Raw genomic sequence first — 576,716 nt, forward strand, 5'->3', positions numbered from 1 at the left:
AAATAGCTTGCTCATAAAATCAGTTGACTTGTACTCTTTCTTCTACAAAATGGGTAATATCAAAAACCCTAAATAAAAATAAAGAGCCAAGTGATCAAAAAATAATAATAAGCGGACTTTCAAGTAGAACTCTTAAATTAGGATAGCAGAATAGAAAAATATAGAGAGCCCGGGGACCTGGTAGCATTGCGGGGGTGCCATTCTGATCGTGAGTTGCGTGTCCCTAACAGCCCCTAATACAGGACTCATAACTGAGTAGTGCAACCTTGAAGCAAGGGTAGAGAGAAGAGATTGGATAATTTACTTCCATGCTGTGGGAGAAAACAGAAATCAGAATGAGGGATATCAAGGTTAGAAAATGTGAAGGATTAATATCTAGTAAGATTGAATCAAAGTATAATATCTTGGTAATGTATAAAATCAGTGAGATGCAGGGCCAGTCTTCAGTAAAAGAGAAAGTGGAACATTTGACCCAGGCACTATGCTATGAAGGACACAAGACTCTCTCTCGAAGCTACTACTAATATGTTGAAGGGAGTTGTCGTGATGTCAAGACCAATTGCTCACACACATTCCTATCTATTAAGGTCAACTTTCATTCATTCACTGAGCTTTCTCTTTTCTATTTTTGAAAGCCATATAGATAAAGATTTTTTAAAGGGAAAAGTATCCATAAACATTCTAATCTGAACTGAAATAAGTACTTTCATGTTTTAAACTTCCCTTCCAGACTTTATGTAACTGTAACCATTGTGAACATAAAATTTGAATTCTACATTGTTTTACCTATTAGTATATCATAAGCATGTTTCTATCTTTATAATTATCACTTTAAATACCGACATCTGCATCGCATCAACCAGAAACTAGGATTTATTCTGAATATTCAACTGAACAATTGAAAGTGTTTTGTTCCTTTTTTTAAGCTCCAAATTCCATTAGAGAGATCTATGATGGGTATCTGTCGCTTTTGCCTGTCCAGCATTCATTTACCCTTCTGTAAACAACTGTGGTTTAAAAAGCTCCTTTTCCTTTGGAATACCAGCCTATCCCTACTTAGCCCCTCTGATTCAGGTAGGGCTGACCCCAAACCAGGAGTGTGGGGCAGTGACTGGACTGAACAGTCAATATATTTCATCTCCTTGGATAAAGTGATTGGGTTGGGAAAGTCATGTGACCCTATTCAATACGGTGAAACACAATTATGGGGAAAAAAAGTTTTGTATCTGCTAGATTTGAAGCTGGTAGAGTGAAGGACTAGATTTATCTAGGTCACCACAAGGCAAGAGCTTGTCTGGGGAATTTAGTCAACAGAGAAAAGTGTGGACAAGAGGTGTGGTGCAGAATGAGATAAAGACCAAGCCTTAATTGACCTTTTTTGAATTCCTGCAGGCAGCGAGGTTTGACCTTTCAAATATTTGAGCTAATAAATCCTCTTTAAGGTTTAAACCAGTTTGAGTTAGACTTCTATTACTTGGAACCAAAATAGTCTTGCGTGATTCTAATCTAAGAAACTAGGCATTGGCACAAGGCAAAAAAAGAGAGATATCTATGCTTAGGATCTGGTAAATCCGGAGCAACTTTCTCTGTAAATAAATATGCTTCGGGCGACCGTTTGGCTCAGTGGTTGGAACGCGGCACTCACAACACCAAAGTCGCCCGTTCGAGTACCACATGAGTCAGTGAGCTGCGCCCTCCCCCACAACTAGATTGAAAAAACAACTACTTGATGACATCCTGGAGAAACACACTGTTCCCTAATATTCCCCCAATAATAAAAATAAAATAAATAGATATGTTTCACCCAGAAATAAACTAAATATGATAAATGAGGCCTAAATACTTGAAATTTATAAAATGTGGGGTCGTATTTTTGTGAGGTAAACCAAGTGACTGGAATGAGCCTGCACAGCTAGCTGGGTTGTTTCAGGGTTGGGCTGCATAGTTCAGATCCAACATTGTTCTAGCTGCCGTTGGCTGCTATCTGGGAGTTGTCCATTCTGCCTTACACATTGATTCTTCTCTATGTACTCTGGCTGGTTGGAACTCCCAGGACAAGTGGCAGTGAGTGATTCAAGGACTGCTGCTTAGTTGGAAACTGTTTTATTGATCTGATCCAAGGCCATTGGGCTACAAGAACACTGGGGACCAAGGGACTTACCATTTCAGGGACCTTCCTGAGAACTCTTCCCCTGCCCCCCTCCACTCAGCCCCACTGCACGCTCTCTCACTCTCTCCCATGGGAGAAAAGAATTTTAGTTGAAAGCAGGGGCTGGACAGAGGCATTTATCCAATTAGCTCTATTGCAGGGTTTCAATATGATTGACTTTGTGAGCTCTTACTCCATGACAGGCACCATGTAAAACACAGAATACATACATAAAATCTGATTTAACTCTACGTCTGTATTCTATAAGGCAAGCCCTATTAGTGTGGTCATTTTATAGATGAGGAAATGATCTAATCTCCAATGGAAATGACCCTGGATGCTCCTCCTCGTTTTACATGTGAGGATCATGAGCCATGAGTGGTCAGGGCTGGCCCAAAGATGTCCAGCAAATCAGAAGGTCAGGGCTTGAACTCAGCTCCCCTGACTCTGTTCCCCTTCCTCTTCCTTAGACCGATTTTGCTCTTTGGCTTTCTGGCCCATAGCATTTAAGAACACATACAGAAATTGGGCAAAACTACTTTTTGACAACCACAGATAAAGATAAAATGCCAAGCTTCAAAATGAGTGAGAAGGGAATTGATAAAGCTTGGAGAACAAGCCATTTTGGCATCTGGTAAAGGGCAAAAGAGAGAAGATACAGACAACACCTCCTCAGAGGAGGAAAAGAAGAGAGTAAAAGAAATTAAACTCATGTCCTTATGTTTAACTGTCTGCAATCTCTTCTTCCAGGTATAAAAATAACTTTGAAAATATCTATAAGGAAAACAAAATTCAACAATCGGTAAGAACAAAGAAAGGATGAGACTAAAACAACATTCAGTAAGACAGACGTAACTGCAAGCAGTAGATAAATGAGTGGGTAGAAATCAGGCAATGTGAGATACGGGTGATTCAGAAAAATCAAACGATAGAAATAGTGGGTAAATTACTCACCTAATTAAGGCCAGTTTAAAATCTCAAGTCAATGAAGTTGGTACTTGAAACAATGTCTATGATGAGTGACTGGGGTTACTTACTTCCTGTGCTTTCCTAGTCCATCCCATCCTTAGGAAAAGCATTACAAGAAAGAAATGGCCAGTTTCTCACCTTTCTTAATGTATCGAGAGGATCAGATCCAAGTACAAATCTCTCTTAAAGAGCTTGGAAAAGCACCACAGGGTGTCAAACAAAACTGACACAAAGAACCCCAAGGTGGCTTACTTAACTAGCTAATTGTTAACTGGTAGGAGGTGGGTGATGCAGGGAGTAGGAATGGGCCCGCCTTCTGCATGAATGAATTCAGCACATGGAATTCATGTTCATATTTACATTTATAACTTACAGAATTTCTATGTCATTGACCCCAAGCTGATAAACAAAATTACAAACTTCATTTTAATTTCACAGACTTGGCCAATCTCATCAGTCTCCCCATTAGGTTTTCATATTAAAAGAACGAGAAAAAAATGAGAAAGCATATGTTTATAGCCAAGAATAAATATAACAATAATAAAGGAAATAAAAAAGGAAAACTAATCTCGGCACAGTTACTTAAATTTTTCCACCTTTCTCATATGGAAAGTTTCCAAGTTCTACCATTTCAAAGAAAACACCTCATCGAAGAACACGTAATTGCATGTTGTTTCCATTCTTTAAATGTGGGAAATGAAGCCTTTTCACATTCACATCATCAGCTGTGCCCCAGGAAACCTTCCATTCTTTCCAAATTAGTTTTTGTATCATTAAACCAATCAGCATTAGGTGCTTAGGATTATTTTCGGGAATAAACCCTGAATCATTACCTACATCGTGTATGTAATAAAGTCAAATAATGACATCATTATATAGCACATGAGCACTGACCCTAAATGACCAGAACCTAAACGAAATCAGGGCAGTCCTAATAAGAATCAGGCAGGATGCCTAATGAAAATCAAACAGCAGGCCTAATAAGAAACAATGTATTTTGCCTCTCCTTCAAATTCACTTTTGATTTGCTTTTCATGAGAATCCCTGTTTGAAGTGGAGCTCCCGCAGGCTAGATTTCTCAGGGCTAACGCTGAGATGAGTACTCAGGTGGTTCTCTGGGCCATTTGAACTGGGACAAGAACCACTCGCTCTTGCAGCAAGTTTTTGTTGGGCATTTATCATAACCATAGGCTTCGACTTGGCTGTTTTTTATTCAATAATCATTATTGAGTGGCTAGTATAAGCATGGATGGTGCTAGACTCAGAAATGGAAACAATGAATAAGAAATACCATAGACACCATGTATTTATTACATGCCAGGCACAAATACATATACATTGTTTATGAATAATTTAATATTCCCAGAAGCCCTATGAGGGAGTGTATGTTTTGCTCCATTTTACAAGTGTGGAAAGTAAGGCTCATTCAGATTAAGAGACTTGCCCAAGGTCATGCCGCTGGGGGGAGGAGGGCAAAGATGTGGGAAAAATCCACTGTCTCCAGCTCAAGCTGTGCATTATATTCCATTTGAACCATTTGAAATTGCTGGTATTGGACCATTTTTCTGACCTACAAAATGACAAAGAGGTTGTTCCTGAGAAGAGCTCAGGGCATGGTAAGGAAGGCAGAAACGGAAACATAAACCACAATACAGGATGCTTTGCAGTATCAGTCTCCTTCACATCGCCACGTGAGTGCAGCCAGCACCTCCCAACATTCCCAGCTATCAATCTGTCGCCTTATCCTTAAACCCAAATCTCTTCACTTCCTGTCCCCACCGAAAATCCAACACAGATACAATAGAGGGTGTCCTTTGGTATCTTATTCTGTCTGAGACTCCCCACCACTCTTGACAAAATTCTTATAGGCTTCAGATGGAAAAGCATAAAAAGACTTGCTGATATTTGCCCTGCCATAGACGGAGAAGCAAGTAGCCTGGACAGAGAGAACATGGCGTGTGACAAAGGAGCCCAAGGCCAGCACATGCAGGATGTCAAATAGGATTTTTGCAACATTCTTTTACACAGGTTGTTTACGAACTTGATGATATGACTCATGTTTTGTAAAGCACCTTGCAAATCTCAAAGAATGGATATAATGTAAGTACCCATATGCTTTGAAAATACACAAGTTATTTTTTAAAAGACAGGAACTTTCTTCTATTGTCCTGGATGAGCTCTAAATGTTCAAAGCATTTCACTCCCACTCTCTGCACCCCATGTTTTCTGCTAACAACTCAGCATGCATGATCCTGGAAGGAAGATTAAAAACTTATTTATCTCGGAACATGATTCTCTACATACGTTAAGTATGACAAAACTAATGGAATTGGTTGATTAACATAATTTTTACAGAAATTCATCTTTTGCTTCCAAGACTATCAACCTCTTGAAAGCAAGAACCACATCTTTAATTCTGAATTTTTCATAGGTTCAGTAGCACACACTAAGAATGTTGCTTTATTTAGGTCCCAGATAGTGTTTGTAACTACTAAAGAGATAAGCCAAGTAGGAAACTGTGTTTGTAGCCTTGATGTTTGTAATCAAAAAGAGGGCTGAGTTGCAGGAAACAATGTTTTATCAGTCAACCATTATAAATAGTCTACGTAATATTAGGCCTATGCAGAGCCAAAACTGACCAACATGAAATACTTCATGTCCTTGGACAACACATCCCGTAAATTATGAAAAGAAAATGATATTTTATTAGAGCCAGGCAACCTCATTTTCTAGGCAGCACATTTCATTCGTATTGTGGTTATTAATAGGTCACTTACAGGATTCATGACTGGTGCCACTGCATGAAGGTACCCATACGTGGACAGTCACTGTGGCGAGAAGTAGTATATCTGTGTTCTTTCTATAGCAGTAAATTGATCAAAACCAAAACAGGTGACCTTTGAACTCCACTCAAACATTTCCTAATTGGATTTTAGGGTGTGTTCACCAGAGTTCCTGTAAGATTTGTCTTTCACTTTATAAGTTTCAAAATCTCCTTTTCACTAATGAATTTAGCCAACTAAAGTTTGCTTTTCCCCCATGGACTCTCGCATGTAAAAGTGCCTGGCTGTATATTTGGAACTCTCAAATCAGCTCCTCTTTTGCATGAGCAAACCTATGTATTTTTAAAATTAGACGTTGAAGAATACACAGAATGAGAGGTCACTATAAAGGGAGCTAAGATAGATAATTAAGGATTCAAATCTAAACCATCACCTCTCACACAAGCTAGAGCAAAACGCAAGGACAGTTTCCATCTCCTTAGAGAAATACAGATACAGTGTACCAGACAAGGTGTTCTGTAGTTTTCAATATAAAGTTAATATTTATCTTATAGCATTGAGTTTATCTTACCAACAAATCTCATTCAGAAAAAAAGGAATTTCTTGATTTACCACATTAAAGTAAATACTGCTATGAGATACATTTTAAATTTTTAATAAAATACCACCCTATCGTTGTTGGATCAAAGAAAGCTGCTCAGCTGAGATACAAACACAACCAAATAAAAACATGTAATTCCAATTACTGAGCATCACTGCACTTGTTGACCAGCCTGCCCATGACTATTGCAGTTTTATGTGGCTGAGCATTTCCGAGCTTCAACTAAGTTTATTGTAAGTCATAATCTTAGAGCTAAAATGGGCAATTACCTGTAATGCTGACCCAAAGGACAGCATTTCAGAACTGCCTGCTCCTCATGCCTGAACTATGCCCCTGAAAAGCATGAAAATAAAATTCAATTCAATCAGATTTACAAACATCATCCTTTGTCTTGTTGTAGAAAAATGGCAAGGACCGAGAAACTCAAGCAGCACACAGAGATCAGGAAGAACACAGCTTTATTACGCCCTGAGGCTCAGTGGGATCCTTCCCAAAAGACTGAGCCCCCAGCAAGGTTTTGAGCAGGTTTTTATGGGTTGGGGACTTCCTTGAGTCGGGGAAGAGGTAGGTGTCATCTGGTGATTGGCTCAAGGTGTGACTTGGAGGGGGTTATGCAGAAGTGGGCTGGAGTTTAGGCTGGGGACTTCTCTCTCCGCTCAGGCCACCATTTTAGCTCAGTTCCACGTGGCAGGGAACCATTTTAAGGTCAGTTTCCCCATCATGCCCCACCTGTTGATGATCGTAAGTGGTAACAACTTAGAGATCATCGTATTAGCTAAGAGGACGATAACCCCGTAGGGCAAGGATCCGGGCTATAGCCCTGCGGGTGACGGAGGTCTCTATGAAACATAAGTACGAGAAGGTTGGGTGGCCAGTGAATTTTTCCCGGCAGCCTGAGGGACAGGAAAGGGAGGTCGTGACTGCTTCCCCGGGAAGAGATAATATGAGAAAAAGCCAAATCATGGTTGCTGCCTAAGATAGGTTAGGGAGAGGAAGCAAGCAGCGCAGAACAGGAAGTAGAACCTAACAGTTCCCTTTTCCTGTGGTGACCAGCTCGGTGGGGAGGATGCAATGAGACCAGCAAAGGCTAGAAACAATAGGAGTCCAATAACAGTGAAGACGGAGGCTGGGCAGACGACGGTGAGGCTCATCTGGGCTGTTCTTGAGGGTCAGACAGAGTGGACAAGCCAGGCAGTCCAGGCGTCGGTCTCTGGCTGGGCTCCTTTAACCCGGGTGTGATGGATCCACGGGACAATGCCCGCAACTTTAAGAGCGGTAAGAGTAACAAGTACGACAGAGTGAGGGCCTGTCCACCGGGGTCGGAGGGGTTCGCGCTTCCAATCTTTGACCCAGACTTGATCTCCCTGGGTAATGGGGTGTACCGGTGCCCCAAGAAAAATGGGGGCCCTTTCCAGAATGTAAGCACGTATATCTGTGAGGACCTTGCCTAGCGCAGCCATCTGGTTTTGGAGGCTGGAGAACCCCAGCTGGCGAATGTCGCCAGGGAGACTGGTTAGCAGGGAGGCGGCCTCCCGAACATAGTTTCGAAGGGAGAGAATCCAGATTTGTCATGTTGGTGAAGTCGACTTCGAGGTCCTTAAAAGATGCGGCACCACTTCTCTAAATCCCGGGGATGGGGCTAGGGCCGGACTTTGGATTGTTCTTTGCACAAGTGAGGCAGTTACTTGAGGACCTAGTAGGGCTGGGATGAAGAGTCTTCCATCAGGCAGTTGCCACCACCCTTGTGGCAATTTGGTGGCCCCTTCTGACTTTGTCCATCTGAGTTTTTCTTTTGTGTACCACGGGAGGGACGTGGTGGTAGTGTCAGTGACCAAGAGTAGCTCACTAAGGCTTCCCATTGCCACTGATTTGGCCGTGGTGTCGGTGAGTCTGTTCCCAACTGCTGAGGGCTCGTTGCCCCTCTGGTGGCCCTGACAATGGATAACCGCAACCTGCCGGGGAAGCCAAATGGCTTGTAGGAGCTTAAGGATTTCTTGTTTATTTTTAATAGTTTTTCCCTCCGCGGTCAGAAGGCCTCTTTCCTTGTATATAGCCCCATGGATATCGATGGTAGCAAAGGCATACCGAGAATCAGTGTAGATGTTGACTTTTCGGCCCTCGGCTAGAGTAAGGGCTCTTATTAGTGCCCATAGTTCTGCCCGTTGGGCCGACCATCCTGATGGAAGTGCCCCTGCCTCGAGTACCTCGTCTGTGGTGGTTATTGTGTACCCCGTGTTACATTTTCCATCCCTCAGGAAGCTGCTGTCGTCAGTATACAGAGTAAGGTCCGGGTTAGGGTGTGGGCTGTCCCAGAGGTCAAGTCTGGTGGTGTAGACCTCATTAATAACTTCTATACAGTCATGTTCTGGATCCCTGTCCTTGGTTGACAAGAAAGTGGCTGGGTTCAGGGAGTGCACAGTTTCTAACGAGATCCGAGGGTTTTCCAGGAGTAGCCCCTGATACTGAGTCAGCCGTGCATTTGACAGCCATCGGGGTCCTTGACTGTTCATTAAGGTGGTAACCGAGTGGGGTACCTTAACTATGAGTCTTTGGCCTAAGGTGTCTCTGCAGAGCTGGGCTTTCTTCCAGGAGACTCTATACCCCATCTCGGCTAAGTGGGACAGGAGTGCCCGTGATGCGGTTTGCCACTCAGTCTCGGTGGCACAGGCTAGGAGCAGATCATCCACATATTGCAATAGAGTGCAGCGGTATTCTTCTCGAGGGAAGGTGGCTAAACCTGAGGCTAGCACTTCCTCAAAGAGGGTTGGGGAGTTTTTGAAGCCCTGTGGGAGCCGAGTCCATGTCAGCTGGAGCTGCCGGCCAGTATCAGGTTCAGTCCATTCAAAGGCGAGCAGTGATCGGCTCTGGGACACCAACCGAATGCAGAAAAACGCATCTTTCAGGTCCAGGCAGATGAACCATCCGGACTCCAGGGGCAGCTGACTGAGGAGATTATACGGAATTGGGACTAGGGGGTGTAGGGAGACTGTGGCTTGGTTTACCGCTCTTCAATCTTGTACTGGCTGGTATTCTTCATTAGGTTTCCTTACCAGCAAGAGAGGCATATTCCATGGTGACGGGCACTCTATGAGAATCCCTGCTGCTCTGAGATGGGCGAGGTGTTTTTGGATCCCTGCCCAAGCTTCCCTGGAGATGGGGTATTGGCGTAGCCGTTGGGGTTGAGCTCCGGGTCTCAGTTCCACCAAAACTGGGGCCTTATGTTTCGCTAGCCCAGGCGGGTTATCTTCAGCCCAAACCTCCAGGAAATCGGCCCTGTATGCTTCCGGGTTCTGTTCTACACTGCCGGTCCCATAAAGCCTCCATTCTTCTTCCCTCGGGGTGGTGATAGACAGAATAAATCCCTCTGACAGGGGCTGCAGTGACATGGTGGCCTGACCTGATGGTTCAAAGGAGATCTGTGCCCCTAACTTGGTAAGGAGGTCGCGTCCCAGGAGCGGGATTGGGCAGTCTGGTAAGTAGAGGAACTCGTGCGACATGGTGTGTCCTCCCAATTTACAAGTCTGAGCCTGGCAAGCAGAACGGTTGGCTCTTAGCTTGATCCCCGGTGGCTCCCATTATGGTGACTCTGCAGTCCCCGGGCAGTGTCACCGGTGTGGTGACTACCGAGTGTTCTACTCCAGTATCTACCATAAAAGTCAGTTTGGCCCCCTACATCTAAGTCAACCATGGGCTCGTGAGGGCTGAGTTCAAACATGCCCGGTCCTCTTTAGTCCGACTCAATTCCCGCTAATCCTATGAAGTCTGGCTCCGAGCTGATTGGGTTGGGACTAAGGGGATGCCGAGGCTGGAAGCAGAGTGTCTAGAAGCAGCGGGGCCACACCAGCCGTTGGCCATGGTGGTGGCTCTTCGTTGGGGTCCCCCTGGTAAATGGCCTTAGCCATGTCTTTCTGGGCATGATCTCATGGGTTCCGTGCAACGTAGATCCTGGACTGTCCCTTACTATTGGAGCAGAACTGTACCCAAGGAGGAAGGGTTCGGGCTATTTCCAACCACGAGTCAACTTAAGGAACTGGTCTGGATGTCCTGGGGTCCTGGTGACAACTACGTAGACTCAGCGAATCGTGGGGAGGTCAAGAGTACCTTCTGGGGGCCATCCCACGTCAAAACCCAGCCACTCCAGCTCACATAAAGCATGGAGATGTCTGGGGGTCATTTTGACCCCGCAGTCGCCTCCGAAACCTTTTCTGAAATTCTTTAACATGCAATCTAGAACTGTGGGCTTCCCGTGTTTCCCTCCCATGATGTTCGGTATCACGTGGACAAGGGAAGGGTTTCAATCAGGCACCCACCTGGCCATTTCCCTCGCAGGAACTTAGGGTACATCGTTGCTAAGGTGTGCCCGTATAAACCCCGGGCCAGGTCGCACCCCGAGAGTGCGAATCACCATTATGCCTTATGACACTACCATGGAAACACAGGTTGGGGCTCACTCGGGTTCCGTAGCTGACAGGCCTGTAGATCCACACAGAATCCCGATTGGGACCAAGCACACACACATTCATTCAGAGAGGAAAGATGCTGTCCCCCGGAATGGCCCTAACTGGAGTCCGAAGTGGGACTCAGCAGGAGGTGATCAGGCTCCCCTTCTGTCACGTGGGACAGGACTGACTTGGACAGTGGCCCAGGGGCTTACCTGGTCCAACGGGAGGATCCAGCTGGTTGTCCTGGGTACCTCTCAGCGGGTCCAGCTGGGGAGGCACGGCCACGGCCACCCGGGAAGGTCCGGATCGGGATCCACCGAAATCAGCGGGGTGCGCCTATACCCTTCTCGGGTTCCCAGTCGCTCTGCGCCCCGCCTCTCACCCCACACCAGTGGCACAAGGGGCCAGCGCGGTTGGGTTTCACGGTGTCGTGCGGGAGACCCTGCTCGCTGCGCCATTTGTCGTGCAGGAGACCCTGCTTGCTGCGCCATTTGTCTTGCGCAGAGGCCTTCTCGCTGCGCCATCTTTCAGGCGGGGCGTCCTGCGGGGTCTCTGCTCCCGCTCCCCACACAAGAACGCAGGATATGGTGAGGCCAAAAAGGAACACCCACGGATCCATAGGTAGGGGAGTCAAACCACTATGGTCTCACTGGAGGCTGGGCCCACCGGACGCGTGATCTGCCGTCCGCCTTTCCACCAACCGAGTCCGCCTTTCCACCAATCAACCAACCGACGACTCTCCTCCACTCTCTCGACTCTGTTCCTCTCTCTCAGCTCTCCTCTTCCGCTCTCCATGGCCCTCCTCTTCCGCTCTCTTCAGCTCTGCTCAGCTCTGCTCGGCTCCTTGGCAATCCTCGTAGCCGCAGCAGTTATACCAGCTGCCAATCGGCTAACTGGCCACAGCCAACGGCCATTCACCACCCGAGCCAGCACCCCTCCACGTGAGGCCAAGAGCCTGTAAACTACTCTCTGGGGCTCTGTCCCCACACCCGGTCAGGGTACCAAATGTTGCAGAAAAAACGGCAAGGACCAAGAAACTCAAGCGGCACACAGAGATCAGGAAGAACACAGCTTTATTACACTGGCAGGCTCAGCGGGATCCTTCCCAAAAGACTCAGCCCCCAGCAAGGTTTTGAGCAGGTTTTTATGGGTTGGGGACTTCCTTGAGTCAGGGAAGGGGTAGGTGTCATCTGGTGATTGGCTTAAGGTGTGGCTTAGAGGGGTTATGCGGAAGTGGGCTGGGGCTTAGGCTGGGGACTTTTCTCTCCGCTCGGGCCACCATTTTAGCTCAGTTCCACGTGACAGGGAATAATTTTAAGGTCAGTTTCCCCATCAGTCTTGTGTAAATGTATTTTTAGTATGGGAGATTTATTAGCATGGTGTGTTTTCCTTTATACAAGACAGAGTTCGATGTAAAACCTAGTTTGTTTCCACTCATCCCATATTCTTGAAGTTAGCGATAAAAATCCTAGTGCAGAAGAGCAAAAACAACCTGATGTAGGGATCCCAATCTGCTGCCCCTCCCCGGTCTCCCCACCATCCCCACCCCACCCCCGACATATAAAAGAAAAGAAGTCAGCCTGCCCAGGAAAGCTCCACAACTTGGTGAAGTGATTTTCCAGTGGCCTGCAGTTAATGCTCATGAAATCTGTTTTCCATCCTGGACACAGAAGAGAGAACTGCTGTAACACTTCAAGTTCAGAAAGAAAGAATAAAGCCAAATCAAAACATAGCACATAAATTAAATTTCTATATTCAGGACGATGTACCACCTCAGCCTGTCCTTCTTTGTGCTGCTCCTTTTAATAGAAAAGCACCACAGCCTTAAGACCACAAACTCTGCAGCCAGACTTCTGTGCCTTTGAATCCTAGTTGTGCCATTTACTAGCTGTGTGACATTGGGAAAGTTACATAACCTCTCTGTGTCTGGGTTTCCTCATCTATAAAATGAAGATGATAATATTTCTCTCTTAGAGTTGATATGAAAATTAAATGATTTAATATCTATTAAGTTCTCAGAAAGAGTCTGGCACTGTATGAGTATAAATATTTGATAAATAAAGTAAAATGTTGGTTCTATCAGATTCCTTGATTTATTTGATTGGAGAACTAGAGATAAACTGAAACCCAACTTCTTTTTCTAACTCCACGCTTTTTCCCATCCTCTCTGCCCAGTTCATTCACCCTTTAATCATAATCAGAGGTATTTTTTCTCTTAATAACGAGAAGAGCTAACATTTAGTAAACATTCCTTCCATGCTAGGTTATCTCATTCAGTCCTCACAAAAACCAGTGAAATGAGTGTTATTGCTACAACTATTTAACAAATGAAGAAATAAGGCATTGAAAGATCAAGTAAATAATCCAAGATAATACAGTGAGTATGGAGCAGAACCAGGATTAGAATCCAGTGTTGAAGTTTGCTTCATGGAAAGAAAATACACCACAAAAAATTTCCTTATGAGCTGACATCTTATACAACTAATCATTGAAAATCCCTCTTACCTTAGTCAAGCTCACTCTATACTAGCTAATACTCAGACAACCTGCAAATTCATGAGAATGAATGATTTTGTTAAGCCACAGAATTTGTGGATGGCTTCTTTTACAGTACATTTATAGCAAAAGCTCACCGATATGGGCATTTTGTATCCTTTTGATAAATGGAAACAAAACCAAATTTGAAAATACTTTTAAACTATGAAACAAAGAAATGTTGCAAGCCTGTATATTTTCTTTGACCACACGGACACATACACATACACACATACAGATTTTGTTTAAATGCAACATAAATGAAGCTTCTCCCAGAAAAGCAATACTTCTCCCTATCTTTCAGGTTAACATGCTTTTGTAAACAACAACAAAATGAAATTGCAAATCTTACCAAAAATCCAGAATTCCATAAAGTCAAAGAAAGTGCTATCATAAGTGTTCGTAGGACGTGCAAAGCCAATAACCAAAACAATCAGAAAGAGTTAAACTAGTCAACAATCGAAGAAAAGCAGCATCAACAAGGGTAATGATGCAATAAGTGTTTGCAAGAGATTGATGAAACATCCCCAAAGAATTAAGGGATGCCCTTGCAAAAATTGATAAAGTCCTTGAATAATTTTACAAAAATGATTTCTTTTATGATTTACTATGCAAACAAGCCAAGACAGCAACTCTTCCCCCAGGAGACAGAGCTGAACTAACAGAAAGCAAGTTGGATTCTGTCCAAAAGAAAAAAGAAAAAAAAAAACTTGATTCATGTTTTTGGCACATAGTTGAAAATAAAATCTAAATTTGGTTAACTATATAATCAATTGAACATATTTTTATGACTCTTAATTTTATTTTTCAAGATAAAGCCCACTCAAGCCAGGTTTTCTTATCACACTTCAGCCAGTATTTTTAAGTGGATTCACTTGAAGAAGGTTTTTTTCTCTATTACAAATTATCCTGAGATAACGAGCAAAGGAGGACTTCCTCTCCCACATTTGTCTAACAGAGTTTCTGAAAAATAAACCCATGTAAGTCATAAAAAGATTATAACAAGAGTAATTCTGCTATCTGGTGGCAAAACACATAAACAACAAGAGCATGTGATGGGATTATAAGTACCAAAGAATGGGTCTACATTTGTATTACAGTTTCCAAAAAATGACTGATTTTCTAACCTGAGCTAAAAACAAACTACTTAAATTTTAGCAAAGAATCATTAACATTAGGGATAAAGAAAAGGAAGGGAAAGGATAGAATATCATTAAACACTGTGTGCTAGGTGCTATAAAAGACCTTGTATTCAACTTCAGAGAAAATTTGGATCCCTAAAACCTTTCTTCACCAATAAAGAACTCTCCAAAGCAATTCAATTGCCACAAAGATAAACTGGTCAATTTTCCATTGTGATATAAATGTCTCCTCTGATTAAGAATCATACAAAATGAATTTTACAACAGGAAGACATCTTAAACATCATCTAGCCTGACATTCTCATTTTACAGATGATGAGACAGAATCCAGGAGATTAAGTGACTTGTCTAAGACCATACAATTGGTTACAGTCAACGCAGAGTCCAGAATCTAAGTCTCTCGACTTGAGAGCCAATAACACTCTCCCCTTTCCCTTCACTGAGAAATAATAGCAGAGTTAACAAAAATGTCACCAAAGCTGTTTCACCCCATGTTTTCCTCATTGTGCCTATTTCACCCATTTGGAAAGGGGGAATATTACACAGCCATAAGAAAAGATGAAATACTGCCATTTGCAACAACGTGGATTGATCTTGAGGTTACCATGCTAAGCAAAATACCTAAGTCAGACAGAAGAAGTCGAGAAGTATATGACTTCACTCATATGTAGGATAAAAACTGAAAGCAACAAACGAACAAAACAAATAAACAAAAACTCATAGACATAGACAACAGTTTAGTGGTTACCAGAGGGTAAGGGGATGGGGGTGATAGAAGAAGGTAAAGAAGGTCAAACATATGGTGACGGAGGGAGAACTCTGGGTGGTGATGTATACAGATGTTGTATTGTAGAATTGTGCACTTGAAATTGTATATAATTTTACTAACCAATGTCACCTCAGTAAATTTAATAAAGATTAAAAAATAAATAAAAAATAAAATAAATTCAAAAGTGAATTTTATAAAGGTTAGTGGGGTATACCAACAATGAATTTACTACCACTTTCCATACTTAAACACAACAGTCGTAGACCCTCAAAGCAAGACTGCTGGGGCTCCTCTACGTGACCTCCAGCCAAGACATCCTACAGGTTTCATCCTCCACTCAGCTCCATGCCCAGGCACCCTCGTGCAGAACACAGCCACACAATGGTTCTCAAAGTGTGGTCCCAGACCTGCAGTATCAACATCAATGGAGAATGTATTACAAACACACATTCTTGGGTCCTGTGCCAGAGTTACTGGATCAGTAGCTCTGAAAGTGGGACCCTGAACAATCTGTGGTTAACAAGCCATTCAGGTGATTCTACTGAACACTAAAATTTAAGAACCACTGGTCTTCACAAGCAATACAATGGCTACCTTAATAGAATCTGAGTGTATTCCCTCTGGGAGGTGATTGTTTATCATATATAGAAATGCCAGCTCACTTGGTGAATGTGTTTGCTTACATAACTTTTGAAGCATTGGCACAAAACTTTTCCTGACAGCAAATGTTTCAATTTGCTAGTGGCAGCCCGTCCTACCTTAACTCCAGATACTGTTTTTTTGTTTTTTTTTGTTTTGTTTTGTTGTATTCCCCATAGATAATAAGTGTTCCTATAGTGCAGAAATGATCAAGAGAGGGGAGGAACTATTTTTCAAGAACACAGAGAGTAGGACCACAGACCTCTCCATTGCCCTCTCTCGCACTTCCTTTTCTACTTCCTCTGCCAGTGGCTCGGTCCCAGCTTGCTCAGCCAAAGCCATCCCTTCAATCACTATTGGCCCTTGACTCCGCTAAATGCTGCCTATATGGTCCCTGTTCCCTCAGCTTCCATAACTGCCATCTCTGCCCTTTTGCCTCTACTCTTTATCTCCCCTGACTTCCACTTTTCCTGCTCATTCACTGCCCAGTCCCTTAGCTTCAGAATCAAGTAATCTCAGTATCTGCAAGAGACTTAAAGTCTGGTTGGGTCCATTTAATACAGAAGAGAAAAAACTCAGGACTAGGAAAGTGAAATTATTCACTGCTATACAGCTTTTTCTATTAAATAAATAAGATATTTTTTTGGTATTCTGTCAGCTTTATTACTTAAGTCCAGCACTTTAGCCCCTCAAAATCAAGTTAAATTCATCCTAGCTTAGGTTCATCAAAAAGTTCCCTAAGCCTGCCTTTTATATTTTCAGCCAGCGTTTGTTGAGAATATTCAGAGCCATAAGGTACTTAGTACACCTGAGACCTTCCTTGAGGTTATCATCAAGGACCTGGTCTGACGGTTCAATCCAAATAGCAGTATTATTATTCACTCTGTATTTCAGTTATCTTCATAAAGATATTTCTTCTTTCAGCCTTTAGTGTGTATCATGGACTGTTCTAGGTACTGAGGATACAGCAAGTAAAAGAATAGGGTAAGGGAAAGGAATGGGGAACCTTTCCTCACGGAGCTTACATTCTAGTGGAATGCACAAAATAAGTGACAAAATAGTATATTAGATGACAGTAAATGCTAAGGAGAGAAATGAAGCAGGGATGCGGAATACAAAATGTTAAGAAAGGCTACCATCTTAAGTGGGGTGATCGATCATCTTCTCAGTAAGAAGGGGATATTTGAGTATCTTTGGAAACTCTTATGTTTTGCTAAAACTACATGCCTAACTTTTAGATAGTCCTGTTGATTTCTAAGAATCACCAAAAACCATTTATTTAATCATGCATTCTGGAATTCTCTAGGAGGTAGCATTAAACCTTATAAGTTGCATTTTCCTAAATTTGCCCTGTGTTTTCCCAGAACAAGCAATGGCAGAGATACCAATAAGAAAACAACAAATACTGGTATATGTAAAAATAGATCGAAAACACAATGCCATATCTGCAGAACTACTTGTTTTCCAACATGAAAAAATACCATGAAAGTTACTATTAAAAAAACAGATTGTTCCCTTCTATCCCCTTGTTGTTATAGCCAGCTTCACAAGCTCCTAAGAACTCAGCAATAAACTGTGAAATGGCCACCTGAATAGAAGAGAAAACTTGTGGGAGAAAAAAACAGTATGAACCTTTAAAACATCTTTTGCAGAGAACAGTATTCACCTTTTTGTCCCAACTTGAACTAATAAAGACGCAAGTTATTTATCCAAACCACCTCAAGTAAGATATAGTGTCTGTGTTGTCTGTGGATGTCTTTTCATGCCATTTCACTGGGTTCACACAGGAACAACAAGTTCAAGTAATTTAGCCAAGGTCATATGCCAAGAGTTTCTGTTTTTTATCTATTTTAAAATTAGAAAACTTAATGGTTTCCCCTTCTTATTCTACTCTTCAGAATCAGTTGTCTTTTTCTTAACTTCTCTGCCCAATTCTGCAGAAAACAAAATCTTTAACTGCTTTTGGTCATATTAGTTCTTCCAAATTTGTCAGTTACACTAATTGCTTCATGTCCAATATCATTAGCTACTAAAATGGGCATCCAGAAAAATGGAGCATCACTGTTAGAAAAAATAGGTAGCAGGCAATGTTGTGAGGACAGTGGGTAAAACAAAACAAAATGAAAGTCAAAACAAACAAAAAACTTTATGCAAAATAAACAATACCTTTCAATCAGACTTCCCGGGGTTATGCACAAAATCTGATGATTTGTTCAGCTTTGTTTGGAGAAGACATCCAGTCATGAGTCAAAAAATTGAGCTATAAGCTATTCTAAATAAGCTACACTTAAAGAATCCAAAGGCTGCTGATAAAGCTTCAAATTATACTGGCTTTTTGCATAATAGAAAATCTTATTTTTTACTTTCTATTTAGCAATTTTTCAAGATGATTTCTTCTGACTCTTAATTGTCTTACTACATGAAATTAGAACTTACCTCCTAGAATTTCTTTTCTGCATGCCTAAATTCTCTCCTTTATTTTGTCCTGGGCTTTAGAATCAGTCCTGAATTCAAATGCTGTCTCTTTTTATTACGTGCTAAGTGGTGTATGTGACTTGTGCCAGTAAATTACCATTATGAAATTCACATTATGCTCAAATCACAGCAAATAGTACAAAAACTCTTCCAGCAGGTTTTTCTGATAATTAGATAAATAGTAAATATGATACCACTCACAGCAATTGTTAAATCGATGTTAGTTCCATTTCTTCCTCACCAGAAATTTTCTTTACTTAGAACAATATTTCTTTTCACAGAAGTTTTACAGGATAATTATCAAAAATTTAGAAAATAGAGATAGATAAGATGAAGGAAATTCAAATTATTCACATTTCCTCATAACCGAAGACAATAGGTTAACAGTTTGTACATAGCTTTCCAATCTTTTCTTCTACAGGTACACTGAATACTTACTTTATTACATCACCAGTTTAACTCATTATTAAAGTGTAACAAACACACACAAAATGCATACATCAATGAATTTTTACAAAATGAACACATTTGTATCACTACTTTTTGATGTGCTTTTGGACTTAATGCATCAGGACCACCACAGTGTTGGAGCCGGGCTCTGCCGCCACCAATGCCTGAGGCTGAATCCAGCTCTGCATTTTCCTAGTGATGTGACCTCAGAGAAGTTATTTAACCTTTCTAGGTATCAGTTATCTCATTGTTCAATGGTAGCAATTTCTTCGATTATGAAGGTTAAATGAATAATTGGCGTAGAATAAAGTGAGACATATAGCATGAACCCAGTAAGGTATGCTATTACTATTATACAATGTCGGGAGAGCCTTTTCTTACACAATAATTACATGTTCCCTTGTGTGCACGGGAGTCATTTTTTTCTGAGGAATTTGGTTAGCTCCCTTAAAGTCTTCTCTGATTTCCTCATATGCAATTAGCTGAAAGGCAAGTAATCGCCAACCTCATAATAAGCCGCATGTTTCCATTTGAGATCAGATTCTCTTACCTGGTACCAAGAAAACAAAGTGCCACCAAATACACCCCAACCTATCTTTCCAAACATAAATCCTTCTGCTCTCTTCTACAAACACTCCTATGAAGCTACTCATTCTCTTTTAAGTCTTATTCATTTCTATCTTTGACTTTGGGCTCAGATTTCCCTGTCTTCTTGAAAGGCCTTTCTCATGCTCTCAGAATTTCCCACAATCCTCTAGCTTTCTCTCACCTTTGAACTCACTCTTGCCCTCACCTGGCAGTCAGCATGCACTCATGTACCTGTGGCACTTCAAATGTATAGCTACAGCTTCACAGCTTACAAATGCTTTCACATGCAGTGTGTCTTTTGATTCGCACAACCGTATGGTGAGATAATAAAGCTGTGATGATTATCCACATTTTACCATCAAGGAAACTAACTCATTATCATGAAAACACATTTGGGCCCTGCCTAGAAGGAAAGCTTCTCCAGACTAAAGACATTGCACTTTTCCTAGTTTTCTACCCCAAAACACATATTTGCTCTGAAATTGATCTACTACCCAAATCATTGCTAAGAATAAAAATATCAAACAGCTTCAAGTGTCTTCTACACATCTCTGAGTTAAACACATATGGTTATCATTTATTTATTTACCAATGTATTGATTGTCTGCTGAGTGCCAGTGCTGTACTCCATTTTGAGACCCCAAGTTAGACACATTTTTGTTTGTATGCCTATATTAGGTTATATGAAAGAGCACCAGATGACACGCCAAAACACCTAGCTTCGAGCACTACCTCTGCTAACATATATGTAGAGTTCTCTTGTGCATTTCTGAACCTGTTTCCTCATCTACAAAATGGAGATAATAATCTCTGATCTGACCATCTCACAGGATAATTATGAAGATCAAATTAGATATGCAAGTGCTTTATTTGCTTAATGAAAATGTAAAAGTATCGATGTTGTACAATTATTAAGAGATGGTTCTTACCCTTGTGATACCACAATCCAGTGGAGAAAACAAAAAATGTACCTAAGAAGACAAGGTACAATATAAACTGACATGTGTTAAGTGGCAGAATATGCAAATGTATAATAACTTAGGGAGAACATGAGAAGGTAACATTATGTTTTTAAATTCAGAAGATTAAAACATTATTCCAAATCTTAGCTTGCCCCTTACTTTATTAATGTTTAAATTTTGAAAATATTCATTCTTCTTGCAGGAATTAACTTTTAACCAGAAATTGGATTACCTGCTTGGATTTTAAAAATGTTTTTAATGCTCAGTATTAGCGTGGCGGTATCTTGCCCAGGTTCATTTCATTCTTCTACATCTATTCCAGTGGGACTTGCAAGAGTTATTGCCCCCCGATTTCTGAGGTAAAAAGAACAGGAGAAAATGTAAGGAAGCTGCTCTTTGATCTCCATGCACATCAATTACAGGTAATAAATCCCCCTGCATTGGAGCTAAGACAGGATCTCAAAAGCATGTGGACTTCTCCTATTAGAAAATATAAACCAAATAGTGACTATTTGCTGTTTAGATTTATTTTGTGGGTAATGCAACTGAAAAAACAACCCAGCATTGAAGGATGTATCATTTTTAATCTTAGCACTTTTAGCAACTGCCAACACCAGATAGAGTATCTTATTGCAATAATTCAAGGATTTCTCTATTAGTTTCTCTAAGCCCTTAAAGCAAATGAAGCTCTTATGATATAAAACACCTTCTTTCTCTATTTTTTTTCTCAGCTCTCAAACCTAAATGCATTTCAGGGTAGAATTTTAAATGAACGAGATAAATGAAATTCTATCTAACTGTATTAATTTTTGACACTCTTTTTATGATTCTTTTAAAAAGAACATAGAAACGAATTGCAGCTCTGGCTGCTGCACACTCATGATGAATAGCATGCTACAAATAATATTTTTTTTCAAACTTTTGAAAGAACAATTTAGATGTTTAATCTCTTCAGCAGGTTTTAAAACACCCTACATTGATAATTGACCAAAGAGCTATGAATGAGGTTTCTTAAACAAAGAAAAGCACTCGTATACTAAAGGAAGCATTTTCATACTTTTTCTCCCTGTTGTTTAACCTTTTGTTCCCATCACAAATGTCTACACGTAGTTCTTATCTCTGACCTTGAGGAACTGTATAGCTTTATCGAGGCTTCCTTTTAGATCCCAGGTGACCTTCAGTTGATGTCATTGAGCTCTGACCTGCCTCAGTGATCTGCTCACACAAAATACATATGCTGAACAGTGCTGGTGTGTGCAGTAGGGGTAAGTGAATTATTTACAAAAATTTGAGTTGACACCTTTTATCAAATGTGGAAAGATGAAGACAAAACAGCTGCTATTGCTGTCGTAAGCAATCTGCTGGTGATTGAATAAAAGTGTCAAGAAAATGGCTGCTTGATGGCCTTTTGTTCTCCCTCATCCAGCTTGATGTTAGTTTGAGCTGTCAGTTAGGAATCACGGCAGTGTGATTTATCAATACACTGAGTGACCTTCTCTTTTAGCTTGCGGTAGACCTGGAAGACAGCGCCCTCTACTGCAAATACACGGCACTTCCTCTTGGGCCATTAGTCTCAATGGTTTGCATTTGCTAGAAGCGACTCACTCAGGATAATTACAGCTTTTTCAATTTGGTCCTATTTCAGTGGCCGCCACACATTCATTAAAAATTAGTAAAATCAAAAAAAACGTCAAGCATATTTCTATACCTTCCAGCAAGCTAATTTAGAAAACCAGTATTTCAGATAAAATGCTTCCTCCTTGCTAATTAAACTGCAGAATAAGGAAACATTATCTTTGATAGCAAACTGAATGCTTAAATAGTGTTTGGATTATATTGATATTAATAACCCATCTGTATTAACTCAAATTATTTATAGTCTCTATAAAAAGGATTTAGACTTATTTTTCTGTCTAATATCATGATCTCCTCGGGGAAAGATATTATTCTCCATCAGAGCTTTGAGTGATAGGAAAACTGTAGTGGACCAGGACCTTACAAATGAGTATTCCTACTGCCATCGTGTACATACACACATTTTTTAAAGTAGGATTTTCTGACTTAATGGATATTTATCTGATCCAAAACCCAAATAAGGTGAAAGTAAATTATAAGGAAAAGGATATTCTAACAGTTATTGAAAAGGAAATACTGACTATACTTAAAAGAATTAAAATAGCATTATCTGACTTACAATAACACATAATTTTTTAACATTTAGACCTAATTTGCTACAATGTGCAACAAATGTTGGTTCTTTTAAAAACTGTTAGATATACACTACTGCAAGTACATTTATTTTCTCTCTAAGGTATTCCATAATAATTTTTCATTTTAAAATCTCATCTTACATTTTTAAATCACATATAAACAATCATTGTTGTATTATTTTGTTGACTGTATCACAGACTTAACTACTTAAAGATACTTTTCTAAGCTGTCTTTCTTTAGTCTCTCTTAGATATGGTTTTCATTGCACCACAGATTAGGGCAGACCAGGTTAGGAATATAAAAAAATGTGCTTTACTAATTCATAACATTTCCACTTTGTACCCTATGCCTCTTCTTCCTCAATTTAGTAAAGTGGTTACCTCACTATCACTTAAATCCACAGAAGCACCACAAATAGATCCGAATTTGGGGTTCAGACCTCAAGTCCTTGTATGAGCTTTGACTTTTTCCTCTCCGTCCTGATATACATACACACCATGACTTGTTCATAAAAGATCTGCAGCAAAGTTGAATAATATGTAAATTTTATGTTGTAATGAATTAGGTCCTAAGATCTTTAAAGGTCAGACACCTGGTATAATACATCACATTTTTTAATATCAACTACAAAATAACTGTAATAAATTTTTCCAACACCACATCCTCACACACTGTTACCCACAAGGAAGCACCAAAGGAAATGTGTCATTTGTCAAAACATGCAGAAAAACTGGCATGTGTACAAGTCACTTTAAAAGTAATGCTCAGGTTAGAAATAGCTTTCCAAATGAATATTTTGTGGTTAAACAAAAAGAAAAACACATTAGTGCTTGACTAAAAGCATCTCCTGATATGTACAAAGAATGAGAGAAAAACAACTAACATTCTAAGATATGTGTTAAAATCATTTTAATTAATTACACGATAATATATAATTTATGGGCAAAGGGCTTTATTTGATTCTCTTTAAGGAAAAATTCAACAGGCATGGAAATTTAAGTATGGATGAGTAAGCTATTATAAAAATGTATAGGAATCTGAATTATAGAAATTTGATAGTTGTTATTAAAATAAAAATATTTATTTCTTTTATAATGTTATTTTCAAGCTTCAATTATAAGTCTCTATTATAGGAGCATGTCTATTAGTAAGAAAAGGAAAACAGAATTGCCTGCAAATAAAGCAGACTTTGGAGGTTAAAAATATGCAACCCCACATAAATACCTGCTCTCATTCCCACCCACCCTATGTCCTTATTCTCCATGAGTGCATTTTGTTGACTTAAGATACAATGAAATGAACACATAGGCAGAAATGTTCCCCTTTAGAGTTTCTAATGTTGATTCAGATAGGTCCCTGATAGGTTATTTGTAATGCTTTTAAAGGTGTGTCCTTAAAATATACATTGTAAGTGGTTGTTTTATATACAGCCCCGGGCGTGGCAATGAATTTTCCAATAGGGATTGAGGCGATATTTGAGAAATAATTAAATGGATTTATCCACGTAAATAGTATTCGTGTTTGAAACTTGAATATGCTTAGAGAAAGACTGCGGTCACTTAAACAACCAATTTTACTTTTTCCAACATATTCTATAATAGTTCTATTAGCACGTACATATGGCATCAGTCAATAGTTACAAAGTGAAGTGGAAATTTTGTCCAGATCATTAAAAGGCACCCTGTGAGTAAAAAAATTGAAGCCAGTATAGTTTTAGTATTTGAAAATTCTGGAAAATTGCCCAAATCCCACCCTTTTTTAAAATACACGTACATAAAGTTAACCAAAATATTCATAACCTTTATAGCCAGATCTAAAACGGACTTTCTAAACAGAGTAGAATAAACTCCGCCCCCCACAGCAGCTGAACACCTGTTTTCTTGCTCACCAATCCAATGCGGAGCTCATTAGGCAAACTGAAGGGAGTAAGGAGATCAAAAATGATCTCCTTTCAGTGTTTAAATTAATGTGTTCTTTATTGGATAAAGAACACGAAGAAACAATTTAAAGAAAAGAAATGCGTAGTAATCTAAGGAAAGCAATTTAAAGTAAATCATCCCCCCCAAAAAATGGTCTAGATCGTAACATGTAACACTCATGAAGGTATAGGAAGAACATACTCATATTCTGCCAGTGAAAGTGTAAGTTTCCTCAGTTTTCTGGGAAATAATTTCAGAAAGTAGGAATCTGGTAAATAATTCATTTATTTACCCATTCATTCCTTCTTTCAACAAATGTTGATTGAGTGCTTAGTTTCTGCCTAACAGTGAACAAACGGACAAAAATCCCTGCTTTCATGCAGCTGATATTCTGGTTGGGGGAGATAGAAAATAAGCAAGCAAATAACTAAATAGTCAGCACATCAGATGTTGGTAAGAGCGATGGAGAAATTGTTTCAATTTGCAAGGAAGAGAGCCAAGGTGTGTGGCTATTGTAAGTAGAATGCTCAAAGGTAGCTTCACTGAGAAGGAGGCATTTGAGCAAAGACCAGAAAGAAGTGAGGGATATCAAGGGCAGGAGCCCAGCCATGGTTGAGCGCGGAATCCTACCTATACCAAGCTCCATGCTGGTTTACTGCCAGTCACGACTGTGAGGGAAAGCTCACCTCCCAGCATGCTCTCTGCTATGGTAACCATGTGGCAGACTCACTGCCTGAATATTCCTGTACTAGAGAACCCAACCCCATCTTGGCCAGTCATTCAGGCACCCTGTACCCAGGATGCCCCGGGCCTTGGGGAGCTGTCCGCAGTGCTGACAGATGACTGGGCCATGGCACTGGAGCAGAAAGCAGGACAGGGCTAGTTCCTTGTAAGCCTCTGAGCAGAGGGATCCCAACCCATTGTGACACTTCCATGAGCACTCAGCCTGCCTGTCCCCTTACTGTCCTGGTTCTGAGTGTTTTCTGAGAGAACTCACATTGGTACTCTTCATCTATCCTACAGAATTAGCAGAAATCAAAACCAAATATATGTTTAAAGTTATTCACCAGTTATTTATAATAGAAATAGCCAGTAAAAGGCAGAATTGCAAGTTGTATACAATAAAATGGATATATGTGTGCATAGAAAAAAGACAGAAAAAAAATTCATTAATGTGTCAGCCATAGTTACAGAGCAGATGTCAGAAAACAATAGTCCAAGGAGCCAACTCTGACCCAAAGCTTGTGTTTGTAAAATTTTATTGGAACACAGCCATGCACATTCATATAGGGGCTTTTTCAATACAACCACAGAGTTGACGTGTCCCAACAGAGATTATATGGCCTACAAACCTAAAATATTGACTTTCTGACCCTTGGCAGAAAAGCTTTGCTTGTCCTTTAACTAGAGTTCAGTTACAAAGGTTTTAATTTCCTCCCTGTGTCTGTATTTTTTATCTTCTCTACAGATGCTAAAAATATATGATGGTTATAGTCAGAAAAAATGCAGTCATGCGTCACTTAACGTGGGGATACATTCTGAGAAATGCATCATTAGGTGATTTTGTCATTGTGCAGACATCAGAGTGCACTTATATGAATCTAGATAGCATAGCCTACTATGCACCAAGGCTTTATGATATAGCCTATTGCTCCTAGATTACAAAACTGTACAGCATGTTACTATACTGCCTACCATAGGCAATTGTAACACAATGGTATGTATTTGTATATCTAAACATAGAAAAGGTACAGTTAAAATATGGTATAAAAGATAAAATATGGTCCACCTATACAGGGCACTTTACCATGAATGGAGCTTGTGGGACGGGAAGTTGCTCTGCATGAATCAATGAGTTGTCAGTGAATGGGATGGGTGAGGACGTGACTGTACACTACCGCAGACTTTATAAACACTGTACAGTTAGGCTACACTAAATTTAAATATATATTTTTTTTATTTCATCAATAATAAACTACCCTTAGTTTGCTGTATCTTTTTTACTGTAAACTTTTTAATTTTTTTAACTTTATGACTTTTTGTAAAGGCTTAAAACACACATTGTATAGCCATACAAAAATATTTTCTTTTTTTTATATTTTTTTAATTAAAAATATTTGGGTGACGATGGTCAACAAAACTACATAGGTTTCAAGAGTGCAATTCTGTAATACATCATCTATATATGCATTAGGTATTCACCACCCAGAGTCAGTTCTCCTTCCATCAGAGTAAAGGGTATCAAAAATATTTTTTCTTCATATCTTTATTCCATAAACTATTTTCTCTTTAAAAATTTTCTTTTTCACTTTCTAAAGTTTTTTGTTAAAAACCAAGACACACACATTAGCCTAGGCCTACACAGGGTCTGGATCTCAATATGATGCTCTTCTATCTCCATACAAGGTTTTCAGAGGCAATAACATGCATGGAGCTGTCACCTCCTATGATAACAATACCTTCTTCTGGAATCCCTCCTAAAAGACCTGCCTGAGGCTCTTCTTGAGGAGGTGTCAATCTTTTCAGAAATATGTCCATGGTGGTTTGCTTGGTTTGTTTCTTTTTTTCCATCATAAATTTGCTTGGACACTTTTCTCTATTCATGAAAACCTTTCAGTGTTGGATCCACGTTTTCAAATTTTTTAAGGCGCTTGTTGAGGTCTGCAAAAACTTTTGCTAAACCCCCTTCACTTCTTTGGGGTTCTTTTTGGTCTCCTGCAGTTTCCTTTTCACTTGCCTCTTCTTTAGCTTTGTGTTCCTGTTCCAGTTCCAACAACTCGTCATTAGTCGATTCCTCAGCAACCACCTCCAGGAGCTCCTGAATGTCATCTTCATCTGCACCTAGGTTCAAGTTGTTTGCCATCTAAGCCACAGCCTGGCTGGTGTTTTGCAAACTCCTCATCCTTGGCAAAGCCTTTGAAGTCATGGGCAAACCTCTTCAGTGTCTTCTTCCAGATCCATTCATACACTTCTTGGTGACATCACCTCAAGCCCAAACAAGGATCTTGATGCAGTCACAGATGTTTAATCCTTCCAGAATTGGATCAACATCTTCCTCAGTTGTAGGCAGAGCCTGGGCAAAGGTCCCCCTTAGGTAGTAGACCTTAAAAGCTGCTATAAATCCTTGACCCATTGGTTGGATCAAAGAGGTGATGTTTGGAAGGAGAAGCACCACTGTGATATTGGGATGAAGATCACCAAGAAAAGGAGGATGCCCAGGAGCATTACCAACAAGAAGCAAAATCTTGAAAGGTATGTTATTCTCCCAACAGTATTTCTCCATTTCACTGGTATACTAATTCTGGAGGGCATCCCGGAAGAGGAGCTGGGTCATCCAGGACTTCTTACTGCTCCTCTAGGACACTGGCAGTGTGGGCTCACTGCTGTGCTTTAAGGACCTGAGTTAGCACTGTGCCACATCACAAAGGGTTTCAATTTGTAGCCTCCAACATTGTCCCCAAGTAAGACTAATCCTGTCCTTAAAAGCCTTGAAACCTGGCATTGACTTGGCCTACTTATATATAAAAGTCCTTTCAGGCATTTATTGGCAGAATAGGGAGATTTCATCCATACTGAATATTTGCTCTGAAGACTAATTTTCTTCCACAATCAGCTTATCTAGGGTTTCCAAAAATTCTTCAGCTGCCTTCACATCAGCACTCGCAGACTCACTATTCACTTTTCACAGTGTATAATGACTAACAATTCTTGACTTGTTAAACTATCCAGAGCCAGCAGTAAATTCAGTATCATAGTCAGGTCCAGCCTTTTCTTTCGACATATCCAACTTTTTGCTTTGGCCGTGATCGTCATCCTGCTGAGAAAGATTAACTTCTGTGTCTGGTCTTCAATCCAGGTCATTAGAAGTTTCTCCATGTCTGATAGAAGCTCTTCCCAAATTTTTGTGAGTCTCATTGCCTTCAATGAATGCCATTAGCAGCTTCTGTCATTTTGTTCTTATTCTTTAAGATGGCAGCTATGGCAGAACGGGAGGTACCAGACTGGCGAGCAATAACCATCACTGATCTTCCACCTTCGTAGTCCTTAATCACTTTTAATTTTGTTCTCAGGTCAATCACTGACATGGCAACATTAGCAGTGGATTTTGTACATTTAGAGGCCATGATGAACAAGACAACACAAGATTAAATCAAGCAAATGATTTAATCAAGAGAAAATGATGTAATCAAAAGATGCAGTAAATAAGATGTATGAGGTTGATGCCAGCGCAAAACACCATACTATTCTATAGCAAACTATTTTTTTATAAGTAAAAAGAGTACACTTGAAAATAACAATTAAAAGTATAGCATAGTAAATACATAAACCAGTAATGTAGTCATTATCACTATCTAGTATTATGTACTATACATAATTGTATGTTCTAGAATTTATACCTCTGTTGGCACAGTAGGTTTTTTTTACACCAGCATGACCACAAACATGTGAGTAATGCATTGCACTACCATATCATGACAGCTACAAGTCACTAGGTCATAGGAATTTTTCAGCTCCGTTATAATCTTATGGAACCACCGTTATACATGCGGTCCATTGTTGACCAAAACGTCATTAGGCAGGGCATGACTGTAAATAATTTTGTTCTTTTCCATTGTTCTGGGAATATACCATAAAATGATAAATGCTTATTATCAAATCCAGAGTGATCCTCAGCCACAGTTAAATAGCTTATAATGAGGGCTATAAAATTACTATTTATGTCACAAATATTTGTTGCTCTCACATGCTGCATTTCAGGCACTGCTTTACGTACATTGCAGCTATGAATTCTCAATCCTCATAATTATTCTATCAGACATGAATGATTACTATCCCTTTTCACAGACGAGGAAACTGAAAGACAAAGGAGTTACATAATTCACCCCAGATCACACATTTGTTCATTAGACCCAGGATCAAATGCAAGCAGCCTGGAGCCGGGCTTTGGACTCTAAATCCTATACTATGCTGTCTCCTTGTCACTATTTAATTCTCGTACCACCTTCATGTAAGGAAAATGTAGTTTGTCCTTAGTAAAACTTAGTTCTCTCAAGTTAATATTCAAAGTCCAAAGATGTTTGCAGAAGCTGAAGGGGAAAGAGGTGGGTGCGAAAGAGGAAAGAAGGGATAGATGTGGGAAGTTGAATTTTTATAGTCCAGGTTATATTTTAAAAGTAAGTCATGGAAAGAGGTCTGGTGTATTAGTCAATGTTCTCCAGAAGAAAACAAAATGTGTGTGTGAGTGTGTGTGTGGGGAGAGAGAGAGAGAGAGAGAGAGAGAGAGAGAGAGAGAGAGAAATTGAGATTTATTTTAAAGAATTGGCTCACACAAATGTGGGGACTGACCAGTCTGAATTCTACAGCACAAGACAGCACACTAGAGACCCAGAAAAAGAACTGATGTTGCAGCTTGAGTCTGAAGGCAGTCTAGAGACAGAATTCCTTCTTTCCTGGAGGAGAGGGGCTAATTTTTTTTTCTCTTTATCCATTCATCTATCGAAGGACATTTTGGTTGTTTCCATGTCTTGGCCACCGTAAACAAAGCTGCAATGAACATTGGAGCACACGTGTCTTTATGTATAAAGGCTTTCAGATTTTTTGGGTAGATACCCAGGAGAGGGATTGCTGGGTTTTTGTTTTTGTTTTTCTCTTAAGGTTTTCAATAGATTGGATGAGGCCCACCCAAATTATGGAGAGTAATCTGGTTTACTCAAAGTCTACTATTTTAAATATCAATCTCATCAAAAAGAAAAAAACACCTTCACAACAACATCTAGACTGGTGTTGTACTAAATATCTGGGCACCATAGCCTAGCCAAGTTGACACCTAAAATTAACCATCACATCTGAGTAACTGAATGAGGAGAAGGGAAAGAAAAGAAAGAGGGGAGGACTGGGACACGGCCACAGTAGGACGTGGGGATTCTGGAGAGGAGCACATAGTCCTCTTGCCTCAAGGTGTTTACAATCCATCAGGAGAAACAGTTAAGTCACCAGAAAAGCCAGTTGTAGACGGCCTCATGCCTTGACTCTAAACAGGGACACATGTGAGCACGGGTTGTCAACAGGTGGACCAGCAGCCTGAGAAACTGGCTTTAGGGTTTAGTTTGAAGGGGAGGAGAAGAGTGGTCAAGGGGGACTATGGGTGGGAGAGGGGTTGGAAAGGACAGCCAGGAGCTTAATGTCTTATGCCTAATCTGGTGCAGCAGGCAGAGTAGAAAGACTTGTCTTCATAAGGCATCTGGGACCTTCAGGAACACCAGCCATGCTGCTTTAGTGAACAAGAGGCAGTGTGACAAAGAATGGCATGGGATAGCCTGGTTCCAGCTTCCATGTCGCAAGGGCTCCAAGGACCTCTGCACCACTTTGAGACCTTTGGGGTTTATAGCTCAAGTAGGTCTAGGAAACAATACTCTGCATCTCCTCGTGGTGGTGATGACAGGGCCTCAAATAAGTGTCTAAAGAGTGTTAGATATGGGTGAGGCTGAATGGGAGGTTGGCACCCATAAGCAGGTGTCAGACATACCTGGAGAATCTTCAGAATAACTGGTGTGGTTTACTAGAAATTAGGGTTAGACTCATGTTACTCTTACCCCAGTAGTATGCAATGGCTGAGAAAACTTTGGTGGCAGTATTCTGTGACACCTGTGTTGACAGACATACAAGTAAGCACAGTGCGATGCAGAGGCAGGGGGGTTCAAGAGATCTCAGGAATTGGGGCACATAAGTCCACACAACTTGAGCATGAAATACTTGTGGGAGTGAAGGTCGAGTGGGAATCACAGCTTCTCTGAATTCCTGGGCCTTTTCAGACTGAGACTTTTTCAGACTGAATCATTGAACCACAATGATTCTTCTTTCCATCTCCCTCCACTCATTGCTCTCCATGTCCACTCACTGCAAATTCGTCTTCCTTATGGTGCATTCTCCCTCCCAGAGAAAATCTCCATGTTCATTTGCAGACCAATAATCACCAAATTCGTTTATCTGGAAACAAAAGCAGAATGTAAGCTCTGTCAACTCAGGAATTTTGTTTCTGTTGTTTGCTATTTTATCCCTGGTGCTTGACAGAGATTAGGCAGACAAAATATACTGCTAAGAAGAAAAAAAGTCAACTCAGTTTTCTTTTATTTTGGAGATCAATAATGACTTGTAATACCATAGAGAAGCCCAGGAGAATCTGAAATTGCTTAGAAGAGTGCTTGGCACATAGTCAGTGGTTAGCAAATGTCAGCTGATGTTATTTATAAGAAGAAAAAGAAAAGACAATAAAATTAATTTTCCAGAAAAGAAATATTAGGTAAGTAAGCATGTCGGGGCCAGATTATGAAGGGCTTCCAAGACATATTGAGAGGTTTAAATTTTATCTAAAGGCCAGGTGAAACTTCAGAGAATTTTAAGCAAAGGAATAAATGGTATGCGTTACATTTTAAAGAGACTTCTCTAATAGCAGTGTGAAGAACAAAATGAGGTTGAATTTTAAAAAGTCAGAATAATTGAAAGGAGGTAGCACACTGGAAAGATATTTGGGAAGTAAAATTGGCAGGAGTTGTTAAGAAATTGAAGAAAAAGAAAAAAACTAAGTAAAAGAAAATGCAGCATGAAAGAGACTTTAGGCTTAAGAGAAAATTTCTTACAGATATATTTATAAGTGATTTACCAAGAAAGGTCATACTATCTCCTTTTCTGAAGGTCTTTAAAAGTGAGATGGAGCCATTTTTGCTTGGTAGCTGAAGGCTTGGGTTTGGTCAAAAGTTAATCTACCCTTTTGATGCTATGATTTCAACAGAAAATAAAAAAGCAGGCACTATAGTGTACAGAAATAATATACGGTATTTATAGTTTTAATCATACACACATTTTATCCTCACATCTTCTTATATTGTTTTTATTTATCTACAGAATTTTTCCCATTCATCTTTAAATATGCTATCATTCCCTGCCCATGATTTTTTTCAATCATGTTCTCATTAAGTCCCATCACTTTATGACAATGACATTGCTGCATAGTGACTTCATTACTGTAAAGAAACAATGTGAGTTTACAGCTGAAAAAAGGATAATTAAAAGCATAAATTATGGCTGCTGTCAAGACAACAGACATTAACACTGAAACTTAGAACATAATGCAGAAATAGGTTAAGTTTATGCTACCTAAAATCATTGTGAACCTTGAATGTTTTCTCTACAAATAATCCACTCAAAAGTTATTATTTTAAAAAAAAAGAAACTAGATGAATCACCCTAGATTGCCTCTTTTCCAGGTCTTTTCTCTTCTTGATACATGCGTGCCACACTGATATTAAAAGGTGTTATAAGAATGTACTAGTGTAAAGGCCACTGTACAAGATATTAGGTAAAGCAGATGTCATTTAAAAAAGTAAAGAAGTTATAAATACAGGCCCTAACAGAAATCTTTAGTCATATACAAAATCCAAGGAAATGTATCCAACATCTAAAAAGTATGATGTTTCAACTACCATCTGCTAAGTGAAATCACAGCTGTATCAATTCTTTAATATTCTGAGGTCGAGGGGGACCCCTGCTTTCCCTCGTATGTTGTGCTCTCAAGCTAGTCTAATACTGAGGTTCAGAAAGCCATCCCCCCACTGCCTTGTGCTTCAAGACTTCCAATTAGAGACCAAAATTTCGACATAGGCACTCAAGAACACTGCTTACTTCGAGAAGAGGAGCTTGAGTACAATTTTAGTCCTGGGACTCTTTACCAGACATGTTTTTGCCTGGAATGAGAGGCTTCATACACAGAGACCCACAACAGAGGGCTGTGTACAATAGAGGACTCTTAGCCACTTTGCTGGAGGTGTTACAGTGGGAATCCAACATTATTTCTGGGGCGAAAAGAGGTGAGCTGTAAAATTACCTACCCCTCAGAGGTTTTCAAATACATACACACACACACACACACACACACACATGCACCACTCTGAAAACTCTGACACCCCAACAAAACAACCCTTCCCCCAAAACATCATTGTTTTCCTTTGTGTGTGTTTCTGTATCTATGCCTACATATCTATATGATTTCTAGATCCTTGAGTAAGTTATTTTATATACCTATATGTATAGAGATATAGATATATAGAATTAATTATGCACATTGATTCACCAATGTATCAGAATATTTATATATACAAATGATCATATCAAAATAATAAAATGATAGATCTGATCACAACAACAAATAACAGTAACAATAATAATAAATAAGACGATGGGAGGAAACTTTTGGAGGTGATGGATAAGTTCAGCACATAGAATGTGATGGTGGTTTTATGGTGTATACTTATCTCGAAACTCCCAAGAGCATACATTAAATATGTACAGCTTTTTATATGTCAAAAAATTTTTAAAGAAATAGAGTGCTCTTTTTCACATGCTAAATTAACAAATATTTAAGTGAAAATCTCTAATCTTGATCCAAATATTTTAAAATTAGTATCTAATACACTGATGCAATTTAAATATGTTTGATCCTACTGGTCAAACATATTTGTCCAGTAGGATCAAACATATTTAAATTGTCATTTGGCAAAACAAAGGTTATTTGGCAATGTAGTTCATGAGATAAAAAAGAAAAGAGTTCACACAATTTGACCCAGTAAAATTATTCATAGAAATGTCCTAAGGAGAAAATAAAATATAAGAAAAACTCACAGGCATAAATATTTTCATTGCAATATCATTTACAAGATAAAAATGGAAACAACAATTACAGAACTGTATGAAATATTATGCAGCCATTATAAAATTAATATAAAAATAATATAAAGAAAATGAATCTAAGAGTATGAATTCCTTAATATATTTGAGAATCCTAGTCTTATCTGCTCTCTGGACCCTGAGAAGTACAGCAGAACAACGGCAATGCCTCTGATGTGGCTATAAGGAAAACAATGTGTTCCATTGTTTGTAATTTGTATTTCTTTATAGTAAACTCTATTACATATGTCATAATTGTTAAATATATTTGCAGACAGGAAACTACAAGTATTAGTCTCACCACACACAGAGAAATATTTCCCTAATGGTGAATAGCAGATTATTCCATAAATTCATTATTTCACCACCAAAGAATATGTATATGTGATAAACAAGCCGACTCTTTGAAGAATGGTTTGTCATGTTTACCAAAAAGCGAGGGCTAATTTCTGTTAAAATATTTTTCAATATTTTTAATGAATTTTAATAAAGGTTTATCAGGCACTTGTTATGGTGCAGAACTTTTATTAAATTCTGTGATCCATAAAATGTTTTTTTTTTTGAATGACACATAGTTTAGTTTTTCATTTAGAGGCTATAAAAGTGTTCACAAAAGTTACGTTGAAAAAAAGTGATTGAAAGTGCTAAAACACTGTACAGAATATAAAATCCTTTCATAGACTTTTTATGACACATGAAACATGAGTCTTAAAGGTTTAATGTTACTGACTTTTATACAAGGCTTTTTAATTCTTGATTCCAGTTATGGTTCTGCAAATGAACTGTGACATTAAAAGGAATCAGGCTGGAACTGCCTGGGCTCACTTTCTAGATGAGTTCCGACTGGCCGTGAGAAGTTCGCTCTGGGACCTTCCCCCACCCACAACTGATTAATACTCACCTGCTTTCAAGGAAAAGAGGAGTGAGGCTGCTTGACAAATTCCCTCCTACTTAAACTCAGTATTAATGTTGGGGAGGACACTCAGATTACGACTAGTAAATATGAAGTGTGAAGGATGACTATGCCTTAATCCTTGTTTCTTTAATATTGTACACCATTTACTGCCATAATTTCAGTGTGTCTTGGTGAGCTCCAGAACCAGTGTTGTTGTCTGTCCTGTTAAAATAATGCACAGAAATTCACTTTGGCTCGATCTTTTGGGAATCTGGAGTCAGGGTGCTGACCTGAGTCCAGTACAGATGACAAATTCACTATTTTTGTTAATTTCTAGCATTTGGATTTAACCATATAAAGTTGACATTTCTGTAAGTTAAAACCATTGAAACCTTCAATTTCTCATGGTTCATGTTAATTTTAATGTTTTAAAAGCCAGAGTGGTGGTTTGTATTAAGGAGAATAAAGCAATCTGTGTAATTCAGATTAGACTTCAGAATGATACGCTCATCTTATATTAAGTTGAGTACAGCCTCAACATTACACATTGTTTTGTATGTGTAGACACTGTTCTTGCTGGTTCATTTCCTAGAGGAATCAAAGTTCCAGTTTCCTTCTGTTGATATTGTACTGTGAAAATCACTTATGAAAATACTTGAGTTCATAGAAGAAAATGAAAAAAGTATGGCATTGAATAACTATTCCACTATGCATTGGGAATCATCAATGGAATACTCTAAAAGGCTGAAATAAAATACCTGTGCCATATATGATACTCATGATTCATCTGTTTGTTTTAATAAAAGAATCTCTTATTTCAAAACTATTTTAATATGAAAGGGACTAGACATTGGATTTCTCAAAATGAGTCATAATTTAATATCCTGGATGTAACCAAAAGAATGATCAAATATAGTAAAAATGTCTACTCCTTTGTAATCTGCCATGTTTCTAATATGAGACATGTGGTTCTAATTCAGTAAGAATTATGAAATAATTTATTTGTCTATATATCTCAGCACTATATGTTTTAAACCAAAGGCTCAAAAATTTTACAATAATTTTAGTCTACTTCAGAAATTATTGAAAGACATGTTTTGATGCATAACTATATAATACATTAAAGACATATTGCAAATTATAATTTTCCTGTAACTCCTATGATTTATGTATTATCCATTTGTAGCTAAGTTTATTATATATACTGTGGCTTTTAGATATTAAATCTGTATTTTAGCTAGAATATACTAAGTTAAGACCATCCATTTAGACAGATTTATTTTTCTCTTATGTATTCTAAATTAATAAACATTTACTAAATTGCCAAATAATTTCTCTACTATATGATCTTTGGATATTATTTGCCTTCTATTACACTAGAGATGAATACAAAATTCAGAATACTCAGTCCACTAAAGCCAAGAGCTAACAAGCAAAAATCCCACCTAACACTCAAGAAACCACAAGATACCTGTCCAAAGGAAGAGAAGCTTCTAAAGTACATGGATAGAAATCTGAGTGAGCCGGCGGAGGTAAGAAAGCCATTACAAGTTCTGTCAATATTAAAGACATTTTTAGAACCATCCAACAGTGCTAATTTAGGAAGGAGAAAGAGTAAGCTAAGAAATTGAAAGCAAATATAACTTTTTGAGAAACAAACTGTTTCCAAACAGGTAATATTTTCTAAAAGTCATAGTTTAATCTTTCCATGAGTATTATGTATATTTCTTTTTTAGGACATTTTTATATGTCTCATGCTTGTTGTGTTACTAGTATGCTGAATATGAGACATTTTGCTTTCACTTGGAGGCCACAGAAGCAGGTGTGAGATCTCCAATGTGTCATTTCCCTATCCTCAGTGACTTTGGAAACCACAGTTGTGATGGAGAGCCACAAAATGGAAGAAGCCTGGATCCCTGGGTCACTGCACAGAGAGGAGCTGCTCTGGAGCATTACCTGACCTGCTTCGGAATTTGCAAGAGGAAAAAATAAACCTTGTCGGATTTAACCACTAATATTTTAGGATTCATTTGTTACTGCAGCAAAGTCTAGCCTATTTTGACAGTACTTTGTCTTACAACTCTGAGCCATTCTTAATTGCCCCACCACCAGCACCACACCAAATCAGTCTGCACATTGATTTCACCTTCTAACCACATTTCTAAGTTCTGCTACTGTTCCCCTAAGTTCTGATACTGTTCTAAGCACCAAGGATACAAAACTAAATAATGCTTCATTTTGTGGACAAGGAAGAGATAAAGACAAATTATTTGAATACAGTGAGGTTGGATGCAGTAACAGAAGTTGGTACAGCAGTGGTACAAAAGGAGACATCATACTTTCCATGAATTGGGTTAGGCTTCCCAGAGCAGAAAATGTCTAAGCAGTGTCCAAAAAGATGAATAAAAATTTCCCAGAGTCCCCACTTAGTCAGGCCCTGTCTCAACCTTAGACTATAATGGCCTTGAATTGGTCTCCCTGCCTTCAGGCTTCTGCCCTCCACTATCCTACACATTAATCTTCCCAAAAGCCAACTGGATTATTTTCTAAAGCATAACACAAGACAGACCATTCACCTGCTTGAAAACCTTCCACAGCTTCCCTTTCCAACACATTTCCTACAACACCTCCCCTTGTGCTCACCACAGAGAACTCATCTTTTCTTAAACACCTCAGACTTTTCAAACCTCGTTGCTTAAGACTTTTTGTTCCCTCTGACTTGATGGCCCATCTCTCCTTCCCTTCTCTGCTATGGAAAACTCCTGTGATAAAGTACTTCCTGGTACACATGTGGCAGAATGAATCATACCTTGGCCCACACTCTACAAATCAATCTGTAATGATAACAATAATAATAATAAATATTTATTGAGAACGTCCTTTTTGTCAGGCACTTATGCACTTTCTACATCGATTGTTCCATTCAATTCTTACAAAAGGCCTATGAAGCAGCTACTGTTATCATGTCCTTTCTACAAATGAGGAAACTAAGCTCAGGCTAAGTAGGACCAGCCCAAGTTTTTTCACAGCTAATGGGTGATAGAACCAGCATTAGAACTTACTACAGTTGGACAGTTGGATTCATATTTGTACACTTAACCACTATGCTCCTTGATCCCCACTCAAGTTAAAAGTTCCACGATCCTGTACACTGCCTTAACCTCTGGCTTCTTTTACTGTTTCCCAGATCCACCCAATAATCCAGCCTATATTAGGCAACACACTCTTAGCACGTTATTCCTTCATCTTGGAAGACCCTTCCTCATTTTGCTTAATTCAGTCCTCCTTTCTCGTATTCCTAAAGAATTGCTTGTGAGCCAACATTACTCTTAGTCTGTATCCCCAGCACCTACCTAAGAGTCTGGCACATACTAAGTGCTCAACAAGTGTTTTTGAAAGAATGAATGAATGATATGGGTTTCGTTATTCACATTTTATCATTATTAAAAAGTTGGTCCCAAAATTATTAACTCTTTATTTTTGGATGAAGGATATTTTGCCCCTTTTTAATAACTTTCTAATAAAAGATTCAATTTTTGAGTTATGCAATTCCCATTCATACTATATTTCTTAATTCATTATTTATTTCTCTCATATATGTATGAGCAGATATACGTAACAGGAAACTGAATTTCCAAAATGATAGTTTAAGTAATATTTTCTCCTAACGCTTTCTTTCAAAACTTAAATTTTAAAACTTAATATTAAAATGCAAAATTTCCAATCTTTCCTTTTTCTTTTTTAGTTTCCTAAAGGGTTCAACAGTCACTTGAGAAACTATTTATAATAATAATAATTAATAATAATAATAGTGAAAAGGTAGTAAGCTCATTATAAGTGACAATTTCTGTTTTCCTGCTTCACATGAAGTAGCTGGTGTATTACTCACATCAATCCTAGGAGGTTGATATTATTTTATTCCCATTTCACAGATGAGGAAACTGAAGCACTTTGAGATTAAGTAATTTATGTAAGGCCATACAACTAGTGAAAATAAGACATGAAGATTGTTTTCAAACTCAAAGTGGTCTTATAGTAGAATATTTTAAAGGAGATGATATTTTACATGTTGATGCCTATACTTCCAAAAAAATAAAAACTAATAATGAGAAGAATGAAAATAACCTATATTTAGGTTATGAGAGTATTAAGAGGTTCTCACTTATTGCATTTGTTCCTAATTGTCTATCTCTATTATGCTTTAGGCAAAGTGTAGTATAAAATGCCAGATTTCTAAGTTTGTTTCTTTTTTAGTTCTGCCTCAATATTAACATTGCTTTGACTGATTAATGGAGTTCATTGAGCTCATATATGAAGGTTCAGAAAGACTAAGACCTCATTTCCGGTCAACATAGCTAAGTAGGTAAACACTGTGTTTGCATTTACCTTACAATCACCTCAAAATTACAACTAAATTACAGAACAACCATCATGGAGAATTGCCTGAAGTCTAACTGAACTGGAGCCCCACAACTAAGGATATAGAGAAGAAGCCATCTTGAGAATGGTAAGAGGGGCAGAGACATGGAACAGGCTGGTCCCACACCTTTGCATGTGACCATTAGAAAAAAATAGGGGTATCTCGGCTTCAGAGGGCCCCCTCCATGAGGAGCAAGGGGTTCCAGCCCAGACCAGGCTCCCCAGCCCAGGGTGCCAATGCCAGGGAGATAAGTCCCCATAACTTCTGTGAAAACCAGCAGAGATTGTGGCTGAGTGAGACCAGGGCAGCTGGAATCCCACGTGCTCCTATTAAAGGGTCCACACATGGACTTACTCACTGATGGAATCACTCACTCTGAGCTTCTGCACTGGGGCAGCAGCTCAAAAGTTCCCAGGAACATATGGGCAAGAACTGAATTGTCCAGCTCAGAGCAAGGGCTGGAGGGGCAGCTTTCTCCTGAAGGAGCCGGTGGAAACCATTGTTCCTTTGTTGAACCCTCCCCATCGTGGTGAGCAGACGCAGGTGGCCACCTATCTGAGTCTCCATCAATATGATTAATACTGTCCTCCTGCCCTCATTCCCTGAGGCCACGCTTCACCCAACTTTCAGGCCCACACAATTGCTTCCAGTGGCTTTTCTGTACAAACGGCCTGCCTTGGCTCATGCTGCAGGCTTTCCTAAAATCTATCCATTTCACAAACCCCAAACAAGCAGCATCTGGCTTCAGTGCATCCCATACCTCTGGTTGAGCAGCCCTAAGCCTGCACTAGCGAGACCCAGCCTCAGTTCTCAGCTTGGGCTCTCGAGGCACCTACAATCCCAGCATAGGTGGCAGCCATCTGCAGATTTCTCTGTGGCTCAGGTGGCCCTGGGCAGGGCACAGGCTATAGCTAAACTTGGCCTGTGGTGGTGCCAGGAGGCCCCAGGGCTGGCATGCCTAGTGGCCAGCTGTGGCTCAAGCAAGAGTACCACCTCCAAGGACACAAAGGACAGCACCACACAAAGGAAAGGACAGGCACCAAAGCCCCACTACAGTGAATCCTGCTCCATGGAGTCAACTTCTGCACAAGAGCTCCTCCATTCACAGCCAGTCCTCACAACTAATCAGCTTCAAGGTCAATCCCTCCCATTGATGGGCAAACAGCAACCAAGCCTCAACTACAGCAGGAAGGCACACACAACCCACACAAGGGATGCAACTGGAGCACCCTGCTCAAGTGACCAGGGAGATTGTGCCACTGGGCTCTACAGGACACCTACTACCTAAGGTTACTCTACTAAGACTAGGAGGTATAGCAGCCTTACCTAATACATGGAAAAAACACAAGGAGACAGCCAAAATAGGGAGACAAAGAAATATGTCCTAGATAAAAGAACAGAACAAAGCTCCAGATAAGGAACTAAACAAAATTGACACAAGCAAACTATAAGAGGCAGAGTTCAAAACATTGGTAGTAAGGATGCTCAGTGATCTCAGGGAGAACTTCAACAAAGAGATAGGAAACTTGAAAATGGAGATACAAAACATAAAAAAGAACCAGAGAAAAATAAAGAAAATAATAGCTGAGATGAAGAATATATTAGAGGGAATCAACAGTAGATTAGATGAGGCAGAGGATCGAATCAGCAATTTAGAAGATAAGGTAGCAAAAAACACCCAAATAAAACAGCAAAAAGAAAAAAACAAAACAAAAAAATGATGATTTAAGGGGCCTCAGGGATAACATTAGGGGTACCAACATTCACTTCAGTGGGGTACCAGAAGAAGAGAGAGAACAAGGAATTGAAAACCTGTTTGAAGAAATAATGATGGAAAATTTCCCTAACCTGAAGGAAATAGACATACAAGCCCAGGAAACACAGAGCTTTCAACAAGATGGACCCAAAGTGGCCCATACCAGGACACATCATAATTAAAATGCCAAAGGTTAAAGACAAAAAGAAAATCTTAAAAGCAGCAAGAGAAAAGCAATTAGTTACCTACAAGAGAGTTCCCGTAAGACTGTCAGAAACTTTGCAGGCCATAAGAGATTGGCATGAATTATTTAAAGTGATGAAAAGCAAGGACCTACAACCAACATTACTCTACCCAGCAAGGTTATCATTTAGAATAGGAGAGACAAAGAGCTTCCCAGACAAGAAAAAGCTGAAGGAGTTTGTCACCATCTAACCAGTATTACAAGAACTGTCAAAAGAACTTCTTTAAGATGGAAATAAAAATAAAAAAATATGAATAACAAAATGACAATGACTATATATCTATCACTTTACATTTACTTTAAATCTAAATGGGTTAAATGCACCAATCAGAAAACATAGAGTGGCTGAATGGATAAGAAATCAAGACCCTTAAATATGCTGCCTACAAGAGACTCACTTCAGATCGAAAGGCAAACACAGACTGAAAGTAAAAGGATGGGGAAAAAATATTTTATGAAAATGGAAATAAAAAATCAGCTTGGGTATCAATGCTTATACCAGACAAAACAGACTTTAAAACAAATGCTACAAGAAAGAGATAAAGAAGGACCCAGTAATCCCACTTCTAGGTATTTATCTGAAGAAACCCAAACACTACTTTGAAGGGACACGTGCATCCATATGTTCATTGCAGCATTATTTGCAATAGCCAAGATATGAAGATAACCTGGGTACCCTGAATGGATGAATGGATAAAGAAGATGTGGTACACATATACAATGGAATATTACTCAGCTATTAAAACGAATGAAATATCGCCATCTGCAACAATATGGATGGATCTAGAGGGTATCATGCTGAGTGAAGTAAGTCAGACAGAGAAAGACAAATGTCATATGATTTCACTTATATGCGGAATCTAAAGAACAAAATATAAGAACAAACAGAAACTCATAGATCATTGTGATGGTTGCCAGATAGGAGGGGGTTGGGAGAATGGATGAAAGGGGAAGGGATTAAGAAGTACAAATTGGTTGTTATACAGTAGTCATGGGGAATTACAGCATGACAAATATAGTCAATAATATTATAATAACTATGTATGGTATCAACGGATACTAGATTTATCAGGGTGATCATTTCATAAGTTATATAAATGTCTAATCACTATTTTGTACACCTGAAACTAATAGTATTGTATGTCAACTGTAATTGAAAAATAAAACATTATTTTTAAAATGGGCAAAGGACCTGAATAAACATTTCTCCAAAGAAGGTATACAAATAGCAAATAGGTACATGAAAAGGTGCTCAACATCACTAATCACCAGGAAAATACAAATTAAAACCAAAATGAGCTATCACCCCACACCTGTTAGATTGGCTATTATTTAAAAAAAAAAAAAGTAAGTGTTGGTGAGGTTGTGGAGAAAAGAGCACCCTTATACACTCTTGGTAAAAATATAAATTGGTGCAGGAAAACAGTATGGAAGTTCCTCAAAAAATTAAAAATAGAACCACTACATTATATAGTAATCCCACTTCTGGGTACATAGCCAAAGGAATTGAAATCATAATCTTGAAGACATATGAGCATTCCTGTATTCATTGCAGCATTATTCACAATACCAATGCCAAGACATGGAAGCAACCTAATGTCTGTTGACAGATCAATGGATAAAGAAACTATGGTATTTACATGTAATGGACTATTATTCAACTTTTAGAAAAAAAGGAAATCCTGTCATTTGCAATAACAGATGAATCTAGAGGACATTATGCTAAGTGAAATACTCAAACACAGGACAAATACTACATAATCCCACTTATATAAGGTACCTGAATAAGTCAAACTCATAGAAGTAGAGAGTAGAATGTGGTTACCAAGGGTTGAGGGGGCAGGCAGATATAGGTGGGGGTGGGTGTACTTGGAGGTGTTGGTCAAAGGGTACAACTTTCAGGTGTGTAAGGTGAATAAGTCCTAGAAATCTATACATCATAGGTCTATAGTTAACAATATTGTACTGTATACTTAAATCATTTGCTTAGAGTTTAGGTATTATATTAAGTTTTTACCACGAGAATAAATAAAGAAGGCAGGAAGAAACTTTTGGAGGGGATATATATGTTTACGGCAATGATTGATGTTTTCACACATCATTGATCATTTCACACGGCAATGATCATGTTTTCAATGGTGATGTTTTCACAAACGTATACTTAAGTTGTATACATTAAAAATGTACAGCTTTTTGTATGTCAACCATACCTCACTAAAGTGGGGTTTCTTTTGTAATTAGAATAAAAGTTGGTCTCTACCCTTGGAGAACTCATTATCTAAGTGTGTTTATAATTAGAAAAATGAGAGGCCTTAAAATAAGATTCAGAAACTTTAAATTGATAGAGATATTGAATCAAAGAGAAAAAATATCTTTAAAAACTATCATCCAAGCAGAAAGAGTACACTCAATATAAAGATGAGAGTAGGCCCCTTTAGAGGAGAAAAGGGTTACTTGAGCCATATGAAACACACAAAAGAATTTTAAAGACGTATACGCTACATTAGCTTGAGTTAACATGTTCTCATATTTTCATCATTAACAGCACAAACAATATCATTAGCACCTACAATCATGAGCGCATTTGATATCTGTGACATAGGAACAAATTAATTGAACACTGAGTTACATAGACTCATTAAACCCAAAATATAATTTGGGAATGCTTCAATTTCTATATTTTAAAGTACAATACTCTGCAAAACATTTGAAAAAACTAAGAGCACTGTTCATATTACACAATTCGCCAGATTTTAGCATGTATTGAGGAATCTCACATATCCACTGAAAATAAAAAAGTAACAACTGCTAAATTAGTAGGGATCCCTAATAAACAAAAAATTGATGATATTAAAATAAACTGAGTCAGCAAAAATGCTTAAAACTCTCCAGACTTATTTTGGGGAAGGGTGAGCAAATAAATTAAGGGATCACTAAGTACATCTGGGATACAGAGTAGCAGTGCAAATAACAATCCATTTTTTATAATTAAAGCTTACTAAACTATCATTTGGTTACAACGATAATTTTTTTTATAGAACTATTTATATCAACAAGGGATTTGTAGAGAAAAATTGCCTTGCAGCATTTTTGAAAAAAATTACTGCATATCCAATATTGATCTTGATTTGTGCATGTTAAACTGTGCCTCCTCAAGTAAAATATTATTGAAGAAGTCAATAATATACCATAATCTCATATGACACTAATAAAATAACACAAATGACAATTCATTTTTGTTTACTTGTCTATGACTTAATGGATGGATAAATTTTGTTAAAAGAGGAAGCACAAACTTGGTGCATAATGAGCATATTTATAAAACAATTGTGATTAATTCTTTTTGTCACTTTTCTAAGACAGAAAGTAAAACAATCTCTTGGAATTCTTTCCTGAAAAGTGTTTTTATAGCTGTTGATAATATGTTATGAATTTAAGAAGACTGAAGCTACATATATTAGGTAGCTTGTTTTGTTCACTAAAAAAAAAATAGGTGTTGCTAATAAACTCTAAAGAAGCTAAGAATATGCAAAACAATGCCGTTATGACTTTACATGTAACACTACTAATTATATTTACTCAAAATGGCAGAAATTAGTAACACTACAGCTGTTTCCTTATACTCAAGGAACACTAGTAAGGGAAAAGAATAACTAAACAGTGAGATAGCCAAGTGAAGTCTTAGATTCAAGGAAAAATACCGAACATGTAAGAACTGTTTTTCAGAGAGATCCAAGATGGTGGAGAAGATAAACACTGTGCCTGCATCCTTCCATGAGCACATTAAAATTACAACTAACTTATAGAAATATCAACCTAGAGAACCATCTGAAGTCTGGCCAAACGGAAGTCCTATAACTAAAAATATAAAGAAGCCACATCGAAATTGGTAGGAGGGGCAGAGACGCGAAACAGGCCCCAAAACTCCCTATGGCGGTTGAGAATCAAGAGGAATATCTTGACTGTGGAGGATGCCCCCAAAGGAGCAAGGGACCCCAGGCCCCCACAACAGGCTCCCCAGACCAGAGTACTGTGACAGGATGATGAACCCCCAAATCTGGCGGTGAAAAACAGTGGGATTACCTACCATTCTGGAAGACTGAAAGAAACCCAGATGTCCTCTTAAATGACCCAGGTACATTCACTTGCTTGCAGGCACTCACCTAGGGCTCCAGCAGAGGGATGAGGACTTGGGGGGCCTCGGAGTCATATGCAGGTCAGACTGAGGTGTGTGGCTTTGGAGAGAGGACTGGACTGTCGGCCTTTCCCAGTGAGCAGTCCTACTCCCATGCAGCCGGCAGGCAGCCTCTATCTTTTATATGAAAGGCCAAATCTGAATCTGGCCTGGTGAGCTCTGCTGCTCCACCTTGCTGACTCAGCTGGGACCCTGCCCCCTCCAACTTGCTCACCACCTGAGGCACTTTTTCTGCGAGCAGCCAGCCCCGCCCAAATTTCACTCTTCCTTGGAAAACTACCAAAGTCCATGGGCCCCAGGTGGGCAAGAACTGGCCTTGAGGTGTTCTGAGGCCTTTGCCGAGTTGCTCCAGGCTTAGCACTGGCACCAAACCAGAGTCTACATTAACCTGGTGACCACAATTCTTCCCACTCTAGTAATTCCCTGAGACCTTGCCTCACCCAACCGCCATGCTATATGAGGCTTTATCAGCAGCTGAACCTTAAGGGAACTAGCAGGCAGCAGCAGGCCTCTAGGTGTCCTGGCTTTTTGCAGAGTTACCCCAGGGCTGGTACTGGTGGCAGCTGTCCTTGGTTTGCAACCTGGCCTCTCCCATGTGCCTCCGGGTGTAGCACAGGCAGCAAACAATAGCAGATCACCTTGTAGCTCCTACCAGGTAGCCCTGGCCAGTCAGAGGTAGTGGCTGATGTTGGCCTTCACGGGAACCCCTTCCAAGAGGCCTCAGAACCAACATACTTAGAGATTGCCTTCAGACCACAGGGGAAGGGATTAAGAAGTACAAATAGGTTGTTACAAAGTAGTTTAGGGGATGTAGGGTTTAGCATAAGGTATATAGTCAATAATATTGTAATAACTATGTATGGTGTCAGATGGGCACTAGATTTGTTGGGGTGATAGGTGGGAGGAGGGTGAGGGGCCGGGCAAAAAGGTGAAAGGATTAAAAAGTACCAATTGGTACTTACAAAATAGTCATGAAATGTAAAGTAAAGCAAAAGGAATACAGTCAATAACATGGTAATAACTGTGCATAGTGTTAGGTGGGTACTAGACTAGTCAGGGGGATCACTTCTTAAATTATGTCAATCTCTAACCACTATGCTGTACACCTGAAATTAATATAAAATATTGAATGTCAACTGTAATTGAAAAAAATTAAAAATGGGGAAAAAAGGGAAGAGAAATAATAGGTCCAAATTTCCAGGTATAAAACCAGTAAGTCATGGGGATGTAATGTACAGCATGGGGCATATAGTTAATAATATTGTGATAGCACAGTATGGGGTCAGACGATTGCTGGACGTATCATGGTGATCAGTTCTTTAGGTGTGTAAACGTTGAATAACTATGGTGTATACCTGAAACTAATATAATATTGTATGTTAGCTATAGTATAACAAAAATCTTTTTTAAAAATAAATAAATAATTTTTAAAAAGAATTGTTTTCCATCTGATCCAGTGTTGCCATTCATCCATTATGAGAACACAATGAATTAAAGGCCTAGGTTTATTCAGTACACCAATGAAAATTGCAGTAACTAATTTGCAGGAGAAAATACAAACAACGTATCTTAAGAAAATAAATCGGAGCCTAATTTTCCCTGGTTATTTCCTAGCCATCAAACTCTTGGAAAGTCATTTTAACTCTTTCAAGGTACTAGTAACCTGTTTAGATTGTGTAGAAACATTACAGTAACAGTGAAGATGCCATTTAAACCCAAAAACTTACAGCCCAGGAATGCCATGGGCCATGAGAATTTCTCTGAGGTGTACTTTCTCTGGAGAAAATAGTTTGACCACAGAGCGAGTTTAGTCACAATGTATACACGATTGAAATGTTAAACAGAATGCTAACTTAGGTGAAAGGTTAGTTGTTGAAAAAAATTGTTAAAATCGGCTCCCCTATGTAACAGTGGGACTTAAAAATAAGAGGAGTTCTCACCCTTTCTTGCTTTATTTGGTCTTATAGACAAAAGGGGAAAATTCAAGTTAGTTATCCCAATTAGTAAACTTTCCATATCATAAAAAAATTACTCAAAATTGATCATGGATCTATATGTGCCAACTAAAACTATAAAACTTTCAAAAGAAAATTTAGAAAAAATAAGTCAGACAGAAAAAGTCCAGAACCATATAACTTCACTGACATGCGGGATATAAAACTGAAAGCAATAAAGGGACAAAACAAACAAATAAAGAAATAAAAACTCATAGACGCAGACAACATTTTAGTGGTTACCAGAGGGTAGGGGGGAGAGGGGATGGTAGATGAGGGTAAAGGGGTCAAATATATGGTGATGGAAGGAGAACCAACTCAGGGTGGTGAGCACACAATGTGATATATAAATGATGTATTATAGAAATGTACACTTGAAACCTATGTAATTTTACTAACCAATGTCACCCTAATAAATTTAATTTAAAAAATCTTTATGACCTTGGATTAGGCAAAGATTTCTTATATATGACACCAAAGGCATGATTTGCAGAAGAAAAATTTGATAAATTGGACTTCATCAAAATTTAAATTTGTTCTTTGAAAGACAGTGTCAAGAAAAGAAAAAGACAAACCATTGATCTAGAGAAAATATATGCAAATATTTGATAAAGGATTTGTATCTAGAATATATAAAGAACTATTAAAACAGTAATAAAATAACAACCCAATTTTTTTTAAATGGGTAAAAGTTTTAAACAAACACTTCATCAGAGATGACATACTGATTGCAAACAAGCACATGAAAAGATGTTAAACATTATTATTCATTAGGTAACTGGGAGCTAAAACTACAATGAGATACCATAACATACCAATTAGAATGGCTAAAATTTTACAAATTGACCATACCAAGCATTGACAAGAATGTGGAGTAACTGGAACTTTCATACACTGCTGATGGAAATTTAAAATGGTACAGCCACTTTGGAGAACAGTTTGGCAGTTTCTTAAAATATTAGACACCTGCCACATGATCCAGCCATTCCACTCCTAGATATTTACCCAAGAGAAATGAAAACCATATGTCCATATAAAAACTCATCCATGAGTGTTCATAGTACCTTTATTTGTAATAGCCAAACTCAAAAATCACCAATGTCCCTCAGCAAACAGTAGTATGCCCATACAGTGAAATACTAATCAGCAAGAAAAGGATATACTACTGACAGATGGAACAACGTGGATGGATCGCAAAACAATTATGCTAAGTAAGAGATGCCAGACAAAAGCAAGTACAGGCCGTACAATTACATTTATATAAAACTGCAGAAAATATAAACTAATCATAGTGACAGAAGGCCGACCAGTGGTTGCTGCGGACCGGGGTGGGGGATGGGGGGCAGTTGGGGAGTTTGAAAGGATAGGTGTGAGGAGAGATTACAAAGGGGGATGAGGAAATGTTTGAGCATGACTGCATGTTCATCTTGATTGTGGTGATTGTTTCATGCATCAAAACTTTTCAAATAATACACTTTAAATGTATGTAGTTTTATCTATGTCAATCATACCTTAAACAAGTAATTTCTTAAAAATGAAAGTCTAACCGCTTTTTGTTTCACTGGAATCTTCTAGGCAAAGAAAAATACAAATAGCTGAAAAAATCTTTTCATCATAAACTATTAAATCTACTCTGTTAATGGAATCTGAGTTCTCAACATCTTACTTACAAACTTTTTTTGTGTCTGGGGCACTCCCATTACTGATTCCACATCCCCAAGTGATTTTTACAGGTTTTTTTGTTTGTTTGTTTTGCTTTGTTGTTTTTTTGTGTGTGCAGCTAGGAACTTTAACAGGCTAACCTTTACTGGATGTGAACTATATACCAAGTACACTCCAAATGCCTGATAAGCACTATTCCACTAAATTCTCACAATAGTGCCTTAAGGTAGATGTCATTGCTATTCCCATTTTACAGCAAAGGAAATTGAGTTTCAGAGGGGGTAAGTAAATTGCTCAGGATTTGAACTCGAACAGTCAGAGACTAGAGTACATGTTCTTAAACATTTGCTATATTGCTTCACGGTAGAACAAAATACATGGTCATGCGATAATGTATCTGCGACTGGGAAGAAGTAATGAAGAAGTATGTTAGTTTCCCAGGGTTGCCATAACGGTGTTAAAAACTGGGTAGCTTCAAACAACAAAAATTTATTCTCTCACAGTTCTGCAGGCAAGAAGTTCAAAATTCAGTTGTTGACAGGGTTACATTGTCGCTGATGGCTCTTTCCCTCTTCTATTTTCTGCTATTTACCATCAATCCTCGGCATAGATGTATTACTCCAGTCATATAGCCATGTTCTAGTGTCTCTTCACATTGTCTTCATTGTATGCAGTGTCTCTTTGCGTGTCCAAGTTTCCTTTTTGTATAAGGACACCAGTCAGATTGCGTAAGTCCCGCCCTAATGACCTCATTTTAACTTGATTACCTCTGTAAAGACCCTATTTCCAAATAAGGTCACTTTCTGAAGTATTGGGAGGTTAGGACTTCAACATTTCTATTTGGGATAACATAGTTCAACACATAACAAGAGGTACCAGGTAGTAGAGCTAAAGAATGTGGGAAAGCTGTAAGATTTGCCATACGACATTGAGCAAATTCCTTACCTTAAACATTGGTAGAATCTCTTGTGGATCCACAAAACTGTAAGGATGGCCTTGCAAACAATCAGCTATCTAGGAATTCTTAGGAAAAGACCACATCGCATGCAGCTTTCCTCACTTAAATCAGAGCCCTAGTTTTCTTTACAATTCTCTGATTTCCACAAATATAAAATCACTATTTGGACACAGAGTGACTTCATTCTTTCATTTAGTCTATAAATACTAATCAAGCCCTGTGTTATATGCCAGGAGTAGTACTGGATACAGAGTTAAAACATCACAGTCCACAGGAAAGGCAATCTAGTATAACAGGGTAAAAAGGGCCTTAATAGAGTTTCTATAGAATGCCATTGGGTCCAGAAGAAAACAAATTACTCTACTCAGGACAGGAGGTGATGATGAAGGAAAGCCTGAGATGATTCTTAAAAGACAAATAGAAGCTTGCTAGACAACAAAAACTGGAAAGAACGTTTTAGAATCTGCGAAGTAAACACACCCTAGACTGCACTCCTGTTCTCTCCCTCAAATCTGTTCCACCAACATCTCTCTCTGAGTCAGCCATTAGCAACTCCCTCTTTTGAGTTGCTCAGAACAAAAAACTTAAGAATCATTCTTGGCTCGTGGTCTTTTTCGCAAACCTCTATCCAGCCCACAGGAAGGTCGGCTGTCTCTACCTTCAAAACATATCCACAATCTGTCAACTTTTCCCCACGTCTGCTATTCCAAGCTACCATCATCTCTCACCTGCAACAGACTTCTACCTAATCTTGCTGCTTCTCATTTTGCCACCATTTATAGCCCATTCTCAACATACATCCAGCAATATCATTTTAAATGTAAGTCAGATCCTGGTAGTCTTCTGCAATGGCCTTCCATTTCACTCAGAGAAAAAAACTGAAATCTTACAATGGTTGAAAAGGCTGACAATTTAGCCTGTCAATCTGCGTCTCTCTCTACCCCAACACCATCATCTCTCTGACCCCATCACCCTACTCATTGTTGTCCGGTGGCACTGGTGTCCTTGCTGTTCCGAGAACAGAACAGGAAGGTTTCCGTATTGTGGTATTCGCACCGGCTCTTCTCTCTACTGGAACTCTTCTTCCAGATGTCCATGTGGCTACTTCCCTCACTTTCTTCAAGTCTTACTCAAAGTTCACCCCAATGATTTCTATGAAATGGCATCTCACCTCTCCCCCCACACTACCACTTCACATCTCAGTTCCCCTTTGTGGGGGCAGAGCCCCAGAAAGTAGTTTGCAGGCTCTCAGCCTCACATAGACAGGTGCTGGCTCAGGTAGTAAATGGCCAACTGTGATTGCATGGCCATCAGCTGTGGCTAGTTGGCCGTCAGCTGTAACCAGTGAGCCATTGGCCACTAATATAACTGCTGTGGCTATGCTAGCAGGGAGGAGAAGAGAGAAGAATGGGGGCCTAGCAAGAAGATGGCGGCTGGGCTGGCAAGTGTGGATGGCGGTTTGCGGACAGTGTGGATCCAGCCTCCATTGAGAGTATAGTGCCGCCAGAGAGAATATAGTGGTATGACTCCCCTACCTATGGCTCCGTGGGTGTTCCTTTTTGGCCTCACCATGTCCTGCGTTCCTATGTGGGGAGCGGGAGCAGAGACCCCGCAGGCCTCCCTGCACGACACCCTTACCTTGTTCTAACCTTTTCCCCAGAGTGCGTATCACCTTCCAACATACTATAATTTACTTATCTATGATGTTCATTGCTAGTTGGTCCTTCTGCACTAGAATGTGACCTGGGTAGAGATCTTTGTCTGTTCTCTTCATTGATGTATCCCTAGATACAGTGCCTATTACTTAATACATGTCCACTTTCTTTCTCTAATGAATAAAAGGTTCATTGAAGTGAGGTGGGAAAAGCATTCCATTGACTAGAAATAATCAGTGTCACTGGAGCATTAGGAGCACACCGGATAAATGCAGAAGGTAAGATTCAGGTTGTAGAAGGTTCTTCCATACCCTGCTAAAGAGGGCCAACACATGCAGAATCACTGACAAGATATACACGTGGAAGTAACATGATTATATTTGCATATTAGATCACTCTTGCATTAGTGTGACTCAGCATCTCCAACTTTCAATGTCCACCAAAATAAAATTTTTAAATCCTTTTTTGATGTTGTCATAAACATGGCCCTTCCTGAGTACAATAGAAGCATAATTATTTAGAGCACAGATTCTGGAACACAGTGCCTGGGTTTAAATCCCATTTCCACCAATAACTCTAGGATCCTGAGCAAATTCCTCAGCCTCCCTCAAAAAAAACAAAAAAAAATTGGTTGCTGTAAAGCTTAAAGAGTTGGAATAAGTAAAACACTTAGAACAGCATATGGACATATGGTAAGCACCATATATGCATTTTAATATTGTAACATTGTGCAGTGACCACTAGCAAAATTTTTGTTTTCTCAATAGTTTCTCGAACAAGTACCATTTAAATTAATCAGCTCAGCAATTCTTTCACACATATTTTTAATACTAAAAAAAGAAAAACATTTCCTAGATATTTTATTAAATTGCAAAACTATTACTTCATCTTTCCTCCAATAGTTTTGCCTGTTTTTAATTGAGCAAGCCTTTTATATATAAATATTTGTGGTATTTTTGTATTTTAAATTAGTAAAACTTAAAGACATGATCATTGAAACTAATACTTCAGAGAATAAATATTCTGTTGTGTTTTGACTTTAAACTCCTCCTGTCCCAGATTTCCACAAATTCCAATCTAGATGAGCAATATTCATTAAAATACCCACGGCGTGTTTTATTATTTATAGTTTAGATGTCTTTCCATTCAAACAAAGAGACAGATTGTCTTCTAGCTGAGACACCTGGAAGGTGCTTGAAGTACAAAGGCCATGATTCAAGTCTGCAGTGCAGTCAACAAGCAATTACTTTTGCTTGTGATAGGAGACTGTCAGCTTCAAACACAGGACATTCTTTGGGAAGATTAGTCCAAATTACATTTTATTACATTGGCCCACTTGAATGGCCTAAACTTCATATACTTCTTATTCTAATGGAATTCCAACTGGGGCATTAATATATTGTTTATGACATGTTTGGAGTTCTTGTGTTATCAGCATGCATTCATGAGAGAACCTTCAAACAGTATCAGATAACAGTGAGCTGGATGCTGGCTGTTGTACAGCATACGGGATTTTATCATCTTGTTGAACCAGTGGCAGTGATTAAATTAAACTGTCTGAACAAAGCTTTTGCATGTCAGACTGTTGAATGGCAAAATGAAAGAGTGACACACTTCAAAGATCAGAGGAAAGGAGAAGGGCTAGAAAAACAGTTACATAACTCCTTATTTACAATATTCAGAAACCAAATCAACAGAACAGTTTCCATGTTACTTCGTCTTTAAACTTTTCAGTATCATTTCACTCATTTCCTAGGCACATTTCCCATATTCTTTTTCACACGGCATATTTAATTTACCTTGGAATGTTGACTGGATGAGGTAGTGTGGGGTTTTTATTTTTATTCTGTTTCTTTGTACAAGGAGGGTTTTAAAGTTTGTTTTAATTTCTAATTTTTCGCTTATTATTTCCAAATGAGATATTTTAGGAAGAAAAAACCAGCAGATTAAGATGTTTCCATAATTTACAAGCACGATTTTTATTTGGAGAGACAAACACAAGGGCTTTTATTTTTCCACTACAATAAACAAATCAAAATTTTTGAAATAACAGTTTAATACAATAGAACAAAACTGAAATTATTTTTATAAGCAGAAATGTTATGATATATTTCCAATCATAAAAAATATATGAACTCTCTGAAGAAGTTCATTGGCAAAAAAGTTTTAAGGATCTAAATGTATCTGAGATACAAAGTAAGCTTTATAGGAATCCACATGTTTCCTATCCAATGAGATTTTTAAATCAACAAAATGTTCTGACATTTATTTTTAAGTATCTTTGTTAATAAAAAAAAAATGGTTTTGTTAGTATTAAGAAAAATGTTATTTCCTCTCAAACAAAATAAAACTGGGAAGAAATCCAGAAAAAGCAAATTGAGTTTTAGTGCTGTTTCCATTACAAAGTCTACATAGCCCCAGTTTTAAATTTGTGTCTAGATTTGTGGTTTCCTTTTTCTTTAAGACCCTAAGTCAACTATTAGAAGCATTTTAGAAACTTGTGTGTGACATGGTAGTTACAGAAGATAGGTATTCGGATGATACCTATTAACCCTTGTAAATTTATCAGTTTCTATTTTTACTTCAGTTTTGATTTACACAATTTCCAGAACTATAAAATAATGCCTGTTTTGAAATAAATGCTGATTCTTAATAATGCATGTTCACAATTTAGCTGTTCATTTTCATTTATCATTAAAGGTGATAGCCTTTCGTAGAGATTCACTGCTCAGTGACATCCACTAACACTTTAAAGTACAAAACACTTTAAATCCAATTCCACTTGAGATATTAAGTGATGGGGGCGGGGAGGAATCATAGAAAAAATAAAAATAAAGTCAGTGTGTTCTCTCAGAATACTCCACTGGGAATACCATATTAATACATATGCTTTACAAATTTACTTCTTTCTTTAACCCACTAAGCATCTAGGACATGCTAAGTGTAGTGAAATATAAGGAAACTAACAGAGGACAATCAGGATTGTGTACAGATATAACAAAAGATGAATTTTGACTTAGTTACGTGGGATACTTTTTGAATTAGGTTAGAAATATTCTCATTTAGAAATCATTGGAGACAGCATAAAAATTCTTAAATTCATAGATTTCAGAGTTCTGAAATCTATATAATTGTACATTGATTCAGAGTTTCATTTACAAACTATATTTTCAAAGTATGTATTTTTGATTAAAATATAATTAGAAAGAAGTTATTTTTGCCATTTTCTATCACACAGAAGGTTAATGCTTATGTTTATCAAAGGTAGCCTTTCATTTCCTATGCATCCAAAGCCTTCTAAATCTAAAAATACAAACAAAAAAATGTAAATAATATAATGAGTTACTATGTAAACATCAATATTTATATTTATATATTTATATTCTAAAAACAAAAAATAACTTTTCCATTTCTCCCTGAACTTTACAAAAATTATTCATGAATTAGACAATGAAGTAAGTCTCTGTAAAGTCATAAAAGCAAACAAAATTTAATATTTAAGTATAATATCTGGTAAAAATATAATACAATTAGAAATGAACAACAAAATGTAAATAAACATTCAATAAGTAGGAAATTCTAAAACATTCCTTAAATAAATCCTGTCTCAAATAAGGAACTACAATGAGAGAATCAAGGGTCAAACTTGTAAGATAGCTTCAAAGCAGATTTTTCAAAGGAAAGTCATACATTTGAAGATGGGATTATTGATTTTCCATAGTGTTTCATTCTTGCTTTTGCTTATTTTCTACTTTTTCTTTCGTAATCATGTAACAGTTTCATAAAGGGGTGAAATTTGTGGTTCCTTGATGAAACTAATTATTTTAGATATTGAAAATAGCAATGTCTGACAAGAGGAAGAAGAAAGAACAAAGAGAAGTATACACAAGGAGACAAATACATAAAAATTGGAATCAACCTAAATGTTCATCAAAGTGAATAGAACATTATATAGCAATTTAGAAATAATGAGTTAGATATATATGTATTGACATGGAGAGATGGCCATGGTTTATTACATGACTGTAACTAACTCAAAAATATGTACCATGTGACCCTACTTTTATGAGAGAACAACTGTATGTGTATGTATCACAGATATATTTCATTGTGGCGTATGAATAGGCAAAAGGGTAGAATGATACGCATCTGGTTGTTAATATTGATTACCTCTGGGAGTGAAATTGGAGAGTACATTAGTTAATTATTACTGTAAACAAATTACGCCAAAATGCTGCAGCTGAAAACAACAAACATTTATTATCTCACAGTTTCTGTGAATTACCAATCAGGGAGCAACTTATCTAGGAAATTCTAACTCCGAATTTCTCACAGGATGCAACCAAGTTATTGGCTGGGTCTCCTCAAGACTCAACCGAAGGAGGACCCAACATTGGTTGGCTTCAGAAATGCTGCTTCCAAGATGACTCATCCCCAGAGCTGCCTCAGTTCTTCTTCACATGGCCCCTCATCTTCCAGGACCTCTCTCCCCAAGTGGGCTTCCCAGCAGCATAGCCAGAACTTTACATTGGGCCTAAGCACTGAGAGACACAGCTACCAAGCAAGAGAGAGCACACCCAAGAAAGAGCTAAGAGTACCCAAATAAGACAGAAACCACAGTTTTTTTATAACCTCATCTCAGTAGCACTTCTGCCATCTACTATTCATTAGAACAGAGCCCACACTCAAAGGGAGGGAATTACACAGAGACCTAAATACCGGATGGCATCACTGGGGACTAGCTTGGAAGCTACTACCACAGAGACAGCATTTTTATATTTACATTTCTGTATTGTTTGAAATTTTTTGCAATGACTACCTCCAACTTATATAATGCAAAAAGTGTAGTCATTTTTTAAAACGCAGAATTAATGTAAGAATGACAGTTAATTCCTGTCTGTTGATTCTTATCTGGTTTCATGTCAGCTAATTACTTTCTGCTTGTCCATTGTTCTTGTTCTTCCTTTGGTTTTTCTTTGCAAAGTTTTGAACCAATTTCCTAGAGGCAGTAAAAGGTTTTAAATATAAATGATTAAAAACAAAAAACAAAAAACTACTTCCTGGTATGTGGCACTATGCCATGCTTTATTTGACGTCAGAATTTCAACTGATTCATTTGAATTCATCAGAACTGGACATCCCAACTTCTGATGACTCACTTAGCTATCCCCGGGATTGGTGGCTCAGCCTGTAGTTGCACCTTACAACTTGCCACTTGTATTGCATAAACACACAGTAGAGCTAGGTCAGCACTGGAGAGGAATGTTGTGGATAATTTGCACACAAGTGCCAGTATCTTCTTCAGAGAGATCTGAACCAAACATTTCACTAGTTATATAAAAACTCTTGTGAAAAGCTGAAATAATTGATACCTACAATTTATTCAAGAGAGATAGCAATGGCCGTTAAAGATCTGTGCCCCAGGCAGCTACCCAACCAGCTCACCATTAGCCCATTCCTCGTGTTTGAGAACATGGAAGTGCAGAGAAACACAGAAAAAAAGGTAGCAAGCAGAAGTCTAAGACAGTAACCACTAAGCATAAGAAACCATGAGATGGAGAAAAGAGCCAGTCAGCTGATTAATTAGTTGCTACAAAGTTGAGACAGAGAGTCACTGTCTCACCAAAATGGTGAACCCCAGAGGAAAAAGAAAGATCAACTCATTGCCCAGGGAACAACCACCAGGTAGATGAGTTATGGAGTCACCTGGGCAGCTGTTGGATGACTAGAACCACTAGTGGGTCCTGAATGACATTTCTGTATATGTGGAACTGTTTTTTTCTCCTCTACGTATCTTTCCAACAAAAGCCTAAAACCCAAATAACTTAAGTATGTCTCTGTTGCTTACATGAGAAAGAAAGTCAACTTATGAAAAAGTTTTAGACATTGTCAGATACTGAAAATTATGAATATATTTTCATTTCATAATATGAGGGAGGGGATTATTTTCAAATATCAAAAACAGACTATTTTTCAATGCTTTGAGTAACAGAGTCCACCTATAATGCTTTACAGTTTATAAACCACTTCCATGCTCACACTGCCATGTAACCCTCACAATGTAGTCGTCACTATTAGCTCCACTTTTCAGATGAAGAAACAAACACAGTTATACACACCATAGTGTATATTTAAAGTGATAGACAACTAGTCTTGTATACAAGATTATTTATACAAGATTTTTAAAAAATTCTACACAAATTGGAATATATCTTATGCAAATATTTCTTGTGTAATTCCTAAAATAGTCAGATTGATAATATTTTTAGTGAGCAGTTTTCCATTACTCCAGAGCAAATTGAGATGAATGAACATCTACGAAGTAATGAGTGATATATATGCATAAATCAATTCAGGAGAGACTTTTTAATCATTTTAACTACAGCAAGAAATTTACAATATTATTAGTGATTATTATTAGGGCTGTAATAACACACATACAGAAGTTTTCATCTTTCTGGGAATTTAGAATTTAATATCTAATCCTCCCTGTGTCTACTGCAGATTTCTCTTTTTATTACATATTTTAGCAAGATATTACTCTTCAAAATCATCTGTAATGGCTTTTCTTCATCTGAAATGGTGGTTAAGTATGGTGCTTAAGAGCTAAGATTCTGATCCAGATTGCCTGGGTTCAAATCCCAGTCCAGCCATTTATATTAGGCAAGTTATTTTACCTCACGGTGTCAATTTCCTCATTCATAACATGAGAGTGATTATAAAAATAGTATATATCCTCATAAGATTTATGTAAGTATTAAATGATTTAGCACCCACAAAACCCTTAGAATAATACCTTGCATGTAGTAGTTCTTCAGTAGTTGTCAGACATTACCAGTATAGTTATTCTTTATATCTAACTTATAAGGAAGGTTAAGCAGATTTAATTTGAGAGTAGAGCAGTTTTCCAAAAAATTATTTACAAATTAGAATGCCTTACCTCAAAGAAACAGTACTGCCAGTGGAGAATGGGATTCCAGGGAAACCCACAAATGTCCCTTTCACCCAGTATGTGGTTGAAATGATACTAGTAGTACTTCTAACCCCTGCACTCTCTGAGCCCCTCTCCTGGGGGGAAATTTATAAAGTGTGGTAATAATTGTGGGTGTCACCAGCTACATCAGGGAAAACCAAGGTATTATGGAGAAGATGTAGGTGGGGTCTGTCAGGGGCAACATGGCTCCGACAAAGGATGTGTGTGAGGACAGAGTCCCAGAAAGCAGTTTCCAGGCTCTCAGCCTCACGTGCAAAGATGCTGGCGCAGGTAGTAGATGGCCATCAGCTGTGACTAGTTGGCCATCAGCTGTTACCATTTAGCCATTAGCCACTAATATAACTGCCATGGCTGCATTGGTTGGTTGATTGGTTGGTTGGCTAGGTGGTTGGCGGAGAAGCTGATGGCGGATTGCGGATCGTGTGGATCCCACTTCCTGTCTTACCCGGCTGTCAGCGAGATGGGGCTGCAGGAAGACCCCATGTTGGGGTACTGGCAGATGTTTGCTTTTGTGTCTCCAACGAAGCCACCAGCGAGAAATAGTGGTATGAACCCCCTATCCATGGCTCCGTGGGTGTTCCTTTTTGGCCTCACCATATCCTGCGCTCTTGTGAGAGGAGCAGGACCAGAGTCCCTGCATGACAATGTGAGAGGAGTCTTCCTTCTGATGCTTGAAGGAGGCTCAAGTCTCAAGACTTCAACGATGTCAGTTGCAAGGAATGATTCTATGTTGCAAGTACAGTGACATATGTATTGGGTTTTAATGTAACGTACTAAACTGTGTGCCATCATTATAGTTTTCAAGATGAGAAAAGTAAGTACCAGAAGGCCCACTCAGAATTATTTTCCATTCTGATTAAAAGGTGGATCTGCATGAGTAATGGTGGGAGGAGCATGTGTTCTCTGACGGCAACAAGTCTTGAAACAGTGACACGAATGGAAGAACAAGGAGGAAGAGTGTGACAAGCTTCTGCCTCCTTAGATCACAAGTCGAAGTGTCCTGGGCACAGTACCTGTTGGTTGCAATCTTGCCTTCTCCATTTCTCTTCAACCTTTTTCAGGAAGGAAACTTGCAGACCAGGAGAACGAAGCAGCATGAAAATAAAAAAAGCATCTAGGCTTTTACACATGCTGTTTCCTCTGCCCGGACTCTTTTTCCAACCAAACCTCTGTGTAGTGGGTCAGCTTGGGTTTCAGGTCTTGTTTAGAAATCCTTGGTTCCAGAAAACAACTTTCCAGAGCCCCTCAAACTAGGTATGTGTTTACCTCCATTATGGCAGTTTCACACTGAATTGAAATGGCTTGTTGATTGGTCTTTATAAATTTGTGAGCTCCCTGAGAATAGAAAAAGTGTTCTTCTCATCTTTGTATTTTCAATGCCACATGTCATGAATTTTATGTAGGAGGTACTCAATAAACACCGGTTAAATGAATGAATGAACAAAAGCAGGGATTTCAGGGAGGTGGGAAGACAATTCTTCAGTCCTTTCTTGTTCTCTCTGTTTAATTTTGACTTGGAACTGACTGCACGCAGATCCTTTTTCCCTGTAAAAGAGCTAATGTGAGAGCCAGAGAAAAAGCATGCAAGACACTGGCTGCTAAGAGGCAGTTCTTGTCCAGGCTGGAAAGAGGAGGAATGAAGAGAGCATTATGATTTCTATGCTCTCTAGGCAGGGTGACCAGAGCAAGAAATCAGTAAGGATCTGAGCAAAATCCTTAACTGAGAAAGAGCTGACACTCAGTTACAGTAACCTCCACCTTCTGTGTCTTTAAGGAATACAAGCATAAAAACTTGTCAGATTAACAGGTATCGATCAAATAGAGGAATGAGAACCCCAACCTTAATTAAAGCTCAGAGGATCTACAGATCCATCCTCTACTGACACACTAGGTAGTAAATGTGAACTGGGAATAATAAGAGAAACCCTAATTACAGAAAGAAAGCTGGGTGCTCTGAGTAAATCCTCTTCTCTCCTGCGAGGTGGGCCATCTGTGAGACCTGCTTGTAGAAATATGCAAGTTCCTGTTGTTTTTGCTGCTAAAATTAGCTTTAAGTCACTCGGCATATTAATGGAAGGAGTTGGTCTCAGAATTAGAGATAAGCAAATACACTATATTCCAATTATGGAAATCAGAGCTGAGAAGTTAAATGCCACTCAAAGAGACAAGACTCTAGCTCAATAGAACTAAGTAATTCTTAGCTTTTAAACTCGATTTTATCAGATGGAAGGAAGTACTTTTGGAGAATTGGGAGATTAAATGTCAAGACTAAGGCCATATCTACATATAGCAATCACATCAGCCAAAGCGGAGTGAACCCAATATGCTTTGTTGCCTCCATGACGAAGCTGGGCAGTGAGCAACCTTGTCAACTGTGGAGTGATCTAACTCGATGTGTTAGAAAGAACCCTATCAGCTCTGCAGCAATCCAGGCACTTTAGTTAGAATCTTAAATTGAGAGTCTCTGGTTTTCCTTTAAAATTTCATAAGGAAACACAATTTTGTTAAAATAGCCAAATCATCTCTCAAAGATTAAAAAATTGTTTAAAATGTAGGCTTTCTGCAAACCACAGATGCTTTCTAGAAATTGCTGCTACTTAAACATATTCATTATGGTTCATGTTTTTGTTTTAATTACTGACATTTTCCCATGTTACGTATTTTTCTTCAAGTGTATAGTTTTATCATGTTTGCCAAATTGCCTAATAAGCAAGATGTTGGTTTTGGCTACATTTTGTCTAGATTTTTTATTTAGCATGATCTGCATACAGTTCTCTGCATAATAGTAGGAACAAATGGCCAACAACTAATAATAACATGGGTAACCATCATTGTAAATTGACCATCTAGATAAATACAAACTCCCTCCTCCAATGTCCTTTTTATGAATTTAGAATTTAAATTAATCTTACTGCCTTTGATATTTTAATTTCTTCTGTAGTCCTAATCATCTTGCTTTTTCCATTGTGTTACTTCCCTATACATATACAAAGGAAATTAATAAGAGAGAATATTTGTTGAATGTTCTTTATGTTCTAAAGACTGTGCCATTTTCTTTATAGACCATATTTTTTTCCAATAACCCTAAAGGTACCCTACTATTATTTTCATCTCTACATAACACCTAAGAATGCTGGGACTGATTGAGTGTAAGTTACTTATTCAAGTACAGGTAAGGTGTTTAGATTACCATTCAGCAGATACCCTTTCCCCTTCCCACCCTGTGCAGAGCAGACTTCCCTGCATTTTTCATATTGAACTTCACCACACAACTTGCTGGGTCCATGGAATGTTCACACACATGATGTGAACAGAGGTCTTAAATGGCCTTCATGGGTTTAGGTTGCCTCTTACGTTCTGGTCACCTGCCATGAGAAAACATGCTTCAGATGGATGATGCTGCCTTTTAGCCTGGGCCACATAATGATATACACAGGACAGAACTTCTGCCCTCGGAAGCCATTAATTCTGGGAGTATCAAGACACGTAGTGTAAGCCTGAATTAAACCTGGAGCTTGCAGCCTAGAACCTAGCCAAGCCACTGACTTGTGACCTGTGAGCAAGAGAGTCAGTTATTGTTGTTTGAAAGTAGGGGTGCTTTGTAGCGATAGCCTCCGTATTTGTGTCCTCCCCCCAATTTCATGTGTTGATATCTAACCCCCAGTAGGATGGTATTTGGCAGGGGGGCCTTTGGGAGGTAATTGGGTCATGAAGGTGAAGCGTTCATGAATGAAATTAGTGGCCTTACAAGAAGAGACATGAGAAACATGACCATTCACCCTGCCTCTCCCTCTGCCACGTGAGGATACAGTAAGGAGTACATCTGCAAACCAGAAAAAGGGCTTCCACTAGGAACCAAATCAAGAAGCACTTTGATCAATGCCACCTGCCTGTGAAATGGCAGAACAGGAAATTGAACACAAGACTATGGCCCCAAAAGTGTGAGGATTATAGGCTAAATGGTTTTAAAAAAGGCAAAGGGAAGGGAAGCCGAGATGATGAATAGAGAAGCTGTGGGCCTTAGAAATACCTAGGGGAGGAGATGACATATAATGTCTGACAATTAAGTTCGTGAACTTGTTGCAACAATGTTGCTAACCTTTTTCGATATCAGAGGGATTATTCATTATGAATTTGTACCAAATGAACAAACACTTAACCAAGTTTACTATTTGGAAGTGCTGAAAATGCTGCATGAAAAAGGTAAATGACCCGAACTTTTCACCAACAATTCATGGCTCTTGCATCACGACAATGCACCAGCTCACACGGCACTGTCTGTGAGGGAGTTTTTAGCCAGTAAACAAATAACTGTATTGGAACACGCTCCCTACTCACCTGATCTGGCCCCCAATGACTTCTTTCTTTACCCAAAGATAAAGGAAATATTGAAAGGAAGACATTTTTATGGCATTCAGGACATCAAGGGTAATATGACAACAGCTCTGATGGCCATTCCAGAAAAAGAGTTCCGAAACTGCTTTGAAGGGTGGACTAGGCACTGGCCGTCGGTGCATAGCTTCCCAAGGGGAGGACTTCGAAGGTGACCGCAGGGATATTCAGTAATGAGGCATGTAGCACTTTTTCTCGGATGAGTTCGCAAACTTAATTGTTCATCCTTGTATTTGGCTGAAGCCCTCTTCTCCTGCTCGCTCCCATACCAATACTTCCTCTTTCACGCTCCTGCCCCAACTCTCACGTCTGGACACCTCTAGACACATATATGTGCTGGTCCAAAGAAAGCAAACTGCTCTGGAAAAATTCTAAAGTGCCTGTTTTACACATATTTTTCTCATCTTTACTTTTAAAGGATTACAGAACACTTTTGCCTACATTTCCACTGGTTGCAAGGATCCAGAAAACCACTTATAAGTCAGTATTTCACAAATGCTCAAATAGAAGTGGATTCTTTTTTATAGCAATATCACTTTCTGATGCGATGGAAACCCAGAAATTCACAATAGCAGTTTTCATTAAAGAGCATCCTTGCCACTTTTTATGGCAAAAATTATTAGCACTTGTTTTTTGGCAAAATTCCAAGCCAAGCAATTATACTATACCTGTTCATACTCCTCCCATGATTTCAAATGTCATTCTTCTTGCTTTCTTCCTTGAAACAATGTGATGTTACTGTGACTGTTTAATTCAACTCCAGAAGCTAGTGAGCCATGGTTTCTCTTTTCTTAATATCAGAGCTTTTAGAGTTTTAATTAGCTAATCATTAGAAAGCAATTGTATGAAAGGAAATATGGTTATTTATAATATTGTTATCAAGTGATTTTATAATATTTTCTTAAGATCAGTAAGAGAGTTAAATTATAAAAATCTCCTAGATCTCTTCCATTTTTAGTACCTATAATAATTTTAGGTAGTTTTTGCCAGAAGGCCCTTCTAGCAATACTTTCTGGTGAATCCATATTTCAGGTTCACTTGACAAAAGGCAGAGAACCACTTTAGAGCAACTATAAGTGAGGCTAGATTTTATTCTACTTTGGGATTCTAAATTTATTAATATTACCCTTGAACCTGGAATTTATTATAATGCTTCAAATCATGCCCTTCCACAGGTTGAAAGTGCTTCTCTAACTCATTGTATTAATCAGGGTTCTCCAGAGAAACATCACCAATAGAGTGTATATCTATCTATCTCTATCTCTCGCTCTCCGTATCTATCTACTTCTCTCAGAGAGAGAGAGAGAGGAATTTTAAGGAATTGGCTCAAGCGACAGTGGGGCTTGGAAGTCTAAAATCCTCAGGGTACGCTAGCAGGCTGGAAATTCTGGCAGAAGTTGATGCTGGAGTCTTGAGTCCAAAGGCAGTCTGGAGGAAGAATTCTTTCCTCTTTGGAGGACCTCAGTCTTTTCTCTTGAGGACTTGAAATGATTGGGTGAGACCCATTTACATTAATGAGGGTACTCTGCCTTACTCAAAATCTATGGGTTTACATGTTAATCACACCTTAAAAATACTTGTGCAGCAATATCTAGATAGATGTTTGACTGAATACCTGGGTATCATAACCTACCCAGGTTGACACATACATTTAATCATCACACTTATCAATCACCAAAGTGGGATGACTGTATTCCAGGAGATTCCTAAACACTCAAATGACATGTGGGAAATAAAAATTGAACTTCTTCTCATATTTATTTTTATCCAAAAAAATTTGTCTTCACCAGTATTGAAGGCACGGATTGACAGTCTGTGCCTTCTCAGTCTGTTTGACATCCCGTGCCATGACGGACATGTAAGGTGTCCTGTGAGAAGAAAAGTGGGAGACGAGGGCACAGAGCACTGACAGACTCCCTCACAGCACAAGCTACATTCTCAGGTTTACCTGAGCCACGATGGTAGACAGAATAATAGCCGCCTCAAAAGGTATCCTGTCTTTAGCCCTAGAAACTGTAAATATGTTACCTTACATGACTAAAAGAACTTTGCAGATATAAACAAGTTAAGGACCTTGAGATGGGGTTGTTTATCCTGCATTACCCATGTGGGCCCAATATAATCATAGTTCCTTATAAGGAGGACACAGGAGGAGGCAGAATCAGAGATAAGGCCATGTGATGACACAAGCAGAGATGGAAGTTGTCCTTCGAAGATGGAGGAAGAGGTCACAAGCCTCAGAATACAAGAGGCCTCTAGACGCTTCACCCTCTGAGGCAGAGGGTCTCAATTTTATAAGAAAAATGTTGATAAGTCATTAAAAATTTAGAGTCCTTAATATTATCCCAAAGTTCTGATTAAGTATGTGTGAATGCAGTCTAGGAATCTGTGTTTTCAGCAAGCGCTTTCCTGCCTAGGTCCTCAGGCCTCCATGCCCACTCAGGGGAAATACTCTGTCCCTGGCCTTAATGTCTATTATGATGAAACCTAATTCTATATTTCTTGGTTTATATATTCATTAGAGCTCTACACTTTTATGTCCAATTAATCGTTAATCTCTCTCTAATTTTAATGCTGATTCCTGACACTTATGTAGATTCAGAAACAACCCAGCAGGTCCTATTCCTGTCTCCCTTAACTTTACTACCATTTTCCCAATTATGTGGACTCCAGAACCTCAGCAAACCTCAGTCATCATCAAGTATTTACTGACCGAAGTGAATGTTCATGCCCATCTACTCGTTGACGCTCCCAGGGGAGGCTGATGCTACCTTTCACCTGATCTTGTCAGCATCCTAACCCATCCCATCTATGCTCTAAATAACCCAACATGATGTTTCCAGATCAATCTTTCTTAGGGACAATTCTGTGTCTAGAAAACCTTGATGACACTTTCTTTTTAATCAAATTTAATTCAAACACTTTACTTTGCAATCAACAGGCTCCTTGGAGGCTCTGGAGTTCCTGTCCAATCTCGGCCCACGCACACATCCTCCTCCCAATTGTCCTCAAGTCAATGGATTCAATGTCCTTAATCCTTTGTCAACCTAAGCAGTGGCAAGTAGTTTTTCCTCTGGTTTACTTATTTATTTATTTTTGCCTATGCATTTTATGGTATTTTTTGTGTGTGTCTAAAAGATTGAAACTTTTATATTGTCAAATTCGTCAGTCTTTATATTTTCTTTTCTGGCTTCAAGGTGTTTGGTTGGTTGGTTTTGGCTCAAGGTTTTTGTCATTCCATGGCACCCTCTATCTTGATTTATATTATTCCTGTACATATCCTCTCTGAGATCTTAGGCTGTAAATTTCATACTGATAACGATGTCATCATCTTTATAGGTGTAATAAACATATTAATGAACTCTTACTATGAGCCATTATTATTTTTAGCACCTTACAAATGGTAACTCATTTAATTCTCATTTCAACCCTACGAGGTAGGTACTACTATTAAACCCCCTATACAGATGTGGAAACTAAGGTAACTTGTCCAAGGTCACACAACTAGTAATCCTGGTAGATCCAGGATTACAATCAAGCCAGTTTGGCTCCAGAAACTCTGCTTGGAACCACTGCCCCATGTTGACTTTTCATGTGTAGCAAACTCAGCAAGTACTTGTTGAATGAATGAAATTGAATATGTATGCAAAGTGGATTGGTATTTCTGGGTTGCACACAGTTTCTTAGAAGACCACACGAGAGTTTAAAAGGTCACAACAAATGGTTGAGCTGCCATAATGTGAAATGCCAAGGAACCCAAAGCTGAGACCGAGTTACGAGGCTTTTACAGTGCACCAGTCTTCATGCACCTGGTTGGCTAAAAGGGAAATCTCAGATGATGAATGAGAGGGAGCCCCCCAAAAATGTGGAATCCAAAACAATGGGCAGTTTTCCACATCATTATAGCAGTATTTTGTATCAATTTCTTTGGCAACTGACAGCAGGCATTTAAATCAGCTATTTCCTCCTCAGAATTCCTCTCCAAAGAATAATAATGGCCTCTGCAACTCCGAAGGAAATGTAACCCCTACTCAGATACAATCTTATCTGGGAAATTGCCACGGTATTCGTCACAGCTGTCACTGCGCTGAGCCCATTAGAGATGTGCTGAGTGTAGATCTACAGGGTTGTACACTCTGAGGGCTCCCGCTGTACATTCTTCCTGGATGTTAGTCGAAAAACAAAAACCACTCAACGTTTGGGGGCAGAGTCTCCTCAGAGCTGGGTTAGCAAAAGAGAGCCATTCATGCAGCCCTAAAGACGTTACTTCATGGCTCAGGTTGTAGACTTATAAAGACATTTGCAGTGACACCCTCCAGAAGGGCAAAACACAACAAAGAATTTATCCAGAAAGCCCAAATTTCTATTTCTTTAACTGGAGAGCGTGAGGGGAACTGAAGACCTAAACAGTAGGAAGTTGGCATTCGGACCTAGGACCATAGTTCTTTCCAGTTTGTTTCCATTAATCAGTAAGCTGTTACAGTCTTAATTCTTCTCATTCAGAGAATGTTAGAGCTGGAAGTCTAACTCCAGTCTTGCACATAATTTAAGAAACTGGGGCCCAGAGTTATAAAGTGACTGACCAGGGCCCCGCATTTAGCAGGCAGCAGGACCCACAGTGCCTGGATTAGGGGCAGTGGGACTTTTTCAACATTTGGTTCTGCAAGGGAATGCTCCTGCAAATCTAATATAAATTTTCTGTATTTAAAAAAGTACCTAAATCATAGTTCATTTTATTTAAAAATATTTTTGTGTGTTTTTAACCCACAGTCATTTTTACAAAGAAACAGACATAATAAGAGTCTTCCTCTCAATATACCAAGGGAGATCATTTACGCTGATAAACATTGTCCTGGAAAGTAATTTACTGTACTATGTGAGTTGCTTATTCCCAAAAAGTCATTTACCCACCTTGACTCAAAACAAGATCAGGCGTCTTCGCCATCCACAGCACAGCACAGGGTTTTCGAAGCTAGTGACTCTGGAACTGGGTATAGCTTACTTTATACAGACAGCAAGCTGCATGGGGGTCGTTGCTGATGTGCTTCCCAATGCCCCGCTCAAGCCACCAGAAGACACTCTCCATCTTCCTGAGGATTGTGGGCATTACCAGCAAGCTCCAGAGATTTCCTTTTGTTTTTATTTTGTGGGGGAAGATGCAACTGGCAATGGCTAGGAGAGGAGAGACCTGAGGTAACTCAATAATGCCATGGCAACTATTATGTAATCTCATAATTTTTTTTTTTAAGGAGGGCACAGCTCACAGTGCCCCATGTGGGGATCGAACCAGCAACCCTGGTGTTATTAGCTCCTCACTCTAACCAACTGAACTAATCAGCCACGCCTCATCAATTCTTTTACTGCTTCCTCTTTGCTCACCTAATATCTCCCCACTGTCTCTTATGCTCTCATTTTGAGACAAGAAGCCACGTTTCCATTCCCACCCCAATGCCTGACCCAGAACAAGCACTCAACAGATGGTTGAACTTTACTCCTTTCATCATCTCTTATTTTCCATCCTTTCTTTTTTCTCCTCTTTTGCTGATGGTCCACGCTTCGACTTTTTGGAAACCAGTTGTAAGCTAAATAGTAGCAAGAGCAATGACTGAAGTGGGGACAAAATACTTAATTTCTTTGACCTAGTTTTTTATTTGAAGTTTGATATTACCTTATCAAATTGTGGCTGTGTTTCCTAAAACATTCTCTTTTGTATGACTCACTTATTAACCATTTTGCTCTTTGTAGGTCCATGAAATAATTTTCTCTTTGATGGTAAATGAACCAGAGCAAGGGTACTACTGTCTGTAAAACGCTTCTCAATTGCCTAGTAAATTGTTCTAATTACAAATGCCTCTGAAGAATTATTATCAATAAATGGCAACATGACTTATAAATGTAGGGTTAAAAAAAAGTCACATTAGAATTATTAGCATGGAAAAAAGGGTATACACTACGTTTAACTTTTACATTATACTTACCTACCTCACAGAGTTTTTATTTTCTTTCTTTGTAAAGCAAACAAACATACTTTGAGTTTATAACTATGGATGTACCATCAATTTTTTTCTTATATTATTATTGACAATATATCATAACTAAGTACACGTATATCCTAATTGTATACCTAATTATATCCATGTGAACATAAAAAAAAGTTTCTGTATTAATTTAAAAACTACCTTTCATCAAAAAATTTGTATTAAAAGAGAACATGGCAGTATTCTAAGACCAATGAAATCTCATCATGTGCATCTTAATTGAGATGCGTGGACATATATGTACATATATAAACACAAACTAATTTAAAGTTTCTCTTTAATTTTAAGCTTAATGTGATTAAATTAGTTATCAAATAATCAGATGTTTTATAGTCATATTCCACTGTTCAAACTGAAATGAAATATGTCTCCTTTTATTAAAAAAGTCTGCAGAACTGATTAAATAGATGACAATGTAATTTCCATTACAAATGCTTTTTCTGCCATCTAGTGGAAAAATGAAATCTATGAGCATTTACAATTTACATTTTTAATTCTTTTGTCTTGAAATATTTAGTGAAAGCTTATTTGAAACCTCAAGAAAACAGAATAATGTATTCTCCTCATATTTTGGGTATGATCTGTAGGTGGACCAGATGTGGGTAATCCTGAGTATTCCCCATGCTGGTAAAGGGACTAGAAACAGAAAAATGCGGAAGGTACTTTGGGCTTTCTAGAAAAATCACAGAAGCCATGGATTCCAAACAAGATACTAGCACCCATTGTTTTACATAATTGAATTGTCATTTATTGTTGAGTGATGAAAGATGCCTCAAGCCCCTACATCCCTTTCTGTTCCCATCAACACTCTAATTCTGTAACCTGGAGGAGGGAAGGTTTAGACTAGAGAGTTGGCTCATGGGACATTATCTACATTAGTGGTTTTCATACTTTTTAAACTGCAACTCACATTAAGATATGTAGTGGACATTGCCACCCAGTGTGTATACATAAAACAGAACACAAAGTTCCACAAAGTAATAACCTTTATATGAGTGATTGCTATGATATTTTATTTCTGTTCTGCTTTATTCTATTTCACTTTTTTGGTATTATTTTATAACATTGTAAATTGATTTCATGATCCACCAATGGTCCTGAAATTTGAAAAACATTGGTAAGAGCGTTTCCTGAGAAGCCCTAAGTGTTTACCTCTCCTGCTTTAAAAATATAGGTTGCTCAGTCTAAAATTATGACAAAATAAAATGTCAAACAACAACAAAAAAAGATAAGTGAAGGATGGCTTAATTAATACAAAGACCTTTTAGATCTTCTCAGTTCAAGGTATTTTATCTGATGAATGTTCACTATAATTACTAGCATCATCCTGTGTATTTTCCAGAATAGAAGGCTTGGGCTCATCTCATAACCACCGCTCATTGAATCCGTCATCAAGTTCTGTGGATTCTAACCTCACAAGGAGTCTCGTACCTTTGTCCTCTTTTGATCTTCCTCTGGTTTGGACCCTTCCCATTTCTCCCCTGAATGATCACAGAAGCTTCCCCACTGCTGTCCCTGACTCCACCTGTCACCTCTGAACCATCCTTCACAAAGACGCCAACACGTACCTCCTCCTCACAGATCAGATGACATCATTCCCTGCAACCTCTGCCTAATGAATGAGGCCCCAGCACCTAAGGGTGACATTCAAGTCCCTCCCTGCTTAGTTTCCCCAGCAGGTGCTTATAAATATTTGTGGAAGGCAGTGAACAAAACTTCCTTTTTGACCTTCAGTTCTCTACGTGTCCTACATTCTAAATGCTGTTCTATTAACCATTTCCTGAATTGTCCTTTTATTAATTACTTAGTTTATTTGTTTATGTATTTTTAAAGAACGTGCATTTGCTCACGCTTTTCCCTGGGCTGCAGAGAGCCTTCTGCCTGTGGAAACCCTTTTCACCCGTTAAACACCAACTCCAATGCAAGAAGCTCCCTTCGTCCCCACAGAGTAAACTCCCAAAGCTTGTTCACAGTAACTCGTTTCTTTTCAATGCGTATGCTTTCCTGTGCAGTTTTAGATTATGTTTCTCTGTGGCTATCTCACTCCATTGAATATCCTGAGGGCAGGGAACATGTCTTTCTAGTCCTTAGTGCTATTCTAGTGTTGGATATACATTCATTTACTTCAACACACTAGTTGTATACATTTTTTTAAATAGGTAGAACTGGAACTTGCTGGCAATCATTTTTAGCATAGGCCGGCCAAGTCTTAGATGGGCTATTTTGGAGTGTCTTACATAAATTTAGAACAGGGATTGGGTCAGACTTTCTAGTTTGAATTATCAGTTCACCCATCAACACTTTGTTTCAGTATCTACTGAGCACTATATGCTGCTGAAAATACCAAGAGGTGGAAAAGCCAGCTCCACCCACATACAATGAAGGTCCAGATGGGTGGCCCTTTTCCATGTTCCAATAATGATCTGTACTTACTTCTGTCACTGGACATCCTCCTTGTACTGCATGCATGTTTCCAGGAGCTCCTCGAAAGTTGGGAGTCTCTCTTATTCATTTGTATACTCAGCAATTAACGTACTACCGACACATAGCAGATGCTCAATAAATATTTGTTGAATGAGAGAATCGGAGACACAAAGAGTTATAATGGATAAAAAAAGAAGTACTAGATATTACATTTATCTTCAAGGACCTTATGTGCCAGTTAGGGAAATAATTACCTAAATATTTTGACCGTAATGTCCTACACTTAATAGCTCTTGAGTGCATTTTAATGAATTATAATTAATAAAATAAGCGTCAATTTCTATATGCAGGAAAACGTTAAACACTTATCAAGAAGTGTCAGTGGCTGTCTGTCCTACCTGTAGGAGAGCAATATCAGGTGTGAGGTAAAAAACTGTTCACAAATTCATGACTTAGCAGGTTGGGTTTCCTGCCAAATGTGTCTTAGAGCTATTACTGTAAGCTAGACTGGTTAGTTGGATAAGGCTTCCCAAAGGAAGAAGGTCTTTGTCAAGAACTGCAAAACGTCTGAGATTTTTACCCTATCTGCAAGCTGAAAAGTTAGTCTGCTGCATTTTCATAGATACTTGCAGAGGACACCAAATTCCTGGGTCAGAGGCTCCGGACCTTATCATTGACAGCACAGCAGGCAGCAGGCGGTCTGTGTTCAGTGATTCTCCTTGTCCTACAAGTCCCACAGGGGTGCTAAAGAGCAGCCGATAGGGAGGCTGTGCACGTTGTGGATTTACATCACAGCTGAAGAACCCTGAGCTAAGGAGACCCCAATCCTCTAAAGGCGCTGGTAGCAAACCCGTCCAATCTTTGTCCTGGAGGGTGACGTTCTCCTTATTATCCTGGTCAGAAAACAAATTGGTCCTCTCCCAGAGGGAGATGCTATCTCTGTTCCAAGGCTGTTTGCTATACAAACATCCTGCAAAGATAACCCAGAACAAAAGCTGTCAGTGCCCTTCCTCAGGAAATGAACAGAAACACGAGACTCATGGAGAATGTACTTCCAACAGTTTTAATTTGGTTCTTGAAGGTTGGGTTTGATTGGATCAAGCAGATGGAAGAGAATGGATATTCTAGGAGAAAGAAGAATTTCACGTGCACGTATTTATTTCATCGCAACCCTCAGTTTCTTAGAATAATACCTACTTCACAAGATTGCTGTAAACATCACGAGGTAATGTATGTATGGCATCCAGGCTGGTGACTGACACATAGCTGGTACCAAACTGTTAGTTCTTTTCCATTTTTCCCAGAAGACACAGGATATGACTCTGTAGAGAGCCCTGACATGAAGAAAAGGGGAGAGAGGCATTTAACTAGTTCATTTGCAAACCTTTTTTTGAACATCTACTATGTTCAAGACGCGAGGCTAGATATTACGCCTGCCCTCTTGAAGGTTATAGTCTGCTTCATGGGGAAAACAGAGGAGTAGAATTGTCTTGCTCCCACCAAGTAAACTTGTAGAAGGTACATCTCTAAAGTTTTATGGCAATTCCATAAAACTTTGAGAATTATTGAGACATAGGAACATAAACCTAAAATGAGAGCAGAGAAATGTCAAAGTTCAATGATGGCATATACCAGTCAACAACATGCTTTTTCAGGATCATGTAGAAGAAAAGATACTAATAATTGCTGCAGGAAGTTTTCATGTGAACATTAATGGCATCTATGTATGACTGTTAAATCATTTACTTGCTAAATATTTATTGAACATTCACTACACGTTATGTATAGTGATAGGTGTTGGAATTCCAGGATCAAGAGCAGGAATTTCCTTGAAGGTCAGATGGCTCCCAAGTGACAAGGGAGTGATATTTTATAAGTTGGTGTGAACATTCATCTAACTCGTATATATGAATGAAGAGAAGTGTAAGAATCTGGAAGATACTGTGAATAAGGTATTCAGTTTAAAGATAATTATATTGTTGATTCATTGGACAATCCTAAATTAGACTTTGAATAGGAGACAAGGAAGTTGTTCAAATGTCTTTGTCTGTGGAGAGGGTACACGATTATTTGTAATATTACAGAACTTATTTATGCCTCAAATATTATTACTTAATAGTAATAAAATAATTTTTTGCGAGAGGAGTTATAAAGACCATCTTTACTTTCGGTGGTGGGGCTTGATAATTTAACCATGATACTAAGCCTGTTTGATGCACTAGAATAGTGTATGAAAAGGCATCTCCTTTTTGGTTTTCCTGGAAGAACTATGATAATGATTTGTTCCAACCTCCTTTCCAGAGCAGGGCAGACTGGATTCCACTTAGTTGTCTAGAATCTACCTATGAGCTAGATTGTGAAAAATGGCACATGCTGTTTGACAACTGAGTGATGGGGGCTAACCAGGAAAAGTGAGTTGCATTTGAAATGAGGAGATGAGGACATGGGTATGCAATCTAAGCCAAAGGGAGCAGCATCCCATCTTCAGTTTTCATTACTAATGGATCATGAGATGGGCTTTAGCCAATGCTGAGAGTTGCTCTTGTATCTGATGGCTTAGGGAAATGTTGGGTGCAGCAGTCAAATGACTAGAAGGACCTTAAGAACTCTCCAGCCGCCAATCTCACCCCTTCCCCCAGTGCCCTGTACTACCTACCTTGCTGCATTTCTTTAAGTTAAATCATACTTCTAAGACTTGGCTTTCCCCGAGGGAGGAGAGATGCATTATTAGTAACATCTCAGTATGGATTCCTTTGTTCTGACCTGCATTTGTGAGAGCAACAAGAAAACTCGGCACAAAATGTTGCAAGTGAAAGAAGAAAAGACGAGAAATCCCAGGTGAGAAAGCATCTTCTCAATTCCACACGTTGTTTTCCCTAGGGGCTCCCTTGTTAACCAGATTTACTGCTAAATCCCAACATAGATTCTAAAACCTTTCCGAACTGATGGAAGTGACAGAGCGGGAGTCATAATAATCCATCACAACAACTCTCTTCCTATCTAAGTCATGCTAGTGGCGCTGCCTTGAAAGGTCAGATCGACACCAGTTTTTCCTGAGTCTGCCAGGCCCCCAAAGTCCTTGTGCAGTTGCATTTCAATGTAAGGGCAGCTCCATATATAGAGTGCCGTTTTTTGTGAAATCTAAGTACTTTGTCTTTGTTACACACAAAATGCTTTTCTGTCTCTCTGAACTTGGCTCTGATTGATAAAGTCTTTTCCATTTCTATTAGGTAGACATGTGAAAGCAGGTATGGTGTGTATCCAGGGCCACAATGAAGCCTTCCTGAGCGGTCCTTGGCTACCCCTCCCCCCCAGTTTTCGATCAGTAGACTTCCAAGGAAACTTTCGTTCAGCCAGTTCTTTGCTCCTATTTTACATGACGGTTCCCAGTGTTCAGCAGGAACAAAGATCACTCATATTCACATTGAGTTTATCAGAAGCATTTGAGAACAATGAGCTATTTTATGTTGAAAATAGAGACTTGAAAATTATCCATCATCCTTACTTCTTCCCCCAACACATTCTCATCCTCATAGGCTCCTTTCACTAATTAGCCATGCAAGTCTTTATACTAAAATTTAGCTACATGTTAATCTTTTGTGTTTATTGGTAGGATGTCTTGATCTTTCTCCCTTTACAAACACAGTATATGTTTATATTTATATGGATTATGCCTGTTTCCAAGAGTATATAAAAATAAGTTTATGAAAACATGAGGTCTGATTCCATTGATCAGAAAAAAAGTGCCTTCAAACGAGTCTAATCAGAATCCTTGGGCCACTCCTGAAATTAATCTGCTAGGTAAGTCCAATTAATACAAAAGATAAAGTGAAGGTTAATATTTATGAAGCTCCTACTATGTGCCAGGTGGTATGCTATGGATTTTACATATCTCCACTTAATCTTCATAACACTGTGGGTATATATATTATTATCCTCATCCTACAAATAAGGAAAGAGACTTGGAGAGGACACACGCATCAAGCTTGTCTGATCCCAAAGCCTGAGCTTTCTAAAAAACTATATGAACATTAGAGCCAAAATGAATCTTGGGGATTATTTAGGATTTTGGTTTTCCAAAATGTAAGATAAGTACCAAAGGGAGTGGTACACAAGACATACTTAAAAAGCACTAAATGCCATAGTGAAATTCTTTTCAATATTCTTTTAATCCTTCTGATAACTAAGTTCTGTACTTGTATTTCTTCTTTTCCATCAAAGAGCAGGTCTTACTAGGTTGGTGCAAAGTAATCATGGTTTTTTCAATTATTTTTAACCTTTTAAACCACAATTACCACTTTTCCACCAACATAATAGAATCACAGATATTAAAGACAACACTTAGATATGTCTATGTTTTTCTTTCATTGTTAATAACTTTTATAGCTGCTTTCTTGCTATGGCAAATGATGCTGGATTTCCATTTTAGTAGTGCCATTTTGTAGCATACAAATTTTTATTTTGAAAATAAATTTTAGATTTTTTAAGTGAGCCTATTTAAAGAAAAAGATTTATCAACAATAATTCAGTGTCAGATTCCAGTCAAGATGGTGGAATAGGTAAATGCTGTGCTTACCTTGTCTCACGATCACATCAAAATTACAACTAAACTCCAGAACAACCTGATTCAGAATTGCCTGAAGTCTTGCTGAACCGAAGCCCTACAACTATGGATATACAGAAGTGGCCTCGAGACTGGTAGGAGGGGCAGAGATTCGGAATGGGCTGGCCCCACATCTGTGTGTGACCATTGAAAACTGGGAGGGATATCTCAGCTGTGGAGGTCCCCCCCTGAGAAGCAAGTGCCACACCAGGCTCCCCAGCTCAGGGTTCCAGAGAAGGGGAGAGAAGTCCCCATAATTTCTGGTTGTGAAAACCAGTGGAGATTGTGATGGAGTGACACGGAGGGTGGCTGGAGTCCCAGATGCTCCTCTTAAAGGGCCCACGCATGGACTTACCCAGACAGATTCACCCGCTCTGAGCTCCAGCGCTTGGGCAGCAGCTCCAAAAGCACCAGGGACATATGGGAGTAACTGAGTTGTCTAGTTTCAAGCTGAGGGCCCGAGAGGCAGCTTTCTCCGGGTCAGAGGAGCTAGTGGAAGACAGTTCCTTTGTTGAGCCTCCCCTTTCCGGCATGCTGATGCAGGCAGACGCCATATTTGAGTTTCCATCAACCTAGCTAACACCGTTGGCTCCACCCTGGTTAATTGAGACCACGTTACCCAACTCCTGGGCACACCCAAGCCACTCTCAGTGGCTTTTCCCTACAAACCACCTTCCTTGGCAAATGCTAGACTGTCCTAAACTTTCTCAAAGGTTCACAAAACCCAAACAAGCAGCATCTGGCTTCCGCGTGTCCTGTACCTCAGGCTGCAGTCCTAAGTGTGGCACTAGCGGCAGCTGGCCTTGGTTCCCAGCTTGGTCTTTCAAGACACCTTCAAGCAGTGTGGACAGTGGCCAGCTGCAGATTGCTTTGTGGCTCATGACAGGTGGTCCTGGATAGGTCACAGGCTGTGGCTGAACGTGGCCTGCAGTGGGTCCCCTCCCAGGTGGCCCCAGGCCTGGCATACCAGTGGCCAGCTTTGAACTGAGCTGAAGCATCACTCAGCCACCTCCATGGACGACACACCCAAAGGGCACATGGGCAGGCACCAGAGCCCTGCAAATGTGAATCCTGCACTGAAGGTAGAGCCCCTGCCCCACAGGTCCTTCCCTGTAGTCATGGCCAGTCCTCACAATGAGTCCAAAGGTTAATCCCTCCCATTGCTATGCAAACAGCAACCAAGTCTCAACTACAAGACACAATATACACAAGGGACACACCTGGAATACCTGGCTTTAGTGACCACAGAGGCTGCACCACTGAGCCCCACAGGACACCTACTACATAAGGCCACTTTACTAAGACTGGGAGACACAACATACATTCCTAATATATAGAAACAAACACTGGGAGGCAGCCAAAATAGGGAGACAAAGAAACATGTCCCTCACAACAGAGCAAAGCTCCAGAAAAAAAACTAAAACAAAATGGAGACAAGCAATCTACCAGATGCAGAGTTCCAAACACTGGTTATAAGGATGCTCAATGATCTCAGAGAGAACTTCAACAAAAAGATAGGAAATATAAAAATGGAGATAGAAAACAAAAAAAGAATCAGTCAGAAATGGGTACAATAACTGAAATGAAGAATACATTGGAGGGAATCAACCGATTAGATGAAGCGGAGGTTGGAATCAGCAATTTAATAAAGTAGCATAAAACACCCAATTGGATGAGCAAAAAGAAAAAAGAATCCAAAAAAATGAGGGTAGGTTAAGAGACCTCTGGGACAAGATCAAATATAAAAACATTCACATCATATGGATATCAGAAGAAAGCAAGGGATTGTGAACCTAGTTGAAGAAATAATGACTAAAAACTTTTCTAACCTGGCAAAGGAAATAGACATACATACAGGTCCAGGAAGCTCAGAGCCCCAAACAAGATGAACCCAAACAGGCCCACACCAAGACACATCATAATTAAAATGCCAAAGGTTAAAGACAAAAAAAAGGATCTTCAAAGCAGCAAGAGAAAAGCAGTTAAGTTACCTACAAGGGAGCTACCTTAAGACTATTAGCTGATTAGTCAACAGAAACTTTGCAGGCCAGAAGGGATTGGCAGGAAGTATTGAAAGTGATGAAAAGCCAGGACCTACAACCAAGATTACACGACCCAGCAAGACCTATCATTTAGAATTGAAGGACAGATAAAGAGCTTTCCAGACAAGAAAAAGCTAAAGGAGTTCATCACCACCAAACCAGTATTACAAGAGATCTTAGAGGGGCTTAAGATGAAAAACTAAATTGAAATATGAATAAAATGGCAGTGTCTATCAACAATTACTTTAAATGTAAACAGATTAAATGCTCCAATCAAAAGATATAGGGTGACTGAATGGATAAGAAAACAAGACCCATACATTTGCTGCCCAGAAGACTCACTTCAGGGCAGACGGGTGGCTCAGTTGGTTAGAGTGCGAGCTCTGGGCAACAGGGCTGCCAGTTCGATTCCCACATGGACCAGCGAGCTGTGCCCTCCGCAACTAGAATGAAGTCAATGAGCTGCCACTAAGCTCCTGGGTGGCCAGATGGCTGTTGGTTGGAGCACGGGCTTTCAACCACAAGGTTGCCAGTTCAATTCCCACAAGGGATGGTGGGCTGCACCCACCCCCTGCAACTAACAATGGTGACTGGATCTGGAGCTGAGCTGCACCCTCCACAACTAAGATTGAAAGAACAACTTGACTTGGATGGAGCTGATGAGTCCTGGGAAAAACATACTGTTCCCCAATAAAAAGTCCTGGAAATGCACACTGTTCCCCAATAAAGTCCTGTTCCCCTTCCCCAATAAAATCTTAAAAATAAAAAAAAAAGACTCACTTCAGATCAAGAGACACACAGACAGAAAGTAAAGGGATGCAAAAAGCTATTTCATTAAAATGGAAATGAAAAAAAAAAGCTGGGGTAGCAATACTTATACCAGACAAAATAGACTTTAAAACAATTGCTATCAAATATATGGTGATGGAAGGAGAACTGACTCTGGGTGGTGAACACACAATGGGATTTATAGATGATGTAATACAGAATTGTACACCTGAAATCTATGTAACTTTACTAACAATTGTCACCCCAATAAACTAATTTAAAAAAACAAACAAAACAATGACTAAAACAAGGAAGGACCCAGTAATCCCACTTCAGGGTATTTATCCAAAGAAACCTAAAATGCTACTTCAAGGGGACGTGTGCATCAGTATGTTCCTTGCAGTATTGTTTACAATGGTCAAGATGTGGAGGAAGCCTGGGTAAATGGATGAATGGATAAAGAGTAGGCAGTATATATATATAAGGGAGTATTGCTCGGCCATGGAAGGGAACGGGTTCTTGCCATCTGCAGAGGCAAGGATGGACCTGGAGGGTATTTACTGAGTGGAGTATGTCAAAGAAAGACAGATGCAGTGTGACTTTACTTACATGTGGAATCTAAAGAACAAAATCAACAAACAAAACAGAAACAAATCATAGATACAGAGAATATTTTGTCGGTTGCCAGATGGGAGGGGGCTTGGGAATGGGTGAAAAAGGAAAGGGAATAAAAAGTACAACTTGGTTGTTACAAAGTAGTCATGGGGATGTAGAGTATAGCATAAGGAATATAGTCAATAATATGGTAACTATGTATAATGCCAGGTGAGCACCAGTCAGGGAGATCACTTCATAAATTATACAAATGTCTAACCACTATGCTGTACACTTGAAATTAATGTAAAATAATATTGAATGTCAACTGTAATTGAAAAATTAACAAAGGGGGTAAAAGACGAGGAGGAGCTCAAAATGTCCAGGTATAAAACAGGTCGTGGGAATTTAACATACAGCATGGGGCATATGGTCAATAATATTGTGATAGTATTGTAGTGTTAAAGGGTTGCTGGACTTATCATGGTGATCACTTCTTTAGGTATATAAATGTTAAATAACTATTGTGTAGACCTACTGTATGTTAGCTATATTTTAATAAAAATCTAAAAAAAAGAATATACATGCCAATAACCACCAAAATGGATTTATTTATGTCACTGACAACATGCACAACACTGAGATTGTATCATTACTTTGTTTGGTTTCCTTAAATATTACTTAAGTATGCATTAAAAATATATGTTTACATTTAAGAAATGTAACGTATTAAAGAAGTCATCTGTAAACATATCTCCGTCTCAATATATTTTCCTGCTTTCATACATAAATAACTTAATCTACAAAGTCATAATAAAACTATTAACTCTTATGGCCTAAAAGTATATACAATTTTGGAGCTTGACAAGTGTTCTCTTTGATATTATAAATAACATGTAGTATTTGCATTATTTACCCAATAAATGACTTACTATCACAAGTTCTTAATGTCTCCCAACCAGTTCTCCCAATATGCCTTCTAGTGCACCTGGAGATAAAGACGTATGCATTTAAAAAGTTAAAATGGTCAAAAGACTATATTTTTAAAACAGTACAGAAGGCTGCCATTTAAATGTTATGAAGCCTCACTAAAATCACTTCCATATGTGTGAAGAACAAAAAAAATGCTGCTAAAGAGTAAATACTTGTATTATCATTTAAATGAAAGCTAGCAAAGTCTAAATAAAACCAGATTAAATTTGTATTAGTTTTGGGGAAAATACTCCATTGAGATTCTGTTACAGAAATAGAATCAATACTATCCTAAACTTTCTAAAATTTATTTTGAATCAAATTGTGATTAAAATTTGCAGGGTAAAAATGATGCACAAAAAATGATCTTAGAAAGACATTACAAACATTTCATAATTTAGTTTTTGTTTAATGCCTGGAAATCTTTATTCCTTCAGAAAACAGTAACTTATTTGTTAAATGAGAGCTCCTATTTAGTGATTAGATAACCACTAGTTGTGTTTCTAGGTAACCACTCAAGATATATTAGGTAAGCACTCAAATTATTTTTATGTAATAAAAATAAAAAGAATTGTGTGTGTTGAAAATGTTTCACTATGCATTATTTTTAGGCCGCCATTTTCATAGTATAAAACCTAGAAAATCATTCTCAATTAATGCTCATTAAATTGAAATGATTCAAATGATAAATAATACTATAAGCTAAGTACTTCTGTTACTTTTTAAATCTAAGTTTCTGAAAATTTTATATATTTTCAATCAATACAAGATTGATCTGGTTCATATTATTAACTGCCAGACAAACTTTATGTTTAAAAACTAAATATTCTTTGTTAAAGAGCAAATTACAACAAATGCTTTTTGTGCCCTTAAGAAACACAAGATTCTGATAGATATAATGAACCTAAATCAAAATTCAGAAATAGTGACTGAAATTCTGTCAACTGGCAGCCCACTACAAGTCCATAGTTATTTTGCATTAACAATTCAAAATTAAGCTTTATAATGGAAATGTCAACAAGTCAGAACTACATTACTACTGATGGGTTCCACTATACTTCAACCAGACACAGCAGATGTGCACATCTGATAAGACTGTTTAGAAAATCAAAGCTATCAGAGCTATAAACAAAGCATACATAAATATGAACATTTCAATGACAAAGCATTAGAACTGTTTAAAAAATATGTGACGTAAACACATCTGATAGTTCTCTCTGTAAGCCACTTTTCATTGATTTATAAAGCTATGGTTTTATAATTCTTTTAAAAAGGAAAGTGTTTCTACACTGCTGCATGCAGTAATTTCTTTGTATGGTCTTGACTACAATGCGATCTTCAAATCCTCTTGCAAAACTTGACATCTCATCAGGATCTCTCCAGAAAGTCAGCTTGTTATATTTTCAGCAGCCTAGAACAATAAAATAAGATTCATTATAATAAAACCATGGAAAAAGAGACACTATGGAAATGAATTTGTCAATACCGCAATAATTAACAAACTCCCCCGCTGCCCCATGTACCAAACCACTTGTATCAGGATAATGCAGTGGTTTTCACTTTCTGCAGGACATTAAACTACCTTTTGAACTGACTGTTAGGCTAGCAGTAGAAAACTTATTTGATCTTAAATAATAGTGTAAAAATATACTGCTACTTGAAAAATTAACCTACAGAAGCCCTTATCCACACAGTCTTTATCAGACTGTTTCTTCATGCTTTATTACAGTGTGAAAAGGGGATTAAGATGGAAAAATACCTCTGTTATGCTATAAACTGGACAAAAAAGGGCCAAAGAATAACAAACACATGGCTAGTATGCTTCACCTATACCACAAACCATTATACTTCTCCTCATTATTCTAACCAATATTTCTTTTTTGCTAGAAACTTTTCAGGATTTCCTCCTACCTTGTTTTAATAAGATACTTGTAAGCTGGTTTTAGATTAAGGGAGAAATGCATTTTAAGAGGCTTTATCCATGAGGCTTATCATTCCATTCAGATGGGCAATACTTTGATTTTTGTTCAACTTAATTACTGATTTTGCCTTCACATCAGACTATGGCTCACTGGATGTGAGATAACCAGTACACTCAAAACTGAAAAAGTGGGGCCGGACCGGTGGCTCAGGCGGTTAGAGCTCCATGCTCCTAACTCCAAAGGCTGCTGGTTCGATTCCCACATGGTCCAGTGGGCTCTTAACCACAAGGCTGCCAGTTTAATTCCTCGAGTCCCGCAAGGGATGCTGGGCTCCGCCCCCTGCAACTAAGATTGAACACAGCACCTTGAGCTGCGCTGCCTCCCAGATGGCTCAGTTGTTGGTTGGAGTGTGAGCTCTCAACCACAAGGTTGCCAGTTCGATTCCTCTGCGGGATGGTGGGCAGCGCCCCCTGCAACTAAGATTGAACACGGCACCTTGAGCTGAGCTGCAGCTGAGCTCCCGAATGGCTCAGTTGGTTGGAGTGTGTCCTCTTAACCACAAGGTTGCCAGTTTGATTCCTCAACTCCCTCAAGGGATGGTGGGCTGCGCCCCCTGCAACTAGCAATGGCAACTGGACCTGGAGCTGAGCTGCGCCCTCCACAACTAAGACGGAAAGGACAACTTGAAGCTGAACGGCACCCTCCACAACTAGAATTGAAAGGACAACAACTTGACTTGGAAAAAAAAAAAAAAGTCCTGGAAGTACACACTGTTCCCCAATAAAGTCCTGTTCCCCTTCCCCAACAAAATCTTTAAAAATACAAAACAAAACAAAAACTGAAAAAAGTTATTTAGGTAGTTCTGAATCTCCTATCCTAATAGCTTAAGTTTTGTCTATGAAAATGCTATGCCAAAACGCATCTGTCAGTCTCTCTTCCATACTCTTTTCAGATAGGCTATTTGCCTCTGTTTCCTTTATAGCACTCAAGTGGCATTACCATACAAATATACGTACCTGGAAGCAACCTAACATCTATTCACAGTAGAAAGGATAAATAAGTTATAGTATATTTGTACAATAAAACATAATTATTACAGTGAAAAGGAATGTATTATAGGTACACACAACATAAATGACCCTGACAAACATAATGTTAAATGAAACAACCCAGTACAAAGATTGTACTGTAAGATCCCATTTATATCAAGTTCAAAAATTTTACAAAACTGAACTGCAGTGTTTAGGGATCCATGCTTAGTAAGAAAGCATACCGTAAAAATCAGGACAGTAGTTACTGGAGGGCGAAGCAGGAAGAAGTCAGTGATGTGGGGACTTCTAGGGTGCTGGCAGTGAGTTGAATGGACATTCTCCTTATGACAAATTTTTGCTCTGTAAATGTTTTACTTACCTTTTTGTGTTATTTTCAATAATGAAAAAGTTTTAAAAAGAACAAAACCAGCAACCCAAATTGCTGGAACTTATTGGAGATGGTTAAGCTACAAGTTTTATACCATTCTATTCTGGCAAGAAAAAAGGCTAAGAGAAGCCACTTTGTCCTCAGAAGTTTTAAGCAGGACTGACTTGAAGTTTCAGTATTTATGGTGTTAGTGCTACATAAACATGGAAATAAAATCACCCGAGATTTTAAATCGGACTGTGTGCAAGCAAGAAAGGGAACACTTTGTCTCTTCCCAGGCTCAGCAATTAAAAGGTGCTAAGTTTTGCAAAGGGCGGTCCTCTGGGCCCATGCTGACAGCACAGCCCAATTGCCCTCAGCAGTTCCCTGGTCTCTGAGCCACTGAGTCATTCTCCACACGCCACCCCTTTTTTTTGGTTTTGTTTTGAATTTGTGCAGGAGTTTATCTTAGCTAAACTGACAGCGTATACCATGGAGCAAGATCTCAAATGTTCCCAAGTCTCCCCTTTTCCGAAGGATGAATTCATGTCGACAGCCAGGGAGTTCTTTCCTGCCCATGGACGCCCAGAAATCTGACAGCCCTCCTTCATTTTGCGCCCAAGCTGGCAGTGTCTCTTGCTGAGATGGCTGACTACACCTGTGAAGTCACACATCTAATCTCTTCACGAAAAGCTTCCTCAACCACACGCCTGGCCAACTCGCCAGTGTGCTACCTGGGTAGGCTGCGAGTTTTCCAAAGCAAGTGCTGGTTCCTTTTTGCTACCAGTTCCTTCCTCAATTTCTCAATCCCCTTACATTTTACTATCAGCAGCAAGGAGAAATCAGGCTGTACTTCCTACACTTCAGAAGTTGCCTCAGCTAAATATCTAAGTTCATTGCTTCCAAGTTTTATTTTCCTTCCGAACAGTGTAACACAATTCAGCCAAGTGCTCTGTCACTTTATAGCAAGGCTACCTTTCGTCCACTGTCCATGTTCATTTCCGTCTGAGACTTTTCCAGAAGCATCTTTAATGTCCGTATTTTCTAGCAAGATGCTGTTCATAATATATGCATCCTCCAAGATGACTGCAACTTTCTCTGCAGTCTCCTCTTTTTCTGAGCCCTCACTAGTCACCTTTAACGTCCATAGTTCTATCAAGAGTCTCTACAAGACACCTAGGTTTTTTCTATCAAGGGCACTAAAACCTCCCACTCTCTATTAATTGCCCAATTCCAAAGCTACTTCTACATTTATAGATATTTCTTACAGCAGCACTCCACTTCCCAGCAGAAAATCTGCATACTTCTAAGACTGCTGTAACAAGTACCACAAACTGGATGGATTTGAAAAACAGAAATTTATTGTCTCCCAGTTCTGGCGGCAGAAGTCCAAAATCAAGGTGTCAGCAGGGCCACCCCCTCTCTGAAGGCTCCGGCAGAGCATCCTTCCTTGTGTCTTCCTAGCTTCTGGTGACTGCCAACCACCTTGGCCTTCTTTGGCTTACAGAAGCCATCACTCCAACCTCTGCCTCTACGATCACATGGCACTCTTCCCCTCTGTGTCTGTGTCTTCACAGGGTACTGTCCGTTTCTCAATGTGCCTAAATTCCCTTTGTCTTATGAGGACATCCGTCATTCATTCCATAATGATCTTGTCTTAATTTGATTACACCTGTAGGTACACTCTTTCCAAATAAGGTCATATTCACAGGTACCAAACTTGAGCATGTCTTATTTGGGGCAGATACAATTTTACCTAAACACAGTTGGAGACTTCTGGGAGAAAAACATAGCCCATAAGAGTATCAATTTTTGCGATCTGAATATATGCTACTAAACTCCTGGTCTTCAGATTTTCTTCTGATGGAGATAGAAGCTGCTTTAATCATGTTTAGTATCTTTCATGTAACTTCATCATTAATCATTTTCTAAACAAAAGCATCTTTATTTAGAATGAACTAACACTCAGATCTCTTACCTTTAGTGCTTCACTGGCCTTGCGAAGCTCCTTAATAACCGATGATAAAGCTTCTGGGTTAATACCTTGTTCACAAAGCCGTACACAAATAGATAGAGTCTCCATATCTAAGCCAGTATTCAAAATCCTTGAAATCTCAAGCAGAACTGAAAAAAGAGAAAATTTTAAAACAAAATCTTCCATTTTAAAATATGCACATAATACTTTTGTTTTAATTTACATAACACTGCAAATACCAAAGAACTATCATAGCATTATTACATTTGGAAAGGGGCATGTAATGCTTTGTCCTTACTTAACTCTAGAAACTTCAAAATAAATTTTCAATCTCTCTCCACACAACTGCTTTCTACATCTTAGTTTTTGTCCTGCCACTCATTTAAGGTCTATCTAAAACTTATGTATCATAATCAGGATTATTCTGAACATTTCCCCACTTTTCAGTATTTTTTTACAACATAATTTAGTCAGTCACGTAATATTCCATTTTATGGAAACACCATATATTACTTAACACTCTATTTTAAGAGTTTGGTGGATCTCACATTTCCCCATTAAAATAATACTGTGATAAGCATCTAATTTTATTAGGACAAATTCCTAGAAGTGGAACTGCTCAGTCAGGAATATACATGTTTAAGGCTTTAAAAACATGTAGAAACTTGTAATTTGACAGAGTGACCATGTTTGTTGATTCTAATAATAAAAATGAAAGCTTATATTTTTTAACTTCATTTTTACAGTACTCCATTTTATTAGTTTATAAAAGTATCTGTCTTTCACTTGGCAAACACCAGCATTGAGAACCACAGGATATATATACATTGGTTACATTAAACTTTGTTTTATGGCAGCTATTTCCCAGAGTGTGTTCAGAATTTTCTAAGTCATTGGTCAACGTGTTATCTACTGTTTCCTGCATCATTTTCTCTTGGCATTATGCTTATAGTTATTCCACATGTAGAGTATGTAATTATTCACCAGCATTCTCTTCCCGCACTTGAAAGTTTATTGCCCTCCCTCCATAAATATTTAAATGTTTAACTACCTACAGTTTGGGTGGAAAATAGAATCTCTAACTTTAACTTCCAGAAATATTAGTAAGTCAGTTACCCAACACTTTTTACTGAATGATCTATCCTTTAGATGCCACTTTTATCACAAAATAACTTGCCATAAACCTATGGATTTGTTGCATGCTTATCCTGTGTCAGAGACAAAATTTTAATTAAATTTATTTTGCATAAATTTACTGTTGTTACTTTTTATCAAAAGCTCTTTCATTTTATGAACTTAAAAATATTGACCAATTCCAAAAACAGATTCCATTTGAGTTTTGATATAAATTGCGTGAAAACTACATATTATTTTGGGACAAATGAACAAGTTAATATTAAGTCATCCATTAATTTAAATATAAGCCCTCCCAAAAACTTTTATATTATTCATGATGTTCATGAGATAGGACTTTCCCAATTTTTCATATCTGACATTTTCATCCTTAGAAGTTCAATTTTTGAGTCTTTAAAAAATATAAATATCTTCCACACCTCTACTTAACTTTCAAACATATGGGGTAGTTCCAGTCTTTGTCAGGTAATCCTAACACTTGTGGCAATTTTGGGTCTGTTTCAACTGACTGAATTTTTCTCATCATGGGTCGTAGTTTCTGCTTTGCCTACCCACTAATTTTTGATTGGATGCCAGACACTGTGAATTTTATTTTGTTGGGTACTGGGTAATTTTCTATTTCTATACATGTTCTTGAGCTTTGAAATGGGGTAGTTATCTGCAAACAGTTTGATCCTTTGGGTCTTTTAAAATTTATTAGTCAGGACCAGAACCCTGTTTAAGTGTAGGGCTAATTATTCCCCATCACTGAGGTAAGACCCTTTTGAGTACTTTACTCAGTATCTTGTGAATTAGGAAGTTTTCCATTCTGGTTGGTAGATACAGGCACTATTCTCAGTCCTGTGTGAGCATGGTGTACTGTTTCCTCTAATCCTTTTGGATGGTTCTTTCCCCAGCTTTTTGGATACTTTCCTTGCACACATGTGCTATTCAATGCTCTGCTGAATACTTGAGGGAGACCCTTCTGCAGCTCTCAGAACTCTGAGTGTAGCTTTCTTCTCAGGTACTCTCTCCTACAACCTGCTGTGGTCTCCTTGGACTCTAAGATCCTTCTGCTCAATTCACGGTATCCACTGGGTTCTGTCTGGATTCCTCCTCTCCTCCCACTGCACTGTGGTCTGGAAACTCTCTGAAGGCAATAAGCTGGGACGACTACCTGGCTCACTTCATTTGTTTCCTGTCTTTCAGGGATCACTGTCTTTTGCTGCCTGATGTAGTGTCTTGAAAACCATTGTTCTGCATATTTTGCCTGGATTTTGTTGGTTGCTCCAGGTAGGAGAGTTAATCCAGTCCCTGTTATTCTATCTTGGCTGGAAGGCGACAGGCCTCTCCATTTTCATTTCTTCAGTTCTGATACTCCAACATGCTAATACTTTTTCTTCAGTTGCATTCAAGATGTTGTTATTCATGCTCTCTGCTGAATTTATTCCAATAACTCTATTTTAAGATTTCTAATTGCCCACCATAATCACTTATTCTTGTTTCATAGTTAATTGCTTACATATAACCACTACTTATTTTGTTTCTGCCCTTATCTATTTGAGGCTCTATTCTTTCTGTAAGCCATTTCTGAGATTTCTGCTTCTTCAGGTATAAGCAAGCAGCAAAAACAGAGTGGTTTAAGAGTGTGTTCTCCAGAGCCCAACTAAGGCTGAAATTCCACTTTCATTATTTAGTAGGCAAAGTAACCTCTCTGTGCCTTTATTTCATCATTCTGTAAAATGGGGATAATCACAGTACTTACAGGATTGTTGTGAGGATTAAAGGATAGAGTTAGAATGGAGTTTGGCATATGGTAGTGCTAATTGAGTTAGCAATTACGTCTACTTGGTTTTTATTTTTCATGTTAGTTGTTCGTTTTTCATCTACCTTAGTTAGGTACTTTGTGACTTAGGCTGAAAGCTCATCTTCCAAAGGAGATTTTTCTTGGATATCCTGGATTGGTGATGTGTTCTTGGATGGGTAGTATCATACTGGTCTCAACTCTCTTGATCAGGTTTTGTGGAAGCATCCTGGCTCCAAACACACAAAACACATGGATGGTGTTTCTCAATTTCTCGCTGTGGCAGATGGCACACTTCTGGCCCCAGCTCCACTCAGGCAGGGCAGCATGCTTCTGTCAGGTTCTATACCCAGTCCCCTGCTGTGGTTCCCATCTGCTCCTTTCTTTCAGGGGGACCTCTCTCTTTCTAATCAATGGAGACTTCCCTTTCCTGTTTTTAAACATGGATATGCTGATAATTGTATTTTACTATTACTTCCTGTCATTCTCATACATTTGGAACAGAAAAGTTCAACCAGTGCTCAGTTATCATCAATTTTGATAATGAATCATCAATATCTTTAATTTTTAGTTTTGGTTGTTTTCATAAATGAATTCTACCTCACTCTTGCACATTACAACCGATTAGTGCTGATACTCTATGTTTCTCTTGTTTTCTAGTCAGTTAATCATTTCACATACGAATAACTGTTTTGTGTCCTCTTTGATTTCTTTTAATTTTCTTATCCTGCTCTATTTGCTAAAGTTTTCATATCAATTTTTTTTAAAGCAGTGAAAGCAGGTCTTTCCAATTTTATTTAGAATACATTTAACATTAACATGAAGGGTGATGTTGGTTTTATGTAGCAATCCTTTAGCACGTTAAAAATGTACTGTTTTCTTTTGCTAAGACTTTAAAATCAGGAAAAAATGTTATTTTATCAGTGCTTTTTCATCAACCACTCAAATGACCAGGTAGCTTTTCTTCTTTGACTTAGTGAGGTAGTATCTTATATTGACAAACCATATTCACAGCTGAAGAACACTGAGATTGGGAAATCCCTATTTTTACAGTAAGTGGCTGGCAAGTCTGTCACTTTACCTGGAGGTAAATGTAAATGTTACCTCATCCCTCACTACTACTCACAGTAAACACAACCCTGAGACAGCAGGTAGAAGAGCAGCCAGGGTTTTGTATTCTTGGCATATAGAGCAAGAACGTACAGGTACGCTCAGGGCTCACGAAGACTACACCTCCCAACAGTTACACTGCATGACTTCTGAGGCTAGGTTAAAAAAGTGGAATACAGCTTCCTTCTTGCTCTCTCTTGAGACACTTGCCCTTGAAACCCAGGCTCCAAGTGAGGAAACCCACATGTTCCAGCCAACAGTCCCTAATGAAAAGCCAGTTAACAATCTGCATCAACTAGTAGTTATGTGAGTGAGGAAGCTCTGACATGACTCCAGACTGAGCACTGTCTAACTGCAATGCATGCGATACCCTCAGTGCAACTACCCAGATGAGCCTGGTCAACACCCAGAACTGTGAGAGACAAATAATTTGTGTTGCTTTCTGCCACAAGTTTGGGGTGGTTTGTTATAAACAGAACATATATTCTGACCCTATTCCAACTCTCTAACATCATCATCGTCGACATTAATTGTTCCTGACAAATTCTCTCCAGTCTTTTCTTATGGTAGACCATTATCTATAAATGCTATGCTTATTCCTAACTTCATGCCTTTGTTTATGCTTTCTCCTCTCCCTTTTCTCTTTCCTCCATATAATTCCACTTCAATATTTGTGTTCCTTTAAGCATTCTTTTACAGTTCACATTGATCTTTACTTCCTAACTTCACAAACTGTCTGTAATCCATAAGCATTTCTGTAGTGTCTACTGTGTCAATGGTACCTATATGTATTTTGTGCTGAAAATGTAGTTGTGAAATAGATAGATATGGTTCCAGTTTTCCTGGACACTAACAGATATTAAAATAACTGATTCCATATGGCAAGCAAAATAAAGGAAAATAGCATACTTCCAAAACAAATTACAAGGGCATCTTACCTAGTTGTGAAGGACGCAATGTTTAGGGAAGGCTTATCTGAGGAACTGACAATGAAGCTTAAACTTCAAGGGTGAACAGAAATCAAATTGGCTAATGCAGAGTCAGGAGAAAGAGCAAAGAGTGGGTGCCCCAAAACAGCCTGTGCAAAAGTTCCCATGCTGCGGCGAATTTGGTAAAATAAAACGATCTGAAAGTCTCATGTGAAAGCAATGTAAATTAAAGGGGATAAATAGGTATAATATATGAGGGCGACACAACAATCTACTACGGCCTAGTCAAGATTTTAGAACTTTGGGGAGCTATTAGAAGAAGGTGTAAAATAGGAGTGTGATAAGATCAGACTTCCATTTTTAAAAGATATTTGTTGCATAATACGGAGTGGAACTTGCACAGGGATAAGACAACACGTGGATAAAGAGTCTAGCTAAGTTATTGAAGGACTGTAGATGGCATGTAAGACAAGTGGTCAAACCTGAGATCAGTGAACTGAAAGAGCTTAATGAAGAATAGGAGGTGAGAGAAAGCAAGACTGACTCCCAGGCTTCTTTCTCACAAAAGCAACTAGATTGATGGTGGTAACATGGACTATACGTTTGTTTCAATGACACTGCCTTATACACTCTGGACTCTTAATTTCTTTTTCTTGCTAAGTACCTGCTATAGTAGTTAGTAGTTACCTGATATAGTACCTGATGTAGTATTACAATGAAGCTTCTAGTAAGGAAGAGGTAATTATCCTAATTGTCAAAAACATAATTATTATTAGTAAAAAATTAAAACATAAGGAAAATCCTAGAATATAAGAAAATAAGAATTAAAGTACAAAGCTATTGATAGAGTATCTAAAATTTCAAAACACTGAAAAACAAAAGAGACAACTGAGTACATAGGAGAGAGACAGAGGTCGCTGAAAGAGCCTGACATTTTAAAGAGGGAATGTAGGAAGAGAATGTTGAAGATCTAAGAGTGAGCGAGAGTAGATGGTCTTATGCAATAGACCTCATACTAAGTCAGGGCTAGGATCAATTAGGTTCTTTTCAGACTGATGAGTGCAGATAAATAACATAGTCTACTGCTTCCTTCCATCTGAAGTGTCAATAAAAATCCTTTCATTTCACAAGAAAATTACAAATATTTATAGCTGAGTTCTACAATCCTTGCAAATCACTAACATCCATTAAAAAACTAAATCACTGATAGCTGATGAATACTGATGGGAGGGAGGTAGTAAGAGGATGAGGAGAAATACTACATTTGGAAGGTGGGTAGTCAGACGCAAAAAGTTCTGAACTATCCATGAGAGATTGGCTCTCATGGATAGATTTAAATACAAGGGAAACTCTACATTATCAGAATTTCAAATAATAATGATATTTAAGTAGTGAGCCCAGCTCTTTAGGCATGCTACAGTTTTATTCCTGGGAATGAGGGTGGTGCAAGGTGGGATTATAAAATGACTGCATTTAGGACTTTTTCAGTTCAGTGTATGGTCAATTATTTACAGTGCAAGTGTGACAATGTTTCTTCCCTTTGCACCTCAACCATTATAGACAACATAGAAAATATTTCAATGTTTTTCACTGACAGCAATAATTCAACTTCACATTTGACATGACTGACTGTCTTGGACCCAAGAGTGGCATGATAGCAGGAATTTTATGTAAGTTTAGAGTGCTAATGGACATGACAGTACCTGTCGCACTCAACAAATGTTGATCCATTGTCAACCTGGGTCTTTCTTTGTACCTTCTGGTTTGTGAACAAACCGTATGTAGAGGGGCAGTGTTCTCTAATCCACACCTTCTCTCCTCCAATTTAAAAAAAAAAAAAAAAGGTCTTTCTTCACTTTTTCATGTTCTTACACTCTCTATAATCTTCATTTTACACAAAGGTCTCCTAGTAATCATCTTGATGCAACCAATACAAACCATCAGTTCTCATTTCTACATCAGAAGTTCAACCACAGATAAAATGTATGTATTCTGTTCAAACGGCATCCTGTGGCCATATAATTAAGGAACCTAAGCACAGCTAACATAGCTGTGATACATCAAGGATGGGAAAATAGGCTGAATCTGGTGTTAAGAACAAAATTCTATTTTTCAGAAAAACGAAAGGCAGATACTTGGTAAATAAAAAAATGAGATGCAAAGGCTCTAATAATATAAGCAATTCTTTGAAAAGGAAATCAACAGCTAGTGCAGAAAAGGCCAGAAGTCTTGTCGGAAGTCCCATTAAGGAGATGTACTAGTGAAGGAGACAGATGCAGCATGAAGGCTGACACTGCTTAGTGAGAATTTCAGGAGATAATGTTTTCAGAGAGATAGAGATTGGTGTGGGTATCCTCTGGAAAATGCAGAAACCAGCGTTGTCAAACGTTGTCCATCAAACTCATATATACTCGTAGGTGGATGCTAAGAATAAAATGGAGACCAAAAAAAAGAAGTCTGCAAGTGCGATGACATCTTGTTACTCACAAAAAAATACAGTATCTTTTAATGATCACCTTCCATATACCTTTACCTGGTCATCCTACTCACGTTATAATCCTAGGAGGTAATCTCATTTTACAGGGGGGAAAAAAAGGGCAGCAGGCTCAAAGACGTTTAAATGGCTTGTCCAAGCTCACCACCAGAGGTCTAAAAGGGAGAACCCGCACCAGAGAGGAGAGAGACGGTAGTTAACTCCAAGACATTTATTTCATCTTCTACTAATGTGTACGCTTTAACTCGCATGCCTCGGGGGGCGAAAACAGATACCAGGAGCCCCGGGATACCCGCTCCAAGTCAAAACGGGAAATTCTGATGAAGAGGCGAACTTGTTCATTACCGAATATTTTAAAAGCGCCTACTGGGGTGCCAAGGACAAAAAAGTCACAATGACCAAACAGGGCTCACAGCAATGTCCGCACGGGGCTTACAGTCTTGAGAGTGGTACAGACTTGCACCCCGCTCTGGACTAAGAGGATCGGGCGTCCCGCACTGGACCACCGCGCCGGGTCGAAGGAAGAAGGGGCTCTGCCGGGTGGGCGCGGCGCTCGAGGCTGGTACCGAGGGAAGGACACCGGGCGGGAGAGGGGCGTGGCGCGCGGGGAGGGAGCGTGGGATGCGCGCGGGTAGTGGGCCGCGCGCGTCGGGCTGACGTGGGGGCTAGAACGCCGTGCACGCGACAAACTACGCAGCAGCGAAGAGACAACTCTCCAAGGATGAAGCCCTCAGCCCTGCGGCCCTGGAAAGGATCTCCAAAGATGCCGTTCGGGACAGGAAGTGGTCCTCAAGTCCTCCCGGGCTCACCTCCGTCTGGGAGCCTTGGCTCTGGGAAAAGGACGCAAGGTAAAAGGGGCCACACGGGCACTCACCGTCCATGGTCTCTCTCACCGCATTCAGATTCGTCGCCGCTGCCGCCGCCGCCGCCCCTGAACCGCTACTACTCGCCATGGCTGAGGCCGAGGGAGGCGGGAGAAGGGCCTGACCCGGAACTGGAGCGCCTTCCTTTCTCCTGGGCAATCACACCGCGCGTCCCCTGCTCACGCCGGGCAGGCTCCGCCCCTCGCGCTCGTCGCAAGCGTGGGGCTGCGTTGATTTGAATTTGGAGCTTCGTTACTCAGCGCGGAATGTGAAGCGTGGAGTTTCCATTCGAATTTACTAGGCCGCCTCCATGCGATTGGCTGGTTCGCGGACAGCGGTGCGACGCGATTGGCCAATTGCCCACAAGCCCCGTGCCCTGGTTGGCCTAAATCAGCGTGGAAGCGGGGAGTTAAAGAGTCTGCCTGTCGTGGTTGCTGTCCCGGTACCTCCGGAGTGCCCTGGAGTCGCCTTTGGGTGGCTTCCCTTTTTTTTACACACTACTAGGTACGTTCTTTGTAGTTCCAGGCTTTTTCTCCTCGAATTGGAAAGCTCGCTTTTCCCGGTCGCGGACCCGCCTGCTGGTTCGCCTCATGGTAAATGGGAGCAGCCTGGGAGTAGGTCCTGAAGAGAGGGACACCAAGAATGAATGGTCGCGCAGGGTGGGGGTGACACCAGCGTGAATGTCCTCCACTGCTCCTCACCCAAAGAAGCCAGCTGCACTTCAGCCTTCCAAGAAGTGGGTTCTTCTTTTTCCTAATTGTAGCCTCCTTTGACTTGGAGTAACGCAGTATCGCCTTCTACCCTGCGGGTTTTAGCGAAAGGAGCATGTTTGAGGAGAGGCAACCAACGGCGGTTAATTTCCTATCGCTAATCAGTCATACTTCTTTGACGGGGGCTAATTTGCGAGAAGGGCACGCGTGCACAGATCTTCTCGTCTCTTGTTTGTTGCTTGCTGTAAATAATTGTTGTTTAGTAACTGTAGCTTGAGAGGGAATTGCTGGGATATCCGAAGGATATTCAAATTGTTTAGAGACTTGATATAATGAATTTAAAACTGCAGGTATAAGTCTCTTGTAACATTTAGTTGCGTCGAAAGCGCACCTGAACTCATTCACATTTGGTTGATTGCTTCTTATAAGCCACTTCTCTGGCTTGTTAATTCTGCAAAATGATATCAGTAATACCCTACCTCTCTAGCTTTCAAGTTTGTTTCAAGGATCACTTCAGAAAATGTGTGTGATGCTTTTTTGTGAACTATATAAAACTCCAAGTGTGTTAGGTTTTGAGATAATTTTTGTGAAATGTCTGTTGAATTCATTTTACTTGTCAAAAGGAATGTCTATGGAACTTTGTCATTTTATTGTATGTACTTCTGCTTTCTTTTTAGTTTTTGCTCTGTGCTATGGGAGATGTCAGAGAACCAAAAATGCAAATAACACCGGAAACTCCAGGAAGGATCCCTGTTTTAAATCCTTTTGAAAGTCCTGGTGATTATTCTAATCTCCATGAACAAACTCTCTCCAGTCCTTCTGTTTTTAAATCAACAAAATTACCAGTAAGTTATTCTTACTAGTGTTTACAAATAATTTTAAATATAAATATCTTTCTTGACAAGGTAAGGGGGAAAATTTATCATGGAGAATATATACCTGGAATGTGCTTTTTTAAATTGTAATGTTCATTATAATATAGTTGTTGGGCTAAAAGTAAGTTCGTAGAAGATATTTCTGGTTAGCATTTCTCTTTTTTTTTTAATTTAATGGATAACATGTTAGCTTCCTGCAATTGTGGGAGTAATTAGACACTATAGTTCATGATATATCTACTACTACCATGTTAGAGAAGAAGCTATGTCACCTAATTATTCCCTGTTATTCAGCAAACATTCGAATGTTGCTGCTTGTCAGTGCTAGGCATAAAGGTTACACCGTGAACAAATCAGGGTCATTAGACACAAACTCAAGAAGCTTATACTCAAATGCAGGGGTCAGCAAACTCTTCCTGTCAAGAGCCAGTTAGGCTTTGCTGGTCATCTGGTTGCTGTTACAACTACTGACCTCTGCCTCGTATCACAAAAGCAGCTACAGGCAATATGTAAACAAGTAAACATGGATGTGTGCCAAGAGAGTTTTATTTATGGGCACTAAAACTAGAATTGCTTGTCATTTTCACATCATAAAATGCTTATATTCTTTTAGGTTTCTGTCAACCATTCATGGCTTGCAGATTGTACAAAAAGAAATCAACCTTTACTCTAATGGGATAGACACAACAAAAGAAGATGATGTGTGCTATGACTGTAGTCAAGAACAAGGGTGATATGCAAGGGAAAGTGCTCTTTAGAGATTAGGGAAATAACCTTCATCACTTGCATATTTGTTGCATCAGTTGTATGCATCAGTTGCATAATTGTACAGGTGTACAATTCTGTATTATAGCATCTATAAAACACATGGTATGTTCATCACCCAGAGTCAATTCTCCTTCCATCACCATCTATTTGATCCCCTTTACCCTCATCTACCAGCCCTGTCCCCCGGTGAAGGTTTAAATACAAAAAAATTTACAGTAAGACACATTGCCAATTAATCCCCCTCATAATACTCCCCTTTGCTTTGAACACACTTTTCCCATCGTACTTGTCATTCTGAAAGGAGTTCTGGAAGTCCTCTTTCGTGAGTGTCTTTAGTTGTGCTGTCGTGGCTGCCTCGATGTCCTGTATCGATCCAAAACGTTTCTTTCATGGTCATTTTGACTTTGGGGAAGAGCCAGAAGTTGCACGGTGCCAGATCTGGTGAATAAGGTGGATGAGGACACACAATAATGTTTTTATTTGATGGAAATTGCTGTACCAGAAGCAATGTGTGATACGGAGCACTGTCATAATGGAGAATGAAGTAAAGACACTCAGGAAAGAGGACTTCCAGAACGGCGTCAGAAAGTGGCAAGAACAATGGGATAAGTGTGTTAGAGGTGAAGGGAGTATTTTGAGGGGGATTAATGGCAATGTGTCTTTTACTTTTTTAAATTTTTAAAATTTAAATATTCACCTTATTTTTTGATCACACCTCGTACTTTCATATCGACTTGAAGCAGGTATGCATGAGAGGAAAGTTTTACAGTTATACAGTTTATATTGAGTCATTAACCTGACCTCATTTTTAACTGAATCATATTAAATCTTAATTACCTGTTAGTCTTAATAATGGAATGACTGCAACTTAATCCTCAAAGCCAGAATGGATGGCATCTTGGGGTTTTAATCTTGAATTGGTCAAAAATATATTCTGAATTACAGTTTAGGATTTGGATAAGAGTTTGGTTTAGTTGAACAGTTGAATACAGAAAGGCAGCACTGGTTACCATTCATAATTATTTTAAGGATCAACTATTTTGTGAGCTTTGGCAGGTACTTCTGTAGTCAGGACTTTAATTTCAGTTCATTCTTATTGAAAGGAAAGACGTTTGATGACTAATAAGAGGTTTTTACTTTGATTTGGGCATATTGCATCACTAATGAGTGTTAATTGTAGAATTTCTGTACTGTTAATACCCTTACTGTGGTTTTCCTATTATTTGCAATTTTAAAAATCACCCAGAAGGAAGATTTGGATATTTTAAAAGTAATAGTCAAGTCAATTGATTTAGTGTGATTTGATTACCATTTGCCATTTAATCTAGTGGTAAAGTCAAATTCAAAATATGAGCTGTAAGATATGTTTGTATTAATAATCATTCTCTTTATTTTTTAAGTTGAAATTGGTTAGTTTGCTTTTACTCATAAGCTCACTTTCTTTTGTTAAGACTCCAGGGAAATTTAGATGGTCTATTGATCAACTAGCTGTAATAAATCCTGTAGAAATAGACCCAGAAGACATTCATCGTCAAGCTTTATACTTAAGTCATTCTCGGTAAGTTTTCCTTTCTTTGCACCGAAGTTGTAATGACATACTCTCACATGAAGAGAAATAGGAAATTCCGAAGTTGAATATTTTTATATATAAAAATACCAGGGAGGAAAAATTGTGATACAGTTTTGTCTTACCTAAATGAGAAGTGAGGTCAAAAAAATACATGCAGAAAAATTCCTCTGCTAACAGTCCCAAATCTGGGTGGGATTCCTTTTCTTTTAGAGATGACCACCTCCCCCTGCTACTTATTAGGACGACTCTGTCTCCTCAGCATTTGGAAGAGGGAAGGGCATTTTGAGATTTGTACCTTTCTACATGATTATGGCTCCTGCCATTGAATTTTTGTTTTGTTTTCTTTCTCGGTGGTGCAGGGTAAAGTAAAATGCTGTTTCATTGCCATGTATTATACATTTAGGGAGACCTGAAAATCCCCTTACCAAGTTAAGACACATTGAATGGAATGGTATCCGTTAGCAACAGAGGGAGCTTTATAGACTTCATCCAACTTTGACATCGGATGCTTGGGGACCGGAATTACATTGTCTTGAATTCAGCCTAGTAATCATAGCAGCCTTAACTTCTTTGTCGATGTGTTTGTGTGGGTTTCCCAGGATTAGTGTGCCTCCAACTTGTGCTGCCTAATGATGCCTCGTGCAATGAGAACATGCACTTCTTTGGTGGAGCAGACCTGGCTTTTGATTAAAAATTGCAATGACCTGTAATTACAAATTACAGCTAACAGTTTTCATTAATAGTTTGAGGGACTTTTTTGTTGATGTCAGTTTTATAGTCTGATTTTCTTTATATTTGAAAAAGTTGAGTACTGGTATGACTAGCTTTTCATTTTGGGTACTAAGATACATGTGTTGTCAGTAGAAAATAAAGGGTAATCCTTTTCCCTTTAACTTTAGAATGCAGTCACACAAAGATGTACACCTGTTGAGGTGCTCTTTCAAATATTTGTCTGGCTTTTATATTTCATCTTCTCTTGGCTTGGTAACTTGATGGCCATTCATTCATAATTAACGTCCATCCAAAATGTAGAAAAGGAACAGAATGAGGAATGAGCATAAAAGGATTTTAACATAAATCTAAATAATATCTTTGAAAGAGAAGGTGAAAGATTATTTAAAAGCAAATGAGTCACAAATGATACTAATTTTTTATTTCACACAAACTGTATGCTTTATTTTGCCTCTACTCTTCAGTATATTCCCCCATGGACAACTGTTACCTATCAAGGCAGCAGGTGTTTCCTGAGACTGAGGCACTGTGAGGAACACTGAAGAAGTACAGGATATTATTCCTGCCCTCTAGAATCAACAATACCATTAACCAAAGTTGTGATACAATATTTCTGTAATTACTAATAAGTGATCTATTGTCTGGGTGGGTTTATGAATGTTGGTGTATATCAGTAGATAGATTTGTAATATAGGCGAGGAGGAGAGAGTGGAAAAAAACCCTAAATTTAACTTAATTTACTAATGTAATTCAATGAATGGTTATGGCTTCTACCAAGGATAGTGAGTATACTTTTAAAACAGATTGATTCTTTACTAGCAGCAAGCAATGGCTTTCAATGTCTCTTCCTATCTAATTCAAGTTCCCTATTTCAGTGCTTCCCACCATTTTTATGCCATGCTACACATAAAACATAACCAAAAGGCACACTGGTGTAAGCAAATAAGTCTGTCCATACAGGAGGTGAACAGTCATGAACCACCTCTCCCCTCCAAGGATCTATTGAGGGCATACCTGTAACCTGTATGCATCATGCCAGTGTTGTGTGATATGCTGGTCAGGATACTGTACCCTATATGACTTCTTACAGCCTTCTACGATCTGGCCCTATAGTATTTAGCCAAACGGATTTTCATGGCTTCTAGCGATTACTTGAATATCTTAGGTTCTTAAAGTCCCTCTGATGAAGCAGCAAAAGGATTTTGAATGAGGTAATGCTAGATCAGAGCTTACTAATACTATATGCTATTAATGTCATGCATTGCCATTTTGACCTGGTTATGTCCATGATGGGATGAAGAGAACTGAGTTATCCTCAAAATGGTTGTTGTTCAAGCTGAGATATGGGGATTGCTACTGTAGTCTTTTTCACAATTCCCTTATTTGAAAATCCACTTGATTTTAGTTTCTGAAATGTGCATATTATAATATAAGCTTTATTAAGCCACAAACAGATATACATATATATATATATGAAGAAATTTTAAGACACAAAAAAGTGTCTTACCAATTTATTAATGGAAAGCATATATTCTTTCCTGGAACAGATTAAAGAAGTGGTCTTACAAGGCTAACTGCTGAATCCTTGGCAAGTATATGTCTTGTACTTGAGACCCAACATTTTATATTAAATCTCACAGCTGACAAATTTGTGTTACTGTAATTGCATATTGTATCAAAGTGAAAAAAATAATCATTTGGACAAATTTTATATTGTTGGTATTTTATTTCACAGTAATTTTGCTTATTTATTTAGCTGTCTAAGGAAGATAATTTCTTTTGGAGTAAGTTGATTCTAAAATTACAACTATGATAAACTTGCTATAATTGAAGAAAATGAATTTGGACAATTTTTAAATTTCTGTGGAATGAAATACTTTTAATTTGTTGTGATTAAAGGATAAAGCTTATCCAAATTACTTTCTTTGTCTTGTTAACAGTAATTTTTAAATTATATCACTGAAAGTCTTTGAAAAGAAAATAGTGCTCTGTTCACACTAAATGAAAAAGAGGGAGTTAAGCCTAACAGCGCAATGCTGAATATCTAAATATTATCGTGAACTGTGATAAGATTCCAATTTTTCTTTTAAAATGAGCTTAACATTTGCCAGTTTTCAACAGAAAGAAATTAGTTCTTTGAAACGTTATTTTCAATGTTCAATCAGCTGAAGTAATGGCCTGGTTATTTTTCTTCTTTATCTTTGTATAGAATGGATAAAGATGTGGAAGACAAAAGACAAAAAGCCATTGAAGAGGTAACTTAAAACTTGCTGATCATTAAACCAGTTAAGCGTCAATTCCGTATGCATGTCCCCTCTTTTAGGAAGACGTCCTTCCAGTCCTGTACTGCCCTGGCTCCTCACCTGCCCACCTGTCCCCAGCTGCGTGAGCCCCGTTGTGTGCTCCCAGAAGACCAAAGTCTTGCAGCTAGTTCAGCGCCTCTCATAGCACTTATATACTATTGGAAGGATCTGTTGAGTGCTTTTCTCCCCTGGACTGAATTCCTTTTTGGCCAATATTGCGCTTCCTTCATCTTTTCATTCTCAGGGCCTAGCACACTTTGTCTTCCTTGTGCCTTCAGAATATTGATTAGCAGAAACTCTGTTTCAAGTTGGAGTTTATATAAAGGAAGTTGAAGATTTTTAGAACTTGGATATCTAAATTGGCATTGGTAATGGGCTTTTTGTTGTTAATACTTTGGATTTTTAAGACAATGTATTTCATGTAATAACATGTTTTGCTGATAGAAAAAAGTATATCACAAATACAGGGTTTTTTAAGAAATAAAAATAAGGAACTAAGTTTTTTACTTTTGCTTCTTTGTTTGCTAAATTCTTAGAGCGCAAGTAAGGGTCATCTATCTAGTTATTTCCTCAGAAAATCTTTATGTCATGGCAACATTTCTTATTTTTCCTTTTTCCCTCACTAGCCCGCTCTACTCACCTGTATTCCTTAGTGATGCTTGTCTCTTCTGCACCCCAAAAGACTTGAGCTGTGTCATGTTCAGAGATCAGGTGATACTTCTAGCCCCTTCTGCACCTATTTTTCTAGTGTAGGTATTGTTACCTTGTATTTCAGATATAGCCTGTTTCTTCAAAAATAGTTTTACATAAAAATATGCTTTACACTAAACATTATCTACTTAGTCTACCTAGTAATTCCAAATTTTCATTCTAATCCAATTACTTGATTCCCCCCAGTTGAATATTCTCAGACTCTATCCCATTTCCTAACATTTTGGAAAAGATGCTTTCTCTTCAGAATCCTCAATATTAAATGGACATTCAGAAGAAAACTTAAGAAAATGAAGTCAGAGTGAAGATTAGAGTCAATGTACCAGAAACAAATTAAATTTTTTCATATATATAGAGGTTCTAAAAAAAGTATGCACATTTTAAGAAAGCAAAAAACTATTACAATTGTAATACTCAATATATACCAATAACAAAGATGAATACAAGTCACGTTTGACTTCTGCAATTACAGGAGGTGCTAAGAGTGGTTACCATCAGCATCCAGATACTTCTGATTACAGCAAACTACTGCTTGAGCAACGTTGACCAAAGTGTCCACTTGTATACATATCTGTACATATCTGAAAATAGAATAAATGCATGCACATAGTAAAAAGAAAAAAAGTTCAAACTGAACAAAAAATAAAGGGAGAAGCCTCTTGTTCCCCCATCCAACTTCCTAAAAGTAACTACTGCAACATTTATACTTTAGATTAATTTTATGTAGGTAACACCTTGTGTCCTTTTAAGTATTTTACCCAAATAGGATCATCATTCTCATACTGTTTTGCATCTTGCTTTTTTTGCTTCCCAATTTTTCTTAGATATTTTTTGATTATCAGCACATACTGAATGTATCATAACCTAACCCAGCCCCTACTGATAAATGTTTAGGTGGTGTTTGATGTTTTTCTATCACAAATAATGCTACAGTGAGCACACTTGAACGTATATCTTTGTGTAATTGAAATGGACTTGCTAAGTCAGAGGCTTTGTATTTTCAGTTTTGGTAAATTTTGCCATCTTGCCCACCCCACCCCCCCAAAAAAGAGTTTGTACCAATTTTTACCTCTCACTACATTATTATACTTACTGTTTTCTGTCATATCTGCAGTACTGGTTATTAACAAACTTAATTTGTGCCACTCTTATTACCTTAAAATTTTTATCTTGTTATTTGGATTTGTAGATCTTTCATTTTGAGTGAATTCACGCGTGGCTTCATAAGTTTATGGGTCCTTTATATTTCTCTTTTTCTGGGATTTGGTCTATATCGTAATCTCTACCCCCACCGCCTCCCTTTTACATCTTTTCTTCATGCATTCATAGGTAGTTTAGTCAAGGAAAGTAGTTCTTTGTTATACGTATAGCAAAATACAAAGGAAATGTTATGAATTGCCCCCAAACCATAGAGAGGGAAAGGAAGAATACCGTTTTAGGCTTAATTTCATATCTAGAAGGAAAGAGGATAGACATATAACCAAATGCTCTATCTCCATTTGAGTATACTGGCCAGCGGTGTGCTGGTAAATCTTTAGCAGTTGGCCCTCTGGTTGTGGGAAGAGAATGAGTTTTAGTGATTGCTGCTCTCCATGATGTAAATATTCCAACTATGGCCAATTTCAAGTTCCTAGTGTGGTATCACTGAATAGGAAAAGAAGTGTAATGGTGCACCATTATATGTAGGCGTTCCCCCACACAGATACAAGAGATAATTGACCTCAGGAACATAATTCGCAAGTGATAATTTTGAGTATCCATACCTTTATTTTTAATATAATTTAATTATAAGTTTATATAATTTTATTTTTAGTATTGGCTTTGCACAAAATATTTGAAAATAGATCTTGAGACCCGGTGCAAGCCAGTTCCAGCACACCATACTGGCTTATTGTCTCCATTTATTCCTTGCTTCTTCATGATCCCTTTTGTCCCCCGCCCCCCACAAAAAAAAAGTTGGGGAGAAATTAAAAACATTTTCTTTATGATTAATCATTATAATGAATGATTAAATATAACTAGAAAGTCAGTGTATAATATGTTTGGTGGTTATTTAAAAATAACACGAGTACTCTTTCATATTTTGAAGGGAATTTATGCCTAATTGTGTGACTTTAATTCTGTTCTCCTAGTTTTTCACTAAGGATGTCATCGTACCCTCTCCTTGGACTGATCATGAAGGGAAACAGCTTTCAGAGTATCATTCCAATAAATGTGAGTATACTGAAAATCACTGGATCAAAGATTGTAACGTTTTAAAAAAATCAGTGAATGTGAAGCAACATGTAGTGAAGTGTCAGTTAATAAAAGTGCTTTGGTAAGGAAGTTACTATAAATTAAATTTCTAGATACCAGAGGAGTTAACTATTTAAGGGTTAGGATTCAAAATTTGACTAAAATGTACTGAATTGGTTTTTTGCCCATCCTATTCTGAATTTAACTTTTTCTTCATCGCCATTGTGAATATCATTTATCATGATGGTTACAAAGGATCCATAGATGCAGAAATAGGATTCAATATAGAGTTGTTAGTGAGTTTTGCAGTGATTTTGAAGGTTAACTTTTTAAATGAAATCCTTAAATTGCTTTGCATTTGTTGCTTTTTAGTTTCTTATTTCTCTTGCTTGTTTTTTTATCTTTTAGTTGCTTTACGTTTTGCTAATTTGCTGAGTTCTTATAAAGGTAGAGGAAAGACGGTCACTTGACCTAGGACAGTGTAATACAACTGATTATCTGCAAAACTAATAAGGAAATTAAGGGCAAGCCAGTAATCTTTTCAAGTATTTTTCTACCTCCAGGAAGTTGGTTATCTTACATTTGCTCTCACTGTCCTGTGGGTTATTAGCAGTGTTCAAATATTACTTGTATATATGCATCCCTCATTTCAGTGACATTACCCACTCTTCTATGTAGCATACATTAATTATGCTCGCAGCAAAAGAGAATGTTTGTTCCATTCTTTATCAAAAACACAATAATAGGTAAAATGGATTGAGTACTTACCATGGCCAGAAGACTGCAAAGTACTCTCAGTAATTCCTTACAATAGCTCATATTTGAGGTAGGTGCTATTATTGGCCCCATTTCATAGGTGAAAAAAATACAGTTTTAGAAAGGTTAGAGCGCTTGCTCAGGATTACAGAGATGATAAAAGTGGTAGGACCTGGGTTCAAAACTGGGCATTCTAAGTCCAGATTCTGTATTTTCAGCCCTTACAACCTGAAGGTAGCATGCAGTAGTGGATGGAGGACCTGGGTTATAGACCTACTGTAAACCAGAAAGAGTGACTTAATCAAATTATTTAATCTCTTTAGACTTCAGTTTTTTATTTGTAAAATAACGGGGTTGAACTACATGGTTGTCTATTAATGACCCTTCCAGCTCTAAAATTCTATATCTGAGGTGACATTTTCATAGACACTAGTTTTTCCCCCCAAATCCTTTAATTTTTGATTTTTGGACAAATGAACTAAGCTTCTTAATGTGATCCTTTTTATAAAATAATATCATATACTAAGTACCTAGTTTTGGTTACAGTGATAGAGGATCAGGAAAATGCTAAAATATGACAGCCTCTTTGATAAGCGAATCCAGCCCAGGATGACAGAGTGCAACAGTTAATAGGGTGGGCTCCAGGGTTGTGCTGTCCAATATGGCGTGGGGAGACAATTCTCCATGGTCTTGAATTTCTGCGCATCAAGCGAGGAGTGGTACGGAGTGGTTTTTTCCCAAACTATCTTTTCAAGGATGTTTGTATTGTGAGCATCCTTGGAAGACAGACATAGTGTATCCCTCCAGAGCAGAGGGTAGGTTTTGTGTTTTCCTCTGGAGTAGATTTGCTTGCAGGCTACTATAAGAGTGTTATTTCCCAAGCTCAGGGTTCCTCAAGTGTGATGAAAACCCACTGTGTGCCACATCCACCTGAGCTGTTTAATGTCACCTCCTTGGGTCTTAGGGGCAAAGGAAACGTGTGAGCATGAACCTCCTGCCTGTTGTGCTGGGAATAGTGAAGTCTTTTGTCTTTGACCCAGAAACCTCTTGTCTTCAACCAGCATCCATGGAATGTTGACACGCTAAATTGTCAGCTTGCAAGTAGGGTAAAATCTCAGCCCTTTCACAGGTCTTGACATCTGGTAGCCACTAGCGAAATGTGCCTTTTAAAATTAATTAAAATTAAAAATTTAGATTCCTAGTTCCACTATTCACATTTCACATTTAATGTGTTTGGACTCCAGCCTAAAGAGCAAGGACATGACAGGGTTTTCGGGCGGAGGGTAGGAGGGGGTGGGGGGGAGGGCTTTCCTTGATTACATTTACCTCATAGTATGTCACCCTGCCTACAGTACAGAAGGAATTTGATTCTAGAATTTTATTTTTTTATGTATTCTGATAGTATTTAATAGGAAACTTTAACTCATTCACCCACCCCACACACTTACTCATTCGCACATTTACTTATTTAGCTTTATTAGATTACTGGTCTTTATTCTGTTATTTTAAGCTTTCTGGGTTTTTGGGTCTCCTTGCTTTTTCCTTCCTTTTATTTTGCTTATATTAGTCATTTTCATTATTGTTTTAGTTTTTTTGTCTAATGATTTTCAAGTTATGAAGCTTAATATTTAGTCATTAACTTTCAGTTTTTTAAAGAATTATTTGCAGCCATATTTTTGACTCCTGTTTAAAAAAAAACTGAGTGTGGTTTTATCAAATTTTAGGTTTTGTAAAGGTGATTTGGCATTTTAATTCAGACAATTTTATCTAAACCCATTTTGCAAAAAGCATTAAGTGACAGGATCTGGTTAAGGGAATTGAGTATGGCTAACATGCATCTCCACCTTTTAAGGTTGACAGCATGTAGAGCAGCTGTGCTTTCCTTAAAAAGGATTACGTGGTACCTCCTAATTTGCTTTACAGCAGTAATCCTTCAACTTTTATCTTTGTGCTCCCTCGAAATTAATAAAAATTAAATAAATGTAATAGAAATATGCCAATTGCACAATTATGTATGCAGACATTTATTTTTTAAATGTAAAATAAAAGCCTCCACTTTCTTCACTTCCTTACCCTGGAAAAAGTAACCCTAAACTAAATGAACAATATAAAATGTAAGATTTTTCACTTAAGATGTTTTTACAGGTATTAACATAAATAATGAATCTCCTGTTGGAAAAAAGCTGACCATTGATTCTGAGAAAAATAATGGTGAGTATGAATGCAATCTGAAAACATGTTCCACAGTAAGCCACATTTAAGTTTAAATTCAGTTCATGTGGTAACACTTTACTCTAGAATTGAAATTGTTTACTTTTTACGAAGGCATTATATGAGAGCTGACTTTTAAAAACCATTAGAATCGATACATCCAGCCATGTTTTAGAAATAGCAATATTGTGTTGTTTTCTTATTCAAAGCATGGGAATTAATTTCTGGTTTTGGAAAGCGTTTTTTTTTTTAAATGTGTTAATATTGGGAAATCTGTCTCCAAATATAGCCTGGCTTATTTTTTGATTCAGGCGCCAGCAGAACAACCAGGAGTTCACTTTAACCATTGACAGGTTTACATCAGTGCTGGAAATTGTGGGAAACCACTTACAGGAAGGTGGCATGTTATGTAATAGATGCACAAATGAAATAGGTCTGTTTGTTTGGCTGGAACATCATGGGACAATGGTTGATTGGGAAGCACATGCTACATGTAATGTGCTTGCATTGATTTGTCCATGTTTGTATTTTTTTATCTGCTTGTTTCTAGCTGCTTGTCAGACATTGCTATCTCTTCCTGTGGATTTTAATTTAGAAAATATATTAGGTGAGTATTGGATTTATTTAAACCTTTAATAACTTAAACAAAAGGTTTTGTTTTGATGGCTTTTTGTAAATGGAAATATGTGGAATTGCGTTTTTTTTAAAAAGGGAAACCATCCTGAAATTTCTACTTTTTTTTTTTCAACCTGGCTTGAATTAGCCTTTTTATCATAATGAACCTTACTTTAGACATAAACTACTTATAGACACATCTTATTGGTATACTAATAATGAAGCATTGAAAAAGAAGAAATAATTCCATATTTGAAACATCACATACACTGTTAAGCTTTGCCCTCTGTTTCAAAACAATCCCAACAGAGTGCATGATGGTTTTTAAAAAATCAGGTAACTGAAGTACAATTGTTCTTCAAAATAACTCGCTTTGCCTTTTATTCTGTTAACCTTAAATACAGGGGACTATTTTAGATCTGATGAATTTGCAGATCAGTCTCCTGGCAACCTCAGCTCATCATCCCTCAGAAGAAAGCTATTTTTAGATGCCAGTGGAAGTATCTCTGAGTCCTTACCGCCGTCTTCTCCCAGAAGTCCTTGCAGTGGTGCTCAAGCATCACTTGAGGTTTTCTGTTCAATAGATTTATCTCCTGTACAGTGTAGGAGCCCTGTGCAGACACCAAGTTCGGTAAGAAGTGTGTTAAAAGTGGCTGGTTGGTTTGCTGTATATATACTTGAACCTTGATGCTCATATTACACTCAAGAAATAGTTGCCTTTTCGGTTTTATATTTCATGAAGATTAGATTAGTTCACATTTTGTCATTAGTCAGGAATGTTTTGGGTCAGACTTTCCAGTTTTGAATTTAGAGATATATGGGATAACCAAATTTATCATGTGTCTCAAGGAATTTCAATATAAGTTATTTACTAAATTATGTAAGATTTTCACTAGAACACAACTGGATTGACATTAATGGAGTAATTATTTAAAAGCTTTTCATAAACAGCTGCTTAGTATGAAATATAATGGTTTCTTTAAACCTAGTGCATTTATATTTTATTTTGACTAACATATTCTGTTTCAAAACTTTTATAATAATTTTAGTTGTCCTTGTTATAAGATGCTTTGACTTTTGGCATCTTTCCTTTGGGGGAATGACCAGAGTTTATACGATCTATTTTATAAATGTGTTTTGAATACGAAGATAAATAGGATATGGTATAATAAGAAAGGAAACGCATAGTTTCATTTATTTATTTTTATCATAGGGGCAGTTTTCTTCCAGCCCTATTCAGGGTAGTGCAAAAAAATACAGTTTGGGAAGTATAACCAGTCCACCTATTTCTTCACCCACTTTCTCACCAGTTGCATTTCAAATAGGAAAGACACCACTCTCAGGTATGTCTCATAATAAAATACCTAATTTAAATTTTTATATCATCAATATTTGATATTAAAGAGCCTCTTTTTAGCTTGTTCTAACTGTAGAACTCTAAATGACCACTTCGGGGTATTGTGTGTTTTATTAATTTAGAAACTGGGGGTTTTTGTTTTTGTTTTAACAAAAGGAACAATTTACCTTCAAACACAGATTTTTGGCAAAGTTCTACTCTAGTGTTAAATACAGGTAATTTGATGTCATATTCTTATAAAGGGAGTAAAAGAAAGATGTCAATTTTAGAGGTAAGTTGGTTTTGGCATGCTTTGATTTTGCGTCTTACCTGTAGGTAGGTTCACACTTTGGTAATTGGGTATTGGCCCGGTGGCTCAGGTGGTTGGAGCACCGTGCTCCTAACGCCGAGGTTGCCAGTTCGATTCACACATGGGCCAATGAGCTGGGCGGTGGCCAGCGTGACTGGAGCTGGCTCTGGCTCTGGCTCTGTTCTACACAACTAGACTGAAAAACAACGGCTTGAACTGGAGTGGGGAGAGGGAGGTGGAAGAAGAGGGAAAAAAATTTTTTTTTTCTAAAAGATACATTTGAGTAAGGTTTTTAAAGCAAATAGAGCATGTGGAAGTTTATATATTTCTCTTTGTAGTATGTCAGTTTCTCTGAAAAAGCGCCTTTTGAAAATTATTCACAATTAAAAAACCTATTCATAGTAAATAAAATTGGAAGACTGAAACTGTATTTTTCAGTTTTTCCACAGTTCTGTACACACAGATACACACAGTTCTGTATCCTGCTTTTTTTCACAAAGCATTTTATTATGAGTATTTTCATAGGTCATTCAAGTCATTTATTATTGTCTGAAACCATGATTTTGAATCACTATATATTATTCCATTTCATGGATGTATCATTTGTTTTCAACCACTGATAAATATTTAAATTGTTTCTACCTTTTTAAATCGTAACTAATTACCCTTGTATATACATTGTGTTATACATACAGAGTACCAAAAAAATGTGTACACATTTTAAGAAAGGAAAAAACTATTAAAATTGTAATACTCAGTATATACCAATAACAAAAGATGAATACAAGTCACGTTTGACTTCTGCAATTACAAGAGGTGCTCAAAGTGGTTACTATCAGTGTCCAGACACTTCAGATTACGGCAAACTACTCGAGTAACATTGACCAAAGTGTCCACTTGTATACAATTTTTTGGCACCCCTGGTATTTATATCTTTGGTTAAATTCTCAGAAGTGGAATTATTTGGTCAAAAGGGGTGAATGTTTTTAAGGCTTGATGAAGTCTGTCAAATTTTCTTCGTAAAAGGTTACACCAATTGAAATTTTCATCAATAGTATATAAGAAAGTCAGTTTCTCCACATACAGAAACATTGATTTCATCATTCTTTTTGAAGTTTGTTAATTTGGTACATTACAAAATGGTCTCTTACTGTTTTAATTTTTGTATCTTTGATTATTATGATGTTGAATTCTTTCTGAATTTTTATTGGTCATTTATGTTGGGGTGGGAGGTTATTAGTTCAGACTTCAGTATTTTTGTTAAAGAAATGGTCACTTACCGCTTGAACTTCCATATTTTTTACTATTTGTATGACTTTACACTTCATGTGTTATTTGCCATTGGGAGGATTGTTTCTGGTTTTACTCATCTTTTTAAAACTTTCGTTTTTATTAAGCCAATGAAATTATTAAAACTATTATATTTTAAGCATTTTTATCACTTTGATTATCACTGTTAAGCTCTTTATTGCAAATATTATTTTACAGTTTTTTGTTTGCATTTTAATGTTGCTTATAGTATTTTTCATAAACACATAGAGTTTTGTATGCACTAGTTCCCCTTTTCTGCGGGATACATTCCAAGACCCCCAGTGGATGGATGCCTGAAACTGCATAGTACTGAACTCTATATACACCAGGTTTTTTTTCCCATGCAGACATACTTGTGATAAAGTATAATTTATAAATTAGGCCCAGTAAGAGATTAACAACAATTACATAATAAAATAGAATAATTACAAAAATATACATTAATAAAAGTTATGTAAATGTGGAGTCTCTCCCTCTCTGTCTCTCATAACTGATCTGGTAGCTGAGACAACTGCTAAGTGACGGGTAGGCAGCATATACAGTGTGGATATGCTGGGCAACGGGATGGATGATCTTTGCCCCGGGTGTGACGGAGCGGGACAGCGTGAGATTTCATCAGGCTGCTCAGAACAGCGAGAAATTTAAAGCTTAGTGTTTATTTCTGGAATTTCCCATTTGGTGTTTTTGGACTATAATTAACCGCAGGTAACTGAAAACACGGAAAATGAAACTGTGGATAAGGGTGGCTACTGTATTTCATTGATCAGTTACAGCTATTAATTTGTAGCTGTCAGCTAATTCGCCTGGTATCTTCTTTGTACATGAATATTGTTATAGTAGCAATATGTTTGTGAGGAAATAATTCTCAGGGAGTATTTTAATTTAAAAAGGGGAAATGCCAGAGGAATTATTTTTGAAGAGCCTCATTTTACTTATTGAGACACATTCATTTGTGCTGTTGCTTTTAACCGCCAAATTTTACTTCAGTAAACAGCACAACTATTAATAGAAATCCATTCTTTTTCTGGCATGAAACATGATTACCATTTAATAATGGCTTTTCCATTTTTGTGTTCTTATGATGTAATTTTTCCCACCCAATCTTTTAGAACAAAGGAGGTTTACTGTGCACTCTCCTGATGCTTCGTCTGGAATAAATTCCAATGGAATTACTAATCAGTGTATCAGAAGTCCTTATATAGATGGCTGCTCACCAATTAAAAATTGGTCTCCTATGAGACTTGAGATGTACAGGGGTGGTGCTCAGTATCGGACCTCGCTGATTCGGATACCGTTTGCTCTGGGGGCTCCCAGTGAAGATGAAGAAGATAACGCGAATACTCGTTCCACAGCTGCCTCATCACCTGTCATGGATGCTGCTGGAGTCCACCCGAGGCAGCTGAGAGGGGACGCTTCTCCACGTGGCGCACGTGTCCTAGTGACCGCCATGTCTGTGACCCAGAATCAGCCTCGTGCTGCTGCAAAAGGCTTAGCACTGCTGCAGGACGCTGAAACTGAGGAGAATGACACTGTGGACATGGTGGACCCTGTAGAGATAGCAGATGAGAACACGTGGATTAAGGAGCCGCTGGATCCTGGGAGTTTGCCCATGACTGGTTCTGTGAGTGGGATCGCCCTCAGCATTGAGAGCTCGCACATGTGCATGTCGCCGCTTGCAGAAAGCAGCGTCCTTCCTGGTGAGAGCAGTAACGTTCAGGTACAGTACTGTCATGTTCTGTAGTCCTCTCCTGGCTCCCTGGGTGTTCTTTATCCTTCCTTTTCTAAGATTATGGAAAGAGAAAATCCATTACGTGGCAGGCCTGGAGCGTGGCACAGCATAGTAGAATGTTTTTTAAATATTAGGTGGATGCAAAAGTAATTGCGGTTTTTGCACTTATTTTTAACCTTTTAAACCACAATTACTTTTGCACCAACCTAGTGCGGTACTAGTTGACATCAAGAAGGTTAGTTTCTTGTAAGTTGCACTGGTGATGCGTATTTAATATTCACATTAACTGATACTTATTTGGAGTGGGAAAAAGAGAGCAGAAAAGAAATCCAGCTGCTCTCTCTGTGTTTTACTGACTGCTAGAGTCAGACGACTTCTTAGGATTCATCTTTCTCTCATGTGGAGCTAGTACCAAAGGAATTCAATTTCTGGTATGATATTTGTATTCTAAAAATACACTAATTTTGTTTCTTTATATGACTTAGGGAGAAAAAAACTGAGTTTAGAGCACCTTTCTGTATTTTTTTTGTGTGTACTTTTAAAAATGTGATTTTATAACCAACATTTTCCATATAATCAAACATTTCCAATTTTGCAATATCCTTGCAAAGCAGGATTCATTTGACAGACGTATTTCATAGCCAGCACTTACTTTCAGAAAGACATTTGTTCCATTAATTGCCATAATCTTTGAGCTGAAAATTTTGAAACAACTTTAAAATACTGAGAAAGGCAATTTTTACCTGCTGTTTCATAGTTACAATATCTGACACTTATGTAGCTCTTACTATATGCCAGGCATTATTCTGAATACTTTGCATGTGTTAATTTGTTTAATCTTGACAACAAACTGGATCAGTTTCAGTTTTACCCTTCGGACCATATCATAATAATGCCCACCTTTTGTAGATCATTTTGTAGTTGAAAAATATTTTCATACATTCGTATTTGTCTACCACAGAGGTAGCTTTCAAACATTCCAGGCAGCCCAATTTTCCCAGGACCTTTTCATTTGCTTTATTATCCATGGGTTGCCTTCCATGTATTCTGCTCAGCTGTCATCCTGGAACGTCCTGTCACCATCCTGCTGATTCTCCTGTGTTCTGTATTGTTTTCTGTATCCCATTCTTCTCTTTCCTGGTTTGCTTCTCACTTTCTTGGAACACATTTTTCTGGTAGCTTTCTGAGAAAGAGTACATTTTTCAAGATACTGCATGTCTGATCATGTGTTCTCTATTCTCTCACATTTGAGAGTTTGGAAATAATTGTCTTCAGACTTTGAAGGCATGGTTTCATTGATTCTATTTGGTACTGCTGGTGACAGATGAAACCATCTTAATACTCGATAACTCTTGGAAACCTTAGATGTGAAAGGAAAGATTTATGATAACTAGGGGAAAACATTGAAGTCCAAGATGTTTTTGTAGTTTCTTTTTTGACTTTGTTTTTTGCTTTAAAAGGGAGAAAGTAGCATATTTAAATAAAGAAGAGAGGAAGAAGAGTAAAAAAAAAAAAGGGAACTAGGAATTGGCAGGATAATTATTAATAATTGGTGTCAGTTATGTGTTTTTTTCAAGTACCAGAGACCAGGCCAAGTATTTTACAGTCAGAATCTAAACCTCATGATACCTTACAGCAGATATAATAGATGTCATGTGTAAAACGGATTCATTGTATACACGAGGGAGCTGCAGCACTCAAGATGGGATAGACCCTAGAGCCCTGGTAGAATTAGCAGAGCAACCCTTCCACTTTTATACACAGACGGGCCAGGGAGCAGGGGTGGGCATGAATGCAAATATTTGTAGCTGGGGGGCCCCCCCACAGTGGGGGGGGCAGCTATTGCATCTTTAAAGAACATGGGGAACATAGCCTTGGGAACACAAATGGGAGATTTCAGTTTCTTTCCTAGCTGTTAGTTTTACAAATTTCAGAAAGTGACTTGAATTTGTTCCCTCTTATTTAAAAAAATGGGGATGCTAATAGGATTATAGGATAACAGTATGATCATTGTGATTTGAGTTGATGTAACGGTGCCCGAACACCATTTTCACTATGTGATGGGAGACCGAGTCCTCTGTGAAAGGTAAGCAAGAGGGACAGGCAATGAAGAGGGACAGGAGGAGGAGAAGGGAAGGAAGGGCCCAAGTGCGGAGGTCAGCTTTCAAGGAGTGCACTGTAAGCCACAGTGGTTGTCAGTCGCGACCCTGGAAGGTTTTTAAAAGACCACATCTGATTTATGTGGGAGAAAAATAAACTTAGTAGCCGTGTGTATGATGACTGGCTCTAGAAACACCGCTTTTAAAGTCAGCGTAGTCCAACTAGAAGAATGGAAACCTGCAGTCGGAACTAAGTTTGAATTGGTTACGGGCTGAGGGATCTTAAGGCAAGATCCACGTGAGAGTGAACAGAGCATGACCTTTTAGTTTTGAGCATCTCGTCCTTCTCAGCTGTAAGATGATGCCGATGGCTTTCTGCCTGTGGGGAGAGAGATGATCATCTGTGTGGTCTGCGTGGCACACGCCAGGCGTCGACATTCGTTGGGGTCTAGGTGAGAGCCAGAGGGGTCAGGCATCCTCTTCTGGGTGCCCATTGCCCCTCTTCCTAGAGGGAGACGAGCTCCTGGGTGCCTTGCTCACTCCTTACTGTACTATTCCCTTCCCTTAGTAGAGTCGTTGTTTTCAGTTTTGAGTTCTATACGCCAGTGGTTCGCCAGTGGTTCGGCACTGGTGAATAATAAAAGGAAGAGTAATTGGCAGATTCCCTGAAAGCAATCCGATGATTACATTTTTGACCAAATAGCTGTTGAATGATTAGCCAAACAAGCTGTTTCCCCTGGGATGGTAATATTTCTTTTTACACATCACCAGGGTTTTGTTCAAATGGAATGTGACTTTCTCCATAGTGAACAAATATGCATCTATCCCTGAAAACTGGGAACTTTTGTGATGAAATGCACTTTTTGGGCTGCTGCTGGTGATGGGGACAAAGTACACCTTTCCGTTCCCTCGGATCCAAATTTGAAGAACAAGGCTTAAGTACAGGCGAATCCTTATGGGGTTTTGGGTTTGTGCTCCTACTATGCAGGTAAATGCTGTGTGTGGACAGGGAGGGCTTTGGAGCCTCAGGTCGTCATCACCTCATGCTGACGCTGCAAGTTAACCTTTCTGAGCCCCAGCTGCCTCATCTGTGACGTTAGGAGTGTGGTAGTAAGGAGGAAATAAGAATGGTATTATAGATAGTGCCATATAGAGGGCCTGGCACATTTTTAGGTACCCAGTAAATATTTATTGTATGTACTATCACTGAAGTTTGCTAGAATCCCTTTTTCCTCTTGTTTTCTTGGGAAGTAACAGTGTATCATAGAATGCTACAATTTAAATTAAATGAAAGGTGAACTAACACCTAGAGCCATTTATATCTGGTATTATTATGAAGCTTTTTATTTCAACACTGGGTGTTAGATTTAGCCCACCTTTTTAAAAATGTGTATAGTTTTGAATACTCTTAAAGGTGGCATGCCTTTTAGGTAAATTTTATTTAGAGATGTAACCAAAGCCATTTAAAGAGAAACTTGGCAAATGAGTTGGAAGGTGAAGTTGAATGTAATCCTGGCTTTCATCTGAGTGTGATCACAGAATAACAGGAAAGCATGTTCATGGCTTGTTCACTGATTCTGAGGGAAATTACAATTAGAAGGAATTGTAAAGTGACTACTTTGAAAAACCAGTTCTATGTAGAACTACCTTTTGTTTATATATTTTAAATTTTATTCAATAATATTAAATGTTACATTGTATTCAGTTGTAAACGGGGTAGTATATATTCGCTTATTTTAAAATTTTACAATTTATATGTCACATATTTGTATATATAAATTTTATATTTTTAAATAAATTTACTTAAACAAAAAAGTTCATCAAAATAAATTGTGGATTAAGTGAATTGGCTTGCAGTGTTATCCTTAGTATTTTTTTCTCCTCGTTCCTGTCAGATGGATAGTGGCTATAATACACAGAGCTGTGGAAGCAACTGTATGGATACGGTTGGGGCAGAAAGTTACTGCAGAGAGAGTGATGCACAAAGCCTGGAAGTTGAGAATAAATCTCACATTTTTAATAGACAGGTATGGAAAAATAACTTGATATGGTTGTAGTTTATAAGCGTTTATAAATGTGACTTTCTGGTCAATTTTTTTCTCCATTTTGCTTAAATTTTTGTTTATGCCTCATCCTGTCTTCAGGTGACTTAACAGCAAAAGGTGGTTTTTAAATGGAAGCACTTCATTTTCCTAAGTCTTCTGCTCTGAGAGTGTCGGAGGAGAGGTTGGGGAGGGAGAGCTAGCCCTGCTTTGGAATTAGTGCTTGAAATAAGTTCCTTAAAACTATGGAAGAGTCGGGAGTGCCAAAGAGGAGAGTCAGAGGTTTTTGCCTCTAATATTGTCTGACAGCTAAACAAAGAATTTTGATTAGAGAGGGAAATGGTACAATTGAGAGGCTATACAGCAAATTAAGAACACTCAAAGTTACAGGCTCTTTTCTTAAAATGCAAATCTTTATAGATTTTGGATGCTGAATAACACATAGGTATTTTGTATACTATTTATACAAATACATAGTTGAGGACATTTACCGAACCTTCTAGATAGGATGATTATATGACTGTATGCTCATATTTGAAGAAATCTAACTTTAGGCACTCATCAGGAGAATCTTTGATTTTTATGTCAATTTATTAATAAACAGAATAAGCATCAAGTGTGCTATTGAAACCTAACTTTCCAAGTGAATATTAAGATTAAACATGGAGGCCACTTTATTTTCCCTCTCTTCCATTTTGTTGAGATGGGACTGCAGTTGTCCATTTAAAAGGAAGTGAGCATTAAGATACAGGAAGTACTCTTGTGATACAAAATATTGATTTGTAAAAAAACGTTTCACTGTCCCTTTAGAACCTGCATTCAGGTCTTAAAAATGGGTCTCATAGTTGCACCCTTGAGTGGTCCTATTTAACCTGAAAATAAGGTATTTTCTTCTCTTTCACAGCAGGACCACACAACACAGAGGTGTTGGATGAAAACAGCAAATCCTCCCTTAATGCAGCAGTCCGCAGCATACCTTTCAGAACCAAAGACTTGCTGAATAGCTCCTCGCATGTGCAATCGTGATTGGGAAAAAAACTGCTTCAACTAACATGCTTAGCTTTTTTTCTTTCCCTCCTAATGTGAAAAATCAAGGGCTTAATTTAGTGACATAGGACCACCAACAAAATCTCCTGAAACTTTCAACAAGTCTCTGAAGTGCAAGTTTATTTTTTAATCAATAAATATTTTTGTACTTACCTTGAGTGATGTGTTAAGTGTTTAACAATAAAAAATTTGAGAGCGATGATTTGGGTCCCATCCTACAGGGTCAGTTAACTGCACATTTCAGCAGTTCTGAGAACACGTATTGCTGTGGAGTCCATCTTTTATTTTATATAAAAATGTGAATATATGGATGAATTTAAATTATAACCTATGTTAAAGTAAACCTGATTTAGGTATAAAACAAATTTAACTCAAGAGGAAGGGAAGTTAAGCAAGTCCCCAGAAATTGTCATTCTTGAACTATCTGGGTAGAAATTCTTAGTTGCAGTGATAACTGGGCCGTTACTACTTTAGGAAGTGTAAATACTGGAACGGTAGAACTAAGAGCATCTTCATATATTGTGTTAGTAGGGTAAATGTGGGATGCCCAGGTCTCCCCATCCCTAAGGTAGGGAGAGACATCTTTTCCAGCTCAGATTTGGCTGGGAGAGAAGAGCTCGGGAGAACCAGGACAGACTGAGGACGGTGACAGGAGCTCCTGTAGGGCTTGAGACCTGTGAAGTGGTGGTTCGGCAGACATGTATCTCATTTTTAAAAGCATTATATTCATGTTGGGAGTAGAATGGGTATATGAATTTGGGGGGTATATGAATTTTGGAGAATGTATATTCGTATTTACAAATCACCTTTTAAAAACTGTCTGATTCATAAGGGAGTAATAATTTACATGTAGCCCTAGGAAATAAAGACATCATCTTTGTGTCATTTTTTTTCCCTTACTTCTTTTTGCATCTTATAAGCTTATTGCTAATCTCCAAGTTTCTTACTGTGTACCTGGCTCATCCTCTCCCCCCAGCACACTAACCATTAAAGCCATCAGCCACAAGGTCCACTGCTAAAGATAATGCATTAGGAAGTTGAGGCCTTAATCACATAGGCTTTAGAATCCAAATAGACTTAAGATGATTGTTGTACAAAGTTCTAAATCCGAGAGGTAGGTGATTCTCTGGCTACGTTTTCTTGAATAGCACAAGTCAAGAAACAACATAGTGACTGGAACTTGGACTGTCACATACACCTTCTGTCACTCCTCTACTTGGTCTGAGCCACAAAACCTCAATCTTCTCATCTGTTTAACGGGGGTAACAACCCTACCCAATAGAGCTTTTAAAGTGAGATATTCCATGTAAGGTGCTTAGTATGAGTACTAGAAGCATTTTAGATTTACCAAGGAAGAGGCTTTAAAAGCGTGAAAACAAGGCTTTTGGTCATATTGAACCTCTAACGCCTGAATTGGGCCTTCCTCTTAAATGAGGCACAAGAAAACAAACTTGGAAATAGAGACCTAATATCAGTCCTCGCCTCCTTCTACCAAGAAGCCTCCCTTTTCCTCTACTGCAAGTCAACTATTGCGGGGTGAGGGTGGGGGGCAAAGAAGTTTTTAATGGTTTGGGGCGGGGGCTGTGGTGGGGAGTGGTGTAAATCAGATGAGTAAAAATGACACATGAAATTGATGAAACTTAAATTTCCGTGTCCATAAAGGTTTTGCTGGAACATCTCCATGCCCTTTGTTTCCGTACTGTCCACGGCTGCTTCTGCAGCCTCAGGACAGTGAGTACTAAGATCGTGACAGACTACGGCTGGCCGAGCCTCACCGGCTGGCCCTTCACAGAAGAGGCTCACTGACTCCTGCTCTTAATGTGTTGGGCCGTTATGTGGACCCAAAGCTATCTTCCTTCAACTAAAACAATGTGTCTCAACATATGGATGTTTTCCTCCGTAACAGGAAACTGGAATCATTTAACAGTTATTGAGTGCCTAGCAGTACACAGTAATTATTCCCACTTAGTTTGCCTATTGACGTACTTGCCACTCTTCTCATTGTACCACAAGCTCCTTCACGGCAGAGATGACTTGACTGCTGATAAGCCTGGTACACTGTAGGTACTATAGAAATTGAATATGCAAAGTAAAATGGTTTAAGGTAACTCTCTCAAAATATTTGAAAACACCAATTTAATCATTTCTAATCTTTGTGGTTAAGAAAGGTAGTCATTCTGTTACACCAAACTGTAGGACTTCAACCTGTTCCCTTTAGTATGTACTTATACAACCCTCCCTGTCCTACCTAATTTGATACATGTGCAGTTTAACATCCACTAATCACTGCTTTTATAAGGAACATGATGTGACATTTAAAGTGCCACCCATCTCTATTCTTTGAACCCTAATGTCCTATTTTGGGGGAGATATTTGAAGTACAGGTCAAGGATGATGATCACACTTATTACTGTGTAAAACGCCTATTTTTCCAGTCAGATCAAAATATCCTACATCTTGCCTTTCTACAAGATCCAATTTCCAAACAGTCACAGCTGTTCAGGGATTGCTAAGAAAATGCAAGACGCTTTTAGCAGGAAGAACACTGACAACTAAGATAGTTAAGTGGCAAAGGAGATTAAATACTGAATTCGCCGACAGGCCTTGACTTCACCGTCTTGAAATCTGAAAACTGCCACACCAAACACAGCTTTCAAGATTTAGAGAGAATACACTGCTCCTTGTGTCTAAAAATGTTCTATTTTTCTCCATAGGAAATGGGAAGTATTTTTGTATCAATATTAATCAAATTTCTCATGTGAAATTAATCTGCTCTTCAATGAGCAGATAAATGCTCCCTTCAAATGATCTTTAGAGATCCCTGAATTTACTATCCTGTAACTAAGTGATGGATATTCAATTGAATTTTTGTGCATAAATAGTTCTGTGCAATCCAGGAATGAAGTAGTATGATGGGACAAACACAGTCAACAGTTCAACAAAAATGCAAATTTTTAAAATTATTAAAATGTACTTAAAAATAACAAATTTTCTCACACTTCTTAGGTTTAGAAGTGTTCTCTCAGGTTTGTTTGTTTTTTTAAAGGAAACCGATCCTTCAAGATTTTTGTTGACTATAGCTATTTTTCAAGCTTCTTCTTCTTTCTCTCTGGTTCATTATTGGCCATACTTGAAGTATCAGTAGGAATGTTTATGCCGGGTATCTAAAATAATGCAAATGGGGAAAAATAAGGGTGAGTAAAAGCATAAAATAAGGAATAAATGTTATTCTCATCTTCACCTTCCCCACTGACACTCTCAAGTTCAATAGATCAGGAAAATGGGTTTAGAAACAGTTCTCCACACAAAGTATACATTTCAAACAAAGTAACAGTGGTTCTACAGTGTAAAAGGTGGATGTGACCTCAGCAGGTGAGAGGCAGGGTACTTGGGAAGTGTGTTGGACTATATATAACACGTCCAGTTATCCTAGTCTGGCTACTGACTGTCAGGATTAAGGCCTCAGCTGTCCTGGGGCAGAACTAGGTTACAAACCAATGTCTTACGTGAAACACACTTCATCTTAATTTTCAAAAGTGCAGCTTACAAAATTGATCACAAAGTGAAAAAGGACTAGGCGGGAGGTCTCAAAGAGCTCTGCTTTTTTTTGGTACCAGTGACCTCAGGAGAATCCTAGGGATCTCACCCCCCGGCCTCGGCCTCGGGCGATCAGTGAGAAAGTAGGAATCGCTATGCGAGCATTTGTCCTCCACACGACTTACAGGACTCCCTCTATCATTAAACAGAGGTAACGCGACCATATCCATCTTTCCCAAAATACACTCCATTACAACAGACAGCGAAAGTCTGGACTTACCTGTGGTTCCACCAGGGACATACGGATTTTCTGATGCTGAAGATTAGACGAGTCTAACATGATTTTCACTTTAACTTTATCAAATACATGGAACACAGTATCTTCTACTTTAAGTGAAGGCATCTAAACAAAATACATTTTACTATTTTTAATTAGTACACTCAAGGCTTTAATTCTTTAGCGTGTACCTTTCACATTAATTTAAAAGCTTAAAAATCATTTCACTCTTTAATAAGCACATCTAAGGATTCAATTTAACAAAACCACTGACCTAGGAGCCTCACATAAATATGAGCTATTTATGTATATACTTCCTCCTTTCGTTAAGATGGTCCCAGTATATATTCATTCATCTCAGGATTCGCACCTCATTGGTCTAGTAGAGGAGCACAAAGGTACTGCAGGCAGAGCTTACTGTTTCACACTTCTATACTAAGGTTAGGGAAGTAGGAAGTGTGTCAGATGAGAGACACTAAAAACAGGAAAATTCCCTTCCCTGAGCTCTAAGCAGCCATTTATTTCATTATTATAATCCATCTCTCCACCTAGAGCAAAATGTAATTCAAATTCTCCTTGGGGACGGGGGGAGCACTTTACATGGTACAAAAGAAAGAAATCAACGTCAACATTTGTATGTGTGAAGATATACTGAGGTGAGAAACTGAACAATGATAAACCTAGTTGGCATAATTCAATTCTGTAGGGTACAAAAAACAATTTTACCCTCTATAGGTACTACTTGTAACCTATCAAAGAAAAAGTACCTCTCCCCCTGCCAAAAACAAATAAATGAAAACTGTAGACATACTGTACCTCATCATCATAAATAAGCCGTGGCTTTGGTTTGTCCTTTTCTTCAAAAAAGACTGTACCTTCTAAACCGTACTTCGGAATTAATACCACAATAGCATTTTTTCTTACAAACAGGATATAGGCTTCTTCGCTTACTATCCCTTTGCTTTTGAAAAACAACTGTAAAATAACATACAACCTTATTAAGAAATATCTTAAACATTTTGAAATTAACAAAAATCTGAAATTAAAAAATGAATGAAACATCATCTCTCCTAACATTATCAACTGAGGGCAAATACCTGTGTATGAAAAGCCACTGATGCCCGTTGGGCATATTGAGCCATTTTGTGCCGGAAATTGAGATTTTTACATATATCTGCAAGTTTGTGCTTGTCTGTCAGCTCTGGATAAGTACAGTCAGCCCCGATAGCCACAGCCAACAACCGATGAACAATGATGTCCGCATATCTAGATATATAAAAAAGAAATAAGAATCACGCCATGTCAGCACTAGAATGTCTTTAAAATTCAAAATTAACTGTTTGTATTTCTTTTAATTTCACAAGAAAAAAGTACCTTCTGATGGGTGAAGTGAAATGTGTGTATATTGGGGATGCTAAGCCATAATGATGAAAATCATTATCCATTCCAGAGCAGAAATACACAGCTTGCATCATGCAGCGAGTGGCTAATATTCTTAACAGAGTGTTCAGATATGGGAAAGTAGGAGAATCAGCCCGATCCAAAGAATCAGCCAAAGACTTGGCTGTATCAGTTTTAATTTCCAAATTCTGTGAATAAAGAGGAGGGAAAAAGCACCATATTAAACACTTTAAAATCAGAAGACAAGACCATCATGTCTTCAAAACAATCCAATTCAACGACTTGCTTCTTAGGGACATGATATAAGAGGACTTAACTGAGTTGAAGATAAAGAGAACAAAAGTTATTTGTAAGTCTCTGAAGTTGGCAGTTCAGAGGAGGCGTAAAGTAACTCAGGCATAAAGAACATAGGTAAAGACAGAGACAAGGAAGAGCTTAATATGTCTAGGATACTGCAAATAACTTAAGTCTATATAAATGTAGCAAATTAACATGTTTGTACACCTTAAGTTTATCCAATGGCACATATAAAATATATTTCAGTTATAAAAAGGAAGAACTACTGGCGTATTTTTGCACCAAGAAACAAGAAAACTTTTACGGAGATGTGAATACAGATTGATTATTCAGTGCTATGGCTAGGTCACAACACAAATACAGATACCACTTCAAACTGTAGGGTCTTGCCTTTGACTTAGCTGCCTTCACAAGAATTTCATAATTTGATGGAGGAGGAGCAGGATGTTTTCTAAGCAGAGCATGTTCAGAAAATTCTTCATGAATTTTTTTTGCAACAGAGATATTGGCGAGTAACATAAATTCTTCCACCATGGAATTTGTTTCTCTGCCAAAGAAAAAAATCATTAAGAGAATCTGAAACTTCTATATATATTTATTCACAGGTTACCTTTTCTACTTACAAGGTAATGGGAATACTTCTTACATAAACATCGTATGTGTGTGTGAACATGTAGATTTTGAGTAACTTAGAGCTCTCTTTCTCAGCTACTATGTTAACAATCTCTTATTATGCATCTACTGCGTGAGTAAATCCTGTGCTAGAGGAGGCTACAAATTGCATTTAAAAAAAGAAGCTTTACTAACTCGTAATATGTAAAATCTAAATGATAAACATTTTTACCTCTTTTTACTGAGTCCAAATAAAAAGAATTTAAACTATAAATCCATAAAGTTTACTAATAAAAGATTAGGTCACACAAATTTTGGTTTAAGAATTAAAACTTTCACCAACAAGTCACCAATATGAAGACATCATATTTACAATACTCTGGTGATTATTATAGACCAGGCCTTGCGCTGTAAGTGATACACACACACGCACGCACGCACGCACGCACGCACTTATTATGCCATATATATATATATACATTTGCCCTGCTTGGCAGATGAGAAAACCGTGTACCATTATTCTCTGCTCAAGGTCAGGTTATTGGTAATAATAGGATCCAAGTCCATATAATCTGACTTCCAAACTCTTAACCAACCTGATACTGCTTTTCATTCTAAATAGTTAATGTATGTCCATTTAAAACTTCATTTAATGATCCACTCTGTTTACGTAGTGCTTTCTTTCTCCCAAGTCACTGAATATGCATTATTAATCTTTCATTCATGTTTCCATTTTACATAACATAACTTCTTGACAAGATTTCTAAAGTATATTAATTTTTTAAATACTAGCAACACCTCCTATCATACCCTTGGGGACAATCTCTTAGAACTGTTTTTCTTCTAATTGGTAGGAAGACATGGGTGATTTTGCAAAACTGGATTCAACTTTTTCCTCAAAAAATCTCCTAGCGCTGGGCTGATTGTTCAGATTAACGTTAGACTTATCTGCACAGAAGCTAAGCTCCCCCCGACTATGATACTGTTTTTTTTCTAATTTTATCTCTAATGCTATAAAGCACATACTGGTCCTAAATAACAAACTTGAGTATATTCTCATTTTCAATCTTCGGTCACCTACTAGAAAAGTATGAATGCAAATTTAATTTCAGAGTTACCTTACATAAGACACATGGACAAGAGGCCTCACTCTGATTTAACTCCAAATTTCCTTGCTTCCTAAATCTTAACTAAATCAATAAAACAATAGCAACAATAGCTGAGTACAACATATGAATACTCTTAACGACACTCTGTGAGGCAGGTACCATTATCAGTCACAAATAAACGGAGGCCAGAGAGATCAAGTAACTTGTCCCCAGTTACACAGCCAGTAGCGGCAGAAGTAGGGTCCAAACCTGGGCAATCTGGCTTCAAAGCCCTGGGATCACTATTCTATTCCACCACAGTACATTCTACATTAAATACTTAAGTAATTAGCCAGGGCAATCTTCTTTTGCTTACTGTAACTATTAGTAGTCAAATGCTAATATACCACATACATCAAGACAAACCAATTCAAATTGGAAATTTTTTTATCTTAATACGAATCTGTTTTATGTAAGAAAAACTTAAAAGTGAGATATTTACTTTTCTATATAGCTTATAAGTCAAAAAAAACAACAACATAGAAATCATAACCCTACTAGAAATAGATATTCTGGGTATAAATATGTTTTGTTTACTAACAAACATTACATTTAAAATCAAATCTTATCGAATGCCCATTAAAAAAATTGCATACCTAAGCTCCTTGGTCTGTAGATCTATAGGATCATGAGTTTCACTGTCCATGTGAAATCTAACTTCCGGAGAAGAAAGAGTCAAAGCCCTAAATAAAAATTAAAGAGGTGAATTACTCAAATGAGCCAGTAACAAACATAATTCTGGAAGTTATTCTTTTAAAACAGAAAAATGACTATAGCAAATGTGTAACAGTTATTCTTCTGAAGGCTTTATGACCATCTGCTAAGTTTTATGTTCTATTTCCATGGACATTTTACAGATCTAAAAAGCTTAATATTTTACAGATCTAAAATGCACTTAACAAGAGACCACAACAAAATAGGAGTCCTTGTGCTTCTGAAGGTTTGAGTATCTTCTATACCCAAGCTATTAGGTTGGTGCAAAAGTAACTGCGGTTTTTGCAACTATTTTTAACCTTTTAAACCGCAATTACTTTTGCACCAACCTAATATGAGTTTTTACTGAGCTACATGGGTTTGTAATCACTTTTACAAATAAAGGTGACTGGCAGCATTTTATTTACCACAGAAAACCATATACTGGGGTGAGGAATGATGAAGAGAGGCAAAAAGGAAGTGCTAAGGGTAGATGAGAAACATTAGAAGATCCACAGTTCAAAAGTATCTTCCGCACACACTCAACCAACGGAGAGAAGACTGATAAACTACAGCTACTGGTCTGTTACAAACATTGATGGCTATTAATACTTGAGTGCTATGTGTCAGATAACATACTATGCTAAGTGCTTTACATGCATGGTTCATTTATGACTTGGCAAGCTCTCCTTTAAAAAGTAAATTCCCACAAGGCAAGGTAAGGCTAATGTTTCTTTACACCTTGCCACTACTTTCATCAGGCCAGCTACAAATCAACCTAAAACTTAGAATTTCTATGAGGCTGGATAACCTTGTACAATCACGGAAAGGGGGGAAAATAATATAAGGCATACGAGAGCCAAGTCCTTTTCTTCCTTACCTCCTCACCTTTATTAGAAGAGCTGCAGAAGAAATACTAGAGAGGAAATCCCAACAAATAATCCTTTCTTGCTATGCAGTATTTACAAGGTTCTACATCAAATCTAATGTGTTTATTAATACATCTTGACTAAAAAAGCAAAGGAAACTAATCACATTTTGATCATTTTACTTCATAGAACACTATCCATTTATCCTTTAACATTTATCCTTTAAGATAGACATAATTTAAGCTAAAACAGAACATATCCTTTAAGAAGGCAAAAGATGTCTTTTTTTCTTTTTTTTTTTACTGATTGCTACCTCAACTCTCCCCAAGGCTGAGAAGATTCAATGATAGCTTTTACTAGTAGATAACCTTCTGTTTACAAAACTAAAGACCATTTTTGAAGTTAAAAAATTTCTTTCCTATCCTAATTATGAAAAGCTATGTTACAAATGTCCAGTTTACATATTCTATTTTAAAACCACCAAAATGAATTATGATTCCAATTTGTATTTTGTTCAGTTGCTTTTAAAACAAACTTTCTGTAAAGTATCTTTACACAAACTTTCTTCTGATGCCTGGCAGATTGTAAACCTTCAATAAACAAATATTTGCTGAACAATGTTTCATTTTGTTTCATGAAAAAAATCTAAATACAGTCCTCTTGTTTACATCTAAATGACAAGCTTGAGCAACAGTTTCACTAAGTTTTACTGCATCCAAATTATCCTTACACGGTTTCAAGTTGCATACTTAAGCTCATATGAAAATTTCCCAGGAAACTGAGGTGTGAGTAGACATAGAGCGGCTCAGGATTAACTACCTAGAACAACACTGTCCGATGGAACTTTCTGCAGGAATGGAAATGTTTTCTATCCACACTAATATGGTAGTCACTGGCCACGTGTGGCTACTGAGCATTTGAAATGTGGCTAGTGCAGCAACTCAGGAACTAAATTTTTTATTATAATAGGCACATCTTATGAACCGGTGCAGATCTAGAGTTTGCATTCCCCAACCAAAACACTTAGTAACTGCTTGTGACCCTCCTCTGGATGGGCATGGGAACCCAGATAGCAACATCAAAAAGGGTCGTGTATTTGCTTTATTCTCATAGCTGACGGCGTCTTTCAAGAACCAAATTTCTTTTAACTACTTTACTTCAACAAGATTGTGTTCTTGGACTCTCCTTGTACCTTCTGTAGTTAGGCAAACGCCATGATATAACAGGTAAACGACATGAATTTGCCACTAGCTATCAGATCTTTGGGAAGACTGCTTCTATGTAACTCTTAATCATTCAAAAACTAAAGGTGTTGGATTAAATAATCTCTAAAATCTCTTTCAACTCTAAAGTGTAAGAACTTTCTCTATATTTATTTAAACTGAAAACTCATTTCTAATTAAAATTAGAAATGATCCATAGAAAAGTCTTCAGGAGTGCTTGCCTTCCTTGATTTCTTTAAGATCTTTAACTCAAACATATCAACTTTTTGGACAACAAATTACGAGGACCAAACTTCTGAAAAAACGTGAGTCTAGAATCAAATTGCTAATACTTAAGATAAGGTAGCTAGAAGAAACAGGATATGTCTATTCAGCCTACTAAATAATTCATCCTTGTCCATTACAAAACACTTTGAAGAGCTCACAAGTTATTTTAACACCAAGATCAATGAATTAAGAAATATCTTAATAGGTATTTTTGAAATGTACCCTTTTTCAATTCTTCCTTTTTTCAAAATTTTAGCTAATTTATTTAGTCCACGGAGACTATTAGTAATATCATCATTCATGGTTGCTGAATCAATTCTCATCTGAGCTTCAGCATATGTAAGAGAAGCCTAAAAAAGAAACCATATGTTAATATAACTCTTATAAATTATAAAATTGGTTTACTACATTCTCGTATTTCCACTGCATAAAATCCATGATTTTGGAAAACATAAAAAATCATTAACAGAAGAGAAATTCCAAGCTATAATATATATACTCCACAACTATGATTTCTGGTTCATTAACTTTTTTCTTTTTTTCTTTTAATTGTTAGTTTCAGGTGTACGAAACAATGTAATAGACGTTTATAACCCTCAGAAAGTGATAACCTCCTCCCCAAATCTACTACCCCCTGACATCCTATATAGCTGTTACAGTTCCACTGACTCTGACTCATCAACTCTTACTTGATGCATTATACAATATAAGCAAATTTATGGTGAAGTAATACAGTGGCACTGTTAGTAAATTAACTGTTTAAACTTTAATTACTTTCATATTTCAGTTAATGTATAAATACTTAGGTAATGTTAAAATAAAAAGTAAGGTTAGATTATTCTCTGATAATGACTCTAAAGTGAAATCCTTTCCAGAAGATTATTATTCTCCTACTCAGTGGCAAATAATTAAGAAAATTTTAGTAGTCTAGTCATCATGCTTTGCAGGAACTCTACTCAATACCCAAAATTAAGTATCTAAAAATGGGACAAATCATAGAAGAAAAAGATTTAAAGTAATTTCCAATTTCAATCCAAATATACAAATGACTGCTTCTGTTCCTATTTTACTCATCAGGGAAAACATTTTTCAGCTTATTGAAAAAACAAAAAAAGTAGCTTCACAAGTAAAAATAAGGAACAGCATAAGAGAGTCACATGATGCAAGCCAGGTCAGATTACTGAGATAGTCAACTTCTCTACCAGCAGCTAAGAGTTACCCTCCTAAAAATGTTTTCTGTTATATGTTCACTGAATATTTTTTTCATATAATTTAGTTATACTGTTGAAGCCAGAGAGAATTATAAATTCATTCCTATTTAAAAATACAAATCTAGGAAGGCTTAAATCATTCACACATCACTATCTGTCAGTTTAACACTGCTTTCTTTCCAGCTACTATAATAGTTGATCAGAACAGAAAGAATGATGTTAATGAGCGAGAAAAGGTAAATTTGGAAATAGTATCACTGGAAGAAAAGGAGTTTGGCAAATCTCACAGGAAGATTCAGGGCAAAAGGAGGTCACAAGGGAATCTGGGGAGAAGTACAAAAAAAGGAAAAGGATGAGGAAGACAACCTGGCCCAATTCTGTCTGAACACACATCTCAGGCTAGGTCTGCTGGACTCCAGTTATGATTTATAACACCATTTCTATGAATAAACATGAGAAACAAGAAGATGATGTACAGACCAACTTTTAAGATGCTAACCGTCACAAGCTGGGACAACTTCAAATACTGAGTTAGGACAAAAGTCATCTATTTGGTCTTCTCAAGCATATACGTTTTATAAGTTTCTGAATACAGGAGACCTGCTACATTAAATTCATTTCTTAAAAAAATCAAGAATAGGCAGATAACTGCAAAAAACTGGGGAACTCTGCAACTTCGCAATACTGGGGAAAAATTTCTTTTTTTTTCCCCCCCTGTATTCCAACTTCCTTTTCTTTTTTTAAATTAAGGTTTATTGGGGAGATAATGGTTAGTCAAGTTACACAGGTTTCAGGTGTACAATTCTAGAATACATCATCTACATATCACAATGTGTGTTCACCACCCAGAGTCAGTTCTCCTTCCATCACCATATATTTGATCCTGTTTACCCTCATTTACCACTCCCCTCCCTGGGGGAAAATTTCTTAACTTCATAAGCCTAACCTTTTCAAACCATTCCAGAACACTGTTAAAAGTGTCAAAAATTTTATACATTAAATGTTAACCATGAAACTAACCTTTGAATTAATGGCACTTTTGGTAAACCTTGTTTTTAAGATTTCAGCACTGTGATTCATTTCCCAAATACATGAAAAGGCCAGCCTATGGGGGGAAACAGACAGTGTTTGTTCATGGGAATCAGTTAAAGTAGTAACTACTATGTTCTTACAAAGAAACATGCCATGCATAAATACCTGTCCACGTTACATCTTAAGGAACATAAGTTAGAGCTAAGCAACTCTGGAACCATGTCAATTCTCTGGAACATAAAAGTAGAGCCACAGATTACTTAGCTATATCCATACATTTATTTGACGTTCTATTCTCAAATAGCATTAATTTAACAAGAAAAAAAAAAGACTATTCTGGTCTTTGTGAATAGAACTGAGAAAACATGAAATAAAAAGTCTATTTCTAGAAAAGTCCGTATGCAAAAAACAGTTACAAAAGGGAAGTAATGAAAGAAAACTGGACCTCATGTCAGTGGATCAAAGTGGAAGTACTCTACACAACCACCCAGCTGTCCTCTGAAAGTCCAAAATCTCTGGTCTGGATCGTAAGTGTACTAGATAACGGACTACTACTAGCTCTATGACTGGCCCTTTCTCTAAGGCTTAACACAAACCATTTGGTGTTTTGAAAATACTGAAAAAGAAAGATACTCCATTTTTATGGAAAAAAGCCACACAGAACTTTGATAATGAATTCGTTAACAGACTAAACTTAACTTTCCCCTCTACTGTCATAATTTTTGTCTGTAAGTTTATGGGACCATACTTAAAGGAAAAGAAACAGTTAACTGACAGAATAGACTCAATTTTATAAAAAAACGAAAATACATTTTAATTAGTTACCCATAAACAGTAAGTTAAAAGCTATACAACAATTTATAACAACTATACCTAGTTGTTATTTGGGACGCTCAATGACAAAAACACTTCTGTATTTCACTGATTTAAGGCCACCTTATTCTATGTATTATTAGGCTTTCAGCTAATTCATGCACTATTCCAAACTGTGACTCTTCAAGAAGATAAAAGTGCCCATGATTTTTACATACTGACTATGCACAATTAACGCAATAGTTATTCATCAAACTTCACTAAATACTGAGGCTGCCCCTTCCTCAGGAAACACCTAAGATGATTTTATTAAGAATAAAATAGACGATGAAAAAGTTATAAGCATGCATCAATATTCCATTTTAAATGTAACACATTTACCTTTTCACAAAGATACACAGTTGTTCCCCTTCTGGCTGATTCCTGATCCAAAGCATTTCCTGGCCTAATAAAATGGCTAACATCAGCAATATGAACACCAACCTTAAAAAGATAAAAATAAAAATATGTCAACATGCTCAATTGGGTAAACAGAGTTTTCATGAGAAAAAATTTAGATAAACTGAAAAAGGATTTAATCACATCTACCATTTCAATTTTTGACACATGCCCATTAGTCTCTGTAGCTTACAACTGACTATATGTGCCATGAATAACTCACAAATTCTACAATGGATCAAGAGATAATGACCTCAAGAACGAAACCCTATTGGGATAAGAATGTAAGCACAATACAAATACCTCCAAATTTCCATTTGCCAGTTCTCTGTAATGCAGCGCATCATCTATGTCAGTACATCCGGGGGGGTCCACACTACAGACACAGAGATGTCTCAGGTCCTCTCGGTTTTTCATGTCCTAGAAGATGCCACATGATTAATAAAAAACTATTTTGGTGGTACAAATCCAACACAGCTGTTACAAAATCCCCAATATCTCTATTTAAAAAAATAAAACCACTTCATCTCAATGATAACCAGACATTATGAATTGTTAACTTGTGGTTTCCTCGCCGTTGAAAAATGTGACATAAATTAATGCTGGTCTTCTAGAAAAAAATCATCTTTCAGTAAAGCAAATAATTTCTGTAATACCTAAAAGTTCTGCATCTAACTAAATGTGGGGAGGAGGGGACTATGGTTTCTACATATTTAAAAACATATAGAAAGCAAACAAATTGCTCAGAGGTAGTCATTTACAAAGTTACTAAGAATTCTTTACAGCTCACCTTGTCCGTAATGGCCCAGGGCATCTGTGGTAGAAAGCTAAGAACAGCTTGTGAAAAAGGCTGATGGGGAACATCATGCTCAAGTAACAAAACTTCAGTTTCAGTCTCTTTATCTCCGACTTGACCCAAATTTTTCACAAAGTGTCCCTAAAACCAAAAGGTATTATCAGAAAGGTATATTTTATTGCTTTTTATTTGGTGATTGATATTTTATTATCACATTAAGTTCTTGAGCATTTATGTATCACCTTAGCATTTCTAATGTATCCATTAACTACTTAAAAACAACCCCTTGGTACACTGAAGTTGATAATGACAAGACTTCTCAAGTGTTCATGATGGAGACTTGTGAAGGCCTCGTCTTATATAGCAAAGTATCTGTTTATTTCCTGTTGTCTTTCAAGTTTAAAATGTGCTTCAAATACAGTAGCTTCAAAATCTGTTTATTAGCATCTACTTAGGTCTCAAACACCATTTTTGTAGTCACCATCAAAAAACTTTATTTGGAATTCTGAGTAAAATGAACCAAGTGATTTATACTGGAATTTCAAAAGATTAATTTTCATATTGGATGCACTACTTACCAGGTTGTGAAATATTCTTAAGTTTCAGTATGAATTTTATATATAAGCATGTTTGATTCTAGTTTCATTAAAAAAGCAATTTTATCCCCAATTTTAAATGAAATAGTCTAAAATAAGATTAATAATTCAAACTTACATTTGGATATCTGGAATTTCTGGGCCATCCATCAATAGCAACGATAATTCTCTGTCCTTCTAATGTAGAAGCCTGTCTGGTTTCTATCCGAATTCGAGGAATTCTCTTATCAGCAGGTGTAAAGAGATGTCTTCTTGACTAGAGAAAATTAGGAAAAAAGATTTCACATACACACGAAAATCGGGGTGGGGTAAGTGGGTGGGCTGTAAGTTCTATTAAATGTGTATCAATTTTTATTACATAGCAAAATGCTCTCTACTCACCTCCTTAATGTCAGACTTGGAAAGCATGCCGCAATATGGTCTCCAATTCCTTTTTATTATTCCTACAACTCTACCTGTGGGCTTTAACATTTTTTCATTTACAGCAGTCTTAAGCTAAGATTTAAAAATAAAAGTAAAAAATCTTCAGTTATTTTTTCTCTCAGTAGAATGACACAATTCTCCCTCATAATTAGAATATGAATATGGACAGTAATATTTTCAGGCACTAAATTATGACATAAATGTACAGAATACTGTCGCTTCAGAATTCTAAGCACGAGTATGCCAAACCAAACCATGGAAATAGTTTCATAGTAATAAAGTACTGCAAAATCAGATAATTGAAAAAAATATATTTATAACTGAATAAGTATGTCAGAATTCAACTCTTTTCAGTTTTAATATGAGGGTATACTGACCAACACACACACACACACACACACACACACACACGTCTGGGAATTAACAGACTGGAATTTTAATTTGCACTAATTAACTGTGTGGCATTTATTAACTCATTTTTAAAAAGAGCCGTATCTTTAAAGTTTCTTCTTTATCCAAAATAAAAATCCAAATAAAGAGTGTTTCTTATAGAATAGCCGAAGGATCTTACAGTATTTCACTTCTAACACTCTCCTATGGCCTAGACTCTGCGCTGGTAATGTCACAGTAAGACTCCAGAGCAGTCAATATATTCATGGTAAAAGAATTACTTATGTTGTATGAATTCCAACTATTTGTATTATTCTTGTAATTCTAAAGTAGTGAAATAAATAGGTCTTATCTGGTAGACTTTGGCTCATATATGAACAATAATTGAAAGCATTATCTTCATAATAAATACGGTAATAGAGAAGGAATTATTAAACAGACCCAAATGTAAGGGCCCAGAAGTATATCTATAATGCTAAGGGAATTTTAACATTACATAAAAGCATTTCAGAAAATTTTAATTTGTATTTACTGGAACCTCATTAATTCAGACAGATCATGTACCTGAGTGTCACAGAGGTCAAGTTTCATACTCAAATTAACAGTTTTTTTGTATTTAAACCCATTTATTTGAGTAAATAAGACATTAATTTAAAAGACTAAATACTTTGAGGAAAAATCAGCTATGTGTACAACATGTATTAAACCTACAGAACTGTAATTTTGTTCAATAAATCTGAAAGCAATGAAACTTGTTTCATTTTCTCCAAAGCTAACACACTAATTACACAAAGCTACACAGACAAAAATTAAAACCTGGTTTCATACAATGCATTCTCTTTCTTCTTCTTTCTCCACATCATCTTCATTTTGACCTTCATCATGTAAAACCACAGAAGATGGTGCTACCCACTGATTCTTGGGGAGAAGCTCCACACCCACAATATCTTCATGAATAGCTCGGTTTAAATTTTTAAGTCCTTGTATGATTATCTGTGTAAAACAGCAAGTGGCATGTGCCCAGACAGTTTTAATGGAAATATGATATTGTCAAGGTTCCCTAACAGCAGGTTAGCTATATTCTGAATATCTCTATGTGTCTTTGTTTCTCCTCCTTTATGTATTTTCTTCTTTTACACTGTCTCTTTACTCCACTCTCTTAATTTTTCAGTATCAAACAGAAGAAACATGGTCAGAAAATATGGGCTGTGTTCAAGCCTCTGCTGTGACGGTTAGTACAAAGAGACCTTGGGAAAATTTCTTATCCTCTCTAAATCTCAAGAGTCCTGATTGGTAAAACAAAAAACGAGTACCTTCTTGTATAGTCTGGGTTGAAGATGAAATGAAATGCATGTGCCAAACAGTTAGAAGAGCACCTGGCAAACAGGGAGCATCCTCCAAACAACTGCTATTCAAGGAGTGTGAAGCCCTCTGGAGCAATTACATGCTATGTAAATAGCACTTCCCACAACTGGTCATAATACATAATATAGAGGCATCCTATTTAGTATTACTTGACTGACTAGACTTTTGTTCCTTGAAAGCAGGTTAACAGAAAGTTCTTTACTTCAATAAGCAGTTTTCTAAACAAGTGATTAATTTTACTATCTATACTCTCACATAAGAGTCTTCAAGCTGATAAACTGGGAGGATAAATCAAATTTGAATTCTCATACAAAATTTTAAACACTTATCAAAGAAAATAATGAACAAAAAGTATTTCAGTGTGCAAGGAATTTATTTACACACTTGCCTCTTTATTTTCTTCAGCGTCTCCATGAACCCATACCGTAGCTTCTAAGTAATTCTCCCTGCTGGCTCTAAATGTTCCTTGAAGGTATGTACCAGATTTTATGCCTTGTTGTAGTTTACTTAAGGGAAGATGCTCTGAAAATATTATTTTTCCACTTTCTACTTCATTCTGTGAAATAAGCAAACCAAAAGATGCAGTTAGTACAGTATGTAAGTCCTTCATACGTGCTTAATATATAACTATTATCACTATCAGATAATGTCTTTTAAAAACTATCCACATCACGGTATATATAACTCCATGAATGAGAGAATACAGCACAGAGAGAAAAAAAATGCTTTCTATTCTTAGGGCAACTTACACAAACATTTTAATTTCCTTACATTCAGGTGTTGAGCCACAGATGTATGTCACTAAGAAACTCTGCATACCTCCGCTCCCCACCCCAGGTCTCCTAAAATGAAGGTGTGTATTTAAGTGGGCAGGCAGTTATGTAAAGGCTAATTTGAAGCTTCAATTCCATGAAAAGACTGTGGCTACTGAAAGCACAAGAAATGCTCCTTTTATTTTGGCTATTTTAAATAGCTAAGGATCTAAGACACACGTAGGTCGGGAACTGCCTTAGATCTACCACAACACCTATCAGGATTCTGTGACTTAAACATCCAAAATCCTGACTGCTTAGCTCCTTTCATTCCCTTCTCCATGACCCACAATTTTCCACCTTCTAAGGAGAGTACTTTGTATCCTCTTTTTTGCTTAACTCTCTAATTTCCCTGTCTTCCTTCCTCACTCAGATGGGTGACTTCAATGTCCACACTGAGAATCAGAAGCAATCAGTAGAGACCTGCTCGTATTTCATCTTCCCACCAAATCTGTCTACCTACTTGCATCGCCACCAAAAACTCAGCTTTCTCTCTTGTAATAATGAATAGAATATTTCTGTTTACTTGGGCACCACAAACCATCTCTTCTTCTCCATTCAAGAACTTCTCATGTAATTATCGTCATATTTCTCTCTCTCTCTCTCTCCCCTACTGTAACATTCTCACCATCATTAAACATATGAGCTACTTAGAATAAACAAATAAATAAAATTTGGGTCCGCTTCCAGACAGTGGCTGGATCCTCTGTTCCACCTGACACCAAAATGCTACGTAAGTATTCTCTAGAATAGCTGTGAATCTACTTTTTCACCTGCACTCTCATGAATCCACTATAGTCAAGTGTCATCCTTAGCCAAGAATGGAACCATTACTGAAACCATCACTGCCAAGGTCACTAGTAATATATTATCGTAGTAAATTCAATGTTCCATTCTCAGTCTTACCAGAATTTTAAGAAATGATCTTTCCTTCCCTGGAACACATCAGCATCCAAATCATTATTCCTTTGTTTTCTGTCCTACTTCACTGATTAGTTTCCTCTGCCAATTTTCCTGTTCCTGATCTCTAAGTCTTGTAGTAGTATCCCAAGGCTCAGTGACAGGCCGTTTTCCTTTCTTTATATTTATTCCCTTGTTGCTTCTTCCCATCTTAAAGAAGAAGGAAAAAAAAACCCCTCTTGATCCTACTTGCTCTGCAAATCCCACTCATTTCTCTTCATCCATGACAATATTCAAAGTGTTACAATACTATCATTTCTCTCTTCCCATTTTTCCACCTATTCTAGTCAGACTCTTCACTCCCGACTCTGGATAGGTCCACTATACTGTCATAATGCTAAAATCAATCATGAGTCCTCATTTATCTATCAGCAATATTTGACAAAGATGATCACCCCCTTGTCCTTGAAGCATTTTTTTGTACTTGGCTTCCAACAAACTCATATGCACATGGTTTTCCTCTTATATCTCTTTTGCTGGTTCCCCTCATCTTTCTGACTTCCAAACACTGCTGTGCTCAGCCCTTGGACTTCCTCTCTTCTATCTATACTCATTCCCGTAGATCAGAGCTGGGCAAGCTAAGTTGCAAGTACCAAGTCTGACCCACTGCCCATATTTGATAAATAAAGTTTTACTGGAACACATCCACACTCAAATTATTTATCTATTGCTGATGGCTGCTTTCATACTACAACAGCAGAGGCTGAGTATTTGCAACAGAGACCATATAGCCTGCAAAGCTAAAAAAATGTATACTATCTGATCCTTTACAAAAATGTTTGCCTGGGAAAAATTAGTTGCCAATCCATGTATCTGATAGGGAACTTGTATCCAGAACACATAAAAAACCCTTGCAACTCAATAAAAAGACAAATATTGCAACTAAAAAGTAGGCAAAGGATTTGAATAAACATTTCTCCAAAGAGACACACACACACATGTGTGCATGTGTGTGTGTGTGCATCTAAAAAGTTCATGGAAAAAACGCTCAACACCATTAGTCATTAAGGAAATGCAAATCAAAACTATAGTTATATATCATTTGATACCCATTTGAATGGTTACAATCAAAAAAGCAAACAATAATGTGTATTGCTGATGATATGGAGAAATTGGAACCCTCATACATTGCTGATGGGAATGTAAACTGGTACAGCCACCTTGGAAAACAGTTTGGCAGTTCCTCAAAAAGTTAAACATAAAATTACCATATGACCCAGCAAATCCATCTGTATATACTTAGATACATACTGATGAGAAATGAAAACATACATCCACACAAAAACTTCTACACAAATGTTCATAGCAGCATTTTTCATAATAGCCCAAAAGTGGAAACTAAAATGCCCATCAACTAGTGAATGAATAAATAAAATGTGGCATACCATATACTAGAACATTATTTGGCAATAAAAACAAATGAAGTATTGATATATGCTATGACAAGGGAAAATTGTGAAAATATTATGCTAAGTGAAAAAAAGTCAGCCACAAAGGACCGCATACAGCACTATTCCATTTATATGAAATGTCCACAATAGGTAAATTTATATACAGAAAAATCAGTGGTAGGTTAGTTAGGGCAAGAGAAAGGGCATTTCGGGGGGGAGACTGGGATCAAGTGGTGAGAGATACAGAATTTCTTTGACAGGGGAAGAAAACATTCTAAAATTAGATCATGGTGATGGTTGCGGAATTTTGTGAATATACAAAAAATTGTGCATTTTCAACGGATGGGCTGTATGGTGTATGAATTACAACTCAATAAAGTTGTTTAAAAATAATCTGCTAATTCCTGTCCCAAATAATCTCACTTGGTCTTATGGCTTTATATATTCCCTGTATGTTGATGACTTCCAAATTTATGCTAGTCCTAACCTCCCTCCTGAGCTACAGATTTGTATCCCCAACTACTCACACCATAAAGCTACTTAGAGCTCTAATGGCTATTTCAAACTTAAGATGTCTAAAATTATACTTGTGATTTTCCACCTAATCCTGCTTTCCCCTTCATCTTGTATAAATAAAGCGATACTATCTACCTAGTTGGTTAGGTAAAATGCCTAGAGTCGTCCATATTCCCTCAGAGTGCCATGCAACCCATCATCAATTCCTAAAACATCTATCTACAAAATACATCCAATCTCTGAGTTCTCACTACCTCAACTGCTTCTACCGGTCCAATTTTCTGTCTTCTCTCCCTTAGAGTACTAAAATCCCCTCCTACCTGGAGCATCTTGTTTCTAATCTATTCTGAGAGCAGCCAAATGGATATTATTCCCTCGCTCAACAGCTGTCCAGCACTGCGCACTACAATCTAGTATTTTACCAGGACTCACAATATTTATTACTATACTTATAGGCTACACGATCTGGACCCTCCCTACAGTTCCAACTTCATTACTAACATTTTCTCCCTTGCTCACTCTATTCTAACACTTTCACTGTCCTTGATCTTACCAGCGACTTTGAACTGCCTATTTGCTCTGCACGAAATACAACTCTTGTACATAATTCAGCTAAAACGAACCTGTCTCAAAGCAAACCTGCTTAGTTAGCATCCTTCACATCTCGGCAGACATTACATCTATCACGAAGCCTGGACATCCCAAATCTCGGTTAGGTGTCCTTGCTAAGTATAGTCAGTTCCGCTACAATGCTTGTTTTGAAAACACGAATTGTTCCGATGCAACTGATATATTAGAAAATACTAGGTCAATTTGGAAAACTGCACCAGCTGAAGCAAGCAGCATAGGAATCCACAGAACACATACATAGCCTCTCAAACATCTCTCAATTATCTCAGATCACCACGTGTGCTATGAGCCACACCATCTTCATCTAGTATAACAACTTTCTGTTCAAATTTAGATAACTGTCTTTCCACCACTTCATAAAGTTTTTGAGTGTGTTCCCCTAATCACATTTCCCCACAGGCTCTGTGGTTTTATCACATGATACTGCATGGCACAGGGAATATGAGGGACACACATGTTGTACCACAACAAAACTGATTGTCATTTCACCATATCCTACACTTACCCTACCACAGTACTTAATCAAATACTACCACCAATGTTAAAGAACTTCTTGTTTCTTTTTCGAGATCAGTGCTATTCCAAACAACCTGTGATGAAGGGACTATTCTTTTGTGGTGTCCAGTATGGTAGCCACTGAGCACAAGTGGCTATTGAGCACCTGAAAAGTGGATAGTGCAACTGAGAAACTGAACTTTTAACTTGAATTAAATTTAAACATGCAACTAACTAGTGGCTACATATTACAGGGCAAACAGAAATCTGTATTCCAAAAATCAAGCCCCACTTTTATTTTCTCACTTCCATTTCGTTTTGTCAAGTAGCTTGCTGAAAGCAAGCAGGGATGAGAAAATACTGTAAAGACTGGATCCAGTCCTATCACATAAAACCTATGTCTATAATAACAATAGCTACCATTTGGAACAGTACACTTACCCAGGCTGTGTGCCACGCACGGAGATTAGATTTTATTGATGCTACTGTTATTATTCTCATCCAATCCAAGTAACACTATGAAGTCGTTATTGCTAACCACTCTTTACATGTAAGGAAATGAGGGCTCACGAAGTTGAATGATTCCCTCTCAGCATGCCCTCTCACGTCTGCTATTGCAGCGATCCCTTTATTCATCCGACAGCCTCTGATCTGGCACTTGATACAGTGCATCACCCTACATATCGCTATCAGAGTGCTCTTTCCAATAAATAACATTTCTGATCATTTTTCCACACCCTCCCAGACACACCTTTAATTTCTTTTAGCCCTCCATTGTAAGGTAGAGAGGGCCCAGAATCCTATCTGCTGTCATCTCTTCACAGCAGCCCTTTAGGGAGATCTGCATAAGATAGTTTAAAAATTAGTGACCTATTGTATAAATTCTAGGTTCTCATTACCTGGCCTCTACCCTTCTTGTCTACCTCTTATGACTTCCTTCCTCTTCCTTCAAGATTAATGCTACAGCTGTATGCTCTGGCTGCAGTGTGCGCCACTTCTTTATTTGTCAAATATTTTCACAAACTAGCCATGGATTCCTTTATTTACTCATAAAATAAACAGTGCCACCAAGTGCCAGGCCCTATTCAGGCTGCTGAGGATATATCCACACACAGCACTATTTTAGAAAGTCAAGTCTTTCAGGAATGGCATTTTGGTAAGCCTATTACAGCCACTCTTGCTGTCTATAACCCAACTCTTATTCCAATTCCAGCTTACCCACCGACATTCCAATTTTTATATGATAACCCAAAGTGGTTATTTTAATATTTTCATTTTTAAGAAACAAAATAAAACTCAAACGTACCCCTTCTTCAGACAAACAAGCAAGACGATCTATGAGTTCAGGGTTATCAGTTAGACTCTTAACATATTCTTCACCTGAAAAATAAGTTTTATTGTTCTTGATAAATTCCAGTGTTTTTCTGTTGGGTTTTTGTTGTTGTTGTTGTTTTAGATATGGAGAAACATCAATAATGTTCTTTGTGATGGTGTATCTGTCAACTCTTGGAAAAAAAAATATCTTTTGATGTGGTCATGTCTAAGCAGAGACGGGATCAAATATATGAGGTATGACAATTAAGTTCACGAACTTGTTGCAATGATATTGCTAACTTTTTTGATATCAGAGGGATTATTCATTATGAATTTGTATCAACTGGACAAACAGTTAATGAAGTTTACTATTTGCAAGTGCTGAAAAGGCTGTGTGAAAAAGTTAGAAGAAAACAACCTGAACTTTTTGCCAAAAATTCATGGCTCTTGCATCACGACAATGCACCAGCTCACAAAGCATTGTCTGTGAGGGAGTTTTCAGCCAGTAAACAAATAACTGCATTGGAACACCCTCCCTACTCACTTGATCTGACCCCCAATGACTTCTTTCTTTACCCAAAGATAAAGGAAATGTTGACAGGAAGACATTTTGATGCCATTCAGGACATCAAGGGTAATACAACAGCTCTCATGGCCATTCCAGAAAAAAGAGTTCCAAATTGCTTTGATGAGTGGACTACGCACTGGTGTCGGTGCATAGCTTTCTAAGGGGAGTACTTTGAAGGTAACTGTAGTGATATTTAGCAATCCTCTTCTAGGATGAGTTCGCAAACATAACTGTCAGACCTCGTATTAATATTTGTGAGCTTTAATTGTTAAGCCAATTCCAAATGGTGATAGGGAAATTAGCCATTGGGCACCACAACACATTGAGCTTAGAAATGCTGAGAGGGGGTGGCCGGTTAGCTCAGTTGGTTAGAGCGTGGTGTTCTTAACAGCAAGGTTGCCAGTTCGATCCCCATATGCGCCACTGTGAGCTGCGCCCTCCACAACTAGATTGAAACAACCACTTGACTTGGAGCTGATGGTTCCTGGAAAAACACACTTAAAATAAATAAACATTTTAAAAAAAACAGAAAGAAATGCTGAAAAATTTAAAAATGCAAAAATATCACATGAAGTAATATAGGAATATGAAAATATATAGTCAAGTGAACTTCTGACCATGGCCTGATGATATTTTTACATCCATCTGCAAACATGAATTAAAGAGTTTCTATATTTAGACTTACAAGTGAAAGCTGGTATTCCTTCTTCTATGGCTTTCTCTTTGTTTTTCCTGTCATTTGTTATGAAGATAACTTGCAGCTGATTCTCCGCTGACAATTTCTTCAAATGTTCATTGTACCATTTTGCTGCTACTCTAATGGCTCTATCATTCCTGTCATTTGAATTTTCTCCCTGTTTTTGTTCTACGTAAGTTTCTCTACATACAAAGGAAAAGAATTTAAAAAAAAAAGTGAAATGAAAATCAATAGAAAGAATATGTAAAAAGTCTTAGGACATAAATGCTTAATAACCACTAAACATAAAGGTCAAGTCAATGGTGTATCTTTTTCTTTTGACTGTATTCAGATTTGTATCTCAGAGAGGAAATAAATAGTTTTCTTATAGTTTTAAGACAACATTTGCTTGGAAAAAAATCACGCTAATAATGGGACAATAAAAAGGCTAAAATAATTTTATTTTACTAAAAAACAAATTCAAGATCAAAATTTATACTGCAATTGGCATATAAGTTGTGGTTTGTTGGGGGGGGGGAAACCTATGATAAACCTTTGCAGGTCTAATAATGAGATTTCATCCTAACTGCAGATTAAAGTAATTCCTAAAGGCTATAAATAATATAATTGGTGATTTATAATCATATGATTCTAATTATTAAATACATAATGCATGTAAATTATCCATGGTAAACATGAAAAAAATGCCAAGGGCTATCTAGAGACTGAAAGACCAGATAAAGATGTGACTGCATACTCCTTCTAAGCCTATCTACTCTGAACTCCCAAATATGTCAGCATAGTCATTTCTTTAAAACTGTTTATCAGGGTTCGCCCAGTGGCTCAGGCAGTTGGAGCTCCATGCTCCTAAGTCCAAGGGCTGCCGGTTCGATTCTGACATGGGCCAGTGGGCTCTCAACCACAAGGTTGCCAGTTCGACTCCCACAAGGGATGGTGGGCTCTGCTCCCTGCAACTAAGATTGAACACAGCACCTGGAGCTGAGCTGCCTCCATATGGCTGTTTTTTTGAGCACAGGCTCTCAACCACAAGGTTGCCAGTTCGATTCCTCGCATCCCCCAAGGAATGGTGGGCAGTGTCCCCTGCAATTAAGATTGAACACGGCACCTTGAGCTGAGCTGCCGCTGAGCTCCTGGATGGTTCAGTTGGTTGGAGCGCATCCTCTCAACCACAAGTTTGCCAGTTCGACTCCAGCAAGGAATGGTGGGCTGTGCCCCCTGCAAATGGACCTGGAACTGAGCTGCGCCCTCCACAACTAAGACTGAAAGGACAACTTGAGGCTGAACGGCACCCTCCACAACTAAGATCGAAAGGACAACAACTTGATTTGGATAAAAGTCCTGCAAGTACACACTGTTCCCCAATAAAATCTTTAAAAAAAAAAAAAAAAACTTTATCAAAGTCAAGTTTAAGAACAATAACAAAACTCAGAACAACTTCCAGTGTTTAAAGATAAGATTCAATTTTAAAATTTTAGACTTACAATAGTGTTTAGAATCATTTTATTACTCAATAAATGCAAGTGGTAATGCTTTAAGTTTACCAATCAAAAAGTCATAAATTTTTGAATTGGTTTTAGCAAGACTTGAGCAACAGAATCTTAGATGAGATTTGCCCGAATGTCCTAACATCTAAGATTTTTCCTGTCAAACCCAGTATTACTAAACTCTATTCACTGCACTAAAGCTAACAAAATAAACTGATTAGTGATCTGATGATCATAATACACAAAACTTGGTCTTTCTGCATTGAAAAACAAATGATTCTACTTCTAAATTTCAAGAACGAGTTAGAAATAAGAAGTCTACAAGTGCTTTACTCATGTTCTTACAAGAACAAGTGTTTTTGATTTTTAAGTTTGGGATACAAGAATAAAGAAGAGAAAATCAAGTAATTAAATTTTAATTTGCATATTCCAAAGGGATTTCATGACCAGATCTACCATTTAATCCAGTTCTCAGTGAGAGTGATTTTGGCCACTTGGGAACATTTGACAATGTCTGGAAACACTCTGGGTATTTAGAACTCTGTGGATGGGGGACGGGTTGCTGTCATCTAGTGGGTAGAAGCCAGGATGCTACTAAACATCCTATGATGTAGAAGACAGCCTGCCCACAACAAAGAATTATCCAGTCCAAAATATCAGCAGTGCCAAGGTTGAGAAGCCCTGATCTAATCTACAAAGTATACGAAGATTTAGCAGATTTATGTAACATAACAAATCATGATATCTATTGTCTAAGACCACACATTATGTTCAAACATCTTGAATTTGAAACGTAACAAAGAATTCTATTCTTTAACCTTATCTTCCTCAATGTGATCAGTTATATTAGTTTAACCTATAAAAGCCCATAAAGAATAAATCTGCTTTATATTTTTAAACCCCCTCTGCAAACTTACATTTTATTAATCTATGTTGGTTATTCATATAATATGATACTCCAGGAACCCAGGCAAATCTTATCTGCGAAGATTCTATTGCTCAACTCATACCAAAAATCAATTCAAAATGACAATATTTTGGAAATAAAAGTACCTACTGTAGCATAGGAGTCAGGAGACCTTGGTTCTAGGTTTGATCGAATCAATGTCTGTGACACCTTAATGAGGTCTACTTAGCATTATCTTCTGTATAACTGTGTAAGAACCAAATAACACACCTCTAAGTATGAAACCTATCAGATATCTTCTGACATCACAAATCAGTGACAGAAGCCTCCCCCTCCACCCCAAGGCAGCCAATTCTATGGTTTCTCTTCTACCTATGGTGCTCGTTAGTGAATGTATAAAAATGCTTCTCCAGGTTATTAGTCACATCTCGGATTCGTTTATACACCGGAGCACTTCGATTTCTCACTTCTTGCAGAACTGTTTGTAGCACAATTACATTCCTGATGGCAGGGTCCTCAAGAACATCAATCTTTAAAAAAAAGAAAGAAAGAAAGAAAAGAAACATTAACTTTTTCTATGTTCACTATTTCTGTCAAACATAAACCCTGTAGGTTTAAAACACACTGCCAGTACATTAAGAAAACCCTTCAGGTCTAGCAGAGAAAAGCACATGTAAACAGACTAATTCCAAAACTTCGCGGAATTAACTCCATAATAAAGAAGTACGTTGGTCCACATAGTTTTAGTTAGTAGGCACTTACAAACTGCCTGTAGGTCGTAGGCTGGAGGCCACAGAAGCCCAGGTCCCCGGCCCCCAGACATTTACAATCTAAGGCAAAAGAGACACCAGGAGTTAGAAAATTAACGTATTTAAAATTCTTAAGCCTCCAAGAACTCAAAAACAGTATGTACAAAGAAAAAAAAACCTCTGCCTGGGGGGACAGAGGGCAAGGGTCCGACCAGCTGGTGTTTGCTTCTCCCTAAGTGCATTATGTTGCCCAAGACGCGCCTCCTTGGGCCTCAGTTTCCCTATCTGTCACACCCCCTTTTCCAAGGGGCGCGCGTTGCCCGTGGTTCGCCCCTCGCCAACTCACCTGGTGCAGCAGCACGTTGGTATCGGGCAGCAAGTAGTGCGGCTGCGGACACAGGCTGCTCCCGCGGTCCAGGGGCTGCGACTCGAGGACCGGCCCCTCGTGCGCACTGCCGCACGCCGCGCACCCGGGCGCACCGCAGCCGATGTCGTCCCGCAGGTAGTGCTCGCGCACGATCTTCATCACGCCACCCGCCCGCGTCTTTTTTAAGAACGTCTTGGACTTCAGCATCTTGCCTCGCGGTGCGGAATCCCGACTCCGACAGCGTTCTTCCGGCGAAAAGTGTCAAGCTGAGCCCTGTCGCACAACTATACTTTACCCCGACGTTCGCCCCTTCTCACTCCAGGATCTTAGCAAACACTTCTCGCGGGAAAATGTCGCCACTGACATTGGTTGGCTCTCTGAGGGCTGCGAGGATTGGGCGAAAGCTAGGAGCTCGGGGCGGATGGGCGGAGCCCGGAGTCATTTCCGCCCAAGAAGTGAGCGGGGCCCGTCTCTGGACTCCAGCTCCCAAGATGCATTGCTTCCCGCGCCGGGTCGGATGTGGGCTGAGTTCCGGCGCCGTGGGCGTCTATACGCTGCTGTTTCCACCGTCCCTCTTTGGGAGTAATTGTTGTCCTGGTTACGGGTCCTAACGGTCCCCGGCCTGAGATTTTTTTTTGTGTGACGGGCTGCAACCTGAGCTGCTGTCTGAAGACGCCTTCCGCTCCTTCAAGTGGCAGAAGTGGTGGCAGTGGCGGCTCGCCCAGCCTTCGACGTGGGGTAATTGAAGCTTTCGAGGTCGCTTTCCGCTATCCCTTCCTATCCCGCGTGGGGCAAGCAATTCTCCCACGCTGCCAAGTGTGGGTTTTCATTCTTCACCTCGCGTGTGTAGGCAGCCCCAGTCCCAGACCCTTTGTAATCCAGCTGATGTTGCGTGTCTTTGATTTCCTCTTCCCCTTCCCTTTTCTCTTTAAGAAGGAGGGAAGCCGATCCAACTAAAGTTCTTACGTTTCCCCTCCACACGCATCGTTTCGTTTGGAAAAACTGATATATGCAATACCGCAAAGCATTGTTCTAGCGTGTACTATTAAAACACAGGAGTTGCTAGAATTCTTGTGAAAGGAGAAGTGGTTTGACGTAGAATTCTTGATTTTTTCTCTTCTACTCTTGTTTCATTCTGCTATCTGCAAACCTATAAAACATGTTTGTATGTCACTGGTTACCTTTTTAAAAAATCTTCAGTGATGCCTCATCGCCTGTAGAATACATTTCGAACAGGTGTTGACTTACAAGGCCCTCCAGTCTTGATTATTAAGGTTGTATGTGTGTCTGTTTGGAGTTAAGGGGAGTCCCTACTCTGATACACAAAGCCTTGGCCCCAGCCTGACAACCACTGTCTTCTGCTGCTGTTTTATACTTTTGCCACCTCAGTACCAACCTTAACACTTGCACATCTTTCCCTTTTTACTATTCCTCTCCAAATCCTTCAAGATTCTAAGTTCTATCTCTGTATAACCTTCCCCTGACCAACTCAGAAGGAGTTTTTCTAATCTTGAACATGTACAGCTTGTATTAGGAGCATTCCTGGGTACCAGTGATTTAGAGCTTTATCCTTTATCTCGTACATTACTTTGTTTCCTCCAACTACCGTGTTTCCCTAAAAATAAGACTGGGTCTTGTATTAATTTGTGCTCCAAAAGACACACTAGGGCTTATGTTCAGGGGAACAGGGTCCCAGAGAGAGCAGTTTCCAGGCTCTCGGGCTCACGTGGAAAGGTGCTGGCTTGGGTAGTAGATGGCCATCGCTGTGGCTGGGTGGCCGTCAGCTGTAACCAGTTAGCCATTAGCCACTAATATAATTGCCATGGCTAGCTAGGGAGTTGGGTTGGTTGGCAGAGAAGCGGTCAGTAGGTTGTGGATTGTGCAGCTCCTGCTTCCTGTGTCTCCAACTCGGCCGCCAGCAAGAATATGGTGGTATGATTCCCCTATCTGTGGCTCTGTGGGTGTTCCTTTTTGGCCTCACCATATCCTGCGTTCTTAGGCAGGAAACGGGACCAGAGACCCCGCATGACATATGTCATCCTGTAAAATCATGCTAGGGCTTATTTTCCGGTTAGGTCTCATTTTCGGGGAAACACGGTAAGATTCCTGCCTACAGGAACTGGGTTTCTTAATTCATCCAAGAGCTTGAGTTCATTGAGTAGGATTTAATGAGTTTGATTTAATATGTTTGATCTGAGCAGTAATTTTCTAATCTGTCCTAGATTTGGGGTCCTCCAAATTGCCCAAAAATTACTTAGGGAATCCTCAGCATCTCTTTAATATACTTTGTTTTCCACAGAGAATATTTGAGTGCATTTAAATTAATTTTTTTTTAACCTACAGAAAATTGAAATAGAATTGGAGAAGAAAACTGAACCATAATAATATAATGTCTCGAAAAATTGCCTCGGCATCAAAAACAATAAATGTCTCTAGCTCTCTAGAATCTGAAGATATTAGTTTAGAAACAACAGTTCCTACAGATGACATTTCCTCATCAGAAGAACGAGATGGTAAAATCAAAATCACCAGGCAGCTAATTGAACGGAAAGAATTACTTCATAATATTCAGTTACTGAAAATAGAGCTATCCCAGAAAAATATGATGATCGACAATTTGAAAGTAGAGTACCTTACAAAGGTAAGAGCAGTTGCAAATTTTGTTACCTATATACTTTATTGTCTTCAAGATGCAGATAAATAAGAATTGCACTTTTGTTTTTATATATGTAATTTGAACTTGAAGTGATACATTTATCATCACTTCAAGATGACCGCTTTTAGAAGGTGCTGTGAATAATATTTCTGTGTATCAAAAAGTACTGAAAGAAGGGGTGCTTCTGTAGGTTTAATTTTTTAAATCTATCATGCGTGAGGTATATTAGGTGTTTTTTCCTAGCCAAGTTGTTTTCTGTTTCTTTGAGAACTAACCCTGATGTGACTAGTTTGGTTGGGAGAATCAAGATCATAATTTAATTATATTATTGAATCTGTATAGTCCTCTGCCTTGGAGATTTGGTTTCATTGGAATCTCTATTTGATAGTGATTATATTTGTCTTTCAATTTGATATTACTGTGTCATAGTACCAAGTATAAATTCTGTTACCATAATCTTTAATAAGTTTGTCAACTAAGAAGGGATTTCCTACTCCTTGTTTTTCTGCTTTGTGGTTATTTACCATTACAGTATATGTTATGTAAGACCTGGTAAAGTTGTCACTAGCTCTAAGAAATTTATAGTGATTTCAGAAAGAAAAAAGACACTTCTTAACTCTTACTATCTCTAACTTGAGAAAATCTTTTCTTTCCAATAGCAGAACCTCCACCTTTGCTCTTCATCCCACATCTTCCTATCCCGTCATCCCATTTTGTTGTTTCAGTACGCCTTCTCTTGCCAAGTCAGTATACAATTTTAGTCCTTCACTGTGCACACTAATGTACTTCAATATCTTGCCTATGTCTCTAGGAAAATAGCCTCCTAAACCCCAAAGTCTTGATGAAGTAAAGAAATCGTTTAGGCAATTTTATTTTAATATTAATAACTAACACTTATTGAATGCTTATCTTGTGCCAGTCACTGTTCCAGGAGCTTTCCACATGTTCTCTCATTTAAGCCTCATAACTCTCTGAGATACAGGTGTTTTGGAGGGGGGGGGGTCTTACGTGACCAATGATATCAAATGAATCAAAAGAATAAGTTAGAGTAGTGCCCGATATTTAGTAAGCACACAGTGTTAGTGATTGTTGCTGTTATCAACTAAAGTGATCTCCTCATTTTTTTTCACCCCCTTTATTTTCTGTGCCTTACGTATGTTCATAAGACTGCCTGACTCTGTTGCTTTGGTATTTGTCTCTCTTAGTAGGTGTGATGTCCATGCAGACCAGGGACTTTTCTGTATTCACTGTTGTATCTCCAGTACTTAGAACAGTTCCTGGCACATAGTAAGTGCTCAGCTATTTCTTAAATGAGGGAATGAACCCCATTTTACTTGTGATGAAACAGAGCCACAAGTGGTTAATAGCATGTGGAGACTATTCAGATGGAAGTGATGGAACCACGTAGGATTCAAATCAAGTGTAATTAAATAAAGCCCATATTCTACCCAAGAGAATCTCCTAACACTTCCATTAGGCTCTCTACACAGTCGCCTCCCCACACTAGGTTCCTTGGTATTTTATGGAGTAAATCCAGTGGTTTCCCATCGCTATTCCTTTCCTTGTAATTCTTTCACTCCTCACATGGACTCCCCACAGTGCTGCTGGCCTATATGTCTCTGCCACAGAATCTCCTTTAATGCTAAACTCATTGAAGACGTTGAGATAGTCCCCCATTCATTAAGCCACCCAGTCAGTCAAAACTATTTTATCAAGTGCCACATCCAGGCTATGTTTGGCCACTTTTTTATTATTTGTTTCCAGCTTTCATTGTGCTGGGTTGTACATAAATGGCTTCTCTCCTTTTTAAATTATAAGCTTTATGTTAAAGAAATAAGAGGCTCTCTGGTGTAATAGATCAGAGCTACAGTTCTAGATACACACAGTTTGGGTTTGAATTTCAGCCCTACTAGTTACCTTGGGCAAATTCCTTAACTTTTTTATTCCCTCATTTCCTGTGAAATAAGAATAATAGTATTTACTTCATAGAAATAAGTTGTTGGGAGGATTAAATTACACACATGAGCTCATAGATGCCTGGTATGTGATAAATAACAGTAGTGGTTGCCCTAATTCAGTACTATGCTATTACTTTTGTACTTGTGGTGCTTAGTACAGTTCTTTTTGTTGTTCTCTACTTGGACTGCAAATGTAGAAGACTGAATTACTCGTATTCCCGAGTTTATGACACATAATCATCGTCGGTCCTTGCAAGGTTACTTTATTTTGTATATTTATTCCTTTTAGTCCCATAGCTCATTTCCAGTCCTCCTCTCTGTGCAGGTATTTTATTTTTTAACCTTTTTTTAACACTTATTTTTGGAAGTGAGTATCTTATTTTTTCCTTTACATGAATGTAGATTGCATGTTTTGTTCTAGATTTCATCTCTTTTATAGTTGTTTTCCTTTTCTACTCAGCGCTGGCTTTAAAATCGTTCGTATTACCCTGTGTATATCTACTGCTTTGCTTCCAACTTCTACGTAATCCTTCATGTGCATCTACCAATCTATACATCCATTTCCACAGTGATCGGCTCCACGATTGCTCCAACTTCTTGCCACACATGTAGCACTGGCCTTCTGCAGACATTTCTCTAACATACATACTCAGGAGGAAAACTGTCTCATAGGGTGTATATACTTAATTTAACTAAGTGTACTGCCAAATTGCTCTCCAGAATAGCTGCCCTACTCTATGTTCTCGTGTTTTTTTGTCTATGGTGTGAGCACTAGGGTTGTACTGCTTTGTTTGAGACCCCTTGGAGGTAAGATGTTCTCTGACAAATATAGGAAGAAATATTATTATGTTAGAAGAATTAGTCTTCCATAATTCATTGGTTCCAAGGCACCTCGATTGTAAGACGGACCATTTCGTGTTTTGCCATAAAAACTGCCAAGTTAAATTGTTATGTGTTATAGATTATAAAATGCATTCCACTTACAGAGATGTAAAATGTGAGAAGGTGTGAGTCTGGGATTGATGAGAGAACAGTATTTTAGCTCTTCACTCATTCTCCAGAGCATACCAGTGCATTGAGCATTGGGGATACAAAGATGAAAATCTCACATGCTAGCATCACAAAAACTAGATTTCCCTTACTAAACTACACCTCCAGGAAAGTCACAGGAAAGGTAGATTTTTCCTGTATATAAAACTGTTCTTGCTATTAACATTTAAATGACCTAATTTTAAGTTACTGAGCTTCCTGTTCTTGGAATTGTTCGAGTAGTTCTGAACGGTCAAGTATCATGAATATTATAGGTATTTCTGCTATGAAAAAAGATTAACCTGCTATCCAGTGTGTCAGGGATCAAATTCAAGTGTTAGACCAGAGAGTTGGAAAATAGTGGCTGCCTTGTAACAGAAATGTGGAAACTGTAGCCGAAGCAGAATAAAGGTTTTGTTTCTCGGATATACCAGGAATCTGAAAATACATAATTTAGACCTGGTATGGTTGGTTACTCCTTAGTATCATTAGGAACCCAGGCTCCGTTTTAACCCTCTGCACAGCTGTTTTTACCATGTGCTTTTCACCTCAGAATCACAAATAGCTGATGTGCCTCCAGTATGTCTGTTATGGGCAGAAATAAGGAGAAGGGTAATTGGAAAGTGGGGCATATGCCAAATGAGTCAGTCCCCTTTAAAGACTTTCTCGGGGGCAGCTGGTTAGCTCAGTTGGTTAGAGCCCAGTGCTCTTAACAACAAGATTGCTTGTTCAATCCCCACATGGGCCACTGTGAGCTGCACCCTCCACAACTAGATTGAAACAACTACTTGACTTGGAGCTGATGGGTCCTGGAAAAACACACTTAAAATAAAAGTTAAAAAAAAAAAGAAAGAAAGACTTTCTCAGAAGCTCAAGCTAGTGATCACAAATGACTAGAAGTATGTAGCATGACAACCCTTCACTGCAAGGGGTAGGAAGCTGGGAAACTTACGTTTTTAGCTGGACACATTGTTGTCACTAGTAAAAATCAGAGTTACGTTATAAAGAAGGGAAGACTTGAGTTTGGGCAGACAAGTAACAGTGTTTTCCTACTCATGGGGTGGGGACCTTTTTAAGTTAAGAAATAGGTGAATCTCTTTAACGTCTTTCTACTCCAGTATGGCAGCAATGCCATGTTTTATGTTTTTTGCAGTTTATTACTAATGTTTCAGTGTTGCAATTTATTACTAATGTTTAATGTTACAATTTACTATAGTTTTTTTTTTCTTTTGAAGGGAACAGGACTTTATTGGGGACTTTTTCCACGTCAAGTTGTTGTCCTTTCAATGTTAGTTGTGGAGGGCACAGCTCAGCTCCAGGTGCAGTTACTGTTGTTTAGTTGCAGAGGGCGCAGCCCACCATCTCTTGTGGCAGTCGAACTAGCAACCTTGTGGTTCAGAGGATGCGCTCCAACCTACTGGGCCATCTGGGAGCTCAGCGGCAGCTCAGCTCAAGGTGCCGTGTTCAATCTTAGTTGCAGGGGGCAGAGCCCACCATCCCTTGCGGGACTCAAGGAGTCGGAAATGGCAACCTTGTGGTTGAGAGCCCGCGCTCCAACCAACTGAGCCATTTGGCACTGGCCCAGGTGGTAATCCAACCAGCAGCCTTCGGCATTAGGAGCACGGAGCTCCAACCGCCCAAGCCACTGGGCCGGCCCTACTATAGTTTATTGCTATGAATGTCTTGACCTATGTTGATTTGATTCCATGTCTAAAAGCAGGAACAAATAGGTTCAAGGAAACTTTAAAAATATCACTAAGGTTAAAAACTGCCACTTCCCATTCAGCTGCTTGCTAGAACTTAGATGTATAACTGCTTAGGCCAAACTTCCTGACACTAGAGAATTATTAGCTTTCCACTTTAACCCATCTACTATTGTCTAAATCCCCTTCCTTACTCCACTTATTTAATCCTTTCCTCTTCACTCTTCTTACTCGTCAGTTTTTAAATGCCTAGAGCTCTTTGTTTATCTTCATCAGAGATCTGTGGGTTCCGTATTGCTTGGGAAATGAAAGAGGGCATCTTCCCAGCCTGATTGTCTTTGAGTTAAGGGACTTAATTTAGAAGTCAGTTGAAATTGTAAAAGTTGTAACCCTGAAAAAAGAAGTTTCTGTCCTTGGGGTAACAGTATTCTTGGTTTGCAAACTAATAATTATGAGGAATGTGGTTATCATTTGTTGAGTTAAGACATTTATTGAGACATGTTGCTGGGAATATAGCAATGAATATCACAAAATCTTCTTATTTATGGAGATGACATTCAAGTGAGAGACCTGATCAAAAAACATATAACAAGGTGTCTTTGAGGTCATGTGACATAGCATCACTTAATAATGGCTACGTTAGATAAGGAGTCAGCAAACTTTTTATGTAAAGGGCCAAAGAGTAAATATTTTATGGCTTGCAGGCCACATATAGTCTACCATATATTTTTCCTTTAAAAAAAAAAACCCTTTACAAATTTAAAACACATTCTTAGCTTGTGGACTGTACAGAAACAAGACGTGGGCTGGATTTTGGACATCACCATTGTTTATCCCTTGCTTTAGATTATGTCGTCAGAGAAACTGTTGGCAGGTTTCAGGCAATTGGAGTTACATTTCCTGATTTTTGTATTCAAAATAGCACTGAAGTAATAAACTAAGGGCAGATAAGGTAGAAGAAGACAGTTATTAGGCTGTTGCCTGATGCAAGACTCCTACAGTTTTGTCTTCATTAACTGGAGCCGTTTATTGATGTATCAAAGGCTGGGAGAAAACTGATCTGGGAGGCAAAATGTAAGTTGTGTACTGAACATGCTAAGCTTCTGATTTCTGTTAGACTCTCAAATGGAATTGTCAGAGTTTAGGGGAGAGTTCATGACTAGATTGTGTCTGTGTACTCATGCACATGCTGGTGTCTTACATGCACCAGCATATAGATGGCACTTAAACTCATGAAATTAGATGACATTACCTAGGCAGAGCAGAGGGCCCCAAATGCAGCAAAGGAACCTGAGAAGCTTGAGCATGTGCACTGAGTTAGGAGGAAAACCAAAGAGGAGTATCATGGGAGCCAAAAGAAGATGAGCGGTCAGCTCTGTGAAATTATGCTGTCGCGTAATGCGTATGCAGAGGTAACTATTGGACGGCACATCATAGAGGTGATTTATAACTTTGACAAGAACAGTTTTACGGGAATAATATGGGACCAAAACCATATTGAAGTTTTGCTCTGATGGTGAGCAGAGAAATGGTACTACCGCAGAGGGAGTGATGTAGCCAAGGGAGTGTTGTTTTTTTAGTCGGAGATAGAACACGTTTGGTTAATGGTAAGAATGATCCAGTAGAGAGGAAATTTGGTGATGCAAGATACTAAAGGATTGGCTGTTAAATTAATCTATTTTAAAGGGTGAACAAGAATTGCCTGGGTGGTTGGAGAGAATAAATAATTATTTAAATAGACTAAGAGCAAAACGCAAGTTCATAGAGGCTTAAGAGAGAGTACGGCATATTTGGGGAATGGCAAGCACTTATTTTGGCTGTTTCCTTTTAAGCTAGTAACGAGAAGTGGATGGCAAGGGCCAGATAGAGAATGGCTAGTATATTATGCCATGAAGTTTGGAATTTATTGTGAAGACAGGATCCACTGAAGGATTTAGAACTGGGGAAATAGATTTTTCTTAGCGTGTGGGTGTGTGTATGTGTGTATTATTAGTTTCAGGCATAATAGCATTTTTAAAAAGTAAAATGAAGCTGGGTTTGGAACTTTACAAACTGGAGTCAGGGGAACCATAGAGGAAACCATTATAATAACCCAGGTGGTTATTATAATAAGAGTCTGACTGAAGACTTGCCAGTGCATCCTAAAGAGGATGGTACAATTTTGACAGCTATTTATGAAGTAAACTCAAAAAAATTGGTATTTGATCAGAATAAGCAGTGAGACAGAACTAGATATATCAAACACGGCTCAGTTTTTTTCTTTGAAGACTAAGGAGATGCAAGAAATATAAGATTAGGTAAGGTTGACGACTAGTTTCATTTTTGATATTTGTACTAAACTGTAATATGAGTAGTAGTCAGATATATGGATCTAAAGCACAAATGCAGAGTCTGGCCTAGAAATAATTTCCTGGGTGAAACACCAACGTAAAATCCCAGTTGTCAGAAGAAATGGACAATTTTCTAGAAGCATACAACCTTCCAAGGCTAACTCAAGAAGAAACGGAAAACCTGAATAGACTGATTACCACCAGGGAAACTGAATCAGTAATCAACAAGCTCCCAACAAACAAAAGCCCTGGACCAGAAGGCTTTACAGGTGAATTTTACAAAACATTAAAAAAAGAATTATCACCTATTCTCCTCAAACTATTCCAAAATATCCAGAAGGAGAGAAGTCTCCCAAACCTTTTTACAAGACCACCATCACCCTGATCCCAAAATCAGACAAACACATTACAAAAAAAAAGAAAACTATAGGCCGATGTGCCTAAAGAACATAGATGCAAAAACCCTCAACAAAATATTAACGAACAGAATTCAGCAATACATTAAAAAGATCGTACACCATGATCAAGTGGGATTCATTCCTGATATGCAAGGGTAGTTCAACATCCGCAAATGAATTAATGTGATACATCACATTAACAAAATGAAAAATAAAAATCATATGCTCATATCAATAGATGCAGAAAAAGCATTTGACAAAATCCAGCAGCCATTTATGATAAAAACTCTTAAAGTGGGACTAGAGGGACCATATCTCAACATAATAAAGGCCATATATGATAAACCCACAGCTAACATCATAATGGGAAAAGCTAAAACCTTTCCCCTTAAGATCAGGAACAAGGCAAGGTTGCCCACTTTCTCCACTTCTATTCATCATAGTGCTGGAAGTTGTAGCCACAGCAGTCAGACAAAAAAAAATAAAAGTCATCCAAATTGTTAAGGAGGAAGTAAAATTGCAGAAGACATGATACTATACAGAGAGAACCCTAAAGACTCCACCAAAAACTATTAGAACTGATTCATGAATTTAGTAAAGTAGCAGGATACAAAATGAATATTCAGAAATCAGTTGCAATTTATATACCAATAATAAAATATCAGAAGGAGAAGTTAAGAAAACAGTCCCATTTACAATTGCTTCAAAGACTATAAAATACCTAGGAATAAATTTAACCAAAGAAGTAAAAGATCTGTACTCAGAAAACGATAAGACACTGAAGAGAGAAATTAAAGAAGATACAAATAGATGGAAACACATACCATGCTCATGGATAGGGAGAATTAATATCGTTAAAATGTCCATACTGCCATAAGGCAATATACAATTCAACACAATTCCTATCAAACTACCAAAGACATTTTTCACAGAAGTAGAACATATAATCCTAAAATTTATATGGAACCATGAAAGATCCCAGATAGCCTCGGCAATCTTGAGAAATAAGAACAAAGTGGGAGGTATAATGATACCTGACATCAAATTATACTACAAGGCTACAGTAATCAAAACAACATGGTACTGGCATAAAAACAGACATGTAGATCAATGGGACAGAATAGAGAGCCCAGAAATAAATACATGCCTATATGATCATTTAATCTACGACAATGGAAGCAAGAATTTACAGTGGGGTAAAGACAATCTATTCAATAAATGGTGCTGGGAAACCTGGACAGACACATGCAAAAAAATGAAGCTGGACCATCTCCTTACACCATATACAAGAATAAATTAAAAATGGATTAAAGACTTAAATGTAAGATCTAAAACTATAAAACTCCTAGAAGATATAGGAAGAAAGTTTACAGACATTACCCAGAGTAAGATTTTTACTAATATATCCCCTTGGGCAAGGGAAGTAAGATAAAAAAGAAACATGTGGGATTACATCAAACTAAAAAGCTTTTTCACAGCAAAGAAAAACCATCAATAAGACAAAAAGGGACCTACTGAATGGGAGAAGATATTTGCCAATGATATATCCGATAAGGGGTTAATATCCAAAATTTATTAAAAACTCAACTCCAAAAAAACAAACAACCCAATTGAAAAATGGGCGGAGGACATGAAGAGACATTTTTCTAAAGAGAACATACAGATGACAGACATATGAAAAAATGCTCAACCTCACTAATCATTAGAGAAATGCAAATAAAAACCATAATGAGATACCACCTCACCCCAGTCAAAATGGCTATCATCAATAAATCAACAAACAAGTGCTGGCCAGGATGTGGAGAAAAGGGAACCCTTGTGCACTGTTGGTGGATTTGCAGATTAGTGCACCCACTATGGAAAACAGTATGGAGGTATCTAAAAACACTGAAAATGGAACTACCTTATGACCCAGCAGTTCCACTCCAAGGTATCTATCCGGGGAAATCCAAAAACCTAATTCAAAAAAAATTATGCTCCTCTATGTTTATTGCATCACTATACACAATAGCCAAGACATGGAAACAACTGAAATGCCTATCAGTAGACAACTGGATTAAGGAACTGTGGTACATTTATACAATGGAGTATTACGCAGCCATAAAGAAGAATGAAATCTTACCATTTGCAACAATATGGATGGACCTAGAGAACATTATGCTAAGTGAAATAAGTCAGACAGAGAAAGACACATACCATATCATCTCACTTATATCTGGAATCTAAAGAAAAGAATAAATGAATGAACTAATGAGAAACAGTCTCAGAGACATAGAGGAAAAACTGTGTTGCTAGATGGGAGGGGCGGGTGAATTAGAAAGCACAATCGGTAACTACAAGATTGCTATGGGAGTACGAAGGTCAGTTTGGGGAATGTAATCAATACTGTTGTAAAGATTTTGTAGGGTATGCGGTGGACACTTGTCTCATTAGGTAGACCACCTCAGGGATGATGTAGATGCCTGATCACTGCACTGTACACCTGAAGCTGAAGCTGAACAATAATGAATGTCAACTACAATTTTGTGTGTGTGTGTGTATATATGTGCATGTGTGTATATATATATATATATATCTATATATCTATATGTATATATAGATATATAGATATATATATATACATGTACATATATATATTTACAAGAAGCGGAGTACAACATTAGGAATAGAGACTGTAGAAATGTAATGGCTTCATGCGATGTCAGAGGGATAGTAGGGGGGAGAGGGATTATCACTCTGTGAGGGATATAAATGATAAATGTCTAACTATTACATTGTTTTGTACACCTGAAACTAATTTAAAAAAAAATCCCAGTTGTCAGTGGGCTTCTCACTGAGTGTGGGTTAAAGGAAAAAAATAATCTAGGTGACAGCATGGCAGAAAAGACATTCACGAGGCAGCAGTTTCAAACCACACTTTAAAAACCATTTTAAAGCAGACTTTGTAGTTTGTGGACAAAACCATTGCAAAAAAACCTGTATCTATTTTTAGCCTGTTTCTTTTAAGTGCATTTTAATAATAAATTTGAAAATTGACTGCATAATTTACCTTTTCCTCTTTATTGAGATTGAAGAATTGGAAGAGAAACTTAATGATGCACTTCACCAGAAGCAGCTGCTGACACTGAGATTAGACAGCCAATTAACTTTTCAGCAGAAGGATGCCAGGTAAGTTTTTAAAAAGCAACAATACTTATTTAATAGTTAAAAGTAATATCATTACTTTTCACTCACGTGAGTATAAGCCAAAGTAGAGAAATTTTAAACCAAAGATGGTAACAGTTTTTACATTAAAAAAAAAAGTAGGTTACTTGATACAGTACACGAAGTATAAAAAGTCAAAGTTCAACATTCATTCAACAAACATTGCCAGTGGAAGACAATGGGAGCTCTCTAAACTGACCACCACTTAACCTACTGTCTGGATTAACCTTTTTTTTATTTGCTCTGAAAAACATACCGATTGATTTTTCATGGCCTGTTGAAATCGCCTAGCGTAAAGTATCTTCTATTTGCCTGTATAGTTTCTCCAGCTCAGCTGTGGTGCTTATCACGAGTCCATTGTGTTTACTCTCAAATATGCCTATTCCAGATATACTTATTATACTTATAGAACTTAATTAAAATTATATAAACAGATGAGTATGAAAAAGATGTGTCATTTTTATGAAAATTATAGTGAATTCCTTGGAAAGAGTCAATGAAAAGGAGTGACTAAAAAAATCATCAAATTAAGTGTAAGCATGACAGACTTAGAGATTGGGGGCAAAAATAAATATATCTATAAGATTTCTCCTAAGATTTCTTCTCAAGTCTGTTTTAAGGTCTTTTGACGTTGTAAAGAAATTTAACTTGGAAATTATGAACAGTGATTTACACACACACACACACACACACACACACACACACAAATACCTCCATATTTAAACAAATCTAGACCTTATGTAAAAAATTTGGCAGATGAGTGTTTCTGTATTTTAATAAGTGGTAAATGTGTGAAGTAAGGTATCTTTTCCCTTTATAAGATTTCACTGTTTAGCTGAAATTAAAATTACCTGACCAAATTATCAGCCGCTATCACAGTACATCAGTGGGCTCTCAAGCTTCAGCATGCATCAGAACCACGTGCAAGGCTTGGTCGAAAAGATTTTTGGGTTCCACTTCCAGGTTCTGACTTGGGTTGGGGTCCTGAGAATTTGCATTTGTGCCAAGTTCCCAGGTGCTGCTGGTTGGTGTTACTGCTGGTTTGGGGACAACACTGAGAACCACTGCATTCGGTAACAGGGCTGCTGTTCTCATTCTTCAGACATTTATCACATTGAGTGATGCTGAGGCCAGTTAGGAGTCTATTGTGATAATCCTCATCATAGCTGACGGGGGTGAAAAGTAGTTGGATTCTGAATATATTGAAGGTAAAAATGATAGTATGTCCTAATGGATTAGATGTGGGGTTTAAGAGAAAAAGAGGAGCCAAGGATTGTGCTATTTGTGACCTGAATAAATTAAAGGATGGAGTTGCTATCAGCTATGAGAAAAACCACAGTGGAACAGGTTTGCAGTGAAGAGCAGAAGTTCATTTTGTACATGTTAAGTTAGAGTTGTCTGATTAGAAATCCATGTAGAGGTACATGAAAAGTCTGGTCTAGAGATAGAAATCCGGGAGTCATTTGGATATAGACCGTATTTAAGTCATGAGGCTGGATTAATTCCCTACAGGAGTGAGTATAGAGAGGAGAGGACCAGGTACTCCAGCATTAAGACAAACCAGAAACGAAGACTGAGAAAGTACCATCAGTAAAATAGGAGAAAAATAAGACAGTATGGTTTCTTGGGAGCCAGGCAAAGAAAAGTGTATAACTAAGGAGAGATCAGTTATGTCAATTGTTATTAGGGATGAAAAGAGCTGAGAATTTATTATTAGCAATATGGATGTCATTGGTGACCTTGAGTTTTCAGTGAGGGGAGGGGAGGTGAAAGCCTGATTGGCATGAGTTTAAGAGGAAAACTATTGGAGATAGTGAGTGTAGACAACTTTTGAGAAGTTTTGCTCCCTGGGGGAAGTGAAATGGAGTCAAAAGTTGTGTGTTTTGTTTGTTCATTTAAGATAGGAGAAATAACATCGTGTTTGATGTTGCTGGGAGTGATGTAGTAGGGAGGGGAAAAATCAGATGGTCCCTTCCTACTCAAAATCTTTGGGTACGCAGCTGACAATAACAGTGTCTACCACATGTATTCTTTGAGAATGATAATTATGTGCAGATTACTGTTTTCATTACCTCATTGTTTGAATGAACACCTTCTGGTGATTCAATATTGCTATCTTAAAGAGGTACACCTTGACGTATCTGGACAAAGAGGAATGATAATTACTTTAATAAGTAGGGTCCAAAACAGATGTATAAGCCTGAAACCTTAGGCAGAAGAAATGTGTAATTATATAATTTGAATTTTTGAAATTATTCTTTAAAAATATTCTCTATTTAATAATTTACATGGCTGCATATTTAGTAATTAGTGTAGAATTGTCATTTCATGTTTAACTGGTTAAGTAAAGAAGCATTTTTAGCTACAGCCAAATATACTATTTGAGCTTCCCATTTTTAATTTTTTTTTCTAATTTTCTAATTTTATGTTACTACAAAAAGGTGACTTTGAGAAAATTAACTCTTGAGAACTTTTTTAAGCTTGCCGCAAATTCTCTCCTAACATAGAAAATATCAAGAACTAATGAAACAAGAAATGGAAACTATTTTATTGAGACAGAAACAACTAGAAGAGACAAATCGTCAACTAAGAGAGAAAGCTGGAGATATTCATCGAAATCTGCATGACTTTGAGTTGACAGAAGAGCAATATATGAAACTCAAAGGTTTTCCTGAAGATCAGCTTTCTATTCCTGAATATGTATCTGTAAGTGTCTTGTGTCAGTTTTTTAAAAACGACATGCATTTTCAGACTAAAATTTGCTATTTTTGTTGTAGCCATAGCTTCTGAAGTTCCCAATTATGTTATGGCCCTAATCTGAAGATGGTGAATGGTGTGCAGATCATCAAATTTTAAAGGGTCCTGACCGTTGACCTCCAAAGTCAAGCAATAAATAGCGCTGTAAAGTTAATGGCTGCATAGTCTATAGAAATGAATTACTTTATTATGAACTGGTGGTTTATAACATTCTTAACATGAAAAATTATAGAGATAAACAACAAGTAAGTGATTGCTGGGGGTTAGGGTTAGTAGAGGAGAGGGATGTTGGTGTGATTATAAAGGGGGTCAAATGAGGGAAAGCTTTGTGGATCTAGTTCAGGATCTTGCCTGCAATGTTGGTTACACAAATCTACACGAAAGATTGATCTATGGCAATAATCTCAGATTTTTTGGTGTCAGCAGCTCTTTATACTCCCAAAATTACTGAGGACCCGAAGAGCTTTTGTTTATATGGGCTATATCTGTTAATATTTACCATATTAGAAATTAAAACAGACTTTTTTTTAATTAAAGAAAACTGAGACGTTTTTAGAACACAATAATGTTTAAGGACATTTTCCTTTAGCCTTGACGACAATGAGATCACACGTCATGTAGCTATCGGGCAACAGGCGTAAGAGAAATGAGAGCAAAACAGGCAAAACACTACTAGGAAAAGAGTTTTGATCTTGTGAATTCCCTGAAAAGGTCTCAGAGTGGTGGGGTGGGGAGCCAAGCGTCCCCAGACCACACAATGAGAACTGCTGGTTTATGATATATAGATGTCATTTCTCCTTAAGAGGTTTGAATTTTTTCATCTGTGAAGGGGTTAATAATAATAATAATAGCGCCTTTCTTTCTATTGAGGTAATTATGAAGATTAACTGTGATTATGTACGTAAAATGCTTAGCTCGGTCCTAAACATAATAAATATTACCTACTCTTTTGCTGGAGTGGTGATTACTATTCTTGGTTCTCATTTGGATAAGGTTTCCAGATGACTTCATCTGGAAACCTTATCCAAATGAGAACTAATGTACTGTTATTTTTTTGTCCAGCTTTTTATTTAAATAGCTTAAATTTAATTTTTCTGCCCAACATTGACCTTCCAAAACAAATTAAGTGCTGTCCTTGAGGCTTTATCAGTAATAGATATAAAGTATCCCATTAGTGTCAGTTATGCATATTTTTGCTCTCTGGTTTATTAGTATTCCTTGTCATATTGTGTGTTTTCACAGGCAGTGAAATCTACTATTTATACACAGATTTATTGTGTTGAGGACTAACCTTAGGACTTACCTCCTAAGAAACACTTTTGCAACACAGCAATTTATTAAGGTGTTTCAGATGGTATACTACACAATAAATAGTCCCTAATGGCCCTCTCCTAATTTACTCGTGACTTCTTAGTTTTACTAGGTTAGGGCAGGCAAAGTTCCCTAAGAGAATTAGGATTTGGAAGAGCGGTCTGAACCGAATGGAAGTAGTGATGTGAAAGATGCCTCCTGCTTCATCCTGATTGTACCTTACAGTGCAGTGGTATCAGTCTGTAGAGCTTCACCAAGAGCCTCAGATATAGGCTTATCCTATATTTAGGCTTTGGAGATAGAGCAATGTACAAAGCAGACACAAATACTTGCCCTCATGGAGCTTACTTACATGCTAGTGGAGCAACAAAAACAATAAAGTAAAATATGTAGAATGTTTGTCATAAATGCTATGGAGAAAAGAGTGAAGAATAGGGTCTGCCACCAGGTGGGAATGCTATTTTAAATCATGTTGGGGGATTCAGGGACGGCGTTACTGACAGGGTGACATTTGATCAGAGACCTGAAGGGAGTGAAAGCATGAGCCATGCATTTATATGTGGGAAGAGCTTTTCTATCAGAGGAAGTAGCAAAAGCAAAACTCTTGAACACTTGAAGTGTTTAGGAAATAACAAGCATAGTGTAGAGTGAGCAGTGGTAGGACATGACAAGTAAGTAGTACATGGAATATTGACAGAAGAGAGGAAGGAAAGACTGCCAGGTAGGAAGTTATAGGTAATCCGGGCCTTGAGGGAACTGAACTGAACATTATTAAGTATTAGTGGTCAGGTAAATTAACGATTGTCTTGTTTTAGTTTTGTACAAATGAAAGAAAACTTTATTGTACAGGCATGCAATCTGAAACGCCTTAAAACTTTCATTATCTTAAACTTTCCTTTTATTACCAATAATCGAGAGTACTATAAATTAGCAAATTTAAATTATAATTTGGGTTTTAAGACTGCTTATTTAATTTTTTTTTAAGGTTCGGTTCTATGAACTAGTGGAGCCATTAAGAAAGGAAATCTCTGAACTACAAGTGAAAAAGAATAACCTATCAGAAGAATTAAGTGAAAACAAAGGCCAACTGAAACAACTGACAGAGGTTTGTATGATTTTGATCACTGGTGGCAAGAGGTGCCAAGTTTTTCTATAGGGCGTTCCTCAGGATCTGTAATAGGAATATAAAAGTCAATGATAGAAACGCAGGAGTAGGGGATGCTAACTGCTGTGATTCTTCATAAGTGGTGGGAAGGAGATTAAATTGGAAATAGTCATCCTAAAGATTGACAAATCCGTGAGACTGATTTGTAATCCATGGTTGAGCAGTTTGCTGTGACTCATTCTCAGTTCTTCACTACAGATTAGCTTTGTGATGCGAAAAGAGCTACTGTCCATTTCTCAGTCACTTTGCCTCTACAGCAGCACAGGTAGCTCTCCTAACACCTGTTCCGAGCATGCGCACTGATCCTGGCATCAGCCCCAGGGGTGTGCACGGCACCGTGCTAGGTGCTGGCAGGAGTGAACACAAAAGAGAGAGTGTCTGCCCTTCTAGAGTTCAAATTCTACTAGCCTAGAGTTAGAACCTGAGATGATATCTTGACACTCACATTTTCTATGTGACCTTGAACAAGTCATTTAATGTTTTCTGCTCACATGGAAAATATAATACTATTTGTTCATTCATTTCATTGAATTGTCCATGTTTCTGTTTCAAGGTAAAAATGTGATTTTTAGGAAAGTTGCGTATAAATATTTTGTGTTCTATGTCAAGGGCAGGTTTTACCCAAGATCGATTATTTAGAAATAAATAATTACAATTTAATTTATATTTCAGTGCTATAATTTGCTGCACTATTAGTGCTGAACAGAATCTCCTTTTATCGTTAATATAGAGCCACTTACAGGCAAAATAAAGACTCGGCTGCCTTCCTCTCATAGGAGAGATGAAGTCCTCAGGAGCAATTCCAGAGAGGCAGATGTGCCGATGTGAACACTGCCACACGGTTCTGTGTACTGTGGGGTTTTTTCCTCTGCTAACCTGGCACATGGTGCAGGTACTGTTTTGCACATTTAGAAACATACCTGTTAATTTTTTAAAAATTTGCATGTATAGTCAAAATAAAGGACAAAGTTAAAAGGCCTCAGTTTGGCTAGCTAATTTTGCAGCCTTGGGCAAACCGTTTGATCTCTATTGTTTCTGTAAAATGCCCTGGATGGTGGTGGTAGTAGCACTACAGAGTTTATTGGGGACAGGCAGTTCGACAAGTTTTCAGACTTTGTTCTGTAACACCTCATGGGACTGCAGCATCCCTCAAGGACTTGTCTTTTATGAGGGCTTGGGCATGTTCTATCCTTGTTTATATCAGATCCCCTCTTTTTTAATCCCTTTAACATTCAGGGATTCTAAGAGTGGGTTCTCTTGAGCAAAGGATTCCTGGGGCCAGAAAAAGGAAAAAATTTGCAACACTAGAATATAGTTAGTGTGTGATACATTTTCTCTCTGTGGTAAAACCAGTGTCTGCTCTGAAGGGTCATTGATGGCCTTGTGTCCCAGCTTTCAGTTAGTTTGTTTCAGCTCCGCTGACATTTAGAATTTTATTGATAGGACAAAAAAGGTAATTAACACATGGAGTTCCCTAGTGTTTCTAATGCACAAGTAACTCTTGAACTTAGAAACAGTTTTGTTTGTGAACCTGTGCTAGTCAGGGTTCCCCAGAGAAACAACCAACAGGATATATATACCGGGGGTGCCAAAAAACTGTATACACATGACTTGTATTCATCTTTTGTTATCAGTATATATTGAATTTTACAATTTTAATAGAATTTATCCTTTCTTAAAATGTGTATACATTTTTTGGTACCCTGTGTGTGTGTGTGTGTGTGTGTGTGTGTATGTATGAGAGAGAGAAAGATTTTAGGGAGTTAGCTCACATGATTGTGGAGGCTTGCAAATCCAGAATCTGATGGGGCAGGCTGGCAATTCAGAAAAGAGTTGCAGTTTCAATCCAAAAACAGTCTGCTGACACAATTCCTTCTTGCTCAGGGGAGGTCAGTGTTTATTCTAGTAAGACCTTCAGCTGATTGGAATAGGCCCACCCTATTATGGAGGGTAATCTGCTTTACTCAGTCTTGTGATTTAAATGTTAATCTCATCTCAAGCGTACCTCACAGAAACAGCTGCAATAATGTTTGACCAAATGTTTGGGTACCTTTGCCCAGCCAAGTTAACACATAAAATTAACCATCACAGACTCCGTGCATGTGCGAATTTGTTTCTTAAAGGTTTATAATCTCTTAGCTGGTAATATAATCCTCTGTCTTAAACCTTTTCCTAAATTTAATAATATAAACAGAATTGAATCATAGTTAGGAAAAAAGAAGTAAGCAATAACTTACTTTTTAATAAAAGGTCTTCGAAATTCAGAGAATATGATTTAGATACAATAGAATTACTTTTATATTAAAGCCACCCTTAAAGTTTGGTTCTTGTGCTCTGTCAAGGGCCTAATACAGGTCAACTTGCCCAGCACTGAATATTTTAAAATTAAAAGTCAAACCACTGAAGACTTTTATAAGGATATCGTGAACAATAAATATTAATATTTAATATTAAAAAATTTTTTGCTTAGCTGTATAATTAGGAGGTTTAATTGTTTAAATGGTTTGTTAAATTATTTTCTGCACTAACATTTGGAGAATTCAAAGATATTAGTTTGGAGTTCCACTGCTGCAACTGGACAATGGCTTGATGGTCCTGGATAAAAAACTTAGTCTTCTCTATTCCCCTCACACCCAAATCTTACAACTTCTCCGTCTGGGATGATATAGGGATGATAATATATAACACCTGCCTCACATGCTCATTATTATGAGAATGAAAATCATTCATTAAATATTTCTCGTACATCTATGTGGCAAGCATTGGTCTAGGTGATTGGAAATACCTCAGTGAACAAAACAGTGATCTCTGGCCTCATGGAGTTTATATTTTAAAAAGTGCGGGAAACAAACAGTAAACACTATAAATAAATAAATCACATAGTATGATAGAAGGTGATAACTGCAAAGGAAAAAAAAACAAAACTAGACCAGGATAATCAATAGTACTGCATGGAGAGCAGGGAAGAGAGCACATTCACAACTGCATGGGTCCCTGGTCAGCCTCACAGAGGTTAGATGTTCATACAGATTTAGAGCTGAGGGAGACAACTAAGTTCTCAAGTAAGATTCCAGGCAGAGAACAGCCAATGCAAAGGAAAGAGGATGCCTTCGTGTTTGTGGAACAATGAGGAAGCCAGTGTGACTGGGATGTGGAAGGAAGAATAGTTGGAGATAAATTAGAGAAGTCATGGGCCTGTTGAGGACATTGTAAGAACTTGGGTTTAAACCTAAGTGAAAGGAAGTATTACAGTATCCTGGAAAGAGCTGTGACATTATCCAACGTTAGTAAAAGGACCATTGTGGCTGGTACATAGTAGACCTTCAAAGAATATTAAAGAACTTTCTTAATGTCCCAGATAATTGCGTTTTGAAAAGACTATAGAGCTATAAGGTGGAAGCAGAGAGACTCGTGAGGCTATTGTAGTAATCTGGACAAGAGTTGCTAGTGCTTCAGATCGGGGTGGTAGCAGTGCAAGTGGTGCAGACTGGTTGGATGTATTTTAAAAGTAGAGACCGTAGGATCTTTGATGAATTAGATTAAGGGTGTGAAAGAAAGATAGGAGTCAAACTAACTCCAGGATAGTTGGACTAAAGTAACTGAAATTATGAATTTGCATTTGGCTGAAATGGGTAGGTTATGGGCGAGGCAGATTTAGGGTCAAAAGAGAGTTCAGGTTTTAGATACGTTGAGTTCTACTCAAAATGTATACTCTGCCTTTTGGGCAGCAGCTCAAATTTCAGTTAAGTTTTTTTCACCTTAGTAGGCCTGATTGGGTCTTCCCTATACACATGTGTTGTTTAGAGATCAGCCAGAGATTTGGCAGAGGTTATTCACAGAACTCAGTTCTCTTTCTCTTGCTGTCTCTGGAATTCCCTTCTCTCTCTCTCTCTCTCTCTCTCTCTCTCTCTCTCTCTCTCTTTTCTTTCTTTTGGTGTTCCAATAACACTTTATTTACAAAAACAGGTAGTGGGTTAGTCTTGTTATAAGCTAACATATTTAGCTACAACTAATTTTTTAAAAGATTTTATTAACATATAACTAACATACAATATTATATTAGTTTCAGGTATACACCATAGTTATTCAGCATTTATATCTCTACAGAAGTGATCGCCATAAGTCCAGCAACCATCTGACACAGTACCACGTTATCACACTGTTTTTTACTATATTCCCTATGCTATACATGCCCCTGGCTAGTCTAGGACTCACCTGGCACTGCACAGTTATTACCATATTATTGACTACATTCCCTATGCTTTACTTTACATCCCCATGACTATTTTCTAACTGCCAATTTGTACTCTTAATGCCTTCAGCTTCTTCACTCTGACCCCAATCCCCTTCCATCTATCACCCCAATAAATCTAGTACTCATCTGACACTATACATACCGTGTTTCTCCGAAAATAAGACCTAGCCAAACAATCAGCTCTAATGCGTCTTTTGGAGCAAAAATTAATATAAGACCCGGAGTTATGTTATGTGTTATGTTATGTTATGTTATGTTATGTTATGTTATGTTATGTTATGTTATGTTATGTTATGTTGTGTTATATAAGACCTGGTCTTACATTATAGTAAAATAAGACTGGGTCTTATATTAATTTTTGCTCCAAAAGACTCATTAGAGCTGATTGTCTGGCTAGGTCTTATTTTCGGGGAAACACGGTAGTTATTACAATATTAGTCATTGTAGTCCTTATGCTATACCCTACATCCCCATAACTACTTTTTAACAACCAATTTGTACTACTATTATTTTTTTTTTAATTAAAGTTTGTTGGGGTGACAGTGGTTAGTAAAGTTACATAGATTGCAAGGGTATAATTCTGTAATACATAATCTATATATCACATTGTGTGTTCACTACCCAGAGTCAGTTCTCCTTCCATCACCATGTATTTGATCCCCTTTTTCCTCTTCTACCACTTCCCTCCCCTTTTACTCTCTGGTAACCACTAAATTATTGTGTCTGAGTTTTTGTTTCTTTATTTGTTTGTCTTGTTCCTTTCTTGCTTTCAGTTTTATATCCCACATATCAATGAAATCATATGGTTCTTGACTTTTTCTGTCTGACTTATTTCACTTAGCGTAATAATCTTAAGATCCATCCATGTTGTCTCAAATGGCACTATTTCATCTTTTATCACGGCAGAATAGTATTCCATTGTGTATATATACCACATAATCTTTATCCAGTCATCTATCAAAAGACACTTTGGGGTTCTTTCCATGTCTTGGCCACCGTAAATAAAGCTGCAATGAACATTGGGCACATACATCTTTATGGATAAATGTTTTCAGATGTTTTGGGTAGATACCCAGGAGAGACATTGCTGGGTCATATGTTAATTCTATTCTTAATTTTTTGAGGATCCTCCACACTGCCTTCCATAGCGGCTGCACCAGTCTGCATTCCCACCAACAGTGTATGAGGGTTCCTTTTTCTCCACAGCCTCTCCAACACTTGTTACTATTTGTCTTGTTGATGATAGCCATTCTAACTGGGGTGAGGTGATATCTCATTGTGGTTTTTATTTGCATTTCTCTAATGATTAGTGATGTTGAGCATCTTTTCACATGTCTATTGGCCATCTGTATGTGCTCTTTAGAGAAATGTCTTCAGGTAGTCTGCCCATTTTTCAATTGGATTGTTTGTTTTTTTGTTATTGAGTTGTATGAGTTCCTTGTATATTTTGGATGTTAGCCCCTTATTGGAGGCATTGTTTGCAATTATCTTCTCCCATTCGGTTGGTTGCCTCTTTATTTTGTCGATGGTTTCTTTTGCTGTGCAGAGTCTTTTTAGCTTGATATAGTCCCATTTAATTATTTTAGCTTTTACTTCCCTTGCCTTTGCAGTCAAATTCATAAAATCTTCTTTGAACCCAAGGTCCGTAAGTTTGGTACCTATGTTTTCTTCTATGCAGTTTGTTTCAGGTCTTATGTTTAGGTCTTTGATCCATTTTAAGTTAATTTTGGTACATGGTGACAGATAGCAGTCCAGTTTCATTCTTTTGCATGTGGCTTTCCCATTCTCTCAGCACCATTTACTGAAGATGCTTTCTGTTCTCCATTGTATGTTTTTTGCTTCTTTGTTGAAAATTGTCCATATTTATGTGGATTTGTTTCTGGGTTTTCAGTTCTATTCTATTGGTCTGTGTGTCTGTGTTTCTGCCAATACCATACTGTTTTGATTATTGTTGCCCAGTAGTACAAACTGAAATCCAGAGTGTGATACCTCCAGCATTGTTCTTTTTTCTTAGGCTTGCTTTGGCTATTCGGGTTGTTTTGGCTTTTTTGTTGTTCCATACAGATCTGATGATTTTTTTTGTTCTATTTCTTTAAAAAATGCCATTGGGATTTTGTATCCTAAACAAAATTGTAGCAAATCGTATACAACAATGCATTAGAAAGATCATACATCGTGACCAAGTGGGGTTCAACCGAGGGGCACAACATACACAAATCAATCAATGTGATATACCACATAAAAAAAATAAAGGACAAAAATCATATGATTATATCAATAGATGCAGAAAAGGCATTTGTCAAAATACAACATCCATTTATGATGAAAACTCTTAATAAAATGGATATAGAAAGAAAATACCTTAATATAATAAAGGCCATATATGAGAAACCCTCAGCTAATATCATAATTAACTGTGAAAAATTGAAGCCCTTTGTTCTACATTCACGAATAAGACAGGGCTGTCCCCTATCACCACTGCTTTTCAACATAGTATTGAAAGTCCTAGCCAATGCAATCAGGCAAAAGGAAGAAATAAAAGGCATCCAAATTGGGAATGATGAAGTAAAATTGTCACTTTTTGCAGATGACATGATGCTATGTATAGAAAACCCTAAAGGCTCCACCAAAAAGCTATTAGAAACAATAAACAAATACAGTAAAGTTGCTGGCTACAAAATCTATGTACAAAAATCCATTGCATTCCTATATACTAACAATGAAATCTCAGAAAAAGAAATGAAAAAAAAATTCCTTTTTCAATTGCAACAAAAAGAATAAAATACCTAGGAATAAACTTAACCAAGGATGTAAAAGTCCTATATGCTGAAAACTACAAGACATTTTTGAAAGAAATTGAAGAAGACACAAAGAAATGGAAAGACATTCGGTGTTCATGGATTGGAAGAATTAACATAGTTAAAATGGTCATATTACCCAAAGCAATATACAGATTTAATGCAATCCCATCAATTTGTACTTCTTAATCCCTTCTCCTTTTTCACCAACCCCTAACCCCCCTCCCATCTGGTAACCATCAAAATGCTCTCTGTATCTATGAGTTTGTTTCAGTTTTGTTTGTTTATTTTGTTATTTAGATTCCACATAAAAGTGAAATCACACGCATCTGTCTTTCTTTCTCTGACATGCCCTACTCAGCACAATACCCTCCAGGTCCATCCTTGTCACTGCAGATGGCAAGAACCTGTTCCCTTCCATGGCCGAGCAATATTCCATTGTATATATGTACCACCTCCTCTTTATCCATTCATCCATCGATGGACACCCAAGCTGACTCCACAGCATGGCCATTGTAAACAATGCTACAGTGAACATATGATTGAACATGTCCCCATGAAGTAGTGTTTTGGGTTTCTTCAGATAAATACCGAGAAGTGGGATTACTGGATCTTTCTTTGTCTCTGTTATAGCCCTTGTTTTAAAGTCTATTTTGTCTGGTGTAAGTACTGCTACCCCAGTCTTTTCTTTCTTTTTTTCCCATGAAAAATCTTTTTCCCATCCCTTTACTTTCAGTCTGTGTGTGTCTTTCAATTTGAAGTGAGTCTCTTGTAGGCAACGTATGTAAGGGCCTTGTTTTCTTATCCATTCAGCCACCTTATGTCTTTTGATTGGCGCATTTAATCCATTACATTGAAAGTAATTGTTGAAAGATATGTAGTTTTTGCCATTTTATTCATATTTTTTCTTTTTCTTTTTTTTTTCATCTTAACGAAGTCCCTCTAGGATTCCTTGTAATTCTGGTTTGGTGGTGATGAACTCCTTTAGCTTTTTCTTGTCTGGGAAGTTCTTTATCTGTCCTTCAATTCTAAATGATAGCTTTGCTGGGTAGAGTAATGTTGGTATTATGTCCTTGCTTTCATCACTTTGCATATTTCCTGCCAATCCCTTCTGGTCTGCAATGTTTCTGTTGAGAAGTCAGCTGATAGTCTTATGGGAGCTCCCTTGTGGGTAACTAGGTGTTTTTCCCTTGCTGTTTTTAAGATTCCTTCTTTGTCTTTAACCTTTGGCGTTTTAATTCTGATATTTCTTGGTGTTGGCCTCTTTGGGTTCATCTTCTTTGGGACTCTTATGTGCTTCCTGGGCTTTTATATTTACTTCCTTCACCAGGTTAGGGAAGTTTTCCATCATTATTTCTTCGAATAGGTTTTCAATTCCTTACTCTCTCTCTCCTCCTTCTGGTATCCCTATGATGTGAATGTTGGTATGCTAGATGTTGTCCCAGAGGCCCCTTAAATTATTATTATTTTTTTGGATTTCTTTTCTTTTTGCTGTTCTGATTCGGTGTTTTCTGCTACCTTATCTTATAAATTGCTAGTTCAATCTTCTTAATCTAATCTGTAATGTATTCATTTCAGTTATTATATCTTTATATCTGACAGGTTCTTTTTTATGTTTTCTGTCTCCATTTTTATGTTTCCTATCTCTTTGTTGGAGTTCCCACTGAGATCAGTGAGCATCCTTTAACCAGTATTTTGAACTCTGCATCTGGTAGATTGCTTGTCCCCATTTTGTTTAGTTCTTTTTTTCTTTTTTTTTTTTTTGGAGCTTTGTTTTGTTCTTTTATTTGGGACATGTTTCTTTGTTTCCCATTTTGGCTGCTTCCCTGTGTTTTTTTTCTACGTATTAGGTAGAGCTGCTATGTCTCCTGGTCTTAGTAGAGTGGCCTTACGTAGTATGTGTGCTGTGGGGCTCACTGGTGTAGTCTTTCTGGTCACCTGAGCCAGGTGCACCAGGTGTGTTCCTTGTGTGTGCCCTCTTGTTGTAGTTGAGCCTTGGTTGCTGTTTGCATGACTATGGGAAGGATTGACCCTTGGGCTGATTGGTTGTGAAAAATGGCTGTGACTACAGTGGAGGAGCTGTTGTGCAGCCTTGATCCTATGGAGCAGGATCCGCTTTAGCAGGGTGCTGGTGTCCCGCCCCCCCCCCTGCAGTGTGCTCTTTGGGCATGTTGTCCCTGGAAGTGGACAGGTGATGCTCCGACATGCCAGCCCTAGGGCCTCCTGGGAAGGGCCCCACCCCAGACCAAGTTCAGCCACAGCCTGTGCCCTGCGCAGGGCCGCCTGGGATGAGCCACAAAGCAACCCACAGATGGCCACCACCCACTCTGGGCTTGGAAGTGCTTTAAGAGGCCAAGCTGTGAGCTGAGGTTGGCTGTCGTTAGTGCCAGGCTTTGGGATGCGTAGCCAGAGGCATGGGACACGCTGAAAGCCAAGTGCTGCTTGTTTGGATTGTCTGAACCTTTGAGAGATTTTAGGAAAGTCTGCAGCATGAGCCAAGACAGGCCATTTATACGTAACAGCCACTGGAAAGGGCTTGGGTATTCCTGAAAGTTGGGTGGGGCAGGGTCTCACGGAATCAGAGCCAGGTTGATGGGGCCTCAGGTATGGTGGCTACCTGTGCCTGCACCTTGGGACGGGGGAGGGCTCAACAAAGAAATAGTAGCTTCCACCAGCTCCTCCATCCAGAAGAAAGCTGCCCTTCCAACCCTCCCATTGAAGCCAGATAATTCAGTTCCTCCTCATATGCCGCTGGCACCTTTCGAGCTGCTGCCCCAGATTTGAAGCTCAGAGCAAGTGAGTCCATCAGCGAATAATTCCACGCACAGGCTCTTTATGAGGGGCACCTGGGAGTGCAGCCGCCTTCTGTCCCACTCAGCCACAGTCTTCTCTTATTTTCACAGCCAGAAGTTATGGGGACTTCTCTCCCTGGCAGTGAAGCTCTGGGCTGGGGAGCCTGTTCTGGGGCTGGGACCCCTTACTCCTCCGGTGGGGAGGAGGAACCTCCACAGCCGAGATATCCCTCCTGATTTTTAGTGGTCACACAGGGGTGTGAGACCAGCCCTTTCCACCCTTCCTACCGTCTCAGGGTGTCTTCCTCTCTATGTCCTTAGTTGTAGGGCTTTGTTCAGTTCAGCTAGACTTCAGGTGATTCTCAATGATGGTTGTTCTGTAGTTTATTTGTAATTTTGATGTGGTTATGAGAGGAGGAGGTAAGCACAGCATTTATCTACTCTGCCATCTATACTAGATCTACCCTACCTCCTCACTTTAGAGTAGCTGAGTTGCCCCCTAATTCTTCTTCTGGTTCTTCAAACTAGGAAGAGGAAGGTTTTTCTTGTGTACCTTTATCCTTCCAATTTGGCATAGTGTAGGCCTGCCCTCAGGCTAAAAGCCATTAAAAAAAAAAAAAAACAGGAATGTCACCCAGTGCTGTTCCTTTTTCCTCACACAGATGGACGCCCCTCCAGAATCTGCCTGATTTTGGTCACTTTCCTGTGCCTTCAGGTAGTTGTTTTATATTTTGTCCAGAATTTATAGTTGTATCTGCAGTAGGATTGGTCAGATGGGAACTTACATGGCCACTACCAGAGGCAGAACCACCTTACAATTTTGTTTTCAACAGAAGTGAAGAAAGAGAAAATCTAATCTATATGTGCAAAATATTTAACTTTGAAATTCTCCTGTTTTCCCTAAAAAGAACCTTAGCTTCATTGGAGAATCTTTTTCTCAGCATGCTTAGCTTTGTACTGACATGGATGATGACATGTTAGGCATGAAGAAAAATATTAGAAGCAAAATAAAACACAAGACGTTAAATGAAATGTAGTTTTGAACATTGTAACTTTGGCTGTTTGCACTTACTACCTATTAGTAACTATTGAATTCCTGATAAAGCCATAGAGTTCAGAGTTTAGAAACTACAATCTGGTATCTGAGGAGCTGAGTTTACTATCTAAGGACATATTAAGATTAGGATGTGTCAGATGAACACCAACAATGAGAAAAATGTGACTGAAGTTCATAAAATCACAGTACAGATTAAGTGAGGATAAACTCAGGATAAATATAAGAAGGTATTGCTATTTCATAGAACAAATAGTAAATCAGTAGAAACTTAAAAGAGGAAGCAATAGCCAATATAGATGCCTCAAAAATGACAATAATGACAACTGTAACCAACAACAAAAAAAGTTTAGGCTGTAATAATACCAGAAGAATTTACTTGAGCCAAAGGATTGCAATCCCAGAGATGCACGCTCAGTAGCAACTGCACTTCTCTGGAGAGAACAAAGAAAGGCAGGGTTTATAAAGGCAAAGAAAACAAACAAATAAAAAAACCCTCAAAGTATAATTATTTCATGGATATGAAGGATTGCTGGCTAGGTTAACAGGGATTGGTTAGTTCCAATATGCAAATGAGGGAGTTGAAAACTACAAGGAAGGAAGTAAAGTCCATGTGTCCGCTCAGTTGTTCCAGGTTGTTTATGGCTCCAAGATGTTTTGAGCTGAGTTTAGCAACAGGTTTAGCAACTTAACAGCAATTCTGGAGACTGAGGCACAAGATGTGCAGAGGCTGCATGGGCCCCACTTCCTTAATAGCCTCCTATGTGAAATGACTTTCTTAGCAATGTGTATTCCATTTTATTTTCTCCATTATCACAACTCCATAGTGGTTTACTTGAACTAAGATATTAGTTGTATCTCTGAGTTTTGATACTGGCAATTAGGAAAACAAACTTTCCACTTTACCTTGACTTTTCTGGATTGACTTTCTTTCCCAAAATAGTCTTAATTTTTTTCTTTTACCACATGGTGGCAGCATACATCCATCTATTCAGCCAATTTTGGGCTACTCAGAAAATTTCATTTTTAACCTAGAGACCAAAGTACTACGTTAAGTTACCATATTTTCATTTAGAGTCCTTATTTCATATCAGCTGCCTTAAAACAATCAAACACGATTTTTTCCTAATATAATTCAGTAGATCTATAAATGGGAGAAAGAATTATACAAACCAAAACTTTTGTGTCATAACATGTCTTCAGATCAAAGGTATCTCAATTATTGCATTGATTTCATAATTATACCTAACGAACATCCAGGATGTTAAAAGCCCACAAGTAAACAGTTAATTCTGCTTTTGTTCATGTAATCTGCTAGTTCATGGCCAATATGAGGTAAAACTATTATAGAAATTTAATAAAATGTGATTTTTGACCTTTAAAAAAGAAGTCACTCTTCCTGAAGTGCCAATTTTAGTGGATTTCTGCGTTCCTTTTTCATAGTTTTGTACCACATCTTTAGTTATTTGAAAATAATGCCTAGATACTAAAACTGGAAAATAGGGTTCATCTTTTACTTCAATTTTAGAGTTTGTTTGTAAGTTTAATAACATAGAATAGAATATTTTGAGCTGTATTATGTACATGAGCTTATGTATGCTACTTAGTGTTTTTGTAAGTGCTATACATACATTTTCTATTTATGAATTCTCTTTGTGCAGGTCAGAATTTTGGTCCAGTACACGTGGCTAAGCTATGTGCAGCTGTTTTGCTAATGTAGAGTTATTTCAGCATGCTTTCATTTCAAAGAAGGAAATGTTAACAATACTATGTAAGGCTTTAATGAGTCTGTAGTTAATAAAGCTGTTAAGTTTCATGAGGAAATGGTGAAATATTTTTCTCTTATGAGAAACTTGGTAACTAGGAAGCAAAAAGAGTGTTTTGTTCAAGATAACTTCCTGGTTTAGAAACAGTTCCATTTACTGAGAAAAGTTCTACAGGATTACCTTGAGTCTCATCTTAAATAGTCATAGGTGAGTAATACAGTTAGTTTTATTCATATGAAAATGAGATATATCATTAATGATTCATACTTGTTATTCAAGTTTTTATATTTCAGGGAATATTAACTGTTTTCTGAAGTTTCTTTTGGATTCTCCCCCACTTGTGAGAATTCTGATGAGTGAATTCTCACTTTCCTAAACCATTTCTTCGTGTTTTACTAAACTGCTAAGCAATGGAAACTAATTCTGATTTGAACCATTGACCTTAAAGTAATTGTCACTGTATTCCATTTCCAATTTCCTTAGCTGCTCTATCTCCCCACAGGCAGGAGATCACTTCAGTTATGAAAGATATATTTTGACACATAGGTTACCACTCCCTTCGCAGTTTACGTGTTGTGAGAGACATAAGATTTAAATGATGCTTAGAAATTTATTATATCTAAAGTAAATGCCTTTTGGTTTACACAGCTACTGACTGTTCAAAAGGAGACTATTTAATTGCGTCTTTGAATAATTTTTTACTTCTTATGGAAAACACTTAGATTTGATGTTATTTTGTCAAATGTTTTTTTGAATATGTATTTAAGGATAATTGTAGTAATTGTTTTAAAGGAGAGAAGTCCAAAATTAATTAAGATTTATGCATGTGCCATATTTAAACCCATAAAATTTGCAACTAAAGTAATTTTTAACACCCTGGATTTGAGCAGTAAATAATAATATTAACTTCTGGTCAATGGTTTTATAGTTTCCACAGAATAGATTCCTCAAATAATAGGAACTTGAAGTTAAAAGGATGAACTATGTATGAACTCAAGAACCTAGATTGTAGCTCTGTCTCTGCTGGCGTTGGAATCCTGGACAAATCATTTAACCCTTCTAAGCCTTCATGTTCTTATCTTAAAAATAAGAACAAATTGGTATTCACAGTATTGCCACGGGGATATGAAAGACAGTTTGGGGACTATAATCAATAATGTTGTAAAGACTTTGTAGAGTGTCAGGTGGACACCGGACTTATTAGGGAGACCACTTCATGGACGGTGTAGATGCCTGACCACTGCACTGTACACCTGAAGCTGAAGTTGAATAGTATGGGATGTCAACTGTAATTTAATATATATATAGTCACAGGATATGGAGTACAGCATAGGGAGTAGAGTCAATGGAATTGTAACAGCTATATACGATGTCAGAAGGGTAGTAGATTGGGGGAGAGGGGTTATCACTGTGAGGGGTGTAAATGTCTAACTATTACATTGTTTTGTACACCTGAAACTAATAAAAAAAAAAGAAAGAAAATAAGATAGTAATAGATTATCTCCAGGGTGTGTTTTATCTCTGAAATTCTATGAATCTAAAATACTTAGCTACTGATATTTGCAAACGAGGCTTGGGAGGAAGAGCCATCTTACTATAAATATGAAAGGTCTAGTAATTGATAACTTTATTCAAATACTCTGTAATATATAATTTTCAGTTTCTTATGTCAGTCACACAGTAGAGAAATAGATTGAGTAAAAAGTTATCTGTTTACTACCCCTGTCCCCGCTTTCCCTTCTGCTCCCTTCCCACTTTGATATGAATCTCACATGTTGCCCCTCTCCACACCGAATACAAGTTTCCCTGCAGAGTCTCTCCCCATTAACATTTTCCTTGTGGAAGCCTCTTGTTTTACTGTTTAAAAATATTTCTGTAACATACAGAAGAGAAACCTTAATTGAATTTTCACCAAGTGAATATGGCTGGTTAACCACCACCCAAATCAAGAAATGGATCGCCTTTCTTGCTGTCTTTCTGAAAATCTTTGAAAAAATTCTGCAAATATGTTGCATAGATGTGATAGTTTCAGATGAGGTGTTTTATTTGCACATTTACGATAATATTCTTTAATTTCAGTTGGAAAAGTGATAATATAGTAAATACCAGTTTTTAAAGTCACTTTTTCTACCTCTTGAGCAGTTACCGTAAATGTACATAATCCATTGATATTTTAACATTAGTTCATCCTGCAAGCATTTTCAATGCAACTAACTGTGTTAGAGTAACTGGGTGTACAGAGATAAGGCAGGTCTTTAAGGAGTTCCAGGTCTTAGGTTCCTGTGGGGAAAGGTGAGGGGTCTGTGCAAGACAAGGTGGCTTTTTACTTTTTCTTCTTCATCTCTTTTGCTCCTTTCCACAGACGTTAATTGCAAACCTTCCAGATAATAGGCCGAGTCCTAGGTACTAAGATTATAGAAAACTTCCTTAAAATTTTCCTTATGATGTGGGACACAAGTGGTGGCTGCTCACAGCACATATGGTACGTTTTTCTGACATAAGTAATAACCAGGTACTGTGAGAAAATATAAGAAGGACACGTAGCTCAGATTTGCAACTTGGAATCTTCCCTCAGAAGTCGAGGTTGAGTTTAAAACAGGAAAGAATGCACCGGGATAAATAAAATAACATTTCCTACTCTCTTTAGCCTTAACCTCAAAGTTCTACACATTCGTTTGGTTTGGCTCATTTTGAGGGAAGACGCTATTTTTCCTATTTTCCAATGTTATGTTTAATCTGTTTTAGTTGCTAATAGTAAGTGAAGTAGATTTTTTTCAAAATATAAAAGTAATAATTTTATTTAATGGGAAATTTTTCATCTGAAAAGTGTTGGTAGAATATATACCTTCCTGTACTGAACTTCAGCTTATACTTGGTCATATGGTGTTTAAAGAAAATGTATATACATGTATTATATATAAACATGTATGTAGTGTGTATGTGTGTTCGTGTTCATATCTCCCAAGGACTAGCTCTCTGGATCGGAAGTCCAAGTGCTGGTGAAGTTTTAGATCTTCACAATTTCAGATCTTAGCACTTGCACACTCAGAAAACCATCTGTTTCTTTGGGCAGTCATGTCCTCTAGTTCCCCCACCTATAACCTTCCTCATTTGCAGACCCCTGGGGCATTCTTCTTTATTAAGTGAAACCCTTGCTCCAGATTTAGTCTTCCTTTTCATCTTACCTCCTGCGTTGGTTACTTCTGTGATTCATCCACAATTTTGGCCTTGCATTTTATTAATCTTCTCATCTGTAGTGATTGCTTCTTATCTACTCCAGCACTTAGTCTCATGGCCCACATTCTGTTCCTTGTCACCCAGAACTGATTCACTTCTGACGTTACCAATTCAGGTGCCTCACTGAACATGTTACTTCCTGTGTGTCCGTGTGTCGCAATCATCTACTTTCAACTTAAGAGAATTTCCAGTTCATTTAATATATTTATCAATATCTTCCTCAATTTTTTTTCTTTCTTATGTTATTAGTCTTAAACCTTTCCCTTGCTAGTGTTCTCTAATTCCTTTCCAGCTGTCTTTTTATCAAACCTTGCCTGACAAAAATCGCACGATTTTTCCAACTGAGCACTGCTGGAGAAAATCACATAGGCAGTAATAAGCACTGTAAGTTTATTGTTACCAACCTCAAATGGGCCCATACAATTGTGCTGAAATTCACTTTTTTCAGTCCTCTCATTTTTCACAGGGTATTTAGACATTCACCATTCTACACTCATCTCCAGCTTTCAGCTTCCCTTCTCACTCTCAGCAGATGACTTGGTATTCCACAGAGAAAATGGAAATCCTCAGATGAAATTCCCACAGTTTCCTACCATGAAACCTACAAACATATTTACATCTGCACTCGTTCTGTTTAGTTTGTTTGTTATTACTGTTTATAGTAGGAAGACGTTTGCTTTCGAGGAGTGGAAAACTCATGCTTTTAGAAATCAGGTATATAAATATGAGAAGCAGTAGGGTAAAGAGTAGTTCTGGGATTGTAGTGGATTGGTAAGCTGTCTAAGGACTTCAAACTTAAGTTTTTAATACAGGCATACCTTGTTTTATTGTGTTTGCTTTGTGCTTTGCAGATACTACATTTTTTATAAATTGAGGTTTGTGGCAACCCTGCTTCAAGCAGGTCTATTGGCACTATTTTTCCAACAGCATTTGATCACTTCCTGTCTCTGTGTCACATTTTAGTAATTTCCTCAGTATTTCAAACTTTTTCATTATTATGATATTTGTTATGGTGATCCGTGATAAGTGATCTTTGATGTTACGAAACTATTGTAATTGTTTTAGGGTGCCACCAACCACTCCCATATAAGGCAGTGAACTGCATTGATAAACCTATGTGTTCTGACTACTCCACCAACTGGCCCGCTCCCCATCTCTCTCGCCCTCTCCTTGGGACTCCCTATTCACTGACACACAATACTGAAATTAGGCAATTAATAACCCTACAGTGGCTTCTAAATGTCCAAGTGAAAGGAAGAGTCGCACATCTCTCTCACTTAAAATCAAACGCTAGAAGTGATTAAACTTAGTCAGGAAGGCATGTCATAAGCTGAGAGCTAGGCTGAAAACTAGGCTTCTGTGCCAAACAGTTAGCCGAGTTGTAAACAGAAAGGAGGAGTTCTTGAAGGAAATTAAAAGTGCCATACCAGTGAACACAAATAATAAGGAAGCAAAACAGCCTTATTGCTGATGTGGAGAAAGTTTTAGTGGTCTGGATAGAAGATCAAACCAGCCACACCATTCCTTTAAGTCAAAGCCTAATCCAGAGCAGGCCCTAACTCTCTTCAATTCTTTGAAGGCTGAGAGAAGTGAGGGAGCTTCAGAAGAAAAGTTTGAAGCTAGCAGAGGTTGGTCCATGAGGTTTAAGGAAAGAAACCATCTCCATAATGTAAAAGTACAAGGTAAAGCAGCAAGTGCTAGTGTAGAAGCTAAGATAATTAATGAGCGCAGCTACACTAAACAGATTTTCAATGTAGATGAAACAGCTTTATGTGGGAAGATGTTGCCATCTGGGACTTGAATTACTAGAGAGGAAAAGTCAGTGCCTGGCTTCAAAGCTTCAAGGTCAGGCTGACTCTCTTGTTAGGGGCTAATGCAGCTGGTGACTTTAAGTCGAAGCCAATGCTCCTTTACCATTCCAGAAAATCTGGGCCCTTTAGAATTATGCTAGATCCACTGTGCCTGTGCTCTGTAGGACAATAAAGCCTAGATGACAACACATCTGTTTACAACATGATTTACCGAGTACTATAAGCCCATCGTTGAGACCTACTGCTTAGAAAAAAAGATTTCTTGCAAATTATTACCGCCCACTGCTAATGCAGCTGGTCTTCCACGAGCTCTGGTGGAGCTGCACAAAGAGGTCACTGTTGTTTCCTTGCCTGTGAACACAACATCCATTCGGCAGCCCAGGGATCCAGGGGGAGTTTCAATTTTCAAGTCTCATTGTTTAAGAAATACCTTTTTTAAGGCTATAGCTGCCATAGGTAGTGATTCCTCTGATAGAGCTGGGCAGTGTAATTTGAAAACCTGGAAAGGATTCGCCAGTCTAGATGCCATGAATAACATTTGTGATTTATGTGAAGAGGTTAAAATGTCAATATTAACAGGAGTTTGGAAGAAGGTGATTCCAGCCCTAATCGATAACTTTGAGGGCTTCAAGACTTGAGTGAGGAATTGCAAATTTGGTAGAAATAGCAAGAGAACTAGAATTAGAAGTGGAGCCTGGACATGTGACCGAATTGCTGCAATCTCATGATAAAATTTGAATGAGTTGCTTCTTATGGATGAGCAAAGAAAGTGGTTTCTTGAGATGATGATGGTGTGTCCTCAGCTATGAACCTATAATAAATTCCATAATATGCCATCCTCTTGGAGAAAATCAGTGTAGGAGAAGAACATAATACTATCTATCCGAAAACAAAACACATCGAATGTAGTGTTTCCATAATTGCATTTCTCAAACAGCCCTTCTTCAAAGTTGTGTTTAATAGTTTTAAACGGACAAAAACAGTGTCTTACTCATCTTTGTATCTACAGTGCCCAGCACAGGACCAGTTACATAGAAATAATTCAGTATTTGTGGAATGAATGTGACCACACTTAGCTGGTTAGCTACTTAAGAAGGAATGCGTTGGGACAGGATGTATTCAACATGACAGGTTCTGGGGTGGAGTTAATGGTTGCTTGCAAGATCTGGTAAGTTCAAAGGGGAAAAATAAGTAGGAACTCCTCCCCATTTTCATATTCATTTCTTAATTTGTTCAGAAGCATTCATTTCATTCTTACTGTACACCAAGTACTGTGTAAAGTGATGGAGATCCAGCGGTAACTAAGACAGCGTCCCTGCCCTTGAGATGCTTACACTCTGGTGAGGTGTACAGAAAACCGATTTGATGGTACAGTGAGATTGAGGCAAATGTTCAGATCCTATGCAGCTATTCAGGTAGTGAGAACAGGGTAGAGGAATCCTGGTGCATTTAGAGAACTTCAGGTCTTCATTAGGGTTGGAGAGTGAAGTGTGAACATGAGAAATGGTGAGAAAGGAAGCTCGTGAGCAAGGCCAGGTTGTGGTTTCAAGGTGTTCACTTCTACACATCTCCCATAGCTCTACAATCCCTTTTTACTGCTCTGGTGAATGGAAGGAAGCTCAGTAGAAATATGTTCCAAGTGCCACAAAATTCCTTTTTTGCTCAATACTCCCACTGGCAGTGCATAATTAATCTCTTCACTAACTGTATTTCATTGAAGATACTTGATATTCATGTGGCTCTTCATCTCTGAATTGTGAAACTTCTCAAGAACAGGGCTATGTTTTATTTATTTCCATGTCTTTAGCATCTAATAGTAACTTGGTAAATGTTGAAAAACATTTCACATGGGTAGTCATTTTATGTATTATTCTAGTAGCAAGAGCATGGTTGTACTGTTTTTTTTCTACGAAAAACAGAGCTCAAGTTTTAAACAAATAAACTTACAAACTACTCTGTGAGTTTAAAGATTACCTGTCTCTGAGTAGAGAAAAATTACTAAATAAAAAATTGAGTTTTTTAATTACAAGGACATTCACAGCTTAACAGAAGAATTTTAATACAGAATATAGTCAAATGTATTTAGTTTGAAATGTTTTATTGTTTTGATTTATAGAGTTATGAGGAAGATCGAAGAAACTACTCTGAGCTTCAAATTAGATGTCAACGTTTGGCCTTAGAATTAGCAGACACAAAGCAGTTAATTCAGCAAGGTGACTACCGTCAAGAGAACTATGACAAAGTCAAGAGGTAAGTAGTTAAGATGCTACCATAGTTCTTCTCATGTTTGGCATGCATCCAAGTCACCTGAATTTTTACCATCAACATTGTCTGTTCTGCTTTGTACAATCATGTACTGCTTAGCAACAGGGGCACCTTCTTAGAAATGTGTCCTTAAGCAATTTCATCCCTGTGTAGACATCATAGAGTGCCCTCACACAAACCAAGATGGTGTAGCCCGTTACTATAATTTTACAATACTTGCATACAACTGGTAGTGCAGTAGGTTTGTTTCCACCAGCATCACCACAAACACACAATGCAGTGCATTGCGAAGCACGACTATGATGCCCCTAGACAGAAGGAACTTTCCAGCTCCATTATAATCTCACCGGATCACCATCGCATATGCAATCTGTCGTGGACCAAAATGTCGCTATGTGGCATATGACTATACCTTATTTTTTTTGCTGTCTCCACAGTTTTGATTTTTCCAGAATGGCATATAGTTGGGATCACGTAGTATAGAGCCTTTTCCGATTGACCTCTTTCACTTAGTGATATACATTTAAGTTTCCTGCATATGTTTTCATGGCCTGACAGTTCATTTCTTTTTAGCACTGGATAGTATACCACTGCCTAGATGTTCCATAGTTTATCCATTCACCTGGTATAGGACATCTTGGTTGCTTCCAAGTTTTGGCAGTTATGAATAATCCTGCTGTAAACATCCATGCGCCAGTTTTTGTATGGGCATAAGCTTTCAACTCCTTTGGGTAGATACTGAGAAGCACGAGCAGATGGTAAGAGTATGTCTAGTTTTGTAAGAAACTACCAAGCTGTCTGTCCCAAAGTGGCTGTACTGTTTTGCATTTCCACCAGGAATGAATAAGAATTCCTGTTGTTCCACATCCTTGCCAGTATTTGGTGATGTCAGTGTTTTGTAGTTTAGCCATTCCAACAGGTGTTTAGGAGTAACTAATTATTACTTTAAATTGCATTTCTCTGATGATATAAGATTTGGAGCATCTTTTCATGTGCTTATTTGCCATCTGTATTTCTTCTCTGGTGAGGTGTCTGTTAAGGTCTTTGGCTCATTTTTTTAATTGGGTTGTTTGTTTTCTTATGTTGAGTTTTAGGAGTTCTTTATATGTTTTGGATAACAATCCTTTATCAGATATGTCTTTCGCAAATATTTTCTTCCAGTCAGTGGCTTACCTTTTTATTCTGCTGACATACTTTATTCTCATTACATAAAAGTGTATAGTTTTGGCACTTTGTTGGGTTAAAATTGTATTTTATTTAAAAGTTGCTGCTGTCTTTTAAAATGTAAATCTTAGAAGTTAAGGACTCAGTAAAATCCCATGTATATAAATATTCTTAAAATTTTACTTGATGATTTTTATTTTATGAAATCAATGTAAATACTTCATGGTTTTTTATCTGAAGTTTTTTCAACTATTCTTTGTGACTAAAGGCATATGTACTTCCAAAAAATAACACTGTCTGAAAATATATTGCCGAGTGTGTTGCTACTTAGTAGTAGCTATTACAGATAACTTTCCTTTTACTGGAATTTACTGTTCTGTTGTTTGTACATTAATGAACCACCACTTAGCGCTATGTCCCTAGGTAAATCTCTTACCATTCTAAGCCAAAGTTTTTGTCATTTCTAAGATGGTGCTAATACAAACAACTACACTATATACACTTAAGAAGATCAAATAAAGGACTATTTATGCAAGTATTTATAATTATGCCTAGAGAGAAAGAGACATTACCCTAATTGTTCACTGCTCTATCTGCCTGCTCCTGAAATAATTCTTGAAATATGCTAGTCATGTAGTGAATATTTTTTAAACGAATGAATGCTTTATAAATTGTGTAATACCGTAAGTAACTCTGCAAGGATTTGGGGATATAGCTTGGGTGCTCCTACTACCAGCATGACTGACATGCGTATGTATTTTGTAGGTGTTGTTATGTCAAAATATGGTAATTATCGGTTCTTGAAATCCGTGAGAGCTGTACTCAGTAGACTTTTGAATAACGCCAAATTTTAAAAGAATGATTTTCAAAATGAAGTACATTGTGATGGTAAAATGATATTATGAGTTGGTGTTTTGATATCCTCTCTGCCATTACAAATCTTGAGCAATAATAGATAAAATAGAAAAAGAGAAAACTGAAAAGCATAATCATCAAAATAATCCAGAGTGGCCATGAATGAAAGACAAATGAACCAAGTTGAGTCACGAGTTGATAATTATTGAATCCAGATGATGAGAGCATGGGGATTCATGATATCATGTGTGTGCACACGCGTTTTTTCTGCAATAAAAACCAAGGAAGGAAAAAATATAGCCCTGACCAAAAACATTGCTAAACATCTTCATGTGCTAGAAATGAACAGAAAAACAAGCAATAGGTTCACTCAATAGATAGAATGGATTTAAAGAAAAATGTACTGGTCACAAAAATATAAGAGAAACTGGGGGAGAAAATCACTTTTATATCCTTCGTAAGTTCTCACAAATATGCACAGGGAAACAAGTATGGATGTTAATTGCATCATTACTAGAAAGAATTGAAATGCTTTTTATCCACAGAATGGAAAATAACTTGTGAGTTATTTCTGTAATGTAATTCTATTTAACAGTTAAAATCATTAAATTAGACTTGAACTTATCTATATGGGTAAGTTAAATACATAATATTAAATTTTAAAAACTAAAATGTACGTGCCTTTTTTTTTTAAGCAGTTTCTTAGTTTCTGACGTAATGTCAGGTTTACTTTGTAATTTCATTGTCTCAGCCCTTTGTCTTAGGAGTCTTGGTTCCTTTTAGTGGAGAATACTATTCAGAAATTAAGATTTGTGGAGATTCAGAAATACTATTCAGAAACTAACTGCTCATTACTACACTGGTCATTGTTTCTAGGCCCTTTCAGTAGGCAGAGGTGATGGTGAGGGAAGATGGCTTCACAAACTGTGGAAAAGATCATACAGATACCCTTAACTCCAGTTCAACACCACAGTAGCTAGTTTGAAGGGCTACAACTGGCCAAACATGGTGCAACTTAAATATCAAAATGAATATTAACAAAAATGAGTTAATGCATTGAGTAGAATAAGAATCCCAGAGCACATGTTTGTGGTAGAGAGGATCTCTACACTAGAGACCCCAACCAATGAATGTATATGCATATCAGAATTACCGTTTGCTAACCTTATAAAACTGTGATGAAGAATCTTCAGTGGAAGCTAAAACCATTGGGTAAAAGGATGTTAGGGAACAAATGATACAAATTTAAAGTATGTCCCCACAGATTATTTATTAATTGCAAAAAGGTGCTTTACGGTTGAGAAGTGGCAGATACCACCTTGAGCAAATCATCAAAGTTACTATCACCAATCATAGGATAAAGGAACATCATGTGCCTCTTTATGTGGTGTGCTGAGAGCACATTATCACTTACATGATATTCCTGGCCAGAGTGCTTAACCTGGATCTAATCGTAGGAAACATCAGACAAATGAAAATTGAGCGACATTCCATAGGACAGTTGGCCTGTGCTCTATAAAAAGTCAATGTCGTAAAAGACCAAGGAAAGCTAAGGAACTGTTCAGAGTTAAAGGAGACTAAAGACATAAGACATCCAGATGCAATGCATGATAATACATTGGGTCGTGGACTGGGGGAAAAATTTCCATAAAGGACATTTTTGAGACAATTGACAAAAATTTGAAACTGGATTGTATATTAGATATTGTATGAAGGCTAAGTGTCTTGAATTTGGTAATTATACTCTGATTATATAAGGGAGTATCTCTAATCTTAGGAAATTCACAGTGAATTATTTAGGGATAAAGGGACCCAATGTCTGCATATAACTCTTAAATAGTTTGTGGGGGAGAATGCACATTTTGTGTGTATGTGTAGATGTGTATACATGTATATGTGTATGCACATATATATATACATATATGAACAACAGAGAGAGAATGTGACAAAATAATATTTGTAAATAATATAAAGTAAATATGACAAAATGTTAATTGCTGAATAAAATTATGTTAAAAAAATGTAGAAACACTAAATTCATTGTATCGGGGGGCTGATACAGCAACAGTGAGGAAAATATAGGGAACTTCAAGTTTATTCATAGTATTGTATCTTTTTAAAAAACATAACTTTAATGCAAATATAGACAAATGTTAACTGTTGTCAGCTATGGATAGAACGTATATGGATGTTTTGCTGTATCATGCTGTATAATCGTTTTTTACATTTAAAATATCATAGCAAAGGGAACATGATCATAACCTTGTAAGAATAAAAACATTTGTATGTAAAAGCCCAAAACATTTAAAGTAATATGTACCAAAACGTTAATACTGAAAGTCATCTTTAGTTAGTAGGTTTATGGTTGGTTGTTATTTTTTTAACTTGTGCTTTGTCACTTCAGTAAACATAATGCTTTGTTTGCCAGAAGGGGAAAACAAATCAGTTTCTGAGTTATTGAAAAATCTAATGAAAATAAAAACAGTTCTTAATAGCCCTCTCCATGAAAATCCCAGGTGGGAAGATGAAATAAAATGCAAAGGAACTAATTCTGACTGGGGCAGATAAGTAAAGAGTAAATTTATTTCTCTGTTCATTTTTTTAAGAAACCTGTTGTAGGTTTGGTGCAATTCTTTGTTTTACTCTTTGGGAGAAAGAACTGGTCTGAATATGGAAATTAGAATCTCTGGGTAATTGTAAACAATTTGTGAATGAAAGAGTCACAAGAAAGCCTGCCTGTGTATCTGCTAAGCAGTCAGTGATGAGTTAAGGCCTTTTGGCACTGAACTGAAAGCCTAGAGCCATGTATAAATTCTTTGAAAATTTTGGCTTCAAGATAAGATTGAAGATGATTAGTGAAAAGATGCCGGAGTGTACCTTAGAAAGTTTTATTATTTATTTTTTAAAGATGATAAACTCATATGTATGTATCTGAAAAAGGTGCTTTAAATTTAAAAAGAAGATACTTTATTCTTTATAGAATGACACTAATGCCCTATTGCTAGTATCTCTCTTCAGCTTCCTGGAACACAGTCAACACCCTTTAAATGTTCGTTGTGAAAAGGCATATAAAATTTACATACATATTTGAATTTTATTTTAGTAAAAATAAATAAATAAATGTATTTGAATTTTGTAGTGAACGTGATGCACTTGAACAGGAACTAATTGAGTTAAGGAGAAAACATGAAATACTTGAAGCCTCTCACATAACTCAAGGGAAAGAAAGAAGTGAATTATCAAAAGAGGTAAGCTTATAGAGTCACTTGTACTTTATTGTACAGTGATTGTGGGACCGAGCCCAGGGCAGATTTGGGGGAGGGACATTTTTTCCTTTTTGATATAGTTGCCAGAAAGAAGGTACTTTAGTAGCTGCGTTTGGATAAAAAAATTTCAAAGTAAAAATTAGCCCTTTGTATGTGGTGAGCAAAAGCACACATGCAAGAAAACAACACAGTAAACATTGGAAAGTAAGGCAACATTGCTCTGGATACTCTCTGTTTCTGCACGTGCAGGTGACCACCTTAGAGCAGACTGTTACTTTACTGCAAAAGGATAAAGAATATCTCAACCGCCAAAACATGGAGCTTAGTGTTCGCTGTGCCCATGAAGAGGATCGCCTTGAAAGGCTTCAAGCTCAACTTGAGGAAACCAAAAGGGCTAGAGAAGAGATGTATGAAAAATACGTAACATCCAGGCAAGTTTGCATCATTCTCCATATAAAGAGATAGAGATTCACACCAATTTCTTTGAAGGAAGGCTTGGCTTTGGGGAAGAAAAGTGTTATTTTTAATGTGTATAAGATGATAAAATAATAGTTCATTTTGTTTCTATATAAGATATTCTAGTTGATTTCTTTCTTAAAGAACATTGTGGTTTTTCCAACAACCAAAAGCCTATTTCTTTCAGGTAAGGACATATACGTATGACTGTATATTTTTTCTTGCAATGTAACTTTAAGTTCCCTATGACTAAGATTTCTGTGTAAGTATTTCTGAAAGAAAGTATGTAAGTATATCTATAGAAGTATCTTTTCCAAGAAAATGTAATCTAGTCATGCGGAGCTTCACTAAGCTGCACTTTCCCTAACTGTGTGAAACATAAAAGAAGAATGAGACAGTACTGCATATTGTTTTAAGATGCAGGCTCTGGAATCAGACTCCTGCATTTCAATCTTGTCTTCTCTCTTCAACTAGATGTATAAACTATTTGAATTTCTTTATACTAGTAGCCCTTATAATCCTTGAGTTACCTATTTTTAGCAGCACATCAAAAAACTAAAGCCAATTCTAAATTTTATCCTTTAAGACTTCACACATTCACAACTTTTTCCCTAGCCTGTGGTATTTTTCATCAGTTAATGCTACTGCTAATACCTTCCGTAGTGCTTTGTGACTTTGCTGAGACATCAGAATGGCTATGGTTATTGTGCTTAGAAGGAAAGGTTTTATAGAGTCAATGAGTCTTTTTTAAAAAAATATTATTTGTCTGTCAGCCTGCACCAAACCAGATTATATTTCTAAATGAAGGACATTCTACTTGCATCAGTTTTCAAGTCTCTGACCACATGCATTAAAAACTATTGGTAAAATATTTTTGAAGATGAATAATTATTCAGCCTGAGTTAACTGACATTTTATGTAGTAATCAAGTCTGAAGGACAATATGTTTAAAAAAGGAGTCTTAGATGGAACTAGTTTGGAACAGTATTTTTAGGAATCATAAAACTTTATATCTAATAGCTATGTTTTTTAAGTAACATTGCATTTAGAGTATGTTTGACATAAGATATTAAAATCTTACATGAAGGCCAAAAACCTATTTCTTTCGCAAAAAAAAAAAATTCATGCTATTACTTTTGACTCCTTTCAGAGACCATTATAAAACAGAATATGAAAATAAACTATGTGATGAACTGGAACGAATCAAATTAAAAACTAATCAAGAAATTGATCAACTTCGAAGTGCCTCTAGGGAAATGTATGAACGGGAAAACAGGTAAAAAGTAGGAAATTTGTGTGATGCTTTATTTCTCTTTATTTGAAGTTTATAGTTTTATCAACACTAAGATTTATTTCTGTGATATAATGTATTCGTTTTGTTTGTTTGTTTGTTTTTTATTGGGGAAGGGGAACAGGACTTTATTGGGGAACAGTGTGTACTTCCAGGATTTTTTCCAAGTCAAGTTATTGTCCTTTCAATCTTAGTTGTGGAGGGTGCAGCTCAGCTCCAGGTCCAGTTGCCGTTGTTAGTTGCAGGGGGTGCAGCCCACCGTCCCTTGCGGGAGTCGAAGAGTCGAACCAGCAGCCTTGTGATTGAGAGCTCACTGGCCCATGTGGAAATCAGACCGGCAGCCTTTGGCGTTAGGAGCATGGAGCTCTAACCGCCTGAGCCACCGGACCGGCCCCATAATGTGTTTTTTAATACATTAAATTTGTCATAAATCTAAATATAATGGAACATTAAAGTTCTAAGGTCTTTGATAACTGGCTTACAACCGAGTTTAGAACCGTAGGCCTTTTTACTCTGGTATTCCCATTATCCCTTTATTACCCTGATAACTTGTGTTTCCACATTTACTTCAGTTCAGATTGAGGACAGAGATGGGAAATTAGACTACTAACAGATACCAGTAGTTTCCTGTAACCATGTCTCAAATCTCCAGGAGATTTTAAAAAACTAGTATAATAATATGAAATATTTCATATGCCTCATTTAGCTGCTGGCCTTGAAGACATCATGTAAGATAATCTTGAAGAAGGATTACTTTTATTCATGCAGTTACTTTCAGATCAGAATATGTTAGGTTCCCTTAGTGATTGGCAGTGGTAGGGGAAAGTAAATGCTTCTTATTTCAATAACAGTTATTTTTATTAATACACACCATCATTATAGTTCATATGGCTTTTGAAAGTTTATATTTTAGTGGGAAATTATTTGTAAATTGTCTTAATTGTCAAATTAGTTTATCAGCACTAATTTGAGTGTATGATATTTTAATCTTTGCCAACAAGCAAGACTTAAAATCAGGCTACGGTTGATGTTAGAGAGGTTTACATTTGAACTCTCAGAGCAATAAAGTCATGTATTTAGCAAATATTTATTGGGACCTAGCATGTGCCAGATACATGACATGATAGATGCCATAGATACAGTGGTGGCCTCTGCCTTCACAAAGCTGGTCGTCTAATGGAGGATAAAGACAAAAGAAAACTGGTAAGTATGATGACATTGGAGAAAATAGCCGGATACACAGGATGAGGCCATATAGACTGAAGGTGTATCTAATGCAGCTTTGGGAGGAATCAGGGAAGACTTCATGGAGGGAGAAATACCCATGCTAACATGATGACAAGAGTAAGACTGTGAGTTACAAGAGGGAACGAAATTGGGGGAATGAATACGCAGCATGTATAAAAACTTTGAAGGCAAGACAAAAATGAAGTTTTTTTTAACAAACCGTGAAAATAATTCAGTTGGGCTAGAGTGTAGACTGAGAGACAGGGAGTTGTAAGAGATGAAATAGAAGAGGAAACAAGTCCCAATCATGCATTTGGACTATTAAATAAGACCAGTGGGTAACGACTGAAAACTTTTAAGAATATGCGTGATATGATCTGATTTTATATAACAAGATCACTCTGCCACGTGGAGAATAGATTGGAGGAGTATAAGGCTATAGGCAGACCACTTTTAGAGGGTGTTTCCATTATCAAAATGAGAAGTGATGATGGAATTGGGTTAGTAGCAGTAGGGATGGAGAGAAATGGTCCAGATTGGAAAAATGTACAGGAGGTAGAATCAACAGGAATCAGTGACTAGTCTGGATTGAGGAGTGATAAGAAGTTAAGGATATCAGTAGGTCCTTCCTTCCTCCCTCCTTCTCTCCTTCCCTTATAATTATATAAGTTTCAGGTGTACAACATTATAATTGGACATCTGTATGCACTGCAAAGTGATCACCCCCCAAAAGTCTAGTTACTATTCATCATCACTAGGTTTCCTGATTGGGGAGCTACATGGATGATGATGCCTTAGAAAAAGACAAGGCTTTAATCAGAATACATGGTACATTTAACTTAGTTTCATTTGAAGTGTCTTAGATATGCAAAGAGAAAAGTTGACTATATAAGGTTCTAAATCTCAGGAGAAAGATCTGGACATAAGATAGTCCTACGGCATAGGTGATATTATTTCTGTTTTACAAATAACGTACTTTTAGTCCTGTGGCTCAGTTCTGTTATGGATTTTATAGGCTTTTATCCTCCAACTCAATAACCTTAAAATTTTGTAATAACATGCATGGTTATTTTCAAACAATCCACATAGACACATAAATTTTGGTATGTATTTTGAGAATTTCCTGATGTTTTAGTTTTTATTATTGCTGCTGCTGTTAATTTTTAAAAATTCTTTAAAATGCATCCCATGGTAACATAAATTTAGATAAATCAGCCCTGATTCTCTAAGATGGTTGGTAGAGGTAGGTTGGGAAACAGCCAACAGAACCATTTCTGGAAGCTGGGAATCTGAAAGCAGGTTTCTTTTCCCTTTTGTTATTCCACCTCCATACCTACGTCAAAATGGATAGCACCTGATCAGGAGATCCTGGGATTAGTGCTGCTGTCCTGGAAGCCCCAGCCAGCGGCCACAGGGCCCGGAATGACCCATGGATTGTGAAGCTAGAATGGACAGTTGCCACCAGGTGGTGCCAAACTGCAGCCTGGGCCGAATGGCTTTGAATTGCACAGGAACTCCTGGCCAGCTAGTTGTATAAGCTCGTTTTTATCATTTTATTAACTTCACAATAAATCCAACTCTGTATTTTATGTGACTGAATCTTTTTGAATCACAGTTTCCTTATTCTGGCCGAATTTAACTGTAGTTAACAATTATATCCTATTAGTCTTTCACAAGTTTAAAATAAATTGTAAATTATTTCTTTTGAAATCTTGCAACTTAAAATAATTAAGGAAAGGATCTTAGTATTCCTTGTTGTAAACTATACAACTCAGAAAACACAAATTTACGCTTTTAGATATGTTTATGTCTGAACAAATTAATCACTTGCTCTGGACTTCGATGTGTAAGTGTGTGTCAATTACTTGTATTTTATCCAAGTTCGCTGTTACAATATGAATTAAATGGATGAAGTATTTGTATTTAGTCTCTTTACCTCTTCCCCAATAAATATTTTTAGAAGAAAAAAGGTAAGATTAGAGAAATGCTTTGCCTTTGGTTTGCTTTCTATATATTGGAGGATATTAAGAAAGAGCGCCTTTTATTTTCTCTCAGATGGAGAAAAGAAAGATGAAACTCGTGGCATCTGATCTCAGTATCTGTCCCTGCAGTCAGTCATGCCAGTAGTTTGTGAAGTTAAGGGGTTGAGAGGGAAGAGGAAGAGAGTAGAAAAGATAAAGTCTTGAGAAAAGGCAGAGATAAGCAAAGAAAGAACTTGGGTATTTGCGTACATCAGAAATACTGTGCAGTAGAACCCCTTATCCATGGGATACTTGCCATGACCCTCAGTAGATGCCCGAAACTGTGGATCCTACCAAACCCTGTGTACACTATGTTTTTCCTGTACGTACACACCTTTTCACTTAAAGGAAGTACTTTACAGCTTCTCTTTGGCATATCTTTACCAGCATCACCACTCTTGCTCTTTGGGGCCATTATTAAGTAAAATAAGGGCCCCTGGAACACTTGGCAATGGATCTGATAACTGAGAGGGCTACTAAGTGACTAACGGGCAGGGAGTGTATGCAGCTCCGAGACCCTGGACAAAGGGATGAGTCATATCCAGGCCGAATGGAGCAGGCGGGACAGCATGAGATTTCATCATGCTACTTAGAAAGGCACGCAATTTAAAACTTATGAATTGTTTATTCCTGGAATTTTCCGAGTAATATTTTCGGACGATGGTTGACTGCAAGTAACTGAAACCACGCATGAGGAAGGACTACTGTAGTTGAGATTATAACGTGTGTGTATGCTTTGGCTCAGTCTGTGATTTAGATTTCTTGTCTGTTTCTGTACTTTTTCATTTACTTTAAAATGCCAGTTTGGAGTAGTGAGAAATAATGAGTGTAACTTACTCTGGTGGTGAGATTTGTTTTATAAATAACTTCTTGGTTAGTAGATATTATATGACTGAAATGTATAGACCCTGTCACACATTTGGAGGAAAATTGGGAGTATATTATGAAAGAGATTTGGAGCAGAAGACTAAACCTAAATGGCTCTACCATTTATTAGCTGTGTGAATATATCACTTAATATCCCTGAAGCTTAATTTTCTCTTACACAAAATCAGCTAATAAAACTACTTCACAGGGTAACCTGTAAGGTTTAAATGAGATAGTATATGTGAAAGGTATATTATAAATTATAAAGATACATATAGAAATGATAGTTATTTTGATACCTTTTGCGTATGTGCAATACTTAAAAATTATTTTAGCCATTGTGTTGACAATTTAAGTAAAATGAGCATTATATAAAAGTCAACTGATAACATTATGAAATTGTTTATCATCGTTAAAAGGCACTATTACAAAATACGTAATTATTCTCAAGTATTAATCTCCATTTAAACCATTTTTCTTAAATGACACAATGTAGACCAAAAGCGTCTGCATGCCATTTTGGATCTTAATTTCTGCATAAAATAGCTAACTTACTTGTTCCTAGTTAGTACTGTGAGATAATAAAGTAAGGGGAGATAAATTCAGCTTGTTATTTAAGTTTTTCCAGGAAGTAAAACTACCTTTACCTTGGGTAATCTCATTATTGTAAACACAGAAAGAACTACTCTCATAGTGATACTGCAAAAAAGATAAGGATGCATTTGTTAGAGGTGCTCATTATGCTCTTGATGCTGAACGAAATATGGAAATTCAAATTGCTTTATAGTTATTTAAAAAGGGGAAGGCAGTGGGGAAAAGGAGATGGAAAATATGCTTTTAAGTGTAACGATTCGTATTGCTTTAGGGATTTTATTTTCCCACCATTTCAATAAAAACCATCTTGACCACAATTTATCATCTTCCAAAAGTACTCAAGAAGAAAGTTTAATGACATAACTTGAAATTTGTGTAGAATCCTGGAGTGATAACAAAAACACCTTTGACCTGTGAACGTAAGTTTATTTACAAAAGTTAGTTGAGTATGTGAATACGTAATGCATTACAATAGGTGAATTGGAACTAGTGTACAGAGGCTCCATTCATCACTCAAAACGTGTATGTCCTTATTAGTGCTTAAAAAAACAAACCAACTTTCATATCTTACTAGATATCTGGATAATTTTTATAAGTTTTTTATGGAAAAATCTGAGAATATTTTACTTTGTCTTTTCAGTTGGATTATTCTGAAAGTATAACTCAATATCTGTTCAATAAAATTAAATTTTATTGTTAGCTATCTTTTGTTTACTATATTCTTTATGTCTGTAAGTGATTACCACATGTGTTCACTGCTTAATTAATAGTATTTGAGTATTGCAAGGTTTATAGGGTGTTCCAGATAAGAAGCCTGGTGAGTTCAGGTTATGTAGAGACTTGGCTTTGCCTGTATTGTACAGTTCGTAGGGTGGTAACGGAGGCTGGTAAAGTAGGCTAGGGTCAGATTGTAAAAGGCCTGTTGTCAGTGGAAGCATTTTGGTAGTTTTATAGGAGAGTGACATGATGTAATTTTTTTAAATTGCGGTTTCAGTGTGGAGTGGATTAAAGAATATTTCGGTAGTAAAATTGGCAAGACCTGGTGATTAACAGGAAGTGGACATCAGGAACGACTTCGACTTTTCTCCTTCTCTGGCCTCTGAGATACAGACCGTCAGGCATGGCCATTAACTCAGGGTTTCAGATAGGATTTAGAAAGGAAGATAATTAATTTCTGACCTTTTACAGATATGGAAGCTCCAACCAAGCCCCAAAGTACTTGTCTAAAATCACATAGTTTATCACTAGAAATGTTTCTGTATTATACTGTACCCCAGAAGTTACTTCCCTCAGCCGTCAGAGTGCTAGAAGGGACCTTGAGCTGCTGAAGTCCCTCCAGGGTACTCTTACAGATATTATCATTTTCTTTTTATGTAATAAGAAATCATGTAAAGCGTTGCCCTAATTATCATTCTCTAAAAGAATACTGTCATATTTTTCATTTAGACTTTTTTGCTATTTCTTGAATACCAATTATGCATCAAGTGTCGTTCGTACTCAACACTTACCATACATTTTAGAAAGAATTAAATGGGACATTTTTTTGAGGTTGTAGGTATAGTATTCTCATTTTACAAATGAGGAAACTGAGAGGGTGTGATTTGCCTGACTGCAGACTTACTTGGTTAAACTAGATACATCTGACTCTACAGTGCAGTGCAGATTCCCATTTTACTAATGAGAGCTATGAAAATTGACAAAACAAATCATATCAAAACTGTAATTTATTTATAATTCTTTAGTTCTCGTAAAAGAATTTGCAAACCCTATTCCACACTTGTGGGCGGAGTATAGATCATCAGAACTACATAAAAGCATTTATAATTTTGGAAATTAGTAGAGAAGCCTTTATTTTTCTATAAAATGGTATAAGTTTTTGGCAGAACCTTCCTACCCTCTGCCACTGATCTCCTAAGGCCCAGACTCTCCACTTGTAGCCAGAGCCCCTCCCCGTCTCCTGCTGGAGGACACAGCTCCGGCAGTTCTCCCCTTTGTCTCCTCCATCGGCAGGCAGTTTTCCCCTTTCTACCAGATAATTCCCAACTATGTGCATGTTATTCCTCCCATCTTTAAAGAGCCTTTTATCTCCACTTCCCCCTCAAGTTACTGCCCCATTTCTTTATTCCCCTTTGTGGCCAAATTCCTACAGAATTGTATACACTCATTCTTCACCCCCCATTTAAAAAATTTTGCTATCAAGCTTCCCCCCCCACCACCACCACCCTGTGCTACTGCAACAAAGCTGTTCTTATAAGCCCCCAGAGACCTTCATGCTGCCAAAAGTCTAGTGGTCAGGTTCTCAGTTCTCATCTTACTGGACGTATCAGCAATACTTAATACAGTTGATCATTCCATACTCGTGGAAGCACATTCTTTCCCTCGTTTCCAGGATACCACACTTTGATTTTTCCCTTTCCTCTACTGACTAGAGAGTCTGGGCACTACTCACTCCCTTTGCTAGTCCTCCTCATATCCTTGACATCTTTTGCAGCTGCTTGGTTATCTACTACGTATCTTAAATTTAATGTGTCCAGAAGCAAACTTCTGCCCCTCCAGCCCTTCTCTGCCTTCATTCTGACCCAGCTCAGGTAAAGGCATCCCTGATCTACCCACTTAGACCAAAAATCTGAAGCCGTCTTCAACCTCTTCTCTCTCTTTCACATTCCATATTCTATCAGCAGATCCCTTTGGTTGTGTCTTCAAAATTTATGATCTCTTACCATCTCACAGATACTACCTTGGTCCAAGATACCATGATCTCTTACCTGAATTACTGCAGAGCCTCCTAAGTGGTCCCCCAGTTTCCTTCCATGCCCTCACCAGTCTATTCTCAGCACTGTTGCTGTTAAATGGTAGGTCAAATTGTGTCCTCTGCTCGAATTAAAAGGTTCCCCATCTTAGTAAAACAGCAAATGATTCAAATGGACGGTGATGCTACCTGATCTGCTCCCAGTCACCCCATCCTCGTTTTACTCCTCCATTCTAGTCACTTGCTTAGTCACACTGCCTCTTGGTCCTTAGCTATGAGGTAAACATTCCCCCCCTCAGGTCCTTTGTATTTACAGTTCCCACTGCTTACCCTGCTCTCTTGGATACCCTGGAGCCCTGTTCCTTACTTTCTCCAAGTCTTCAATGTCACCTGCTCTCTGATGTCTTTCCTGACCACCCTATTTAAAGTTGTGACATCTCCCACCACCCCCTGACCCTTGCTGCCCACTGCCTTATTTTTTTCTGGAACACTTAGGACCTGCTAAAATACTTGTGGATTCTTTTCTACTAGAGTGTAATTTCCATGTGAATAGGGATTTTCATCTGTTGTTCAGTGCTGGCTTCCATGTACCAATGTCTGGTCCATAGTAAGTGCCCAATCTGTTAAATGAAAGAATAAATAGGTCCTACTTTTGAGAAATCGGGTGGCTAATGGTTTAGATGAAAACCTACACAAAGATTTGTAATGAGATAGGTTTCATGAGGAGCAAGCATGGTGACTGATGTAATACGTAGTCACTCCGTTAACCATCCACCAGGTTCATCTCGTTTCATTTTAATATATTACGTTTTGTTCTAGCAGCTACTTTTTAAATATCAATACATTAATGGATTTTAAACATGTGTTTTTTATTTTGGTGCTTAAATGTTTCATAATATTTTAAACCATGGTTTGGATTATATATTTATCTACTTTTAGCAAAAGTTTCCACATCTGTAAAATGAAAAAAAAACTAATCTGCTTGGGCAACAACTAAAATAAAAGGATGACAAATTATAGCATGTTCAGTCAATAGTAATTTCAAAAAGCTCTACTCTTAAAACGCATAACTTCCCCCAAGAAATTGTGCTAAGTAAAATTTACACTTTGCTCTTTATTTTTATGTCCTATTCATTCACTTTTCAATTATCTAAGTTGATTAAAGGAAAGATTATTGGTCATTGATTATATAATAGCAGGTAATCCACTGTAGCCCTTCTGTTTTGCGCCGTCTTAAAAACAAAAGCACCTGGTATGGAAATGAGTAGTTTTCTGTTTTGTCCAGGAAGAAAATCTGAAGGTAGAAGTGATTAATTCACATGTTTTCCCTGTAAATAAGCTTGTCATATAAACAGCCTATTTCATTCCTTTTTGTTCCAACTGGAAAAATATATTCACTTTTATTAACCGAAAATATTTTACGTGGAGGCAGAAGGAGAATGGGTTGCTTAGTTGTACCCGTTGAGCTCTTCTGACAGCTACGTATTTTTCACTATTTATTCCTGGTAAATTTCAAATTCTGAGGAATTAGTGATGTTTATTCAGGCTAAGACATGCTCCTGGCATTGCCAAACTCTGATTTGTTCCTGTTAGAATTTCATTGGTTCCTAAAGTGTTCCTTCTTCTTTGAACTTTTTTCTTACTACTTTTGAAGTGTAAATTTAGGAGTCATCTCTGCACAGATACACTAGATTGCGCATGAAATACATCAATTTTATTGTAATATTAAAGTCCTTTTCATAGAGAAATAATTAAGAACTTAACTCTGTAAGTTTCTTGTTTGAATGTTATAATTTAAGTGACGATATTTCCCCATTGTTTGTTCATGAAAGTTCTGGTTTGTGCCTGTTTCTCTGGCATGATTATTAAGAGCACCCTCTCCCACTGTAAAAAAGTGCCTCAAGTTGAAAAATACATTATTTGGACACTAGTTATAATACTAGCATACTCACTTTCCTTTTGCATTTTATGTAAGATTGATAAGATTTCTTTTCTGTTTTCTGGCATCTTTCCTCTCGTTCACCTCCCACACGCAATTATAGGATGGATGGGAAAGATAAGCATGTGTATATGGGGGAATAGAGTTTGTAGGAAACAATATAAAAGAATCATGAAAAACAGTTTTGGAATCAAATGCCAGCTATCTAAAAGCATTTTTAAGGATGAAATGTTTGAATTTTTGTATTTGTAAAATACTTGTTATAATGTCCAGATGGCCAGTTCCCAATAACAGTTTCTGTTATTAGATTATATATAGATTATATATAGATATAGTCATATGTTTAATTACATTTTATTATATGTATTATATATATTCAGTTTGGACTTTCAAAACTAGCTTCTTTAGCTTGCACATGCTACAGTGTCTGTCAGTTTTTCATGTTTGTCTTTTGAAGAACATTTGAATTCCTACTATTTAATTGTATTTTGTTAACTTTTTCTACTGCACTTAATATTTAAAAATGGATAATTTATTAGTTATATGGCAGTTATGGTTTTATCTGTGGCTGGAATACAGTACTTCTGGTGTTTTATCAAACCAGTCTAAGTTTGAAAGAGCATGGTCCATAAAAACAAGTGTATAATATATATACAGTTCTTTTAAGGATTATTTTTGATTTAACATCTATTTGTACTCTGAGATCATCGTATAATATAAATCTCATAATGACAGAATTTCCCAAGGAGAAAACTTCTGTGAAACAAGGGAAATCTTGAGAGAGGCAGCATAATGTGCTGAAGAGCATGATTCTAGAACCAGGCGGTTTGGGGTCACATTGGGGCTCCATCACTCACTTGTTATGTGACCTTAGGCAAATACTGAATTTCTCTGTTTCAGTCTTTTCCTTTGTAAAATGGAGGTAATGATACAACCTACACTTTGTGGGGTTGTTGTGAAGATTAAGTTATTACATATTATTTTAATGTTTAATATTGTTATAAATAATAAAAGAGTTGTTATACATCAAGGGCCTAGAATGGTTCCTAACATGTGGTCAGCACTCTGTTTGCTATTATTACTATTGTCAGTGGAAAAATAGTTCTCAGTTTCTTTCTCAGACTTAATTTGAAACATTAAAAGACAATTGATAATATTAAAGGAAGTATGCTGCTGCTTACTGAAATATGCAGGTTGTGGGTGGGGCCGTGGAAGGTGTGGTACCTGATAATTACACATCATCTTACCAGCAAACACCTATGAGAGGACCTCTTGATAGAGGCCTGGGTTTTTAGCACTTTCTCCCATTCATTGCAGTTTTCTCTTGAAATTGCCTCTACTTATTTGTCCTAGGTCCAACTTTCATGTCTTTTCTTCATTCACTCACCTCTCTTCCTCCAATTATAAATAATCAGCACAAACAGCAAGTGCTGGCGAGGATGTGGAGAAAAGGGAACTCTTGTGCACTACTGGTGGGATTGCAAATTGGTGCAGCCACTATGGAAAATGGTTTGGAGGTTCCTCAAAATATTAAAAATAGAGCTACCCTATGACCCATCAATTCCACTCCTGGGTGTTTATCCAAAAAATCCAAACACTAATTTGAAAAGATATATGCACGCGTGTTCACTGCAGCACTATTCACAATAGCCAAGATATGGGAACAAGTGAAATGCTCATCAGTAGACGATTGGATAAAAAAATTGTGATACATTCATACAATGGAGTATTTCTTAGCCACAAAAAAGAATGAAACCTTACCATTTGCAACAATATGGGTGGACCTAGAGAGTATTATGCTAAGCAAAATAGACTGAGAAAGACAAATACTATACGATCTCACTTATATGTGGGATCTAAAGAACAGAATAAACAAACAAAATAGAAATAGACTCATAGATACAGAGAACAAACTGATGGTTGCCAGATGGAAGGGGGTGGGGGATGGATGAGAAAGGTGAAGGGATTGGGAAGTACAAATTGGTAATTACACAAAAAAATCGGTAGTCATCGGCAGGCATGTGAAATACAGTATGGGGAATATAATCAATACTATTGTTAAAACTATAGTGTCAGATGGGTGCTAGACTTTCCAGAGGGATCACTTCATAAATTATATAAATGCCTAACCTCTACACTGTACACCTGAAATAATATAATATTGAATGTCAACTAAAATTTATTAAAAATATGTGTAGTTATAAGATGTAAAATACAACATAGAGAATATAGTCAGTGGTATTGTAATAGCTATGGACGGTGTCAGATGGGGTAGTACCCTCTTATTATACCTTCTCTCGTAAGCTCTAGTGTTAGTTTAGTCTGGGTTTTATTTAATTCATTTGCAACTTGTTTTTATTTCTAATACCTATTAGTGCAGCAAAGAAAATATTGTTAGAGACTGAAGCTTCTCCTTCTACCATCTAAGCATTCATGATTAATCAGTATTGTAAATGTGGTCTACCTGGAATTTTGCTACTGAAATAACTTACAGAATGATGAGGCTATATTTGAGAAATGAAAATTGCAATCAATTTGTGGTGATTTACTGACTAAAACATAGAGGTCATTTAGGAAGAAAGAATATGTAAATGTTTAATATACTTCAGAATTTTATTCTATATAAAAGTGAGTTTTCATTTTTCAGTTAGTTCAATAATAGAATATTTTTTGAAGGTCATTGCAATCAGGATGATATCAGAAAATGACATGCCATTTGTGATATTTTATGATATGTACTTCCACTTTGATAATAGTATACAGAAGTTATTTTCTTTTTAATAAGAATTGTCTGTACTCTAGTTCCTTTGAAATTATTTTATTTCTGGCTCATAATCAATTTCACTGATGAATCTCTATTGGTTGACATGTTTTCAATTTTAAGTTTGTTGCATCTTTTTGCACTGTGCAAAAGATGGCATTGAGCACTGACACAGCAAGTATGGCCACTAAACTTTTCTACTAATAGTTACTAGGTAGACTTATTCCAACTATGTGGATTTTCATGACTTCCTGCTGACATTCTCCATGAATGGTAAAAACCAAATTTCAATATCCCATCCAGTTCTTAATGGGAGATAGGGTGATATGATTTTAAAAAAAAAACTCTCTTTGAAGTAGGACATAGCTAGGCTCAAAGTATGGCTTTAACAGTCAGGCCATGAGACTTGGGGTTAGGTACTTAAGCTCGCTAAACGTCAGTTTACTCAGCTATAAAATAGGTTAGAAAATACACCATGAGGGATGTCTAGGGATTAAGTGAGCAAAATCATTTGTTACACTCTGTCTTTATTTATGTTGTAACTCTTACAGAATAGAATTTTTGAAAAAATTGACCCTGATAGAAGCTTACGGTTGGTATTTTTCTTGATCCAAACTTCCACTTTGATTAAAAAGCAAACAAGATTTGATCTTTGAAGGCTCTGTCTGGCTGTATCATCTAATTCCTCACTGGTGTTACCTTTTACCCTTTGGACATTCCTCTTAACTGTCACTATCGGTATCTTTCTGTCGATTTTAATTCCTGCTATCAGTACTGTGAGTGATTTATCTAATACTCTAGCCTCATACTTCCTGAGCCCTACATGAATATTGACCTTCATATCAGCTGTACTTCATTAAGCTATCCAGTGGTCACACGCTAGATCTTAGTATCAGCTAAAATTCTATCACTGAAAGTACTATTCTACCTCCAAATCACCATTCTCCAACAGAAATCTCTAGTCTTCCATCTTGGTTGTACAACTTCCACATAATGTGTTTGTCATCTCATCAGGACTTCATGTACTTTGTCCCTTCTACTTTCTCCTAATCTGTCAGTCCTTCTGTGTTTCCTTCCCTTTCCTTTCTCCACAAATGAGATCCCCCGTCCACCACTTCAGTTGTTTTCGCACTCATATCCCAAACTTCATTTCCATTTTGATACTTGTGATCTCTCTATTATATCCTTCACTTAAAGTATTTTACAGAACACTGATTAACATCTCAAAACCTCAGTTTTCCTTTGGGTAATATGTGAGTAATTATACCTGCCTCATTCGATTATGGTACTAAATAAGTTACTGTTTAGCCTACCTTCAACCCACATGTAGAAAGGTGACATGACCTTTAGAGGTAGACCATGTTCGCACCCACACTGCTGCGTGCTGCTAACACAAACTCCGCAAGCCAGGCAAATGCATGTCCAATTTGAATTGTCATCTTCTAGGAGATCTTTAATAACAGATAATCCAACTCCAAGCAAGCTCATTTATGAATCTTTAAAAGATGGATACTTACGTACTTGGAATAACTGAATGTATGTATGTTTAAATATTAGACATCTCCGAGAAGCAAAGGATAATGCTGTGGCTGAAAGGGACCGAGCAGTGATGGCTGAAAAGGATGCTTTGGAAAAGCATAATCAGCTCTTAGACAGGTAAGCATCCTGAAAATAGAAATGTTAAAACTCTTCAGTTTTTGTTCTTGTTACTTTTTCCTTCAGAAAATATATTTTTAATAAAATACAATTTTCAATTGCCGTATAGTATACATGCATTATTTTTGTAATGCGTAATTATTTCATATCTTGAAACATGATATAGAACAATTAATCATCCTAGAGTGTTTCCTAATACGGTGTTTGTCAAGCTCAGTCAGGAGGCAAACACTTTCTGATTTCTGTCACCATAGTTTAGTTTTGCTCTTCCTGGACTGAAAATGAATGGAATTGTACAGTATGTACATGTACTCTTTCATGTCTAGCTTCTTTTACTCAACATTGCGTGTTTCATCTATTTTGTTTTTGTATCAGTAGTTCATTGTTTACTATTGCTATGAATATACCACAGTTTGTTAATTCATTCACCTGTTGATAGACATTTAAGTTGTTTCCAGTTTGGAGGTATCATGAATAAAGTTGTTATGAACATTTTTTATACATGTCTTTTTGTGGGCATGTGTTTTTATTTCTTTTGGATAAATACCTAGGAATGGAATTGCTAATCATAGGGTAGATGAATGTTTTACTTTAAAAGAACCTGCCAAACTTAATTCCAAAGTGGTTGTACCATTGTACACACCCTAGTTCATTTTTGTAAATATATATATGTTCTGCTTCCTGTGTGTAGGAGGGAGGGGAAGAGAGAGAATGACAATAGAAAAGGATGATGAATAGTAAGGTAAATATTACCTCATTGAACACTGAATTTTCAGTGGTTAGACTACATTAAGACTAAACCGTGGTTATCCTTTTTGTTAACTTTTTATTTTGAAATAATTTCAGACAGAAAAGTTTCTGTGGTAGTATACTGATAAACTTTGAAAATAAGTCCAGTGGCTCTTTCAACTGTTAAATGAACACTTGCACATTAATTTGTGATTTAAGCAATATGTGAAACAAAAACAAAGACAACTCTTCACATAACTAACCTATTGTTAATCCTTTAGAATGTCAAAATCTTTTAAAATGGCTCAAATTGTTATACTTCTCAATGCATATCAACTTTACAAACTTAACCCAAGGAGGAATTTTACTAAATGTAATACTGAAGAATTGTTTCCTATAGTGTATGTCTAATTTCAAAGATCTTAATATAAGATAAAATTTATAAATCAACTGTTTTTATTGCACTGCTGTTACAACCTATCTTTAAATTATCTTTTACAAGTAATATGTATAACCTTTCTATTTATAAATCTATATGATTTCCCCTAAAGATTTACTTGGCTTTTTGTTGATGTTTTTTTCAACGTGATACAGTTAGTCATTATTAAATAATATTTATGAACAAATTAACAAGCTTTGAAAGAAAGCATAAGATTTTAGCTAGAAAACCAGGCAGAATTTCATAACTTGCTAGCATTGGTTTTTTTGTGTGAATTCAAAGAGAAGAGAATAGTAAATGTAACCTTAAAATTGGCTACTTTATATTTATACTAAGCTCTATAATGTTCTAAACTCTTGACACCTAAAATTCTTTTTATCTACTTGTCAAGAGACTGGTATTTATTCTAAATGCCATGGGATATGTTAGTATTTAAAACTAGCTTATGAATTACTGAAAATTCAATCATTTAATGTTTCTAAAGGACATAGAACAGTATTTGGCACATAAGTAGTACTATATCAGTGTTTTCTAAGATTGTACAAATGTTTGCTAGTACTATAAAATAATTTGCTCAATTATTTTTGTTACTAAGCTTTACTAACTGAATTTTTGCTGTTCAAAAATTGATATTGTTCCAAATCATTTCCACTAGAATATTGAATATTCCACTAGAATATCAAAACTGGAACAGCTCATTCTTAAACTGCCAGATGAGAAGAACTTTATTCTTAATCCCTTGAAGTGAGAGTAAAACCTTGCTTATTCAGAGCCTGAATTTCAGTCAACCCTAAATACTTGTGATAGTTTTAAAATCAAGACAAAGAAGGAGAAAAAGAAAGTGTTTCTAGACACACTAGAAGTAACCTATGAGCAACAAATAGAGTTAATGCTCACACCTTTAAAAGCAGTTACAGGACTAAGTATTTATTGAATGAATGAATGAATGAATGAATGAATGAGAATAACATCTGGGAATCTAAAACTCAATTGTGGGTTTTAACAAATTGCTTGAAACAGTTAAAGGTACTTACCTATCTTTTTAGCTTTAATATAGACAATAAAGGGGAAAATCCTCCTTAAGGCTATAATGTTGCTAAATGACCAAAAAACTGGATTCTAGATAGTCCCACAATTTAATTCTTCCTTAATTGATCTATAAATTCAATACAATTCATGTCAAAAATTTAAAAGACTTTTTCTTGAAACTTGAACTGAGTCTAAAATTCTTTTTCAGAATTGCTGTGGCTATTCTTGTACCTTTACTCTTCCATATGAATTTTTATAATTACATTTTCACATTATAACTTGCATCTATCCAAAGTTCATTTTGGGGAATGATGGGGAATATATGAGCATATTTCAAGGTTAGGTAAATGGATTTTGGTAGCTGTTGAAGGGCTTTCCCCAAATGTTTTTAGAGAATCATTAATAATGAAGAGGTAGGTTTGTAATGGCCGTGATAATACTTTGTAGTATTATATTACTACATTTAGTACTATATTTCTACATTTTTGTCAGTGATTTGGGTAAAAATGAAAACAGCTTACATTACAAATTTTATATAAGAGAAGAATAACAAAGAAATTGAATTACAGAATGAAGACCACATAGATCTTTTCGGGCAGAATTAATGAGCTGAATGAAATTTAATGAATAAATATAAGATCATACACTCGGGTCCAGAAAACCTGTGTTGTTAGTATAATTGAATTGAAATTGAATTCAAATGTGAAAAATAAGTGCTTAGAATTGAAATGGGAAAAGAACTTGGAAGATTTCAATATGGAGATATTATCCTACAGTAGTGGAAGTTATATCTAGAATGTGGTCAGTGATTACCTTATCTATAGAATCATACTGGGATCTAAACCCAAACTTTAAACCCAGGGTCTTAAAAGGAAAATGAACTAAACTGGAAAGATTCAAAAATGTCCTAATAATGCTAGATTATAACTGTCTACAAATATTTGAAAGGTTCTTACTTGAAAAAGCTGGTTTTCTCACTTGGTAAGATAACTTAAAGTAGTAGAATTGGGATCACTGGGTAAACATTACAAGAAAGAGTAAGGATAAACTTTCTAACAGGGCTTTCCAAAATGCCTTAGCATGTGTTAGGTTGGTGCAAAAGTAATTGCGGTTTTTGTAAATTTTTAACCTTTTAAATCGCAATTACTTTTGCACCAACCTAATAGTACATTATTCTCCATCAGTAGAAGTGTTCAGGCCAAGCATTCAGTAGGAATGTGCTTCTGAGAATTGAAGCATCCATGGGTAGCTCGGTGAGGTTGAAGTCCCTGTTGATTCTGACATTATCTGTGACAACAGCTCAAAAGAGTTAATACGCAGGCTAAGGTACCATGGAGAAGGAATGGTGAACCCAACGTATTTTTGAGAGTATTATTTTTTAAATCTCTGTAATCTTTGTTTTTTTCAAAATAAAAACCTGCTAAGGACTATTGGAAAAGGACACTATATACTTTTTAATACCCACTAAAATTCTTTTGCATATAAATTGTCTAGGAGTATGTGAACTCACATGTTTTGGGAATATCATGTGTAGTTTTGAATGTAGTGAAACCCAAAGACAAATATTTTTATTATTCAGAGGTTAAGATTTTAATACTCATATATGTGATTCTGCTTCCTTGGTATCATGATCGGAATAAACAAATATGTTTGAATCTTTACGTAGATTGTGCTTAAATAAAGCCTCAGATATGCCTATAGACAATTTTGTAATCAGGTATAATTAGTCTCATCTTTTTCATTTATGTTAAACGTTTGTCTTTATCAAATGCCTCATGTAATGATTATAAACAACCTGTGTTATTATAAAGAGAAATGTAAGTATGTAGTGTGCCACCTTCAAACATGAATGAAAAGTGCTTTTTACTCAAGGACTTTAATTTTCTACAAAGGAATGGACTTTTCTCAGGCATCTCCCCATTCAAGTTCAGTAATTTATTTAATATGTAACAAGTACCCAGCTTTAATGAACATGAACAGTCACTACGTCATGTTCTGTTGCTTGGAATCTCTGCATGCACTGTGAGGATTCTTTCTGTGAAAAGGGGAAAATTTTTTTTTTTTTTTTAAGATTTTATTGGGGAAGAGGAACAGGACTTTATTGGGGAACAGGGTGTACTTCCAGGACTTTTTTTTTTCCAAGTCAAGTTGTTGTCCTTTCAGTCTTAGTTGTGGAGGGCGCAGCTCAGCTCCAGGTCCGGTTGCCGTTGCTAGTTGCAGGGGGCACAGCCCACCATCCCTTGCGGGGGTTGAACGGACGCACTCCAACCAACTGAGCCATCCAGGAAGCAGCTCCCCTCAAGGTGCCTGTTCAATCTTAGTTGCAGGGGGTGCAGCCCACCATCCCTTGCGGGACTCAAAGAATTGAACAATGACAATCATTGAGAGCTCTCTGGCCCATGTGAGAATCTAACCAACAGCCTTCGGAGTTAGAAGCACAGAGCTCCAACCGCCTGAGCCACCGGGCCAACCCAAAAGGGGAAAATTTTTAAACTCAATCGGTGTGAATAGTAAAATAAGTCGAATATACTGTTAGATCTGTGGGAGCCTACGTGAGAGGCCTATATATGAATCTCAAGCTTGCAATCTGAAATTAATTTTAATAGTATTTTTTTCATTTATGATTATTTTAACTGTTTTAAAATATGTATTTCCTATTTTGAAATATATTTCAAATAGTTTTCAGTCTATAAGTATTTTTATATCATTATTGCTTGAAACTGTTTTCAATCCCTGCAACTTCTGATTATAATAATAGGATTTTGTTCTCATTTTTTAATTGTAGAGGACAACAGTAAAAGGTGAATAGATAAGTAATTTTTAAGTCATACTGGGCTAGTTTAAATCTTTAATAGAAGCCAGCTGTCCTAAATTTCAATTCAGTGCTTTATCCCCAAGAATAGAACAGTTCTAACATGACTTTAGTCTTCCTTTTCTCATAGTTTTGTATTGTTTTTGCTTTATCTGTCTTTTAATCTGCTCCTGGCTTCAGCAGGCAAGTCAGTATCATTTGCAGAATAAACTTAATGGAATAAAGGATGTTGAGATTTAAAATAAAAGCTATAGTATGGTACTCAAACGTTTTTATTTAACTCTGTGATAACTTTTTTCATATTTTTCTTAGATTTCATGCTTACATACAGGAATTCACATCATAATTGTTATTTGAATGCAGAAATTCCTAATTCGCAATCCTATGTTAAGTTATTCTTTTGTCATACTTCTTTATGAAAGAATATACAATAAATTTGTACGTTTTAGATGAAATTTGTAATATCTGAATTGTTTTTCATAGTTTGCAAAATATTCTCAATGGGCCACTGTAATGATTTTATAGAGTTTATAAAATTATCTTTTCTATGTTATTTGATTTCTCTCATTCTTTATAATGTTCAATTTTTCCATAGGTTTGCTTTGTTTATGTTGAGTAGTCTAGGCCCATGTTGCTCTAAAATTTTCTCTTGGTTTTTAAGCTGCTGCTGCTGCTCCATCTGATATATATTTATTTGCTCACTTTTATAGGATTGTTATGTCAAGCTGTACTCATTACTTTCTAAGTTACCACAAGTGATTCTACTCCTTTCCTCATTAAAGGCTTTGGAATTAATAATAATACAGTATATGTGAAAGCATTAAGAAATTTATTGCTGAGATGAAAAGTAGCTGTTTCTTTTCAGTATAGACATCAGTCAGGCTCTGAAACGAACTGGTAAACTCCCATATTTGGGTCACAGTGTATAGATGTTATTTTATGCCACCTCTCTTCTATCTTCCTTTCTCTTTATTAGATATTGGTCTGGTTTGAAATTCCTTGTCCCACCAGAAACAATGGCCCCGGGAGTCCTTTACCCATTCATGGATACTTTATTGCTTATGATTGGGCAAGAATGGTACTGGTTCTAAAGTGATACACCTGTTCTCCTCCATCTCAAAATAACATGTATCTTGAATGTCTTTTGTGCAGCAAGTAATAATACACAGAGAGAAAGAGAGAGCAATTGGATATTGTTTCATGAGTGCTTTTCCTTAAAGAAGTACTGGGGCTTCTGTGGTCAGAAAGCATATTTATTCTGTATCAGGAGACTTAATGATGGATGCTAATGTTGTTAACCTGAAATTCTGTGGGGGAGAATATCTTTATACAGAAATGCACTAGAATTATCAGCATATGTTGTGCATATTTTGTAGTATAAATAGAACAGTTTGTCGTAGAGAAATGCTCTTTCCATACATACTGACGTGAACCTCTTCTCTCCTCAGTCCTGAGTAACTCTGAATGGCTGTCACTCTCAAAGGATCAGTTCACTTCTTACCTTATAAAATCAAGGCTGTGTTCCAGCATTCTATCTTGGTCCGTATTCTTTTTTAACTTCTTATTTCAAATAATTTCGTATGTGCACAAGAGCTACAAGAATGATACAAAGAAGTTCTGTACATACATCTTTTACTCACGTTCACCCTTTTTAACATTTGGTATATTTGTTTTATTCTTATTCTGTCTCCCTCTCTCCTTTCTTCCCTTCCTCCCTACACACACACACACACTATTTTTTTCTCAATAGTTTAGTGAATGAACCATTTACTTTTACCTCTTCACAGTTTATTTCTTAGGAAAAAGAATATTCTCTTACATAACCACAGTACATTTTCAAATAAAGGACAACACCGATAGCAGTACTTTTACCCACTTTTGTCATTTGTCCCAATAATGTCCTTTTTTTAAAAGATTTTATTGGGGAAGGGGAACAGGACTTTATTGGGGAAGAGTGTGTACTTCCAGGCCTTTTTTTCCAAGTCAAGTTGTTGTCCTTTCAATCTTAGTTGTGGAGGGCGCAGCTCAGCTCCAGGTCCAGTTGCCGTTTTCTAGTTGCAGGGGGCACAGCCCACCTCCCTTGCGGGAATCAAACCTGCAACCTTGTGGTTGAGAGGACGCACTCTAACCAACTGAGCCATCCAGGGGCTCAGCAGCAGCTCAGCTCAAGGTGCCCTGTTCAATCTTAGTTGCAGGGGGCGGAGCCCACCATCCCTTGTGGGACTCGAGGGATTGAACTGGCAACCTTGTGGTTGAGAGCCCACTGGCCCATGTGGGAATCGAACCGGCAGCCTTCGGAGTTAGGAGCATGGAGCTCTAACCACCTGAGCCACCGGGCCGGCCCCCCAATAATGTCTTTTTATAACAATTTTTATTCTAGCACAAGATCCAGACCAGAATCACACATTATTTTTAGTTATCATGCCTTTTTAGTCTCCTTCACTCTTGAACAGTTCTTCAATGTTTTCTATTTTGTTTCCATGACATTTGGTCCTGTGTGTATGTATGTGTGTGATAGATATATATATTCTTCTTAGGCACACGTCTTCTACTCATCTTCAACTGTTACTTTAGAAAATGACCAGTAATGTTCTTAAACTCCTTGGGTCTTAGAAACTGAGATTTCCAGCTACTCTATTGATATTTTTGTATGGCTGTCTTTGTGAAACAAACTTTGTTTCCTCCCACATTCACCCCTACCAAAACAAAAAGTTACTTCAGCTGACTTCATGTCCATCAACCGTACCACTGTTTTTAAGCTATTTCTGTTTGAATCTTCAGAATAACAGCCCTTTCCCATTGCTCCTGTGTCTAATCACTTGTCAATTTGTATGCATTCTGCCGCAGTAGTATTTCTAAAAGACCCTTCCCCCCTGTTGCCATCTCCTGGATCAGCCTCTCATGACTTGACTGGTGTCGTGTTGTAACTGGGTACAGTGCCTCTTAATTGGTCTCTCTGTCTCTCCCCACTCAGTTAATCCTCTTGCCCAGACCTGTTCTTCCTCCTGTAGTTCTGCATTCTGACTAACATCACCACTTGCCCAGGCACTTGAACAAGAATGTTGGTAATTCACAACTGCCTTTTCCTCCTCACCCCCCTGCCCATTTATTCAACCAATAAATAATTGCTGGTAACCTACCGTGTGCCAGTTGCTGTGAGACACATTAGTAAATACACTGGAAAGTGACTCTGCTGAGAGTTAGTTGAGAGAGACAGAAAATATATAAACACACAAACAGTTTGGTGTATAATTATATCATAATTATATGTTTTGGTGATGGCTCTTAACTAGGTTGTGTAAGGAAGAATAATGGCTTGGGTAAGATGTACCGTGATAGTCAAGAACGGCCTCTCTGGCACTAAAGCTAAGCCATGACATGTTGATTCTAATTTCTAAATATATCTCATCATTTCCCTCATTTTAATCCCAGGTGCCACTGCTTTAGTCAAGCCTTTATTTTCTCTTGCCTGTACTATGTATCATAGTCTCTGAACTCTCTGTCTTCTGTTCAGTCCTCTCTTTTCATCACTCACTCCTCCAAAGTAATTGTTCAGAAACTGAGAACTCGGATCATGTCATTCAACAGAGTGGCATTCAGACTGCACAGCTTAGCATTGAAGGTCATTCGTAGACTCCTTGCCTGTCTTTCCAGACTGAGATCTTTCTTTTGACTCTGACCCATATACTCCAGACAGAATGATCACTGGCAGTTTTCTTAAGCGTATGGTGCTTTCTCTCAACCCTTAATAGTGTTCTTTGCAAAGAATGACCTTGCGCCTCCCCTTGCTCGTGGATCTCACCATTTATCTACTAGGTAGATGTCCATTCATGTGGTAAGACTGAACTCAACGGTTACAACTTCTTGAAACCTAAAGTCCCTTCAGAAATACTGAAGGCTCTGTTTTCTAGCATTTTATTGTAATGATGTGATTATTTACAAGTCTCTCTCTCTCTGAAGTATTGGTTTTTTGAAGTCAGAGACTTTCTCTTTCCCATCTATGCTTTTCTAGTAAGGCCTCTATTCAGTGTCTTTACTGTAAGTGATTCTCAATAAATATTTATCAATGTTAGTTAATTAGAGTTTTCCATATTAATTTTAACTTTATAATTTTCTATTGTGGAGGCAGTTTGAATGTTGAAGAGAGTGCTCAGGACTCTTCCTCATTTCACTACATCAGTGGTTCCCAAATCTAGATGAATTTTAGTCACCTGGAAAGTTTGTTTGTTTGTTTAAAGACATTCCTTTGCCTTCCTCTACTCCTAGTAAATAAGGATCTCTGTAGAGGGAGCCCAGGAATTTGTACTTCCTACAAAGCTCCCCAAATGATCCTGATATATTTTTCCCCCTAAATATGTGTTTGGAGAACACTACAACAGCCTTTGAAGACACTTTGTAAACAATAAGTACTAAAGAAATGCTAGTTGTTACTGTCTATCACTCTGCCCTCCTAGGTGCCTTAACCAGGAGTCTCAAAGAAGGTGTAAGCCTCTTCTCTAAACCTTCGTACCCTGAGGTTTGAAAGAACTTGAAGTGTTGGTTGTTTTGTTCAAACGTTGTTATCAGACAAAGTTCCAGAAATCTGGAAATAAGCAAATGTCTGTATACTCTAAAAGGTTCAAGAGGAAAGATGCCAGAAACAATACACCAGTGAACTTGAATGCAGCCCAACATGAACTAAAACATATTATTAAACAGATAGTGAGGATTTAGAAAAGGAAATGGTGAAAACCAGACCACCATTAGTTAACTATTAAGTCTTGACAAAGTACTTTTACTTATCTTTTGGAGGATATTTACTAGAAATGCTAGAGAATGCCAGTGACACAGGGTATTCCAATTACAAGAAAGCATTTTATCAGGATTAAAAATATCCTTATCGACACATGGATAAATGTGAAATTAATAACTAATTGATGTATTGGAAGCAATTGAAATATCACTTTCAAAGTGTTCGTTAGTGAACGAACCTAGATGGACATTACTGATTAAGTGTTTTCAGGCTTTTGCTTAATTTTAACCAATCATTAGTTAAATCAGATTGGTTAGACCTAAATATGACAGTGAGCCCAGTGGGTAATTCTTTTGTAAGTTCACACTTGAAACACACTTTTCTTCAGTTAATAACATGAATAAACTGAGCACCTTGTACCTGTCACTACTCCATTTTGATATCTCTCCTGCCGTTCCTAGCCATTAACAAGGGTAACTGTAAGTTAGCTAGTTTCAAATAAAATCATAGGATGGGAAACTGACTTATGGTTTAAAGATGAATTTGTCTTTAAAGTGAACTCTGAAATGTTAAGTTGACAGAGGACATCTAAAGATGTAGATTTTGTAAGAGCATTTTTTTCTTTTTTAAGATTTTTATTGGGGAAGGGGAACAGGACTTTATTGGGGAACAGTGTGTACTTCCAGGCCTTTTTTCCAAGTCAAGTTGTTGTCCTTTCAATCTTAGTTGTGGAGGGTGCCATTCAGCTTCAAGTTGTTGTCCTTTCAGTCTTAGTTGTGGAGGGCGCAGCTCAGCTCCAGGTCTAGTTGCCATTTTCTAGTTGCAGGGGGCACAGCCCACCATCCCTTGCGGGAGTCAAACCGGCAACGTTGTGGTTGAGAGGACGTGCTCCAACCAACTGAGCCATCCGGGAGCTCAGCGGAAGCTCAGCTCAAAGCTCAAGGTACTGTCTTCAATCTTAGTTGCAGGGGGCGCTGCCAACCATCCCTTGCAGGACTCGAGGAATTGAACTGGCAACTTTGTGGTTGAGAGCCCACGCTCCAACCAACTGAGCCATCCATGAGGCAGCTCAGCTCAAGGTGCCATGTTCAATCTTAGTTGCAGGGGGCAGAGCCCACCATCCCTTGCGGGACTCGAAGAGTTGAACCGGTAACCTTGTTGTTGAGAGCTCACTGGCCCATGTGGGAATCGAACCACGCCTTCCGAGTTAGGAGCATGGAGCTCTAACCGCCTGAGCCACTGGGCCGGCCCTGTAAGAGCATTTTTATGACATTCTCTGTGCACATACTATATAAATAAAAATAAAATAGTGAAGAAACTCCCATCTCCATTGGATACTAAGGAAGACCTCAATATGGTATCATCAATTTCAAAGACTATTGATTTGATACAGCGTAACCGGTATCAACATGTAAGAAAGTGTGGCAGGAGTGCTCTGTAATTCAGCTGATTGAGTGCAGTCGGGTACGTAGTATGTAGGGGAAGTTGTGAAGTGCTCCACCAGAATCCCATCCCTGAAGGTAGCACTCTCCCTTAGAACTTTCTGCAGTGATGGAGAGATTCTGTATCTGCCCTGTCCAACAACATAAAAGCCACCAGCCACATTGGGCACTTGAAATTTCGCTAGTATCAGTGAGAAACTAAATTTTTTAAATTTTACTGTAATTAAATTTAAATAGCTAATTGTGGCTAGAGGTTGTTTTATTAGACAGCTTAGTCCTAACGTGAAGGAATAAAGGCTGGAGATTTCAAGCTCTTCCTCCATCACGTATCTGCAGGCATGCCAGGCTTGAAGAGAGCCTTTTTCTTTCATGTGATTGAGATTCTCAACCAAGAGTGACAGGGTATGAGAAAAAAACAAACTGAGTAGCTGCAAAACAGATAAATAGGCAGAAAAAAAGACTTGCTGTCCCATGAGATGAATGGAAGTTATTTAAAACCTGAGGGGTTGGGATGAAAATTTTAGTCTGAGCTGAGTTTTCGCCCATATGACTAACTCCCCCAGAAAGAGGAAAAGAAATACCAAATATGAGAGGCAGCACCTATATATTCCCATAAACTAGACCCTGGGCATAAAAATGTAGAGAAAACCCAAAGACAAGCTTCCAGAGTACCTTCTTAAAAAAATCCCAGCTTTCCTCCCGTAAGCAAAGAAATTGCTGAGTCCTAGTCTTCCAATTCATTGCATAAGGGGTCATCCAAATAATATCTTGTTAAACAGGAAGGGGCAAAGTGCAGGCCTGGCTAGAACTACCTTCATTTAGATATTAATAAGTGATTAAGGGTTAGAGAAGACAAGTATGGGACATAGGTAAACATTTTTTTTTTTTTTTAGATGGAGGAAGATCCCAGAGTAATATAAAAGCTGCGAAAGACAAAGACAACATTTTGAAAAAATTTATTCTAGGAATCTAAAAAGATTTTAGATTATAACTTATTCACAACTTAAAAATTTAAGAAAGCAGACTCTCTGAAGCTAAATGTATAGCAATAGAATGAAATGAAAGGAAACTGGCAAAATTAAGGAGAGAAATTGCCTAGATAAATGATGTTCAAAACTTAAAAAGCGGGGAGGGGAGGTCCAGAAAACTGAATTGGTCACTTGTGGTGGGGGGTTATACAGCAGAACCAAACAAACAGAAGGACAAAGTGGTGAAAAGAATTAGAAAAAAGGTATTAGACATTGAAAACATGTAACATACGTATTCACATTCAGAAAATTAGTGTGCCAAGGGAAGAAAACAAAATGGAAGGGGGAAATGTTTAGAGATAAAAATGGAAGAAAACTCTTTCTGAAATAAGGAATCTGCAGTTTAGCAGAACTCATCATATTCTGGGTGGTGGAAAGAGGATGGAAAGCAGCAATGTGTGAATCCAAGTGAAGTTACTGAGTATGAACATTAAAGGAACAGTATTAGACAGTTCCTAACGAACTAGTCTTAGTATTAGCATCTTGGTTGAATAAGTATGTCACTTACTAAGGAAACAATGAATTGTGTTGAGTCAAGTTTCTCCTCCACAACTATAGATTTATTTATATATTCAGCAATATTTATTAGCCATCTGCTTTGTGCCAGGCACTTTCTTGGTACTGAGATTGAGGGTTTAACAAAACAAAAGGGTCTCTTGTCTCAATGGAACTTGGATTCCTAAGGCATTAATCATAAAACATACAAATAACAAAATGAAGATAATTTTAGACAGTAACAGTTATTTGAAAGATATAAAACAGAATGTGATTCAAGGAAATGAGATTATCTAAGAGGACATTTTTTGCATCCTGAGTGATGAGAGGGGACTAGTCATGTGAGGACTGGGGAAGCCTGTTACCATGCGGCCCTTCCTGAAAAGCCTACGTGAAATTATAACCTCCCCAAAGAACTCATGAATTGATATAGCAAAGTGGAAAAAAACTGGCAGTGAATATTTATGTAAAATTAAATCTTAACTCTTGCTATTCTAGTTACAAAGTTATAACATAATATAATTGTGAAGGGAAAATTACAAAATAAAAATAATTTAACAAACAGTCAAAAATAACAGCAACATAAAATTAAAATTAGAGAACTGATGGTAAGAAGAAATAGTATATATGTTTAAAATATTGTATAGTAATAGTTTCCTTAAACTTCCTAAGAATTAATAGTTTTATCAAGAAATATATATTTAAGGCAGTAGCTGCTTTTTCTCCGAGCCTGTCTGCTCACACTATCTTGAGAGTGTACCATCCTTTCCTAATAAATCTACTGCTTACTTGGCTTAAAAAAAAAAAAAAAAGAAATACATATTTAAGTATATCACTTAAAGTCATGAATGAAACCTTCAATTAAACATGATATGCTATAATGTACAACAGGTGGTATACTTACTATCCGAGGAAGGGGGGAGAAAGGAAGCACAGACCTTATAACAAAAGGTGGATAATAAAACAAACAGCAAAGAAGCGAAAATACAGAAGGAATGTAAATTATTAAGATGGCAGAAGACTGAAAGTATCTTTTCTGACAACACTTGTAAATGATGAACTCCCTATGTATATTTGTGTGTGTGTGTGTGTGTGTGTGTGTGTAGGAAAAAAACAACTGGGACAAAACTAAAACTATATTCTTTTCATGTTAATAAATGACTCAGGATGTTTTAAGATGAAAAAGATAAAAAGGTTAAAATAACAGAATTTAAAACTATTCTACAGTAGTTTCAAAAACTTTTAAAATACTAATTCGGGACCTTGAGAATCCCTCTGTAATGACAATATGTACACTATGAAGATACGCTATTCGGGATGGGGACAAAGAGGGTGAAGGGGGTCAAGTATATGGTGACGGAAAAAGACTAGACTTCAGGTGGTAAGCGCCCAATGGATTATACAGATGTTGTATCATAAAGTTGTACACCTGAAATTTATATAATGTTATTAACCATTGTTACCCCGATAAAAGTGATACACACACACACACACTTTTTTTGAAAGAGTTGCACAGGAGCCTTTACGTAGCAAATTTTCGAGAGGGAAAGTGCTATTGTCCTACTCGTGAGTTATGCCCCACTGCTCAATTGTTGCCCGAGGTGATGGTCACATTTATAAAACACTGTTTGGGGCTAAGGATAGCTTCCAGATAAAAGTCCTAGATAAAGGGGTGCTGAACAGATACTACAATGAATTGTTTACTCCAGTTCCTGATAACAAATAATTGATGAAGTAGGAAAACTAAACTCAAAATGTAAACACTAGAATTCATAAGCACCCTTTGATTGAGTCCAGTTTAAGGCCACATTAAAGTTAAGTGTGTGTCTCATTAATTAGCTTAGAGAGAATATTGGTAGTAAGACCAAAGTTTCAGGCCCATTCCTCTTATAGACCTTTTAGGGCGGTTGGGGACGGTGGGGAAAGGACTAGTGAGTTCCATGGTCTTTTCTCAGTCCAGCCAGCTGCCTCGCAAATGTGTAATTTTGGGTCACAAGGGGAGAGGGTAGATAGAATCAGTACCCATATTTACATATTTACTACTAGAAAAAGTGCTCAAGTATGTGGCCTCCTTGTGACTTATCAATAACATCACATTTGTAAATGAAGGAAAGCACATTATTATTATGTCTACCCTCTTTAGGGTGCTTTCGTAGAAATCTAGAGTCATAATTGGCTGCTGTGCATGTGAACTGAACAAGGGAGACCGAGACAGAGAGAGAGAGGAAGGGAGTTTACACAGGTTTCTTTATAGGCTGCTGCTCTGTTGCTTTGGGGGAAATTTTCATAGATTTACATTTGGTAAATATATCCACATCCAGAAAAAGATATGTATTAAAAATTGGAATGCCAGCTGACTAAGTCAACTTATAAAAATTTCAGTTAAAAGTAAGATATTTTCCACGATTATTTTAAAATACGATGTTTACTGGAAGGAAAGTCCAGAGAATTACCACAGATGAAGTGTTAGTGTATTTCTCCCACTTGTAAATGAGCTCTTATTTCCTACAGTGTATATTCTGGTCCACAATGAGTCATTTTCAACATGTTTCAATTTAACTCCTAATACATTTTTAAACTTGGCAGGCATATTTAGATGAACATTACTTCCAGTTTTAGAGACTGCTTCTAAATTATACTTCAGTATTACAGTCATCATGAAAAGTTCTTTCAGTAAAAAGGAAACAGGATTGATTTGAAGTGTATGTTTTAGGGGAGCAAAAAAATGGTTACCACTGAATGAAAATCAGATAGTGAAGCTTTTAAAAATTTTGTTACTACATAAACCCTCTTAATATTATTTTTAAAAGTTGTAGTAATGAGATCTTTTTTATTGATAGAAGACACTTAAAAGAAGAAAAGATAATTTACCCCAGATAATAAAGTTAATATTTATTGATTTCTTACTATGCCGAGCAATCTTCAAGTGTTTTATATGTATTAACTTTTTTTAATACCTACATAATAGGTAGTAGTTTATTTTCTATAAATTATTCAGGCTTTGTTTCTGTTATAAATCATGGAGCCTGGCTTATTTCTGGACATATAACTAGAGCTCCATCAGTTTTTTTAAAAGCTAATGCCTTTATGGAGAGTTTTACGTAGTAGTGTCAATTCTTGAATCTTCTGGCAGATTTCAGTTGACCAACCTGTCCATTGTTACTATTTTAACATTCTTTATATTATGATTTTTCCACTGTACTTTATTATTTTTAACTCTTTAAAAGTTCTCAAAAATTTAGAGTTAGGAAAAACTTAGAGATCACTGAAAACATCCCACTCATTCTGTGAATGAGGAAACAAATCTAAAGAAGCTGCATGATTTGCCCTCCGTTATTCTGTTATTAGGAGCAGAGCTAGAAGTAGACATCTGTTCTCTTCGTTCCCATTGCAGTTGTTCCTTCTGCGACCAATTATGTCATACTATTAGTAAACAGTATGTGTGATGTGAAACAACATCAATATGTACATTTCTGCTCTCCAATATACAGATTTAAAACAACCACAAAATTCAGAATGATACTGTATTAATGTCCTGTGGTTGCCGTAATAAATTACCACAAACTTTGGTGACTTAAAACAACAGAAATCTATTATCTCACAGTTCCAGAGGCCAAACCTCTGAAACCAAGGTGTCTGCAGGGCCATACACCCTGAAAAGTTCTAGGACCCATCTGGTCCGTGTTTCTTCCATCTTCAGGGGGCTCTAGGCATTTCTTGGCTTCCTTGGCTGTGGCCACATCACAACAGTTTCTGCCTCTGTCTTCACATGGCCTTCTCTGCATGTATCCTTCTCTAAGGATACATGTGAGTGCACTTAGAGCCACCCAGATAATCCAGAACAGGCTCTTCCTCTCAAGGTGTGTCACTTAATCACATCTGCAAAAGACCCTTTGCCCAAACAAGGTCACATTCGCAGGTTCTAGGGATGAGAATGTGGACATAACATTTTGGGGAAGAGCCACCATTCAACCCATTACATATGCCTTTTAAGTCACTTGAATTAGTATTTACTCAGGTCCTTCTATAAGAGTAACATTTTATTTTTAAATTTTCCAACCAGAATCTTATCAAGTGTCCACTATTTTAGGAGTGATTAAAATTCTATAAAGTTGGGTTATTTTTTCAACCTACTAATGTGACATTTATCAAATTACTGTCTTGAATAGATGGCACCTTAGAGATTCTAGACTCTACCATATGATATATGACTTATTATGAATTAAAAGTCATCCTACATGATTTTTAGTAATAACATCATAGTAGTGACATTAAGGGTGAAAGAAACAGTTGGACATTTTAAAGACACTGTAAAAATCTAGTTTTAAAGTAAGCTATATTAACTTCATTTAGACCATTTAATTAGTTCATTCTACATAGCAGTTGAATTTTGTTTTACTGTAACTGGGATTCATTAAATAAGATCTCAAATGTTTTAATAATAAAATGGCGATTTTGTGTATCCTTCTGTTCTACTTTTTCTTTTCATTGAACAAGCTTTTAGCCTTTCCTGGTTTTAATCAATGTTTGTTTACATGTTACCTGTATATTTCTATGGTATATGCCACATATGTGTTCATGTAGTTTCTCCTTTTGTAGAAGTCATTACTAGATGTGAGAAAGTTCTAAAGATCACTGTTACTAGATGTGAAGATATTCTCAATTCCTTTTAGCCATTCAAGTGTGTTATTGTAAATGAAAGAAGGAACATGCCAATATATATAATTCTGTGCTTCATAGAATTAAATGAGATCTATTATACAATTTTGAGTACTCAATAAATGTTAACTGTTACTTATTATCATCATCCAGTTAGTTGATTTTTAAAGTTAGATGTAGCTATGGTCTCTTTCCAGTACCATAAAGATAAGTGGTTAGGAGCAGTCTCTGACCAGATCTGGTAAAACTGTTTCACGCAGTTGATACCCTTCACTGTTACAAAGCTCTCTAAAGAAGGAGGTTCCTTTCCTAAACTTATTAGTATATATTTTAAAGGTGAGCAATTCACATTGTTGGGATTTGGGATTTCCCGTATATTTTTGTAAGTTTAAATATATATATACATGTGTTCTTTTAAAACTTAAAAGGCAGTTTGTTTTTGTTTTACAAATTATATGTAAAAGTCTATATGTTTCTGAAAACTAGGAAATATCTTCAAACAGCAGGACTTAAGTGACATCCACGTATCTATTATTAGAATTCAGATGTTTTCTTTAAATCACTGGGACCCCAAATGTGAATTTTTATTAGCTAGATTATTCATAGATACTCTAAGTGTAATGATGCCTATCATTTCTAAAATTCTTTTGTCCAAAATCAGACATGGAAAATGCCCAAAAGAATACATCGCCCTGCCTGCTGGCAAGAGTGCACTAGATCATTCTAGTCAGATAGGCTGTCCATACATAAACTTGTAAAGGAACTCATGTACCTGTAAATGACAATGAGATGTTAGCTTTGAAATAGTTTACAGGAAAGTCAAGGTATGGCTAATAGCCTGTCGTTTATGAGAATGGAATGTTCTGTATGTTGGTGCCACAAAACATGTCTATTCTTACTCATTTGTCATCTTTGCCATTGGTTAGACTCTGCATTTGGTCCAGAAATAGGTCAACAGATGTTTAAATGAGAAATGTGTGTTATGAAATTCAATCATTTGTATATAGTAAACAGATTTTTTTTAGCCCAAAGTAATAGCACTTATAAATCCGAAGTTGGATTCTTTAACTAAAGTGCTAATCTCTAATTTTTGAAAATGAAAACTGTGAACTGAATGCTTCTAAAATAAAACAATTTGTTAGCCTGTTTTTCATGTGCTAACTGCTGTATGCTTCCACTTGGTATCCAATATAGCCAGTAATGCTTCTTTTTATTACAAAACTATACCTTCCCCATCACATTCAATAGCCTCCTTAAATATTAAGCATTCCATTTTTAAGAAATTTATAAGCTCTAATTGCCTTTCTGCAGGCTTATGTACCAGTTTCATCCCACAAATTTTAGGCAATGCTATATTTACAAATAAGTTATACATAGCATGAGGCATAGCTAAAGTTTATGTCTCCTTAAACCATACTTACATCTTTGATGGAAGAGAGTACTAGAGCAGTATTGAATTATATGGCTCAAATGTCTCATGAACTTTCAATAGAAACATTAGCCATAGTAATTCCTGGGGTTCATTCGGCTAGAGCTGTGGAAAAAGCATCTAACTTCTCTTCTTAGGAAATTTATTAAAATTATGATTTAATTTTGTAAGTAGTTTTGTGAATTTTTAATTGTGGATACAATCTGATAAGTGTTACAAATTTCTACCTATATAACTGTACATAAAGTAAAATTCCATATAGCAAAACTCATTTTCCTTTGCCATGTTATAATAGAACCTCATGGAACTTAATCACCATGACCACCTCTTTCCGTGACAACTGAGTCTTCATAGGCCAATTCTGTGAACGGTTGTCTGCTTCCCTTCATTCTTTAACATGTGGATGACCCTAGGGTTTTCTTCCTGTCAATTCCGAATGTTTAACATTGCTTGCCTCATTCCCTTTAAATGAGATCCAACATTATGAACTCTGCACTTTACTGTGTACATCAAAAGGCAAAAGAAAAACATCTCTCTCCCCATGGTTTCAGAGGAGAATGTGGAGGAAAACATGTATCTTGTACTCAGATTTCTCTTTGGTAGAGTGTGGACCAATAAAGAGCTAAAATATCTCTCTAAATTTTTCCTATGGTGGGCTACAAATTATTCAACTCAATATTCATTGAACCTTTGTGCATGATATTGTAGAAGAATTTTAAAATTTTAAGACACTATTTCTGTTTCCAAAGAGCTAAAAGAATAAAGGTGTATATATTCATAGTTTAAAGCAAAATATTACACATCTTAAAGGAATCTAGAGTGGTCTATGGATGTCCCTATATTTTAATGGAGTGTTGAGAATGATCTTTTAGAAGAGGTGGTATATGAAGCAAGCATGCAATTGAAGTGTAGATTTTGATATGCAAATCTGAGAAAAAGACATTCCAAAAACTTGATAAACCTTTCTAACTATAGGAGGGAAAAAAAAATTAAAGGGTTGTCAGGAAAAATAGATAATTCAGTGCACAAGAGGGTCAGAGATAGATAGTTTCATATTTTGGTGGGCCTAGAATGTCAGAATAAAGAGCATTATTTGCTTCAGTGAGCAGTGCAGGGTAACATGATGAAAACCACATTATAGAGAATTAACTTGGCTGTAATATATGTGTATTTATTCAAGGTAATTCAAGATACCCTGGAGTGCCTGCAGTCTAGGTGAGAGGTAACGATGGCCTAATTTGGTATAATTGCATGGGGAACAGATGGGAAAATTCATTTTTAGAAACAACTGGGGATGGTGATTGGTGGAGATTTTTCCACCCTGCTCTTGACTCCCCTGCCCCTTCTCAGAGAAAAGAGATTGCTAACATGTTGGCATCATATTCTAAGACATAGTTTGGGCTTCTCATTGGATGGCCTCTAGCTAAAAGGTCAGTCATGAGAACAGCTTGGTCTTCCACTTCCTCTTCCTGTGACTGAGAAAACAGGGTTAGAGCTCACATACACCTCGTTTCAGTCTTCTGCGATATGCATATTTACACCCTAATGTGTTGAGCCTCCGGGAGCCAGCCAGTGTTCATGAGATTGGTGACTGACTGCTCTTAAACTTAAAACCTCTCACATTCCCCATCCCTACCAGCGACCTCTGAATTGAAGATTTCACTATAAACTCAGCTAATAACATAATCATAATTTTATTTACTATTTGCTACCGTTCCCTTTGCACCTTTCTTTCAAGAATACCATGGTAAAAATAGAGCACTACACATTTCTTGGATTTCTCCAAATATCATATAATAGAACCCAATCCCGCTATCTCCACAAGGAAGTGGATGCCACAGTCGCACACATGAAAGACAATATAATTTATGTTTAAGAGTACCATTTCTGGAGGTAGATTGCATAGGTTGTGATACTGTTGTTACTAGTACATACATGCATGGGAAAGTTATATAACATCTATGTCTCAGTTTCCTCATCTATAAAATAAAAACAACAGTAACTTAACTCAGAATTAGAATTTTTTTGAGAGTTAAATGAGTGTTTGACATAGTGTTTGTCACATTAAATATTACTTATTGTGGTTATTACAGTATTTGGTGACTGACTATTTGAAAGTATCTTGAAGAGTTATCAGTGATTTCTACAAAATTTTCTGGATAGTTGAGATGACAATGAATTTCTTATCAGAGATAGGACTTTCAGAAATAGAACGAATTCAAGGGTGAATAAAGATTATGATTTTGATTTAGGACTTGAAGTTCTAAAGCACCAATCATGTCACTTCATAAGGTATATAAAAGTCTAACCACTGTGTTGTACCCCTGAAACTAACATAATATTGTATGTTTACTGTAATTGGAAAATAATTAATTCTAAATAAATAATATTAAAGCATCAGTCATGTGTAAAATATGGTAGATAAATGGGAATAAGGATCTCGAGCCTGGTGAAAAGATCAGGCCTAGAGTTAAAGATTTGGGACGTGTTAACACTGCTGAAACTTATAGTAAGAACTCCAGAATTTGGGGAGTTCTGTTAATCCCCAAACTGATGAACAGGTTCAGTGCAATTCTGAAGAAAAACGCAGCAGGTTTGTTTTTTTTTAATAGAAATTGATAATCTAATCTAAAATTGACAAATTCATGGGACCCAGAATATCCAGAACAATTTTTAAGAAAGATGAAAATGCCAGGGCAATTCATAAGTAACTTAGAGTTGTTCGCCAACAGGCTTGAACATTTTGATATCTATATGCAAAATAACTGAACCTCACCCCTTACCTTGCACAAAATATAAAAATTAATTCATAATCATTCATAGAACTAAATGTAAGAACTAAAGCTAAGGGGAAAAAAAAAAGAAAATCTTACTAAACTTTGGTTAATTAAAAATTACATAAAAATTACATAAATTGGGCAAAGATCACAAACCATAAAGAAAAAAATTGTTATTTCTTATCAAAATAAGAAATTTTTGCTCTTCTGATAAGAAAGGAAAAGGCAAGTCACAGACTTGGAGAAAATATATGAACACATATATTTTCTCACATATACAAGTCTAATAAAGGACTTGTATCCAGAACTCTTACAACTTAAATAGAAGACAAACTTCCCAATTTAAAAAAAAAAGGAATGGCCAAAGGATTTGAATAGACATTTCATAAAAGACCGACAAAAGATGCTCAACATTATTACTCATCAGAAAAATGAGAACTAAAACCACAATTAGATACCACTATGACCACTAGAAGGCTAGATTTTAAAATACTGGTATTTCCAGATGTTAGCAAAATTGTAGATCAACTGGACTATTCATACATTGTTGGTATGAATGCAGAATTGTAAAGTCACTGTGGAAAACAGTTTGGCAGTTTCTTATAAAGTTAAATATGCACTTACCATATGATCCAGCAGTCCTACTTCTCGTTATTTACCCAAGAGAAATAAAAGTATACGCATGTATGTTTACACAGGACTTGTATGTAAATGTTTATAGCAGCTTTATTCATAATAGCCCAAAACTGAAAACAGCCCAAATATGCATCAGCTAGTGAATGTATAAATAAATTTTAGTATAAGTGTACCAGGGAATAATACACAGCAATAAAAAAGAAACACACTACTTTTACATGCAGCAACATGGATCAATCTTTTAAAAACCATTATGTTGAACTGTTTAATTTCATTCATGTAATATTCTAGAACAGGCAAAACTAATGACACAAATCAGATCAGTGGTTGCCAGGAGCCAGAGGTAGGATGAAGGAATTGACTTCAGAGCAGCACAGAGAATTTGGGGGGGAGGATGGAAATGTTCTGTATCATGATTGTTGTCATGGTTACATGACTGTAAACATTTGTCAGAACCCACAGACTTGTACACTTAAAATGGGTTAATTTTACATATGTAAAGTATATCTCATTAAAGCTGGTTTTTTGGTGGTGGTGTTTTTTTTGTGTGTGTTTTTTTTTAAGGTATGCCAGTGGGTGTTTGTGCCAATAGTCACATCTATTTCTGTATTTTCATGGCAGGGTTGGAAAAGCCAGACAGAAAAATCATTGAAAGTTTAAGATCTCCTGTTTTCAGATGACAGTGTGAATGAGAACTGGCATGTAAGAGGTTAAATTGTGAAGGTACAGAGGCAGTAACTATAAACAAATGAGAATGCTGAAGGATTTTTTTCTTTGGGAACGGGGAGAGCTAAGCAGTTAGCTGAGTACAGGCGCTTTGAAAGGGAAAGTTTGAAAATGGAATCAAGAAGTGATAATGAGGAAGTTAAAGTATTTTGGTATCCAGGTTGAGTAGAGAACTATGATCCTTCAAACCAGAGAAGGACCGTTCTCAGAGTCAGGAGGGTAGGAAAAGAACGAAAATTATAAAGAGGTTTTAAAGCAGAGGGGGAAATCGGAAGAAGCCTTTGCTGCATAGATACTGATCTTAATAAAGAGGAAGTCATCAAATAAGAGTGAAGAGGGTTCTGAATGACCTGAGTCTTAGTAAAAGACAGCAGTTTTGGGCACGACCACTGTAGATTTGAATAACTTTATTCCAAGCAGCAAGTGATAGCCAGGTCATGGACTTGGTAAGCATGTTGTTATTAATATTCCACAGCTTCCGTCATTCGAATCAGAGGTTGACAATTCAGATCAGAGGCAGACCAAATCCAGCTCGCCATCTGTTTTAGTACAGCCTACAAGCTAAGAATGTGGGTTGTTGTTTTTTTATTATTAGAAAAAAATCAGAAGAATAATATAGCATGACACATAAAAATTATATGAAATTCATATGTTAATGTCCATCAATAAAGTTTTATTGAAATACAGCCACACTCATTTGTTTATATGTTGTGTGTGCTAACACTTCATGGTTGAGTTGTTGCAACAGAGACTTTATGGCCCTCAAAGCCTAAAAGTTTAACTCTGGCCCTTTCCAGGACAAAGCCCTAGAGAATAGAGCATTTATGCCAGCCATTCAGCAGCTTCAGTTAAGTAGTAGTCATTAAGCGGTGGTCATTATCCTTCTCCCCAGGACCATTCACAGGTCTGAGTAGGTAGGTGGGTTGCCATTTGTAGGCTCCTCCCTGGATCTCGGCACTGTTCATTCCGATGCATCTCTTTAGCTGAGTAAATAAAAAATTGTTGGACTTTGAAGACATATTTTGTTTCTTGGTAAGGAATGTTACATTCCGCTGGATGAAAGAAAAATCAGACTCTGTGCTTCTGAAATTCCTATATTTTACATAGTTAGAACATCTCATGGTTCATAGGAAACATGATGAGACATCTTGGGTTGGCCAGTAAAGCATGTAAGGTCACCTGTCATTTTTCCCATGATAAGCTTTTAAAAAAATCTTGAGTATTTTATTCTGCAAACTCCTAGCGCTTACTGTACCAGCACAGTTTTAAGCATTTTACTAATATTAACTATTTAATCCTCATAGCATGATTAGATTGTTACTATTCCCATTTTATAGATATGGAAATCAAGCCACAGGTAGCAAGGGACAGGTGTGAAATTTGAACCCACACACTTTGGCTTCAGAATCCTTGCTTAATTTAGTGATAAGTAAATATTTGAAATTACATTATATAAAAGAATACTTTAGTCTCATCACATAAACCTTCAGGTCATTTGAGGCACTTTGTGAATCATCTAACAGTTTTCCAAAATATATTCCTGTCACTGATGTTTGTATTATTTTCAACAAATAATTCCCTAGGTGACACTGTTAATTGTATTTTCATCTTTAGCCACAAGTATCCATTAAAATACATTTTTTTCCATTTGTTCTTCTGTGTTTTTGATCTTCAAATGAGGTTAATTATATTTCTATTAAGTAGTCTTTAAAACCTGTTTTCAGTGTAGCTGTGAGCCTGCATTCTAGAAATAAGTATTATATCTGTGTTAAATGTCTTTGCTTTCATGTTTGATTCCTTCAAGTGAACAATATTTACATTCAAAATTTGCATGGATTATGGTCTTTGCAAGCCAGTGTGTCTTCCCTAAACAGTATTTTACATTTCGAAATAAAGTAATTGAGAGAATACTCAGTGGGAGAGATTTTATAAGCACTCAAATAAAAAGGGACACTCTTTTTTCTTAAGAATAAGTTTTGAAGGAAAGACCTTCTCGTATATTCACACCCAGTATTGGCAGGGCACAGAGCCAGCTTGGTCCAAAGCAAAGTAACATTTCTCTGTAGCTGCCTTCTAGGACATCGTAACACCCTCAAATGACCTGAACCTCCTTAAACCTCTGGCCCGAAACACAGGTTTTCCTCTGCCCTGGGAGAGCCTTTATGTTTTATTCTTTTTGTGGAGAGCCCTCACCTGTTTCCGTCTTCACCTTGCAGTCATGACTTAGCCTTTCAGTCATGACTACCTGCTTCGTTTAGTTGTGTCTGTGCACTCTTACCTGCCAGTAGCGTGTTGCTGGAGATTGTATATGTGTTTTTGGTGCATGCTTTATTTTTTATTTGTTTCAATGTTTTTTTCTCTCTTGGGTACAAGATATGACAGTGTAAGAGCCCAGAAATTTGAGGCAGTCATAGATGCAAATTCCAGCTTTTCTACTTGAGCAAGTTATTAACTTTTTTGAATTTCAGTTTCTGTCTCTCTAAAAAGAGAATAACCTTAAATTCTGTCTTAGAGTTTTGGAGTTGATTAAATGGAAAATGCACATGCCCACAGCACGTGGAAAGCAAATATAAAGTGCTGAAATGTTAGGCTCCTTTCCTTTGTATTGGTCTCTACATATGTTGACAAGGAGTTGTGCCAGTTAAGTTTTCTCTTAGAAAATGCCTTTACAATTCATCTCTGACCTTTGATCACAAGCCACTCACAACCCACTGGATTGGGTCTTACAATAACAAGTGAGAAAAGGAGGAGGAGGCCGGGCAATAATAAAAGTGCCAACTTTCCACCAGCCTAGAGAGGAGGGGCGGCCTTTTCTGGGAGAAGAGAGGGCATGAGAAAAGTGTAGGAAGAAGAGTGAGACCCAAGAAAATATTTAAGAAGAGAAGGCATTTCTTCAAAATAATAACATAGAATGTTAGCAGTGTTTCAATTTTTTTCATTCAGTAACTATTTATTATGTTTAATTATATTAGGTACTTTATTATTTCATTTTTATCCTGTCATGTTTATAGCCATAAATAGATGGTTAAATAGATAGCTCAGTATGTAGATATCTTTTGGAATTTTATAAGCTTTCTCATTTGATAAACAGCTGTAGAAATAAAAATACGATCATATATGTGTTAACTAACTGTGCTAACTGGCATAATATTGTATTTTATATCTACTTGTTTAAAAATCCTAAGAGAGTATTTTACAAAAAACCTAATAAGTAGTTATTCAGTCTATTCAGTCTAATGAGAGAAATTTAGAGATGGAAAACAGACCTAACAAAGTGATTTACTTCTTCTCATTGTTGTTTTTCTTCTTCATTTCAATTTTACATGGCCTCGTAATAGACTTCATTACATTCTTGTGGGTAGGCTAGTGAGTTGCACTTATATTCCTAAAATTGTGTGTACATTTTGCAACAAGTTTAACTCATTACGTAACTTAGATATATATCAAACTGTCATATTATACTAACTTTGCTCCCTTTTCTGTTTTTAAAATGTTTTTAAAATGTTGTCGTGTCTCCTTCTATCACCTTAGTCATTAGCCAAACTATACATTCTTAGGAACTTTAGTTTTTCTTGTAGTTCTGTCATACCTATGCTATAATCATTTTGGTTTCTTTTTTCTTCACTTGATGTAATTTGTTTTCATCTTAAAGTGACAACTAAACCTGGAAATAATAATCTTAATTCACTGACTTTTTTCATTTTTTGGAAAAGACAGCTCCTCATCTGGATTTGAACCCAGAACTCGGGTTTCTAGATTATTCACTATTCAGAAGATTCCTAGAGTCATAGAATTTCTTGACTCATTTTCAGAACACTGATTTGTATAGTAAGTTAAGACACAGAGTTTGCCTGTTAATAGGAAGTTGGTCTAAATAAATGACTATTATATCCCTCTTTGCCTAATACAATAGCACTTTGAGTGTTAACCGCAGTAAATGGATTTCCTTTCTTTGAGCTGTATATTAAGGAAAAATAGGACAAAACCACGATTAGCCTCCGTTCTCCTACTCTTCATACTTGACATTATTCATAAAAGCATCCCCAAACAGTGCTTTTTCTTACGATTTTTTTAGAAGACCTTACAGCAGTTTTAGCTTCACAGCAAAACTGAAAGAAAAACAGGTCTTAGGACTTTTTAGATTCAGTTTTATGTATTCTGATTTTCTTCTTTAATGTAGCCCAACACTCTGAGGTATACAGTGAAAGCAGCATGAAATAGTTTTGAGTGCTATGAAGCACTGATACAATAAATATTCTTGGTTCAAAGGATGATTCAAGCAGAATTTTAAGTGTTTGTTGTCATGTTGCCACAAAAGGGAAAACAGCTCCTCATACAAACACTGTCATAAAATATTTTACTCTAATTTTATCTCATGCATGCTTTGATTTATTTTAAGGCAACATTCCTTTCATTATATTTGTTTCACTTAAGTACTTTTATCTTCACATACCTGCGGTACCTATTTTTTGCCTTTATAGGGTGGCCAAATATTACTACATATTATTTATTTTATTAATGACATTACATATTTTATTTGATCATGATATGATAGATGCATTGAATTACTCTAAATACATGCTTGAAATTCTTATAAATCCATGGTACAGTTGTTAAACATACTCAGCGTTTTTAACTCTGCTAAAAAAGATCTCACATTCATTTAAGAATTAGCCTGTAAGCCAAAAATGACAGATGTAGTATTACAGCTGAGAAGTGAACTGGTTGAAGAAATCATCTAAATGGCAGAAACATTTGGACCAAACGCCTTTTAAATTCCTTTTTCCTGTCCTGTAGTAATCATTGTTGCATCATTGATGGTGGTTTTATTAGGTTGGTGCAAAATAATTGCAGTTTTTGCAATTTTTAACATTTTAAACCACAATTACTTTTGCACCAATCTAAGTTTCTCTACTTACATTCTTTTCAGTTTAGAAAATTTCACAATTGAAAAGGAAAGACCAGTTACTAGAATTTTATTTTATTTCAGTGAAAGGAAAGCAATTTCAGATGTCTTCTCTACTATATATTAATTGTCCTAAACATGTTTCCTACTTTCAGAACTTTCACATGTTCAACATATTACTATCAGTAAAATTCTCTCATTACATACAGTGATTCTCTATTATAAAACAAACACATCCTACAACCGGTAAGAGGGTATATTATAATATACAAAGTTGATGTGTTATCTGGGTAACAAGAGATTCTTATCTACCCGCGTTTCCAATTGATTGATGTATAAATTGATATAATTGAAGAATATAACCATCATATTTAAATATGAAAGATATAATGATATGAAAAGTTATTTTAAAGAAATATATTTTTTATTTTTTTACAAGTAAAAAATTTTCTATATTTTTTTTCACAAATAAAAAATTTTCTATATATTTTTACAAATCTGCCTTTCAAAATTAAGTTGTGAGTTGTATTAATTTATATAAATGTTAATTTGTATATATGAATGTACATTAATTTTGATATCTCTGAAACATATAAAACTACATAAAAATTTTTTTTGCTTTTTTAGTGACAGATTAGAAATTGTAGATTCAGTTGGGTAGAGCAGGGGTGCTTATTTCTGAGTCAGAGATCGTTTAAATGTTTACAAGATACTAAAAAACTAACGAACCATAGACTTTTAATTTACTAGACATTGATGATGTCATGGTAAGTACTTCATCCCTTACTGGGCTAATAACACTGTGGCAAGAAGTAAACTATATTTCAGCTATAATTACTCAAATGGAAAGTGCTTTTCAGTTTTTAAATTGTCCATATCAAAAAATTTTCAGTTGCCTTTAGTAAAATTACTTTTAAGTCAAGCCATGTAATGTAAAAACAACTTTCTTTTCCAACCTCCCTTCTCCCAGATATTTTTACCTAGTGATGTCATTTCTTCCGGATGTATACCTTTTCTTTTTATATAACTGTAAATGTCCTTATATGATTTTGATGTACCCATGATATCTGTCTAAATATGTATATAAGTAATGAGTAAAATTTGTATTATTTTTAAAGAAACATCAAAGTATATGGATTCAAATGAGACTATCACCCAGCAAAGTAGACACAATTGAGGCTCCTGTACTTTTCCACACACATCCCTGCAGCACTCACTGTGGTTACTTTATAGCACCGTCCTTAGAGCAGCCCTTAATTATAACGGCCTTCTCCCTTCAAAGATATATTTGATTTTTGGAAATTCAAACTTTGTTCAGAGTAAAACCCATTGCATTGGGAGAGTAACTGGGTACTCTATTTCTTGTGGAAAATGAGGTGAGAAATTGGGGAGAAGCTAAATGTCTGACAATAGAGGAATAATTAAGAATGGAAAATTACAGAACCAATAAAAATAATACTTATGAAAGGGATTTAATAACATAGGAAATTTTTAAAATTATAACATCAATGAAAAAGTATAGAAAATTCTATATGAAATGTATAATTCACATATAATGTGCATAGCAGACATTTTTATGTATAATAATATCAAATATTGGCGATGATGTGGAAAAACCATATTTTATGCATGTCTGTTAGAATTTTAAAGTGATCTTTCCAGTGGGAGGAGAATTGGGCATTATCTATTAAAATTTAAAATCCTTTGACTCAACAATTCGACTTTATGATATCTTTCTTAGAGAAACATTCATTTGTTCACAAGGAGACATTTTACTTAGGATATTCTTTGAAGTATTGTGTATAATTTTAAAAATTGGAAACAATCTAAATGTTCATCACTTTAGAATTAAATAAGTGAATTGGAATTAATTAAATGGTTGTGTCTACATTGTGGTCACATTGTAGAACAAAAGTGAAACAAATGAAAGGAATGAGGTACAGACATGAAAAGATCCCCAAACATATTCCTAAGTGAAAAAAAAAAAATATATATATATATGACATGCTGCCATTAAAGAAGACTGATACATCCTTCTGTGTATAACACACATGCATTGTTTAAAAAACAAACCTCTAGGAAGATACGCAGAAAACTGATAATAGTGGTTATCTCTGAGAGAAGTGAAGTTGAGAGAGGTGATAAAGAGGTCTTTAATCTTTTTTTGTTGATATGTGATGCTTTTACCCTGAGAATGGATTTGATAAATTACTTATAGAATTGAAACTATTTACTTGTGCACAGAACAGAAGGAAATATATGAAAATATAAACAGCAACTATTTTTATGAGCTTATCGATGTTTATTTTCTCTATTTTCTAAAATTCATAATAAACATTCATTGGTTGTATAATCACAAAAATTAAAAAGACATTTTTTGAAAGACATCAACTAAATGGTGAAAGAACATTTCTTATATGCTTTATTAATTACCTGAATAAAAGTGAATTCAAATTGTTTTTCAACAATGACAGAATTGCTTGTTCAAATAACTATTTCCCGGTACTGTGAAAAATAGCACTCATCCTGATACGTATTACCAATGCGTTTGATAAAAATTCAGCCTTCTTTATTTTAGTTACAGTTCATATGGATTGGACTGTCTAATAAATCCATTAGTACAGTTTTGGTACATAATTTTAGCTACTGGTTTAAGATACCAAGTTTCAAATCAGTGTAAAGGATTTCCTTCATACGTTTGATATTATATCTCTTCTTTAAACTGAAAAAGCCTATATTATATAAATCTTGGATATGATACATGGCCAGTAAATATTGTCTGATTAATCACTTGGTTAAGTTCTAAAATACAGGTTTTAGTAAATCCTGGTATACATGTCTTTGCTCAGATGTCACCTTAACAGAGAGATGCCTTCCCTGCCCAACCTCCTTAAAAGAGCACGACCACTAATACCTTTATCATTATGTTTCCTCACTCTGCTTTACTATTATTAATTTATGTGAACTTAGCATTATCACCTTCCGTTTGTTTGTCTGTCTCCCACCATTAGAATGTGAGGTTGAAGAATAGTGATGCTATTTGTGGTTCACTGATACCTGACAGTACCCCACACATTTAGGTGCACAGGAAGTATTTTTAAATGAAATAGATGTTAAGGAATAAAATATTTTGGTTAATGGAAAGTTAACCCTGTATAAAATAGCAGTTTTTGAAGAAGAAATAAAAATGTGTACTTTTGTAAAAGGTGTTGTGTCTTGTGCCTTATATTCATTATGCTTTAATTATGTAGTTGGTGGATACTGGTTATATAATAATTAGATACAGATATACTAACTGCGAGCAAGAAAAAAAATTTTAGAGGTAATGGAAAACTAAGTGGTTTAGTATTTTAGCTTAAGATAATTAGCTTTCCTCAGCCAAAGCAGAAAATCCACATGAACAGTTTTTTTCCTCAGTTCTTAGAGTAAGTGAATCTTAGGGTTTGATTAACTATCGTTAAGTGACTCATCCAGAGGCATTTTGAATATGTGGTACAGGTCTAGAAATACAACACAAATTCTCTGTAAAAAGAATGAAAATGAGTTTTATCCCCTCGAAATTAGAAATAGCAGGTGCAGAGTAGCTAAGGTGCAGATTAGTTATTAGCTCAACCAAAATGAATAATTTAAGGGAATTGAACACCAACTCACGGAGGCCTCATTAATAGAATAAGGTGAAAGTGGAGTCTGAAACACCAAAGTAAAGTGGGATTCATATTCCCCCATGTAAGCAAGATGGATTCTCAGTTGATTAGAGATGGCAGCTTCTGCCCTTGTCACCTCCCATTTCCCACAGCAAAATCTACCACCCACCCAAGGCTTCCCCGTCTGCAGATTCAGGCCCATCTCTACTTCAAGGCACTCTTACATGGAGGGAGTTTATCAGCAGCTTCTGCCCCATTTGTCTGTAGAATTTAGATTTATCCTCCTTCACACAAAGGATTTAGTGGTCCAGCCCTGACTGTCTGCTCCTAGGTATTCTTCCAAACCACAGTATTGGCCCAGAGTACTGTTCAATACTTTCTGCCCAATTGATCTTCCTAATGCCTGACTACTGAAAAAATCCTTTCCTGAACCCTTACCAGTAACTGGAAATTCTGTCACTTTGCTTAGCCTCTTTTGCCAGTCTTCCTTGTGCAGGCTTACTTCCTGTACTCTTTATCTACACACCGCCGTCCTCCTGTACGCGGACAAATGCCTTCCCTCAACTGCTGCACTTCCTTACTTCCAAACCTGGCAGCTCTTAAAATTTCTTAACGGAAGGACCAGTTCCTCGTCCTGGTGATTGCAGGAATCTCACCACTGGATACAATACTTCTTGAGTATTTTGCCTTGGAATGCCTGTGTACCAAATGAGATTACATATCTGGGTTCAGAATAAATACCCAGTTTTAATATTGGGGAAGCCATGAATATTTTGTGGACAAAATGGAAAGGTCAGCTGTTGTTTCTCATCGGAATAAGAAACTAAGACTAAACAAAAGTCTAATAATTACATGGGTCTTTCACCTTATTCAATGGCAACCTTGTCAATAGAGTTGGGAACAAACCATGTACATTGCTTGACTTAACACATCAGAGTGGAATGAGCAAAACTTTCACAGTAGTATACAGAGGGTGCCAAAAAAATACACATTTTAAGAAAGGAAAAAACTATTAAAATTGTAATCCAATAAAGGACGGTAGCATTCATTTGATTAACTCCATCTTTTGAGCGAACGTCCTACTGCACAATGCTACCATAATTCAATTCAGCTTCGAAAAGTAATAAATAGATAACATCTCTTAAAATGTGTACATTTTTTGGCACTCCCAGTATATGTAAAGACTGTTTTCCTATTGTTATGACAACCACTTGTTAGTGTTCTGTCTAGTGCTTCTGCTCAAATGTGTTCTGTCACTTCTGAGAATCCAGTGCCATGTTGATGTCTGTCCTGTGGTTATTTCTTAGCATTGAAGAACATGCCATGCTATTTGGAGTTTAATTCCCCACAGCCTGAGAGCCTTTCTCATGGGTTAGCTCCCCGTATAATAGCTGAGTTTTCCGTTTTAACATATCCTCTCCTTTATATGTCCAGCCCAAAAATCTGTTGCTGGGACTCTTAAGAGCAAGCATTTCATTGTAGGACTTTATATTATTATTTTTACAGTAATATATAGGTATGATATATGGATGATTCTTATGAAAAACTGAAGGAAAAAAAAAAAAAAAGAACAAAACCCAGTTACAAATGTAGCATCAAGACTGAACTAGCCAAATCTGGGGCCTGGGTTGAGGTGGTTGTGAGGATAGTTGGAGATTCTGATTAGACTTTTACTTTATAGGAAATTTGACCTCTTACTATACTGAATTAGAATGCCAAACATAAAGTTGTGAACATGTAAATAATATTGGCTTAGTTCAAATAAGATACTCATATTAAGAGGATAAGATGAGAAGATGAGTCAACACAGTAAATTGTGACAGGTTTATCAAATCAAGTAAGAGGGAGTTACCTTGAAATTATCAGGCTATGTTCCTGTCATCCATTCCTTGCTACTGGAATGGCTTTTGCGGCTCTAATGTTTCTTCAGTATTTTCATGGTTCAAGTTAACAAATTAAAATGACAATAATTATTACAAAGATATAATGATTTGAGACAGATTCTTTCATAGTATAAACAACATGGAAATAGATTAGTCCTTTAGAATTACCATTTGGTCTGTAGAATTATCATTTGGTTTGTCACTTTATTAAACTTAGTATTCCCAAATTTTCAGGAGATAACTATTGTTATTTTACTTTTCGACATAAGGAAAGAATAATAGTGCTAAAAGTAACTTTTAAGTGCCATATAATGAATAAAAAGAGCATGTGGAATCTAAAAGCTAAGCCTTTAATTTCTTATTTACAGTTTGTATTGATTTGTGAATTACCCACAATGTCCTGAATCCATAAGAAGGCAAACTTCACAGTTTAGTCTTTTCAAAACAAATTATTTTAAAGATCAATATCACATTGTAAATGACTTATCGAGAATTTATTTTAGTAATGAGGTCTAGTGTGTTCTATAGCTTAGCATATAAAATAGTTATTGATTTCACATATTTGTACATGTATATTTATAAAACAACTTACCCCAGGGAATACAGGGATATTTTCATGTCCGTAAAATGTTGAATTAATAAATTTTTGAGTGAAATAATTTTTTACTTCAAACTTATGGATGGCTATAATCAGAAAGAGACAATGATAAGTTTTGATAAAGTTGTGGAGAAACTGCCCCCCACCCCATAATTGCTTGTGGGAATGCAAAATAGTACAACCACATTGGAAAGCAGTTTGGCAGTTCCCAAAAAGGTTTAAAAAAACAAAAGTGACCATATGATTTACCAGTTCTTTTCCAAGGTATATAACCAAGAGAAATGAAAACATGTTTACACAGAAAGTTCTACATAAATCTTTGTAGCAGCATTCTTCATAGTTGCCAAAAAGCGGAAACATGTCCATCAACTGATGAATGGATAAACAAAATGTGGTATAGCCATACAATGGGATGTTATTTGGCCATAAAATGTAGTGATTCTCGCTACAACATAGATGAACCTTAAAAACATCAAAAGGCCACGTATTCTGTGATTCTGTTATGAAATATCCAGAGTAAACAAATCCATAGAGACAGAAAGTAGATCCGTGTTTGCCAGGGCCTGGGAGGGTAGAAGAGGGTGAGGAATGCCTGCTGAATTGGCATGGGATTTCTTTTTGGGGTGATGGAAATGTTTTGTAATTAGTGGTAATGCACAACCTTGTGAATATACTAAAAAAGTGAATTGTACAGTTTAAATGGATGAATTTATGGTATGTGTATTACGTCATTAAAAAATTTATCAGGGGCAGTCCGGGTGGCTCAGATGGTTGGAGCTCCATGCTCCTAACTCCAAGGCTGCCGGTTCGATTCCCACATGGGCCAGTGGGCTCTCAACCACAAGGTTGCCAGTTCAATTCCTCGAGTCCCGCAAGGGATGGTGGGCTCTGCCCCCTGCAACTAAGACTGAACATGGCACCTTGAGCTGAGCTGCCTCCCGGATGGCTCAGTTGGTTGGAATGATTCCTCTCAACCACAAGGTTGCCAATTCGACTCCAGCAAGGAATGGTGGGCTGTGCCCCCTGCAAATGGACCTGGAGCTGAGCTGCGCCCTCCACAACTAAGACTGAAAGGACAACAACTTGAAGCTGAACGACTCCCTCCACAACTAAGATTGAAAGGACAACAACTTGACTTGGAAAAAAGTCCTAGAAGTACACACTGTTCCTCAGTAAAGTCCTGTTCCCCTTCCTCAATAAAATCTTTAAAAAAAAAAAATTTATCAGTGTTTGCTTATCCATATAAAAAGGTATTTTTAAAATAAAATTGTAAGAAGACACATGTATAATTAGTGCCAGGGCTTTGCAACAAGGTAAACACACAGCTGACATTCACCTTCAAGCCCTGCTATGTATTAAGTAACGTGTATGGAAATGAATGGAACATCCACCAATCTGAATGTGAGATGCTTTTACCAAAGATAAAGAGTGCCGAGAGCTAAATAGCCTATAGCAAATATCTACTGCCTCTCTTCTCTGCTTACACTCTGAATGGTATTGTTATTGTCACAAGAGTAAAAGGACCTTTAAAAAACATTTGAAAGTTTACCTGACCTCAGAAATGTCAGTTAAGAATATCATGTAATAGTGGAAAGATTATTGCTGTAGAGTCAAATATAGCTGGATTTGAGACTGAGCCTAAAATATACTAAGAGCTTCTTCCTGTAAAAGAAATTATGTGATATTGCTGAGCTTCAGGTTCCTCATCTGCAAAATAACTAATAGGATTGTTGTAAGGATTTAATGACATGCCATAAATAAAACAGACTGTGTTCTCTGTTTCCCTGCCCTCCACATACTGTTGTTTCTTCTTCCTGGAACACTTCTCACCCCATACCACCTCCTCCTCTCCCCCCTGCCCCCCACCCCCCCACAAACCAAGTTAAGTCTCTTCCTGTATGTTCCTGTTGAACCCAGGGATTACCCTAAGGAAACCTTTAGCCTACTCTGTTAATACACTTCATGTTTATTTGTCTGTCTTCCTCTAGAAAACTAAGTTTTTTGGCGGATGGGGGGGGGGGGGGCGGAATTGGCCAGGGGCAGGGGAGGTGCACATTTACCCAGCATATTGACTAGCTCAATAAATATTTGAATAAATGAGTTTTACTAACATATCTAGCATTATACTGGCTTCATAATAGCTCCCTGAAAAGGTATAACATGTCTGTTTCGCTTTCTGTTAGAATATAGTCAACCTGAAGCATCCTGTGTGGTGATTTATCTGTTCAGTGGAACTGTTTTTATTAGTAGTTATGCCTATGGAATGAAGAGAATGTTCCTTATCTGTGTTATAACAGACTACTTGTAGTTATATATTTATCTTTGTAATTTGTACAGTATGTTTTCTTGTAATATCCGAATATATATATTTACTGACTTAAAAATTTATTTTACAAGTGTCTCAAGAATTTGCAGTTTAATGTACATATTTCATGCCATTGTTCTTCATCTGAGATTAGACTTAGAATGAAACAGCGAGCTTGGAAGCAATGCTGTAGATTTAAGAAGGCTTGTGAAGTATATAGAAATTAAATCATTTTAAGCAACATAACTGAAACTTGCTCTTACCATATTTTATTTTAAAAGACTTACAAAATAATAATAACAGGCAATTATTTTGTATGGAAGAAATGAAAATAAGGGAGCAATAGCGGAATTTTCATTGGTATGTTTTGTTCTCTGGACTCAGCATAGTTCCATTTATATGCCTATCTAAATTATATACAAAAGCTTTGCTGAATATATAAGTTGAATGTGGAAGGTAGAAGTAATGTTTATATAAATCATTGAGATTTCTTTAAAGTCTCAAAACTTCTTCTTTCAGGTACAGAGAACTTCAACTTAGTACAGAAAGCCGAATAACAGAATTTCTCCATCAAAGTAAATTAAAATCTTTTGAAAGTGAGCGTGTTCAACTTATACAAGAGGAAACTGCAAGAAATCTCACACAGTGTCAGTTGGAATGTGAAAAATATCAGAAAAAATTGGAGGTACATGTACAAACTTTTCTTTTAAAATTAGCATAGCACGTGAGCTCCATAAGTACAAAGTCTGTATCCTGTTGAGCTTTATAAATAATATTTGGGTTATGTATGAGAAAGAGCCAATGTCCTTAACTTTAAAAGACCTCTTTTCAAGAGGACATACCTTCCTCTTCTAGATAAATAGGTAGAAGGAAGAAATGGACTGTTTCCAAGACAAGAAATGCAAATTGCTAAGAAATAAATGAAAATAATGGTGTCAGACAGGTACTGGATTTATTGGGGTGATCACTTCATAAGTTATATAAATGTCTAATCACTGTGTTTGTACACCTGCAACTAATATAGTATTGTATGTCAACTGTAATTTCAAAATTAAAATTTTTTTAAATAGAAAAAATTAATTTAAAAAAAAAGTGAAAATGTGTTCTCGCTAATAATTAAAGAAATGTACATTTAAACTTTTTTTTACCTTTATATAAGTGTGTTTGTTGTTTTTAAAGTGCTGGCAAGAGTACCCTTAAATGGGAAATCACATGCAGTTAGGAAGTGGAACATCCCTTCTGGAGAACAGTTTGGTAATCTGTGTTAACATCCTTGAAAAATTGATCCAGTAATTTCAGATAAAGGAATTTTCCCTAAAGAAATAATAAGAGATGCTTATAAAGGTTTATATTAATGGTGTACAGAACAGCAAAAGCAATTTTAAAAAGTATAAGTTGTATATTGTTGTATTCATGCATTGTATGATTACATGCAATCATGTTCTTGAATATTTTAGATTTGGAGGAAATGCTCATTAAAAACATTGAATGAAAGATTCAGTAATCTCATTAGCATGATTAATTAATTAGCTGATGATGTAAGTATTCATTATAATATCTTAGAGATTACATTTCTGAAAAGTACTTTGATAAGTAAAACTAAGATTAACAGGATAAAGGGTCTCACAGAAAATAGAGCCTTAGGGAAAAACATAAAAATGATATTAAATACATATCTATTTAAAGAAACATAAGTAAAAGTTATAGATGGTGTCCACTTGTAAAACAAACCAGTGTTCAGCGTTTAAAACTTTTTCAGGTACCTTTCGGGAAACTGATGCAGTCATATCTACTCCGACATACTCTCCCACACATTTTCAAATAGATTGTATTAGACGAATTGATGTGGAATTTGTCTTTTGCAAGTAATGTTTTCCATGATTTAAATTGGATAATTCCCGATGACTTAAGAAAGTGTCTTGGAACAGAGGAGTGAGGGGTGTTACATATACAGAAATAGAGAAGCACTTCCTTTCTCTCTATACTTCTGAAACAAACATTTCATTAAACAATACTTTACAACATACTGTGCTGATGTTTTCTAAACCATTCTATACTGTTATTTTTAGCTGGTTGCAATCCAGATTGATTTCATGACCTTGTAAAAGTTGTAACTTGCAGTATGAAAACCACTCTCCCATAGACCTATCCGCTTGGTCTGTGGATGCCCATGACTAGCGATGATTGTATTCCTTTGTGTAAATGCCTTATATGGGGAAACACCTTTGTGAAAAGTAATTGTGATTCTAAAACTCTGGTTGATAAAACGGAGACTTTAGGGGAATTTCTGTACATTTTCTCCTCTGTTAAAGTAGGAGCCTTGGTAGGACGTGTATCACTGTGCCGGCAGTGCCTAACACAGTGCTTTGATCATGGTGGGTGCTCAGCAATAATTTAAGGAGTAAATGAATGGTTGGTGAATGTTAATATCGTACTTTTATTTGAAGCCATTTTTCTGAAGTACTGGAAGGTGTTTCTAAGACAATTCTTTTTTTTCTTTATAATAACTTTCTTATTAGTTTCAGGTGTACAGAACAACATAGTGATGAGACATTTACACCCCTCATAAAGTGATAACCCCAATAAGTCTACTGTCCATCTGACACCATACATAGCTATTTAAGGCAATTCTTATTTAAAATGAATTTAAAGAAAAAGAATTTTGTGCAGGTTAATGATTATTGTAATCACTATGTACTTTTCTGTGGCTTTTACCCAATATTCACATTGATTTATAACTTGGGAACAATTTACTTTATTTTTTCTTAATTATCAATTGGCAAAGGCCCTGAAAACACTGGCTTTTTCATATTTTTGGTTTTTAAAGCAATTATTGACCTGTAGTTTTGTGTTACATGTGTAATTTTATGTAATTTTGTGTTATCATTATATTATTTAAAGGAAGGAACTATCCACTGAGAGCTTGATATTTAATGGATTGCTAAAAGCAGTTGACCTATTGTATACATTCATGTTTAAACTCAAATGTTATATATTGGTTTTTCCAAAAGAATCTTGACTATAATAGCCTTCCATTGATCTAATCATCAAGTTCTTCTGCGGCTTTTCAGAAACAGTAGTATATTTATGTATAGCAACCACTCAGATAAATCCATAGTCAAAGGGAATTAACCATGGGGGACAGAGGTGTGGGAAGAGACCCCCAATCAGAAATTTCTGGGAGTCTCTCCTCTGTGTTATGAAGAGAGAATTTTAAATTATATCTCTCCAATTCATACTACTTTTTTAAATCTCTTCTTAAAATAATATTCTATGAAATACCCCATCTTCAACATTTTGAATCGTTAGATACCCATTTCTGCAGTTTTCGTTTATTTGGTGTTTTTGTTGGGGGAACTGGGATACAGGTGAAAAGTATCAGCTTTTCTGTGGGAATAGTCACTTAACACTATCTCTTCTGATACTCTCTTTTGAGAGTGGAATCAGTAAGTGTCATCAGCAACCAGATTCTTAATAAATTACACCCCAATATAATGAATTCTAAGAAAGTCCCAGATTATCCCACTTTGCAGTGATTTTGTTATAATGAATTAATAAGTCTCTAGAAAACACATTCCCAGCTGGCAAGAAGAAATGGTGCTAAACCATGAATTTTCTTTTTTCTGACCCAATCAGGGACACTAGAAATCATCCTACAAATATTATTCCCATGTTATTATTTCTCCATCCTCCAAAGGAATATATTTGGAGGGTGGGGGAATAATGTTTAGTTTACTTTGGGGGGAAGTTTTAATGGAAATAATTTAAGGAAATGGAGTAGATAAGAAAAATTAAATCGTACTTTCTCCTTGTTAAAAACTAAATAAATATTCCACTTCTTCTTTTCCCCCCCCTCACAGAAAGCATACAGTCACATATATTTAAGGTGAGCTTTACGTCATTAAAGAAAATAAGTTTTCTTCAAAAGTGTTTCATTATGGAGAATTGAGAATAATTAAATCTGTACAAATCTATTTCTATGAGCCATTTAATACAAAGTTTTCATAATTGTATTTCTTACAGTAGTAATAGTATTTTTCAACACTTACTGTGTTTTGTGCACTCTGCCAAGCACTGTGAATGTATCATCTCATTTAATACTCCAATAGTATTTGAGGTAGACCTAGAAAGACTTAAGTAATTGCCTAAGATCACAATGAATTAATACCAAAACTGGGATTGAAATCCAAGTCTTTCTGGCTCCAAACCATATTTTTGACCATAATATTCTATTGCTTCTCAGGAAACACTACATCTTTCTTATGCTGTGTTAGGAAGCAAGTGTAATACCACTCCATTATTTAGTCTGTACTAGTAAGTAAACTTTCTAGATAATTGGAATTTAAGCATTAAAACATTTGTCACTGGAAATGTCTCCTTTTTTAGTAAATTCATTATTATTACTTAGCGATTCCTTCAATGAGTAACCATTGAACAACACAGGATTTTTTTGTCCTTACCCAAAATAACTCCAATTTCCATGCCTTCTTTTTATAGTATCACTTTTGTATCACTTTCTATAGTGTTTTTTTTGTTTTGCCTTTTTTTCTATGCAGAGATATTTCCTGATACTGCCCCAAGTAGCACTTCACATTTACATTTTGATTGCTGCTTTGAACTTATGATTATTCAGAAAATCAGAAATTTTATTAAAAACATGGTAAGGTTAGATGAAATGAGCTCTGATGGAAAACTAAAGGACTCATTATGAGTATATCATTTTACACATAGCTTTATAAGCCTTCCTCTGATAGCTGCAATCACCAGATAAATGAGCTGCAAGTAAGTATAGCATTAGTGCATTTTTTGAATTCTAACAAATAAATGCTAATCTTACTCCTATAACTATTTTTAAGTTTTAAATTTGTTTTTTATTCAATATTAATAAAGTGCTTTGTAATCTTCACTTGAAAACAACTGAATTGTTTTTCTTAGAAATAAATGTATTTTACTTCCTCAGTCATCTCAGTTGAGCTACTTTGCCTTCATACATAAATCATTAAAAAGAGAAAAAACCAAAATATTTTTGTATCACGTTTTTGTCTTAACTGTTAATGTATTTAATTCTGCCTTTGCAATTTTGTTTTCTTTCACTATTAGGTTTTAACTAAAGAATTTTATAGTCTCCAAGCCTCTTCTGAAAAACGCATTACTGAACTTCAAGCACAGAACTCTGAGCATCAGGCGAGGCTAGACATTTATGAGAAATTGGAAAAAGAGCTTGATGAAATAATAATGCAAACTGCAGAAAGTAAGCCTCCCACCACCCTCCCATACACACAGCTTTTTATTTCTGGCAGCATAAGGAACCTGGTATTGTTTCTAAAACTGCTTTGGTAGATTTCTTTCAAATATAATTCTTGATTTCTTTTAAAAGAATATTTTATATTTTAAAAATTAGTCTTAATTCCAATAGTTGGGATGAAAATAAAAAGTAAGTTACCTGTGGTAGATTTTATCTTTTTCATTTGTTTAGTTCACTCATTCAACAATTATTAAGTGTTTACATATGCCAGGATCTGGGGATATGGAGTTCATGCAATGATGCTTGCTTATAGGGTTCCTAGTCTAGTCTACTCGGAGAGACGAACACAGTAACAGATAATTAAAGTAGTAAACTAAGTGCAATGAGCAAGAGATAGACAGTTCTTTGTAAAAGTACAGATGAGAACCTGAGTTAATTCAGCCTTGGAGGTGAGGAATACCTAAGAGGGGAGATGACATTTGAATAAGTCTTGAAGGACGGATAGAAATTCTTTGAAACTACTATGTTATAATCTTTGACCTTGAATTTCTTCTTTTTTCCCCTCTTATTATGCTATCTTCCTGTGTTGTCCCTGACTCGATGAGAATATTTTAAATAACATCTCACTGTTGACTATGATGTTTGCTTCAGTACATTATTTTTGTTCAAAAGTCATAAGTAGCAGTGGCATTCTTATAAAAGTGAGTTTAAACTTCAGTTGAAGTTAAATTTGAATCTATTTTGGGAACATTTTCTTTCAAAGACTGTATTATATTTATAGGCAAATTTAAGAAAAACTTTTATTCCTATCATTTTTTCCATTTTCAAGATCAATGATAATTTCAATAGTTTCCTAGTTTCCAAATTTACCTTCAGTTTGTACACTGAAGTCAGAGTAATCTTTATAAAATACAGGTTTGATTATACCAAACACCTGATTTAATGCCTATCATCTTAAGAAAGCCGAAAGTTGAATTCCTTAGTATAACTTTTTTGTGATTAGACTCATATATCTTTCTACTTTTCATGCCTTACCATTTCATATCATATATTATTTTAAAAGTTTCATACTCTTTCTTATGTCTATACCTTTGTGTATGTCCTTCTGTCGAAACAAATTAGAGGGAACTTCCTCAATCTGATAAAGGGTATCTATCAAAAAACCTATAGCTAATGTCATACCCAATGATAAAATATTAAATGCATTTCCTTTAAGAAAGAACAAGGCAAGGATTTCTGTTTTCATAACTTATATTACACGTTGTATTTGAGGTCCTAGCTAATAAAATAAGAATAGAAAGAAAAAACAGGTATAAAGATCAAAAAGGAAGAGTAAGAATGTATTTTCAAATTAAAAAGCAATCACTTAACACTGATAAGTAAATTTAACAGGAATACTTAAGATTTGTACCTTTTACTAGATGTAAATTTTATTTTTAAAAACTAAATAAATATTGGATTATAGTTGATGATTTTTATGTTGAACTGTTGAGGATTGAAGGGCAAATGTCTACAACGTACTTTTAAATGCACCCAAAAAATAAGATAGATTTATAGGATGGATATGGAGATGGAAAGATGTGTGATAAATCAGTACAGTACAGTGTTTAATTTAGAATCCAGATATTGGGCATATGGGTGTACACTGTACATCTTGTTCAACTTTTCTGTATGTGTAAATATTGTCTTAACAAAATCTTTAGAAAAAGTACAGAAATTAATTTTTTACTATTATATAAGCCATCTTAGAATAAAATATATTTGTTCTTGGAAGATCAAGAAACTACTTTTTTTCTCTATCCGTTTACATTGATTAACTGAAATTTCAAAGATGTAAGCACAGAACATTCTTTTAGTACTACGGTGTACAATATTCAAGGGATTATCATATAATTTCAACTGACATAAGGATAGTTGCACTTCATTTTTTAAGGTGTAACCATAGCAAATCACAGTCTCTTGTTTATACTTGAATTGCTTTTTGTAATCGTAAGTGTGTTATTTGGATATTTGAGGAGTTTAGTTTTCAAATACTCATCAAGTTGTTAAAAGTACAAGTACTGCCTAGAAACTAAATAAATTCAAATATAAAGTGAAAATCAGATTTCTTGTTGTCAAATTCCAGGACACTCTGTCCATTTTCACCCTATTTGTAACCTTTATTGGGCATCTATCACAGTTCTCAAAACTCTTAATCTGCCTTCTTGAATCACCTGCCTCTGATTGTTTCTTCTACATCACTTTTGTTTTCTTTTCTTCTAACTCTAATGGTTCTCAATTCTTACTTACGTACTTTCTGGTTAATCTTATCATTTCTACAATTTCAATTACTATCTATAGGCTAGAGATTTGTTTGGAGTTCCCGCAGTCATTGAATATCTAACATTATTTACATTTTCTCTTCTCCCTGAAATTTACTAATGTTCTTGTATTCTTAATCTGTTTATAAGGTTTAAGTCTGTCTAAATACCCAACTAGATTTTATCAGAATTGATTCCTCCCTTATTCTATCTAGTGCCTCATCTCACCTCCACATGTGTTCAGTTGTCTAGAATCCAAGTTCTTTTCTGCATCCTCTGTTGCTATTATGAACCATATCTCAACTGGTCATTACTATAATTTGTGAAGAGTTCTCTGTACTACAAATCTAGGCCATGCTTTCCCCATTATTGGAATTTTTTTCTATAATATCAGCATCAACAACAAAAATCTGTTGGTCATGTCCTGTATTAATTTCTTGTTGACTGTAGAATAAGATCAAGCTCTTTCGCCTAGCAAACAAGTGCCATTCACAGTTAGAACTAAACCTACCTTTCTACTACCATTGTACTCCGGATTAACTCCAGCCACTTTTCCTACAATTACTCAAACTTCACAGCTCTGTGTCTTTACATATGCAGTTCCCTCCTGCACTTTCTCAGCACTTTGTCTGGAAGGTAAATGCCAGTCTCCCCACACCTTCCTAATGCCTGTAGCACAGGAAAAATAGTGGCACTCGCTAACAGTTGTTCTGTGCTCTCTACTTCTAAGACACAGTCTTATCTCTTTAGTACATTTACCATGTTGTATAGTACATTGTTTCTGTAATTAAATAACCACTAGAACAGTTAACGCATGAGATATTAATCCAGTAAGTATTAAACTCAAATTTAAGATATCCATCAATATCTAACTGATGGGTTTGTCTAAGGTGTTAACTCAGTTTACACCTTTCCCTGCTGAATGTATAACTATTTAAGAGAGACGAGAGTCAGATAGGTATCTAACGGCCAGCTCTAGTTCTGATAGAGCTAAATTGGAGAACCCAACTTGGATCTGAAGCCACGACATCTGATAACACTATTACCAATGGTATATAGATCATCTCTTGCTTCCACATGTCCCTCACAACTAATATTCTACCTCTGAAAGGTAGTCTTGGTTCACCATGAAAAACAAGGACAAAATTGAAGGAAAACACTTAGGAATATTCCTAAAATTTTTACTGTGCTACAAAAGGATTAATCAACAAATAAGTGCGTATTGCAGTGATAGGACTGCACTTACTAATATAAAATGTGGCTTTGTTTTAAATCTGAAACACTTCTAAAAGTAGGTTTCTCTTGTTGACTTTAAAATAATGTTGATGAATAACATTACAAAATTATGCATCGACTGCTTTTATTTGAGCTAGTAAATCTTTCATTTTTATGGCCTTTGATTAAATATTTTTTAATCCCAACATATATTAAAATTGTCATTGTATTCAAACTTTTCACTCATAAAATATTAACCTGTTAGTTAAAATTCCTTTGGGGAAGTGGTGTAACAATAGCAAAATTTAGAACTACTGGTTTTGCTGAATTTTTTTTTTTTTTTTGGTAATTTAAAAAAAGCCATCAATACATTCTTCATACTGCACATTTTCTTCACAGAGGAGCCTACTTAAATGTTTAATTTTATTATTACAAGTTAAGATAAAGTTGTTCTTATGATAAAATAATGAACATCTTTCCTAATTAAAAAGTCATTTCTTTATCAAGAGAGACGTAATGAAATTGATGTCATTACTTTTTCACAATTACATAACATGCATTTAATGCAAAAAACCTTTGAATCATTTAGAATAAAACATCTGTATTATTGTGTTTTATAACAAGAAAACTTAATGTGTCGTATGATGCAATCCCTTACACCTTTTAAAAATAAATGGAACAAATCCAAGCAAGCATATACTTTAAGAAATATGTTTCTACTTGCAAATAGCCTGTTTGAGATTACACATTAGCCCTTTTTAATGTTCTTATGCTCCTTGTTCATTATTATGGCCTCTTTTATTTTCACTTCTGCCATGATTCTTAAAGAAAAGTTATTTTACATCACACATTTTACTATTTTTCAGTTGAAAATGAAGATGAAGCTGAAAGGGTTCTTTTTTCCTATGGTTATGGTGCTAATGTTCCCACAACAGCCAAAAGACGACTAAAGCAAAGGTAAAATGAATCTATATTTGTTTTACTTATCTGTTTGATCTAAATGTAATTATTATGTTATGCTTTTTGATAGTGTGCTAAGTTGCATGACAAAGTAAAGTTACTTTATTCTTAGTATGCATAAATATTAAATTGCTCACAAAATAAAACACATTAATAATCGTGTATTTCATGCATTTTTAAGTGAATTTAATTGTCAGTAGAATGGAAGCATACATTAGAAATTTCCTGTAATTAGATTCAGTGATAATGACACTATTTTAATTTTATTTTCACATTAATTTTTCAAGTGAGTTACAAATACTTTTGTACCAATAATTTTAGGTTAATTATTCATTAATTATGCTTCCTGTTTTTCCTCTTGTTTTTTATTCACCTGCCTACATTCCTTGACTTATACGTGAGAGAGCAAGAGAGATGGCGATAGTACATGTATTGTGACTGAAAGTATAAAAGACTGTGAAAACCAAGAAAATGTTTTGAAAGATCCACTGGTTATCTTGTGAGATACTGTTGAAAGTACACTGAGAGAACATTGTACCTATATTAATAGGTGTTCTAGCTGACCTGACTCCTGACTCCGATATCCCGCCTATATTCAGCCTGCTTTGCAAAAATATCTCACTGCCCCATTTGCGAACACATCAAGTCTAAATGTTTCCATCAGACTTGTAAGCTCCTTATGTGCGCCCAGCTCTCCAGCCTTACTTGCCTCTTTACGGAAAATAAGGGTAGAATATGTCGCTGCCTATAAACATGTGTTTTCTTCATACAATAAAGCATTTTGCTTATTAGCTGTCCTTTTCCATATTATTTCTTCAGGTAGATGAAAAAACGTTCCTCAAGGTCAGCAACTACCTCTTATTGTTTATTTTCCACTGTCTCCACCTAGTAGATGCCTAGTAGAATTGTCTCTTCACCTGAGTATTTGAGAACTCAGAGCTGCTTGTTTATCTTTTATTTTTATATGAATTGATTTAAACACTTAGAGGCATTACACACTAAATAAGAAAAACAATCCATCTTAACGTAATTGCTTTTGTAGAAACTTTGAAGTGATGGCTCAGAGAATGAAATGCCCTCATGGCTAGCCAAAGTGATGTAAGATATAGACCATTACATGAGAAGTTCAAAGGATACTTGCAAGTTGTGTCTCATACTCGTAAAACTAAATATCTGGAAAATTTTAAATCAAGGGTAGATTACTAGCAAGTGTCAATTTTTAGCTGGAATGGTTAATTCTAGTAAAGATGCAAGTACTCCTAAATTACGTACGTATCACTTGAAAAATCAGTTATTGTCCCATCCCATTCTCATTCTTCCCCAAGTCCCTCCAAAAGTCACTGAAGGTGACTGGGTTTTATTGTAATTTTCAGCATATCTCTGTTTTTTAACATTATGTTGCCTAGGGAGGAGTAGAAACATAGTTTTGTGGACAAACGACTTCTTTATCAGTGGTAAATGATCACTAAAATACTAAGCAATTGAAATTTTCTATTCTCTTCTCTATTTTAGCATCTGCATCCTTCAGAAGAATCTTGTCACAAGAAAAAGATGATTGCTATTGTAAACTTTCTTTCTTTAGCCCAAATACCGAATTCCTCCAAAATTGAAGCAAGCTTATTTTTTTAAGAATTTCCAAAACAGATGTTGATTTCTTAAAATTTAGAGTGAAGATTTAAGTAACCACAACTGATTCATATTCTAAATAATCTTAACTGTCCAAATATTTCTAAAGATTTTATCACTGAGCTATCTGTGTGCCTTGAACAAGTGCCTAATGGGCATGCTATTAATATCTCCTACCAGCTGGTGCCAGGCATTCTTCTCATGGTGAACCACAGGGTTATTTTGAGGAAGTGCTTCTCAGGTCATCTCAACTGAGTATAGGTAAAGTAAGTCTAGCTATCCAAAGAGGACATTTATGCATTCTCTTGCCCACTCATTCAACAACTTTTATTGAGTGCCTACTGTATCCCCCAAATTGACCAGTGGCTCAGAAGATCCCTATTTATGGTCTGATGCATTTCTGAAGTTTGCAAAGTCCATATTGGATTTCTTAATGGATGTTTGTAAAGAAGTCACTGGCTTTGTGCTCTAAGTTTAATTTACTTAAGATGAAAGCAATTTAGTCTTTGAGAGAATCTATACTTAATTTTTCACTTTTGAAATTAAAGCAATTGAAACCTTAAGGTGAATTACAAAACAACTCAGAACAGCAAATGAAATATTTACATAATAACGTTTTCATTAAACATCACCCTGTACCAAAATATGTTAAAATCTCAAAGGAATTTATTTCCCAACTACTACACAATATATTCTACTCATACTAAATTTGATTTAAAATCTCATATATTCAACAACCAGATTTAGGTATTTTAGGGTAACACTTCATTGGAGGGGATTTCTGATTATAAAAGTAATACATGTTTATTTTAGAAAATTAGGAAAATTGCTGGTAATCTTGTCCAAAGAAACAATTCAAAAATTTATACAGGCATATATTTTTTTCTTACATATTTAGGGTATTGTATGTAATTTCGAAACTTAATTTTTTTATCTTATGAATCTACCCTGAACATTTTCTTACATCATTGAATAGTCTTCAAGAAGATAATTTTTATTGTTTATCCAAAACTTTAATTTTTAGTCCTGCTGTTTTTGAGTGCCATATTGCTGTTGAGTTTGACAGCCACTGAAAATTTTCATTAGTTGCCTGTTGCTACCCAAGGTATATTATAAAATCAAAATGAGAAGATAGATACAAAGTTTACCGCAGAATGCCTGGCATAAGTAATTGTAGTTTGTAATGCCAATTTATGTTTCTTAACGTAAATTGCAGTTGATTTTAAGAGCAATAGCCAGTTTTCCAAAAACTTTAGACACAATTTGACTTTTTATTTAAAACAATTTTGTTTTAAAATTTTAATGAGACGTCTTGAAATAATTACTAGAGACACCTCCTGGACATGAAACTAGTTTTGAAATTCACTTTCTTTGATATCAATCAGTTTCTTAAGATATATACTATAAAGCCAATTTCCTGTACAGAAGTAGCAAAATTAATTTTTCACAATTAGTTTAAAAAATAACTCCCTAAAATGTCTCTTAAACACATTAGTAAATAAGGTTACTCATCTTTTGAACTTTCAGTAGACATATGAATAATAACTAAATATTATCTTAAACTCTTTCTGGGACAAAGTTGTGGAAAGTTAAAAGGGCTTATACAATTAAAGTATATTAAAATAAAATGAGCTCTTCTTGACTTGACTAAACTTGAAAATCTGAAGCAATGTTTTTGTTTCGGTCATGATTGTTTTGAAAATAGCAAACAAGATTTTCTGGTTACATGTTTTGGTAATGCTCTTTAAACCTGCAACACGAAATGGGTAACACCCAGTCACTAACGTGGTCTTAGTGTGTGCTTCTCTGTTTGTTTTGGCATTTCTGAATGTGGAGACTCCTCTGAAGGTTTTAAAACCTTTCAAATTGCAAGATTTACTGCATACTATAGACCTTTTGTTTGGGTTTCTGTCTAGAGCTTTAAGTGGAATCTTTCACAGTAGATTGAGCTTCATAATAAAGGAAAAAATAAAGCAGAGGAAACTTTTATTTCCTCTAGCAAACTTTTGTGCATAACAAAAATTTGTGTTTTTTTTTCCTCCTGTATTCTCATAGTATGAGTTATCATTTTTGTCCTTAGGAAAAGTTGTGCTTATTTCATTTGAGTTGGTTTTAGGCATAGTCCTTTAAAACTTAATTGTAGTCTGTTCATGATCAACTTGAAAGTTCAAACCTATTGACGAAAATAGAGAAAGTCTTATTTAACTATAGATAATCAGCATGAAACCATTATTAAGTCCTTAGTAACTGCCAACAGAGCAGGCAGTACAGGGACCAACCTGAAGTGTTCTGAAGCTATCATCACTCTGGCACATGTGTCCTTTTTTTGAACCATTTTTTATGTTGTGCTAATAGAGACAGAATTCTGATCTGCTACAATTGAAAAAGATGAGAAAGCCCACTGTTATTTCATACCAAGTAACTAGTTAGTAAGTATGTAAATAACAAACTTACTTATTTGGAGCGTTGATGATACTAAGAAAACTACTGAAGAACGGGAGACAGCGTCAATCCTCCATTGTGCTTTGGCATCTCAGATGTAAATAGAGGTCTTCCATGTTCACATTGGCAATTATTATGCAATTGTATGCAATAATCAGATGTACTGCCATTGGCAGATCCAAGAGAATAACGTCTATTTGGAGTCAAGTAATGAGAGAGCTAAGAGATAACCCTTGGTGGAAGAATTTTGCCAGTTGACAGCTTAAATTTTTGTTTAATGTTTAAACACAAAACCATACTCTGTACTATTAGTTTCAGTTGATATAAATCTTAATTTTGGTATAGGTAAAAAATCAAATGGCAATTAATGTAATTACAAAGAATTGTGTTATATTTTTTTATAACTTTTTAAAATTTTTTTATTGGGGAATATTGAAGAACAGTGTGTTTCTCCAAGGCCTATCAGCTCCAAATCTAGTTGTGGAGGGTGCCGCTCAGCTCCAAGTCCAGTTGCTGTTTTCAATCTTAGTTGCAGGGGGCACAGCCCCCCATCCCTTGCAGGAATTGAACAAGCAACCTTGTTGTTCAGAGCTTGCACTCTAACCAACTGAGCCATCCGGCCGCCCCTCCGGAAGCTCAGCAGCAGCTCATTGTCTTCAATCTAGTTGTGGAGGGCGCAGATCACTGACCCATGTGGGAATCGAACCAGCAAGCCTGTTGTTCAGAGCTCGCACTCTAAACAACTGAGCCATCCGGCTGCCCCATGTTATACCTATTTTAGTGTCTCAACAGATAGCCTATAAAAGCAGTGCTGGGGGCCGCCAGTTAGCTCAGTTGGTTAGAGCGCTGTGCCCTTAACAACAAGGTTGCCGGTTCAATTCCCACATGGGCCGCTGTGAACTGTGCCCTCCACAACTATATTGAAACAACTACTTGGTCCTGGAAAAACACACTTAAATAAATAAAAGCTTTAAAAAAAAATGCAGTGCTTACTTGAGGAGTTTAGTACATTCTATACAAAAAAAATAAGTAAATAAATAACCTTTAGCCGGAGTCATTTTCCCTGGGTGTCCATAGTTACTCATTATAAAGAATTGGAAAGGATTTGTTTTCATTGTACGTGCATTGTAGTTAAGGAGACACAAACAGCTATAAGTGAGCAACTCTTCATCTGTCTTGATATGAATTTCATTTAAACTAAAACTCCCCTCCTCTCTTCCAATTTCTAATATCCCAGATTTCTAAACAGAATCCACCTACAAAACCAAATCACTCACCACAACAATATCCCACATTTTAAAATGTAGCAGGTTGTTAAAAAAAATAATAAAAAACTAAAGATTTAGGAGGTTGAAATATACAAGAGGTGAATTGGTATCTGTGACATTTGCCTTCTTCCCTTATTAACTTAATGTACTTGTTTATTACTAGTTCAAAGCTTAGATGCTAAGCGTTAGTTGTACTTTAATATTGAGACTCTGCAGCCTTGGAATATGGTTTCTGGAAATGTATTCATTTGGACAAAATTCGCTTAAACAAAATCAATCAGGAAGAATTCATTAAGTGCCCATTGTGTTCATCACGCACTACAGGGGATAAGACCCATGTCTTCATATAAGTTGCACCTGTTGGGGGAGAAAGATAAACATGCCTGAAGGAATAGCAAGACACACCCAAAAATACACTGTATCAGAGGACCAGCGATCAGTGAAAGCTGGCATGGTGAGAAATGGAGGAAGTGGAACTTGAAGGGAAACTTAAGAAAAACATTGGACTTTCAAGCAGTGGAATAACCTATCTGCTTCAGGCTAGCGGACCAGTGGAGGTATAGTGGAAGGCATGTACAAAACATGTTTGTGGGACATTAAGAAGAGTGGACATTAATAGAAAATAAGGTTGGCTCAGTTGAGATTATAGGTGGCCTTGATATTTTTAAATAGTGTAGATGTAGAGGAGAATTAACCCTGTAGGTAAGATTTGGAGTGGGTGGGGAAAGGACATAAACATCAATTCGTTAAATAAGAAATACAAACATCTAACAAACTACATAGAAGATGTGTAATCGCACAAATAAATTTAATTTAAAATAAGATTCTATTGTCTGTCTATAAGGTTAAGAAAATTTTAAAGATTGATGATGCCCAGTGTGGGCTAGGTATGAAGAAAAAGGAGGTCTTATAGAAAGTTTATTCTTTAAGACCTTTATTACTGAACAGGTAATTACTGTACCAGGTATTATTCCAGACACTTAGAATAATATATTAGAGAACAAAATAAATAAAAATTCCTGTCCTTGGAGAACTTTTATTCTAGTTCCTGAGAACTTAAATTTGTACAACCTTTCAAGAGGAATGCCTGAAAATTTATAATGCACATGTGTTTTGACCCAGTCATTACACTTTCTAATAAATCACAGTACAAGGAGTGCAAAGATAATTATTTAGAACTTTCCATAGCCAAGGTACTATTGTGAATGCTCTAATTGAGTTGTATTTTTACTGTTGAGCTGTAAGAGTTCTTTGTATTTTCTGGATACAAACCCATTATCAGATATATATTTTGAATTTTTTTCTCCCATTCCCTGGGCTGTCTTTTCCCTTTCTTGATAGTGTCTTTTGAAGCACAAAACTTTTTAATTTTGATGCATTAAAATTAGTGCTTTGTACTATTTTTTTGTTGTTGCTTGTGTTTTTGGAGCTATATCTGAGAGTCCTTTGCCAAATCCAAGTTAATGATGAGTTACTCCTGTTTTTTTTTTCCCTAAGAATTTACGTTTTTAGCTCTTACATATAGGTCTTTGATCTACTTTGAGTTGATTCTCCATATCATATGAGATAAGGGCTTTGTACTATTTTTAATGTAGCTACTACTAGAAAATTTTAAATTACATGTGTGGCTTACATTATATTTCTATTAGAAAACTCGCCTTGACCGGTGGGCTCCAAACTTGTTGATATGGATCCCTATTGGGAAAACAATTAAATATGCACCCACCAATATATGTATATGTGTTTATATTTATTTATAAGTTATATGCAGGTACTATCCTATGTATGTACTATCATGTAAATGTTATGTACATTATAATATCAAACCTACACAGAAAATGAAAACTTAAAAATATATGATATTAAAATAAATGTAAGTAATATTTCCCACACTTCAATGGATTACTGTACACGTAACTACTTTCGGAGATGCCTGGTCTAAACTATGACCTTAACCTTTTGAGTGGCTCAAATCTTCCTTCTCAAGTAATCCTCCACAGTGTTGACCGAGGACTGTCTCAAGTACAGATCTGATCATGTCATGCCTAGCCAACTAAAGGATAAAATTTAAACTCAGCTTGTCATACAAGGCCTTTCATCATATATCCCTGCCTAAATCTCTCTAGCTTCCACCCTCACCACGTGCCGTATGTTTCATCCATCAATACCACACTGCTTACAGTTTTCTCCAGCAGATCATCCTTTACTTACACTGTTTCCTCTACCCAGAATGCTGTTTCTCTGCCTCTGCCCCAGATTGGTCAGAATTAGTTTTCATTCCTTCTCATAATATTTAGCACACTACGATAATTTTTTTCATTTGCCTATCTTCCTCAGTAGACTGGCAGCTCCTCCAGGTAGAAATTATGTATTCCCAGTACCAGTGTAGATGTGTAGATCATAAGCTTTTAAATATGTTTGCTAAAAGAAAGTGTTCGTGAGTATCTTATTGAATTAAGTAATATATTTCCTCTAATTCAGCTGGCTTTTTTGCAGTCATCGATATTCATGGTCAAAAAAAATTGCTAATTTTCTTTTTATCATTTCTGTTTAATTGCAAGTATTATAATGATGAAAAATTATACTTCTTGTTTTCCCTGTGTGTTCTATGGGCTTAAATATACAGTTTTTAAAAGAAAAAGATTTCACAGTATTATTTTTTATTCTTGTTCTTGTTTTCTTTTCTTGCTTTCCTTTTCCCCCCATAACATCACGGGCTAAATAGGTCATCTTTAGGACAACCTCAGAAGCTTAATACCATTGCACCGTTTCCGATATGTCTGTGAGATGTGTTCTTCTACCTTACAGCTGAGACTTAGAAGTGAATTTTTAAAACGTGATCAGTGGATCAGTTGGAGACTAATTGTAGCACAACGTCTTCCACATTATCACCATTATGCATCATAAATGCCATCAACATTCATAATAATCGTCACGGTCATTCCCGTCAGCAACAGTTCCTAGAAAGTTTTTACTAGTACTGTAAGCTAGTGATCAGAACACTGTAGAATACATTTATAAGCAATTTCAAGAAATTATAAGATATCTTTCTGCTATTTAAAGTTGATTTTTCTCACTCAGAATCCTCCAACCATAGTCAAGGAAATTCTTAGTAAAAAAGGAGGTAGCCCTGATGTTAGGACTTACGCAGCAGCCTATCAAGAATTTCTTAAATGTAGTGTTTTATGTCACGTGATATTTTATATTGATAAGTGGTATCACACCATGTTTGCATAAGAGAATCATGCAATTCTCAAACAAACCAAAAAGCACCCAAATCAAATGAACTACTTAATATTGTTATACTTGATATCTTCAAGTCATTATCTTCAAAATGTTGGTAATGGGTGACTTTTTCATCTCATTATTTTTTCGCATCCCTATTTCTTCCATTTCATCTCATCTGTAACTCTGAGTCTGTGTAATAGTATCGGATTCTGTAACAGCATTTGATTGCGTTCATTGTTCTATACTGAGCATTACACAAATATGATCTGTACCTTCAACATGCATTTATTGAGAAATTACTATATACAGAAAGACCCTAATGTTGAGTTTTGTGGGAGACAAAGATGAAGGGATTTATTCCTAACATATATGAAAGATGAAAGAAAATGAAAGTATGAGTGAAGAAAAAAAACACCAAGGTTTAACTTAGTGTGATAAAAAACAGAACTAATGATATAAAATACTGATGTTTGCACACATATAATCAACAAATTTAAAATGTAAACATCATATAAAATTAGCGTTAAGATTATTTTATTTGTAGAGTTCTTTTTTTAGGGTCAAATTTGAAAGAACATGGTATATTTTACGTGGAGGAATGGAAAACAGGATAGCCAAACACTGTAGACACCTTAAAAATCGATCAAGGAAGAAAGTAGATTCCCAGGTCTTGGGCAGGGAGGATGGGGAGTGGTGCTAAAGTGTACACATTTGCTTTTGGGGGTAATAAAAGTGTTCTAAAATGGGGGAAGGGGGTAAAAGAGGGAAAAGGGGGTCTAATATATGGTGATGGAAGGAGAACTGACTGGATAGTGAACATGCAATGCAATATACAGATAAAGCATTATAGAATTATACACTTGAAACCTATATAATTTTACTAGCCAATGTCACCCCAACAAATTTTAAATAAATAAATAAATAAATAAATAAATAAATAAATAAATAAGTAAATAAATAAAATTTTACTGGAACACAAAAAACTGTCCTAAATTAGATGCTAGTGATAGTTGAACAACTCTAAATATACAAAAAATAATTGAATTGTACACTTTAAATGTGTGGACTTCATGGTATGTAAATTACATATCAATAAATTTCATATCAATAAAGTTGTTTTGTAAACAAGCTACCCAATTCACTATATAAACTTTTACCAGAACTCAATTGTATTTGGAAAAACAAAAACAAATTCTTAGAAATAGATGTGTAGGACATATAACATTATTTTCATAGTTTTGTCTGCATTTCTTTATCTGATATTAGAAAATATTTAAAAACACAATGGAATTGTTTTTGTCCTATAGTTTTATTTAGAAAGACAGTATTTTACTTCTTGTCATCGTAAAACTTCCTGTCTTCTTGGAATCCAGGGATTTCACAATTGAAATATTAATAAGTCAACTCATACAGATGGAAATGTGATAAATAAGAATTTTTAAGTTTTTGGAATTATAGAGAGGGTCTTTGGAGGACAAGTATTCTCAACATAATTAGCAGTTCTTAAAAACATTATGCCACTTTTCTTCCCCCAGTAGTTAGAAGAAAATGATTGTTGTAGCTGAAGCTTTTTTTTCAATTGTGTCTTCAAAGTGGAATTGGGACATTTCACATTCAATGTAATTTTAAATTCTAAAGGTAACCTAAATTTAAAGGTTACACTCAGTACAATAAGTTGATGATCACAGTGTGGTCTTTCAATGATTTCTTTTAGTCCAGAAAATTTGCCTTTACGTGGACATTTTCCACTTTTCATACATCTTTTCCATCTCTACTTTCAACAGAAAATCTATTCAGTTGTGTTTTGTATTATAAAACACATTATGTTGTCTGAGGTAAACACTGATGCTTTTCAAAGAGCAAGCTTATTGTTTCAACTAATTGCCAGATTTGTTTGTAAATGGGAAGTTTTTATAAAAATGGAGAAAAGCTGTAAATTGCTATCTTATGGTCTTTTCAAACAAGTATCATAATGTAACTGCACTTTTGCAAGGGCCAAAAATTATTACTGTAGTAATCAGTATATCACAGTTATGTTATTATGAAGATTTAATGTTACTTTCAAAATTATGAGTTCTTGAATATTGGTCTTCCAGTGTTGACACCTGAAAATATTTGACTCCATGTTTTTCTGTTAATATTTAAGTATTATTAGAAAATGGTAAGTCAATTTGTAAGCACACAAACACATTTTGAATATTTTAGATGGCATTGCCCTTTTGTGAGCATTTTTTTTTTTTCATTCACCTAGTGTCCACTTGGCAAGAAGAGTGCTTCAGTTAGAAAAACAAAACTCATTGGTTTTAAAAGACCTGGAACATCAAAAGGAACAAGTAACACAGCTTTCACAAGAGGTAAATAACTTAAACAAAAGAAACACATATAAAGAATCACAGTGTTCATTTAATTCTTTGTTACTCCTTTGTGTATTTTCTGAGTCGTTTGAAAGTAAGCTGTTTGCTAGTACAAAATGGTTTTACAATTTATGAAACTAACTTATGTTAAAGCCTTATAAAACAACTTAACAGTGTATGGCAAAACTAAGATCAAAAGAGAGATTAAATGCCCAGACTAAATATAAATGCAGACTAGACAGGCAAAGCTGTGATTTCTGGGAATATCAACTGGCAAAACAAGTTTGGCAAATTTTAGTGGCATTTTAAGTTTTTAACTAAAGTCTCATTTTTTAAAATAGATTTGCTTTTTGACTTCTTTAATGAAAAACAACTTATCTATTAAACATACTTGAAGCTGTCACATTCTTTGGGATATGATAGTTCCCAAATTATGTATTTTTAAAATCAGATTCATATTTTTTATTTTCCTTAGCCTTATATTGTGTTGTTAACAGAATATATAGGTGAAGCTTGAACAACACAGGAGTTAGGGGCGCGGACCCCTGTGCAGTTGAAAAATCATTCTGTAAGTTTTGACTCCCTAAAAACTTTACTGCATCATCTGCCAAGGATTGTTTCTTGAGCATTCCAGGTTTGGGTATAAAGGACCCCTGACAGATACCCAAATCTGGAATGCTCAAGTCCCTTGTATGAAATGGCATAGGACAATGCATATAGTCGGCCGTCTGCATCCCCAGATTCCCAGCTGCCGATGCAAAACCCAGAGATACAGAGGGACAACTATGTCTTTATTGAAAAACAATATGTATATGTCTTGTATATTAGGCCCTCACCAGAGGTGTTTTTTGCAAATATCTTCTCCCATTTGATTGGTTGCCTCTTTGTTTTGTTGATGGTTTCTTTTGCTGTGCGGAAGCTTTTTAGTTTGATATAGTCCCATTCATTTATTTTTGCTTTTACTTCCCTTGCCTTTGAGGTCAAATTTATAAAATCCGCTTTGAACCCAGGGTCCATAAGTTCAGTACCTATACTTTCTTCTATGCAGTTTATTGTTTCAGGTCTTATGTTTAGGTCTTGATCCATTTTGAGTTAATTTTGGTACATGGTGACAGATAGCAGCCTAGTTTCATACATTTGTATGTGGCTTTCCAATTTTCCCAGCACCATTTATTGAAGAGGCTTTCTTTTCTCCATTAATCCATTATTGTTTTTGGCTCCTTTGTCAAAAATTATCTGCCCATATATATGTGGGTTTATTTCTGGGTTTTTAATTCTATTCCATTGGTCTGTGTGTCTGTTTTTCTGCCAGTACCATGCTATTTTGATTATTGTTGCCTTGTAGTACAAGCTAAAGTCAGGGAGTGTGATACCTCCAGCCTTGTTCTTTTTTCTTTGGATTGCTTTGGCTATTCAGGGTCTTTTGTGATTCCATACAAATCTGATGATTTTTTTGTTCTATTTCTTTATAAAAATGATACTGGGATTTGATGGGGATTGCATTAAATCTGTATATTGCTTTGGGTAATATGGTCATTTGAACTATGTTGATTCTTCCAGTCCAGGAACACAGAATGTCTTAATGTTTCTTTGTGTCTTCTTCAATTTCTTTTAAGAATGTCTTACAGTTTTCAGTGCATAGGTCCTTCACATCCTTTGTTACGTTTATTCCTAGGTATTTTGTTCTTTTTGTTGCAATTGCAAAAGGAATTTTTTTTTTCCATTTCTTTTTCTGAAATGTCATTGTTAGTATATATGAATGCAATGGATTTTTGTACATTGATTTTGTAGCCAGAAAATTTACTGTATTTGTTTATTGTTTCTGATAATTTTGGTGAAGTCTTTAGGGCTTTCCATATAAAGAACTCGTGCAACTCAACAACAAAAAAATAACCCAATTAAAAAATGAGCAGAGGACCTGAACAGACATTTCTCCCAAGAAGGCATACAATTGGCCAATAGAAAATTGCTCATGAAAAAATGCTCAGCTTCACTAGCTATTAGGGAAATAGAAATCAAAATCACAAGGAGATACCACCTCACACCTGTTAAAATGGCTGTCATTAACAGATCAAATAATACATGTTGGAGAGGCTGTGGAGAAAAAGGAACCCTCATACACTGTTGGTGGGAATATAAATTGTTACAGCCACTATGGAAAACAGTATGGAGGTTCCTCAAAAGATTAAGAATAGAATTGCCATGTGACCCAGCAATTCCTCTCCTGAAAATACGAAAATTTTTATCCATAAAGATAGATATACCCCGATGTCCATTGTACCATTATTCACAGTGGCCAAGACATGGAAACAACCAAGGTTTCCTTTGATAGATGATTGGATAAAGAAGATGTGGTACATATATACACAATGAAATATTACTCAGCCATCAGAAAAGACGACATACTGCCATTTTCAACAACATGGATGGATCTTGAGATTGTCATGCCAGCTGAAATAAGTCAGACAGAAAAAGTCGAGAACCATATGATTTCATTCATATGTGGGATATAAAACTAAAAGCAACAAAGGACAAGACAAACAAACAAAATTCATAGACACAGGCAACAGTTTAATGATTACCAGAGAGTAAGGGGGATGGGGATGGTAGAAGAGGAAAAAGGGGATCAAATATATAGTGATACCGTGTTTCCCCGAAAATAAGACCTACCCGGACAGTCAGCTCTAAGGCATCTTTTGGAGCAAAAATTAATATAAGACCGGGTCTTACTAATTTTTGCTCCAAGAGACTCCTTAGAGCCGATTGTCCAGCCAGGTCTTATTTTCAGGGAAACGCGGTAGAAGAACTGACTCTGGGTGGTGAGCACACAATGCAATATATATAGATGATGTGTTATAGAAGTGTACACTTGAAAGGTATACAATTTTACTAACCAATGTCACTTCAGTAAATTTAATTTAAAAATAAAAGAAATAGAAAGCTTGAGTACTCCTATAATCATTCATGAAAAAAACGAAAAAAATCCGCATATAAGTGGATCTACACATTAAACCCGCATTCAAGAGTCAATTGTAGGGCCGGCCTGGTGGCTCAGGCAGTTGGAGCTCCGTACTCCTAACTCCGAAGGCTGCCGGTTCAATTCCCACATGGGCCAGTGGGCTCTCAACCACAAGGTTGCCGGTTCAACTCCTCGAGTCCCAAAAGGGATGGTGGGCAGCTCCCCCTGCAACCACGATTGAACAGGCACCTTAAGCTGAGCTGCCACTGAGCTGCCAGATGGCTCAGTTGGTTGGAGCGCGTCCTCTCAACCACAAGGTTGCCAGTTGGACTCCCACAAGGGATGGTGGGCTGCGCCCCTGCAACTAGCAACGGTAACTGGACCTGGAGCTAAGCTGCGCCCTCCACAACTAAAACTGAAAGGAGAACTTGAAGCTGAATGGCACCCTCCACAACTAAGACTGAAGGGACAACTTGACTTGGAAAAAAGTCCTGGAAGTACATACTGTTCCCCAATAAAGTCCTGTTCCCCTTCCCCAATAAAATCTTAAAAAAAAAAAAAATTCAATTGTATATACGGTCTACATAGTATTTTCAATCCTCTTAATTATTTAAGCCTACATCTAATTACATTTTCTGTACTTCTGAAATTCAGGTAATAAAACAATTAAAACCAAAGATGCCACCTCACTGTTGTTCTTTTTAAAGACATATATTAAAAACTGTTAATACATATCACGTATTCTTCATTTGTTTTCTTAAGGACCTGTTCACATTTGTCTTCATAGTGCCCTCTATTAAAGTGCTATTAATACTGTAACATTAGAAGGATCTTCATGCTCAAATTTTAAAATATCACAAATCTTTCCTATTACTGCAGTGCCTGACACATAGTTGATGGTGAGGGTGGAACCAGTGTTTTGCTAGCAAATGTTAACAAGTGGCTCTCCAGGCAGGGGTGTCAGGGATGGCTCTGATTTGTAGCATTTACTTCTATCTGTAGGATAAATATTCCCATAATGTCTAACTTTGAGCTGCCAACTTAATGTTACTGAACACAGAGTAGAGAAAAGATGCTCAGTGGCACACCATTAAGTTATGCTTCCAGCATACAAGCGTCATAGACATACTTGTATGTAAGCACGAGAGCAGAGATGATAGTTAACTATAGTAAAATAATGAAAAATTGATGAGTTTTTTAGTATTTGTTACTTTTTTTAATAAAATTTATTTTATTTTAAATCTATGTAATTTATTAAATAGTGGAAGTGAACAACCAGCCCACAAAATTCTTAGAAATTTACCAGTCAGCTATCAAAAACTCCTACAGTCCACCTTCAGTACACCACAGGGTGAAGCCATGGAAGGATATATATATGAATGACAAAAAAAACAAATGAACCTCTGTATGCTAATATACTATAGCTTTTTCATATTTGTCTTAATTTCAAAATAACCTATCAAAACTATTTCTTACAAAATGAAATATTAAAACTCATATAAATTTGTATGTATGTATGTCTTTATATTACTTTTTTAAAAAACCACCTTCTGGAGCACTTCAGTTTTTCAAACTAGGAATTTATAAATGGGTACACATTCTTATACTAATTGTAGGGGGAAATATAAGAAATTAAATGCTCTTGTAATAAAGTATAATTAACTTGTATGAAGCAGTTTTTAAAAAGCTGTTGTCTAATATTGAGAAAATGACTTAAATACTGAAATATTTGTAATATGAAATGGTATGATGACGTGGAATTCGCTTTAAAATATTCTGTACAGAAGGTGGGGGAAGGGCTCAGTATATAAAACAAGAATCTCAAATGTTGATAATATTTGAAGCTGGGTGAAGTGTGCATATAGTTCATTATTCAGTTCTGTACTTTTCTGTATGTTTGAAATTTTTTCATAAGACATGGAGAAAGAATTGGTAACCCTATATTAAAAAGGTTTATGCTAAGTATATAACCTTTCCCTTAACATTGAAAATAAAGTATCATAATTTGAAATATTCCGTAGATTTTACTTTTTCCTACCTCACAAAAAAATTACACTGCTTAAATTGAAAATAATTGCATAAACTAATTACAGTGGTATCTCGGTTTTCTAACGTAATCAGTTCTGGAAGACTGTTTGAGTTCTGAAACATTCGAAAACTGAGGCACAGTTTCCTCATAGAAAGTAATGCAAAATGGATTAATCCATTCCAGACCTTTAAAATCAACCCCTAAAACTGCAAATTTAGCATGAATTTTACTATCTAATGATACCATAGATCCATAAAATTTACTGCGTTCGTAAACCAAAATGTTCGGCAACAGAGATGTTCGAAAACCAAGGTACTACTGTACTCTGAAAGATGGTGTTACTAGCACAGCTTGTTTTATTGCATTTCACAGATACTGCATTTTTTTACAAACTGAAGGTGTGTGGCAACCTTGTATTAAGCAAATCAGTTGGTGTCATTTTTCCAACAGCATTTGTTCATTTTCTGTCTCTATGTCACATTTTGATAATTCTTGCAATATTTCAAACTTTACTATTATATTTGTTATGGTGACCTGTGATCAGTGATCTTTGATGTTACTATTGTAATTGTTTTGGAGCTCCATAAACTATGCCCATTTAAGACAGTGAACTTAATTGATAAATGGTGTGTGTGTTCAGACTGCGGCACTGACCAGCCATTCCCCAATCTCTCCCTCTCCTTGGACCTCCCTGTTCCTTGAAACACAACAAAATTGAGATTAAGCCAGATAATAACCCTACAGTGGGCTCTAAGTGTTCAAGTCAAAGGAAGAGTCGCATATCTCTCACGTTAAGTCAAAAACTAGGAATGGTAAACTTAGGAAGGCATGTCATAAGCAGAGAAAGGTGGGCCAAAAGCTAGGTCTCTTGCACCAAACAGTTAGCCAAGTTGTGAATGCAAAGGCAAAGTTCCTGAAGGAAATTAAAAGTGCCACTTTCATGAACACAAATGTTAAGAAAGCAAAACAGCCTTATTGCTGATGTGGAGAAAGTTTTAGTGGTCTGAATAGAAGATCAAACCAGCCACACATTTCCTTACGCCAAAGCCTAATCCAGAGCAGGCCCTAAATCTTTCTATGAAGGCTGAGAGAGGTGAGGAAGTTGCCAGGACAAGTTTGAAGTTAGCAGAGTTGGTTCCTTAGGTTTAAGGAAAGAAACGTGTCTCCATATCTTAAAAGTACAAGCTGAAGCAGCAAGTTTTGATGGAGAAGCTGCAGCCAGTTATCCAGTTATCCAGATCTAGCTAAGATCATTAATGAAAGTGGCTACACTCAACAACACGTTTTCAATGTAGGTGAAATCGCTTTATATTGGAAGAAGATGCCATCTAGGACTTTCAGAGCTGAAGAGGAGGAGTCAGTGCCTGGCTTCAAAGCTTGAAAGGACAGGCTGACTCTCTACTTAGGGGCTAATGAAGCTGATGACTTTAAGTTGAAGCCAATGTTCCTTTACCATTCTGAAAATTCTAAGACCCTTAAGAATTATACTAAATCTCCTCTGTAGGTGTTCTGTAAATGAAGAACAAAGCCTGGATGACAGCCCATCAGTTTACAATATGATTTCCTGAATATTTTCAGTCCATTGTTGAGACCTAGTGCTCAGAAAAAAAGATTCCTTTCAAAATATCATTGCTCATTGACAATGCACTTCATCAACCAAGAGCTCAGATGAAGGTATACAATTAGATCCATGTTGTTTTCATTCCTGTGAACACAACATCCATTCTGCACCCATGGATCAAAGAGGAATTTTGACTCTCAAGTCTTATTATTTAAGAAATATGAGGTCTGGCAATTAAGTTCATGAACTCATCCTAGAAAAAGTGCTACATAGCACAATACCTAATACCACTATGGTCACCTTCGAAGTGCTCCCCTTAGGAAGCTATGCATCAATGCCAGCACCTATTCTACCTTTCAAAGCTATTTTGAAACTGTTTTTCTGGAATGGCCATCAGAGCTGTCATCAGATTACCCTTGATGTCCTGAATGTCATCAAAATGTCTTCCTTTCAGTATTTCCTTTATCTTCGGGTAAAGAAAGAAGTTGTTGGGGACCAGATTAGGTGACTAGGGAGGGTGTGCCAATAACAGTTATTTGTTTACTGGTTAAAAACTCCTCACAGACAGTGTCGTGTGAGCTGGTGCAGTCATGATGCAAGAGCCATGAATTGTTGGCGAAAAGTTCAGGTTGTCTAACTTTTTTACGCAGCCTTTTCAGCACTTCCAAATAGTAAACTTGGTTAAACTGTTTGTCCAGTTGGTACAGATTCATAATGAATAATCCTTCTGATATCAAAAAAGGTTAGCAACATTGTTGCAACAAGTTCACGAACTTAATTGTCAGACCATGTGTGTCCGTAACATATCATTGTCTAGTTTCATGTGATATTTTACCACTTCACATATAGCATAAAACTTTATAATACTATCCTTCCATTTGTCCCTTCCCAGCCTTTGTGCTCCAGTTGTTATAGATTTTCCTTACATGTGTAATCCTCACACTACATTACTATTATTTTTACTTTAAACAGTTAATAATCTTTTAAAGGGATATAATAATATGAGGAAAAGGTATTTAACCAAATAGTTACCATGCGGGGTATTCCTTATTCCCTTGTGTACATCCAGATTTCCATCTGGCATCATATTTCTTCTGGTTGATGCATTTCTTTTAACAATACTTATATAGTAAGTCTACTGGTGATGAATTCTTTCTGTTTCTGTATGTTACAAAAAGTTATTTATCTTTTTTATTGTTTCTTTTTTGTTTACATTTATTCTTAACAAAAGTCAAGATTAAAATATATTTCTCAGTTATGTTACTAAGGCCAGATAAACTAGAAGTGCACATTTAAGGGTTCACTCTTTTTTTACTGCAATAAAATTTGCATAACGTAAAATTCACCATTTTTACCATTTTACGTTGTACAATTCAGTGGCTTCTAGTATGTTTATAATGTACAATCGTCACCACTATCAAGTTACAGAACATTTTCATCCCTCAGAAAGAAACTCTGTACCCATTACGTAGTCACTTCTCATTCTGCTATCCCTCGAGCCCCTGGCACCCACTAATGTGCTTTCTGTCTCTATGAATTTGCCTGTTCTACATATTTCATATAAATGGAATCATGCAATATGTGACCTTTTGTGTCTGGCTTCTTTCATTGGCATGCTGTTCACACAAACAGTGTAATGTTTTCAAGATTTATTCATGTTGTACCATCTGTCAGTATTTAAATCCTTTTTATAACTGAATAATATTCCATTGTTCAGATATATCACATTGTGTTACCAATTCATCAGATGATGGACATTTCGATCATGTCTATGATTTGGCTGTTGTAAATAGTGATGCTATGAGCAGTGATGTACAAGTTTTTTGTCTTAATGCCTGTTTTCTAATGGATATATACCTAAAGAATGAAATTGCTGGCTCACATAGTAATTCTGTGTTCAACTTTTTGAGGAAACATGAGACTCTTTTCCACAGCAACTGCATCATTTTACATTCCCACCAGTAATGTCAAGAATTCCGATTTCTCACATCCTCTCCAATGCTTTTTTTTTTTTTATTCTAGCCATCCTAATGGGTGGAAGTAGTATCTCATTGTGATTTTGATTTGCATCATCCTTATAACTAATGATGTTGAGTATTGTTTTGTGTGTTTATTGGCCATTTGTGTGTCTTCTTTAGAGAAATGTCTATTTACATTCTTTCCCCATTTTGCCCCCTTCTTCCACCTTCCCTCCCCACCCCAGTTCAAGCCGTTGTTTCTCAGTCTAGTTGTGTAGGACACAGCTCCCTGGCCCATGCTGGTATTGAGTCTTGTGCTCCCCCCAGCTGAGGCAGTCGGTCGCTGGTCAGCCCCTCACAGCAGCTCTTGCCAGCTGCCTGCTGCTCACAATGGCTGTCAGTCACTCACGCTGGCCACTGACCGCTCCTGGCAGCACACAGCAGCACAGCAGCCCCGCAGCAGCACACTGCAGCCTCCAGCTGCTCACGGCAGCCCAGCTCCAGGGAGAGCCATTGTTCACAATCTTAGCTGTAGAGGGCGCAGCTCACTGGCCCATGTGGGAATGGAACCGGCAACCTCGGCGGCGTTAGGAGCATGGTGCTCCGACCACCAGAGCCACCAGGGTGGCCCACCCATTTTTCAATTGGGTTGTCTTTTTGTTTTTGAATTGTAAAATTTCTTTATATATACAGCATACTAAACCCTTATCAGATATATGATATGCCATTGATTTTTTTAAGTAAAAATTGTATGTATTTAAGGTGATAACATGATTTATATTTGATATATATGTGTGTATACCAGGGGTGCCAAAAAAATATGTACAAGTGGACACTTTGGTCAGTGTTGCTCAAGCCGTAGTTTGCCGTAATCAGAAGTGTCTGGACGCTGATGGTAACCACTTTGAGCACCTCTTGTAATTACAGAAGTCAAACATGACTTGTATTCATCTTTTGTTATCAGTATACATTGAGTATTACAATTTTAATACAGTTTTCCTTTCTTAAAATGTGTATACATTTTTTGGCACCATATATATACATATATATACACAAATATACACACACGATGAAATGACTACTGTAGTCAAGCTAATCAACATATCTGCCTCCTCACATACTTACCTTTTGTGTATGTGTGGTGAGAGCACCTGAAATCTACTTGCTTAGCAAATTTCCAGGTGTATCCCATTTTGTTCATTCATTCATTCATTGATGGACAGTTGGGTTTTTTCCACCTTTTGGCTATTGTGAATAGTGCTGCTATGAACATTCATGTATAAGTATATGTTTGACTACCTATTTCAATGCTTTGTTTGTTTGTTTTTGTTTTTTATTTCAATGCTTTTGAGTATACACCAAAGACTGGAATTGCTCATTTCAACTTTATTTTTGAAAGATATTTTCCCTGGATAAAGAATTTGAGGTTGACTTTTCTTGTCCTCTTTTTTAGTACTTGAAAGATGGTACTCCACTCTCTTCTAGTTTGCATTGTTTTTGCCGAGAAATATGCTGTCATCTTTATATTTGTTCCTCTTTAGGTAATGTGTCTTAGTTCTGTAGCTGCTTTAAGATTTTTTTTTTCACTAGGTTTAAGCAGTTTGATTATGATGAGGTTTGATGTAGTTTTTTTCTTATTTCTTGTGCTTGGGTTTTGTCAAACTTCTTATGTGTGAGATACTGAATTTGGAAGTTTTTCAGCTATTATTTCCTCACGTTTTTGGTCTTTTCAGTCTTTTTTTTTTTTTTTTTTTTTTTTTGCCTTTCCTTTTGTATAATTTCTTTTTACTAAGTCTTCAAGTCCACTAACCTTTTCTTCTCCAATGTATAATCTGTTAATTCAACCTAGTGTGTTTTTCATCTCAGATATTGTAATTTTCATTTCTAGAAGTTCACTTTAAGTCTTTTTTGTATCTTCCAGGTCTCAACTTTTCAAACTTTATTTTCTGAATATATGAAATACAGTTTCAATAACTGCTTTGATATCTTTGTCTACTAATTCTGTTATTGTATCATTTCTTGATTGGTTTCAATTAAATTGATTTATCTCATTATGTATCATATTGCCCTCTTTTACATGCCTACTAATTTTTTACTGGGTGCTAGACATTGTGAATTTTATCTTAGAGTTTAAGATAATCCATAAGTATGGATTCTTGTAAGTCTGTATCAGCTTTGTTCTCAAACATGGTTAAGTTTCTTGGGAAAAGTTTGTCCTTTCAAGTCTTGCTTTTAAGCTTCTATAAGCGAAAAGAGTTTATCTTAAGGCTACAACCCCACCTCAGCATTTTAAAGGGGAAACTCAGTTGCCATAGTCCTAAAAAAAAAAATTAAATTTCAAGATCAGGCTTCCTACCATGTTTCTGAAGCTCCATTGATGTGAAAAATTTTTTTTTAAATAAAAAACTCCACTGTTTTATGTACCACTAAAGAGTAAGATTAATCCGTTAAACTATGATACAGTGCTTAACATACATTCTTTTAGACTTCAGGCAGTTGACTTTTATCACATACTACCTGTTTCTTTGCTTTTCTTTTAACACACATTTTGTTTTAGTACTGAATCACATTGTAATCCTTTGGAAGACATTTTAAATGGCAATTAAACTCAGACTGTGAAGGATTAGCCATACTCAGAACTCAATTGAAATCACAATATAAACAGCCAAGACCAAATTGTTCATGTGCAAGCCTGGCCAACAGTGATTCTAAGATGTATTCCGTTTTCATAGAAAAGATGAAAAACATTGTGATTTATAGGGTCCTTTTAACTCCCATAGTGTTGCATTGAAAGCTTGTTGATACTTATAATTCCTATAATTAACAACAGTGCTTTTATTTCACCAGTAGAATAAAAAGCTTAAAAAATAAACACTTAGATGAGGTACCAAATTGCCAATAATTTTTTAAATTGAGCAAATGAAGTTTAATTCGTTAGTCTGTCAGAAGTCTTCCTTCCAACCAAAACTGTCCTCCATGATGTTGATCATGATTTCCTATTTTAAAATGTCCATTGCCTCCCAGATAATGTCCAGATTCTCTAGAATGGCCTACGCCAGTTTGATCCTAACGTATTCTCATCTGTTATCTCCCCTCTCCCAAGTCCTTACTTGCTGCTCCCTTCCACACCAAGTAATGTTTCTTTTACTTCTGCTGCACCACTTTGTTACCCTCCTACTTCTTAGTCTTCTTGGTTTACTTATTTTTCTCTGTTCTATAAATGCTGATATGGCCCAGAGTTCTACCTTGGGACCGTTTTCTTACAGCATCTCACTCCATCTTGTTTCATGGCTTCACCTACCACATGCAATGTATCTTTTTGTTGTAGCCTATTTTTAGTAAATCAGATATGTATCTAGTAAGTACATATAATCATAATTCAAAAGTATAAGAGTATTCAGCAAATATCAAGTCCTCCCTACTCTCTCGTCATACCCTCTTCTGAATATCTCTAGTCAGTCTCCTGTTTTAGTGGTACTGACTTGGCAACCTCTTATCATCTCTCATCTGAATTATTTGAGTAACCATCTAATTTTGTTATGTCCTCCACCTTGTTGTCAGAGTACTGTTTCTAAATACAAATCTGTTTTGGTTTTTCTTTTTTTCACAGAGTTATCTCTGTTTCTAAGAATAATGATATATGAGACCTTCCATTATCCCACCTCTGCCTACCTATCCAGTTTCATTTTACATTATACCACATTCACACACACACACTGCCATGCTCCCACCATACCTAACTATTTGTGCTTCTCCCTACATACATAAGTTCTTGTGTTTTACTAGCAATTCTCCAAGTGCTCTATGCCATTTTATGTCTCCATGCTTTCGTACACTCTGGTCTCTTTGCCCAGTATACCCTTGTCTACATCACAGATACACATCTTTTAAAATCAGTTTCAAGTGTCACGTTAAAGCTTTTCTGAACCCCGGGTAAAAATGACTACCATATATATACCAAGATATATATAAACATAATTATTGACAAGTCTGTCTATAAGCTTCTTAGGGGGAGGAACTCTGTTTTTCTTGGTCTGTGTATCCTTACCACTTAGCACAGTGCCTGTTTAAACAGACACTTGTTGAAGGATTAATTTCTGGTTTTGGTGGGTCAAAGTGTATTAGAGAATTGTGTATACTAGAATGAATCTGAAGCAGAGTAGAGGTTCTAAGAACCAAGAGGGCCAAAGGATGACACAGAAATCAGAGGTGCTAATTAGGGAAGGAAAGAAAACCTTATAGTATCACAGACTCAAGCACATGCTTTTTGTCACATGTGGAACCAGCACAGAGTACATCTATCAGCTCTACCCACCTCCACCCTGAAAAAACAACTAATTGCATGGGATCAATAGACCCATTAACTTTTATTGAAAATACTTTGTAGTGTTTGTTTTGTTTTCTTTTGTTTTAGGGTGAAAGGGGGGAAACCAAGAACTAAAATGAGTAACAAAAGGGATAATAAAGGTAAAAGTATCTTACAGGTCTATAGCACTATTTTCACTTTACCACTGGGATATGAAAACCGTGGGCTTCCAAACTAGGCAGACTGGCTTGTATGACTTCAGACAAGTTATTTATCCTCTGTACATCTCTGTTTTTCAACCTGTGATGTGGGAGTAATAATACAATACACATATTTGACCCAGGAATTCGAGATTACCCAATCTGAGATAAGCACTTAACACACCAACTGGTATATAGTAATCATTCAGTAAATTCAGTTTTTCCTTGTCCTACTTTTTATTTATTTTTCTACTGCTGGCCATAGTAGTTATAAAATAAGTATTAATAAAGTTTGCATTTTTTTAAAGAAATAGTAGCTCCAGAATTGGAGTAAGTGATCCTTATTTTGCCTATATGGAAATAGAATAAACTATCTAAATGAATTTAAACACACCACAGTAAGATTTTTTGTTTAATGATAATTTAAGTGTTTTCTGTGACAAGGTACACAGCACTTAAAACTGCAATTCTGATGAGTAATTGCTCTTCTCAAATACAAAAGCATACTTATAATTGCCTTTTAGGAGAAGTGTAAAAAACTGCATATTTCAAAACTAATAAAAACTACAAATTAACCAGAATTGTTATGTTTAAGTTAGAGAAAAAGAGTTACTGATAAAATTCTACTATTTGTTGAATCAGTGTATAGGAAAATGTTAAGCAATAATAATATATAATAAGATAATGGAGATAACATTATTTAACAGCAATGAAAACATAGTCTTTATTACAAATTTTGAGTAAATATGTTATTAAAATCAAAATTATATGAATATATATACAAATGAATAATAATAATGGCTAGCCATTTTGAGTGTTTACTTAATACCAGTCATACTACTATCTGAAACCATAGGAGTGTCGCTTGGGCTAACTGGAAACTCCAAAGTGGGAGATCCTGGGTTTACTATCTCACCAGGCTTCCTGAGGCCTGGGAGAAGCTCCTCTGACAGAGTGGGTTTGTGTTAGATGGGCAAGTTATCAAAGAAGAATCAAATAATTAGACAAATGACTCAGATGCAGCGTCTGCTCAGTTTACGTACTCTTAGGTTCCTGATGGAGATGCTGTTGGCAGAGTTAAACACATTGAGTCCCATAATATATGGTACCTGCGCTCTTCAAATCTAAAATTTTCTCCAAGTGATCAGGCCCTCGGAAAACTACCTACAAAATTGACCTGAGACTGATTTGGATTTGGACTGATTTGAATATAAATTTGGTCCTTTATAATTAAAAAGTTAGCTACCACCTGGACAAATAGCTTTCATATTTTTTTGACCAAGACCTGTGTAGTAAAAAGTGCATCCTACATAGCAGTACACAGAATACGTGCATGTATTTGCGTGTGTGTGTGTGTGTGTATGTCTGATGATTTTCACAACACAGTGAATATTTACCACGTGTAGCACATTCTATTAGTTGCTATTAAGTTGTTTCTTTTTTTCTTTTTCATATTGCTTGTAACCCATAATGTGCAAACACTCGTCTGGACAGATATGTAATACATTTTCTTCTCCTTATGGAAGCTTTCCTGAGAAATTAGCTTGGGGTTGAGGAGAGAGAAAAGGTGAAAAAGTAAGAATGAGTAAAGCACGTTAGAGAAATATGTAGTCATCTGGTGTGACTGCAGAATGAAAATCTGTAATGCAGTGTATATGTCCACCATCTCCAGGGGCAATGCTAATCCAGTCTCTATCCTTTTGAATTAATACTGTGTGCTGCTGAAGCAATCGTCTGTTTTCCTATATATTTGTCCTGCGTCTTTTCTGCCCCCTTGAACAATCTTGAACAAGTTCACTGGGTTTCTCCCATTGGTTGGAATTAGTACCATTTACAAATTTGAATAATTGTAGTCTGTAACTTTGATCCTCCAAATTATTTATAATACATATATATGACTAAGACTCAGAGAACCCCACTGTTTTCCTTCTTTATCAATAGAAATGTTTAGGCTTCATCTTCACAAAAAGGCATCCCTCTGATTCCATGGTGATTCCTTTTTATTTTGTTTGTTGGTTTATTCTGTTGTTTAGATTCCACATAGTCGTATAAGTGAGATCATAAGGTATTTGTCTTTCTCTGTCTGACTTATTTCACTTAATATCCCCTAGATTCACCCATGTTGTCACACACAGTGATTCCTTTTTAAAAATAAATCTTGTTTTGGACTTTATTGAATTTTTTTAAAGGCCTCGTATTCATGTTCTAACATTTTTATTATTAAGTTACATGGACAAATTCTTGAAGAAATACAATAAATAGCAAGATTTCCCATTGTACAAACCATGTTACTTTTCTCCCAAATAAATTTATTTCCTTATGGCTCTTTAACACAGAAAGAACTTACATAAGAATAATTTTTAAAGGTAATTTTATTGTAAAATATTTTAGTCCATTCCAATGTCATTTAACTCAGCATAAGAAATAAAGTACTTAAGTAAATGACTTTTGTTAAGTGTTAGGTGGTACTGATATGAAATCCAGTTTTTCAGCAAATATTCTATTTGGGGGAAAATATATTTTTCAGGTAAAAATACATACTCAGTTAGAACTTGAAAAGTTGTGTGAAGGAAAATAAACCAGGGAAGAGTACGGCAACTAATTATTTCTGCCTGTGTTCCCCGGCCACATGGGCGTGCACACGGCATGAAGTGAGTGCCATGGTTCTTACATATCTTCTGAAAGTGACCAAAGCCACAGGAAAAGGGCTTGGGAGTCTCTGAGTCCCTCCCACAGGAACGTAGGCGCCCAGACATTAGAAGCAGTTAGCGATCTGTGGTGCAAAAAAATGGCTGTGAAGCCTATTTTATCCTGTGTTGATAATTGGTCCTATTTCTTTACTGTTTGTTTGTGTGCATGCACATGCATGCTTTTAGTCCACATTATTTTGGGATAGAAAAGGGCAGGGGTTCTTATCTTTTCACATTTTGTGCTTGTCTTATATTACTTACTTTTCTGTTACTGAGAGGCAATAACAAATATTGACAAAGCACATGATTCTGGAGCCAGACTCACTGCGTAAAAATCTCATTTTTGGCAATTACTAGCTGTATAAACTTAGATAAATTACTTCATCCCTCTGTGTTTAACCCCTCTCGTCCTCATTTGTAAAATACTAAATTCCAAATAAATTAAGTTTCATTGGAATATTTCCTGATCAAATAAGTACATTACTTTTTGTTTTTAAAACACATTATGTGTTGTAACATTTAACAGGGGAAACACAGAACAGCAAGGCATAAGGGGAAAAAATAGCTTTAAAAAACAAAGACTATCTGAGAAGGCTAAATACTATATGATTCCAAATACATGACATTCTGGAAAAGGCAAAACTATGGAGACGTTAACAAAAGATCAGTGGTTGCCAGGGGTTAGGAGGGAGGGAGGGATGAATAGACAGCACAGGGGATTTTTAGGGCAGTGAAACTATTCTGTATACTTTAACAGTAGATACATGGCATTATATATTTGTCAAAATCCACAGAATGTACACCACGAGTAAAGCCTACTGTAAACGACGGACGTGGTGATAATCGTGTGTCCATGTAGGTTCATCAGTGGTAGCAAACGGTGGTGCTGGGGGAGGTTGTGGGGTTGGGGGAGCAGGCCGTATAGAGGAACTCTGTACTTCCACTCAATTTTACTGTGAACCTAAAACAGCACTAATAAAAAAGTCTTCAAAAAACAACAAAGACGAGAAAGGGAATGCAATCGGAGAACCACAGAAAAGAGATAGGAGAAAAGGAAAGGAAGGGGAGGGAGGAAAATGTCAGTGACTCAGTTTTTGTTCGTGTAATTATGGCCACCTTTTGTCACTTGTGCAGTTTGCCAGTCCTTGTAGCCGGTTTTATCAGTAGCAGGAAAATATCCCCAGCAAGGAACTTTGTCTAGAGAAAAATTAACTTCTTGACATAGGTAACAACTTACTTTTTTGTAATGTTATCTTTAACATTACAAAAGAGCTTTAGTTTTGGGAGAGCTTTAGTTTTCTCGGTGTGTATTTCATTTGGTGTTTCACCCTTTGTGAAATTAACGTTCTCATATATCTTGTGGATGCACGTATGTAATGTGTTGATGAATAATTAAATTGGGATGCATAATAAGAAGACTTAAAGAAGCTGTTGGAACAAACGATATTCACAGGTAAGATGTAACATGATCAAAACACTACCAGAAATTGCCTTTAACATGTATAACTTATTAAGTGTTGTTATTCTCTTATTTTTTGAAGTTCTGATATAAGAATTATGTAGAAATTAACATTTTTATTTTTATTATGATGAACATGTATTTATCTACCATATGAATGGCTGATTTGTTACATGGACAAAACATTCACTTTCATTGTAGTAACCGCTCTGTGTCTAACATTGCCAAGTGCTTAGACTAGGAAGTCTTTGTTACGGTTCATTCTTCAAAAAATTCAATAATATGGATCTAGGACAATATACTGGAATTTGTTCTTTAAGCCATGCTTTTATACATTCAAATACCAGGTCATATGAGAGAGAGAGAGAGAGAGAGAGAGAGAGAGAGAGAGAGAGAGAACCAAATGCCAACCACCAATGAAGTAGAGAAAAACAATGACTTATTTATAAGTGATATCCTGTTTACACATCAGACAAATAAGATCATTGTTTAAACTTTTTACCTAACTGGTTATGCCTAATAACTCATCAAGGTCTATAAATTTTTCATTTTAAGAGCTATTATAAATCCCACTGCAAATCCCACCCCCCACCCATCAGTATTGTTATACAATTGAATCACATTAAAATGAATTTCTCAAGTGTAACTTGGAGAGGGAAAGAAATTTAAAACATTTGAACCCAAAAATTCCATCCTTTGAGTCTAATCTCCTGTCCTTCCAGCTCTCCCAGTTCTTTTATTCCCACTAAATCTGTGCTTTATTGGGCTCATTACAAGTCCCAGACTCATAAACTCCGTGTTTTTCTTACCTGTGAAGCCCCTCTTGGCTCCACTTTTCTTCCTACCCAGTCTCGGACCTTATCATCCATCTGAGTACCACATTCACTAGCGCACCAGATTCCTTTGTTGCCAGAGTCATCCATCAGGCTTTCCTTGACAATCCCTACCTTTAGCATAGTAGCTTACAACCTGGTAGTTACTTTATAAATATTGAACGGAAGGAAGGAGAGGGGGAGAGAAAAATCTTGGGTTTTGTGGTAATGTGCTAAAAAATTCTTAATGGAAATCTGCTATTTCTGCTGCTTGGAAGCATTACGAATTCAAGTCATTGCACATCAACCAGGCCCTCATTCCTGTTACCCAGTGTTTTTATTCATTGCAGAGCACTTCCACTGCCCAAAACCAGCAATCCATCGTCTATATCTTTTCCTTATTACAATTAGGTCACCTAAATTTATTTTCCTTAAATCCCTTTTATCCAATTGCCAGTCTTCTCTTCTTAGTTCCCTGATCAGTCTATTGCATGACATTATAGATATTCTAGAAATTCTGTCCTCTCTTTGCTTTATAATACCAGATGGTTCTTTAGTCTTCTTAGCTGTCTTCATCGTCTAACCCTGAAATATAGGTGTCTCTCTAGCGTCTGCCTTTTACCCTGTTTTTCTACCTCAGTAGTGATTCTCAAACGTTAGTGAGTATGGGAATTACCTAAGATTCTTGTTTAAAATGTAGGTTTCTGCCCACAGTAGTTGTGATTAAGATAGGTTTAGAATAAACCCCAGGAACCTGCATTTTTAACAAGCCAGACTTCTTGTGACTCTAATAAAAGTGATCCGGGGCCACACTTTGGAAAAAAAAAAAATTCTCTACAAATCTATCTACTTCAGTGACTTCAGCCATCACTTCCATGCTGATTACTTTCAACTATCTTATCATCCTACTTATGAATATCTCCTTATTATCCGGACATAGTTTGAGAATCTGAGGACCAGAGCAGGGCTGGGAATAAACTTGCTTTTGATTATTAAAATAATAAAATATTTGTAAAAACATTGGTAAGTAGCCGCTGCCATAAACCCCTGATGGTCATTCTACTCCCACAACCCTATCTGTCCTGGTCCCTGTGCTGAGACCCCCGGACCTCTCCACATTACGAAGAAGTAATACCTGGCACCACAGAGTTTCTCAGGATCCTGCTCCAGTGCAAACACTGGCACCCTAGTTGGCTGAATTATATCAGTTAAATATTACCCCTGTTAAAGATGATAATGTTGTTAACCATATGGGGACACTAAGAAGAAGCCAGTTTTAATTGGGAGGGTGGTAAATTCAGGATATAAGACGGTTTATGGGCAGTACTGTTAAACCTACTGAAATAGTTGGAACGGCCTGCAGCAAGTCCAAGATCGCAAAAGCTCTGCTTTCCAAATTTGACTGATCATCAGAATCTACGTCTCAACCTTAAGAAATTTTGACTCAGTAAGGTGGTGGTGGGGCCCAGAAATTACTGTTTTTTAACTTTCCCCAGTGATTTCCCCAATGATTAGCTGGGTTTGAGGACTGCTGCATTAGATTGAGAACAGAGTGTAGGAACAGAATGTTGCCCCACATTGGACATCCGATAGGCATTTTACATTTCACAGCACAATCAAAAAGTTTAGGCAAGGAGAGGTGGGTTTTTCAGCACAAACTACCAACACTACTAGCATCTTGCTTACATATATTCCGTACGCAGAAAGCAACTCAATGTTAAATTCCATTCAACAGAATGCATTTTGTCCCTGGCAAGAGTTTCATTTCTAAAAGTTTCTTTTAAAATAAACTCCACAAGAAAAGAAATTTACATTTAGGGAAAACAATAAAATGTAGTCACCTTTATATGTTTTTTAAATTTTAAGAGAAATATGTTTTAGATTATTATCCAAGAATAAGTTAAATTAGTTAGTAGTAGTTGAATCAAAATGTGTAATTAGGTTTTAATCAGATAGTGCTTTTCTCTGAATCATATGTACAGTTGATAGAAAGAAGGGATTAATAATTCTATAAAATGTTGTGTGATGGGTTTAGTCCTGAGTCATTTACTACATTTATGATTCCTGAGTCACTAATTACTAAAGCTTTTCCTATAAGGAAAAGATTACTAATAGGCAAAGTGAGTGATTGTGAAAATTTTTGAATACCAATTATAGTTACAGAAAGACTTTTTTAAAACTCTGGAAAAATTAAATTCTGTTAAATTATATTTATTTCAAAAATAGAAATTATCATTTTTCATTGAAAGACATGTACTTTCTTCCTGAGGAATTAAAATAGATTTTGCAGATTTAGAAGCCTACAAACAAGTTTATAAAGAAACATATTCTTAAAAACTGATGGCACTTTAGTAGTTTTTATTATCCAGAGAGGGAGGAGTTTATAGGTTGTATATTAAAGATACCTTTTGTAAGTACGACTTTTGGCCCTTAATTTTGTTTATAATATTAAAACCTAATATATGTAATTCATGTAATGAAAAAAATTGAACTAAAATAATTAAGACTAATGACTACTGTTGTATTTTTTATGCAATTGAAATTAGATTTGATAAGTTTTAAGCAGAACTCATTCTAAACCACAGCTAACTGCAATTTGTAAATGCCCTAGTCCTTCCCTATCTGGGACCTCCTCCCTGTGTCCCGTCCCCCCCCATGCCCCCTCAAGATCCCCCGCCCCCCATACACACACACTCATATTCTCTCTCTCTCTCTCTCTCTCTCTCTCTCTCTCTCTCTCTCTCTCTCTGACTGTTCTGCACTTTGAAATACAAAGCAACTTGTCAGTTCAGTTTATTCAGTTAGGGTCAGTTCTGTGAAAACAAAGTCAAGGCAATTGTTTGACTTAATTGACTAGTGAAACTGGTTATACAGGTAAGTGGGACTTAGTTTTATTTTTGTCCAGCTGCATATTTGAATGTTCATAAAGTAACTTAGTAGAGTAATAAGATTCCAGTGACATTGTAATAGATTTTAAAGAATGATTATCAGGGCACGGAAAAAAGACACTAAAACCCAAACTATAGAAAATATTCATGGTATTTTTTTCTTTATGGCTCTGCTTTCACGATAATGAATTGTGTCCAAAAAAAAAAAAAAAAAAAAAAAAGTCTTCTTTCACTATTCATTTCCTTTTTGAGGAATTTCTTTTTCCTGGACTATATTTAATATAACCAAAAGAAAATGTTCTAGTATAATTCAGATGAATAATTTAAATAACTTTTACAAAGTAGTTCTCAAACTGCAAGCACATATTCTCCAACAGTTGGTCAGCCACCTCTTGGCTTCATTTTTCTCCTTATCCACGTGGACCTCATGGCTGATCATTTTTAAAATTACTATTTCTGTCCCCCCTCCCCCAATTCTTTCTGGCATCTATTGTGCCTTCCTCTTTACCTATCCTAAGAGCTTCAGCTCCTAGGCTGCTAGTCACTCTTTTTTTTAATGTGAGCATAAAATAAAAAAATTGCAGTGCTAAACTAACTAATGTATTTAGATCTTAAGCTTTTTAATGTTGAACTTGTATATGTAGTTCAGTTGAGAAAAAAAGTATAAATTGTTTCTTGTCCCAGAAAAGAAGCAAGTCGTTAGCCTCAATTGAGCTTGTTAGGGTTTATGAAGGAAAGGGGAGGGAAATGGTTATATAAATATAAAAGGCTAGAATTTTATTGTCAAAGAACATTTTAAAGTCATACAGTAGTTAAGGAATTTTATATTTTTTTCTGTGTAGTAAAATACTCCCTTCCTTACCACCTAATCTTTATAATGGATATCTACCAGTTTTGTTGTGGTTGTTCAGTATTTGCATATCCAACATTAGAATAGCTTTTTTGAGAACTCATTATATTGCAAAGTAGGGACCTGCTAATACTGACAGTGGTGTGTTTAGTCCTATAGTGACATACATTATACATATGCTTAACATACTTTTTGCCTATGGTTAGGAAAAAAGAGCAAATGCATAAACAATTGGGTATATAATTTGATAAAAATCTTTTGGAACTTTGGGCTATAGGTCAAGAGCATCAAATAGTACTATCTGTTAACCTAGTATATCTATTCTGAAAGAAAATTTAACAAAGAAAGTATTAATTTAAGGAAAAACACATCTACAATACAAAAAAGTTTGTTGTAGCATTATGTATACTAGTCAAAAATTAATAACATCCTAAACGCTTGTTATATAAACAATGAAATTAAATTATGGCACATTAGCTTACTGGACAGTTTTATAACCATTAAAAATATAAATTAAGGTACTCCATCAACCTGGAAAAATTATTATGATATAAGGTAAAGTGAAAACACATAATATAGAATTGTACATAGTGTACTAGCAATGAACAATTCCAAAAGGAAATTAAGAAAACAATTCCATTTACATTAGCATCAAAAAGAATAAAAATACTTAGGAATATTTAATCAAACAGGAGAAAACTTGTACAAAAACTACAAACATTAAAACAAAAAGACCTGATAAATGGACAGACATCCCATATTCATGGAAGACTTAATATTGATAAGGACAATACTACCCAAAATGATTTACAGATTCAGTGCAATCCCTATCAAAATCCCAATGACATTTTTTGCAGAAATTGAAAACCCCATCCTAAATTCATATGGAATTTCTAGGGTCCCTAAGCGACTAAAACAATCTTGAAAAGGAAAAACAAATTTGGAGGACTCACACGCCCAGATTGTAAAACTTGCCACAAAGCTGCAGTGATCAAAACAGTGTTGTGCTGGCATAGGACAAACATACAGACTAGTGAAATGGAATGGAGAGCCCAGAAATAAACCCTCACAGGTGGTCAATGGTTTCTCAACAAGGTTGCCAAGACCATTCAATAGAGAAAAGACAGTCTTTTCATTCAGTGGTACTGGTAAACTGCATGTCTACATGTGAAAGAATGAAATTGGAACAGCACTTGACACTGTATACAAAAACTAACTCAAAATGGACCAAAGACCTAAATTTCAGAGCTAAAGATATAAAATTTATAGAAGAAAACATAGGAGAGAATCTTCATGACCTTGGATTTGACAGTGGTTTCTTAAAATTGACACCAAAAGTACAGGCAACAAAAGAAAAAATACGTTGAACTCTATCGATATTAAAAACTTTTGTGATCAAAAGATATTATCAAGAGAGTGAAAAGACACACCACAGAAAGGGAGAATATTTGTAAGTCATATCTAATAAGGGTTTAATATCTAGAATATATAAGGAACTCCTACCCTTAACTACAACAACAACAAAATTTTTTAAAGGGTAAAAATATTAACTAGACATTTCTCCAAAAAGGATATACAAATGGCTAATAAGTATATGAAATAACACTTCTGGCAAGGATGTCGAGAAATTGGAACCAAGTGTATTGCTGGTAGGAATCTACAATAATGCATCTGCTGTGGAAAACAATTGGCAATTCCTCAAAAAGTTAAATACAGAATTACCACTTGACCCAGCAATCCCACTCCACTCCTAGGTAGATATGCAAAGGAATTGAAAATAGGGACTCAAACAGATATTTATACATCAGTGTTCATAGCATTAATCACAATAGCCAAAAAGTGGAAACAACCTAAATGCCCATCAACGATGAATGAAAAAACAAAATGGGCTATAAACATACAATGGAATATTATTTGGCCATAAGAAGGAATGAAGTTCTGATACACGGGACAAGGTAGATGAACCCTGAAAACATTACGTTAAGTGAAGTAAAGAGACATAAAATGACAAATGTAAATTATGACTTCACTTATAGGGAAGTACCTAGAATAGGCAAATTCATAGAGACAGAAAGTAGAATAGATGTTTCCTGGAGCTGAGGTGTGGGGGAAATGTTTTAGCTTAATAAGTACAGAGTTTCTCTTGGGGCTGATGAAATGTTCTATAAATAGATACCAGCAGTGGTTACACAATATTGTAAATGCACTTAGCACCCCTGAATTGTATAATAGTTAAAATGATACATTTAATGTTATTTTTATTTTAACCACAATTTTTTAAATTTTAATTATACATAGTGATTTAGGTACATAAATTATCTATTTTGCAAATAGAGGTGGAAGGAAATATGAAGACATGAAAAAAATTGCTAAATTCTGCGATTAATTATTTTGAATAGAAATAAAGCTCAAATAAAAGAAGTTCATTTTTAGCTAATAATGGATATTCATTGAAAGACGATAAATTTTATGTCACATAGCTCCTCAGACCAACAAAACTTAAGAAAATTTAGGTACCCCTCCCCCAAAATTGGTAACAATATTTTATTTAAAAAAAAATTTTCCTGTATACATTGGATTTATTATTATCATTATTGTTACTAACAATAGCTATGTTGACTATTTTTTTAAAACTTTCAGTTTACACAGGAAAAACTTTTCAGAGTAATTCATGTAAGGGAGAGTTGGTGTACTGTATCTATGTTAGAGCATTTTGAATAATTTTGGCTTCTTGTAAAAATTTCTAGATTTTAATGCAATCTGTTTTTCTTTAGCTTGACAGGGCCAATTCTCTGTTAAATCAAACTCAACAACCTTACAGATATCTTATTGAATCAGTGCGTCAGAGAGATTCTAAGATTGATTCACTAAAGGAGTGGATTACTCAACTTGAGAAAGATGTCAGGTAAACCATCTACAAATATTTTATTTGAATAATAAAGAAGTAAATGTAATACTGCTGTGGATTAATTTGGGTTGTAAATTGTTAAGAAAAAAATTACATAATGAAGGTGGTCTTAAATGTAGTGCTGAATATCTACTAGAGAAACTAAGTCACATCACATTAGGTGTTCACATTCCATCTTATTATCAGAAGTGTTAGCCTGGACATAACGCTATACTTTTAACAAAACACATGACAGTTATTCTGTCTTTGTTCCCCTAGAAATATTTAGTGGGATGTGAGCTAACCAAAGGGAGAGGACGACTATAACCAGATGCCATTTGTGGAGTCAAAATTACTTTTCAAACATAAAATGTATGTGTTTATTTAGATTCGTGTTGACTCTGCCAAGGAATTTTTAGGCTTTTCTTCCCCTAAACCTTTAAGTAACCCCTGAATTACCTAAATGTAAACAAATTTCTTTCACTTCCTTGAAGTTGTTTTCTTACATGACACCTTATCCAAAAGACTTGCTCCATTTAATAATTATCCAAATTCTTTACATATTCATCTATATGATCATTTTAGTCTTTTTAAATTGCAGTAAAAGAGTGATGCTGTACATAAAGAAAGAAGTTTTAACTTGTGATTGGTTGGTTACTTGGCTTACTTTTTATTAGATTTTAAGATTATTAGAATAAATCTTAGATAATTACCATTTCATAAATATGGAAGCAAAGAATTTAGATGGGAAATTAAATTGTAAAATTAAGAAATTGGAAAATAATAAGAAGATAGTTATTAAATCCAGGTTTCCTACGGTATATAACCAAAAACATAAAACTGTTGGTTATTAACTCCAAACTATTAATGTTCTTTTTGTTGAATCAGAATAATTATCTTCTCTCATTTCTATCCCAACCAAAATAATTGGTCCAGAACTTTACTCCTGGTATTAAGTTTTTGATGATTTGATAAAATAATTTAAAATCATGTTTATGCTTTAAATGTCAACATAAATAACAATTTATTTCTAGATTACATTTAAAGTTAAAAATTTATTTAGAATATATGTAACCAGCATTAATAAGTTAATTCAATGAATTAATTAAACAAATATTCTATAAATAGCTTTTGGGAGTAGATTCTGTTTTATCATTCATTAGGTACCTGGTTATCTTAGGGAAATTGAGGAAAGAACCCCAAATAAAACTTTTTCTTCCTGTATTATATAATTCTGCTACAATTGAAATTTTGTATAGAGTCATTTAACCTTTGTGATCTTGGAGGGGGTATGTAAAAGGCCTGTTGAAAAAATTACCCCTTTCACAGTTTTCTTCAAATAAATTTGAGTTTTTATCTTACTAAGAATTAAGAAAAGCTGAAAATGTTGAAATAGAGAAAAATAATAGCTAACGATAGGAGAAAATTATAAAGATGAGCAAATTGAGCCTTAGAGAAATTAAGCAACTTTCATCTGAGAACATGCAGCTTTGTTGGTGGGGCCAAAATTTGAACCCAGATCTGTCTGCTTTCTAAGTCTATACTCTTACATTATGTTATACTGCCTCCCTATGTCCTTTTCTGAATGAGGGATACTTTTTCATTAAATGCTATAATTAAGGAAGAGGAGCAAACTATATATATATTAATAATGTAGAATAATGGTTTAAAAGTAGGGCATTCATGAGTTGTTAATTGTTATGGCTGGGTGATGGATACATGGGGGTTATATTTTCTCTCTTCTTTCAAAGTATTCCATAATATTGTAAAAAAACAACAAATTTTAAAAGGAAGTACATACATGCTCTATAGATCAATTGCATGGGCTCCAGTCCAGGTCAGTACTTCGTTTTGGATTGGAGCAAATCAGTTGAACTCTCTCAACCTCCGTTGTTCAATAGAACTTTGTGCAACGATAACAGTATTCCATATATGCGCTGTCCCATGTGATAGCCACTAGCCACATGTTGCTGTTGAGTATTTGAGTTGTAAATTTTTTATTTTATTTAAATTAAATTAATTTTAATTGCTTCTTGTGGCTAATAGCTATGATATTGGACACTACAGCTAGTTTTCTCATCTGTGAAATGATATTGGTACTAACAGCACCTGATTTAAGTGGTTATGCTGAAGATTAAACGACAAGATCTTTGTAATATGTATGCCACTGTGCCTACACATTATAAATGCTCTATAAATGTTTGCTATTAGTATTTTTCTTACATTTAACAAATGTTTGTGTTGAAATTATCTTAAAAGTGAGATAACATTTCTCAAAATATGTTGAATTTGGACAAAAATTAAGACTCCCCTAATAACAGCAACAGTAATCATAAAAACTATGCCAATTATGGAATTACCTACAAAAAAATTTTTGTGCTAAACATCTGAGTCCTTTAAAGCTATCTGTGTTTCATAAATTTATTGTATAATATTTTAGTACATTCTGAACTACTATTTCACAGGATATGAAAGCTTGCTCTTGATTAAAGTAACTACCTTCTAATATGAAAAATGAAGGTGCTTTCAGTAGTTCAATTATGGCCTTTGAGATGCTGTAGATGTACCCTGATGACATGAGTGAAATGATGTGATACCATAAAAAACTCAGCCCAGTCAACAAGTCAGATACAGCAAGAGAGATCATAGTTCTATCTACCATCACCCCTCCTCTGAGCTGATGACATTCCACATGTAGTGGAATTATCCTCCTGGGCTTTCACTGCACACCAACCTGGTTTTCTTTCTCCGGGTAAATGTGTTTGGAAAATACAGATATTAATGTGAACATCAAGGGATAGTTGTGAAAAAGTAATGAAGTGGCATATATAAAGCTTCTGGCACATGGGAGAAACTCAGAAAATGTTACTTCCCTTCCTTTTGTCCTTCATTATTTCAAAATTTAAACACTGGATGACCCATCCAAAAAGATTACTAAGTGATTATGTTCCTTGAAAATCCCCATTCCTCTTTGCTAGGTGTTGATTTTAATAGCAAAGAATATTTACATTAATTGATCATCTTTTTAAATGTTTCTCTAGCTTATATGATAAAGTCTCTTTAAAGAATTGAATAATTGTATCATTATCTTAGAAAATAAAGTAATACCACTATACCACACCCACAACTTGCAAATTTAGCTATTTATATGATATATTCAATGTCTAGAAACTTTAGAGTAAATATGCAATAAAATGAACTTGTTACCAACATAAATACTAACATTTGAGATATCACTATTAACTACTTTACATTTCCTTATCATTAAAGTAATAATACATTCTAAAGGAGGTACTGTTATTTCTCCTCCACAAAGCCACAAGAGACAGCCTGCGTTCTATAGTTCAATCTGTAGTTCAGAGCTGAAGGAAGCAGGGAAACATTGTCTTTCCCTGTTGTCAGTTTTTGTTTATTCTTAACTAGTAGTTTAAGAAGAAAAGACTACATTGTCAAGTTCTTTTGTAAGGCTAAGCCAGGGTATATTGATCCAGGAAGTGAAGGAACAAGATATCAGGAATATGTTTTCATATAGCCAGTGAAGTAGAGCCATAAACATGAATTCCTGGGTAATAATTAACAGCAAATTGAACAATTATGGGTGTTATATACCATTCACGATAGATGTGCTTATAAGGAGATTTGTTTTGTAGTTCCTTTATGAGTCATGCATAGAAGCTTTGTATTTTTAAAAGTTAGTTTCCACTGTTATGAAATGTGTTTTATGGAGACTGAACTTCTATTAAGTAATTACATACATACTGGGAGAAAACAGAATATAATAATCATCATAGTCAGTTTTAGAGACCTACATGTTGAAGGTGGTCTCCATTGTGGTTTAGGAGTGAGAAGGCAGACTGGGGAAATACATACCCAGGTTTTGTCTGTGGAGTCCTTACTGTTTGTGATAAAACCAACATCCTGCAGCTAGAACTGAGTTGCTCTGTAACCGTTTATCCACCAACATTTTGTTCCATGTTATATGGTTATTTTAGCTATTTAAATATGGAATATTTGCTTTATTCTGGGGGGAAATAAACTTTATATATAAAGCATTTTTAATGAATTATCCGGTCAAAATGTTTTAATTACACTACGTTTTATTTACTGGACCTGTTGGTATTTGACAGTATGTGTGTGGAGAGTTTATGTACTGTATGTGAGTGTATGTACACATGTACTGTGTGTATGTGTACATGTATATGAACATTAACACATACCTGTTCTTTGAAAATTCCTATTTCTATTTACTGAATATTTATTTTAATTCTGAAAAAGATGGCAGAACATGGCACTCAGTTTCCTTTATATCATTTAGCTGTTTTCAGTTCTGCGACTCAGTAGGATCTCTGACGCCTCACTCCAAAAGTCAATCTGTTTTTCTGCCCAGCTGCTTACCTTTATTGGCATTTAATTACTGTTTTCCGCAGATGCATGTTTTTCATCTAAACTAGTAATACTATATAGCATTTATATAGAGTTTTATGTGTTTCATGTTTTACATAATTATTCATTAGATAATTCACATATCCCTTTGACATACACAAGTATTATTTTCCACTTTTACAGATGTGAAAACTGAGGTTCAGTGGGGGAGGGAGTGTGCTTTAAACCACACAGCTGAGTCAGTGGCACAGTTGGAAACAAGTCAGAATTGCACGTAGTCTTTCTTCGCAGAGGACTAACTATGATGCTTCCTTGGGAAAATTCTCTATTACTAGGAAGGAGGAGAATGTGAGCTTTTTCCTCTTAAGTCCTTAAGAATTACCGGTTCTTCCAGAATACCTACTACTGTACCTTGAATTTTAAAAAGCTTCCTGCCTGATATTTTAAAAATTGGTGGCTTTCCATTTTCTTAGTTACAACTTAAAACGTCTTACCTATTCAGCAGAACAATTCTCATTAATTTTACCTTCACAGATTTTGTGTTGACATTGAAGGAATTATGTTTGCTTAAATTCATTTTTGCTTTTCTTATTTGTTGTTGTAGTGCTGGCTGAGTAGATTCAGTCAAAGAATATGTCATTTAATGGTTCTGATTTTTATATGTTGAATAATAAAACTCCAGACAATATAAGCCTCAAGTATTTATCTTTTAAAATATAATGTCCTTAACAATTAAGCGCCTTACCCTTTCCTATCAGAAAATAGGTCACATTAAAGGGAAATTCACAATGCAGACTTAGAAATTGAAGCTTAAACTAAGAATTTGGAGATGAAAATTGTGTTTTCAAGTTTACCACAGACCAAATATCTGATTCATTTATCTAACTCAATTATATACATGGTAATTTAGTGTGTGGTAAATTACAAACTATGTACTACTTCAATTTTAAGGGTAAATGTTTTAATTTGCCTTCCAATGTCCATAGAGTTTTATGTATAAGTATATATGTATAAAAAATATATGTTTTTATTTCTCAATGACAATACATACTTTCTTTTTACCTTTTGTATAAGTCCCACCTCATTTTTTTATATTTCAGAAGTAAACAGTCATATTTAACACTAATTTTATCGCCTACTAGGCAGGAAAGTATTCTAAGAAAGCACCTCAGTTGCACTGTCAAATGATTATTAAAAGCCTGGGTACGAAAAAACTAGGCCATTGATTAAATCAAACATTACGGTAGCTGGTCTGATATCTTTATGCACTATAAATTTAATTTATCTTTAATTCAAAACGTTAGGTTTGTCTTTAGTCTTTTGCTATTTACTATTTATTCATTAAATTTAAAACAATATGATGACTTTTTAAAACTTGGTGTTTTTTTCCCCCAGCAATTTAAATAAAGAAAAGTCAGCTTTACTACAGATGAAGAATCAAATGGCATTAGATTTAGAACAACTTCTAAATCATCGTGAGGTACTTTTTCCATTTTGTCTTAATTTTTACCACTTTAAGCTTTTTTTAAGTCTTATGTTAAGATTATTGGATCCTAGTTTTCCATGTTCGTTAATAACGTCTCCTATTTATATTCAACTTGTGGTACTTTATTCCTTATGAATTAATTTATAGTTTATATTTTATAGTTAATTTTTGTTCCTGGAATGCCACTTCTTGTAGACCCTTGTTGCCTTGTTCATATCGCTGTCATTGAATTTCTACATTATCTCTTTCTCCCACTAGACTATAAAATTTTTTACTGCATTTCTGTCTTATTCATCATTCTATGCCCATTATGCCTAGTGTACAATATTTGTGTTGAACTTTAAAGTTCATAAAGATTTTTTTTCATTTGTTCCTCACCAAAAATCTTTTATAGTTAATATAATCCACATTTTATAAAAGGAGAAATGAGTTTTAGGTGGCTTGCCCAAAGCCAGTTAGTAACTAAGAGAACCCCGGTTGTTTAAGTCAGATTTATTGAGGTATAATACGCATACAGTAAAATTCACCCCTTTTAGCATACAGTTCTATGATTTTTGCTTACACAGTTGTGTAACTATCACCACAGTCAATATGTAAAATAGTTCCATCACCCCAGAAAGTTCCTTCATGCCCCCTTTGTAGTGACCCTTTTCCCTAGCTGCAGTCCTAGCAACCACTTGTCTGCTTTCTATCCCTATAGTTTTGCCTTTTCCTGCACTATGCTTTTCCAGAATGTCATATGAATGTAATTATCAGTAGTAGTCTTTTCAGTCTGAATTTTCACGTGTACCATAAAAAAGATTCATCCGTGTTGTTGCAAATATTAGTCATGTGTTCCTTTTTATTACTGAGTAATATTCCATTGTATGAATGTACCACAGTTTTTTAATCCATTCACCACTTGATGGACATTTGAGTTGTTTCCATTTGAGGTCATCTTTATAAATAAAGCTGCTGTAAACAATTTTGTATGTGTTTTTGTGTAAATACAAGGTTTTATTTCTCTTGGTAAATACCCAGGGGCAGGATTGCTGGGTCATATGGAAAGTGTATGTTTAATTTTAAAAGAAACTGTCAAACTATTTTCCAAAGTGACTGTACCTTTTGCATTCCCACCAGAATGAATGAGAGTTCCAATTGCTCAGCGTGCTCACCAGCAGTTGATATCGTTAAACCTAGCTTTTCAATCTAATACATTTTTTTCCACTGAACTATCAGTGTCTTGTCTTAGCCATGTTTTTACCATTTTGTTATCCTAACAGAGAAACAAATGGTTTCTCTGTTAGGATAACAGATCATTGGTTTACGAGTATCCTGAAGACATTTTTCCAATCTGGGAAAGATATACTAGGTATTTGGTAAGAAATTATTGGAAGGATATGATTTAGCGAGATCAACTAGGAACTATTACTGGAAGCAGTTCAAAGGTGCATATCCTAGAAATGGTTTCAGGGAGATTGGGGGATTGTCTCTTAGAAATGACCTTTGGAGTAAGTTCTCTTAAAGGTGTATTTTATATGATGGGTGAAAGAGATAGAAGGTATCGCTGGACTAGATTTTAGAGATGACTTTTAGGTAGATAAGTAGATCTAACAACAGGTTACAGACTAGGAAAAGGTTCTCTGAAGGTATTTATTCGTTTTTCTGATTTCCAACATTCCAAGCCTTATCTACTGTCTCTTATGTCCTAGGATTCTGCCTTCAAATAATTGTTTCTTCACTGTGGAATCCTGATTCATTCACTGTGTGGATTTTTCACAATTGTGTTTAAATTGAATATTTAAGAGACAGTAACTACAGATGTCCATTCGGTCATACCAACTTTTATTTCTGTAAAGCTGCATAACAAGTATTTTCAGAATGGCAATTTTCTTGATTTTAGAAGATTATGCTAGACTCTGAAAAATACATGAGCAACTTTAATTTATATATTTTGTACATCATGCTTGGAATCACATTATTCATGAGTCCCAATAAAAATTAAAAGTTTTATTCACTGGTCTGAAAATTGAATAGGTTTAGAACAAAATATTTAAACATGAAAATTAAATACAAGCAGGATGAAATTACTCATATAAATTGCCTACTATTAGCGTGGCATCAGTGAATTTCACATGGATGCACATTTGATTAAATAATTGTCAGTTAATATTCATGCATTTGTTAATACTTCTTCATTTTGGCCATTATATTTTAATAATCCAACATTGTAACTTTTTTTTAATGCCAACATCTAAAGTAACCTTTTGTTCTTTACAAAGCAAAGTTTAAAAACAAAAAGTCTGATACAAGTTTTTAATCTTTTCTGAGAAACAATTTAATACCAATTGCATAGTACGTGCAGATGCAAAAGCAAGTGCAAACTTTTATGGAAACAGAGAAGCCAGTGATTCAGGGAAGGTCTGGGGCCCGCACTTGAATGTTTACTTGATGAAACAGAGTCTGCAGGATTGATTTACTCATTTTATAGCTCTTGGGGTCAAAGGCTCAGTATAGCCAATAGATACAGTTGGATAAGAATGGCTCTGATAAATATAATTTTTTGAAAGTAAAAATCAGGCTGAGCTAATGTGAAGCAAGCAAGGCACCTAGGGCACAAATGTAGGTGTCCACTCTCAAAGGTGTGCACCAAGCAGGGTGGGCACCTGAGATTTTCCCTCACCCAGTCAGGGCCCTGGGAAAGGGACCTAATATGAGTCATTGTTTGAATCTGCTAAATTTTCTCAGTTTATATGACTGATTCATAAAGAGACCAAATGAACATTTTAAAGTTTTTTCATTTTCTTTTTTGTGCTGGACAGCTCGTAACCTTTTAAGCAGTGTCACTTCGTTCTGATAAGACATGTATATGGTCACGTACTATGAAGTGAGATCACCAGCTCATTTACATAGTTATCAAGTATGTAGTAAATGAAGAAAGGAAACAGGTGGGATAATTCTAGGTTGACAATTCTAGGACATTTGGATCATGGCCACACAGGGTTTTTATTTTCTTTATTAGTGTTAGCTAAGAATTGTTAGTTTAGAAGTAACTCCTCTCCTGTTAGGAATTCAATTGTGATACAAACATTTCTAGCAGTGATAAAATTCTTATTGGCCTCCTAGTCTATAAATTCTTAGCATTTTATATATGCAAAAAACAGTTGTGTGTATTTGGAATTGCGAATGGTGTATTAGGTGATTTTGTTTCTCAACTTTTCATTAGAGCAAATGTATTAATAATAAAAAATTATTAAAATGTGAAGAGAGGTTGGGTATGGAGAAAAATAGCACTTTTAGTTTGCCTTTTCAGACTAGAAAGCTCAGCACAGATGGGTAAATATATTAGGTTAAAGGATCTGTACAACAAATAATAAAAACTGTGATCATGAATTGAATTACAGTCTCATACCTACGTGAATTGCAATCTCATGTTTACATCTCTCCATTTTAAATTTTCCAAGTTCTATCCCTGTATTCAGTGAAACCTTCATAAAGCACAGTGATGGGAGGAGGCAAAATCTTTCCTCACTAAATTCCTTCCATTAAGATACATTTTAATGTCATGGCCTCTGCCTTTATGGAAGATCAAAACAAGATCTGGTGTCATCTCTCTTTGTTTTGTGAAACTATTTAAGGCAGTCTACTAAGTACTTCTATTTATATTACATAATTTAGTCTTTACTACAAGTCCACTGAGATAAATATCGATGTCCCCACTTTTACAGATGAAACTGATGCCGGTAAGAATTAAGTAACTCAACTATGATTACATACTTACTGTCAAAACTAGAAGTAAATACTTTTTTTTTTTTATCTGAAATAAAAGCTTATGATCTTCCTCCTTAGTCCCCTTTACAAAAAAAACTTTCGTGATGAATTATTACTTGCTCTAGTTCCAGGAAAATTTTTGCCTCTGTAGATGAAGTTGTCTTTCTTTTTCGTCAGAAAATGAAAACTATGTAATTTAATGTATTTCCTTTTTGTCTTACTAGCCAGAAAACCCAGAGCTGAATATCTTATCCAGGTGTTATGATCTCTTTTTTTCCCTCCCTCTTTCACTTTCGATGCCTCAGAATAACTTTTTTGTTTTGTTCAAGTGAGTTATAATCTTCTTTACTCTTAAATGTCTTCACTAATAGGTGTAAAAATCTAAAATATAAACCTTAAATAATTGGGTTAAAAAGAGGTAAAGGAAAAGATCAAGTAATAGGATCTCACTCTTAGATAATAGTAGCAGGGCTTCAAATTAAACATTCAGTTTTGAGTACAAGAAATGTGATTCCCACGAATGGATTCTTTCTTGTTGACTATACCTCTCGGGAATCGTCAATGGCTTTCATTTTTCATCCATTTTTATCCACTCATATTTACCTTTGGAAACTCTAATTCTGATTTTCTTTTCTATATATTTCATCATGTGTCTGTAGAATGTAAACTTTCCAAGAGCAGGAAAACTACCTTTAATCAGCCAAATGTCTAATAGAGTACTGAGCATAATATTGGAGAGCAACACCATTTAAGGGCTGGGCAGAGGAAAAAGCACTTACACAAAGAACGAGCAATGACCAGAGAGATGGCAGGAACATCAGTAGAGTCGAGTCAGTGAAGCCAAGATAACCATTCAGAAGGAAGGGACTTGTCAGCAGTGAATAGGCTATCAAAGGGCCAGGTAAAAGAAAGATAAAAAAGGAAGTGTGATTTGGATTTAACAAGATAATGAAGGACTTGCAGTAGAGCTAAAACAGATTACTGTGAAATGATAAATGAGTAGAAATTGAAAAGTAATCATAGGAAAAATAGCCCTTAAGATATATGAATAGCAAAATATAGGATGATCAGAGAGGGAGCCTGAGACCAAGGACTTCTTCCCAGAGTTGGAGAGTATCCAATTTGAATGATGATAGGACGGAGCCAGAGAGAGACGTAAAAAGTACAAAAGAGAAATAATAGTCAGTTGAGCAAAAGTACAAAAGAAGGAGATCCAGAGCAAAGTGATGGGATTTAACTTTAGATAGGAGGGGCACCTTTTCCATTTTGAAAAGTAGAGATGAAGATTATGTTGAGGTACAAGTAAGTATGTGATACGGTGGTAAGAATGTAAGGAGTTTCCACCTAATGGCAAAAAGATACAGGGTCAGAGTTTTGAGGAAAATTCTCCATGAATGTTTTTTAAACTAATTATGGTCCTTTCCAGTCTTCAATAATAATTGCACTAGAAGCTGTCAAATAGAAAAGGCAAATAGGAAGCTTTAGAAACTAGCCTTTAACATACCCTTATTACCGCCGCCTCAAAAAGTAAAATTCATTCTGATAACTGATATTTCAACTAAAAAAGGACAGAAGTTCTCCTACACCCAAGACAATTGTAGAGGGCCGGCCCGGTGGCTCAGGTGGTTAGAGCTCCGTGCTCCTAACTCTGAAGGCTGCCCGTTCGATTCCCACATGGGCCAGTGGGCTCTCAACCACAAGGTTGCCAGTTCAATTCCTCGAGTCCCGCAAGGGATGGTGGGCTCTGCCCCCTGCAACTAAGATTGAACATGGCACCTTGAGCTGAGCTGCCTCCCAGATGGCTCAGTTGTTGGTTGGAGCGTGGGCTCTCAACCACAAAGTTGCCAGTTCAATTCCTCGAGTCCCGCAAGGGATGGTGGGCTGTGCCCCCTGCAACTAGCAATGGCAACTGGACCTGGAGCTGAGCTGCGCCCTCCACAAGTAAGACTAAAAGAACAACAGCTTGAAGCTGAACAGAACCCTCCACAACTAAGATTGAAAGGACAACAACTTGACTTGGAAAAAAGTCCTGGAAGTACACCCTGTTCCTCAATAAAGTCCTGTTCCCCTTCCCCAATAAAATCTTTAAAAAAAAAAAAAAAATTGTAGAGAACTATCTGCAAGTAGCCAATAGGAAGTCATCTCTGAAAACTTTGCCTAGAATAAAGCTACTCCTAAAACCCTGCCTGGACATGGTAGCTGTACCCACAGCAACCTCTATGGTATGAAGCCTCTAAGTAGTAATATATATTTGTGGGCTATACGATCAATATCAGATCTGCCTAAGACCCAGGATTCTTCTACCCTTGCCCTCAGTTCTCCTGCCAGTCTTCTCTGCCAGGGCCCACAGGCATAGCCAGCACTCTTCACTAAGTACCTAGGATGTGCCAGGCCCCACACTTGTCTGACTGGCGGACTAACTCTCACTGTCCCAGGTAACTTGCCTCTTAACTGCAGAGCCTGTCACTTAACAAAAAGAAAACAAACCCTGCAGTTAGCCAGTTTTCTTAAAAGTGAAGTCACAGTATAATTATCATTTTTTCATGGTATGTTTATGTTCCAGGATTCTAACTCCTATGTTCTTTGTGATTTCTCGGAAAGTTTCAGGAACATTTCAGCATCACAAGTGCCCCTTAGGCAATCTACTTCATAAAGAGTGCAAACAAATTACATTTTTCTATATGTGTGTCATTCTTTTTGGTTCATACTTAACTGTTTTGAAATTTTTTTAAGAATACCTTTTTACATGTTTTTCTTAAACATCTATGTAGTTAAGTTTTACAGTCAGGATGACTGGGGAAAAAAACACTGAGTGGGTAAGTTAATTTTTCTTTCAGTGAAGACGTAATTATTTCTCAGATTCATACATTTCTCATCATAGTGGTACTCTTCAAGTTAAAATTTGTTTTTGATTGAATGTAAGTGAGTATTTTAAAGAAAGATTGCTATGGTGAAACCCAAAGCACACATACAGGATAAGTCGTACTTTCCCTATAAAGTTTTAGAATGCTTATTTTTTTCATGTAAGGGTATGTGCTTTCAACTCTGAGGAAATTCAGGGAGAAAAATATTGCAAAAAATATTCATTGTAAATGTTGACTTTACATATACTTTAAATATACAGAACCAAACCTATTGTATAACAGTAATAATAATATCCTGATGAGTTTTTATAACTTTTTTCTTCCAAAACATTTAAAACACTTTTAGATCAATTATGTTATACTACCATACATAAGGATCAGTTATAGTTTGCTTTTAACCAAGTATACCTGGGAATAAGCAATCACAGAACAGAAAAGTTTTAAATTATCCCTCCAGAATGAGAGAAATGGCTTCTTGCTTATGCTTTGTAGAATTTAAAAGGGCATTAAGCTTTTCCCCAAAATAAGTATTTTTCAGTTCATAATAATAATGTTTAATATTTGTATATTACTTTATAGTTCTTTTTATTTTCATATATTCCACTTAAGCCTCACAAGAGACCCATGATGGTCTTATACCCATTTCACAGCAGCAGTAACTAAATCTCAGTTGCCCATTCTGTGGCCAGTAAACTCTCCTCAGTTTTGAGTTGCATATAAGATACTTGAATTTCTTTTAGATTGTATTCTGTGGATCTCTATATTTATGTAGACTTGTACAGAACTTAGTAGAAGTCGGTCAAATTATTTTTATTTTCATAAGTATCTTTGCTTCTTCTTTAATCTTATCATCATCTTCTTTAAAATTACAAATACCTTTGTTGTATCCTGCAAGTAAAACTGTCTTGTGTGAAGCAATATACTATCTCATCATAAAAATATTTTACCTGTGTATATATGCCCTTTCAACTTTTTCCACATCACATTTTCACATCTATTTTGTATTGTATAGACATGTCATTTTCTTTTTTCTATTTTTTTTTTTTTTAACTTTTATTTAAGTGTGTTTTTCCAGTGGCCCATGCAGGGATAGAACCGGCAACCTTGTTGTTAAGAGCACTGCGCCCTAAACAAATGAGCTAACCGGCTGCCCCTGTCATTTTCTTTCCTTCTTTTATTTTTAATGAAGTGTTTATTTTTCCACTACATTTTAGAAGTTTGGTATTTTTTTTTTTTACAAAGTAGTACACTTCTCTGACTTTTTTTTATCAGTAAAGAACAAGTAAGTAAATGACCTCTTGCTATCATTTCTATCCCTGTGTTTTTATGACTCTCTTAGTATAGTACCAGTTTGATTAGTATAACAAACCAAACAATTGTAGGACATAAGGAGACACACAGAACAAATTGCCAAGCTATAAAATAAGTCTCTGGAAACGTGTACTGGCCAAGAGAGAACATTGACAATGATAAGAGATAATTATGGTTATAATTCTCTTAGGTACCAAGTCACTGATCACATATCAAAGAGCCAACGCTGAGCGGAGGCTGGAAACACAACATGGAGAAAGTATTGGCACTGGGAGTGGGTCACACTCTGGAAATCGGTGCTCAAAACAGAGAGTAGAGTTTAGAGTCTGAAACTGACGATGCACATCAGCAAGAATATGCATCAAAAACTGTCAGATTACACGGAAACATTAAAGGCCAGAAACCAGACAGCAGCTAGCTGAGCACCACAGCAGGGAAAGCCAGGCACCAGGAGGACATGCGTACCAGAGGACACAGCAGCCAGACGTCCACGCTGCTGTTCAGTAGTCAGGTGAGCTGAAGGGTCCATACAAATAGAACAGAATCAGGTGCCCACACTTCTGTTTTAAGTCAACATTGGCAGTAGACTTCAACTCAGGGGCCTACTTGAGCATGTTAATACTAGCTTCCTCTACCTGGATCACTGCTGAGAATGACCTTAAGATAACATCCAAGATCAGGAAAGAATGTTTCAGGTGATTAGTTGTGTCCCCTAGGCTATGACAGCACAGTTATCTCTCATTCATGTAAACACTTGAGCTCTCACTAAGCTTTCAGTCATAGATAGCGTGTGGCTCCAAAAATGTTTATGTCACCTGAAATGCTTTAGACTAAGGTGTAGATAGGCCTTATTCTGCTCTGCTCTGCTGTGCTCTGCTCTGGCCAGGACTTCTTTCTGTGTTCTGTTCTAGGCCCCAAACTTTTCATACCAGCAGATAATCTGAGGAAAACAAGCAAGATGATGAATCCATGTCTCCAAGGGTTGGAATTAAAATCTAAGGATAGACGTTATAAGGAGACTCGTTTTGTAGTTTTGTTATTGTTCTTGTTTTGCTTTGTTTTATACAGAGGCTGGGTTAAATAACTTGAAGATCCCTTCCAAATATGAAATTTTTTGTGTCAAAGGCCTTAATAGAAGGCATATGTGTTATTGTGTAATTAATGACGGCTCTGAACCCTAAAAGACCTGCATTTAAATCCTACTTTTACTTCTTAATAGCTAATGACCTTGGCTAAATTTCTTAAAACCTCCTAAACCTCACTTTCTTCATCTTCACAATTGAAGTAATATCTACCTCCTGATATTTAGGAGAGGATTGAATTTTTATGTAAAATACTTAACACAAAGCCTGGTACATAGTAGATATTCAGTAATGTGAATTCTTGTTCTTTCTCTTCCTCTGTCCACACCTAAAAACTTTATATTCTCCTCTTGATGTTAAAAGACAATCCTAGGATGAGGTTAGCTTACAAATGGGAGCAAGTATTTAGATGGAAGACTGCAGGATGGTGGAAAACAGCAGTTTACGGTTGTAGATACATATGCTATTCTTTAACAATTTTGCCATACACATCTGTTTTGTCTAGTATTTAGAGTTTAGTGCATTGACACTGAAGATGTATTTTAACGTCGTCAAAAATCATACATTAAACGGTCCTAAAATTCGATTTGATAATTTAAAATTCTTACTGAGCACTCAGTATAGAATGGATAACTATGAATGAAATTTGCATTTTCTTTTAAACTATTAATTGTGTTAGATGTGATAATGATATTAATATTTTGATGTGTGTGTTTTTTTAATCTTCATCGGTTAAAAATCTCTACTGAAGTCTTTACAAGTGAAATGACCTGAGGTCTGAAATCTGCTTCAAAATATTTTCCCCAAAACTGGCAAGGAAATAGATAAAACAGTGTTGACAAAACAATCTGGCAGTTCCTCAAACAATTAAACATAGTTACTATGACCCAGCAATTCCATTCTGAGGTGTATAGCCAAGAGAAATTAAAACATGTCCACAGCAAAAACTTGTGTGTGAATGTTTATAGCAGCACTATTCACAGTAGCCAAAAGATGGAAACAACCCAACTGTCCATCAGCTGACGAATGGATAAACAAAATATGGTACAGCCATACAATAGAATATTATTCAGCCATAAAAAGGAATGAAGTACTAATAAATGCTATAACATGGATGAACCTTGAAAAAAATTATACAAAGTGAAAGGAGCCAATCACAAAAGACCACATATTAAATGCTTCCATTCATATGAAATGTCTACAGCAGGGAAATCTACAGAGACAGAAAGTTGATTAGAGATTGCTTAGGACTTGGAAGTCGGGGGCAAGGTGGGATAGAGGAGTGATAACTAGAGGAGTCAGGATTTCTTTTGGAGGTGATAAAAAAGTTTAAAAGTTGACTACAGTAATGGTTGCATGTGTCCGTGAATATACTAAAGACCATTTATTTATACTCTTTAAATGGGTGACTGTGTAATGTGTTAATTATATCTCAATAAAACTGTTTTTAAAAACAACATTGCAAAAAATGTTGATAATTGATCAAGGTGGGCAATAGAAACTGAAGGCTCGATGTGCTAAGCTCTCTTCTCTTTGTATCTTTGAAAATTGCTGTAATAAAGTGTTTTTTAAATACCCTTTTAGATAAAGTTTAAATATTGTAGGTATGGTTTTAAACGAAGGTAGTTTTTACCTTGGATTTACCTCAAGTAGAAATGATGCACAGAATTATCTGACCTGTTAGTTATGATACTTCGTTATTCCTATATAAAAGCACTTACATTTAATAACCTCCAATGGAGAACATAGTTAGCATTATACTTGTCAGAGCTATTTTCATCAAGAAATGCCATCTATGTGTCCCCTTGCCAACATCTTTGCAGAGTTTACAACTTTCAGCAATTTATTGGCATGAACTATGCAATACTGTTAAGCAGCTGCTCTGCAGTTGAGCTGTTTTAATATGCCACCACTCCATGCAAATAGTTTATATTAAATGGCCAAGATATGCGCTTTTGGATTCAAGAAAGCAGTATCTCACTTTCATAGAGATTATTTGTACAGTAACAATCATTATCATCATCATCATCTGGAAATTTCATAAGAATGTTCTTGCCTCTAACTCTTCCATTTTCAAGAGTAATTATTGTATTGCAATGTGGTTGTTATTGTTTTGTTTCAGTTTCATGCTAAGTTTCAATTATATGATCAGATGTAATACTGCATTTATTAATTTTAATGAATGGTTCATTCATTCTTGACTGTAATTTTCTTATGTATTGGATATACTAGAATTGCAACATACATACTATTAGCTTTTTGAAAATGAGTATAAATGCATGTTAGAATTAATATATATTTTAAATCAGACTGTGTTATGGAATAGAATTTAAGGGTCTCAAAATGGTAAAAGGAAAAAGAGGACTGAAGCATGGTGCTTTTCCAGTATTTGAATTTTACAGTGAACAAGTAATGCTTCTATAATTTAAAAAAAAAAAACACACACACAAAAAAAAAACAAACACGGAATTTAAATATATATTTTGAATAAATTAATTGAAGATTTGCTAGGAGTAGGCTGGAACTGTCAAAATGAATAGTCTCCAGATTAGGACACTCTACATTTTGTCATTTTGGAGAAGAGAGCCTACTTTCTACCTGAGGACTCTAGAGTGAAGTCTGCTAGACAAATTTTCTTGTCCACATGTACAGATATTGTACTCAACTCTCTCATTTAAATGAATGGCCCATAACAGCAGAAAGAAAACATTTACTCTCTTTCATTCATAAGTTGGAACACACAACCATAGACCATCAGAAAATGGAAGAAAATTAATGGAACAAAAGAGAAAATCTCAATAAACAGAACTGAACCCCCTCCCCAGAGTAAACAAACAACAAAATTCTGGAGCAGAAAAAAACTTAGAGTATTGTAACTAGTTTCTTCAGAAAGATTTGAGAAAGTAGTATTTTCATAAAATAAACAGTGAACAAAAAAAGTTTGTGATTTTTTTATTTGTTTTTTAAAGATTGTATTGGGGAAAGGGAACAGGACTTTATTGGGGAAGAGTGTGTACTTCTGGGACTTTTCCAAGTCAATTTGTTGTCCTTTCAATCTTACTTGCTGGGGGCGCAGCCCACCATCCCTTGCGGGAGTCAGAGTCGAACTGACAATCTTGTGGTTGGGAGCCAGCGCTCCAACCAACTAAGCCATCTGGCCACCCAGGAGATGAGCAGCAGCTCGTTGACTTCATTCTAGTTGTGGAGGGCGCAGCTTGCTGGTCCATGTGAGAATTGAGCCGGCAGCACCATTGCCCAGAGCTTGCACTCTAACCAATTGAGCCATCCTGGCCAAGATGTACTATAAAAAGAAATTTCAGAGTAACAACTGTGCATCATTCTTAAAAACAGTCCAAAATTGATTCCAGCAAACATTATTAAAAAGCTAGATAATCTTAGGTAATATTTTTTTAAAGTCATATATTGTTTCCATCAATGAAGGAAAAAAAGGCAGGACTTGAAGAAAAGGAAATAACTCTATAGAAAACACAGGGTTGAAATAGGAACCAGAGTAAATGGCATGGTTTCGAGCAATAGATGCTATGTAAGAAAAAGAATCCAGTTGAACCTGGTACTTGAAACATTCTCCTTTGAACATCAGAGGTTCCTTTTCTGTGAATCTAATCACATTCTCGGCTCTGCAATGAAAAGTATTTATAAATCATTAGACAATACCACAAATAAGCCTATTAATGAATCAGAAAAAGGACAGTTGCACAAGAGAGGAAAATAGAATGAAAAGCTAGGAAAATGAAATTGCAAAAGTCAATTCCACTTGGGAGAAATGTCTCTTCGGGTCCTCTGCCCATTTTTTAATTGGATTGTTTGGGTTTTTTTGTTGTTGTATGAGTTCCTTATATATTTTGGATATTAGTGCCTTATCAGAGGTTTTGTTTGCAAATATCTTCTCCCATCAGTTGTTTGCCCCCTTTTTTTGTTGATGATTTCTTTTGCTGTGCAGAAGCTTTTTAGTTTGATATAGACCATTCATTTATTTTTGCTTTTACTTCCCATGCCTTTGAGGTCAAATTCATAAAATTCTCTCTGAACTCCAGGTCCATAAGTTTAGTACCTATGCTTTCTTCTATGCAGTTTATTGTTTCAGTTCTTATGTTCAGGTCTTTGATTCATTTTGAGTTAATTTTGGTATATAGTGACAGACATACAAACGGCCAACAGATATATGAAAAATGCTCAGCTTCACTAGCTATTAGGGAAATGCAAATCAAAACCACAATGAGCTACCACCTCACACCTGTTAGAATGACTATTATCAACAAGACAAGTAATGACAAGCGTTGAAGAGGCTGTGGTAATAAAGGAACCCTCAAACATTGTCGGTGGGGATATAAGTTGGTATAACCACTATGAGAAACAGTATGGAGCTTCCTCAAAAAATTGAGAATAGAATTACCATGTGACCCAGCAGTCCCTCTTCTGGGTATCTACCAAAAAAATCTGAAAACATTTATACATAAAGATATATGTACCCCTATGTTCATTGCAGCATTATTCACAGTGGCTAATACATGGATACAACCCAAGTGTCCTTCAATAGATGATTGGCTAAAGAAGATGTGGTATATATATACACAATGGAATACTACTCTGCCATAAGAAGATGAAATACTGCCCTTTTCGACAACACAGATGGGTCTTGAGATTATTATACTAAGCGAAATAAGTCAGAAAAAGTTGAGAACCATATGATTTCACTCATATGTGAGATACAAAACTGAAAGCAAGAAACAAGCAAGACAAACACAAACTCTATACAAAAGCTTAGTGGTTACCAGAGGTAAGGGGAGAAGGAATGGTAAAAGAAGATAAAGGGGGTCAAATATATGGGAATGGAAGGAGAACTGACCCTGTATTGTGAATACACAATGCAATAGATAATGTATTATAGAATTGTACAGTTGAAACCTATATAATTTTACTAACCAATGTCACCCCAATAAATTTAATACAATAAATAAATAAATACAAAAAAAAAAAAATCAAGTCCAAACAATAGGAGCAGAATTTAAAGTAGGAGATGGAACCAGCGGTCAGGAGCCGAACAAGAACATAGTAAGAACTGAACCAGGTTAGGAACAAACCAAATTTCAAGAAGACTTCATCTTACCAAAAGATTCCATTTTGTAGTGACAAATATGTTTTCTAGTTCTTATGTTATATTGGTTTATTTATTTTTCTTTGTTTTGTCAGTTTGTGAATTAGGATCTTGTGACTCACAACTATTTCATTAGGGCAATTAGGGCAGCACAATTTATGCCAAAAATATAGGTGAGAACTATATTAAAATATTTTCAGTTAGGAATACCCAACACTGTGAGTAAATTCTTCCTAAGTTTTATATGTATACACACACAGCATAATCCCACCCCACCCCTATTGCTAAGAATATAGCCGAAAAATACCTCCCTCATTAAACACTGAAACAGTATGACATGGGTACATGAATAAACAGACCATTAGAATAGAGTTTAATCCAGAAATAAATCATACACTTATGGAAGTTTAGCATATGATAAAGTTAGCATCTCAGATTGGTTGAGGAAGAAGTTATCTCTGTAGTACATAATGTTATTACAGAACAGCCTTGGAGGAAAAGATGTTGAATCACACCTATCACCATAAGCCAGGATAAACTTCAAGCAAATCAAAGATCTAAATGTTTGAAAAAGAAGACAAAAAGAAATCATAAAAGTAACAAGGAAAGCGGAAGAAGAAACCATGGAGAAGGCCATAAAATTAAAGATTGACATAGTCAGTTACATCAGAATCAGGAAGTGGATAGCAAAAAAAAAAAAGTTTAAACAATGTCAAATAAAAATTAATGGGAAAAAACTGCCACTCATATTACAACGAGCTAATATCTCTAACATACAAAGAGCTCCTTGAAATATATAAGAAAATGACCAATCACCTAGCAGAAAAAATGGGTCAAGGATATCAACAGAAAAGGAAATACCTTTATATATATATATATATATGAAAAGTTGCTCAACCTCACGATGGAAGAAATACAAAATAAATATACCCAAACACTTACCCGACTGGCAAAATCCAAAAAGGTAACACAAGTATGCATTTTATCAATTAGGCAACTGAAGCTCATTGAACCAGAGTAGATTAGGCCTAAGTTTACACAGTTAATAATACCATATTTCCCTGAAAATAAGACCTAACCAGAAAATAAGCCCTAGCATGATTTTTCAGGATGCTCATAACATAAGCCCTACCCCAAATATAAGCCCCATTTAAGATCGTCAGACAGGCAGATGCATTTAATATGTCTGTTGCAACACACGATGGACGTATTGAATTATAAAATAATAATAATATATAATTAAATATAAATAAATAACATTATTGACATTAATACTTAAAATAAATTATTATAAATTAAGTATTTGTAAATAACCTATCAGGTGCCTTTGGAGGAGAGGTAAACAGATGAACTCGAGACTTAATGCCAAATAACCAATAAGAGTACAGACACAACGCACGAATAATGTGTGCACTTGATAACAGACGTACGTGGTTGTATCTAATATGAATCTTAATAATTTAGTACGTCATGTGTTGTAACGGATGTACTAAATACACTAGTGTGAAATAAAGAAATGTTTTCTGAATTTTGTTGCCTGCAATTTTTCGTCGCTTTTGTGCGGACCATCATTCTTAACTGTCATCATTTTTGTTGCCACTCCTGTTCATAAATCTTCAACTAACACTTGATTTAATGGTAGATTAAAAGGGAATAATATTTTGACCCCCAGACAAGATGAGTGCAGAAAGAAAGAGCTATTCCGTCGAGTACAAGAAAGGAATCATGGAGGACTCCCGGGCAAGAATCTTACCGCTTTCTGCAAAGAGAAGTTGGATCTCCAAATGGTCCGAAAATGGCAAGCAGAGTATGGTAACCTCAGTCAACAGGTGTACGAGGGAAATGCTGAGAAGCGCAAGTGTGGATCAGGTCGGCAACCATTATTTCCTGAGCTGGAAGATATCATCTGTGAATAGATTGCTGACAGGAGAGCAAAGGCTTTGGTTGTGCTCAGGGCTGATATTCAAGCATTTACCCTTGCAATGGCACCACAGTTAGAAATATCCCCCAAAGAATTCAAAGCATCACAACACTGGCTGGATGGCTTCCTTCAGCGATATGAACTGTCTCTAAGATTGACAACACTGTTCAAGCTGGAAGATACTGAAGTTATTAAATGTGCACTTGCATTCAAGTCCTTTGTTGATGGCATCGACTTTTCTAAATACCAACTCTCCAACATGACTGCTATGGATGAAACTGCAGCATTTATGGGCCAAGGATCTCAAACAACAATTGGTCAGAGGGGTGCCTCGTCAGTCTGCATTCCCTCCACTGATTAGGAAAGCATACATGTTTCCTGTATTTTGGAAATTCGTCTGAATGGAGAGAAAACCCCACCTCTAATCATCACTAAAGTCAAGAAAGATAAGGTTGAATGTGTTTCAAGCATTTATGTTCTTGAAACCGAAAAGGCCTGGTGCACACAAGCAGTTATAAGGAAGTGGATCAATTTAATGCTGCCACTTGTTTTGCGAGGTGGCCAAAGAGGTTTGCTAGTCTGGGATTCAGCCAGCACTCACCGCACTAACGACGTGAAGAACTTCCTTGCCGAGAGAAGACTAGATCAAATAATGATTCCCGCAGGAATGACTGCCTATCTCCAGACTCTTGATGTTGCAATAAACAAGCCATTCAAGGACGATTTGCACATGGAAATCAATGACTACATAGAAAATAGAATGGAGAGAAATCAGCGTGGAAACTTTGTGAAGCCTAGCCTACAAGAGGTTGTGATTTGGATGAAGAATTCATGGGATAAAATCACTGACACCTGTGTTGTCAATGCACTACGAGCAGGCTACATGGACAAGAAGTGCTCATTTAAGGAGAGCTCTATTGCTGGACATGAGAGATTGGGGCCAATGGTTCTACAGGAAATGGAGTCGCAAGAAATTCAAACTAGAATTCGGTGTTTGGAGAGTTATGACAATGTTCCAGAAGAAGATGACATGACTGTATTTGAATAAATTTAGATTGTTGTACATGACAAAATGAGACATCCCCTGAAAATAAGCCCTAATGCGTCTTTTGGAGCAAAAATTAATACAAAACCTGGTCTTATTTTCGGGAAATACAGTAGAGTCAAGACTAGATGTGTCTTTGACTTCTAATACTAAAATATTTCCAACTACATGTGCTTGTTTTCTGTGTGTTTAGTATGTGATGGTATTTTAGATACTATTTGATGTTAAAGTGTAATTTTCTTTGCTCCACTTTACCATTGACATAAAAGGGATCGTCTATATGATCGAACAATAAAACTGAACAAAATTGTTCTACATCTTATTTTCGTATGCATTGTAGCTGTATTATCCAAATGGGAATTGTACAGAATTTTGTTGCCTTTAAAATGTTCTTAGCTGGATTTCAGAAACCATGCTAACATTGTTTAATACTATCAGTGAACATTTTTTTCATATTTTTTTAATCCTTATACCAAGATACAAAAGTTATGGCTAGTAAAAAGAGGTTCTTCCAAGTAGAAAGTTTTCTCTTGATAGACTTCCCTTCTACCTATTGTGGTGAGTAGAAGAATTGCTGAGAGCTTCCATACATAACACCAAACATGTTTAACATTAAATCAGTGACTGTATACTTCACTGTAGGGGAATGTATACATGAAATAACAATCTTGAAAGCAAAAAGAGCCTTCAAAAAGCTCAAAGAATAGTATATGAGATTGGCAGCGTCTGAGGTCTAGCCATTCTCCTCTGCATTGGTCTAGCCAACCCTAGTACTGCAGGAGGGAAAAAGAGCATTCTGATACCCTTTACTCCACTCTTGGCCATAAGATTTATTAAGCTCTGTGGCTTAAACTCAATAGCTGTTTTAAAATACCCACTCAAGCTAGATGATTCTAAATAGAACTAATGACAGCCAGAAAAAAAAAAGGCCTGTAGGAACTTGCTCTGACATAGAGCTGATGTCTATAAACAGATTAGTAGAAGGAAGCAGAACATCTTTCTATAGCCGTAACTGTGTGTCTTGGCATGAAGATGAAATAAAATAATAGAAAAAAAATACGTCCAACACAGCCTACCACTGTTCTACAGAAAATAAACTAAAGGAGACATTTGTCTGTCCTCTGCACATGTTTGTGTTTGGTTGAATCAATTTAGTGATTAATCATAAATATTTACTAAGTAGCGTTAGGTGCTAAAAGTTTGACTATGGAGAAAAAATAAAAGACAAAATAGACTTCGAAGAGGGAATGAGTGAAAATTTTTATCTGAATCCTTCAAGACGTTCGGCATAATAATTCTTAGTTCAAACAGCAACTGGATAAAGCCAACTGTGGTTTTCATTTGTGAAAGAATAGGGAATAACATGGTTAAAGAAATCCTGAAGCTATATTAAACTTACTGTTTGAACTGCTGATTAGTAAGTAAGAAAAAAATTTTTGGACTTTTTTATTCCCTACCATCAAAACCTAAGACTTCAAAAGAAGATAGGGTAGTTTACGAGGTAGAAAATAAAAAGTTAAATGCCTAAATAATCTACTCGACAAACATGTAGAAAAATTATAGTGGAAAGTAACTATGACAATGGTTCCCACATTTGTCCCTTAGAATCACTTGGAGATCTTCTAAAATTCCCAAAGTCAAGGCCACACCCCAGCCCAATTATCCCCCAATCTCGGGGGGCGATTGGGGAAGGGGGCATCAATAGTTTTTGAAGCTCCACAAGTGATGCCAATGTGCAGAAAACTTTGGGAACCATTAGACTGTGGATTGACATGTGTATTATTTATCGTACTAAAACTTAATGACTACGAGTGTCATATATGTCATTGTTCATTAATGTTTTTTCACAACTTTCCTCATTTATATAGTATAATTGCTTCAAATGTCTCTTCTACTTCAAGAACAAAAATAAACGTTTTAACATCAATCATTATCTACTTGCTAAAATTATACATGCCGTTTTCTTTTATTTTCATACATCAACAGGAATTGGCAGCGATGAAACAAATTGTCACTAATATGCGCAATAAGCATTCTGAGGACAGGTTACTTCTTTCTAAAACGGAACCCAAAAATGGAGCAGAAAATCAGAAATCAAAGACTTTGAATGTGCCCAGAGAACATGAAGACAATATATTTATACCCAAACCAACACTCTTTGTAAGTACAAAAAAATATTTAGAACTTTAATTTCTCTGATTTTCAGTAAATACATTTTACTTAAATTTCTTTCCTCTCATTCATACTGGTTTTAAACTAATTTTAATAGTTTAGTGGAAGGGCCTGGAAATAGCTGTATTAATCCCTTTTCTGAATATAAATATATATGTGTATGTAACCTATCTTCACAGCTGAGAGTTGGGTTTTATATTTCTAGTTAAGATATTGGACTTGCCTAAAAATTAGTCTTAATCTAGCATTTACCTTCTCCAGTCTCCAGGGACTAGTTAAAGAGGAATCAGATGGACATTCTGTAGAATTCTTTAATTCATATAAGAATAAAAAGGATGCAAAACATCACTTGCCCTCTTACATTTGTAAAATAGTACATTTTGTTCTAAGAGTTTCCTCATAAAGTATAAAATCAATCAGACTAAATTAAATGAAATGCTTCTTAGGTAGAAATGTACTATATGCACAGACATTAGTCAAAGAACAAGAAATTAGAAGAATTTGAAAATGTTTTAACAAATAGTAAGAATAACAATAAAAAGGAAACAGAATCAAAGTAGGAGTGATAGTATTAACTATTTATCTGTACTTCAACGCGGTTTCCCATACATGCTTTGAATTTCTCACAAGAAACCTGATTTTTACCATCTGAACATAAGATACTCAAAACCAGAAAGATTTTCTCTGTGATATTCTGATTCAGTGAGTCCCAGAACCTTAATTTTTTTTCAACTCCCTAGATGATTATAATAATTGGTCAAGTATGGGAACTTCTGATCTAAGCTATTTCATTATACATTCAGGTAATGCTACTCAAGATCAATGAGGAGATTACACAGTTCAACCTTTAAAAAAAGAAGTGACAGAGAGTTACACCCTAGATGAAATAAGGGATTATTTCACGGATCTATGTGGCAGTGATGGAGACTGAGCTGACAGAATGGAGAAAATAGGAAGCCTAGATTGACCAGCCTGGATCTAAGGCTACGTGGATTTCTGCAGCTGAGTCGGTGCATCTTTTTCTCTAGTGGTGCATCAGCTTCTGTTTGTTTCTCTCCTGCCTTCTGCTTACTCAGTTTCCACTTCCTCATTAACTTGCTCAAGGCTCCTTGTCTTCAGACCTTTTTCAGTGCATCCTTCCCACATCTATTCTCTTATGACCTAGTTGTCCCTGTATTTTCCAGGAGTGTGAATCTAATTGGCGCAACTCATCTTTCTTGGGTGATACCCCTTTGTGGCAAGACTTATTAAGGTTATTGGCCAACCTACTGAATGGTTGTCCTTATTGTAGTGAGCCGGGGTCACATGGTACCAAATAAGGCTGCCTAGGACTATTTATTGAGAAGGACCATGGCTAGGCAAGTTTTCGTAGGAAAGTGAGCTGAGATTATGGCAAACACTATAATATGTCTGTTATATTATAATCTACAGGAAGAGAGCACACAAAATACGTTGGTGATAATGGGAAACATAAGGTCAGATAAAAACCACAAGATGCAACCAAAGACTTAAAGCTTATCATGCTCTGTGATCTGCTTTTCTGACCCTTCTCTGTCCCAAGCAATGAACTAACTATTCCTCCTGGCCCTGTCATGCTGCATTTCTGACTTTAGCTTGGTAATCTGATTCTGATATCCTGAAATCCTGACTCTAACCAGTACATAAGTAATAGCGAGATCTTTCCAGTACTTCAAGAGAAGGTTGTGCAGTGATGATAAAATTAAGATTCAAAATATATTCATTGGGTGGTTTTTATAACACATCTTTATGTGTATCTATATTTTGGGGGTGTTTCCTGTTATAAACTACTTTTTTACAATAAGAGAAAATTTTTCAGGGTATGAGTTCACCCATGTTCTAATGAAAACTGAGAGGTAATACTGTAAGCCAGTCAAGTCAAAACTATGTACTAATAATGCAGAAAATGTGAACTGACTGGGTCAGCTGGGGCAAGTAATTTAAATGCTTGAGCTAGTTCTTAATCTGTATAATTAGAAGAAAAATTATATGAAATTAGGTCTGGACTTCTTTTATACTAATGTGCTATGATTCTCTTAAGGCATCATAATTTTTACAGTTATTATTTTGAATATTTTCAATTTTCCATAACAATATTTTTACATCTTCTCTGATCCTATTAATAAGTAATTTATCATGCAAATATTTGAAAATAAGATCTAATCATTTTACACTCTCATGGTTTTATACTAAAATGGAAACATTTCTAATTTATTTCTAGATCCTTTGGCTGAAATTATTTGCTATTGGTATTTTTCTCTGATATTAAATTTAATAATGGGTGGAGGGATGGATGTGTGTTTATATATACATTAAAAATATGAGGAAAGTACAAAACTACTGTTAACTGGGCAGTGGAGTGGAGATAGAGCTGTGATATAGAGGAGAAGGAGGAATAAGAGCTTGAGACATTTTTCTTTACGTGCTTTTATATTCACATGAATGTTTTACAGTGCTCATGGGATATTTATACACGAACATAACCCCGAAAGGTGCATTTTATGTCAAAGCTCTGGCCATTGAAATCACACATGTGGCAGGGTTGTTTTGCAGGCATTTAACATGCCAACAAAGACTTGATGGAACCATAGAATGTTAATGCTTGAAGGAAAGGAGCTGTGTTCCCGTTGCCCTGCCCAGCACATGAACACAGCAGATACTCAATAAATATTTGCTAATGGAGGCTGAAAAATCCAATTCAACAAGTGCGTACTGACTATATGCAAGAACCTGAGTTAAACATTATAGAATATCTAATCATTAAGTCAGCTTTAAAGATGCTTCCCCTCTGGATCAAGGATAAGTAAACAACAGTAGTGGAAGATGAAATTGGTAGACTGCTTTAAAGGAAATACAAACTGCTACGATAGATGCTGTGACATTGATCGGCAACCAGAACAAGAAAGTATTTGAGGTTGACCTTGAAGACTCTCTAGGATTTGGACAGGTGACAATGAGGGTTAGAGAGTGAGAAATTCCAAGGACAGAGAAAGTATAATATTCACAATTTATTTTCTACTCTGTGCTCCTTTTCATTATTCAACAATAAGATATATAATACATATGTTCTGTAGACGTTTTTCCTTTCTTACTACATTGTTTTGCCTAATTTAGTCGTTTCACCACTCAGTAACACTTTCCCTTAGGACAAACGAAAAATAAAAGTAGATAGTATATACCTAGAGTAGTCAGATTCACCGAGGCAGAAAGTAGAATGATGGTTGCCAGGGACCGGGGGAACAGCGAGTTACTATTTAATGGGTACAGAGTTTCAGTTATGCAAGATGAAAAGAGTTCTGTGGATGGATGGTGGTAATTATAGTACAGTATACATGTACTAATGCTACTGAACTGTACATTTTAAAATGGCTAAGATGGTTAAATTTTATGTGTATATTGCCTTATTTTTTTAAAATTTTAAGTAGATGGGTTATAAAGACAGTTTTGCTCATTATTCATGAAGAAAAGCTTATAATTTCATCAAAAATGGAATTTAGCAGTTATTTGTAATAGAGTAATATAATGACTACAATTGAATGTATTAAGACAGGTGACACAGGATGCCACACTGGGGTAGCATTCACATAGGATCATGTCCTAACTCTGTGCTCTCCAACACTTTTTACATCATAGCAAACCTAGAAAACTATAATATTTGTGTGGCACACCAAGGCAAATGAACTTTGCTGGTAGATTGGAGAGGCTCCAGCCTTTCTTGGGGTTGGAATCAGTAGTTCATCATACCTATAATACTTTCTGGTCACGTTTGTTTGGAAGCTGTGGTCTCACTTTTAATGTTAAATCTACATTTGTGTCACCATCCTAGGCTCAGACTTCAAGACACCTACCTATGTACATTTACATTTTAAAAATTAATTTTTCAACTTCTAGTGTCAGGAATACAATTGCAACCTCTTCCTGATCTGATTTAGCTGATAGGCTGAATTAGAAATAGGAATTTCTTAGTGAGCATTGAAGTAAGGCTGTGAGGGTTGGATGACCTGCGCGCTCATTTAGTTGGTAGGAAAGCCGGGTCAGTTATCCTGCACTCACTGAAGTTGGGCCCTGCCTCCGAGGAGTCATAAATATTTATTTCTTTGATTCCCAGCTTATATCTTTTTTGCAAAACTAAGTAATTATATCTGCTAAACATAGTCTTTCTTTAAAAAAGTGGCAGAAGTTGAGCACTAATAGATTCTTAATTTCTAGCTCTTTTTCCAGATTCCAGGAAGAATCCACCAGCTTATTAGGTCTGCATTTATCAGTCATCATTCTTTCTCTTTTTTACGTACTTTCTCAATATGTTATAATCCCCAAGTTACATATTAATGTTTTAGCTGGCTGTTTCTGGATGGCACAAAGGTACCTATCTTATCACTTATTTATCTCTAAAATAATATTGTAACATAGCAAATTACTTCTGGTAGGTTTCCTGGCAATCCTGTCATTTGTTTCTACCACAGCCTGAGCTCTTTCCTAAGTACTTTACCTTGGGGCCTGTTAACACTCCACTAATAAACCAAGGTTTTCATTTAATTTGTACCGTTTCTTTATAAAATTACAAACATAATTAACCTAAATCAGCACATAAAAATTTAAGCAAATTTTCCAATATAAAAGGTCACTTTTAAATAATTTATGTCTCATAATGTTCATATACCGGGTTCATATAACGGAGCATATAAGAGTCTTTTTTAAAAATGTGAAATAGGAAATAAGGGCCCTCCTCAGTTAAAAGGTTAACTCTGTTAGTAACAGAAGAGGCATAACAAAATTTGTTATATAAAATACCATTTTATGGGTATGAAAGGTAAATAATTTTATTAAAATCGTAATATAAAAAACTACTATTTAAATAGGCAAAAGAGGTTTTGTAATTTTTAATAATTTTTTTGTATATTTGAAGAATTTTAATGATGTAGGAATAATCTCATAATGTCAGGTGAAAAAAGCCAGATACAGAATTGTATAGAGATTATGAGCTCCAATGTATAAAAAGAATATGTGCATAATGAGTAATATATATATATATATGTGCTATATGACATATATATCATTACATATAACATCCCTCTCTACATACTTAATTAGAAGAAAAGTTAGAAGGAAAAATACCAAAATATTAACACTGAAGTTCTTACTGAGTTACAACACTACGCCTTATTTTTTTTCCTTATGCCTTTAGGTATGTTCCAATTATTCTGTAATGAATGTTCACTTCTTATAATCAGAAAGTTATTTTAAAACAATGAAACTAGAACCAACAGAATATTAGAACTAAAGTCGTAGTAGAAACCATGAGCCTAATCTCATGATCCAAACAGTGGAAACAGGGGAACCAGCTACAGGACTTGACCAGAGTTCACTTTGTAACTCAAGCTGAGTCCTGGAACTTCTGGCTCTTCAGTCAGTGTTTTCCCACCAATTTGCTGCTTGAATGCCATTTTCTTATAATGGTCTTAATGATATTTTAAAATTTGAGTTTGCACAGAACCTTCTGCAAAGGGCTTTCATAGTTATTTCATCTGATTATCACAGCACCTCGATAATGTTAAGTATTCTCAGTTGGATTGTGTCCCCAACCCTCAAACTTTATATGTTGAAGTCCTAACCCCCCCCCAGTACCTCAGAATGTGACCTTGTTTGGAGACAGGGTATTTAGAGAAATAATCAAGTTAATGTGAAGTTGTTAGGGTGGGCCCTCATCCAGCATGACTGGTGTCTATAAAAATCTGAAATATGGGCACAGAGACACATTACAGAGGGAAGGCTCTGTGAAGAGACATTGGGAGAGGACAGCCATTGATAAGCCAAGGAAAGAGGCCTGAAACAAATCCTTCCCTCACGACCCTCAGAAAGAGCAAACCCTGCCAACACCTTAACCTGGGTCTTCTGGCCTCCAGAGTTGTGCGAAAAGAAATTTCTGTCATTTAAGCCACCAGTTTGTGATACTTGGTTACAGCAGCCCTAGCTGTAACATACAAGGTCTGATAATTAAGTTCCCAAACTTGTTGCAATGATGTTGCGAACCTTTTTCGATATCAAGGGGCTTATACATTATGAATTTGTACCAACTGGAGAGTTAACCAAGTTTACTATTTGGAAGTACTGAAAAGGCTGCGTGAAAAAGACGAAAACCACCTGAACTTTTTGCCAACAATTCATGGCTCTTGCATCACGACAATGCACCAGCTCCCACGGCACTGTCTGTGAGGGAGTTTTTAGTCAGTAAACAAATAATTGCATTGGAACACCCTCCCTACTCACCTGATCTGGCCCCCAGTGACTTCTTTCTTTATACGAAGATAAAGAAAATATTGAAAGGAAGACATTTTGATGACATTCAGGACCTCAAAGGTAATACAATGACAGTTCTGATGGCCATTCCATCAGAAAAAGTTCCAAAATTGCTTTGAAGGGTGGACTAGGCATTGGTGTCAGTGCATAGCTTCCCAAGGGGAGTACTTCAAAGGTGACCGTAGTGATATTCAGCAATGAGGTATGCAGCACTTTTTCTAGGATGAGTTCGCGAAATTAATTGTCAGACCTCGTACATTATTATGTTAGGCAAACTTCAGTCTCCTTTTCACTATGAGTAACTTTAGACTCAGAGATGACTCAAAGCCACAAAGTGAGTTTGAGACAAAACTGGGAAAAGATCCAAGTTTCTACCTCCTCATCTAGGGCTTTTTCTATCTTGCCAAGATGCCCTCTTCTGGCTTTTTAATTTTTTTTTATTAGTTTCAGGTAATAATAATTTTTAATAAAACCAAAATAAAAAGCAGTTAATTGTGTACCTGAATTGTTTTATTGTGCCCACTTTATTTAAGTCATCTATCAGGAGTCGGCAAATTTTTCTTTAAAGGGCAAGACAGTAAATATTTTAGAATTCTGAGCCACATACAATATCTACTGCATATTGCAGACCAGGGACCTTAATTTGCTAATTTGTGATCTAGCTTATGCTCATTGCTCAGAACTAATCAGGAGTGATAAAGGCTTAGAAACTTCCAGTGTCTGGAATTTAGGGCTATCACTAATAGTACCTTACTGATAAAATATCTAGAAATAAAGAATGTACAATATATCTCATGGGAATCAGACATCAACTTTCCAGAATCATTACCTACATTGGAATTTGTTTGAATTTTGGTTGTGATTAGACATAGATAGTGATGTAGATGAGAAATCACTATGACATATTCTATCCTAACATTAAGAGATCATAGAAAGAGTAAACATATCAGTGAATTTGAATTCATACAACAAAATACACTATTTCCATGTCTTACTGGTTATTGTCACACTCAATAATTGTGACGTTACTTAGAATCATAAATACTGCCCACTATGTTTATAAAGGGTGATGTGGCCTGATTAGGTGGAGCCATATAACTGTAATGGCATTTTCTTTCATATTGTTAGGGGGAGTCTTGGTTCTTGCCAACGCAGTGAAAAATCAAAGGTCAGCAAAGCTGATTAGTATGCAAGCAGGGCTTATTAGTGATACGTGCTCAGGGAAGAGAACCAGCCTAGCCGAGGTGAGAGAGGGGGGCAGAGAGAGACCTAGGCGAGGTGAGAGAGGGAGAGAGGGGTGTGGGGATAGAGAGGGGGGCGGGCAGAGGGACAGAGACCTAGGTCCCTTGTCCCGAGGACTTACAGTTTGCTGGGTGGGGTGAGGGACTTACATATTGATTGGGGAGGGGGGGTATGCTCTTCCATGGGAGGGTGTGGCCTCCCAAGATGGGTGGAAGTCTATTGAGGCAGATCCTTATCTTTCTCCGGACCCCCTCCTGTCATCTGTTGCAGAAACAGATAAGGGTGCTGGAGGCAGTTAATCAAAGCTATTTATGAGCTTTTCCTGTAGGCGCCCTGGACCCCCTCTCACCCCTTCTCCGTCTTCATTTTCTAACTTCTTCCTAACAATATTACATAGGGGAAACTCCTGAATATAGACTGTCATGAGACTTTATGTACAGACTTAAATAGAACTGAGAGGCTTCTGTCACAGCGGACCAAATCAACATTCATTCATTCCTTCATTCAAAAAATGTTATTGAGGGCCAGTCTGTTAGCTCAGTTGGTTAGAAGGCGGTGCTCGTAACAATAAGGTTGCCGGCTGGATCCCCACATGGGCCACTGTGAGCTGGGCCCTCCACAGCTAAATTGAAACAACTACTTGACTTGGATCTGATGGGTCCTGGAAAAACACACTTAAAATACAATTTTTAAAATGTTTTTAAAAAATGTTATTGAGCACCTATGCCAAGCACTGTTCTAGAAAGTAAGGTTATAAATTCCTCCCTCCAGGAAGTTTACATTCTTGGATAGATATAGACTATATATCAACAAACAAACTAAAAAATTGTGTAGGAAGTGAAAACATGACAAATGATATGGAGAAAGATAAAACAGGGAGTGGGGGTGAGGATTAGGGAGGAATGACCTCCCTAAGAAGATGACACTTAAGTGTAAGACCTGAAGGAAGTGAGAGCACATGCTCAAGATTTTTGAGCAGCTGCCTGTTGCTAGACGTCCTCATTACCTTAATATTAAGGAAATTTTAAATGTCAGTATACCCAGGTAAAAATAGATTCTGATGGAAACTTGCTTTACTGTTAAATACAAACTTATGTCTTATTTTTTATTTTTCATATTTAAGATAGAATGTAAAATGTATAATAAAATAATACAACTTTTTAACAGCAAAATCCAAGTAGTTAATGTTGGAAACAATAATACACTTTTTCAGTATTGCTACTGTTTCTAAAAACATTTTTTTAGATGCTCTCAGTTTTTTATTGTGATAAAAAATACCATAAAATTTACCATCTCACCCATTTTTTTTCTTTTTTTATTAGTTTCAGGTGTACAGAATAACATAGTGACGAGACATTTACTTAACTCACAAAGTGATAACCCCAAGAAGTCGACTACCCATCCAACATTGTCCATAGTTATTAGAACATTACTGACTATATTCCCCATGCTGCACTATACAACCCTGTGATTATTTTTTTATTATAGTTGACATTCAATATTATTTTATATTAGTTTCAGGTATATACCACAGTGGCTAGACATTTATATAATTTATGAATTGATCCCCCCAATGAGTCTGCTACGCATCTGACACTATACATAATTTTTACAATACTTTTGACTATTCTCCATACTGTACGTTACATTCCTGTGATTCTCCTGTAACTATCAATTTGTACTTCTTCAACCCTTCACCTTTCTCACCCAGACCCCCAGACCCCCTCCCATCTAGTAACAATCAGTTTGTTCTCTGTGTCTGAGGGTCTGTTTCTGTTTTGCTTGTTCACTTATTCTGTTCTTTAGGTTCCACAGATAAGTGAGATGTGTGGTACTTGTCTTTTTCAGTCTGACTTATATCCCTTAGCATAATACCCTCTAGGTCCATCCATGTCATCGCACCATCTTACACACTTTTAAATGTACGGTTTAATAGTGTTACATATGTTCATGTTCTTGTGAGACAGACCTTCAGAACTTTTTCATCTTGCAAAACTGGAACTCTATATCCATTAAGCAACAACTCTCCTTCCTCCCCCCAACCCAGCCCCTGGCAACCCACCATTCTACTTTCCATTTCTATGAGTTTGACTACTGTAAATATACCTCATATAGGTGGACACATACAGTAGCTGTCATTTTGTGACTAGCTTGTTTCACATAGTATAATGTCCTCAAGGTTATTTCATGTTGTATCTCAAAACATTTTGGAATTCCTCTTATGAAATTGTCTTTTGAGTCTAGGACACATTCTTTGAAGGTATTCATTTATTGAAGCCTTATTCCAAGCACTGGGCCCCTGCCCTTAGTGCCCCAGCATCCAATGGAAACTATATCATATAATACAGTGTGATAAATACCTAATAGGAGGCATGTAACAGGGTAGTGTGAGAGTCACGTTTATATTCTCAGACCTGGACAGCAGCAGAGAAAGCTGAATTAGAAAAATGGAAGACAGTGGCAACAAGCTTTCATATTAATTCAGACAAATTTAAAAGGTGGTAAAGGGGGTGGTGGAGAAAAAGGAATTGTCAGCTATAGGGATAAATTAGAAGGGATAAGAAACAGCCCTACAGGAGAAAAGGAAGACAAAGTAATACTTGCTAACCAATTGAAAGCGAAGTGGAAGAGGCATGTAAAGGAACTGGAAAAGCAGTCATATCTTACTTTATAAACACACTTCTTAATTGTTAGGCATATTTGCCTCGTGGAGACATGAAAAGAAAAAGATTACATAGGATGAGATTTGAAAATTAGGTGCTTCCAAATATTAGTTATGATGAAATCTGAACAACCCCACAGAAAAGTATTTTAAAATACAGTCATTGAAGTTGATTTTGAATCATATAATAATAAAAAAAATTTAAGGTATCTGTCTTATATTTAAAAACTGAAGTTTAGATTAGATTTTTAAAAATCTAATATTTAATTGTATCCAATGTTGAAATTGTGGATGATAATAAGTGTCAGCCACTAAATAGTCTCATTAATAATAGAAAGCATTTAGATTTAAAAATGACAATAGAAATGATTTTATTCATTTAACAACATGTATTGAACATTGTTTGATGACTGCAAGGACTGTACCTTTTATTGAGTGGCAGATTCAAGTAAACAACTGTAATAATTTTTTAATAAGTATTGAAGGCTTTAAGTTCTTGATAGGAACACTAAAGAAGCCTTGAGGTATGAGAGCAGGCTTCTTAGAGGAGGTGACTTTTGAGCTGAGTCCTGAAAAAATAGGAGTGAGCTCTTCAGGGAGAGAGAACATCAGGTGGGAAATACTATTCATAGTTAGCATTTATTTATTAATTTAAGGGCTAAGGGCTTTTACATGCATTATCTCATTTTATTCTCTCAATGTTCTCTGGTGTAGGTTGCTGTGTCAGTCAAGGTCCTTCCACCAAACAAGTGTCACATTCTGAAGGGACCGTTTACAAGCATATGGAAACCAAGTGAGGAACATTTCAGGACTAGTAACTATGAGAAACTATAACCACTCCTTTGTCTCAAGAGGCAAGGAGGGGGAGTAGAGCTTTCTTATAGAAACTTGGATCTTCTGTAAAAGAATTTTACCATTACCAAACCGTGGCCAGGCAAAGGAGCTGAGGAATAAATAGCCCAATTTATTTCTCCCACCTACAAGCCTGCTGTGCATCCCAATAACTAAACCTAATCAGAAACCAGAAGACACCGCTAGCAGCTTCCTGGGGCACACAGCAGGGCGGAAAAGGATAGAGGAGATCTGCAGGTGCCCAGAATATCCAGCGCAGTCATTTCTTATTCTCTCCATATTAAGAGATAACTGACAAGTCATCAACTTGCCCAAGTTTACAAATGAATGGTTGGAGCTTGTTTCATTCCAGAATCTGTTCTTAAACCAATGTGCTATAATGTGCTCCTGCCACAAAAATCAAAGGAATCATGGCATTGAGTACCTCCTGTGGGCCAGACACTTGCCTGTGTGTTAAAGATACAACATGAAACAAAATAAACACTTATTTAAGGATGAGTGTCAGCGTCTAGGAATCGCATTCCACCACTAGTTCAGCAGCTAGAGCAAAGTGTTCAGTCTCAGGTAAAGACCTGAAGATTAGCATTTCAGGGCTGTATGTGGTCCTTTGTGGTCATCAGAGACCTAAGTTACCTCTGCCTTTTTCTTCAACCATCCTTGGTATGTGGCTTCTGTCCTCAGAATCACAATATGGTTGCTATAGCCTCAGCCTTCTACATCTCCATTCTAAGCAGGAAGCAAGCAGAAATAGGGAAAATACCACGTCCCTTCCTAAAGTTTGGAGTTTGCCCACAAGTTCCGCCCAATATCTACTTAAATCCCATTGGTCAGAACTTAGTCACATGACCAATCCTAGTAGCAAGAGAGGCTGATTAATGTAGTTTTTACCTGGATGAGCTCATTACTCTCATAATAAAATCAGTTCTCTTATTAAGAAGGGGGAAGTAAGTATAAGCTAAGCAGCTGGCCAACTCTGTCACAGGGTCTTAATTCATTTTTATATCCCCATAACCTAATACAAGCGCCTAGCACATAGTAGGTGTTCAATCAAGTGCTGTTAAACTATTCTCAACTACAAATAGTTTATGTAGGAGAGTGTCAAGAGTTAGGATTAAAGAGGTAAGGGTGGGCCAGATCCTAAGGGGCTCTGTCTTCTAAGTTAAAGTAGTTAGAACATGACCAGGAAAGTGAAGTGCCCCCACAGTAACCTAGGAACAAGGAACATACATTAGTCATATGGGAGCAAGCTGGAAAATTAATTTAAAAGGGTTATGATCAAAGATCCGAAAAGTCAGTTTAGGAAGTGTGAAAAGCAGTTAATCCCCAAGACAGAGGTACACTTGACTGTGGCAAATCCACTTCATTAACACATCTGAAGAAAGACTGTATTGATGGGGAGGGTGGCCTGCAATGGACCAAACACAGATAAAAGGAATTAGGAAGAACTGTCTGCCATTGAAATTCTTATACTGCCTTTTTTTGAGTCTTAAGGTTCCTCTTTAATATCAAAAGTTTTATTTACCTTCTTCCCAAACACACATAGTTGTAATAAAATGTTTGGTGTCAGTTGATGGAGAAAATGCAGGTGTACAAATTCTGTACCCTTTGCGATAAGCTTGAAGATCTGTAGCTTGGTCTATAGAAGCTGCATTTAGAGCCTTTTTTTTGTCCAGGAGTCACAGTTAAGGAAACCATTTCACACTGTGACCTAGTGATAATGACAGTTTCTCAAAACAGACCTTAGCCCCACTATGGCGTGGTACTCTGCTAATTTCTGTTCCAGGCAGTTTGATTTTTTTCTCAAATCTGGTCTTTACCCATTACATTTATTCTTTACCCATAGCTTGAGACCTACAGTTTGTTCTTCCAGCTTTATTGAGATAAAATTGAAGAGACCTACAGTTTCAAAAACACTGGCGTAGATGTTCTTTTGTGATTGTGATTGCGAGCCTGAGACTTTCAGGTGACTCACCTTTTCCAGTCACCAAACCTCTCAATCTGATTCTAAGAGAACCAGCAATTACCTGGGGTTACTCTGACTCTTCCTTATGGTCTGTGACTGTTTAAAAAAAAAAAAAAGACTGGCAAAATTAACAGGCATTCCTGGCCAAATGACAATTACATTTCTCATCACCAGTTAATAAACTAGCATTCAATTTGTACTTTGCTTTCTTTTGATTTGGGTTAGCTCGCCTCAGCCACCGTTGAATTCTCTTGGCTTTTCTAAGATGGAAGCTTCTTTCATCTTTAAGACTAAGGACTTTGGACTTTCTTTCAACGTGAGGACTGCTGGAGTGTTTTAATACAGATTTGCATTTTAGAAAGATAAGCTTGGAAGGATTGTGGACTATGAATTGAACAGAATAGGACAGCCAAATCAGAGTTAGGAAGCTCTTGCAGGAATCAAGCCAGAAATGATAAGAGCCCAAGGTAAGCCAGTGGGGTCAAGATAGGAGCAGAATGAGTTTTAAAAAAAAAAAAAAAAAAAAAAAGTCAGTGAAAGGTAAGGACTGTTTAAAATGGCTGTAGCAAGTGAAACGAAGGAGAAAGCTAAGATGAAGAGAAATCAAACGTTTCCCGTTGATGACTGAGCAAAGAATATGGACAATTAGAGGCGTACATTTTGACATGCTGAACTGTAGTTGCCTGTGGGGACTGTGTGAATATCCAGATAGAGATAGATAAGACTGACAAAAAAGAAGCTGTGATCTTGATTTTTTTATAATTCTCTTTGAAAATAGAAACAATTTATACAATACTCACCTCTGTAGAATGCATTAAATATAGGCTTTGAGTCAGAAAACACAGATGTGTATTTTTTCTCCACACATACCAGGTGGGAGATTATTTCTGACAAAAGAGAAAACCTTTGCCCTTAAGTATTCTTCTAAATTAAGAAAAGCAGTTATTTACTGTAATCTTTCATAAAAAGTCCCAGTGTATATTGGTACTTAGTTCTCTGAATTGCCTCATGTCTTCCTAGTAAGCATTTCACTTGATTTTTTTCTTTCTTTTTTTTCTTATAACAGACCAAAAAAGAAGCACCTGAGTGGTCTAAGAAGCAGAAGATGAAGACCTAGTGTTTTGGATGGATTTGCTGTATCATTTACTCTGAAGTTCTTTTTCTGATGAACAAAAAGTTTATCTAAATCATGTGTTTGTCATTTTTTAAATAACTAATTTAAAATTTATTTTAACTGAATGTTAAATTAACAGATTTCAGCATAATCAAAATGTACAAAGTACAAACAGTAGTTTACTTTATATTTGCTTTTATCTATTTTGTTACAAAATAAATATCATATACTCTATGACTTAAATTTTTGGAGCTTTCAATATTCTCAAGGCATTTTAAAGTGCGTAGCTTATAAATATTTTGTTTAGTAGTTATATTGGTGAGTAAATTTTCTAACTATATGAATTCTGAGTTTGTATGTCATGACACCAATACAAACACACCTTACATTTTTTTTTTTTTTTTTTTTTTTTATTTATTTATTTTCCCCAAGTCAAGTTGTTGTCCTTTCAATTTAGTTGTGGAGGGTTCTGTTCAGCTTCAAGTTGTTGTTCTTTCAGTCTTAGTTGTGGAGGGCGCAGGTCAGCTCCAGGTCCAGTTGCCGTTGCTAGTTGCAGGGGGCACAGCCCACCATCCATTGTTGGAGTCGAACCGGCAACCTTGTGGTTGAGAGGGTGCACTCCAACCAACTGAGCCATCCGGGAGCTCAGCGGCAGCTCAGCTCAAGGTGCCGTGTTCAATTTTTAGTTGCAGGGGGCGCTGCCCACCATCCCTTGCGGGACTCGAGGAATTGAACTGGCAACCTTGTGGTTGAGAGCCCGTGCTCCAACCAACTGAGCCATCCGGGAGGCAGCTCAGCTCAAGGTGCCGTGTTCAATCTTAGTTGCAGGGGGCAGAGCCCACCATCCCTTGCGGGACTCGAGGGATTGAACTGGCAACCTTGTGGTTGAGAGCCCACTGGCCCATGTGGGAATCGAACCGGCAGCCTTCGGAGTTAGGAGCACGGAGCTCTAACCGCCTGAGCCACCGGGCCGGCCCCTCACACCTTACATTTTTAAAAATTAGGAATCATTTATGAAATCTACTAGAAGATACTTCAGATGCCCAATAATGGTGGTCAGATACCATGTAAGTGGATATGAATTGCTTATTCCTTTGGGGGGCTCTGTTTTCTTGTATTTCATATTATTAATAACCAATAAAATCTAAAGTTATTTCATTGGTCAAGTAAAATTTTGATGGGAAAGTCTCTTGGCACAGTCAAAACAGTGCTGATTCAGATACAGTAAGGACCAAATTTCTAGTCAATGAGAAAAATTTAGTAGGATTTTCTTTTTCTTGTCATAAAATATGCTCCATTTTTCATTCAAGAGATACAATTTAAAAGAAGAGTTGGGGAGAAAGAGGAAGAAAAGAAAAATGTATTTATATATATCAAGTTTACTCAACTACTGTTGAAATAGTGGCTGGATAACTCTTTGTTGGGGTGGGAGTGGGGACAGTCCTGCATAGTGGGATGTTTAGCAGCATCTCTGGCCTCCACCACTAGATGACAGTAGCACCCCCCCTCCCCAGTTGTGATAACCAAAAATGTCTTTTGTCCCCTGCGGTAGCAAAACACCCCCCACCTCCTATTGAGGAACCACTGATACACGTGATATCAGTGATTATCTTTGTAGATATGAAAAAAGAATACTAGCTGGTCAGTGTATTCTCTTAAAGTCACAATAGCATAGGCTATTAGTTGAGTGTGAGTGAAAAAAAGAAGCCTTTGATAATATATACTTGTAAAGTTGTTCTTGGCCTGAAAACCCAAATCTCATGCCCGCTTTTTGTTTCATTTGGATGCATTTTCTAATATATGACTTTCTGCAGCAAAGGTTTGTGAAAATGGCCTTTCTCCAGGATGCATCTTAAATCCAAGATATCCTTGTAATTCATTAATACTAAATTAACTTGTAGACATAATTTGTTTCTTCTAAAATGCTAGAAGAAAGTCTTTTATTTTCAACTCTAGTTACTAATCTAAAAGCATTTTATACATTTTCTTTTTATTTTAGGGTTTTTGTGGGTTTTTTTTAATTTTAGGGAGCATTTTATAATTTAATTCGGTCAACCCCAGTTGTTTTATATGTACATAAATATATATATGCATATTAATATAAAGGAATACTGATTGATTATCCATATTAAAGTAATGGTGTGGGCAAAAGTTCAGAAATAGGAAAATTTGGAGCTAATTTAAGAAATAGAAAGTATAGTGATGAAGAAATTGAAGAAGTCTTCCTTTCTCCAAATCAATGTTTTTCCCTCTTTCCTTTTATTTCTAGATATGAATTACTCTTTAAAAAAAAACAAAACAGTTTATCATTTCTGATCATCATAACTATTAATGAATCTCGGTTAGATTGTAAGATGAAAGCTTTTTGGAAGACATTGTGAGTTTTCAGTTCAGATGCCACTCCTTCCAGAAAAATCATCTCTGTTCCACCATAATAATCCGTATTATGTACTCAGTACTGTCTCTTTAATTCTGTTTATTATATTTTATAATAACAGTTAACATGTCCATTTCCTTGAAGGTAAGATTTTTTTCCTATTCCTTTTTTCTTTTTGTTTTTTAGCACTGTGCCTTGAACTTAAACAGTAAATGTAAATTTGATGAATTTGAGATGAGATACAATTCTGTAACTTTTTTTATGTCTTAAAAATTAGAGATGGTTTTTTTAGTATCATAGAATCTATTCTAGCTCATGTCTTAATATTATTATAACCCTTGCCTGTCCTCCAAGTTTTCAGACCTTCCTTTTCTGACTTTTCCTTTCTCCTTACTTCTTACTTTTTTTGTGTGTTAAAAAAACCACATAATATTTACCACCTTACCCATTTTTAAGTGTTGTACAACATGTCTCCAGAACTTTTTCATCTTTCCAATAGGAAACTCTATACCCTTTTCCCCTTCCCTTGTCCCTGGCAATCCACCATTGTCTTTCTCCTTCTATGACTTTGACTATTTTTGATACGTCCTATAAATGGAATCATACAGTATTTGTCTTTTTGTGACTGGCTTATTTCACTTAGCATAATGTCCTCAAGGTTCATCCATGTTGTAATTGTAAGTGTGTCAGAATGTCCTTCCTTTTTAAAGCTAACTAATATTCCATTGTATGTATAGACCATATTTTGTTTATTCATTTATCTCTTGATGGGCATTTGGGTTGCTTTCACCTCTTGGCTCTTGTGAATCTTCTTAACTCTTCATCCTTTCCTGGCCCTTCTTACTTAAAAATAAATAACAAAATTAACAGAATCCTTTTTTCTTGTTGAATGTCTTATGAAAAGTTGCCCAAATGTAAGAGTAATAGCTACCATTATCAAGCTAATTCTGTCATCCATTTGCTGTGTTACATTCTTTCTACTGCTTAAGCTTCACATTAACTTTGCCAATGAAGCATTATCTTCATTTTTAAAATGAAGAAACAAACTCAGAAAGAGTAACTTAATGGCCCAAGATCAGACACATAATAAATGGTAGAAATGGACTTGAACTATGCCCATCTGATTTCAATGGCCATGCTCTTTGCAGCACACTGCACTGCTTCTCATACTTTGCTCTCTCTACCCACCTCCCACCCCAGTGGGATAGAAAGAATTGGACAGGAATCTTGATCCTATGTATTATATTATATTCTATAAGACCGGGTCTTATATTAATTTTTGTTCCAAAAGGCGCATTAGAGCTGATGGTCTGGCTAGGTCTTATTTTCAGGGAAACACAATAGTGATCCTCAGTCCTCAGTTTACTGTGTTGTGCAGGCAGTGCTTGGGAATCATTGAGAAGTTTAAGGTAAAGTTCCCACATTTCGCGGAGGTTGAAGTTGTTCATGATCCAGATTTCCTCTTTCATTCTAAGATCCCCAGAGGTTGATGATACGCAAAAAAGGGAATTTTTTATTTTAATATGACTCACCTTAAAGTGTAAGTACTATAAATGCTTCAAAGAAAGACACAGAAGTCACCAGACAAAGCTGGCCAGTTATCTTAAGAGTCCTCACTAAGTATCGTTTACTTTAGTTGATTTAGATTCCCGTCCTCAGCTTTATAGGCTCAGAAACTTAATTTTGTTAATGCACTGAAGAAGACATCTTTCAAGAGTATGCCCACAATTACTGGTAAATAAATCATAATTATAAATTTTGAGTGAAAAGTAAAACTATTATACAGAATATGGCTTACTGGGATCAGCACAAATGGGATATTCTTTCCCTACTTTCCTTTGGCTTCTGCAATAGTGCACACTCATCATTTTCCTCCTCCCTCCTAATCATAAAACAATTGAATTTTTCAGTTTCTTTTTCCCCTTAAATCCATTTTCTGTTCTGTACTTATTCTCTTGATAACTTCTACTTCCTGGCTTCGGTTACTACATGCCAGTGTTCCCAAGTTTATATCTACACCAAACTATCCCTTTTAACACCTGCCTACTTGAATCCATACTTGGATGTCCCATTGTGAACTCAAAATGTACAAAAGTGAACTCACCAAGTTTCTTCTCCCGTGTCCCCAATTCCAATAAACAGTAGTCCACCTGCTCAGTGGCTCACGTCACAAACCTAGGAGTCATCCCAGACCCTTGTCTCAGTAACTCCAAGCATTCAGTTACCAAGCCCTATTGATCTGCCTCATGGATATTCACACACACCCTTTTTTAACTTTTGTTATGAACATTTGCAAATGCATAAAAGGACAGAATGTCTTGGGGTGATAGAGTCACTATCTTTTTTTTTTTTTTTTAAGATTTTATTGGGGAAGGGGAACAGGACTTTATTGGGGAACAGTGTGTACTTCCCGGACTTTTTTTCCAAGTCAAATTGTTGTCCTTTCAATCTTAGTTGTGGAGGGTGCCATTCAGCTTCAAGTTGTCCTTTCAGTCTTAGTTGTGGAGGGCGCAGCTCAGCTCCAGGTCCAGTTGCCATTGCCAGTTGCAGGGGGTGCAGCCCACCATCCCTTGCGGGAGTCGAACCGGCAACCTTGTGGTTGAGAAGACACGCTCCAACCAACTGACCCATCCAGGAGCTCAGCGGCAGCTCAGCTCAAGGTGCGATGTTCAATTTTATGGTGGGCACTGCCCACCATCCCTTGCTGGAGTTGAGAAATTGAACTGGCAACCTTGTGGTTGAGAGCTCACTGGCCCATGTAGGAATCGAACCGGCAGCCTTCGGAGTTGGGAGCACGGAGCTCCAACCGCCTGAGCCACTGGGCCAGCCCCTAGATTCACTATCTTGACTGTGATGGTTTCATGGGTGCATATATACATTCGTGTTTATCAAATGGTACATATTTTAAATGTGCAGTTTATTGTATGTCCATTGCACCTCAATAAAAATGTTTAAAAAGAAGAAAGAAAACAAATCATCACTGAAGAACCCCTACTGAAATAAATGACCAGCATCAAACCAGCACAGTGGCTCTGGGCAAAGTGAGCACAGTGGGCTCTAGAGGGGAAGGCGCACCCAGACACCACAGCTGTGACCCTGCCTGCTCTCCAGACTCCTTTTGAGCTACTTATCTACGTGACTCCATGGCCTTTGTTCAGTTCCTTAAAGTTTCTCAGCGCCTCTCTCAGGACCTTCACCAAGTGCTGCTTCCTCTCCCTAGAGTCCTGCATCCTCCTCTCCATCCTTAGATTTCAGGCTCTTGCTATACGTACACCACATGAGAGAACTTGGGTTGTGCTAGAAAACGTAGCTCTTAAAGCTTGTAAAACTGAGACAGAAAAATCCTAGTGAGTCAGGACATGGCCACGGTGAAAGGAGTTAAGGCCGAAACCTAACAAAGACAAGTTGCAGGACCAGCCAGAATAATCGGCTCAGGTGTAGGGTGGGAAGGGCTATTTCGCTTGTAACAAAGCCATTCAAGCTGCAGAGCCCACCAAGATTAACTGCCCAGGTACGGAGAAGGGCCAATCAGCTTGTACTTAACAATTTCAAACTGCAGAGAACATGTGTATTCTGAAGAGATGAGATAATAGCCTCTTGTCAATCACAGGTGTCACTCAAGTGGTCCCACACCTGGAGAGGAATAGCCCATCCCAGATAAAACCCCCAGGCTCCTTTGGGCCTTTGCCTTTTTGAGCCTTGCTTTTGCTCAGGAGCCTGCTCCAAACCCTGTGGAGTGTGATAAAGCCACCTTTGGGCCTTTGGGCCTTTGCCCCTCTCTTGAGCCTTGTTTTTGCTTGGGAGCCTGCTCCAAACTCTGTGGAGTGTACTTTTTCTCCTAATAATGCCACCTTTGGGCCTCTGAGCCTTTGCCCCCTTTTTGCCTTTCCTTTCCTTGGGGCCAGCCCCAAACTCTCTGGAGTGTACTGTCCCTTTTAATACTGGCCCTTGAGCTACTGATTTCTGCCCGGGCCCACTTCTACTTCTTCGAAGTGGACTTTTTCTTCTAATACACTGCTTTTTCACTACTTTACGTCCGTATCTTGTTCAATTCCTTACTCAAGACGCCAAGAACCTGGACCCCGCGTCAAGGTGTCCCATCCTCCGGTAACGTAGCGGCTAAGCTTCCCAGTGCTCCTCCCCGAGGCTCCACCCCGGGTGTGGGAGCCAAGCCCCGACTTCTCACCGAGAAGGGCCCGCCGTCCGGTAACGAAAGCACTGCCCTAAATGCTAGAATGGGCATCGCCATCCGACTCTCCCGTTAGAGGTCTTACATTGACGGTCCTGACCCCAGCCTTGCCATATTGCCACACTGTCTCTGCCCATGTCGTTTCTTCTGTGGCATCGTATCCTATCTAGTCTGTTCTGGACGCCTGTGAACCTACCTGCCTTCCAGGTGACGTTGCATATCTCTTCTCTAATCCAGTAAATGGTGATTTTATAGTCTCACTGGCAGAGGACTACTTTATTCTTACATGCCCCGGGGCCCTCCTACCAGCTACACAAATTATATTTCATTTGTTTCCAACATTGGTTGTAATGTTACAGACTTCTAATGTTTTGATATCACTCTTTAAAAAAGGAGATTGTGCCTTCTATCTTACCAAAGTCATTTAAATACAGTTGAAATGTAAGTCATTTTAATTAGCTGATAAACCCTATTTTTCAATAATAAGTTATACAGATGTTGGTATGATTTTCTTTGAATTCATATATACTTTTGAATGTTTTTTTAAATACCTGGATTTTATAACTTATTCAGCATGTAAATACATTAATTCCTTAAATTCCTACTTTGAGGCTTAGGGTTCAGCCCCTTCCTCTTCACACACACACACACACCCCTACCCCTCTATATTCCATGTCTGTTCTACTTTCTTTAGCAATGTCTGAAATTCTTATTTAATGTTTTATTTGATTGCTGTCTGCTCCTCCTAAATAGAATATACATTCCGTGGAAGCACACAATTTTATCTAACACTGCTTGCTGTATTCCTAGCACCTAGCATAGTGCCTGGCACAGAAAAATTGCCCCTGAAATTTTGTTAAACGGTAGGAAGAAAGGAAGAACAATGACATTTGCTTTCTGATTTTTTTTCATATTGAATTTTTGTTGGAAAATACCTTAGTCCCTTTGGGCTGCTGTAACAAAACTCCATAAACTGGGTGGCTTACAAACACCAGAAATTTATTTCTCACTTCTGGAGGCCAGAAATCCAAGATCAAGGCCCCAGCAGGTTCAATGTCTGCTGAGGACCCGCTTCCTGGTTCATGGACGACTGTGTCTTGTTGCTATGTCCTCGTGTAGCAGAGGGGTTGGGGACTTGCTGGGGTCTCTTTTATAGTCACGAATCCCATTCATGAAGGTTCCACCCTCATAATCTAGTCACCACCCAAAGACCCCCACCTCCAAATACCAGCACACTGTGAATTAGGTTTCAGCATATGAATTTCGGGGGAAACAGTCTATAAAATACAAAACTTTAATAACAATAACAGGTACCCTTTTCTCCCATGTTACCCAGAAAAACAAGGTCATTTTCCATCTCTGTATTTTAACGTAATTTTCCCCCTGATCTCTAAAGAAGAGGTGGTTCTTCCTTCCAAGATGAACCCCATTATACTTGTACTCTTGACCTTACATTGAGACCCATGAGTGGGCGTGCAACAATCCAGGAACAGTAAGTGAGAAATGCAGAGGGTCAAAGACAAAATCCCGACAAATACCAACATTTGAGGAAAGGACAATGGAAAAAGAAAATTAGAAGAACCACGCCTTGTAATGTGGTTCCTCCCTGAAACCACCAGATTAAAACTCCTCTCCCAAAGGGCACTTGCCACACCTCCTATTATTGAACATTTAAGCCTTTGTCTTTTACTACTTCCTGTCCACGTGCTCTTCTCCCGCTAGCCTGTTTGATAAAGTCATTCCTCAGTGTTCAATCATAAGCCCCCTGTTTTGTTTTCTTTTTCTCTGTTCTTCTTTGAGCATAGAAAGTAGTAGAGGGAAATAAGTGTATCCCCCTCACCTCCCTCCCACCCTACCCCCCATATTTTCCACAAGGATGAATGTTCCCTAATATTCCTGCCTCTTTTCACTCCTGACTATCTGATTGGTACGTTTTGTTTAAGGAACTGTGCTTGTATAGTTTTTCCTCTTCCTTTCCTTTTTTTTTTTTTCTACAGCAGAATCAGCCTATTTTATTCTAAGTCATAGTCGTCACCTGGTGACTGAGAGGTAAGTCTGAGACACAGTGGGGGGGGAGAGGGGCAGGATTAAGACCGACTGGCCTTTACATTAAACTGTTTTCCAATATAGCATTTATTAATAGGAAAGACAGTATTTTAAACCTCTATCCACCACTTGTGCCTTCCTAATCTATTTGTTCAGACCCTGCCCAGGAAGAAAGATGCCATTTATTGAGCCCTTCACGTCTCCACAACAGTAAGAATCTTTTTTTAAAAAAGATGTCTGTATACTCTTACCTTGATAGAGTATGAAACGCCTTCTTTACCCTTTGTCTTCTCGACCTACCTTCTGAACTCTGTTCAAACGTACAGAACTTGTTCCTCCCAAAAGAGTAAAGACTACTTTATTTAACAAAAACGTCCTCATAGCGTTGGAAAAGAAGGTGTCAGTAAGCTCTAATAGGTAATCCAACTGTGGGTTTTTTTTAAAGTTCTAAATGATGAAAAGTATTTTTCTGAACGAATGAATGAAAGGAAGGAATGAATGAATAACTCTCATCTGTGTTCACATGGGTCTTTCAAATCTTCCTCTGTAGCCCTTGTAATCCTTGGAGTCTTTTCTGCTTCCAGTCCTATGTTACCAATTATCTACAGACTATTTCTTCTTAAATTTTATTTTTTTATTGACCTGTATATTAATATTTTTAAATTATTTGAAACTTTTTATTTTGACACAATTGTGGGCTTACAGAGAAGTTGCAAGAATAATGCAAATAATTCTCATTTATCCTTCACCCAGATTATCCAAATGTTCATGTTTTATCACATATGCGTTATCCTTTACCCTGTCTCACTTTTTTTGTTGTTGTTCTGACCCTTTTGAGAGTACCTTGAAGATATGATTTCCCTTTACTGCCAGATATTTAATAAGCATTTCTAAGAGCAAGGACATTCTCTTATGTAAGCACAGTACAATGATCAAAATCCAGAAATTAACATTGATACGATACTATTATCTAATCTAAAGACCTTATTCAGATTTCACCAATTGTCTTTATGCCTAGAAGATCTCTGATTATTCAGTCCATTCAGTTGCCATATCTCTTAAATTTCCTTTACTCTAGAGTAGTTCCTCAATCTTTGTCTTTTATGACACTGACATTTTTGAAGAGTATGTGTCAGTTATTTTGTAGACTTCAATTAAATGTTCCTTTATTCCATCGTCATTTTAATTTGTCCCTTGGAGCAACAATGAGTCAAAGTAATCCATTTTCGTTCTATGTTCATATCCCAGCACCCTTTCTCACTAGATGTGGGACTGCTTAACCTCTTTGAGCCTTGGTTCCTCATCTTTAAAACCAGGATAATTATACCTACCAAAGGAGTTATAGAAAGGATTAAAGGAAGTGATATATTTAAAAGGAATTTACCCTCCAAACTTGTCAAATTGTGTACGTTAAATATACACAGCTTTTTTTATGTCAGTCATACCTTGTCGAAGTGGGATTTGCTTTTGTTTTTGTGTTTAGGGGAAAAAAAAGCATTTACCCAATGCATGTCACAGTCATTTGCTTTTCACGTGATTTGGTTTCTCCACTCTTCACCATCTGGCCACCCTTTCCATAAATGCATTCTAGTTTGCCCATGTGTCTCTAAAACTGGGATTCTGGAACTATTTACATCTCACCTAAGTAATTGCCAGCTTCATCAGACTATTCACTCCTATTGAACCTGTGGTCCATTGAAACCCCTAAAGTTTTTTCTGCATAACCATTTTTATTAGTGGTAGTAATACCCTTTACTACAGTACCAGTACTTATTGACCTGACCAACTGGATGTGTCATGCTCTGCACTGAGCGCTTCCTTGGATGGTCCCTTTATATTATGTAACTCTCCCAACTTTATGAGGTAGATAGTGTTTGCATTTTGAGATGAGATTCAAAGCAGTTAAATCACAGAACTTATATAAGCGAGAGAGCTGGAATTGAGTTCCAAGTTGATTTTTCAAAACATAAGTAAACATCTTTTTTCTCTATTAAGTATCATTCTAAATTTCTGCTCATCATTGTAGCCTGTTGGGTTCCTGATTTTACCATATAATGCGTTAGTGTTTCCTCCCAACTTGGATTTTTTATGACTTCCATTCTTCCTCCAAGTCATTGATTAAAATGTTGTTCAAGACAGAACAAAATGCTAATAAACATTTCCTTCTAGGTTGAAGCAATCACTATGTACAGTTGTTTTCAAATAGCTATAAATAAATCTTGCTGGATTGTGGGCTAATTCACCTAGAACCATCTTATCCATAAGAACAACTAAAGATATCTTTTTTTTTCATGCATCTGGCAGCTCCCCTGGCTACAAATCTAATAGCACCACTGGGGGGAAAAATGTATGTTTTATTTAGTTTAGCCCAAATTGTTTGTATTGAAATAATACTGATCTGTAGTAATTATTCCTTTTCTTCTTACAAACCCTCTCTTTAATAATCTATTCTAGAATTTTGATAGAGGTAAATTCAAACAATAGTAGTTTCCAAAATTCTGGTCCCTTTCTAACAATGTCATGGAGTTGCTATATGACCTAGAGAAGGTCACTCTTTTAACCTAGACATTTCAAAAAAGAAAGTGAAAAAGTTGAATCTACCATTTATTAAGCTCACTGTACTAACTACATTTATTTGATTTGGGCCATGACCTATGCAGTAAATATTACCTCTGTTTTACAGATGAGAATACTGAGACTTGGAGAGATTGAAAAACTTATTTAATGTAACTCAGGCTATATAAGCGGCGGAGGTGCTAGATATACAAGTTGTCTCAAAGGGGCAAATTTTTGCAAACTTCTTATGCTGTAATTTATTTTAGGACACTGCCGCCATTCATTGTTCATTGTACCAAAGGGGGTATAGACTAAAAAGTAGATCTGCTTGAGTGTCTAAATGCTCTCTCCCCAACCAAATCATTAACACATCAGAAGGCAATTTTGAAAATGTTTTCAAAGGAACACTAGTGCCCCAACAGCCTCCGGATAAGGCAGTTCTACTGTCAAATGTTTGACATATGTTTCATACTACTGTGCTTCTCTTGGAGATTCAAAGGGTTCTGAGGAGACTTTTAGAAAAGAAACTCACTTAACTTTCTCGAGCCGCAGAACTAGTTTCATGCAGCACATCTGGCATAAGCTGTTATAGGTGTTAAAATAGGAGGGTTTCTTTCTCTTTTTTTTTCACTCCTTGGGACTCCCGAGATGTTATGAAGAGATCCAATGAGGTTTAAAGACATTCTTATTTAAATGAACATACCTTGTGATTGCTCTCTCCGGTCCTGAAGTCACCTTTGGCCTTCACAACCACCTAGTTTAGGGATATGCTGTCATCCTTATTTTACATTTGCAGAGAAAGGTCTAGAATGTTTAGTGAATTTGCTCTAGGCCTTACGGCAAGGGAAGGAAGAGCCAAACAAACTCAAATTCAGATCTTCTCAAACCCAATTCAGTCCTCTCACTTAACTAATGCCTTTGTTTTTCTGCCTTTGATAATTGAAAACGTTTGTTGAGATTTTTCAAAAGGAAGCAACTTTGATAAATGAACAGGTTATATTTTAAAAATGTAACAGTTTTAATACTAAAGGTGATATTTGTAATTTTCCCCATTTAAAAATGATAATTCTTTAGCATCAGCAGGTTGGGGTTTGGAATGGAAAACCAGGTCTATCATACTGAGTTTGAGCCCTGTGGGAAAATGATGGGATCCTGGAAACAGCAAATTAGCCCACAGCTATACCTGTTTACATAGTCAATGTGTGTTTGTTCTGTTTGAAGATACTTCAAAAATAACAATTGTAAAAGAGATTACTGCTTTGATCAGAGAATCTGAATCTCCTTTGTTTGACCATGAATAATTGGTCTTTGTAATGTTAATGCTTCTTTTAAGGAATATCAGATCTGTAAATGCACCTTAATTACAGGCAAGCAGTTTTGGAGGGAATTCGTGACAGCATTTTATTGAAGGTCTTTTCTAGTTCCTCTTCAAATCTAATTATAGTAGAAAGATTACTTTAGGCCAAGCAACAAAAAGCTATAATTACAAGTGTTTTCATTAATGTTCACATAGGTCCAAATAATTATCTTATTGAAGAATAAGATTTAAATCTTAAAAATGTCATATTTTTCCTCTAAAGCATGGGGCAAAAGGGAAAGCCTTAACTGAGCTGTACTTGCTAGTCTGTTAACCATAATTCTGCCGGCAGCTCAGAAATCTGTTTTCCCCACACTTAACGTTTAGAAGCACCTGGGAATCCACAACTTAAACAATGGTTGAATCCTAAAGCTTGTTTTTATATTTGAAACCAACTGAATAATCCAATTAGAGTATATGAGTACAGTATGTAAAGGAAATACTTTTTTTTAAGTCCTCCTATTTTAATTTTGTGATATTAAGCTTTGGTTGTAAGAAAATATATGTTAATATGGAATGTTAGATATTACTGAAGACATGAGGAAATGAGCTTGCCAAACTGCAGATTGGGTCGTTTAGTTAGATATGAGGAAGAATTTCTCAACAGCAGAGTGAAATCTCCTTGTGGAGTTGGTTTGAAAGTTGCATATTTTATGAAATGGTGTGGGGCAAAGCTTGTATGTCAAAAAAGGCCTGCTCTAAGAAGGGGAACCTTTCAATTGATTGCATTTGTTATTTTACATTGAATTAAATCTCAAAATGGGATTTTCTCCTCCCCTGGCCAGAATGCTGACGACCATTAAGCATTTATATCAGGCGCTAGCTGCTACCTTTCAACTTGGGAGGATGTTTTTCAATGTTATGTTAACATTTAAACTTATCATTTAAAAGGTCTGAATAGAGTCCATCACACCTGTATAGGAGGGGAAATATCTCAGAGATTTAAACCCTACTGAATTAGCACATTCCGAGTCATTTCGTGGGTTGTTGTTTTTTGTGGGTTTTTTTTTTCCCTAATTACGGCATCAATTAGCTTTGCAGCATTGCATTCATTCCAAGCAGCAGGGATGGAGAACAGTAATCTTGTTTACCCTGAACTGGAGAGAGTATACCTAGCTTTGTTCCTTCCACAGCCTAATCCAGATACTTTGCTGGTGCCTTCCCACACAATGGAGTGTGACTGGACCCCCTCAAAGAGCCTCCCTCACCTGGTTTAATTCACTTGTCACTGCAAACCTCTGCAAGGTCAAGGAAAAATAGGTAACAGGCCATTTCAAACTTAAAAGGTGGCACATTTAATTGACATTTATTTCAAAGGTAGAGCCTCAGATATAAGGATACTTTTTTTATCGTATAATCTGTTAAATTATCACAAGGAAAATAATAGAACTGCTTTAGATTGTTCTTGACAATTAATGGAATAGAAAGATGGCTGTTGTAAATGGCTCTTTTGCAGTAATGGGGAAAAGCCAATTATTAAATGGACAGGTTATTTATAGTTGAAAATAAACTGCATCCCACACTGGGAAATTAACTTACAGGCGACCTCACTTTACAACATGACTGTGTCATTAGTTTTAATTTTCCACAACAAAGATTTTAGGGTAACTTGCCTTAATGAGAATGGGGTAGTTTCTCTTCTACATACATATCGTTCAACAATTCTGTTGTCGCCATTAGAGGGTTTTTTTTTTCTTTTGTTCTTAATGTGTAAGAAGAATATCCTTGATTTTTCTAAGTATCTAAATATGGTGACAAATTTTTATTGCATTCAGCAGGAACTGAAACAGTGAGTGAGCATAATGCAAATGTGTCATAACCAGTGTACAACAGCAAACTTAATAATACTATGAAGGTATACTACCAGCATTCGACATGTTTTAGTGTTTTAGGGCGCTTAGCGCACACAGTGTATTTCTCTACTGTAAAATGTAGGCTACTATGGAGGAAGAACAATAATCAGTTATACATTAACCATGAAAGGTCATTTCTTGTGGCAAATGCAAGGTCTATTGATCAAATATCTGTCAGTAGAAATGAGTCTCATTACTGAATGAAGCTCGTGAAGGAAACCATTGTCTAGTGAGACATCCTAATATGTGCAAACCATCCATTTGCTTAGGGCGGTTTGAACATCGTCAAATGTTTATCTTCACTTTTATAATGAGATTTACTGGCTTTTCAGCTAATCAATCCCCGAAGCTGCATTCTTTTAACTTACTTACTGTGCTGCACATTCAAACTATGATTAATTGCCTAATGTTAGCTATGAGATAAGAAAAAATTAAAAGAAATCAAATGACGTAGTCACTTGTGTTACAAAATTGGCTTTAAACTACTTTCTCAGTATGAGCTGTAGTTTACTTTCAAACTTAAATAACTTGTCTGTGTAACCTTATCTTTCGGGTACTTCCTGCAAACTTCATATATTATGCAATCTAGCCCATAAATATAGGTAGAAGTTAACTTGAATGGCTGAAACAGAATTAACCACATGTATGTAGTTAAAGTTTTATCACCATTTCTGTCATAAACCTCTCCCTTTTCTTTAAGAGCTTTACCAAGCTATCATAAAAATGGCTGTATCTTTGCAAAACATGAACTCCTAAGAAGTGACTTGTCTCCTTAAACATACTGGATTTGGGCTTAAAATCCCACAATAGTGCCACATGTGTGCTGCTACCTGTCAGGATGGCCAGTGTGTTTGTATATTGAACATCACAGGGTTGAGGTGGCACTGGCATTAATTATTCCCTCTGTAGTTTTTGTAAATTCCTTAAACGTTAACACATTATACCTTCAAGGATGACGTATTACTAGGGGCATGAAATTAAATAGTTTAAGTCAATTCACCTGATAAACAAGGAAAAGTGTAAAAATAGAACGCTTTATGAGAAAAAAAAGAAAGTGATTATGCATATCAAGTATCTGTAATGAGAGGAATAGAGATTTTCCAGGGGTATAATCAACCTAAACTATTTGGGCAGGGAAATGGAGATCATCAGATCCCCTAAATGGACTTAGCAAAAGGCTAGAGCAAGCACCCTACTGATGATTCTGTGGGTTTATTTCCAGGAGCTACTGCCAGGAGCATTATATCTTGCGTTATACCGAGAAACTGAATTCAGTCATTGCAAATTTCTACTATTTTCTTAAATGGGTAACACAAGACTTCTCTTTCTATGAATGACTTCCCTCCAGAAATATGAGATTATCTTTAATTACCTCTTACTTTTTATGTTTCTGTTATAGAAGCCTGAGGGTCATGTGGTCAAAACACTGAGTTCAAATTCTTCAGGGCCCTTCCCAGAGATCTCTTTCTTCCGGGAAGCCTTCCTTGACCAGCTGGCACAGATAACGTTGTATCTTCTGGGTTTTCATAATATTTTATGCTTAATCTTTAATAACACAGTCAGTCCCCTTTGAAGCCCCAGTGATCGTTCGCATGGTTCATATCACTTTGTAGACTCTCAGGAAAAGCTCTTTGAATGGTGGGTGTCCATTTCTTCTACAATTGAAAGGAATCTGTTAGAATAGATGGATCCTTTGGTTCTTTTCAGACCAACAAATTCCATGAATGCCAGCTTATCCCCCTAGTAGGAGACATTATGAAAGTAGCCTACTTTGTGAGTAGAATTTGCCAGCACTTAAACGTGTGTTTTACGTGTCCTTGAGTCGGCTCCACTCCTGACCCTGTGAATGTGCGATGTCCACAATGTCCTGTCCTCAACAGCCCTGCTCGGCTCCTGTAGACTCATACCTATGGTTTCTTCTATGGAGTCAATATATCTGGTATTTGCCCTTCCTCTTTTCCTGCTGCCGTCTAGTTTTCCCAGCAGTATTGTCTTTTCCAAAGAAGCCTGCCTTCTCATGATGGACCAGAAGTAGGACAGCTTCAGTTTTGTCATGTTTGCCTCTAGCGACGTCCCAGACTTAATTTGCTCGAGGACCCACTTGTTCATCTTTCTGGTGGTCCAGGGAATCAGGAGAGCTCTCCTCCAACATCATATTTCAAATGAATCAATTTCTTTTCCTATCAGCCTTCTTCACTGTTCAGCTTGCCCATCTATAAATAGTAATTGGGAATATGAGGGTTTAGATGGTGTTAATCTTGATCTCTAATAACACCTCTTGGCTCTTGAACTTTCCTAATTCTTCCATTGCTGCCCTTCTGAGTCTCAGCCGTCTCTTGATTTCTTGGCTGCAGTCGCCACTTGAATTGATGACTGAACCAAGTAAACGAAATTGTTAACAATTTCAGTGTCTCCACTGTCTGTTAAAATTGTACATTTCTTCTGTAGTCATGATTTTTGTCTTCTTGATGTTCAAATACAGTCTTGCTTTGGCACTTTCATCCAAACTCATTTTAAATCATTGCTACTTTCTGCCAATGAGATGGTGTTATCTTCATATCTTAAGTTATTGATATTTCTTCCACCAGTTTTCACTCCTCTTTCCTCTGAATCTAGCCCAGTTTTTTTGTACGATATGTTCTGTTTACAGACTAAACAAGAAGGGAGATAAAATGCAACCTTGTCTGACACCGTTGCTTATAGGAAACCATTCTGCATTTTCATACTGTGTCCAGACACTTCCTGTCCACAGCACAGCTCACACAGCAGGACCGGCAGGTGCTGAGGCACGCCCATTTCTTTCAGAGCATCCCATAGCTTTTTGATCCATGCAGTCAGAGGCTTGACTGTAAGTCTATAAAACATTTTACAAGGTCTACACAAAGTTACATTTTTACTGATGTTATGAGACTTCCAGTTTCAGCCTCACTGAATATTTTTTGTTTTTGCACATTAGTTGAGCAAACATGGTATCCCACTGCTGTTTTGATTTGCAATTCCCTGATGTGGTAGTAGTGAGGCTGAGCATCTTTGTACGTAATTATCAGCCATCTGTATATCTTCTTTTGTGCATTGTCTACTTACCAGCACTGCCTAATTTTCTGTTGGGTTCTCTTTGTCTATGGGGTTTTATTTTTATTAAAATTTACTGGGGTGACAGTGGTCAACAAAACGACATAGGTTTCAAGTGTACAATTCTGTATTACATTATCTATATATTGCATTGTGTGTACATCACCCAGAGTCAGTGCTCCTTCCATCGCCATATATTTGACCCCATCTTAGGGATTTTTTTAAAGATCTCTTTTAAGATTGTGATTTTATGATTGCAGATATTAATCCTTTGGCAAATATTTCTCCCAGATAGTCACTTACCATTTTGCTGAGTCCACAGTAGAGGGGTCACTTGTGTTTTAAGTTTATGGTCACACTGATTTATGAAACTTTCCATTGTGTGAGACACTCTCCTAGACTGTATTACATAAATTCTTTATACAGCATGTAGAGATCGGATTTGATTAATCCATGGGCCAACTACTCTCACCAACTTACCCAGTTTGTGACTCACCCTAAACACCATGCCAGTTCTCGCCTGGAATTCCTTCCTTTTTCTTCCTATCTACTGTTTTGCAGACTCTTGTGTTTCCTTCAGGGTCAATAGAAGAATCAAAGTCCACAGTGATGTCCCTCTTCCACATTCTCATTCCTTTGTACATGATAAAGTTATTTTGTATGTTATGTGTGCACATATTGTAACTTCAGCCAGTTGGGAAGCTATCCCACTGCTTTTGCCATTCTTCCCAGTGTTTTACACATAGTTGGAATCTAGTATGTATTTGCTGGTTGTATTTGTTGGTTGTTTTAATTTTCTCCCTCACCCTGTACATACACACTATGGGCAGTTTGTCTATGCGTTTCTTCGATCATCTTTTTAATGTAATTTGTCTTTTGTTGCCATTTGTCATTAGGCCACATCTGCTAATGTTGTGTGGGGTTCTAAAACTCAAATATAAAGTTGTGAACAGGATCTGATTTCCCAAAATTCTCTGGTGGCACAAAGAAGAATCTAGTATTCTTCAAATTTGAAAGACACATCTCGAATTCCAACTTGCTCCCTGATGTGGGTTCTTTATTTCATGCCACCTGAGCTCTGTCTTCTCAAACACGATCACAGTGGTTAGTGTGTCATGTAGCATGGACCCACTAAACAGAGATCGTCGCTGTACAGAATTTTATTTATTTATTTGTTTGTTTTTCAAAATTAAAAGTCAAAACCTAATCTGAATTATATGAAAATAAAATAGAATTTCATTGATTATTCAAATTGTGCTTATTATTACTACTGTTTCCACTTCACTTTGCTCAAATTTTTTTTTAAATTATAGAACATTCCAAAAAGATACAAAAATAGTCAGAATGAACCCTTGTGTACTCATCACCCAGCTTCACCCATTATTCACACATGGACAATCTGGTTTCATTCATACCTTCACTCAATACTCACCCTCTTGGGTAATTTTGATGCAGATCTTAAAATCTTACATCTTTCTGGACTTAATTAAGCCTAATACCTTGGAAAGACACTAATGTCCTTTCTGAGATTTTAATTCTAAGCTCTGGAGTCTGGAAGCCCAGGGTGTGTGTGTGTGCCCTTCATTTAGACATACATTTTCATTTAGTACTCTACATAGCAGAGACCAAGCTGGAGCAACAAAGATGAATGCAACATGGAATATAATAAAAATAAATTTGATAAGTGCAGTGATGGTCATGGTATCCTTATCTTCAGGGCCATTGTGACAGAGAAATGATAGGTTCAGAAAGGCCGAGGAAAAGGATGTATTTTAGCTGAGACGGAATTGCTTTTGTGGCTTTGTGGTGGGTTCTCCTCAATTTAACTCTAAGTCTTCTACAAATCCAAACCTGTGAAAGCCAATCATAGAAAGCAGGATCTCATCTTTTGAAATAAATCGAATAATTCCCAATTTTTTATTTTATCACTTTTCCTTTGTATTTCAAAAGAATTTCAAACTTATACAAAAAATTGTGAGAATACACAAAGAATTCTCATATACTTTTCACTCAGATTCACAAATCACTAACATTTTGCCTTGTCTGCTCTCTCTCTGTTTCTGTCTGTTTCTGTCTCTCTCTCCAACACACATACTTTTATTTGTCTTGATTAATTCTAGAGTTAGTTGCAAACATCATGACCCTTTATTCATAAATATTATTTAGGGTGTAATTTCCTAGGAACAAGGATATTCTCTTTTATATAACCACAGCTACATTATTAAGTTCGGAAATGTAGCATTGTTCATACTCAAATTTTGCTAATTACCCCATGATGCTCATTACAAACAATGCTGCAGCACACATTCTGGTAAGTCTATCTTTGTGCACATTTAAGTGATTTTAAAGAATGAATTCCTAAAAGTGGAATTTCAAAGTGTGTGAAAATTTTGTTTATAATCCATATTCAAATTTTGCTAATTAGCCCAATAACTTCTTTATAGCAATCCTTCCCACCCCCCATCTAGATCAAGCCAGGATTCTCTGTTCCCTTGAAAGGAAACAATTGCTGAGCCATTCTTTGTTTTTCATGGCTCTTTCATGACATTTACATTTTTGAAGAGTATAGGCCAGTGGTTTGTAGAAAGTTCCTCAATTTGAGTTTGTCTGATCTTTTGTTCATGGTTGCATTTAGGTTATGCATTTTTGGTAGAAATACAAGATAAATAATGTTGCATCCTTCCAAGTTCATCGCATCATAAAGGACACTTGCCAGTTTGTCCCATTTATGATGATGTTAATTTCGATCATTTGCATACGGTAGTGTCTGCCAAGTTTTTCTATTGGTAAGTTATTAGGTTGGTGCAAAAGTAATGGAAGTTTTTGCAATTGTATTTAACCTTTTAAATCCCAATTCCGTTTGCACCAACCTAATAACATTTTTCTCATTGTAATTAATACCTCATCTGTGGGGAAATATTTTGAGACTATGTAAATATCCTATTCCCCATCAGAATGTCACCTAATCACTTTAGCATTCATTGATTCTTGCCTGAATCAATTAATACTGTGATGGTTATAAAATGGTGACTTTTCTATCTTATTTTTCTATACTTTCAGGTAGCATTCTATCAAACTTTTATTCTTAATTTTATCTTTTATGTCTATAATGAATAAAACTGAGTTCACCAAACATCGATTGTCTGTTTTGTGTAGGACACAGTGCCAAAAGACACTGTAAAGAACATAAAGACAAGACCCTTTGTGCCTTGCAGGGACATAGGGTCTGTGTGGCGAGACAGATGTAAAGCAGATGGTAAGAAGGGCTGTCCTGGGGATCCAAAGCTAATGGGAAGGAGAAGAAACCGAGAGATGATCATTCTTATGGAGTGAACTTGGGAGAGAAGTAGGGTTTTACTTGGGCTTTTGATATGCAGTAAATGCCTGTGGTCAAAGACAGGCATTATATTTGGAGGGAACAGTGGGGGCATTTGGGAAATGACAAATAAGCCCTATGGATAGAACCTAATGTTCCTGGGGGAAGCAGCAGGAGGCATAGTGAGACTCCAGGTTGGAAAGATGGGCTGGGGTCACACAAAGTTCCAGGCTGAAGACTGTGGACTCCAAACTTCTCTCTGAGAGATGCAATGAAACATACTTAAGGAGTGGGGTTACCTACCAGATGATGCTTAGGGCAGGGACTAGATCTTATTCATCTTTGTATTTCCGAGACCTGCAACAGTGCTCAGCACATGTAGCACACAGGTGTTGGATAAACATTTACAGGTACCATTGTACCAGATGATTTAGAAGAGGGACTGGTGTGTGTGTGTGTGTGTGGTGTGTGTATGTGTGTGTGTTTAACCTGTGGGTTGAGGTCATGATGGGTGGGGGGTGGTAAGGAGGAAGGGAGCCCTTAACTCAGAAAGCAGCTCTCATTGGATTGTTTATAGAAAATGTTTTAAGTATCAAATTCCTAGACCACCACCACAACCATCCCCCCACTTCAATTTTCAGTCTCCAGAAAGCAAGTTTGGGAATTATTTTTGAACAACTTTGCATTTCAGGAAGGAGAATAAAGCTCTTAGGGAGAAGACAGTGTGGACATCCCAATAGAAACTATTTCATTCTATATCTTCTCTATGAATATTTTAGAATTTAAAAAACCAAACAATACAAACAGCTCTTTAAAGATGCAAATGAACTTTAGCTTTAAGAGTCTATGTATTTTGTCAAAACACTATAATAACCGAATACACTTAATAGAGGAAAATAAAGTAACATAGTAAACTGAGATACCCAAAATAACTTCAAAAAAAAAAAAAAAATCATTGTAGAAGAAGTCTTGCTGATCTCTTAGGAAATGAATTAAAGCATATTTCTATTGAAAACATCACATAGGTTGTCCATTTCCAACTGCACACTTTGCAATCTCTCTTCAGCTTGTTTATTTTACAGTAAAGCCTGAAAATGTAGTGGCTTGATTAAGAAAGTTGATGTACTTACCCAGCACTGAGGGCAGGCCAGTTGTGGCTGTACTTGCTGGTTTCAAATGGAAAAAATTATTTGCATATCACCTACAGTTCCAATGAACCATTAACTGTGGAAAGGTAACATTTATTTATGTTTTTATGAAAAACACTAACAGTTGGCCCTTGGTATCCATGGGTTTCACACTTCCCTATTGAACCAACGGTGGATCAAAAATATTTTGGGGGAATAAAATCCCAGAAAGCTCCAAAAAGCGAAACTTAAATTTGCCACATGCAGAGCACTACACTGACTCCACAAGAATCAGGTAATGTGTAGACACTCCTGGCTGCAGCCTCTATGCAAATATAGGTTATATGCAAATACTACACCATTTTATATAAGGGACTTTAGCATCCTCGGATTTTGGTATCCACAGGGGTACTGGAACCAATGCCCCTCTGATACTGAGGGACGACTGTATTCTGATTGCAAAGGGCACTTGTAGGAAATTGAGAAAATATTGAAAAGTATAAAGCAATGAAAAATTACCCATCATTTGACCATCCAATGATAGCCACCAAAATACATATTTTGTATTTTCTCTCGTTTTTATTTGTGTTTATAAAAACCTCAACCTTCTCTTTCTTAACATACTATGAGTATTTTCCTGTGTGACTAAATAGTCTTACTACTATGATTTTTGGTGACGGAACAGTAGCCACCAAATGTATTATTTAGTTGCTTTTCTATTGTTGGACACCAGGGTTATTTCCAATTTCTATCTATCTATCTATCTATCTATCTATCTATCTATCTATCTATCTATCTATCTATCTATCATCTCCTAGAGGGGCAATTATCTATTGCTTTAAAGGTTATTTACATGTTCAGCCTTCTTGATACTTAATGTCAATTGTTTTCAAATATTATACATTTTACACAACCATAACCAGTGGATGGAAGTTAAGGTACAAAACGCCAGCATTGGTCTTAGCACTATTTGTACACATTTCATTTATAAATCAGTCTCCAAAAGGACATTCCGTTGGGACCCACGTGCAGTTCACCTAGTACCATTAGTGCTGGTGTCATCAGGGGCACAGCAATTGGCTCAAAACACTGCTCATTGTGATGCCAGTGATGTGGCCTCCTTAATGTTCTAAAAGATTGTTTGGTGTAAACGCTTCAGTTCAGGATTTTTCTCTTCACCTTTCCTATCATGTTTAGAGTCTGAATTCAAATACTGTACAATATGCCTGGCCTATAACTTGGTTTGAGGCATATATATTTATGTCACTTTTGTTTGCTTATTATACTAACCAGGTGGAAAAAAGCAATTGCAGTCTCCCCAAAAGGTAAAATTCTACTTTTTTTGTATATTACTAGAATTTTTAAAATAGGTTAGATAAATTACAGTACATGTAGGAATAAGTGCACATTGGGAGTTTTATGAGATATTTCATGAAAACATTTAAATACAAACTTTAATGTAAAATTTAATTTCTTAAGAACTGAGGTGGGAGATATTACAAAAATAGAATATTAAGTTTTTTAAGACATTTTAATGTATATAAAAAGTATATAATCCTATTTAAATTACATATTTTCTCATCAAAAAAGGAATGAACAGAGCATTTTTTCTCATGTCTGAATCTTGAGTCAAAATGATTTGACTTTTGACTAATCTCATTGAAGCTTTTATTTATTATGTTCTTTTCTCAATGACTTTGTTTTTGGACATGTGTCTTAAAGCAGTTGCTATTATTGAAAAAATTAAAGGATTGAAAACATGAAATGTTTTAAAGGACAATAATTATATTTTATGCTTTTATTGATACAGATTCTAACAGTCGGTGGAAAAGCACTAAATATCAAAAGAGTGAATAATGTCACCCTAGAAAATAGTGTACTTCCTTATAAACATTTTTTTACTCATACTTGTGCTTTTCCTGTGGCCCAATATCACTCAGTAATTTGATTTTAAAGAAATGGAATATTCCATGAATATTTTCCAATCAAAGTGAATACAATGTTGTTATCTGAAACACCTTCGATTCCTTAGTTTCAATCTCTCCCTATCCATTTTGGCCAAACAACTGAATACAGATATTTCTTTTGCTGTGTCTTCCTGTGAACACTACCCTAGTGATAGCTCCATATTTCTCTCATCTCATCATTCAGAAGCTATTTATCCACTTTTTTCCACTGCCTCCTCCTTCAAGCCTCCCCTTCCCCCATCGTCGAATGCCTATTCAGCCCCCACACATTCAGGCGTATTTATTCCGGTAAAGATAGTGACACTTATGGTTTATTCTAAGACTAAATCTGTGTTGCCCAGTGACTAAGGACTTAAGCATGCACACTGCTTCTACACTTACCCTCCTACCTAACTTGACTACTCAACTTTTTTCTTTCTTTCTCTCAGAATTCTGTTTTGGCACAGTTCAGTTAACACACCACTGCCAGGCCACTAATTGATTTTTGAAACCTGACATTTGTTTTTTGTTTTCCCCTATCTTCCCTAATGGTACAGCACTACTAAGCAGGAAGGAATGCAAAGAACTAGAAAGTTCAAAGTAATTGAGGATCTGTCCATTCACACTGTCTGGCATTATGCCAGTGTAGAACCTGGAACATTTGAAAAATATTTATCAAGTTTTAACCCTTTTTGCTATGTCGATGAAGTGGATTTGCAGCTGTAGCATTTGTGTGAACAGCAACAGCAAGTAAGCTTGGTTGAACATGTTCTTTATATGTTCAGAATCGCATGGCAAATGTCTCAAAAAAGGATTACTTTCCAATTTCCGTACGATTGTACAGTGCTAAGCTAGTTATTTTCTGTGAGATTGCAGAGCTGGGCATTTCAGAGAAACCATTACTTAAAAGTGGCTGCCGTATTTCATCAATCCTTATGTCAGAAATGAAATTTAAATAAATGCCACTGTATTTGAACAAAAAAGATTGTATTTAGCATTTCTATTGTAAGTGTGTTGCAAGCCCATCCATAGTTAGATTCATATCTATATTCATTAAGAAAAGTGGAAATGTGAAAAAAATTAACAGGATTGTCAAAATATCTTATTAAAATTTATCAGATAGCTGGTTCTTTGTTTTTGTGTGGACTGGGGAAGTTTTGTAAATGAAAGCATGTTTTAAAATGGTGTGAAATAAAGAAATATAGAAATGTTTCCAGTAAAGTAACTGGATATTACTGCAGTGAAAATTTAGGTTGAAATAACAGGCCACCGATACTCTGGTAAAAAGAAAGACAAAAGGAAAGGTCTAGATAGCCTTAAAAGCAAATTAAAATATAGATACCAAAGTGTATTAATTCTAAGTTAGATTTAAAGTTAGAAATAATACAAAAGTTCTGTGGAGAGTTATCTATATCACACTTGGGTTTGATCATATTATCAGCATGAATTAACTAACATCAAAGTTCAATTTTTAAAAAGTTATATGAAATCCCATACCAATTCTATAGTCTAAGTTATTTAATTACATAATTAGATTCAATATTAGAGAAAGTCAGGATAACTTTTTACAGGTGAAGACGGATAGTACGGGACTGTTTATAGTACGGGACTGTTTGCTTAGAAAAAACTTTGCAAAAACACTTATGAAATAATACTTTGGTAACATGAAAGTAAGTCTTCAACCATTCAAAAAAAGCAGTGATCACAACTATAAAAAATGAATCACTTATTAACAAAAGGGAATGAAAAGGAGACAAATTTTTCAAAGCAGAATTTTGTTTCCTAATAACAAATAAATACCTCTAATAATGTGTGTATTTATTTTAAAATTCTACACACTGAAATGAGATCCGTAACTTTGATAGATTTACTTTTTGAAGTGAACGTTTTCTAGAACTTGTTTTTTTAACGTTTTACTGTGATTAGTAGGCTGCTGTATATGTAAAATTGTCTAATGGTACAGTGTGCTGTCAACATATATACATCTGTAGTAGTATTCAGGCATTTGTATTGCAGTTTATTGTTCTGGCTTCCAAATAAGCCAGATAAAATCATGTAGAAGAACATTAAGGATTAAGGGACGTGGTTTCCTTGGGTGACTGATGGCAAAAATTCACCTTGCTATTATAACATAGTAAGCAAATGGACGGTAATATATTTGGCTGTTACTTTCCAACAAATTTGGATTCCCAGTTTTCAGAACTGCTGTGTGTCTAATGTTTGTGGCTTCTTTTGTTGTCTTTTCGTAGGAAAAGGTGCCCCGGTGTTGGGTAAATGTGCTACGTTTCTGTTTCGTAAATATTAAACTCCACTTTTGAACATACAGTGCTAGCAAAAATAAGTCAAAGATGTAATGTCTATTTAAATACATTTGCTGTAGTCGTTAGTGCTTAAATTAGATTCCAAGCTTCGGCTCAAATCAACACTATAAATACTAAAAACTTCAAAATTGATATGGCCCACCTCCCTCCTCTCCACACACGGATATGAGGTAGAAATGTGTGTGAAAACTTCTAATATTCAAATAGTGTGGGAAAAAAACAAGCTTTTATGCAAGGACTTTAAAAAACTACTTCCCATCAAACCTTTTATTCAAGACATTCTGAATATGCTTTGCTAAATGGATATATTCACTGCTAAAGATACACTGAGACAAGATCTGTTTTTAAATTTGTTTATCACACCGCCCCTAGTTTTCCGCTAAAGAAAAGTACATTTTGTATATTTAAAAATACACACTCATTAAACAAGTTTTTCAAAACCTTAGCGCCCCAATCTAGCTGCCTTCTGGGTTTCAGCGTTTGAGTTTCAGGTCCTTGCACAACACCTCAGACGTGCAAAACTCTTCTTTCTCTCTAATTCTAGCAGAGAACAGTCAGTGGAGATCTCCCTCCACGTCTCCACCCTAACTCCCTCTCTTCCTAGATTCCACCCGCTTCTCTCCTTCCCTCCGCCCCCGGCTCCGCCAGCTCAATCTGTCAGAGAACTTGTGTACAAACTGCGCGGCCGCCCTGCGCGCGAAGCTCGTGGCCCGAAAGGGGTGCGGTCAGCGCGGAGGAGGCGGAGCCCTGGGCGAATTTCTTCCTTCTCATAGGCTAGACGCTCTGGCCCGGCTGGTCCCGGGGCCTCGCGATTCGCCGCAGCGCTGCCAGTCTGGCACGGGAGCCCCGCCCACTCAGAGTTGGGTAAAATAGACGCGGGCGTCAAGTGTCAGTAGTCGCGGGCCAGGTACGCGCGTTCGCAGCTCGTTCGCGGAGACCAGCGGTGGCGAGAGCCGGCTGCGGCGTGTGAGGGAGCGCGGTGGGGCGGGGCGGGAGAAAGTGGCCGCCCGGAGGACGTTGGCGTTTACGCGTGGCGGAGCGGAAGAGTTTTGCTTTTCGTGCGCGCCTTCGAAAACCGCGCCTACTGTCGGCTGAGGGGTCCGCCAGGAGCCTCCCCTCCTCCGCCCGCGGTCCCGCGCGGAGTTCGCCGGCCTGAGCTAGCGTGGGCGAGGTGGGAAGCGCGCTCGACACGCGCCCCGCGCCCGGAGCCGCCCCCCGAGTGTCCATGGCTACGCGGGTGCTGACCATGAACGCCCGCCTGGGACCCGTGCCTCAGCCGCCGGCCCCGCAGGACGAGCCCGTGTTCGCGCAGCTCAAGCCGGTGCTGGGCGCTGCGAACCCAGCCCGCGACGCTGCGCTCTTCTCTGGCGAGGAGCTGAAACACCCGCACCACCACCCGCAGGCGCAGCCGGCGCCCCCACATCCCCCGCAGACGGCGCCACCGCCAGCCGCGGGCCCGCGCCTGCCCCCGGAGGAGCTGGTCCAGGTAGGAAGATCCGCTCCCCTCCCTCCCGGCGGTCGGGCGTGTCCCGCCGCTGCGACGCGCGGGCGACAGGGGCCGCTCCAGGCTGGGCGTGCGTCGGGGCGCACGGGGAGCCGGAGCTGGAGTGGGCAGCCCCGCCCTGCCCTCCCAGCCTGGACGCTCGCGTTTCGCAGGGAGAAAGTCGGGCGCCCTGGAAAGAGGGGTTTCGTAGATGAATCTGCCCTGGCGGGTCCGTCCGTGAAAGGTTCAAGAGGGAACTGGGTGCTTCCGCGCACCTTTGTTTTTTATTTCATCTGGAGGATCAAACCTCGTACCTCACGCCAGCTTGACTTAAATTCTGCCTTTCGCCTTAAACCCCCTGCCTCCAGTGGCATGGCCTTGGAGCTCCCCCGTCCCGCGTCGTCTCGGGTTAAGGGGACACGCAAATCGGGGTGCTGGGGAGGGGCCTCTCGGGGTGTTTTCTTATCTCTTGGCTCAACCTGTTTTAGACGCGATCGTGGGGCCGCCTTTGGGAAGCCGGAGTTAGAAAAGCAAAGGTTGTATTGGAGCGCTTATTTTTCCTTAAAAAGAAAGCTGGGGTGTTGTTTTTTTCATGTGCGCGTAAATTTCTTCCCGGAGCCGCGTTGAAAGCTGGCAGTTGGCTTTTACACTTGCCGGGCAGCCGAATTAGAGCAGCCGCCTGTTTCTTTCGCCCACGCAGGGAGTCATATAGCCCAGAAAAAACTTCCCGGGACTTTTAGCCTGTCCCAAGGAAGAAAAAAATTGGAAACATACCCACACGCAAACAGCTGGAAGAGCTAAAATCAGAAACCACTAACCACCACGAGAGCGGAGTGCACGAAAGGGTTTAGTTCGGTTTATTTCAAGACGCTTCATTTAATAGCTCCTTGGTAGATTGTGTATTTGCTACTCGGCTCCTACTCCGGGGGGTCTGCGAGTGTCGCCGCGCTGTGAAAGGACAGTGACATTTGTCAGAGAAGTGACTCACATGATTAGAGCGTTAATTTTTATTTTTAAATCGTGTCTGTCCGGGAAACCCCGTGTACATGTACACCGAATGATACGAGGTCGATATGAAACCCTTTTGAAATTAAATAGTAGCAAAAGAAATGACTTAACTCACCGCGTAAGATGCCACGGTAACAGTACCATGAGCCATCTAGTTGGGGTGTATGTTTTTAAATTTCCTTTTCAGTGTTAAGTTTTATGTTATACTGGGAGAGAAGATAACTGTAAAAAGACAGATTAGTTACAAGCTGGATTATGTCCAAAAAATCATTTAAACATGATTTTGTTACTGCAGTTTGTCAGTTTTCTACTTAGGGGACACCAAGAGTGTAAGGTATGACTGAGCTTTTTACAGATTAAGGGGGAATGTAGCATTGGGCCACTGAGGAGGACATGATAAATGTTTTGCTGATGACTGTGCTAGCAATACAGCAGCCTCTCCCCACCCACGGGCCCCTTAGCACCACTCTACCAAGGGAGTGATTTTCCCCTAGGTAATTAAAGATCTGTTTTAGATAGGGATATGAATAGGAACATTTCATTATCATATTAACCAATTACAGAATCTGCTGATTAAAATCAACATTTAGATCAGTTGAATGTGAACTTGTTTTGTTCTTTCAGTGGATACTGTTTTGCTGAAAACGTATTTAGGTTTCTATTGAGCTATAAATCAGAAAAGGCACTGAAATAGGGAAGGAATGTTTTATATTAGATATTTCAGCAATATTTATCTAAGCAAAACCAACCCTTTGTAGTAATATTTTTAAGGTTTGCTTAGTTAAAAAACACATTAGTTACTTATATTACATGAGCGGAATAGAGGTTGTTTGGCAATATTACAAGACTACTTCAGTTGCAAACTTAACTGTGTAATGGGGCAGGGAATCCTGTTTGTACCTGAGTGATAATAAAATATATTCTATTATTGCATCACAAAGGAATATGTTTTCTGTTTGCTTCTTTTTTTTTTTTTTTTTTATTTGCCTCATTCACTTTTTGTCGAGTTGATTGTGGGAACTATTTTACCAAATACATGTTATGCAGCCTTTCGTAAGGTTTTGGCGAACCAATTATTACACAATTGACAAATAAACCTGATAATGTTTATGAGCAGCACTAGAAGGAGTATGCCCAAGTACTTTCAGCAGGAATTGTTGGGGAATTTTTAGTAAGCACCGTTTATTTGTCCTTCGTGAGATGATGAATTGGGTGGATTATGCATGTTTGTCTCTCTTCTTTTTTAGACAAGATGTGAAATGGAGAAGTATCTGACACCTCAGCTTCCTCCAGTTTCTATAATTCCAGAGCATAAAAAGTATAGACGAGACAGTGCCTCAGTCGTAGACCAGTTCTTCACTGACAGTGAAGGGTTACCTTACAGTATCAACATGAACGTCTTCCTCCCTGACATCACTCACCTGAGAACTGGCCTCTACAAGTCCCAGAGACCCTGCGTAACACACATCAAGACAGAACCTGTTACCATTTTCAGCCACCAGAGTGAAACGACTGCCCCTCCTCCGGCCCCGACCCAGGCCCTCCCTGAGTTCACCAGTATATTCAGCTCACACCAGACCGCAGCTCCAGAGGTGAACAATATTTTCATCAAACAAGAACTTCCTACACCAGATCTTCATCTTTCTGTCCCCCAGCAGGGCCACCTGTACCAGCTACTGAATACACCGGATTTAGATATGCCCAGTTCTACAAACCAGACAGCAGTAATGGACACTCTTAACGTTTCTATGTCAGCCGCCATGGCAGGCCTTAACACACACACCTCTGCTGTTCCGCAGACTGCGATGAAACAATTCCAGGGCATGCCCCCTTGCACATACACAATGCCAAGTCAGTTTCTTCCACAACAGGCCACTTACTTTCCCCCGTCACCACCAAGCTCAGAGCCTGGAAGTCCAGATAGACAAGCAGAGATGCTCCAGAATTTAACCCCACCTCCATCCTATGCTGCTACAATTGCTTCTAAACTGGCAATTCACAATCCAAATTTACCTGCCACCCTGCCAGTTAATTCGCAAAACATCCAACCTGTCAGATACAATAGAAGGAGTAACCCCGATTTGGAGAAACGACGCATCCACTACTGCGATTACCCTGGTATGTGATCTTACCTCTTTGAAGCATCAATACATGTATTTAGTGTTTCTCTGTGAGCTCTTTTCCAACCTCAGGTTTTAAATTTACAGAGGCAAGTAGTGCTTGACAATAAAAGTCACTCACTTTATTCTTTGCATATCCCAGTCTCGGTGTCATACCCTGGTATGTAACCGTCTAGTCTACTGCTTATGTGATGTAAAAAGAAAAGACTAATATTCTGGAAAAAATTATGTTAGACTTTTTTCTCTTTAGTATTAAACAAAAATTTGAATTTTGATTTAGCCAGTTATTTTATCTAACACAACATTCTCCAATCATAAATTGGAGTTTTTAATTCCAAATTTACCTTGAAAAGAGATTACCTAAGTAAGGTAGGGGAAAATAGAGTCTGGTAATGAAGTGTGGGGATTGAATAGGCTGCTACAAGACAAGACTGTCTACAGAATAGATTTAAAGATAATTCTGATAGCATATGAGAATATACTCACTCATGAATGAGATACGTGGCCCAAAATATAAATTGATGACGATAATGAATATAGGTACAAGTTGCTGGCATAAGCTAGTTTGTGATTAATACAGGGTATAATTTATTGACTATGGTACATGATATGGCATGACATACTACGTGAAAAAACAAATGGAGGAGTACAGAAAATTTCCGTCATCTTGGATTATGGTTTACCATTGTCAGCTCTTGAGCCATTAAAAAATTTTAAATCATTGAAGTATGTGTTATTAGTATAAAGCACCTGCTAGAATATAAACACATTTCTCATTTGTAGCTTGGCCTGATTATCTGTGCTTTCTGCTAACGTGATACATACATGAAGCAAATCACTCTGAATACCTTTTCTAAGGTAGTAGGGGGGCACTTTTTAAAACTTCTTTAAAAACTGAAGCTTCAGATATCACATCTAGCATGAGAGATTGCTTCTTTAAAACCAGATTTTAAACACTGAATCACCAAATGTAAAGATTTCAAAGGACCTCCAAAATGACAAGCTGTTCTTCCTCTCCTGCTTTATTTTAGGCTGCACAAAAGTTTATACGAAGTCTTCTCATTTAAAAGCTCACCTGAGGACTCATACTGGTATGTAATTTTCTTGTTAATTCTGTGAGTTGTGTAAATAGTGTAAGTGGTATTCATCCTTTTAAAAGCCAACACTTGTTTGATCTCTTCTTTCTTCTGTCAACTTTTATTTTTTAATGGCCTACCTTTTCAGCACTGGCTTGGCTCAAAATTCAGTTCAATGAAAAAGACTGGTTCCAGGAAGGCTGATGTTCCCTCACTAAGGCCTTGCCCTGTCACCTCACATAGAATTAATTACCCAAAAATGTAAACAACAATGTTTACGAATGGATTTTAAAAGTTGTAATGGCGTTGCTATTCCTTCCCATGAAGGAAAAAATGTAACTCACTCCCTCCGTTAACAAATCAGTTGGCTTCTATGAAGCTATATTAAACACTGAAAACTTTTCCATTTGGCATGTAAAGCATAACTGCTTAATACATTATCTTTAGATTTACTTTTAGCCTAAATTATCAGTGTTCAGCAGCTTTTCTGAGCTTGATGAAAGGAAGGGCTGAAATTGGGAAGGGCCGAATTTACAGATTATAAAAATCAGGCAAAGGTGGGATTGTGGTTTAAAAGTTCTTCTACGCTGTACCTCAGCCTACATTTGATGCGTTTGAGAGACTTAATTCTAGCTTATATTTCATTCCTGTTCAAAATATGCTTTTAGGTTTAGCCCCTTTAACTTTATAAATATTTATTTTGTCAGATGTGTACAGTCACTTTTAAGTGCTTTTTAATGTTAAAACTTTTTATTAGAACCTGTTTTAGGATGAAACTAAGTGGCATGCTTTCAAATTCTCCAGATACCCAAAATATTTTCAAACATATAGATGGTTACTGTTTGTAATTTTCTTAAAAGGACAGCCCTAAATTAGGAAAGAACTTATACAGTGATTGTATTTTATTTTTCTCTTATTAAATGCAGCCTTACCTAAAGTTCAGAGAATAAGTTTGCTAATAAAAGCAATGACCTAGCAAAATGTTTTATTCCATCATTGCCATGGAAACCAAAGTATTCAACAGTTCGTTTGAATGGATTGTTGGATTAATGCGAGGACTTGAATCTCCCCAGGCTAGATGTTACTATGGAAATTGAGTTTTTGATAAATGAAGTAGTTATCTCTAACTGCTGCATTAAAAAGTAAAAGCCTTTGAACGAAGGTCCGGTGCTGAGAGGCCTGTGGCTGCGGACATTTTGTCTGCCTGCTAGGTATTGCTTGACATCCCAGTGATCAACACTGCTTATTAAATTCTAAATAGAGTTGGCAACGATGTGGTAGATTCCAAGGCTTTCTGAGAAATTGCTTTTAAAGAAAAGACATCTCCTGTATTTATCAATGAAACAAATGGGTTGTTTTGGCCTGATAGACACATTGATTATATAAAGGGAAAGATGCCACATACGCAGCCCAAAGTAGAAGTTAGAGGGCAACACCCTTTAAGCATACAATAAACTCAATCTAAAGTTTTCAAAATACAAACGACAGGCCAAGTAAATATTCCGTATAGAAATATTAAAATATCCTTTTGTAGAATATATGTTATATTAAGGGAGGGAACACTGACAATGGGTTTTTACCTGAATTTTGATTAAGGGGAAGCGGAAGTAACTTTGAAACATTCGGACTGTTGTTTTTTTTCTTCTTTGAAAGTCCTTGAAACTGAAGATAGGGAGAAGGGAACGTGTTTTTCATGAGGTTAAAGTCTCCTCATAAAAGAGGGGTGCAATTGCATATAGCAGTGTAATCAAGTGCTATTGCAGGGATGTGGTCAGAGCATATCTAAATGGCCTTGCAACCCCTGCAAGTCAGGGTTTAATGCTCTGAGTGTTATACCTGCAATTCTGGAACTTGACCTGCTGGCAAAAAATTTAATAGTGGGTTCTCTTAACAATGCTTGTAGTAATAAAAAGAGACCAAAAAGAGGACCTAGGCCTAGTTTGGGTCCTATGCATCGACTTTCACCTGATCATAAACATGTGGCCTTCGACATCAAATGAGTGAGACCATTTAATCCAGTTTAATAAAGTTTTGTTTGATAGTCTCAAATGCCCTGGGGAGGGTTTGTAGCAGACTTGTTCATCTGGCTAAACCCGTTCTTGGGTAATCATAGAGCATTGAGGTTGTTTTCTCCTCATTTTTAGTTCTAGACAATGCCTTTTAAAATTTCCTCTCTTGTTGCATCCTCCCCACCCTGCCTGTTGTTTTTTAATGAATGTATCTGAAGCCAGCAAAGGCTTGTGTTGTTTTTGTTTCTTCCTTTTAAGGCCCAGGCGTTTCTAAAGTACTTCTCTCACTTGTTTTTTTTGTTTTCTTTCTGTTCCCCCATACCCAATTTATTAGGGGATTTTAAAAACCATCCATATGGGAATGTTGATCTTGTATTTGGTGTAAAAAATATTTTTTAAATGATTACCATTTTGCAGGCAGAATGTGAAGTATCCTAGCATTTCTTTGGAATATAATAACAAATGCTTTAAAATGTCAAGTTACCTTATGTTTTAAAAATGATTTAAGCAATTAAAACAATCTCCATCTGAAACAGTCTTTGCAAAACAAGCCCTTTTAAAAAAATACTTGCTGTGAAAGAGTAAAAGATACCCGTTTCTTGAACCAGAAGTCTCATGACATTCAAGTTTTTCTCAGTTCATACACTTTGATATTTTTATTCAGAAAGAATATGCAAATAATACAAAATTCTATCTTTGTATGGTTTGACAAAATACCTGAAATGTACTTTGACTATTCTAGGAAATAATTGTATTTCACCAGAAACATGTTATGTCTTTCTATACATCTGATAGCATACTGATAGGCCTACAGAAGTACATCTTGTAGGGGTGTGTAGGTGTTTGTTACTTGTAATGTGTGTATATGCATGTCATACCTCTGGTGAGAAATAATTATGGCTGCTTCTAGGCAACAGTGTCAAGAAGTGGTATATTTCCAATTAAAAATATTTGTACTTTCAACATCATTTAAATGTGAGCATTCTCCTGAAATTTGTGTATATCTCATGATGCAAACAAAGGGGGCTATATGATTGCAATCATTTAAAAGTTGTTCCCAAGCAGCTTCTGACAAAAGGTTCACACTACTTCGCCCTTAAAAATCAATGTGACTGTTACACTGACTCATGAATCCAACCAGCAGTATAATTGTTTCTATTCAAACACCTTACTATCTTTAATTTCACAGTGAAGATTTAAAATAAACTATAAGCACAGGCTTGAAGCCAAAAAAAAAAAAGTAAAATGTAATAGGAAAAAATATTAAGACTATATATACAAAGAAAAATTGAAAAATTTTCTTAAGTTTTTCTTATCTCTAGTACTGGTTCCTTGGTATGCCTTCAAGTACCATAAGTTAAAATAATTGTTTTTACACTGAGTGTGGAAATTTGTTTAAAAAACTTGTTAGTAAAAAGTACTTTTCCAAAGACAAGGTTCTGAAAAAGCAAACGTGAACTCAGTACAGATGTTTGAAATCTTACTGGTTTTAGTCACGTGTGGATGTGCACTTAACCCTAGAGAATATGCTAAAGCAATTGGGAAATTAAGGGATAGTAACATTTTTAGATCATTTTATCAGCCTCAGCTATCTGGAACAGGGCAGAAAATGAGCAGTTACACGGAGAAAGTCTGAGCGGCACACACGCTTGACTCAGATATACCTTAGGCCCAAACTCCACGCACGGGCTGTTATGGGCGCACTAAATGACCCCAGAACGGCTTGCTAAGGGTCAACAAGTAAGGGACAGTTGGAAACAACGCCACAAAAGAAAATGGAGACCTACAAATAGCGTAGGAACACAAAATGGACTCTTTGAGTGAAGCACTATACTGTTAGTACTGCATTTTACAGGGAGTTGTGTTGGGATCCCTTGTATAAGAAAGAACCCCACAGTAAGCCTTAGGAAGATTTTTAGCCCAAGCCTAGTCACTTCCCATGTTCTGCCTTACTTGCTTATGTACGACACTATTTCCTAATGACATTTATATTAAGATGTTACTATATATGCTTTAAAATACATAATCTCTGCTGGGGATTTGTTGCTAGGTATTGATTTTGGTTTAAGTTTGGATAGGAAAAATATCCTTAGGTATAAATTTCTGTATAGTTCTTTGCTCTTCATTATGATCTATTGACTATATTAGGTATAGTTCTATTTAAAAATATTGACAGTGTTGACAATAAAGATATTTTCATTCTCCACTGAAAGAAATACTGAAAATGTTCTGAAAAATTAGTTATTCTGTGTGTTTGTGTGTGTAACTGGAAAGGAGTGAAAGGCTTTTAAAAATATACTGGAAGGATTTCACTTCCTTGGAAAATTATTTAGAGCTGAAATCAGCATAATTTATATTTGTATTATATAACATATCCATAAATCATACATAGACTTAATGGAGATGAATGATACACTTTGGATCTAGAGATCAATATTGGTTAAATGTGAAACCTGTGTTATTGGTAGAGGTTAAAAAGTTTTGCAGGATGAAAGTATTTAGTGTCCAATGTTTTTTGAGGCCTTATTTGAAAACTACAGGAAAAAGTATCCCATTTAGCTTGTAGTATTAGATGTTACTAGTTAAACATTCCTAAATTATTTTCATTTGCAGCTTTATTTTCTATATCGACAATTTCAGGTTTATGTAAAAAAAAAAAAAAAAAGCAGTTTAAGAGACTTGCTAGAGAGGTATTTATGAGCTTGAAAGCTTAGAAACAATTTCTTTTTAATGACTCACTGGGAAGATTAAACTTTGCTTCTAGGACTTGTTCTTTCATCTGAAAAACATTTACATAGGAAATTGATTAAACGTTTAGAGATTATAAACCTTATCAAAGGTTAAGAAGTTTAATTTGATTAAGCAAACATTTTTGACTGATCTTGTGGAGAATCCAAAGAGAATGTCTTCTTCCATTTCTGTCTTATAAACTATCGAGAGAAGATAGTTCAAAAGTAGATTAAATAGAATTGCTGACGTTGAAATAGAAACAAGCAACTGTATAGGTAGAGAGAATGTAATGTTTTAAAGCAATAATTTAATTACTTAAGATTTTTACTTTGGCAGATATTTTTAGTTCTATAGGATATAGTAGCTATTTACTTGATGACCTACATCTTTTCTGGTGAAAGATTAGAAACAAAGTAATGTCCTACTTTAGTAAAAGTATCTCTGTAGCAGTCATTCTTAATCTGTCAGCCTGTATTATTTATATTCAGGGATCTCCACCAATTCTAATTAAGGGTAGCTTACTGTTTAGAAGTGAACTGTAGGTAACTTTCATTAAAAACAAACAAACATGTAGGCAGAAGAATAAATTTCTTTTTTACTAACTTGACAAAAGCAAAACCAAGAGTTGGGAGGAGTCGCCTGGTCAGGGTCAGCACATGACAGGCACCTGAAAGGAAAGGATATTTACTACTCATTCAGTGCTAGAAAAATGAAAATACAGAATTTTTCTATTTTGGTTATAAAAGAAAAGGCAAAATATTTCACTGATACTTTTTTTTTAAATTCAGTTTGGGCTCTTATTACAAGAAAGTGAATCTGAGTGTTGTCTTTCTGTCAGGGGACTCAACAACTGGTATTTCATTTCATTTTATTAGTGATAGAGGATGTTTTCCATTGTTTTTGTTGAAAACCCTTAGAAGTAGCTTAGGAGCCTAGAGATTCATTGATAGGACTGTAAACCTACACAGAATGTCACCACTGATTCCCTTTTAGATTTGGAAGATCACTATTCTGTGTCCCCAGGAGAAGTCCCCTTGCTACCTTTCACCAGCAGTAGGACCTCCACTCCAGATCTTCCTGGTTTTCATCAAATCCAGTCCAATACTGTAAAAGAAAACTTGTTTACGTAGAGTTTATTTATCCCTGTACAACTTCAGGACAGATAATAACTGATTCTGAACATAGCCTCCTGAAGAGGTTACTAGCATGATTCTCACCTAAATGCCCAGTTAGTCAGATTATCCTCGGTGGTCTTAGGCAGACGGGAACCAGGCAAGGTCCTGCTGCATGCAGATGGGCCCATAGGAAAAAAGAGAATCCGATAGACTCACACTAGAGGCTTTCCTGTCTGGTGCCTTCCTTCCCTCCTTTATATTAATGAAAATAACCAAGGTGGTCAGATGTAGGCCCAATATGTAAGTGTTCTAAAGAAGAATTAGGAGAAGTGTGGCGTTACAGAATATAGGACAGTCCCTGCCTTTGAGCCGGTTAAGAAGGCAAAATACAGCTCTTTGAAGCTTTCATACAGCAATATATATACAAGTGCAAATCAGTCATCCAAAAGGAATTTAAGTGATGATGGGGATCCAGAGAAGAGGAATGATATCTCCTGGACTATTCAGAGGCTTTCTGGGAGGGGAAAGGTGAATCAGATTTTAAAGAAAGAGATAAACACAAATTGACCAACAGGAAGTAAGAAGGGGTTTCCTTACTTGATATATCCTTTTAAGTAATCAGTTTTCTTAAATGGGGTGCATTATTAACAAGGATACTATATCTAGTAAATATTACATGTATTTTGTAAATACTGATTATACCAGTCATTCTTTGAAATGAACTGCCTGCCATTCTGTTCCAAGTGTAGGAGATGTACTACAATGAGCTTTAATAAAAAGATTTTTTGTAATGGAAAGTTACTGGCATAGATATATAAAAATAGAAGTTAATGAGCCCAAATCATCCCACTTTATCTTTTTTTTTTAGACATCTAATATTTCATCATGAATTTATTTAATCTTGGGATTAATGTTTCCTATTTCTTTACTGTTTATTAAAATGTATACTGTTTCAGACTCTTACGTTCCATAAGTCTCTAAGAATGGGAAAAAGTCTAATTATTGAATTGCATAAAAATATGTTCTTCCTGAAGTAAGAGCTCATTTTGAGCTTTCAAGACTTATATTTTAAGAATTAAGTACTAATTATTGAAATGATTTATTCTAGTTTAACAGTTTACATTGTTTTCCGTCTCAGAATAGGATACGGGTTTTAAATTCTTTGAAGCCAAAGACCAAGTCTTATTTGTTGTGTTTTGCAAGTTGTTTAGTACAGGTTACACTCCCATTTACTAAATAGACTTTAATTCTGATGGGTTTTAGACTTTGTTAGATATAATTGATTGAATTATCTATCTTTTAGCTTTCAGAAAGGAAACCATATGTGTAAATTTGCTGTAATAGCTTTATAAAAGTTACCTAAAATAACTATTCTAAGAAAAATATTCTTTTGTTAGAAGAATCTATGTAGCACATTCTAGGGAAATGCCATGGTATGAGTCTATTGGATATGTTCAGAGAAACCTCAACATTTTATGGTGGTAGGTTCCAAAGTTATTTTTTTATCTGTTCATCCGAGGAAAAAACATAAGAAATAAATTTTTAGTTCATCAATAAAGATTTTTCGAATACTTTACAAACATGTTTTGCTAATCCACTGAAATTCACTTAGCCTGGGTTAGAGAGAGAACCATTATTCTATGATATTTGGGGGCTGTCAGTACCAGTGTAGATGAGTTTTCAGGACCCTACAGGTTCTGAAAGGTGGGTGTCCTGTGAGGAGTGGCTCAGCTGGGGTGTGCCTTCACAGTCTGGGGGTAGGGTCTGCTCTCAGTCAATGAAGCTGTTCCTTAACTGACCTTCATAAGTGGCTTTAGAATCTTTAAATAAATTTGAACAATGTCTGCAATGTGTTCCTTAAATCATTCATATAGAGTGTATTAGTGTTTGCTAATGGAGGATTTAAGTAGGACATTAAGGAAAAGTGGCAGGCTGGGATTCTTAATGTGGAGCTCATCATGTAGCTTCTAACTCATGGAGTTACTGGGAGGATTAAGTGAAATAGTGAGAAGTACCTGACTGAAGTATGTGCTCAGCGGATGTTTGCCTGCTCCTTCTTTTCACGGGTAATGTTTTTACTTAACATTTCTATAAAACACATTGATTGACTTTATCAGTATAAATAGTATGTATGTTTAACTTGGACATTTTTTAAAAAGATGAGGGATTCCTAGCAAAATAGTTCTAGTCATTTAAAAATAGGTTAAGAAAATGCATACTTTATTTGAGATGAAGTTGTTGAAGCTTGTTTTCCATGCTGTACAAACTTGTCACTTTTTTCTTTTTGCCTTTGGAAAGTTTCACATTAACAGCATGAGAACTTAAAAATACAGTTGATGTTGAAAGAGCTTAACTAAATATTTTAAATTGGTGGTATTGGAAAGAGATTCTGTAAAAATCCAATTAAACTTTTGAAAGCTCTATCCTGTTGAAATAACTTAAAGGAAGTCAGTTTGGTTTCCCAGAAGTACTGTGCATAGTGTTTCTGGCTGAGGAAGAAAGGCCCGAATCTGCTATTTGGCCAGAAATTGGGTACCAGCTTCCTCTACAATGTTTTATTTGAGCGGTGTTGACACTTGAACAAATCCCATAGAAACTGCCCCAAGTGGGGAATAGTTGTCCTTGCTTTTATAGTACACACTTGGACCCATAACTAACATCCCAGACACTGGTAGTATTCTTGGCTGAATAATCTATAGATGTGCATAAGTTGAGAGCAAAACCCCAAATGTTTTAGGAACTTTAATGGCTACCGTTTTTCAACCAATCAGAAAAGTAAACTTTAAAAAATATTGGTACAGTTTATTGCTTCATAGCCAATAAAAATAGTGAACAAAAAGAGTCTAGTGTCCCTTGTTTCTTAAGTAAACTCTGAAAATTCAGTTTTCTTTCTATTTAATTATTAAATTCAAAAGACTAGAATGATTTCTTTTAAAATTGGGGCACTTTAGGAATTTTTTTCCTTGCCTCAGACATCAGAAATAACTTTCTCTTTCCATTAAATGACAGTAAAGTATTTAACCAACATGTTTGTTTTTGTGAATTTATTATTCACGAGGAACAAAAACAAACACTTGTGTGCAGAAAATTAATTTTTTCTGTTCGATTTACATCTATAAGAGTGATAGCTGTATTTGCTGCTAGTATTAAAACATCTATGTATTAAACAGATTAAATGTGAATATAAGTGAAGAAAAGTGGTTTATTTCTCATGTTACTTAAAAGTTGAGTGTATTAACTTAAAATCTTAGAATTTACTATGAGAAAAAAAACACTTCAGGAATTGATGTCCATTTTGCAAATGGAGTGATAGGAACCAAAAAGGGAATTACAAAAAAAAAAAAAGAAAGAAAAATTGTGTCCTGGTTCAGAGCCAGAGGGAAAGGAGAGCAGCAAGGTGGCTGGCTCAGGGATGCGTTACGAGGAATTGAAAGATATCTCATGGGAAATAATTGGTACAAATTTCACAGAGCCATTTTGGCCTTTTTTTCTTTGTCCTTACGGAATTTTGAGTCAGAAAGGTTATCAGAACTGCAAAAATATATTAACCACAAGCTGTAGAAATCTTGGTTGACGTGGACAATATCTTTTAAAATTTGGGCTCACATCAGTAATCTTACAACTTCCTGAACATGATCCTGCTAAATCAGGCAGAAAGGTAGTTGCGTTTCATGGTGGTACTAAGGTGTGCTCAAGGCAACTCGGAGGTTCTTCTCTTTCAGGAGAAAACATTTTTAAAGGAATTGAGAAATTTGACTATTCAGAGTTTTAAAAGGTACCTATATAAAACTCAGCAGTAAGCCAACTGTACTTTAACATGCAAATTATCTCACAAACTGTTATCTTAAACTAACAGATTCATAGAAAATTATAACAGTAAAGCATAAATATAGGAACTGCTAGTTAATATAGTTAATGCTCAATGAGAGATTCTTATGTTTTGAGATTTATTTAGGAAGATTACTTGATCTCAATTAAATAGGATTAATTGTAAAAGTGGGAGCTAAGACTACATTTATAATGTAGTTTTGAAAGATGAGCAAACTTTAGACAACATTGAAAATAATACAGATTGCAGTGGGGCAGCAGCTCAGTTACCAATTCACTATTGGAGTGAAGAGAGCTGTGAAAGAATGGGTAGATTAAATGATTAGAGACTTTTAAAGTATGTATTACACATATAAGCTCCATGAGGCCAGGCATTTTTGTTCTGCTGACTATTTGTTGTATTCCAAGTATTCAGGGCAGTGTCAAGTGTATATTACACATGGCACATCATTTATAGAATGAATTTTGATAAATTTCTGGATGCAATACATTAGAAAGGAAAAACAATGCATAAATCAGCAAATGTTATAATTACGGTAGTTTCATGACTCTTTACCACAGTGAAGTTACCAGGACTAGACTTCCTGGTCTGGTTGAGGAAAATTATTAAATACCAAATGCATAAAGCTTTAACACCATTCAGTTTAAAGATTGTCTTCTGCTTCCATCTGAAAAATGGGAAGGTGTGAATGTGTATGTGCTAATGTGAATTTCAAAGAGCAAAGGCCCTAGTAGTCCATTTTGGAGGCCGTGTGTTCAAGTGTGCTGGAAGTTTGCAGTCTGGCTAATTTAGAACAGTTTTAATAAAAGGATTGCAATTGTACGACATTAAATTCATTGTGTTGGTTATTTGAGCAGCTCCCTCTTAAGTAGCTCCCAAATTTTTTCCTCTCTTGGCTATTTTATAGCGATTAGTCCTACACATTTCATTTGGATTTGTTGGTGTCGACATTGTATATTTGCACAGTAATGGTGAAGCCGTCCCAGCGCTCTAGTCATCTCGGGTTTACATGCGCTGGAGCAGTGCACAACAAGACCTATATCGTGCACACTTAAAATTGCCATTTTCCCGTTTCTTCAGTGGTACACGGAATGCTTTTCTCTTTGTATAATTACGTAAAGTAGCCTATGAGACAGGGACTCTCCACTAGATGATCAGAATTCATGAATGTTCCTTTTCTTGGACCGTGACTTAAAAAAAATAAATTCTAAGGCAGTATCGATGATGTTATTTTTGCAAGCAGGCCGCCTCACCTCTCCTCTTCGTTCCTTCCCACAGGTGAGAAGCCGTACAAATGCACCTGGGAAGGCTGTGACTGGAGGTTCGCGCGCTCTGACGAGCTGACACGCCACTACCGGAAGCACACCGGGGCCAAGCCGTTCCAGTGCGGGGTGTGCAACCGCAGCTTCTCCCGCTCGGACCACCTGGCCCTGCACATGAAGAGGCACCAGAACTGAGCCACCACCACCGGCCTGCTGTGCCTATGCAATTCACACTGACGTTCTGCAGTCCACTTGGCAAAATTTTAAACTACAAACAACTATATATATATATATATATATTAAAAAAAGAAAACTGGAAATGTATATTTTGTGTATTTGAGAAAACAGGGAATACATTGTATTAATACCAAAGTGTTTGGTCCTTTTAAGAATCTGGAATGCTTGCTGTAATGTATATGGCTTTACTCAAGCAGATTTCATCTCATGACAGGTAGCCACATCTCAGCTTGTGTTGGGGGGTGGGGGTGCAGGGTGTGTTTGCAGTGTTTTTACCTAAGCACCATCATTTAATGTGACAGTGTTTAGTAAATAAGTCAGTTGGCAGGCACAGGAAGAAGCCTTGATTGTATGTCAAGATTTTACTTGACATCAAGTAGTTTTTCAATATTAGGTAATTCCTTAGAGGTGCGCAATGAACCTGGCAATTCACAAATAGCCATTGAACAAATGTGTTTGTTTTGTTTTTTTATATGAGTTGCCTATATTTGCTATTCAAAATTTTGTAAATACGCAAATCAGCTTTATAGGTTTATTACAAGTTTTCTAAGATTCTTTTGGGGAGAAATCATCAGTAATTCTTTTAAAAATAACCATGAAAACATTTACAGTTAGAATTTGTGGTAAGATACCTCTTAAAACCTTCCAAATAAATTTCTTTAGGCGAAAGAAAGAAATTCAAATGAACTTAAAGAGCAGATTTCATGCACTGATTAAAATAGGATTGTTTATTTTAAATATGGAAGACATTTTATACGAATTGTGAACTAAAGAGATTAAAGATAGTTACAATATACAAAAGTTAAACCTCTCACAATAAGCTAAACTCAGTATCATTTTTAAAAGGAAGGACTTAACGTAGTTTTCACATGGCATTGTTGAAGTTATTATTCAGTTTTCATATATGGAAATGTTGAAATTATGACGCAGTTTTTGTATACCGAGATGTTTGCTCGTGCAGTACTGTTGGTTAAATGCCAATTTATGTGGATTTTGCATGTAATATACAGTGACACAGTAATTTTACCTAAATTACAGTGCAGGTTAGTTAATCTATTGTTAATACTGACTCAGTGTCTGCCTTGAATTATAAATGACATGTTGAAAACTTAAGCAAGTGCTACATATATGCAATATAAAATAGTAATGTGATGCTGATGCTGTTAACCAAAGGGCAGAATAAATAAGCAAAATGCCAAAAGGGGTCTTAATTGAAATGAAATTTTAATTTTGTTTTTAAAATATTGTTTATCTTTATTTATTTTGTGGTAATATAGTAAGTTTTTTTAGAAAATTTTCATAACTTGATAAATTATAGTTTTGTTTGTTAGAAAAGTTGCTCTTAAAACATGTAAATAGATGACAAACGGTGTAAATATTTTGTAAGGCTTCAAAATGTTTATACGTGGAAACATACCTACATAAAAAGCATAAATCAGTTGCTGTTTTGCTTCTTTTTCCCTCTTATTTTTGTATTGTGGTCATTTCCTATGCAAATAATGGAGCAAACAGCTGTATAGTTGTAGAATTTTTTTGAGAGAATGAGATGTTTATATATTAACGACAATTTTTTTTTGGAAAATAAAAAGTGCCTAAAAGATTCGTGTTGTACCTTCCTTCACCTACGATAGCAAAACATTTAGCAAATTCCATTCTCAACTATTTATAAGGATCTTTTATCAGGGCAGTTAATAAAAAACCAATTTCCACATTGAACCATACCTACCTTTGTTTGTTTAACACAAAAGAAGGACTTGTTTTTTAAATATTAGAGCTATAAAGGGGCATAATTCATGAATGCTGGTTTTTCTGATCAGTACACGGACGTTTTCTACATCATTAGTTGAATACTGTGGAGACAACTCATATGCTAGTTTTATTCTATCAGAGGCAAAACAAGAATTGGGTTTTTAACTATTTTTTGAAAGAAATGCTAAAAGTTGACTTGATCCACTAACAACAAGCACACCTAGGGCTCAGATCTTTGTTTCTAATATTCTGCAATAAAAAGAACAGACTCAGAGAAATGGCTGTTTCTAGGACTGGGGTAGGAAATGCGTAAAATAAGGGGAGCATCTTATATTTTCAGAACGTGAGCTGAATTTTAAAATCCCACAATGATGGGGGTGTGTCAGCAATAACATAAAGTAGGATTGGATTACAACCCAAAGCATAAAATGTCCGTGAGTCTGTATTGCTATAAATGATGGCTTAAACAGGAGAAGGACATCTGCAAAGAACTTGAAACACTAGCTCATCCCCAGAGGTAGAACATAACTTCCATTCCTTAAGTGTGGGTTGCACAAGGTGACTTTATTCCAAAGAGTGCAATGTGGCGAGGAGGAGAGGGTGAGCAACCACAGTGCAGAGACCTGCCCAACACCCTCAGGTGATCAAGGCCCGCATCAGCACTGATAAGTCATTTCCCTTGATTTGATGCATGAAAATGGAACTTTGTGGTCTTCCTCCTAAAAACGCATAACCTCAGTCTAATGAACACATCAGACAGATCCCAATTGAGGGGTATTCTACAAAATACCTACCCAGTACTCAAAACTGCCAAAGTCATGGAAAACAAGGAAAATCTGAAGCTGTCACAGCCAAGAGAAGCCTAAGGAAACATGACAACTAAAAGTAAGCTCAGTGGGATTCTGGAACAGAAGAAGGACAGGGAAAAACAGGAAATCTCGAAGTACGAAATTTGGTTAATGTTTCAATATTGGTTTATTAAATGTATCATACTAATAATGTAAGATATAATGGAGAAAACGGGGTGGGGTATACAGGAACTCTACTCTTTGCAGTATTTCTATAAAACTAGAATAAAATTTATTTTTATAAAAGTAAAGAATTGGTATCACTATTACATGTTTTCAATAAATGGGAAAATCCCTGATGTCAGAGCTGAAGAGAAAATGTCAGTTATATAACATGGCATCATAAGTTCGCTCAGCCTCTCATTTCACTCCTCACTCTTTCCTGTGATTCAAATTGTATCTAGCTCAAGAATACGGTACAATTCATTCCCTAGGCAGAGTTTCTCACTGGGGGAAAAACTTTATAATTTCTTTGGCTTAAATTTATTTCTAGAAATAGAGAGGATGTAGGTTTTTTTGAACCAAGGATAACTCCTATATGTACAGTAACAAATCAGAGGTGTATCAGTATTAAGTAGTAACTGATCATTGTATGAATTAAGAAATTGTCATGTGAGTAGAAACCTCCACTCTTAATTTGTTTCCCAGCACTTAATTGTTTTCAGCTTCCTAACACTTAAACCCCATTTTACCCCAGGTTACAGAGCTGTTTCCAGTTCTCTTTCCCTCTTAATTTTTTTTCCCTTTTGTAGGCTGCCCTCTCTCCTCTCTTGTCAGCTACCTGTTCAAAGCCTTGTCTGCCAAAACTCACTTCAGACCCTCAGTTTTTATTAGCCACACACATTAGAACTTCTTTTGTATTTGGAGACATGACAATTTAGCATTTGAATTATTTTCTGACTTCTATCATATCTGTTTTTCTTCCTCAGATTGTCAACTCTTTGGAAGAAACGTGACTTCGTGACTTCGTAGATTGCCTTTGTATTCCTGCTCTTATTGATTGTTAAAGCAGATGTCAAAAAATAACTTTATGGTGTGAATTGGCTTAAGCCCTGCAGGAATTGAATCAATCTAATGTTTGCCAAATCTCCTCTTCATGTTGCATTGTTGGTACAACACTGGTGTTGGATTTTTATTTTTTAAATTGGGTAACTGTATTTTTTCCAGGGCCCATCAGCTCCAAGTCAAGTCATTGTCCTTCAATCTAGTTGTGGAGGGCGCAGCTCAGCTCCAAGTCCAGTTGCCATTTTCAATCTAGTTGCAGGGGGCGCAGCCCACCATTCCATGGGGGAATTGAAGTGGCAACCTTGTTAAGAGTTCTCACTTTAACCATTCAGCTGCCCACCAGTAGCTTGTTGTCTTCAATCTAGTTGTGGAGGGTGCAGCTCACTGGCCCATGTGGGAATCGAACCGTCAACCCTGTTGTTAAGAGCTTGTGCTGTAACCAACTGAGCCATCCGGCTGCCTGGTGTTGGATTTTTGATAAGATGTGTGAAACTGTGATTATAAGGTGAGCAAACAGGTAATGCCTTGTGGATTTTTAAACATTATTAGGGCATTTTTGAGGGAAAATTATTTTTCACAACTATAACTAATACTCTTCAAAGCTGCAAATAGTGTAATTACTGATCATTAACATGTTGCTTAAATGAATATTTGGTTTCAAACACATTCTGACCAGTCTCATGGTAAACAAGCTATTCCAACTAGACAAATTGACAATGTACCAGGTTCCAACTGGCAAGAATGCAATTATGTGATTTGGTAACTAATGCTGAATTTTAACTATGTTCACTTAGGTTTTATTCTCCCCACCCCCAAGTTATCTTGTCTTTTGTTTTGCTTCATTTTGTCATTTTAATTCTTGCCTTGCAGCTTGTGTTAAGTGCATCACTTCATGGCATTCAATTAGAGAATCCTTAGATAAGCATGACCTGGCCTGCCTACATAAAAATGTTCTTCAAAATCTAGTTAGATTCCTTTTCCTATCTGCAACTAAGCCCACCAGAGCTCTTTGGATTAACTTGTGGGCCGTAACATAACAAAGAAGGGCTTTATCCTCCATTACTAAATCTGGTCTCCACTTTGAAGTTAACCAAATTCCATCTTTAGTTAGATTCTTCATTGCAGTGTTAAACTAATCAATAAGAGAACTTTTTTTTTTTCTCATACCAGAGTTATAGGTGACAAAACCTGACAATTATTTAATAGTTATTTTCAATGAATATTAAGAATATAAATAAAAGCATAATAAATCACATGAGAACTATGTATGATTGGAAGAGTTTGTTACATGAAAACTCAGAACTTTTTCTTTGTAAGCCAGCAATCTTTATTTTATCTATTCCCTTCAGTGCTTATCACTCCATGAAAACATTTGGGGTTATAGAAATGTTAATATTCTTGAATATAAAAGTAAAAGCTTAATGCTACTTGGCCGCTGAAGATGGTTGAATGAAAATGTATATGTAAAGAATTGAATAGAAATGTAAGAAGCTCATATAAACTTCTACGTAAAAATGGTAAAATACATACATGCATTTAATTTTGCAGCCTCCTAAAATCCCACTAAAAGGAGGGAGCTTTTTCCTCCAACGCATAAACCTTGTGAGGAAAGCAGAAAGATAGAAACACCAACAAATTTGTGGGAGCTGGTAAAAGCTAGATAGCAAAAGTAACAGGCTGAGCAGAACTGGAAAATCTAAATCCTAGAGTAGTAGTGGAGAAAACCAGGAACTAACCTAATTCTAACCCCCGTAAATATGCTAAAAGATCTCAGGAATTTGTAGTATCAAGTACTTCTAGAAGGAGAGCTAAAATATGGTTGTTAACAGTTTGTCTAAGAAGTTTTTAATTCCCTATTTCCCCCCACCCCAACCAATTCCAGCGTTTATACACTGTGAATAGGGAATAATCAGCTAGTCTCCACCCTGGCAGAAGAATAAAAGTTTATATGCTTATTCTTTGGAGAGGGTCTTTAAATTAGTACATAACAGGTTTAGTTGAAAGCAGGAGTACCAAACAGAAAATAGGATTGGATGACTATGCATGTTATTTGCTGGAACCCATTTCTCTAATCTTCCCCCAATGAGTTCCCAGAATGCTATAGTCAAGCCTTTATCCTGCAGGCAAAGGTTGGAAAAGTCTTCAGAACAGATCAGTCCAAGAGGACAAATCTAAATAAACTGAAAATCCTAAATTCTCCAATAATATGGCCAGCCAGAGCACTCACAGAGAAACCCACAAATGATTAGCCCCACACATATAGTCTGAGCTTCCAATCTTTGATCCCTCACTACTAAATATTAACAGACAACCAAGAATGACTAGATATCAGAGGAAACCATCTAACATGAAAGATAGAGATAAAACAGAAATGAGCAAAAAAGACTCTGTAAGGCAGGTAAAATATTTTGTTAAAAAAGGTAGTATTAATAGCTTCAAAGATATAAGAAAGATATAACTATGGAACAAACAAGATGTTCTACATAACATACAGAAAAAAAAAATTAAAATTGAAAACATGAGAGCAGAAAGAATCAAATGTAGAGTAGGCAGAGAGTTGCAAGAGTACTGTTCCAATCAGAGGTCCATTATCTAAACAGAAGATAGAGAAAAAGAGAATAGAAAAAAAAATAAAAGTAGAAAGAGAAACTGAGAAAATAATTCAAGAGAATTCCTTCAAACCAAAGGCCACGAATTTCCAGAGTAAAAGGCTTTTGGGATGCAAATAGATCCACATCAGTATGAAATTTCAAACCCTGGGACCAAAAAGAAGTTCCTAAAATTCCCAGAGAGAAAAAAAGTCACATATAAAGTAAGTTGAAATGCTTCAGATTTTTCATCAGTGACATTGAAATCTAGAAAACAGTAGAGAAATGCCTTTACAATTCTGAAGAAAGATGATGTTTAATTTGCAATTTTATACCCAGTCATAGTATCATTCAAGTGAGAGGAAAGAATATGACTTTTTTTTAAATGCAAGGTCTCAAAAATTCTACTTTTTATACCTCTTGGAAAGCTATTGAAGTCTGCACTTCACCAAAATGAGGGAATAAATCAAGAAAGAGAAAGACATGGGATAATGGAAACAGGATCCTGCACAGATGAAAGATGAAGGGAATCCTCAGGATAATGTTCAGAGGAGAGCAAAGGAAGACAGCTATACACACTAGACATAGAGGGCAACCAGTTCAGGTTAGAACAAGTTAAAAATCTCTAGAAGAATCTTCTGTAAGATTATGAGATTAATAGAATATCTGATACCTTTGAATGTGTTTCAAGAAGATTTAGACAGGTATTGATAAACTATGGCCAGAAGTCCAGAACTAACATAAGGCCTGAAATCTTCCTGCCTGTAAGCTATGAGGGGTTTTTATACTTTTAAAGGGTTGGGCAAAAATATACATCAGAAACTATATGTGACCCACAAAACCTAAAATATTAACAAGCTATCTCTTTTATAGAAAAAGTGTCTGACCCATGATTTTGACAACTGGTGAAGATTTGGGGGGTTTAATAGAGATTCATGTATAGAAAACCAACTGAACAAAAAATTACACACACACACACATACACATGTTATTAATTCCACGTAAAACAAAAAGTTGCACCATTGAAAGATGGAATGCAAACATGGTATTTGAAACATGGAGGTAAACACTAAAGAATGACTAAAATGGTTGAATATGGATGTCTCTAGGGAAGTAATGGTAGATATGGAAAGAAGGTAGGATTATTGTTTTACATTCAAAAGCCTTGTAGAAGTATTTACCTTTTTAAACCATGTGCACACATAATTTTGATGAAAATAAACAGGAGCAGGATGAGGAAGAGGAGAGGAAGGAGGACAATAAGCTCATAAGAAAGAGTTAAAAAGCATGCCCCATAGCCCCTTTGGAAATTGTTGGATAATTTTTAATGGTCCACTCTGTACCTCCCCTAGCAGCATGTCCACTTTTGGTAACTTGTATGAGAGCAGGCTTAGTTTCTAACAAGAAAGTCAACATACAGTACAAAAGAAAACTGAAGAAGTGTACGGTTAGAAAGAATTAGGTATAATAATATTAGGAGGTGCTTTATTTATACAAATTGGTTGAAAGCAACCTGCACTGAGCACTAAAACAGTAAGTCATCAGTGACATGGACAGGTTTTTGGAAACTACAACTTTAAATGAAATGAGATATAACAAAACCAATTTTTCCCTGGGCTAATGGATATAAACAAGTGCAACATTCTTACGGCATATTTCTGGTCACAAAAAATATCACCAAACTTCTAAATAAAAACCCAAAACGCTTCTAATATGAAACATTGAAATCAATGTGAGTTAGCTAGACATTGAAGAAAGATTAATAAAAACAAGTAAGATCCTTATTTTCTAACTTGCTTATTCCAGTTTAGGATTGGGTGGCTAGAACCTCTCCCCGCAGCTCAGGGTGCAAGATGGGACCCACCCTGGACAGGACACCCTTCCACTGCAGGGCGCACTCAAACCCACCCACACTCATTCAGACTGGGACAATTGAGACACACAAATTCAACTCACGTGCACATCTTTGGGATGTGGTAGGAAACCGGAGGACCTGGAGAAAACCCACACAGACATGGGGAGAGCATGCAGACTCCACACAGACAGTGGACCCTGCAGGGAATCATTTTCTTCTCCCATCAATGTTATAATGCAATAGCATTGAACAAAACGACTTTGAGAACATGCTGTACTGGAGTCTATGGTTTGTAAAGTATAGAAATGTACAACAAGATGTTATCTTAAAAAAAAGAAACAGATGAAGAATTATTTTTCTCTATGTTTTTGAATTTTGAGCTTGGCACATAGTAAATGCTCAATAAATATGTGTTGACTAAATAAAGAAATCTGTAAAAATATCTCATAAAAGTAGAAGAAATCTTAGGTATGTTAGACTAAGGAAGTTAGGATGATTTGACTCTGAGTAAAAAAATAAAAACACTGATCATGAATTCTCACCAGAAATTAATTAAAAACTGTTGTTCTCTGTTACAGTAGGAAATGTCTTGAAATCAGTATAAGAGCATTTTAAATCTGAATATTATAAATGGCAATATTTGACATTATTGACAATTGCTATGTTATAAATTGTAATATTTGACAAAATTGCTGTGCTGAGAAATGGGTATACTGGGATCTACATCATAGGCTTCAAGGCCACCTTTGAAATCTTTTGGACTTAAATGAACTTACTTAGCAAACTACATTCATTTCTTATGTACTTGAAAGAAAGATTTAAAAAATTACGAAATGATATGTATTTCTTTTTGACCCTAAAATGAGCAGAGAAAATAATACACTTTGTGTTTACATAGGAAATTTTATCTAAGAAGTCACAACTCTTTGAAAATAATCAATAATTCATCGTCACTGTACCACTGTGAATTAGATGAGTATCTTATATCTATTAATACTTGTGGAGACACCTAAATGAAAACATGATGATGACTATTGCTAATTTTCTATGTGGCTGAAGAAGTACGGAACGTCACTTTTTAAAGAAAAGCATGCTCAGTTGTACTGCAACAACAAAAAAATATTTACTTTCTTATTAACAAACACTGTTTGAACCATACGGCTTAAAGTAAAGAAATGACTTTCACAAAAAGAAAACCGTGATAATGAATGTTGTCAATTCCTGGGGGATGAGAGAGGAAGATATATTTTATCTGTCTTTGTTTTATTTTCTAAGGCTTGTAGGGAGTGAAGGCAGGGCCATCTAGTCCTAACCTTAGAATACTTTGAAGATGACGATGGCTAAGATGCACATGCATTTCTTTGCCAGAAGATGATCATTGCTTTATGTCTTCAGATAAAGTTTTCCCTCCTATCGCTCTTAAAAATGACACAAAACAAACTACAAAATCGAAAACAACCACAACAATTTGCTGTCAAACACAAAGGCTTTGCAAATATAAGTTTTGTTGAAAACGTTAGCAATGCTTCTTTGAATTTGCTTCTGGATCCCTAATTCACTTGTACTTCCACTACGAGAGGTGAATGAGCCAGGAGTGCCTCAGCAACCTTTCTTGGTTTGTCTTTCACAAAGCGTGTAGGAGGTGGTGGCAAACCAGAGAGTTTTGAAGGTTGCAGAACCAAATTACACTTGTCATCATTTTAAGAGGGGCTTGGGGAGACCACCTGCTCCCCCGCCTGAGCCCCCACAATATTTCATAAATTTTACAGAAATTGAAGTTTTCATTGTCTGCTTTACGATTGTAGTGTCCTTGGTTACAGTCTGCATGTCTTGAATGCAGTCTTAGTCAATGTAATAATATCCACCAAATGAACAGATTATTATAAAATTGAAAGGACCAATACAACTTCGAAGATTGTCCTCCTTACCTCTCACAATGTGAGGTATTTATTTCTTGAAAGATGTGTTACACTTCTTGCCTCGACAATGGTGATTTTTATGAAATTAGTGGCGATGCTAATGTTTTGGCCAAAAGTAAAACAAATTTAGAGATTTTTTTTTTTTTTGAAACCACTGACAATCCTGGAATGACTTCAGATAAGCTATGTCTAAAAAATTAAAAATAGAGCCGGTTACTTGGGGTCATAAGGAAGTGAATATTATGACATGTTAGATATAAAGTGCTTAGAACTTGCAGGCAATTTACTAAGATTTTCCTTTAAGAAAATTACAGATATGCTACCAGTGTAATTTTTTCCCCTGCTAATTTCTTTAAATATTAGGTATTTAAAGCAAAAACGTTCACATTATCATGTGGGGCTTATAGCATACGTGTAATACATTTGAGAACTATAGCAAAAAGCAGGGAGGTGGTAAATGGACTTACATGGTTGCAGATTTGTGCGTTTTACATGAAGAAATACAATATTAACTCTATACTGTGACAAATTAAAGATATAGACTGTAATTCCTAGAGTAACTGGTAAGAAAATGCAAAGAGATATAGCTAAAAGACCATTATATAAATGAAAATAGAATTCTAATATTTCCTTTCAAATAATTAAAAAGAAGGCAAGACAATAGGAATAGAGGAGCAAAAAAAACAACAACACAAAAACAATGGGGACAAACAAAAAAGAAATGGGAAAATGGTGGACCTACATCTTACCATATCAAACTACCACATCAAATATTAATGGACTAACAAGTGATACGCAGACTTTTTTTTTTTAAGAGTTAAAGGCCTAAGTTCATTTCAGGAGCTGGTTGTTCCTTACTTTTGATAGCCCACATCTGGATGGCTCCTTTAGTAACACAGATGTAAAGCAAGGAGCTAAATTTTGTATATTCTTGAGGTAAATTTTGGATATAGTGTTTTTTTTTATAATAATAATTATTTTCGTGTGTGTACATACATATTTTTAATATACTTAACATACATTATGAAAACAGTGTAACCACATAAGAATTTATTTTTACAAATGAAAGACATGTATATATTTTCATTATTTATAACTACTGTTACAATTTTGGTATACTGTTTTTACTACCAGTCTGTCCCCTATGATTGCATTGAGTTTTAAAAGCTCAAATTAAAGTGAACCTACAACTTTTATCATTTAAAAAAAAGTAACATATCACATGCATTTTACAATACTGTCACATAGACTTCAGTAACATCACATTTAAAGACTACATAGCATGTGTTTTCCCTAAATATGACATAATTTAGCTTATTATTTCTTTGATGATGGACTTTGAGATGACTTCCATCTTTTTCCATTTTGAAAAGTGAATATTATCCTATGTGGTTCGTGCTTTGTGGTGTTTCTTTTTTCTTTTTCTTTTTAAAATTTAATTTAATTGAATGTTTATTTTATTTTATTTTTTTAATTAAAGTTTATAGGGGTGATAGTTGTTAGTAAAGTTACATAAATTTCAGGTATACAATTCTGTATTATATCCTCTATAAATCACATTTTGTGTTTACCACCCAGAGTCAGTTCTCCTTCCATCACCATATATTTGATTCCCTTTACCCTCATCTACCACCCCTCTCCCCACTTACCCTCTGGTAACCACTAAAGTATTGTCTGTGTCTATGAGTTTTTGTTTCTCATTTGCTTATCTTGTTCTTTTGTTGTTTTTGGTTTGTACACCACATATCAGTGAAATCAAATGGTTCTCTACTTTTTCTGTCTGACTTATTTCGCTTAGCAGTATAATTATTTTTAAACTTTTATTTTAAGTGTGTTTTTCCAGGACCCATCAGCTCCAAGTCAAGTAGTTGTTGCAATCTAGTTGTGGAGGGCGCAGCTCACAGTGGCCCATGTGGGGATCGAACCAGCAACCTTGGTGTTATGAGCACTGTGCTCTAATCAACTGAGGCGACGGGCCTCCCTATCCTGTCTTTTAACACATATTACCTACCTTACTATAATCCTATAACGTGCTTATTATAATACCAATTTTGTAGATGAGGAAAATAATGCTCCGAAAGGTTAATTGATTTGTTTTTCCTCATAGAATTGTAGCTAGTAAGAGACAGGACTGAATGTTCTGATTTCAACTTCTTGACTCTTTACACAATAGCATACTTGTTTCAAGAGTTAGGAGTCTCACTCTAAGCGTAGGGGAGCCTATCAGAGTCAAGGAATTGGGGAAACTGGACAGGAGGGAACTTTCAGCTCTTCTAGAGGCCTTCCCAAGTTTCCCTGTGGGGCAGGGGTCCGTTCCAGGGTGCAGCCTGCCTCCGCCTGCTGAGTAGCACGTGAGCCCAGATAAGATGTTGGTAAGTGGGTTCATCTGCTTAGAGAGAAGCACACATCCTGACTGTGTGTTGGAGGAACAGTGGAGGATCAGAGCTGCTGTATGTATGTAGGAACAAACAGACCCCAGAGCTTGGATGGGCCTCAAGGGAGTGCTTTGTCCACTGGTTTGAAAAAAACCTTACCCAAGCCAAATAATACAAGTCACTGTAGGAACAGAATGACAAGTACATTCCTTGAGATTATATCTAAGGGGAGGTAAGAATAACGGGAAAGTGGGGGATGTTCCCAGGCCTTTGATCTTGTCTACCTGCAGCAGTCCTCCCCTTTTCCTCTAAGAGACTTCCTGAGGCAGGAAATGCTGACATCACAGGGTGTGTGTCAGCACTCTCTTGTTCTGAGTCATCAGGATTGTTGGCGTAGTTGTCCATAGTTTCCAAGTAGATAATTGACTCCCCTTTCAGGCGCTTTGGCATTTTGCTGAGCGGCTCTCACTCAGTGACCTGCCAGGCTTCCATTCAGTTCAGGATTTCCTCTGTGAAATGTCGTCCAGGGTCTTATAAGCAGTATCTTCTAACTTTCATTAACATTACCCTGTATTAACTAACTCTGCATTGGGGGAAGAGGTCATAAAAATAGACAGTTGAATGGATTACAGTTAATTTTAACCATTCCCCATTGTTGAACATGACTGCAGTTTCCAATTATTTGTTATTCCAAACAATGTCAAAGGAAACATCTTTCCACATAAATGTGTGCATGTGAACGATTGTTTTTTTTTCTTTTTTTTTTTTTTTTTTGTAGGATAGAGCTCTAGATGTGAAACTGAGGGGTCATTTAATATAATGTTTACATTTATGTTGTTTTAATTTATCAAATTAAAAACCCTGTTATTATAAAACTTTGCCAACAAATATAGAAGTAGAGAAAACAGTATCATGACCACTCACCCTTTATCTAGTTCTCACAATTGTCAACTCAAAGCCAACCTTAACTTACCTATACTCCCACTCCCCCCCACCCCCTTGAGGGACTAATCCCCTTCATTATTTTAAAGCAAATCTGAGACATCCTATCATTTCATTTGTAACCACTGCAGTATGTATCACTTAAAGATTATTTTTAAAAAATAACCACAACACCAAAATTAATAGTCTTTTAATATCATCCAGATATATTATTTTAAATCTGAATGGCTTCTCAAAAATTGTTCTTTAAAAAGAAAAGAACTAATTTACACGTCTACCATCAGTACTGCTCTTGGGGGCAGAATTCTGGAGGGAAAGGCAAGGTACAAGGGAAGGAACTTGCATTAGCCAATGTTACAACATAAAGAACGACACCAAGAAATGGGACTGTAGCAAGAGCGGAAGCTGAACCCACCAGTGGCCTATGAGCTCTCATCCATTTAACTCCCCTAAAGAACAGTCTTGAATAACAGACAACATCAAAAGGCAGCTGTGCTTTTCTCAGAATAAAACAGCTGAGCTAAACAACCACAACCAAACAGCTGTACTGCCTTTGGATTTAGTGTTACATTAAAATTAGATGTTTTCTTTTCTTTCCCCAGCCTTTTTTTTTTTTTTGCAGAAAAAAACAATCGAAGAGTTTTATTTCAGACATAAATGTTATGTTCAAATCATTTGCACACAGCCCACAGTAAAATGTTAGTTATTATGGAAATTTGACTGATAGCATTGTCACTCATAAGTATAGACTCTCTATGGTTTTCATAATTCAATACTATTTAATTATTTAGAATTTGCCTGTGTATAGTGAATACCATCTATGATCCAGAAGTGGAGGTTTAGTTGAAAAATTTTCAGCTATTTTATTTATAAAACACATGAAAATAATCTGTTGATTAAAATAATTTAAATTTGATTTTAAAGCAGGTATTATTCCTTTCCTTTATAGAAAAGTTAATTATTATCTTACAATCTAAACTGAATGGAACAATGCAGCAAAGAATAAAACAAAACAAGGTCTTAATTCTTCCTTACAATGAGCCTATAACCTTCCAAAAAATGAGAAAAGTTCTACTATTCATTAAAGTTTTAAATTACAAAATATTACATGTTCATTGTAGAAAATATAGTTAAGATGAAAGAAGAAAATAAATATTCCTATAGCCCACCATTTATTCTTCAGATATTAGCCTGGTGCAGTTTGCTAGGCACTACTCAGCTAAACTGTCCATATTCTGCCCTTCAAAAATCCATTTTGCAAATTCAAGGGTTATACTGTACATTCTCTTCTGTAATCTGCTTTGTTTCCTACGTATGTCATGATAACTTTTCCATGTCATTAAGCATTTTCCACGATCTATTAAAATAGTTCCACAAAAGCATTTTTAATTTTCTCCACAAGCATACATTTTGGGTGTGAGTATATCCAGAAGCGGGCAAAACAAAACTGACTTGAGAACAATGCTTCTCAATTTATCTGTGATGAAGGACCAGTTTTTAAAACATCTGATCTATTATGGACTGATATTTCTAAAAATTTATGACAAAAATGAGAGAAATGGAATACTAACAAAAAACGAATTTCAAGGAAATATGAAACATTTAATAGGAAAAAATGAAATATAGGTATACCAAGGACCAGACCAAAGTTTTTATTATTCGATGTGATAGATATAAAATTACTCTGTGAAATTGTTATACAAATTTCTGGGTGTTTATTTTTCATATTTGTATTGATATTATCACAGGCCAGGGACAGTTCTATGGGCAACACTTTGCTAATACAGCTTTAGATCTTATCAAAAACATTAAATAAATATTTCTCTTCATAGACAGTCAAGAGTGGAAAGGTTAAATAATAATTTTAATTTGAGGATATCGTCAAATGAGTCACTGTATTGGTTTGCCAGGGCTGCCATATAACAATTTGAGAGAAGAGCCAACATTTGACCCTTCCTCAGTTTCCATACACAAGGAGGCCCAAATGAGCTTGGGATGAGTCTTAGTGGGTCGTCATGAGTCACGGGTTGCATTTCGAGGGCTTCCCTTACCAAATTTATGGAACAGTGTGTGTCTGAAAACCATATTCCTATCCCTCCTCTACTACACGTTCCTTCTAGAATGATTCCAGACTGTTCTTTGGATGAGTCAACCAAAAATGAGGTCCCACGTACAACTTGCTTTTACTATGACTGATTCGTTTAAACAGCTTTATTGAAGTATAACTGATATACAATCAACTGCACATATTTAAAGCATACAATTTAATAATATGTATATATTGTCCATACAATTCAATGTAAGTATAAACCTGTGAAATCACCTCCACAATCAAGACAGTGAACAAATCCATCCCCCCAAAAATCTCATACCCTTTTAACGTTCTTTCTTCTGCCCCTCTTGCCTCCTCCCCTCTGCCAGGCAACCAGAGATCTGCTTTCTGTCAGTTTTTAAATTTACAAAGTCTTAGGTTTTTAAGAGTTTTGTGTAAATGAAACCATATTGTATGTACTCATTGTGTCTAGCTTATTTTAATTATTTTGAGTATATATGTATATGTATGTATATATATAATTATTTTGAGATTCATTCATGTTGCATGTATCAACATTTCATTCCTTTTATTGTTGGGTAGTATCTCATTGTGCGGATACACCACGGTTTGTTTATCCAGGTGCCTGTTATTAGATATTTGGTTGATTCCAGTTTTTGTCGATTACAAATAAAGCTACTATGAACATTTGAGTACAAGTCTTTGCATTTGACATAAGCTTTCTTTTCTTCTGGCTAAAAACCTAGGTGGGAAATGGCTGGATCATATGGCAGATGCATCTTAAACTTTTTAAGAAACTGCTAATGTGAATCTCAGGTATTCCATATTTTTGCCAACACTTGTTTGGTCAGTCTTTTTAATTTTAGCCATTCTGTGGTATTTCATTGTAGTTTTAATTTGCATTTCCTGAATGATTAATGATGGTGAGCATCTCTTCATGTGTTTATTTGCCATCAGTATATCTTCTTTGGTGAAGTGTTTCTTGAAATCTTTTGCCCATTAAAAAAATTGGGTTGTTTGTTTTATTATTGTGTTGAGTTCTAAATATAGTTTAGATGTAAGTCCTTTAACAGATATATGCTGTGCAATTTTTTGTCCCAATCAGTCCTTTTTCTTTTCATTCTTCTGACATGTCTTTCAAAGAATAGAAGTTTTTAATTTTGATGATGAATTTTGAAAGTCATAACTGGTCCTAGACGGCTAACCACCACTGAAGAGAAGCCCAGTTCCAGAATGAAAAAATAAGAACAAAATAATTCAGGAAGTTCCTGGTGTTGTGAAGTCTCACCACCAACCACAGATGAGGGGACAGGCAGGGCAGCTGTTTTTTACTGAAGAGGGAACATACAGAATCTGTGTGAAGGCCAGAGACCACAACCCCAACTCTCATCAGCTATCTCATATTGCTTAGTATTAATCTTGGGAGGTGAGTTAGGAGAATGTAGAGAATGTACGTGCTTAAAGCAGTAGTTTAGAAATTAAAAATGCCTGAAAACACTCTTTGCGTTTGGTGTATATAATTGAGGATGATCATAAAATAAGCCACTGTATTGGTTTGCTAGGGCTGCCATATAACAAAGTACCACAAACAACAGAAATCTATTTTTTCTGAGGCTTTATTTTTTCAATTATGGAGGCTACAAGTCCTTTCTATTTTTTTTTTTATTTTTTTATCTTTTATTTATTTTAAGTGCGTTTTTCCAGGACCCCTCAGCTCCAAATCAAGTAGTTGTTTCAATCTAGTTGTGGAGGGCGCAGCTCATAGTGGCCCACGTGGGGATCAAACTGACAATTTTGTTGTTAAGAGCACTGAGCTAACTAGACGCCCCATACAAGTCCTTTTTAAAAGGCAAACACCCCTTGCAAATTTAACCCAGTAATACTTATTAGCTTTTAACACTTTAGCATCCGTAATTCTTTCCAGTTTTTGATAGTGGATTTAGGCAACTGATCCAGAGAGACAGGTCCCAAGAGAGGGAAGAGGTCCCGAGAGAGAGGGGACACTGCAAAGAATATCTTGGACAGAAAGCATGACTAGTTATATTTATACAGCCAAGACTTGGAGAAAAGTAGGGTCTAGTAAGCAGTGAGAGCCCTGAGTGTCCAGTGTTGCTGGGTTTGAAGGTATAGGAAAAACTTTGTAAACGGTTCCACATTGCCCCCAGACTACACACTTCTGCTTCAGTCACACAGATTATCATCTTTTTTTTTTTTTTCCCTTTCTTTCTATATTGTACATGGAATTACTGAGTTTCCTATTTTTGGAATCTAGAAAAATATTATCCAGACCAGGAGTTCTCAGTTGGGGGCAATTTTCCCCCCAGGAGATATTTGGCAATGTCTGGTGACATTTTTGGTTGTCATAAGTGGGGAGGTGATGCCAGCATCTAGTGAACAGAGAGGCCAGGGATGCAGCTAAATATACTACAGTGCACAGGACAGCCCGCTACAACTAAGATTGTCCTCCTTAAAATGTCAGTAGTGCTAAGGTAGAGAAACCCTGATGGAGATAAAGGTGGCCAGTTAGTTCCAGAAAGAAGCTCATATACTCTACTGTTGCAGTTGCCTAGGTAGAGTGTGGGCATGCACAGGCTTATACACAGCTCTACTGCTTTAAATGGACACGGTCAGAACCAGTTACTGGGAGACTGTTCATCTACATTATGTGTGTACATTTGTTTGCAAATAGTTATAACTTAATGCCACCTAGATTGCATGTCTTGGGGTCCTTCAGGAAGCCTACTCATTTTCGTTCTATATCAGTGTTGAATAGATTAGAAATGCAGTCCTTCTGAATAAGTGTTTGGCCTTCATTTAGGTGGCTGTTATGGGCTAAGTTGTGTTCCTCCATAATTCGTATATTGAAATCCCACCTCCCAATACCTAAGAATGTGACTATATTTGAAGATACAGTCCCTAAAGAAGTAATTAAGGTTAAATGAGGTCATTAGAGTGACCTCTATCCCAATATTACTAGTGTCTTTATAAGAAGAGATAAGGATACAAACATACACAAAGGGAAGACCATGTCAAGATGGCCATCAACAAGCCAAGAAGTGAGGCATCAACACCGCTGACACCTCATTCTTGGACTTGTAGCCTCCATAATTGTCAGAAAAAATAAATTTCTGTTGTTTGTGGTACTTTGTTATATGGCAGCCCTAGCAAACCAAGACAGTGGCTTATTTTATGATCGTCCTCAATTATGTAAACCAAATGCAAAGAGTATTTTCAGGCATTTTTAATTTCTAAACTACTGCTTTAAGCATGTACATTCTCTACATTCTCTTAACTTATCTCCCAAGGTTAATACTAAGCAATATGAGATAGGTGATGAGAGTTGGGGTTGTGGTCTCTGGCCTTGACACAGATTCTATATGTTCCCTCTTCAGTAAAAACAGCTGTCCTGCCTGTCCCCTCATCTGTGGTTGGTGGTGAGACTTTGGTAACTCAATGGAAGATTCTTTAAGGGAATTTCTTTAAGGGAAGTAGTGTGATGACATATCACTTGTGGAACATGGATTCTTCTCTTTAGTGGTTCAAATTGCATGACATTGGCCATAGTCTACCTCACCAATAGGTGAGCCTTCCCAGAGAAAGCCTCTGTGTGATTTGTGAGTCATTCTCCCATTTTGTGAGCGGTTGAGCAGTGAAGAAGTTAAGCAATAACTTACTGGCTGAAAAATGGAGATAATAATAGTACTTGCCTAATAAGGTTATTGTGAAGATTCAAGGAGATAATGAATAAGCTTAGAATAGTGCCTAGCACTTTGTAAGGGCTCAAAAATGTTAGCTATTGTTATTTATTCATCAAATATATACTGAATTCTGGCTCCTTACTAAGCACAGTACAAGGTGATGTGTCAGAGTCAAAGGCAGATGAATCATGGATATAGTATCAAAGAAATGATTAATATATCAATAGTACTAATAGCTACCATTTATTCAGCACCTCCTGTGGGTCAGCCTCTATGCTAAGTGCCTTATATTTATTATGTTGTTTATTCTTCAAAAAGACCTTGTGAAAGAGGTCTTCTTGTCCTATTTTATAGATAAGGAAACCGAAACTCCCTGGGGGTAAGTAAAATACCGTAAATCAGCATTTTAGTTATACATGTGAGATGTATACCAGACCCATGCAATACCTCAGCTCTTCTGCCTTCTCTGTGAGTTTATGGGAGTGGAAGAGATGCCTCACGTGTATAAGAAGTATACTACCAAAGAAAAAACATGTTATGTGCCTTAGGAAAGATATTGATAAATTGTTACAGGGATTAGAGTAGGAAGAGATTTTCCCTTTGGTGTTTTAGGGAAAACCCTTAGGAAAGATATAAATTGGGCTGAATTTGCACGTGTAGAATTGGCAGGGTTGGGGTGGGTGGAAACATTTCTGGCTACAAGAACAAAACCATGCAACAGGAAACTGTGGTTTTTAAATGAGGAACAAGAGGGAGTTTGGTTTGACTAGAATTATGAGGGAAATCCTCATCGGGCTCTCGCTTGAACCATTGCCTCTTTGTTTCCCTCTAACTTGCCCTCAGTTTCATTCTTCTGAGGACTTGGTCCCCCAAATATTGTCTATTGTGAACTGAGAAGTAGCTGCACTTCCTAAATCTGATCGTGTTGCTTCCTGCACGACATTCTTCAATCTCTCTCCACCAACATGATGAATATCTAAATTTTAGAGCTTTCATATGTGTCCCACTGGAAACCGCTTTGATTTAGTAGCCAAGAGTTAGATCAGGCACTCAAAACCCACTTAGGGGCAGGTTGTGGGTCCCCGGGGGAGGAAGAATCTTGATTTTTTTTTTTTTTTTTTTTAGGGAATCTCGCCCTGGGGCCCTGACTCCTGTATCTGGCTAAGTGTCATTAGAGGAACTAGTTAAACATCTACATTCCTGATGCCATTCCAGGCTCCCTCACCCAGAATTTGGGGTAGATAGAGGCCAGCAGAAGGCCCAGGAATTTGAATTTTATTAATTGTCCAAGTGATTTTGACAACCAAACGTGTAGCCGAAACACTTGCTATAAATCTCTTCCAGGCTAAGCAAAAGGTGGAGAAAGGAGATGTTCAAACTGGTGGAGATTGAGGGGAGGGGAGGACGACAAACCCAGAGGCTTTGCTGGGCCTGAGTCTGCCCTGCAGGGCTATCTATGCATTTTTACTTTTTTATGTATATTCTACATTTCTCTTTAATGTTTTTCATGGTTAACACGTAGGCAGAATCTGGAGGCCCTGGAACTTGCTACCACATTTGTATTAAAACCAGGAATTTCCATAAAAACTAACAGACCAGAATTCTTTTATCTTACAATCCTAGAATTGTTAGGAATCTTAAAGGTCATTTAGGGGGACATGCAAAATTTTAAGACTACTTTAGATATCTAAAGGACAATGACATCAAGCATGTGATTGTGGTGAGTAGCTCAGGTCAAGCTTTACCTGAGGCTTCCTGCCCCCAGCATTGATGGCTGGGAGATCAGGCAGTCAAAGCGTAAAGGTGGAAGGGAGAAAGATCTGGACAGTTGCACACTGGAAAATGAAGGGAGATAGGATTGTGTATAGAGAGGAGAGGGAGTGGAACTGGAGTATGGCTGGCAGCAGTCTTTCAGTGTAATCAAACATGAAGGAATTCATTTACTTTCTCACCAAACATTTATTAGTCATCTGCTTGGAGCCTGACCTGACACCAATGGCAGATCCTGCCCTCAAAGAGCTCTCAATCTAGTAGATAAAGAAATCCACCTTACAATAGAAAGTGATAAGTCCAACAATAGAGGCAGATACTAGGAGTAACTAAGAATATAGAAGACACAACAGCCCCAAAGTCTCTTTCCCAATCTTTTTGAATGCCAACTTTCTTTTTTGTTTCTTTAAAGTTCTCTCTATGGGGTGCTGTGACAAATGGCTACACTTTGCCCTCATTCCCCTCTTCTAACGTCTCCTACAATTCCCAAGCTATTGCTGGGCACCGTGGACCAAAGCCATTTCATTGCTATGATATAAAATGGCAATTGTGAAAGTAAATTTTAAGATGTTTTGGGGATATACGGGATAGAACAAAAAAAATGAAGAAACAGATTGAAGGTGCTCCCAGGCTGATATCAGGGCAGAAAATGCAGGGAACCAAAGAAGGAATAAATTGGAGAATGAGAAAGAAACAAAAAGTATTCCAAACATGGAAATGGCTGCAATTAGGAAATAGTAAGCAGTATAATTTAGACCTGTACAGTGGAAGACAAGAATTCTAAGTGTGTTTTTTACCGACTAGGGAAGGGGAAAATATACCTTCACCCTGAAATAAAGAACTGCATGAATTAGAAGTGCTGCCAGAAATTTCAAGGATACCAGGGAAGATATTTTATTGTTATAATTGTTAGATTAATTGAAAATTAATAGTTAAATTGGTACAGTTAGTACCAAAGTTAGTCTGAATGATATCCAATGCTTAAAATTACTGTACTGTATTACTATAATTTAGTGAATTAAGGCCAACTTCAAAGATAACAAATAACAAATAGCTTCAAATAAAATTTAAAAGATGGTCCTGTTTCTCCGCCCCAAAGATTAGTAAGGTTCTTATTGCAATGGAATCCTAATTCATTTTGTTTAGCTTTTCATTTCTAACAACTAGGTTGACTCTCTGCTACATGGATTTAGTTATTAATAGATATTTTATAATTCAGCCCTCTCTACTCGATCAGTGTTTCCTTTTTTATTTCTTTCTACTCCTGATACAAGACAGGCACACACTAGACATTCAAAAAATGTTTGCTGAATGATCAAAACCTTGACTAGATATACACACACTCAGAGTTCATCATTTTGAACTATTATAGGAAAGAGTAAACAAAATATAGATTTCATAATCCATAATCATTTAGACTCAACATTTTTTTCCTAAGTATCAGACAATATTTGTACTTCTGGACAGATTTTCCCCCCCAATAATAAAATTGAGATCCAAAATCAGCCTCCTTATTGAGACTTCAGGCCCAACAGTTAGATTATAGGAGGGTATTGTGTATAATTCAGAATTCACTCCAAGTGGACTTTCAGTCCAAGGAGCTGAATAATGGCCTCAATTACTTCACTCCTTCCCCTGCTGCAGGAATCAGTCACCTGGACACTGACATGTGGTCTGGTTGCCATGGCAGACTTCTAAGCTTGGGCTCTTTGCATGCAAAGAATAGCACCTGTGACTGCACATATTGAAAATTCAATTGCAGGTGTTTTTGCAAATTGGATTTTGAGGGGGAAGTTTAAGCCAATCCTTTTGAAAGTGAATCCTTCTAATGTGTGAGTAATGCAGAAACAAGAAGAGAAGTGACAATCAAAAACCTATTAAAATTTAGTTTCCAGGGAAGAACCTGACTGTCTAATGACATTTATACTTTCATAGCTTGGCATTTAACAGTCGTTTTGTGTCAGTGGCTTCTTTTATATATGCCACATGATAAATTTTTCAGTTCTGTCTCTTTCTGAGACCCTAATCCCCACCATTCTAAGATGCTTGAAATGAGCTAATGGCTCCAAGAGATGAGGTTTTCTGTCCCTCTGAATTTCTCCACTGGAACCTAGAATGATGCCTTAAGCACCAATACATGAAGTCAGTCGATTACTCTTTCAATCCATTCATTCCACTCATTCCTTCTTTTATTCAGTTCTCAAAATCATGGGTAAATTATTATGGCCAAAATAAAGGCTAAACAGACCAGCTGTTTAAAAACTTTGGAATTTAGGATAGCAATGGAGTTATATGTCTAAACTAAAGAACTTATTCTCACCCAATTCATCACTGATACTTTTAGTTTGCATTCCTGTTTGCCTCCCTGATTTTTAGCTTTCGTTAAAAAGCCACTGCATCCTCCCAAAAGTTTTAGCCTAACTGTTCTGCTTTGTACCTGGGCTCTTATTTGCTACTGCTGCCACCCTCTCGGGGACACAGGAAATGGCTGAGAAGGTAGGAGTGGAGAGGCGGAATCCGAAGCAATAGAAGCCTAGACTTACATTTTGGTCAGATTGTACTCGTAAATGTGCAAAAGAGCAATGAATGATCAGCTTTTCATTCTTATCCGTTAGCTCTCCAATCGATCGACATGTGGTTATTTGGTGTTAGCGAGGGAGGTTGCACGACGAATGTCTGGCTCAGGATCCAAATCTGTCTCTTTCCCTCCATAAAAAAGAACATAATTCTAATGAAAAAAAGAAGATGAAAATTTGAAGTTTTAATACATTAACAAGTATATAAGATAATATTGAGTGGTCTAAGTATGAATGTATTTAGAAAGGGGGGTTGGGATTTTATTTGGTCTCTCTTGGATTATATGAATTGTGGTAGTTGAGCCTGTTAAAAGTAAATGCCATATAGAGAAATGTTTTCTGAAAGCAAAACTTGATGTTTGCAAAACTTATAGTCTCATGGGTTTCTGATTGGGAGAGTGCACACAGACCCTTCCAATGTAAATACATACATTCTAAATTTACCTGAGCGCTTTAAGCAGCTCTTAACATCATATGACAAGGAGAACATTTGTTAATCAGAAAAATTACAACCTATTCAGACTTATTGTTTGATTATTTCTTTGCTGACCTCTGAGGTCCCATTGTTGATTGAATTAGTTATAGTACTCATATTTGTTTTAGCAACTAGCTATTATGAATGCAAACTCTTCTTATCGCCAGATGATTGATAGGCACATTAAGAAGTTGTTCAACAGGTTGCTGGGTTTGAAGAAATGCTTAAATCCTGATAGGTTACTTTTTTTTTTTTTTTTTTATCAGCAAAGAGTAGGAATTAGCACAGATAAGCTCATTGTAACAACAATTTTATTTTCAAAGTGGAATGTTGTCATTTCTTTAAATTTGATTCTTTTAAGTAGTAGATGCTGTCAGTTTCCTTTTATAGATTTAAATGCATAAAATTTTGGTAGGTTGAAAATGTTATGAAATAAAATACTTTTCTAATGTTGGCTAGAGAGGGTATGCTACAAGGAATATTGTCAAGCAGTTGGAGGTGATGAAGTATAGTTGGTACTAATCATCTAGATTTTTTTTCCCTTTTTAAAAAAGTTATTTGTTTATTTTTTTTTAGTTGTTGCACCGGGCCTCCATTTTGTAAGGGTTTTCAGGCACTTAAAATAAGTTAGGCCCACAATGCCTAACATTTTTTTTTCCCCCATTGGTAAAAACATTGCTTTGATTTTTTTTTTTTTAATTTATTTTTTAAATTTATTGGGGTGACAATTGTTGATTTTTTTTTTTTTTTTAATGGAAACATAAGCACAATAGAGTAAGGTAAATTGCCCATGGTTATCTAATAGGTAAGTGACAGGGTTAAAGTTCATAGGTCATCATCTTTAGTCTTTAGTGTACAGGCCCAGCAGAGCTTCCCAATCAGATTGGCTGTCCTTTTGTCTTATCTCTTCCTGAAGACACAGGTGCTGTGGTGACTAGCACCAGAGAAAAGCCTAAATATGGACATAATGGGTAAGTCAGAACAAATGACTGAAAATTTTTTCTTGAATGGAAGCTGAATGATGTTGCTGGAAAATTCTGTTGTGTCATGCCACAACTTCAAAAAGGGTCTGATACCTTGTTAGGGCTTTTCAGATGACCCCAATTCCTGATGGTGACTCTATATAGAATTATTTTATACCAATGTTGTGAAGGCAGATACCCAGAAGTACAATATTATATACAATTATATGTAGGGCAATTTTGAAATAAAAAACCAAAAGAACATGAAGATTGATGACGTGAAGTTCCTGAAATTGAAACTGGCCTAGTGTCAACTGGTCAGGATTTGCCGACTCTTTGATGGGGGGTGAGGAGGACTCCAGTGTGGACAGAGTGCAGATAAAGTACACTTTATCTATTGGCATGTTCATGGATGATGTGGAAGCTGACAAAATGGCAGGGTGTCTAATTATTAAACAAGCCACATGTTCATATCTTCCTCCACTTGTTTCCTTGGAAACCCAGTTCCTTGTCAATTTTCTGAATTACATTAATATTAAACTATGACTTTGAATAAGGAAGAATGTGAAGTATCTGAGGAGTATTATTTATATCTAACAAGTGACATTTGTATCACATGGATACACGTTTAAAATGTTCTTGAGAACACTGAAAAATAAGGAAATAGAGTTCAAAAACATAGAACTTGTTAGACTAGTTTCTGTTTAAAACTTGGTGGATTATACCTCTTTGTTTTAAACCATTACAGCAGCAATGATTAAATATCAGATTCCTTAAAGAGTCACTAGTTCCTTTTGGAACGTTTTGATTAAAGCATTGTATTTATTAAATTGTTCTTACCCACACATCTTTCCTTCAAGATGTTGTTTTTCCCACGTCTGCTGTTTCATTACATGACAGTTATTGAAAGGCTAGATGCTGTTTACTTTCCCAAGGTTTATTTTTATATCATAAATTATACTGTTTTTTTACACATCACAAGAAGTAGTGTGGTCTACTCAAACTGGGCATCAGGAGACTTGGGTTCTATGCCCGACTCTGACATGTGACTTTGGCTAAGTCAATGAATTCATATGTGTCTCAGTCTCCTTAGCCACATAATGGGGATAATAATATCTGTTTTCTACCTACTTCACAGGTTTTTTTTTTTTTAAGATTAATTAGTCCATGTTTGCAAACCACGCTGAGCTCCTTTGATAACATACAAAGCATCATTATTTATGACAATAATAATAGTGTGTCGAACCTGTGGGCTTTCTTTCATCCAAGAATCCCAAAGTACTTTACCACTGGGATTGTAACTTTACAGAGGGTTACTGTGTGGTAGCTGGCTCTCCTTGAAGAAACAGATGGTAACAAGAAGTCTGGGTTTTCACGAGAGAGTAATTAAGTCTCCCACCAACTCTCTGCATCATTTGTATAAACTTCCCAAGACAGAAGAGCTGCTCCCAAAAGAGAGCTGAGTCGGACACCTCATCACTGTTTATAAACAAGTCATAGGTGACTTGGAAAATCAATATTTGGAACTCCCAAATGTATACATGGAGAATTTGGGAAAGCATGGGAATATTTAGACAGCAGGTAAATTAGGTTCAACAAAAATATAACAAGTGTGAGTTACCTGAAGGTCTTTCAGGTTGTATCCGCCAGTTATGCATGAGTCCTGTGGTCTCTTCTTGGCAGTCTGGTTAGGCAGACTTTCAGTTAATTGACCAAGATAAATTAAGTGCCTAACTCATGTGCAGGTCTGAGGTTATTAAGAAAAAAAGCCTACGATGTGGTCCCTGCCCTCAAGTTGTTTACAACCTATTTGAGAAGATGAAACTAAGATACAGGAAACAATAAGTGGACCATGGAAGATAGCAATGTAATTAAAGGCTAAATTGTGTGGAACAGACCACAGGAAGTAGAGAGAAGTGAGCCCTCAGTATGACCAGTGTAGTTCAGGAAAGCTTTACTGAAGAGGTGAATTTAAAAGAGCGTGTTTTCCACAGGACGAATATCACATCAGCAACGTCGGCAGTGTGTGTATGGACAGTGTGTGCCTGTGCTGGGAGACAGGGCAGATTGGGGAGCTGCTCCCCAGGTAACCAGGGGCTCTGGGGCCAAGCAGGGAGGAGGAAGCTCCCAGGGTACATGGGGAACTTCAATGCGCCGCAGAGGAGTTTGGACTTAATTTAATTGACTTTTTTTCTTTTTTTTTAAAAGACGTCAGAGCCCAGGGACCTGATATAAGCAGCATTTTGAAATGATTCTTGGGCAACAGTATGCAGGGATCACCAGAACAGGAAAGAGACCTAAAGTTGGGAGGCCAGCTGGAGCCAGATATGGTAATTCAGAGAGGTGGAACATTATCTAGAAGTGGTGGATATGGAAAGAATTAATTAAAAATAGAGCTTTTAATGAGAGTTTACCATGTACCAGGATGCATCTTATTCTTACAACAACCCCAAGGTGACACTAATGTTAACTCTGATTAGCACTGATTTCCTGATGTGGAAACCGTGGCTGACAAGGGTTACACAGTACTAACTTGCCCAAAGTCACAGAGATGTGTTAGAATAGAAGTGTGAATCCTAAACCGCTATTTAGATTTAAGAGATCAACACGGGAGGGGTAGACATTTTGATGAGAGAATAGCTGTCCAGTCTAGATAGGAAAATGCTCTGTTAAACAAAGTTAAAACAGGTCATTTACCCGCTTTTACTCCTGTAGGATGACTTAAGAGCCTCCACTGGGCCACTTATGGCACATTGTGACTCTGCAGGAGAATGTAGCCTGAGGTACATGTCCCCACATTGGCCTTGTGCAGAAAACACTTGGAAAATGCTCGCAAGGAAACTTCCTTTATTGCCACGATAACCTCCATGATCGGGAATGCTAGGGAGCCTTTAAGGCTGGGAGTGGGGGCGTTCCAACCACTAATAGAGAACCGCTGTGAGTTAGGAACAGGGTTAAGAACAGAGAGGAAGAAGACAGGCACACCTGGGAGGCTGCTCTCAGGATGTCAGACTAGGTTCAGGACCTGGGAATGCAACGTGGGAAGGTTTGGATCACAGGCGAGTTAGCAACCGAGGTTCAATGCCCCTCGTACCTGACGCTGGATCGTCTCTCGCCTCACCTGGTTGGACTCTGCTCGTCCATCCTGTCTATCACGTTCCGCAGTTTCTGAAAGTGCTAAGGCTGGGCAGTAGCTGATGCTCTTGATGTGGGGTTGAAGAGAGGTAAGTAGGTTTTTCTGGTGGGAAAAGATGTGAGAGTTAGGTTGCAGGCAAGAGTGGATTTGGTTGATATCCTGGAAGCCCAGGACTATAAAATTTGACTTTAACTAACGACGAAACTGGGAATACACTTCTAATGAGAAAAGAAGGTTCTTGGCGAAGAGGGTTTTTGTTGCTCGTTTCTGAGGCGTTGAAAGGGGAAAAGGTTAAAACAAAACTACAGCTAAGTCTAAACCCCCAAGAAACCTTAAACATTGGCTGGTTTTAAAATTCTCCTATAAATGATCAGAGCATTAGCCATTTATTTCCAAAGCTTGCAATTTGACTTATGAATCCACTTACTGAATACATTTTGGATACATTTGGCAGACAAAGTGGAGCAGGAAATCATTATTGGATAAAAAGGGCCACACAGGAGGAAGTTTTTATTGGCAAAAAGCAGCTTATATATTCACAGAATCCTATCATCTTAGTACAAGGAGTCTAGCCTCATGAAGGTTTTTGCTAAAATGTGTCCAAAGAGATAACAATCTCTTCTCTTTTCATGCCCTCTCCCCCCACTAACACATACTGGGGTCCAACTCTCTAAAATGTATAACGTATTCCAACCTCCAATACAGTTATCATCACATACGATCACATAACAGTTTAAACCCCCCTCGCCCTCCCCCCCACCTTCTTTTGCTTATCTCCTCTGTGAACATGGAAAACAGTTATCATCTTTTCTTTCAAAATCCTCATATCCTAGAAGGTTATAATTAGCTTTCCCTTAATTTTCTCAGCTTTAGATGGAATAATATACATGTGTAAGTCTGACATTTGTTGACTCTTTGAGATGTGCAAGGTACTGAGTACGTCTCATTTACTTCGGACAAAATCCTGTGAAGCAGGCATTTTTATCCCCATTGGAAAGATAAATAAATTGACACTTGAAGTTCAGAGCTTAATAATACCTTTCAAATACTTGGTAAAATGAAGAGCCAGGATTGAAAAACTGCCATTTTTATTTCTATATCGCTTAATTGATTTAATAACATGACATAAAACCCCTACACTTGATATAATCATTATACAAAATACATAGATGGATACTGTCTTCTTTTAAAAAATATAAAATACATAATAAGCAAGACATGTGAAAATAGGCAAGTTTCCATTAAATAAAAGAAATTTTTTAAAGAACTGTTTTACTTTCCGTATCATTTGAAAAAGGGAAATTATCATTTAAACAATATTCAAGTTGATTAAACAAATTTTAAAAAGTATTATAAAATGTTTAACTTTTTATCAGCTTCAAGGTTTATGTTGCTCCTCAATTTTGCATACAACTGAACTTGCAAATTTGCTGATACCCGCTGAACTGATTCCACTCTGGATTGTAAGGCATCAATTTCTTCTTGCAAAATGTTCTTTTCTTCTTCTAACATTTCTTGTATTTCTTTTTGAGACTAGCTAATGAAAACATCACCAAATTGGCAAGGTATCATTAAGCAGTCATCATCTACAGGTGTGATGTCCTTACAAGCATCTTCTAAATTTTTGAGTTGTTTCTTCTTTATGTCTCTTTCTTCCTTCAGCTCTGTGATTCTACTTGTATTCTATGCAAATTTGTTTATCTTTTGTTGATTTTCAAAAGTAACACTAACATCGGCAGCCGCCTTCTTCATGGTGGCCACCATCTAGGGCAAAAAACTGAAAACATTTTTTAAATTACATTGTATTGGGGTGACAGTTGTTAGTGAAGTTACATAGATTTCAGGTGTACAATTCTGTAATACATCATCTATAAATCCCGTTGTGTGTTCACCACCCCAGAGTCAGTTCTTCCATCACCATATATTGATAAAACTGCAATTCTTAATGGGAACTCATGGATTGAATTTTGAGTCAGCTCTTCTGCAACAACCTTCTTTTTCTTTGATTCCTTTGTTTTTCTTCAAGGCCTACTTGTTCTCAACCTACTTCCCTTTCCTCTGTTCTTTCTTTAACTATTTGAGGCCTCAGTGTTCTTCTTTATAGCTATAATTTTTTATATATTATACATTATCTACATATTGTATAATATTTATATATTATTTAGTCTTTTTCCACCATTGTCTCTCTCTTAAAATAGAAGCTCCTTGCAAATTGGAACCATGTCTTTCAATTCATTGACTTCTTAGCTAAATCATGAACTTTGAGTGGTAATTTTCCTCTTATGAAATAGGGGGAAAAAAAGAGATCAAATTAAGGGGAAGATAGACACTTTTACGAGGCCAGACCATTCCTCCTTCTGCTCTCCAAAACCATTCTGCACAAACGCAGCCAAGTATAGCGAAAAGAAGGTGGCTGCTGCAGTCAGAGGACTTGGGTGGAAAACCTAATTCTAAAATCTACCACCCATTTGGGAAACAGGGAAAGTTATTATAATATTCTAAGGACCTGTTTTCTCCTTGGTAAAATGAGCATGGTAATACCAGTCTTATAGAGTTCTTGTGAGGATTAGAGAATGTAATTAGGTGGCCATTTTTGTAGAGAGCTGGGCACATGGTAGCTGTTATATCTACAGCTTTTCTAAGCAGGCTGTGTTCTATGTTTGCATGTCTTAACACAGAAATCCCTCTCTTACCAGACAGTAAATTCCTCAAGAGCAGAGACCATTCTTCATTTTTACTATGCCCTTCCACCCCACCCCTAGCTCAGTGCTTGCCACATAGTAGCATTCAACCATTGTTTAAATGACTGTATGAAAAGGAGCTCTAGTGAAGTGTTCAAGTTGGAAGACTCTAAAAGCGTTTAAAGGAGAACACAGCTGCTTTCTACCAATGGTGCTTTGTACCAGACCCCAGCATGGGGCTCTACTCACAAAAAAGGTGCTCAGGTAGGTAGTCTGCAATTACTTGAATTTATCTCAGTGACTATATTTTCATTCTAGCATTTCACTTTCAAATATGGATATACTTCAAAACAAATAATAATAATGTCCTGTCCTTCCCTTATGGATTGTTTTCTTTCTTTAGCTCTACACATTTTAAACAAACTTATTTTAAAGTCTCTCTCAGATTCTTCTATTACTCCTAGTTCCTGCACAGTAAATTCTGTCTTTATTTGGATTTGATGTACCCCTTTCATGGTGGTTGGCTTCCCTTTTTGTTGTAATTTTTGAGATAGAACTCATCTTCAGTGGGAGTTGTCTGTATTCGTGCCTTGGACTGTGGCAGTATCCAGTGGGACGTGTTTCCATTTGTCTTTGTTATGATCCTAAAGGGGTAAACTAAGCCAGCACAGTTTCTGTTACTGAAAATAAGGCCCAGAGTGCAGGCCCGAGAGAGACCTATGGAGAGACCACTTCTTCCATGCCTTCCTAGCCTACCTTAACAATTAGCATGTAGTTACATGTACCTATACTTTCCAAGATATTAATGAGGGCCTTGTAAAAGTCCATCTTTCTCTTATTCTTCCAACACTGTCACTCTGATGTGGAAGCTAGATGATCTGGACAGGAGTAGTTATCAGGAACCATTCTGATTATTATTCAGTACCGAGTTTTCTTAAAGTGTTGACTAAGTTGATTAATGATTCCCCGCCCCCTCAAGTATAGAGGTGAAGCTCATATTTTTAGTCTTTATTTTATTTTATTTTTGGTGATTACAGAAAGTTTCTTTTCTTTATACTTTTTTATATTTTCCAAATTTTCTACAGTAAATATTTTTAATAAAAAATGATTTTAAACTCCTCTCTTCAAATTCCAATTTTCTTTTGAACTTCCTGAAGGTTTTCCAAGCACAACTACTAGTTTTTCTTCTTCATGGGTATAATATCTATCTCTCTAATTTCCCATTAAGATTTTAGAGAATTAGGAAACTATATATCTCAAATATTTCAAGAGAGTCCAGTTTCACTCTCACACTTGTAAAATCAATATTTAATTCATTAAGTGTGGTTATTGTATTTATAAGGTTTTCAGGCTTCTCCATAAGCCACTATACCATCCCCCTTTCCAATTTTCTCTCTAGGGCCTTATTTATTTAATAGCTTGAAGAAAGTTTTACAGTTTTTATTGCACAGAAATAATAAATATGCTTAATGTTATATTCATACAGAGTATACTATGCTGTTTTTTCCCAACACATAAGCAATTCCTTAGACTTTGTGGAGTTTCTTGAAGATGATGGTATGTAGTCCTTTGCTGGTGGTAGCTGATTTTTATAATAGGCTTGGATCCAAGAGATTGAAGATATTGGTGTTTCAAGGATGTGTAAGACATTGATTTTCGCATCAAAGAGTTTATAATTTAGAAGAGATGTCTACACCTTTAGGTTTTTTTCTTGAGGGTTTGTTTCCACAGTGAAGAGTTTAATCTCCTGTCAGAGCAAAGCTGCTCAAACTTGAACATGTACTATATACCAGTTACCTGAGTTTTTGGTGAAAAGCAGATTCTCATTTAGTTGGTCTGGGGTGGGGCTGAGACTCCATCTATAGCTGTTGCTGCTATCCATGGACCATATCTTTAATAACAAGAGAGGAAGGACTACAATCCCAGCTGCCAGTTCTTGGAGTTATGTTGGAGGAAAGGACTGGGAGGTCTCAACATTCCGTAAGGGATGTTTGTTTGCCTCCTTTGCACAGAGACTCACTTAATCCCCTGCTTTTAGTATGGTGCCCCGTGCTTCAGTGCGTGTGGTGCTCCCAGATACAGACCCTGGGCTTCAATTCAGGGGAGAAACTGCTACTATTCTGCCTAGGATGGGGGAGAGTGACAGAAGCATGTGCTTGGTCAAGGGGAAAGGAGGAGAAGGTTTTTGTTGGTGATGGGGGTGGTGTCTGATTTCTTTTAGACAGACGTTTCACCCAATTCTGTTTTGCTCTTATCTTCGCTACTACTTCCAGAGGTACATGGTTCTGCCAATTTTTGAGAATTAAAATAAATGCTGTATGTAAAGCCAGTTGGGTTGCAGCTAGATTCTTTTAGCTTCTGACTTTAAGATTAAGCTATCTTGGATGCCTTACTTTATTTTACTAGCATTTGTCCTACTTTCCAACCTCTACTTTTAAAGTTAAAAAAAAAAAAAATTTGTTTTCTCTTTTGTCTGTTCTCCCATTCTCTTTGCCCTTGGGAGCAATGCTCTTAACAGAATCTATTGTAGTTTTAGGGAGTTTCAGGAGAGAGAGAAGATAAATGTATGTGTTTAGTCCGCCACTTTTGACTATAAACCCTCCCTAATTCATTTTTTGCTTTATGCTTCTGACTGTTGTCCTTGGAGTTCTTGAAAATAGAGTTTACAATATATAATTTATGGGACTTCCCCACTCAATTGAAGTTGACTTGCTTGCCTTTCCAAGATTGAGTAATCCTGGCTCACAAATTCTCAAGTATAGCCTTACTATCTCTGTATGCAGATGAGACAAACATCACTATTTTATTGACTAATTTCCAATATTTCTGCTGGTCTGGGACTCATAAGCACCATTATTTTTCTCCATGTCTTGGAGCAACTCTAAGGGCATAATTCACTTAATATGAGGCTCCTGCTTGCCTTAGAACTGATTTATTTGTAGCTGGAGACGTAGTTTTATATTACAATAAGGCACTCTGACTTAGTTATACTTGTTTCCCCCACTCCTTCCAGGTAAGTGTACAGATAAAGGGAATATCACAAACAGATGACCTGTGGTAATCTAGACCTCTTTTTTTCTTTTCTTCTTTTTCTCCATCACTAAACTCCCTAAAAGGAAGTTTAACAGAGCCTAGATATTTAATAGAAATAATATCTGGGATGTTGAGGGAATTAAAATATGGGATAAAAGCAGGGTGCTCACTCTGAGAGTCCATGATTCTTTGAGAACCTGCATGTCTGATGGTGCATCCTCAAGTGAGTGTGTTTTTCTTTCACCAAACCTGGTGGTATGAGGAAGTGGAGAATAGTAGCTAAGAACATACGTGTAGCATTCAGAGTTACATAGATTTGAGTTTATTCTACTTACTAATGGGATTGACTTGTCCAAGATAGTTAATTTTTATAAGCTCCTATTTCCTCACCTGGACAGTAGGAAAATTAATGCCTGCCCTCCACATTATTGTAAAGATTAAATATCATAATGTATGAAAAGTCCCTAGGATAGTGACTGGCCATTAGGATGTACTTACTGTTTGGTTATTTTGGGGTTCCCGATGCCTTTATTTTTCCTCTTTCAAAACACAGAATCCCACGTCATCTGCAGTTCCAAGAGTTCAAGAATTTTCTATTTATTTGTATTAGAAAGCAGAAGACCTTTGAGTCTCACCTACAATATCTTTGGCAGCCCTTGAGAAGTTAATTTATTATACGAAGTTTAAAAAATATCCCCCCAAATTCAATCTTTTTTTCAGAATTCCCTGATCCTTAAAAAAGAAAAAAAGAAAGAAAGAAAATCAAATTGTTTGAAAAAAAATTTCTAGCTACTTTGGCTCTGTGAAACTCATTAAGATAAAGACGTAGAATTAGGGGTTTTTTGAATTAAAAAATCTTATTGCCCATGCCAGACCAGCTCTGAAGGGTGTAGGGTTATGCTGTAGCTCCTCAGGTTACCTTTAGTATTCAGTTGTCTGATGTATTTATTTTTATGAAATAATACATGATAGAACATTGAACATGTGTTGGAATGGATATAAATATACAAACTGGCTTTACCCCTTCTTCTTCAAGATAGAAGAGTGATTTGTTATCATTCTATTACTTTGTTTCTCCTTCCAATCCCTCTGTTCCCTCTTTCCTTTTTTCCCCCAAGGGATAAGATGGAAGGCTGAAATTGCTTAATTAGACAAGACAGAGATACTCTGCTGTCCTAGTTTGCTGTAACTTCCCTATATAACTGCACTGTGTGGCTAAGACCTAGAAATACCTGTTACTAACCTGTCATTTAAGATAGTCTCAAATGGTTTAGTGTGATTTAATCACTCGTTCTCTCTCTTTCTCGCTCAGTAGCTTAATACGACGAAGTCACTCTCATGGCTTCTTATCAATATAGGACACCAATGAATGCTTTTGAATTCTAAATGTTTTTGGAAACTCTTGGCTTTGTGTCCAACTGCCTGTGGATTGAATCCACAATCCACAGCCCGCATTCTTTTCACACATTTCCTTCAGGCCACACTCCCTCAGTGGTCTAGCCTGACTCCAATTTGCAAGTGATATTTCCACCATAAGTCTTGGGTTGTATGACCCTTTAGCTTCAGCAGATCCAGTCATCTAGGCAGAGAAAGACATGCAAAGAAGATGAAGCAATCCTTACAACAGCCAAGGGCCCTTTGAGAGCCTGATTCAAGAGTAAAATTTCCCTTTGCCTCACCAGGCTCTCTCCTGGCAACAGGAGGACCTATAGAAAGGAAAGATTTGCTGGCCCGAGACAGGGCCTGTCTTTGATCCTTGGCCTGCTATGTCAAATTTAGCCCATAGCATTTAGGTTTTGGATCAGCCTGAAACAAATTGTGTGATTTCCTAAAAGCTTAAAAATTAGGAAAAAAAGGCCAACAATATGTTTCTACTTTATATCTTTGATTGGCAGAGGAGAAAACACTAGCCTTTAGTGTTATTTACTATTCACAGCTAAAAATGAAATTACTTTTGAAGCACCAAAGGTTTTATTTTGACAAAACCACTTTTCGTTTTTTTCAAAAATTGGATCATCACAGTGTTCTATCTTCCTAGTTTCATTGTTTTGCTGGAGTGTTGTTTGTGCAGAAACTACTTTCTTATATTCTAAAAAAAAAAAAAAAATCGCATGATTCAACATTTCAAGATTACTTGGTTTGATCATCTTAAAACATTTCTCCTGATTATCAATGAAAGACCTCAGGAGTCTGGGGACCTGGCCTTTTGCTTTCAAGTGGGCTCAGAATCAGCAGGCTCTTACATTTCAGAATATAATTTTAGGGCTGTAAGAACAAGTCAGCATCCCAGTTTTGAAATTTGATGCCATTTCCCAGTCACTGTCCATCCTTTCTCCTTTTCTTCCTCACTCCTACATCCCCACTCACCGAACTCTCCCATGACATCAAAAGGAGCCCTCCTTTGAGGGGGCAAAAATCATACTCACAGGACATTCTGTTTTAGTGTTTAAAATTTAAATTGTGATTCTACTTTATATGAACCACGTTTCTTTTTCTGTTTTTCTTAGAACCCAACCCATTACTGAATTATAACAAATGGAAAAAAATGCTGAAAAGAAATTAGTTAAATATTGCATTGGAAAATGCTCAGAAAACATTGAAAATTTATTATGAGTGGAGTCCCTGCTTTATCTAAAGTCATTTTATTGTTTTAATAGTATTGCTTAGTTTTACTTTTTTTTTTTAACATGGAACTTAATGGAGTACAAACAATCGATCAACCTTAAATCACTGGGCTACGTTTAAGGATTTTTGTTACTTTTTACTTCTACATTTAAAAGCAGTTCGTAGGTTCATATTTAAAATACAAACAAGTATCAAATAGAGATTGAGATAAATGTACTCTGGCTAAACTCATAGACACATGTTGAAAAGATAATAAATGAAAAATAGTCACTTCAGATTGGAGTAGTGGTAAAAGCATGCATTCTGGATAATGCAAGAGAAGAATCATGGAAGATTGGAGGGTGTGTGTGTGTGTGTGTGTGTGTGTGTGTGTGGTGATTGAGCCTTTATTTTTTACCCTTTCTCTACATCTTTGGCAGGTGCTGGGACTATGGAGAATTGAGCTCTTGTCCCATTGATGTACCCACCAAGTTCTGTATCTCTGGTGAGGAGATTGCTTTGCCTCGGTAGCCCTCAGATTTTCCAATCCTTAAATAAGGAGTGAATTCCTGTCCATCTGTCTCTTCTTGGGTCACCTCCTCATGCTAATCTTTGGAAGTATTACAAAGAAAGTATCTTAGCATTAATTTCAGCCCATGTTTTTTTGTTCCTGTTCTTGGACCATTGGTTGGTTTCTTTGGAGACAGTTTCTGAGTATTATGCCAATTGTTACAAAGTTGTGCATATCAAATTACAACCTATAGTTAATATTCAGCATTAATAGAATATTTTAAAGTGAAATTCACCAAATACAGAGCTTCTGGAGAGAATATATGACCTCGCCTTTCTCCCTGTAGTCCTTCAACAAAATCTGGTTTTATGGAGCTAATGTTTAGAGCGTTTATGATCAATGATGGAGTTCTGTACTATAATAACTGCTGTGAGAAAGAAGATAATTCTCTGGTATTAAAAATAGAGAAGAATTTAAATTTCAATAAATGAATAAATATAAGAAACATATTTCCAAAGTAGTAAAGAAATTTATGCCATCCAGTTGGTAATAGCAGCAGGGCAAAAATCACAGAACCACTTTATAAAGAACTTTCATAGATGGAATAGGATTATTGTGTGAATTTTATTTTTAAAAAATTGAGTTTGGTTTAATCTGATCTTGTGGAACAAGTTTATTCTATATTTTCTTTTAAATATGATGCTGTAGTACTATCAGAGAGTTGTTTGCTTATGTCTTACTAAACTCTGTGTGTGTAGAAATAATTTACTGGGGGAAATGTTTAAAATTAAAAAAAAATACTCTTCTGTGTATTGTCTAATAAAAATAAAACAAAATTTGATTTAGAGAATCCAGTGCTCAAAAATTTGTAGAAGTAACCATAAAAATTGAAAATCAAAGCTATTTGGTACCAAGAGAGGAGATTTGATTTTTCTTTAATAATATTTGTGTTGATTTTCAAAGTTTGGAAGCTCCTAAAGGACAGAGATCTGACCTGTTTTGTTTACTGCTATGTGACCAGTTTTATATATGGTGTATGCTCATTGCATGTTTGTCTATTGATTAGCTATATAGTTTTCTCCTAAATATCTTTCTTTATAGTCTTTGGTATAATGATTATAGATAATTATATACCAAAATTATTTGATTCACATCTCCTAAGCTTTATGCCTTATTTTGAGTAAGACAGTTTTCACAGTTCTGACATGACCATAAATAAACTAAACTTACTTAGTTTTTCACTCTCTTGGCCATTTCCAACTCCCCCCACCTTTTTTTAGTGATTAAAAAATATTTCCATTGTAGTGATCATTTTGCAATATACATGAATATTGAATCATTCTGTTGTATAACCTGAAACTAATATAACATTAAATTGAGTTCAATTTTTTAAAAAGCGAAACATTTTTTCCAAATTTAGAGCCAGATCAGATGCATCTGTTACTCTGCTCCAGACTCAAAATGAATTAGACATATATTCACATTTAGGGACTTCTTGAATTGTCTGCCTCAGGCATTAGAGAAGTTTACTCTCTGAGCCTGAGAAGGTGACATCTGGCATCTTGTTACATTAACTACGTGGAAAGAATATAGTAACATTTGGTCTTTGTAATTAGGAACTGATAACTAATCACTGTGCAAGGGTTAATTATTTGGTAAACCATTGATAGCCTAACAAAGATGTGTTGGACTTGAAATAAAAACTATAGTTACATAGAAATAGAAAGTTTTTAACAATATAGTTATAAAATGGTTGTATGTTTATGTAGAATGCAAATTTTGTCTCTGGTCATTTGATTCTCTGTCGCATTTCTCTAGGTGTCTGATGGTTTTCTGCTTATTAAAACCATCTATTCAGATGACTTTGACTAAGAAATCACAGGGGATAGTACGCCCATTTGCATGGCTTACTCTTCTCTTATTTCCTAGATAAGTGACCAAGTTATCAGAGAATTCAGCATAATTGCTTGGCCCTGATGAGATTTGTTTTAGGACTGAGTTGAGACTTTTGGGCTCCCTAGTCAGTCTCACAATGTATATTTCACACATACAAATCCACTCATATAAGGAATCTTCATGAAGCAGCAGCCAGTTTCATTTGAGCAGCCTTAAAATTTGAAAATAAATAATGCCAAATTTAACCAGATGGTGCGTATTGAGTTACTTATAGATAAACTTGACTAGATGCCAATGGTTTTACATATACCCAACAACTAATTAATCTTAAAATGCTAAAAAAAAAAAAGTGCACAAAACCATATCCATTTGGCATTAATGTGAGATAAACACATTAAAAATGATGGGATTGCAAATTGGTGCAGCCGCTATGGAAAACAGTATGGAGGTTCCTCAAAAAATTAAAAATACAACTATCTTATGACCCAGCAATTCCATGCCTGGGTATTTATGAAAAGAAATCCAAAACACTAATTTGAAAAGATATGTGACCCCTATGTTTATTGCAGTGCTATTCACAATAACCAAGATATGGAAACAACTGAAATGCCTATCAATAGACAACTGGAAAAAAAATTGTAGTACATTTATACAATGGAGTATTACTCGGCCACAAAAAAGAATGAAATCTTACCATTTGCAACAAAATGAATGGATCTGGAAGGTATTATACTAAGTGAAACAAGTCAGACTGAGAAAGACAAATACCATATGATCTCACTTGTATGTGGAATCTAAAGAACAGAATAAATGAACAAACAAAAAAGAAATATAGTCATAGGTACAGAGAACAAACTGATGATTGCTAGATGGGAGGGGGGTTGAGGGCTGGGTGAGAAAGGTGAAGGGATTATAAAGTACAAATTGGCAGTTACAAAATAATCAGGGGGATGTGAAATACAGTATGGGGAATATAGTAAATAATGATGTAAAAACTATGTGTGGTGTCAGATGGGTACTGGACTTATCGGGGGATCACTTTATAAATTATACAAATGTCTAACCACTGTGCTGTACACCTGAAACTAATATAAAATAATATTGAATGTCAACTATAATTAATATATATATATATACACATATATAGTCATGGGATGTAAAGTATAACATAGGGAATATAGTCAGCGGTATTGTAATAGCTATGCACAGTGTCAAACGGGTAGTAGACTTATTGGGGTTATCACCCTGTGAGGTATATAAATGTCTAATCATTATATTGTTTTATACATCTGAATCTAATAAAAAAAGACATTGGGGTGGCCGGATGGCTCAGTTGGTTAGAGCACGAGATCTGAACAACAGAGTTGCCGTTTCGATTCCCAAATGGGCCAGTGAGCTGCACCCTCCACAACTAGATTGAAGGTCAACTACGTGGAGCAGATGGGCCCTGGAGAAAGACACTGTTCCCCAACATTCCTCAAAAAAAAAAAAAAAAAAAAAAAGGACATTAAAAATGATCAGTCTGTGGTCTTTCTTTTTTTCTGTTTAAGGGAGAATGTAATATGCTAGTTGCTTCAAATTTAGTTCTTGCTTTTCAAAGGTTTTACTTTTCTTTAAGTACTTATTTTTTCATTTATCATGCAACAAAGTAAATAAAATATTATCTTTGTAAGAATTCAACTTACATAAAAGTTTACAATATATGTGAAATTGCCCTTTCCTAAGAGGCTCCTCCTGCCCGGAACCCCACATCCCACTTCCATCCCAGAAATAACCACTGATAAGATTTTGTTATGTATTCTTCTTGACCTTTCTTCTCTGCATAAGTATCCGTTTTGAATTTCATATGTGAGGTCGTAGCACACATATTGTTCCATGACTTAATGTTTTCGCTTGGCTTTTTCAATATCACTACACAGAGATTCAACTCATTCTTTTTAAATCCTGCAAAGTAATAAATACAATACTGTGTTTTTTTTTTTCCAAGTCAAGTTGTTGTCCTTTCAATCTCAGTTGTGGAGGGTGCTGTTCAGCTTAAAGTTGTTGGTCTTTCAGTCTTAGTTGTGGAGGGCACAGCTCAGATCCAGGTCCAGTTGCCGTTGCTAGTTGTAGGGGGCACAGCCCACCATCCCTTGCGGGGGTCGAACCAGCAACCTTGTGGTTGAGAGGATGCGCTCCAACCAACTGAGCCATCTGGGAGCTCAGCGGCAGCTCAGCTCAAGGTGCCGTGTTCAACCTTACTTGCAGGGGGCAGAGCCCACCATCCCTTGCGGGACTCGAGGAGTTGAACTGGCAACCTTGTGGTTGAGAGCCCACTGGCCCATGTAGGAATCGAACCGGCAGCCTTCGGAGTTAGGAGCATGGAGTTCTAACTGCCTGAGCCACCGGGCCGGCCCTACAATACTGTTTAATGCCCTTTTTTTGTTTTGTTTTACAGTTCTCTATTAAATCATTTTTGTTTTCCCCACAGTATTTCAGTTACAAAAATGTTGCAATGAACTTTCTTCTTTATGTTTTCTCAAGTGCTTCCATTTTTTTTGGTGATGAATTGGTTTAGCAGACTCATTCTGCATTGTTTTGGTCTTGTATATCTAATATAAAGATTGGAATGTGAAATGCTAAAGTACTACTTTTGACTTTTCTGATGTTTTACAGTTGAAGCCAGGATGAGGAGCTATTATAGTTATTGAACTGTTGAATTACCCTCTCTGCTGAGATTCCCCATGCATTTGGGGAAGGTGAGAACACTGTGATGGCAAGAAAATTGGAGATTCACCTGTTGACTCATCCGCTAATTAGTTCTCATCTTCAAAATAAACAAACAAAAACCTTCTTCAGCTCAACATTCCATTATAGTTATGGCTTCTCATTGCAGTTTTCTCTTCAAATTGTGGTCAGACTTCACTGAAGAGGAATCTCTACTTGCTCAGTTACCATTTAATGCAATCTGGGCTCTGTCCCACCAAGCTACCACCTCAGCTTAACAAATTCTTTGGATGCGTTTCAGGCCTTTTATCACCTGGCCTCTAGGCATCACTCAACACTCTTGATCACTTCCTGTAGAAGTTTTCACCTCTTTTGGTTTCTGTGACACAACTGTATCATTTCTGCTTCAGAAAAGGAACAGCAAACTCAAGCCAAATTGGTTTCAGCAATAAAAAACTTCATAGGTTACACAACTGAAAGTTTAGAGATAGAGCAGGTATTAGGGTTGGCTCTAGTTCCATATCTCTGGGATTCTCCTGGCTTGGTTTTCTTCCTTTAGAGGGCTTCTTTCTCAGATTGGCAGCGAGAGAGGGTCTGGACTCACAGTTACTTAGGATGACATCTGAGGAAGGGGCAGCTCCACTCATAGAAGCTCCCCCCTCTACACACACAAAATTAGGCATAACTGGTAACCCAAAATTTACTAAAAGAATTTAACAACAAAAAGATAAAAAGTGCACTGCTCAGCTTTTGTGCCTCCATAACACTGGTTCTAAATTAATTTAATATCTGCTGAAATACACCAATTGGCAAACCTTCATGGCATTAATCAATACTGGGGATCCCATTAAATTTTTTCTTTCTTTAAAAATTTCTAAAAAAGATTTTTATTAAAATATAGCTAACGTACAATATTATATTAGTTTCAGATGTACACTATAGTGATTAAACATTTATATACCTAAAGAAGTGATCACCATGATAAGTCCAGCGACCATCTGACAACGTAACATGCTATCACAATATTATTTACTGTATTACCTATGCTGTATATTATGTCCCCATGACTTATTTGTTTTATACCTGGAGATTTGAACCTCTTATTCCCCTTCACCCTTTTTAATGTTTCGATTACAATTGACATTCAATATTTTCTTATATTAGTTTCAGGTGTATAGCATAGTGGTTAGACATTCACATACTTTTTGAATTGATCCCCCTGACTAGTCTAGTATCCATCTGACACTAAACATACTTATTACCATATTATTGACTATATTTCCAATGCTTTACTTTACATCCCCATAACTATTTTGTAACTACCTATTTTTACTTCTTAATACTCTTTCACCCAATCCCCAGGACCCCTCCCATGTGTGAACCATTTTCACTGTGTCTGTGAGTCTGTTTCTGTTTTGTTTGTTCATTTATTTTGTTCTTTAGATTCCACTTATAAGTGATGTCATATGGCACTTGTCTTTTTCTGTTTGACTTATTTCACTTAGCATAATACCTTCCAGGTCCACCTACTCATAAGTTGTCACATCTAGAAGTTCTTCTAAGAGAATAATGAAGAATTTGTCTGGGGTTCCATCAAATTCTTCTTCCTTTTTGTATTTTTTCTGGTTTTATTAAAATATAATTAATATATAATAATGTACAAATTTAATGTGTATGACATAATGATTTAATAAATGTATATATTGCAAAATGATAACCACAATAAGTTTAGTTAACATCCATCACATAGTTACACATTTTTTTTCTCGTGATGAGAACTTGTAAGATCTACTCTTAGCAACTTTCAAATATACAATACAATATTGTTAACTATAGTCACCATGCTGTACATTATTACATCCCCAGGACTTATTTATCTTATAATTGGAAGTTTGTGCCTTTTGACACCTTCACTCAGTTCATCAAACTTTTCTTGAATCTCATTGGGTTACTTGCCCCATATAGACCCCAGCAAAGGGGGCGGGATTATTTTTAGACTAGTTAGGTCAACCCTGGAACTAGAGACATTCAGCTTTTCTAGAGGCCCATGAACTTCATGGGGGGAGGGATTATGTGAAGAAGGGAGCAGGAAATTTATACTTGTTAGGAAACCAACAATGTCCACCACGACTACTGTCTCTTGGCTTTTTTCTTTTCCTTTCTTTCCTTCTTTCTTTTTTTCTTTTGAAGTCTCGGGTTGCTCTTCTTGTTTCCCTAACGGTTTCCTCTTCCTCTGCCCATCCCTTCAATGTGAATCGGCCCCAGAGTACCTCTTTTGCTTTCTTCTCTTCTCACTGTTCATTTATCTCTGGGACAATGCATTAACTCTCCAGATTATATGATGACTCCCAAATCTACAACTCCAGTCCATGGAGTTTTTCTAAATGGTAGACTCTTTCATCCATTTGTGTATTGGACTTCTCAACTTGATTATCTCATATGTGCCTCAAACTCAGTGTGTCCCAAACTGAATTAATCAACATAACCCAAAGACCAGCATGTCCGATATTTCCAATCATCTCAGTGAATGAAAGCCTTCATCAAGCACTATTCTCTAAGTCACTGTAGACCTCTTTTACTTCCTGACATTGAAGCAGTCACAAAGCCATGTTGATCTAGCTAACAAAATTTAACAGGGCCACAGGCTATGAAAAATCTTTCCTGTATTACCTTGTCTGTCTAATTTGGAATGTGTTCTTGTCATATGTAATCTTCTGGCACTTTGTATATAACTCTATAAGAGCACTTCTGTTGTTCACTATCTTCTTGACTGTAGGGACCACATCTTACTGGTTTTTAAAATCTCTGTTCTAAGGAGAGTAACTTGAACACTGTTGGTATTCGGGAAATGTTAAATGATTATTAAATGACTTTAGTGTTTAAAGACTTACTAGGTTGCTGTTATTCCCACATGTGTTTCCAAGCTCTGAGTGTCTGATGTTCTTCCTTGACACACATGACCTGTGGTTAGGGTGGGTATAGTCAGTGGGAAAATGCCAGAAGCTGTGTCCTAAGGCAGTTAATGCCAGGTCAGGGCCAGTGTAAACAATTTGAAACCAGGTCAGAGATCCAAATAGGGCTGGATGAATGTAGGAAGCTAAGGCATGAAGCCGAGTAGGTTGGTGTCTGAGTTTTTGAACAGGTTGGTGGGAAGAAAATCTTAGAGTTAATCCCAGGTCCACAAGAGGCATCCATGACAGCTTTTCATCCAGTTTAAGATGCTCAGAGTATCATAGTCATTGGGATGCAAAGGTAAGTAGGAAACGATCCCTAACCTGTAGAACTCATGGTTTAGTAGGAAAATAGATATGTAATAACTTATACGTCAATGTAAGAGGTGATATAGGAAAACATATGTATACAGCATTAGGAATCCAGAGAAAGAAGCCAATGCATGTGCCTAGGAGAAATTGTAATGACCTTGAGGTGATCCTTGTAACGGGAGTTTTTGTTTGTTTGTTTGTTTTTAAGATAACATCTCAAGTTTGGCATTGTAGCTCCATAGATGTTCTCAGGACAAACCACTTCCTTTAATATACATAGGCAAATGTTGGTTTATTCCACTGTATCCATATGTCACAATTTTTTTCCAGGGCTCCTAGGAGTGGCCACCCCATGGAAATATTTTCAGTTGTTTGGTAGTCAAGTTATAAATATGAGAGTGTTTTTTTTTTCTTTTTTTAGGGGGGTGGTTTTTATGCAGAGAAATGATTATTCACATTTGCTTTAAATATATAAAAATTAGTAATCAATATATCAAAATTATATTTACCAACTATACATTTAAATTATGAATTACAAGCACTGGGTTCTTTCATAAGCGTTTAAGTTTAGCTTCTAAATCTTATTCTACTTAAACGTTTAAGCAGCACTCCCATCATATAAGGTAATTTCATTGAAATCTGGCTACCCTTCGAGGCTTTGCCTTAATAAACTCACAATTTTAAAGGTCATGCTGATGACTTAAACTAGCCCGCTTCTTTTAATATATTTGCTAGTCATCTCTGAGCCTGGCTGGCTCACTCTTTAGTTTGAATGTCCCATCCTCAGAGTTCCCCTCTGATTGCCCTTTCTAACAGGGGACTCCTTTATTACTTCACATCACAGCACGTATTAAAAAAATGTTTTTCACACCACATAGAAAAATCTGTGATGACTTATTAGTCTCCTTGTTAGTTGTCTGTCTCTCTCACCAGAGTGCAAGCTCCTTGATGAAAGCTAGTCTTTTTTTTTTTTTAAGATTTTATTGGGGAAGGGGAACAGGACTTTATTGGGGAACAGTGTGTATTTCTAGGTCTTTTTCCAAGTCAAATTGTTGTCCTTTCAATCTTAGTTGTGGAGGGCGCAGCTCAGCTCCAGATCTAGTTGCCGTTGTTAGTTGCCGGGGGCACAACCCACCATCCCTTGCAGGAGTCGAACCAGCAACCTTGTGGTTGAGAGGATGCGTTCCAACTAACTGAGCCATCTGGGAGCTCAGTGGCAGCTCAGCTCAAGGTGCTGTGTTCAATCTTATTTGCAGGGGGCGGAGTGCACCATCCTTTGTGGGAGTCGAGTAGTTGAACCAGCAACCTTGTGGTTGAGAGCCCACTGGCCCATGTGGGAATCAAATCTGCAGCCTTTGGTGTTAGGAGCACGGAGCTCCAACCACCTGAGCCACCGGGCCAGCCCCCTAGTCTTTTACTTTTAATTAAACATTCTATTTTGGAATAATTTTAGGGACACAAGAAGTTGAAAAGATAGTAAAATGTTCTGTGTACTCTTTATCATCTAGCTTCCACAAAGAATAACACTTATTTATAACTATACTACATTATCAAAACCAGGAAACTGACATTGCATCAGTACTACTGTAAGACTTACAGACTTCATTGGGGTTTCAGCAGTTTACACGCATTTGTGTGTGTGTCTGTGTGTGTGTGTGTATGTGTACACATGTGTAGTCATATGACATTTTATCTCATGATAATTTCATGTGACCACCACAGTCAGGATACAGAGCTGTTGCATTACCAGAAACTTCTTCTTGCCATCCCTTTATGAGGACCAGTCTGTTTTGTTCACTTTTGTCCCCACCAGTGCCCTAAATGGTGTCAGATCCATGACCAGCACTCAATAAATATTTGTTGAATATACCAAATTACTGGAGGAATTTGCCGCACTAATTTGTTTGGGTAAAGAAGTATTAATCTGTTTACTGGATGTCAATTCCTAAGAGGACATTTGAAGAGAAAAATGTCATCAAATTCCATCGTATAATAACTGATTTGCAAAGAAGACAAAAAAACCGTTGGCTACCACATCTCATAGAAATGCTGCATTACTAATTAATCCAAATGTTATCATCAAACCTTTGCCATCCTGAGAAGTTTACATATCTTGAGAGGAAGCCTCAATGGACACCACATACGTACATACACATGTATATGTTTCTGGTAAATTATGTGAAATGCCATTTAACAGCCTCAGGAACCCAGACTAGAGAATGGAGGCAGCCTGATGCGGGGAGTGCGGAGCCCCAGTGCCGCGAGGCCTTGCTTCCTCCTGGTTCTGCTCACTAATACTGTCCCAGAGTAAATAGAAACATGACCCTCCATTAACTTGTTTCAGACTGACTACAATAAAATTTCCTCTAATGGTACTAGGGGGAAATCGACTACTCCAGAAAGATATTTGCACACTGTTGGAGTTTCTTGACCTTAAGATATCTTTTTGGAAGCATTTAAAGAACTAAAGAAAGAAATTGCCCTTTAAGTAGACCTTGTGACAGAAGTAGGTGGGAAAATAATTACACCGCATACCAGACCTTACCTTAGCACAGAGTAACTACATGACAAATGCTAAAGCAAACATGCTATAAGAATACCATAATATTCATTCACCTCTTTTCTGATAAGAGAGGTTTATGAATTTTTATATCTTGAAAACCTTTGTTTTGCAGGGTTTGCTTTAGCAGGTTGCCTCTTACAGTGTGTGGAGATTGAATCACTTTGGAATCCATTTTTATTTAGTTACTTGAGGTGTAACATTTAGTGTATTTTCTATTAGAAACCACAGGTAGGACCTGTTTCTGTAAATGATTTATTTCCATGGATCTGTTCCTTTAATTGATTTGATATTTACTTAAGAAAGTTCTTTCTTTGCTTGCCCTGTCAGCCCCCTCTGAGAGCTTTCATAAAGCATGTCGCCATCATAAACAGGCTGATTTCTTCCTGGACCAGCCGTTTCTGTGGAGTTCATACATCTTTAAATGGAATCTGGGCACCATTTAATAAGGATTTTGCTTGAAGTTCTCTTTCAGGATAAAACCTGTGGCTCAGGAAGGCTGTAACCGGGACCTCAGTCAGCTCTACAAACCTAACATCGTAATCCTGACAATAACACAATCATAACGATTATTAGTACGGACTATTGATGAATCCTCGACCTTATATAGATTTTACATAAAAGCATCTTTATACCTTTGCAAGCTTAATGGATTTTAAAATTCAACATAAACAAACCTAAGGTGATTGCTATGAAAACAGCATAAATACAAGTCCTGTGCCTGCCCTCCCAGCCACATTGCCAGCCATAAGTCAACCTGACGTGGTCACTACATATATGACTTATGATGCAAAGTCCTTTTGCGGGGAGGCCAGTAAACCTAGAGTGCCTCAGTGTCCCCATTCCTCTGGATAACAGGGATTCCAAGATCCGAAAGTAAGGTGTGTGTGTTTAGTCTCAGTTTCAGTTCACACTCTGACAGTAAGACAGGGGCAGAGCAGCTGTTTGAGTTGAGTTTTTCAGCTCCATTGAGCTGGCTAAGGAGAGGTCCGGGCCTCGGCTCTAGAGCCTGCAGAGAGAAGGGCCCAGTCTGTACCTTGCCTCCTTTTTTCAACAGCAAGTCGGAAGCTGTTCAGTCCCTGTTCACCACCGTTTCTCTTCCTGTAAATAGAAACATGCTGCCTTTCTGCAAAATATTTCAAAAAGCATTGCTGTTTGTCTCAAGCTCACTTAAAGGGAAGAATGATTTTTACATGGAGAGAGAAACCAAACAGAAAAATGCCGCCTTTCTGCAAAATATTTCAAAAAGTATTGCTGTTTGTCTCAAGCTCACTTAAAAGGAAGAATGGTTTTTACATGGAGAGGGAAACAAAAGGCCAGGGTCACCAGACCAAAAGAGAGCTAAGAAAGAAAACTGCTGTTGTAGCTCCCAGCCATTACCAGCCACTGGACCCTGTTGTTACCCAGAGCTTATGGTGAAAGTGACTCCAGCTCAGAGCCCCTGGCTGCAGTCTTTGAGTTGGACCCGGAACTGAAGGGAGTCATTGAACTTCAACTTTGCTTAGGGAGGCCACAGTACAGGGGAAACCCTGTTCAGCCTTCCAGGGAACTTCCAGAGCTATGAACTGGGGACTGCAAGACTGGGTCAATAAGGTGTACTTTCCAGATGGTTGTGCTTCATTTTGCCCTTATCAACGTGATTGTTTGCCCAAATGTTGCATTCTTCTTCTTCTTTTTTTTTTAAATTTTACATCAGCGCAATGAACGAGTCTATAGAAGGCTTCCCTCTCCTCTCCTCCCCACAACCAATTGCCACACCACCCCCTTCCAGCCCAAATGTTGCATTTCACTTTACCCTTGCTTCTGAGGAGGAAAGTTTTGTTAATGGAGAGGGCAGACCAAGGACAGAGAATTGCTCATTTTTTTTGCATCATGGAAAATGTAAGATGTGCAGGAAACATATCTTTTCAACTGGCTTAATCCTTTCAGTGAGGCTCATTTCAATGAGCTCCATTGTATTCAGTCCTTATTCGAACATGATAAAAATAGAACACTTAGAGGACTATGTCTATAGAACCAGAGTGAAATGGAGAGTTGAGGTAATTGTCCAGATAATCCAAGCAAAACAAAACGAAACAAAATAAAACCAACCATTGTTGAGAAAAAGGCAGCTTTAGGAGCCTGACCCATCCAGTCTGGTTCTCTACATTGTTCAAATTCACCAGCTCTAGATCTGTATTTACTTTTTCTACATAGACTGAGCCTAAGTTATGTTGAAGAGTTTTTTCCCCCCTAATATTATCTTAAGTACTACCTCAAAAAATGCCTTTTCTTTAAAGTATCCCTCTCTGCCTTATTTCCCGGTAAGGAGGAAAGTAACTTTCACAATAGATTTACATGTTTTTATGTAACACAGCAGAATAAAGAATAGATGGCTCTGGAGTTCAGGAGATTTCTTTTTCATTTGTTTATGCGACTTCCCCTTAGCTAGTTGCTAAAGGCTGGCGATGGTTTATCTACACACTCACATGTTTTAAGCCTGTTGCTTTATGCTTGGGTAAGCGCTTGTCATGTGTGTTGGCTGCCAGCGTAATAGCTTGGCTCATTTGGAAAATCAAGGAACCCAGTTTCCTCTGAGACAGTGGCTGGTAATATTCCACTGGATGCTAGTGAGACATTACCCGACTTGGAGAGGTCGTCTTGACTGGAGTTCTCCTTAGACTGGCTTCTCATGTTGGGATTGTGACTTGCCTCTCAGATTACACTCCCTGTCTCTGTTGTTTTAAAGGTACTGCTTCTCTCGCCATTCCCCCTCAAACTCAAACCTTTTCATTCATTCATTCATTTTTTTTCTTTTGCCTCTTTCCCAACCAGTCACCAAGTTCCTGTGGAAACTTCTTTCCCCAGTGTTTCCCTTATTCTAACCTTTTATTTTATTCCCATTCCTTGAGTTTGGGTTCTTATTTCCTTATACCTCCTCATACTCCCCTGCTTTTTAAAGTCTCACCCATTTCTATTTTGTCCTAAGTAAATGCCAGAACAACCTTCCTTGAAGCTCTGCTTAATTTAATTGTATTTCCGTGCACAAACATCTTCAATGGTTCCTTGCTGCCAAAATGATCTTGCTCAAATTTCTCATCGTGGCATTGAAAGCTTTTGTCAATTTGGTTCTGATGACTTCCCAGCCTCATGTGAACTTAGCTCCAGCAATTTGGGCCAATTGTCCTCTTACGTGAAATGCCCTTCCTCCTCTTGCTTATCCATCAAAAACCCAACCATCTCCTATGGCTCAACGTAGCATTCCAATTCTTCCAGGGAGACTTTTCTGACCCTCTTAGAAGGAAATGACCATCTTAGAAATGGAGTCACAGAATCTTAGAGTCTGAAGGCATCTTGCAGAGTCTGAAGTCCATCTTTCTACCCTCAACACACCTTCTGTGCTTTGTTTGAACATGTCCAAAATGGGGAACATAATAGCAGCTCACTGCATTTTTTGAAAGCTATTATTGATAAGAATTTCTTGCTTTCTTTTTCTTTAAAAATCTCTCTCTCTCTCTAATTTCTGCCTCTCCGTACCTTACTTGTCTTTGTTCTGTCCTCAGGAGCAATAGCAATACAAAATAATTGTTTTCCTTCTAAATCAAAGCCCCTCAAATATTTGATGAACACTCTCGTAGCTATCTTTACTGACCAAATACAACACCGATTCTTCAGTTATTTCTTATATTAAAATGGTTTCTGAATCATTCCCATCTCGGCTATTTTATCTGTAAGTGCTCCAGGGTGTTAATAATATTAAAATGTAGTTTCAAGGAAAAACACAATTTTCCTGATCCATAATATTCATTCCAGAGAACTTGGTATAGTTGTATCATTTATTTGTCTCTTTATGTATTTATAGCTTTTTTTGGGGGGGGCAATGGAAGAGGGAGGGACTATGTCCTCTGCCTTTGCATTTTTGTTTGTAAGCTAAATGGTCAGAGCCTGGAAACCAGCAACTTAGATCTGGAAATCTCTACTATCTCTAGTAGGCATTTGATTTTGAAAAACTAATCTCAGGTGATGAACATTGCTAAATCCAGTGTTCGCATCTCAGCTCTTGTACTATTTGACCTCTTGGTAGCATTAAACCTGTTGACCAGTTTCTCCTGGAAACTATTCCTTTGGCTTCCATGACAGTGTATCCTGCAGGTTTTCTACCTAACTCTGCTCACTTCTCAGTCATCTTTGTAATTTCTCTTTAACGTTTGTTTTCTTCAGGGTTCTTTCTAATGCCCTTTTTCCTTCTACTTAATCTACTCCCTGGGCATCTATTTCCATGTCTTCAATATCATCTAGTTACAAATGATATATTTTTCTTGAACCCCAGACCAGTGTTTCCAATTGTTTTCTCCACTTGGATGGCCAAAGGCACTCAAATAAACAAGATACTCAAAAGATCGAGTCACCAAACTCACTATATTTTCCTAGAAGCATATCCTTTCTTTTGCATTCCCCACCATCCACCAAGGAGTTCAAACCAGTAATCTGGGGGTCATCCTCACTTCTTTACTCTCTATTTCTACTCCCACCATCCCTTCCAATCAATAATTAAGGTCTTTCAATTCACCTTCCTAAAAATTCTACAAAACTGTTCATTTCTCTTCATCGTCACTATTACTTCCCTACTCTGACTACCATCTTCTCAGGCACAGATTACTGTAATAATTTTCTACTATCAGATTTCCTGAAGTTTGGGAATGCTTAAAAATGCTTCAGCTTTAAATTGCTTTTCTAGGAAAAAAAGACAGTGGTAAGAAGATACCTCAAGAGACTTGAGAGATATTTAGGAAGTAGAAGTGAATTAACGAAGTAATTTATTAGAGTCTGTGATAAGAAGAGGGTAAGAAAGAGTGAGGAGTAATGGATAATGACAACGTTTTTGGCTCAGGGTGGTAGGTGTATGTGTGGGAGTTGGGAGGAAGTGTTTGCGGATATCCCATTGCACACTACCCATCAAAGCACTACCCACACTCTACTGCAATCACCTGCTTACTTATATGTTCCCTAAAGTTGACCTACACTGCAAGTTCTGGGAGGGCAGTGATTGACCATGTGTCTATCATGCTCATGGTGTATCCTTCTTCCTTTGATGGAGCTCTCAGTGTAAGTGTTTGATATATACTTGTAGTTTAATATCACAGAATGTGATATGTTTAACAGAAGGTGATATCTTTTTAGAAAAAGTTTTGATGGGGGCAGTTTAAGGTTGATCAGAAGAACCTACTATTATATCTTGCTGCATGTAACTGGAGTTACACAACAAAAGAAAACAAAAAACCAAAAAATTGAACTTTCAAATACACCGTGGCATTAACTGAACATCAGGAAACTGACACAACACAATAGACTCAGTCAAGAAATAATATTTGCTGAGCATCTATTATGGGCAAAACTCCTGTTAGGGCTTATGGGTAGTAGTCATATGTCCCTGTTGGCTCAGAAGAGGTCTACTTTATGCCTATTGTCCCAGCTGAATTATTAAAAGTCCTTTCTTTCACTCTAAAGTGTTCTGGTGTGAAAAATATATTAAGTGATCACACTACCTCTGGAGGATACAAATAATTCCAATTCAAGTCAAGAAAGAAGATTGTTCTGATATTGGGTTAAATGGGAGTCAGAGAGTCAGCAGCCAGGCACAGGGGTATTTAGGGCTGTCATGGGGAAATTCACTCAAGAAGATTACTGAGAGAAAGAAACAAACCCAAAATTCCAAACAGCATCAAGAAATTTCTAAAAGGAAGATGTGGTGTTTGAGTTAGATAGGAGTCTAAAATGGCATCATCTTCAAGCTGTTGCCATCTCTTCTTTAATTGGTTTGAAATTTCCAACGTAAGAGTCATCCTTGGGTTTCTGTAAAAAAGAGGCGGGGAACGGGCAGTGTCTTGCTTTCAGAATGCCACTATTAAAACACAACGTGTCCAGAGAAGGATGGTCTCCGTCTTGTATGTGTGTGTGTGTGTGTGTGTGTGTGTGTGTCTGAGTGCAATGGGTAAACTTTAGGATTCTTTCCAATCACAGAATCTAGGATCCTAAGAAGTCTAGTCTATCCAGAGCTGAAAGCTCATGCAGAAACAGTGATGAGATTGGATCAGATTTTGAATCCTACTTTAAAAAGTCCAATTGTAATATTATGGGAAATTTCTAAATTTTTCAATTACAGTTGACAGAATATTATATTAGTTTCAAGTGTACAAAATAGATTAGACATTTATATAACTTATAAAGTGATCACCCCGATCAATCTAGTACCCATCTGACACCATACCTGCTTATTACAATATTATTGACTATATTTTTTATTCTATACTTTACATCACCAAACTATTTTGTATCTATCAATTTGTACTTCTTAATCCCTTCACCTTTCTCAACCATCCCCCCAATGCCCCTTCCATCTGGCAACCATCAAAACATTCTCTGTATCTATGAGTTTGTTTCTGTTTTGTTTATTTTGTTTTCTAGATTCCACATATAAGTGAAATCATATGGCACTTGTCTTTCTCTCTCTGACTTACTCCACTTAGCACAATATCCTCTAAATCCATCAAAGTTGTTGTAGTTGGAAAGATTTTATTCTTTTTTATGGCTGAATATTATTCCATTATATATATGTACCACTTCTTCTTTATCATTTCATCCAATTTGGGACACCAGGTTGCCTCCATATTTTGACTATTGTAAATAATGCTGCAATGAATATTTGGATGCACTAGTTCCTTCGAAATAGCATTTTGGGTTTCTTCAGATAAATACTTAGAAGTGGGATTACTGGTCCTTCTTTGTCTCTTGTTACAGCCTTTGTTTTAAAGTCGATTTTGTCTGATATAAGTATTGTACCCCAGCTTTGTTTGTTTGTTTTCATTATCATGAAATAATCTTTTCCATCACTTTACTTTCAGTCTGTGTGTGTCTTTCCATCTGATGTGAGTCTCTTGTAGGCAACATATGTAAAGGTCTTGTTTTATTGTCCATTCAGCTCTCCTATGTCTTTTGATTGGAGCATTTAATCCATTTACATTGAAAGCAATTATTGATAGATATGTAGTTATTACTATCTTATTATTCATATTATTTATTTATTTATTTTTTTGGTCTTAAAGAAGTCCCTCTAAGAACCCTTGTAATATTGGTTTGGTGGTGATGAACTTTTTCTTGTTTGAGAAGCTCTTTGTCTGTCCTTTGATTCTAAATTATAGCGTTGCTTGGTAGAATAATCTCGGTTGTAGGTCCTTTCTTTTCATCACTTTGAATATTTCCTGCCAATTCCTCCTGGCCTGCAACATTTCTGTTGAGAAATTAACTTATAATCTTATGGGAGCTTGTGGGGACAGAGCCCCAGAAAGCAGTTTCCAGGCTCTCGGCCTCACATAGACATGTGCTGGCTCAGGTAGTAAATGGCCATCAATGTGATCGGATGGCCATCAGCTGTGGCTAGTTGGTCGTCAGCTGTAACCAGTGAGCCATTGGCCACTAATATAACTGCTGTGGCTATGCTAGCAAAGAGAAGAATGGGGCTAGCAAGAAGATGGCGGCTGGGCTGGCAAGCGTGGACGGCGGTTTGTGGACAGTGTGGATGCAGCCTCCAGTGAGCGTATAGTGCCGCCAGAGAGAATATAGTGGTATGACTCCCCTACCTATGGCTCCGTGGGTGTTCCTTTTTGGCCTCACCATATCCTGCGTTCTTATGTGGGGAGCGGGAGCAGAGACCCCGCCGGGTCTCCCACACGACAAATGGCGCAGCAAGCAGGGTCTCCTGCAGGACAGAGCTCCCAAGTAGGTAACGAACTGCTTTTCTCTTACTGCTTTTAAGATTCTGTTTTTGTCTTTAACCTTTGGCATTTTAATTCTGATGTTTCTTGGTGTGGGCCTCTTTGGTTTCATCTTGTTTGAGATACTCTGTGCTTTCTGAGCTTGTAGGTCTATTTCCTTCATCAGGATAAGGTTATTTTCTGTCATTATTTCTTCAAATACATTTTCAATTCCCTGCTCTCTCTTCTTCTGGTACTACTATGATGCAAATGCTGGTGCACTTGATGTTGTTCCAGAGGCCCCTTGAACTACCCTCATTTTAATGGATTTTTTTTTTCTGTTCTGCTTCGATGTTTTCTGCTATCTTATCTTCCAAATTGCTGTCAATCCTCTGCTTCATCTAATCTGCTGTTAATTTCCTCTAAAGTATTCTTCATTTCAGTTATTGTATTCTTCATTTTTGACTGGTTCTTTTTATGTTTTCTATCTCAATTTTTATATTTCCTATATCTTTGTTGAAGTTCTCTCTGAGATCATTGAGCATCTTTATAAACAGTGTTTTGAACTCTGCATCTGGTAGATTGCTTGTCTCCATTTTGTTTGGCTCTTTTTCTGGAGCTTTGTTGTGTTGTTTCATTTGGGACATGTTTCTTTGCTCCCCATTTTGGCTCCCTCCCTGTGTTTGTTTCTATGTATTAGATAGAGCTGCTATGTTGCCCGGTCTTAGAGTGCTCTTATGTAGTAGTGTCCTGTGAGGCCCAGTAGAGCAGTCTCCATGGTAACCTGACCTGGGTGCTCCAGATGTGTCCCTTGTGTGAGTTGTGTGTGTCTTCCTGTTGTAGTTGAGCCTTGGTTGCTGTTTGCATGTAAATAGGAGGGACTGACCCTCAGGCTGATTGGTTGTGAGGAATTGTTGTGACTATGGTGGAGGAACTATTGTGCAGGGGCTGATCCTATGGAGCAGAATTTACAGTCAGTGCTTTTGGTGTGTCATTAGTGGAGATGATCAGGTGGTACTGTGGTGTGGTTTGAAGCTGGCCACCTGGTGTGTTGGTTCTGGGGCCTCTTGGGAGGGACTTTATTGCAGGCCAAGGTCAGCTGCTGCCTGTGCCTTGCCTGGGGCCACTTGATATGAGCTACAAAGCAATCGGCAGATGGTTGCCATTTGTGCTGAGAGGGGCCTGAGAGAGGCTAAGCTGTGAACTGAGGCCAGCTGCTGCTAGTGCTGAGCTTGGAGCTACTTAGCAAGAGGTATGGGGCATGCTGAGGCTAGATGGTGCTTGTTTTGTGTTTGTGAAACTTTAAGAGATTTTAGGAAAGTCCACAGCATGAGCTAAGACAGGCTTTTTGTATGGAAAAGCCACTGGAAATGGCTTGGGTGGGCCCTCAAATTGGGTGGGGTGGAGCCTCAGGGAATAACAAGTGTGGGGCTAGTGGATTTAGCCAGGTTGATGCAGACTAAGATTGGCATCCACCTGCATCTGCACGCTGCGTAGGGGGAGGGCTCAACAAAGAAAAAAATGGCTTCTGCCAGTATTTCTGTGTGAGAGAAAGCGGCCCCTTCAGCTTGCACTCTGAAGCCAAACAACTCAGTTTCTCCCTGTATGTCCCTGATGTCTTTTGAGCTGCTGCCCCAGTGCTGGAGCTCCAAGCAAATGAGTCCAATGAGTAAATATGTGTGTGGGTCCTTTAAGAAGAATGGGATTCCAGACGGCCTCTGTCTCACTCAGCCACAATTTCTGCTGGTTTTCACAGCCAAAAGTTGTGGGGACTTCTTTCTCTGTCGCTGGAACCCTCAACGGGGGAGCATGCTGTGGGGCAGGGACCTCTTGCTCCTTGCAGGGGGAGGAAACCTTCACAGTCGAGATATCCTTCCCGAATTTTAATGGTCACACAGGGGTGTGGGACCAGCCTGTTCTGTGTCTCTGCCCCTCCTATCAGTCTTGAGGTGGCTTCTTCTGTATATCCTGTTACAGGACTTCTGTTCAGCTAGACTTCAGGTGATTCTTAATGGTGGTTGTTCTGTGGTTTAGTTGTAATTTTGATGTGGTCCTGGCAGGAGGCCAGCACAGTGTTTACCTCTTCTGCCATCTTGACTGGAAGCCTGATAGAGAGCCCTTAATTTCTTCAGAAGGTATGGTGGACTATTGCTTTGGTGGCCCCCAAAGAACCGTGTTTCCTAGTATTCACTCCCTTGTGTACTTCCCTCCACATTGATTTAAGCTTGGCCATTTAACTGCTTTTGGTTATGACCTTTGCACACATAATGCAAGTGGAAGCGTGATAAGCAGTTGCACATTTCGGTTTATTCTCTTGAAATGCTCTTTATTAGAACCTAGCTGCCAACTGTGAAGAAGACCAACTAGCTACAGAGAAAGGTCCACAAAGGAGAAGTGAGGTTACCTCGCTGACAGCCCCAGCTGTGCTACCTGCTGACCTCCACTACCCCTGAGAGTTACATGAAATGAGGCCAGCTTGGATGTCCCAGCCATGCTAGTACCCTGGTCATCACAACCTAAAGCCGGAAAGTCACCTAGTCAGAACTTAGAATCATGAGAAATAATAAATTTTTGTTTTAAGCCAGTAAATTTGGGGTGGTTTATGATGTAACAATAGATCACAGAAATAGTTGAAATTGGTTTTCCTACTCCCCACCCTTCCTTCCCTCCTTCTGGCAAATATAAAGGGCTTCATGGATTATGCAAAGTTAAAGAGAAGAAAGCCTCATGTCCTGTGTTTTGAAGGATCATGATTATTCTTGCAACTCTGGCTCTACCCTGTATGTTTTAGCCTTTCATTTCCAGCTGGCTATCAAATTTTCCAAAGCAGAATTCATTTTCTTTCGCTTCAAAACTTTCTAGTTCTTTATTCTCCATGTCGGTTGTTGATATTACCATGTCCCCTTTTGGCCAAGTTAGAAATCTCAGATTCATTTTGACTCTGCCTTCACTCTTATTCCCCATGTTGAAACAGCGCATACTGTTCACTTATTATAGCATTGCTGTCCACCTGGTACTGGCAGCATTGGAGAGGGGAGGGCTTGGATGCCAAGTGATCTGATACAATAACTGGAATAGAGGCTGTAGCCACTGGGAATGTTGTAGCTGAAACATTGACTGGTTCTAGAAAACAGGAAGTAGCTAGGCCTTTAGCCAAGATGGAAAAAATATCTTTACTGGCAGTTTTACTTCCAGCATGAATGGGTATATGTTTCTGTCCCCTCTCCCCACCTCCAGTTTTAGTTGGATGAAGGATCAATTATAGTCGGGGCATGGTAGGCACAGAAGAGGTATTCTTTTAAATTTTAGAAGACGTATTCTGGCATCCTTCTTTGTGTAAAACCTAGGCCAATTGCCCACATTTTCTAAAAAGTGTTTTTAAAAGTCCAAAACATATTCAATTAATATGGAGTTGAATTAATTGTGCTACATTTAGCGTGTTGTATTTTAACCAGAATGAAGTGTCCTGGCACTTTTTTAGGCAGGCAATCTGGTTGCATTGCCTTCTTCTTAGTACGCACTAATGCCATAGAAGTGGGAAGCCACATATCATTCTTGGCTTTCCTTTTTCCATATTCCAAAGACAGCCCACCTTTCCCATTCAGCATTAGAAGAGGAGTTAAGAGAGTTGGACTCAGCTGCTGGTGATCTACATGGCACCTTGGTGCATGGTAGGAAGTGTCCTCTTTGAGTAGCAGTAGTCCTGTGGGCAGATGGCACGCTTTCTTCTGGGTGGATACACTCCCGTCTCGAAGCATGCAGCTTGGCTGAGAGAGTGCTGGCTGGATTTTAGTCACTGCTTGCCTCCTTGGCCATGGGCGTTTGCACTATGTAGAAAATGTATACCTGTTCTTGTACCTCTCCTGGTGCTCTGGAGCAGCGCTGCCTTCAGCAAGTTGTGTGACTTCATGTGTCTGGATCTGGGTTTCCTCAATGTGGATAGAACACTGCACCTAGAACCAGAAGATCAGGCTTGGAGTCTTATCTCCTCCTCTTAGTCACAACATGACCTTGAACAAATCTTTGATCTCAGTAGGCCCTAATATTCTGGTTTGGAAAATGGAGGTGGGTAAATTAGAGAGTCTTTAAGAATATCCTTCTGAATTCAAAAAGCTTGGATGCTGCATTGCAGAAAGCCAGGCATGCATTTAGAGTCTTCAAGTTTCAATACAGCACTAGCTTTTAATAGTCTGTTGCCGTCTTCCTCCCCTTATTGTAACCCAGTCAATTAGTCAATTTCTGTGCATTTTAGTTTTGCTCTATTTGTCAAATGGAGATAATAAGGGATGCCTTAGAGGGATTCAGGGAGGATAAACGAATTAATGGCCATAAAGTCCTAGTGGCCGTGTGCCTGCTAAGTGGTTATGATTCTAAACAGATCTTTATAGTTCCTTGGCTGCTCACTGCCTGAAAAATCAGGCAGCACCATTTATAACATGATGTTCTTTTTGATCAGAACAGACACTGAAGCGTTGGGAGGAAGCATGTCAGAAGCAAAGGACAATATACTGGCTAGGAAGCGGGTGGAGGAGGGTAGGAGGTGTGAACTGAGGGAGGGAGGAATCTGTGAATGGAAAGAATTAATTTTGCAGTTCAGAGTTCCCAGGAGGGAGTGGCAGAAAGGATGCCACCCAGACTGGCAGATGCACAGTCTGGCTCTGTATCTGTCATTGGTGCTCCTGACTTTGGGTGCCACATTCCCTCTCCTCACTTGCCTTGGTTATGTGGGATGGGGAAGGCAAGAAAACAGCCGTAGGGGAAGGCAGAATCCACTACTTCCTTAAGAGTTAATCTCGCTATGACACTAAAGATGCTTGCTAGCTCCTTCAAAATACCAATTAAGTATTTTGCTTGTGGATCTAAGTTATGTTCTGGACAGTTTGGCATTTCAGAAACTAGGAAACATATTTCAGAAGAGAACATAAACATGAGCTATTGTTTACATCGAGATTTAAATTTTTCCCTGAAGGCTTTTCAGGTCTTTTCAGTTGAAATTAATTCTTTGTTCCTAACATTTCTATATTGCTTTTTGGACTGCCATATTAGGGGTATTTATGTAACTACTTGAGAGCAGAGAGTATCTTATTTATCTGCAAGTTCCTTATAGTGTTTACCATCCCACTTTCAACATAGAAAGTCTTCAATAACAACTTACTAAGCTGAATTGTGTTATGTTATATGAGAGAAAGAATATGGAAGTGTTGCATGACAGAATTTCAGGATTTTTTAAAATAAATTTTATTGGGGGAATATTGGGGAGCACTGTGTTTCTCCAGGGCCCATCAGCTCCAAGTTGTTGTCCTTCAATCTAATTGTGCAGGGCACAGCTCAGCCCCAAGTCCAGTCACTGTTTTCAATCTTTAGTTGCAGGGGACAGAGCCCACCATCCCCTGTGGGAATTGAACCAGCAACCTTGTTGTTGGGAGCTTGCGCTCTAACCACCTGAGCCATCCAGCCACCCCTCCGGAAGCTCAGCGACAGCTCATTTTCTTCAATCTAATTGTGGAGGGCGCAGCTCATTTGCCCATATGGGGATCAAACCAGCAACCCTGTTGTTCAGAGTTCACGCTCTAACCAACTGAGCCATCTGGCTGCCCCAGGATTTTTTATTTTTTATTTTTTTGTTGTATTTATCACTCAGGCAAATCCTATCGCCCCCCCCCCCATCCCGCCCCCCACTCTTGATTTAACATTCTCTGCAAGGCTAGAATTCTCCTTTTGATGTAATAACCCAGGATTAGCCTATTTGATAATCTAATCAGATCACCTAGGAAAGCAGAGGGCAGTGACATAAGGGAAAAAATGAGATGAAATTAATTTGGGGGGATAGCAAGGGATGGGTGAGTAGATCTAGAATGGGAGAGGATGGGTAACATGGCAGAAGTAGCAAAGGAAAATTTTCCTCGGTGAGTTGGCCAGATTTGATTTAATTATATGACCTCTTGTCCAGATGGGTCCTCTCTGCTAGTCCCTGGATATGGAGCAACTGAAGTCCTTGGTTGCCCTTTGTCACCAAGAACACGAGGTAAGCACTGGTCCTGTCTTATGATTTGGTTGAACTTTGTATAATGATGTATATTGTCAGCAGATCCTTCTGCTGTAATTCTGATCACATAATTTGCTAAGAAATATTTATTTTTGCACGCAGTGTATTTAGAAAGTAGTGGTATAAAATAATATTTCCATGCTATTTGTAGGCAAAAAGAAAGTTTATTGACCCCCTAAGTCATATGTTTTTACCTTACATGGGAAAATATACAGAATCAAAGAATTAAAGTGTTCTAGATCTGTCTTTGCCTAAAGAAGTTACCTGGTTCCCTTTCTCATTTCACAAATGAGCATATTGCAGCCCAGAGAGCTTCAATGATATGCTTACAGCAAGAAGACTGGAACCAGTTCCCACGTTTTTGACTCTCAGTCCTGGATACTGCCACTGTTTTGTTTTTTCAGTGATGATATTGCCTGGCTTGAATTCATAGTGACCAGGTTTGTTTGGACTTATATTTTGCTTTGTTTAGTGTATCATATACAATTCAACAGATTGCCTTCTGTGTGGGCTCATTACCAGGATTTGCCCTTTCGTGGAAAATCTGGGGTCTTTATAGTAAGGATATTAGGTTCCTCTCAACCCAGAACCCATCTGACCATTCTTGAAGGGTTTAACTTGGTATATTTAGAAGCTAGCAAAGGATTTCTTAGAATGAGTGAGTCCATCATATGAAATGCAAACCATTTATTGTTACTACTGTATCAGTAAGGAATGCTTTATGTTACAAGTATGCTGGCTGACTGGCTTAAGCAATAAAGACATTTAATGATCTCACATACAAGTGGGTGAACAGAGGTTCAACAATGTCTTTAAAGTCCAAGATTCTTTTTAACTTTCTGCTTCACCATCCATAGTGTATTGGCATGCTGACTCATCATCTCAAGATGGCTGCATTGTTTCTAGGCATCACATCTGTAGTCTAGATAGCAACAAGGAGAAAGGGGAAGTACTGGTAATCTTATTTCCTTTTTTGAAAAACAAAAGTGTTTTTTAGAAGCTTGTTCCTCCTGACCTGTAGACTTCCTAGTTCTCATTGGTCAGAACTGTGTCATATGGTCTGTCATCTCGTTTGAAAAGGGACTGGGAAATAGTTATATAGCTTTTTAACTTTTGTTGTGGATGTGGGCAAAGAAGTGCTAAGTTAGCCAAGATTCCATAATATAGCCCAGTAATAAACATATATAACAACTGTAAGTAATATTATGCATCAACTTATAATTCTGCTTCATTGTCTGGTCCAGCTTCCATGATGGGGAAGTCAAAAGGTAGGCTTCTTTGTCTGGTTAGATTCTAGAGGATTTCCTGGGTGTACCAAATGTGCCCAAACTGAGGAACATGCAACAACAAAGGGTAAGTAGGTGGGCTATGATGAAGGTGTGAGTAAAAATGGGTCATCCCAAGGAGGAAAAGTAGATCAAAGTGGTTAAAGTTATGGGCTCTGGAGCCAGATTGTTCTAGGTTAAATCATGGCTCTGTCACTTCCTAACTACGTGACTTTTCTGTTATATCACCTTTCTTAGTCTCAGTTTCCCCATGAGTTTAATGAGGATAATAATAATACTTTATTTATTTGTCTGTTGGGAGGAGTTACATTTATCAGTGCCGGAGCATAGTAAGAGTTCAATATCAGCATCATCACCATCATCATCATCATGGTTATCATCAAAACAGGAGGAGTCAAGTATAGGCATTAGAAATTGGTCTGTAGAATAAAGAACACTCAGAGCCTGAGGTCTGAGAGGAGGTTAAGTGGAAAAGCAAGAGGAAATCAGCCAATACCTATTCCTTTTGTGAGAGTGGGCTGCCTTTATTAAAAGGATTCCCTGTTGCAAGATAGCACGAATGACTCATGCAGGGGGTACACCTCTTGTCTTTTGACTTAAACATATCTCCTGGAAGGTGGCATACTGTACAGGATTCGGGAGTATAGATAAGGGATGGTGGAGGGGATGAATGCTGACAATGGAACCCCAGGAAGGGAGAGCGGGATGAGAGTCTTCTCATCAAAGGTTTTCCGTCAAAAATGCCAGAGGCCTATGAAAACCATTCACTACAGAAGCCATCGAGCATTAGCTTTTCCTTTTGGTCTTCCCTGCCCTGCTTTGACTGATTGATTACATGTGCAAGTGTGTGTGTGTGTGTTATGAGTTACTAGAAATGCCCATTAGCCATGTTCACTTATATAAGCAGTAGCCCTAGCTAAGGTGGGCATTTGGGCTCTTTGGAAGGCAGCTTGGTTCACAGACCTGTGTGATGTGTCTAAGTCCACCACTGGCCAAGATCTAAGGTGGGGTGGAGATGCAAGACAAAGTTTAGGTGGTTTCCACCCTCCTCTAGGGCTGGACAAGATCTGATTACCAAATAGATGGCTGTTCATTTGTGTCAATAGCTGTAGGTAGTCAGTTACATGGCTTTCTCCCATTTCAGAAAAGACCTGATGTAGATGATAACATTAAACACATATGCTAGACACTATTATCTACATTAATTAACTTAATCCACAAAACAACCCCATAACACAGGTATAATGATTACCCTGATTTTTACAGTAGAGAAAACTGAGGTCAAGTAACTTACAAAGATCATGAAGGTGTCTGTTGTTTTGGAAAGGAGATGTGGCTAGGTCTAAACCTAGCATGTCTAGATTTCTACAAAGACCCATGACTTTAGAAAGGCTGGAAAATTGGTCTGTGGTTATTCTTATAGTTTGGTTTATTCTTACTTTTGCCTGAAGAAGTGGAGTTAAATGAAGCATTGATTCCAACCCTTTGTGCTGTGACAGAGACAGTAAAAAAAGAAGAGCCCACATCTGGGCTTTTCCTGACATGTGTCAGCCAAGGACCTGGGCAAGGCTCTTCTTTGCCTTCAAAGTACACATGCGATGAGATGACTGGCAAATGGGTAGATTTGCCCTACAGATTCTTCGGTGGCAGTTTTTAGGAGTTCAGCCTTAATAGAGAAGTTTAAAATGAGGGAAGGTTGTTGAGGGAAAGGTTATGAAAATTGAGCAGGATCCTGCGAAGGATAAATAGAAGATGATTGGGCAGAAAATCCCCAGCGTGGCCAAAGATGTGGAAGCAGGAAAAAATAAAATAAAATACAAGGCTTAAACATGAATAACTCAGTTTGACTGGAATATAGAACTTTTGAAGGGGACTATTTGGAAGTAAGAGGGGTGGTAGATAGATCATGGATGACTTAAAATACCAGGACAAGGGATGTAAATTCTACTCAGTGGTCAATGGGAACCTATTAAATAAGATCTAAGTAAAAGTTGGGGCCCTGGAGCAAGGACACCTTTTATTTCACTCTGCCTCCATATAAACCCACCTGGGCTATTAGAGCCTGACTCTGACCCCAGGTTGAAGGCTGTGGTAGCATATTTCAATCCTTATTACTGTCTTCCTGACCACCACCGTGTGTCTCAAAGTAAGAATGAGGCAAAGAACTGATAGAAAGAAGGTAAGTAAGTGAGTGAAACTAGAACTTATGTTTTCTGACTCTCAGAAAAGTTCATTCATTTAATAAATGTTTGGAGCATCTTTTTGATACAATAGATACAACTGTTACTGAACATGGCTTTAGAGGAAATGATCATCCCCTAAGAGTACTGCATATTTTAGTGGCTCAATCTTTAGATTCTTGGTTCTGACCCTTTTGTACTGCTCCTGTGGAGCATTCAAGCCTGAGCTGCCATGGTCTCTTGCTAAACTTCTTTTATAGCCTCTTAACTGGGCTCATGGCTTTTAATCTTGAGACTCTATACACACAGCAGCCAGAGTAATGTCACGAAAGCAGAAGTCAGATATCGCCATTCACCTTCATAAAACCTTTTAATGGCTCCCATGACACGTAGATTAAAATCCAAATACCTTTCCACACTCCACAACGCTCTGTATTATCTTGTTCCTGCCGAAACCTCTTATCTGTGTCCCACTTCTCTCGCCCTTGCTCACTGTGCTCCATCCTCACTGGCCGCTTGCTGTTCTTTGAACAGTTGTAGTGTATTCCTGCCTCAGGACCTTTTACTCTTACTGTTCCCTCTGCTCAGAATGTTCTTCTTTCAGATTCCAGCGTTGTGGTAGACCTCCTCTTCCGTAACACCATTCAGATATCTATTCAAATGTCAACTCCTCAGAGAGCCATCCTCTGACTAGCTATCTAGCAATCTTTATGGCACTCAGCACTACCTGAAATTATAACTTGAATTGTTTGTCTATTTGTTTACTGTATGTATCACTCATTAGAATGTGAGTGCTGAGAAGAGAGGACTTTGTTTACTTGTTTATTGTATCCTCAGACCTAGAACAGGGTCTGGCCCATGAGCACACAATACGTATTATTGAAAGAATGAATGATTATTATTGGGACCTCTGTGACAGCTTTCATCCCTCAAAAAACTTAACTTTTCTCTACATGTTTTCCCCACTTATCACAGCTTCAAATTTTCTCCTTTTGACACTTGCAACTCTCGAATAAGCAATGTCCGTTTAGGCATATTAATGGGAGTCTGCAAATGGTAGTGTGTATTTCTGACTTTAATTCTTTTGGCTGCTGTGAATAGTTTTTCTCTGGTTGTTAGTAATTAAAACAAACAAGCAGAAAGACTCATATTATTCTATCTCATTGCCAAATTGGATATTGCTCAATTCAAAATTAAATGTACACACACCCATAAAACTAGCCCAACTGGCTATTACAATTACATAAGGTTCCTTGTGTTCATTAGCAATGTTGCTTTTCATGGGTTTATCCTGTTTGGCATATACATCAAAGTAACAGTCATAAAGACGTCTACAAAAATTTGGAGCATGTAGATGTGGAAAAAAATTTTAAGATTTTTTTTGTTTCCAGCTAAATTGCAACAAAAGCATAACCTTTTCATTACACTATAAAGCTTCAGGCACAGAATAGAGACAGTCTGTCAAAACTTGGGACTTTAAGCCCAATTGTCAGAGTCACCTAAAAATGACAGATATGATTCAGCGTTGTATGCTACATTTTGGGAATTAGTGTCAGAATACCAGCCCTGATCTCTTTAGTGAATGATTCATTCGCTAACATGATTAACAATTCTGAGAGCCAGCAATGTTGGCCACTCATGTCAGATTTGTAGGAGCAGCCCAGGTTTAATGGCATTGAGGATGTGTACTCAGGGGAGAAGGGGTCCTGAATCTTCTAGTCTGACTTCTAGTGTTTTTATGTGAATCAGGAGAATGAGCTTCTTAGGATTTCCACAGCTTTCCATTTTCTTACGGGTAATACATATCCATGAGGAAAAAAACACACAATAATAGTTCAGGGGAATTAAGAATACAAAAGAATGACGAGGCCTTCAAGAAAAATTTGTAGCTGAATTTCACAGAGGTTTGATGTTGAGTAAAAAATGTTTTGCTTCAATTCATTGTTTGATTCAGAGTCAGTCATGTTCTGTACCTTTCTGACTATAAAGAATTCAGAAAAATTGGGACATGTGGTCAAATAGAAATTATTGCTACGTGGTTATTTGTTTCTATGTCTGTAAACACAAGGGAGACTGTGAGCTCCTTGAAGTTAGAAGGATGTTCATTTTTATTTCCCATCGTCTGGCACGGCAAGTTTCACAACTGCATGGTGATGACAGTAATGAAGCTCATAATGGCTAATATGACCCAGCTCACCACATGCCAGACAATATGCTGACTGCTTTGCATGTATTACCTTATTTAATTCTCAGAACAATACATTCTGTCTATATTTTATGAGGAAACTAAGGCTTAAAGTGATGTTCATAACTTTGCCCACAGCCACATAGCTAGTGAACTGTTGGATCTGGGATTTGAATCCGTTTCTGTTCTTTGTCTATGTTGTTAATTACTATATTATATGTTTGTTGCCTGAATAGTGAAAGGGTATCTAACCAAGGAACCCCTCCTCCACCCAGCCCCCATGACTCAGTCAAGAGTTAAAACATGACAAACAGAACTAGACAATGGTAATGTCCTAGAACTAAACAGTAAGAGAAGAGGAAACTTCAGTGTGGGTAGCAAGAGATGGAGGGATCACCTGTGTCACCAATTAGTTCCAAAGGTGAGGACGACAGTGGACTTAAGAAAAAGGGGAGATGGGCCAGCCCGGTGGCTCAGGTGGTTAGAGTTCCATGCTCCTAACTCTGAAGGCTGCCAGATCGATTCCCACATGGGCCAGTGGGCTCCAACCACAAGGTTGCCAGTTCAATTCCTCGTGTCTCGCAAGGGAATGTGGGTTCCGCCCCCTGCAACTAAGATTGAACATGGCACCTTGAGCTGAGCTGCCACTGAACTCCCAGATGGCTCATTTGGTTGGAGTGTGTCCTCTCAACCACAAGGTTGCCAGTTCTAGTCCTCGAGTCCCGCAAGGGATGGTGGGCTGCACCCCCTGCAACTAGCAACGGCAACTGGATCTGGAGCTGTGCTGCGCCCTCCACAACTAAGATTGAAAGGACAACAACTTGAATTGGAAAAAAAATGTCCTGGAAGTATACACTGTTCCCCAATAAAGTCCTGTTCCCCTTCCCACCCCCCCCCAAAAAAGAAAAAGGGGACAGAAAAGAAAGTGCTACAAAAGGGAAACCTAAGCAAAGAAAAAAGTAGGATTTTTTTTTAAAGAGGAGGTAGATTTTCCTGGAAGTTTCCAAAGTGATGTTTTTAACCCCCCATCTTGTTCACATTCCTGTTGGTGTGCATGGAGCAGGAGAACAAAAAAACAAATGGAAAGGTTGGAGCATGTCTCTGTACACTGAGCTGCCCTCCCCATCTTCCTCCCCCTGAGCAATAATGTGCTTTGGAAGCAAATGGGTGGAAAGTTTTGCCCACTCTGGCTTTCCTTGCTTTGGAGCGTGGGTGTAGGTTTGTGTGCTCAGCTCTACCATGGGGAGTTCAGGGTGCGTTAGCTGCTACTGAGTCTTAACAGGGTGAGACATGCGCCTGTGGTTGCTTGCCTGTCCCAGGAAAACTTGTCATACTGGATATGGAAATCGTTAAAGCAAAGTGGGAGGCCAGGTTGTCTTATTTTCATGCTGATACTTGGGTTGCTTTCCTCCTGCTCAGCCAGATCATGGTATGGACGGAGTGAGTGGGACCAAGAAGAAACCATTTGCATGTACTTCTCACCTGGCAGTTCTGGAGATGTTAGCCAGACAACAGGCATGAAAAGAAATGTCCTCATCAACCAACCAATCAATCAATGGAAAAGAAATCACAGGGTTTTCCTGCCCTTGTTATCTCTCCTCCCTCTGGACTCCCAATCCTGATGGCTCTCAAGCTTTTCAAACTGATTCTTTACAGATTTCCTTCCTTGGTGCTCGATTCTCTGTCAGGACTGTCCTCTGGCTTCTGTTTGACCAGTGGTTTTTGCAGAACTGATTTAAGCCTCAGTATTAGCACGCTGCAGACCTGCTACTGGAAAAGGTAGCATCAGCGGCCATTGATGGAAGATGTTCTTCCCCTAAATGTGAATATGTAAGAATTAGTGATGGTAAAATCAGTGTTAAGAGATTTAATTTGGATAAACATTATAAAGCCTGTCTGCATAATTGGAATTTATTTGATCTTTTCTGTTTTGGCTTTCTTTTCTTTGTTCTGCATATTTTGAAAAAACAGTTACCAGTGTGATAGTCTTCCTACTTCCTTGTCTAGGGCAGATAGGAACTTTGTGGGAACTGACATTCATTGGGATGCTTTGATAATTTCCACTTCAGGAGAAACAAAGAGGGTACAGATGGGAGCAGAGGCAAAACAGCACTGCCTTAATCCCCTCCTCCCTGAAACATTCTAGCCAGAAGCAGCAGCATTTGGAGTAGTTCAAGTATTCTCTCCATCTTGCTTTACTCTTTCCTAGAAGGTAGCAGTGGGTCTGTGAGAGCTTTTTGCTTTTGAGAGATCCTACCCAGAGTACAGGCAGCCTTATCTGTCATGTGTCCACTCCTCCCAACTCTCAGGTCTTCCTGAATACATTTTTGATTTTCAGAAATGTACACGGGTCCAAAATAATCCATATCTAATGCATAGCTAATTAATATGTACCTTTCTCAAGGAGGGTGAAATAGTCATTGTTTCCAATATCCCAATATGATTTTTTTTTTCTATGACAGAAACTAAGTTCTTGTATCTTTTCATGTTTACTGATAGGCAGTCTAACGTCCTATATTCCGCTTTTGCATTGTATGCTTCTGCTACACGTAGTACAAGAAGATTCATCAGTCCAAATCGTAAGCAGGCAGAACAAATAGGACTTTTGGAGGGAAGATTTGGTTTGGTGAAAGTTTTTATTTTTTTGTTTGATAAGTGGAGTAAATATTTTTTAAAGACTATTTTCCCTGTTGGGACAGTTGGAACAATTACATTCGTTTTATAGTTTCTGCTTGTTGGGTACTTATTTTATCCAAAAAAGAAGAAGATAGATAGATAGATAGATAGATAGATAGAAAGAAAGAAAGAAAGAAAGAAAGAAAGAAAGAAAGAAAGAAAGAATACTCCATCTCCAAGAATCCATCTGTTGTTTCATTTCATGAGAACTAAATGCACTGAAAAATATGGCTAAAAACACTTTGTTCACGTTTCTCCACCTTTGGACTGATACCAGTCATAAAACTCCATCTTGTATAGACAATCTGTTAAAATAAGTTACTAAGAAACCCAAACAGGTGTAAAGGTCATTTTTAGCATGAGTGGGCTTTCTTTTTGCTGTGGTTATAGCCAAACCAAAATTCACTTCGAGATGTGTTTTATAGTGGATATTTTAAACTGTAAACCACAGTATATGATTGTAGAACCACACCCAGCAAAGTCAATTTTCCTGTTTCGGAACTCTTGTGCGATTCAGTGCATAATTCATGTTCGTTCGTCATGTTCTCACTTTGTTCAGACCTCAGAGTTTACAAGTAGTTTGCTCCACTGCATTTTAAACATGTCATCTCTCCCAAGGTGTATTTTAAGAAATATGTGGGCAAGGAAAAAGACACCAAATGTGTCCTTAATATGAGAGACAGAGGATGTTAACAAACGGGAAGGGGTTCGACTTCTGGAGAGCCTGAGGAAAACTGACCAAATTATGGGAAGGGCATATAGGTTTGAGGGCATTTGAAGTGAAGAGACTACTCTTCTCTACCATTTTCTGAACACTTATTAGCTACCAGGCATTTTGTTAGGCACCTGACATACAATTATCTCATTTAATCCTTGATAGGCTTCTTTGAAATATCAAGAGCATGGATTAAGAAATGAATGACTTGCTCAGGTTCTCATAGCAAGGAAGTAGCTGATCTACAAAGCCAGTGTGGTTTAACTCCAACACAGCCTGCGTCCCAAGGCCACTTCTGTGGTGGAGCCCTCTCTGCAGTGGTCTCCCAAATCCCTGCTGCCATGAGTTTTAATGTTGCAAGGGCAGAAGAATACAAGTGTCTTTTGGATTTGGCCTGGTTTTTCAATGATTAGATAATGAATGGCAGTAATAATGCTGAAAATTTAGATGTTCTTGATTGGCTTAGCCCAAGTAAAGAGCTTCTGCATTCATCTGGATAGGAAGAAAATACCATGTGACATGCATACTTATTTTGCTTTTCTCAGTGTGAGCAATGGTGAATCATTACTTTTAATAAAGTCAAGGCTGATTTTTTTCTGTGGAAAAATAAAAAAAGGTATTTTTTTCCCATAATTCACTCCTACGTTAAATGAATCTGTTAAATTACCTATATTTTAAATAAAACTTTTCAAAGTTCTTTACATACCAGCCTAGTAACAGGAATGTTTCTTTTCTCCTTCAGTCTTGCCTAAGGAAAAAGGATACTTTCAGAACCTGATATGTGAAGTTGCTTTAGCTGACTTTGGAGATTTCTAGACCAATACGGTTTTTTTTTCTCCAAAGATAACACATTTATAGCAATAATTTTTCTGAAATGTAGTATCACCTTTCTCCATTCATCTCTGCTATATGATTGTGTAAATTTCAGTCAAATGCGATTAAGAAAAAATATTCATATTCTTCCTATTTACAGATTGGACCTCAAGGAACTTGTAATTTAGTGGGGAGTCACAAAAATGTGTAACACTGTAGTTACCAAGAGATAGGATTATTTACCAAGGGAGGGATGGAGTGGCTGCAGGAGTGTGGTTTGGTGGGGGTTAGGCTGGCAGGGTAGTTTATCACTGCTGCCTGGAGTAGCTGGAATAAATGAGTGAGTCAGTATTTGAGCGAGATCTTGAGGGAGCAGATGAATCTTGTTAGGTGAAAATGAGCAGGAAGAACTTGCCATGCAGCAAGTGAACATGACTGAAGACTCAAAAGACAGGAATGAATGGATACCGCATATAGAGGGAATGGCAAAGAATATTGGGAAAGGCAAAAAAATATGTTTGCCATTTAACTATCATACCAGATTCTTTGCTTTCTTCTGCAGGAGTTTTCTAGAATGAGTCCCAGCAAGACCTCCAGCTGACTATAGCAAGATATAGGAGGAAGATAAACTTCCTTCATTTTCTCTACGTCACACATCTTAGTCCATGACAGGCACAAAGCTTTCTTAGTGCTGTAGCTGCTAAGACGATAAAATGGGTGAATAAAGTGGCATGTACTATAAGGACAAAAGGCTACAATGGAGACCATCTGTAGTAGGTTTCTTAATTTTGGTTGGATAATTTTTACTTGGGGTGGGGATGGGGACCATTGTATGCAATGTAGGATGTTTAACATCCCTGACTCTCCCCACTAGATGCCAGTATCACCCCTGACCCACTGCCTTAGTTGGGAAAACCAAAAGTGTCTCCAGACATTGCCCAAAGTCTTGTGGGGGGCAAAATCATCTCCAGCTGAGATCTACTGCTTTACAGTAGAAAGAATGACATAATAACAGGTAGGGCTTCTTTATGCTTGGAAACTTGCTGAGCCAGGGTGAAGATTTACAACGAGAAAAGGCAACCACAGCAGGTGTGGAGCTTGAGAAAGGGTAGAGTCCCTGCCCTGAAAAGACCTGAGGGTCAAGAATATGTCTTGTTCATCTTTGAATCCTCTCCCTAGATCCTTGCCCAGTCCCCACAACCTAGAAAATGAATGATAAATATTTGTTGAATAAATGGGATGTTTGCTCAGAGTCTCAGAGAAGAAATCATAAGGACAAACAGCTGTTTACTTGAAGTTGTGTCCACTTTTTAGCTTATTGAATACGGCAGAGGTAACCAAGGATACCAGTATGGTCACATGCAACAAACATAAGGGAAAAAGAACAGAGGGACAAATGTCACAAAGCCTGTTTTTCAAGTTTGTTGTCAGAAAATGTAAGGTTCACGAGACCAAGTATATAAAAGGAGTAGGGTAAGAATCCTGAAATCCTCCAACCTCCCTTATATTGGAGATTATTTATAGTTCTCATCGTTGTGAGTTATTAGTTTAACATCTCTTGCCTTTGAACTTGGAGTCTTGTCTTAAGCAGGGGCATTTGTATCTTCTTCCTAAGAAAGCAAGTCAGAGTTCCTGAATCCCGGAACCTCTGCTTCTTTAGTGAAAGATTTGGCTAGTGAGCAGTGAAGGGAGCTGTGGAGGAGAGTCCAGGGTTGGAAGATGAGCTCGGTGTGGCAGAGGTGTGTGTGTCCATCCTCCTTCTGACCAAGTGATGACAAAGTAAAGGATGAAAACAGCCATCTCACTTTTTCTCTTCCCAGGAGGACCCTTGCTTCCTGCCTTTACTCATAGCTTTCATTTTTGAGTAACGTGATTTTGTATTTAATATATTCCCCATTACTAATGACTAGTCTGCTAAAATTCCAGGGTTAGGATTTGAAAGGACTTCTCTTTGGAAGATCTGTACATGAAAACTTCCAGGTTGGGAATGCTCCTATGGAGGCAGCTTTCACTGATCTCTCCAGAGTAGGCACCCTTTTCATCTCTTCCTTGCTACTCCATCAATATCATCATCTCCTGAATTCCAGACTTATTTACTCAAGTGCCGAGCTGATATCTCTACTTGGATGTCTTGTAGACATTTCAAACATAACGTGTCCCCAAATGAATGATTTCCTGCCTCCCTTCCCAATCTGCTCCTGTGCCCTTATCCATCTCATTTGAAGGCAATTTCATCCTTCCAGTGGCTTAGGTCAAAATCCTTGAAGCCATTCTCAACTCCCCTCTTTGTCTCACACTTGATTGTCATGATCCAACAAATCTTTTTGGCTTTACTTTCAAAGTAAAGTTAAGATCTGAACATTTCTCACCACCCTCATTGTTATCATTCTGGTCTGAGCTATCAAAAATTCAGCATAGTGGCAGGATGATATTTTAAAACTATAAGTGAGAATTTGCAATCCTTTGCTCAAAACCTTTTAAAGCCCCCCTATCTTAGAGTAAAAAACAAATTCTTTACATAGTTCTACAACTCCCCTTACCCCTTTATCTCTCACACCTTATCTCCTACTATTCTCCCATCACTCCCTCACCAGCTCACCTCCCACTTGCTGTTTCTTAAGCGTAGAAGACATGCCCTGTCTGTTCCCTCAGCCTGGAACCCTCTTCCCCCAGGTGTCCATGTGGTCACATTTGGTCCATTCAAATCTTTGCTGAAATATCACCTATAATGAGACCTACCCTAATTCTGCTTTCCACTCCCCCTCTTTTCCACTCCCTGTCCAACACCTGACCTTCTCATCTCTTGGTCCTTTCTTTTTAAATAGCACCTATCAACTTCTAATATACTATTGAATTTATATATTCACTACATTTATTTTTTATCTCCCATGCTAGAATGGAAGCCTCACAAGGGCGAGTGTCTTTGTTTAGCCCAAGCATCTGAAACAATGCCTGGCACGTACTAGATGTTCATAAATATCTGTGGTCGAATAAATATCTCTTTCAAAGCACATATTTGCTATTTACTCAGTCTCTCTTCCTGCCCAGACTGTGAACACTTTGGGGAAATGATCCTAGAATGGTTAGTGGTATTCTTTTCCTTAAATCCTGCTCCTCAAATCACTTCCGGCCCCATCAGACCCGGCCTGCCATCTCATAGATTTCGTAGGAGAACTAAAGAGATGATACATGTATAGAACTTAGAAATGCTCCTGGTACTTTTAAGGTTAAAGAATATGTTATATTTTGCGTGCTCCCCAACCCCTTGTGATTAGTTTTGTGGCTGGAACAGAGTAGGGGGCAAAAGAAACACCTTCGTTAATAAACAAATCAGTTGAATAAACGATTATATGTTGATATGTTAGTTCAACCATCTTTCTAGGTTTTTATTTCTAAGTGCCACCTTCCTCCTTTTTTTTTTTTTTAAGACTATAATTTTTTGAGCAGTTTTAGGTTCACAGCAAAATTGAGAGGAAAGGATAGAGATTTTCTGTACACCCCCTACCCCCACACATGTATAGCCTTCTAGAGTATTATCAACACCCCACATTAAAGTGGTACATTTGTTACAACTGATGAACCTACACTGACACATCCATATCACCCAAAGTCCACAGTTTACATTAGGGTTCACTCTTGGTGTCGTACCTTCTATGGGAAAGTAATCTCACTGCCCTGAAAACCTCTGTGCTCCACCTATTCATCCTTTCCCCTTGGTAACCCTGACAACCAATGATCTTTTTGCTGTCTCCATAGTTCTGCCTTTTCCAGAGTGTCAAATAGTTAGAATCAGACAGTATGCAGCCGTTTCAGATTGGCATCCTTCCCTTAGTAATGTACATTTATGGTTCCTTCACATCTTTTTGTGGCTTGATCACTCTTTTTTCAGAGCTGAATAATATTCCATTGTCTGGATGTACCACCATTTATTTATCCATTCATTCCCTCCTCCCTTTTAAAAGTTAGATTTCTATGCTCAGAGATTTGTCTGATGAGTCATATAAAAAGTTCATGTATTGATTTGCTTGTATTTTATTATGTACCTATCAATACAATATCAAAAGACATGGTATTTCATGACTTTGCTTTTTTTTTTCAAAGATTTTTATTGGGGAAGGGGAATAGGACTTTATTGGAGAACAGTGTGTACTTCTGGGACTTTACCAAGTCCAGTTGTTGTCCTTTCAATCGTAGTTGTGGAGGGCGCAGCTCAGCTCCATGTCCAGTTGCCATTGTTAGTTGCAGGGGGTGCAGCCCACCATCCCTTGCGGGAGTCGAGGAGTCCAGCTGGCAACCTTGTGGTTGAGAGCCCCTGTTCCAACCAACTGAGCCATCTGGCCACCTGGGAGCTGAGCAGCAGCTCATTGACTTCATTCTGGTTGTGGAGGACACAGCTCTCCGGCCAATTTGGGAATCCAACTGGCAGCCCCATTGCCCAGAGCTCACGCTCTAACCAACTGAGCCACCCGTCCGCCCCATGATGTTTTAAATCTGTGAATAAGAATGACAATCAGGATTGTTTATTTTCTCAGCAGTCCTTAACATAATGTGCTATAGTGAGCATAAACACATGATAAATGGCAATGAAGTTGAAATGAGGCTTTTTAGATGGCCCCTTTCTTAATTTGTGTGCTTGTATTAACACATTATTTGAGTTTTCCTAAGATTCCTACCTTCGGTCTTATCTTTTCCAGCATATTGATTTCTTGTACCTGCCATGTTTATATTTAACACACTAAGTAGATAGATATATTTTGAATATGGACCTGTGATGGCTGTTTCTATAGAATCAGGCAAGCCCTCCAAAATAAATCTCATAGAAAAAAATAGTTGAGACGGGATTTAGAAATGACTACTGAATTGTTTTTGCTTTCTTAGTTCCCCTTTACCTCTCAGTGCTGTACATCTGGCTTCTGACTCCATCCTCTACTGAAATCACTTTTTCAGCGGTCAACAGCTCCTAACTGCCAAATTGTCTTCTAGTGAACTCTCATGCCACTTGGTGTCTGCAGCATTCTAAACTGCTATCTTCTGGAAGATAACTCTGAACTTGGATTCGGTGGCGAGTTTTATTTTTTTTTCTTCTTTCTCTGGTTGTTCTTCGTATCCTGCCTGGAGTCCTCCATGTTCTCCCAAGAGCTGGCGTTGACCACCTCCTTGCTTAGTGTACTTTTGCCAGAGGTGAAGTTCATTACTTAACCTATATTTGGGCGGGTCCAAAGTCTATATAGTCAGACTTATCCTGAACTTCAGACCTGATTTTCAAAAGCCTCCTGGTAATGTCTGAGAGAATATCTTTCAGGTGTCTCAAACTCAACATGTTCCAAAGTATAGCACACTGTTCTCTACTTCTAGCCCTATTTTCCCTCCCTCTGTGTTTTCTATCTTAGTTAATTCCAATACCATGGACCAAGTGTCCTAAGCTAGAAATACTGGCATCATCTTTGAGTCACTTCACTTCGAGTCACCTGTTGCCTTTCCAATAATACATCCTTTTACACTGTTGCTATTAACCTTTCTAAAACATTACCTCTCAAACACTAAAATGGTCTGCTGTCTTAAAAGACCTTTGCTGTCTTTCCATTGGAAAGGACATTTTAAACACTTTGGAAGGGTTTGATGGTGAAAAAATCCTGGCAGAAAAATAACTGAATGGAAGACACCATGACATTATAAAACATTTCCAAATACCAAAAAATAAGAGCTTTTGAATACGGAACAACAAGTGATAGAAAAAGGTCTCTAGAATGTGTGTTTATTCTCTGAGAATGAGAATGAACATAAACTCTCTTTAGATTTTGACCTCATAGCCTAGAGTTTTCAGTGTTCTCCCTCATATTTTCTCAGTGCTATGCAAGAAGATTGAAACAATTAATACTTCTAAAAAATATAGGGGTTTTTTGTTGTTATTTTTTACCTTAATCCAAAATATGAATACCTGTTGGTCTCCTGTTGGCTACATTTAGATCAATATTCGCCAAAATTTTCTGCAGTTGAGTAGACATTTCTATTCTTCACTTTATTGTTCAGGAAGAGGACAGAGGAGAGAGTGGTTAGAAAGAGGGAAACTGGACAGGCATCACCCCACTGAGGAAGGGGTTGAGAGAGAGCAAGGGGGAAGAGTGGTGCAATGTAGCTTTGCTGGTCTAAACTGTGTGTCATGACACCAGAAGAAAAGGTGAGAAATCCAGTTCATCACCAGGGTAATGCTAAATTGCCATTTATTTTGTAACTTTTGAGACTTTGTGAAGCAAACATAGACCACAGAATTTTCCTACATTACACATGTTATGTAGAAATGACCTCATTCCTTGTAATATTGTTCCAGATCACTTAACACTGAGTGATTTAGCATAGATAGAATGTAATCTCTTCCCAAATTCATGCACCATTGAAGAAAGAATCTTCCGTACCAACCAGTTATTCAGTGTGCTGTGAATTTTCTGGTTCACATCTTGACAAGTGCAAAATGAAAAAAAAAGTTTGCGTCTGTTTTTCCCTCTATGGAGTCCGCATTTATAGTCTCGCTTCATATAAAGGTTGTTTTATCATTCAGGAGTGTATGGCTTGTTAATGTCATTCCTGATTCATGTTTTTCAATTAAATGGCAGCAGGTATTCCACTCATTCTGTTCTTAAATATTAAATGTCCCCACCTTTTAGTCTCCACAAATGTTAGCCCTCGAAAAAGTAAAAACAAAAGACGTATAAGTTTCAGATCTCCCTTGGAAGTAGGAGAAAGTCTCCACAGTATTTAAATGTATATAGTAGAGCTGAAAAAAAAAAAAATACAGGTTAAAAGTAAAATACAGAACTAAAAGGAAAATTTATGAAGCTGTCTGAAATCTTTTCTGGAGCAAAGCAGTTACGCATACATAAATAGGCATAAGAGATGAAAATGTGAATATCCCTGACAAAGTCTTGTTCATACACATACTGTGATGGATAACAATGCATTAGGTTATGATCTTATATCGAAGAGTTAGTAAAATAAATGTTTACAGTGAAAACTAGGTCCCTCCTGTGATGTGGAAGGTTGAATATTTTATGTACTTATGCTGTTAGGACATTAATATCCAATGTTAAGTACTAACAACTTTAATAAAGGTCAGATATCCATTAAGTTTTTTAAAAACCAAGAGAGCCTATTATGTACACGACAATGTTCTCTGTGCTGGCTATAGAGCTGTGAACAAAACAAAAAAACTCTGCCTTCACTGGAGAAGGCTAACACATAGAGCTATCTGCCAGGTACTTATGTTTGAGTGTTTTATATATATTAACATTTAAAATCTTCAATTAGCCCTCAGAGATACTATTATTATCCCAGTGAGGAAACTGAGGCACAGAGATATTAAGAATATTGCCCAAGGTCCATATTGGTAGGTTAGGGGTAGAGCCTGGTTTCATGTACAAGCAGTCTGTTCTAGAGATGAAATGATGAAATTAAAATCTAGACAGTGGAAACATAATTAATTAATGAATTTGATAAGTATTTTCCCCCAGAATATCAGCTAATGGGTGGTTCCCAGTTATAACCTATATCCCAAGTTGTCATTGGTTTTTTGAAAGAATCTTAAATTTAGAGAGTTATTAGGTTGCTGCAAAAGTAATTGCGATTTAAAAGGTTAAAAACAATTGTAAAAACCGCAATCACTTTTGCACCAACCTAATAGTACAACAGCACTGTTTATTAGTCTATGGCACTTGTTGGTCAGCTTTGCTGGAAATATCAAAATAATGAATTGATTTTCTCAAATATTTTGATTTTAGAAACATTTGTTATTTTAGATTAGGAAGATAAAGTCTCGAAAACATATTCAAGAGGAATGGTAACATTTTGCATCCAGACTATAACAAACATGATTTTTGGTCGCCACATTGTAGAGAACGCCCATACTCTTTGGATGGTTCTTCTATTAAATTAAAGCAGGACATGTCATGGCTCGATTGAACTTTAGACCAGCATGTAAACCCAATGACTTGACTTACCACTTAGGGAATGCTTCAAAAAACAACTCTTGGTAATAATGTTCATACCGATGTACTTTGAAGGAATTATGTCACTTGTGTTATATACAAAAAGTGCTTTCAAATGGGAACCAGTTTCACATGTAATCTTAAGGAGAACAGAACCTAATTCAAGCCTGAATAACTCAGTTGTTGAGAGCATAGAACAGATGAGGTCACGTACAGGCCTGTCAGCTCTACCCTGTTCTGTGGCCTGAGACCACACCCCTGAGCCAGGCCAACCAGACCTGAAGGATCAGTGAAAACCCATCATAGTACTAGAAAAACAACTCAAACGCAAGCCTTAGTGATGAATCAAGCTTCATCGTTTTATGTAAAAAAAAAAAAAGTACCGGAATGCTTAGATGTCTTTAATACTTATGTGGTTTGTCAAAAAGAGAAAAAGAGGCTTTTTGATATATGTATTTTCAAGTAGGCTCCTTGGCTTAGTTATACCGAGGTCAGGAGAGTAGGTTTAATGGATTGCAACTACAGGCATGATGAATTTTAGCAAAATGTCATGGGTGTGATTCTTAAAAACTTCAGATAACTATACCATTTCAGCCTCCATATATTGACAAACTATGGTTAGAATTATTCTAAAATCAGCCCCTCCCTCATTTTAGGTCTAATTGGTCAGTCTTTCAGGTGGAGGCCAAAATGTATGTGTGTGTGTTTATGTTTGTGTGGTTGCCCAAGTCTCTTACCAGTGGTTTTAGTAAAGAGAGAATATGTGAATTGTAGCCACTAGAGAGTTTCAGGTGGTGCTGATGTAGTGTTGTTACGGGTTGGACTGTGTCTCCCGAAAAGGTATGTGCAAGTCCTCGCCCTGGAACCTGTAATGTGACCTTATTTGGAAATAGGGTCTTTGCAGATGTAATCAAGTTCAAATGACATCGTTCTGGAGTAGGGTGAACCCTAAATCCAATATAACTGGTGTCTTTATAAAAAGATTGAAAGAGACACACACATACGGGAGAATGCCACACACACACACACACAGAAGAAGGCTATGTTGATGACGGAGGCAGAGATTGGAGTGATGCAGCTGCGAGCCAAGGAATACCAAGGACAACCAGCCACCATCAGAAGCTAAGAAGAAACAAGGAAGGAGCTCCCCTCGAGCTTTCAGCGAGAGCATGGCCCTATGACACCTTGACTTTGGACTTTTAGCCTCCAGAATTGAGAGAATACATGTCTGTTGTTTTAAGCCAGCTAGTCTGTGTACTTTGTTATGGTGGCCCTAGCAACCTAATACAAGCACCACGTCCCAGTAAGGTGATGTGGGTCAAAATAGGACAATGAGAAGCTCTCTGGATGAACCCTGAAATGTCAGCTAATGTTAATGTTTTAAGTACTCTGAGCTTGCTGGGATAGTGTGTGTCTATTAAAAGTTTGCTTTTGCAGCCTCTCAGCAGAGGCAGAGCTTAAGAAACTGGGTAGAATCAGGAAGGTTTAGTGTAGAAATGCTTGTGTAGTTTAAGTTTAGTATAGAATACAGGAGACCTGTGCATATTTGCATGTGTGGGGGGGGAAGCAATTAGAAGGAGAGGTTTTGAAGAGGCTCTGTGGAGCAAAGCTATTTGAAGCAGTGAGGTTGGGGAAACGTTGAGCCAACATTTTTTGGCCATCTTTTAAGTCGTCTCACTACAGAAAAGTACTTTGAATAAGATCCTTCACAGTCCTTTCAGTTACGTTTTCTTGAACAGAGTCAAGTAAAGTGTGATGGATTTGGGAGTCAATAGATTACAAGTTGCATCTGTCCCAGCTTCGCCTAATGTGTTAGCTGTTGGCCTTGGGAAAGTTGCTTAACATCTTTGCTCTGTTGGCTTATCTGGGAACAGAGGATAATGCATCCATCAGAGGATTATTGTGAGAAATAATGACATGATTCTGTTAGGAACATGTCAAAAGTATGAGGTCTGGCAATTAGGCTCTCCATAACAAATAAATACTAATATCTTCTCAGTGAAACAGTAATAACTAGTAATGCATGTGTCCCTTTGTGAAGGGATGTTTGCTTTCCATCCCAGAGATGGCACATGTAATGCATACGTCACCACTCCCCACTCCTATGACTGTGGCAGACATCTATATCACAGGAACCAGAAGTGGCCTCAGAATTATTTCAATACAGTGCTCTGGACACCACTAACAATTAGAGTTGGCACATAATTTGAAACATATTTTATATTCTGATCTAAGATGCATTTAGCTCACTACCATACAGGTATGGAATTCTTCCTGGCTTTTTGCCACTGGGATCAATAGCTCTGGACTCGTAGTTTGGAAATTATAATGTCAGTCTCCTATGTACTCTCCTACAGGCCAGTAACGTCCTTATCCTATAAAACAGACTATGTTGTCATATTTGCCCTTTAATAATTTTTTTTAAAAATGTTATTGTTTTAAAGGTATCAGTGACTTTGAAAGTGCACAATGAAATTGGAATAAAAAGCAGTCTAAAATTATACTTCTTGATTTCTTCCAAACCTCAGGGAATACGTATGCATCATTTGTAAAGACTTAATTCTAAACCTTGGTTAAAGTTATTGACCAAGTTTTCCTCTCACTTGTAACCTCTCATTCACCTGTAACGTCTTGAATGTTTAACATTTATTGAAATCAAATAAATGCATAGGACTGAGGGTAGAAATTTACATTCTCTAAAGCTCTTGATAAAAGATCTACTCACAAAGCACATTGCAATTTCTTGCTTTTCAAATTTTTGTGTCTGTTATGGAAGAATTTGTTTGTACTGCATACGAAGAAAATATATGCTACTTTGGAGTGTGGTGATAAGATCATGTTTCTATGGTATCATTTTTTTCCTGAGTACTTCAGTATTTTAAGATGTTATCATAGTATGCTAAAAAGAAGGAAGGACATGTTTTGCTCACCTAACAGCTGAAATTGAGGTAAGCAGTTACTCACTCTCTTGCATAAGTCACCGATTGAGCTGGGGATGTGATACCAAACAGCATTCTTTTATTCATTAGTCCATTGTGACCCTGCAACATTTCTAGTCAACCCATTAATCCCATTTTCTTTTTTTTTAAATTAATGACTACACAGTTGATTCTTGCTTATCTGCTCTGAGGGAAAAGGGAAGAAAAGGACATAATTTCAAAAGGCAGATGACACAAGAATAATTTGGATTTGGCGATAGAATATGTTTTTGTACTTGCATCGGAACCTGGGTGTGTCTCGTGTTCTGGAAATTTATAGCATTCCAATGCAAGTGAGGAAAACCTGCAAGGAGACCCAGGGCGAGGATAGTCGCTAGTGCACCTAGGTTGTCTCTCTTGATTTCCAGGCCACCTCCTCAACCCACTTTGTTCTGCAGAGCTCACACAGCCTCAGATTGATGCATTGAAACCAGTCCAAGCAGATCTGTCTCTTCTTTCTCTTTAAATCTTATTGTGAGATTTTCATCTCATCCTTTTCTTGGTTATGGGAGAAACTGGAATCTTGGAAGATTCCAAGAAATTGTTAATCATTGCTTAAAGGTTTCTTTTTTAAATGCAAAGGCACTGATAATATACTAAGGAAATTTAAAGTAAGAGTTTTGTGAATATCTAATAATAAGAAGAATGTAGGACAGAAATTGAAATCAATATGGGTGCCAGATAATGGCAAGTCAATGAGAGACCTTAGGGGAAAGTGAAAGTTATCTTTTTACTTTAAATTTTGTGACTGATGAGAATAAATTCTTTTACAGCATTTGTTGGTGTGTTCATTCAAAAAAACCAAACATCACTTCATATCTACTCTATGCCAGGAACAATTAGTGACTGAATTGATGACAGGAATTTGCACATAAACAAATACTAAAAGTTGAAAGTAAAAGGAGCGTGATGGTATTTTTATCATGTTCTTTTTTGATTCATTATTTATCCATAAATTTATTTGATTCATTTATTCATTGAATCTTTAGTTATTTCACTAATCTTTAATGCTAATTAAAATAAATAATAATCTTTAATTGATTGATTGATTTATCCCTAAATATATCTAAGTACCCCAAAATTTAAGTACCTATTGTATGGCAGACACAGTGCTGAGTGTTAATAATTTTTCTCTCAATATGTTCTCTCATTAACTAGGAGTAGTCTAAAATAACATTGTTTACAACTGTATTTAATTCGGTTTTTATGTTTCACAAAGTTATAGATGCACAAAGGTCAAACAAGAGTTGTTTAAAAATCATCATTCTTGTTTCATCTCCTTACTTCCCCGCCCAACCTTCTTTTCCTCTAGTCCTTTCCCTTCCCTTTCTTCTTGGGCAACGACTCTCAACTCTATTAGCTGATTTGTAGGGCGTAGTATTTACCTCCTCGTCTCTAAATGAACGTGTTTATTCATATCTTTTCTTTTTTAAAATTTTAGGAATCATATATTGATTTTCAATTGTGAAAGATGAGGATTTAGCTCTTCACATACACTTTCCACCCCCTGCTGTATTCACCCATGTTTCCCATTCTTCTCTCTTTTAAATATAGTTGTATTGTTATTTTGGTCTGATTAAAACTTAGTCTTCACATAAGACAATTCTGTAATATGTAATATATTGTACATAATACAATACATTCCACACAAATTATATGGAATGAGCCACATAGTATGTTATTAGTAGTTTTCCTTTCCTACGTAAGGTTTGTTTTCCTCTGCCATCCTTTTGGGATTCCTTTGTGTGTTTTCTGTGGAGACCAGGTTTTACTTTTAATCATTTTGTTTCCTCATTTTGACAGAGCATTTCCTCCACTTGCTTTCCGTACATCAGAGCAAGGCTGACAAATAGTCTGACACTTTGCATGTCTGAATATGTCTTTAGCCTACCCCCACATACAGTTACTGGTTTTCTTATTAATGGGATTTTGTGTTGGGAATCATTTTTCTGCAGAATTTTGAATGTATTGCTTTGTTGTTTTCATCAGTGTTTTTGCTAGGAAGTTCAATGTCATTTCGATTCATGGTCATTGATAGGAAAATTGTAGGATAATTGTTTTTCTCTCTGGAAAATTGTAGAATCACCTTTTTTTCTGGCCCGTTGTGTTTTGTAATTTCACCATGATATACCTTGTGTGCAGCTATTTTTGCCCACGGGACTGGGTACTCAGAGGACCATTTAATCAGGAAACTCATGCCCTTTAGTTCTGGATAATTTTCTTAAATTATTTTATTGCTGATTTCATTTCATTCATTTTCTCTGTTCTTTTATTCTGGAACTTTCATTATTTAGATAATGAACTTACTGAACGAATCCTCTAATTTGGACCTAATATCCCAATTTTCCATCCCTGTCTATTTGTTTTTCTTTCAGGAATATTTTCTCAACATGATATTCTATTGAATTTTTCATTTCTGCTGTCTACTTTTTTAAGTTTCCAAAACCTTTTTCTTTATTTTCTGAATTTTTATTGTTGTTAATTTACCTCTGTGAGGATGTTAATGGTGCTTTTTGGTAAAGTTTTTTTCTCATTGTCTCTGTTTCCTTTGCATTGTTTCTTTCCTCCACACTGTGATTCTTTGTTTTTTTGTGGTTTTTTTTTTAACTTTTATTTATTTTAAGTGTGTTTTTCCAGGACTCATCAGCTCCAAGTCAAGTAATTGCCTCAGTCTAGTTGTGGAGGGCGCAGCCCACAGTGGCCCATGTGGGGATCGAACCAGCAACCCTGTTGCTATGAGCTCCACGCTCCAACAAACTGAGCCAACCAGCCGCCCCACCTCCACACTGTGTTTTACATTAAATGCTTTCTTAACTGTTTGGTGATCCTTGGTTGGCTGCTCATATTTCAAAGTGGGGCCCTAAAAACTGTTTGGAATCTCTGGGCATAAAGGTGGGCCTTGCCAGCTGTCTTGTTTCACCAGACATTTTATTGGAGAATCCAGTGTTAGGACCTTCAATTCTTTTACCTAAGCCTGGCTGCATTCTCCTAGAGATGGCATTTTTGATCTCCTTCCTGAGGACTATAATTCTGGCTCTCAGCACTCAGGGAAGCTGGTGGCAGAAGAAAGTTCAAGGCTCCAACACTCAGTTTGTACACTTTCGCTTAATCCTTTTATTTTCAGAATGGGCCCAGGGCCCTTGACTTAGCTTGGCATCCTCTGATCCATAGATCTTCTCTTCATCCTCTCTAGATGCCTTCAGTTTTCTCCCTGGGTAGGGTAGCAATGCGGGGATTTTCATTGTTTCTTAATCACCCTTCCAACCAGTCTTTTTGTTTTTTAACTCTACTTTCATCCCTAGTTTTAGATTACTCAATGTTGCTAATTTCCAAGGTTCTGTGTCATAATCTGATTAATTCTTGGCTTTCTCCACTGTTTGCTTCCTGAGATCTGCTAAGTCATTTACCACTAATCTTTCTGTTCTCCAGTTTCTGTAATTTAGCGGCTGTCATTGTATCTCCCATTTTCTTTGTCCTTTGGGGTTTATGCCTTCACAAATCCCTTTACTATTATTTTGGTGGCATTTGCAAGACAGTGAGGCTCACCTCTACTTCTAAATTGATATTTAAAATTATTAAGAGCCCTTACTAAATACCCATCCTCATCATGTGGTCCCTCCTTCAGCATTCTATAATGAAAATTTTACCTAGAGAGTCTGAAAGGAACATATGCTTAACCCAATAATATGGTAATGCTGAAAGTATGGTAATAGTGAAGCTATTGACTGAAGTCATCCATATTCAGAGTATTATATTCAAACTGGGACCTGCAGGCTAATTCTGGTAGGTATTGTCTAGCCTATATAGCATTTAAATTTTTTAAGAGCCTTGTTTCACAATTAGACTTTTATAATTATTGATTTTATGAATCCACATTTCCAGCTTCTTTTCAAAACCAGGCAATCTGTCAATACCACACCCGTATGTGCATATGTAACAGTTGGCTGGAACTGAGAAGATAAGGCATGCTTTTTGTGTTTCCACAAGTTCCCTCCACTCTGCCTGTTTCCCACCCAACCTGCTTCTCATTTATATTACCTGCCTGGCTCTTGTAGGCAATCCAGCCTTGGAGGATAGGAACACTGGACATCATCTTCCTGGGGGGCAAGCAGCCAAAGAGAAAGGACAGCCTTGAAAACCAAACTCAAAGGCAGAGCAGAAGGGATCCCAGTCTTGTTAGCCTCTACTTAATCTCTCTTAGAGGAATTGTCTTGTGGTCCATATCAGGAGGCACTTTGGTTAATATGGAATCAGAGCAAAGGAGTAGTTTATGTTAATTAAAAGATTAGTGGCACTTCCTGAGAGCAATTCATTTGTGTTTATCTTCCAAGGGGATTCCATATCTATGTTGTCTTGCTAGGGACCAACAAAAGTATAGCTCTGTGATTAAACCGTCTTCTAATAAACATAGCATTTCTTTAGATCTATTAATATTTAAGCTTATGGTCAAATCTTGTTCTGGCCTGAAAACAATTTCGCTCTCTTAGTTCATGACACTAGTGATAACAATAAAAACAGCAACTGTAACACAAATATTTTTTTTCGTTTGTGGTCTATAAATTATTTTTATTAAATTCATTGGGGTAACATTGGTTAATAAAATTATATAGGTTTCAAGTGTAAAATTCTATAATACATCATCTATATATTACACTGTGTGTTCACCACCCAAAGTCAATTCTCCTTCCATCACCATATATTTGACCCACATTATCTTCTTTTACCGGCCCCCTCCCCCCTTACCCTCTGGTAACCACCAAACTATTGTCTGTGTCTCTTGTGTTTTTGTTTGTCTTGTTCATTTGTTGCTTTCAGTTTTATGTCCCACAAATGAGTGAAATCATATGGTTCTCAACATTTTCTGTCTGACTTATTTCACTTGGCGCGGTAATCTGAAGATCCATCCATGTTTATTTCATCTTTTCTTATGGAAGAGTTATATTCCATTGTCTATATGTACCACATCTGCTCAATGCAATCATCTATTGAGGGACACTTTGGTTGTTTCTATGTCTTAGCTGCCATGAATAATAATATAATGACCATAGGTGTACGTAGGTCTTTACAGATAAATGTTTTCAGATTTTTTTGGGTAGATACACAGAAGAGGGATTGCTGGGTCATATGATACTTCTATTCTTAATTATTTGAGGAACTTCTATACTAATTTCCATAGCAGCCGTATCAACTTACATTCCCACCAGCAGTGTATGAAATTTCTTTTTTCTCCACAGCCTTTCCAACATTTGTTATTATTTGTCTTGTTGATAATAGCCATTCTAATAGGTGTGAGGTGGAATGTCATTGTGGTTTTGATTTGCATTTCCCTAATAGTGAAGTTGAGCATCTTTTCATATATCTGAACAACAAATCTTTACTGAACGTTTATTGGTGCCATCATCTGGCATACACATTATATCAAGGAATCCCCATAAACTATGCAAAGTAAGTGTCATTTCTTCCCATTTGAGACTTGAGGAATGTGAGAATTAAGTAATTTATTCAAGGCACATGATAATGAATGAAAGAGTCAGAATTTGAACCCTGGTCTGTCTGATTCCGAAGTCCATGATTATTACCAGCATTCTGAATTTGTATATGCTCACTTTCCTCCTGAATCATCAAGAGTCTTGGCTGCACTGATAGAAGCCCACTTCAACTCACACAATACAAGGAAATATACTGGCAAATGTAATCAAATTGAAAGGGCAAAGTTCTCACCGATCTTATGAATTGGTGGGACTAGAGACCGAGTGATCTCTTAGGACTAGAGACCTGAGTGATGTCAGAGCTCTTTATTTGTCTGCTTTGTCTCTACTTTCCTTTGAAGCCAGCCCCCTTTTGGCTCTTTCCACGGTGACGGATGTGGGGGGAGAAATTGACCTGTCCACAGGCAATCTTTGATTTAGTGACTTGAGAAACAAGAGATTCTTCTTTTGGCATCCCCAGCAAAGAGATCCTGGGAAGACTCTCAGTAGTTCTCTTTGGTTCCTGTGATCATCCCCGGACCAATTTCTGTGTCCAAGAGATAAGATTCCAAAATGAGTTCCATAAAACCACTTTGTAAAGTTGGTCGTGTCTGTTAACATAAAGAGAAGGGGGAAAGAGTGGTGGATAGATAAAAGTAATAACGACTATGCCTCCATAATTGTAGACTTTGAAATATAGGATTCAATTTTACAATAAATTTATTACTTTTATCAGAAAAAAGGAATAATCCGCAAGACAAAAAATATCTAGTATTCACAGGATAGTGTTCTTATTCCATATTCTTGGAAGGTACCTCACTGCTGTCCCCAAATACAATTTTAGAGCCTCTGCAGGGGCTGATGATCTGGGTTCATAGGTCACAAATTGACACCAGTTACATAACTTGTACCTGAATAACTTGGAGCAGACTTGATTTGGATATTTCCAAATAGGCCAAGTTTCACACAAAGAAAAGGATAAGTGGATTTAGTGCATTGATGAGTGAAGAGGGAAGTACTATTGAGGAACCAGGGTATTACCAGGGAATATCTCATCTTTGTGATGTGTGGCAGGAAGATTTCCAGTAGCTATAAGATCAATAGGGCTGTTGAAAAATAAGAAAGAGAAGCCTGTGAATTAGAACAAAATTCCAGGGAAATTTGAGCTACCTAAAAGAGACTTAAAATTAGAAAAAATGAAAATTCTCTCAACGGACAAGGTTAAGTACTTCCCACTCTCTCCTACTGCTTTATAGGACGAGGGTTCGGGAAGAAGTATGAAAAAAATAAAGAAGCTACATTTTATCTGCTTGTGTGAGTGGGTTATATTGCAATATTGGTATGGTCAGATCAGATTTACATTTTAAAGAGATAATTCAGGCTACAGTTTTAAAGAAGGTAATAGGGGAGCAGTGAGATGAATGACACGGAGACTATTTAGGAGTCCTGTGATAAAGAGCTGATGGCAGAAAGTAGGAAAAAAGTGGGTAGATTTTAGAAATAACAGAGGAATATTAGGACTTGGTGATTGATTGGCATTGGGGTGAGAGAAGGGAAGAGTGAAGGATTAGCACCACCCTTCATCTAGGTTTCTGGTTTGGGCAACTGGATGGATGAACATACCGTTTGCTGAGATAAAGAACAAGAAGGAAGAACAGGTTTGGGTGGGGGGAGATTCTGAGCTCAGTTTTGGACATGTTGAGATTGGAAGGTTATAGCTATATTTACATACATATACTCCCAAGAGCTGTCTCAAATTAGTCAACAAACAAATCCTGCTGATGAATTCTACGCTTTTTTTTTTTTTTTTTTTTTAAAAGTCTGTTCTTTCTTTTCTATTTTTTCTTCTACCACCATAATTTGGATTCCCATCACCTCACCTCTGAAAAGTTGAATAATATTCTATCCTATACTTCTCCTAATATTCATTCAGTACTGGATTGCAATATTAATCTGTTCAAAAGCTCCTTTTGCTGTGTTATCCTCCATTCCACATTTCAGTGTTTTCCTATTGTCAAGGTAATACTTTCAAAATTGCTTGCAAATTGGCTCCCAACACTCCAAACTTAGACCACTCTTTCCTAATTGAGAGTTTGCCTCAGTTTTGTCTAACTACAACTTCAAATACAGTACACTCTTCCCTGTCTCTGCAACTGTGCTCGTGGCATTGTCTTTGCATGGCCTGAGCTCGCTTCTTCTCTCTACCCACCCAACCTCTTCAACTCAGCCCTCAAGACCCACATCTTCCTGGAAGACCATCAGTTCATTCCACTCCAGCTCTATCTGAGCGTTTCCTCCTCTGAAAGTCTATGAGTAGCTGTCTGGGCCCCTCCCATTGGCACTTATTCTTCCATTGCATGGTTTTGCAATTTCATGTTCACTTAATCTCTCTATACTAGATTGAGAACAGAGATCAGGTATCCTACTACTTTTGTATTCTCCAGGGCACCTAGCATATTTCTTTGTACAAAATAGGCACTCAGTAAGTATTTGTCGACTTGAAATATTAAGGTACATTTTTTTCTTTCCCACTAGTCTTATCTCTGCTTGAGTAAATGAGGTCGATATGTGAAAACAGTTGAGATTAAGCAGGTAAAGTGGAAGAATAAACAGGAGACAGAAGGGATCTTAATGAAACTTTGTATGATATTTAAAAAATCATCTTTAACTATTAAATCATTTTCTAAAGCTTTTAAAAGATTCAAATTCCCACCCCCATCCTCATAACAATTTGGTGTACATTTAAGTAATAAAAGGCACACAGGTTTGGGGCATGGTGCTCTTAATAACAAGGTTGCAGGTTTGATTCCCACATGGGACACTGTGAGCTGCGCCCTCCACAACTAGATTGAAATACTACTTGACTTGGAGCTGATGGTCCTGGAAAAACACTTAAAATAAATAAAAAGTTTAAGAAAAAAGCACACAGGTGCTAATAAGTAGAATAATTATTTTTAAAATATTTGACAACAAAAATACACTTGTTTTAATCAAAGAGTTCTTGTGAATTTTTTTCAAATGACTTCATAACAAAACTCATTAAATTTTAATGTAGATCACCTATTTTGACTTTCAGTTGACCTTGGGTGGAAAACAAATTTCATTTCTTTGAAGAATAATCAATGATAAATAAAATACTTAGATCAAGTTTGTTGGCATAGATAGTAATCAATTTAGTTATAAATCTAAGCCTTCAATAAATATCGAAGTTTAGAGTTAGAAATTACCAAAAACATGCACTAATAAAAAAAAAAAGGAAAAACACTCAAACTATGATTCAATGTGAACATTTTCCATTAAACAAGCTCTGCTATTTTTATTGCAGAATTAGAGAACTCAACTTAAAGCATATTTAAGTCAACAGAAACTGTTCTAGGTAAATGATTTTAATCTTCATGGTCACTGACACACAATATAATCTTGTTTCTCTCAGGATTTTATTCTTTAAGTAACTAAGTGACTCATAAGCTCAGAAAATATTTTCTGGTACAGGTAAGTCTGAGCTTAGCATGAAATATTCTGAATATTTCTTGTCCTCTTCAGATGAGTATTTCAAAAATAACAGCTCCTTCCTGGAAGGTGTAATTGGCTTTTGGTTAGGAATGTCTAAAAATGATTGTCCTTTAGTGGAATGTATTTTAGGACAAAGTAGCATATACTTTTTCCAATCTCCATCCATCAAAAGCCTACCAATACTTTAGGATTTAGTTCAAGTGCCACCACTTTTATACAACTTTGCTTTATTTGTAGACAGAATTAATCAACCACTGTACCTTTTTTGAGGAGCGGTAACATCTCTTATAATATTTATTTCAATTTACCAAGTCCCATAGTTAGTGTGTGTATTTGGTTTTACCCATGGGAACTATAAATTATTCAACTTTGTATCTCCCTTTGTACCTTAACATATAGTTCTTTACATGTGGTAAACAAGCAGTAAGTGAATATGTTTTACTTTTAAATATTTAAAATTTTAATCAAAGTAATACACAATTATGGTTAAAAATGTGATTGAAAGGTTTATAATAATAAAATAATAGCCCCATTCCTCACTTTTTGCTGCCACTAATCTTGCTTACTAGCGGGAACCACATTTAATTTTTAACTGTTTTTGAGTTAAAAAATTTTAAGTTCTTTTTATGGTTACCTTTATTTCACTGAATAATATACTTAGTTCTCTATTTCTTTTTAATTTTTGACATTTTCGATTAATTTCCTGTTATAGACAATATCTATTATGGGAGATGAGAATGTTTTAAATTTACATTTTTATACATAACTTTATTTCATACTTAAATTGTTTTTCTTTCTCAACGATTGTATCTAGTCCCTTGAACAAAGGGAATATTCTTGGATATATTCTAGGAGGCTTCTGTCCTCTTGTTGCAATCTGGATGCTTGTTCCCTCACAAGGCTGTTATACAACTAGCATTTTGGGACTACTCTCTTTTGTTCTACTTAGTTGAATTTGCTTCTTTCTAAATCTCATAACTTCTTACTTTTTGGTTTTTCATCTACATTATGTAGGAGTGAATCCTTAGGAAACTTCCTAATAAAGGACATGTGGGAGGGAAATTTTCTTAGTCCTCCTTGATTTTTATTTAATTTATAGTTTGGTTGGATAAAGGATTCTGTATTGAAAATCATGCTTCTTCCAAGCATTGAAAGCAATATTCAACTGTCTTCTGTCCAGCGTTGTTGATGAAACGTCCTGAAACAGGATGATTCTCATTCCTTTGTTGATGAGAATTAAGGAGGAAGATTTTAGAATCTTCCTGTTATCCTTGGGGTTTGGAAATTTCCCAATAACATATCGAGGATGAGGGCATTTTTTGATTCTTCAGCTCTGGGATATTTTCTTGATTATTTGCTTGATAATTTTATATCTATATAGCTACATCTTTATTGAGATATAATTCACATATCATACAATTCACTCACTTAAAATGTACAATTCAATGGCTTTTAGTATATTCACAGAGTTGTGCAGCTCCCACAACTGTGGAATTTCAGAATATTTACATCATCCTCAAAGGAAACGCTGTACCCATTAGCAGTTATTCCCCATTTCCTCCTCTCCCTAACCCCTGGCACACACTAATCTGCTTTCTGTCTCTATGGATTTATCAATTCTGGATATTTCACATAAATAGTATCATAAAATATATGGCCTTTTGTGTCTGGCTTCTTTCACCTAGCATAGTATTTTCAAGGTTCACCAATGTTGTAGCGTGCGTCAGTATTTCATTTCTATTTCTGGTAAAAAAATATTCTATTGTATAGACATGTCACATTTTGTTTATTCGTTTATCAGATGATGGGCATTTGGGTTGTTTGCACTATTTAAAAAAATCATACTGCTATGAACTTTCAGGTACAAATTTTAGGGCGAACATATGTTTTCATTTCTTTTGGATATATCTTATGAGTAGAATTGCTGGATCATATGGTTAATGACTATATATTAATTTCTTTGATCTTTGTCATATTTTTATAGTTTTCACTTTCTATAATACCCTGTTTTACTTTATGATTTTAATATATTCTTGAACATCTCTGAGAAACCAATTAGTTTTATCAGTTATCATTGCCACATCTGCTGTCTCCCAGAAATTTGTTAAAATCTTCTATCCTTTGATGCTTTCTCCTCTCCCCCCAGTTCTCCTTGTGGTTTGGGATTAAATCTGTACATCTGTTTGGCAAAATTTTACTGGTGTACTGTGAATCCACCACCTTGAATTCAAATCAATAAATATTTGTTAAGTGGGTATTCAACTGCCCCTCAAAGTGGAAGTAAGTAGATTCGTTACACATTATCTATCTGCTTACCTTCATGTGATAGCCATGTAGTACTTAATAAAAATATGGACTGTGGAAAGCTGACCTTGTAAGGAAACTATTAGGGGAACATGTTTGACCTTACTATTTATGATATTATGACTATGATTTAGACTTTCTCTTACATTTAAAAGAATGGTATAAAAACTTTACTGATACTTTTTTATTTGTGTAGAATTTGCAATTGATTGACATTATGACCAAAGACAAGTCATTTTTCCTCATCTACAGAGTAGAATTTATAACATCTTTAGGCTGTTATGCCTTGAATTCTTTGACTACTAAGAAGTGTTGAGTAAAACATGTTTCCTATGTTCAAAAAAATCATCTAAAATAGTATAAGGTTGGACTCTGTTTTTATATAAAGACGAATGCCAGTCTACCTTTGTTATGCTCACTGTCTTATCCTTTCCTGGGACAATGTGTAACTCTTAGGAAGTGATTGACAGTCAAGTGATAACTCATACTGGTCGCCATGAAGGGGAGGAATTGCATAGCTCTTAGGTTTGCCCACTGATTCTTTTACAAGGAGTTTCATGGCTAGAACTACCACTCAGGAGCATTGATGCTCTATTCATTAACTCCCCTATTCTTCCATTTTTGAGAAAGATTTCTTTATGAGCAGGTATAGCCAGGTTACCTAGTGGCTGGATGGCTGACACTTGATTAATATTCTACTTGGTGGGATGTGCATACTAGGAATTTTGCAGTGCATGAGGAAATGGGTCTGACAAATGCTGGGTGATTTCTTCCATTCCAAGGCTGAGCTCAGTTTCTGCAGGGAAACTACGTCTTTCTATGTGTGGTCTTGAGATAGCTTTCATTATTCATCTTGATTTCCTCATTGGCAAATAGGAATACTTATAATGGCTTGATCAAACAACCACTGCATCCTGATCAAACAAGGAACCTCCGAAAATGAATGTTCCATATGGCATCAATTGTCAATACTACATACTCATGGGTAGGACACACACACACACACACACACACACACACACACAGTTACTAGTGTGAGGCCTCAGTCCTTTGCAGCCTTAGCGTCTATCACTGCATTCCAGATCCTATGTGATTTAAATTGATAATGAGTTACAGGCTTAAAATTATATGCTATGGAATGATTCATTACGCATAGGCATACTTCCATCGTCCAAGTGTGCTTCTTTTAATTAAAGGACTGAAAAACTGTTAAAATGTGCCTTTGTTAGTCTAAACTGTGGGAGAACAATCCTTTCCTTGGTGAGCCGTAGTTGTGTTGCACTTGGTGTTGATAGTGGTTTTCTCCAATGAAGTCTCATTTCCTGTTTTTCTAGTTTCTAGTTGGTATTGGTTAGATGTTGCTGGTATTTAAAACTTAAACAATCTTAAATTTTAAGTTATGTTGTCTTTCCAAGAGGCCACATTGAGCCAGGATTTCCACAAATGCAATTCCAACCAGGAGTTTTGGAGAGAAATAAAACTCGGGTGTGCTATCTCAAGCCTCAAGTGTGTCCTAGGGACAAAATTCCTTGGCATTCTTCCTACTCTGATTTTTCTTTTTTTTCCTATTTCTTCACAGTCCTCTTTCTTCTCCTTCAAACTGCTGCTGTCATGGCTTTTAAATGTATTTAAACCTCAAGAAATAAAAGGCACTTTGTAGCTCCTGGGGCTAAAGTCCTGAATTGAGACCAGGTCATCTCTGCTTTCAAACCTGTGTGGTTTTCCATGGTAAAGATATTCCGTGTTGAATAAAGGGTCCCACTGCAGGATATCTAAGAACCATAGCATCTTAGGAGTCATGGGGTTGTGAAAAATGAAATGATTGATCATATGAACTGGCTAGGAAAAAAGATAGCAAGAGTCTTAAATAATGCATTTGTTCATGAAAAGGCTTAAGGCCTCTGAGCCACATCCAGCCCTTTAATTCCACACATACAACTCTCACTGAAGCTAACAGCTACTATGGTATCTCTATTGAAGTCTTTGGAGAACATACAGAATGTGTTAATAGTTCATATTATATCACACTGTAACTTGGCTGCTTGGCAGGGAAGCATACTTCTCTCTTTAGAAAAAAAATTAATATTTACTTGGTTCCCTGATAAAAGGGATACTACAAAAGAATATTGCAAAACCTTGAAGGTTTGGCAGGGTTTCTTACGTGGGTGGAAAAATGTTGTTCTGAAGCCAAACTGGAATTGCTCATGAAAATATAACATTAAAAATACATTGTGAAAAAAAAGAACCTCAGTCATGGGGGGAAAAACATATATAAATGTATAAAACAACTAAACTTACGGACTTTACCAACATTCATTATATAAATATAATGATGTTATCATGATGTTATCAAAAGGGAAAATCTGTTATTAGAGATAATTGGAATCTCTTTGTTATGCTGATTTTAACACTTATCAGATTCCCACTGTGTTTGGATCTGTATCTATTGCTTGTTGATATGTTTATAATTTGCTCCCATCCCTATTCCATCTCTATAGCTTTGTTGTATAACATAGCATTCTTGCTCCACAGAAAAGACAGCTACTTAAAACTGCAAGATCCGTTCGCTTATCTTTATTCTTATTGGACTTATAAAAGATTAATCATTGGATGTTCCAAATCTAGAGGCAAAATTTCTTTCCTTACTCCAGCTTCACTCTTTGAACTCTAATTTTAACTGATGTCCATATTTCCCGCTTTTACCCAACCATAACCTCTTATAAAAGCTTCAGCATAGTAACGCTTTTCCCCTTTTGCCCCATGATAAATATGTGGGACAAGGGAGGGTGAATAAGATTCTAAAAGACTAGTTGGTTGGACAAAAGATTTAGTGTTTTTAATTAATGATTTATTTTTGGTTTTGTTTGTTTTTTAGTTGAGAGGCATATATTGAAGTGTTTTTCCTAAGCATCATTCCATAGATAACTATCAGTCTTTCCACTTATGACTATCTGTTCTTTGTACAGAACATGAAAAACATAAGAAATATGGCTTCAGCAATTCCCTATGAAGAAAAAAAAAGACTGATGTAAATTGCCATTTTTATCCTGTCTCATAGATCCTGGGACTGTGTTTATTAATGATGCTTCTTTGTTAGATGGCATGTAGTCAATTTCCCCTAAATTAGAGAAACTGTTTCTTGTTAAATGAAGGAATGGAAAGAGAAGACTTCACAAAGCAGGTTGGGGATTGTTCCAAACCAATGGTGTACTATAGCTTAACAGAAGGAGTTGGAGAAACAGATGATTAACTTTCCTGAGTAGTAGTTAATGAGTAATCAATGAAGCATTTATTAAGTCCTTCCTTATTTCCAAAAGTGAAGCAGACAGTGTGAGAATCATGAAGTCTCTGACATGACATTTTGGTCTTAAAAGAACTTATGATCTGGTTAGGTGATGTATATTTTACATATCAAATGAAAGCACTGCATTCTTTAGAACAGTGAAATACATAGAGTTCAAAAAAAGGGAATAGTAGTGATGCATAGAGCAGCTAGAAGAAGATGAAGGAAGCTTAAAGGTGGTCACTGGAAATTTTTAGGTGGACAGAGGTGCCAGGCCTTAGAGGTGAGTCCTAGTGGCCACATTTGAAATTAGTTCAGGAGATGAGTACTGATGTGTAGTTATATTTACGGAAAATAAGTTTAGGGACCCTGATCATTGAAGACAGATGAGTTTATTCTTGATGAGAAAAAGGGACACTATAGTGTGTTCTTAATGAAAGTGGTATTCCAGGAATGTAAATCTGCCAGCAGGGGACAGAATGGAATGGAATAAGGAGATATTGAAGGCTGATGGACTTGTTAGAAGTCTGTTTTAAAAAGATAATTTATTGGGTAAAATTCACCTAGCATAAAATTAACCATTTTAAAGTGACTGATTCAGTGACATTTAATTTAATGTATTAATTTAATACATTCACAATGTTGTACAACCATCACCTCTATCTGGTTCCAAAACATTTCCATCATTCCAAAATAAAACTTCTTACTTATTAAAAGCAATTTCTCCCCTTTTTCCTGCTTCTGACTACCATTATGTCTCTATGGACTCCCTGATTCTAGATATTTTATAAAATGGAATCACATAATTTGTGACATTTTGTATCTGTCTTCTTTCACTTTGCATAGTGTTTTCACGGTGCGTCCACCTTGTTGCATGTATCAGTACTTCATTCCTTTTTATAGTAAAAATATTCTGGAAGTCAGTTTCTTACTAATATGGAGGAAGTTAGCGAAATGGTAGTCTAAAATATATTTTGAATCAGGGAGTCACCGTTAAACTCTATAAATCCATTTTGTCTACATAAAAGAATCTAGGATGTTTATTCTGGGAAAATGGAGATATTACCTCCCTGATAGAAATAGAATAGTTGAAGTGAGATTAATTTTAGGGATTAAGACCTGGAGTTTAGAATAAGAATGAAATTAGTGAGGAGAGATTACTCACCAAGATCTGAAACTTCAGGAAAGAATTGAGAGTTCAGGTTTAGAGTAAAAAAAAATTGATAATCATTTTTTAAGTTGAAACTGATCATGGCAAGTTAGAAAATAGCCAGGGAATAGGAATGGAATATTCCACAGAATGTCAAAGATAAATTTTATTTTGGCAAAATACTTGGTTCTGCCTAGATCGGGACAAGGTTGAAAGCTGGAGACAGGATTTACGGAGACAAGGAGCTTTGCTGAAGAAGCGTTGCCCAGGCTTAGGCCAGCTAGTGTGGAATACCTGATGATGAAAAGCTCAACAGTGTTTCAATCCTGTTCCATACCAAACCTGCAGAGATCAGAAAGCAGGACGAAGCAGTGGAAAGACCATAAGATTCTTAATCAGATAGCCTAAGGTTCAAATCGGGCTTTGAATTACTACCTAAATGTACTTAAACAAATAATTTAACTTTTCTGAACTGCAGAATGACTAAACAAGGTAACATTTGTGAAGGTGGAAGATACATAGTACTCAGGCAGGGAATTACATATATATTATATATATAACATAAAATGCATATATATATATATATATATTTTTTTTTTTTTTTTTGGAGGGATGGGACAGACAGAGAAGGATATTAAAGAGTGTATGTAGAGCTCATGCTTTGGGGAAGGTGAATTGCTGAATCTTGAAAAGTGAACAGAAAGGCAGTTATTTATTTATTTAATTAATTCATTTACTTTACTTTGCTTTGTTCCTAAAAGTATATATGAAGATAGTTTGCAAAGATGCATATCAGAAAATAATAGTTACTTTATTATAGGTGCATATATTTCAAGATCAAAATAAGTAAAAATTAGATTTAAGAAAAAAGGGAAAATAAGAAAATAAAACACAAGAAACCTCAAGTGGAATTAGAACATAAGCTGAATGCCATGAATGTTATACGCTTGCTAGAGACAGGCTGTAAATTCAGCTTGAAATGTTAGCTATTGTTGTTTTGTTTGTCATAGAGGCATCTAAGAGGACTATCCTGCCGGTGAAAGGCTGAGAGAGGGCCGCTGACAATGTAGTTAACTGCAGATATTAAATGGTTTTCTACGGATGGATATTTCACTTTATTGCTACAAACACATCTTGCTGTCACATCTGTTAACAGCTTGTGTAAAACTTTGCTTAATTTGTTTTTTAGAGCTGTGTTTCAGTAGATAAAGATTTTGTGAATCTTTCACGCTGTTCCTCTATTACTTTGCGTCTCACTAAGTGGTTTTTTGAAACCCACATATTGAAGCCATCTGAGGGATCATTGAAGAAAAGGGAGGTGTGGTTGGTGGTGAAGGACAGTGAAGATTGGGTTGTTCATTCCCGGGATGAACTGGTTTGCAGACAGGAGCTGCCTGGGGATTAGAAAGGGGAGACTGGACCTCTTAGCACCTTCTGGATTAGCTCTTCAGTTTGGCATCAGTATTTTGTTTGAATGGAATTGCCAAAATATTAGAAATGCCTGTATTTAAATATTAACACATTTCAAAAATGCATTTCTAAGCCAACTGCACATAATGTTTGATTATCTGATCTTGCCAATCACCCACATCTTAGTTCTATTCCTATTAGCAGTAAATGATAACATTAACTCACAAAATGGTACGCCCTATGTTTGTGAGCTTTAAACAGTTTTAAGTGATTCAGGGCACCTGTTATGGTCTGAATGTGTCCCCCCCAAACTCATATACAGTCATGCATGATTTGATGATGGAGATGGAGGATGGGGGAGAAGGTGAAGGGATTAGGAAGTACAAATTGGTAGTCACAAAATAGTCACAAGGATGTGAAATATAGTATGGGAAATATAATCAATCATGTTTTAAAGATTATGTAGGGTGTCAGATGGGTACCAGACTTACAAGGAGTATCACTTCATAGACTGTGTAGATGTCTGACCACTGTGCTGTGCACCTGAAGCTCAAGTACAATAATATTGAATGTCAACGATAGTTACATGCATGAATATATATGTATATGTCTTCATTCACAGGATGTAAAGCACAGCCTAGGGAATATAGTCAATGGTATTGTAATAACTATGCACGATGTCAGAGGGGTAGTAGACTTGTTGGGGTTATCACTTTGTGAGGGGTATAAATGTCTAATCATTATGTCATTATGTTGTTTTGTACACCTGAAACTAATATAATATAAAATAAAATGTTAAACTTAAAAAAAGAGAGAGAGAGAGATGAAAGAGTTTTTTTGTTTTGTTTTGTTTTAAAGCTAAGGTAGGCAAAAAGACGAAGGAAAACACATTACGGTTAGTCCCAGAGTTGAATCTATATTTATTAACATCCAACCTGTGACATACAAAAACCAAAAAACAAAACAAAACAAAAAACGACGGGGATACGTTCTGAGAAATTCAATTTTGTCGTTGCGCGAACAACACAGGGTGAACTTACACAAACCTAAATGGCATAGCCCACTACACACCTGGGCTATATGGTACAACCTATTGTTCCTGGACTACAAACCTGTACAGAATGTTACTGTACTGAATACTGTAAGCAATAGTAACACAATGGTAAACATTTGTGTATCTAAATACACGAATCTAGAAATGAAGGGAGACAATCTGCACATTTACAATGTTAGGAATACCTGGGTTCTACAGGAGGCATAAATAAGAATTTTAGAAAAAGATACTGAATAAGTAGTCTGAGAATCATAGGAAAAAGTAGGAAGAATAGCACCTAAAAACATAAGGCTAGAATTAACTAAAGAGAAGGCAATAGTGTCAGATGCAATATCCAAGTGACTGTGCATCTACAGTTAAATTTAGTCCTTGCTCCTCACACCTTCGGCACCTTGGAGTTCCCCAGCTATGTGAATGGCAGTGCCACCCACAAGTTGCTAAGCCAGAAACTAGAGACTCTTCCCTCTTCCCAAGCCTTCCGTCCAATCCATCACCGTTGCCTGTGGCCTCCATTTACTGAGGATCTCTTCCATCTCTTCATCACTGAGTGCAGGCCTTCAGCATCTCTCTCAACTCATCTATTTACTGCAATAATCTCCTCTCTGGTCCCCCTGCTTCCCGTCTCCTCCTCCTCCCCATTTCCTAAAATCCTTGTTTTCCTTCTACATTTTACTTTTCTTATTGTACTTTCAGAATTTTTAAAGATAGAGGAAAAATCCAAGAGAAGAGAATAAGAGTCATCCATATTCCAATCACTCAGAATTAATCACTGTTGACATATATATTTACTTGGTGCCAGTTTTTCTTTTGAAAGAAAAATCACTCTGTTGTTTTTTTAAAACATAAAAGCACCTGCGTGCCATATAAAGTATTGAAACCAGATAAAAGAATTACAAAGATGAAAGTTTAGAAATCACCTCTAGTCTCATATTGCAGAAATTATCAGTAAATTAGTAGGCAGCATTCTAGTTCTCTCTCAATACATAGAATGATCTTTCTAAATGAAAACTTAATCAGTATCATTCCCATTCTTAAAATCCTTTAATATTCCAATGTAATTATGAGAAAAACATCAGGTGATCCAAATAGAGAGATAGTCTATAAAACATCTGACCAGTATTCCTCAAAACTGTCAAGGTCATAAAAACAAGAAAAGACTGAAAAATTATCTCAAGACAAGAAGTGCCTAGGGAGATGTTATAACCAATATATAATATGCTGTCCTGTATGGGATCCTGGAACCGAAAAAGGACGTTAGTGGAAAAACAGGTGACACCTGAATAAAATCTAGAGTTTAATGTACCATTGTTGAGTTCTTGGGTTTTTTTTTCTTCCCATTTTCTTTCTATTGTTTTTTTATTAGTTTCAGGTGTACAAAACAATGTAATAGTTAGACATTTATACCCTTCACAAAGTGATAACCCCCCTTCTCCCAATCTACTACCCTTTGACATTGTATGTAGCTGTTACAGTTCTACTGATTCTATTCCTTATGCTGTACTCCACAGCCTGTGGCTATATATATATATATATATATATATATATATATATATATATATACACATATATATATGTATATATATATATGTCAATAAATATATATTGCCAAATATATCTATATCTATATCTATATCTATATCATCTATATCTATATCTATATCTATATCTATCTGTCTGTCTATCTATCTATCTATCATCTATCTACATCCTGTTTCCCCGAAAATAAGACCTAGCTGGATAATCAGCTATAAAGCATCTTTTGGAGCAAAAATTAATATAAGACCCAGTATTATATTATATTATATTATATTATATTATATTATATTATATTAGACCCGGTCTTATATTATAGTAAAATAAGACCGGGTCTTATATTAATTTTTTGCTCCAAAAGACGCATTAGAGCTAATTGTCCAGCTAGGTCTTATTTTTGGGGAAACGCAGTATATATACATACATATATATATATATATATATATGTGTGAACGTGTGTGTATATATATCTATATATATAGATATATATAGATATATATAATTATACTTGACATTCATTATTATTCAGCTTCAGCTTCAGGTGTACACTGCAGTGGTCAGGCACCGTCTATGAAGTGGTCTCCCTAATAAGACAAGTGTTCATCAGATACGCTAGTAAATCTTTAGAACATTATTGATTATATTCCCAAACTGTCTTTTGTACCCCCGTTGCAATCTTGTGGTTACCGATTGTGCTTTCTCATCCCTTCACCTTTTCCCTCATCCCTACCCCCCTCCCATCTAGCAACCCTCAGTTTTTTCTCTATATCTCTGAGACTGTTTCTGATTAGTTTGTACATTTATTCTATTCTTTAGATTACACATATAAGTGAGATCATATGGTATCTGTCTTTCTCTGTCTGACTTATTTCACTTAGCATAATGTTCTCTAGGTTCATCCATATTGTTGCAAATGGTTAATTAAGATTTCATTCTTCTTTATGGCTGCGTAATACTCCATTGTATAAATGTACCACAGTTTCTTGATCCAGTCAGTGGGCATTTCGGTTGTTTCTATCAATGGGCATTTCAGTTGTTTCCACATCTTGTCTATTGTGAATAGCTCTGCAATAAACATAGGGGTGCACAAATTTTTTCTAATTAGTGTTTTGGATTTCTTTGGATAGATACCTAGGAGTGGAATTACTGGGTCATAAGGTTCCAGTTTTTTGAGATACTTCCATACTGTTTTCCACAACTGCAATCCCACCCACAGTGCACGAGGGATCCCTTTTTTCTACATCCTCACCAGCACTTGTTGTTTGTTGATTTATTGACGATGGCCACTCTGACTGGAGTGAGGTGGTATCTCATAGTGGTTTTTCTTTGCATTTCTCTAATGATTGGTGAGGTTGAGCAATTTTTCATATATCTGTTTGACATCTGTATGTCTTCTTTAGAAAAACGTCTCTTCATGTCTTCTGCCCATTTTTTTAATTGGGTTAAAGCTAAGGTTTTAATTGGTTAAAGCAAAACTGGGTTGTTTGTTTTTTTGGTGTTCAGTGAGTTCTTGGTTTTGACAAATGTACCGTGATTGTGTAAGATGTTGACATTAGGGGAAACTGGGTGAGAGGTATACGGGAACTCTCTGAATTATCTTTGTAACTTCTCTGTAAATTTAAAATTATTCCCAAATTAAATATATGTATATAAGTTACACAGAAAAAGAAAACCTTTAGTGGTATAGCTTAGCTTTCAGGGGGGAACTTTATATTCCTTAGCTTAACAGACAAGTCCTTTCATGGATTGGGACCTGCCTTCTTTTCCCTAGTCCATCTCCCATAAACCTACCTACACCACTATACACCCTTCACCGAAGTCATACGGAACCACATGATCATTACATGCTCTCCTGTGCAAACCTGCTGTTTCTCCTGTTTGCTTATTTTTTAGTGTCACCTCTTAATTTTTTTTATCGCCTGTATTTTTTCAAATCTGTCTCTCATGGAAGCCAGTATCCCATCTTACTGTGATTACTAAAATAGCTCTCCAATTAGTTTTCTGGTACCTGCTTTTGTCCGCATCCTATGCATTCTCTATTCAACAGCTACAGTGATTTCTTAAGGTACAAATTTAATAATGTTCTTCTTAAACTTTTTACTGGGTTCTCTTTGTTCTTAGAATAAAATCCAAAAATCTCTGTATCTCTATTGCTGTAAGAATTCAGGGACAGCATTTCTATAATAGACTTGGTGGTAGGGTACAGTAATCAGAGAAGGGGTGTACTCTACAAAGCTGTACTTTCCTGGGTACACTTGTCCCATCTCCTTATCTGGCTAAGTCTACTAATTATTCAGTAACCATTTTATAAAATATTTTCCTGACCTACCCACACCCTCTCTGTCACCTTGCACACACACCACTGGTTTCTGTCTGGTGTGAGAGGAGAGGCTACTATCTTTTCACGGGTAAGAGCCAGTTGGCCTGAGTTTGAATTTGGCTCTATCTTTTATCAGGTACGTGATCAAGGCAAGCAATTTGGTCTCTGAGTCTGTTTTCTCATCAGTTGTTCTGAGAATGAAACAGTTATAAGTAAGGTACTTAGAACATTACCCGGCAACAGACTGGGGTGCAGAAATAACTGTCACCATGCTGTAATCTATTCTTTGCCTTTGTAACCCTGGACACAAATGTAACTAATGCATTCTACTGGCATCGCTGGGATTTTAGTGTCTAACACAAATATTTGTTGAATAACTGTCATTTCCTTTGTCTGGAATGCACCTTCACTCTGTCTGCTCACGCTTCTCCATGTAGTCAGTCCATACATGCTCCCTTTTCCCACACCAGCTCAGGTCCACTTCCACCCAAAGTTTCCCCTGCTCATGGCACTCCCCTCTGAAATAGAATCCTCCTATGGCTCTGATTGTTCCCTCCTTGTTAGAGCTGCCTGTCTCTCTCATTAGATGATCAGCCCTGTGAGCCCTATAGGCTCAGAAATAAAGGTTGTTAAGGTGTTGAATAAATAAATACATCACTGGATTAGTGTCTCCAGGATCACCATCCTGTTGTGAGGATCAAATGTTAAGTTCCCAGTAGTTTTCCTACCTAAAAAGTCAACCTGAAGTGTCTTAAGAATAGCGAGAGTCAAGATTCTCTGATACAATACTGGCAGTTAGCAAAGACTTAGAACTCCGTGATATCAGGACTTTTGGGAAAAGGAAAACAAAAAGGTGTTTGACAACTTTTTGGGTGAAACGTAGAAAGCTGATAAGGCTGAGGAAATTTAAGAGTCACATACTCACATTGTGTGTATATGAGTAAAATTGTCCTGAAAACAGGGAGGGTAAGCTTCTCAAAGACCTCCTTTTATTAAACCCCTCCAGACATCTTGTATATTGTTTGTAAATAGTAAATATTTAACAAATGCCTAGTGGATTGAACACAAACTCACATCGTAGGAGATTAGAGCAAGAACGAATCTTAGAGGCATCTGGTCCACCTTTATGATGAATGAAACAATTCTTAGAAGGTTTCAAAATGAAAGATAAAAAATTTCATGTTTCAGAGATACTATTAAAAAATTAACTAAGACTTCTGTAGACCGTGACTAGGGATAGTTTTCTAAGCTCAGCCAGAACTTGAACGACAGGAAAAAAGTCAGTTTCTGGGTTTTCTTCATAAATGAAGGATGGTATTTTTATATTTCAAGGACCTTGTCCTTTGAATTTTTGTGTTGCTCTGAAATGACCAGTCTTAGATCACAATAGGAAATTCAGCTCACATCTTTCCTAGTTGTAGCAAATTGCCAACATGCTACCAGGAAGTCAGCAGACAGTTTTGGACTATTGGAATTGCCCCAGTGCGAACCTTCTTACCTATGGGAAAGTTTTGTAATTTACTTCCTTATTCATTTTCTTTTTTTTTTTTTTATTAGTTTCAGGTGTATAAAACAATGCAATAGTTAGACATTTCACCTCCCTCCCCCAATCTGTTGCTCCTCTGACATCGTATGTATCTATTGCAATTCCATTGACTCTATTCCCAATGTTATACTCCATATCCCATGACTATATATATTAAATTATAGTTTACATATTATATTATTCAACTTCAACTTCAGGTGTACAGTGCAGTGGTCAAGCATCTACACCATCCATGAAGTGGTCTCCCTAATAAGACATGTTTCCATCTGACACCCTACAAAATCTTTACAGCATTATTGATTATATTCCCCAAACTGTCTTTCATATCCCTGTGGCAATATTGCAGTTACCAATTTATGCTGCCTAATCCCCTCACCTTCTCCCTCATCCCCACCCCCCTCCCATCTAGCAACCATCAGTGTTTCCTCTACGTCTCTGAGACTATTTCTGTTTACTTTGCTCATTTATTCAGATCTTTAGACTCCACATGTAAGTGAGATTATATGGTATTTGTCTTTCTCCGACCGACTTATTTCACTTAGCATAATGCTTATTTGTTTTCACTTAAGAGTAGATAATAAGATTGAAGGCATATGACCATATTAAGCCAGAACAATTTAGAACCATTTAAATCTGGTGGCTACTTCTATGATAGAATGTATAAAAAAAAAAAAAAAAAAGCAAATAAACAAACCACATTTTGGGCCCTTGTATACCAAAGGAAGATTAAACAAATAATTAGGTTACTTACTTATTAGTAATATGAAGTTGTGTTTTGTAACTAAGTCACTTGTGAGTAAAACTGTTTTTTGAGGAAATTAAAAAAAATTCACTATAACAAAATCTATCCCAGATAGGAACCAAATATTTAGCATTGAAATCTTGATCTTTATTTTTGTCTATCTGCTTTATGGAGGAGAAAACAGTTGATTGGAACTTTTGTTAACTACAATTTGCATTGTGAGCAATAATGTCTACATCACAAATGCCAACTCAAAATGTTGTCCATCCATTTGTGTGCCAAACAAATGATCAACAAGTGGACTGAATTAAGGGGAAGAAGAGGTAAGGTGTTGAAATTGTCATTTTGGCACTATCAGGCAACCTCAGCAGAGTTATAGAGAGAACTTTCTTCAAAAGTGAGATCAATCTAATCACAAAAGATTATATTACTCTGAGATTTAAAAACACTATTCATGAAAAGAGACTGAGAAATTGAAATATGAGAGTGCCAGCTCTCCCAGCAGGACAAGCATGAGGCCATATTAAGGCTTAATTTTCTTTTGAATACTTTAAATGAGAATTTGGATTTTTATCTGAGAGATTTAAACCTGATTGACAAAGCCCTTGAGGCATTCTCCTCAGCTGCAGAAACAAGAAGAGTTAATTGGGCAAGATAATGGAGTCAATTTTGTTAATTCTTCAAGTAGTACAGTTTCTTTTCTTTTTCAGTTTGGGAGGTAATTATAAAAGCAAGAAAAATCAGATTTACTGATTACAGGTTTTTCCAAGTGATTTAAATACTAGGTAATGACTGGGCAGCATAATGAAGCCCAAGATTCAGAGGCACAAGTAGACTATCAACAATTCTCTTACAGATTTCTCATTGCAAAAAAAAAAATGTTCACAAGTTAAATTTTACACAGCATTTAATAAGTATGTGATATCTCTGAGAATAACATAGAATCATGTTGAAAAATTATCAAGTGTCACTGAGACATTTTGGTCACATGAAAAAAAGAGTTGATACACAGAGGGTGCCAAAAAAATGTATACACGTTTTAAGAAAGGGAAAAAACTATTAAAATTGTAATACTCAACATATACTGATAACAAAAGATGGTACAACTCACGTTTGACTTATGTACTTACAAGAGATGCTCAAAGTGGTTGCCATCAGCATCCAGACACTTCTGATTACGGCGAACTACTGCCTGAGCAACATTGACCAAAGTGTTCACGTGCATAGATTTCTTTGGCACCCTTGGTGTGGGGACAGAGCCAGGAGTGCAGTTTCCAGGCTCTTGGTCTCACATGAAAAGGTGCTCAGTCAGGCAGTAAATGGCCATCAACTGTGATTGGATGGCCATCAGCTGTGGCTAGTTGGCCGTCAGCTGTAACCAGTGAGCCATTGGCCACTAATATAACTGCCGTGGCTACGCTAGCAGCAAATGGGGGCTAGCAAGAAGATGGTGGCTGAGCTAGCAAGAGTGGCTTGCAGTTAGCAGGGCGGATTGCAGCTAGCCAGTGAGGTTGGTTGGCAGAGACAAATGGACGGTGGGCTGCGAATCATGTGGCTCTTGCTTCCTGTGTCTCCAACCCAGCCACCAGCGAGAATATAGTGGTATGACTCCCCTATCTATGGCTCCATGGGTGTTCCTTTTTGGCCTCACCATATCCTGCGTTCTTATATGGGGAGAGGGAGCTGAGACCCCGCATGACATCCTGCATGATACCTGGTATATTTCCTTTTTATACAGAGCCCTGTTTCATTCTTTGTAGGTATTATTAGATTTTATAAAAGGAAGGTAGTGGAGAAAATCTACAAATATAGAAAAAAACAACAAGCAAATCACATTATTGGCTTTGATATACGAAAGGAAGATTTAAAGAATTACTATATTACTTATTTAGTAGTATCTATCAAAATTCAAAATCTGCATTCTTATTAACCCTACAGAAATATTTACACAAATACAGAAGGATATAAGAACAAAGTTGTTTATTTCTATGTGGTTTATAATAGCAAAATATTGCAAACACCCCAGTTGTCCATCAGTAAGGAATGAATAAGATACATTATTTGTATCCATACAAACACTTAGGTAGATTCATAGTATAGATATAAAAAATGGCTACCATACATCATTCATTAATTCATTCAAAAGATTTTCTTGGGTGTCAATTATATACTAGTCAAGATGTTAAGACTAAAGGATATTAGGGATCAGGATATTCAAGGTAATAGTTTTTATAGAGCTAGTGTGTGTGGAGAGAGAAAAGAGAAAATAAATATAATTATTTCAAATAGTTATGAGATCAAGAAACAAAACCAGGTGATATGGTAATAGAGAGTGATCAGAAAGGCGGTTTTAGTCCAGGAAGTGACATGTGAACGAGATCGGGAGACCAATGTCCTAGGCAAACAGACGAGCATATGCAAGGGCTCTCAGGTGGAATGAGTTTGCTGTGCTCACACAGAGAGGGCCCGTGGGGCTGGCACCACCTGCAGTTGGAGAGGTATCTTGTAGGCCATGGAGAGAATTTAGATGAATTCTACTTGCAATGAGAAGGAAGCCACTGAAGGCTACCAAGTAGGGGAGTTAGATAATCTGATAAGTGATAGGTTATAAAAAGATCACGCTGGCCATGCATGTGAGAAGGGAAGAAACATCAAGTCAGAACAGCAAGAGTCTCAGTGAAAGGTGACAGTAACTTGGGCTGTAACGCAGTCTGTGGAGATGGCAGAAAGATTCCTATGGATTTACTTTTGGAGGATGAACATTTAGATCTCATGCTATATAACTCACTGCTTCAAGTCTCTTGACTTGGAACTTGATCTGGGTCCTCACAAGGGTTCTGTCTAAAGTCTTATTTTCCTCCTCTGAATATGGAAATGAATCTTGTCTGCAGTATCACTTTCAGGGGGGCCATTATTGAGATTAAATAAGATAAAACGTGTGAAAGCATTTGGCAAACTGTAAAAGTGTTATTTAAATATCAGGTATTATTATTATTATTATTATTATTATTAATTCAGAGAGATGCCAGATGGAAAGCATGCCCACAGCTGGGGTTCAGGGATGCCTCCTGTCCCGATGTCACTGGGGGAACATTGAGTACTTCAGCGAAATCTTCTAGATCAATGTCTCCTTTTGCATCTCATAGTTTCAGTCAAGGCATGACAGTGAGATGAAGATGTGGGAGGATGAACTAATGAGTAATTACAAAATAATTGGCTGCTATATAAGTGATAGAAATAATCAAATATTTTCCAAAGCATTTGGAATGTTGGAGTGAGTTCATCAAGCCAAGTTTCTCTCAGGGTTTGAACTCTCCCTGCTTGTGAATTAGTCCCTTTAGGGACTGTTTTCTGTCATGTACTAGGGGAAAGTTCAGGAAGTTCTGGAAACCCAGGTTTTTAGTAATTTCTAAGTTTCTTAAGTGATAAATGGGACATGGCTAGAACTTTCAAGGAACATAATTCATTCCCTTCACTCTTTAAAAACTACAACTTCAGGGAAGCAATGAGAGCATCAGTCTTAGGCAAAATTTCTGTGACCATAAACAGATAGTATGAAATGAGCATTAACGGAGACAGCCTGTGATTCACTTCATATACTGAGGGTGCCAAAAAAATGCATACACATGACTTGTAGTCATCTTTTGTTATCAGTATATATTATTACAATTTTAATACAGTTTTTTTCCTTTCTTGAAATGTGTATACATTTTTTGGCAGTCTGTATTTTTTGATTGCCTACAAGCAGTAGATATTGAAAAATATTAAGTTCTTTTCATAGCCAATACAGAGAAATTTTTGAAAAGTCTTTCTCTCCCTGCCCCCTTTTTTGGAGGAGGAGGCAACTCCAAGTTACCCAGGAAAGAGAAACTTTTATATCAAGGGCCAGATGGAGAGAGGGGGGGAGGAAGATCTCTATTATCAATGATTTATTAATTCTGAAGCCGCATACTATAGTCATTTCTTTTATAAAAGTCTAATTGATGTCAATGACTTTGAATATTCATACTCATTGCCTTTGAGTTCAGTCTTATCTTGGTTTCATCATACCACCCACTACCACCTCCCTCTACCTTCAAACAATGGCTCCATCAAGCCAGTTCTGAGCAGGCCCCAAGCTTACTTTCCTAGGGGAAAATTGAGCATTACCTCACTTCCTGAAAATGTGTCCAACAGAAACAAAATACTTCTCTCTATGAAAAGCAGGCAGCAATATTAATGTTTGCCAAATTGGTTGGTGATTTGCTCAATTCAAGACCATAAAGTGTTTGTAGTAGGGCTAAATGTGTACCAGTGTAGTCTTTGGGAGGCTTTTTTTTTTTCTTTTGTACATATTTTTAGCAAGTGAGAAATAGTGATCTTCCATAATAAAACAGATGGTGGTTTGCACAAAATTAACATGATTTGGCCTTCACTAAGCAAAATGAAAGTCATGAGTGATGCAATATTTCAACTCAAAGATATTTTATGGGACATTAACATATCAAGTTAGAAGAGTGTTCTTTTCAACCAAAACTATTGATTCACTGGGAAAAAACAACTCAGTAAAATAGAATTGTTCATAAGTTATGATTGCTGTCCCCATAAAAATATTTTCTGTTTAAATTCATAACAAACGTTCTGAGGAGGAGAAATATCTTTTCTATGTCCCATTTAACAATACAATAACTTTGTTTTCAAAATCTCATTTTATTCCAGCTGGAAGATATATGATCTTGTTATACAAAACAACCACTTCATCTCTACAGAAACTTATTACTGGAATATATGATTATAATGTTTTACAGAGGGTGTAAAGCATAACCCTTGTCAAGTTTAGATTACATGCTGTGTAGCTGAAACCTCATCGACAGGAGGATTTTATAGAAATTACTTCAATAGAGTTATAAACACAGTGTAATGTTAAAGCATTTACAGCATTTGATAGAAATGTTAACATTTGTATTATTCTGTAATGAAACTGCTAAATAATATTATTGATAAGCAATCCATCTTAATTGCACCTTTTAAATAAATAAATGGGAAAAGCTAAAGTGTGGGATAAAATTGTGGGTGTGTGCTTTGAAAAGGGAAAGTGTCATTGAGGCCCAAACACTGAAGGTTGAACGCATGACCTTTACAAGGTCATGTGACAGGTGATTGATTAGAGACATTCCTCAAGACTCTTCTGATATTATCACACATGAACATTCCTGACCACAGTTCTTCCGCCTGAGAAGGTCTTTGAGATGCCCTTCTCTTTGACTAAAACTCTCTTTCCTCCCTTTCCTCTACCTTCCTCTTACAAAATCCTAATAAATTTTGGGTCTCACCATAACATGGCATCCTCTCTGCCCTGACTAACCCGTCCATCACCGGCTCTTGGTGCCTAGTTTGGTCTCCTGACTTTGAACTTCCATTACACTCAAGCTTCTCCATTTGTATTACCTCGCATGAAATTTATTGCTATTTATATTCTCCAAACAAGGACAAAGATTTGGCTATGACGCCAGCATTCTATACCCAGCTCCTAGCACAGAACTTGGGGTAGTGTAGATGCTCACTGTATGTTTCATGAATTGAATGAACAGATCTTCATTTTGCATAGAATTTATTATGGTCCCACTGTCACCAAGCCATTAGATATTAACTCAACACTTACTTAGTCAGAGGAATATTTTAAAGAAGAAAAAAATACCCTTCTCAGTTTCCTGATTAAACTTCTTTTCCCCTTAAACTTTTGTTTAGTATTCTAAGTAAGTTGTAAGCAGCAACAAACAAAATCTTACAATTAGGATAAAGTTAGGAAAATTGGGAAGTTCAAAGAGTAAACTTGACTTTGGGAATGAATGGATCTAAGAGTACTTATGCAATTTTAAAGCCATCTCTGTCTTCCTTCTCTTTAATCACTGCTTTTTCTGCCTTGTCTCCATTCTTAGGCAGGATCTCCCTATGGGTGGCAAAATAGGCCACAGGTAGCTGACATTGTTTGTATAGGGCAATGACATACACAACCCCTAAGGGTCCTGACTGGCACTATTTGGGTCACACTTTCACCCCAGGTTTCATCGTGTGGCCACAGTGATGTGGAATTTTAACCATCTGAGGAGGTGCTCACCTGCTGTGTGTAAGGGGAAAATTCGCACAATATAGACAACTCTGTTATCAGGAAAATGTGGAAAGAGAGTGTGTGGTGAGCAGACAAAAACCTTAGCTACCAGAGGTCTCTGCCAAATAAATTCTGGATATCCTGGAAAATCATCTTCCAGGCTCAGGTCAGGCGTCTTGCTTGCGCTAGACAGATCTGGAAGCTGATGGGAGAACATTTTGAACATTTACTTCCTTTTATGTATTGACTCATTACACAACATATTTGTACCAAGATCTGGGGATACAAGAATGAACAAGACAGACAATAGTTCTCGTCCTGATGAAACTTACAATCCAAGCAAAGAAGCAAATATGATAATTAAAGAGTTATAATAAAGGCTAAAAGAGAAACAATCTTGGAGGTCTCCATGGGGTAATTCACTTTCTTTGTCTTTGTCATCTAATTTAGTGACACCTACTCTCCTATTTAAAATTACATTCCCCTCCACCTTTCCCTGGTCACTTCCCCTCCCCCTTCCTTTTTTTTCACAGCCTCTCTGATCTAACATAATCTCCTGCTCTTCTAACATAGTCTATATTCACTTATTTACATAATAAGTTTTCAAATTTTTTTATCATCTGCCATGCCCCTCTACTAGAATCTCCCCTACAGGCAGGAAATTTTTCTCCTATTTTGTTCACTGATGTATCTTCCAGTGTTTCATAGACGCTTGATAAATATTTATTGAATGAGTGACTGAGCGAGAATAGTAGAGATGATAAGGATGTACTTTAGATAGGGGAAAAGCAATGGCCTTCAGGACATGAGATTTAAGCTGAGATGTGAAGAGGAACTAGCCTTGAGGAGATATAGGGGACAAATGCTTTAGTCAAAAAAAGCAGCAGATAAAAAGGAAAGAATTTGGAGAGTTCAAGAAACTAAACCAGACCAGTGGGCCACAGAATAGTGAGCTGAGGGGTGAGTGGCATTGGTAAACGTGGAGACATACGTAGGGGCCAAGTTGTTTGAGGCCCTGTAGCCCATGGTAAGGAGTTTGGATTTTTATTCTAGTGTGATGTAAAGTCATTGAATGGTTCCAAAGCAAGGGAGCACATAACTCGAATTACTTTTTTATCTAGTATTTTTTAAATCTGTCCAGAGTTACTTTTTCTGTCTAGGCCACCTTCACCTCTTACTATACCCATCTCCTAGCACAGAACTTACATTTGTGGTTTTTTCCTCATCTACCATGTCCCTCCCAGTTCTTCCCCACAGAGCTGCTCTAGGGGTCCGATCTGAAGCCATTCTGCTGAAACCTGGAATGGCTTCCCATTATCTGTAAGACAAAGACCCAAGTCTTGAGTCCCAAAGGCCTTGATTATCTGCCTCTCCTGCTCTTCTTGCCCTCAACTCCCTCTCTCTCGTTCATTCCTCTACAGCCACGTTAGCCTTGGTGTAATTTCTAGAACACATCAAGCTGCTTCCTTCTTAGAGCTTCCCACAGGCTCTCTCTTGACCCCTGCACAGCTGGTCATTGCTTCTTCACCCTTTTGAGACATTTGTCTGAATGTCACTTCCTCAGGCAGACCTACCTTGCCCATTCCCCAACCCATTACTCTGGTTACACACCTTCATTGCATCTTGTACTTTTCTTTGATAACATTATATAAATATTCGGATAATTATTTTGTAATGTCTCTTTCTCTTCAGACTATAAGCCCCATGAGGGCTAGGGCTGTGTTTATCTTGTCTGCTGTCTAACACAGAACCTGATTATTGGAGTTCAATGCATATTTACTGGCTAATATAATGAATTAAATAAATTAAAACACAATTAGACTTGCCTTTTAGTTAATGTTATTCATTTATAGACCTTTTATAATCATACCCATTCAATTTCCTTCTTTCTGCCCATTTTTTAAAACATCTTTATTTTCTGTTTTAATGTACAGTTGACGCTTGAATAATGTGGGGGTTAGGGGTGACAATCTGGCACAGTTGAAAATCCACAACTTATGACTCTACAGTCAGCACTTGGCATCCGAGGATTCAACCAATGGTGGAACTAAAACAGTATCTTCATCCGCCACTGGGAATCTGTGGTTGGGAATGCAAAAATACTGTTTTCAATCTGTGAATCCCCCAACACGAAACCCATACTACAAGGGCTGGCTGCATTTACTGAAAAAAAATCAGTGTAGTTCAAACCCGTGTTGTTTAAGCGTCAACGGTATTTTCCTTCAGCCTAGTCTTTCTGCAGCCTTTCTTCATCCATCTCCTTTCACAGTGATAAGTCCTATGTTAGGAGTTCTTGGGCCACCTCTGTCCACAAGGAGGAACAGTGCAATAGTCTCTGCTTCCTCCCTGCTCTGGGAGCAGGTTCATTCACATCCTTCTGGGCCGCTTCCTCTAGATACAACTGCATGGCTCCTGTTCCAGAATCCAATGATGGCTTTACAATGGTAATGAAAATGACTCCCTTTGAATTCTTGGTTTTTAATAAATATCTCCCCATCTCACAATCAAGGGAGAAACTTGACAGTAGGAAGACACTGCCTGTCTATGGTGCCACTCACTGGGATGGCTCAGGCAGAGGGAGTGTCTGTGAGAGGACGGAGACCCTTGTCAATGAGACAATCAGGCCATGAAAAATGGTGAACCCAGTGTAGCAGGCCAGGTTACTATTTCTCAGGGAGAAAAGTCACAGTCATTTTAACAGGAGGAACAAGTATTCTTCAGTGTAACTAGATCGGAAGTGGCTTTTGCTTTCTCAGCCCTATGAACAGGTGTTGAAGCACCCACCGGCCACCTCCTTCCTCCTCATAAGGAGTTAGTAGGAAGCCCGTCGGCACTCAGCTGTGGTGAAAGAATTTAGCCAACAAAAACTGGACCAGGACTATGGCGAGAAGTGATGTGTCCTTCAGCAGGGGCTGGGAGGGCCAATAGAGAAGAATGTAGGGGACACAGGCAGGTTGGAAAAGGAGTTCGTCTTGTGTGGCTTAGGCGAGTTAGTGCCCTGAGGCTCAGCCATCAGCTGGGAGACTTGGCTTCACAACTACCCCACTCAGCACAAAATGGAGCTCATAATACAGTTTCACGTGATTCTCCCTTTACCCACAGAGCACGATTAAACATGAAACCTGCATGGCAAAAAGGGCTGGCCTGATTTTTGGTGGAGAGCTTTTAAACAAAGCCCTAAATGAGGTGAATCATAACCTTCCTCAGTGTAATTTTAATCCTCTTGTTTGTTTCTGAGCTAATCTCATCATTTTCAGCTATTTGTCCAAATTAACCTAAACGCTTTAAAATTACAAGTTAGTTTTTTTTTAATATTTAATATCAGGTTTCTGTATTGATTACAGTTATTTCACAAACAATAGCAACAACATGGTTGACTGTGTGAACCATTGGAAGTATCTTTTTCTTAAGAAGGAAGGAACCTGGGTTGGCTTTTCCTGAGATCAGTGGGTAATTCTTGTCTCAGGGGCTTCCCCACTGTAACATTTGAGGTTCTGAATAGAAACTTGTTCTGAGGGAAGGTAGTTATAGAAAGAAACCCTTACATAATCAAATGTTTCAACTAGATTGTTTTTACTGCTGGATCTGAACAACTGAAGAAAGGACAGCTGACTGGAGTTCACTGTTTAGGGGAAAAAACAGGATAGAACTATTACCAGTAGAAGACTCTAATCCACTTACTTAAGTTGTTTATTTTTTACTTATTTGCTTACTTATAGCCACATGGGGAGTGGATGATTTTTAAAAAATATCTTTAATGTAAGTGACTTTCATTTAACCATAAGTGTTTGTGCTCATGTTTAAAACGGCTTATGGTAAAATGGAGCATTTTCCTCTAGTGTTGTTTCACATGGTGGAGTTGGACACAAAAGTGAAGTTTTGTGTTTTGTTACAGGAGAGAACTAAGAAAGATGACTAAGTCTCCTTATTTGGAGAACAGGAAGTGGTCTAGGATTGCGATCCAAAAAAAAAAAAAAAAAAAAAAAAATCAAATTTGTTTGATGTTACCAGTAGTGACCTGTCTTGATGTGGCTTCTTTAGATGAAACTAGAACTAAAAATTATGACATCCTAAAGTGGTGGGAGAGTGTGAGGAACATTAGTCAGAACCTGTTACCTGAAATCTCAGCCTCTGAAGTTGCAAGTCCCAGGCTGAATGCATGGTCTTCAAGAATCTCTGCTACTTATCTGGAGTAGACTGAGAAAACCGTTGTTAAAGAAGATCAAGATTAGTTGAAATAGCATTTTGAGGATTCTTTCTAAGCCATTCAAATTTATTTGCTTAACCTCTGTAGCCACCTCAGCTCATCTAGATGGCAGTTACTGTCTTTCTACTCTTTGACTGAATGAGAGAAAAAACAATTTGTGATTTATTGACACCTGCGTCAAGGTTATCTGATGTTTGTTAAAAATATGTCCAGGACTCCACAGTGATCAATAGAATCCAAGTTTTGGAAGGTGTATTTTTAACAAGCTCCCTAAATGATTCTTTGACATCCTAAAATTTGGGAAGCACTGGTCTCTCGTATAGCAACCAGTAGCCACATATAATGAATGCTTTAGTTGATACTATTACATGAATTCGTTATAATGAAAACTAAAGCTGATTATTTAAGACACTTTTACTGCCGGTTCTGCTTGTTTAAAAGAAGCTTTATAAAGAATATGACAACTCAGGGTAAAAGAGAAGTATCATTTATTTTAGCCTCCTCTGTTCTTGAGGTAGAATATTCTAGACCAGTGGTTCTCAAACCTAGCAGTGTGTCAGAATCACCTGAAAGTTTTGTTAAAATATAGACTGCTAGGCCCGATTCCCAGAGTTCCTGGTTCTATGCGTCTAGGGTCGGCCCTGAGAGTTTACATTTCTCAGAAGTTCCCATGTGTGTTAGTCTGTTAGGACTGCTATAGCAAAAGACCTCAGACTGGGTGGCTTAAACAACAGACATTTAGTTTTTCACAGTTCTGGAGGATAGAAGTCGAAGATCAAGGTGCTGGCAGTTGCTTTCTTTGAGGCCTCTCTCCTTGGCTTGCAGTGGCAGCCCCCTTGCTGCCTCTTCACATGCTTTTCCTCTGTGTGTGTGCATCCTTGGTGACTCTTTGTGTGTTCAAATGTCCTCTTCTTAAAAGGACACCTATCAAATTGGATTAAGAGCCACCCTCATAGCTTCATTTTAACTTAATCACTTCTTTAAAGACCTGATCTCCAAATATAGTCTCACTCTGAAATGTTGGGAGTTAGGGGTTCAACATATGAATTTTGGGGAGGCACTATTCAGCCTACAGCACTGTATAATTCTGAGGCTACAGGCCCAGGGACCACACTTTGAGGCCCACTGTCTGGACCTGACTGGCAAGATAGGGAAATGACTTCTGAGAAGACATTTCCCGATTGTGTTAGACAATCCTTGGCTTTCTTTTTTTCTATCAGTGTTCTCTTGACCATCTTTTCTCCTTCTCTGAGTAGGAAACTCTCAGTCTGTTTCAATTATTTTCCTTGGCAGATAATTTTTTGAGTCTGCAGTTTGCTTCCCTTTGTCCTCAATCACGTCAAGTCTGTGTCAGACACCAACCTGGGTGTCTTGCCAGCAACACACACCTATATATGCAGACTAGAGCTTATCTTGGTTGTTACAGCCCTGATCTTCCTCCTGCTCTTCCTCCTGCTTTACCTGTTTCTGTTGATGGCATGACTACTCACTATATATTTAAATGGAACCATGGAGTCATATATGACATTTTCTTTTCCCTTTTTTCTCATGCCTCATAACCAAATTCGACAGCATCTACCTGTGCATTTCTCTGTCCCCATCTCCTCTCTTATTTCCCTTGGATCCAGATTTATTTGGGTCTTGCAATAGCCTTCTAGCCAGAATCCCTTCTTTCAGTCTCTCCCTCCTTTAATGAATACCATCTACTGTTCTAGAGTAATCTTCCTAAAGCATAATTCTAATAAAAAACATCAAGTATTTTCCTATCACTTGTTCAACAGGCAACATGCAGAGCTAAATGAAATTCAGGGTTCTGTTACAGAAAGAGAATGAGTAGGAAACGCTCAGTCTGTTTCACTGACTCCCCAAATATGCATGCACACCTTTCCTCTCATACATAGGATCCTTCCCCAGTGGAGACACCCTAAAGTGCAACTCAGTTATACCTCCAGCTCAGGTAAGGATCTCTGCCTGTGTGCAGTTGGCTCCTTCATGGTCTGGCAAAAATTTACTCAGCAGTAGAGTAGGAACATAATGACTGCAATATAACTTCTATGAAGAAAAAGGCACCAGGTCATAGCAATGATCAAATCATGTTGGGCCAGGATAGTGAAGACTACAGCACAGGGAGTGGAGTGACTTCCATGGTCCTCAGTGTCCTGTGTCTTTGCCCTCTGGCACATTCTTTCTGGTCAATTCTTCTTTGTGGTCCACCCAAGCTGGGCATTAGAGACTAGAAACTTCTTAGGGACTACATTCATACTCCACCTCTTTTTGGGGATAAATCTGAGGGCTCAGGGATTGTTTTAGGGATTGGCATGTCATGATGCTGTTGGCTAGGCTTGGGGTTTCACTAGCAGTACAATTCCCTAAAACCCCAGGGTGCTTCCAATTTACTTGCTGCTATTCCATTCCATATGTGAGTAACCAGAATCAGAGATCTTGTCTTGATGTTGTTACTAAGCCTAAAGACTTTGGTTTATTACATTCAGACCTCTGTGCTTTGCCAGCTCACTCTCCCCCAGATTAACTTGAGTCTCTTTGAAAAAATAACCCTGGTAATCTTTGCTAAGAAAACTAAAGGACGCACTAGAAAAAGGCATGAGGCCATTGGTCTTACCTCCTATGAAAGCTGCTTATGCTCCTGCCTCTGGCCATGGTTTACAATCGCTTGACTTGTAAGTAAGGAAGAAGTCAGCTCTTTTGGCCTGAAAAGGCTCCGAATTAGACTTTATTAATTTAGTCTGTGGCCTATAGGCTCTTAGCAAAACTGTGCATTCCCTCCCACCCTGCTGATAGTTCTAACCTGGGTCCATCTCTTTTGTGTAGGATGTTGTTGACAGTATCAAGAATCAGCCAACACAAACTCACATTCTAAACATTTCCTTCCATTTCTATTAACACCACAACCCTCTGTTTGTATGTTCCAAAGTTCTGCTAGCCAGTGTTTTACCAGGATTGCCAACTCATTAGTTTGGAATGGTTTTGTTTTTGCTGATGCCTCTCAACCATCTCCATTAAACTAATCTTACATTTTAGCTAATGCAGTAGCTCCCTTTTGGTATCAAAACTTATATTAGTTAGAATTAAGTGTGGGTGCACATGTCAATGCCTTAATGATGTGTAAGTTTATTTCTCTCCCTTGTTAAGGAAGTTTGAGGGAGGCAGTCTAGAGCTGGTATAAAGCCTCCCCAGTGTCATTAATGTTCATGATCTTCTAGCTCGCCTCTCCTCCTGCCTAGAACGAGGGCATGGACTTTGTGCTTCAAAATGGCTGCTGGAATTCCAGCCATCATATCCAATTTCCATACACAAAGCTATAGGAAGGGAGAGGAGAACAGTGTCTTTCTCTTTTATTGAGATTTTTCTGGACATTCTATACTACGTTATATCTGAACGGTCAGGGTTTAGTGACCTAGCTTCAAGAGAGTCTGGGAAATATAGTTTTTCAGTTGGGTAGATGTATCCAGCTATTTATCAAGGTTCTGTTACTAAAGCAAGGAGGAAGCTAGATATTGGGGTAGGAAATTAACAGCCTCTGTCACAGGTAAATCTATAAGTAATTATAAAATAAGGTAAAGAGTTTTACATGCCTTAAGGGAGCCTTGGGGTATATTTTATTGGGAATTCACTGGCGGCCCAGCCCTTCACATAGGCTATGGAAGTCTTTCAAAAGAAGGTAGCACTTAAACTCATTTTCTGAGAAGGAGAAGAATAGGACATTCGAGCTGGAGAACCTGAGGCACTCAGTATCAGGGTCTTGCAAGTGTTGGATAAGTGAAGAAATTGTGTGCCCTAGTTGTTTACTTTCCTACCCTAGTCGCAGCCCTGGACTTGAATAAAAGATATGCTAAGGAGACTGGTGCCAAGCAAGGGTGGGATGTTGGCCCTTACCAATTTCAAGTGAAGAAACAGAAGGCTGCTCCTACACGTGTCAAGAAGAAAGCCTAGCTAACATCCTAGGCTAGTTCCACATGACAGTCTGGCAATCCTTCCACCGAACGAAGATTTCTGCTGCTAACTAGCAGAGTAATTTCTTGGAGACCATACACCCAAGACAAATTACATTCATTTTGCCATGGATATTCTGAGATTCTGAGTAGTATTTTAGTCTCATCAGATCCTGACGTGCAGGAACATTTAGGACATTTGCTATGATGTTAATATAGCTGACACCTGCTGTAAAGTCACACACAACGAGGAGGGGTGGGCGTGCAGCATTCTCCCAGTGTGGGCCTTCAGCGCGCATGCTCACATGACTCACCCAGAATGAACGCTTTCCCGGTGTAGCCCTGGAGGGATGCAGAGGGGGCTAGTGTCATGTTCTTAGTCTGAGAGTAGCCTGGCTCACGAGCATCGGGTATGAAGACAAGTAGTTACAAAAGCCTTTAATAATAATAATAAAAAGTAAGTTGGGAAATGTGAGAAGTTGGTTATACTGCTTGGTTACAATATCATGAAAGCAGTAAGTGCCATGTCACCTCTTTCCTAACTTCTGTAATTAGGAAATTGGAACTCTAGGCTTATAATTCCTATAACATGTTTTAGGTCCTGATTGTCCTTCCAATAATTAAAGATAGTAAAGATATTGGAAGATAAGGATATTGTAAACTCCGTGCATCTGTTGATCTACCTGCAGCTCTGTGGTAGAGGGATTGTTTATAGAAAACAAACGAAAAGTAATGGATGAAGTTTATTGAGGAACTTTCTAGATGCCAACTTCTTATACATTACCTCATAAAGCTCTTCGTTCTTACCTCTAATTATAGACAGAAGAAATGACGGCTTATAGAAATATTAAATTTCTTGTTCAGCAGTCATCTTGCTTATGTTGGAGAATGTTCTTAGGTGGTCACCCACTTCCTCTTGAACATATTTGGGCAACTCAAGTATAGGAAAGTTACTTTTTATGTTTGATTCAAAAGTTAATTTCTTATAACTTCTGCTTACTAGTTCTAATTCTATTCCTATCACTAAAGCGTTTAAAATATGCAAAAATAGCTATCATGTTTGCAGATGTTTCTTGTCTCCTGATTAAAAATTCAAATTCGTCACATCGTCTGATTTCAAACTTCTTTCTCATTGGGCTTGTTATTCTTTGAAAATATTCCAATTTGTCTATAAGCTTTAAAGAGGTGAACACAGTAATCACCCTGTGGGTTTCTAAATTCATATTTAAAAGGGTACTGTAACCTCCCTCATTCTAGATATTATACTTCTATTAATGGAACCTAGGATTTCATTACATTTTTAGGGTGTCTGCGAGGGAGCAATAATATTTTATCATTGATTTCTATTAAACGTACTACTGACAAAATCCATAAATCTTTTTTTCACATTTGCTTTTGCTACACCTTGTTATCTCCATACTCTATTTCTGCATTTGTTTTTGGGGATGGAAACACAGATCTTATATTTGGTGCAGTTAAATAACATTTTAATAAATTCAATCCATTGGTCCAGGTGCTTAATTAAGATCTTTCTGAAGCTTGATCTGGTGAACCACTGTACTCGCTATTACTTCTAGTTTCATTTCATCAGCTAATTTGAAAACCTGCCCTCTATATCTTCTAAGCAAGTACAACTAATAAACAGGGCAGAGGTTTGACCAATTATTGGCACTCTCCTTCTGGTTGACATTGACTCATCACAAGGAGACCACTCCCCAGCACCTGCCAGTTGGGAAATCTATTTTTCTTGTGCTCCTTTTGTCATTCATATCCTTGTCTATGTTTTCCCTTCAGCAATGACCTAAAGGCTTTCATCACTTAATGTTTCAAGGTCTACACAAGGTCTAATTCAAAGCCCACCCCCTACATGAAGTCTGCTCTGATTCATTGTGATTCTCCCATCTCAGAATTCCCTTTGCATAGTTTAAGTCTTAATTCCCAACCCCCAGTGATTTTTCTGTAAATATAAATTCCATATTTACCTCCTGTCTCATGAAAGCAAGAATCACATTATTTATTAGCCTCTAGCACCTACCTATTACAGTGCTATTACAGGTGGGGAGTAGTGTTATAGTTTTGTCTACCTTCTCCTCCCACCTCAGGGAACATTTAGCAATGTATGGAGACATTTTTGGTTGTTCCAACTGGGAAAGGTGCTACTAGCGTCTAGTGGGTAGAAGCCAGGGCTTCTACTGAACATTATAAAATGCATTGGACGACCCCCGCCGCCAAAATTATCCAAAATGACAATGGCACTCATATTGAGTAACCCTGTATTAGACAATTCAGGTGTGTTTTGATTTTTAAAGGCTGATCCATATGCCTGTTCATAGGTATCGTTTGGTGGCAGGTAACATGTCTGCTGACTTCTAGAAATGAATGCTGCCTCCATATAGTCACCTGTGGAGCTCAGGCCAGGGCCAGTAGTCCTGGTTACATTAGTGAACACAGATGCTTGTGGGTGAGTTAGCAGGCATCACTATAGATGTAATAACACTGATCCCACAGCTATACCTAAAAATTAGTTTTATTAGTTTCTGGCTAGGCCATTTAAACATCTAGGTTTTTGCCTCAGTTTATTTGTATGTTAGAGTGAGATAATAATAGCTTTCCTCCAGCTATTCCATAAAGATATTTTGAAGAAAAAAGAATGTATGTAAAGAGTTTTGAACTCTCTGGGTGGGAAAATTACTATTAAAGTATTATAATGATAATTAGTAGTGGTAATCTCGAGTATGGAGGAACAAAGTATTTTATATGTGGTGTGTTATACTCCAAAGGAAAAAAAACTGATTAAGGCAAACGTGTGGTTCTGGTTCTGACAAATGTCTGTGACCAGGGTTGATCCCCTCAACTATAAATATGCCTTCTGACTATGACCTTGGGAGACCCTGTTGGGTACTGTCTCCCCAGCCCAGCCAGTGTGGCCAGGCCAAAAATAGTGGATGAGGAACAATCAGAAAATTTTTGCCAATCTTAGTATGCATGAGCACTTTTATTATTTAAGATGGAAACTTTACTGGATATAGTGTCATTCCTTGACAAAGTCAGCTCATTTCCATGTTTTCTCACATAGCTCAGAAGAATTTTCAATGTACATAAGGAGTTAAAGGACTTCTGAGCGGTGACAGTATGGCTGGTCCCAAGCATGTGTCCCTTTGGCATGCAGTCTCTAGTCTCTATGACGCCTGCCTGCCTCACCTACTGTTTGTCTGTGACTCTGTGGCTGCTGTGTGGTTGGCATCCACCCCCACGCTGGCGTGCCAAAGGAGTGAATGAACAATGGGATACCCTGGCACCGACGGGTGTTTTAATAACTGTGGAAAATGAGGAATTTACAGATGCATGATTCAAGCTCCCACTTCAAAGGTCCTCAACAGAAATCCTCCTGAAATTAGAAGCAATACTACTGAACACAATGCAACCTTTTGCATGGCTGCCCAACGTTACTATAAATCTGTGTGTGGAGTGTTTGGGAAAGTTACATTACTGGGAAACAGATGCCCTGCTTTCATCTGGAATTTATGTGTAGTGTTCAGTAGGTAGGTCGTGCCTGGGAAATATGAGGTATGTAATGGGAAGCAATTTGCTTTTCACTGGCAGCCAAGACTCAAGACAGGCCAGGGCTTCTTGACCAGGGGCTTAACCAGCACCCTACATGGCTAGATCTTTCCACGTCTCAACTGCCTTCACTCTGAATGGAGAACATTCTCTCTCTTGAGCCTGGCCTGAAACTCCACCAGGAAGGAAGATAAAGAAGTCCTGTGTCCCACTCCTTTCTTGGTATGCCCCTTTCTCGTTGTGTCTCAGTAAATACCCTGAACACTTATGATGTTATTAGTGGACGCCATCTCTCCTGCAATGACTTCCTAGTCAGGCCTATCTTCCTCAGCCAGGCCTAGGCTCCAGACCTACTTCTTCCTTTCATGTATAATTACTACCATGCGTCTAATGCTTAGTGTGTTCCACACGGCACAAGTGCTCATTAAACTTCATCTCACAAGGTGGATTTTTTTTTTTTTGATCCCAGTTTTGTGGATGAGGAAGCAGCCTCAAAAAGCGTAAGTAACTTGCAACCAGAATTAGAAGTAGAAAACTTAATTGTGATATTTCCCATTCTTTCAGGTTAGCAGCTATACAACTATTTAAAATATTTTTCACCAATAGCATTTATATCTCAGTAAAGTCTTCTTGGACACAATGCAAGGCCTTTTGTTATTGTTCGATTTTCCCACACTGTGGCAAATGTTGAGGGGAGGGTGGAGCCTTTCAACTCTTTTCCAAAAATATCACCCAAATGGGGAGGCCTGTGGTTTGTTTGCCTGATTCATCCAGACCAAGATAGACTTATGTAGCTCTTACAATGCAACGAGAAATCCTGGGCGGCGCTCTTATGGGCATTGTTGATTTTGCCGTGATGAATCTCATTTTTTCCCTCTGATTTCAAGGCTGATCAATATTTTATCCTGTCCCCTTCTGATATGTCAAGACCTTCAATCCAGGTTGATGTCAAGTGTTTTTTTAAATATTTTCTTCACAAGGTGTCTCCCTGAGACAGACAGTAACTGTGAAATAATAACTATTAATACTAGGCAGTAGCCACAAATCTGTGCGCTATACTGGTTTATCCTTTTATCCTTACCAGAAGACATGTGAGAAATATATTGCGATTTTATTTTTGAGGAAATTAAATGAGGAAAATAAGGTAATTTAAATGATTTTTCCAACGACATACCATTTAGTGAATTTGGACTTTAAATTGACGAATTAATAGAAGCAATGTTAGGAGTTCGTTATGGCTGATGTGACATACAATTCATTACATTTTTACTAGCTCCAGAATTATAAACTGGATGGTTATCATGGTTGACTGTGGTAGAGATTGATGATAGTTCAGTTAAAGATCAAAGAAAAATCATTTCCCCAGTTCTCCACCCATTCAAGTTGTTTTTTGTGTTTTTTTAATCCTTCCTAGTTTTCCATCTTTTTTCTTCTTTCGCAGAGTAAGTGCAAGCCAAGAAATCCTCGGAGTGTGACTTCAGGTCCAGGCTGTGTTTCAGTGACACATGACACCTTATGTCATCAATTGTTATTTCTGAGTCTCCTTGGATGATAGAGCTCTCTTACTGGAAGTCTGTTATTAGGGGAAGGGAGTCTAGAGCATGAATGAAACTAGCAGTATTCTATCAAGCTGGTACAACACTTCTTAAAGCTCATTCATTTTTTTTTTGCCTTTATCCTGTATATTGAAAGTATATTAAGCCTATGTATTTCTCCTTGAGTTTTTGCTTTGATAACAGTATCTTCGTTCTTCTTCATTCTAAGTATTTAAAAAATTTCCAACATGATTTCTTCTGCATCCCATGAATTATTTGGGGGTGTGTTTCTGAAGTTTCAATTGCATAGATGTTTAGCATTTATTTTTTGTATTTAACGTCTGACTTGATTATAGCATGGTCTGAGAACATGGCCTCTATATACAGATTCTCTGAATATGTTGAAACTGGTTTTGTAACATAGTTTTTGGTCAATTTTTGTAAACTTCTCAAATGTGTTTCAGAAAACTATTTGTTTTCTAATAGCTTGGTCCAGAGTTCTGTATCTATCAGTTAAAGCACGTAGATTTTGTTGTTGAAGTCTACTTCTTTTAAAATTTTTGTCTGCTTGATCTGTCAGTAAATAAGGCAAGTATGTTGAAAGCTCTTACTGTGTTGATGGATATGTCAATTTTTGTAGTTTATTAATTTTGGTTTATAAATTTCCAAGGGTTTTTTATTAGGTATGTACAAATACAGAATTATTATACCATACTGGTTAATTTATGTTTTGAAAAATGTATTATATAATAGAGACCCTCTTTATGTTCAATAATGCTTTCTACTTTAAAGTCTATTTTGTATTATGTTAATTTTATGTCCCCAGTTGTTGTTGTCATTTTGGTTATTTGTCTATATAGTTTTACTTTCTTTTTACCTTTGACCTTTCCAACATGTGTATATTTTATAGTGTCTCTTGTGAAGTATGTCTTTAAAAGAAACAAGCAAACAATCCACGCAATCTTTGTCTTTCAACTGGATAGTCCAGTTCATTTACATTTATTGTGATTTTGGATATATTTTGACTTGTTTCTATCATTTTACTTTATAATTCACCTTGTTTTTCATACTATTTTTCAATTCTTTTTTTAGAGATTTTTTTGGGGAAGGGGAACAGGACTTTATTGGGGAACAGTGTGTTTATCCCTGGACCCATCGGTTCCAAATCAAGTTGTTGTCCTTTCAATCTTAGTTGTAGAGGGTGCCACCTCAACTCCAAGACCAGTCGCCATTGTTCAATCTTAGTTTCAGGGGCGCAGCCCACCATCCCTTGTGGGAGTTGAACCAGTAACCTTGTGGTTGAGAATATGTGCTCCAACCAACTGAGCCATCCAGCTGCCCAGGAGCTCAGCAGGAGCTCAGCTGCAGCTCATTGTCTTCATTCTAGTTTAGGAGGGCACAGCTCGCTGGCCCATGTGGGAATCAAACTGGCTCTGTTGCCCAGAGCTCGTGCTCTAACCAACTGGGACACCCATCAGCCCCTCTTTTTCAATTCTTTGGTGATAATAATTGGAAGTTTTCTATCTTTTCAGAAGATATGATCTATTCATTTTAATAAAGTGTAATGAGCCACTCTGTTCATGAAGTCAAAGCATATTTGTGAATTTAAGAACCAAAAGAATATATATGTAGAGGCTAGTGTCTTGATTCCCAACACTGACAAAATATGTCAATCATTTGTTGGCAATAATTAACTGATGGTTGAAAGAAATTATAAACTTTTGCTTTCTATGGTTTTTGTCTTGAGATATGCTTGTTAAGTCATGAAAACACTACAACTTTTTTCTCACAGACTGATTTAATAATGATTGCCTTCTCTTAATTATTTTCCTGTTTATACCTTTTCCAACATGTCTGGATTTTTTTCTGGCTGCCTGATTTCTAGAAATTCTAGTCTTGTGCACAAAGTCTGCCGCCTTCTCTCAGTCCTCTTAACCATTACTCATTCTTTCACTGGCAGGAACGCAGTAGCCCACAGTCACAACCTGCATGCTCCAACAACTAACACAAGGAAACAATTACACTTTTACATTGGAGATATGTAATAAACAAACAGAAAAAAATAAAGCTAAGACAATTGGGTGAAGGTGGAGGGTGAGAGAAACAGAAATTTTTAAAGTTCATGGAACTTTTCTTAAACAAAGAGACCAATATCACTACTGTTTTGTTTGTTTAGCCACATATCCCTGTGCTCTTTGATTCCAGGTTTTCTCACATCCCATCACTTATCCCTGGTCTAAAGACTTCTATGTTGCAGCTTATTCAAGATCTTATTCCGTTCAGTGATGTCATAAAATAGTTCAAATTTTTCATTACTCGACGAGAAACATTTTTAAAAAGTCACTGAGAGAATTAAACATTGAGGTTTTGGATGGACAAGAATCATGGGAAAAGAGACTTCTTTTTAAATTAGATATTCTTTACAGTGTTCAGAGGTTGAAAAAGACCAGCACCAAACTTAGAAATACCACCACATGTCTCCTTTTAAATGAATGATCCCATAATATGACATTGTCTTCTCTTAGCAAACGTTCTTGTCAGCGCTTCACATGATCGGTTCACACTTTTTACCTGCGGTTGGCTCTGCTCAGCTGTCAGCCGGTTTGTGCTCAAGAAATGTAAACTGACATTTCATATGCATCTAAGCAGATTATTTTAAGGCAGGGAAATTTGCTGGGAGGGAAATACAATGGAGATGACTGTTGGTCTTCCTTATGGTGAACAGTATGTGGACTTTGGAACTGTCCAAACTGTCTCTGATGACTCTATCAGTTTTTACGGTTTTAGGAGCTCAAGGTCTCAGGATATTTAAAAAAAAAAAGAGTTTTAGGAGATAAGGATCAAGATTAAATATTCAGAACAGGTGCTTGTCTGCAAATGTGTGCATGCATTGGCACATAGCTACGTGAATGTGCAGTAGATGCCAGCTTGGTAATTGTGGCTGGAATTTGGGCATTAGCTTGAGAATACAACTTGCAGTGTTTTTGGTTTTGTTTTTCATTTCCCTGTCAAAGCATCCAGGACTCCATCTTTTCTATGTGAGCAATAATAATCCAGAAAAGAGCACTGAAAACTGAGTTGTGCCACGTGAGATAAATGTGATTACTCTCTCTAATGTGCCTCTTTCAAATGCAAATCTTTATAAAATCTATCACATACCTTGCAGTCTTCCTTTGTAGAATATACTAGATAGAATTAAACCTCATCTAGATGGTCAGAGCCATTATTAGAAAACTCTGTTATTTTTCATTGCCAGAATACAGGATGCCTGTGGGATTATTGAGCAATGTGGACATGTGGGCCCTGAAGTAACTGCCCCGCAGGCTGTAGTTATTGAGTTTTTCTTATCTGCTGTCCATACTTTTTCTATTTCTGTCTTATGGTAAAACTGACATTCCTATTTTTAATTCCTGCCCGGTTAACTATCCTTGACATTCATTGTTTGAATTGACAAATCATTGGTCATTATTGAAGCTGGGCAATGTTTATAGGATGCCTATTCTTTTCCCTCTGCTTGGGATATGTTTGGATATTCCCAAGGTGGTTTGGATAGGACACAGGAGCAATTAAACTTCAGATGAGTGCTTGTGGCAGATTGCATTTTCCAAAGATGGCTGCCAACAATCTTCCCTTTCTAGCCTGTGACTTTGACCCTTATTGAGAGATGGGGTCTACATTCTATCCCCTTATATCTGGGCAGGTTTATGATTCGTATGGCAGAAGTGGCACTATGTGTCTTTGAAGACTGAGTCAGAGAAGACAATGCAACTCCTGCCTTGTCACTCACTTTTGGAGTCCTGAGCCATCATGTCAGAGATCTGACTTCCATGTCACGAGGACGCCCAAGCCACGTAGTCGGGCCACGTGAAGGTGGTACAGTCATCAGGTCCAGCTGAGGTCCTAGCTGACAAATACCAACATCTAGGCACTTGAGTGAAGACACTTCCAGATGATTCCAACCTTCATCTGCTGAATCCTTCCCTGAATCCCTCTTCCTCCAAATTCCTCTTCCCCCAGCTTTTAATCTTCCCAGCTGAGTTCTCGGACATAATGGAGCAGAAACAAACAGTTCTTGCTATTTCCTTTCCAAATTCCTGAACCACAGAATCTGGAGTGGTTTGTTATGCAGCAACTGTAAATGTCACAAAGCCCCGGGGATTCTTCTGTAAGTGGAGACCACAAACTTTAAGTGCTCAGTCTTTGCAAAAGCCTACTCTATGGGGTAGTGGTTAAGATATTGAGCTCTGGAGCTGGACAGAGCTGAATTCAAATCCTGGCTTCCTCAGATTTTATGCCCTAGGCAAGTTCTTTAACCTCCTTAAGCTTCAATTTCCTCATCTATAAAATGGACAATATTAGTATCCCATCATGGGGTTTTATGATGATGAAGTATTTGATATAATGCAGTTAGCAAAATGATTAGCACAGAATAAATACTCTGTAACTTTTAGCCATTTTTTTTGTGTGTGAAATAAGTTTGAATTCTCAGACTCCTATTAGTGCCTTCTTGATTTGCAGCCATGTTCCAGGTAATTGAACTTCCCAGATAAACTAAGTTCTGCGATATTACTACTAAGTTTTGGCAATGTTATTTTCACAACTCAAAACTTGGAGAGGAAAAAGCGGTATATACACTCAGAAACAAAGGTTGTTAGATTATAAGTTTAAGAAGGGCAGGGATCACACCTCTCTTTTTAAATCACTGTATCTCCACAGCAAGCAAAATTGAACACATAGAAAATGCTCAAGAAATACTATTTGTAAGAATCACCATAAAATCTTATTTGTGTAGCTTTTGCATTACACAGGAGTTGGAATCATGTCATCATCTGCTTAGTTTCAGAATTACCAAAGATAAAGAGGAATTTTCTGAAAAAAATTTACCCAGAGGCCTAAACTTTTCATGTCTATTACAACTATATTCGGATGACTTAATTTTATTTAGGGCCACAGAAGCACAGAAAATATTAAGATAACCCATTTTTCATATATGTAGATCCAAAATAATTTCTCCATATTCTTGGAGTATTATGATGTATATTAAATAATTTGTTAAGTGATTAGCCCCATTCATTTTGCACAAATACTTACAGTTTTGGTTTTTATGATTCAGAGACGAAATTGATAATGTTGAGCAAGTACGGGGATTTAAATTAATTATAACCTTAAACTTGCTTCATAATTACAATCACACTAGGCAAGGCTCAATTTTCTCATCATAACATATAGAACCTTAATTAGAGTGAAAATTATGAACTATGGCAAGGGATTTTGCTATATTCTAGCAACCCAATTTTAATGGAAACACTAGATTCTGATTTGTCTTTGATGAGACAGGGTGTAAGCTTCTCTCTGGGAGTTGGATAATCTTGAAAGCTTTAGCATTTTATTGATGACCAGCATAGTGATTACAAAAGAAAATTTTGCTTTCCAACGTCCAAAGTCGTTTTGCATTATCTGCACAGGTTAGGTTATGCTATGGTGACAAACAATACAAAATTCCCTTGTCACACTAAGTTCACTTTAGATTCAGGTGACTCGCCATGTGGTGGCCCAACCTTCCAGGACCTTTGAGCTTGGGGCACCTGCATCTCATTTTTTTGTGTCTGAAATCAGTGTGGCTGGGAAGTGAGCACAGAGAATTTCACTCTGCCTCTGGATACTTCTGCTCAGAAGTGATGCATGTCACGTCCACTTTACACTTCATTGGCCCAAAAAAGTCAAATGGCTATGTTCAATTTCACCAGGTGGGAAAGAGTCTTTCTGCTATATGTCCAGGGAGGGGAAGAGAGTGGGAAACATTGGTAAGCCCTTGTAATGTTCCAGGAAGTTACGTCGTGGCTTGTAAGAATCTGCTCCATCATTTTTTCAGAGAAAATTATTTTTTCTCCAGTTGATGAACATTTCATTGAGTATAAATGGAAACTTGCTTCTCTAATGTCATCAGTACAACTTAAAGTACAATAAAGTACAGAACAATTTACTGCAGAATGGATTTGGTAGGAGGTGGTTCTGCCTTGGATTCTTTCCAGGGGTGTGGGAATAGTTAGTACTGAATCATTCAGAGGAACCTGGTTACAGCATTACTTTGCTGAGAATGTAGTTCTGAGGCCTGGATCTAGAAGATGATACCATCAGGAGGCTCTCATTTAATTATTTCCCCCTGGTGTGGGACCCTGAGATAAGACACACAGTTTGAAAAGGAATCATTGGCAACCACTGTGGAATAGTATTACATTTTAGGTGGTTAGTATGTGGATTTAAATATCCACCTGTCTTTTCCCAAGAACCAACATGCAACCACTTCTATCTTCTGCCAGTCATTGCCCTGTTCTCAAATAAAAGAATATATACACATAGTAAAGGTCTGATAAGATCCAGTTGGCAAGATGTGTTAGCTGTAATCTTTTTTCTCCCTCTGAACCAATCAGAGTATATTATGCATTTGACACTTTTTGAAGGCTGGATATGATTTCCTGTCATGGCTTTCTACTGCTGCAAATGGGTTCTTGGCCTGTGCAAGAAAAAATGCCAATAATTTGAACCTCTTGGCACTTTATTAAATGGCCTCTGACCAATAAGTGCTAAGCAAGCCGTTGATGAGGAGACGTTGGTCCCCCATGTTGGTGGTGCACTCTTGGACCAATCTTTTAAGTGAAATGAATTATGGTGAAATCTGGGTAAGGAGGTGTCAAACATTTATTGTCCTTTGTGTTTCTTCCACAACACAAAGTCATCCCTAAGTGTATCTAACAAATGAACTTTCCTGGTATACTATTTTTGTCATATCAACTTGGGATTTGACTGATGAGCATATACAGGGGCTGAGGTGAGGTTGGCATTGTGTTGAAAGTCTGTGAAAGTGCTTATGCAACGTGACTTTCACAGTAAGTTCCAGTCATTTAAGAAGCAATCTAAATCAGGGAATGCACTTGGGTTTTGGTGTTTGTCCTCATTGTCTATTGTTTTAGTATGACCACATATGCAATTTTTATTCCTAACAGCATTGTGATAGTTTGTTGCTGTCTCAATAAAAACTGGGCAGTCCATTAAAGGACATTGTCTTGCAATAGAAATAAGTGCAACATCCATTTATCAGGTGACCGTACAGAGTATTGGTGTCAATATTTGAAAAAGGAGCATCAGTATCCTGGCCCAAGGGCATTGGAAGAAGCATTGTTTACCAGAGTGATGACTCTTTCTAGGAAAGGGAAATGAGAAGAAGGCATATTGCGGGAAAAGGAGATGATCTTTGCAACTATTGAGAAAGATTTAATTGGATTTTTCTCTCTATATTATTTCTCTCGATTTTTCCCCCCCAATATATTTTTCTCAATATATTGTCATATACAAGCCTTGCATGTTGTTATATTTATTCCTTCACTCGTTTAACAATCAGGTATTGATTATCTATGATGTGACAGGAAAATGCTAAGTATTAGGGATAAAGAAATATGATCTTAAAACATTCACTGCCAACTAGGGGGAGATAAATAAATTAAGAATTAGAGACAAGAAACAAGGTGTTACGGGATCACAAAGAAGGGCGTATGTAATAAGTGTCTAGGAGGACGGAGAGGTAGGAGATAGATCATCGTGGTTTCCTGAGTCTCGAAGGATAGGGATAAGTCAATCAAAGAGGAAAGACTGTTCCAGGCAGAGGGAAGAGCCTAGAGACAATAATCAGTGCAAGTGTTCAGTGCAAGTGACCTGTGAAGATGGGGCTTCAGGTGAGGGAGACATTGTGGCAGAAGAGGAGGCTGATCATAATCTGCAAGCCAGCTCCGTAACTCTTCAGTGCCGTATCAAGGCATCTGGACTACGTCCTGTAGGTGATGGGGAGCTACTGCAAACAGGGAGGGCTATGATCTGATTTCCATGTTAGACAGATGACTGTAAAGGCCAAGCAGAGTTTTGATTGGAGGCTGTCTTCTCCCAAGCCCAGGACATGACCGCAATGCCAGGACACAGCAAGAAGAGGAAAAGGTGAAGGATATTTGCACTGTAAAATTAAGAGAACTTAAGTGATTAGATGTAGAGGGTTAAGGAGAGGAAAGAATCAGTAATATTTCCATTATTTCTGGCTTGTGTTACCAGCATTAAACAAGAAAATGAATATAAGGAAAAAAGCACATTTGAAGGGAACATGTGTTTGAGATGCCTAAAAATTGGAAATTATATACCTGTTAATCTATTGACTAGCATTTATTGACTGTATGTGCCAAATAGTGTTATAAATTGTATGTTTTAACTGATTTAATCCACACAACCATCCTAACAGCTATTACTAGTTAATTTCGTTAAATCTAGTTAATTTCATCAAAAAGGTGCCATCAATGTAAGGACACATCCTGATATTGAACATGTTAAAACTGTCCTTCCCAGAATTGATAAAATATGGTATTATTCCCCCCTTTACAGGTAAACTGAGGTATTATCCCTCGTTTTACAGGTAAACTGAGACAGAGAGATTAAGTAATTTATGCAAAGTCACATTGCTAGTTAATAGAGGAGGTGGGATTCAACTCTAAGCAGTCTGGCTCCAGAATTGTTCAGTTAATCACTGCTTTGTCACCTCTGAGTACATGTGGATCTCAGGAAAGAGTGATCTATGGGGACACCGAGAGCTCAGAGTCATCAATGAACAACTCTCTATTATATGGCAAAGGTGGTCTGTATGTCGCATGATGAATCAACGTGTGATAAAGTCATTTAACTTAAAGTGGAAATAACATTGATGATTATCAGTAATCTTTCTTTTGATGCATTAACACTGCTCAAAACATCAGAGTACACCTATTTTAGGCAAATGTTCTACCAGGGAAAGTGAAGATGCAACATCAACAGAGTGGTAGGTCAGAATTGCCCAAATTAAAATGGGAAGTTTTCAGACAGAAGGCAGTCACTCATTTGATTTTCTGGATGCATCAGCTTCTAACTTTCCTGAGCATATTACATTTCCGCACAGGTGTTGTGCAATGACAGTCGAGAAGTGGAGCAGGATGGAAATCTCTGTGAGAACACTGCCATGCACGTGTGCAAAATCAGGGCTGTAGGTTTGCATGTTAAATTCATGATATCTGTAGTCCTGGGAATAATTAAATACCTTACCTGTGGGCAAGTGTGTATGTGGCCCCTTGCCTTTATTTATTAGTAAGATAATGTCACTCAGCACAGCGAGTCACAACTTTTTAGATGCAGTGTTTCTAACTCAGTAGTAACAAATGTGTTTTTCAGGTACATTTTTCCTGTCCTTTCTCCCATCCCCCTTCTCTCCTCCATTTCCTTCCTGCATTATCATTTTCCAATGGGGAAGCAGAAGGATGAATGCATAGGTTGTTAAAGATGGAAACCCAGTCACAGAGTTGCAAGGGAAATCCAAAGAAACATTTGGAGCTCAGTTTTCAGTTTGGTGTAAGCTTTCATCAGGCCAAGGGGATAAGCGGAGAGCAGCTCTGGGGAGGAGGGTTGTAGGAAAGCAGTGGCTCTGGGTCCTTCTCAGCAGGAGGAAGGGCAGAAGATAGGTATAAATTGTCTTTGAAAAGAAGACAGTAGAACAGTTGGGGAAGGAGGGCTGCTTCAGTAGCCAGCCTTCCAGATGGGGTCAGTATGAACAGCTTACGAGCAGCTGTGGCGTAGCCCACACAATTGCATGTTTCTAAGTGCCTTTCTTCCAACTTGTTGATAGTGTAATAACAATAAACAGAGCAAACGAAGAAGCCACTTCAACAAGGAATGGGTTTTCAAAAGAAAGCCATGTTTTAGAGAACGATTCTAAACTTCTTATCATTTGCTGCTTTTGGGCTCCTGAAGACATAGATCGTTTCTTTAATTTGCTATACTTATTTAATCCCACTCTAGTTAAATCATCCTCATCAAATTTTTCTTAAACTCTAAAAAAATTGCTTATTTGTTTTAATAAGTGTACTTGGAGAGGAAAGAATTCTATTTGTATTTCTTTAGCTATTGTAGGCGTAAAACAACTGTTTCTATATTTTTACTTTTTACAGATTTTCTACCATGACCTTTTCTATCAGTCCAACAACCCATATACATAAAGTAATTGGATTAGCTAGGTGATAAACTGCCTTATGTAAATCTTTTGAAAAGGAGGTGGCTAAGATAAACATAAAATAGTGCAAACACAAAAGTCATCTTTGAGACGATGAAAACAATTTCTTTTTTTTCACTAGAGAAGAGTTTGGCAGAGGCAAGACCCGAGACACAGAAGGAAGAAAAAACAATTTTCTGAAAGGTAGAAGTGGGTGATAGACTCTTTGGTTGGTTGTGGTATTTATACTGTAAGGAAATGCAAACCTCTGATGTCTACCTTGCAAACGACAGGACTATAGGTGATGCTAGAAGTTACTTCCCCATCCACCAATAATCACCTCTCTTCTCACAAAACTCCCAGGGGCTCACCCGTCCTTCATCTCCACGCAGCATATACTAATAGCATCTAAGTAGCCAGTTCACTCCTAAAAAAAAAAAAATCATCTCAAAACAACAAAAAAACTTTTCTTAACTTTTAACAGAATTCTATATATCAAAGGAAGGGAAGCAGAAGTTGTTGGTGAGGTAGTTCTACCATATTTGAAGTGTTTGTTTTATCTTATAACTGGAGTAACTTAATGGACACAAAGAGTGGGTTTTATGATGGCACTTACTTTACACGGCAACAGTAATCTAGAATGTGTCCCAGAAGATTCGGCTGTATTTGGATGGTCAGCTGACTCCAGAGTGTCTCTGTGCTCGGATTCCCTCCACTGGGCATGAAACAAGGCACAAAATTGACTGTTCTTTTCTTTTTCTAGAGAACTTTATACATAGCTACACTCCCTGTGTGAAAAATAGAAATGATTTTGTTTTTAAATCTGAACCAACTGAACCAACTGAAAAAAAATGTGGAAGGAATAAATTCAAGTGTGTGAAAGCATGAGGAGGCAAAAGGAAATAATTCTATTATATTTATTTTTCGACAAGGGCTTACATCTGTTTCTAATTTACACAGATTATTGACACATCTGGATGTTTGGCTCTAGGAATTGTAAGTTGCTGTGGTGGCATTTATTTTTTGAATCAACTCTTCAGACCACCCTGGAACTCATGCAACTAGTTTGGAGAGAAGGCTGTGATAGTTTAAAAAAAAGTTACCTTCTGGCATTTCAAAACCAGTGCAAATGGGATCCTGTCATCTTGTGTTTTGTAAATTGTGGTTTTGCATTTTTGACACCTGCAGGAAAAATAAGACTGAAGCCAAAGGACTAATGGCTTGACAATGACAAATTATAATAGCCAGATAAAGCTATCAAGGGGACACTGGAGATGAGTGTAAGTTTAGCCATTCACATTAACCATAGGAGAACCTAGATTTCAGCAGAAACCAAATAAGTAAAGGCGTGAGTGACTGATGAAAATGCTGTTTTAACTTGGCAAGATGGGACTACGTATTATAGCAAGGAAAATGGGATTGTTAAGAAGTAATACTGATTAATGCTTTATTTTACCTCTTGGACGGATTCCTTTTGTAACCAGGAGTTAACTTTTCTCCCTATGTGGTCTGATTTTAGTAATTTATTCCAACAGCATGAATAATGGGAATCATGGAGTAGACCTTTAAGATTTTAGAAAACAAAAGCATGATGAAACACTTATTTCATGGCAAGTATTTCTTAAATGGACTAGCATGATTTTATTAAAAGAAACAGAAGACTATACATCAAAATCCTAATATAAACTTGCAAAAACAAAATAAAACTCTCTTATAGGTCTTTACTCTAAAGGTACAATACAAGAAGTACACAATATGGTTTGATTAGCTTTGTGAATAAGGCCCTTTGGGGTCCTCAGAGTAGTTTTGGTTCATTGTTTTACTGTCACAGCAAATGTTAAAATTCTCTCCTATTGAAGATAAAGTTTGACTAGATGGGGTGAAGTTGCATAGCAGATTGACATTTAAAAAATGACATCTGGCTTTAACATTCTTCAGCAGCAATTATTGCATTCCATTTTGAAAGGAAATGATCATATTTATAGAATGTCTGATATGTCCTAGAAACAAACTTATTTGTCGTGCTGACATTCCTGTGTCTTTAGATATTATTTTATTAAATTTTCACAAGGTAAAACTCCAAATGTATATCAATGCCCAAGATAAATGATAAAATGTCCCCAAGCAGCAACCTGAAATCAATTTATAATGTGTAACGGAGGCCTACTTCTTATAGCTTTTTAGTAGCAATCAGAAAGGAATCAGAATTAGGAGGCCAAATTCCAAAGATCTCATTTTGCATAAAATATCTATGTAATTAGCAATGTTCTTATCTACATTTCAGTACAGCCTTCTATTTTAAGAAGCTAATAGGTGTCCATTGGGATCAATCAATGGCCTCTGGGAATGATTTCATGGCATCTCAATAGGGTGGCATCATAGTATTGTACAGCATTGACTCAAATGATTTTAAAAACGGTATAACTTCTAGCATAACCTATGGTCTTGTCTTTTTCAAGCCTTAGTTTTCATGAATATGGGAGTCACAAAGCTAATTTGCAATATTTCTAGTTAGTCCTTAGAGTCTAATTCTTAATTAACGGGTCTTCAATAGATGCTTTGACAATGGAAGACAGGAGTGAATGTGAAAACTGAGGTCCACAAATAACACAAGCATTTCATCTAAGTGAAGCTTCACATTTTTTCTAACCAGAGTTGAAGTCACAGCTTGCTGCTAGAAATAATAATAGTAGGCTGACTTGAGTTTTGATCCACCCCCTCTTCTCCCCTGTCCACAACAAGTGACACAGGCTATTTGCTCAAAGCAGGGGTGAGGGGACAGATTTTTGAGGAGTTTCCAGTGTCTTTAATGACAGACCTTTGGAAATGTGCAAGGATACTGACAGCTAAATAGTGAACTGGTAGGACTGTCTCCTGAGATGCTTTGGAAGGGGGTCGGGTCAAGTCTGGAGGTGTTTCTTTTCTAGGTGGATCATTTGCTGGGCCTGGAATGCCCAGAAGACAACGATTCTTTATTGTACATCTAAGGGAATTCATTTTCTCTTTCCATAAACCTTTCCTTGGCCTGTTCTAGGCCTCTACTGGAGCAATATATCAAAGGATAAGAAGGAGCAGGACTGGGAGAGAATTGGACGTGAAAAATGCCAGTTCCGAGAAAAGAGCAAAGCAAGAGGGAAGAAGTAGGGAACCGAAGACGCAGAACAAAGCTTGGTACTCATTCTTCGAGGTTTAATTTCTGTGGTGTGCTGCTTATCTCTGGACCTCCCTCCTCTTCCTCTCTTGCTTCTGACTGGAAATAAGGAGTTGAAGACGTATGTCTTCAGGCAAATGCCACTGCGTGCTTAAGACCAGGCAGTCACGGAACGCTGGAGATGGAGGGCAACATTACAAGTCACTGGTCAAACTGCCTTATTATAGAGATAAGGAATCGAGGTCCAGAAAGGTGAAGAGATGAGGGGAAATCTCTAGGCATGACCCAGAGCAAACAAATGCCTTTCATTTTCTCTCACTTATGCTTATTGTTTTATTGTCTGTCTCCCCTCACTGGAATGTAAGCTACGTGAGTAAAGAATTTTTTGTTTTGTTTTCATTTTTATTTTTTGGTAATTGAGATATAATTGGCAAACAAATGTTTAAGATTGATTTCCTGATCTTAAGTAGGAGGAAATAATTATTAAAAATAGTCAGAACATTTAAAAAGCTGTCTCTTAGTTTTGAGTATGTGCGTTCCATACTGAACTTGGAGGCGGTGGGGAAGAGAAAAGGACGGGCCAAACACAGGCAGATTTGACGCATGTGAAGCCGGCATTCCATGGCATGATAAGCAAAGGTGACCGCGGATGACCCCTGTGTAGGTGAGAGTTCACCACTCAGAGAAAGGAAAGGAGCTTTCCACCCCAGCCTTCTAGGTCTAATGGGTTAGATGGAATTCGTAGGAATCGTGTTAAGCCTTTTTCTATGATGAGTGTTTGACCTATCACATACGGAGGGAAAGGGAGATCGTCTGGATTTTTCGGTTTATGGAGGTGGAAGAATTTCCTCCCGTCAGCCATGTTAGACAGCCTATTGCCCAGCAGGATTTGGAATCTTGAGGTGCTTGCTACTCATTACTTGAATCATCAGGAAGGACTGTACTTATTGTTCTCTTTTCCTTCTTCCTTTTCTGTTTTCTCTTTGTTACACGGTGGCTTAAGGCTTTGTAGAAGAACTGCTCTGATTTCAGAAGCTATTGTACAGGATCTTTCTCAATGTTTCCTGTTTTTACTGGTTGGACCACTGTCAGCCTTGCTCTCTCACCAACCAGAAATTCTTATTCTTTTGACTCATTCATTGCCTTTACCAGGAAATCTCAAAATGAGCCACTGTATTATCAGGTCTAAATCCTTGTATGATTTTCTGTTTTCTTTTCATCCAATCTTCAAGTTGCTCTCAACTATTAGATTTACAATGCTTATTTTAAATCTATTTCCAATAAAAGATGACATTTTATCTGTTAATTTTTTCCCCTTTCTTCTGCCTCCTCCCCCACTCCAGTTCAAGCTGTTGTTTCTCAGTCTAGTTGTGTAGGACACAGCTCCCTGGCCCATGCTGGTATTATGAGCCTTGTGCTCCCCTGGGCTGAGGCTGTGGGTTGCAGCACACGGTAGCCCACAGCAGCACACCATATGCAGCTGGCAGCAGCCCACACCAACCTCTGGCTGTTCACAGCAACCAGCTCCAGGGAGAGTCGTTGTTCAGAATCTTAACTGTAGAGGGCGTAGCTCACTGGCCCATATGGGAATCGAACTGGCGACTTACGCGTTAGGAGCAGGGCGCTCCAACCCCTGAGCCATAGGGCTTGCCCATTATCTGATAATTATTAAGAACTTTTATTCCATATCTTAACTTTAACCTTTTAAGCATTATTGTCCTTTTACTTTTCTGGATTGAGGACTCAGTATCTTATAGTTATGCAGAAACATTTGACTATTTTTCTATACAAATTTATTTTGTTATATAAACTTATATAGACATTTCCTATAATTTTTTTAATCATTTAAAAGTGTTTTGGAGCATTATATTTTATTTTGTAACATTCATTTTGATATTATTATAGAAAATCTTTAATGTCCAATTTTTGACCTTCAGTTGTCCTGATGAGAGGATATACAATCTATATCCGAAATGTCACTCCAGGTCAACCTGTTCTTTGAGACTTGGCTCAAAGCTTTTTTTCCATGTTCAATGATAGACTCAGTTCTTCTGAATGTCTTAGGGAATTGAGGGGACAGGGCACTTCCATTTTTCCTGGCTTCTTCTGGCCTGGCTGTCTGCTTTTACTAATTAGCTCAGTTCATGCCTTATCCACCTGTATATGCTGTCCGTTTTACACACGCTGTCCCCCGTACAGGATGCTGCCCAGGTCCTTCTCCACGTACCAAGGCTGTGTGTGTAGCAGATGTTCACTGTCATTTAGGGCAATAGACTTGTATAATTGAAAGAAGTTTGGATTATAGCATCATAAATACTAAATATGTATTACTGCGGTTCTCAAATATCCCTGGTCCTTAGGAACTTCACACTCTACTTTTTCAACAGGCTGCCTGGTTTATAATCTTCCTCTCTTTATTCAACCTCTTTCCTCTGGTCTCAACTCCACGCCTTCCAGCCTTGTTATTTCTTATACTGAGAGTTTAATGATCATGTTAAGTCCTGCCTCTCACCAGGGCATCTCTTCAGAATCTCAATTTACACCTAACATTTCATCTCAGTATATTTCCAATCAAGACATTTTTCTTCCTGTGAAGAACTCTGGCACCTGTTGCCCATCCTCCACGGCAGTACACCCCTCATCCCTCCTTCCAAATACATGAATTGAAACCAGAGGAAGCCAAAGGTACCCTCTTTGGAATAAATCTTTGGTACTCTCATTATTTTAAACATCATTATTTTAAACATCTTTGGTATTCTCATTATTTTAAAATCTTGTCTTATTTCATTAAAAAATTAATATTATACTTTATCTTACATAAAAAACCCCATGAAAAATTATGGGAGCTACATATGTTGTCAAACTGAATACAAATAATTACAAGTGAAAGTGAAAATATCAGGTCAACTTTTACAAATATTGTTTAACATGCACTATTTCAAAAAGTTTTACCCCATTATTGCATTAAACTTTGTTTCTTTTTCTTTTCTCTTTAGTGATTCAAAGTTATACATTCCATTTCTATTTTTTATGGTTAGGGTCAACTTAAAATATATATGAAAAAGTATGGATTCTCCCTGGGCTAACTGAAAAATTTAACATACCTTTCCAATATCCAGAAATTGTTGAAATAATCTGAAGTGTTAGTTCCAGATTAGTATTCGCGCTTTCCATTTCCAGAACTCCCCTCATCTTTTCAGACCAATGTGTTAAGTGGCACCACATCATTAACAATAATTGTGAAGCCTTAGCTGTAAATTTCCCTAACTCTATTGGTCACTATTCTTTTCTTTCATGCGATATCTTTTCCTTTTCTTGACTTCTTTATTTAAGAAAGGAAAAAAAAACAAAACCCTTCCATTTTATCTCTGCCTTGGGAACTTACAGCACCTTAGGGCAGACAGCTTCCCCTGCTTTGGCCAACCCTGCCCTAAAAAATTATAAACCATGAATGATGCCAAATCTTCCCGACTTCTCATGAACTTTGACACTGGGTCTGAAGCTTAAACCGGTCCTGAATGTGTTGCATTGATTTTTGTGGCCCATCCTTGTGTGCAGCCCGTTCTAAGTCCAGCTCTGGGTGGACTGCACACCTGGTGCACTTCTCCTCTGCGGGTTGTTTGGTGTCCGAACACTCCAGTCACCTGCGCTGTTTTTGCTGAAACAACAGACCTTCTAGTTCTACTGTATTATTTCAGGAGATGTAGACAGTAACATGTGTGTAGGACATCTCGTAGTCCTGGGTTTGTACCTTGAGCAGGTATTTGTATCCAGCTTTCTGTTTTATTTATTTTTTCCCCACCACCTTCCGTATCTGTTTGATGTTGTTCTCCATGTAGGTCACACATGTCACATGTACGAGTGCACGCACACTTCCACATTCACCCAAAGGGGAAAGGGCAGGGTGGGGTAAATAAAACAATATAAAGACTAGTCTCCAGGGATCTATATTAGAGCAGTCAAAACAACTGCTTAACAAGAATTACATTTCTTATTTCCTGGGCTGAATCAGTCATGGTCTCTCGAGCACACAGTGTTGTTGGGAAGATCCAATGAGTGCATAAGAAACATTACACTGTGGGAAGAAGAGATGAGGAACAACTGAGTACAGATCCCCAGTCCATCACTAGTAATTGTGTGAACTTGAATAAGTCTCTTAAATTCTCAGAGCCTTGTTTCTTAATTCTCCTGACAAAACCAGATTTTTTCATTAAGAGCCACATAGTTTGGCAGAAAGGAAAACAGAAAAGGATAAGAAACAATTAAGTCTCTCTGTTTTCAAGGAGTAGGGAGGCAAGACAAGTACACCAGCTAGTGTAAGGACATTGGTGTCCTGTGTGACAAACGATCTTCCCTGGTGCTCCTGTGAGATCAGAGAAAGACACAAGATAGGGGCACAGGAGAGAGATATTATTTAACATCAACTGAGCTAAAAAATATACTGCTTAGTACTTGTTTTGATCTCTGATCTCAGTTTTAATATAGCAGGTGGGACACAGAGTTGTCGAAGGAAATTTCTCGGATAGGTGGGGTGGCAGCTTGGGCAGCTGGCCAGTGTCTAGTAGCCACACTAATCCTCAAACAGAATATTCTACAATCAGATAGGCCATGTTCCCACCTTGTACAGTGTCTTCCATATGTCTCAAAATATTGACAGCCTTAAGAGATGATGTAGAAAAGCAAATAAAAAGTGAGGAAGAGAGAGATTACTCAGGACAAACAAGAAGGATGCAAGCCAGCTGCTGTCTATTCTTCTCGGGGACAAAGAGTTCTGTCCTCTGATCTGTCTCAGCACATTATCTTATTGCACTTAGCACTTTCTACCTTGGATTGCGATTATTTATGTGCAAGGCTGATCTTTTCCTAGTGAACGGCTAGTGTGTGGAGCCCAGAGTGCGCCGTCCTTCTTCTTTAGATCCCCTCAGTGTAGGCCTCACACTTAATAGAAACCTAGTGACTATGTGTTAAAAGCTTAAAAAGGCTGTCAACAGCAGTGGTAGGAATTTAAATCACACCGAGTTAAGGAAAATTTTCTTGAGTGCTGTTGAATCAGAATAATTTACTGAGGGAATGTTATCTCCTTCTCTAGAGGTCTTCACACACACACACAAAAATAATAATAACATATTCTAATCAATTGGAAATGATTTAAATATGGTATTGCGTGTGGCCGGCCAGCGGGAGAGAGCAGCTGAGCTCTCCGGATTCCTTCCAGAACTCAGAGCTCTGGTTCTGTGATGGGAAACATCAGCTTCAACTTTCTCCTTCATTCTCTCTCTTTTCTCATCTCCTGGTCAAACATGTCTAAATGCACCTGAGCGTGACAAATTAAGGGTAGGATTTCTGCATCTGGTCTCCCCATGAAAATATCCTCTGACCTGAAAGAGAGATCTAGGCTTGGGATTATTTACCCGAACAAGGTCCAGTCCTTATCTGAGGCCATGGGAGTCTCTGTTTCTGCTGCTAGATGACTATGCACTTAGGAGGAAGTCAGATGTTGGGGCTGCCTCCCTCGTCTGGCCTGGAAAAAATTGACGCCGTCAATGACGCAAATGTTTTTTGGATACATGGTATTCTGGAAATCTCCCAAATGGGGACTCTACCCTTCACATGAAGACTTTCTTAAGGCATCAAAGATTTCTCTAATGTAGCCCCACATGCCAGCGATCATATATGGAGGCAAGGAATGCTTTTCCCATTTCTTGCTCCAAATCTGTGGCACTAAATAAAGGTAAAGGGATTTCTGACAAGAGAACGACATTCTTCCATTCGACAATGAAATCATATTTCTTGACTTGAAGGGAACTCTGCCTCTAAAGTCAATTCTTCAAACAGTTTGGAATCAATGTACAAGAACCACTGAAGATAACGTCTTTTTAAAAGATTTTTATTGGGGTATATTGGGGAACAGTGTGTTTTTCCAGGGCCCATTAGCTCCAAGTCATTGTCTTTCAATCTAGTTGTGGAGGGTGCAGCTCAGCTCCAAGTCCAGTTGCAGTTTTTCAATCTTTAGTTGGAGGGGGCGCAGCCCACCATCTCATGCAGGAATTGAACCGGCAACCTTGTTGTTGAGAGCTCTCTCTCTGACCAACTGAGCTATCCGGCTGCCCCTATATCGTTCTGTTTTTGAGTTCTCATTTCATTTGGGCCCCAGAGATTCATTTGCTTATATTTCTTAGAATTTCCTTTTGAAAAATGATTGTGAAGCGTGGAAAACTATTGGTGGTTTGGTGAGGCCAAGTCCTTTGGAAAGAAAAGAGAATAGTGGTTCAATGTTGAACTAAAATGTCCTGAGCCTTCATGCTGGGTTATTGGAAGCTGGAGATGACATCTATATTTCATTGCTTATCCTTTAATTCCAGGTGTCCACCTGGGAAAAGGCATCACTGCCTTTGGAGACAGGCTTCCGGATTGCAATAAGCTTCTCAGGGGCAGTCACATTGGGACATGGAGGATAGGTTACTCAACTACACATACTCTGGGAGGTTTAATCGTGTAGACCTCTGCTCTCTAGTACGGTGTCACTAGCCTCATGTGACTACTGAGCACTTGAAATGGGGCTAGTCTGAGCTAAGATGCTCTTTGAGTATAAAGTACATGCCATGATTTCAAAAGCTTAGTACAGGGGCCGGCCCAGTGGCTCAGGCGGTTGGAACTCCGTGCTCCTAACTCTGAAGGCTGCTGGTTCGATTCCCACATGGGCCAGTGGGCTCTCAACCACAAGGTTGCCGGTTCAACTTCTCAAGTTCCGCAAGGGATGGTGATCTGCGCCCCCTGCAACTAGCAACGGCAACTGGACCTGGAGCTGAGCTGCGCCCTCCACAACTAAGACTGAAAGGACAACAACTTGACTTGGAAAAAAGTCCTGGAAGTACACACTGTTCCCCAATAAAGTCCTGTTCCCCTTCCCCAATAAAAATAAATAAATAAAAATTAAAAAGAAAAGAATAACCTTAAAAAAAGCTTAGTACAAATAAAAAATGTAAACTAGCTCCATGAGATATACTTCATTGAATATATGTTAAAATGATAATATTTTGGATATATTGGGTTAAATAAAATATACTACTAAATTTCACCTGTTTCTTTTTACTTTTTTAAAGATATGGCTATTAGAATATTTAAAAATACACATGTGGCTTAAATAATATTTCTATTGGATGACGCTGCTCTGAACATTGTGTTGGAAAGGAATGGGAGGTAATTCCCGTCACTACGTTTTTCTCCTTCATTCTATTCTTCTAAATATTAAATTGTCAATTTTGGCAAAGATGCTATATTGCTTTGAAAGATGTATATGCCATTCTCCACGTGCTTCTTGTTTTTACAATGAGATTATGAATATCTTGGGTGGCTTCAAGTTATAGAGTCAACAAAACCATAATGAGCGATAACGTGTGTTAGGTCTGGTGCTGGGTTCTGGGATGACAACATTGAATAAAACCTGGCCACTGCCCTAGGAACCTGCTGTGTAGAAACAAAGCAGGTAAGTACACAGCACTAGAATCAAATTTGACAATTATTGTGGTAGAATCTAGCCCAGGGGGCTGCTGCATTTCCATTATGAGAAGAGGGATTCAGAAGAACGGGGAGTTCCCTGAATCACCTGTTTCTATCATCTCCCCAGCTCTGCTCAATCATTTATATATTAAAGCAGAAAACACAAGCTTCATGGTTGCCACTGTTAGCGGTGGGATCTAATCCTTTCCATTAATAAGTTTCTCAAGTGTCAGAACTCCAGTTCAGATTAGGCATAGCAGCAAAGGGAATGTGTGACTTCTCAATGGCTGGATCCAGAGATCCAAGCAAGTATTAGCTGTCTATCCCTCACTTTTCCTCTTTCATTTGTGCTTTTATCTGTGCTGACTTTATTCCCAGGCAAACTTTTTGCTTATTCTGGAGAAATGGACCCTGGCAGTTCAGGCTTATATGATCCATTGTGCCTGAAATTTTAGGAGAGCGGAGGGAGGGAGGGAGGGAGGGAGGGAGAGAGAGAGAGAGAGAGAGAGAGAGAGAGAGAGAGAGAGAACTAGATCAATCACTGTATTCAAGGAAGATTAATCCAATTGGTCCACCCAACAAAACCCTGCATTGAAAATTTAAAACAGGGAAAGAATGTTACCCCACATCCAGAGAGGCAGAAAAAGAAAGGATATGTCTGTCTACTATGTTTCCACCTACTTACCAACCTACTTATTTATCTGGCATAATAAACTATTTGGGGGAGGATGGGGATAGGAAAGTGCTTTATACTTCTTTACTTAATGATGCAGGATCATTTTTCTGAAAGGGGCATGACTAGACCCAGGTGATTAGGAGAGATAGCCTTGCCTCAATGTGACATTAGGCTGTGCTTTTTCTAAGAAAAATATTAGTTCCCCTTAGTGAGGTGTGCTTACCTCTTCTTAATTGACATTTCTAGCAAGGAAATCAGTTGCAGCTCTCTCTGGTGGTAAGACTGAACTATGTTCACTGATGCTCCTGATATGAGGGTTCATTCCTGCCTAATACCCATCTACCAAAGAAACATGCATGGAGCTTTAGCCAGGGATGCTGGTACTGCTTTATTTGGCTGGACGCAGGGGGTACTTTGGAGGGGAATATCCTCTTCCACTCCTGTTGGAGAAGGGAAGTGTCATGTTTTCCAAGAGAGGGATTGGGGTGGGGAACACAAGACTGATAGATTTAAGGAAAGAGCCACAATTGAGTGGGGGGTGGGGAGGATTTTAAGAGGCCATTCAGGAGGAAGAGAGCATTTTCGGGGGTCACGCGTTGCAAACACCTGCGTCAAGCAGGGCTTTCTGTTGTGGTACAAGGGATATGTATGTACATTAGATAGCAGTCCTGCTTTGTTCTCATGCACTTTGCTACGGTTTCAAGATGGACATGACCCTGCCATAGCTACATTCTTACCTGGCAAGGCAGGGTCTGGAAAAGGCAAGGGCTGTATCGTATCTGCCTTTATTCTATTGGGTTGGGGGAGATCTGATGGAGAATGGATGTCAGTCCTAAGAGGAAGAAAGTTTAGAGATCCAAGCAATAACTAAGCAGCAATAACTAAGAAGGCTCCCTAGGTACGAGAGACCAAAAGAATGAACTCATTGATCTGCACCCCTTTTCTGCTGAAAGGATTAGAGATATATATACCTTTGGACCAAAACAGGAGAGGTTCTGACGTTTCCATACATACATATGTCACCTGGAAATGTCAGCGTCTCCCCTGTAGATACTCGTTCAGCAGAGAGCACATCTACAGTCATTTGGGTTTACTTCGTGATATTACAATAATTGGCCAGTTTCCAACAGAGAGGAGATAGGGTGGTAAATACTGAAAGTTGAGTTTCCACAAATAGCAATAGTTCTCAGACTCTATTCAGGGTCCACCACAAACTGTTTGCGTGGCACTCAAGACACCTCTCTTGGTCTACTCTAAGATTCTTCTGGTTCCTGATAAAATAATGACATGTTTGGGCTGCACAAAGGTCAAAAGCACACAAATAAATAATGGATACACATATTGAATAAAGAGCAACCTTTGCCTCTAAAATTGATATACCACCTGTTAATCTGATCATGTAGAACATGGTTCTTCGACTAACATAGAACATGATAAAACTTGATATACAGAACAATGTACTTGGTAAAATAAATAATTGCTCAACACTTAGAATGTATAAAGTATTATATGGACGCTTAATGATCACGGCAATTATTTTACAACTTAATTGTGGGAAAATAAAAGGAATAGAGTGGTTTAACGAATTCAAAAATTTATCACACTGCATGTTATGAGGGAGATAAAAAAGAGAGTTTGTAGTTTAATGTCACATTCTGCAAATGTTAAACCTATAATCAGACTTCTCAGCATTTTTAAAACAGGAGAGAGTATCCTCAGAGTTAGAAAATGATTTTATTATGCAGATCATTAACTTAAAGCGAATTACATTTTACATTCTGTAAGAATAATCTTTTAAAGAAACAACAAATGTCATGGGTTGGTGTGTTACTAGAGAAGGCAGAGCTGATGAAATGTACACATGCAGAGAATTTGTGCATTTGATATGTGACTCTTTCCACATCTTGAAGCCTGTCTTCAAACTCAGCCCCGAGCACAGCTGAAATTGGGTAGGTCTCACTCTCTTGTGTGCTTTTTTTTTTTTTTTTGCAAAAACTATCTTGCAATAATATGATGATATAAATTTCGGCTTTGAAGTAGATTTACTAAAGGCAATAATGCATACTGTACATTTTGTCCAGGATTATGAAATACCGGACATTTGTTCCATCTATAGAATTTCCCTGCTGGAACTGAGAGCTGCATGTAATAAGTTGAATACAAATGGATATTCAGGTTTTATTGTATTTGGCTACCAAGTCTCTTAAAGAGCTTACCATGTCTGTTCACTAGATGTGCTTTTGGCCTTGGGATTTTTATACCTTTGGTCTTTGGATACAATAGTTCATACATAATAAACAGAGATTAAAGTTGTTTCCTATCATGAGATGAATAATATTTAACACAGGTATTCAACGTACCTAACTGGTAACCTTTGACCAAATCACTGGAATAATTCAGTTTTTATAATCAGATTTCATCCTGTTTTGACGTGAATTGATTCACAACCTCCAACTAAAGGTTTGAAAGGGGCATTTAGGCGTACGTGGCTCTCCTAACCTATAAGGAAGATCAATGCCCAAATAATCTTTCATGCCTGCAGTTCACATTTACTCTCTCACAATCATTTTGCAGCCATCTGCATAAGGTTTACCTCTTTGAGGTATAATCCCAAGTAATTCATCACTTTTTCTCTACACTAAAATTAAATGGCTTAATTCTCAGGGGATTAGTTGAGACAACATTTGCTGTTTCGACCAAGCCTCTATAATCTATATTTCTCCAAGTTGTTAAAATGTCAGATTGAAAGAGGGTCAAGCCAAGTAACAAGTAAGTTCAAAGAGAGTAAACTATATTCCCTCCAGTTATTGCAATTTTTATCAGTCTCATTGATCCTGGATAATAAATGCACATTGCTGTAAGTTTCAGAAACTCAAGATTTTAAGAGAATCAATTTTAGGCATAAATGTATCACTGAAAAGAGGATTTTGCTGGCAAGGTCAAGAGCAGGCTTTACCTGGGGGGCAGGGGAGAGGGGGGAAATGGAGTGGGAAGCTGGGCTTGTATTTTCACACAGATCTTTGCTGATTTCCAACCATTTAAAATAACATATCTTTTAGGCGTATGTTTGAAAAGCTGATGTGAGTAGTTGAGCAGCACAATTAACAAATTAGTGAATTCACTTTCCATTTACCCTTGATTATAATTGTTAATTGTTGTTGGTTAATCTAAGTAAAGCCTTGGGCCTTTATTGGAAGTGTTAGCATTTGAAAGCATTGGCTGGCTGAATTTCCTCAACTAACACTCAAGACTTGTGAAATTTAAAACATACTTGTAAACTTTAGACACCTATTAATGTCCATCAATAACTTGTAATCAAGGTCCGAATCTATTATCTATTAGGGAAACAAATAAGCAGCATTTGGAATTAAAAGGTAAATATAAGAATTCATAGATATGCAAATTGCTCTTCCATGTTGGAGCTGTCAGCTCAAATTTGGCCCCCAGCAGTTTCTTTCCCAGCCAGTGTGTGTGTGTGTGTGTGTGTGTAGCATGCTCACATTACCTCTATGGGGAATTCAGCCTTGTAAGTAGTTCTGAAAATGAATTAAATGTTAGCAGTTTTACTTTTACGTGTAATATTTGCATAGACATAGTCCCTTTCCCACCCTTATTTGAAAAGCCTTTTTCCTTATTCCTTCTTAGTCATTTCCTCCTCTTCTCTCTGCCTCTACCTGGAACACTCAGGCATTTCCCCACATTGCCTATCTGCTCACTTGGGAGCTGGTCTCCTCCAAGCACGTCCCTGCACATCCTGACAAGGGCCCAGTCTGGGTGACAGCCAACAGCCAGACAGCTGTTGCCCAATGAGCAGTGGTGGGGTCATTACTACCAGGGAGGACTGAACCGCTTTGGGGATGTCCTGTTGGTGACCCAGAAATAATTGTGCTGGCCAGCCAGCCAGCAGGAGGCCCTGTGTTTCCTTTTGCTTTGACCAGATACCGGCCTTGAGCCAGCTGTACCTGTAAAAGGCTAAATTACAAAATGGGCAGACTGTTCAAAGAGTAGCTATGAAGTTGCAGGACGCTGTAGATAGCATTTATGATTTTCCACGTCTGCAGAATGCATGAAGTAGATACACCAAACTGTTGCCAGAGCTCTGGGGCAAGCACTGTGGCAGGTACTTAAGACAAAGATCAATCTCATATCATTTCAGGATTCAACAGACTAGAAGGGAGGACAATTGCAAGACCCTGCAGTAAAGCCGAAATAGAGGGCCATGTAGGCAGCCCAGGGAACGTCCTCATCTCCTAGTCTCCAGCTCTTTCTCTTTTGTCATGAGTGTGTCGTGTGTTCACCATAGCACTTTCCAAAGGGTCAGTGGACTGGAATTGCAGGATGGACTAGATGTTGGGGAGTGGAGTATCTGGTTAGGAAGACCAGCTAGAGACCACTGTAAAAGTCTGAAAGTTGATAAGGACTTGGTCTGGGTGAGCTTGGTGTAAAAGGAAAGGTTATATATATATATATATATATATATATATATATATATATATTTTTTTTTTTTTTTTTTTTACACACACACACACACACACACACACACACAAAGCTTTTGGAATTTTGGATCCCTTTTTTAGAAAAAGAAAAATTGAAAATATAAAATTAGTTACAAAGGTGAATATGTATTGTGAACTGAGAAACACAATTTTAATTTGAAAAACATCACAAACACCACAAAATTTAGAAATATGACATTATTTTTATTAACTGACTGCCTGAAACACAGCTGTAAAACTTTTTTTCTACATTTCTTTTTGCTTCATATTTTTGATCACTTCTACATACAATAATATTTTTGAAATATTTTCTATACAGAGGCTAGAAAGATAATTCAGCCTTTCTTCTAGCATGGTAATCAGAATGTGTTTTTTGTTGTTTTTATTGATGGGATGTATAAGAGCCGTAACCTGACTGCTACAGAGCGATACCCTGCGAAAATAGGAATTCTAATACGTTCTTTTGTGCAGTTAATTCCCATTAGGGAACAAAATGTATGGCAAGTTATAATCGTACTTGCTTCTTTTGGAGCACATTCTGGCAAGAGATGTGTCTTTTGGAGTCAATGTGGATGAGACTCCAATCCTAAATTTACCATTTTGCATCTGGTGACTAGACAAATTTCACAGACTAGTTGTAGCTTCTTCTAAACCTTGCTCCCTCTCCACTACCTGCAAACTTAGAACGTCTTAGGACACATTCCCACTTTGTGGAGCAAAACAACCTTTTTCATTGTCTTGCCCCTTTGCATCACAATACATGGGATGAGCAGGTGCAGTAGATTTTAGGGGCATTATTTTTACCCGAGAAAGGAAGTGACTGGAAACCAAATAAGTACATGCACCAAATCCAAACTAAAATAAATATATCCTCTATTCAATCTCCCCTTAGCTCAGACTTTCTCAGCCGCAGCACTATTGACATTTTGGACGGGGTAATTCTTTGTTGTGAGGGCATGTCCCATGCATTGTAGGATGTTTAGCAACATCCCTGGCCTTTATTCTCTAAATACCAATAATATACTCCCAGTGGTGACAGCCAAAAAAGTCTTGGGACATTTGCAAATATCCCCTGGAGATCAAAATCACTCCCACCTGTTTGGCCATTGAGAACCACAGCCTTGGATAGATTCCCCCAAATGCCTATGGCCAGTCCAACAGTATCTAATTAGAGAAGACTGTGTCAAAGCAGAAGGTGCAGTGGAAGGGTGGCAACAGTCTTTCCCACCTAGTTTAAAGATTTCACTTGCATATTTCACTCAAGCATATTAACACATTGCTGGGTACTCCCCAGGGCCTTGGGAGAGGCCTAAAAAGGTGTAGGGTAAATATGCCTCTGGGGAAAAAAGTGTCAACACAATGACAATAGCATGTAATTTGTAGTTAGTGCCATGGTCCAGGACTGGCTTTCTTATCTGGAAAGAGATAAAGTTTCATACAAATCCATTATTTTGTTGAATGGATCATAGCTAGGACCTAATATCTCATGGATCAATCCACTGCAGAAAATACGGACATGACTCCAAAATTGACATAACTTTCTTGGCCCAACAAAAAAGCACAAAATCTTAAATCTTCTTGGGATTGGCTGGCAATGCAAACTACTTCTTAGGATTAAAAGTAGGAAGGCATTCTATACCCCAGCTTTTATCCATCAACATCGGTTCCTATTTTAATGGAACTTCATTTATTAAAAGTTGTGTATCAAGCAATGACAGTGCTACCATTCTGTTAGCCTATCAATTTCATTTTTCCATTTATTTCCTATAAATCTTTTCTTTAAAACATTCCTTTTCTATCTTGATAAAAAATGTCTCATATTTCCATGCAATGAAGCTTCCTATTGGGATGGAACCGGATGTTCACAGAAGTCATAAATAAACATCCAGTGTTTTCTGCATATTTTAAATCTCTGCTCCATCTTCTCCCGTTGTTGCCGGGGGTATAGTACTCATGTTTTCTCTTCTGATGTTCAAATAGTGCATCCTTTCCTTTTTAGTTCAGTCTTGATAAGTTTGGGAGTTTCAAAATGAGTGCTTAATAAGAAACTAGAAGGAAATAAATAAACCCAACACATCCAAACTATAACAAAGTTAAGTTTAATGAAGTAGCTACGTAGAGGTTTATGATAGTAACAAGATACAGCTATGGGTTGAATTGGCTGGCTGACTTTATGGGGCTCTGCTGACCTCCAATTCCTTTCTGTTAGCTCAATTCTATCCATCCAATTATTCCCTTTTAATCTTTCGATATTGCCAACTCTTTGCTATTTCTTGGGTCACCTTCTTATGAGCAAGTGTGTAACTCTTATTGAATTCTGAACGTAATTAGCAAAAAAAAGTATAAATTGACTCACGGGCATAGACTTCCTTCTTGCTTCCCTTGTGAGGAGAAAAATGCTTATTCTGATAACTGCTCATAGCATTAAAGTAGGACCCAATTGAAAATTTTTAACCCAACTGAAAATTTCTTCATCTTATGTAAGAAAAGTTATTCTTTTTCATTTTGTGCCATTCCTCATTCTTGAAAAATCCCCCCCACCCCCATATCTCCATGTACATGACCCTCACCTTCAAAATGAAGGTTCAAAAATCAGAAACACTGGAATGTCTCTCATGATTGAACTTACCAAGTTATGAGTATTTCCACAAGCCCATACATAATTGGTTTATTCAGCAAAAATTTATTGAGTGTCTACTATGAACTAGCCATGGGAATATATCTGTGAACAAAACTGACACATTTCCCTGACCTCGTGAGCTTTATATTATAGTTGATTGATATTGTATTTATCAAGGTGAACTTACAAATATGTTTTATAGTCATTTTAAGTCTTTTTGTATTTTGAGCCACATAATAATTTTGTTTTGGGTGGGGATACACTTTCACCTAGGTAACTTGTGAACACAGGAGGCATTGAATCAGTCCCAAATAAGTCTAGATAAATAGTTCCCCCCAAATGTCCACCAGCCTTCATCTGCGACAAATTTTCCTTTTGTCCTTGAGATGGAGACCATCTTTGCTCAAGAGGCCTTCATCCTCAAAGATCATACCATCCCTAAGGAATGTTAAGTGTTCTGCTGGATACTACTTGAACAGACATATGTTCATTTCCACAAAGCACCTGTTCCTACCGTGGCCTTCCCCTTCACTCATCTCAGTCAAGAGCACAACCTCTGCACTAGGCCTCTTTCTTGTTTCTTCAGAAAAACAAAAACAGCTTGTATGTACTAAGGGCTTATCAAGAGCCCAAACTGTCTTAAGCATTTTTGTGTGTGTTATCTCATCTCATTCATATAGCAGCCCCAGGAGGTCAGCAGAAGACAAAATTGAAGCTTAGAGAGATGAAGGCATTTGCCCAAGGCTCACCAGTTAGGAAATAGTAGAGCCGAGATTCAAGCCCAGGCAATCTATAATAATTCCAATGTCTGAGTCCTTAACTTTCATTACGAACACTGTGACTTGTAATGGTGCCTGTGTGAGTTAGGTCCACGTGGATGCAAAACAGGTTATGGTGATTGTATGAAAATAGCCTTGAAAAACTCTCTATTACCATATGACAGGCAGCAGCACTTCACTGGGATATCTTCATTACAGATTACCCAACAGCAGTTCAATGCTGAATTATGATAGAGAAAAATGTGCCATAGAATTTCAAAATTGGGAGGAATTGGTTTGGTCATCTGTATGTATTTCCATGTGACATATAGACATAGACATATGTATTTCTATATAACATATAGATAGACATACATGTATATATATTCAGGAGCATCTTGATAGAAGAATAACTTGACTAGATGTAAATAGCATTCTTTGAAGGTGACATCTTCCTGATAAAACGTTAAAGGATGCTCCCAATTTTGCATAGTATGAATCCTTTGGAGATTTGTATGTGTATGTGTGAGTGTGCGCACACTTCTAAGTCTAATTCTTTCTCTTGCTCCTGTGGTACCATCCTCACAAACCTATGATTCACAACAGGAATGTAGCTTGGAACTTCTGCTATGTAAGCAGCTGCAGATACTTCAAATGCCATTGTACATGTGATCCAGGACTTGCTATAAATTTGCCCCTAAAAATAAAGTAACAAGTGACTGAGCAGCAATAGGAATTAATCACTGCAGTGCGTGAATGGAATGTGCTAGGCTCTACCTCAAAATCCTTTTATAAAAAGATTGATATAATTAAAACAAACAAACAAAAAACATCCAAAGATGCTATAGTTGAGCAAATGTGCTGTAAAATTTGGGAAAGAGGATTTTTTTCTTTAAAGGAAAGACATGGTAAGAAAGTTTTTCCACTCTTTCTATATCATTGGAAATAGGTCGATATTATTACATCATTGAAGAATTCCTCATACAGAGGAATTTAAATTGGATTCAGTCTTGGTGCACTGGGATTTTTTGAAGGCGGAGGGGATAATCAAGCCTCTCAATTAATCTGTTTGCCATGATAGGAAATAACTTCACAGTTAAAATTTCTACTACAATTTGTAGCAAAAATTACCTTGGTGATTCAGAAATGTGAATAACCATTTGAAAAACCCAGACGACTCAAGCTTTCAAAATTAGATGTAAACAACTGATTCTTAAAAAATAACAACCCAATAAATCAACAAAAACAAGGATTATGACTTCTTGAAATCTGCCCTTTTCCTATGACTAACAGATTCAGTATCCAAGTCCAACAGCCTCCGTCCTTCTTACCCCTAACATTTCCTCAAAAACAAGGAGAAGGAGGAGGAGAGAAGACAAAGAAAGAAAGACAGAAAGAAATAAGTAAAGGAAGAAAGGAAGAAATAAAGAAAGACACTAACCAGAAGAAGAAAGAAAAGAAATAAATTGATCAGCACTTTTAAAAAGGTCACTAAACAGACAGTTCACAAAGACCTCTCCGATTCCGAGTACATCATAGGTAACAAAGAGTTTAGGCCATTTGAAAGAAAATTTGATTGAAGATCAATTTTTGGACTAGGGGAAAGTGAAAGAGATTTCTTAAACCCACTTGAATTACAAAGATGAAAGGTTAAAAGCTTTAAAGACCAAAAACTACATTAGCAACTGAACAGTAAATACCATCAACAGAGACATAGAAGAATTAGCAAAACAAATATTAAATGAAGAGGGAAAAAAGAATTCATTTCAGAGGCCAAAAAAATTTCCTTTTCTTTGTATTCCAAAATTTATTTTGCAGTTTTAGATGGAAGTACTAATGGGTAATTTCTATTTAATGCTTTCAAAACAAGTGCACAAAATCTCTCTCAGCTCCAAAAAGACAGGGATGAAAACAGGTAGATTTCCTGGGACAGCTTTGCCACTGTTTTACACTGTGTTAGAAGTTGTGAGTGCTTCTACAATGAAATATGATGTGTTACGGTCGGCAGCTCTCTTAATCATCATTGAGTTGGGCTAAAAGCCACACACTATAAACTTGGTTTCTGTGGCATTCTTTGGTTTCTAGAATAGCTATGTTGCAGAGGAAAACTACTATGGTGTTGACAGGCACGGATGGTTATATCTGTTTAATTTAACATTAAGAAGAGCTTTCCAGATCACTGACAAATATTACTTTTGCATCAATACCGGTTTGTAATTTCTTTTCTTGTAGCATCTTTGTCTGGAGCAGTCAAATGATTTTTAATGTAAGGGTAAATATACTTCACCCTATGTCAGTATCACGCTATAACAGTAATAAATGTAGTTTATAATGATGACCCTGAATTATCAGAAAGAGGATAAACTATGTTCAGTTGCTTCTTTAACAAGGCGAGAAAGAGCATGGTTGCTTCTAACAATAATGGTTAACATTTTTAAGTTTCAGAAGAAAATTACCTCAACATAATAACATGATACTAACATTATACTCAATGGCAAAAAATGGAGAGTTTCCCCTAACATCAGGAACAAGATAAGGATACCTATTCTCACCACTTCTATTCAACATAGTACTGAAAAATCTTAGCCAGAGAAGTTAGGCAAAAAAAATATATATATATGGCACCCAAATTGGAAAGGAAAAAGTAAAATTATCTTTGTTTACAGATGACATTGTCTTACATCTAGAAAACTCAAATGATTCCACAAAGAAACTGTTAGACTAATAAATAAATTCACCCAAATTGCAGGATATAAAGTTAATACTCAAAACCAGTTATGTTTTTTTTTTTTTTTTACACAATAAACAATTCAAAAAGGAAATTAAGGAAACAATCTCATTCATGATAACATCAAAAATAAGAAAATGCTTAGGAATAATTTAAACCAAGTAAGCAAAAGACTTATACACTCAAAGCTATAAAACACTGATGAAAGAAATTAAAGAAGACACAAATAAATGGAAAGAACTCCTCTGATTATGATTTGGAAGAATTAATATTTTTAACAATTTTTAACACTTTAACGTGTCCATATTACCCCAAATAATCTACAGCCAATGCAATGCAATCCTTATCAAAATCCAGTGGCATTTTTTTTTTTTTTAGTATGGTATTGGTATAAAGACAGACATATAGAAACACAGAACAGAATAGAGAGGCCAGAAATAAGGCCTAGTGTGTATGGCCAAATAATCTTCCACAAGGGCACAAAGGCTACACAATGTTGAAAGGATAGTCCCTTCAGTAAATGGTGTGGGGAAGACTGGATAGCCACATCACAAGAATGCAGATAAACCCTTACACCATAAGTAAAAGTAACTCAAAATGGGTTAAAAGCCTCAACATAGTAATACTTGAACTATAAAACTTGCAGAAGAAAACACAAGGAGAAAGCTTCATGACGTTGGAATGGGCAATGATTTTTTGCATATGACACCAAATGCACAGGCAAAAAATCAAAACTAACAAGTGGGACTACATAAAACTTAAAAATTTCTGCTCAGCACAGGAAATGATGAAAAGAATGAAAAGGGACCTATGAAATGGGAGGAAGTATTTCCATATCGTATATCAGATAAGAGTTTAATATCCAGAATATATAAAAAACTATAACTCAATAACAAAAAAGCAAACAACCCAGTTTAAAAATGAGCAAAGGACTCGAATAGACATTTCTCTAAAGAAGATATACAAATGGCCAATAAGCAAACGAAAAGATGTTCAACTAATGAGAGAAAAAATGTTCCCTCACGAATCATGAGAGAAATCCAAATCAGAACCACGAGATACCACCTCACATGGATTAGGATGGCCACTATCAAAAACCAAAACAACATAAACAAATAAATAAACAAACAACAAAAACTCCAGAATATAGCAAGTACTGGCAAGAATGTGGAGAAATTGGAAGCCTTGTGCACCATTGGTGGGACTGTAAAATGGTGTAGCCGCTATGGAAAACAGTATGGAGTTTACTCAAAATATTGCAGATAGAATTACTATATGATCTAGCATTCCCACTTCTGGGTAAATATCCAAGAGAATGGAAAACAAGATCTTGAAGAGGTATTTGCACACTCATGTTCGGCGCTGCATCATTCACAATTGTTATGATGTGGAAGCAACTTAAATGTCCACCAAGAGATGAATGGATAAAGAAAATGTGGTATATACATACAATGGAATATTATTCAGCCTTAGAAAAGAAGAAAATTCTAGCATATGCTACAACATGGATGACTCTTGAAGACATTATCCTAAGTGAAATAAGCAGTCACAAAAAGACAACTACTGCGTGATTCCACTTACATGAGTTATTTAAAGTAATGAAACTCACAGAAACAGAATAGTAGAATGGTGATTGTCAGGGACTGAGGAAAAGGAAATGGAGAGCTGTTCAGTGGGTGTAGAGCTTCAGTCGCACAAGATGAAAAAGTTCTAATGAATGGATAAAGAAGATGTGACACATATATACAATGGAATACTACTCAGCCATAAAAAGAATGAAATCTTACCATTTGCATCAACATGGATTGATCTAGAGGGTATTATGCTGAGTGAAATAAGTCAGACAGAGAAAGACAAATACCATATGATTTCACTTATACATGGAATCTAACAAGCAGAATAAATGAACCAACAAAACAGAAACAAAATTCATAGATACAGAGAACAAATTTATGGTTGCCAGATGGGAGGAAGTTGGGGTGATGGGTGAAAAATGTGAAGTATAAATTGGCAATTATAAAAATAGTCACAGGATGTAAAGTACAGCATAGGGAATATAGATAATAATGCAATAACTGTGTATGGTGTCACATGGGTACTAGATTTATTGGGGTGATCACTTTGTCAGTTATATAAATGTCTAATCACTATGTAGTACTCTTGAAACTAATATAACAATGTATGTCAACTATTATATAATTTAAAAATAAAAAAATGTTTAAAGATGTAAAAGTTCTAGAGATCTGTTGTACAACCATGTGCATATAATTAACAATTATGCACGGTACACTTAAAAATTAAGAGGGTAAATTTATGTTATGTGTTTTTTATACCACAATAAAAAATTCAACTGTTATATTTTTGTAGTTCTTATAGCTTTTAAATTTAAATTAATTTAAATAATTTGTTTCTTCTTCTACTATCAGTTCTTCCTACTTCTGGATGTTATAGGTGTATCTAGTTTCTATTCCTCTGTCTTAAGTAATAAACAGTGTTTTGGGGTGAACACTTGAATATGACCCTATCTCTCTTACAAATTCATGGGCTTTGTGTATGGCTGCTTTCTTTTCAGACGTCTATTTCCCCACTTATTCTTCATAAGCATATATATTTTTAAAAATAACAGATATACGAGAAAAAACTACACAAAGTGTATACAGTGGGAAGTCTCCCTTCCATTTCTATTCCCCAGCCCCATCAGAGCCAACCATTGTTTTGACAATTTTATATATGCTTCCAGAAATATATAACTTAAATACACACACACACAAGTGGGAGAATACAATAAAACTGTTCTGCATTTTGCTTTCTTCACTAAAGAATAGATGTTGGAGATATATTTATTATTTCTTATTTGGGTCGATCTCATTATTTTTAATGCCATATAATAGATTTAGTGAATACATTGAATTAATTTAATTAGTTCTCTAGTGATGGATATTAAAGTTGTTTTCATTTTTTTTATGATCACTAGGAATGCTGTTTTTTTTAAAAAGAAATCCTATGTGCAACTGCAATTCATAAAGCAGGTAATAGAAGTAGTTTGTAAGCCTATCATAAATCCAAGGCAGATAAATGAAAAGCATTCAAACTTACCATAGGAGCTAAGTCCTTCTATAATGAGGTCTTTATGTGACAGGACGCTGAGATGACCGCAGAGGCTGATGGGTCATGCCCATGACACCTGTCCAACATAGTTAACCCAGGAACACAATAGCTATGGTACCATATCTGTGCATAAATGGGCCTCTGAAAGTATGAATTATTATAATGTCAGGGAAAGCTTCATCTGTAAGTTTGTGCAGGATAAATTAACATGTTGGAGAGATATCCCAAATGTGTTAAAGTTTGGCATTTGACATTTTTTACGGTGTATTGATTTTGATTACAGCTTAAAATATTTAAAGAATGTCATTTAAGAAAATAAAATCTCTTTCTTCTCAGATTGGCAAAGATGATAAAAGTTGATAACACAAGTTTTGGCAAGGGTATGGGAACTCGGCACTGACATGTATTGTTTATGAGAACATGCATGTGTAGAAATTTTGGAGCAAAATTTGACAGTTTTAATAAAAAATATGTATATCCTTTGATCCTCCAACTGCATGTTTTGGGACTTTACCAAAATATGTATATATATATACATGTAAAATGGTTTTAATTACAGCATTGTATATACTCACAAAAATTAGAAACTCCCTCAGTGTCCAAACTATGGGATTTAAATAATTCATAGTACACATATACTTTAGATTATTAGGTCTGCTGATTAAAAGAGTGAGTATATCTGTATGTATTGACTGGAAAGAAAGATTTCCAAGGTATTTAAGTGAACAGAGCAAGATGGAGAACAGTTGTGTATGAAAACTCTCTTTTTGTGTGTGCGAGACAAAGAAGATATATATCTGTATGTACTCATTTGTATGGAAAATTTCAAAGCAAACTGTTGATAGTTTACTTCAGGGAGGTGGGTTGGGGGATCTGAGGAGAAAACAGACTTACCCTTCAAAGTTTTCTTGTATTATTTCATGAGTTTTCTTCAGCATCATAAATATATATTTCAAAATATAAATTGAAATAAAATATTTATGGAAGCACTACAGTGCTTTTATAAAATTAAATTTGAAAATCTCTTTTCAAAGAATTCATTCTTAAATAAAAGACAGTAGTGTAAATTCAGGGGATGGTGATATCACTTCTGGCTTATTAAATTATGAGACATTGGAAGACTTCAGTTTCCTTGATTTTCAAATCAGAAAGTTTTCAAGTAGATGAATTTTCAAAGATTCCTTCTAATAAGTTATTATCAAGAAAGATGAAGGTAAGAAAGTTTAACTACAGGAGAACCTAAATGGCTGGGAATAGGTGGATGAAGCATCATTAGAGCAGTTGCCAAAGACTTGGCTTTGGTGGGTGGAAGAGAGAATTTTGTAGGAGCTTTTGTGACCTGCTCCCACACAATCACTTGGAACCCCATTTCAGTAGGCAATAAATTATTACTATATGGTGTAATAGTCTCTCCCAGACTTGTAGCACCAATGTACAAATTTTGCATATTTTTGTAGTTGGGATGTGAGGAAAATCCCAATGTTTTAATTATTCATTACTATTGTTATTTTCTTAGCTTAGAAAGACTATTTTATTTTTGTCCATTGTAAAAACACATGAATAATATAAACAACTCAAGAAAAATAAAAAAGTAGAAAAATTTCCCCTATACAAAGTGAACTTTCCTTCATATTCTGGTAGATTTCTGTTCCATGATATTTTTGTTTGTTCACTCATTTAATTTGAGCTTTTATATGGGTATGATCATACTGTCTATACAATTTTATTTCCTGTTCAGACAAGCCAAGGAAGTGCTCTTCAGGACCCTGCACTATAATAAAGATGTAAGGGGATCTGGATTATTATTATCATGAAACACCTATAACCAACGAAAACAGTCATAAAACTCCTCAGGAATATGTGGTAACAGGTCATTGAAGGTAGATTTGGAGAGCAGGACTGACAAGGGATATGGATATAAAAATTAAATTCAGGGACCAGAAGGGTTCATGGTTTGCAAAATGTGACAACTTTTTAACTTGCAAGAAGAAAGTCTGATAACTTATTTCCTTATTGTAGATGTGTATGTTTTCAGCCACAGTTCTTCCTGATCTGGCAGAGCCACTCCATGGAGGGAAAAGAGCATCTGCTAAACCAGCCTTGGTAGAATCAAACAAGGAATGTTTAATTTCAAGTAACAGAGAACCCAACTAACAATGGATTCAACAAATAGACTTTTAGTTTTCTCACATGATAAGGCTTCTGGAAGTAAGCTGCTACTGGCTTTGATTCAGTGGATGTATGACAGCAGGGCTGGCACTTTGAGATCCTTCATGCCTGTTCTTTATGGTACAAGATGGCTGCTGCACTGCAGACACCATGACTGCATCTTAGGTAGGAAAACAGGAAAGCACAGCACCAGCCACAAGTGCTTCCTTTGATCAGGAAATCAAACGCCATGTCAGAATCCCCATGTCTGTTTATTTCTCACTGACCCAAACTGTATCAAGTGGCCACCCAAGCTGCCAGAGAAGCTGGGAAAAAAAGTATGTAGTTGACCCTATTGCTACATCACACAAAGTTGGGGTTCTGTTAACATGGAAGAAGTGGGAAACAGGTGTCATGTAGACAACTCACTTTGTGTGTCACAGGGGACAAAGGTTATCCACTTGAAGTTTCTTATTTGTAAGATGTATGTAGAATAATCTCTCCTTTGCTTGCTGCCCCAGAGGTGGGTGCTGTAGGGGACCAATGAGAACGGGACTCCAGCTTTGCTGGGGACCATGACAACATCGATCAAGGAGACAGGCCAGTAGGGGAATGTGAGTTTTCCTGGCAGCCAATGGTCAGCCATGTAACTGAATCTCAAAAGAGACCATCACTGCCCAGGGGAATTGTCACCTCATATCCACCATATGAGGTGACCATGTGAGGCACTTGTGAAAAAGCTCATTCGAGGCTTGACTATTCCTGCCCTGGTCTCATCATGTGCAGTCATACGAGGCGGCAGCGGACAGTTTCATCTCCCTCTGTGTTAACACTACACCAGAGGGGTAAGTGCTGGGTAAAGGAGAGGGTGTGAGAGAAAGCAGGGTTAAGCTCTTCACCTTTAGATTGTGGAAGTCAGAGAATAGACTCTGAGTGGGTGCCGGAAGTAAGCTTTGGATTACATGTGATTACATGAACGGGACTGAATCGTATACACCCAAATGAAACTGCATTGAATAATGTGAGTGCCTGAAAAACGATGGAATCAGACTAAGCTACATCGTAAGGAAATGACTACTCAGCAGGAGAAGAGGATTTGATGAATCACAGTAGTACTAGCACAACTGTGTTTCCCCAAAAGATATGTTGACGTCTTAACCCCCAGTACCAGTGAAGGTGACCTGATTTGGAAATAGGCTCTTTGCAGATGAAATCAAGTTAAAATAAAGTCATAATGAATTAAGCTGGTCCCTAAAAAAATATAACTTGGATCCTTATAAAAAAAAAAGGGGGGGGGAATTGGACCCAGAGACACACAGGGAGAATGCCATGTGAGGACCGAGGCAGAGATGGGAGAGATTCACCTGGAGACAAAGGGAAGCCAAGGATTGACAACCACCACCACAAGCTAGTGAAAGGTAAGGACGTTTTAAATCCAGAGTCCCATAGGGAGTATGGCCCAGCTGACACCTTGGTTTTGGACTTCTAGCCTCCAGAACTGTGAGAGAACAAATTTCTGTGGTTTTAAGCCACCTACTTTGTGGTACTTTGTGATAGCAGCCCTAGGAACATAACACAGCAGCCAACAGAGTAACAAATTGTTTTATACATATACCACTAATGTGAGACTGTTCATGAAACCAGTAAGACACACTGTCTTTGGTATAGATTGGTACCTTTGAACTATACTATTTTCAATGATTGCTTAATGTCATCTTCCTTACCTGGGCTGAAAAAAAAAAAAAATTTTTTTAATTGTATTGAATATTTTTCTTAAAGCAGAAACTTGTCAGGCCCTTCTTGCTTAGAGAATGCATGGTGTTTGTGCTTTGGTCATTAAGCATTTTTAATTATGAGCACAGAGCTTTTAGAGAAAAGGCATTAATTGCTACTCTAACTCTCTTAATATTATCTGAGTGAGGTTGTCTTTAACTGTCTCTTCTGTATCTCTTTCTCTTTGTGGTCTGTATTTCTTTTTTGCAAGGAGGAGAATTTTATTTTCACAGGTTTGAAACCCTTGTGTCTTTTTCCTCTTATTGCAAAACTGTACATGAGGAAAAATTAAGGAGAAGTTCCAACCATTTTGGTTGGCCATGGTGGTCTTATTTTGACTCCTGGTTACCATGGTAACAAGACTTGGACTTCAGCCATTCTCTTATCTCACCTAACTAGTAATATATTTGCGTATCTGGATGGGTAGGGAGAGGTAGGTGAGAAGCTAACATTTATGGAGGATTTAGGGTATTCACAGAATATCTGTGCTACATGCTTGATTTTATTTGGAGTTTCCTGGCTAAGCTCTTTCAGTATTTTGCAACTTGCCTTCTGCTTCTTACACAACTTCAAAAATTTTCCTAAACATTTAAAATAATTTTAACACAATAGAACTTGGCAATGTTAAGTTTACCATGATTTCCTCACATCTTTTTTACTTTAGAAAATACTAAATCAAGTTTTAGCAAGTCACATTTTGAGTTCCCCAATAAATGCTAATTTTAAAAGCGAAAATGATATCATGAATTCTTATATAAGAGACCCCAAGTTTTTGGTTTATGATTTAAAAAAATTTTTTTTGACATTTGATTTGTTTAAAAGTAGAATACCCATGTAATTATGGCACACTAATTACATTGGGATATTTCTTCATGTTATAAAGTCTATGCCATAGAACATATGTCATTTTGAGGATGTTTTAAATATTTGTTACGGTAGACATGTTTTTAATTGGCAAGTATAAATACTACTTCTTAAAACTTCTAGTTCTTATAAAATTCAAGTTAATATTTAACATATGATATAAAATAAGAAATACATCCTTAATGCTAAAGCTCCACCATTAAAAAATGCATTATAGTTTTCTGAACTTAATTTGAACCTTTATTTTCATTTAGGGGCCATTAAGGAATCTGAAAGAGGAGTGACAGAAACATTGTTCAAAGTTTGCTTCTAAAATAACTTTAACCCTTTGAATGCATAGTCCAGGACCGCATGAGCAAGCAGTAAACCCAAGAGAGAATTATTTCTGCAGCCCCTATTCCTGTGTGGTGCTTCTTCTCTTCCTGCCACATCTAAGAGTAATTTGAGGTGCACAGGTACCGGGGGACAAAATGAGTGCTGAGGCCAGTCACGACTATAAGGACTGCAGGAGAAGGAATATGTCAACTTTCTGGCTCCTGGCTTTTCCCTTCTGCCCTTTTCCTCTCTTGCTTATTGACTCACCACCCAAGTCATGAACCTGGGAATGACTTTCATGATACAGCCACACACCGCGTACCCACGTTTCAGTCAATAACAGACCGCATACATGACAGTGGTCCCGTAAGATTATAATGGAGCTGAAAAATTCCTATTGCCTTGTGATGTGTAGCCAGCATCACATTGTAGTACAATGCATTACTCGTGTGTTTGTAGTGATGCTGGTGTAAACAAACCTACGGGACTGCCAGTCCTATAAAAGTATAGCACATATAATATGTACAGTACATAATACTTGATAATGATAATAAATGACTATGTTACCGGTCTATGTGTTTACTATATTACACATTTGATTGTTATTTTAGAGTATACTCTTTCTACTGGTTAAAAAGTGTTTGCTGTAAAACAGTATGCCTTGTGAGGCCAGTAGCTGGCTCACATACTTAGTGTTTACCATGTCTCTTAATTGCATCGTCTTCTCCTGTGCTTGATTTAATGTCATTTTTTTGCATAGTAACATGCTATCCAGCCTTGTAGCCTAGGTACAATAGACTATGCCATATAATCTAAGTGTGTAATGGGCTATACCATCCAGGTGTGTGTAGGTGCGCTCTATGACGTTCACACGGCCACAAAATTGCCTAACGGCGCATTTCTCTGAATGTATACCTGTTGTTACATCCTTCCCCTCATTTCTCCTTTATGAGTATCCAAGCCTGAGGTTGTCTCCTTTGCATGTCACTTTTGTCCCTTCCTCTCTATCCTTTGGAATCCGTAACAAGGACAATTACACCAGGCTCCTTAATGGCTCTTCAGCCCAGCCTTGTCTCGAATCCAAACTGGATGCTGATATTAGAGAAATCTTCCCAAACCACAAATATGATCATGTTACTTACCTGCTTAAAAAACTTTAGAGGGTTCTCAATGCCTTTAGGATGAATCTTAATTCCTGGAGCAGGTCCTTATCTTCTGACCCAGCCATACCTTTCATGGTGAACTTCTTAAACCTTTGCTCATATCCATGGTCACTGCGTCTGGAGTGGTCACTGGTACAACTCTGGGGGTGCCTTTCAAAGGAGTCTATGTACCAACATTCCCTCTGCCTGAAATGCTTTTCCCTGTCCTTCTTTTAAGATACAATCTTTCTTGAGTTTCTCCAAGTACTTCCCTTCCCTGAAAACAGCCCTTCTTCCTCTTGTCCCCTCTCTACCCTGTATCTACTTCTTTCACATATGTACTTTATAATCCTTCAGAATTAAATATAAGTTTACAGGCTACGCCTCTCTGCTCCCCAATAAAGAATAAGCCCCTTGAAAACAGGCTGCTTTATTTGTTTATATATTCCCAGCACTTAGCATTTTGCTGGCACGTGGAGTTGCTTGATATTTTGAAGAATAGCATGAGAGAATGAATAACTGCAATACAACTAACTTAGGGTTGGTATAGGCAACTCTGGATTATCTCTTTAAATTTTTTATATGTGCATTTGGAGTGTGTTTCTTTCTATACCCGTTTTGGTCCCATCCGAACACTACCTATCCCTCCCGGTTGTTTTCTATTTGCTTTACCTAGAACTTCTGTCTCTAGCAGAATTTGGCTCTCTCCCGGAGCAGGTATTATTGCCACCATACACTATCTACTCTCTTGTATCATATTTCCCTTCCTTTGTGAGGATGACCAAGGGTTTTACTGTGGCTGCAGAGCAATTGGCAGCTGTCAGAATAAAAACTCATTAATAAAAAAAAGATAATGCTTCAGAGTACATTACATTACTTCTTCAAAGTCTTTTGTGAACATTATCTTATTAATCATCACAATAGCTCAGGGGAAGATAAACATTGTTGGTTATCTTACCTAGATCATATTTTGAAAGAACTTTGTTTTTCTTGTTATTGTTTGATTATGCTATGAAATCTGGATAGCAATTTTCATATCAACTATTTGGATATAATTTGATATGCTGATGTAAAAATTTCCCTGGATTGGTAAGATGGTTTTTATTTTTATTTTAGCTGTCTCACCCGGACTCTTGTCGAATTCTTTCCAGAGAGCTGAGCAAAGAATAACAAGCAAAAGACTCAGATATTTCGGCTCAAGGATTGATATTTTCTAAATAGCTTATGGCTCATTAAACCATTGATTCATGATCTAGAAATCAAAAGATGATTTATCTGCATGCGTAATAGGTACTCAAGTAATTGTTGAAGAACTGAATGATGTACTAATTCATAATTTGGAAGTTTAAATGAGGGGCTTATACAGGAAATGAGTATCCTAGTCAGAAATTCCATTAGTACCCGGTATCAAATAGCTAAATAATTTTTTTAGGAAATGAATTTTACTTAGAAAATTGGCTTAAAAAATCTACTCAGTTCTGTCCCCACCTCACCTCTAACATTCTATCTTTACTTTTCTCATAACACTTTTCACATATTTCATAATGTCTTTGTTTACAAGTTTAATTTCCCTTCTGTAGCAGGAATCATATCTCCCTATGGGCTTGACACATGGTGAGAACTCAATAAATGACTATTGAATTGAAAAAAATTGAGAGAAATCTTTTCTATAAAAAAAATTGAAAGACAGATATGTTTAATTTCAAAAGCATGGAAAGGAATTGTCTAATAGTTGGGGACTAGATTCAAACTGGGCATCAGGTATTCTCAGAGCATCTTGTGTGAAGAATTTGAAATCTTCCAATAACTCAGTAACACACTGCACAGGCTCTGACAAATCTTTTGAGAGATGCACAATCTCACATATGTTACCTGTGCTTTCTGTGTTCTAAGACGGAGTCTTATTTTGTGGGAGATTCCAGGGTGGACCCACCATTGATGCACTGTATCTCTGTTATCCTTGGTGCTGGGAAAGTGTGTTGGGGTGAGACTTCATGTTTACCTCAATTTTTTTTTCCCAATCCAGACATTTCTGGACCTCATAAATTCTGTCAAATGTACATCCATTTTACAAGCATAGACTTAAAAAACTGGCTGAAGTTGGGCTAGTGCTGGTAATCAAGCATCTGCCTTTCCTCAGCACGATAGTTTTGTGGCAGTGGGGTGTAAAGCTGAGTGGAGAGGTGGAATATTTTTCTCATCTTATAGTTTCTCTTTCTGCTTGAGCACACACATACTTGTCACTGGCTCCTCTTCTCCCCACTCTTCTTAATGGTATTCCAGGCAGAGCTGGTGGTGCCCAGGACAAAGATGGAAGCTTTCTGAAAACTCTCTCAGTTTGAACACACTCTTGAAACCTTCCTCCAAACCCCAGTGAATTGTGACCCGTTGTTGAGGAATGTGCGAGGAGAACAGGCAGGCTTCTAGCTGCCACTTTTTAAGATTGAGAGATAAAACATTATTATATTTTTCTAAAATCTTGTTCATTCTTGCCTTTCTCTTTCAATAAGAAAGTTAGTGCTGACATCCCATAGGAGAAGCAGAGCAAAGAGGGTTAAAAGTGGTCTAGATTCTAATTAGTAATGTGTACCTTCCACCATTCTGTGCTGTAAAAGGAAGAGTCTTTAGCTAATGGCTTCCCAGGAAAATGACAATGCTTTTAAAACAAAATCCAAATTCTTACGAAATCTAGTTTCCTCTGCTTCCGCTCTTAAGCTTTGTACTTAGTAGTACTCAGATCAGCATTTGTTTTATTCTTTTAACAAAATAACATTGTTGTGATGAAATGTCTGTGCCTCACTTGTCCGTGTTTTGCACAGCAGTTTTAGATTGCGTATTCACAGCAATCATGGCTGTGATTGCTATCCTGAGCAGTCTGCAAAACTGGAATATCCCCAATGCTGCAACTTCTCTCAGAGAACTTGCTGTAGCTTTGGGGAGCTACAGAACTCTCTGTGTACTTTGATATTCAACAGACTTTTTTCTAAAACAATGGAACCCTATTTTCAAGGAAAACCTTGGAGCCAGGTCATGGGTTAGGTGAAGGAGCCCAAGAAGTTGACAATAAGCAGGTAGGACAACCATTCCCTAACTGTTTTTCAATCATGCTAGCTCCCCTTCTCTCCTCTGTCTGTCCTGAGGTGGGTAATCTGGTAATTAGCAAGTCAAGTATTTTCTAGAACTCGTCAAGTTCTTTCCGGAAACCGAGCAAAGTTTGAAAGCCACTACAGCAAAGCTCTAGCTTGCTAGCTAAAGCTGCAATGAGAAGACTGAGCAGAGTTTCCAAAACTATTTACTTTACTTCTAAAAATTACGAATACTCCCTAATCTAGAGGACTAATTGGACCCATGATTCTTGGAGATTGCTTTTAGGGCTGGCAAATTTGGGGTTGAAATATCCATGACCTTTTTCTAAGAAGTAACATTATACCTGGATTGTGATTCTGTTTCATGTCTTTGAGATCAACTTAATTTGGTTTATGGAATCAATCCTTAACCTTTTGAGCTGCCACATTAGTAGCAAAGTGGGGGAAAGTTGTGGGGATGTTAATTTTTTTCAAGCACCAACTGGATGGAGACCCAGCTGGAAATGTAGCAAACTTGTCTCTTTTTTGCTGTGGCTTCTTCACTCCCCTCCCCCATTTCTGCCCTCTCACCCCGCCCCGAGACAATAATTATAATTCTAGTTCCAATATTAATAGAGCAGTTACATAACCTCTTAGCGTTCAATTTTGTCTTCTTAAAATAAGTGGATGTGCACTGAAATGATCAATAAGACCTCTTTAATTGCTAACAATTGATGATTATGTGGGGTCTGTTACCCCACAGCCACACAATGATGTCGGCAGTGTCGTACACAACTTCCTAGGCTACCATTCTCTTAGATTCCCACGTACTTGACCCTGGCGTTGTGTAACACAGTGGCCCCATGTGGGGTGGTTTGAAAGGTGTGACCACATTTCACTTCAGCCTTCAAAATCCTTCCTTTCCAGATGCTTTGAAATGTTGCCACTGGAGACCCAAGTTTAAATATTATTCTTTCCAGAATGATTCTTGGACAGATAACACATTAAATCATTAACAAGTTAGGTGAATTGTTTTTATTTCCTCCATGACAGGAAGACCCTAGAGAAGTATTAGAAATCTGGGTAGATGGTGCAGGGGAGGAACATTTTCCTTCTACACTCTTAGAGGTTCTATAGTGGGGCCTGAGAATTAGGGTAACGTACAACTGATTAACAGGAGAAAAAAATACACATTTTAATTACTAGTTTTATGTGTACATGTGAGTCTTCAAAAGGAAAATAAAGACTTGAAGAAGCCGTGAGGACCCTAAGCTTAGGTACCTTTTTCAAACAAAGAATGATAAATTGTGTGGCTATGACAAGACAAAGGGGTCGGACTAGTGTGGGACAGTGACTAAGAAACATATAAGTGAGATTAATGGAAGACCAGGGTTAATTTAGTAAGTTTGTTTGTACATGGCCATTTTGGCATTGACTCCCAGTCTCCAGTGATAAGAATGTTCTTCTTTTCTGGGCACAAAAAGGCACCTTTCTCTTGGGAAATTTTATCATCTGCTTCTAGGTAGAAATCGGAAGGTCAGAGGTCCACTGTTTCTCAAGTGCCTTCAGCTCAAAATAGTCAATATGCCTAAGTGGAATATTTTGGGGTGGCTTGTTATGCACCCCTTCATGGGACAGATAGCAGTGGTGAGGAAGAGAAGGTTAAATGAAGGCTTTTGAGCCAGAAATAACTGAATTCAAATCTTGGATCCATTAATAAGTTGTGTGACCATGGGTTAATTATTGAAGCATTTGGGCCTCAGTTTCTTTATCTGTAAGGTTGTAGTGTCTTCTCTTGGAGGTCTGTGGTGAAGACTGAAAGGTATACAGTGTCAAGTGCCTGGAGTACAGCAGGAACTCACCAAATAGGGCTATTACCTACTACTTCACTATTTTACCCACAGCTAAGTCTGCAATTAGACGTTCCAATCATCTAGTTGAAAACAAAAGTCAAATAGAAGTCTTGGTATTCAAGGGAGAAACAGACACACCTTCCCACTTGAGGAACAACTTTTTATTTCATAATCATCTGTGCCTGTGGCACAGCTAGGCTGGGCTGCCAAGAAGTACTTGTTCTCTGATCTTCCTCATGCATTCCCCAATACCTCTGAGTTGTTTGGCACATGTTTTGAAATGTGAAAATGGGGATGCTATTCTCTAAACAGTAAAATCATTATGTTAAAAGCTCATTTTATTTTCTTCCATTTGAATACGAACTACAGTGATGGAGATATTCTTTGTTTTTGTTAGGGAGTGGGTTTCCTCTCTCTCTTTTATCTGTCTTCCATTAGGGAAGTATTTTTTTGATTGCTTACACCATTTGTTTTGTGGAAATAAGAGTCTATTGTTCTATCAGGGGGGAAAAAAAAGCCACTTCAATAACCATTTAGAACAAGGAGAAGGAAGGAAAGTATTTTGGAGAAAAATAATTCCTTTCCCATATTTCTCTTAAGTTGTATATCTTGGAACTAGTTTTCCATTATAAGGACCTTCTCTTTTGTTTGTGAAAAAAAATCTCTAAGAAGACAAAACCCATAGGATTTGTCCATCTTCCTAACTAATTTTCAGGCACAACGCAAAACTGCTATTAAGAATCTCTGTTCTTTGTCCAGTCCAATTTAAAAATATTTCTTTAGAGGTTACAAAAGATTTCAAAAACATGTTAAAGGACTCATCTTAAAAAGTTGACTCCCCTTGGGAATGTGGAAGTCAGGTTTTTAGAATGTTCTTCTGAGCAGCCTCTGAAATTTAACCTTGACTAGCATTATGCTGTTGGCCTAGCAATGCGTAGCTTGTAGCTCCCAAGCAGTGTGATAATGGAGGTGAGAGCTGGCCAGATCTTGTTCCCAATTTGGAGGTTTTATTCACATCTTTTAGCTCAGTTCACCATGTAGATTGCAGAGGCTGATTCTTTTTATGGAGGTTATTTCCTTTTCTCTATCTAGAAGGATTTACAGTGAGGCATATTCGTTAACATTTTTTCTTTGTATATCTCATGCGTCATCGTGTTTTCCCTCAGTAAATAGATGATTAATTCCGTGAAGCTGGGGGACCCTTTAGACAGTTCTTTGGAACTCCCCATGGTGCTTAGTTCCGTTCTGGTCCCTTTGCGTCTGCTCCATAAATACGGTACTTGTCTATTTATGGATTATCTGTTAGCTCAAGCTGTAATCCAGTAGAAAATTAGAAGGATGCTTAAGGCTCTTTATGCTCAATTCGGATGACAGGAAAGAATTTCTAAAGCAAAATATCCACTCATTTCTCTGCCCCACTATATCCCCCTTACTCATGATTAGGTATGAGCTATACAAAGCAAACCAAGACAGCTGTGCTTAGTTCAGCCTAATGTTTTAAATGATGGAAAGATCGAGCAGGTTCTCACATCTTTTTGTATTGGATCTGCCGGTTGTAGTTTATTACACCCTCATTAAACTGTAAGGCAGATAAACATAGCTTTTGGATGATTTGCAGAAATACTTCCCTCTCTTAGAAGAGATAAGAATTGGCTGCATTTCTATTTCGCTGTGTTTTGTTGACCTCTTCTGTAAGGAACCATGCAATCACACACACTTATCAAGGTTAGGGTCTGAGACAGCACTGGCATTCAGCTGATCCAACTCTGCCATTTTACACAAGAGGGAGGCCAGAGAGGGTAAGCGGTTTATAAGGCCAAATGCCAGCCAGAGACACAATCAGGACTAAATACTTTGTCCCATTCCCCTTACACTTTATCACTTCTTTTTGTTAAATAAAGAGATTGCCCCCAATTCAGAGATAAGCGCAATCTACTTCTTTTCTAATTGACCCTGCTTACTTATAAAATGGAAATGTCATGGTAATGAAAATATTTTCAATTTCCACCTGTAACTCTTATGGAATTTAATGTTGAGAGTTAGGTCAAAACGTGAGGCACTTTAAGCTACTTAGCAGAAATTTGCCATATAAAGCATATTTTTTGAGGTTAAACAGAAAATGACAATCATGGAGAAAGGCCAAAGAGTAAATATCTACCACTGCTTTCTCCAGTCACATATGCTAATAAATTTAAATTTGTATAATAGTGAATATGTTTTTTAGGAGATATATAAAAAAACAGCTCTGATGGAATCAAAAAACACAGACTTGTTATTGTTCCCATCATCACAGTTTGAAAGGTGTGGCAAGAGAAAGTGAAAAGAGACTCTCAGATGAAACACAATATTGATATTTGGCATGCTCAGACGATTTTCCACCCAAAGATACGAAATCCCTTTACCCACACTAATTACGCCTCTCCACCAGGGCCAGCCCTTGGCACAGCAGGGAAGTCGGCAGAGGTTGACTTTGGCACCTCTGGCCTTCTCTTGCTGTACCTCCTTTCCTTTTTGATGCTGCTCTCAGGGTTCCTCAGAGGCGGTTTAAGGACCACATGCCGTAGTGCACTTGCTACTGATTGCGAAAGAAGCAGATTCCTAGGCTCCAAGCTGAGCTACTGCATCCGAATATCCAGCAATCTGTATTTTTCACTGCATCTCCCCCAGGATCTTCTGTACCCCGGGCTTTGAAAACCACTGAGCTGATCACCATCCAGCCTCCCAGAGATTTATCCTCTTCTTCTGCCTGATAAGCCTGATCTTCTGAAGTGACGACAGATACGATTTAATATGAGTGTTAACCAATAACATTGGAAAAGGTTCTCTTTGTTCTAAGACAGAACTCTTTCTCTGTCTCTTTGTGGAATATTGGGCATTTGGAGTTGAGTGAGGGAGGTAATTTTAAAAATATTAAATCTTTGAAATATTAAAGCATCTAAATATTAATTTAATTTTTAACATTTAATTTTTTATTTTTACTTTGCACAGAGATTTTTGTTGCTAAGGAGGCTGGGTCCGTTGCACAGGCATGGTCTTTGAAATCAGAGTCTTGGGTTTAAATCCTGACACCATCACTTATTAACTTGGTGGTCTCACTCATTTACTTAACTGTTCTTAGCTTCGCTTTCCTCGTTTATAAAGAGGAGACAGTAATATAGAATTTGAGGTATTATTCTGAGAAGTAAATGAGTTACCTTTGTTTAGAGAGTTGTCTAGAACAATGCCTGGCACACATGAGATGTCCCAAACATATTCAGTGCACATGTATTGAGGCCTTATATTAACTGGTTGTGGTAGAGGCTAAAGAGGTGAAAATAAACGTGGTTTCCATCTAACAAAGAGCGTAAGTCAAATCAAAGACAAAGGCTGATAAATTGTCTCAAGAAGAGGTAAATGTTGAAACAACATTCATTTGACAAGTATTTATGGAGTTCCTATTACATGTAGATACAGTTCTGAGTTAGGTGTGGATATCCAATGATAAATATGATGGATAAGCTTCCTCATGGAGTCTACATGTGAGAAGTGGGGGACAGAAAATAAACTAGTATACAAATAATTAAATGATGGCACCAAATAGTGAAAAGTGCTGTGAAAGTAGTAAAGCAGTTATGTTAGAGAGATGTATTAGTTTTCTGTGGCTGCTGTAACAAATTACCACAAACTGGGAAGCTTAAAGAAACAATACAAATTTATTCTCTCACAGTTTTAGAGGCCAGAAATCTAAAATCAAGATGTTGACAGGATTGGTTCCTTTTGCAGGCTCTGAGGGAAAAACATTTGTTTCGTGTTTCTCTTGTAGATTCTGATGGTTGCTGAAAACCCTTGGCATTCCTTGGCTTGAAGGAATATCACTACATTTTTACCTCCATTTCCCCATTATCTTTTTGCCCTGCATCTTTACGTCTTCTCTTTGCAAAAGTACACCTGCCATTGAATTTATTGCCCAGTCTGAATCGAGGATGATCTCATCTTGAGATTCTCAACTTAATTACCTCTGCACAGAACTTTTTTTTTTTTTTTTTTCCAAATAAAGTCAATGTCACAGGTTGCAGAAATAAGGACTTGGACATAATTTTGGAGGGTCATGGCTCAACTTATTACAAGAGGGACTGTGTTTGGGTGGGAAGTGGGTAAGCTACTTTGGATAGGATGGTTGGAGAAGGCCTTTCTGAGAGGAGACAGAGGGAATAACATGTGTGAAGGCCCTGTGGTAGAAATGAACTTGGCAAGCTCAAGGAAAGGAAAAAACGCCAGTGTGGATGGAGCAATCAGAGTGAGAGGGAGAAAGGTGAATATATGGGATGAGGTCAAAGAGGTAGGTGGCGGGTCAGATCATACAATAATTTTGTCTCAATAATTTTGTGCTTGTGTCTTATTATTACTGCATGAAGAAAGTACAGGAGAGGCTTTATTGGAGAGGTACGTCAGGCAGTTAGATGTGCAATTTTGGGGCTCAGGGGAAAGATCTGGACCAGATATATATTTCCTAGTCATCAATATATAAATGGTCTTTTAAGCTATGTGACAGGATGTGGTCAGCTAGCGTAAGAATGGCAATAGAGGACAAAGTTTTGGGTAGTTCTAATATTTAGAATCCAGGAAAAGTACTGAACAAAAGAGACTGGGAAGGATTGGGCAATGGATGAGAGGAGAACCGGAATCCTGTGGTGTCCTGGAAGCCAATAGAAGAAAAGGATTCAGGGAATTGGTCAGTGGTGTTGAGTGCTGGCCAGAGGTTGAGTAAAATGACAATAGAACACTAACTTGGCAAAGTGCAAATTCGTGGGGTCTTGAAAAAAATGGCTTCAGTGGAATGATAGAGTTGAAAGTGAAACTGAAGTGAACTGAAGAGTGAATGGAACATGGGGAGGTGAAGACAATAAATTTAGGTGACTCTTAAGATTTTTGTTGTGAGTATGTAATTTACTATCCAAGCCAGGACTCCTTTGAAAGTAAAGGGGGGTTGGGCATGCTAAAGATAAATAAAATTATGTAATTTTTTTAAAGAATTAGGTTATTGAAGTATGATTGATATACTGTAAAATTTATTCTCTCAGGTGTACAGTTTGATGGGTAAAATATCATTTTGAAATAATTGTTAACAAATTGGTTTAACAAATCTGGTGGTTCTATAAAGACTTTTTCAAAAGCCATTTTAAAAAATAAAATTCTGTCTACAAATAAATATACTGATTACGTATGTGTAGTAAAAACATGTAATCCTCACTGTATTGATTTTGCTGAACAATAAAAACAACATAAGCAAGGTAATTATTCTTGACACATGCCCACAGATTTGAAAGGGGTCTTTTGTTGTATCTATCTCCATTATTTTTTTTGAAGAATCTACTTTTTCCAGTGCAGTCTTATCTTTTTTCCCCATAAAATTGCCTGCAATCTTCAGAATTGCATTTTATGAATTAACATGTGAAATTGTGACACTTTATTTACTCTTTTTTGTAAAATATAATACTCTAAATGACAAATATTCTCTCGCTTGATGGGTGCTGGTATAAGCTTAGAGCAAATTCTGTTAATTGAGGACATCCTCAACTCTTCTCCTTCCTCCTCCTCCTCCTCCTCCTCCTCCTCTTCCTCCTCCTTCTTCTTCTTGGAGGAAAGATAATAGATTTTTTAAATATTTGAGCTTATTTTTTTTAGTTTGTCTTTTCCCTTTTATTTAAATAATCTTTTCCCAAATATTTTTGTAAGACAAAACTCTCTAATATATTCATCTCCATTTGTAACTCTTTTGATTATTGTACAGATTTTAATGCTATAAAATTATAGGACTTCTCAATTTTTTTCACTTCAGTATAAAATATGGTCAGACAATTAAATTCGGGAACTTTCTACCACACACTTACACAGTGGAAAGTTCGCAAACTTAGTTGTCTGACCATAATTTTTTTTCTAGTAGCAAAAGGAGCTCTATCAAAATATAATTCCCACAAATTAAGATAGTCCAAAACACAATTATAGAATTTCACAATCAAATCTTGTATAAAGATAAGATGTTGTTACTTAATATAATCAGTTCCTTTTTGCTTTTGTAAGGATTAATTTCACTACTTTCCTATTTGTAAGCTCTATTTCCAATTATTGCAATTTGTGGAAAGCCTCAAAGTTGAGGGTTTTTCGGTGCTTCATGTATTGACTGCTTTGATCAAAGTCATCAGCCGATTCTAAACAAAATGCAACCAAAATTTTGAGGACTTGTGTATATAAAGCACATTACCATTGTAGGACACTTCAGTTGATTTACAAAGTAATATTTCCAAACGACACTTCTAAACTCCAACTGATGTGAGACAGAAAAGAGAGAAAGAATTTACTGCTATGCTGAAATAACTTTTATATTCAATTATTTAGTAGTTCAGTTACTTTGTGTAAATATGAAAATATTTCTATTATGATCAGTATACGAGTATCATCACAATCTTTTGTATGTAATTATGAACTATGGGAACAAAAGAACCAATTCCTAGAACATATTGGATCCAATGTTTCTTCATTTAGGAGGAAAACTGTGCTTAATAATGACATTGTGCTCTACCACATTTATTTCTGTATTATCATGACATACACAAGAAAATTATCTTTAGCATTAAATTTTAAGTGGATTTACAATAGTATGCACAATGATGTCAAATATTTCAACATTTACAGAATGAACCTCTAAAAACTTTATTGTAGTCTATGAAACATGAAATAATTGAACCATTATTGGAATTAACTTGATTCATATTTTATTTGGAGTATATAATATCACTGATATAAAATAGGCATCATTTAATGTTTGCAAAGTTTTTCTACTAATAAAATCAATGCACTGATAGCCATCACTTCATTTTTTTACACACGTAAAAGAAAACTTGGAATAAAAATGGGGAGGATTAATTTACGAGAACCGTTATTTGATCTAAATTAAAAGTTATGACTCATAGAATGATTCCCACAGTCACCTTCTGTAGCTACACGTGAAATTATTGTTTTGGGGCAGAGTTTTTAGAAACGCACTATTAAGTTTTGTAATAGATCTTCTGTCAAGATATTTGTGTCCTCTGGTTTTGACCCCCACGGTGGATATTAATGTCAACAATATTTTGTGCAATTAACATTCTGCGTTAATGTCAACAAACATTCTTCTCTTCCTCCTTTGCCTTCCTCTTCTAATTCCTCTTCTTTTTCTTCTTCGTGTTTGTCTTCATCTCCACTTTCTTCTTTTACCATTCTACAAAAGATTAGACAAACATGAAGAGAGAATATTAATTACCCTGGTTGCAAAAATTGACCTGATCATATGGAAATGAATAACTAGGGAAACCAGAGATCCTTTCAACTGCTCTGATATTCCTGTGCTTTGCATTATTGGCATTTATATTTACAACGCTATCTTTTGTCTATGGATTTCAAAGGCTAAGCAACTCATACTATTATCATAGGGTTGTGACTCAAATATAAGCAAATTTAAATGTAAAGGGAGAATGGTTAATTTAGGGGAGGCCTTGCATACTTGGTGCTGACTTGCTTCTTTTTCCTGTGGTAAGCATGAGTTTCTGAATCAGGTAGTGTATCCTTCTGTAGTAGAATGGTGACCCAGCACCTCTCTGCTGAATCAGAGGGTGCTGTACGCTCACGTTTCCTTTGGGTTGAGTGACTAAAGGAAGCTCTGTCATGCATACTTTTCATTCACGCATCAGGTAACAAGCAACAGCAAAGGTTAATTGCCAGGGAATGCCAGCAGGACTACTCACCAGAGGAAATGGTTTGTGATAAAGAATCACCTGCAGCTAAAGGCTTTTATTCCCCCTTCCAAGCTTGTTTCATGTTTAAACATTGCTTATGTGGAAAAAAGCCAGTGATATTTTGAGTGGGTGCACATTATTTTTTAAGTCGAGGTGATTCTAATATGATCAGCAGAAATCATGAATGACTAATTTAGGTTCTGCTTGTTATGAAAACATCTGTGTGGTTTCTTTTTGTGATAAGTACATTTGATTGTGAGTATTCCAGAAGATTCTGCTTTTTACATTTTAATACTCTTGGTAGATATTTACTTAGTGCTTATTGTGTTCAAAGCTCTGTATTAGATACTGGGGAGGAAGGTTATTGGAAGAAAAGAGGAAAGTGACTACAAGGTGACTACAACAGAGGATCAGTCCTCAAAAGGGCTTATTGTCTGGCATAGAGGCCATCATATACAATACACACATACACACATTAGATGGGTGGGAAAGTGGTTAGTCTCTCAGTGGGCTGAGACAGGAAATCCCCATTTTCAGACTGGGACCCTAAGGCTGGAACTGTGGCTGCTAGTACATTTTGTCTTAGTAGGATCTTTTCAGATCTTTTGACTCCAAACATTCATGCAAACATCACACTTCATTAATCAACCTATGCCGGATCGATACTATCCAAGTTAACTGGGACTAATGGAAAATACAAAGCAGAGGGGAAAACAATCTGCTAACAACTTAAAGCTATTTTATTTTCTGGGATTCGTGCTAATTTAGAGTGCTTTCTATTCTGAACAGTATCTTCCTTACTCCTCTCTTTTTCATTCCCCTCTATTCCAATCACAAAACTACTAAGTAGGTCTTTAAGAATAATCATTAATCACGGGAAAAAATCATGGAAGAATGGCGTTAAAGGTATTTACACCATGAAGAAGGAAGGAGAAAAGGATTTTTCTAGGGTAATGTTAAGTTTTCTTTCTTTCTTTCTTTCTTTCTTTCTTTCTTTCTTTCTTTCTTTCTTTCTTTCTTTCTTTTTATTAGTTTCAGGTGTACATAGCAACATAATAGTTAAATATTTATGCCTCTCACAAAGTGATAACCCTTCTCCCCCAAGCTACTATCCCTCTGGCATCATATACAGCTGTTCCAGTACCACTGGTTATCTTCCATATGCTATACTCCACCTCCCGTGACTACATGCATATTTTTTTTCTTATAATTGATATACAATATTATTCTACTCCAGCTTCAGGTGTGCAGTGCATTGGTCATCCATCTACACAGTCTATGAAGTGGTCCCCGTGATAATTCCAGTGCCCGTCTGGCACCTTACAACATTGTTGATTATATTCCCCATTCTGTATTTTATATCCCGATGACTCTATTATGTCTACTAATTTGCTCTTTCTAATCCCTTCACCTTCTTCCCTGTCCTCTCCCTCTAAGTATATTTTCATAGAATCTTAAAATTAGGAAGAAACTTAAGAGATTGAGTTGAATATTCCTCCAATAGAAAAGTCCCTCTTTCCAATCTCTGATAGTTGCTCAAGTAGTCCCAAAGTTTTCAAGTGCTTCAAATGACTTCTGGATGTCTCCTTTTGGGTGTCCCACTTGCCATCAAGGATTAGTCAGGTCTCAGTTGCAAGTGACAGAAAGCTGATTTCATGCCACTTAAACAAAAATAGGAATCTATTGCTTTATGTAAGTGGGTAGACATAGCCAAACCCAGGAATTTATAGACTGTCATCAATTACCTTGTTTTCATATTTTTGTTTGTGTGGGTTCAAAGTCATGCCCCCTCTTGCCATGTTTTGGCAATGATAAATACCAATAGCTATGACTTAGGTCACCTTTTCAACTAGAAATTGTAGTGAAAAGCCCAAACCTCTTTCTAAAAGATGCTGGCAGGGGGTGGGGAATCCCAGGAATAGCTCTGATTAGGCCAGCTGGGGTCACATGCTCCTGAACCAGAGGGATGGATTGCTCTGGTCACACACTAGAGCTGAAGTCAGTCTCTCTTGAACTGTATGTACTTAAGATGGGGCAGAGTAGTTTCCCAGAATTGTTAGGTATCTAAATACATATACGTATATCTTAGTATACACCTCTAACTCAACATGTTCAAAACAGAATTCTTCATCTCTCCTTCTTAAATCCCTTTCTACCTAGTTGGCCAAACCAGAACACTCAGAAACACCCTAGACTCTCCCTTTTCCTTAACCTCCATAACCGACCATCAAGTCCTTCTAGTTTGACTTTAATATTGCTCAGATCTGTCCTCTTCTATCCAGTCTGATCACACAATCTTTGTTCAGGTTCATCACCATCCCTGGATTTCTGTAAGCCTCCTATGTGGTCTCACTGCCCTCGGTCTAAAAGGTGCTCTGCAGTCTAAACACATACCTCACTGGCAACAGAGTGACCTTTTTAAAGTAAAATTCTGGTCATTTCACAGCCCAGTTTAAATTTCTTCAATAGTTTCATTGCCTTCAGGATGAAGTGCTAAACTCTTAGCATGATTGAAAAGGTCCTTCATGATTTGACTATTGCATACACCAGTGCTGTAGAATAAAATTTTATTTTGGTTATCAATTTTGCTCGGTGGTAATTAAAAATTTTAATTTTATAATAATGGATTTAGAATGAAGCAGGGTGAAAAATTTCAATAATTTTAAGATGAAATAATTAGAGTAGACATGTGCTGCTCACTGAGATCTGGCTCCCCTTTCTTTCTTGGGCACATGCATTACCCTAAGGTTGGTTGCCTAGTTCTGGCTAATGATTTGTGAGCAAATCCTTTAATTGTTGGTTGTGAGGCCTTCCAGAGCTTTCTTTCCTTTGAACAAAGTGATTGGCAATATTTTTACATAGTGACTTCTTTGTCAGCTTGGATATTGAGGTAAAAATGATACTAAGAAGATTCTCCAATTTGTGATGAACATGAGGTGAGAGTAGAAGAAAACCTTTGCTTTTAAGCAAATGTTGGGGAAGTTTATTACTTCAGCACAACCTCCCTATTCTACCTGAGTCGGTAGATTGTCCTCTCCAGTTCCATGGAGGTAATTCTTACAATGCTGCTGTTAGAAATTCAGGTACAGTTCAAAAAGTACCGCTTTGTGGCATCTAGCTTAGTGCCATATGTATCTTAGATGTTCAATTAATATTTCTAGAAGAGAATTCATCCTATCTTGAATGATTTAAATGTGATCTTTTCTGAAGTTAGGAGGATATATTTTTGGCTTTTCTACATAATGATCATGGAGAATTAATTTTTAAAATGATCTGTGACACAATTTATTTCTACTTTTTCCTTTACAAATGGCAAGTGCTATTTTTGGAAAGCATATAATCATAATTGCAACATATATCCTAGTACCATTTAGAAGTCACATACCACAGCCTTTTTCCAAGTTTATTTTATAAATACCTGAGGAATGATTAGCACATTTAAATGCGTTTCCTTCCCCATGACAGAAATGTGATACTTCCAACTCTCTGAGAAACACAAAAATGGCTACCTGTGGAGGTGTGTATTACACATATATTACAATGTCTGTGTTTGAAGTTACTCTTTTTCCTTATAGGTTTAAGAGAGGTCTAAGTGAATGCTTATAAATTTGAGTCAGTGTTGGAAAGCAGTAAAAAACAAGTAAGGAATGAGCAGATTTCAACAAGACAGTCCTTTATTGCTATAAAACTACTCCATGTCCACCCCACCCTAAAAATCATTGCAATAGGCAAGTATGGGACTCATAAAGAGCTAAGAACACTTACATTGAAGCACAGCAAACCCTGCAATTAACAATGCTGAGACAGGCCATAAGGTTTCTCAGGGGTGTTCAAATTCTCCTTAGATCTGAGTGAAGATTCTCTCCTTATTTAGATTTGTATGTGTTTGGCCTCTGAAAGTTGAATATCCTCTATTGATTTTGCTTGCTGGTTGTTGCTTCTTTCATTCATGGAGCACAGATTCAAGGCAAAGATTCAAGGCAAATCTTTCCACATCTCTAAGCATGACAAGAATTTCTAACCTGGGATAAAGCGTAAACTCTGCTAAGATATTAGTGTATGTATTTTCCATATTGTTTAAATAGTCACATTTTTATAAATGCTGTTCGAAAGAGTAGTACAGTTATAAAGATAAGTTTGTACAGAGAAATACCTTGTCTAACCTTCAAATTCAAACTTTTTGTTCAATTTTGATTACAGTTATATTTGTTTTTGAATACCAGTATTTGTTTCATTTCATGACTAGAAATTTGATTCAGGAGAAAGTGTCCATTTTTATTTATTTACAATGCTGATTCAATAGATTTAACTGTTCCTTTCTTGAAAAAGTTTTCCCTGTTTCATTTTATCCATATAGTGACTAATCAGATTAATTTTTGTGTACATACTCCATATTTTTTTCTCTCTCTTTTGCTTTACATATATACACACACCTAGTTCAAGAAATGGAAATGATTTAAACCTAATTGTATTAGTAATAAATTATATATGTACTATTAAGAGATTTTCACACTAGTATCTCTTCAAGAAACTTTTAGATTTTCTCAAATGTTTAAATTGTCTATTTTTGTGGCATTGTAACTCTTTTATAACAAGCGTCATCTCTTTCATCAAACTGGCATTATAAAGTCCCTTAATTGTCTTTCTACTCCTTTGAACTCTTTTCAACTACATGCTTTTCAACTCTTCTATTTCATAGACTCCAATATAGAAATTTCAAACATTTTAATAAACTTATTTTCATTAAAAGGATTATAATATTTCACCTTTTCCTCAAGAAGCTCATTTTGGTGACACCGTTCACTAATCTTAAAATTAAACTATCTAGTATGGCTCAGTAAAGCTGGAAACAAAGTAGAATTGAGCTTTTATTATCATAAGTTCCGTAAGATCTGTATTTTCATTGACTTTTGTCATCATTATTACCGAGAACACAAGGTCTTACTCATACTGTTTAGAATTTAACCAAGGTGTAGCACCTTTTTTGCAGTAGAATGTGTGTGTGTTTGGGGGGGGAGGAAGTGGTTGGTACTGCCTTGGTACAGGCAGTAAGTGGTTGCAATACCTGTGGAGAACTTAAAAACAATTGAAAACTGACTAAATGTCAGTCTGCTTTCATCATGTCCACACAGCAGCATTTCTAAACAATGGCAGTGACCAATGGCTCCTACCCACCAGGGTGCACTGCTTCAAAGCCTTCCTCTCACCCAGCCTTGGTATGCCAGTGCTTTGGACCCCAATTTTTCAAGCTAAATTGCACAGAGGTTAAGTATTTCATTATTTCACAGAGGTTAAATATTTCAAAGGACGAATGTTTTACAAAAAGAATTTTGCAGGCTCTTGAATGATCTCGTTTCAAAGAGTTAAGTCATCTTAAGGAAGGGAGCCGTTTTGTCTTCCTTTGGTGGTAATAAAGAACAGCCATTTAGTATGATTCTGAGCTCAAAAAGCTGAGGAGCTTTTTGGGGTGGCCTTTCAGCCCTCAAAATTTCTGAAAACGTTCCAGTATCTTCCCTGATCCCTGCTCTGATCTTCTCTCCTCTATCTGCCTTACTGTAAATGTAGGCAACTGTGTTTGGCAATTAAAGTAAGCGAAGGTAGCTGGCTAGAATTGGGAACCTGTCCACAAAGAACACATGCCTGAGTAATTAAGATACTAATACATCATTTTTATAGTTCTCATAATGTGTTTGCCTAGGACATCACCACAAATTATTCACAGCATGTGATTTCACCTCATTGAAAACATTAAGCGAACGATCATAATAATGCTCTTTTTCTCTCACCATTGCTCAATCATTTATTATGCCTTTTAATATTCTAACAACTATGTATGAAAACTTAAAGCAACCAAGAACAAGGTAATTGGAATACAGTTACTCTGCATTTGTTTAGAAAAGCAGTACTTTACAGTAAAAAAAAAAAAGAACCTTCACTTTAGATCCACTATTTACTAATTTTGTGGTAAATTTCAGCAAGCCCATATTTCCTGGTCTGAGAAGGAAGAATGAAAGTAGCTAATATAACCCTCCTATGGGGCTGTTGGGAAGGACAAGGGAAACAATGAGCGTGAAATGACTGGAAACGTAAGCAGAGTTGCAAACTCAAAATTCTACGGGGGCCAGCGGACAGCACAAATGTATAAACCAGGTTCAGTGTGACACTAAGGGCAGTGGGGTGTGTGGCTGGCCTGGGGAGTGTGGCCCATGACTAACGCCACTCAAATGTGCTTGTTTATTTTGTAAAATGTACCGGTCAAACAAAGCAGTCTGATTATCACTGGTTGTGGCTCTAATTCAAATGTCAATACAGAGATGTTAGGGTCATATTTATAGGAATGGGTATTAGGCCCATTTCCTGAAATAAAAGAAAAAGCAATTAGCCATTGAATATGCTTGTTTAGCAGCAGAAGGGATTTAGATGAAATATTATAGAAAACTTTCTCAAGACTTCAAAATTATATTATCCACATACCGGCTTGGAATACAAATATGGTCATAGAGTCTCCACATGTCTGTGTTGGCAGAAAGCCCTATATCTTCATTTTGAGTTCTCTCCTGCTCCCCTCCTCACCTGTGAAAGATTCCCGAGAGGTACCCTAGGTGTATCAGTGGGTAGGAGAAAGCGCGAACAGGAACTGCTGTTCTGGTCCTTCACTGTGTTTTGAATGCTGTCCCGTGTTACTGTTAAACACCAGTCCTGCCCACTCACATCAACATCTATCCATTGGCTGTTCTGCCACCTGCTGAACGTTGGCTGTCTCCAAGCCCTTTAAAGGTTATAATTATGTCCCATTCGTAGTTGGCAGTTCATAGCTGCCATATTTTTCACCAATAAGCTCAGCTACTTTTCTTCCCATATATTATTCTGTGTTGAGTGCAAAGAATCTAACAAAGAACAGGCTGAAACAACAACAACAACAACAACTGAAACAATGGATGAAAAGGAAAAGGTCATGTGTAAGGTATGTTAGAACAAATGTGGGGAGGAAAAGGATAGGGATGAAGTGATGACAGAATAGATGATTAATATTTAACTTACATACTGGTTACTTTTGGGGATATTAGAATCATTAGAAGAGAAACCAATAATAAAAGATAAAATGGAGTAAAACTTTTCTCTGCTAAAAATGAATGCAGGTATAGAAATGGAAAGCTTTTATAGAATTCTACACAAAATCATTGAAAAGAGTGCCATACCTAGAAACGCTTGCACCATTTAGATGATAGCCAGATCAAAGTCAGTATATCCCACCCAAATGCTCAGAACTCTAAAAAAGGCTTTTAATAAATCAGGTTTGTGCAAAGAGTTTCTATCAATGGGTGAAAATATATCCATACCATCATACAACACTGCAATATTTCAGGACACTGGGAAAAAGAAAGAGAAAGGCCTACCAGCTTCAAGGGAGAAAACGTATCATCGAAAGGATCAGAAGTTAGAGTGACTTCAGATTTCAGAAAAATCAGAGAAGATGAAATCATTAATGATATTATTCAAGAAAATTTCCTACAACTTTGAGTTTCCCAATCAAGAGTTTCTATCAATGGATGAAAATATATCCATGCCAACATACAACACTGCGATATTTCAGGACACTGGGGAAAAGAAAGAGAAAGGCCTACCTGCTTCAAGGGAGAAAAAGGATCATATAAAGGATCAGAAGTTAGAGTGACTTCAGATTTCTTAATAGCAACACTAACAGCTTGAAGATAATGGAACACTGCCTTCAAAATTATGAAGAAAAATAATTTCCATGCTAGAATTATTTCTGTAGCCAAACTGTCAATCAATTGCAGAACAATTTCCAACATTCTATTTTATACATGTGATCTCAGTAAGCTCCTGGAGGATGTACTCTGCCAAAACAAGGGAGTAAATGAAGAAGATGAAGATGTGGGACTCAGGTAACAGGAGATACAGCACAGGAGAGACTGAAAAATAATGGGAGATTTCCAGTATGACATCTGTGCAGAGGCCTGAATAGCGAGTGGTCTAGCCTAAAGAACAGAAGTCTCCAAGATGTTTATAAGGTGATGGACTATCTGAAAAATGTACTGGGAGTCCACTGGAATGTCCTTCACACATTACTTAATCTTAGCCAAAGTGAAAAAGAAAACTAAAAAAGTGAAAAAATGAAAACAGAGCAATTATTAACTCCCGGGGGGAAGGAGGGGGAGAAAATATAATAGTATGTTAAAATGCTCAGCTGTGAATAATGTTTGCATGGTTTTAATTATATATAATATACAATAATACAAATACTAAATATGGATTTACCCCCCAAATTACATTAATTTGGGGATGCAGAAGGCATGGTAGAGGCCTAAAGATATTCCGGAAACACAAAGCTAACAATATGAAGATGGCATATATTTGAATAATTATCCTCCCTAATGATCAAATTCCCAGAGAGAAATTAAAAGTTCAAAGATTGTACCCCTTGCTAAGTAAAGTCCATACACAAAACAAAAAACTCCAAAAAAAAATTAAATTTATCTCTTACCCTGTGGATTAAAAATCCAAAGAAATCAAAGTCCTTCTTAATTTCATATTCTGCTCCATCCTAGTCAGAGAGCTTCTTTGCCTGGGTAGGGGTGCGGCTCCACACACACCCAAAATGGAGACTGTTTTTATAGGTATTTTATAGGATTTCTTCAATTCAGGACCTCAGAAATTAATTCCATTCAAAGCAAGTCTCTGATATATGTCTCCCTTTTAGGAATCTAAACAATAATAATCCATGAGATCATCACAATTCTGACCTCACACAAATGTGTAACAATAAATAGTCCACAGACCCAGAATCACTTATTCCAAGCAAAACAATGTTCTTAGAATTCCTGTCCTTAGAGTTTCCACAGACCAGAGCAGACACTCAAGGTATCAGAATGAGGAAGAAAATCTTCTTGGTTTTATCGTCACCTTTCCAAGGGAGCCAATTAATTATATTAATTTTTAGAATTAAAACCTAAAACTTAAAATCAGTTGAGAGAAATATCCCAGAAAGAAGTTGACTTTGGCCTACATATTTCCCGGATCTCTGGGAAAGGCCACCCTGCATACTGGCTCCCTTGCCTTCAAGGGACATTTGAGACACTCTTCCTGCAAAATGTGGATTTGTCTCCTTAGTCCCTGAGTTTATTTCAGCCTGATAGCTCCCCTCAGCCAATTCCTGAACTGTAGCTGTTGCTGATATTTCTGAAGCTTCTGTGCCTGGGACCTGGTGAGGAAAAGTAGTTCTGCCTTTACATGGTCTCTTTCCTTTGCTTTTGCATACTGCAGACCACATGTAGCGTTTCTTTCCGCTATAGCATTTTCTACAATGATAGGATAAGCCTTTAGTGTTTTCTTTCCCTCTGCTCTCATTGGCTCTATCCACGAAGATTCAGTTGAGTTTGAGGACTAGTCAGCTGAACATTTTTTCTGGTTTGGTTTTGTTTCCAAAATTTCCAGCCATCGTACCAAAACGTTGAGATTTTTAGGGGCCATGCCTAAGAAATAAGACAACATAGAGCGGGGGAGCACCAAAAATTACCTTTACTCCTGAAAAAGTCTAAATTGGAGAACATTATTGTATTAGTTTCTTAAGGCTGCTGTAACAAAGTACCACAAACTAAGTGGCTTAAAATAACATAAGTTGATTGTCTCACAGTTCTAGAGGCTAAAATCCTGAATCATGCTGTCAGTTGGCAGGATCGTGCTCCCTCTGAAACCTGTAGGGGAGAATCCTGCCTGCTTCATCTAGCTTCTGGTGCTTGCTGCTAATCTTCGGAGTTCCTTGGCTGATAGATGCGTCACTTCAATCTATGCCTCCATTGTCACACGGCTGTCTTCTACCTGTGTGTCTCTTCTTATACGGACACCAGTTATATTGGTTTCAGGACCACTTTAATGATCATAGCTGCAAAGACCCTATTTCCAAATAAGGTCATATTCACAGGTACTGAGGATTAGAAATTTAAAATAAACTGGGGTGCACAGTTCAACCCATAACAGTAACTTACGGTGAGAGTCAAATGGACCAAATGATTTTATTAAAACCTCAGAATTGAGCAGACTACTTGTCCAGTCACAGTGCTCTACTTTAGGGCAGGATGCTCTATGTCAAGGGACACTTATGGCATGAAAAACAGAGAGGAGCTTTTACTCTCTTGGGTAGTTAATGCTTAAGAAGGAAAAGCACAGAGCATGTTCATTCTTTTGTAATAGACTAGCTTAAGCCACTCTCCTTCAGGGAGATGTGAGTAAAGAGTTGGGAGAGACCGAGAGAGTCTACATGAAAGGAAACATCAGAAGTGGAGAAGAAACTTTCCTTCAACACAAATGTCCAAAAATAAATTTGGAAAGAAAATCCATGAAATGTAAAAAAAAATAATAATAATAATTACAATAACTTCACTTTGAAACTTCAAATTGTATTAATGAGTCTAGGAAGTCAGGAATTAATTTTTCATCTTGTGTAAGTAGATTCAAACTTAACATCATCTTGACGTTGGTAACCAGAGAAGTATATATTGTAAAATATATGTATTTTTTACATCGAAATATGATCACTGTAAGAATTAAAACATTGGATATGTACCTTCTAAAAAACCCTAGAGAAGGTAAAAATAAACAAAGCATAGTTCATGTATTATAGAATATATAAAAACAAAGCACTCAAGATGCAATTAAGAATGCATACATAGCATTTACAAACAAGATTTAAAATGACAAATGTATTTTTTATGTAGATAAGTGTAAATGATTTAAAGACTCATTAGGTGTCCAAGATACTTAGATAATGAAAGTACAAAATAACCATGGTCAAATTTTATCAATATGTATAACAAAAAAGACAACAGGCATAACAACCTTTTGTATGACAAAATCATTAATAAGATTAAATTTAAATTTATATTGCTGAATAACAGTGGAGAAAGATACATGGGAAGAAACTTTACAAATAAGAGGTGAAATTGACAGAAATAATAACTTAATCTCTAAATCTCCCCAGAACTACCTTTCTGTCCTCTACTCCCAAATAAGGACATACAGGAGCTGAACAATGTAACTAATGAGGATGAATCAATAATTATATGGTAAATAAAATAAACTATAATTCTTAATGCGTGTTCATAGAATATTTCTAAAAGTTGATCACATATTCATCCATATGCATATACAAAAAGCCCTAAAAAATAAATGACCTTGACTACAAGAAAATAAACCAGAAATAAATAGTAAAATTTAAAACAAAATCAAATCTTTTCCAAATATTTAAAAATTAAGAAATACTTCTCAAATCACCACTCACTCAAATTGTTATAGTCTGGGTTAAAAATAATGACTATAAACCTATTTGGGACAAAAACCAAAACTGAATGGTGCCAAATTTCTACTCAGAAGCAAATACATAATCCTAAATTATATGACAAAAATAGAAGAAAATAAATTAAGTATTCAGCTCAAGGTGGAAGATTATTTTTGTCAGTGTTAGAAAAAGATTATTTTTCTAACACTGAAAATAATAGAAGTCATGGAAATAATTTCAGCAAACATGTATAGTTACTAAAAATCATGAGTCTGAAACTGAGACAGTGGAGTTGACAAGCAATTTTATTTACTATTCCTCCTTATTCTATTACTATTTTTGCAAGATTCTGTTTTGTGAACTCTGAGGGTATGTTCACCTAGTCAGAAAATAGGTTCTGGAGCAATTGCAAGAAGGACTAATTTGAGAATGGACAAATGAGGAAATACGTAAAATATTAATAGTAAATGCTGGAGGAGCAATGCAAATTTTAAATAAGAGAATAGTTTAGGTCTTAGTGTTTTTTTTTGTGTTTTTTTTTTAAAGTATTTGCAAATGATAAACCTTGCACATTAAAAAGAGAGAGAGAGAAAGAGAGAGCGCTACCTTTCTGGGGTATATATAGTGGATTGTAGGGTAGAGATACCTACTTTACGTCAATATCTACAGTAGGATCTCTGATCCAGGAATCTATTGCATTGCTGAAAGATGTACTCCCCCCAGCTTAATTGAGGTATAATTGACAAATAAAATTATATACATTTAAAGTGTACACCATGATTATTTAATATACATATACATGTTAAATATTTACCAGAATCAAGTTAGTTAACATATCATCACCTCACTTTGTTAGTTACTTTTTTTAATCTCTTACCAAATTTCAAGTGTACAATACAATTTTATTAAGTAAGTCACCATGCTGTATATTAGATCCTCAGAACTTATTCATCTTGTAATTGGAAGTTTGTATCCTTTATCCAACATCTCCCCATTCATTTCCCCGGCCCCTGGCAACCACTATTCTACTCTCTGTTTCTATGAATTGAACATGCAACTTTTATTTTTAGATTCTACATACAAGTGACAGCATATAGTATTTGTCTTTCTCTGTCTAGCTTATTTCACTTAGCATAGTGCCCTCCAGTTTCTTCCATGTTGTCACAAATGGCAGGGTTTCTTTCTTTTTTATAATTGAATAATATTCCATTGCATGTGTATACCACGATTTCTTTACCCATTCATCTGTTGATGGACACCTAGTTTGTTCCCATATCTTGGCTATTGTAAATAATGCTGCAATCAACATGGGAGTGCAGATGGCTCTTCAAAATCCTGATTTCATTTCCTTTGGCTATATACTCAGTAGTGGAATTGCTGGATCATACGGTAGTTCTGTTTTTACTTTTGAGGAACCTCCATACTGTTTTCCATAGTGTTGTGCCAATTTACATTCTCACCAACAGTGTGCAAGGGTTCTGTTTTTACCACATCCTCACCAGTACTTGTTATCTTTTGTCTTTTTAATAATATCCATTCTAACAAGCATGAGGTGGTATCTCATTGTGGTTTTGATTTGCGTTCCCCTGATGATTGTGATGTTGAGCCCCTTGAAAACATGTGCTTTAAATATTGAAAATATACTTCATTGGCATTCTAAAATAAAAAAGACAGAGAACTTGAAGGCAAAGGGCAATCACCATTTTTATGTTTATATTCCTAGTGACTAGCACTCTGAATCTGTGCTATAATTAATTATCGAATGAAGGTCTCTTCTCTTCAGTATATATATTTATTTCTCAAAAAAGGAACAAATGAAAAGTATGAAGAGAAGCCAAGTTACATTACAGAGCTGAGAACTTCTTTACCTGGGAAGGGGCGTGAGTGATCTTTCTGAGGTGGTGAAAATAGTTCATATCTGATCTGGTTGGTGGTTACTAGGGCCTACATAGTTAAGAATTGTTTGAGCTGTACACTAAAGTTTGTACATTTTACTGTGTACAAATTATACCTAGAAAACTAGAACCAAAATGGAAGAAATAAGAAAAGCTGAGTGGTCAAGAAATAGTTTCTTCTTTGGAATGTTTCACCAACTTTGGCTTCTTGTTTCTTTTCTCCTATTGAGACTTACATTTGATTCAGTTTTGGTGTGGAATAGGTACAGTACCTATTGTTAAATTTGTTTGTGTGGTTGCCTGTTTCCAAATAGTACATAATTGTTACCACTGGCAGTTTTGATACTAAGTGAATGGCAAACATACTAAGCCATGCTCACGTTTTCAACTTTAGAAATTATTCCCTGCAGGAGAAACAAACTATGTGTTGAAAATAGAAAATTCATCTAATCAATTTTGTAGATACTTGTTTTAGTTATAGTTCTATAATCCCTTAATACTAACTATCTTCTTGAATCTTTGAGCAAAGTAGAAAGAGCACAAGTTAAGACTGTTCAAGTGATTTGAACAAGTGATACCTTTTTCTAGAGGTGACTACTTTGATCTCTCAGTGCAGGTCCCCCTAAACTTAAATCTATTTCAGGAAAAAGATGTAACAGATCCACAGTTTATTTACAGATGACTCAGATTTTTCACCCATTTCTAGCATGTGAGGCCAGTTATCATTTGGTGGCATTAATCTCAGAGGCATTTTTCCCTTGGTCCAGTTAGGTTTCAATGATCACATTGATCAAGTCTTGGAAACAGACAAGTGTTTTGGCTGCAGGACGTGTGTAACTGTCTGCCCTTGACTCAGCCCTTTGGTATGGTGTTTTCATTTGAGCAGTTATATCAGCACAAAATGTCTATTGAAGTTGTTTTTAAACTATGGACCTGATCCTGCTGAAAGGTAAATTTTTAAAATTTTGAATGGATATGTTGGGTAGAGCAGAAGGACAGAAGTGATACAAAATAATTTCTTAAAAATTACATAACAAAGACAGTCTTTGAATAGTTAATCAAATCTTTCCATATTCAGAACTCATCAGTAAGAAAAATCTATAAGTTTATTACCTCAAACTATAGACAAAAAATGTGCCTGAACAGTTGAACACATATGAATTTAATTGTGGCATTAATGGGTGACTTTGTGAGTGTAAAAGCATTCTTCTTCTAAGGAAATCAATACACTTCATGCCTTAGGTGGTTACCCCTTAACTCTTCACTAACCTATTTATTCTATGTTGCTCAAAACTCGTCTATACTTTACTTCTTGCCACATGAATCCATTTGAATAACTTTACTTGGTAGTTTTCTAATTCTCCAAATAGCTGAATATTAATAAATTAATCTTTTTTGCTTTACAGATCCAATAGTGGGCCTAGATTGTCTAGCATAGTAGAAAGTATTCAAACTGTATTAAAGTTGTTAGAAAATATATTTCTACAATGGGAAAGCTGTTGACATAGAACTCCAAAACCCTTTCAAACTCTGAGATTTTAGGCCTGGGTCCTCTTTAGTATTCAAAAAAACTTAGCAACAACAGCAGGGCTCTTTCTTGAGTGTCATCTAGGCATTTCACTTCTATTGTGTCTTACTCTCAAAACAATGTGGTAAGATTGGCATTATTATCCTTGTTCTACAAGTGAGGTGGCAGAGACTGAGTTCATTTAACTAGTGGATTGTTTATCTGAAATGCAAAAGTAGGTCAGTCTGATTCTGGAGGTTACACTGTTTTCATTGTACTAGCACTGGGCACTGGAAGGATCCTGGGAAACCACGATGGTGTGGAAGGACATATCGTTCCATTGTTTGGTATTCTCTTTTCTGACGTGGTTGGTCACATGGTTAAAGCACAAAACAAGAAGAGCCAGTGTCTCAGGACTTCTCTCTTCTTACCCAGAGGCTGCTCCTGTGTGCACACTCACGGCCTATGAGCCAATGAGGCTCCCGTATGTTAGGATGGTGATATCCTGGTTTCTTGTGTCATCAGCACTCTGAGAAGCCCCGAGGGTGAGGCAATACCCAAGGCACAATGAAATGTCTGCATGTGAGTGGGGTCCTGAGGAGTGCAAAGGGACCATGGTACCTTCAGAAAGGAATCCAGGCAGCACCACTTCACACCTTCTCTTAGGGGCTCAACACATGCCCTCTTTGTTAGTATACGAGGTTGGACAATTAAGTTCATGAACTCCTAGCAAAAGTGCTCCATACCTCATTGCTGAATATCACTACAGTCACCTTTGAAGTACTCCCCTTGGGAAGCTATGCACCAATGTCAATGCCTAGTCCACCCTTCAAAGCAATTTTGGAGCTCTTTTTCTGGAATGTTCATCAGAGTTGTCATCGTATTATGCTTGATGCCCTGAATGTCACCAAAATATCTTCCTTTCAATATTTCCTTTATCTTCAGGTAAAGAAAGAAGTCATTGGGGGCCAGATCAAATGAGTAGGGAGGGGTTTCCGATGATACAGTTATTTGTTTACTGGCTAAAAACTCCCTCACAGACAGTGCCATGTGAGCTGGTGCATTGTCATGATGCAAGAGCCATGAACTGTTTGCGAAAAGTTCAGGTCGTTTAACTTTTTCACGCAGCCTTTCCAGCACTTCGAAATAGTAAACTTGGTTATCTGTTTGTCCAGTTGGTACAAATTCATAACGAATAATCCCTCTGATATCAAAAAACATTGTTGCAACAAGTTCGTGAACTTAATTGTCAGGCCTCGTATGTCCAAATGTCTCATTGGACCTGAATGTGTCTTAGTTGGGATAGCCTTGTTTTCTGCCTCACAGATAGGAGCAAATGGGCTCAACAGATAACTAACTGGTCATCATAACCTAACTTTTCGATGGAGATACTAGGCTTGAGGGCACTAAGTTCCAAGGTTCTAATTCTCGCTTTCTCTGGATGGCAAATCAGAAAATGGAGGTTTTAAACACAAAACCCAAACAAGCAAACAAACAAAAACTGCATGGACCATGGAAAACTTACGATATCTTTGCAAAAAAAAAAAAAAAAAGTATTCATCTTTGAACAGTATGGTAAGAATACACAGCCTTTTGAGTCAGTTAGGCCAGCCTACATGTGAATCCATCCTTTCCATTTATTGTTTTATAATCGCAGGCAAGTCATTTAACCTCTTTGAAACTTTGTTCTTTGTCTGTTAAGTGGGGATAATAATTCTGACCTTATAAGGTTGTTCTGAGTAAAAATGAGATCTGTATGTAAAGCACCTAACACAAGTTGTGGTAATAAACCACCGGTAAATGCTTGCTTCTTCTCTCCCTCCCTCATGAGACCATTGGCTTTTCTAGAAAAAGGTTGTTTTAGAAGGTCAAAGGCCCTTTGGCTTTTCAGAATCTTGAAATTGTTTATTTAGTATGAGCTTTTAAAAATAGCTTCGCTAGCAATGTAGGAAACACAACTACAAAAGGACAATTTAGACTGTACAGTGTCTGTAGTGGAAAAAAGAATGGAATAAGAAAACAAAAGAGAAAGAGATAAGAAAAATGCTGCATCCATGATTTACAAACAGGAACGTTTTCTACACCCAAACTCCAGGCACCCGATTTCTTTGTAAACTGTATATTCTTCTCAAGTACGGGGCAGTTTAAGTTAACGATGCGATCAATTCATTCTGCCATGTTTTATTTAAGTTTTCTTCAGCAGTGAAATTAATCATCGAAAACAATACCCTGCTTATTCCATGAACAAGAGGAAAAGGGTGTGTGTGTGTGTGTGTGTGTGTGTGTGTGTGTTTGTATCTTCCCATGATTTTGGAGTAAGGGTGATTTTAACTACTCCAATTACAGGTTTATTTTTTAAACCTCTTAGTAATGTTTAGAAACAAAGCCTAATACTAAGGACAGCAAATGGCTAAAACACGGTGGATCTCTCTGTTGAAGACCAACCCTGTTCTTCTCCTGCTTCAGTCTGATTACCTCTGGGGAATGTGCTGTTCCTTGGAACGAATAAGCCCTGCACAAAATAAGAGAGGTTGAAAAGTTTAGGACATGGAAAATATGTGGAATTTGCTCTTGAATAATGATTTGTATTTTTCTTTTGCAATAAAGATGACCAATGACCCAGATAGGAAGATGGCAATTACTTAATGAATCAAGCTTCAGAAATGTAAAAACTTCATAATAAAAAGGAAAGCAATAATAGTAGGAAGCCAAGTTAAGTAAACAAGTGTAATGCTCCTTGTATCTGTAGATGTACATTTACAAATTCCAAAGCTATGACTGTAAAAGGGATTATTCTAATGATACCAGCCTTCTCGGTTTTCATTCTTTGTTGAATTCGTTCTTTTGAATTTGTGAACAGATAAATGCTTCGTGCTGAATTTTCTCACCTATCTGAGAGTCAGTTGGTTGGGAGGATGTGTCACTTGTGGGACTGTGATTTAGCAGTCCCATGGCTCTAACAATCATTTACCTGTATGCAAAGAGCTTTTGCCCTTAATAGTCTCAGCTCTTTCAAAGTAAATAATTTCCAGATCTGTTACAGCCTGTGTAGAAATCTCCTTCTTTTTTTGCTCAGTTATATATTTAAAATCTGCTGTCCATGTGAAGCTGTCCTGGACTACTGACCATTCCCTTCATTTGTGAAGTGGGATGTTTCCAAACTAGGGAAGAGGAGAAGAAATTACCTTTATAAAGACAGGGAGAAGGAGTGGCGGCAAAACTGTGTATATACAAATTCTGGCCAGTGCAGAGTTGTATCTTCATGGACTCACCAAATGTCTGCCTTTTAAGAGAAGAGTTGGCAGCTATTTACCTTAAGGTATATGGTGCCACCAGATTGATAACTTTGGGAACGTTGCAGCCTTTCTTATAAGACAAGAAATTGAATTAGATGATATTTAAGAGCCCTCCAGCCCCATGATCCTGTGAGAGCAAAACCAAAGCAAAACAAAACAAACAAACAAAAAAACCCAAAACATTTTCAAGGTCAAGAAAATCTTTTAGAAAATAGAGAGCTATTTAGATGTTCAAAACAAAAATCTGGGCAGCGTTAAACTTCCCTTCTTGGTCTCTGGGTAAATCATAGTAGGTAAGAGATTAACCTGAGTTATTTGATGGCTGTATCTACAGTTGTCGCTTTTCTCCATGCCAACATTGCTCAAATATTAGTGTGCATAAGAATCATCGGAGAAACTGTTAAAAAGATAGTTGTAAGGGTTACATCTCCAGAGATTGGTTTAGTAGGTAAGGGTAGGGCCCAGGAAACTGCATTTTAAAGACATTCCAGGAGATTCTGATGCAGGACTCACTAAAAGTTACAGTATTCTCCCAGCAGAGGGGAAATCTTTCTGGGACTGATCAGGGGTTATCCAGCTGGTGGGGAGGGAGGGGCATCTTTTAATAGCCTCTGTATGCTTAGGAGCTCTGGTACTGATGTTGCAGGTGGGGAAAGGTACAGTACTCCTCACGAGGGTTGAGGCTGAATTACTGCCAAAAGCTACTGGTCTGTTTCAACTAAAAGCAACAAATAAACAAACCTACTGAAAAGACATTATTTGAGAAGAAAATAGTTCTAGTATCCATGTAATTAGTGGAGAGTAAGGGAATTAATTAAAGGAGAATGAGGATAGGAAAGTATTCTTATCAAATTTCTGAACTGTACCAGGTGCTTTTTATACATTGTCTCCTTTACTCCTTACAACAATCTGTGAGCAAAGAATTAGTCCTACAGTTGACCCTTGAACAACGCAAAGGTTAGGGTTGTGGACCCCAACGTTGTTGAAAATCCCATAGAAATTTTGACTTCCCAGAAATTTATACCTTACTGTTGACTGGAAGCCTTACTGATAACATAAACAGTTGGTTAGCACATATTTTATATGTTATATGTATTATATACTATATTCTTAAAGTAAGCTAAAGAAAAGAAAATGTTATTAAGAAAATTATAAGAAAAAAATACACTTACAGTATTCATTTTTTAAAAAATCCATGTATAAGTGGACTTGTGCAGTTCAAACCCATGTTGTTCAAGGATCAACAGTATTTTGCAAATACGGACCCCAGGCGGATAGACCTAGTAATTCACAACCTGACTACGTATTAGAATCCCCTAAGGTGAAAAGAAGAGGGGGAAACTTTGAAAATTTCTCTGTGCATAGCCCACACCCGAGATTCTGATGTCACTGGTTGGGCTGATATTAGCCAAAGTCCATAGGATTAAAACGATTCCCAAATGAGCACTCACAATGCACATCCTTTGACCCATTCTGGTAACAATTCTCCGTTCTGGCCCAAGCCTCCAAGGTAAGATTATTGCATGAAGATCTGAGTTTATTAAAAATGTGTTCAGGTCATAGAAACAAAATCGTAGAGGGCAATTTTCCATAATAAAACTTATGTTGTTTCACTATTACTACAATCCTGAGAGCTCAGTATTATTGTTATGATCCTCCATATGGATGCTCTGGGTTATTCATAACTTTCTTGTATTCTCAGGGACAAAAATTGGAATTAAATTCAGGATATCAGAATCTTTGAAGTGTTAACCCTGAAAAGGAATATACCTGTCAAAAAGGACACCTCGTAGTTAACTGCGTCCAAATTTATAATTAAGGTCTAGCAACAGTTGTTTACAGGGAGCTTCTCACACATGCTGCATTTCAGAGAAAAGCCACAAATTGGGCTGCCAAGCCTCCTGTAGTCCTGCCAACCAACCTTTCTAAGGGAGTTCCTGGAATCATATTTTGACCAATGGGCTGAGACCGGCCTCATCCAATCAGAGATGCATAGATATATCCTCATTTGCATTTTTATCTACAAATCAGAGCCACTCCATAATGATCACTTAGGATTAGTGATTCAGACCAAATAGAACAGTGTTATATGGACCAATCAATCTGTGGATTCATCATTTGCATAAAAATGGACCAATCAGAGACCAGGGCAGGCACTTTCTCTGTATAAGTGGGCCTCCCCTTTGTCTCAGAGGAGTGCGTTTTTGGTTTCCATCTGAGGCTGCTTTTCCCCCCAGTTTGCAAACTGTTCCTCTGAATAAAGTCTCTCCTTTTACTGCACCCCAGACTGGGGCCTCCTGTTAGCATTGGATTGGTGGCAGTGAACTTTTATTGACAGGAGTACAGCAAACTCTGGAACACCACTCTCTTTACCTCAGAAGTTATCTGGACTGGTTTTCGTCTTCTAAGTATCTGCAGTTTTATTATCCCAAGTAGTTGAGAATTACCTATTTTCAAAGACTTTCTGTTTCATTATATTTATTGAGCCCATTGCAAGGTCATTTAACCTCCTGAAAGTCTTAGCTTTGTGATTATTAAATAGAAGTAGTGATATCAAGCATGTTTAGAAATGCCATGGTGATAAGTAAATACATTTTTAAATACTTTTGGAAAAATGACTCTGTTTTAAAAAAGGAAGAAAAACAAGTTATTTCCCTCCATATAGAACTCTAATATTAATGTTATAGTAATACCTTAATATAAATATTAAAATAAGGAATAATTAACTTACCAAGATTTTAATACCTTACTTTAAAATTAGGACCATGAAATAATAATATCAGCATTAATTTATGTAGCATTATATGATTTTTTTTGGTAAGTTTCTAGTGTCTTCTTAATGCATTTAATCCTGTTGTAATTGCATCAGTTTAGGGGAAAGGTGAGTAAGGTTTTCAGGTAAGAGACGGCATTCTAAATGGAAGGAACAACATATTAAAGGAATAAAACTAGTACAGTGTGACTAGAATGTCAAGTGTATATGATTGAGAGGTAGGACATGAAGCTAAAAGGGTAAACGGGAAGAGCATAAAGAGCATCCAATACCAAAGAAAGAATTTTGAACTTTTTCTTCTAAATCTGCTCTGTCCAATACAGCAGACACATGTGGCTATTGAACACTGGAAATATGGTGATTCCAAATTAAAATACACTGTAGGTGTAAAATACATGTTGATTTTTAAAGACTTTGTCTGAAAAAAACGTAAACTATTTACTTAATAATTTCTATATTGATTATATGTTGCAAATGATATTTTTGTTATTTTAGATTAAATAAAACATCATCAAAATTAATTTCATCTGTTTCTTTTTACTTTTTAAAAAACATGGCTACCACTATGCTGTATACCTGAAACTAATATGGTATTGAGTGTCAACTGTAATTGAAAAAAAAAGAAAAAAACAAACATGGCTACATGGAAATTTAAAATTACGTTCGTGGCTTGCATTGCATTTCTATTGGCCAGGATTTCTCTAGATCAGTGTCAGCAAACTACAACCTGTAGGCCAGTGCTCTGTTTTATAATGTCAATGAGCTAAGAAAGGTTTTTACATTTTCAAAAGATTCTTTTAGAAAAAGAAGGTAGAGGAAAAGGAGGTGAGGGAGGGGGAGAGAAAGGAGAAGAAGTGACAAAAACTGCACGAGGCTTAAAAGCCTCAAATAGTTCCTATTTCTTTCCAAAAACAGTTGCTGTGTATGGAACAGGAGCACTGGCATCACCCAGGAGCTGGCTAGAAATGCAGGACCTCAAACTGTACCCTAGATACAGTGGATCATAGTTTGCATTTCAACAGGTAATTCATATGCATGTTAAAATGTAAGAGGTCAAGGGCAGATGATAGAGAATCAGTGAAAGATATTATAGGAGAAGGGTGATGGGTTTCTTCTCCCACATAAAGATCCTTTCTTTTACACTTAGATTAAGCCAGATTATCTAAGTACTTGGTAATAGTTTTGTCAAGAGGATAAATATTTGATTTTTAATACATTAATCTTGAAAAACCATCTTCTGAATTGACACTATGTCTGAGATGAATTCAACTCTATTAAAGAAATCTAGGTTTTGAGGTTTTGATCTGATGCAATGATTTTCAAAAAATGTTTTGACTATGAACCACAGTAAGAAACATTTTGCACTGATATTCAGTACACATATGATATATTTAACTGAAATCCAAGTTTCACACAATGGTATTTACCTTTTCTAGGGACATGCTGCCATATATTTTATTCTATTCCATTCATTCTAGTCCATTCCATTCTGTAAAATTCCATTCCATTCTATTCTATTCCATTCCATTCCATGCTATTTCTAGCTATGACGGAATACTTGGTACTGAACTAATCTTCCCACTATCAACAACTATAAAATGGGGTGAAACATATACGCATAAGACAACTGCTTTTAGGCAGTCATATCTTAGGGAAGAAAACTTCTGAAATGTACCTCACAATCACCCATTCTGTTGGGGATAATTTTCTTACTGTGTTGCAGAAAGTTGGAATCTGATTTGAGTATACTCCACTGAGCTGAGGAGACAGAGATCAGAGTTTGGAATAGCTGAAATAGCTGGAATCTGTGAATTAGGACAATAGAAATGAGAGAACAAGGGAGCCCCAGGAGTCCATGGTGGGGTCACCCATGAGTCTATTGCCAAGGGTTGGGCTATTCATTATGTGCAGGGTGAGATTACCTGAAATGTACTAGAGAGCATCTATTACAAGATTGAGAGCAGAATGGACTAGAGTTAAGCATGCTGAGGAGTTCCATATACATCCAGCCATATTAAAGTTCCAGCCCTTCCAGAGAAGAGAGATCACAGCACCATCCCTGGAACCCAGAAAAGACAGCACCTAAATAAAGTAAGACCAATTCAAGACCTGCTACGACAAAGCCAACCCTCAAATCTCCAGGGGAAACAAAGTTTGTAGGGCAATGGTCTAGTTAACTTTGGTCACGAGTTGCATGCCAGTCTTATCTGGTTATTTGGACAAGCACAACCTTGATTGAAGAACTGACTAAATCAGTTATTATATCTGAGGTTGAGAGAGAACGTTAAAGTGTATACTCTATTGCTACGGCAGCAACATTTTCATAAATGAAGAATATTATTTTTAGTTGACCTCCACATGATTCATTCGTTTATTACTTTGTTCATTAGAAGAGCTCGTCTGTGTCTGATATTGAGCTGGCACTAGGGACACAAAGATTTAAAGAGATAATTCTAACTCTCATGATGCATACAGTTAGTGGGAAAGATAATGTTTATCTATGAAGCTATTCCCGTTGATAAGTACTTTGACACTTTGTACTTTCCTTGTATTTCTGAAAAATATTTTCAGAGTCTTATTCTTTCCTTGGTGTTATAGATAGAATAATGTGATTTTTTCCCCCTCATAGTTTTAACAGTTTTACTAAAACAATAATTTATCAAACAGCAGCAAATCTGTTCTAATACTCAAATTTATTGATTTCTTTTTTTGGTAATATCTTAAGATAATTATGCAAATTAGTTTCCCAAATATCCATGTTAAATTTTAAATTCTGCATTACTATATATTAATTAACATTTGAGATTAACTGGAGTATAATTCTAACATTTTATTCGAACACAAAAGTTAAGATAGTTTATGTTATTGTTGTTTTTTGATGTTGGAGATTTTTATTAAGTTTTTTTTTAAAATAGTGATTTTGTAAGAAGGATTCATCTTATATTCTATGTAAGGGTCATAATTTCCTTAAATATGAAAATAACTCAAAATAAGAGTGCCTCACAAATGTGCTACTCCTGTGACATATATCTGCAGGCTGCATGGTAGGAAAGCCCCAGTTAATTATTATTAATTATTAAAGCTCTGCTATATATTAATACAAAGTGTATTGGGAGTTTGGGTCCATGTAAAAATAACGAACACAAGGTCTGCTTGCTCTCGTCTCTCAGAGCAGGGCGTACCCAAAAGACATAAACATTTCAGCTGTAAGAAGTATTGGGAAACAACTCTTTAGTAATAGCATCACTTTTATTCATTTTGTATCATTGAGATAGACTCAGTTTAATCTTATAATCTTTTGTCTTAATGTCTCTGAACTGTGTGAAAAATCTACAAGCTACCTTTTGTAAGGAGGTAGAGTATAAAAGAAACAAACAAAAATTTAAAAAGTAAGGTCTGCTAAAATAATAATTTTAAATGAAGGCCTCATCTGTGGCTTCCTTGAATTATTTTACATTATTAATTAATTAATTAATTAATTATTAGTTTCAGGTGTACAAAACAATGTAATAGACATTTACACCCCTCTCAAAGTGATAATTGCCCAATCTACTACCCCTCTGACATCGTATATAGCTGTTACAATTCCCATTTACTCTATTCCCTATGCTGTACTGCACCTCCCATGACTATATATATGTTAAATTATAGTTGACACTCAATGTTATCCAGCTTCAGCTTCAGGTGTACAGCGCAGTGGTCAGGCATCTACATTACTAATTTTTTTTCTCTCCACCATGTTCTTAATTTTGGTTGGAAGGATAACTTAGAATAAAATACTAAATGGAAAGGTTATCATGATTTTTAAAATTCAATGGTGTTGGTCTCTGCCTATTTCTGCCTCAGTATACATTGGGATTGCTTTGCCACAAATGGTCATGTTTTTGGAAATAACATGATGTCCTCAAGTCTCATCACTTTGGTGAGAAAAACTCAAAGGGAATATAAATCACCTAAATGATGAATCCTGTTCCTTTTTGCAGTTTTCATACTTATGAAAAGGCTATGGATTTGTAGCATGTGAGAGAGAGGCTGATTTTACTTTGTTGGAATAATTCAGACATCTGCTCCTTACTTTGAATAGATTCTGATTTATGTGCCTGTACAAACTTGATATCTATAAAACCAACTAGCAATGTAATATTTTGAAATTTTATTCTCTCTTTGCTGTAGGGAGCTCCAGAACCTAGGAAATGACTAATGATATTGCATGAGATAGATTAACTTAATTCTTTCATCATCGATTTTTGTTTGTGACTACATGGTAACAACCATAAAAATAGAGACTAAGTGCTCATTGCTTGGCGCATTCTACTTCCCTGTTGTACAGCACTAAGACATAGCCATGTTCCATAATTTAAAGGATGCCTATATTCTCCTGGAGCATCACAATGATTCAGCAATTTAACCTTATGCAACAAAAGCAAAAAGAAGAAAAGTAGAATATTCAGGTTCTGACTTAGTATGGTGTGGATAGAGGGATTTCCCAACCAATTAAATTGAAACTTTAAACTCAGAAAAGCACCATTATAAAAAGCTATACAATATTGGAAGAATGTGTTTTGACACAATCACTACTGTTTCATTTTGACAGTTTAAGTCTTAAAAGAGAAATTCTTCATTCTTTCTTCTTGCCTAAGATCTCACTCTTTCTCCTCTGAAAATATTATTGTGTATTTTTCCCCTTCTTGCTGTCTCCAATAACTTGTATTGAAGCTTTGCAGAATTTCATTCCCACTTTACATCTATTTGTCTATTATTTTCTAAATTGAATGTTTTGTAATATCTAAAAGAAACAGTCTTTGCAAGTCATTGTTCTTTTTTCATCAAGTGTCTGCTCTTTCTCTCATTCTTTTCTCCCATTTATCATTCCCCAATTCTTTGCTTTCTCATTCCGAGGAACCTCACATGAACTTTCTTTAGTTAGGGTATAATTTAAGTCTGATTTCATAAGCTGATTACTGTGGGACCAAATGACAAAGAACCTCCCAAAAGAGCACACTTAATGCAGGAAGTGAGGTTAATGATTCAGTAGGCGAAACTCTTACTTCTGACTCACCCTACCACCTAATAAAATGCTATACTCACAATGGAGAATTAGTAAATGTTTGTTGACTGATTACTATACCACTGATAAATCCTGAGCATAAGGAAAATGTCATGTAGAAACCATCTATTTCAGTTCCGAGGATTAGGAAATAGAAGCACCAAGAAATGACAGGTCTGACATAACATATGGAAGGAGTTTGTAGTAGAAACATTTCTATTATTGGCCCCATTTTATGTCCCTGCATGTTTTTTCTTTACCTCTGTCTCATGTTTTGAAAATTTACATTATGTCACTCTATATACTTATCCTTGAAAGCCTTCTTTTTGCAACAAGGCAGTAAAAAGAATAATGTCCTCACAGAGAACTAGTGTTCTAACTAGATAGGTTCTATCTTCTTGGACAGAGGGTAGAGGAGTCCATACTTCTCCGTATCTCTTCTATGAGGGAGCTTTCCCCTAGAGCATTCTTTTTTTCAAAGAAAAGGTCTCTTCTGCTGTTGTATCAGTTCATCTCTCTTCTTTCAGTTTTTAAGAGGTAGGATACTATTGATCTCCATCTCTGGACTAAAAATACCTTTAAAAACCTTGCACTTGTTAAGTCACCCTTTCCCTCACTGTTATTATTAAGTGCTACCATCACTTCAAGCTGAAGTAAATGCAACAATTTTTATTTTCTGCTATAGGAAAAGTAGCAGTGGTGTAAATGTATGGCATTATCATTATTTCTCATTTTAATATTAGTTTCTCCTCTGATGTAGCTTGAGACCAGTGTGAGGAATTTTCTCCATTAAGAAATTTAGTGAATGAGAAAGATTTATAGGAAGTACCCCAACAGAGCCTCACTCAGAATATGAACCAGCTTCCGTTTTCTAACTCTTCAATTAGCTAATTCTATTTCTCTTTAAGTATTGCCTTAAAAATATAATTATAGTACAAGTGTTTTTCTTTTCACATCTTACTTATCTTCATTTATTTAATGACAAAGCCTTATATATATGAGATCCTGAATGTTTCTTCAATCTTTTCTTAAAGCAAAAGAGTGGCTTAAAAGAGAAATTAACTCTCTTTAAGGATTTTTCTCCCGAAAGTTGACATCTAAACATAAAACTTGTATTTATTTTTAGATAGGTAAACAGGATTATAATTTTAGCCATCTAAATATTGTTGAACCTGATGTTACGTGTACTTTCTGATCTAAGTAGATATTATCTTTTAATATTTATCTTGAGCAATATGAATGAATTGGTTTTGTGAAAAATCTTGTAGAAATCAGTCAAGACATATTTATTTCCTTCACAGAGTCTAATCTAAGGTAGATGACACTTACATGGAGAAAATAAAGCTATTTCATCACTTCCGAATGAACTGACATGATCTACCACGGCAAATATATTTTAAAAACAAAACAAAACAAACAAAACCACACACATTATTGAGAAAATATAATTGAGTGTCCAGGACTAAATTCATTGCTTAGAGGAGTGAGAAGTGCATTAAAAATAAGTTCATTAACTCCTATAGTATAAAGATCTGCAGTTATCCTTTCTGACTTTTACCTGATGAGGTAAATATGACCTAATATTCTGGAGGTTTGTCCCATATGTGTGACCATGACTGTGACATTGCCATGGATTTGAGCAAAATGTTGTTTCTGTGGCACTGCCCAGGTTGTTATTACCATCATGCACCTCAATTTTCATGTAGTTTAAATTAGAGAAGCAGCCGAGTTTGGTCAAGTTCCTGTAAAACAATCTAACAGATAGTTTACCTTTGTCTTAAAACTTTTTGTGAGGGGAGCTATGTTCCTTTTTTATTTGGATGTAAGAAATTACTTTTAAAGCATCAGGAAAACAAACATTAACACAACATTTCTCCAACACTCATACTAAAGTGATCAAAATTCCTTATGACATGCAGGTTGGAAACATATCATGTTTTCTTTCTTTTGTCTTTCATGATACACGGTGGTCTCTTTTTTTCTTTTGTTCAACAATCAGATTTCCAGAGCCGGAAACTATTACCCTTTCATATTTGTGTTGATAGTTACTCTGACCTTTTTACACAAGAGTGAAAAAATATCAATCCAAACC

The 576,716-nt window shown here is 37.1% G+C and overlaps 5 protein-coding genes and 1 pseudogene across 11 annotated transcripts; 3 read left to right on the forward strand and 3 right to left on the reverse strand.

Annotated features, from left to right (window-relative positions):
- Positions 1–80,579: 80,579 nt before the first annotated feature.
- MZT1 (mitotic spindle organizing protein 1) lies at positions 80,580–94,759 on the reverse strand. Its single transcript, XM_019738148.2, has 3 exons — positions 94,580–94,759; positions 86,259–86,404; positions 80,580–82,371 (listed from the first exon to the last, which is right to left on the reverse strand). The coding sequence occupies exons 1-3, from the start codon at positions 94,656–94,658 to the stop codon at positions 82,348–82,350; spliced, it is 249 nt and encodes an 82-aa protein (XP_019593707.2). The 5' UTR covers positions 94,659–94,759; the 3' UTR covers positions 80,580–82,347.
- BORA (BORA aurora kinase A activator) lies at positions 94,113–118,086 on the forward strand. Of its 4 annotated transcripts, none has more exons than XM_074329358.1 (12): positions 94,113–94,553; positions 95,956–96,123; positions 98,373–98,479; positions 101,433–101,478; positions 104,370–104,451; positions 107,374–107,439; positions 107,990–108,046; positions 108,459–108,685; positions 109,268–109,397; positions 112,121–112,728; positions 116,735–116,866; positions 117,786–118,086. In XM_074329358.1, exons 2-12 carry the CDS (start codon positions 95,971–95,973, stop codon positions 117,879–117,881), a joined length of 1,704 nt encoding a protein of 567 aa, XP_074185459.1. In that variant the 5' UTR covers positions 94,113–94,553; positions 95,956–95,970; the 3' UTR covers positions 117,882–118,086. The 4 variants fall into 4 exon arrangements, with proteins under 4 accessions (XP_074185459.1, XP_074185458.1, XP_019593705.2 ...); XM_074329357.1 differs by lacking the exon at positions 94,113–94,553 and adding an exon at positions 94,937–95,072; XM_019738146.2 differs by lacking the exon at positions 94,113–94,553 and adding an exon at positions 95,081–95,304.
- A 2,789-nt stretch (positions 118,087–120,875) lies between these two features.
- On the reverse strand, positions 120,876–146,550 carry DIS3 (DIS3 homolog, exosome endoribonuclease and 3'-5' exoribonuclease). 3 transcript variants are annotated; one of them, XM_019738145.2, is made up of 21 exons: positions 146,186–146,550; positions 145,853–145,920; positions 142,688–142,881; positions 141,427–141,500; positions 135,705–135,872; positions 134,780–134,944; positions 133,520–133,633; positions 133,257–133,394; positions 132,537–132,683; positions 132,050–132,166; positions 131,690–131,791; positions 130,661–130,725; positions 130,484–130,568; positions 128,475–128,602; positions 125,797–125,883; positions 123,831–123,987; positions 123,117–123,331; positions 122,840–123,008; positions 122,559–122,717; positions 121,746–121,868; positions 120,876–121,092 (listed from the first exon to the last, which is right to left on the reverse strand). In XM_019738145.2, the coding sequence occupies exons 1-21, from the start codon at positions 146,411–146,413 to the stop codon at positions 121,009–121,011; spliced, it is 2,787 nt and encodes a 928-aa protein (XP_019593704.2). In that variant the 5' UTR covers positions 146,414–146,550; the 3' UTR covers positions 120,876–121,008. The 3 variants fall into 3 exon arrangements, with proteins under 3 accessions (XP_019593704.2, XP_019593703.2, XP_074185456.1); XM_019738144.2 differs by lacking the exon at positions 145,853–145,920 and adding an exon at positions 145,463–145,620 and having other exon boundaries at positions 146,186–146,549; XM_074329355.1 differs by lacking the exons at positions 145,853–145,920; positions 146,186–146,550 and adding an exon at positions 145,241–145,326.
- A 156-nt stretch (positions 146,551–146,706) lies between these two features.
- Positions 146,707–326,568, forward strand: PIBF1 (progesterone immunomodulatory binding factor 1). Of its 2 annotated transcripts, XM_019738176.2 has the most exons (18): positions 146,708–146,944; positions 148,550–148,847; positions 159,348–159,448; positions 161,992–162,190; positions 164,538–164,657; positions 184,547–184,680; positions 189,854–189,962; positions 190,230–190,411; positions 191,587–191,712; positions 205,443–205,541; positions 242,330–242,495; positions 246,911–247,061; positions 251,437–251,527; positions 262,346–262,448; positions 286,935–287,065; positions 292,826–292,910; positions 311,992–312,165; positions 326,278–326,568. In XM_019738176.2, the coding sequence occupies exons 2-18, from the start codon at positions 148,596–148,598 to the stop codon at positions 326,326–326,328; spliced, it is 2,274 nt and encodes a 757-aa protein (XP_019593735.2). In that variant the 5' UTR covers positions 146,708–146,944; positions 148,550–148,595; the 3' UTR covers positions 326,329–326,568. The 2 variants fall into 2 exon arrangements, with proteins under 2 accessions (XP_019593736.2, XP_019593735.2); XM_019738177.2 differs by lacking the exon at positions 311,992–312,165 and having other exon boundaries at positions 146,707–146,944.
- A 26,808-nt stretch (positions 326,569–353,376) lies between these two features.
- On the forward strand, positions 353,377–370,954 carry KLF5 (KLF transcription factor 5). The gene is made up of 4 exons (XM_019738174.2): positions 353,377–353,971; positions 356,224–357,094; positions 358,128–358,187; positions 369,134–370,954. Exons 1-4 carry the CDS (start codon positions 353,711–353,713, stop codon positions 369,310–369,312), a joined length of 1,371 nt encoding a protein of 456 aa, XP_019593733.1. The 5' UTR covers positions 353,377–353,710; the 3' UTR covers positions 369,313–370,954.
- A 27,701-nt stretch (positions 370,955–398,655) lies between these two features.
- On the reverse strand, positions 398,656–399,069 carry LOC109450629 (prefoldin subunit 4; annotated as a pseudogene).
- Positions 399,070–576,716: the final 177,647 nt, after the last annotated feature.

The sequence above is a fragment of the Rhinolophus sinicus genome, linkage group LG04 (assembly GCF_036562045.2).
Source record: "Rhinolophus sinicus isolate RSC01 linkage group LG04, ASM3656204v1, whole genome shotgun sequence".
NCBI lineage: Eukaryota > Metazoa > Chordata > Mammalia > Chiroptera > Rhinolophidae > Rhinolophus > Rhinolophus sinicus.

What these genes read in the sequence shown, in the direction of transcription:
- MZT1 (XM_019738148.2), bottom strand. Translation starts at nt 94,658, where the DNA reads ATGGCGAGTAGTAGCGGTTCAGGGGCGGCGGCGGCGGCAGCGGCGACG. An exon ending in GGTGAGAGAGACCATGGACG is followed by an intron (nt 86,405 to 94,579) that starts GTGAGTGCCCGT and finishes CTCTTTTTTCAG; the next exon opens with TTCTGCTTGAGATTTCAAGG. An exon ending in AGGCCAGTGAAGCACTAAAG is followed by an intron (nt 82,372 to 86,258) that starts GTAAGAGATCTG and finishes TTATTGTTCTAG; the next exon opens with GCTGCTGAAAATATAACAAG.
- BORA (XM_019738146.2), top strand. Translation starts at nt 95,215, where the DNA reads ATGGTCGCGCAGGGTGGGGGTGACACCAGCGTGAATGTCCTCCACTGC. An exon ending in TTAAATCAACAAAATTACCA is followed by an intron (nt 96,124 to 98,372) that starts GTAAGTTATTCT and finishes TCTTTTGTTAAG; the next exon opens with ACTCCAGGGAAATTTAGATG. An exon ending in TAATTTAGAAAATATATTAG is followed by an intron (nt 108,047 to 108,458) that starts GTGAGTATTGGA and finishes CCTTAAATACAG; the next exon opens with GGGACTATTTTAGATCTGAT.
- DIS3 (XM_019738144.2), bottom strand. Translation starts at nt 146,413, where the DNA reads ATGCTGAAGTCCAAGACGTTCTTAAAAAAGACGCGGGCGGGTGGCGTG. An exon ending in AAAGTGCCATTAATTCAAAG is followed by an intron (nt 128,603 to 130,483) that starts GTTAGTTTCATG and finishes TTTCTTTTTTAG; the next exon opens with GCTTCTCTTACATATGCTGA. An exon ending in GGCTTATTTATGATGATGAG is followed by an intron (nt 121,869 to 122,558) that starts GTACAGTATGTC and finishes TATTTTGTTTAG; the next exon opens with ATGCCTTCACTTAAAGTAGA.
- PIBF1 (XM_019738176.2), top strand. Translation starts at nt 148,596, where the DNA reads ATGTCTCGAAAAATTGCCTCGGCATCAAAAACAATAAATGTCTCTAGC. An exon ending in GAAAAATACGTAACATCCAG is followed by an intron (nt 190,412 to 191,586) that starts GCAAGTTTGCAT and finishes GACTCCTTTCAG; the next exon opens with AGACCATTATAAAACAGAAT. An exon ending in CAACTTGAGAAAGATGTCAG is followed by an intron (nt 287,066 to 292,825) that starts GTAAACCATCTA and finishes TTTTTCCCCCAG; the next exon opens with CAATTTAAATAAAGAAAAGT.
- KLF5 (XM_019738174.2), top strand. Translation starts at nt 353,711, where the DNA reads ATGGCTACGCGGGTGCTGACCATGAACGCCCGCCTGGGACCCGTGCCT. An exon ending in CCCCGGAGGAGCTGGTCCAG is followed by an intron (nt 353,972 to 356,223) that starts GTAGGAAGATCC and finishes CTTCTTTTTTAG; the next exon opens with ACAAGATGTGAAATGGAGAA. An exon ending in TCACCTGAGGACTCATACTG is followed by an intron (nt 358,188 to 369,133) that starts GTATGTAATTTT and finishes TCCTTCCCACAG; the next exon opens with GTGAGAAGCCGTACAAATGC.